Source organism: Heloderma suspectum, chromosome 5 (assembly GCF_057233095.1).
Source record: "Heloderma suspectum isolate Gila_16-S chromosome 5, 16-S_ref, whole genome shotgun sequence".
Lineage (NCBI taxonomy): Eukaryota > Metazoa > Chordata > Lepidosauria > Squamata > Helodermatidae > Heloderma > Heloderma suspectum.
The window spans coordinates 196,433,540-197,010,255 of record NC_139462.1 but is presented as its reverse complement, the minus strand read 5'-3'; the positions used below and the strand labels follow the sequence as shown (position 1 = coordinate 197,010,255).

Genomic DNA, 576,716 nt, shown 5'->3' with positions numbered 1-576,716 from the left:
CCCATCGACTAGCCGCAACCTGCGAGGTCTGTCAGAAAACTAATTCCCCCAGAGCCCCCCCTCCACCAAAAGGAGGGCGACCATGGGCGCACTATCCCTTCCAGAGGGTACAGATTGATTTTGCTGAAATGCCACCATGTAGGGGTTACAGGTATTTGCTTGTAATAGTGTGTCAAATGACGGGGTGGGTAGAAGCGTTCCCATGCAGGAACTGTCAAGCAAAAACTGTAGTTGCTAAATTGTTACAGGAGGTGGTGCCCAGGTTCTCCTTGCCTGAAGTTATAGAATCCGACCAGGGCTCACATTTCACTTCAGCTGTTACGCAAGCGTTGGCACGAGCTCTGGGGGTAGAGTGGCACTTACATTGCCCCTGGAGACCCCAGGTGAGTGGGCAAGTTGAAAGAACCAATCGGAGTCTCAAGGAGACTCTAACTAAGCTCCAGCAAGGGGTAAGACTCACTTGGGTTGGGGCTCTGCCAATAGCTTTGACAAAGCTTCGAAAAATGCCAAGAAAAGACATAAAGCTGTCCCCCTTTGAACTAATGTTTGGATTCCCGCCTCGGGTACACTGCGGAAGGAGGGAGGAGGTCAAATAGGAAATGGGAGATCAGATGTTAAGGGGCCAGTTGATTTCTCTGCAGTGTGTTCTTTCACAGCTACGAGCCTACTCTGTCCCATTCCAGAGATTGCCACTAGATGCTCCCATTCATCTCTTCCAACCGGGAGATGAAGTACTGCTGAAAAAGTGGAATAAAGAAGCTTTAAAGGAAGGGTGGGAAGGACCCTACCTAGTGGGACCAACCAGCCATTCATGTGTAAAACTTGTAGGTTCTAGCAAATGGACACACTGCAGCCGGTTGAAGCCATTTAGATGACCCCTGCCTCCTCCTGTCACCCGGAGAGAACAGGAGGACACTGGCAACGGTCCTCTGCTCCCTGGCACCCCCCAGGAAGCTGCCAGAGACACAGGCGAAGAAGCCATCCAGGAGCCACAATCGCCTCTTGTCTATAAATCCCAGCACCTAGGAAAGGCCAAGATCCGACTTAATCGGGCTTGATAGAATAGCTACTCTTGCTAAAATGAAGTGGCTGTGGATCCTAACATTGCTTACCTATGGAGTAATGGGATCAAAACAATCTTGTTGCCAAGAAGGGGGAAACACAGAACTTCTCTAGGGACAGAATACTACAAATCCATGAAGTCTATCACTTGCTTAGGAAAGAAGGTTTTTGAGATACAATTAACCAAACCCTACACCTATTATACTGGTACTCGGAAAAGCCAATTACCACTAGGGGCCAAAGTTTGCCTCACAAAGGGAGGGCAGTGGGGATTAGATCGATGGAGCCCGCTGCGGGTCCATCAGACCATTAAGCAAGTTGTACAGCAAGCCAGGCTAACCCCTGCAGCCCCACGTCTGCCCCCCTTAATAAAGATCCCAGAGATAGAGAAGCGCCCCTGGAAAGCCAGATTAGGGGTGCCAATAACAGAAGAAACTGATAATGTGTGGCTAGAATGGGTAAAGTACACCGCTAAGTCCTTAAATAAGTCTGACTGTTTTATTTGTGCTGCAGGAAGATCGGTAGCAAGGGTACCGCCTTTTCCTCTGGGATGGGACACTCCCTCCCTCCTCACCTGTGTGATCTGTTTGCTCCAGCACCCTAACGCATGGGGAGAGGAGGAGTGCCAGACTCTCAATAAGTTGTACCCTCCCCTCAAATTAGAAAATCGTGTTATACCCCCTGTAGCTTTTGTGCAACCAAGAAACCATACTGGATGTATATACCGAAATCTTATAGGGGGAGGGGAGCCTGTAGGAAACCTGACAAACAAATGGAGATGTGGTAATTCCACTAGCTTTAAAAATGATTCCCTCCCAATCCCACGGGCTGATCTCTGGTGGTATTGCGGGGGTCTAGAGTTGTATGAAGTATTGCCCTTTAATTGGTCAGGAGTTGTGGACTGGTCCAGTTGGCAGTCCCCTTTTCAATTGCATTTCATCCAACAAGGGAGACTAGCCAACCCCGACAGAAACGGTCGGTAACCCCTTTTGATAATCGAATATACATTGACTCTATAGGGGTGCCAAGGGGAGTGCCGGATGAGTTCAAAGGGAGAAATCAAATCGCTGCAGGATTTGAGTCTACCCTGTTTTGGTGGGCGACCATTAACAAAAATGTAGATTGGATCAATTACATTTATTATAATCAACAAAGATTTATAAATTATACCCGTGATGCTGTAAAAGTATTGGCTGAGCAGCTAGATGCCACTAGCCAAATGGCCTGGGAAAATTGGCGTGTTCTTGATATGATGTTAGCAGAAAAAGGAGGGGTATGCGTTATGTTAGGTGGGCGGTGCTGCACCTTCATCCCTAACAACACTGCCCCAGACGGCACAGTAACAAAAGCATTACAAGGTCTCACCACCTTATCTGAGGAGTTAGCCGAGAATTCAGGGATTAACAACCCCCTGACTGCCTGGCTAGAAAAGTAGTTTGGAAAATGGAAGCACCTAGCAGCCTCAATCCTTATCTCGCTTGTAGTGGTAGTAGGAGTTCTGGTATTATTTGGTTGCTGCATTATCCCCTGTGTTAGAGGCTTATTCCAGCGATTGATAGAAACCGCTCTGTCAAAACAGATGCTCTTGCTTTATTGTACCAATAAAGAGGCTCCGTTTTAAATGCTTTAAGTCGTGAGTAAAGACTTAAAGGAGGGAATTGTTAGAAAAAGAGACTCCATAACCGTTGGCGCCTCAGTTACGTAGGAGCCCGAGTGGCGGGAAAAATGTGGGCGGAGCAAAAAGGAGAACCATAATGACGTGCTCATGACTAATGGCTTGGTAAGCTGATACTGACTGTTTATTGGCTATTAACTTGGTAAGCTGATGTACTGACTGTTTCATTGGTTACTGGCAAGAACAATAGAAGTGATATGGTATAAAAGGCTTTTGCACACGTGTCTCGGGGTCCAGACTGCTCTGCACCCGTTTTGCAAAACGTTTCAATAAAATAGTGTTGGATCCACTGCTGCCTGCCTGGCATCCTTTTCTTCTAAACCGAAAGCAAGAACTTTTTATCTAACACCGTTAAGGGCTTTGAATGTTAACACCAGCACTTTGAATCGGGCCCGGAAATGGACTGGCAGCCAATGCAGCTGGAAAAGTACTGGCGTAATATGAGCTTGCAGGCCAGTCCCTGTTAATAATCTTGCTGCCCTATTTTGAACCAGCTGAAGTTTCCGGACCATTTTCAAAGGCAGCCCCACGTATAACGCATTGCAGTAATCCAGACGAGAAGTTATCAGAGCATGGATCACTGTAGCTAGGCTATCTCTGTCGAGATAAGGGCGTAGTTGGTATACCAGCCTAAGCTGATAAAAAGTGCTCCGTGCCACTGAGTTCACCTGTGCTTCAAGTGACAGTTCTGGATCCAAGAGCACCCCCAAACTATGAACCTGATCCTTTAGGGGGAGTGCAACCCCCTCCAGAACAGGTTGAATATCACCTAGCCGGGCAGACAAACCACCCACTAACAGTACCTCCATCTTGTCTGGATTGAGTTTCAATTTATTGGCCCTCATCCAGTCCATTACCGTGCCCAGGCACTGATTCAGAACAGCCACTGCTTCACCTGGTTTTGATGAGAAAAAGAGGTAGAGCTGGGTGTCATGCGCATAATGATGGCACCTCAGCCCACACCTCCGGATAACCTCCCCCAGCGGTTTCATGTAGATGTTAAACAGCATAGGGGATAAAATAGTGCCCTGTGGAACCCAATGGCACAATTGCCATGGCACAGAGCAATAATCCCCCAGCACCACCTTCTGGAATCGGCCATCCAAGTAGAAGCAGATCCACTGTAGAGCAGTGCCTCCAACTCCCAACCCAGACAACCTATCCAGAAGGATACCATGGTCGATGGTATCGAAAGCCGCTGAGAGGTCCAGGAGAATCAACAGGGTCGCACTCCCCCTGTCCCTCTCCCGGCAGAGGTCATCCCACAGGGGGACCAAGGCAGTTTCCGTTCCAAAACCAGGCCTGAAACCCGATTGAAATGGATCTAGATAATCCATTTCATTCAAGAGTGCCTGGAGCTGTCCTACAACCACCCGCTCAAGCACCTTGCCCAGGAAGGGGATGTTGGCCACTGGCCTATAATTGTTAACATCCTCTGGGTCCAGGTTAGGTTTTTTCAGGAGTGGTCTAATTACCGCCTCTTTTAAAGCGGCAGGCACCACTCCCTCTCTCAAGGAAGAATTTACAACCTCCTGGACCATGGATCTCCATGGATCCCTGTATTTTCTAAGCCACATATCCTTGCCACATTTCCCACGCACTCGCAGCACCACCTCACAACTCAAACATTCAAATTCAATACAAAACTCACATACTCCATTCATCCAATCAATCATCTACAGCCAACCCGACACAATCACAAATAATGCACGTCAATAGCAGCAATAAAAAAGTGAACTCGGTTGACTTGATTGGAGACGTCTAGTTTAGTCCACACAGTATGACTTGAAAAATAGCATTGTCACCACCAGAGGAAGCTCTTGCTCAAACACAGTGGCTTACTTCAGTAAAGTATTGCAGATAAGTGAGCACTCCTAAAATGAATGGAAAATCTGTCTCTATCTCCTCATGTATAACCCAGGTAGGGAAAAATGGATTTGCTCATCAGACTTACTCTTGTCCACATTTGAGGCCAAACAAATCAGAGAAAAGGGAAAGGCTGAGATGATGTGAGATGGGTTTTGGGACATCATCAGGGAAGAAAAGGTCTTCATAAATATCTAGTTTTTGCCTTGGATTCCAGCACTGCTATGTAACATAACCGGGAGGCACACCAGACACACAATGACACATTCTCCAATGACCTTGGAGAGTGATTGGCCAACTCTTCTGCCCTTGGTCAGTGAAGAGGTAACCCCTCCCCCCGCCACAGCCAAAGTATGCTAGTTGATGAACGCAAGGGAAAAACACCCAGTTTTCTACATTTTCTTAGAGAGCCACTTTGAGAAGTGTGATACTCCAATAAATCAAGGATGTACTTCAGAGCAATTTTTAGCTTTATTTTAGGTATAGCATGGTGAAACTTCCATGCTGTTCTTAATTTGATTATATTAACTCATTTTTATAATGTCACCTTTTCTGATTCCTTGTGCCTTCAAAAGCCGCCTGCTGCACAGAATTGTCAAAAGATGCTGCTTTCCCCAGTAAGGAGATGTGTGGTGCTTCTAGATGAGGCTTTTATGAAGCCACTGTCCTGCCTCATTCACAGAATTTTACAGGGAGTAAAGATAGCATAGTCTTTCACTCGTAACCCTCCTGTATTTTTCCACTGCTCCTTCTATCTTTTTTCTTACTGCAGAAAACGCATTTAGGAGAAAAAGACAGAATAGCTGTGCAATGTTTTCTGAGTGTAGCACTAGGACCCATCTGTCTTGGAAGCACCTGTGATGATAGGGGAAGTTATTATTCTATCTTCCAGTTGGCATTTGTGCCTTTTAGGCATCTAATTCAAAGATCTTCTATCTGGAAAAAGAACCCTTAACAATACTAAAATTTACATGGAAGCATCTGGCCTTGAAACCAGTGGAATTTACAAAGTAAAGATTAGTGTTAGGGTTGATTACTGATGGACAATGACAAAGAACAGTGCTGTCACTCCTAGTTACCATGTTTACATCCAGATCCCCAATATGCAGGGCTGGATCCAGGAGTGAAGGCCAGCAAGGGCTGTCTGGTTGGCTTCCTCCAACATCACTTCCTCTTCCCCTGTGAGCTTACTGGTGGCAGATGGTAGCGAGCAGCAGCGCAGCAATCTGCAGTAGGTGGCTGTGAACTGCCTACTATTGTAATTATCCACAATGCCCTGACATAGCATCTTTCTGGAGAACTGTGGGCTATTTTAAATCCCAGAATGTAGGTTGGAGGATAGGTCTAGAGCAGGTGTCAGAACCACAGGGTCCTGCTCATAGATCTCATAGAATCATAGGGTTGGAAGGGGCGAGTCCAACCCGCTGTTCAGTGCAGGAAGCATGATTCCCAGGCGGTCTCCCATCTAAGTACTAACCAGGGCTGACCCTGCTTAGCTTCTGAGATCGGACAAGATCGGGCACATCCAGCCCTTTGCGGAGGTACTTGAATCCCAATAGCTGCTCAAGGATGCTGGCACTGGTTCTGTAAGCACATGTGTTTGGAAGTAAATTTCACAGAGTTCAATGGGACAATTTCCAAGTCAATAGGGCTGTAACCTTAAGTATGCTTCCAGTATATAAATAGGCTCATCCTCTTAAGATAAAGTTATTGTCTCATAATTCACACAGCTATTAATGTTGTAATCTGCTATAGTAAATATTTGATAATTACAACAGCGTTGCGTTAGTTTATAGTTTCATAAACAAAAAATAGGCTTGTCTTTAATGATACACTGAATTAACGTATGGAAAGAAGTCATAAAATAATTACCTTTGAAATTATTTTCTATTACACATAATAGCTGCAAAGGCTGAAAAATGCAAATGTCTTCATTCAGCATATTCTGACCTTTTTCAGTTAAGTCAAGCACTTTTGTTAACTTTCTTTAGAACTTGCAGATATGCTATGCCTTTGGGATGCAGAGAACGGCTCGCCATCTGGACCAATTTATCTGTTTCCAGGGTGATGATGCCAAATGAATGTGGCACACTGTTCTTAACTGGATAGGAATGTTTTATTTGATAAGGTGGATACCCACTGACATACTATTGAATGAAGAAAAGCTACCCAATCAAAACTTATGCTGGCCTGGCCACCTGGGTAAACATATTACTTGGCTTAATGAGGCCACCTTGTGGTAATGTGCAGGCATGGGCAAAAAAATATGTATTGTTCCTTTAATTATTACAACATCAGGCTCTAACCGTCTTAATTTCAGGAAGCAAGAGCTAGTAGTTATTGAGCAGAACAGTGTTTTCTCCATTAGATGGAAAGAAAATGTTTGTGTTGTGTGGTTGGTAAGCAGAGTACAAAACACTCATAATTTGAGAACAGAGCATATTGCAGTGTGCAGGCAAAGTAGGAATAAAATCACCCAGGTAGTCTCAGTAATTTATCAATTTCCAACAGAGGAATGCAAAAAGTGCTTTTAGTGTCATGTGAGAAAATGCTCAAATTCTAAGTATGCAGTTTTACTGTTGGAAAACTAGTATATATGTGTGATTATCTGCATAATTCTCTTCGCGTATCAACAAGAGACAAGAATTGTGAATTGTGCACTTGTCTCACTCCACGGCCTTTGGGCCCAATTGTATGTGCATATATTTCTTCCTACTCATGTGCGTCTGTATTTATATGCACAGACAGGCAGATATACACACAGGTGCTTGCCTACCGAGCGTAACACGTTATGTGCTGAAGTGGGCTTTTGTTCACAAAAGCGTACGCCACAGTGAATCTGCTTGTCTTTTTAGGTGCCGCGAGCCTCTCCCGTCTGTGTGTGTGTGTGTGTGTGTTTTCTGTAACGCATTCACACGACGTTGGAATTATTAACGAATAATGGACCCGGTGGAATAACGGGCCCGCAGTGGAATTATTAACGAATAATGGACTCGGGAATAAAGGAGTGTGCGACTTTATATAAACGCCAGGCGAGGAGAAGAGAACGAGACGTCGGACGCGAACGGGGGCCGGGCTGCGCCCCACGAGCCCCTCCTCGCTCCTCTCATTCCGCTCACCGCCGCCCCACGCACCGGCGCCCTCCCCGCTGCGCCCTCAGGGCCCGCGCCCGCCCCTAATCCGACTGACGGTTGTTTCCGTTACACTGAGAGCCCGCGCGCCCCCACCTCAGAAGAACATCCCAGAGTAAGGCCCGCCCCTTCTCCTGCCAGGCCCGCCCCTTCTGCCTCGCGATTGGCTGGCGGAGCCGGTGCTCTGCAGTCCCGGCTGCCGCTGAGGCGATCTCTGTGGAGCAGCCGCCGCTGAGCTGCTGGAGAGCTCGGGCTGAGGAGGGCGGGAGCGGCCGAGGCGCCGCCGCAGAGGGGGCCACGGTTCCCTCTCCCGCCGCGGCCCCAGCTGCGTGGCCCCCCGTTTGGGTGCCAGGTGTGTGTAGGGGGGGTCCCCTCTGTCTTCTCCTGAGGCTGCGGCGGCGCCCGCGTCGTCCCCCTCCCTTGGAACAAAGGCGCCGCCAGACCCCCGCGGGCACCTGCCTTGCCCTCCACGGAGAGATGGCGTCGTTCAACCTCGGGGGACTCAACGCCTCCTCTCGGAGGAAAAGCGTCTATTCCCGCAACGCGGCCGTCGAGAGGCGGAACCTCATCACCGTCTGCAGGTGAGTTTGGCTCCGGGCTGGCTGCCCCGGCCCTCGCCACGTAGACACGCGGGACCTTCCTGCTCAAGATAGTTGCTTGGTACTACTCTGCAATATGTGCCGTGCGAACCCCATTCACGTATTTACTCGGGAGTAAGCCCCACTGTGCTCCGTGGGGCTTCCTCCGTCCCCACAGCCTTAATCCGGAGTAACTGCCTCCCAGCCCTTTAATTCCGTTCTCGCAATTGCTAACACAGAGGGGATACCCAAGTTAATCAGTCCTAAGAATGACTTGGGGGTGAGGGCACCTTTCCACCATGCTGCCTCTGAATACAACACTGGTGGGTGTGTTAAGGGATGCTAAGGGGTAACGAACCTTTCTTAAGTAGACTTCTCTGTGTGCCCAGAATAGAGAGTTTCTCAGCTTTCCCTTCCTCGCCATTGTACATTTCTTATGCTGTCTCCCTTTGACATCTGTGCAGAAGAACTCTTTCTCTTTCTCCACCTTTCAGAACTGTGAATTGCTAGCCCCAATTGCATGTACTCCTGTCAAATGTGACAAAGTGGGATCCTGTGACAAATTTCTTACACTGGAGTAAAATCTGTGTAGGGAATTTGTCATGCTCACATCAGTTAACATGAGGTGGTCCAATTCTGTCCCCTTCAGGTGCTTTTAGCTGCTTATGAATGCTAAGTGGGATCAAGCTTTGACTTGCCATTTCCCCTGTTGTTGACAATACAGAATAAGTGTTTTCTACCTTGCAACACAGAGTTGTATTGCAAACTGGCCTCAGCTCATCAACAGCCTGGGTTGAGTGCCATGGTAGAGCCCTGAAGCTTATGTTGGGGGGCGAGGGAGAAATGTGCCAGTTTTCTTTCAGATAGAGCCTAGTTGGCTTCAATAGGACAAAATATACAGGCTGAAATGTAGAATATAGTTGAGGTAAGACAAAACTTGCCCCTCTCTATAGATGCTTTGTCTCTCCCATATCAATGAATGGCTGCCATTTGTTTCTATGGTGAAAATTAAAGCACTGCAATTAGGGACAAAGTTGCAGTGTGGGAGAACTTCTCTAGCCACAGACCAGTGCACCATGGGGCTGCAATGGTCCAGATTTGCAGGGTAGAGGGAAATGTGTTCAACACTTCCATTCCCACAGGCAGTCTTTGTGATAGTGACCTCCCCCTCATTTTCCCAGAGCAGCTTCTTGTTGGAAGAAGGAGAAGACATTAATTATTTCCTTTTTGCTCTGGGGCTGTGTATGGTTGCCTGGGGTGGGGGATGGGAGCAGGGGCGTTGCTAGGTTCTTAAAAGAACTGGGGAATAGGCCCGTAACACAAATTTGCATCTATCTTTATAATATATCCAAGTCTAAGTGCACCTCTAATATGTGTGGTGTGTGCGAGTGGTGTGCTTGCGTGTGTGTATAGATTACATACATAAAAAGTGTGCACTGACCCCCCACCCCACTTCAACTCAGACCCCAATTCAGCATTTTGGAAAACATCCCGCTTCTGCTCAGGCCAATTTGTAGTCGGACCATTTCAGCTCAGCACCAAACCTGAGTCAAGGTTTGGAAAAATGTGTCTTTATGCTTCCTGTTGACTACCATGGGAAATTTTTAAAAACCCTGTAACTTTTTTTCTCTTTGTCAGAACTGGATGATAATTTCAGGCATAGCAGCCCCCTAGAAGGGGATTACACCTGCCCAATGTCTGAAAAATAGATACAGGGTTTATATTTTGATTTTCTTTTAAAGGGACCTGCCAATAGAATTTTTATTACTTGGAAGAATTGGATACACATTTCAGGATTCATTGCCCCATCAGAGGAGATCATGTCTCCAAATTTCAGAATGATAGCCACAAGGATTTTTGTGCAAGGGTAGCCTTGACATTTTGAGGTCTCCAAAAGGGGACATACTAATCTCCTTATTTTCCTTGTGTACCATTGTTCTGAAAATTACAGACAGCCTAGAGGTGTCCCTAAGTAAGAAACCAGCAAAGTTTCAGAAGGATAAGTGCACCAGTTCATGTGGAACGGGAGTTCTCCAGTTTGGGGGAGGGAGTGATTTGCTTTCCCTTCACCCCTTCCCCAATAGTTTTTTGGGTAAATTTGTATGAAAATGCATAGATCATTAGAGGTGTCTCCCAGGCAATAAACCTGCAAAGTTTCTGAAGGGTAAATATGCATGCAAATTTAAAATGACTAGAATTTATTTACATTTCACCAATATTAGCAGCAGGGGAACATGGGTGGGAAGGTGCTGTTGCACTCATGTTCTACTTGTGGGTTTCCCATGGGCATCTGATTGGCTGCTGTGTGAACAGAATGCTGGACTAGATGGACCTTGGTCTGATGCAGCATGGCCCTTCCTGTGTTCTTAAATAGAGAGTGCCTCTCAGCATATGCAGAATCCTTTTCTTTCACCACTAAGCACTTACATTCTCCCCCTACCAATTCTATTCCCCTCCATGCAACCATCTCTCCTCATCCTACCATCCTCCAGCAACTCTTCACAAAAACAGATGTCTTGTTTTGTGCAACTCCTCTCTACCTCCTCCTTGTTATGCATTGTATCTTCCTCCCCATAACTTCATTTGTGCCAAGACTTCACCAGGATTCTGCCAATGAGTCTGTTTTCAAAACTAGGGCTAAGTTATGGAGAAACTCTGAGCATGTACTAGTGCCTTTCCCTCACCACTGAAGCTAGAGTTCATGCAAAATGGGGGGGGGAAACACAAATGACAAAACATGCATAGGACTGAGCTGAAAGGGTAGTCAATTCATTAGATGGAATTGGGTAGGCACTGTATTAAGCCTGCAGTACCATGCTCACAACTCAGGACTTATTTCTGAGTAAACATGCAGAACATCAAAGTGCGAACATCCCTGCAGAAGTACCTTGTGCTGGATTCCTATGCACACTTTCCTGAGAGTATGCCTCATTAAACATTATGGGGCTTCTGAGTAGGCATATGTAGGATTGTATAAATGAGCAGTATTTATGTCCCCTCCACGTAAACAAACCAGAAACTCCTATTTTTATTACAGCTTTCTGTTCTTTGGAACATAGGAAGCTGCCTTATACTGAGGCAGACCCTGGGTCCATCTAGCATAGTATTGTTGACACAGACTGGCAGCAGCAGCTCTCCAGAGTTTCAGGCAGGATTCTTTCCTAGCCATGCCTGGAGATGCTGGGGATTGAACCCGGGACCTTCTGCATGCCAAGCATGTGCTCTACCACTGAGTTACAGAATTTCCTATTGTTGGATAATGGCAACTGACAAACAACAGCCCCAGGTTTGTTTTTCTGCAACCATGTGAACCCACTCTTCTCAAAGACTCGAGTGAGAAGGAGAAAACCCAACCCTCTTGTCTGTTTGTATAAAGTCAAATACAGTTCAGAACTTCACTTGCCCACTGAAGAGAATTCTCTTTAAGAATTCCTGAAGATATGCTCTCGGTAGAATAAAAAAGAGAAAGAAAGAACAGGATAGGGGAGGGAAGAAGAAAAGAAGAATGGCGACTGGAAATGTGGGGTGGGGGGGAATATTCCCTAAGCCAAGTGGCTTCTTTCAGAGAGGTAGTACGTCAGAGGAATTTAGGAGGCTGTAGAGGGTTTGTAAGGATTACCCGTACTTAAATGAACTTTATGAGGTGAGGTGGCTGAGGGCTGTTTTTAGCTTTTTTTAAACTGTAGGACCTGTTTAAAAGCTTTAGCAGTTCCTCGATCATGATGCCACATAGTTCTAACCCTCCTTTTGAAATAATTTGAGTCCTACAGCTATTTAGGAGAAATTAAAAGTGGAGAGCGCAGGACAGGAAGGCCTGGCGTGCTATGGTCCATAGGGTCACGAAGAGTCAGACACGACTGAACAACAACAACAACAACAAAAGTGGAGGGGGAGAAAGAAGTTTGTGGAGGCTGATTGAATCCTTTGCTGTACTGAAGCTACTAAACTTCTGCAGAAGCCAAAGGTTCCACTTCAGGGCAGTAAAATCAGGTGCTGTGTAAAATACCAGTATTTCACATGAAGCTCTTTCTTCCCTTCCTTCTCCCTCTTCAAAATTTCATTGTAAGCAAGCTCTCAACAGTGGGCATGTAAGAGCAGAAAAGTAGAGGGAGAGAAGTTTTTTGCACCTCAAAAAAACCTACACCAGAGATTAGGGATAGTGACCTCCTAATGGTTACCTTAAATACCTTCTGATTAGGATTTCTAATCCCCGGTGTATCTTGGCAGTTTTTACTTTTTGTTTTAGTCTTTGAGAAGAGGAAACTTTATGCATGGCTAGCACAAAAGCCCTGGACCTAACTGTCTGAAATTTGGCAGGTTCAGTCAGCTCCTTCAGGGCTGCCAAGTCCCCAGATTCCATGCACTTATGTGGAAGAACAAAAAAATTATAGCTCTTTGCTTTGACAGATTTTCTTGAAAATAGCAAATTTTACCTGTGACCAGCACAAAAGCTACTGGACCTAACTGCCCAAAAATGGGCTGGTTTGATCAGCTCCATGGGGGCTACTCAGTCTCCAAATGTCATATATTTATCTTATAAAAGAAAAAAGTTATGGCCATTTCTGTTTTCCAATGCAAGTCAATGAGAAATGTAAAAATAAAATGGCAGTTAGGACAGCTCCAAAGACCCGGGGCACAGCTCGAAAGTCCAAGGCCCGTGCCCAGGTGGTCCTCTTTCGAACGACGCCCCTGGATGGGAGAGAGGCCAGGTGAGGAAAATCAGGTTTGTTGCTGTCCAGTGCCTTGTCCATAGCGATGGCCTCAGTGCTGGTCTGGATGGTGGGGAGTTGTTGTGGTAAATGCAAGTGGATAATGGAGCTGGAGAAAAGACTGGAATCCTCAATCCCTTTCCTGCCTATCAAAAATGATGGCCCTGTTGCTAATTGATAATAAATAGGATAGTATTTCAACTATAGGCAGAGAGTGGCGTAGCCTCATCAATGAGTAACCACTCCCAGTGTTGTATACCCATGCACGTTCAGGAAAATGGGCAGTTTTAAATCGTGGCATGTTATAATTTATGAATTAACCTGTGTGTATGTGGCCTGTTATCCATAATACTGATATGGATAGTGTAAGCATGTTGCTGTGTATAAAACTAAGAATGTGGTCAGTTTTTCTAAGCTGACTGGAGGTGTACAATATCATTTTACGATTATCATGTACTTTTGTTTTCTAAAAATGTTTTGAGGTTCGTAACTGCTTTAAAAATTTTTATCAGGGAAGGGGATGTGACTGTATAGTTCTGTATAGACAGTGAATAGTTGCAAATACTTTCATTGAGGAGTGTTTTGAGTTATAGAACTAGTTGCAGCAAAAGCCGTAATTGTCAATGCTGCCCAAATAGGAATTTTTAATGCAAATAGGTCCAGAGGTAATGATAGATACAGATATTGTGAATATATTTTTAGGTTTAGTCCTCTATATTGGGCAAGGATAACAAAAGTTTCTTATCTTAGGGTAGAAGAGTGGCAAGAGAGAAAGGTGGGAGACAGCAGGGAAAACGAGGATTAGGAGAAGCGTCAAAATAGAGAAATGTTTCCTGATGGTATTCCTAGGTTCACTTAACACTATGCAGAGATTATCTGAATAAGGAAAAAGGTATGAATACTGACACTTCTCTACTGTGATGTGACTCTTTGCTTTACTACAAGTATATGAACTGAGAGATTGCTGAAATATACTTGTTTTGCTTCGGATAGTTATGTAGTACTATCCTTATGACTTAGCTCTGCACTTAACCAGATTTTTGCCATTGAATTGTGCAAATACTGCATAAATAGCATCCTTACTACTAGTCCCTCAAGCTAACTGATACAGTCATAACATTATCACTTCATATTGTGGCTCCCATTTTTGTTTCCAGTAAGTTTTCATCAAATGCCACCTGACTTCTAGGTAATGGGTAGGTTAGGTTGCTTGTCTGAACACAGCCAATATCTTTAATGTGATATATTAATTTTCTAGTTTATTAGTACACTCTACAATATCACAATCAGTCTTGATTTAAATGTGGTGGTAGATCCCTGGTGTGCTAATGCTGAATGTTCAGAACACCAGTGATCCAGTTAATATGTGATAGCAAATGCAAGAAAACCTGCACAGGTAAAGCATATGTGTGTCTGTTTTTAAACAGATCAGGTTGTATCCATTATTAGTCTAACTTAAGTCCCATTCATTTCATTAGGTCTATTCTATGTAGGACTAACATTAGATACAACTGATGCAGTATTACATTTAAACCAGAGCTAAGACTCTAAACACAAATGGTACTCTTAGTGTCCTGAGTTGGTTCTATTCTAGTTGAAATTGCCTTTAATCCAGCTCTGTGCTTTAAGAACCTGACATGAGATTCTTCTGCGTTATAATATACTGATCAGAAGACCCCAAATTCTTCTTATGATAAAACTACCTTTAGAGTGTTTTTTGTGTTCATTAAAGCTCGTTGTCATATGACAATGTCCAGTTTGATTCCACCCACTCCCTTCCCTGGTCTTTTACTACCAACTGCCTTGTGGGCATAGGGAGTGCCCACAAGGCAGCAAGGATAGGGAGTGAGGCAGGTGAAGATAACACTAGGTCGCTCCTGCACCTAGACTGTTCCGGCCTCCCTCCCCCACAAGTTCATCTACCACCAGTTGCCATCAAGGGCTCTTGATGACTTGTGTTTTGATACTTTCATTGTGATTTCATTAATACATTTTAATTGATGTTACTTGTAAGCTGCCTTGAAAGGATTTGTATCCTGAAAGGCTGAATATAAATAACTGCAATACATAAATAGAATATCAGAATGTGAGTGGGTACAAGAATGCTCTGGGTATCATGAACTATCGTACTGTGGGTAATTGAACTCTACAGACGTACTGTATGCATCCCAGAATTCAAGCAATAGGTCTCTGCTGCCCTGTTCTCCTCCCACCATCTTGTAAATTTATGACACTTTGTATCCTATTATTTGGGTAAGAATTCATCATGGAAGAGAGGCTAATGCAGGTTTCTTTCTCTCCTCCCCATTGCTGTAAGAGGGGGGATGCAGTGCATCCCCCAATATATGATTTTTTTAAAAAAAGAACAAAGCCCCTTACAGCATGGTTCCAATTTCCAAGTTCTGTTAATCTGGCACAGATTCTGTTCTTCTAGCAAAGCCTTGTAATTAGGCACTTGCCTGCTCATTTGTAGCAAGTCGAAATGGTCTCCAGGCAATCAAGTACAGCCTCATCTCTATTGCTGTATGTGATTGATCTCTTTTGTGCTGGAAGCATGTACAACCACAACTTTCTATTATGTTTTTGCAATTGGAGAAATACAGTGCTGTGGCTGCTGCATCTGCAGTCCAGTTCTGACAGAGGTTAAGTGCTGAGCCTTGCAGCAACAATAAGAACATCACTGATTCTACAGTTAATAAGTAAATGCAGCAGTTGTGAGCCAATTCTGTGTCCATTGGGTTTGAGTATTTGATTTGATCAAAGCTACTGTTTGTCCTCAGAAAGAAGCCTTGAGTATATATCCATATGTGTGGTGGTGTTCCTTGTTTTGATTTTAATTAATTTTATTTCAAAATGTTTAACAAAAGGATGTTTTGGCAGATCATGTAGTGGATAGGTTTGTGCGGTGTTTTTGAAATCTTCATTTTAAGCTATTGTATACTTAAGTGTGTTGCTTTTCCTGTATATTAGCTATCCTGACCTACTTATGTATTTATTTATTTAAAGTATATTTATCCCGCTTCTCAGCAAAAAAGGTTGCCAGAATGGCTTACAAGACCATCCCTGCCTGCAGGCTTACAGTCTAAAAAGACATGACACAAGGAAGAAGGAATGGGGAGGGAAGAAGGAAAAATATTTTGAAAATAAATAGATAAAAATCTATGTAAGGAGATAATAGAATGTGAAGTACAGTGACAGTGAGGTACTGGTGTTTCTCTGGTTGCAGTTGTCTTGTATATAGGTCCATTAAGGTTATACCTTGCATGCAATGAGAGGGAGAGCAAGGACAAGCATGCTAGCTCTTCCACCTCTGTTGCATCCCTGTGCTTGTCCCCACTGTCTTCCATGTGTTGGATGGTGAACTTCCACAGCAGGGAGCCTACTGTAGTCATGTAGGCTACATGCTCAATTTAGTATCCTAACTATGCAGGATTCTAAATGATGTAGGGAGCTTAAATGAGTAGAGAATGCTCCCTACTGTGGAAGTTATTCCCCTCCCCCAATTCATGGAAGATTGTGAGTGATCATAATCCATGGAGGGAGGAGAATATCAAAATAGAGTTTGTCTCCAGTCCAAAGTATGTTTGAAAATCTTATGTACAATCTGAAAAATCCAGATCAATAGATCCTATACATGATCTATTCTGAAGTAAGTCTCATTGTTTTCAATAGAGTGAGTATAGAATAGAACCTTAAATGTGGAATATGCTGTTCCTAAAGCAGACTTGTAGATAAATACAAGTGCAATTGAGTTGGCAGTCTTTCCAAGTTTCTTTTTGTTCTTCGTAACAGCAACAGCTATTTTCATTATGATGGAATGAAATAAGTTGTGAATAAGGTAAGAGAGAAGAACTGGAAGCTAAATATAAGGGATCTTAAGTAGGTATATACCTATTGGAAATTATTTGGTAATCTGAGTCATCTAAATCAGGGATGGGCAGACTTCAGCCCCCCCCCCCCCCCCCCCGCTTTTTAAAACTAGAACCTTGAGATCCACCAACCAGAGCCTGGTGCAAAATACTTACGCTTGGAATTGAAGAATTCAGAGCCCAGGAATTAATTTTGAGTACCAAAGCTGAACAGAGCGCTGTTCTTACACACACACACACACACACACACACACCTTCTCCTGGTTACCCCAAGCTGTCTTAGTTCAGCCATAGAATTTAGTGCAGGGGGATTAATTTTGTTACTGTCCTTACTGAGCTGATTTGCAAATCACACAGATCTACTGGTAGATCCAGATCTACCTTCTGCCTATCCCTCACCTAAATGTTTATTTAAGTATTTCCAGTCAATATGATCAAAAGCTTTTTCTGCACCATGGGATAACATCCTGGTGATATTTGTTGACTGAGTGGCTCACTTTTGAACATTTCTTTTTCAAAACATTTGATAAATTAGTTTAGCATTTGCCTAATAATTGGATAATATTATTCATAGTGATATAAACTTCTTTACATAAAGGTATGCATTTGAGAAAAGCCACCGATCAATTGTATGGCTGGTTGTGGAATAACAAACATTTGCACCCTATAGTGTGATACAACTGTACAAAATAAGAATAAGGTTTCCTCAACTCAGATACTGTTGAACTCTAATCAGTTTGTTTTTAGAAATTATTGGGGGCTCTAAACTTCACTGGAGAAATGTGTGTTAGCTTTGAGGCATGTATTTCCCTAAAATATTATGCAATCCAGCACACATTATATCTAAAAATAAATTGTGCTCATGCTTTTTACATCTAGATTTTCTATCAAAACATTGATTGATCGTTCCTGTTTTGAAACTATTGATGATTCTTCTCCTGAATTCAACAATTTTGCAGCAATTCTGGAACAAATTCTAAGCCATCGACTAAAAGGTATATAGGTTGCTCTTGTATGTTTTGTAGCAAAAGACAGTCTTCCTTGTCTAAAGATATATCTTCATTACAAATGTAAATGAGCTTTAGGCTGGTGTAATTGTTATGACTTTGTCATAAAGGACTTTGAGGATTCTAGAAATTTCAAACTGAAATTAATGAATCTTTCTGAACTGAACTAAAGCTCACAGGGTGTCCTTAAGGAAGCCATGACAGCTAAAATATGTAATTCAGATGTACCCAGGGAATCACCTCTCATAGAGTGGCAGAACTGGCAGTAAAGTTTAATTCTTCTTTCTGTTATTCAGAAGGCAGGGCCACCAACTTGCATATCCCATTCCAGAGAGGAGTTCCCTCACACACATGGAGAGGGAACCCAAGATATGTTCAAACTTCACAGTGTACTAGGAATTCTGGGTAGAAGGCCCAGGATAACTAGGATCATGAGGAGGAGGAACTGGCCCTGGTAGAGGGATGAGGGATTGCAGTAGAAAGATACCTCCTGTTTGGAGGCAGGCAGGTGTCTTCTCCCTCCCACCAGTACTAAGTTCTTTTGACTGGACTCTTTTCTGGTCCTCTTGACCAAAGTTATTCTTGTCCAAAACCCAGAACCATAGCAATGCTCCTAACCAGGCCTCGGGTTCCCAACTCTAGAGGGATACAAAGTTATTTCTGAGCATCATTTGCCATGAGACAGCAGTGTATGCATTTAGATGCCAGATTAAGACTTTCCTCTTTTAGCAGACATTTGATCTTTACCCTGTTGCTTTATTAATTTTATGTCTGGCATCTCAGTGTTTTAAATATATTTTTAATGTTAACGTTTAATGTGTTACTTTGATACTTCTATTATTGTATTGTTGTATTATTTATTTTTGTTTGGTATGTTCTTGTTGCTATTTGGTTTTATGATTGTAAACTATCTTGAGGGCATTTGCCAGTTGGGTGGTGTGCAAATCTAATAAATAAGTAAACTACCAAACTTAAATGTGCATTGTCTAGACAAATGTTGTAACATGCTACCATAATGGCATTGCACTGCCCTTAAAGAAATATAGACATGTGGTTTACAGGCATTTTATAATTTATGCAAATAATTTTAATCGTTTCCTCTCTTCCTGATATCTGGATTCAGGTCAAATCACTTGGTTTGGCTATGAAAGCCCTCGTAGTTTCTGGGATTTTATTAAGGTGGCTTGTCGCAAGGTTTCACACAACTGCATCTGTAGCATTGAGAATATGGAAAATGTTGGTTCTTCAAGAGCTAAGGTAAGAATGTTTAAACTTCACAATTCACAGTGTGTACAGTTGATCTCTCAGTACCTCATTTCCTGTTCTTAAGCACTTTATTGATAAATACGTGTGAAGCTTTATAATAGTTCATCTTGAGGTAAGTTACATAATGTGAATTAGCCAAGACCCCTTTAATATGAATAAAGAACTTGAACTTGAAGCATAAGTACCTGTGTTTGATTTCATTTGCAGTGATGAACAATTCTAAAGCAAGGTGTGTATATGTCTGTCAGAAAGCTATAAATCATGTTACTGCTCTGATAACAGCCTGTAGACATGACACTGCTATCAAAATGTTTTCTTAGACAGTATTTACTCAAGTTCCAGAAAATAAGAAACAATATAACATGAAAACATTAATTTGAATCAGCTTCTAGTAATGTAGATGTGTATAAAATGTTTAGTTATATGGAACTCTGCATCAAGAAGGATATGTAACTTGAAAACTTACATATGGTGTGCCAATAAAACAAATCTAGCATAAAATGTTTTATTTTGTATTTCTGAAACTAATTAAAGAAAAAATATATTGCTCACAAACCTTTGGAGAAACAAATGAGATGTAGGTGAAAACAAGCTGTTCTTGCATATCAGCAACGTATTTCTCACTCGCCAGGAATGTTGTAGACAAGCAGATTAAAACTTGTAGATAAAAGCAGGTAAGTTGCAGCTTTCTCAAGCTTGGGAGGATTGGAGGAAAATATTTTCTTTGAAGGAACTGCTCTTCTGCAGAGGGAACCTCTAAAATGAAGACTTGCTTGCATTAAGACATTGCATGTGGCTTTTCACATTACTGTTCCTAGCAATTTCTCACCAGTGGAAAAAAGCCAGAACAGGAAGGGCCAGACAACTTTAAATTTCAAGAGAGCTAAAAGGCAGCTTCAGCTCTGAGACCAGAGCTTTATCCAGGTTGTCTGGCCCATCCATGCACTCCTAAAAAGCTATGAGAGAGACTAGGGGCATGATCCACCAAATTTAAAAGACCCCATAGTACTTTGCTTCACCCCAGTTACACAGATGTGTGTGACCGGGGTATGGGGAATGTGTTGGTTTGTATAACAAATGGAGAAAGAGAGAGACGTGTGTAGGTATAGGTGTGAGGCCTGATCTACAGTGCAGGGAGTTTTTGTGAAGGAGTTTTAAAATTTTTTAAAAAATGATATATCCCATTTCTACAGGCTATTCTACCAACTCATTTTGCTGCAAGTAAAAAACTTGCACAACAGCCCAGACTTCTCAGTGAGATGCTAGTTTCTGCTTACAAGGAGTTTCTTGATGTAGGGGAGATTCAAAAATGTGACTCTTCACCTGGATTCAGAATGATACAGTGCATTCTACTGCCTCATTCTACTACCTATGTAGATTCAGCCTGGGATGTTTGTGTATATGTACAAAGACGAAAAAGTATTTAGGGCTGTTTGACTGGGGAGAAGAAAGTTTGTTTTTGTCTTCCCTCTTCCTTTTATCCTTCTGTACTACAGCAAATTGCCTGGTTACCAGGCTATCAAGGCCACAGTCACCTGCGACTACGTGGATTACCTACCAGCTCTGGCCGGTAGCTTTTAAGGCAGGCTCTAAGGTGTTGAGCTGTTTATTCCTCGGGCTACTTTCTTTACGTTCCTCAAGACTCAAGGAATCCACTAATAGGTCCCTGATCTAAAACGGTTTTTATTGCCACATCTGGCTTTTACACATACACGAATACCTTTTCCAAGGTTCCTACTTCTGCCTTTTCTGTTTGTTTTTGAAATTCTGTAGAGGTTGAGACAAGAACAGCACAAAGGACAAGCTTAGCACAAGCAATACTCATCCTTAAACATCCAAGCCTGAGCATTCTAAAACCCAATTCCCACAAAATGAACCTGTGGAAGGATCATTAATCTGTAAGGGGAAAACTGGAGGCTCAAATTTCAGGGTCCCTGGTATTGGATACCTAGGCACACTTACTTTAAACAACCTCAGCTTGGCCCTCATTGTGTAGTTGAGGTTCCTTTGAGGACTCGAATTAGAATGTCCACACTCAAATTCCTTAAATTCTACAAATAAGGACTAAAATAATGACATAAGCTAAATGCATTTATTAAAGAAAGATAACAAAAGTTTAACACCCACTCAAACCCCACTCAGCAAAGCAAAGCCATACTTACAAATCTAGCAGCTATATGTCTATAATTCACACCATACTTTACCAGTTAAGGAAGGATCTCCTCTCATTGGCAAAGGGAACCTGCTCACAGTGGGATGCAGATTATGTGTGTGAATGGACTGAGGACTATGTGCAGAAGAATGAATGAGAGCAACAGAGTGATTAGCTGCTATCTGGCTTGGCTGACAGGTTAGAAGCCAGACCATCACTCTTCGGTGCTTTTAACTGTAAGTTGCCACATTTAACAAGGATTACGAACTAATCACGTAAACAACAGCAGTGAGGAAACTCTTTATGTGAGAATTGCCCTCACTCCTGAGTCTCTGCTTTAAAAAAATCCTCAAAGCCCACCAGGCTCTTGTCATAGTCTGATTTGTATACTCCGGAGTTCATTTTGGGGAGAGGGAGAGATTTGACTGCAGGTGACTTGGCACAGAGTATGACGTATCAGGAATAAGACACCACAATCTGCTTTCTGTCAGCTTGATTGGTTTTTGGAGACCTAAATGTGTTCAACTGTTTGTTCTAATAGCTAATACATGGATTTTTTTTTTTCAGGGAAGAGCTTGGATTAGAGTAGCACTTATGGAAAAACATTTGTCTGAATATATTTCCACAGCTTTGAGAGACTTCAAAACAACCAGGTGTTGATATCCTTTGTTTAACAAAAAATGAAATTGGATTTCAAGTTTCTTCAGTCTAATTCTCTTTGCTACTACAATTACTTAAGAGTCCCAACACTTCTTCAAATGTTGGAATTTAGTTATCAAATGATAACTTTTTGGTGGTAGTGAATTGTAAATTGAAGACATTTGTGTACCTTTATATAGTGTTTAAAATCTGTTGTGTTCCTTAATGTGACTTTCTTCATTAATGAATCTTTCCCATGTATTTGATTTTAACACTTGTGTGACTGTTTGAATACCTTAAAAATGGTAATGTGTAACTCTTGATAGAAGATTTAAAAGAAAGAGAGAAGCACAGATTCCTAATGTGCATGTGCGTGTAACTCTCTCAAGCCAGTGAGGTTGTCTGAAATATCAGTAAAAAGTTTTTAGCAAACCTGAACCAATTCTTCCTCCATATCCACTCTTCATTATTTTCCTGTGGTGTTTCATCTGCCCAGCCACTTTCAATTAAATAAATGTTTCACTGACTAAGTTATCAGGGATCCAATTTACCCCTATTAAAATGAATGGGAAGTGAAACTACCAAATGCCTAAGCTAATTTGGATCTGTTCTGTCCGCAGCAACCTTTTAAATTGGGTAGGGAAAATAATTTAGCATTTTCCTGTATCATAAATATATATGTGCGTGTGTGGTTACACTACTACAAGATCACTACAGTAGATCTTTTTTCTGCTTTTGTTATGTTTTTCATGTACGTTATTCTGTGTGTGCATGTGTATATGTGTCCAGTCACTGCCAGGGTTTGCTGGACCCAGGGCTACAATGAGTACACATACTGCAAACTTAAAAGACTGACTTCTTATTTGTAATTTTCTTCTGGGAAACCCCCCCCCCCACTACTCATTAGGCTATTGGAGTACATTGGACTCTTATCCATCATTTACTATGAACCCTATATTTCACCTAGGTATTTTTTGGTTTCTATTTTGTCTTCTCTTTCATTTCTCCACCAGGGCTTCCTGATAGCCCAGTGAGGAACTAAAGTTAACATTGTGTGCTAATAGTTTTTGTGTTAAGACTATGTTTTTGGAATGTGTTACCCATAAAATCTGTTTTTATGTTAACCTGATTTCAAAATGACTCCAATTATTAATTTTCTTTCCAGCTAGGAAATAGTGGGCCCATTGGATTCCAATAGCAGATTGATAGTGTAAAAAACAAAAATAAAAAGTGTGTGCAAGGGTTGAGTTTAGTTTTTTTTTTTTTACTAGAAAAAACAGAGCTGGAACTCAAGTAGTTCTCTAGATTGCAGACATGTACCTGTACCTGAATACTTCAAATACAAACACATTTACAATATCCTTGAAATATACGGACAGAGTTGGACATTCCAGTTGTAAAACTGAATAAATAGTTGCATTAAACTGGTAAATTTGGGGTTGCTAGTTCCCAATGTTATCACATTAGTTTAGTAATTTGAACAGTTGGCATGTCAGTTACGTGGCTGAGAATATTTTAATTCGAAATATAATCTTTTTCTAGAAGATTCTATGAAGATGGAGCAATTGTACTGGGAGAAGAGGCAAATATGCTAGCTGGTATGCTGCTAGGACTCAATGCTATTGATTTCAGGTATTCATTCTTATTAATGTGGATTCAAATAATTTCCATGGTAAAAGGTCATTAGGAAATTAGAGAAAATTGTTTACTGTAGGATTTAGCTATTGGGAATTAGGTGGTGAGGTGGAGAATCTTACTTTCATTAACGCAAAAGAAACAGTTTGGCTAACCATGCACTGTCTCTCAGGTTCGGGAAGTAGGGTTTGATTAATGACATCAGAGGAGGGAAGGGGTTTAGTTTTCCCAACTACTGGTGCCTTCATTTCTTCGATTTGTTACAGGCTATAAAATTTATGTTTTTAAAATGGTAATTGATACTTAAATTAATGGTCTGGATATAATGCTAAGCTATGATTCAGTATTAAGTAAACGAATCTTTATGAGCCTTAGGCTTGCATGCTTTTCTTCCCTCCTCTGGCATGTCCTTGAGAATGAGACTGGAAGCATCCACTTAGTTTTAACTAACCACAGCTCCCTGTTATGTCTATACTCAGGCGTTATGTCTAAACTCATAACTCCGTGTTATGTCTAAACTTGATAAACTCAAGTTAATCAACTTAACTTGATTAAGTTTAAACTGTGTTTAGTGAATCATGGTTTTATTCTCACTTCTTTGAACTAACCAAGTTTCCACAACTTTGGATATATCAGAGAACTCTTGTTGGTTTAAAACTGGAAGCAAAAGCTTTTGATCTATTTGTGGGTGCACCAAAGTAGGAAAGGGGAGGCAGGAATGTGCAAGCCTGATGCTCATTCATGTAGTGCTAATCATAGTTTATTGTTGCATCCCAAACATGTCTTGCCCAAGACACTTTGCTGCCTGAGGCGGAAAGACCCTTTCCCCCCACTTGCCCCAGTCAAAGTGCACAGTACCCAAAGCTGGCCCACTTATTTTGGCACGTGAAGCATCAAATCCCACAAGTGACTCTTCCCCTGCTGTGGCAGCCTAAATGCAATAATAATGAATCAAATAACTAACAATTTGCAGACTGCTAGACTGGGAAAGTGCAGAATTGCTCTGTGCCAGAAAGTGCTGTTCCTTTAAAGCAAAGGTAAGACTTCAAGGAGGAAGGTGAGACACCCCCAATTTGGCAGGAAAGAAAGTCCAGATGCAGTCCAGAAATGAGATTTAGAGGGAAGGGAGGGGAGGAAAAAAAACCCAGAGGCACAGAAAAATGGAGTTGAGAGAAATTGAGATTTCGAGAAAAATAAAGCTAACACTTCTTTGTTGTCGTCATCATCATATCCCAGATACACAGATAAATGGAGAAAAGGGGAGGGGGGCAATAGCGAGAAAAAAGCTCAGGTGCATAGAGAAACAGAGTTGGAGAAAAGGGAGGGGGATAGCAGGAAAGAAGTCTTGATGAATAGAGAAAATAGAGAAATGGAGAGTTGGAGAGCAGGGGAAGGGACAGCAGGAAGAATGCCCCTGTGTTGGAGAGGGGCCAGCAGAAAAGAAGTTCAGAAACAGAGAGAAATGATATTTAGAGAGAAAGGTGGGGGTGGGGTAAGTAGGGATTTAAGAAAACCCAGATACAAAAAAAAGTGACAAGGCAGAGAAGGAGGTGGAGTTGGGTGAGTGCTGAAGAGAGACATACCATAGAGGGCTGGGTCAGGGAGGCTGTGGGCTGGACTGAAAGGCTCCAGGTGTTCACCTGCCTTAGAATCTAAGGCATCTATTCTTAAATGATCTAAGGCGGACAAATGCAGCTGCTTTATACCATGCTGTGGCTCGGAATGTGGCCAGCTCTTCACCCAGAGCTCTGCTAGCATCCAGTTCTGCAACATGTGCTCTTTCTACCCCTCTATATAAAGAGGTGGAAAGCATGGGCTGGCTGGCCGGCCCCTCCCCTGATGTACTTCTGACTCCTCCCTCTCCCACATGCCATGCAATGGCAGGTGAAAGATAGTTGGCAGCAGCAATAAGCAGACAGGCAGGGCAGCAGGCAGGAGTGGTGAATTCGTGGTGGTGCTCATCTACTTTCTGTTGTTGGAGGCAAAGGATTCACCTTGCCTCATGGGAGGGCCGACCCTGACCCCCGAAGACCCGTATTCTCTGTCTCAGGAACTTCAATCTGTGATTAAAAGGTACTCATTTTTAATGGTGACTGTGGCTGCTTAGATATTATAATGGAGTGATAAATAGCTTTCCTCTCATTTCTCTTTAATTTTACCTTTAGACTCTAAAGTTTAGAGAAAGGCAAAATCAAGTTCTTGTACTCTCTTCCTTCAGATAATTGTGGTAAACTCTGTCGTGATGCATGCAATGTCAATATGAGTAAAAGCAGGTTGCAAAAAAAAAAAGTGTGATGCTGTGCTTGCCAGTTAGACCATTAGTGAATTGAATGTAATAATCTACACTTGAGTCTGACTTACTTTACTGAAAATTGTTCTGATTTCTTTTATGCACTGGCAATTTTGTTAAAGAAAATTATATGCTAAGATATAAGTGTCACTGCCATCTAATTTTCTTAATTTAACATGGTTACTAATTTCTTACATTGTGTCAGCTTCTGCCTCAAGGGAGAGGGTTTGGATGGCAATTATCCAGCTGTGATAGATTACACACCTTACCTGAAGTTCACCCAGAGGTACCTCTTTTTACCTGAAAATTTCAACTTAGCATTAAACTTTAGCTTGTATCAAGCTAGCTTTACAATTATTTATCACTTCGTACACTGTTTCTAGTATGTTGTGATGCTTTCTTTTGGGCCCCATCTACATTAGCCATTTGACCTGGTGCCACTTCGAAGGGAAGATCTTTGTGAGAAGTGACACAGTTGCCGCCTCGCAGCACAGTCATGGTTTTCACAGAGAAATCTGGGTTTTCTAAGAGTCCATGTGCTGCAAAGTTTTCACTTGCTTCGGGTTCACTGTGGCGGGTTGAGCTGTCTGTCCCTTCTTCGGATTGAAATCGCGGTGTCGTTAGTGATGGTCACTATGTGATGCCTTTTCGCACCTCCCTGTTTCTCCTCCTTCATTGCTCCGCAGTTACAGAGGCATGAAGAAGCGGGCTGGTAGAAGCCACGCTGATTGGTGGAAGGGAAAATGGCCTGGGGTGGGAGCGGGGGGAGAGCAGGGGGCAAACATGTCTACTGGGAAGTAACTCATGGCCTTCAGTTCCACATTGCTGCCCCTCTCACTTTAAGTATTGAGCTTGAGAGTGGAGATGTTCAGCTACAAAGGAACACAGTTGAGAAACGCTGGATGCCTGTGGATTCGCAGCTGCGCAGTTGAGAAACAGTGGATGCCAAGGCAGATGATTTTCATAAACGTGTACTCAGAAGCACTTCATTGAGCCTGTATTGGTGTGTGTGGGGGAGCCTGTTGATTGGGCAGTTAATAGATTACGTTCTACTCACTCTCCTCCTCCTCCCCAGCTCCACGCTCTCTGCTCTCAGCGCAGGCTCAACCTCTGGAGGCAGCGGCTGCCTGCTTGCCTGCCTGTCTCAGAAATGTGTATGTAGGGTTTGTTATGGATGTTTACTCGCAAGCAAGTCCTACGTGCTAGTTGTACACCCTCCTCCCCAGCTCTGCACTCTCTGTGATCCTGGGCTTGGGAAACCTGCTTTAACCCTCCCATCTACCGCCCCAGTTGTTAATTCGCAGCGCTAATACTGCACAGCTCCCACTGAGCAAACAATGAAATCAGTGCCATGTAGATGCGGCCTTGGTGATCAGATGAATGTCATTTTACTTGTCTTCTCACACTTACTCTGGTTCATGAACCTCTGAGCTAAAAGGGAATCAAGTTTGAAATTCTGCCCTACACTGAATCTTACAGCTTTAAAGCTCAGTCCTATTAATGTCTGCACATTTGGGGACAAAGTTGGCCTTCATAAAAAGACAGACTCCACTTCAACGGTGACAGAACCCAACTGTTACCACTTATCAAAAAGCTGCAGAACAGCTTTTAAACAAACATCTAGAGGAAAGCTGACAAGAGCTGGAGATTTGATGTAAAAATAACACTTGGGAATGGATGCATGCAATGTGTAGGTGTTTGAGGCTTCTGGCATTTGCATATAAAGCAAAGATAGTTTAACTGGAATACTTGGTGCTAAAAAAAAGAAGACATACAGTGGAAATATGAAAAACTGAAAGCAGAAATACACTGCATTGATTATGAATTTGTTGAGCATGAGGAAAATTTAAAACCAACCAGCATCTTCATAGTGGGAAAATCTGTTCTGACTAATGTGATGGTCTTTGTCCTATGGGAGGTATCATTGTCTGGGTTGAACTGGGGCTTTGTGGAGGTAGAACCATAGGCTTGCCCATAGGCAGCTGTGCTCTGGTAAATCTAGTGTCCATGTTTCATCTTGGATGTGTTCTTTTTGCTCAACTTGCTTCGGACCACGCACGCCCCGCTTTTCTTCACTCTTGCAGCAAGAGCTAGACATTAACCTTGTTCACATGTAATGGCAGCAAATTGTGGGTTAATTATCCCACAGTTTGCTGAGGCACATGCTAGGCATATTGTGATGCCATTTTGAATGTTCAACCCCCCATCTGACCAATCAAGAGTTGCTATATGATGTCTGAACCCAGACACTATAAGCTAATCGTGGGTTAAACAACCCACAGTTAACCTACAATTATTATTTAATCCACAGTGAGGCTGCAATGTCTGGCTGCCAGTTTACATATCCAGTTGCCTCTCAGGGGTTGTTGTGTCTGGGGCAAACTGGGTGAACATGGCTTATGCGAGGGTTAAACTACCGTCCTCTACCCATGCTTGCAGGGTTAACATGACATGACAACATCCAAGTGGGAGTTGGATATGCAAAATGGTACTCATGGGCAGCTAATGATGGTTTACATAATCCATGTGCTGTGCTGCGTCATCGAAACCAGGTCAAAGTCTCATGTTCAGCCCCTGACATCTCCAGTTAAAGGATGTCAAAAGAGATCTGTCTGAGACCTTCAAGAGTCACTCTCAGTCAGTGTGGAGTAGACAGTACTGTGCTCGGTTGAACAATGGTCTGACACAATAGAAGGCAGGTTCATATGTTTGTATGCTTCATCCTGTCTAATGGTAGGGCCAACCCTGCTATTGTGTTCTCTCTGGGCTTGAACTGCAGAGCCCTAACAGAAGCCTGCTAAGACTTTCCAGTGGGGTAGTCATGTTACTGTGTTGCAGTAAAAACACCCCCCCCCCCAGTATTATACCTGCTATTTTTAATTTTATTTTTAATGTTTGATTTTTAAAAATCACTGTCTCCATTGCCTTGCGTGTGGTGTGGAGAAAAAGGCTGCAGTCTCAAAAGTCGCTGGTGAGCGGCAATGCAACCCAATCAAGACATTTTGGCAACAGGTGTTTGTTTCTTACTAAACTCTTTTGATCTAAAATAGATGTGAAACACTTCAGGCAATTGTGTTTAAATGAATACATTTTGGCATTGCATATATTTTTAAATGGGCTCAGGGGGTCTCCTTTTTTTAATGGTTGCTCAGGTGAATTGGACCTTCCCTTTACCCACACAGCAGCTATGTGATGCTCAGTGATGTCAACAGAACATAGTGAGATCTACACACTGAAAATTGCAATATCTCAATGCAGAACGTCAGTTGCAATTCTGTCTGTAGCTAACAATGGAAGAGCAATAATTGGTAACACTATGATCCTCCTATCTGGAAGCAGCCTTTGTTTCATCCCTATAAGGTAGACTTAGAGATAAAGGGTAAGCACATGGCTGTCAGGAAGTTCTTATTCAATGTTTGCCTCCTGTGTCTGAAGGCAGAGCCTTAATACTTTTAAGGGAGGAACAGGTACATCTAGTCATTATTTGACTACAACTTCTCTTTAAAATGCTGTGCTTTGACACAAAATTATGCAGTAATTAATACTGAGCTTCCAGTGTTTTGCAAATGGAAGAACTTCGTTAGCCCCCCTTCACTAAGTTCTCTGCAGTTTCATGATGATGTGTGTCCATCCCTACTTTTGGACTGTCTTCAAAGAACACTTGCGTTTCTAATGCAATGCATGGATTTTTCAGCTGATTTTTTTCCAATAAGCTATTCTCAGCTTTTAAACTTGGTCCCTTAGTTCTGACAGCATCAGTAGTGATGAAGAAGAGCTAAGAACACTGGGCAGTAGTGGCAGTGAAAGCAGTACTCCGGAGAATATTGGTCCTCCTTTCAGTATGGATGAAAACAGCTGGTACAACAAATGCAAAAGGGTTGAACAGAAATACCGTCTCACACTGGAGCAGAAGGTAAAACCTTTATTGAGGTAAAAGCAACTGAAAATGTGTGGTTTGTTACAATTGTAAATACCAATAGAAAATTTAAAAAACTTAATTCTAGAGAAATTTCTTCTTCCCATTGTAAATAGTTGTTTCATTTTTATATGAATTTGCAGAAGTTTTAAAAATAATCATCTGTAGGTAGGTAGGAGATGTGACTGCTGGGAACAGAAAAGAGGCCCACTAGAAGTATTTGAGATTTGCTTTCATCTTACATGGAAATATTTTGGATAAACAAAGTTTGCAGTAACTTACAAGGAATTCTCTTTTTAAATTGCTATGTTCTGTGAAGTATTAAAAATAGTCACAGCTAGCCTGTTGATAGTCAAACTGCCTGCCTGCCTAAAGCATAGAGGAGAGGCAACACTGAGTATGCACATCTGTCACTTCAGTTGTAAGCTGGGCTTGCAATGTGGCTGGAATAGGATGTGTGAGCTTTCTATCTGTCTTCATTCTATATGACTATAAAACCTATGAAGATACTTAACTCTCCAGTGTATGGATGGTACTGGAATGTAAAGGCAGAGCAAAGATTCTAATAAAGGCAACAATGGACAGAAGAGGGTGATCATGACATGCTTTAGTTCTCTATTCCATAGGAAGGTTCATAAGCTGTACTGATGTGTAATCCACTGTGACAGTGCATTATGTTGCAGTAATAATGTGCTGGTTTAATTAACTGCCTAATAGATATTTTCCCTTAGTCAGAGAGCAACTTAATGTGTTATGTGAATCCGTCATCTGGGCTCACAAAGAATGGCAGCATATATAAAAGATGCCCCAATTTTATCTTTTTCTTTGGTTTTCCATCTTAAAGTTTTTCTGGTGTGCTTTGGTATTAGAAGAATTATTTTCTAGTGACCTTTTGAATACAATCAAATTCAGTTTTGTCTTATACCTTTTTCTTATGTTCAGTTTCCTAACTTGTTTATGGAATCTTCCTGTTGCTCTTCCTTGGAATTAAGCTATTACTTTGGTATGTACAAATACACCTATGATATTGATACACCAGTACAATCTTCCCTCAGTGAGTTCCAAATGCAAGCAGGCTCACCAAAATACTTTAAAAAATAATAACTAGAAAATAAAATTTGATGCTTGACTTGAACATTTTGTAGTACAACAAAGATGTGTGTATCTTTCTAGGGTTATCTAGAAGAACTAGTACGTCTTAGAGAGACCCAGCTGGCTGAATCCATCTCTCAGAAGAAGTTGTTGCGTCAGAAGATAGAAGCTATGGATTTGGCCCAGAAAATGGAAAAGGAACAATTTGAGTACATCATTGTGGAACTGCAGGATCAGTTGTAAGTTGGATGCATCACAGAAACTTTGCTAGAGGAGTAATGTTCTTGAAAAAGAGGTTTTTTGTCTTCATACAAACAAGTACAGTTTAAATGTTGAAGAAATTATTTTAGTTCAGTTAATAAAACTGAAATTGTTCTGACCCATACCATTGTAGGTTTTTAAATGGACCTCTGGGCAGTATCCTATACTGCCACTGTGCCTGTACTATTTCTGCTTCACTAGCAAAATGGACTGCTACTGCAACAGGAACTAGTGGTTCCTAAAATAACCATGGGAATGAGTGGCGCTGCTCACTTCTAGAATGGGGTGGGTTAGCAGAGCTCACTTCTGTAAGCTGTACTGTCCCCGTTTTAGAAACAAGCATTGCTTTCATGTCCATTATTTTCAGGAACCGCTAGTTCCTGTTGTGCTAGTGCTGTGTTCTGCTAGCATGGGGCAGGGTAAGATACTGCCTTATATTAAGGTTTATTTGTTTCAATGAGTTATTCTTACTGGGCATAGTGATTTGTGGGGAAAGGGTATATTTACTTCCAAAAATATTTGTAATATTCCTCTTTTCAGATAGTGCAGCCACTATGTTGTGTTTTGACCATTAAGATTTTCCACTCCTTTAAGGACTACACATATAAACAGAAGCATCTTGGTCTATATAAAGAACATTAACTTCAAATTATGCTACTGTGGTTCTTATCTACCTTTTTCTTTTTGGTGTGACATGAATTACATTATTTTCAGAACTCTGTTTGGAACTGATATTTTGCTACATAAAATCCAGTACTTTGCACCAAAATTATGCCTCCGTATTAAAAAAAAAAAAAGTTAATACTACATTATATAAACCCTATGCAGATTTCCTACTATAGGAAATTTGAACAGTGAAACAAATGGACTTTTTGTGATTTTTAAAAATTAAAGTAAAACTTTGTGTTTCAACATGAACACCTGTATTACACAGGTATTACTATAATTTAATCAGAGAAATCAGTAAAATTTATGCACTTCTGTGTTTTTAAATAAAATTCTTGGTTCAACTACATCAAGTAAAATACATACAAATAGAATGTTTTAGAATTTAGCATTTTGTTTTTATGTGAAGAGCCGTTGAGTAGCCAGAGGAGAAGTCTGAGGAAGTGACAGAAAATGATTAGAGACAATAAGGGAAGGGCAGATTGTAATGCAGGGACTAGAAGTCTCCAGGACACAGGAAGTAGAGGTGCAGAAGGAGGCTGCAGTTGTGGCTCTTCCAAACAGGCCGTCTGATAGGAATTGAAATGGGGCAAAGCATCTGGTTTTTTTGTATACTTACCCATCATTGGATAAAGTGCTCTCTCTCAATTTCAGCAGCTTCTTGTGTACCCTTTACATGTATATGTACAGTTCATTCTTACTCTCTTGAGGTTATTGCCTGCATTTTTTTCAAATATATCTCTGTAACTGTTATGGCTAGAAACTTGCTTTAAAAAAAAGTTAATTTGGACTTCTCATCTAAGACTACTGCTTTGTTGCTTAGTTGCTGTTTCACCATCTGAAAAGGTAGACTAAGACTAATCGGTTGGATCCAAAGGGCACCTCACAGAAGGGCACCTTTTGGATCCAAACCTTTCCTCCCAATTTTCCCAGCATCTAATTTCTATATCAACCTACATTCCTCTTCCCAAAGTCAAATCTTCCTTCGCAGCAAATCAACATACAAAATGGCAGCATAGCCATCTTAAGTGCCTGAAATATTTGCCCTAACCAAAAGTATCTCATCTTCATGGCCTTTATGGAACTACGCAGGTCAGCTGTGGAAGCTTCCAGAGCTCTCTAACAAGCATGAGTTACTCCCACTTTCTTCAGCTAATGGTTTTACCTGCCACTTCTCATACTGAGGGAAGGAGGATTGAGGCTGTCTTTGCCATTGCTTTTTAAGAGAATTCTGGAGGTGGTTTCCTTTCAGTCTTTGCCAGTTGTTGGACTGAATACAGAGTGTCTTTCAGAAGCTTCACTCAGTAGTAAGCAATTGGAATAGGAATTGAGTCTCCCCCTCAGCATAAGAATTCCATGTTCTCCAGTGAGAGCATGCAAGCAGGCAGGCACAATTTCACACATTTCTATATTATGAGTTATGTTTGAAGCATGGATAAAAGTTTCATGTTTTATTCTAGTCATATATAAGACATTGTGCAGTTCTTGAACAACATTGTGTATTTCTTATAAGTGCCTCTGAAGAACATATGAACATTGGGCTGATTAGGTACTTCATTTTGACAAACTAACAACTAATAATAGAACTATTCTACCTCATGTTCCTATTTGAGCATATCACATTAGATATTTGACAGTAAAAATGTATCAACTTAAATTGATGTCGATTAAATGTGGTAAATATAGTTGCAGTTACATAGTATTTACATATGTGATAATTTCTACATAAGAATAAAACAGACCACGTAACAAACACTGCAATGGTCAAATTATACCAGTTAGAAATCTGTGGCCTTTAGACTCATGATGATTTGCATACTACTGCCATGATGATAAAGGTACAGTCATGTGAAAAAGAAAGTACACCCTCTTTGAATTCTATAGTTTTACATATGAGGACATAATAAAAATCATCTGGTCCTTAGCAGGTCTTAAAATTAGGTAAATACAACCTCAGATGAACAACAACACATGACATATTACACAGTGTCATTATTTATTTGACAGAAATAAAGCCAAAATGGAGAAGCCATGTGTGAAAAACTAAGTACACCCTTACTGCTTCAATAGATATGAAGAGACTCAGTAGCAGCCAGGTGCTGCTAATCAAATGCCCTTGATTAATTGATCATCAGCTAGTGTGACCACCTCTATAAAAGCCAAAGTCTCAGGAGTTTGCTGGTCTCTAGCATTCAGGTGTGTGTTAACACAATGCCAAAGAGTAAAGACATCAGCAATGATCTTAGAGAAGCAATTGTTGCTGCCCATCAATCTGGGAAGAGTTATAAGGCCATTTCCAAACAATTTAAAGTCCATCATTCTACAGTGGGGAAGATTATTCACAAGTGGAAAACATTCAAGACAGTTGCCAATCTTCCCAGGAGTGGACATCCCAGCAAATTCACCCCAAGGGTAGACCGTGCAATGCTCAGAGAAATTGCAAAACATCCAAGAGTTACATCTCAGACTAGATAACAGGCCTCAGCATGTTAAATGTTAAAGTTCATGACAGTACAATTAGAAAAAGACTGAACAAGTATGGCTTGTTTGGAAGGGTTGCCAGGAGAAGGCCTCTTCTCTCTAAAAAGAACATGGCAACACAGCTTAGGTTTGCAAAGTTGCATCTGAACAAATTACAAATGACAAGACAATGTCTTTTGGACAGATGAGACCAAAGTGGAGATGTTTGGCCATAATGCACAGTGCCACATTTGGCGAAAACCAAACACAGCATATCAGTGCAAACATATACCACCTGTCAAGCACGGTGGTGGAGGGGTGATGATTTGGGCTTGTTTTGCAGCCACAGGACCTGGGCACCTTGCAGTCATTGAGTTGACCATGACCTCCTCTGTATACCAAAGTATTCTAGCGTCAAATGTGAGGCCATCTGTCTGACAGCTAAAGCTTGGCCGAAATTGGGTCATGCAACAGGACAATGATCCCAAGCACACCAGCAAATCTACAACAGAATGGCTGAAAAAGAAAAGAATCAAGGTGTTGCAATGGCCCAGTCAAAGTCCAGACCTCAACCCGATTGAAATGCTGTGGCGGGACCTTAAGAGAGCTGTGCATAAACAAATGCTCGCAAACCTCAATGAACTGAAGCAATGTTGTAAAGAAGAGTGGACCAAAATTCCTCCACAACGATGTGAGAGACCGATAAAGTCATACAGAAAACGATTACTTCAATTTATTGCTGCTAAAGGTGGTTCTACAAGCTATTGAATCATAAGGTGTACTTAGTTTTTCACACAAGGCTTCTCCATTTTGGCTTTATTTCTGTAAAATAAATAATGACACAGTGTAATATGTCATGTGTTGTTGTTCATCTGAGGTTGTATTTACCTCATTTTAAGACCTGCTAAGGGCCAGATGATTTTTGTTATGTCCTGATACGTAAAAATATAGAACTCAAAGAGGGTGTACTTTCTTTTTCACATGACTGTACATTGGGAAATACGTTGCCCTTAATTTGAAATATATTTAAAGATGGAGAGAACAATCCTATGCCCCCAGACAGTGTCTGGGTCGGGGGCATAGGATAGTTTGGTTTCCTGGCTCCAAGATCAGAGATGGGGCTCTGACCTCAGAGCCAGGAAACTGCTCTCCCCACCCCCTCCCCCATGTAGCCGGTACGAAGAGAACCATGTCAGCTATCTCTCTGTGCTCGGAAAATGGAGCACAGAGATGGGGAAAAGGGGGTGTTTCCAGGGATGGGAAGGGGAGGAGACTGTGAGTTCTGAGGCTTCTGACAATCCACATAGGATTGCTCCCTAAAGCTCAGTGGCTATTCCACTGCTAGTCTGTGGTTCCTGTGCTTAGTCATCTCTCTTGCTTCTCTAAGGGATTGTGAAGAAGAGTTTCAGGACCAGGTTCTGTATCCTAGAAGGGCACTAATTGTGTAACATACCTGGTGGAAGCAGGATGATATTTGTACTTGCACATGTACACTGAATGGAGAATGTGCTGAAGTGTTTTGAGTGTGTGTGTGCGTACGTGCGTGTGCCTGTGTGTTAAAGGCATGGCTTCAGGCATATTTGAGCCCTGGCTCTTCTCTTAATTTAACTTTGGGTGCTACATTGCAGAATATGGAGAGTGGCAGGCTCAATTGTACCCTGAGACCAATGGTAGGATATTCTGCGCCATTCCCGAAGTATTAAAAAGATTTTATAGATCGTTCTATAAACTGAGAAAAAATGTCTTGTTAGGTTGTGCTATGACATGCCACAGGAAGCAGGGTTTTTTTTTAGTAATTCTCCTGTAATCTTGTCTCAGTGTATTGTGAAAACAGAGTTATAAGAGTAGACATGGTTCTTACAGGCAGCTTATCCTCATGTTTTGTCTTGTCATTTCTCACCTGTTGGTGCAATGATGACTTGAACTGTAGGGGTATACTTGAAAAGCTGAGCATCAATGTCAGTGACATTATGTATATGAGGAATTGTGAAAGAATCCCCTTCCTAAAACAAGAGAAGGTTTAAATCTCAACCAAAGCAGCTTATAAAGTTGGTGTGGATTAATCAAAGTATTACATAATTAATGGCAAAGCTTTAAAAAGAGGACCAAGGCAAACACTTTACAGTGGAATCCTATACATGTCTACTCAGAAGTTTCATTGAGCAATGGGGTTTATTCCCAAGGAAGTGAATACAGGATTGCAGCCTTAACCATAGAAACCATGTATGTTTACCTCATACACAGTGGGTTGGAGTTCTGTGACTGAAGTTCTGCTCATGGAACAGGGTGCTATTGGCTCCTGCTCCCCCTTCCCCTGGTTGATGGTATCTAAAGTTGCTGAGAGGTCCAAGAGAATTATTTTTTGCCTGTTTAGTTTCTTCAATATGCCAGACCAATAAGAAATGAAGAATTGCTGCTTATAGCAGGAGATAGCCAATAATGTCAAATTAGCATGGCTTGTTGCTCAGTAAAAGAGGATATGCTTTGTACACAGAAGCCGTCAAGTTCAAATCCCAGCAGCTCAGGGTAGGGCTAGGAAAAACCTCTGCCTGAAACCCTGGAGAGGCATTTCTAGTACTGTGCTAGATGGACCAGTGGTCTGGCTCAGTATAAGGCATCTTCCTGTGTTCCTATCAATTTTGGTTTTAGGTCTGGATTTGGAATGGAAACTGCCTTGATCACCCCATGAGAAGGAGACAAGGGGACTGTTGAACCTTGTGGATCTAAATAATTTTCAAACAGTAAAAATACAGAAATAATTTTCAAACAGCCCAAAATGTTCCACGTTTTGTATAAAGCACCATATAACTAAATGTTGGTTCATTCTTTCATATGAAAATAGTATCTAATTGTTGTTGCAGTTATTCTTGGCTGTATATCTTGTCTAGAGGATTCATCAATATTCAGCAAGACAAATTTTTGATGCTGGATTTCTAGATGAAATCCTGGCTCCTAAGTATTCACAGCATTACTTATACTACAAGTGATTTCATCAGTGGAGTAAGTGGAATAAAATCAAGACTGTGTGTCGATGGGTTTTTTCTAGAATTCTTTTCACAGGTAATATAAGCATAATAGAACGGCCTCTTTTTCAACTCAAATTTCAAATGATTGGTGCAGCTCTCGATGGACCTGGTATTGTAAGTGATGCTAAATCTTTTATTAGCATTTTTGATACTGCATTAGTCAGATCACTGTGACTCATTTTTAACCTAATATGAATCATGTTCTTGTTAGCTGCATATCTGTTATAGCCATTCTGAAGAAAATGCTGCCATATTTGTTTGTATTTAATACATTCTCTGTAAGAAGAGAACCGGCAATAAAATTCTGAGGGGCAGAAGTTATTTTAACTTTTTTAAAAGCAGGAGGAAAGGTAACGTAGTTATTTTGTTGTTCAGTCATTAAGTCATGTCTGACTCTTCGTGATCCCATGGACCACAGCCTCCGCTCTCCTCCGCTCTCTCCAGGAGTGTGCTCAAGTTCATATTCATTGCATCGGTGATGCTATCTAGCCATCTCATCCTCTGCTGTCCCCTTCTCCTTTTGCCTTCAATCTTTCCCAGCATCAGGGTCTTTTCCAGGGAGTTTTCTCTTCGCATTAGGTGGCCAAAATATTTGAGCTTCAGCTTCAGTATCTGTCCTTCCAATGAGCACTCAGGGTTGATTTCCTTTAGGATTGACTGATTTGACCTCTTCGCAGTCCAGGGGACTCGTAAGAGTCTTCTCCAGCACCACAGTTCAAAAGCATTGATTCTTCGGCGCTCAGCCTTTCTTATAGTCCAGCTCTCACAGCGATACGTTGTTACTGGGAAAACCATAGCTTTGATTATACGAACCTTTGTCAGCAAAGTGATGTCTCTGCTTCTTACTATGCTGTCTAGGTTTACCATAGCTTTCCTCCCAAGGAGCAAGCGTCTTTTAATTTCATGGCTACAGTCACCGTCTGCGGTATATGCCAGGAAGTGATGGGGCCAGATGCCATGATCTTAGTTTTTTTAATGTTGGGTTTCAAACCAGCTTTTGCACTCTCCACTTTCACCCTCAACAAGAGGCTCTTTAGATCCTCTTCGCTTTCTGCCATTAGGGTCGTATCGTCTGCGTATCTGAGGTTGTTGATAATTCTCCCGGCAATCTTAATTCCGACCTGTGATTCATCCAACCCAGCGTTTCTCATTATGTACTCTGCATATAAGTTAAATAAGCAGGGCGACAATATGCAGCCTTGTCGTACTCCTTTCCCAATTTTGAACCAATCTGTTGTTCCATGTCTGGTTCTTAGTGTTGCTTCTTGACCTTCGTACAGGTTTCTCAGGAGACAGGTAAGGTGGTCTGGTACTCCCATCTCTTTAAGAATTTGCCACAGTTTGTTGTGATCCACACAATCGAAGGCTTTAGCGTAGTCAATGAAGCAGAAATAGACGTTTTTCTGGAATACTCTTGCTTTCTCCGTGATCCAGCAAATGTTGGCAATTTGATCTCTAGTTCCTCTGCCTCTTCGAAACTCAGCTTGTACTTCCGGTAGTTCTTGGTTCGCATACTGCTGAAGCCTAGCTTGTAGGATTTTGAGCATCACCTTGCTGGCATGTGAAATGAGCGCAATTGTGCGGTAGTTTGAGCACTCTTTGGCATTGCCCTTCTTTTGAATTGGAATGTAAACTGACCTTTTCCAGTCTTGTGGCCACTGCTGAGTGTTCCAAATTTGTTGGCATGTTGAGTGCAGCACTTTAACAGCATCATCTTGTAGGATTTTAAATAGCTCGGCTGGAATACTGTCATCTCCGCTACCTTTGTTGTTAGTAATGCTTCCTAAGCCCCACTTGACTTCACTCTCGAGGATGTCCGGCTCAAGTTCAGTGACCGCACTATCATGGCTATCAGGGACATTCAGATCTTTCCTGTATAGTTCTTCTGTGTATTCTTTCCACCTCTTCTCAATCTCATCTACTTCTGTTAGGTCCCTGCCTTCTTTGTCCTTTATCATGCCCATCTTTGCACAAAACGTTCCCTTGAGATCTCCGATTTTCTTGAAGAGATCTCTAGTCTTTCCCATTCTATTGTTTTCCTCGATTTCTTTGCGTTGTTCATTTAAGAAGGCCTTCTTGTCTCTCCTTGCTATTCTCTGGAACTCTGCATTCAGTTGGATATATCTTCCCCTTTCTCCCTTGCTTTTCGCTTCCTTTCTTTCCTCAGCTACTTGTAAAGCCTCATCAGACAGCCACTTTGCTTTCTTGCATGTCTTTTTCTTTGGGATGGATTTAGTTGCTGCCTCCTGAACAATGTTACAGACCTCCATCCATAGTTCCTCAGGCACTCTGTCTATCAGGTCTAATCCCTGAAATCTATTCCTCACCTCCACTGTATATTCATAAGGGATATGATTTAGGTCATACCTGAATGGTTTAGTGGTTTTCCCTACGTTCTTCAATTTAAGCTGAAATTTTGCATGAAAAATCATGATCTGAGCCACAGTCAGCTCCAGGTCTTGTTTTTACTGACTGTATAGAGCTTCTCCATCTTTGGCTGCAAAGGACATATTCAATCTGATTTCGAAATTGACCATCTGGTGATGTCCATGTGTAGAGTCGCCTCTTGTGCTGTTGGAAAAGAGTGTTTGCTATGATCAGCGTGTTCTCTTGGCAAAACTCTATTAGCCTTTGTCCTGCTTCATTTTGTACACCAAGGCCATGCTTGCCTGTTATCCCGGTTATTTCTTGACTTCCTACTTTGGCATTCCAATCCCCTATGATGAAAAGGACATCTTTTTTTGGTGTTAGTTCTAGAAGTTGTTGTAGGTCTTCATACAACCGATCAACCTCAGCTTCTTTGGCCTCAGTGGTTGGGGCATAGACTTGAATTACTATGATGTTGAATGGTTTGCCTTGGATTCATACTGAGATCATTCTATCGTTTTTGAGATTGTACCCCAGTACTGCTTTTCCCACCCTTTTATTGACTATGAGTGCTACTCCATTTCTTCTAAGGGATTCTTGCCCACAGTAATAGATATTACTGTGGTCACCTGAATTAAATTCAGGTCACCTGAATTAAATTCGTCCATGCTTGTCCATTTTAGTTCGCTGATTCCCAAGATGTCGATGTTCAATCTTGCCATCTCATATTTGACCACCTCCAGCTTACCTTGATTCATTGATCTTACATTCCAGGTTCCTAAACAATATTGTTCTTTACAGCATCGGACTTTCTTTTCACCACCAGACACATCCACAGCTGAGTGTCCTTTCGGCTTTGGCCCAGCCGCTTCACTCTTTCTGGCACTACTTGGAAATCCCCTCTGCTCTTCCCCAGTAGTATATTGGACACCTTCCGACCTGAGGGGCTCATCTTCCAGCGTCAAATCTTTTAGCCTTGTGATATGTTCCATGAGGTTTTCTTGGCAAGAATACTGGAGCGGGTTGCCATTTCCTTCTCCAGTGGACCACATTTTGTCAGAACTCTCCGCCATGATCTGTCCGTCTTGGGTGGCCCTGCACGGCATAGTTTATGGCTTCACTGAGTTACGCAAGCCCCTTCGCCACAACAAGGCAGTGATCCATGAAGGGGAACTTAGTTATTTAACAACAGCTAATTCGTTGGAACACATCAGTTGCATATGAGAAGTTGTTATCTCTGTTGAAAATAAATATATAGCATTAATGAATAGGTATCTTTAAATTTCCAGTGGAAAATGTTAGGAAAACGTATGTGTTGCTCATATTAGAAAAAGGCCAATCAGTTATCCTAGCAGTTTGTCAATTGATGCCCTTCTGGTTTGCCTTAAATAAATAACCTAAGGTTTGAAAGCTTGCCTTTATTTGAAGGGTGGCTGTGAACAGGTGTTCATATCTGCTAATGCCATTGTTGAACTCCCTTGGATACTCATAACTGTATTTAAAGTGCCTGAAAATTTCACTGATAGAGCAGGACATTCTGTAATTGAAACAGATGCTTAGCAACGGTTGCATATACTGTCAGCAGTTAGAAAAATACATAATTTGTACTTCTGCTGTTTCATTGTGATTGAAAACTGAATGATAAATGGAGTGTGAAGAATAGAACACAGTACATGGAAACTGTTATCTATATAAATCTTGATTATGATATGTTAGTTTAAAATCCAGTATTTTACTGTAAATGTCTGTTCTGATTTCCTTTGCTCCCTGCCCCCAACTTCGTTCTCCACAGCCAGTCACTAAATGCAGTGACATTTGAATCAATTCAGGCTTCCAATCTGGGTATGTTGGTATGATAAAGAGATTTAAAACTTCCTTGGTCGCCCTGTGGGATAACTTCTGCCGGGAGAGGGACAGGGGGAGTGCAACCCTTTTGATTCTCCTGGACCTCTCAGTGGCTTTCGATACCATCGACCATGGTATCCTTCTGGATAGGTTGTCTGGGTTGGGAGTTGGAGGCACTGCACTACAGTGGTTCCGCTCCTACTTGGATGGCCAATTCCAGAAGGTGGTGCTGGGGGATTATTGCTCTGCACCATGGCAATTATGCCACGGGGTTCCACAGGGCTCTATTTTATCCCCCATGCTGTTTGATGTCTACATGGATGGCCAATTCCAGAAGGTGGTGCTGGGGGAGGTTATCTGGAGGGTGTGGATGACACTCAGTTCTACCTCTCTTTCTCATCAAACCCAGGTGAGGCAGTGGCTGTTCTGAATCAGTGCCTGGGCATGGTAATGGACTGGATGAGGGCCAATAAACTGAAACTCAATCCAGACAAGACAGAGGTAGTGTTAGTGAGTGGTTGATCTGCCCAGCTAGGTAATATTCAACCTGTTCTGGAGGGGGTTGCACTCCCCCTAAAATATCAGGTTCTTAGTTTGGGGTTCTCTTGGACCCAGAATAGTCATTTGAGGCACAGATGAACTCAGTGGCACAGAGCACTTTTTATCAGCCTAGGCTGGTATACCAATGCCCTTATCTGGACAGAGATAGCCTAGCTACAGTGATCCATGCTCTGATAACTTCTCGTCTGGATTACTGCAATGCGTTATACGTGGGGCTGCCTTTGAAAATGGTCTGGAAACTTCAACTGGTCCAAAACAGGGCAGCAAGATAGTTAACAGGAACTGGCCAACGAGCTCATATTACGTTGGTACTTTTCCAGCTGCACTGGCTGCCAGTCCATTTCCAGGCCCGATTCAGAGTGCTGGTATTAACATTCAAAGCCCTTAACGGCTTGGGGCCAGGATATCTGAAGGATTGCCTCCTCCCATATGTGCCTGCCCGGACCTTAAGATCATCCTCAGCAGTCCTTCTCTGTGAGCCCCTGCCGAAGGAAGTGAGGCGGGTGGCTACTAGGAGGAGGGCTTTTTCTGCTGTAGCACCCCAGCTGTGGAATAAGCTCCCTAGTGAGGTTCGCCTGGCACCTACATAGTATTCCTTCCGGCACCAGGTGAAGGCCTTTTTATTTTCCCAGGCATTTTGGCATTTTAGTTTTCTAGACTTTTAGCTTTGCTGTTTTAAATCTGTATTTTAAACCTCTGCATTGCTGCTAGGTTTTATTCTGGTCATATTGTTATATTGTGGTTTTAATGCTTTTATATTTTATATTGTTTTACTGTGTGCCTTTTGGTTTTAATTTTTGTGGACCGCCCAGAGAGCTTCGGCTATTGGACAATATAGACATGAAATGAATGAATGAATGAATGAATGAATGAATGAATGAATGAATGAATAAATAAACTTTATGATGACATTTAAAATTAAGGGAATGATTCTATGATTCCTAGACAGTGTCGTAGGGGTTATAGGATTGTGCAGGAAAACCTGTCTGTCATCTTAGAGCTCCAACCTTGAAGAGGTTTTCCCATCATCGGAGCCCCCCTCTTGACTCTGTCCAGCCACTATTGGAAAATGGCTCCCTCTTTCAAGGTCAGAACTCTAACCTCAGGAAGGGGGGAAAACGGGTATGTCAGGTGCATGCCGGTGGATCTGATGCGCTCTTTACTATGCCCCTATCCCAGGGAAACATTTAGATCAGCAGGGACTTTTTTTTTTTCTCTCCGTCCATGGATGGAGAAAAAGTACAGAAGCTCCTCCTTCTCCTGACTTCTACCCTGTCAGCTGAGCACATAGAAAGGAGCAGAGCTTCCAATATTAGAGGCTCAGAACAGAGAGCGTAGGATTGCTCTCTGAATGTGTTTACATGACTTATTATTTGATAAGTCTACTTTGGTTTTTAAAAAAATCTAATGCTAATATATGAAATCCTCAAATGTGTCCTATATACAAGAGGTAATGTAAATGACATAGTATTTTAAGTGGTTAATATTTAAAAACTATTAGTAAATGTTATGAACAAGAAGCAGAAGGGTACAGGATTTTTACCTTTTGCCCTACCCACAGTCAGTTTACAGCATTCCTAATGTACAGAAAACCCCCTGCTGCTGTCATCTGTTGTTTTTTAGTCAATTAAAGAAAGGATTGAAGGCTACCCCATTCCAGGGGAATATGCAAATAAGGTTTCTAAACATCATAATGATGTAGAGGGATTGCCTCACCCTACCTATGTGACTAGAAATATAACTTCAGCAGGAAATTAGTATACTTACTAGGTAGGGATCTGCATCCACCACAAGATTTGATTCAGCCCCTGATTTGGAAAACGGCAGTTTTGTGCTACATGCCTTTAGATATATTTGTTCATTTTTAAAGGGAACTGCTGATAACTTTTTCATTTCTTGACAAAATTGGATGAAATTTGCAGGGATAGTTGCCCTTTCGGAGGGGATCAGACCTGCCAGGTTTCAAAGGAATATGTACAGGGAGCTTTATGCCAGAGCAGGCTTTATAGTTTGGAGATAGTCTAAAGTCTTATAGTCTAAAACAGAGGATGTGTTTATTCCCTTATTACTTTTATGAGCAATTGTTATGAAGAATGACATACAGCATAGAAGTGGCCCTAGTTTAAAAAACCTACAAAATTTCAGGATAGGTGCAGTGTATTTTGTAGAAGAGGTGTGTTGAAATTGGCACAGGGGGGTTATTTAAATGATAGGTGTAAGGATTAGGGAGTCCAGATGAATGAAAAACAGTTTAAGCCTGCTTTGGTTTTCTGCTTAATTGGCGCCAATGTCACAGAAAGTGCAATAGGACAGAGGTTGATAATGGATGTGGAGCATATAGTAGCAGAGGCAGAAGGAGTTGTTCATCTAGTATTTTACAAGCAAGCACCCAGTGTTATCCCTTTCCAAGACCTAGCAACTCCACCAAACATCTTTTAACATTCCTGCCCTGGAGCTAGCAAAGAGCACTGAAAACTGGATCACTCCTGCCATATATTACTTTAACAGTAATATTAAAGCATTGGGAGTGGAGATCCCTGGTAAAACCATTCAGTGTGATTAGAAAATAGAGGTGCCAGTCACAAAACTACACCCCTCCCTCTCCCTCCCCCCTCTCCCAACACTGCGGTTTTCATTATATGGAGAGCTTGGGGAGAAATGTATAGATTTTTGGAAACACACTATGTCTCTGTGTCCCTCTGGATCCCGAATCTTCAGGAGTGTTCAATTCAAAGTTGTTCCACTTTGGAGGAGCGCTTCTTTGATTACAACATCCCCGAATCAGGCCAGTTTGGATCTGGATTCAGGATTCATCCCAATCCAGTGCACATCCCTAATATGTACAGCAGAAGAACAGCTGATAATTGGAGGGGTGGCCTTTGAAATTGTAGAAAAAATGGAGCTTGGCTAGTCAAGTTACCAAAATATTATAAAAATCCAGTCAATTTCAATTGGTCTCTTTATCTGAGTCATGGTATTGACCTCCTGGTAGGCTGTAGCTACCCTAGAAATTGTTAGTAGTGTCATTTCATAGGTGGTTTAATAGTAAGGGATATTAAGTGATATGTTTTTCATGCATGCATTTGCTACTACCATATGTCTGTTTGGGGCCTTAGTAGATACTTTCAATGTATATACATATGTTAGTTTTACTAATAGATTTATAATGCCTACTATTTAATGCCATGTGAAAAGAATTATTCTGAGAATCAGTATTTCTGCTTTTGATGGCAGATCCAGGTTGCGGGTACCATTTTCCATCTTCCAACCTCCATCTGTGTATTACTTTAACAAACAAAAACAAAATAGAATTGGTGGCACTGGCACTTTTTATTTTTGGTATGAAAATGTCTAAGGCAGCAATCAATACTCACATACCTGGCAGTAAGCCCCATTGAACTCAGTAGGATTCCTTTGATTACACAATATAATAGGATTGTGCTGTAAGGCTGGGCTTGTCAATTTCAGGCAGCGTAGGTATAACTTTAACCACACAAGTTAATATGAATTTTGTTTTAAAATACTTTGAAATGTGGATTTGGTATGTAACAAAGTTGGAAAGTCAGACCAAGTTATGTCAAAACAGCCTTGTTGAATGAGTTTGAAAAGTAGTGCCCTGTTCTGTCCTAACATAGGTTAAAAAAAAAATTCTTTGCAAGTAATGGTTTGAGAGCCTACCATAATACATAGATATGATTTTATCCATTTATATGTTACATATATACCTAATTGGAATGGGCATTTTCCCAAGCTCTTTTATTTTCTGTTTTTTGGGAAGATAGTTCCAGAATGACAATTGTGGGAAACATCATGACCAGCGGAAAACTAGCTTGCATGTCAGTAACTAGAATTCTACTATTGTTATCTCCTCCATAAATCCACATTCAGACTCAGCTTTCCTCAGTGTGTTGGGTTTTTTTTGTTCATTTGTTTGCTATATTGGAAGTTCTGACACTATACTAACATGTAGGTAGATGGCAGATAACACACCACATGCATCATTGCATGGGCTCACATACATGACATTTGAAATTTCAACAGATATGAGTCGTGAAGGTGGTGCTGACAACACATTCCATAGAGAGGGGATATGTGAAGGAGATTACGCAATAGGAGAATTCATAGTACTGGTAAGTAATCAAGCTGTGGCTGTTCTGCTAAGTTATAAATGCTCCCAATCTTTTCCCATATGAAAGACTTTTCCTATTGAGAAGCACCCGGTTTTGATCTTACAAACACAACACTTTATCTGTAATTCTCCTGAGGAGATAGTGACCTAAGTTCAAAATGATAAAAACTGGCTTTTCTTCTTGAGTTACTTTCCCTGTGTTTCTGCTCTTATAGAGCTTTCTTGCTGTTCTGAACTGACTGTAAGTGATAGGTGTAACTAAGAGGTTGGAAGCATATGTAATACACATGCATACCTACATACCCCTCCCAAATTACTTAATTTTTGAGTTTGTGGGAGTAAAATTGCACAGTACAATATAATCAACCTGTTTTGGGGGAAAAGTTACACATGCATTAGAAGATCAAACTGTGTTAGGTTTGCCAGAAGTAACTGCATGGAAAGCTTCATTATAAGTTTTAGCTTTGCTGCAGAAAATGATATGAAGCAGCATTTTAAATTCTGAGCTTGGTTTGTGTTTTCCAGGATGAAATAAAAATGAGCAGTAATAGGTACTTCACTTAAAATGCAGCAGTTAAAAGCTGTTTTGTAGTTTTCATTTCTCTATTGGGAGCCAATGTGCTTGGGAAAATGATCCCATGGAGGCTGTTGAACACTTGAACTGGTGTCTGGAGGTGGTTTTGGAATGGATGAGGGCAAAAAAGCTGAGACTTAATCCAGACAAGACAGAGGTACTGTGGGTAGGGAAACTGACCAGTCTGCACAGAGGAACGTATCTGGTCTGAGATAGGGTTGCACTACCCCTGAAGAACCAAGTGCGCAGTTTGGGTATGCACCTGGACTCTGCATTAACTGGGGAAACTCAGATGGCAGGGGTAGCCAAGAGTACTTTTTACCATCGTAGGCTGGATCACCAAGTGGAACCCTATCTGGATAGGTAGGATCATGCCTCGATCATTCATGTGCTGGTGACATCCAGGCTTGACTACTATGATGTGGTCTGTGTGGGGCTGCCTTTGAAGACAGAACACAGCTGCCTGGATATTGGTGGGGACTGGGGGATCTGCTCATATGACACTGATACTGCACCTGCTGCATTGGTTGTCAGGGCATTACTGAGCCCAACTTAAAAGTGCTGGTTTAAATTTTTAATGCCTTAAATGGGTTGAGCCCAAGTTATTTGAAGAATCGCCTTTTTCCATACCAGCCTGCCCACACTTTGAGGTCATCAACAAAGGCCCTTCTCACTTGCCCATTGGGCTGGTGAGTACAAGGGCCTTTTCAGTGGTGGCCCCGCACCTCTGGAATCAGCTTCCATCAGGGGTTCATCAGGCCCCTTCTTTGCAGGTCTTCAGGAAGGCTCTGAAGACTTAGCTGCTTTCTCTGGCTTTCCCATAATCTGTGGGCTGCAGCTTTTAGTGCTGTAATGCATTTTTATAGTATTATGTAGTACATTTATTGACTATATATTTTTCTATGGTTTTTATCTTGTATGCCACCTTGAGAGGATTTTATCCTTAAAGGCAGCCTAAAAATAATGTTAAATAAATAAAATAAAGAAATCTGAAGAATTGAGCTCTCCTACAGACTGCCAGTATAGGCAGATCAAATTGTTTAAGTGCTTAGTATCTTGATTTCCTCCTTTGTAAAACTGGAATATTTTTCCAGTTCTATGGAGTTGTGAATTGGCCACTTAGAACTTACACTTCTAGCTAGCTGAGAATCAAACATGGTAAAAGCCAGCAATTTTAATAGTACTTCATTTCTTTTTATTTCTACATTATTTGCAATTCACAGATAATCTGATCTTCTGTAGTGTATTGAAAGAGTTCCGCAGTGCAGTTTCATGAGGTTTTTAGTTTTGTTCTTCATTACTAAAATTCTAAGAAGATTTACCTGGGGGAAAGTGCTTTAAGAATACTATGCTAGCAGGTAAATCTTCCAAGTGCAAGCCTATTTTCTTCCTGTGATTTAAGACATTACTTCTAATGGCATGAAATTAACTGTGTGTTCACAGAACTGTACTAAAGAATAATGATTTAAGATCAAGACAAGAATTAACTACCCATCTCACCAATCAGTGGCCTTCCCCAGGAGCTCTGGATGTTAATGCTGTTGCCTTGGATACGCTACTTTATCGAAAGCAAAATAAGCAATGGGATGAGTAAGTTGAAACATTTATGCAGTGCACCTAAAGATCCCAAAAATCTCATTTTCCGCCCTGCATTTTGTCAACAAGAATATTATGTGTTTAAGGGGCTTGCGGGGGGGGGGGGGGGGCTGATAGATTAAGCAGTATAGAAGGTTGTTTACTAGCAACCTTAAAACATATCTACTATGATAATTATACATAGCACTTTATGTTGGTGCACAAACTACTTCACAATTTTTTTGTATGTACAAAGTATTTTACATACATTTTCAGTAACTGTTACAGTAACCATGTAAGATAGGGCTGAATTATCTAGTTTACTCAACAGTGAATTGTTGAGTAGAACCTAAGTCTGCATAATGAATTTAAGCTCAGGCTATATTAAAAATATTGTAAGGTAAAACTGAATGGAAATCAGGTACCCAATAAAGTAAATACAAATGTCTTGGCATGAGTTATGAGCGTAGTGTTTTTACACGACATAATACATTGTATCTGGAAAATCCCTACCTATCATACTTGTATCAAAGCTTCTTTAACATACATGGTTGTTGAGTATATGCTTGAGGACCAGTGTCTTGGGGTGGGGGCCTATACATTAGGACAGCCCCCCATCCCCAAATGTGGAGGATCCCCCACCCTCATCACAGGGTAATCCCTCCCTTGACTTCTACTGCCACCATTAAACTACATCCTGTTTATTTAACGTAGACCTTTTCCCAAGGTAGCTGGTCATTAGGAGTGAGGCAAAACAGATCAGAGGTCTGTAAACAAAGTAAACAAGGATATACAGTATTTTGTTAAAAAGAAAACAAGAAAGCTTATTTTAAGAATGTTGCTACTACTTTTAAACAGGGTTTCTATACTGTTACTTTTGCTACCAATCTGGGCTGTGTTTCCGTGACAACGGAAAGAGAAGCTAATGGAGGAGTACTGGATTTTTAAAAAAGGGATCAGCTTTGCTGTGCTTTGGTCCATGCAGGGCTCCACGAGCAGGTTCTCTGCACCAGTAGAAATCGCTTCACAGAACATACTTCCTGGTGGGGGTGGGAGTGAACGTCATCTGACTGGCAGGGACTGCTCAACCAATAAGAGAGTCTCCCCCCTTTCTCCTTTTCCCCTGAAACTCCAGATGCACCTGCATTTCAGGAGCAAGCCTCATTGAGCACAATGGGAGTTACTTCTGAGGAGACACTAATTGGTTTGTGCAGGAACTGGAAACACACAGGAAACACCCCTTGACTGGGGTCACAGTGAAAGGCACACCCCTGGGCAAGGCTAGCATACCCAAAGTCAGTGCGGGGGTTGGGGCACACAGCAACTATACTGAGGACAACCTGACTTAAGGAAAAGAATTGGACTTCAAGCAGTCTCAAGAAATCCGTTTTTTCTGTGATAAGCTCTGGGGTGGCTACTGGATGGCCACGACATCATGGATCCCTAATGACCTTCACACATAGCCAGTTCAGAGTTAATCACTCATGGAAACAGGCCCCTGTTGTTAGAAGCTCCAGGTCCTATCTCTAACTAAACTTAAGCCAATTTCCCTCTCAAGCTCCACCCCAGTTAACTCACAGGCCTAACATGATGGCTTGAATGGCAGTCTTCTTTCTGGACAGGTTTGACTTCCACCTGGAACCTCCAGTGCTGTTCACCAGGCTTCTCCTGAAGTTTTCAGGCTGGTCCAGCAGCTGCTCAGTCTTCAGACTACTGCCACCAACTGTCACTCAGGCCTCAGCTCTTTCCTCTGAAGGCTGCTCCGGGAGTCTTCCTCTCCCCTCTTGTAGGCCTTCTTTGTGTCTGCCTCACAGGCTCTCAGCTTGGCTTCCCGGGCTTGTGGCTGCTCTTCCTCCTGGCTGATCTCTACTTCAGGCTTCCCAGTCTCTCAGGAAGGCCATCTCCTCAGGCAAATCTCCAGTCAGATTCTTCTTATATTTGTTCTAGTCAGAACTATCCAGCCAATCAGTTTTGGGGTGATCAACATTCCATTACTCCATCTGTGTATAAACTTTGAACCAGTGGGCATCTTTAGAATGCTAAATTATTCCCTAATCAGATGTTACCAATTTCAATCCCATCCTCCCATATAAATAGAGTGGACCTGGCTTCATTTTCACTTCCTAGTGATAACAGTAACTGCCAATTTGCCACACACCATATTTACAAGGTAACTCCCCTCAGGCAAAGATAAGCCTCAAGTAAAATGCATACATTTTTCTTCTGTTGTTTACCTCTCCAGACATTCTGTGGTTAAAATAAAACATAAATTAAACATTTATCTCAGTTTCTTCAGTGCATGATCCCACTGCGTAATCTCTGCACTGTGGTTCAGCATTAACGTCTTCATCAGCCTTTAAACTTTGAATTAAAGTTGCATTATTTTGTTTTAAGCTTGAATTGCCTAACTGCATGTTACCTCAAATTTGGTGACATCCCGTTTTGATAAGTATTTCACAATTGGATCTAATGTTGACACTTGATTACCTGAGCAGTAATTTATTTTTGGAACGAGAGGCTTCAGTATGCAGAAGTCTTCATTTGGCAATTAAGATACTTGAAATATCGTTGGAACAAGGCTTATTTCATGTAGTGTCTTTGTGCTCCATTGCACTACAGTAAGGTCATTTCAATGAATATAGCTTTCTATAGGAAACAGCATTGCTTCTGAATTTTAAATACAAATCTACATTAGGCTGCTACTGGCTCCTAAGTGTGAGAATTTTCACTGCTGAGGCTGTGTGTTGTCAAGTTGAATGTTTGATCGGTAATTTCAGAGTATTAGTAAGAACCACAGTGGTTAATAGACAAATATTTGTCCTTTCTTGGGCTCTTAGTATTTGCCTCTATCGAATCTATTTAATTTCATATGCACGAGCTGTTTGGTAGGAAATGCAGACTTGCTCACTCAGAAACTGCAGTTCCAGCCCTGGCTGCCTACCTGTTCTGCCAAATGATGGTTGGTTGATGTGTGTGTGTGTGTGTGCATGCACACATGTTCCCTTTTTAGTGTTGTTTATTCCATTAAAAACACCACATTTTAAAATAAACGTCAATAGTCTCAAGAATCTGTTATTTTATACAAACTGGTGTACGTAGGATTTGGGGTGGCAGGGGGTAAGGGTTCTCGCCGTTTTTCCAGCAAGTCTTTCAGGTGTTCCTCTTTTTTAGCCACCTCTCCCAGTTCTATGCTAAGTTTTTGTTTAATTTTTTCACAGTATCAAACGATCAAGGCTCTAGAATTACATTTAAATGGGTAGCTTATGTAAACATAGTACCACAGTCTGATTTCGAGCTGTACAGATATTGTAACATGTGGAGCCAAGATTACTGACAGGTGGTTTGCAGTTTAGGTCTATTTTCTTTCTTGTTTATAACTGGCTTTTCTATTAAAAATAAGTGTCTTACAACAAAATACAAAGTCAAAATTTTATAAGGCACACATACGCAACAGCAACCGATGAGATGACTGGGGGCTTTCCCTTCCCAGCATTACTTTGGTTTGTACACTTGTTGAAAAGAGATAAAATGGACAGAAGGCAAATGTTCCGACAGCCAAGGATGGACCAGACGACAAGGCAGAGAATACGAGTGCCAGTAAACTCCACTTAGCATGGCTAAACAATCAACAGCAGCCCACTTGGGGTGCCAAGATTAAAGGGGGAGGGAATCAAGTATTCTACAAATGGTCTGCTGGTTAGTGCAGCTGTGGAATGGGGTGTGCATGTGTGTGTGTGTGTGTGTGTGTTAACGAATGGGGTTGAAGTGAGGTGGAAGAATATGTGAAGGAAGCTCTGTTGAGGTTAACAAGACAGAAGGTTGGGCATGATGGCAAAGGAATGAAGTTTAGGGAGACGGATGGTATATACTTTCCCAACACAGCACATATAAAATGTATAGAATACTTTTCCATGTTTACCTCTAATAACCCTTGGAATTATGAATGGGGGAAAATACTTGGGATGTAAATGAAGATGTTGGTCCATTTGGTTAACGCTGTGATCGGACTGTGTGTACACAGCACCATTTTTTTCAATCTTTGAATTATACAAATTGGTTCAACTTGCATGTATTTCGTTATCTTTAAAAATTCTAGAGCTTTTTTTGCATAATTGTTGAATTGATTGTCATAGGGAAGTGCCCTGAAGCACTTCCTTCTATGATTGTAATTTTATTCAGCCAGTCCTCTAGCTTCTGACCAGAATTTAGACTTATTCAAGCTGCTGCTCCATTCCTGTGACCATACTTTCAAGCATATCTTCAAGCTAGAGGCCCAGTTCACACATAACAGCAACTCATGGGTTGATTAAACCATGGGTTGTCAGGGGCAAGTGGAAGCTAGTTGCTGCCTTCCATACGCTCATCACTTCTGCTTTCAATTAACCCAATTTCCTGACGTCCAAATCCATGGTTTGTTGTGGGGTTAATTCTGGGTTGTTTAACCCCTCAACACCCCAGCGGTTCTGGATTCAGATGTCACGGTAACATCCCAAGAACAGGGAATTCCTAGGTTGTTAGTTGAAAGTGGAAGTGAAAGCATGCAGAAGGCAGTGAGCTTGCTTGTTCCTACCAGTTATAGGCAATTTCTGGATTTGACAAGCCAGGAATTGCCATTATGTGTGAACCAGGTCAGAAACTTTCTTAAAAAAAAGAAAGCCGAGGGTATCTGGTGGCCAACTTTTGTGTCTGCCTCCTAAGTGCTCCTGCAGAATCACAGCCTATTTACAGCCCCGGGAAGGCTTGTAGATATCATTGGATAATCCAAAATAGTGTCTTGTTTAGTTTTGTATGCTTTCAGCAACATTGCTTAAGTCTGCAAGAAACAATAAAATATTAACTTAACAAAACATCAGTGACACACTCTCACTGAATGTTCATTTATTATTTGTTTAAATGTATACTTTGCCCTTCAATCAAATTATCAGGGCGGCTTACAATAAATATCAAAACTACCATAAAATAACAAATATATAAACTAAGCTAAAAAAACCAAATCTTTAAAAGCAGCATTAAAATTTACATACAAGGCAGAATCAAACAGATCATAAAAAATTAAGTCTGGGAAGATAAAAAGGTATTTTCCTGGTATTGGGAAAACATCAAATTAAGTGCCAAGTGAGCCTTTCTGGGGAGAGGGTCCCGAAGGTGGGGTGCCACAATGGAAAAGTCCTTTCTTTGATAATTGCCTGTTGTACCCCACACTGTAGGAAAACCTGGAGATGGGCTTCTCACCTCTACAGATGTGGAGACAGGTGAATGTAAAAACCTAATAGAGTGGGACATAAGTGCTTAACTCCTTGCTTGTGTCCCAAGCATATTTTTCTCTTGGTTTGCATTCTTGACTAGAATTGGGAAGTTTCTCATGTACATCTCCTATTAAAATAGGAGAGCCAGTGTGATGTAGTGGTGAGAGTGTTGGACTGGGAGTCGGGAGATCCGGGTTCTAGTCCCCACTCAGCCATGGAAGCTCACTGGGTGACTTTGGGCCAGTCATAGACTCTCAGCCCAATCTACCTCACAGGTTTGTTGTTGTGAGGATAAAATGGAGGAGGAGAAGGAGTATGTATGCCGCCTTGGGTTCCGTAAGGAGGAAAAAAGGCAGGATATAAATGTAATAAATAAATAAATAATATAATGAAATGTGTATATTCATAACTGAATACAGGAGTACACCTGTTCTTTCTTTGTATAATTTTATTTAATGAAAAACACTTTTTAAACTTTGTGGATTGGGTCCAGACGTAATCATACTTAAAGCAGACGTATTGAAATCAATGGGACATGAGTTAGTCATGTCTCAAGTCCCGTTTTTCAATGAGTCTACTGTACGTGTGACAAAGTCTGGATCCAACCTTTTATTTACACCATATATTATTGTGCAGAATATTTGTGTGGAATAACTGAAGTAAGAAGATGCTCTGTAAATTAGCCATTAATATTTTCTCTACAAGAATAATAACTAACAAATGGTATATCATACAGCAGTTGAAAGGTAATTAGTGAAACTGGTTGCCATTGATTTTTGCAGAAAGAGTTTCCACAGCCTGGACCAGCTCTCTGCAGATGTTAGCCTTTCTCAGACATCTCTGGATCCAAGTCATTCACAAGATGGAGATGGAAAGCAGGATGGGCTAAATTTACTTAGTGAAGGTAAAATAACCTGCCTAAAAGTTCTTTCATGTTTAATAATTTAGAACAGGGGTCCCCAGACACTTTGAACCTGTGGGCATATTTGGGTATTTGAAAAACTGCTGTGGGCACTACCACAAAATGGCTCCCATGGAGGATGTGGCTAGTCACATAATGGCTGCTGTGGGGGCTTGGCTAGTCAAAAGAGGTGTGTGTGGGAGAGAAATAATGGGCTGGAGGCTGGGAGGGAGGGGGAAATAGCCAGGCAAAAAGGGGCAGAGGGGAGAGAAAAAGCAAGGCTGGAGGGGGAACAAGCAGTGAGGTATAGAGGTGTGGGAGGAGAGAAATAGTGAGGCTAGAGGCTGGGAGTGGAAACAGCAAAGTAAAGGGTTGAGTGAGAGAGAGAAAGAGCAAGGCTAAGGACTAGGAAGTGATAGAAAGAAGGCTAGAGTGGAGCTGGGAAGCAACTCTTCTCTTCCTGCGTGCTGAACAGATCAGTGGCAGGCTCAGGAACAGGAAGGAGAACTTGATACCCTAATGTTCTACTTAAATGTTCTAATTAAAAATAAAATTTTGAAGAGGACAGGGAGAGCTTCATGGGTGCTGTTGGAGGTCCCTGCGGGTGCCATGGCATTGGTGATCCTTGCTTTAGAATGACTAGCTTGCAACCTGCAGTAATTCTAAAAAACAGTCAAGGTGAATGTTGAGGGGTCCAAGTACTGTCAGGCATCAAGGATACAGAGTTGCAGAACAGTGTTTATGCAGTGTAATCTGCCTATGCACAAGAGCGTCTTCCAGTCTTAACTGAGGATGACTTCCTGATATGTTTGTGATTATTATTGATATAGAGTTAAATTTATTAAAACAACATGAAGATGGAAATGGGAGAAATCAGACCTAAACCACCACTTAATTTTTATTTTACGTATTTATACTCCACTCTTCAAAAACCTTCCCAGGGCAGTGAGATGTCTTAATAGATAATACAACCCCTAGATTCTTATTCAGTGGCATAAAGGCTAATTCTTATGTTCCATACAGTATTCCCATGCAATTGGAAATACTGTATAGTAGCCCTTTATGTTGGTGAGCTGCTTGCCACATGTGTGATGGCCTTGGTCTTGGGAGTGAATTGGGGCCCATCTCCAGCATCCTCCCCCACCTTATTGGCCATAATGTGAGAACAGAAGCCTAACAGACAAATCTGTTGAGCCCACACAATGCCAAAGCCACATGTTGTTAGAAAATGAAATTGCTCCACCTTATGGTCACATGTGAAAACGTAGGGCACCTGCATTATCCCTATGTAATTTCTAATTATACATGATCAAAAGAATTAACATGACAAAATATGAATAATAACCACATATAATTAAATTCAAATTAGATATTTTAATCAGACAATGTTGATTAAAATGTGCATGTCCCAAAAAATATCAAACATTCCATTTCTGGAAACCAAATTAAAAGCATGTGCATTCTTGATCTTCTCCAAATCTAATCAAATATGTTAGTGTTGTGAGACACAGTATTTCTGAATGCTCCTAATCCAATCAGTGATTAAAAACAACTTCGCATCTTCCACTTGCTAGCGATTTCAATCCTAGCAGTGATTATTTGATAATAACTGCATAGATCAATTTTTACTGCTTCAAACCACTTTTATCCCAATCTGATCACTGTATCTGCTGTTACAAAGACATTTTTCTCCAAAGCTTTTTGGATGTTGACCCAAGAAAAATTGCTTTAGGAAAATTAGAGGCTCTTCTGTAGCCTTCCCCAACCTGGTACTCTCCAAATCTGTTGGACTGTGTGGATGGCTGGGGAATGCTGGTTGTAGCAAAGCACATCTGGAGGGCACCAGATTGGGGAATGCTGCTCTACTGGATCAGATCACAGGCCTATCTAGTCCAGCATCCTGTCGCTAATAGTGGCCAACCAGCTGCCTATGGGAAGCCTGAATGCAGGACATGGCAGGTTTCCTGATGTTTCCTAGTGACTGATATTCAGAGCCGTGATGACTCTGATACTGGAGGTAGCATAGAGCTGTCATGACTAGTAGCCTTGCCCTCCATTAATTTGCCTAATCACCTTTTAAAGCCATCTGAGTTGGTGGCCATGAGCACATACTGCGGTAGCTAATTCCATAATGTAACTATGTGCTGTATGAATAAGTACTTCATTTTTATGTCCTGAATCTCCCATCTTTCACCTTAATTGGATGATTCCAGCTTCTAGTAATATGAGAAGTTTCTCTATCCACTTTCTCCACACCATGCATAATTTTATATACTTCTATTATCCTCCCCCCCCCCCCCGACACACACCATTTTTCAAAGCTAAAAAGCCCCAAACATTGTAACTTTTCCTCATTGGGGAGTTGCTCCAGCCGCAATCATTCTGGTTGCCCTTTTCTATCTCTACAATATCCTTTTAGAAGTATGACAACCAGAACTATGCACACAGGTCACACCATAGCTTGTATGGTTAACTGTATTTTCTAAATTTTTTCCTTCCTCTGCAGATGACTTAGGCCTGATATGTTTTGTTTTTTTCCTGTTTGGGTTAAATGTGTTCATCTCTGTTAGGGGTAGGTAGACTGAAATTAGACTGTGATGTACCTGGGGTCCCTTAGAGTTCTCTGTACTCTGACACCTCCAGGGGTCACAAGGAAAGCCAATTTTACCTGGGCATCTAAGTGCCCCACCTTTGTTACTGCATGTTAACCTGCAGTCAACTAAGCCAATGGGTGGATTAGCTGCTACCGCTTCCTGAGTATAGAGCAGTAGAACTCTCTGATAGTTTAGTTAAGAGGCCCAAGGCAGGACTGTGGAGTGAGATACTGGTATTCAGAATCCCCTTGGACTGAACCACAGCGGCTATGTTTTAAATGAACAAATTGATTTATTGACAAAACATGCTGAACACACTATTGCACTAAATTAAATAAACAAACATTGTTCTAGCCACTAAACTGCCCTAGCCCCTAACATAAGCAGGTAACTTCTCTTGAGTGCTAGAGGAATGAAACTTGGAATTAGCAGTCTTTCTACCTTCCTAGTAAATGGATGCCATGGACGTCTCATAGCTTTCCCAGCTAACTTCCATGTGAAGAACCTTTGTACAGGACCTTGGTCAAGCACTAATAGAGCTTTGGTTGGGAAACTGACATAGTGGCCCACTCTGCATCAGCATATTTGTTAGGGTGACCTAAAGGTCAACCCTGATTGCCCATTCAGGGAGGAAGGAACAATAGGGCTTTGTTGATTGGGTTGAAATGTCCTAGAAACAGAGCCTAGAACAAGTTTGCAGTTGAAGGGATGAGCTATGTCAGGGGTGCCCAACCTTTTTGGGTCAGTGGGCATATTTGGAATTTTGAGTGTTGTGGGTGCTCTCACAAACTGGCTGCCGTGGGTTCTCTCTCCCCCCCCCCCTTCATAAAAGCTGCCATGGTGGGCATGTCTGGTCACAAAACACTCATTTCCCATAAGGCAAATGGGTGAGACTACAAGAAAAGTAACCTGTCCAGGAACCTAAGTCCAAGCAGAGGTTGGTCTGAGCTCCAAAACACAAAGCCACTCTTTTGAACCCAAACAAAGATGGCACTGGGTGATAGCACTTCACTTTGGAGTATGGGAGCCTCCCATGTAACACTTTACTGAAAAACCTTAAATAAAATAAAGATTGGAAGGGGAAGGGAGTCTGGCGGGCACAGAGAATTGTCCGTAGGCACACTGGTGTCCACAGGTGCCATACTGGAAATTCTAAGGCTATGTTGATAATGGTAAGGTAAAGTCGTCACTGCATCTGCTTGGGTGAAGAGAAGGGAGAACCCTCCCCCCAATTCCTCACCCCCTCAGCACTTCAACTAAGCAAGCAAGGGGAGGCCCAATAAGCATGTGCACCTGTCACAGGGGCTTAAGAGAAGGAGTGTAAAGTTTAGGTTGTAATAAAAGATTCTCTTCCCCTTTCCTGAGATAACAGCTGTTTGGTTGAAGGGTGTACAGTTGGGAAAAGGAAGGAAAGCTAGCTGATTCTGCCCTGTTTGATTTAAAAGAGTGAAAATCTGAACTGAATCTTTCTTAAATAGGGAAAGAAGATACTCCTTCATTACTTGGCCTTTGTGGCTCTCTGACTTCAGTAGCAAGTTACAAATCTCTCACAAGTTTGAAATCAAGTGAATATCTTGCAAGTCCTACAACAGAGATGACAAGCCCGGGACTAACTCCTTCTTGAGCAGATCTATACAGAGAAGACCTGTGTTTGTATTCAGTTGGCATTCCTTAATTTATTGGCTGTCAAGATTCATAGAAGGTCAACCCAATTTTTAGAAATTGCTATTGTCCTTTTTTGCAAATCTAAAAACCAGCTATTTGCTATCGTCTTGAAAATAGGACTTTCATAGGTACATGCTCCTTGATTAACAGTATCCGTGATTTTCAGACTACTGTTAAATGTACAATTAAGGCTTCAAACCATAAGAAAAAAATGTGTGGTTATCTTAACCACCAGGAATCTGTCTTTTCTGCAAGAGTTGCTGACTCCAAATCAGTACTTTGCTGCACTTCTTTAGATGTGCTAACATTTTCAAAGATAATTTTTAACCTGGTAGGTAAATAAAATACCATTAGAATTTATTGTAAATAGCAAAATGCCTGAATTGTGTTCTATTATAATGGATTTTTTAAAAATAAACTATTTCAAACAATGGTAACTATTAGTCGTACATCTGCATTTTCATTATACTACAGAGTTCAGTTTCAAGTAGGTGAGGTTATTAAATTATGGTCAACTTTCATCAGGGTTACCCCATGTATTTGGCATTTTGACACACTGAACCCACTTGCAGTGTACAAAAAGAAGAAATGTGGAGGTGGCTTCCAAATTGTTGTGTTCATGATACAGCTTAATGTAAAGATAGGAGATCCTGTTACTATCAATAGTGGCTCCGCTTAAGAACAGCATCTCCAAGTAGCAAACGTCACAATAGACTTTCATAAACATTTTGGTTCAGATTTATTTGTTCTTATTTGAAACATTTTAAAATCTGATGCCTCCAGTGAAGCTACCAGTAAGCTTTATTTTAAAACATCTACACAATGTGTATGTAGTTTTTATGGTTTTTGAAGTTTTGTGTTTTGCAGGGCAAGCCTTTCAAGTGTAATGATTTGTTTCCCAATATTACTGGGAATGGTTACCTGTAGTACTCACAGGCAATTTTGTGTAAAGGCATTGATACACATACAGCCTCAGTTGATGTCTAAGAGGAAATGCTCTAGTGTGCCAAAGAAGTTCCATACACTGTTTTCTAGTGTGCAGCAACAAGTGGGAATCTATAAGTCCAACTAATTTTTTGACTGTCTGATTATTAATTTATATTTGCTAAACAGAGATGTGCCTCTTGTAAGACCTGCTATAAAAATGTGATTGGAAAGAAGCAGCAGATGATTACATGAAATCCTGTGTGTTGGCAAGTTTACTGTGTTACTTTTGTGCCGAGTTAAATTTTGAAACAAGATAGCACTCCTGCTCTGCCAGAAGTTATGTACTGGCTACCTGATAAAAGTAAGTTAATGCATGTTATCTCTTGTAAAATAGATATCTTTAAAACACAAGGGAAGAAATGATTATGTGCAGCTAAGTTTCCAGAGATGTGTGAGCAATGTTAGCAGGCTTGTATATGAAAACTTTCTGGGGCTAGTATATTGTTGATCTGGAACCATTACTTTGCCACGCCAGTTAATGACCAACTGGTTGGAGCAGTCTCTTACAGACCGTAACTAAACTCTCTAATGTGTGTGTGAAACCAGTTGAGTCAATATTTATGCATGAAAGGATTACTGTCTTGGTTCTGAAATCTTGCCAAGTTTTCAGAAATACATTTTTTAAAATGTGCATTTGTTGCCCTGCTGTATCAAATGTTGCATGTGCATTAAACATTTTGTACCATTATTACTGTAGTTGTACTTTTCCTTGATAACAGAAACATTGCTCAGTTCTACTGAATGTAAATAGGCAAACAGTCAAATGCACTACATTCACACTATTTTCAGGGGGTTGCAAAAATGCGTGCAGCTTTGTATTAGACTTTCACTAGATGTGTGGTGTCTGATTTCATACCAGTTAATACATTAACATTTAAGAGCACTTGCTCTTTTAAAGAGAAGATACTTTATTGCAGCTTATCAATAGTCCTAATGATAGCATAAAGATTTAATTTTCACAGCATATTTTTAATCACTTGCATCATCCATGTATATGGCTGTACATAGTGCTTCAGAGTAACACAAATAAAAAGAGGCCTATGCCTTTAGAAGCTTATAATATAAACTTCAACAGTTGAGGAGTCAATGGAGACAGAAAAAAGGTAACAAGGAATGAATGTGCACAAATGCATATATAACCCCTTAGTCCCTATCCCCATTTGAATCAAAGCTAAGCTACAGCCTTAATGGAAATGGGTAGAGTTCAAGGAGGAGTTGGAAGGAGGACATAAGCGTTTTGGGAAGGAAAAATAAGGTGTTGATGGGTGTAACATACGGACAACAAATTCTTAAGAGATATTGCAGATATGCCTGCATTCGGCTAGAATTGTGCATGCAGATTACATTTTATGTTTTTACTGACTGGCAGAAAGGGAGAGGTTAGAAAACAAGCCTTCCACTTTTCTTCGCTTCAGCTTCCACTGAAAGACCTTTAACTGAAAGTAGCCATGGGTGGGTCCAAATCCAGGTTTGCATCAAAAATTATTTATTAATTAAATTTCTTAATTGCCCATCTGGCCGGTCACCTGGCCACTCTGCGTGATGTACAACAGTACAAACAGTCAAAAATAGCCATTAAAACATATTTCTAAAAATACCCTAACCCACCCCAAATGCCTGCCTGAACAACCACGTTTTCAATGCGTGGCGGAAGCTCATTAAAGAGGGGGCAAGGCAGAGCTCCCTAGGGAGGCAGTTCCACAGAGCGGGGGCCACCACAGAAAAGGTCCTCTCCCTCGTCCTCACCAGCCTAGCTGTCCTGGCTGATGGGACAGAGAGAAGGCCATCTGAAGCTGAATTTGTTGAGGTCAACATCAGGTTAACATCAACATTCAACATCCCCCAACCTCCTCTCTTGTCTCCCACCAAAAGTACCTCAGTCTTGTCAGGGTTCAGCTTCAGCTTATTTCTCCCCATCCAGCCACTCACTGTCTCCAGACATTTGGACAGGGATTCTACGGCCAACCTTGAATATTTGAACGAGAGGTAGAGCTTGGTGTCATCTGCATATTGATGACACCACACCCCAAACCTCCTGATGATAGCCCCCAGTGGCTTCACATAGATGTTAAATATTGGGGAGAGGATAGAACCCTGTGGCACCCCACACGTGAGCGGCCACGGGTTTGAAACCTCTCCCAGTGCTACCCTCTGGTACCTGCTGGAGAGGAAGGACCAGAACCACTGTAATATGACGTCTCCAATGCCCAACCCCTCCAGGCAGTCCAGGAGGATACTGTGGTCAACTGTATCAAAAGCCGCTGAGAGGTCAAGGAGAACAAGGAAGGAGCATTCACCCCTATCCAAAGCCCTCATGTCATCCACCAAGGCCATTTCTGTCCTATGCCCAGGCCTGAAGCCTGATCGAAATGGATCTGGATAATGGGCTTCTTCCAAGTGTGCCTTCAACTGCATCGCCACCACCCACTCAACGATCTTGCCCCAAAATGGCAGATTCGAGACTGGGTGAAAGTTGTTCAAGACTTGGGGATCCAAGGAGGGCTTCTTTAAGAGTGGTCTTATCCCTCCTTCCTCAAGTGAGCCGTTCACCACTGCCCTGATCCCCTCACCCATCTTCTCTCTGCAGCTCATAATGAGCCAAGATGGGCAAGGATCAAGTAAGCAGGTGGTCGGCTTTACAGATGAAAGCACCTTGTCCACTTCATCAGAAGGAAGAAGCTGGAACCAATCCCACAAAACCAGTTTGCCACAGGCTGCCTCTCACTCGCTAACTGTATCCACGGTGCACAGAACAACACTCCTGATCCAATCAATTTTATCCACAAAGTGCCTTGTCAAGGCCTCACAGGAGGCTTTAGAATGCTCCAGAGGTTCTGGAGCAAGTGGACCGACCACACTACGGACCACTTGGAACAGCCTCCTGGACAGCACTCTGCAGACGCGATAGAGGTAGCATAATATTCCTTTTTTGCTGCCTTCATCGCCATGTGATAGGCTGAAGATACAGCTCTAGCCTGTGTCTGATAGTCTTTGGAGCGAGGCTTCGGTCACCGGCACTCTACCCATCTCACCTCCTGTTTCAGAGCTTGTAACCATGGATTTGTATTGGCCCCAAGAGAGTAGCCAAGTCATTTGTGGTGTTAGAGCGGCCTAGAGATCCATAATGCTTGCTTAAGTTCATTATTGGTGCAATTCCCTTACTTGTAAGCCTCTGAGCATGTGAAGATGATTCAAACGGCTGATAACATCCTTCTCAGAACATTCCTTGCTAATGAGGAGAATGTCTTATCACTGATATGCCTGAGAAGCAGAGTTTGTTTACCTTAAAGCTACAGGTGGCTGTGCTTGAGAACCAAGTGCTGTTAGTTTATGCTGGGAATGGACACTAGGGGGCGCTTTCTGCTGTTCTGCTGCCTTGTTGCTAACCTGTAGAGTATAAGACCCATTGTACCCAATGGCTACGAAGGTGATGCCAACAAGAGAGATTTGGATTCTGGGACCACGGCTATACTTCCTGGAAGATGGACTGTTGGCTAGGGACGGGTTGCACCTCACAAAGGATGGGAAGAATGTGTTTGGCCACAGCATGAAGAACTTCGTCAGGAGGGCTTTAAACTGAATCCTACGGGGAAGGGAGATGTAAAATTGGGGGTAACAATGGACATAGGCTCATGCACCGCAATGGAGAGAACAGCTCTAATAGCACTCAATAATACTCTTCAGGCACATGTAGAAGAAAGCCAGACTATGAACCGAATGTTCTTCGATGTCTATATACTAATGCCCAGAGTATGGGAAACAAACAGAACGAACTTGAACTCTTAATACAGGAGGGAAATTATAACTTGATAGGTATAACTGAGACTTGGTGGGATGACTCTCATGACTGGAATACAGCAATTGAAGGATATAACTTGTTCAAAAAGAACAGGAGGAACAGAAAGGGAGGTGGGGTTGCACTGTATGTGAAAAATACATATCTCTGCACAGAAATACAGGAGGATGAGCTTGGTAGCCCCATCGAGAGCATCAGGTTCAAAATAAATGGAGCAAAGAATAAAAGGAACCTGGTGATCGGAGTCTACTACCAGCCACCCAACCAAGGAAAAGACAAGGATGAGACTTTTGAAAAGCAAATAGCCAAGGAAGCATGATGTAGTAGCAAGGGGGGACTTCAATTTCTCCGATATTTGTTGGGAGACAAATTCTGCAAAACATGGCCCCTCCAGGAAATTCCTGACTTCTGTGGCGGATAACTTCCTCCTACAGAAAGTAGAGGAAGGAACTAGAGGTTCGGCTATCCTTGACTTGATCCTAACCAACAGAGATGACTTAGTGGATAAAGTAGCAGTTACAGGAACTCTGGGGGAAAGCGACCATGTTATACTTGAGTTCTTGGTTCTAAGGGAAGCAAAAGCCGAGTGTAGTCAAACGCATACCCTGGATTTTAGGAAAGCCGATTTTAATAAACTCAGAACTATGATAAGTAAGTCCCATGGCAAGCAACGCTAACGAGAAAAGGAGTCCAAGATGGGTGGGAGCTTTTAAAAAAGGAAATTTTCAAAGCACAATTACTAACAATTCCAACCAGAAGAAAAGGTGGAAGAAGCCAACGTGGCTTCATAAAAAGCTTAGAGATGACCTGAAAACAAAAAAGGACACATATAGGAAGTGGAAAGACGGCCAAGTAACAAAGGAAGAGTACAGGCAGGTAGCACAGAATTGCAGGGATGGCGTCAGGAAGGCTAAACCTGAGAACAAGCTGAGGTTAGCGAGGGAGGCTAAAAGCAACAAAAAGGCTTTCTTCAGCTACATGCATAGTAAAAGGCAGAGGAAAGAAATGGTGGTTCAGCTATTAAATAAGGATGGCAAAACAATAACAGATGACAAAGAAAAGGCAGAGGAGCTCAATTCCTACTTTGGCTCAGTCTTCTCGCAAAAGAGGGTCTATGACCCCCCTGGCAAAGGTGAAGTACAGGCTGAAGGGGCAGGATTGCAGCTCGAGATTGATAGGCATATGGTCAAGGAACACCTAATTACTTTGAATGAGTTCAAATCTCCAGGGCCAGAGGAACTGCACCCTAGAGTAATAAAGGAACTGGCAGAAGAGCTCTCAGAACCACTGTCTATTCTCTTTGAGAAATCATGGAGGACGGGGGAAGTGCCAGATGACTGGAGGAGGGCTAATGTTGTCCCTATCTTCAAAAAGGGTAACCTGGGAACTACAGACCAGTCAGTCTGACATCAATCCATGGGAAAATTCTGGAGCAGATGATAAAGCAATCCATCTGGAAGCACCTTGAAAACAATGCAGTGATTACTCGAAGCCAACATGGATTTGTCAAAAACAAGTCCTGCCAGACAAATCTGATCTCAATTTTTAATCAAGTACCCTCCCTTGTGGACTGTGGGAATGCTGTAGACATAATATACCTTGACTTCAGCAAAGCTTTCGACAAAGTGCCCCATGATCTCCTGATGAGCAAACTAGCTCAAAGTGGGCTAGATGAAACAACGATCTGGTGGATCCACAGTTGGCTACAGAATCGGACTCAAACAGTGCTTATCAGTGGGATCTTCTCAAACTGGGGAGAGGTAACGAGTGGGGTACCGCAGGGCTCAGTCCTGGGCCCAGTGCTCTTCAACATTTTTATTAATGACTTGGAGGAGGAGGTGCAGGGAATGCTGATCACATTTGCAGATGACACACAATTGGGCAGGATAGTGAATACTTTGGAAGACAGAAACAAAATTCAAAGTGATCTTGATAGACTGGAGCGCTGGGCAGAAAACAACAGAATGACATTTAATAGGGATAAATGCCAAGTTCTGCACCTAGGAAAAAGAAATCAAATGTACAGTTACAAGATGGTGGGTACATGGCTCAACAACACTACAAGCGAGAAGGATCTTGGAACTGTGGTAGATCACAAGCTGAATATGAGCCAATAATGTGATGTGGCTGCAAAAAAGGCCAATGCTCTTTTGGACTGCATTAATAGAAGCATAGCTTCCAAATCCTAGGAACTACTACTTCCCCTCTACTCAGCACTGGTTAGGCCTCATCTGGAGTACTGTGTCCAGTTCTGGGCACTACATTTTAAGAAGGATGCAGACAAATTGGAGAGGGTTCAGAGGAGGGCAACAAAGATGATCAGGGGACTGGAAACAAAGCCCTATGAAGACAGACTGAAAGAACTGGGCATGTTTAGCCTTGAGAAGAGAAGACTGAGGGGAGATAGGATAGAGCTCTTCAAGGACTTGAAAGGTTGTCACAGAGAGGAAGATCTCTTCTCGATCATCCCAGAGTGCAGGACACAGAATACTGGGCTCAAGTTACAGGAAGCCAGATTCTGGCTGAACATCAGGAAAAACTTCCTGACTGTTAGAGCAATAAGACAATGGAACCAATTCCCTAGGGACATAGTGGGCTCTCCCACACTGGAGGCATTCAAGATGAGGCTGGACAGCCATCTGTCAGGGATGCTCTGACTTGGATTCCTGCACTGAGCAGGGGGTTGGACTTGATGGCCTTGTAGGCCCCTCCCAACCCTGCTATTCTATGATTCTATGAACACCAATAAGTTAGGGGACTGCACACGCACATCAGAGACCACCTCAAGCACCTTGGCCAGGGAGTCAGTCGTGCAGTGGGGCGGGCAGTACACGAGCAGAATCCCCAGACTGCCCTTTGGGCCCAACTTCCAGTACATGCACTCAACAAACTTGGTCTCCTGGAAAGGAGGTCTTGTGAAAACCAAGGATGCCCAGTAGATAACAGCCACTCCCCCCCCCCGATCCCCAGCCCTCGTATGTATGTATGAAAATCCACCTGGACATAAATCCTCAGGAGTGGAGCGGTGACCTCAGCCAGCCGGGTCTCTGTAATTTTCAATCGGGTTTCAGGCCTGGGCATGGGACAGAAACAGCCTTGGTCGCTTTGGTGGATGATATGAGGAGGGCTTTGGATAGGGGTGAATGCTCCTTCCTTGTTCTCCTTGACCTCTCAGCGGCTTTTGATACCATTGCCCACGGTATCCTCCTGGACCGTCTGGAGAGGATGGGCATTGGTGACATTGTTCTACGGTGGTTCCGGTCCTTTTAGAGGTATCAGAGGTGTTGGACCCGTGGCCACTCATTTGTGGGGTGCCACAGGGTTCTATCCTCTCCCCAATGCTATTTAACATCTATGTGAAGCTGCTGGAGGCTATCATCAGGAAGTTTGGGGTGTGGTGTCATCAATATGTGGATGACACCAAGCTCTACCTCATTCAAATCTTCACCAGGGTTGACCGTGGAATCCCTGTCTAAATGTCTGGAGAAGATGAGTGGCTGGATGGGGAGGAATAAGCTGAAGCTGAACCCTGACAAGACTGAGGTACTTTGGGTGGGAGACAAGAGGATGTTGGGGGATGTTGACCTGGTGTTGAATGGGGTATGGCTACCCTTGAAAGACCAGGTCCACAGCCTGGGGGTCACTTTAGACTCCCAGCTGCCCATGGAGGCTCAGGTGTCAGCTGTGAGGACAGCGCGGCACCAACTCCATCTGATACGGCAGCTGCGCCCCTACCTTCCCGACCATCTGCTCCCATCGGTAGCACATGCCCTGGTCTCCTCTCGTCTAGACTACTGTGATGCGCTCTATGTGGGGTTACCCTTGAAAACGGTTTGGAAGCTGTAGCTGGTGCAGAACGCGGCGGCTCGCCTGATTAAAGGTAGCTGCCGGAGTGATCATATCACTCCGGTGCTGAAGGAGTTGCACTGGCTACCAGTTGTTTTCCGGGCCAAATTCAAGGTGTTGGTTTTGACCTTTAAAACCCTATGTGGTTCCGGCCCAGCCTATCTCAAGGAGTGCCTCCAGCAACACCAGACAGGCCACTCAACAAGGTCAGCCTTGGATGGCCTTCTCTCTGTCCCATCAGCCAGGACAGCTAGGCTGATGAGGACGAGGGAGAGGGCCTTTTCTGTGGTGGCCCCCACTTTGTGGAACTCTCTCCCTAGGGAACTCCGCCATGCCCCCTCTTTAAAGAGCTTCCGCCATGCACTGAAAACTTGGTTATTCAGGCAGGCATTTGGGGTGGGTTAGGGTATTTTTAAATAATGTTTTAATATACAATTTTACTGTTTGAAAATTGCACCATTGTACGTTGCCCAAAGTGGCCAGGGGACCAGTCAGATGGGCAATTAAGAAATTTAATTAATAAAAATAAATGAATAATACATGCCAGTTCTGCAACCTCACCCCGGATCATGTCATGGATGACTGATGTTTTCTGGGTAACAGACTTGGCATTGCAGGGCAGCAAACGAAGGCCAGAAGGTGGAGTCACGCCTCCCCCAGCCATCCTTTGGCTCTGAACAGGCCCAGAACAGGGGACAGATATTACACATCTCTCCCTTGTTCCCCTTACCTGGCACAGCTTGCCCCTAGCACCCCGCCAGTGCCTGCCGCCCAGCCTATGTTCTGGCCCCCGACACTCCCCCCACTGCCTCCGTCAGGTGGACACATGCCCCCTCGCTTCTGCCTATCAGGCAGGCTACCCACCCCTAAAAACACAACAAAACCCCCAATAACTCCCCCCCCAAGTTAAACAAAAATCAACAAAAATACATCCCCTTCACTAGGCCTTGAGAGAGAGATAAATAGGGGGGAGCGAAAGAAAAGGGAAAAACAACCCCCTTCCATGTTCCTCGCCCCACCACTCCTTAGCTGTAATTTGTCTTCTTCCACAGGGTGCTGGTATAGGCAAGTTCGTCCGGGCTGGCTTGTGGCCTTCCCAGGGGGGCGTCTCCTGACGCAGAGTTCCCACTTTCTCCGGCTATGGCTAGCCTCTCACCCTAGCCAATTGCCCCCACCCCTCAGCTCTCACCTGAGGGATGGTTGGAACTCGGCCTCCCCAGCTATCCCACGTTCTCACCCTGGGATAGTTCACTCCCCCAAAACACGCATGCGCGCATATGCACACACAGTTGCTCGAGAAGGGGGTGGTGCCCTTGCCACTCCCTGAAGGAGCGACCCAAAGGGGCGCACCCCGTTTGGTGGCCACCCCGCTTATATATTCCTTCCAAAAAGGGGCAGGTCGAGGTGGTCAGCAACAGCTGGCTCAGTACCTGGCAGCCTGGTCCTGCAGGGAATGGTGGTCTGCCAGAAAGAAGTCCACAGAACAGAGCGGTGGTGGTGGTGGTGGCAGCAGCAAGCAGAAGGCACTCCCTCTTCCCTGGATGGTGGCTTCATCTACAGGTACTGGTTCTCCAGTATCATCTTCCATAATTCTGATGTTTGCTATGATTATGGACTAAATGGAACGTTGGACTTACAATGAAGTGGTCATCTGGTCAGCGAGCTATGGAGCAGGAAGGAAAGGGTTAACTCTCACTTCCACAGAAGGCGGGGCCAATCAGATCAAAGTTGTGTCCCACAGGAAGGGGAAGAACCCCCTCTGTCACAGGATTTGCTGCAGCTACTAGAAAAGCTTGAAAATTGTGACACTTCAAAATAACTGCTACATTGTAACATAGAGGAAATTGAGCAGAATTCCTAACTAATGGGGGGGGGGAGAGGTTCCTGCACAAATGTGAAAGTAGCCCCCCTTCCCCCTGGTTACAAGAAAAGCTCCCCTCATTTTATATGCATGACACAGGGAGGGACTCCCTGCTCCACACTTTGCTGACCATGGTAAATCCAACTTTCCATTCTAGGTCAGCAAGGGAGTGGAGCAGAAGGGAAAGAGATATACAGGAGCTGTATCCCAAGTAGGGTGCGTCACAATAAGAACTGTTGCAGGACTTGATGTCCGAAAGATGCCTCACCAGAAGCTTACTTGTCAATTTTATATTGGCATATGAATGTGGAAAGCAAAGCCCAGGTAGCTGCCTTACCTGGAATGTCTTCCAGTGGTGTATTGGTTTGGAGCGCAGCTATGGATGCGCTCCATAGAATACCTACTGGAGGATTCTGACATTGTGAAGAGCATACTAATACTGTGCATTCCCTTACGCATCTGCTGATGCTGGAATGCGTGGGCTCCTGGCTTGTAGGAAACGAAGTGCCTCCATTCATCATGACTCCACGGTGCACTTCAGGTAACTCCTCAGTTCACATCTAGCTTGTACAAGATCTCTTCCTTCAGATGAGGTTTCGGGCAGAAGTCAGGCAGGATGATTTCCTGACTGCGATGAAACGTGACCTGAGATTCATGCCAAAGGTGAACTCCGTGTGTCAAAACTACCCATCCTGTATGAAAGTACAAAGGTCCATGTACATAGACAATGCACCCAAGTCCCCTACCCATCTGGCTGAAGTTAATACTAGGAAGGTTACCTTCCAGGTGAGAATGTGCAGAAGGATCTTGTGAAGTGCTTCAAAAGGGGTGCCCGTCAATGCTTTGAGGATCTTTCTCAGATCCCAGGAGGGGAATCAATGAACCATTGGTGGAGAAATGAGGGTTGCCCTCCACAGCATGTGTTTTACCTGCAGGTGAGAGATTATCAGCCTCTAGGTGAAGCACCATAGGGGAAACCGAGACTCACCAGGTCTGAGAACCAGGGCCTCACGGGCTAGTTTGGAGCAATCATTAACACCTCTTCCCAGAAGCCTGATCTTGTTTAGCATTCTTGCGATCAAGGGAAACAGTGGGAAAGCAAGGAGACCCACTGGCCAAACTGAATGGAGGGTGTCCACTGCAACAGCATCATGATCCTGAGAGCAGGACAGAAATTGTTTTGCCTTTGCATTTTCCCTTACAGAGAATGGGTCTATGATTGGGAGATTCCAGCATTGGGTTAGGAGCCAGAATGCTTAAGGATGTATGGCCCACTTACTCTGGTCCATTTTCTCTGCTTAGTCAATCGTGTTGAGTGTCCCCTGTATTTATTCTGCTGTGATCAAGCCCAAATTAGTTTTTGCCCAAAGGAGTAGTATAGCCTCCTTCTGCAAGATGCCGGATCTTGTCCTGCCGATGTCACATGGGCTTTTGCGGTCTATGTGCATATTAGCACATGTTTCTGACTCACTAATATTGAAAAAGTAGTACAAGCTGTATGGCCCTCAGTTCCAGCAGACTGAAGGGATGTGCTTTCTCCTCCCGTGACTAAGAGCCCTGTGCAAACTCTGTGAGGCAGTGTGCTCCCCAACTGGCATCTGTTGTCACTTGGATCTGAGGTGGTTCCTACATAATTCCCTTGCTGACAGCGAACTGTTGTAACACTTCATGCAGTGGTAATGTTAGCCACCTAACATAGCAACGTTTTGCAGACAAAACTGCTTACATTCCAAGTTTACAAGTGGCAGAATCAGAGATGGCTGTATTTACTCCTGTTCATAGTATATCTGCAGTCCCATATATGGGTTCTGTGCTAGGTTTGCTGCCACATCCTGTTTGTGTCTCTGACCCTGAGTAACTAATGCCTCTCAGCGGGTACAGTTCCTGCTGTGATAAATAAGGCAGTCTTAAAATATATATTTTTGTTTTGGATGAAACTGGTTACTTAGACCCATTCCAGTCTGGTTTCCAACCTAGTTTTGGAGCATAAACTACCTTGGTCACCCACCTGTGTCAGAAGATTGACCAGGCAGTACAATCTTGTACAATTTTCCTGGACACCTCATTGATTTTCAGTATCATCAATTATAGTATCCTGTTGAATTGTCTTGTTCTGGTTGGACTTGGACCACATCCGCAAACCTTGGTGCTTCTCCAAGCCTGCTGCTGCCTCCCTTGTTTGTGTGGGTAAAGATAGGCACTTGGAAGGATTTCACTATTGCTATATATGATGCTGAAACATTTTTCCCACACATCACTTTAAAGCGACACCTACCAATTTCATTCTGTTCGTTGCTCTTATCAACCTTGGAATTGCTTGTTCTGACAAACTGTGTGCAACAGTGTCTTTCCCTCCTCCCTTTTTGTTGCTTTTGTGATGTAGCAGAGCACACCGTAGGAAGAGTAAACTTAGTACCCAGAGGCAATGAGTTACTTTGTAGAAAGTATAGCAGTGCAAGTTGTGGTGTGTTAACAAACAACCCATGAAGAGAACCCATGTTCTGCTGTTGGGTTGTGAACTGTGGTTTGTTCGTGGTTAACAAACCATGGTTTATTGCGGCTGGGATCAGACAACACAATAACCCATGTTTCATCAACCAATGTTTCAACAACCACCCACACTCAACCCTTGAGTGTGGGTTACTGTGTTGTCTGAACCCAGCCAACGACTACTCCCAAAGTAATGGCAGAACTACTGCTAGCCAAAAGTTAACTCATTCATACTGATGCATGCTAAAGAGCTACCACATAGTTTCCCTTCAGTAAAAGGAAACAGTAAGTCCATTATAGTCATGTAAGTGTAAACAGTCTTTAAATTCAAACTCTGAATGAACTGGATTAAAAAAGCCACCTTATGCGCCATTGTTTAGTAGAAAGGCAGAGCATAAATCAAATGAATAAATAACAAAGACACTGGTGTTGCAACTACTGACATGTTTGATCCACCCAGATAAACATTCACACAATTCTGTTAAATTTAACAGAATAGCTTCTATTGCTGGAACATACTTGCACAGGTGCTGCAGTTAATCTAATAAAATCTTGAAACTATGGCTGTGCATGTACAGTGTTTTATCAAGTAGGTTTAAGAACTCAGTATTCCTTTGCTAGGAAGCACCACATCCTCAGTTTATAGGCTAAGCGGGAACCAATCTGCCCAACACCTGTACACCAGCATAGGAACATTAATGTGTAAAACAGCTTTCTTCTTGAGAGACTTTCTCTCCATTTAATAGATAAGATGGTAGTTTCTAGGCAGTAGCATCCTGAAAATTCAGGATACATAGCAAAATAGATATAAAATACTCACATCAGGAAATTATCACGTTTTTTAAAAAACAACTGCACTTTTTGCATAGCTACTGGAGGGATTTGTTTATTTATTTAAAACATTTGTATCTTGCCCTATATCATTAAGATCTCAGGGTGGCATACAGATAAAATCAATTTAAACAGTGTAAAACAATAAATAATTTAAATAGCTAAAAACATATTAAATCATTAAGCTAGCTAATACCAATTTAAAATATAAAACAAGAAAACAGTTAAAATAGTGTGCATACTCAGGGAATCCACTTAGCCCTCAAAGGCTTTGGTAAAAAGCCACGTTTTTACTTGGCGCCGAAACAAAACCAACTTCTGTGCTAATTAGGTCTCCAAGGGGAAGGCGTTCCACAACCAGGGTGCCACAGCAGAAAAAGCCCTCTCCCACATCCCACCATTGTGTATGTCTTGCACTGGTGGGACACAGAGGAGGGCTCCTCCAACAGATCTCAATCCTCAGGCAGGCATAAATAGGGGGAGGCGCTCCCTCAAATATCAAGGTCCCAAGCCACTTAGGACTTTAAATGTCATCACTAGCACCATGAATTCTGACTGGAAATGTATTGGGAGCCAGTATAATTCCTTTAAGACTGGTGTTATGTGATCTTTATGTGATGTTCCAGTCAACAATCTAGCTGCTGCATTTTGCACTAGCTGCAACTTCCGAGTTGTCTTCAAGGGCAGCCCTACGTAAAGTGCACTGCAGTAGTCTAATTGGGAAGTTACCAGCGTGTGCACTACCGTGGCTAGGTTATCCCTGTCCAGGAAAGGCCGTAGGTGGTGGATCAGCAGAAACTGGCCCCATGTACTCTGGGTCACGGAGTCCACCTGGGGCTCCAGTGATAAGGATGGATCTAGGAGTACTCCCAAGCTACGCACCTGGTCCTTCAGGGTGAGTGCAACCCCATCCAGGACAGGTCACTTACCCAGTTCCCGGACTTGGGAACCACCAATCCACAGAGTTTCCACCTTGTCAGGATTCAGCTTCAGTTTATTGGCCCTCATCCAGCCCATTACAGCCTCCAGGTACTGTTCCAGCACCTTCACCGGCCCAGCTGACTCTGACAAGAAGTAGAGCTAAGCATCCTCAACGTACTGGTGACACCTCATCCCCAAACACCTAATGACCTCACCAACAGCTTCATATAGGTGTTGAACAGATGGGGGATAGAATAGAACCCTGTGGCACCCCACAGTTTAATAGCCATGGGGTAGAACAGGAATCTCCCAATACCACTCTCTGGAATTGGTCCTGCAGGTAGGAGCAGAACCACTGTAGCACAATGCCCCCAACTCCCATCCCGCAGAGCCAATCCAGTAAGATACTGTGATCAATGGTATCAAAAAAAAGATCCAGGAAAATCAACAGGATAGCACTTCCCGTCTTTCACCAAGAGCAGGTCGTCAGTCAGAGCAACGAAGGCCGTTTCAGTGCTGTACCCTGGCCTGAAACCAGACTGAAATGAGTCCAGATAATCAGTTTCCTCCAAGAACATCTGAAGCTGCCCAGCCATCACATGCTCAAGCACCTTGTCCAAAAAGGGGATATTAGCGATGGAGTGATAGTTCTCACACACCTCTGGGTCCAGGGAAGGTGCATAAAACCTTTTTCAAGGCAGCAGGAACCACCCCCTGACAGAGTGAAGCATTTACCACTCCTTGAATCCAGCCAATCCACCCCTGCTGGATCATATTAGCCAAGATAGGCAAGGGTCAAGCTTACATGTGGTGGGACGGACTGATTCAAGCGTCTTGTCCACAACATCAGGATCCAACAACTGAAACTGCTCCCAGGAAACACAACCAGATGGAGCACTGGACACCTCCACAGACTCTGCAATAACTGTGGTGTCAACTTCTGAGCGAATATGAGCGACTTTCTCCTCGAAGTGCCTAGCAAATTTATAACAGCAAATGACCAAGGGTTCCAATCCCAATTTTTCTGAGCCCGAGCCAGATCCCAACAGGCTCTTCACCACTCGGAAAAATTCTGCTGGGCGACATTTTGAGGATGAAATAATAGAGGTGTAGTAAAAATTTTTTTGCCATCCTCACTGCCACATAATAGGCACAGTGAAGAGTCTTTCCTAATCTTCAATCATACTCGCTCCAAGACCCGCGCCACCTGCACTCTAGCTGTTGGCTGGCCTGTTTCATTTCCCATAGATCCTCTGTAAACTAGAGGTGTACGAAACCCCACTTACCTGTGTCCGTGGGGGGGTCCACCGGGAGGGGAGGCGATCTGTTCCTCCCCCCGGAACTCTCGACAGGGGGGGAGGCGATCTGTTCCTCCCCACGCCTGGAATCCTCCGCAGTGAGTCCACGGAGCCGCTGGCCAGGGCTGCCCGTTGCAGCCTGACTTCTGGTCGCGGCCGGGCTGCGGCCGCAAATGGCGTCCTGCATAGGGGACGCCATTTGCGTCCTTCCCTTTGGCCGTGATAGGCTACGTAAATCTTTACATAGCCTATCACGGCCAAAGGGAGGCATGGAAATGGTGTAGCGGATGCCATTTGCGTGCCTCCCTTTGGCCGTGATAGGCTACATAGGTATTTACGTAGCCTATCCCGGCAAAAGGGAGGCACGCAAATGGCGTAGTGGCCGCAGCAGCTGGAAGATAACCTGGAGCCGCCGCAGCCGCTGCCACCATCAGGAAGGTCCATCCTGGGGGAGATTTCGGGGGGTGGACTCCATTCCACCATGGACTCCAGGGGGCCAGATTCTAAAGAATCCAGCCTCATTGGAGTCCGTGGCAGATTTCTTTGCCATCCCTACTGTAAACCAAGGTGAATTACGGGCTCCACAGCACCGGAGTGGGCGCTTGGAGCAACTGTAGCAACGGCGTTTCCCACCTCACCATTCCATAGTGAGACCAAGGCTTCGAGCGAATTGCCAGCCCTACCAGCTGTCAGGGTGGACACTAAGCCCATAGAATCCCACAGTAGTTCTGATTCTGAGGAAGAGCAGCCGCTCCTGGGAGAGGAGCGCGCTCATCCTTCCCAGGGCCAACAGCTGGCAGGGATTCCTCCCACTGGCATTCCTAGCATAGATAGCAGTCCCGGGAGTGAGAGAGCACAGGAAGCAGACTTGATGGATGCCGACGCAGGGAACGGTGCCAAATGGAGGGTGCGGAAAGGAGGCGTAGTGCCCGGTTGGTGCACAAACAACGGTTGCACCCAGAGAATCCAAGGGAAAAGGGGAGGGACTCTCTCTAGCCCATACGTTCAGGGACTGCCAGTGATTCTCCTTCAAACGGGGACCAACTGTTCCAACTTAGGGCATAGATACTCTGCTGCTCATATCTAGTTGCTCACAGTAGAGTTGTTAAGTTGTAAAAGAAGAATAAAGCTTTGAAAAGAATCCCTTTGTCTGTGTCTGGACTTGGCTACTGGATTAGACTGAGAGAAGCCTCCAAGGAGCCCTTGACACCAGCTGGAAAATCCCCCGGAGTGTTCAGGAATCCATCAGATTTCATAAGTCTCCCGGGTTGGACCACCTAATCAGTCCCCCACCCCTGCAGGGAGGATCTGCTACTGCCAATCCAAACTTCACAAAGAAATGATCTGACCATGACAATGGGGTTGTTAACACTCCCCCCCACCAGATCACCCCTCATCCACACAACAGCAAAAATCAGGTCCAGGGTATGTCCTGCCAGATGTGTTAGGCCAGTGATATACTGAGACAGCCCCATGGTTGCCATGAAGTCCTGAGCAGGCCCTGTCAGGACAGCCTCGGCGTGGATGTTGAAGTCCCACAGAACCACAGTCCTAGGATTCTGCAGCACCCCGCTCCCTCGAGACCACCTCAGCCAAGGAGACTGCTGGGCAGCGGGGTGGGTGGTACACTAGCAGCATACTTGTTCTGTCTCTTTGGCCCAACACCATGTACAGACCCTTAAAACTGGTGGTAGGATGGGTGGGTTTTCTTGTGAAGTAGATGGAATCCTTATGGATGGCAACTCCCCCCCCCCCCAATCTAGATTGGTGCTGCACTGACTACCCAGGTGGACAAAGCTGAGACAGATCCACCCTGCTCAACTCATCCACCCAGGACTCAGTAATGCACACCAGGTCAGCACCTTCATCTACAATCAAGTCATGGATAGTAACTGTTTTGTTATGGACTGACCTGGCATTCAAATGCAGCACCAACAGATCAAGGAGTGGGCTGATAGGGCAACCTAGATTTTGAGGTATGGGGGAAGGATTGAAAGACTGGACAGATTTCAAATATCTGACCCACCTTTCCCTTATCTGGCATGTTCAGCACCCAACACCGTACCTCCCTCTGCCTGAGATTACTCCAATATAGGCACCCTGTTCCTCCCCCTCCCCTGAGCACATATACAACTTTAAAATAATACAAAACTAATAACAAAGGCCACTAGAGCCAGACAAACAAACCAGGCCAGGAAAAGGCTGTAACAGCAACCTAAAATTAAAAAGGCCTACTCCACCTCCCCACTCAAGCACTCCACATTTATACACTCACATAAGGCTGTCATCCAGGCTATGGCTAGCCGCTCACCCTAGCCAATTGCCCCACCCCTCAGCTTTCACCTAAAGGATGGTCGGAACTCAGCCTCCCCAGCTGCCCCACGCTCTCACCCTGGGATAGTTCACTCACCCAAGACATTCACACATACATACACACACACACACACACACACACACACACAGTCGCTTAGGGAGGGGTTGGTGCTCTCGTCACTCCCCCTTCGGCGGTGGCCCCACCACCTCAGCCAGCCAGCTTACATATCTCCTTACAAGAAGGGGACAGGTGGAGGTTGTCAGCAACAGCTGGCACAGATTTACTCCTGTGCCTTATTTATACACACAATCTTCCTCATAATCTTGACCTCATAAGGTAAAGCAGCTTATCTTGAATCAATTGCAAGTTTTCCACCAAGACTAAAATGCCATTTGTGGTAACTAAGTCCTATGTAAGCACTCTAAAGTATATGTTTTTAAAGGCATCTGGACTGTTCCTTTTCCTTTGTGGAAATGCATCTTTTTTCAGATAGGCATTTCCTCCACAGTAGAAGTTGATATGCTAAATGCAACGAGTTGTATCCTGTACCAGATATAGCATTGTTTTCTATATTAAATGGCTGCAGAATGATGCACTGAACTTTCCTGGAGTAATCCTACAGTAATTCCTGTTTGCTGGGTGAATTTAAGCTTTCAGGAAATTAGGCTGTGCACTATTCTCCTTCTGCAGAATTGGGTGGGATCCTAGTAGTGAGCAGAGCTGGCTGGAAGCATGGGTGATATGAAAGGGGCTTATGGATTATACCTTAAAATGTAATATTTTGTATGGGCCTTGGTATATCCGTCTGTGCATTCTGGCCACTGGTTCCATTTTAAGTTTATATAAACAGCATTAATGGTTCTTCATATTTTTGTCTTTATTCAATCTACGAAAGAAAGATTTTCCATATTCATATGTGCTGATCATTATGGCACAGGCAGGAGCAATTTTTGTCAGCCTTGGAATAATACCTACGGAAAGGAGAAATTACAGGTATTCAAGAACTTAGCAGTACAAGAAAATTGGCTGTTGAGAAAAACTGCATGATCAGTAGGATGTTGTATGTAAAATAGCTGCTTAGGTTTTTGCATAACTAACGTAATACTTAAAATGGGTTTGCTATGGTGCTTAATCTGATAACTGTACACTGCAAATGGACTACATTGTAAGCCTGCAGGCAGGGACTGTCTTGTTTAATTGATTATGTTAGCCACTCTTGGAGCCTTTTTGACTGAGGAGCAGCATAAAAATACTTCAGGTAAATAAATAAGTAAAGGTGTGACTACTGGAGCCTCAATAGTGTATATATATAAGTTAGGATCCTAAATTACAGAATCCAACCAAGCATTTGACTACTTGTAGCTTAATCTTAAAAGATTTCACTTGGAAATAAATCCCATTTTGTTTGGAACGTATTCCCAAATGGGTTACAGCTCTAATTAATAAAAATCACTTGTACTTTTTAAGATTCTTCCTGCTTTGATCAATAGTTCCTGCAGTGGAATCCTATGCATGCTTACACTGAAGTCCCACTGTGTTCAGTAGGGCTTACTCCCAGAAATGTGTACATAACACTGCATCCTAAGTGTTTAAATTTTCCACTTACTTTTAAAAAATATCAAATTGGATAATAATTTATTCTCAAGGTCTATAGCGACTACCCAATATGCTCCATTTTGGTTGGCTATAGCACACCATGTGGCTAGATCCTGTACAAATTCATAATATAGTAGTGCTGTAGTTGCATTTATGACTGGTAGTTGGGCTTCTCTTGATGCTCAGGCTCGCAGTCTGAATGCTACTTCACCTATCACTGTGCATGAACCTTTATATCAACTCTACCTAGCAATATCACTTTGCTTTCAATCCAATTTGAACATTTGTGAGTTTACCTTAAGATGCAACTTCTGGGTTGGATCCAGAATCTACCTTTTGCACAAGGAATGGCTCTGCTTGTGGAAGGTCCCCCACAACCAATTGTGGGGATCCCCCTCTACCCCACAGCTCCCTCCATTCAGCAGGGTCTCCTGAATCTGTGTAGCATTTTCAGGGGCCTGAAGGTACTGTCGGAAAGAGGGGGCAGGGGAGTCCACTTCTGCCAGTGCAGTTGCTCAGGCTTAAATCTGAATCCAACCCACTGTATTACTAAGGCTACAATGTATATAAAACCCAGGAGGCCTCAGCGCTTTGTGCCCAGAGGCAATATTTAAAGTGTTGGTTTTGATGCCTAAACGTATAAGCAGCGAAGGCTCTACATAGCACTGTCACTGCCTCTTACAACCCACCATCACCTCAATTAGCTAGGAGCAATTTATTGGTAGCAGCCTCTGTGCAAGAAGTACAAAGGGCAACAGCATACACAATGAGGATGACTATGACAGTTCCCTAGTGCCAGAAATCCATACCTTCTCAGGTTTGTCAATCTGTGAGCCATCATATAGAAGGAAAATATTCTGGATAGATCTATAGTGGCTTTGCAGCAGGTTAAAAGGGATCAAAACTATTCAGGAAGTAAAAGCTAAGAAATTAGCAAGATAATATGGGAGAATCTGAATGGTCTTATCAGCAATGGAGTTGAGCTAGCGTACATGTAGTTCACAGGCTCTGGAGAGATTCAGCATACAAAAGCACAACCTAATCCTGGGGTCTCCAATGAAGTGCCTGCAGGCACACAAATTGTCCCTTTGCTGCCTGCCCCTCCCAACTTTTTGAAAAAAACTTGGGCAATGGCTGGACACAGAAGCACAAGCTTCCAGCCACCCTGCCATCATCCTCCCATGAATGTCTCTGGGTCCCATGAGAATGAAAACAGAGGGCAGAGCTGCTGGAAATTCTGCTTTCCTTTCCAGCCACACACTCAAACTGCCTTTAAAAAAAGAAAAAAAAGGAAGGATCACGCTACTACTTGGTAAGCTTAGGGAACTGAGGAGGGCAGCAGGGAGTGTCTGTGGGGTGGTATCTCTTTTGGGAGGGGTTGCCTGTATTTGTGTATGTGTTTTGCTTGGTGGGGGGTTATTGCATGGGCTTTTGGAGGGTGCATACTGCCATGGCTGGTGTCAAGAACAGGCATAGTTGGGCACCTGCCGAAGGCCCACACTCCAGCAGGGGCCCACTGACAATAGCCCTCCGGACTTGATCCTCCCTTTTACCATTGTAACCTGTTTGTTCACCTGCTGCTCACTTTTGCCCAGATAATTGTGGTGCTGAGGAGGAGCAATAGATACCACTGCCTACGTGCTCACTGACTCTGCCTGTGAAGCAAGCAAGTGGTATTAATGATAAGAGGAGGAGGAGCAATAGCAGCTGGTTCTTCTTTGTTGTCTCCGTGCATCACACATATGGGCTCTGCGTCTGTAAAGAGCCTCTATTCAGGAAACTTCTACAGCTGAGGAACGCTGTTTTTGGTGGGAACCCTCCCCCACCATCCCACTGTGCATGTCTGAGTGGGTTCCCACCGATCTCCTCAGTTCCTTTTCAACCGCCGTTACGGTTGCCTTTCAAGGAACTTTGTCCGTGTTTGTCTGGACTAGAGCTGAGGACTTTTCTTCTCACTTTACCTCTTCATCTTTTCCTTCTCTCGCTGTTTATACACACACACACACACACACACACACACACTTTAAAGGTAGATTAGATTAGTTAAATTTTGCGTGTTTTCAGAGTATGGCATTGAAGGCCCCCTTCAGGAAGTGCATCCACTGTGGCAGCAAATCGCCGCCATCGGATGGGCATTCTTTATGCCTTATTTGTCTTGGAAAAGCTGACGTAGTGGAGACTTGCCACCATTGTCAATCATTCTCCAAGCAAGCCATAAAAATTGTTCTGATAGGCTAAAGGCAATTTTGTTGCAAAAGGCACTTCAAGCGGTGGACACCCAGAAGCCAGAATCTCAGGGAACCACTGGAGCAAAGCGGATGCCAATCTCAGGCCTGGCTTCTCCTTCCCGACCCTCATCTGAGGGGGAGAGAGGAGACCCACCTACTCCTGGCTGTTCGCTGGCAGTTTTGGTGGCTAAGAACATTTCCAAAAAGCCAAGTGCACTAAGCCAGCTACAGAAGCTGTGCCTAGACTCCACCAAGAACATCGGAGTCGGGGATCCCTCCCTCCTGCACACCTCTATTGAACTCACTGATTCTGACATTGCCTTCGGTACCGATGGCCATTGTACCATTAGGCCCTCCATCTATGGTCTTGGAAGGAGAAAGACCTTTCTCTGGTTCGACATCGACCTCATAGTAGTCCTCAGGACCAATGCTCCATTTCTCCTGAGGCTTGATACCGTGACAACGGTTTGCAAGACTCACGACATGAAAGACCACATCCTTCCACTGCTCATGGGGATCCTGCTTCGCGATACCAATTGCCCCTTGGTGGTTTTGAGGATTACCACAGTAAACCATGTTTGCCTCAGCAAAAAACCCACATGGTTTTTTTCCTGTGGGAAAAAATGGATTCCCTGTGTACTTACTTGCCAGAGAATCAGAGGGAACTGGCTAGAGTGTTCCAAGTGGAGGCACTTAGACTCTCACATCAACAAATCAAACTGCACAGCACCAAGAAGATTGCAGTGAGAAGTCAATGGTGGGTTCCCTTACGCTTGGAAGAAAGGCGTGGCTCCGATCCGCGGGATTAACACCCGAGGCCTGCTCTAGAATTGAGGACTTACATTTTGATGGGGAAGGCCTGTTTAATTCTAAGACAGACGACCAGATGGACCCTGTACAGAAGGCCAGAACAACTGCAAAAAAAAATGGGAATCGATCAACCTCAGCTAACAGTCATACAGACCTCGTCACTGGTTTAGACAACAGCCTTCATATTTTCAGAAGCAAACCACAGACCGTACCTCTTGGTACCAGCCGCAACAGCACCAGCAAAGGAAGCAATATTTGGTTCCTAGATTTTGTACCTCCCATAATAAGGTGGATAACGCCTCCAAACAGCATCTTTGACTCTGTCCCATTTTCTGTTAGTCATCGCCATCCAGACCTACAGTTTCACGACTGACTGTCCTTCTTCCTTCTGACTTGGAGTGTGATAACCTTGGACCAGTGTGTGCTGGCTATTATTCGCCATGGATACAAGATTGAATTTGACTATCTCCCCCAGTGGGAACCGTTCAAGTAACTCCCCTGTCAACAGTGTTACATCTAGAAACGGAATCCCTTCTTTGAAAGGGAGCCATCCAGCGCATTTCTCCCGAGTTATAGAATAAGAGCTTTTTTCCCCGTTACTTCACAGTTCCAAAAAGGGACAGTGGAATTCATCCTATTTTGGACCTGCAGAAGCTGAATGAGTTTATCACATCCAAGAAATTCAGGATGACTACACTTTCCACGATTCTCCCCCTCCTTCGGAAAGGCATTTGATTTGTAATGGTGGATCTCAAAGATGCTTACTTCCACATAGCAATCAAAGAGTCATTCCGGAGATTCCTTTGATTTTCCATAGGAGTGGAGATGTTTCGGTTCTACCATGTGCTACCATTTGGCCTCGCAACAGCACCGAGAGTGTTTACCAAATGCGTGGCAGTTGTCTGGCATATCTCTGACTCAAGGGCATCGAAGTTTACCTGTATTTAGAGAATGGATTCCTAGCTGGCAATTCCAAAGATGCTATGCACCATTCAATTGTTTTTGTTCGCAACCTCCTCGATGCTCTCAGACTTTGCCTCAATGAGGAGAAATCAAGCTTGTTCCCTACTCAAACTATAAAGTTCATAGGAGCACTCCTAGATGCCACTATGGATCATGTTTATCTCCCTCGGGACCGTGTACTTCAACTGGCAAGTACTATGTACCGAAAGAGACTTGTTTCAGTGTACAGCATCTAACATCTGTTAGGACATATGGCGGCGACGGTGTCAGTACTGGTGTGGGCTCAATTGAGAATGTGGCCCATACAGAACTGGTTTATCCAAGTTTTCCACAACGACACCGATGCTCACCGAACCAGACTCAGGATTCCGGACCACATTGCCCAATCCCTTCGCTGGTGGATGGATTCCAACAACCTCAATCAGGGCATCCCCTTTCTGTAACGTCCTCCATCTCACTTTCTTACCACCAATGTCGCTCTAACTGGGTGGGGAGCTCATTGTGGACCTTTGCAAATACAAGCTTGATGGTCGCTAGGAGAACATCGGGAGCACATAAATCTTCTGGAGCTTCTCGCAGTGTGGAAAGCTCTTCAAGCCTTTGCAACTTACCTCAAAGGCAGACACATTCAGACCTTAACGGACAATACTTCTGTTCTTTGGCACCTAAACAAGCAGGGCGGCACTCACTCATCCACGTTAGTGGACCTTACCCTAAGAATTTACGATTGGGTGGTCTGCAGGCACATAGACCTCACAGCAAATCACATCGAGGGGATGAAAAACATCTTGGCAGACTCCCTCTGTCACACCTTCTGGACATCTCATGAGTGAGAACTGTCGCCAGTCATCCTTCATGGGTTAGCTCAAAGATGGGGCTGCCCATCAGTGGACTTATTCGTGACACAGTCGAATGCAGTATGCAGAATGTTTTGTTTGAGAGTGGGAGTAGGCCGTTTGTTGTTAGGGGACGCATTTCTCCTTCACTGGAGTGGAGCGTTCTTCTATCTCATTCCTCCGGTTCCACTGCTACCGAGAATGATAGCAAAGATCAGGGAGGAGGAGACCAGTTGTCTCTTAATCGCTCTGCGGTGGCTGAGACAGCCTTGGTTCACAATCCTGTCACACAAGGCGAAAGGCGACTTCATCCATCTTCCGCTCATACTGAGCCTGATCTCCCGGGACTGGGGGAGAATCAGACATCCAGGCAAGGAACTGAGGAGATTGGCAGGAACCCACTTGGACATGTGGAGTGGGATGGTGGGGGAGAGTTCCCGCCAAAACCAGCATTCCTAAGCTATAGAAGTTTCCCGAATAGAGGCTCTGCGCAGGGGCAGAACCCATATGTGTGAAAGCACAGATGACCACTCGAAGAACCACAGTTACAAGCAAGCAACCTTCCCTGACAATAGTGATGAGAAGGTAGACCCACTGAGAGGGGCCTCCACAGAGGGCGCCTTGCCCAAGGGCCCTCAAAAACCTGGAGTAAGCACTGCAAATTGCCTGGGAAGGGTGTTGACTGGGATTTGGGGGGGGGGGGTCTATATCTATTTTACCTGTTTTTGTGTGGGGGTGGGGGAGGGAGGGTTGCCTGGGAGGTTGGTTTTTGGGGGGGTATGTACGTTGCCTGGGTTTTTTGTTGTTTGGGGAGGTTGCCTGACTTTGTTTTGTTTTGCTGTTTGAGGAGGTTGTCTGGGGATTGTGTTTATTTGAGGTGTGTTGCCCAGATTTGGGATGTATGTGACTGTTTTGCCTAGGTTTTTTGTGTTGATGGATTGCCTAAAGGTTTTTGGGTGTTATGTTTTCTGTATTTTACCTGGGTTGGGGGTGCAGAGGGAGTGTTCCTTTGAGCATCACCATTTTTTTCTGGGAAATGTGTATTTTGTTGAGCTATGTTGAGTCAAGTATGTGGTCAGGCATTTGGAACTCAGACCCAACCTCTGTCATGTACAAAGTTCCTTGTGCAAGTGGTTTGGCCCCATGACTGTAATTTTGTACTGGCATCCATGATAGTTTCTCAAATTCTGAAATGTGCCCACAGGCCTAAAAAGGTTGGAGATCCCTGTCCTAATCCTTTTTCATTTCATTTCATTTCATTTCATTTCTATACCACCCAATAGCCGAAGCTGTCTGGGCGGCTCACAGTACACAAATAAAATAATTAAAATATACAAAATTTAAACAATTTAAACAGCTAAAAACAATTACAACATAATATTGGACATGTTCAGACAGCAGATATACGTAGATACCCCATCATATGCCATTAAATGACTGGAAGTAGAGGACAGTCTTAACTAGAGATATCAGAGAAACCTGCTGCGGATACAAACGAGGCTGGATTCTTTGGAATCCAGCCTCAGGAATCCGCAGTGGATCAGGACCACTTACCTCTGCTCCAGGAGGACTGGAGGCGGAACAGCACTCGGCTGCTTCTTGCCAGCCAGAGCTGTTTGTCTCCTCCCTGTCCCTGCCAATTGCCATGTCTTTTCTTTAAAAAACCAAACAAAAGGCAATCGGCAGGATGTTCCCATGGACGTATATGCGAAGTAGAGCCATGAATCTTGCGTATAAGCCTATGGACACATAGACGCAAGATTCGTGACTCTATTTGCGTCTAAGTCTATGGGCACATCCTCCCGATTGCCTTTTTTTTTCAATTAAAGAAAAGACATGGCAATCGGCAGGGACAGGGAGCAGGTGAACGGCTGTGGCTGGCAGGAGGGAAGGTAAGTGGCCCTCAAGCCGGCCCCCCCCCCCTAGAATCCTCATGGAGCAGAGCTGCTCCGAAGGATTCTAGGGGGGAGGAATGGATCGCTTCCCCCCCACGGATTCCCCACCGGAAAAGACGGTGGGGAATCCATACACCCCTAGTCTTAACCTGGCACCAAGAAGATGACAGTGTTGGTGACAGGCAGGCCTCAATGGGGACTCATTCCACAGTTGGGGGGAACCCAATGAGAAGGCCCTCTCCCTTGTTGTCACCCTCCGAGCCTCCCTTGGAGGAGGCACTCGGAGGAAGGCCCCAGATGTCCATCACAGTGTCCAGGTACATTCATGATGGGAGAGGCATGAACCCACCTGGACTTTTCCCCAAGTGCCTCCTTTCCCTCCACTATTCTCTTGATTTTTACCATGTGGAGTTTCCAGATTCCTCCCTAAATGAAAGCCACTGTATTGCTTCATTTTTCCATGAAGAATGTTCATGATATTGCTACAGTCTCATATAGGGACTGTGAAAGCACAAAGCCATTTTAACCATGCCAAGAGTATTTGACCCCAATTATTCGTCACAATTACCTACCAACCTGCCCCCCAGATGCTTTGACTTCCATCAGCCCCAGCCAGCATGGACAATGGTTACGAGATGGGAGTTGTAGACCAAAACATCTGGAGGGCAACAGGTTGGGGAAGATTGCTCTCTTTCCATCTTACATAGGGCTCCTAGTAGTCTTCCATCGAAGGAGCTGATCAGTGCTCCCAACTACTTACTGGACCCTCCTTCCCGATTAAATAATTGGAAAAGTTTGTTTTTCTGCTTTCCACAACTAGCAAAATAGTTTGCGGCAAAAGTCTGTCATAAAATAAAGCAAAAGCAACAAAAAGGGGATTATAATAAATTGGCCTTTATTTAAAAACTTCTTTAGGCCATGTGGTAAAAACTTTGATACTGCTTTGTACTATTAGATATTATTTCCCTAGACAAATCTTACAGTCAGAACAAAAGAATTTACCAATAAATAATCCAGAAAATCCGTTTTCAGCAACAATTCTCTTCATTAATTTCAGTACTGATAAACTCCTCTGCTGTGATGCTAAATAAAAGAAAAGTACTAAATAAGGGTAGAAAAATCTATGTACAATTAAAGGTCAATTATACTTCTACCTAGCCACCCCTCTGTGATGTTATGTTTTTCTATAAGGCACACATTCCAGGTGGGAGTACTTTCAAATGGTGCTTTCAAAACCATTTTTCAGCATTTTTATCTTGCCTTACTATTTATTTATTAAAAAATATTTCTTGGCTGCCTTCCCAGGCAGGAGCCTTCCCAACGTGGCATACAACAGTAAAACACAAAATAAAAACCGACATGGTATTAAAAATGGTAAAAACACAATAAAAACAGCAACAGCAACAAACATTCTAAAAAACATTCTATAAACATACAGTGGTTTTCAATAACTAAGACAATCCAATTAAACTAAAATAAGCCCTCTTGAACTGACACAATCATAAAACAGTATTTAGACATGCATTTGAATCTATTACATCAATAAAAACATCTTACAGCATTGCCTTAGTCATTAGTGATGGGCTGTAGTTAAACTAGGGTAGAAGCTACAATATGGGTCCTGTTCTGAATACTCTACAGTTACACCCTATAGACCAAAGACCTACACAAGGCCCGTTGATGTGACCTCAGAACATGTATGCTTCTGAGCTACACTACACCGATACCTTTCAGGAGTTTATAGGTAATAACTATCCCTTTGAAACTGGACCCCGTAACTATTGTGCAATTGTTGGCCCCAGGAGCATAGCCAAGTCATTTATAGTGTGTGTGTGTGTGTGGGGGGGAGAGATCCATAATGCTTGCTTGAGTGCATTATTGTTGCAATTCCCTTGCTAGTAAGCCTCGGAGCATGTGAAGATGATTCAGAGGGCCGATAGCGCAGCCTAGCAAATTCCATACTAATGAGTGAGTTATCAAGCACTCCGCCTGGGAAGTGAAGTTTGTCTACAGGTGGCTGTGCTGAGAACCAAGTGCTGTTAGTTTATGCTGGGGATTAACGCTAGGGGGTGCTTGCTGCTGCCTTATTCCTAACATGTATTGTATAAAACCCATTTGGCTCAAGGCTCATGGTTCAGAGAAGCTGTCTGATCCAAACATTGGGTACGCCTGTGTGCTGTAAGTTACCCAATAAAGTCTCCTTGTAAGTAAACCTTTGAATCTGATTTATCACTACCTTGGCACCTCTAACCTAAGAGTTCAACGCCCACGGCCAAGGCAATACAGCAATTGCTTCAGTATTGGCTGAATATTATTTCACTTTCCTGCTTAAGTAAAGAGACAGGCAGGCAGCCATATTCTGCAGCTTCCAAATACTCTCTAAAGGCAGCCCACATAGAGCATGTTGCAGTAGTCTATCCATGATGTTACAAAGGTGTGGATGGTAGTGACTAGATCTCCAGGAAGGGCTTTCTTAAATATTGTATTAGAGGGTGCGTGTGGAACAAAAATACTTAGCGAATTACAAAGAACTTACAGTGTGTGACATCCAGTTCCCAAAGTTCAGTCTGCTTGTGTGTTTTTACTACATCAAAGGGTAAAGTTAACAGAGCAGCAATCTAGGGAGAAATATTTAAATTTTAAACATTACAATGTCTACATCCAAATACTTGCCAGTGCAACTTTCAGTGTAGAAATAAAGCAGGATTCTGACTGCTCACTGGCATCAATAGGATTACATTACTGATGGTAGTCTTGCATATCCTGACTGTGGTCTTCTATATCCTATTTGCCACAATCTAGCTTGTTATCAATATTTCAGGTCCAGTGGTACTGAAGTGCATGTAACTGCATTAAATTATGGAAGTAAAGTATAAAATACTAATGTGAAACAACTTTTTGTATTCTAAACTGAGAGCCTGAGTTTATCCTGGTTAAATTCAGTGGCTAGATAAGAATGCAAGTAGTATTGTAAATTGCACTGTTTATTTTAAAGAAAGAGTTACAATCCATATGTGCATACATATGAGCAAACACACATTGGTTGTTTGCTTGCTAACCCACATTACTTCTGACAGCTGATCCGGTGCTCTGCGGCTTGCCGTCACTTCTTTCCGCTTTAATCCTCCTGCCAGCTCCTGGCATATATCCCATGGGCCTTTGTGGCACAACCTCAGCAACCTGCTCCACTAATGAAGGCAAATGCCTCTCTAGAGGAGTACAATTTCTTTTGTAGAATTTTTTTTTCACTTGTGGGGAGATTGGCACAAATTTGCTAAAGTGTAGTAAATGCTGTGCTTATCCAGTTACTCCTCTCTAGCGAAACCCCCCTAAAAGTTAAATTAGTGCAAATCTCCCCAAAGGTGAAAAAATAATTACATTAAATATGTGCAAATTTCCCGAAGATGGAAAAGAAAATAACGTTAAATTATGTTAAATTTGCGCAAATCTCCTCAAAGGTGTCGTTGTCTAGGGAGGTGACGAAGTGGAGGAGTAAACTGACCAGTGCCATTTCAAGACATAATAGGAAGGGGATATTGTTACTGAGACTGTAAGCAGTGACTGGGTTTTTTTGTCGTTCCTTCCAGGCGGCTCTGTAGCCCTTTTCTACAAGTCACACACAAGACATTGTGCTGGGTTCACACGTCACAACAAGCCACCCTGAAAACAAGCAACCTGGAACAACCCAGCAAGAAGCCATGGGTTCTCAGGGTGGCTTGACACACAAACCACGCTGAAGAAACCACACCGGTTTTGGATGTCAGAACAAACCAACCTGAAGCAAACAAGACTGACATCTTACTGTGGGTTGTCGTGTCATGTGAACCAGATTGCTCTCTCTCTCTTCCCATTTTTTCTCCCCCCTCCCCAGTATTGCCCCATGGACACTGCAAACACACACACAAAATCCCCCATATTCTCTCGTTAGGTCACTAGGCCTCCCCAATCCCTCCCATCACTCTCCACACCCCAGGCCAGCTGTCCCCTCCCACCATCAGGTCACTCTCAGACTTCCAACCCTCCCCCCCTTACCAGAAAGTGCCAGCAGGTCTCTTCTTTCCTTTTTTTCCTTGGGTGGCCAGGAGCACTCCAAAGCAAAGCACTGGCTTCCACCTCTGTGGAGTAAAGATGACCAGTGTTTGGAGCTCAGCACTTTACTCTGAAGTGCTCCCAGCCACCGGAGAAAAAAAATCACAAGAGCTTTGTGGGAGCAGGAAGTGTCTGTGGGTGCCGTGGTGCCAGTGCATGCTGCTGACTGCCTGGACTAAGGTGTTAAGAACACCAATGCCTTGCGTCTTGGCTTTACGTGATTTTTTTCCTTTCATTTTGTGTTTATCTGCCGATCTCTTCCAGGTGCTGTGGACAAAGTTCACCACTGGGAACAGTTTTCCTATTTTGTTGGCTAAGGAAGCAAGGATCTGCTCGCTCCACTGAAATGATCAGGTGCAGACCCTGTATGAAAAACAACTGGGTGTGTATATATGAGACTATGAACTAGGATGGTAGTATCCAATCCAAATAAAATTAGGCATGCCTAAATCTCATTTAAAATTGGTGGAATGTACATATATAGCTCTTAGGTATCATTAATTTCAATCAGGATTTAAGCAAACCTAATGTTCTCAAACTTCATCTGCTCAGTCTCCTGTACTTTCACTTAAGTAAATATTTGTACAATGTGATGTTTATTAAATGAACTGTTATCAACAGAAATTGGACTTACAGAACCAGCTGCTGCTCCAGATGAGAAGGTGATAAGAAATGTTGGCTCATATATACCTGATTTCTTGCATAACCTTGTCTTGAAATATTCATAGTTCCACCAGTATAGTGCTATGGGGACAAATTTTATAGCAACCATCAAAAGTCAGAAAATGCAATAAAGAGCCATTTTTAAAATATGAAATGCAGCACAAACTGCAAAGATCATTATTCCATGTTTGTCCAGGATTCGCTGTTAGCAAGTAGTACTATATATACTTCCACAAAGCGAACTAACCACTTGTCATGTTGCCGTCTTCACTGATATGCTATTATGGATTTTTTAAAAAAAATCTAACTATGCCAGTCAATTGACTGGTCAAATACTACTTGACTACGGGCAAATATTCCATGAAGCCAAAATGCCACTATGTAGGTGGCAGGTTCTTTTTCATGGTCTCTGTGCATCACACATATGGGCTCTGCGCCTGCACAGAGCTTTAGTTCAGGAAACTTCCACAGCTGAGAATTTTGGCAGAAACCCTCTCCTATCGTCCTGCTGCGCATGTCCTGCCTATGCCCTCAGTTCTTCTTCAACAGCCATTGTGGCTGTCTCAGCAGGAATGTTCTGGCCTTCGGACTATGTTACAGTAAAAAATTGCTGAGACTTTTATTCTATCTTTTCCTTGCTGTTTCTATCTTTTTCTGACATTTTATCTTATTTTATTTTTGGTGATCTTCAAGGTCACATCCCCTAACTGAGGGGGTTTGGCCTTAAGGGCACTATTCATACAACGTATCTGCTGCAGGTGCAAATGACCACCCCCAGATGGGCATGCCTTGTGTTTGTTCCGCCTTGGGGAAGGGCACATAGTGGAAGCTTGCCCACATCGTCAGGGCTTTGTTCCATGCCACCGTCACCAGCTCTGGAGGCAGAGGTAATCTTCCTGCTACAGAAGGGAACGATCACATCCATTCCACCTCACTGGATCCTTGTACTCTTGGTACTTTACTGTACTGAACAAGGACTGAGGATGGAGGGCTTTGGCCAATTTTGGATCTTTGAGATGTAAATTCCTTCATAATTACCAAAGAATTCTGGATGATCTCCCTGTCGGTGATTCTACCGCTCCTGCAGAGAAGGGACCAGTTCGAGTCCATAGGACCTCAAAGACACATATTTCCATATTGCCATAGAAGAAAAGTCAATAATACCTGCGCTTTGCCATTGGACATCGGGCATATCAGTTCAAGGTGCTACCATTCAGGTTGTCGACAGCCCCGTGTTTTCACCAAGTACATGGTGGTAGTATGCACCAGCTGCAGGGAGTGCACCTGTATCCATACATTGTGGGTCCGTCGCAGTCAGCTCTTCTCTACCCTCTCAATTTGACTCAGTCTTCTCATTGATCTCAGCCTCTGCTGTGAATCAGAAGTCTTGCTTCACTCTGACTCAATCCATCGAGTTCATCAGGGCTGTACTCGATGCAATGACTAGTTGTGCTTCCTTACCCCAAGACCAGGCAACAACTTCAATTGGGTTGGCCCACCAGACTGGCTGCCTCCAGATTGTCAGAGCCCTCACTGCATAGCGACTGCTCGGACTAATGGCCGCAACTACTACAGTTGTTCCCTTTGCCCACTTATGGATGTGATGTCTGCATATCTGGCTCATCTGTACCTTCAACCCTACTGCAGACATATGGAAAACCTGTCTTCAACTACCACAGGAGGAAGCAGGGTCCACGCAGTGGTGGACGGTTATTGATGCATCTCTTAATCGGTGTACCATTTTGTCAACCACTGCCAACTAAGATGCTAACTACAGATGCATCCCTTGTGGGGTGGGGAGCTCATTGCAGAGCTTTAAGGATTCAGAGCTCTTGGCCAGGGAGTGAGAAGTGAGAACACATCAACATACTTGAGCTGCTAGCCGTGGAGAAAACCCTAAAGGCCTTTGATACTAATTTCTGAAACCATCATATTCAGGTGGTTTTGGACAATACCACCATAGTTTTTTAGCTCAAAATCCAAGGCAGAATGAGATTGGTACCATTGATCAATCTGACAATCAAAATCCTCAAGTGGTGCATTCATCACAACTTCTCTCTGATGGCAGTTCACATTGCAGGGATAGACAACAAGCTGGCAGACCACTTAAGCAGGGCTTTCCAGCCTCCCCACGAATGGCAACTCTATTGGAAAATACTTGACAAGATCTTCCTGATGGGGCACCACATCAACAGACCTGTTTGCAACAGCAGAAAAGTCAGTATGCCACTAGTTTTACAGCAGGGCAGGGATCAGCTCAGGATCTCATGGGGATACTTGTCTGTTGGAATGGAGGAAAGAACACTTCTTTGTTTTCCCCCCATTTCCTCTGGTAACAAGGCTGTTGATGAAAATTATGACAGACAACACAAACTGTATCCTGGTGCCCCAGACAAGGGTGGTTTGCCCCATTTCTGTATCAGTCACGAGGACAATATTACTGTCTACCTCTGAGACTGGACCTTTTGCACCGTGACCAGGGTTGGGTTTGATACCCAAACCTCAACACTTTGTGGTTGATGGCTTGGAGGTTGAGGCCCCAGTGAGTAACTCATGTGTTCCAGCTCAGATACAGGCAGTCCTGGATGTTGCAAGGAAGCCAGCTATGAGGCTCTCTTATGCTCATAAATGGGGAAAGTTTTCTGCCTTCATTACTTCAAATGTCACTGACCCCATTAATTGCCCAGTTTATCAGGTTTTACAATTCCTTCTATCGTTATCGACCAAATGTCCAAACTTATCTTCACTTAAAAGTCTATTTGGCAGCAATCTCCACATCTCATACTTTAATAGATGGGTTTTTGACTTTTTCCCACCCTGTGGTTTGTCAGTTTTTGCTAGGAATGTGAAACTCCAAACCTCCAATTCAGCAACTGGTGCTGCACTGAAGTCTTTCAGTAGTCTTGCAAGCTCTGACGTCGAAACCTTTCGAGCCACTAGCAACTGTTGTCTTGCACTTATTGTCTTGGAAAGTGGCTTTCCTCGTGGCGATCATGTCAGCTAGATGGGCTAGTGAGCTTTCTTCTCTCCATATCAACAAGCCTTATCTAATCTTTCATCATGACAAGGCAGTGCTTCGACTGGACATCCAGTTCCTACCAAAGGTGGTGTTTGATTTCCAGGACATCATTTTGCAAGCTTTCTTTCTGACCCTGTTGGTCTTGGGAGCCCAGGCTCCACAATGCTGGATGTTTGCTGGGCACTGACCTTCTATAAGGCCCATATGAAAGATTCCAACAGTCACCACGACTCTATGGTGGAAAGAAAAGTGGTTTGCCTGTATCATCACAATGACGTTCCTCTCAGGTGGTGCAGACAATACGCCTGGCTTACAAACAGGCTAATTTTAACTTGTCGGGGCCAGTCAAAGCACATTTAGCTAGGGCACTGGCAACTTTGAACGGGGTATCATTTGAACGGGGAATTTCCATCCCAGACCTCCATCATGAAGCAACATGGTTAAGACCGACGACCTTTATCCAACGCTACCAACTGGACATTTGATCCCAAGCAGATTGCTCTTTTGGAAGGACCATGTTGTCATCAGTTCTTCGTTAGGACCTCCAGTGAGCTTGCTAATCGCCCCTATGTGTGATGCACAGAGACCATGAAGGAGGAGGACAGGTTTCTTACTTGTAACTGTGGTTCTTTGAGTGGTCACACAACCCACCCACCATCCCTGCTTTGGTGTCGAAGTTCGGTTGAGTGTCAATACTGAGGTGTACTAGTTACCCTTGGTTCCGAGGCCACAATGAGGTCTCAGTAGAACTGAGGGAATAGATGGGAACCCACCTGGGCATGTGCCTAGGATGGTGGGGGAGGGTTCCCACCAAAATTCTCAGCTATGGAAGTTTCCCAATCGAGGCTCCACGCAGGCACAGAGCCCATATGTATGAATGCACAGATGATCACTTAAAGCACCACAATTCTAGGTAAGCAACCTGTTCTTATTTACTTCACTTTGTGTTATTTGTTAACAAGGGCAAGAGTAAAGACTGATTCTCCACTAACCCTGAAGTAGTCAGGAACAAGCCTAGCAGCATAGCAAATCTTTTCCTATTGGCCACCCATTATAACTGGGTGTCTCTGAACAGGAACATAAGCAGTCATCACTGGCCAAGGTGACTACGTCTACCATTAGTTGAACACTTAAGCTCCACAGATTTAAATGGGACCCAGGACAGTTTATAACTCTATCTTGTTTGCTGCAGGAACCCTTTCATTGTGGTCTGGTTGAGTACTCTATTACTTCACTTTGTTTTGTTTTTAAATGCCGTGAATGTTGACTGACTCTAATGTTTCAGACAACAAACCAAAGAGAAGATCTGTGCAGTGAATTTCCAAACTTTTATGGAAACCATACCTAACATTCCTAACCTTAAAAAATTGTGATATTATAACTTTTAAGTTTCATTTTTTCACAACAGTTAAACATTTGGTTTTACAATTAATTTAAGTATCAAACCCATTGATGATTAAAGGATCTTTATTATTCTAATAAAGGTACTGCTTTAAAAAATAATCAACTATTATTTGACAATATTTGACTGGTCAATTGACAGAATCATTTTGGGGAAATCAAATACCCAACCTTAATGTTCTCTTCATATAACCCCAGTCCTACTGCACTGTAATTATGTACTGTAATAGAAGAAGGCTACCCCTTTCCTCCTTAAAAATCCCTTGCTTGCCAGGGGCTCTTTCCTCCATCAAAGGTAGGTGAAGAAGATGCACAGATGCACTTTTTGCATGAAAACACAGAAATACACCAAGGGGAGGGGGATCTTGTCAAATTCATACCTCCCCTTCCCTAATTGCAGAACTGCTGTCTTTAATACCACTATTTTCATAGGTAGACATTGAAGGTGTTTTTTAATTAAGTTTTTTTTTTAAGATCATGTGTGGGTGTAGGTAAGTGGGCTAATAAAAAAAAATCATGGTAGTCTGCCGAATTGTGGATTTATCTGCAGGCTGTTTAAATAATTTAAAAAGGAAATATTCACAAAATGGCAGGGCATAGGGTAGAATAATCTTGGTGTTTGTCCCCTAGGGAAAAAAATATGACTGAGTACATTCCTTTTAGAATTGGCAGCACAGTATAGCCTCTAAAAACAACATTTTTAAAGCTTTTGAAAGCTTCACACAATGACCTGGTTGGCATGGTTGCCGGCGACCATCATGGCTTAAACAAGCCATGGTGAATTGCAGTATGTGCTAGCTGCCATTGTGAATATTTAAGCCACAGGAGGTGGTCACCATGGCTTATTGTGACGTATGAACCTGGGCAGGGTGGCTTGTTGCCGTGGGTAACAAACCACCCAGAACTCATAGGATGCAATAGGGTTCTGGAAAGACTTGTTAACCACAGCAACAATCCACTGTGTGTGCTGGCAATTGTGCAAGTCAGCCCAATATTTCAGTCATGGTAGAAAGGATAGAACTGGAATTCCCATCATTAATTAAGTATTGGTCTGTGATACCCACACATTTCACACTTATATTCTTTTACAAAATGCCTTATTTTGACATTACCTTATCTGGCCTTCCCAATTGGTAAAATCTTCATCAGAAGTGAATCTGCTGTAGCCAATATACATAACAGGTATTTCTACTGGTTCAAAATAAGTCATACCTGAGAATGGCACATCTCTAAGAACAGTGGGACCCCATCCTTTCCAGAGTGAAAGCCAACCATTTTTGGCCACGTTACTACTAATGTAAGCACTCAATTGTTTGTAAGTCAACCGCTGAGACTGCATTCTTGTTTTAATCATTTCAATCGGACTTATTATAGTGGCTGAACACACTACGAGAGGGAAAAGGCACAATGCTCAAACAGGTCTGTTAATAGAACATTTCCCCAAGCAGCATCTGTGAGACAAACTTTGTTTTCTGTATTTTGTCCACACCTGCCATTTTTTCAAAGCAGTTAATCACTCTACCACATAAGAATAACTTCATACAGCAAAAACAATGAGGAGTCTTCTGGCCCCTTAAAGCTTAACCAATTTATTATGATGAACTTTTATGGACACAGTCCACCTCATCATATGTTTAAACCTATGCATCATCTTAAACCTCCTTAAAATTGTGCATCAGATTCACAGTAAATGAAAGCTTAAGAATACCCATATCTTCTCCCCTGCCAAAGAAACTTCCTGCAGACTCCACTGCAACACTCCAGAGGGTTCCCCAGAGTGTTCAACGATGATTGAAAGACAGAAATCATGGGGACCCCTTTCCTGGAAAGTTACGTACAGTGGTCAGTGTTATGATGATGATGGTGTAATAACAGAAAATATCCAATATATGACATTCTTAACAGGGCCTTATCAGGGCAAGTAACAGGAAGCATTTGTGTGTGGAAGTATTATCATAGCACAGCAGCCAGTCTGGTTCCCAATGAAAAAGCCTCCTTGAAGCCATTTAAAGATCTGATGTAGTCTGTATTAAGGGTGTGAACTGAGGCCTGCAGTACAATGTTTGTGCATCTGTTTTTTTCGCTTGTTCTTTTTTTTATATATCCCTCACGCCAAATAAAATTATGTTTTGAGTTCAGTTCTGAGAGTCCTAGTTCAGAGAATTTGTCCTGCTCTATACAGGCTTCTAAATGTCATGGAATGTGACTATGCAGCAAACCATGTGCATAAGGAAAATGCACAGGTATTTTGTAGCAGTATGTGTTATATGCACAAATTACAATCGCATGCCACTGCGTTGTTCTAAATTTTCCATCATTAAAGCCCTGCTGGTTTCTTTTCAGCTCTTAAAATGAGGTCCTAACCTCCATTTTATATATGAGTATTTGAGTCTGCCTCAAACAGCTCTGCTGCTGTCATTTGCAGCTTGAGCTTTACTGATGGCAGCCATGGCCATTTAACTTCTTGCCAACTATACTCACTTCAGGGGCAATGTTCTTGGACATGAAATAAGAGCAACTGCATAAGCTAACCATGAGTAGCATTAACTTTGGTACAGACATAAGATTAATCATGGTTAGCTCCAAAAAGGGAAAGTAGGGGGAGTTCAAGGAAAGAGAGAAGGATGTGGGAAGGAGCATATAAGCTCAAGGGGCTCTCCTGTTTTCTAAACCATGGTTAACAGACCAGAAAGTGTAACTCCTGCATCACACCAAGATCTTGTATGCTTAAATCTGAGTAGAAACTCCTTAAACCTAAGGGGTACGAACAGCCAGTTATAGTCATTCTACTTCTATATAAGAAGAGCAAGTGATACATTGAACTATCATAATGTTTGGTTTCTTATAGTTCCTTGCTTGCTACTACAAATGTAACCTATCCCAAACTTTCTTTTAAGCCATATGAAATAAAGTTTAACAGTAAACTGGAAATTAAAGACTGCTTGACTCACATCTGGCTATGCCACCTGCAATAAGTGGAACGTAGTCATTATCTTCTCCTAGTTTAGAAACGAAGGCATCATGTAGCTGATCATAGCAGGTAAAATAAATTACTGTTGTTGGAACTGAAACTGCTCTAAAATAAAGGTATAAATATACTTTTCAATCAACTGTATTCCCTCTAGTTAAAAGATATTAACTAGGATTCCCTCTAGTTTACAATTAACTATATTCCTATTAATTAAAATATAGTGCCAGAGCTGTTCCAGATGGCCCATAGCTTAATGGCAGAGCACATATTTTGTATGTAGAAGATCACAGGTTCAATCCCTGGCATCTCCAGTTAAAAAGATCAGGCAGAAGCTGATGGGAACGATTTCTGCCAAAGAACCTGGAAATGCATTGCCTGTCAAAGTAGACAATACTGGGTTGGATGGGCCAATAGTGTGACTCAGTATAAGACAGCTTTCTATAGCTTTGCGGAGGGAAAAATTCACAGCTGATAGTCCTTTACAGCAGGGAATTCAAATGAGTTTTTTAAAGGTAGTACTTCCTGCTGCACTGATACTGTATTTTCCCAGCACACACAAATGGAGTATTTTGTTCCAGGGAGAATACAATTCGTCCTCAGAAAATGCCATGATCGCATTATTGAAAATCATTGCTTGCATATGTACCATGAGCACTTTGGGGATAGTGCCTATGACAAGCACCAAACCAAACTCCACCCCACCTCCTCCAGCCCATTCCATTTTCTATTTTAAAATGTTTAAAAATCTTTTAGATGCTGATTGCTACCATACTGAACCACTTGAGCACAAGTAGTTATGTACCCTTTAAAATTAACAATTCTGAACACCAACAACTTCTCCCTCTTCCTGCAGTTCAACGCCCCACATTAGTATAAGATGATCAGCAGGTTATGGCCAGTTCTGGAGAGGAAGTGTGCAAGAGAATGGTTTTCAGGAGAACACTACTGGATGACACAGGATCCTGCTGCAACAAAGCAGTTATTTTCCCCACCCCACCCCAGACAAGTAACATTTACATTATTGAAACAAAGGATGTGTGTACAGCATTGAAAGTGATGGTGGTGGGTCTTTCCCTCTCCCAGTATGGAAAACCATTCCAGCATGACTTGTCAAGAACAAGTCCTGCCAGACAAATCTGATCTCATTTTTTGATCAAGTAACCTTCCTTGTAGACCGTGGGAATGCTGTGGACATAATATACCTCGACTTCAGCAAAGCTTTCGACGAAGTGCCCCATGATATCCTGATGAGCAAACTAGCTCAAAGTGGGCTAGATGAAACAATGATCCAGTGGATCCACAGTTGGCTACAGAATCGGACTCAAACAGTGCTTATCAATGGGACCTTCTCAAACTGGGGAGAGGTAACGAGTGGGGTACCGCAGGGCTCAGTCCTGGGCCCAGTGCTCTTCAATATTTTTATTAATGACTTGGAGGAGGTGGTCCAGGGAATGCTGATCACATTTGCAGATGACACCAAATTGGGCAGGATAGCTAATACTTTGGAAGACAGAAACAAAATTCAAAGTGATTTGGATAGACTGGAGCGCTGGGCAGAAAACAACAGAATGACATTTAATAGGGATAAATGCCAAGTTCTCCACCTAGGAAAAAGAAACCAAATACACAGTTACAAGATGGGGGATACATGGCTCAACAACACTACAAGCGAGAAAGATCTTGGAATTGTTGTCGATCACAAGCTGAATATGAGCGAACAATGTGATGTGGCTGCAAAAAAGGCCAATGCTCTTTTGGACTGCATTAATAGAAGCACAGCTTCCAAATCCTGGGAAGTACTAGTTCCCCTCTACTCCCCACTGGTTAGGCCTCATCTGGAGTACTGTGTCCAGTTCTGGGCACCACACTTTAAGAAGGATGCAGACAAACTGGAGAGGGTTCAGAGGAGGGCAACAAAGATTATGAGGCGACTGGAAACAAAGACCTATGAAGAGAGACTGAAAGAACTGGGCATGTTTAGCCTTGAGAAGAGAAGACTGAGGGGAGATATGATAGCGCTCTTCAAGTACTTGAAAGGTTGTCACAGAGAGGAAGGCCAGGATCTCTTCTTGATCATCCCAGAGTGCAGGACATGGAACACTGGGCTCAAGTTACAGGAAGCCAGATTCCGGCTGAACATCAGGAAAAACTTCCTGACTGTTAGAGCAATATGACAATGGAACCAATTCCCTAGGGAGGTGGTGGGCTCTCCCACACTGGAGGCATTCAAGATGAGGCTGGACAGCCATCTGTCAGGGATGCTCTGACTTGGATTCCTGCATTGAGCAGGGGGTTGGACTCGATGGCCTTGTAGGCCCCTTCCAACCCTACTATTCTATGATTCTATGACTGGCTGGGGCATTCTGGGAGTTGTAGGCTTTTTTCCTGTCTAAACATGCATAGGATCGCACCTTTAAACAATTGTTTTATTGAGGAATCCTATGTGACATGGGAGGGAGAATCCATTGGCAGAAGAACTACTACTTCATAAATCTTGCCAGACTCATTCTGGCTAGGGCAGATGGTCGGGGGGGGGGGGGGAGCTTTTCCCCCTCTCCTTTTGCTGTTCTGTTCTTTTTTCTTTTTGCTGGTTTGAATGGCATAGAAATTAACTATTTCACCTCTAAGGCTGACATAGTTTCCCCTCATTCTAGGGGTGTGTCTAGGGAATTCAGGAAATTAAGACTGGTTCCTTAAGAGATTAAAAAGGTGCCCCCAATTAACCAAGGAGCAAATTTTTAATGTTATTTTTAACAAAAGTACTTACAAAAATTGAGAACAACAGGCTCCATCTCACACACAATGCAATGCCTCCAAGATGGTGCTTTCAATGCATTTGGCATCATACAAAACAATTTTTTCTTTAGAATAGTTGATTATTAATATACACATTTCTGCAGAACTAATCAATTAATTGATGGTATGGCGATCCACCAACAAAGGCTGGGTTCAGACGATATGATAACCCACGATTGGTTAAATAAGCCACCATGGCTTATTTAACCCATCATTAGTTATCGTGTCGTCTGTTGGGAATTTTTAAATCCACGATGGTTTATTTAGCCAATATAAGCCACTCTGATAACCCATGGTCTGTAGTAAGGGTTATTTAACCCACTGTTGGTTATCGTGTAGTCTGCCACTCACCATGGCTTATTTCGATCACCTATGGAGTTGCCTGGCAAGAGCAGCCAAAACCATTGTGGCTGTTCTGCTCCAACCTGCACAACTCTTTTTCCAAGATCTGACAAGCAGCTGAGGGACAACTGCAGCCAAACAAGCACAGCCTTCCCTGATACTGCGCTACAGCTACAAATGACAGCTTTCCCCTGAGTACAATGACAGCCTTGCTCTATCACGCTACCCCATTATAGCAAAGTTACGCAATGACAGGCTTCCTTGATTACTACTTTGAAACTGTGCAACTTGGGAAATAGGGGAAACTAGGGAAAGAACTGCTCACTTCTCCGTGAAGAAGCACAGTTCTGCAAAAATTCACTACAGCATCTGGAGGCTCCCCATAAAGGCACCTCACCTTCCCTGATCACCTTTCCATGAAGAAGCAAAATGGCTATAGGGGAGGGGGGAATGCGCAATTTCGCTCTAGCGCTAAAGCGCTATAGCAAATAGAAGCAGCTCTGCCAACAATATCTGGGATTTGTGTGTGAAATGTGCAACTCCATTGTATCGCTAAAGCTATAGTACTTTAGCAATTTTGAGACAATAAGGGGTTCATGCCAGCAATGGATACAGGGGGCCTTTTGCACAATTTCACTTTAGAGCTAAAGCAAACAGAAGCGGCTCTGCCAGCAATGTCTGGGTGTCTGTGTGTGAAATGTGCAACTCCACTTTATTGTCGTTGATTTTGGACAATAAAGGCATCTACGCCAACAATGGCTACGGGGGGAAATGTACAATTGAGGGTTTTGTCCCGATCCTGCAAGTCCCCAAGGGTTTATTTGTGCTACCCCTTTTTTGTCGCACCTGGGATTTTCCCTCCTCTGGGGTAATTGTACAGGCTTCTGATGTTGCACTGGGTGCCTATTGACTAAGGGGCGCTGTGTGCAAAGTTTGGTCCTGAGCCTGCAAACCTCCAAGGTTTTATAGCTGCCACCCCCTTTTGGTGCACCCAGGATTTCCTCTCCTTAGTGAGCAATCACGCAGGGTTTTGATTGTGCGTCAGGTGCTTCCCAAATAGGGGAGGCTGTGTATGAAGTTTGGCCCTGATTGTCCAAACTTCCAGTGCTTTAGAGCCGCCCCCCCTGCCCCCGTTGGGGTGAAGGTGGAAGTGCTGAATTAAGCCCCTATATATCACCACCACACTCCTTCCCTTTCATTGGGATATTGTGGAAGGTTAAAACTGCTGCAACGTTGACAATGGGTGAAGCAGCCCCACCGCTCAGGTAGGACTTCTCTGAGACAGGGGGATGACTCAGATTACGCACATTACCTGGTTGTCTGGCAGGGCATCATGCACTATTTCAAAAATAAGCTACCGTAAGTAGTTTATTAAGCCACCATGGCTTAAAGTGACATCCAAACGTGGCCTAAGTTTTCTTTAATCAGGTTACTGATTTAACCTTACTCATTACAGTTGTTCCATTATTCACTTCTGTTTTTGTTCTTCAATATGTATACATGCCAGCTGTTGACAGAGGTGGATGGCGACAAGTGAATAATATTTATTTTCTAAGGTTTCCATTTGTTGCTACCAGTGTTCCTGTCTATACAATAATAGCAGTGTTCTTTATTGGAAGGAAGAGCAGTATAACTTACAGTGATGGAGGTAATCCACTCCACAGTGCTTTTGCACCCTCTCTTTGAACAATTTTCATAAAAGCATCCTAAAATAGCCAAATATGGAGATAGGAAGGGTTATAGATTTCTGTAAATGTTGTTCAGAGGTCTGTTGGCAATAAATTGCTTTTTTTTAAACTGCAGATAATTTTTAAAATATCTGACACACTAGTGCTCTAGTCTTTCAAACAATATATGCAGTTTTGGTTGCCATAAAACTCCTCACATTTCAAGGTGACATATACTCAGATATCTATAGAACATGCATTTTTTCTAACATCATGACCTACAAAACGTTTGACAGATAGCAAATTTGACAGGAGAAAACACAAGTTTTTCCCCATAAGGCATTGGGGAGGGAATTTTCTCTCACACACAATACACAGTTAACCTAAGGACTTAACTGGATGTTACAACTTACTAATTAATTATATTTTATTTTCTTAATATCTATCAATAATCATATATTGATATGGGTAACTTCATATTCTTAGTTATCCCTTTATGCTAGTCCTATTATCTTTTAAAATACATGTCTGTTTTTATTTCAAGTGGCTCTTTGACTTGCAAGTATTTTTCAGAGAAGGTCATCTCAAAGTTACGTGGACTCAAGTTCTTACCAAAAAATGAGAATGAGTATTGTTTTCACCTTGAACACAAAATACTTTGAATCTACAGGATGATATTTTTTAAAATTAAATTGGGTAAGACTCTGTGGAAAGTTAATACTGGTGGGACTGAATATGTATTTCTCCTTACCATCATGCCAGTAAAACGGCCAGATGTTTTATTCCAAGTTTTGCCGGTTCCATTTTCATAGAGATAAACGTGATCTGTCAGGCCATCAGAATCCAAAAAAGACTGTCCTGATAAAAGGGTGAACAATAAACCCGCTGTCCTGAGTGCAACAGAGGGGATGGATGAAGCACAGCATCAGGCATATTTTCCGGGGGTGGGATATAATGAAGGAATCTGTGTCCTATCCATCCCCTACATAGCTGGAATGCTGATGTTCTGATTGCCCTGTGGAACATACCTGTGTAAGTGTCACAGGCCCCTATGACAGAAATAGTGATGAACCCATTTAATTCCCTATCTCAATTTGCCACTTTATATAATTGATTTAAGCTGTACCTTCATTCCTAAATAAAACATATTTTTTACCTTGTAACATCATCTGCAAATACAACAGTAGTCAGAGCAAACAGTTAATACTAGTACTGGAGTAAAGTACCACATGCTCAGCCTCACATATATACTCAAGCCCTTCACGCATCTGTGACCAATTCACCATATTTTCTCTTCCACCAACACTGATACATATTATGAAAATACATACAGAATAGGCACTTTTCCCCATACCCTACATCTATAACTATACAGATTTACCTTTGAGGGATGGATTGCTCTGGGCTTGCAGTCGGACTTTGACAACATCTAGGGGTGTCACTAAGGCAAACAAACAACCATGTGGAAAACATTTTAAATGCTATATTTCTGTATTCATAAATTAATTTGTGGTTAATGATTTTAAATTAGAAATAAATGAGCATACTTATGAGGGCAAAGACTTGTTCTCTGCTGCCCTAGAGGGCAAAACTAGTTATAATTGGTTTCAGTTAGAAGAAAAACTTAGGGAGCAATCCTATAGCCCCTAGAAAGCATCTGGGGGCCATAGGATAGTTTGGATTCCTGGATCCGAGGTTGGAGACAGCGCTCCGACCTCGGACCCAGGAGTCTGAGCTCCCCTCCCTCTTGCAGCTGGTGCAAAGGGCACTGTGCCGGCTGCCTCTCCAAGGTCGGAGAAGCAACCTCGGAAGGAAGTAGTCCCATGTGCAGGGACTGATGAGGCTGGCTTATAAGCAATCCTCCAGCCTCCCCAGCTTCCTTCCCTCCCCCTCCCTGACCCCTCATATAAATGGGCGAAAAAGCCCATCTAGCTGAAATGCAGAGTGGGAGGAGCGTGGAGGTGAACATAGCCTCTGCCGCTCCTCCCACTCTGCATTGGATGGCCATAAGCCTCTGAGTTTGGTGGCTTATGGCCATCCCCATAAGATTATGCCCTTACTGACATTAAGAGCAGGGGTGCCTCATTGAAGTCAGCCATTGGGGATGCTGTAGCTCTGGATTTCCTGCATGAAGCAGGGGTTTGAACTAGATGGCCTACAAGGACCCTTTCCAACACTAGGATTCTAAATAGCATACCAGTTGTGCTATAAAAAGGCTCCAGTCTTATTGTGAAAGCCATTAATAGCAGTTTGTTAGAAATCACAAGACAATGAAACATGCCATGAAAGTACTGTATATTCTGATCTATTTCTTTCTAACCTCATATCGTGATAACATGCAGTTCTCTGTCACCTGGCTTAAAAGGGATTTATCATTATTTGCAATATACAAAATGAGAAGCCACAAAAGAAAAGAAGTAAAATATAAAGTTTTGAGAACATCTCTACAAATTAGGAATTACCATTCATCACAGCTATCAATATCATAAAAATTATGCTAATTGAATGTACATATTTGTGTCTGCCCTGTATTCTTTTCCAGGATGGACTTTGGAGCTAAACAAGAAGGCCCAAAGCATGACATTGCACTGGCTAAGCCAGACGGACCTACCATCACCACCTCCTCCCCACACCATGCTCCTTTTTGTTGATGCATTAGCAGCGGCAGCGTGGGTGATGCTGGGATTTCCAAGGCCATTTTACCTCCCAATGCCACACTCTGAGGCACTGAGGGGCAAGATGGCCCCAGAACTCCCGGGATCGTCCATACTGCTGTTGACTTCACAGCCCATCTCCACCTTGCCAACAATGCATCGCTTTGAGGAAGGACCTACTCCTAAGAGCAATACATGGGTATTTGGGAAAAACCATATAGGAGTGCTACTGGTTGCTTTCCTGCAAAAGTAGTAGTGGCACTCCAGGGGTGATGGTGGTGATGGACAGCCCTGCACACAGCAAATGGGGTGTGTGTGTGCAAGTGCAATCAGCCATGCCTCCTGAACTACTCCCTGAACCACATGGCAGGACCAGCTCTACGAACAAGTGGTCTATCCATGGTGAAAAAAACAGCAGGTCTAATCTTTAACCACTCTCGAGTTCACTGATATTCTGCCCCCGTCCTCCTGAAAGGAATGTTACTGAGGGCGCACTCCTATACGTGTATAGACAGAAAGAAAGTCCTACAATTCTCAGCATGCCCCAGACAGAATGGCTGGCTTGTGGGACGCTGCGAGTTGTGGGACTTTTTTCTGTCTAAATGTGCATAGGATTGCGCCCTGTATTAGCTTCTGTCTATATTAACCTTTTTTCATGAATTCACACATCTTAGTATCCATTTATGTTGATCAGACTGCAGTCTTAAGTGAATATATTAGGGCATAAGCCCCATCGAACACTGTAAACATGCATAGAATAGGGATGACACTGTCTTACATTTAGATAATGCAAGCTATTAATATTGTGTAGTAAGTAAATTGAAATACCTGTCCTTACCCAAAACTGATGTAATAAGAGCACCACAACAGGAACAGAATGCTTGCTGAGAAGTTGTGATTCTGTACAATCTGTTTTCATTCTCTTCAGAAACCATAACTTACTCCTTGAGAAACATAACCTGTTTAAAAACCAACGACACCCATACATATTCCAAGATTTTTGTTTTTAAAAAGCACCACCAAACCTCAGAAGGCAATGTGAAGCATTATTTAGCAGTAAACTGTTGAACAGTTAAGGAAAAACTGTGCATTTACATAAAATGCTGAAAACTGAGTTCTGTGTAATTCTGTCAACACACTGGATTTTTTTTTGTTAATAAACCATTTCTAATTACATTTCCCCCCCAATTTGGAATTATAAAAATTGTTTTATTCTTATGCTTGCTGTATAACTTCAAAAGCATCAGTGTTAAAGCTCTGGGAGTATTACAGTTGGCGTTGTTGCAACCCCAAACCTATAATTTGTCATGAATTTTTTGGACATAGGTGCCATGGTTCAGGAGGTGGTGGCCATTCTGGAAAAGAGCTTCATAGACATATGGCAACACATCTATCAATTTTTTTCATTCCAAACTATCTCTTCTATATTATCCAAGTGGAAATTGCCATCAGTAATGACTTTCCTATGGAAGTCTATTACAGGACTACCAAAGACAAAAGTGAGACCTGCCCACAGAAAACAATGGAGAAATCTAAGATTTTAAGGTAGCTGCGACGACACCAGTGGACAGAACAGAACAGAGTTCCTATTTCTACAGCCCTGCAATGTAGTTCACACCAATTTCTGCAGGTCAGGCTCTGAGTGGTTTATAACAACTCTGCATGTCGCCTCATGGTATTAAATCCCTATTGCAGGTTGGGGTGAATCTGAGAGTACAGTAACTTAACATTGTTATCCATTGCTTTTATGTCCACATTACAGGCTGGGCTTGCAGGGGTGAGCAATTTGTGACACTCCAGATGTTTTGGCCTACAACTCTCATGATTCCTCACCATTGGTTATGCTGGCTAGGGCTGACGGGAGTTGTAGGTCAAAACATCTGGAGGGCCACAAGTTGCCCACCCCCAAGAATAGTACACAATGACCCTTCAGTGTAGTTCACTGCAGTACCCCTATTGCAGATCAGAGGGCTGTACTGAGAGAGAGAGAGAGGGGGGCTTACAGCAGTCCTGCAATCTACGTAGTCCACAGTTAATACTGCAGGTCAGAAGTGAGGCTGATTTGGAAACCCCGTATCTTTCAAGTTGCACCGAAGGTGAATCTACTTAAATTGTCCACACAGATTTCATCCCAGGCTAAATCTAGCACTCCGTTGCATCTAAAGCCTCAGACTCCATTGACTTGCATGCTAACTGGTTGTATTTTTAAGGGAGCGATCCTATGGCCGTTAGCCAGTGGCTACACGGCCATAGGATATGTCGGTTTGCGGGAACCAACCTCAGAGCCTGCGCTCTGAGGTCGGTTCCTGGAGAACCGACCTCCCCCCCGCCCCCCGCGCTGCCTCGCAGGCAGCTCGGAATGGCCCCGTGCTCAGAAGAGGAGCATGGAATGGCAAAAAAAGGGTGTTCCTGGGGGCGTGCTGGGATGGGGAACTCAGAAATGCTGGTACGACACGTCCAACGTGTTGTCTGGCTGCCACTTTCCCTGCTCCTCTTTCCTGCGGCTAGCAGCAAATGCAGGGCAGCTGAAGCACAGAGGGGACGATCCACTCCATGCTTCTCCTGCCCTGCATTGGATAGGTGGTCGCCTCCGACTTCGGAGGCGGCCGCCTATCCCCATAGGATTGCACCCTGAATGTTCAAAACTGGGGGTGGGGGGAATTGCACATGAATTCAATCCAAGTTAGAACAAGGACTTCTGTCTTTGACGCTACCTTTAATTTTTCCGCCAGTCTCAGGTAAAACACCCATGCCAGGGATACACACTGCAACATTTTGCTGTAGACCCTGCTTGTTTGTTGTAAAAGACAGCTATAAAGGGAGTTCCTTGGAAGTCAACAGATGGAGAACAAGAACTTAAAGGAAGAAAATGAGAAAAACGTGGAGGAAGGCATAGCAGGAATGAAGGGAAAGTAATGTCTCACCTGACATTTTCCCCTTTGTTCCTTGGTATGGATAGTATTTCTTATTCAGAAGTATGCATCAGCTCAAATTATAGTGCATACTTGAACCATCAGTAGCTGATGCCTCCAACACACACTAAAATTCAATTGTAAAAACTCAATTAACAGCACAAGCCTATATACGTTAAGTCCCACTGTGTTCAATGAGACACTAACTCCCAGGAAAGCGGAATCCAGTCGACATAAGCAGGACTGCAGTCTAAATTTCAGGCACTCTAACCTGCAAAAGGCAGGTTAATATGAGACTGAACAAGCCATCTGGGAAACCCTGGAAGGCGAGACGGGGCCCCCGGATTTGGCCCCCAGGCCTGAGGCTCCGCACTCGGGCCACCTTATGTCCTCTGAGGATCCACATCTTCCCCTCCTCCATCCAAAATAAACCACACACCTCACTACGACTCAGATCCCCCCCCCCCAGAATATCACAGAGCACTTCCCACAAAAACTTATTTTCACCCCTAACCTTGGCAGCAAAGGGGAGTTTCTGCTCTCTGTCCAAAACGCCCCTGCTACATCTGCAGTCGGCCATTTACCTGAGCAGAGTGACCGGGAGAGAGAAAAAGGGGGTGACCCCGAACCCTCAGGCACGGTGCCCTCAAGGGACGGAGGAAGAGGAACCACCGCCACTCCTCTGACTAACCCCCGGCAGTTCGCGGGGCCGCGGAGAGGCCCCTCCCCGCTGGGTGGTGCCGGTGCCTCCGCCTCCCCTTCGCGGCCGCGCCGCTCAGCCCAACCAGGGAGGTGAGGCCAGCCTCGGCCGCTCCTGGTAGGCCCAGCTGGGCAGAGGCGGGAAACTGCTGCCAACAGCTCGCTCGATGGCCGACTCGCGGAGACACTGAGCAGCGCCCGTGCCCGCCGGCGCCATGGGCTGCGCTGCCTGGAGGTGAGGCGGCGGCGGCGGAGAACGGGTGGGGGAGGGGGGTCACTCGCGCGGCGGGAACGCGCGTTTCAAACGCCAACCGTCCCTCCGCGGCGGCGGGGGGAGGAAAGGGGGCGCAAGGGAAGCGGGCGCTGGACACCAGGCGCTGCCCCCGGGGGGGCCACGACGACGACGCCAGGGGTAAACGAGGGTGAATGCGGGGTTGGGGGTCCAAAGCGCCCCGGGTGAAGGCAGCGCGCTGGGGTGGAGCGGGAGGAAGCTGACTCTGAACCCGTAGCTCCGCCCAGCTCCTTTAAAGCGTTTTTTAAAACCTAATTTTCAGTGCCTTTTAACTTCTGCGAACTCTTCCTTTGCAGGTCGTAACCGTCACAGGGGGGTGAGTGGAGAAAATGTGACTTCCCAGGAAAATGAAACCGAGTGGTTTGAGAAGCAGCAGCAAAGGACAGTTCCCCTGTAAGTCCTCGCGCTTCCGTTCATCTGGCAATAGGAAAGTTGGTTTGGAACTTCAGCTCGGTTCACAGAGTCATTTATCATCATCATCATCATCATCATTATTGCAGCTCTTTGCCAGTGGCCCAGGTTCCAGTTTGCTCTTGCTTCCTTTCCTTTGAAAATCTTTGAAAATTAAGATAGGCAAGGATTTTCTCAGCCATATCAGGGAGCCTGCCGAGGTTGCTAGTGAATGAATGACTGGATAGCTTTTTTGTAAGTTAGAGCACATGTTTGACTTCACTTATGTTTTGCTTATTTCGTAGGTGTATGTAAAAATTCTGTTCTGGAAACAGTTTGCTGTGGGCTTTGTAAGAATTGTGCCCAAAAGGACTAGGTGGTTTTCACTGAAACCCCATTGCATGTGACTTCTTTTGGTTGTTCAAAAAGTAAACAACCAGATAATGTTTGTAAAGTTGCTCAAATGTAGCTGTGATACAGCTTGTTCTGTGTGAAGATAGCACTTTTGACAGCTGTAGAGCCTAGGATATGAAAACTGGTCCTGAAACACATTTTTTAAAATAAAAACCACAGCCTGATGAGCACTGATTCAAGATTCTTGAACATCTGGAATTAACAAGAGGTTTCCTGTCACAAATGGGGACTACTGTAAATATTAGACTGATGGCTACTTCTGAGTAATAAAACTGATTGCATCTGTGTTTGTAGGATTGTTGCCTCTTGTACGATTGTTGCCCTCACATCTGCCTTCCTCATCTAGTGCTCTCCAGATGTGTTGGAGTACAGTTCACAATGTCCCTGTTGAGTGGGGATGATGGGAGTTGTAGTCGAACACATCTGGAGGGCACCAGGTTGAGGAAGACTGCCCTATATCTTAGCATGTCCTACATTAGCGGTGCACAACCTCTTCAGCTCTGTTAGTTTAGGCATTATGTTCTATGTGTGATGAGGAAGGCAGGGGAGATCTGCTCTTGATGCTGGACTAGATGGACCCTTGGTCTGTTCCGGCATGGCTCTTCTTATGATCTCACCACATGTAGCTCTGTAAATGGGGTGTATAGTTTTAACAAGCCAAAATATATGCTTTTCAGAAATCTGGTTTTGCTTCCATCAACAGGATTTGTCCATAAACAGATAAAGGCCCCATTTGGTGATCAAATTTTCTCTCCCACATTTTTGTTGTTATTGTTGAGATTATAGGTGATATGCAAGGAAGAACAGAAAGAAGCAGGCCTCCCCTGAAAACTGTGAAGAAAGAATCCACGAAGTCAGATAAATTAAAATACAAACCACTTACTGGGAAGGTGTTTTACCTTGATATTCCATCTAACATACTCTCTGAGAAAATAGCAAAAGATCTTAAGGAATTGGGAGGGGTAAGTCATCTTGTATGTTTCTGTTATTTAAAAAATGGAGAATAATACAAATTCTGCAAAAGTAAATCATCCTGTTAACAAAATACTTTTTGGAAGGAGCCTCCAAAATCAGGCTATATGCATAAAAGCTTCCCAAGTAGCTGGGGAAGGTGGTGGCAAAAACCCACAGCTAATTATTGAGCCAACTTTTAAACACAAGAAGACAAAGGACAAAGGAGAAGGCAAGATAGTGGAGGTGGAGCCCAGTAATTTGTGGGTAGGAAAACTGGGAAGGTGTAACACCCATGTTCTCCGATGTCTATACACTAATGCAGAGTGAGGGATACTAACAAGATAAATTTGAAATCCTAATACGGGATGGTAAGTGTGATCTGATATCACTGTGGCTCATGATTAGAATAGAGCAGTTAAAGAGTTTACCTTGTCCAAAAGGAATAGACCCAATGGAAAGGAAGTGAGAATAACATTATACATTAAAGAATGAACACACCTGTACAGAAATTCATATTTCCAAGAATGGAAGGCCTGATAAAAGCATTTGGGTAAATCTTTGCTGAAGGTTACCCAGTGAGCTTGATAACTGAACAGGGCTATGAATCCCTACAGCTTTTAAAATTATATTATTTTAACCTCTATTTGTGGCCAACGTGATAGATTGGGTACAGTTTCCTCCTTTGCATAATATCACAGATAATACAGAGAGAACTTGCAATGACTCATTTCTCCTTTGTCTCTGATTCCCTATATTATGTAAAGCAGCCCTGAGTCCCGCACATCTAACCTAACGTTATGTCCAGTGCACCATACTGACCACAAAGATAGGTTTAAGTAACTGTTGTTGTTTTATTGTTATTATGTTTCTTTTACACCTTTTTTCAGAAAAAGGCTTAAGGTACATTAAAATGTTTTCTCTAGGTGCTCATAGCGCTTCATGTATATTATCTCAGTAATCTTTACATCAAGCCTTACAGTCGGGTAGTAGTAGTATCACTATGTTACCAATGAGCAGCCAGTGATTTTTCTAAGACTACCGATACAACTGAAATATTTTCTGCAGCCATTGGTATATTTTATGTTGGACCTAAAGGTGCCCTTCTGTGAATGCAGGGACTTTTGATCCAGCAGAAGCTGCGATGAACAGAAGTGGAGACGTGGTCTCTACTGACGCTCCCATCCCACACTGTTCTGGAGGGCCCCCTGACTCTCCAGAATAGTTTGGGAGGCTCCAGAGGGAAAGTGGAATTGGTGAAAATAATCTCTTCTCTCCTCCCCGCCCCTCCGCACTCCATATGTGGAAGCCTCCACTGGATCACAGGCTGTTCTGTGTACAGAAGAACGCCTTTGGATCCAACCCACTGTGTTTGTATTATTGTGATTTTATTAATATCTTTTATTTTATTCCATTCAGAATAATCTATAGATGCAATTACTGTTTTTAAAGAAACACTTAGGGCACAATCCTATGGCCGCTAGTCAGCAGCTAGATGGCCATAGGATAGGTCGGTTCCCTGATAACCGCCCTTCGCCCTCTCCCGCGCTGCCTCGTAGGCAACACAGAACGGCCCTGTGCTCAGAAGAGGAGTCAAGAGCAGCAAAAACGGAGCATTCCTGGGGGCATGCTGGGGCAGGGAACTCGGAAATGCTGGTACGACGCATCCAACATGTTGTCCGGCCGCCGCTTCCCCTGCTCCGACTTCCTGCGGCTGGACAGCCGAAATTGGCTGTCTAGCCACAAATGCAAGGTGGCTGAAGCCCAGAGGGGGCAATGCCCTCTGTGCTTCTGCTGCCCTGCATTGGATAGGTGGTTGCCTCTGAGTTCAGAGGCGGCCGCCTATCCCGGTAGGTTTGGTCCTTTAATCTCTAAAAATATTGTGACTGTCTGTATGATCAAGCAGCTGCCTAGCAGTTGCTCTGAAATTCTACCATGTGGAAGCTAGTCAATAAAGGCCAGCCTCTTGTATAGCTGCTCACTACATGGAATCTGAGATTTTTACTATGCCATCCAAACCTTTTCCTTTCTCCTTGGCCTACTCTGCCCCGCCCCACCATTTACAAGCATGCAGTGAAGACAGGAAATTTTGTGAAGCAAACAGCAACACTTAAGCAGTTCTTCATGTAGCACAACTTCTATTTAAATGGATTTCAAGTAGCTATCTCTGCTTGATCATATTAATTAGCAAACTGGTCCCTTCAGGTGAGATGAACCTACTGTAATCAGGCTCCACCCTCTTGCATGTGTCATTTCATATGCAACTAGAGCCATGTGGACTGCACTCTTGGGGGAGCAGCTGCTTGACCAGTGTGAAGTTGGGCATTGCCATGCATTCTTACAGTTATTGTGTGTTAAAGTGGTGTGATTATCTCCAGTTCTGAAATAATACTTTTTCCTTTTACATTTAGAGAGTTGAAGGATTTCTGAGCAAAGATATTAGCTATCTGATCTCTAATAAAAAGGAAGCAAAATTTGCTCAGACTCTTGGACAAGCATCTCCAGTTCCAAGCCCAGAATCTATATATAATGGAGGAAACAGTTCACCTCATCCAAGCAGCAGAAGAGATAAGCATGATGGAAGTTCATTTAAGATGGTGGACATAGTAAGTTCCATTCCTGCCTCCTCCCCCATCACTCACTCCAGCCCTGCAGATAATTTTTTTAACAGTGTTACAAGTCAAGTAAAGCTGACTCTTCACAATTTCATATCTATTCTTTCAAAGCTAGCCAAAACTTCAGATGTTGTAGTTAATGCTGCCTCAAGCAAAGAGTGACTTTGATGAAAATACCCTAGGTGAGGATACGGTCCCATCATCCTGTCCTTATCTATGTTAACTCAGGGTATAGTCCTTGAGTAACACAGTTGTGGGGTCTATTGCTTTATTTTTTCAGTGTGGTTAAAAAAGAATGTTTGAGAAAACTTATCCAAAATACTTGCATTGGTAGTAAAAAAAAATTTGTACAATTTTTGCAAACAATTTATTGCTCAAAATAACTTACATAAATACATATATTAAATTAGCAGTAGTGTATCTAGCTTTGAGCTGAAGGGATTCATAAACCATTCCCCTCATTTTACAAAGAAATTTAATATTTATATTATAAGAATGTTAAATATTAAAAGCATCACCTAGGTTTTGATGTGTGGACCAAAAGTCCACAGATCCAAAGCACATGTGAGCCAGCTGTTTGTTTCTTCCGTGGAATCTTGTGTGTGAGCTGGCATTAAGAATATTTGGTGATATTTATTCTCACAGCTCTGGATTTTGCTTTTCCTACAGATGCAATTTCCTGAGTATGTTTCAGACATGTTATAAAACTGACAGCCCAATGCTAATCATGTTTAGTCAGAAGTAAGTCCCAGTGACTTGTTCCAAATAAGTAATCATGGATTTCCTGGACTAGATGACCTCTGAGTTACCTTCCAGTTCTGTAATTCTAAGCCTAGATTACATTGCAAAGCTTTTTTCTTATAAAATTATCCCTTAAAACATTTCATTATTAAGGGTAGTAGTGACTTACACATATGTTCTGTTTTTCTTAAACATAGGTGCGCATGAGTAGAGGAAAATCCTTGGTTGAAAAAGCAATAAAAGAACAGGTATGTATCACTTAATAGCAGAACTCTCTTTGTTTACTTTAGGCTACTCAGCTGTCTTAGTGAAATACATGCTTGTGTTGCTTGCCACCAGATTCATGTGTTAATCTGGGGTGTGGTTTTCTTGTTACTTAAGAAAGTCATGCTAAACCACCAAACCATTTCTCTAACATGGTACACGAGTGTAATGAGTGAGAATCTGATTTAGCCCTAGTTTTCCCTATGCAGTTTGTTCTCATTGATGGGGTGTCAGGTGGGGTGAGAGTACATACAGCACTGTATTCGCACATGTATACCAAAACATTTTAACTGATGGAAGTATTAAATATTTGTTTTTCAGGAATTAATCCCTTCTGGTAGTATACTATCGAATGCCTTGAGTTGGGGAGTGAAAATACTGCACGTCGATGGCAAGTATTTTTAAACTAAAACTGATTTTCATTGGATCACTAGAGAACTTTTTCAGTTCTTTTAGTTTGTTAGATTACGTCCAATAATTTTAATTACCTTTTCTCCTGAAATAGATATTAAGAATTATATTGACCAAAAGAAAAACCATCTCTCTCTGATAAAGAAATCAAGTGCAGAAATCAAAGATGTGGTAAGTAGACTTCCTTATTTCAGAGAAAAATACCAGAAAGTGAATGAAGGTGAAATTGTTAAAAATGACTTCTTGAATGTTTAACTCTTATCATGTGTGATATCATAAGACCTTGAGAAAAATACTTCATGTGCTAGTGTGTTCCTGCATCATTTAGAGAAATTATTGGCCTCAGCTAAATAGTGTAATGGCTTGATCATTTGCACATAATAGCAAAAAGACTTAGGCTGCATTTACACGTAGTTTTAAGGCAGGAATCCTGGCTTAATAAACTCGGATGTGAATGAGCAGCATGCTAGTGCATGCAGCCCATTCATGCCTCCTTTGCTTGTATGTCTAAGCCAAACATTCTGGTTTAATAAACCACAATGTGCACACAGCCCATTTGCTCCTTCCTTCACAAGAACAGGTAAACAAACCAAGAAGGGGTAATCTTGTATAATGTCTGAACCCAGTATTTTAATTAAGTGCGCCCAAACAAGCCAAGATTTTTAAACTAACTGAAAGCCCTGGTTTAAAGCTGGCTTACCATCCCAGGTTTCAACATCATGGAAATCTGTCCTTTCCTTGTTTGTTTACCTGTTCTTGGGAAGTGAGAAGGAAATGTGTGAATATTTCTGTGTGCACATTGTGGTTTATAAAGCCTTAGCTTCAACACACTTACTAGGAAATAAGCCCCATAGGATAGAGTGGGATTTACTTCCCTAAATAAAGACATAGAATTGTACTGTTAGGGGTTCATCTGCTGATTCCAGTATGACCTTAGCTCATGGGAGCAGGAGGAGATGGCACATTATCCTGAAAGAAAGAAACACATTGGGCTTTATGGTGGTGCAAAAGGAGAAAAACCTAGTTGCCCCTTTGAAGAAAGGAGTATGGAGATGTCTGTTACCTAAAGGAGCATCTTTTCCTCCCATGCTAATCTCTTTGTCCGTGGTAAACAAATGGAAATTTAATTCCCTAAGGGTGCAATCTTTAGACAGAAAAAGTCCTACAATTCCCAGCATGCCCCAGCCAGCATGGCTAGTTAGATTAATGCTGGGAGTGGTAGGACTTTTTTCGGTCTAACATGCATAGGATTACACCTGGCGGGCACAATCACATTGGGATAGGTGGTCACCTCCGAACTCAGAGGCGACCACCTATCCATTGCAGGGCAGGAGGAGCATGGATAGGATTGTCCCCTCTGCGCTTCAGCTGCCCTGCATTCGCTGCTAGACAGCCAATTTCGGCTGTCTAGCCATGGGAAGGAGGAGCGAGGGGGGTGGACTCCAGCCGGCGCATAGGAAGTGTCGGAACGGCACTTCCACCCTCCCCCGCATGTCCCCAGGAATGCCCCGTTTTCGCTGCTCTGTGCTCCTCTTTCAAGCGTGGGGCCATTCCGCACTGCCTGCGAGGCAGCGTGGGAGGGGGTGGAGGTCAGTTCTCAGGGAACCGACCTATCCTATGGCCGTCTAGCCACTGACTAGCAGCCATAGGATCATGCCCTAAATCTTTTGACTTGTATTACTTAACAAAACTAAAAACATATACCATGTTAGTTTAACATGTTATATGAATGTTTCAGATCTTTTTTTCTAATACCCAAGGCATTTGAACTATAATATTTGATTAGGAAAAAAATCAATAAAGTACATTTAGGGCATAAACCTATACATGTTTAGATAGAAAAATGTCCTACAACTCACAGCATCCCCCTGCCAGCGTGGCTGGCTGGGGGAATGCTGGGAGTTGTAGGATTTTTTCTGTCTAAACATGGATAGCATTGCACTCTTTATGTGGTTTAAATGTTTTATATTCAGAAGAATTCAAGGCCTTATTTTGAAATTATTTTTATTGGGATATTAATAAATATTTTGAGATGTCAGTTCAATAGCATGCATTCATCTTACATTGTTTAGATTTTTTTTAAAAAAACCTAATAATCTGGAAAAGACCCTGATGCTGGGAAAGACTGAGGGCAAAAGGAGAAGGGGACGACAGAGGATGAGATGGCTAGATAGCATCACTGATGCAATGAATATGGACTTGAGGATGCTCCGGGAGAGAGTGCAGGACAGGAAGGCCTCGCGTGCCATGGTCCATGGGGTCACGAAGAGTCGGACACGACTGAACGACTGAAGAACAAGAAATTTAGCACACCAAAGCAGCTGAACATTGCATAAATAGATATTCTGCTGCTGTGTCTATTACACTTTTAGAATGTTCAGTAACTAGAGTACTCTTGATGATATACAGGTAAATTTAAAAAACAAAACAAAACAGTAAACGATTAAAAACAACCTTAATCCATGTTCTGAATGTGCCCATTTTAAATATGGTAACAATACATAACGTAAACAAATAAAATGTAGTTACCTGAAACTACAATTTGACAGCCTTGCAAATAAGATGGGAACTGTACTACCCATTTTTAGTGGATCACACCTCACAGCTGCTGTTCAATCAGCAAATCTGTTATCCTGCACCTATATTCAACTGTTAAAAATCTGAAACAATTTTAATGTTCAGTGAGTAAAATATTCACAACAATGTTTCTCTTAAATAGGAGAAAGAGTCAACTGATCAGAAAACAAAAAGTAAGTATTCAAGACATGACTCATAGTGTTTTCTGTTTTGCTAAATACAAAAGAAAAATACTGGTGGATTATTTTAGGCAAAATAAAAAAAAATACCAAAAAAACAGATGTCCCATAATGTATATGGGGAAGCTGCTTATTGCTTATTTTTGTAACGGGCATGTTTGTATAATTTAGTTATTATGAAAAAAAAATTAAAGACCTAAATTCTTTTGAACAGGTAGACTGAAAAATCCTTTTCTGAAGGTAGAGGATAGAAAGTGGTAAGTGCTATTTTCAGATGAATTAATGCCACACTTGTCCTTTGGTTCTTGTCCTTTGCTGATAACATTTGATGCAGTGATGGTATAATCAGTCTGCAGGAAAACCATATAGAGCTATCTTCTCTGGGTTGGATCCAGACTAACTTAAGTCCTATTGATTCTGATGGGTCTACTCTAAGTTTCAATCCTACCCTATGTTAGAAGCACTGAATATATATTTGAGTTTGATTAACACTGAAATCTCTATACTAGAAAGAAGATAGAACCGAGAACAGGGAGGGGAAATGAAACTGCATAGTAGGGGTGTGCACTGGATTTGGCCCAAACTGAATCAGGCTCCTTTGAAACATTTCTGGTGCTTCCTGAGTCAAAGCAAGCTTCCTTCTGCAACAACTAGAACTGAACCTAGACCCTCACGAGGTTTTGTTGCAAATTCGGTCTTCTTTGGAGATGCAAGCATTCTGCTTCCTCTCCAAATAGGGTATTTTGGTTTCATTTCTCTAAAAGCTGATGATGGGGATGGGGGGTTGAGTGACTGACAGGTCTACCTTCTAATTGTAGGGCACATTTTACCAGGGGCTTTGAGGGAGCGACTACTTGTGAGTTTCATAAAAAAGTCTGTGCCTCCCAGCTTCCTCTTTGATAGTTGCTTTCAACATGTAGCTTAGGTGTGCTGTAAGCAGATTGTTGTTTTTCTAGTGGCTTCTTCCTGATTCTGGTACCTCCTTTGTCCTTTCTCCTTCCCAAATTCTCTGCAGTTCTTCTGCACTGCACTCTTGGTTTCTGTCATGATCTTACCTGCTTGTTGCTGCTATTTCTTTCTAATCTTTCCCTAGCTGTGTGTGTCTCTCTTAAGACTTAAAAGTTAGATTATTCCCCCCACCCCTTTCTACTAGTAGGGGGGGAAAGAAACCATTTTTTAATTCAAGTCCTGTTTGTTCCTTGTCCTTCAGTTTCTTTTTCTTTAGTGTATACGTGTGTTACAGTGCAATCCTATGTGTGCCTGCTCAGAAGTAAGCCCCATTATGTCCATTGGGGTTATTCCCAGGAATGTGTGCATAGTATTGCAGCCGTTGTTGTTAGTAATAATTTTAGTTAGTATTATATCATTATTTTATCATTACGTGTAGTTTTTCCATCTATTTTTAGTTAGAATTGGAAAAACTATTGAATTTCTCCTTCCTATTTTTTCTAATTTTTATTTCTTGCATGCATGCTATTTGTATTTGTCAGTTGGTTTGTGACTGACTGTGTCCAGTGTCCACCGCCTTTGTCTTGTGTAGAATACATCTTATTAGCTATTTGAATCCTTCCTTACCACTTCCTACATTTGATTTTTTTAAAAAAATTCTCAAGTTTATCTTTTTTTCCCTCATGTGTATGTTTCATGTCTTTTCGTATTTTACAAGTACATTGTCAGTGTTCTGTCTTGTGTGTGGTGTGGGTGGGTTGTGTTGTGTCCTGTGTGTCTATGTGCATCTTTAATACACACACATTGCTGTGTGATCTCATAACTTGTATTCTACTGTGCACCCAAGCATTGTTTCTAATAAGGTTACTTTACTTAACTCGTCCAAGTAACAATTATGAAACCAACCCATGGTGCATGATGGCAGCAGCAATATTACTACAGTGAGAGAGGAGGTAGAGGGACTGGTTTTTGGAACTGTTCTTGTCATCGGTTCATCCCTGCCCAAGATGAAATGTCCTTCCTTTGCAGCAGGCAACAATAGCTGCTTGGACTTGAAGCATACTTCCCAAAAGCTTTATCCCAGCTCTGATAGTTCCAGGAGTGGGAACCAGTCCATCCAAATTTAAAAGCAGTCTCTTTCTGTAGAGGAGACAGCAAGCAACAGCAGGACTTCCCCCCTCCCCCCCGCACTTGGTGGAAGAGGCAGGAGATGAGATTTTATTAGATGTTGACATTCCTGTGGAGCTCTCAGATACAGTGGAGACACTCACCAAGGTGGGAGAAGCTGATACTTTATTTGCCTACACCTCTGTAAACATTAGCTGCTGTGCAGAAGGCAGCATCATCCGTAGTTCTTCTGCAGTGGACACTGTCAAGGAGAAGGTAGAGGCGCAATTTCCACTGCCAGCACATGCCCCCACTAATCCCATGTTGTTGGAGGAGACCCAGAGTTTATGCAGTGGAACTTCTGGGTCGCCTTCCAAGAAACATAGTGCCATGTGGGATCATGTTGAGATTGCTGCAGATCCCAGCTATGCCACATGCCTGTATCACAGAAGGGATGTGAGCAGGGGGAAGCTGCTCCCTGAGCTCTGGGGTCTATTGTGTGACAGACAGGTAGCAACTCACCCAGCTGCCAGGATTATGCTCAAATAGGGATGTGTGAGAATTCCATTTTGGGGTGAAATTTTGATGGATTTTGCCCCATTTTCTGCCACTTGCATCGACTAAATCTGTAGCAAGATGATAGAATATGCAGATTCCATTTTTTTAATGGTGTCAATTTGCACGAATTTGATCTTTTGGGATCTTGACATGTTCACAAAAGGGGAGGTAATTTTTTTTTATTGGCGATCTTGTGCAAGTGTGCATGATTGCAAGTCCGCCTGTCTGCTATGTAACCCCGCAGAGACATATTCCCCTCTTGTAAATATCCTTGTCAATTCTATCCTCTCCACACACTACTTCCTTTAGCCCAGCATAGCCATATTCCCTACTTATCAAAGCATTTGTCCATTTCATCCTCCACTTCAGGGCTTCCTGAACTTGACAACAAATTGACAAGTTTCCTGCGTGAGATTGCTAATTAAAAATATATTACAAAAATTATGACTCCATTTGCACAAATTTCAAGATCCCCCTACACCCCCCAAAGGATCTAATTTGCACAAATTACCATTTGCAGAAATTGGGGGGCTCAGACAAAAAATATGCAAAATATTTCTGGAACCAGGGAGAAAAGATCCACTGAAGTCTATCGCCACTTACCAGAATAGAAACACTGCAGAATCCCCTTGGGCTTAAACAGAATGGAATTCCCAGCATGACATATCCCTACTCTCAAATCATTGTTGTGCATTCCATGGTAGAATCAGTGGAGGACTACAGCTGCAAGGATGTTTTCCATGGAAGGCAACATTGTAACTCCCCACTGCAACGACTGGATGCTGAGTTGGTGGAGCAGTCGGTCGTCCTGGAAGCCAGCCTTCTCCTGGGCTCCCCCATCTTGACCACTTCTGAGTGAGCAAGCATTGTCCTCATTCTCCTGCTTGCTGCTCTTCCACCTTCCCCCTCAGTCTTGTTCATTTTTAAAATTTTACTTTACTCTGAAATCTGCATTTTTCCAGCATAGTAATTCAACTTGTACTGGATTTGTTTTCCGTTTGCTTCTCATTCACTGCTGTAACTAAATGCTGGACCTTGGGATACCCTTTGCTTTTCATGTATGGTGGCTCTGTGCCCACCTGGCAAGGGTGTTGTTTATACTCAGAAGCCTGATTGCTTTCTCTCTCGCTCTCACTCTCTGTCTCTGCCAGTGCCCACTTAGTGCCAGGGCAAAGTAGCAGGGCCTGGTGAGAGACACCCTGGAAGTGTTGATTCATCGGCTTAAGGTTTACTTGCATTTGGCACTACCACCTGCCTCCGTGCTCTGCCAGCCTCCATCCCCAGCTGCCTCTGCTTGCCTGCCTCTTGCTGCCCACCTAGCTACTCTCTTGATGCAGCCGCTATCCAGAACTCCTAACTCACCTTCCACTAGCAAGGGTGTTGTGGCTTACTTAAAGATACCTGCCTGCCCACTGCTTCTCCAGAATCCAAACAACCTCTCCCCGTACCCGCCCCCCCCCCCCGCATCATATTCATCTGAGACTTAGCAGGCTTGATTCCCTCAGAAAGGGCAACTATCTGCAAATTTCCTCTAACTCTGCCAAGAAATAAAAAAAATCATCAGTAGTCCCCTTAAAAGAATCATATTATAAAGGGGTTTAGCACAAAATCCTTATACCTATTTTTGTACAATTTGCCAGTTATAATCCCCTACTATGCCTGCAATTTAGTCCAATTCTGACAAAGAGAGAAAAAGTTACAGCCACAGTTTGATTTTCCATGATACTCCGTGGAAGGCACGAAGCTTCAGATTTCCACATCTCAGCTTGGGTTTGGTACCAGAGTCAAAATGAATGGCCTCTGAATTGGGTGAAGCCAAATCGGGCTATTTTCCAAAGTCCTGAATTGGAGTCTGAGTCTAATTTGGGGTTGGTGCTCATTTCTCGTACGTGTTTCCATGTATAATGGTATTCTTGGAAGGTAGTATTGGGCATACAATTAATTAGTGGAATTTCTTCCTGCTTCCTCCGCTCTGATTCACCGTCCCGTTTCATTTCTGCCTTCCCACGCTATTGGCAGTGTACAGGGTTAATTCATCCCAGCTGAATGAGTAGCAGCTGTATTTGTAAGCAATTGATCTCGCTCCCCCATGCCCCAATAATGTCCTCTCAAAAACAGATTCATTTTTCTTCCTTTCCCTTTAACTGAAATATCAGTCTGCCCCTCAGAGTTAGGATTGATCATTGCAGTTTTTGTAAGTACTGCAAAGGGGAGAGGGGGAAGAACCAGAGATGGCACAATCCTATGTATGTTAACTCAGAAGTAAACCTCATTATGTTTATTGAGATTTACTCCCAAGTAAGTGTTCATAGTTTTGTAGCTAGAGACAACATTGTAAGGTGATCAGCAAGCCAAGTACGCAGGCTGCAAACTGTCAGGGTGGACACTGAGCCCATAGAATCCCAGAGTAGTTCTGATGCTGAGGAAGAGCAGTCGCTCCTGGGAGAGGAGCGCGCTCCTCTTTCCCAGGACCAACAGCTGGCGGAGATTCCTCCCACCCACATTCCTAGTTTAGAAAGCAGTCCAGGGAGTGACCCAGCACAGATAGCAGACTGGGTGGATGCGCAGCGCAGACGCAGAGAGCGGCGCCAAATGGAGGGCGCGGAAAGGAGGCGTAGCGCCCGGTTCACGCTCAAAGAACGGTTGCGCCCAGAGGATCCAAGGGAAAAGGGGAGGGATTCTCCCTAGTCCTTATATTTAGGGGTCTGCCAGTAATTGCCTTTCAAACGGGGACCAACTGTTCCAACTTAGGGCATAGGGATGCTGCTGCTCAGATCTAGTTGCTACCTGTAGAGTTGTTAAGTTGTAAAAGAAGAATAAAGCTTTGAAAAGAATCCCTCTGTCTGTGTTTGGACTTGGTTACTGGATTAGACTGAGAGAGCCCTCCAAGGAGCCCTTGACAGCTTGGTCCCTGTTTTTAGCTGTCAAGGGCTCCTTGGAGGGCTCTCTCAGTCTAATCCAGTAGCCAAGTCCAAACACAGACAAAGGGATTCTTTTCAAAGCTTTATTCTTCTTTTACAACTTAACAACTCTACAAGGTAGCAGCTACATCTGAGCAGCAGCATCCCTATGCCCTAAGTTGGAACAGTTGGTCCCTGTTTGAAAGGCAATTACTGGCAGACCCCTGAATATAAGGACTAGGGAGAATCCCTCCCCTTTTCCCTTGGATCCTCTGGGCGCAACCGTTCTTTGAGCACGAACCGGGCGCTATGCCTCCTTTCCGTGCCCTCCATTTGGCGCCGCTCTCTGCGTCTGCGCTGCGCATCCACCCAGTCTGCTATCTGTGCTGGGTCACTCCCTGGACTGCTTTCTAAACTAGGAATGTGGGTGGGAGGAATCTCCGCCAGCTGTTGGTCCTGGGAAAGAGGAGCGCGCTCCTGTCCCAGGAGCGACTGCTCTTCCTCAGCATCAGAACTACTCTGGGATTCTATAGGCTCAGTGTCCACCCTGACACAAACTGTCATTCTGTGGCCCTACATGCCCCCTGCCCTCTCTTGCAGCCAGGCAGTTTTAATTGCATGCAAATTACTCATAAGTAAGCATGCATAGTGTTGGGTTGCAGGACAGCAATACTATGCATACTTATTTTGAGTAAGTTACATTGAATGAAGTGTGGATGGCTGTTAAGTAGTACACATATGTAGACAAAACCAGGCTGCAAGGCAGCAACCATCATTCTTTATGTTACTGCACATTGAATTTCCCAGGGACACTTTTCTTTGCTTCTGTGGATGGCTATGGGAAGTGAGCATGGCAGATGTGGGGAAAGGAGAGCTGGCAATGATATGGAGGACCTCTCTCAAAATTGTGGGCCAAATTCTCCAGACAGAACTCTTCCTTAATTAACAGTGTCATCTTATGCATGTCTATTCAGAAGCAAGCTCCATTGAGTTCAATGGGACTTACTCCCAGGTCAAAGGATTGCAGCCTAAGCTAACCTCAAACTCTGAAGCAGGGGGTAGCTGGCTTGATGCTAGTTTATGCAACAGTTTCTGATTTGTTGCTTTTCCTTCACAATACAAGTGGCAGTGTTAAACATGCTTTTTAAAAAGCAGGTTTAACATAACATGCAGTTTGGTCCTCAGGCGCGCCCTGCAGTGTTACACATTATTCACAGCCCATTGATCTATCCACACCTTCCAGTCTGGCAAAGCAAGTTTGGGATCAAGGGTCATATTCTGATCACAATGTAATGATGGTATTCTTCTATTCCTCCTCCTCCTCCTCCTCCTCCTCTAGTCAATATAGTATGTTTAAATACCTAGCCACTAACTAGCCTGCAGCCAAAATATTGACTGTCTTGCTGCTGAGTTTAATAAATGGCTTTATTGCAGTGTAAGGGATTATTTTGGAATTTTATGATTTGTTCATGGACAGACTGCTTGGCAGTTAGCGCTTGTAATAAGTATATTTTGTGACTGGCTTTGCCTGCACACGCCGTCATTTTATGACTGGCTCTGCCTGCCCCTCCACCATTTTCTGATTGGTCGGTCTCTGTGATTTTCAATGCTCTCAAGTGGGCCCTGTGGGTAGAAAGTCTTTGAGAAAGTCTCATAATACTAGAACCTGAGGTCATCCCATGAAAGTGATTGGTGGGAGATTCAGGACAAATAAAAGGAAGTATATCTTCACACAACACATAGTTAAACTATGAAATTCGCTACCACAAGATGTAGTGATGGCCACCAATTTGGACGTCTTTAAAAGGGGGTTAGACAAATTCCTGGAAGAGAAGGCTATCAATGGGTGCAAGTCCTGATGGCTATGTGCTACCTCCAGTACCAGCGGCAGTGAGTCTGTGTACACCAGTTGCTGAGGGACGTGGGCAGGAGGCCGCTGTTGCACTCATGTCCTGCTTGTGGGTTTCCACTGGGCAGCTGGTTGACCACTGTGTGAACAGAATGTTGGACTAGATGGACCCTTGGTCTGATCCAGCATGGCCCTTCTTATGTTCTTAACCCCTGCTCTAAAGGGGAATATAGTTTGTATAGAAAAAGAATAAAAGGGGTGTCATGGTATTCACTGCAGATAACATATTATATTGCAATTAAGAGCTATATAAGTAGGTTACTTATTCCATAGGTGTATGCTCAGTGGTACTGAGATGGCTATTGTCTTTTCTCACATAGTCACTACAGACCATTTTACTTGCAACTATCCAGCTTTCCTGTTATCAACTATTCTAATCCACGACCTTGCAGTCCATTTGATGTAGAAAAGAAGAATGCTAATGGCCAGAAGCAAGTTCAGAATAAACAAAGGTAATTGAAGGTGTGTGTGGGGGCAGGGGGAGCAATGGGACATGGCAAAATTCGGTAAGGGGGTACACAGGATGGAAGCAAGCCTGGATTTTTATAACTAAATTAAAGCCAGTATAAGGCTCATTTTATATTTTCTTAATCTACACACACACACACACACACACACACACACACTTCTCCTTGCCAGTGAGCTGTCTGTGAGCTTCCATCACCATTAACTGAGTTACTTAGATTTAATAATGTGTTAAGTTCTCAGGGTACATGTCAGAAGTTAGAATCCAGACAAAATTAGTAGTATCTATGAGGATGCCTTTGGATTACAACATGGAGCAAAAAAGTGAAGACACTTATGCATGAGTCACTTGTGCCTTTTTTCCCCCCTTTATATGTTGTAATATTCAGAATTACTTTGAGGAAACTAAAAATTCAGTCTTGTTTTGGAAACAAGAGAAACCTTATTCAGGGGATGGGGGAGACATGTGCATAGAGAGGAGGCTAGGTTGAATGAGGAAGCAAGAGGTTGGCAGACTTTGTGACAGTGAGCCCATAGAGAACATAGTGGTCGAAGGAATGGTGCAGAGTATGCAGTGGGATGAAAAGTGAAAACCTGTGAGAAGAATTGGTAGAGGTGGTTGAACAAGTTGGAGTTGAAGGAGAGGAGGGAAATTCAGAAAGGAGATGTGTGCTGTTAGCAAGGGGAGTGGGCAGGAATGGAAATTTCAGAGGTTGTGATTCTGTGAACCAGGAATACCATATGTGTGATGAATAGGAGAGGAGCTGAATTTCATGCACTGTTTTAATTTCACCATATGAAAAATACTGCACCAACTTTCTTCTGCCCTTCATACAACCTTTCTCCTTGCATATGCCTCACAGAATTATTTGTTTTTGAGATATTTGTCTTCCATACTTACTTGATTTTTAATATTTAGGGGGGAGGAATTCAATGCAGAAAAACTGTTTATACTCTAGCTTCATATATGCGATAGTCATTATTCATATTATGAACTCTGGAACATTGCATTCAGCTCCTGTACACATTTTGCTTGTTCCCAATACGTGAAGCCCATGTTGATTGCCTTGTTATAGTTCCGAGAGAAAGCAGCTATTATAGACATTGAGGAAAAGGGAAATTCTTAGGCTTTGTGGGATCATCTAATTATAGGTATGGAGAAAGTGACTCAAACTCATAATTTGAGATCTCCACAAAAAATACAGCTCCTATGCTTTATGCTCTTAACAACTTGTGGTTATATTCTGTGGAACATAACATGCCTGGCTAGTGGTGCCCTGGTGTTTTCATGCTTTTATTATCTTTTGTGTAATTTTAATCATACTCTTGTACACCACCCTGGTATCTGCAAGGTTGAAGGACAATTTTAAAATGTTTTAATGATAAAATTAGTACCACATTCCATGAGATGTTCTTTCACAATAATATGCACTATTCAGTCCTACAGCAGTGGGATAAATCCAACAGGAAAGTGTTAATTATAACTTAAATGCAAGAGAGTGCAGTTTCTGCAGTGCTGGACATTTGGGGCTGATCCATGCATTCATTGTTGTGGTTGTAAAGTTTTCATCAGTTTACCACTTTTATTTTATATGGGAGTGTAAAGTTGCTGTCCTGTCGAAATCCAAAGTTTCCACATTCTAAAATGTGTTCTTTTAACCTGCTAACTATGGAGATATTTAGGTATGGGTTATTGCACACAAATGGCCCCCCACATAAAAATGGGATGGAAAGATTAATTCTGAATGTAAGTTAACTGTGGGTTGTTTAACCCACAATTATCCTATAGTGTCTGGGTTCAGATGTCCTGCAGCAACCCCCAGTTGACTCAGTCATGGGTTGACTATTCAAAATGGCTGTGGAATGCACCTGGCACACACCACAACAAATCATGGGTTATTTAACTCAAGATTTGCCACTGTTACATGTCAACCAGGTTATTATCTTATTGGCCCAACAGTAGGCTTCCCAGATGATGAATTTCCTTAAGATAGCTGTATTGTCTAGTTCAGCTTGCCTCATTGATGATCAGGATTATGTGTGGAGTGCCCACCTTAGCACTTGACATTCATTTCACTGGCGTTGAAACGCTGTGTGATCCTGAGTAAGCGTGGCAAGCTGTACTAGAGAGTTCAGCTTCAGAGAGAAAAGCTTGCACATAGGATACCTTTAGATGCAGGGAAAATTTGCCCCATAGTCACTGAGATACCTGCCTGATAGATAAAAACGTCTAATGAGACTTTAACTGTCTAATGACACCAGCAAGTCCTGCATTTCTCACATACAGGCTGAAGCCTATGCTGGCAACAGACAGGTGGTGCTAGAAATTGATTTTGCATGTTTTGGATCTTTTTTTCTGTTTAGAAATTGGAATTTCGTTACTATTTTTTTAGACTAGGAATACTGCTAGTCATTGCAACTCAAAATGGTAGGGCATTGTGTCTTAATGCATCACTGCTGTTAGAAAGTTATACTTTTAGCTGCAATAATGAACAGAATAGAACAATGATTTTAGAAACTATCCTATGAATGTTTAGACAGAAAGATGTCATAACTCTGAGCATGTCCCAGCCAATGTGGCTGGGGCATGCTGGGAGTTGTAGGACTTTTTCTATCTAAACATGCATTGGGCTGCACCCTTAATCACTTGAATAATTGCTTGTATTGCTATGTGCTTAGTAGTGAAATCTTTCGGCAATCTAAAAATGTTCAGTATTCTTTTTTGTGTGTACTACAGTTGTCCTGTATACCTACATACCATCAATCTTTATTATTTGGTGATTTGGGCAACACATCAAACATGGTTTGCTGGCTAGTTCTTGTAATTTTGAGCAGGCAGAAATTTCTATGGCTTTAGATTTGCAGTGCTACCCCAAACATGATATATGCCTATTAGGCAGGGATAGGATTCCTTCTTCACTTTTGTATTAACAATTATTGGACAGAGAATTCAAATAAGCATTTTATTGATCAAACTTCATACTTTCCCCATATTGTAAGATTTGTACCAGAAAATGTAAATGTACATAATTCTTATTAAACTGATACCTGTTTTGAAAATGCATATAACATTGTAGTATCATAATGGGATTGGACTTCACAACTAGCCACTAGAATGAAATGATTGGCTACCAAATCTGGGCAGAAATTGTGGATCCCTGTGCTGGGCCCTTGATGAATTTATAAGTAAGATAGATGTCTTATCTCTTGTGAATAGAAATCCAGCAAATACCGACAAAGAAAAGGGCCCGGTTCAGGTTCCCGTGAAACATAAGAAGAGAAAAGGCTATTGTGAATGTTGTCTGAAGAAGTATGATGATCTTCAAGCTGTAAGTATATTTTACCCAAATATCTGGCTTATTTTTGTGTGGTGGTTATACTTAAATTCTAATGTGCCCCTCAAACCTCTGGAAGACATCTTTCTTTTATATCACCCTTTTCTTTAAAAGCATGACTGGGGAAGGTAATGGCAAACCACCCCGCTATAGTCTGCCATGAAAACGCCAGCGCAAGCGGAGTCCCTCCAGGGGTCAGTAATGACCCAGTGCTTGCACAGGAGGAACCTTTCCTACCTTTTCTTTAAAAGAGTAATCCTTCAAAACTTGTATTTGATCCATTAATAGAAATAATTTAAACAGATACTGTAAAGTTCGTTGTAATGAGGTCAGTTATCCCATTTTTGGTGAAACTTTAAATTCATTCAGATTCTACAATGAGATGTAGCTGGTGCTTGGGAAGTGATAATAAGCTATCTAGCATTGAGAATCCTGTTGTTAAAGTAGTGTTAAGAAATGTGTACTTTTCAAAGATTAATTTAGTAAATGTAGCAATAATATTAACTAATAAGTATAGGAGCTACATTAGGGACATGCATGTATATCTATATTACACTTTCAAAAAAAAGTTTTGAACCCAGGGACTGGTGCCAACTTTTTTCCCCCTCAGACATGTTATGTTAGGAAAAATAAAAGACTATAGCCAGCACAGGAAAAAACAACAACATGGTACAACAGTGAAACTGAGCAGCTTATATAGGGTCACAACTGACATACCAGTCTAAGCTGGTAAGAGTATTTCTGGCCATAGTTGCCACCTAAACTTCCCCAGTTAGCATCAAGTCCAGGAGCACACCCAAACTGCACACTTAGTCCTTCAGGGGAATGCAACGCCATCTAGGACCAGATGTAATCCTCTATCCAGATTAGTTGGTTTCCCTACCTGCAGTACTTTTGTCTTGTCTGGAATAAGTCACAGCTTGTTTGCCCTCATCCATCCCAAAACCACCTCCAGAGACTGGTTCAGGAGTTCAACAGCCTCCCTTAGATCATTAGATGGAAACAAAAGGTAGAGTTGTCATCCACATATTGGTTACACTTCAACCCAAATGTCCAAATGTATTCCCCCAGCAGTTTCATGTAGATGTTGAAACCAAATCTATAAGCAGCTTGGGCTTCCAATGCCCTGTAGGAGGAATGGAAGGATGGGTAACAGAATTGCATGTGTTACAATGTTTCACCAAAATCTCTATTCTTATGGGTCATGCTAGTTTCTGTACAGTAAAAGATCTGCAGGCTGGAATTGGTTGTTTCCATAGTCAGGTTGGCACCATCTATCAGTACAGATATGTACACTTACAGTAAATACAGATATGTACAAATTGTGTATAAAATGTATGTGTAACATTAAAGGGTAGAATCTGTTTCTCACAACTTGAAACCAATCTTGGTAAGGTCACCAGGTGTCATATAAGGATCAGATATAAACTGTATTTTTTGTAGTACTAAAAGTTTTCTTGTCCAAGAAAAATATTACGTGCATTTTAATTGTATATGAATCATTTCTGTATGAATGTTATCAATATACTGTTTTCTCTTTCTAACTTAAGCATGTTGAAAGTGAACAACATCAGAATTTTGCACAGAGTTCTCAATATCAAGTTGTGGATGAAATCATTTCCAAGTTTCCTTGTGACTTTTTAGAGTTAAGAGAGAATACACCAAAAATTAAAAGGTAAAATAGCATTATAACTTCCTGAAGATAAATAATGATGATTGCTCTTAGAGAACTTGATTAAAGATGTAGGTTCTTTTGCATACCCTGATTTTTTAATGATTGTTCAACTTTGTAGGTTCCTTCACTGTAGAAATTCACAAATGTATCTTTCTGAGCCTTCTTAGAAAAGTAGTAGTGGACTTGACCTGTTCGACAGATCCAAATTTGATGAGATCAATTAATGAGACTTTCATATTCACTTCAGCTAGCTAGTTTGCTGTCTTTAGGTGCTTGGCTTCTGCCTGCCATGGGAAGGCAAGCATCATAATCCACCTAAGCACCTGGTTTCTTTGGGCTCCCATGTCCAAAAGAAATGGATGTGTGGAATACATCCTTCATTTTGGCTTCAGGCTGTGATGCACAGTGAAACCTCCCACTACTATTGTCTTTAGCTCAAGGAACCCAGGAGGAAGTGGAAGTACAGATGCCATGCCTGACTGCACTTGTGGCTATTTGTTTTCTTTCTGGTTTAAAGGCTCAGTAAGCAAAACGGAGGCAGAGCTATACTTAACAGCCTAACAGTACTTAGTCCTGGCTTTCTTTTGAGTCAAGAATGCAGCCAACTAAGTACTGCCTCGGTTAAGCACAGGATGGCATGTGGCTGATTATGTGTGCAGCTCAGCTTCTCCCTGTGTGTGTGTATGTGCACATGCATGCATCAAATAACTTGCCACTGATGTTCACTAAGCATAATGGCTACTTGCCTCAAGCAACAAGTTAGTGGCAAATTGCAACTCTGAAGTAATCTGTTTATGGCTGGCCCATATTACTTTGATTTATTATCTCTTACTTTTATGTCATCTTTGAAAATTCCTTTTATTGTTTTTACTTGTATAATTTCCTTAATTTTAGGCGAAAATGTAGTGTTGGACAGTTTGCTCCTCTCATTGGAACAAAAACAGAAGAACTGAAAGAAAGGCTGAAAAGGCAAGATATTCCACTGAGGTGGTATTCCAGGAAAAGTATTACAATGCAGACACTGAAAGAAGGTCCTCAGAACATAGAAGTTCATCCAAAATCTGCACACAAAAATTCTACCTCTGAACCTTCATGTTCTGCTTATTCCTATCATACCATCTGTTCTTCAGAAGCATCAAGAAAAGTGAGTGGCAATACCGAAAGTGGTAAAATGCCAAAAGCTTCAAATTTAACAGAGATTTCTTTATCAACAAATTTGGTACAACTACCTCCCCAGAAAGAAAGTAAAGTGTATATGAAAAACTTGCCTGAAATTTATGACCATTATGAGCCTCTATCAAGACAGAATTTACAAGGGTTGTCAACAAATTTAAATTCACTGCATAATCTGATTCAAGGCTCTGAATTTAGTGAAAGGAGCAACGCATCGAAGCCAAAACGAAAATTGAACAGTGCAGTTCTTTTGCCAGCAAAATGTTTGAAAAAGGTAGACACTCATTCAGCAGTTGACCTTAGCATGGGGAGCAATTTTCCAAGAGAACTTTCAGTCCTTCTAGAGACAGAAAAGCCACCACATAGTCCTCCTGAAAACAAAGAGCCGAGTGAGTTGACAGACATTAGTATACAAAGCTCACCTTCTATAAAACTCAGCAGAAAAGTCATACATTCCATAGAAAGGAATAAAAAAGGAAATCAGAAACAAAATATAGAGTTATGCTTACAGCAAACTGATGAGGCTCCTGTTCCAGAAGAAACAAACAATGTACAAAACCCATCAACACAAGCACTATGGCAGTTATTTCAGACCAGTGATGCACATTCTGATTTTGGGGGGTTTTCAAGTATACAAGAGAACAAAGATTCAAGTTTAATGAAAGACACTTGGGAGGACCAGCATACAGCTGGTCTGTTGTCTTTGTTTTCTACTTCTGCCTCCTCATCACCATTTATTGGATTTTAATGCTGCTTTATTTAAAACAATGAGTTTTGAATAAACGTGCCAACTGAAAGATTATATTTGTGAAAATTTTTGTTTTTATAATAAACTATATAGTGATGATTCTTGTATTAAACCCTTATGTTCATGCTATTCCAAGTGTGTGTATGTATATAAAAAGGCTTGGGGTGAGTGGGTGGGATATGTAATATATGTTTGCCTATCTAAAGGAATTCTACATCTCAATGAAGTGGTACATTGTCTTTATTAATTAAAATTGGAATTTTTTCTCATACTGTGGTAACTCACAGTACAATCCCATGCATGTTTACTCGTACACAAATCCTACTGAGATTAATGGGGTTTATTTCCAGGTAAGTGGGTATAGGATTCCAGCCTCATCCTATTTTTGGCATATTGAGGGAACTAGGGTGAAAATGTAGTATTGCGATACATAGGGGAGGGTTGCAAAGGTGCATAAGGTTGCTATAATGATACAGTATTTAATATTTAAGGACACAGAGGAGAAAGCTTTAAGTTTTCCTTTCCTTTCAGTGAGATCTTCTGCTTCTGGAGTCATTGTGGCTAGATTATTGGCTGTATGCTGTTCATTACTGCATTGACTTCGTAGATGAAAGGGCCCTGGTAGTATCCTGAGGATATCTGGCTTCTCTTAAGATTCTGCTCTCACTTACACAGATAAAATACTGCAAACACCCTGCCATGCTTCAATGCACCTGGTTCTACAGCAGTCTCCACATTAATGGAGTATTCTTTTGTAGTTGCCATACAGCAGAGATGTGTTACCTCCAGCCCACGGACCTGATTCGGCTCATGGAGCCTCCTTGGGTTCCTGCAGGGGGCAAGGCCGGAGGAATCCCCACTGTTATCTCCAGTCTACCAACTGGGGAAGGGAGCAGTGCATGTGGGAATCGCAACAATTATGTCTGAACTCAGACCTGCCCTGCAAGGCAGCCTAGAAATGCAAATAAAAAAATAAAATAAAAATAACAGGGGTGTGGGGATTTGGCCAACACTGGGATGAACAGCCACTCTTCCCTGAGTGGTTTTGTGCAGACCGCATTACCCCCATGGGGATACCTCACAAAGCCAGGAACTCAGCCAGTGCTGCAGGGAGAGCAGCCTCCCAGCACTGGCCAAGTCCTTTCGCATAGCATGTGCTGTCCCCATGGGGACGATGCATATTGAGCGAAGCAAGGGACTCGGCAGAGCTGGCCGGAGCAGAGTCCTTTACTCTGTGCCTCTCTCAGCAAGGAGGAAGGCAAAATGGGTGGGGTAATGATGTCACTGCCTACAGAGGGCCTGGTAGGCAATTCAACCCTCCAACCAATTCTAGTTCTGCACCCCTGCCATACAGGGAAGAGCAATTTAGGCTGCAGTCCTAAAACTGATTAAAGGCCTGTATTGGTTTTGGGATCCTGAGTTACTTGGGCCCCGATCAAACCAGATTCGTGGGTGCCAAAGTGAGACAAAGTCACAAATGGATCAGTTTAACAATTTATTGAGTATATGCAGATGATAAAGAATATGCAAAGAAAGCTCACGTCCCTTCAGCTGACGAAGCAGACCTTCGCCTCAGCTGATTGTACCCTGGGGTCCCCACGCTGTACGAGACGTTTCCCCTAGGACCCGCAAGCGTTTTCCAGGTTGGTAGTGTGCTTATTCCCCCTTGAAGTGAGACCAAAGAGCAAAACCAGACTGCTGGATTTTATAGGTGTCTCTCCTTAGCTACACAGCCTGTCATGAGAAACACACTCCCTTCCCAGGAGAAGAGGGGCTTCTCTTTTGCTTCTCACGGGAGAGAAGAACAACATCTCAAAGGATGAGATCACTTCATATAGGCCAAACAGCTGGGGCTGTACTTGCTTGGTACCAATTATGTCGTGTGAGAAGCCCACTAAAAGTTGCCCGTTATATTATGCTATGCAGGTCCCTGTACATTACAAAACAGCATATAGGACACCCTCAGTTCACACCTGACTCCTCGCCACTTCTTCCAGTATTAAACTCACTGACCCCTGTGATTTCCCCAAATGCGGGAAACTCGACTGCATAATTTGTGGTCCATAGCTGAGGGGCCATAGGAAACAGCATAAGCACTTTTCCAGTGGTGGAGAGAAGGGCTGATGGGAAGGCACTTACAACCCAGAGGACAGCACCCCCAGTATCCAGGTATCCACAGGATCCAAAGCCCCCTTGTTCCCTCACCGCACCCAAAGCAAGGGCCCTGAACTTCACCAGCGCTGGAGATGGTGTATTGAATTCCCTTACACTAGAGTCGATGGGAGGAAAGAAGAAAAATGATGCATGAGAAATGAATGAATAAGCCACCCCTCTCATCTCCTGCCCTGGCTGCAGTGAGCCAGCAGGATTTTGGATGTGGCAGTCACTCCACCATACTATATCCAGCCCCAACCCCTCACAGCATTGCTCTTGTCATAAAAAAAATTTCAGAGCAAAGGATGAATGATAATGGGAATGCCGGGCAGTCTTACAAGACACAGCAATGGCCCATGTGTTTAAAGCAGGGATGGCGAACATGTGGCCCTCCAGATGTTGCCGGACTGCAACTCCCATCCCTCACCATGGGCTATGCTGGCTAGTGCTGATGAGAGTTACAGTCCACCAACATCGAGAGGCCTACGTCCTATCTTTAAAAGTAGCCGATGATGGGGAAAGCTGAACAGCAGAGGGTACTAATAGGACATTCCATTCCTAGGCTCTGAAAGTTTCTTGGAAATGGATGCTCAGAACACCCATTCTGAGAACTGACATTACACACATGTGCTCTAATATTGTTGAAGCATTATACATTTAACTAGGCCAATGGTTTTAGTACTGCAAGGCACATCCCTCAGAAAATGATGGGGGGAAGAGAGCCTCAGATAACTAAATTTAAACAAATCAGTGCAGTATTCTGTTGGAGGAGAGGTACATTTTAAAGGAATTATTTTTAAATTCTTAAAAATTGGAGAAAGGGTAGAAAGCTGGTAAAGATGGAGAAAATGGGAGGTGTGGAGGGAAAGAAGCCGAGTTGTAGAATGGATAGAAGCGAGTGTGAGGAGGCAAATACATGTAATTTAGATGCTGTGTTAAAAGAGGCCTGGATGTTATCTTTCTCAGAAGCAGACACGTTTATTTATCTCCCACGCTTACTCCAAGGAGCTCAAGGCAGCGTACGTAGCTGGCTCCACACAAGTTTATTCTCACAACAGCCCTGTGAGGTAGATTGGTCTGGAAGAGTGAACCGCCCAAAGTCAGACCATGGGTTTTATGGCTGAGTATTTGAGCCTGGGTTTTCTTGGTCCTAAAAAGGTAAAGGTGTCCCCAACCAGTCGTGTCTGACTCTAGGGTGTGGTACTCATCTCCATTTTTAAGCCGAAGAGTCAGCGCTATCCGAAGACGCTTCCGTGGTCGGCATGACTGAACACCGAGGTGCACAGAACGCTGTTACCTTTCCCACCGAGGCGGTACCTATTTATCTACTTGCAATTTCTTGCTTTCGAACTGCTAGGATGGCAGAACCTGGGACTAAAGACGGGAGCTCACTCCGTCACGCAGCACTTGGGTCTTGAACTGCTGTCCTGCCGACCTTCCAGTCTGCAGTTCAGCATCTTAACCACTAAGCCACCGCGGCCCCTTTCTTGGTCCTAGCCCAACACTAATCACCACACTGGTTCTCATAACACACTCTAGACATCAAGCAAGGGGCAGAAGAATGTTGGTTAATGGAGCTCCAATCTACCCCTAGTAAAGCCAGAAGGAATTTGCTGTGGCCCACAAGGTATGCAAGTGTGAAAACTTAAAACAGCCATATGTACATGGAGCTGTCTTCTCCATCATGATTATCTTTCCACCAAGAGAAGAGGATCTCCAGGAACAGCCAGGAATGTTTACTTGTAGAATGTGACGTCAGGTAAATATCTAAGGTGCGGCATGTTTTAATGCTTGCTTAGTGATTGTCCCCAAATATTTTATTAATTTATAAAGAAGATTGGCTTTCACTTTCTCAACATGTATCTAAGCCTCTAGGATTCTTGAAAACTGATATTAAAAGGCTATTCTCAGCTCTTCATAATAATGCTGCTGTATAATTCAAGGTATGGGGTGGTATAAAATGAATACAGAGCTTTCTAGTGAGACATTGGCTATATTGGCAGGATAATGTGGTTTTCCTATAGCTTTCCTACAGCTGGAAGCCCTCTAGCTACTACAGTGTAACCTTATTCATACCTTTTGACATATAGGTGGGCAAGAAGCAAGCAAAAGACAAGTGGAACAGTGTAAAAGCACATGGGGAGCATGCTATATACCAGAATTGTCAGTAATGTATGTATCCTGTTTAAGACTTGGGAGAGTTCTCATTCAGATCCTTGATTTTCAGAATACGTGGAGTAGAGATAATACCTTACTCATTGAAAAAGCAATTTATACCTAAGTTTAATCTAAGGTAGACAAACAAATTACTGTAAGATAGTAGACATCTGTCACTATGTGGACACTGAATTGTTTCCTTTAGGTCAAATGCATATTTTGGCTTAACTCTAGTGAGGTGAGAGACTTCAGAGCCAGAGATAGCCACTAAATTTTGATTTTTTCCATTCACAAATTAACATATATAAAACACTGTGGTTCTGAATTCTAACCCTTGGGTCTAAACACAAAAAGGTCCCATTTATCTGCTAGAGATGGCAACCATGGAGATGACCGTGATGCACTATGTCTTGATGCATACACAGTATCTGACACGTCCATGTGTTTTAACTAGGATTTTGTTTTTAACCTGTGTTTAATGTGTATGTGTGTGTGTATACACATACAGGGCTGGCCCTAGGATAAATAGTGACCCTGGGCAGGGTGTGCCTTTGGTGCCCCCTGCCCAATCAGCTTTGCAGGGCCACCCAGAAGGTTTATGGGGCCTGGTGCAGGTGTGATGATGGGGACCCTGCTGCTGCCCCTTCAAGGACCCATGCATATGTTTACAATGCTGGTGGCCACATGCAAGAATTCTTGCATGCACGGACTACATCTGAGAATTCTTGCCTGCAGCTCCTCCTTGCCCTGGGATCAAGCAGAATGATAGATGTGCTTCAATTTTTCTTACATGGGGATAATGGAATAAAGATCCAGTTGTGCTTCTCCTGAGTACCTCCTCCAAATTCCAAACTCCTTCTAGCAGAGATTCTTTCTGGGGCTCAGTCTCAGAGGTCTTCTGGCAACCCCCTCAGCCCAGCTTGGTGCCCCCTTCAGCTTGGTGCCCCGGGCGACCGCCCAGCTCACCCACCCCTAAGGCCTGTCCTCTCTCTCTCTCTCTGATGTTGTTGTTCAGTCGTTAAGTTGTGTCTGACCCTTCGTGACCCCATGGACCATAGCACGCCAGGTCTTCCTGTCCTCCGCTCTCTCCCGGAGTGTGCTCAAGTTCATATTCATTGCATCAGTGATGCTATCTAGCCATCTCATCATCTTTCATCCCCTTCTCCTTTTGCCTTCAATCTTTCCCAGCATCAGGGTCTTTTCCAGTGACTTTTCTCTTCGCATTAGGTGGCCAAAATATTTGAGCTTCAGCTTCAGTATCCAGAAGTGAAAATATTTGTTCTTTGAAATTAAAAAAAGAATTGAAACTCTTCTACATGATGGTCTATTACGTATGGATAAGCTTTTGATGCATCTAATGAAAATTCTGAATCTAGCAGTTCTGGGGGATTTGTTCCACTGGAAATGTTCTGATGATACAGAAAACCAGATCAGTCACTAGTCTGGCCTTTGGCATGAGCAGGCAAGGAAGTCTCTTGGATGAGGGAGGAACTAATTGATCGAGTTACAGGTCACTGGGATTATTTTCTTGCCAGCCATGGCCTTTAGGGGTAGCAGCCCTACACTTCCTAGAGCATCACAACTGGCCAAGCAATTCTGAACATTATATATAAAAAGATCTAGCTTTTTACACAGGGGTTGTAAAACAGCAACAATAATATAATTTTGGAATCTTGGGGCTCCAAAGAACCCCATGGGTGTGCACAGATACTAGGGCTCTCTGAATTTCAATTTCCCACTGCTGCTCCTTGGCTCCACAACAAGCATCTGTCATTCCAAACCCTGTTTGCAAACCTTGTGGTACTTTGGATCCCATCTTTGAACTTTAGTTCAAAGGCTCCTGACAACCTTGAATGTTGCTACCAAAAGCTTTTCTTTAAATATATGGACCCTGATCTATTTCATCTGGGACTTCTGTGTAAAGTTTAGGATGTACTACAGACATTAGAACACCTTGTCTTTTCAACTGCTTCTGATTACGCAAGTGGTTGTGGAACTAGATTTGTTTACTTCCAGCAGAACAGAGACTACCTGATACAGTATATTTGATACCGTTCTGTGTGATTGAAAGACTACTCGGCTGAAAGAATCCTTGTATGGCAGAAGGTAGCTAGAGGACTTCTAAGAGCTAGACTGTCGCAGAGGTAACTCTAGCATGTCATAAAGATATGTTTGGGTTACATTCATATACCACTAATGTTGTCAACCTTTGACTTCAAGAAGGCTCCTACAAGTTCAGTAGCTGTATAGCCAGGGGACTGAACCTCTTTCAGCCCTAGGGCCAAATTCAATTTCAGAGAAGCTGCTGGGGGCCACATTCCAATGGTGAATGGGGGCAAAGGGGATGGGACCAAAAATACCAGCATATTTTAGCTTATTTATTTATTTCATTTCTATACCGCCCAATAGCCGAAGCTCTCTGGGCGGTTCACAAAGTTTTGGGAGAGGCTGGTTGGGCTGATGGGAGTCAAAAGCATCTGGATGGCACCAAGTTGGGGAAGGCTGACTTAGGAAGAAGTGGCACTTGAAATGCACGTGCGCTATATGGGCTGCTGCCCTCTGAAAGCCACTTTACAGAGCATCCCACATATAGCAGCTTACCAGTGTTTGCTGTAATAGTAAACACATATAATGTGGAAAAAAGGAGGGCGGCAGGAGACACACATAGAATCACAGAATAGTAGGATTGGAAGGGGCCTACAAGACCATCGAGTCCATGTGCCTCCAAACATCATCCATGATCACTCACCAAGGAGTTTCAGCCTGCCACGACTTCCCATTATGTGTCAGTGGGGCAGTAAATCTGCTGCAGGGTTCAGTCAGAACTCTAAAGGAGCTATCCAAGCACACCTTGGATAGCTCCTTTAGAGTTCCGTCTGGTTCTGATTGAAACCCAGAGTGGATTCTGCCCCCGCCTCCCCGAACATAGCTGGCCACCAGCTTCCACTGGTGTCAGGAATTGTTTACGCCCCTAAACTTCAGGGCATCCTTCTTCCAACCTGATGGCTTCTGGACTACAACTCCCATCAACTCCAGCTGACATGGTTATTGTCCAACCCATTTGGAGAGCACTAGGTCAGGGAAGGCTGGTTTCGACTTTCCCTTCTATACACTTCATGTTACCCAGGGCTGTAACCCACACTGTACCTGGGCTCCTGTGAAACCAAGGAAGTGTCTTCGGGCAGCACCGCAAAGACTATCCAATATATCAAAGGGCTGGATGTGCCTGACCGCATCTGGTCTCGGAAGCTAAGCAGGGTCAGCCCTGGTTAGTACATGGATGGGAGACTGCCTGGGAAGCAGGCTCACTGCACTGAGCAGGGGGTTGGAGTCGATGGTCTTGCAAGCCCCTCCCAACTCTATGCTTCTATGTGGTAAGTCTAGTTAGTTCGTCAGTCAGCTGCTTATAGCACCCCTCTGTCCATAAATAATGGGACCTTTGATTAAAATGACCATTGTTACTTATATTAATATTATACTAAATAATAATAATAATAATGATGAAAAATTTGCCCTGAGCCCTTGTGCATGGCCTGGATTGCAAAACCCCCTCGACAGCCAAAAGAGAACAGGAGTCGAGCTTTAATCCGCACCCCCCTCCCCGCCCCCCAGCCTTCTCCGAAGAACTTCGATAACTACATTTCCCAGCTTCCTCCAGCGACGGGTGGCCTCGGCTTCCCTCCTTCTCCAAAGCGAGGCGGGGGGGGGGGCGCCTCTCTCGCCCGCCTCTCCGGCTACCTCGGCTCGAAGACTGCTGCACGGAGCTGAGGCGAGCTGGGCGGAGCTTGAAGCCTCTGAGCTACGGCAAAGCCCCCATGCAGTAAAAGCGCTGGAAGCGAGCGGAAGCCGGCCGAGCACAATGCAGCACTGAGGCGGCGGCGAGGGTGATGCGCGTCGCCCGCTCGCAGGAGAAGCCGGGCGTGGGAGCGCCTTTCCCCTCCGGCCCCGCCATGCGAGCCGCCGTGTGAGCCTCGCGTCTCGCGGGCGGGCGGGCGGGCTGGCGGGAGGACGCCCCTCGCCTCGCGTCCCGACCAGAGCCAGCCATGCATCCAGTGACTCCGCTGCTCTCCTTGACGCTCTGCGCCTTCGGGATGCTCTCCGGGGCTCGCTCCCGCCGGGCAGGTGAGTCCTTCGCGCCTGTGCATCCTACGGAGCGGCTGGACCTTGAAAACAGCCGCCGCCGCCGGCGCCAAACGCGGGGGGCGGCTGGGGAGAGACTTCGCCTGGCAGCAGCATCCTCCGTGGCGTGGGTGACCCTCGCTCGGAGCAGTTTGCGGCGTCCCCGAAAACGCTTCCACGGAGACTAACCGGGAGCTCGGCTGCCTTTCGTGCGTTTGCGCGTGTGCGTGTTAGCAAGGAGCAGATGCCAAACAATAATAACAGATAATGATTAATAATAATAAAGAATGATTAATAATAAAATGGATACTGCTACGAATAAAAATAAACTCCAAGGTATAAAAGGGCCCCCCGTTAAGATGGAGATCGCGGCTGCCGATCCCGTCTCCCTATCCCTGCAGTGTAAAAGCATCTCGTCTCTTTGCCCGCCCGCCCACTCGGACCCCCCCCCGCCCCAGTCATCTCTGTAAATAAAGCAATCCCAGCCCGGAGTTGCTTGATTGTTACTGTGTCCCTGCTGTCTTTCTCTTTCTCTCCCACCTCCTCCTTTTTTTTTTTTCTTCCTCCCGAGGAGACGCCTTGCTGACGGAGATGGAGAGAAGGGATGGGGACCGTTTTATGGAGAGGCAAAACATCGTCCCTTTCCGCCTGATCTATAGCACGGACGAGGGCAACGAAACTCAGCACGACGGGCTCAACACCCGCATCCGGAGGAGCTTCGATGGCAAGCAGGTGAGCGCCGGCAGCTTTGGCTACTGCTGGTAGCCAGAGAGAGAGAGAGAACCCAGCCTGCGCTTTGGGGGTTTCTGTTGCCCCGGAAACGAGCGCTTGGGGGGAGAGGCAGCGGTGGCGGCAGTGGCGGCTCCTTCCAAAACCCTCGTCCGGGTCTGATGCGGCATGCATAGAAATTACAGCACAAGGGCAGGCAATTTTGCAACCGAGAGACACAGTGGAGATAGCCAGGATCAAGCTATCGCCCTGGAAGGGCTGGTCACTGTGAAATCATATATCCTGAAATATTTTTTTCCCTTTAAATAATCAAGTGACCCTCGTCCTGTGACCTCTGTAGAAAATGTAAAGCATCAGCGTAGAAAAATAACTTTGTTTTCAGCAAGATGGGCTCAGTTTTGGCAGCAGTATGGCCCTAAAAGTAATTGTACCAGACCACAGGGCACTTGCTGAAAAGCTTCCCGGAGTGGATCTGATCAATGATTGCCCTTAGAGAGATGCCTTTCCTAACTTCCTGACAGAATGTGCTCTGAACAGAGAAATCTGCATATCTTCCACAGAGATCCACATATCTTTAGCATTACAGGGGCATTTAAGATGTAATTCTGAATATGGGTTATATTTCCCCTCATCTGGAATTAATTTGGGAGTTTAGCTTAAAACAAACAAACTGTTTTTAATCGAAAGGAAATTTGTACTTAGAATCCCATTTGTAACTAATTTAATTTTTTTAGCCTGCAGTTCTATAAACACTTACCTGGGAGTAAGTCCCCTTGAGCTCAGTGGAACTTATTTTTGAGTAGACATATATAGGATTGTGCTATTTGAAGGTTGCAATTGTAAACACATTTGCAAGGGGGTAAGTCCCACTGAACACAGAGGGACTTACTTCCAAATAAACCTACATAGGATTCCACTGTACATTAAGCAAACATAGACTCACCTGACAAATCATACTATTTTTTTTCAGCGTCTTCCAAATTAGCCTAGGATGTAAGGGACAAGATTCATACCTATTCATTTATTTCATTCTGTTCTTTGGGATCTTTTATTAATTGTTTGCTGCTTTTCAATATATTTTAAGTTGTTGTTGTTGTTCAGTCGTTAAGTCGTGTCCGACTCTTCGTGACCCCATGGACCATAGCATGCCAGGCCTTCCTGTCCTCCACTCTCTCCCGGAGCATGCTCAAGTTAATATTCATTGCATCGGTGATGCTATCTAGCCATCTCATCCTCTGCCGTCCCCTTCTCCTTTTGCCTTCAATCTTTCCCAGCATCAGGGTCTTTTCCAGGGAGTTTTCTCTTCGCATTAGGTGGCCAAAATATTTGAGCTTCAGCTTCAGTATCTGTCCTTCCAATGAGCACTCAGGGTTGATTTCCTTTAGGATGGACTGATTTGACCTCCTTGCAGTCCAGGGGACTCGTAAGAGTCTTCTCCAGCACCACAGTTCGAAAGCATCAATTCTTCGGCGCTCAGCCTTCCTTATAGTCCAGCTCTCACAGCCATACATTACTACTGGGAAAACCATAGCTTTGATTATATGAACCTTTGTCGGCAAGGTGATGTCTCTGCTTCTTACTATGCTGTCTAGGTTTGCCATAGTTTTCCTCCCAAGGAGCAAGCGTCTTTTAATTTCATGGCTACAGTCACCATCTGCGGTGATCTTGGAGCCCAAGAAAATAATATCTGTCACTGCTTCCATTTCTTCCTCTTCTATATGCCAGGAAGTGATGGGGGCAGATGCCATGATCTGAGTTTTTGTAATGTTGATTTTCAAACCAGCTTTTGCACTCTCCACTTTCACCCTCAACAAGAGACTCTTTAGATCCTCTTCTCTTTCTGCCATTAGAGTGGTATCGTCTGCGTATCTGAGGTTGTTGATAATTCTCCCAGCAATGTTAATTCCGACCTGTGATTCATCCAACCCGGCATTTCTCATGATGTACCCTGCATATAAGTTAAATAAGCAGGGCGACAATATACAGCCTTGTTGTATTCCTTTCCCAATTTTGAACCAATCAGTTGTTCCATGTCCGATTCTTACTGTTGCTTCTTGACCATCATACAGGTTTCTCAGGAGACAGGTAAGGTGGTCTGGTACTCCCATCTCTTTCAGAATTTGCCGCAGTTTGTTGTGATCCACACAATCAAAGGCTTTAGCGTAGTCAATGAAGCAGAAATAGACGTTTTTCTGGAATTCCCTTGCTTTCTCCATGATGCAGCGAATGTTGGCGATTTGATCTCTAGTTCCTCTGCCTCTTCGAAACCCCGCTTGTACTTCCGGTAGTTCTCGGTTCACATGCTGCGGAAGCCTAGCTTGTAGGATTTTGAGCATCACTTTGCTGGCATGGGAAATGAGCGCAATTGTGCGGTAGTTTGAACACTCTTTGTCATTGTCCTCTTTGGAACTGGAATGTAAACTGACCTTTTCCAGTCTTGTGGCCACTGTTGAGTGTTCCAAATGTGTTGGCATATTGAGTGCAGCACTTCAACAGCATCATCTTTTCGGATTTTAAATAGCTCAGCTGGAATACTGTCATCTCCGCTAGCTTTGTTGTTAGTAATGCTTCCTAAGGCCCACTTGACTTCACTCTCGAGGATGTCCGGCTCAAGTTCAGTGACCGCACTCTCTTGGCTATCAGGGACATTAAGATCTTTCCTTTATAGTTCTTCTGTGTATTCTTTCCACCTCTTCTTCATCTCATCTGCTTCTGTTAGGTCCCTGCCTTCTTTGTCCTTTATCATGCCCATCTTTGCACAAAACGTTCCCTTGAGATCTCCGATTTTCTTGAAGAGATCTCTGGTCTTTCCCATTCTATTGTTTTCCTCGATTTCTTTGCATTGTTCATTTAAGAAGGCCTTCTTGTCTCTCCTTGCTATTCTCTGGAACTCTGCATTCAGTTGGATATATCTTCCCCTTTCTCCCTTGCTTTTTGCTTCCCTTCTTTCCTCAGCTACTTGTAAAGCCTCCTCAGACAGCCACTTTGCTTTCTTGCATTTCTTTTTCTTTGGGATGCATTTCGTTGCTGCCTCCTGAACAATGTTACGGACCTCCGTCCATAGTTCCTCAGGCACTCTGTCTATCAGGTCTAATCCCTTAAATCTATTTGTCACCTCCACTGTATATACATAAGGGATATGATTTAGGTCATACCTGAATGGTTTAGTGGTTTTCCCTGCGTTCTTCAATTTAAGCCGAAATTTTGCAACAAGAAGCTCATGATCTGAGCCACAGTCAGCTCCAGGTCTTGCTTTTACTGACTGTATAGAGCTTCTCCATCTTTGGCTGCAAAGGACATAATCAATCTGATTTTGATATTGACCATCTGGTGATGTCCATGTGTAGAGTCGCCTCTTGTGCTGTTGGAAAAGAGTGTTTGCTATGATCAGCGTGTTCTCTTGGCAAAACTCTATTAGCCTTTGTCCTGCTTCATTTTGTACACCAAGGCCATGCTTGCCTGTTCTCCCGGTGATTTCTTGACTTCCTACTTTAGCATTCCAATCCCCTATGATGAAGAGGACATCTTTTTTTGGTGTTAGTTCTAGAAGGTGTTGTAGGTCTTCATAGAACCGATCAACCTCAGTGGTTGGGGCATAGACTTGAATTACTGTGATGTTGAATGGTTTGCCTTGGATTCGTACTGAGATTGTTCTATCATTTTTAAAATTGGACCCCAATACTGCTTTTCCCACCCTTTTGTTGACTATGAGTGCTACTCCATTTCTTCTAAGGGATTCTTGCTCACAGTAGTAGATATAATGGTCATCTGAATTAAATTCACCCATGCCTGTCCATTTTAGTTTGCTGATTCCCAAGATGTCGATGTTCAATCTTGCCATCTCACGTTTGACCACTTCCAGCTTACCTTGATTCATTGATCTTACATTCCAGGTTCCTAAACAATATTGTTCTTTACAGCATCGGACTTTCTTTTCACCACCAAACTCATCCACAGCTGAGTGTCCTTTCGGCTTTGGCCCAGCCACTTCAGTCTTTCTGGCGCTACCTGGAAATACCCTCTGCTCTTCCCCAGTAGTATATTGGACACCTTCCGACCTGAGGGTCTCATCTTACGGCATCATATCTTTTAGCCTTGTGATACGTTCCATGGGGTTTTCTTGGCAAGAATACTGGAGTGCGTTGCCATTTCCTTCTCCAGTGGACCACATTTTGTCAGATCTCTCCGCCATGACCTGTCCATCTTGGGTGGCCCTGCACGGCATAGCTTATGGCTTCACTGAGTTGTGCAAGCCCCTTCGCCACAACAAGGCAGTGATCCATGAAGGGGATATTTTAAGTAGTCATTATAAAAAGCCAATGACTTTTACCGTTGGGGGGGGGGGAGTTGAGAAAGAGCCCTAGTAAGTACTGTTGAATCCTCTTAGCAATAGAAAAATATTCACATCAGTACATCAGTCTAGTTTGTTTCTGTGATCTATATGATCAAATGTTGAAATTATATTTGAACGATGTGGGTTTCATATAATTACACTACTGGTAATTTTGTGAGCTGAAGTGTCAGTCTTCAGTAGCCATTATGTGGATACCACTACTGTACTCACAGAGGGTGCTTCCGATGGAAGTTTTCTCACAGGGGTAAGAAAGCTGCCTCTCCGGATGTTGTTGGACTCCAACTCCTGTCAGCTCCAGCCGGTGTGGCCAGTAGTCAGGGATGATGGATAGATAGCCCAACAAACAACAGGAGGGGCTCAGGTTCCCCACTCCTGACATAGCAGCTTTCATTCCCAAAGAAGGAAGTTCTTTAGTTGAAATGGGCTTGGCTCTTCAGCTGTGGGAGCTGCGTGGGAGAACATTTTCATAAGGAAAATACAGTGTACGAGTAGTACTTCTATTGGCATGGACATAATTACTTTTGGATCATGACCTAAATAAATGGATGAAATGGAAATACTTTTTTTAGGTCAACATCGCTGTGAAATATGCCACCTGTTTTGAAGTAGTGATACTTGGTTCATAATAACCTAATGACCATATAGTGCAATTCCGTATGCACGTTCTTTACAAAATATGGCCCTTAGGGTGTAATCCTATGCATGTTTAGACAGAAAGAAGTCCTACAACTCTCAGCATTCCCCAGTGCTGGCTGGGGAATGCTGGGAGTTGTAGGACTTTTTTCTGTCTAAATATGCATAGGATTGTGCCCTTATTGAATTTTTTTTCTTGCTCTCACAATGGCTCATTTCAGTGTTCGTAGGATAAGGACTTAACCGGCAGCTGTGATATTTCATTCAAGTTGACGACTGCAAACCACGACCAATAGTCTTAATAAAACTGCGCTTTAAAAAAACATAATATTTGCTTACTGTATTCAGTTTGAGTGGATTCTTACAGTTTCTGACTTAATTTTACAAGGCTCAGGGAAGCGGCGGTTAGTTTGTGTTGGATGGTTAAGGGATACACGGTTTCTCTGCTGGACAGTCAATTAACTGCACATAATTTGCACATTAGTGATGATAATGTACTTCTGCCCTGTGGGTGCTCTTGCTTGTGGTTTAGCAGGGTGTCGGCGGCTGTCACTAATGTGAAGGTTGTGCCATTATCAAAAGTGAACGAACAAGTTTTAGTTTTCAAGGTCACCTGAAGACCTGAAAACAGCCTTCCTCAACCTGGTGCCTTCAAGATGTGCTGAACTACAGCTTCCATAATCCCCTGCTGGCTGAGGATGATGGGGCCTTTAGTCCTGCACATCTGGAGGGCACCAGGTTGGGGAAGACAGCCCTAAGCTGTGTGAAACGCTGATAAATTGTTGTCACAGAAGCAGCCCACTTGTTTTAAAGGGAATCTGATAAAACATTTTAAATATTGCTCTTTATCTCTTGCAGGCTGCCGTCTCTTAGAAATCCTTAGCATCTAAACTGTGCCTGTCTTTTGAAATAGCTGAGATATATCGTTTACCACGTCATGTGCTCTTGGAAGCATTTTATTGAGCTTTACAAAGTCATGCATCTCTGTAGTATTCTCACATTTTGAATGATGTGACAGGCAAAATATGTATTGTCTTAACATAAACATCTATTTGGTACAAAGTTTTCAGAACTCTTATGGACAATAACTCTGTTGCTCTAACTGTTCTGAAAAAACCCCCCACAGCTATGTGCAACTAATAGTACAAGCCTATAGTGTCTTCTCAGAAGTAAGCTCCATTGAATTCAGTGGGGCTTATTCTCAGGTAACTGGGTATAAAATTGAAGTCCAAACTGCTGACTGTATAACGAAACCTGCTCCTTCTACTGAAAACATTCTTACAGTGCATTCCTATACAAGTCTACTTGTATAGGAATGCAGAAGTAAATTCCATTGAGATGAGTGTATTTACTTCTAGCTAAATACTTAAAGAATTGGAGCAGTAATTACATAGCACAATGCATGCCTTTTTCATTTTTTTAAAATAAAAGGAGGTGGTAATAGTAAACATGTAAAGGGCCAAAGTGTGTTTTTTGTCTTATGGACCATTGACCATATTGTGCTTTAGGGTGTGTTCACAATAGCATCTTGCAGCAGACTTATCATTCAAACAGTGAAGAGATATAACCATCCTATTAGGGTGGATTGATTTAAGTAATCAAAGGGAAAAAACCCTATTAATTCAAATCAATTTTCCCATTTTGGAATTCGTATAATTCTGGAACAAGCATGCATACTGTTTTTTCACAATGAAAATATAATGGCTTAAGGCGCAATCCTGTGGCCACTAGTCAGCGGCTAGATGGCCATAGGATAGGTCGGTTCCCGGAAACTGACCTTGGAGCCTGTGCTCTGAGGTCGGTTCCCAGAGAACCGACACCCCTCCCCACGCTGCCTCGTAGGCAGTGCAGAAAGGCCCAATGCTCCGTGGAAGCAGCGAAAACGGGGTGTTCCCGGGGGCGGACTGGGGCCGGGAAGTCGGAAATCTGGTGTGACACATCCTACATGTCGTCTGGCCACCACTTCCTGCGCTCTGAGGTCCTGCAGCTAGACAGCCAAAATCGGCTGTCTAGCTGCAAAATCTGGGCAGAGGGAGTGAGGAGGAGATCTGTTCCTCACCACTCCTCCCGCCCTGCATTGGATAGGTGGTTGCCCCCTGGCTCGGAGGCAACCATCGACCCAGATAGGATAGCCCCCTTACAGTAATTAAATAGTGTTTATACAACCTAGGAACCTCATCCCAAATCATGGGTCATGCAGCGCACATCTCATTTTACACTGCAGAGTTCTGTGTACTTAGAGACTAGAGAGATTTCTGTTTGGCCTCTTTTGTACATGTGCAAGGATACTGAGCAAGTTTCCTTACTTGAAGATGAACAAGTGTCCAGAACTTTTAAAAAACAAGAGCTTGTATTTACTCAGGATGTATGAGAACTTCACTTTATTTCACAAATTGTCCAGACTTATTCCATTTGCAATCCTGAATGTGAACAAGACTGCATTTTTTGGAAAAAAGTCTGCACATTCCCGAACTTGTGACCATATTAGAAAAATGCGTAGTTTCTGAAAGGCACATTAAAAAAACAAAAAACCATTTTCAAAAAATGCACTTTTTGTGCACTTTTCCGGTTTGAAATGCAATTTTTGTGCACTTTTCTGGCTTGAAATGCAATTTTTGTGCACATTTCTGGTTTGAAATGCACACTTTTCCCAGTCAACCCTCCTCCCCAATGGGCTGCAGACAAAAATGGGAACGAGCCAAACTGAGCTTTGGAGTGAAGTGTGAAGAATTTTGCCAAGCTTGAACATCCCTGGTTCTCCAATCCCTAGCAGTTACTGAGCAAAACAGTGGTTTTTTTTTTATTTTTTACATTAGATGGAAAGTAAATGCCCATTCTGTTTGGAAGGCACAGTCATAAATTTTCATTATTTGACAACTAGACATACTGGTTGCGTTTGAACATTACGTTAAGTTGATGTTTTAGCACTATGTGAATGAACCACAGCGAGGCTCATGCTTGTGTGCTTTCTCCTTCCCACGATTGCATGGCCAAGAGTTTGGAGGTTTTTGCTTTGACTTAACCACAGCTTGCCATAGTGTCCAGACCTGGAACTTAGTTAACACTAACTGTGATTAGTTTAAAAAGCCAGCTTCATAAACCACAGTATGAAGGTGACTTTGTTTTAAACTAACAGTAGTTAATGTCATCCACAGGTCTGGATGACACGGCAAGCCATGGTTAAACTGAAGTGGAAGCGAAAGTTTCTGAAATCCTCCTTGGCTGTGTGGGAGGAGGATCTGGAATTAGGAGTGAGCGGTGAAGTGGCCAAGTTTGCAGATGACACCAAATTATTTAGGGTGGTTAAAACAGAAAGGGATTGTGAAGAGCTCCAAAAGGATCTCTCCAAACTGGGAGAATGGGCATCTAAATGGCAGATGCGGTTCAGTGGAAGCAAGTGTAAAGTGATGCATGTTGGGGCAAAAAATCCCAACTCCAAGTATAGCTGGATGGGATCTGAGCTAGCGGTGACCGACCAGGAAAGAAATCTTGGGATTGTGGTGGACAGCTCAATGTTAGGCGTAATTAGAAAAGAAACTGAGAATAAAACTGCCAATATCATACTGCCCCTATACAAATCTGTGATGAGACCACACTTGGAATACTGCATACAGTTCTGGTCACCGCACGTAAAAAAAGATATTGTAGAGCTGGAAAAAGTGCAGAAAAGGGCAACTAAAATGATCAAGGGGCTGGAGTATCTCCCCTATGAGAGAAAGTTATAACAGCTGGGATTGTTTAGCTTGGAAAAAAGGAGGGTAAGGGGAGACATGCTAGAGGTTGACAAAATTATGCGTGGGGTGGAGAATGTGGATAGGGAGACATTTTTCTCCCTCTCTCAAAATACTAGAACCCGGGGTCATCCTATGAAGCTGATTGGTGGGGGATTCAGGACAGATAAAAGGAAGTACTTCTTCACACAGTACATAGTTATACTATGGAATTCACTACCACAGGATATAGTGATGGCCACCAGTTTGGATGGCTTTAAAAGGGTGTTGGACACATTCCTGGAGGAAAAGGCTATCAATGGCTACTAGTCTTGATGGCTGTGTGCTACCTCCAGTACCAGAGGCAGTGATCCTATGTACACCAGTTGCTGGGGAACATGGGTGGGAGGGTGCTGTTGTGCTCATGCTCTGCTTGTGGGTTCCTGGTCAACAGCTGGTTGACCAATGTGTGAACAGAATGCTGGACTAGATGGACCCTTGGTCTGATCCATCATGGCTCTTCTTATGTTCTTAAGTTCTTATGAGAGGAGAGGAGGGAGCACAAGCCTGAAGCTTGCTGTGTATCAGACAAGTTGTGCTAAACTATGGGTTAGCACAGCATTCCCCAGTGTTGTTGGCCAACCCATCTGGAGGGCACAACTCCCAACAACTCTAGCCAACATGGTTATTGTTCAACCAAGGGGTCCACAGTGTGGTGCCTTCACATCCCATGGGACCTGCGGGGATGTCCAACATCACCTGAAAAACTCTGTTAGGGTTCCAGGTTCTTCCGGTTCCTGAACCTGCTGCTAATCAGCTGTTCAGCAGGCAGGAAGAGAAGGAAAGAGTTGATGGGAATGCTGGGAATTGTAGGACTTTTTTCTGTCTGAAAAAGCATTTCACCCTAAGTTAACTTAACTTTAGGATCGAAGCCAACGTTTTTTGATAGATGGTCATGATTCAATTTCATGAGATTATAAGAGCAGGCTTTAATTCGTTCACATTAAATTCAGATTTCATTTGAAACCATGTTCATTTAAAAACAAAGACACTGTAATTGAAGCTTAATGACAAAGTTTTTAATTTGGTTTTATGTGCTGGAATGGTTTTATCAGTTGCTGCTGTTTTTCTCTAGATTTTTGGGGGAGGTCTGTTTTTCTTTTTTCTTTTCAGGTTTGTATTATGCATTTAATGTATCGTACACTACCCAGAGAACTTTGGTTATTGGGTGGTTTAAATATACAATAAATAAATAAGCAAACTAACAACATGTTTGACTTACATTTCCTGGATGTCGATGAAGGCAAAATTGAACCGTGCAGTGCTGCAGTCCAGTTCTGTGCCCTGATCACATTTGAACCAATGTGTGTGATAGCTCAGTAGACCTCCATTTCATAGTGTTTTGTAGCAGTGGTACCACTAGGAAGTTGGCCTGGGCAGCATTTTTGCTGCAGTGAAAGCAGATGGAAGGGCAGGGGTCTTCCTTTTCCAAAGGCCTGGCACCATTTCAGTTTTTGCTTGGAAGCATGAAAATGCTGGCCTAGGTCCTGAATTTACCAGTGACTGGGACTGGCATGTGTCCGCCACTGTAGTGCACCATTGTATTATCTTGTGGTCTTTTCCTTTTGTTCTGCTTAAAAGAGTTCTTCCTGCTAGCCCTCTTCCCACACCATGCCACAAATCTAAAATATAACTAGGGAAATTAACTTGGAGTTGACGGGTATACCTGCCTGACTTGTGTATATGATAACTCCATTGAGTCAATACAGTATAGATAGGTAATTGGGCTTCAGCCTGATTTAAATAAATTTTAACTCATTAATCATATGTGTTTTCGTTTATTAATCTATTAATACATTTGCGTATGAATAAAAGCAAGGGGTTGGATCCAGACTTTGTCATGCTTAGAGCAGAGTCATTGAAATCAATGTGACTATTTATTTATTTATTACATTTCTATACCGCCCAATAGCTGAAGCTCTGGGCGGTTCACAACAATTAAACAATATATGAACATAATGGACAGATTTATCAGACTACTTACAAAGAAGTTACTCATCCTCCCATTAAGTTGTGATTTATTTAAGTTCCACTAATTTCAGTGGGACTACTCTGAGCATGACTAAGTTGGGATCCAGCCCAATATTTCTAAAGCGAGATGCATATTTTCTTTGTTTTTGGATGATGCTCAGAATCTTAGAAATGGCAGTCTGCCTGTGTATGAGAGAGTGCCTTTTTTAAGATGCTGCTTGTCCCCGCCCCCATGAGTATGATAATATTTAAACTCTGCAGCTCAAATAAGTATCATTTCCCATGTTTACTAGCTATTGCAGATGAGGGATTAGAATCATTAGGTTAAACTTCTAATGTGAAGGACCTTGAATCAGCCTTTTCAACCATAAAATGAAATTTAATTTGGGGTGGGGGGAAACCTTGTATGCAAGATTATATTGACAATCAAGTAAGTTAGAAACTTAAATACAATAAAATGGGAAACCCTGGCATTCTAATAAGGCTCCCATGCTCAATTCACATAGTGGAGCTGTTTACACAACACACTAACCCACACTCAGTGGTTGAGTGTGGGTTGTTTTGAACTGTGGGTTGCTTGTTGAACCATGGAGTGAGCATGTTGTCTGAACACAGCATGTTTTCTGCAGGGTGGATTATTGTGTTGTCTGCAGCCAGGATGGCTTGTTAACCATGCCGTGTGGCTTGTTAACCACCCTGAACAACCCAACAACAAACCATGGGTTCTCAAGGTGGCTTGTTCGAGAAAATAAGCCATGCTGCTTGGTTAACAAGCCACCCTGTCTGTGTTCAGACAACACACTAACCCACAGTTCAACAAACAACCCATGGTTCAAAACAACCCACACTCAACCACTGAGTGTGGGTTAGCGTGTTGTGTGAACAGCCCCCAGTATTAGTTCTTTAGCTAAGGGTTGTTATCTGGTTTTATGTCACCATACAAAAGAGAGATCAATTATTGTTTGGAATGTTATTATAAAGAATAGAGATATGTGTAGAGTGTCTACATCTAGATGATGCATTCAGTATTCTTATTAGAAAAGATTTAGAGAGCAATCCTATGGTCCCTAGGAGAGGGTCCCAGTGACCATAGGATATTGTGGAGTTCCCCCTCAGAGGCCATAGCCACTGCTACAACCCTCACACCCTTTGCAGCTTCCATGGAAAGCAGCATGGTGATTTCCTTGCCCACAGTCGCCTGCTCTGCTGGGCAAATACCAGCAGAGCATAGGATTTTTGAAGCGCTCCGATGTTGGAATGCTCCCTGAATGTCCATAGGATTCCTCTGCCCACGTTTTATACACTTGCTGTTGGGATGAATTTCCAAGTTTTATCTGCGGATCTTTTCTATGATTAATACCCCATTCCTAATAACACGCATAAGTACTGCCTTGGTCCATCGTGATGCAGGGAATTCTGTAAGGCAAATGTTGTCCTCTTATGAAAGCTAGCTTCTGGTTAGTTGTTCAAGTTTGTTTGGTCCACTATTGCTTTCTAGGAGTGAATTCCAGCAAGGAATAACATTTATTCCAGGAAGGTGTATGAGTTATCAGCAATTTAAGTTGAAATGCAAAGTCTGTGAATTTTTTTATATAGGAATGTATATACTGCCTTTCACAACCAGCTTTTTCTCAGTGTTAAACAGAAGAGAAATGACAGTTTAAAAGTCCACCTCATTCTTTCAATGAAGGGCCCACTTAAAAGAACAGGGAAGGAGCCAGGAGTACCTCCTTCAGCAGGGAGTCTCATAGATCAGCCTTGCCCAACCTGGTACTCTCCAGATGTGTTTATTTATTTTATGTATTTATTTGCAACATTTCTATCCCGCCCTATATCATTAAGATCTCAGGGCAGCATACAGATAAAATCAATTTAAACAGTATAAAACAATAAATAATTTAAACACCTAAGAACATATTAAACCATTAAACAAGTTAATACCAATTAAAATCTAAAACAAAACAGTTAAAACAGAATGCTACTTTAGGGAATGCATTTAGCCCTCAAAGGCTTTGGTAAAAAGCCATGTTTTTACTTGGTGCTGAAATGAAACCAATGTCTGCGCCAGTCGGGCCTCCGGGGGGTGGGCATTCCACAACTGGGGTGCCACAACAGAGAAGGCCCTCTCCCACATCCCACCATAGTGTATGTCTCACACTGGTGGGATGCAGAGGAGGGCCCCTTCAACAGATCTCAGTCCTTGGGCAGGCATATATAGGGAGAGGCACTCCCTCAAATATTGAGGTCCCAAGCCGCTTAGTGCTTTAAATGTCATCACCAAAACCTTGAATTTTGACTGGAAGCGTATTAGCAGCTGGTGCAATTGCTTTAAAACCGGTGTTATATGGCCATGCTGGCTGGAAATTATGGGAGTTGGAGTGCAGCACATGTCGGGGGGCACTGGGTTGGGGAAGGCTTCCATAGATGTAAACATGATGTTCTGATTTGACACATTTTTCATGTATCTCTGTTGCCATTATATTAGGGGCAGGCAGAAGGTAGATTAGGATCGACAGGTCAGTTTCTGTGTGATTTGCAGTAGACAGGCAAAGGGCCTCTGTCTCCTGATTGCTTAACAAGAGTCGCAACCCAAAAATGTTTTCTTCCTAAATTAGGCTGCTCTAATGAAGAAAGCTTGGGGGAAATCCAAGAGTAGATTTATGTGTGGCATGACTGAGCGCACCATTTTGGCATTGAGAACGAATTCCTGGGATGAGTATCAGAAGCACCTTGGTCCTTAATTACACCCGCTGCCCCCGCCCCAAAGCTGCTATCGTGGTCATGGCTTCAGCACAAAGCAGTTTCCTTAACCTTGAAGTCTGCCCACAATGCTGGCTGTAGGTTTTGGAGGCCCTTAGACAAGACGCCTGCAATGGGCCCCGTCCCGCAGTGAGTCTGCCTTCTCATTGCCATTGTCACCAGCTGCTAGCGCTCCTCCTCCTCTTTCTCGTCAATGCTACCGCTTGCTTGACAGGCAGGGAGCCAGCAAGCAAGGAGGCAGCGGCATCTACTGCTCCCCTCTGGACCAGCAATGTTTTATGGGCCTGGGGAAGAGGCAGGTGAGCAAGCAGGCTGAACTGGTGAAAAGGAGAAGCAATTCAGTGGGGCCCTGCTGGGGTGTGGGCCCCTGGCAGGAACCTTTACATACCTACCCTTGATGGTGGCCCTGTCTTCCCACCTCTGCATCATATGGCCGGCATTTTCCTATTTCTTAGTGTTTGTGCTGCCTGATGCAAAGTGGCTAATTAATATCGCTGCTTTTTCTCACAGTTTTATCAGGTTGTTCTGTAAGCACTTCACTTCAGATAGCATCTTTTAAACTGATTCCGCCATCCCACTCCACCTTTGCTTTCCAGAGTCTGGAGTAAGCTAGAGTCACTTCTGGCTGCAGATATGCAAGTGCTTGCTGGAAAGGAGACATAGTGAAAGAGGGTCTGGTTTCTCAGACCTCTTTTGTCCCTGTCAGCGTTCTGGAAAGTAACTGCTGACTCTGAGAGAAACACAGGTGAAGCTTGCAATAAGTCTTGTCAGGAAACGGAGGGCGAAACAAAAGCTCAGTCTGGACTAGGACTACAACAGTCAAGAAGAACACACACATTCAGTCTGCTATCAGGCTGTTCCTCGTTTCTTCAAATAAGACAATTTAACTCTTAAAAAACACTGCCATCACAAACCAGTTCCCTCAGTGAAAAATGTACAGTCTATGAGCTGGATAATGTCTGTCTTGATACTACCTTTGTCCCTGTGAAATTGTGCTAGAATTCTGAAAATCTCAGCTTTTGTAATAAGTGATGGGTGATCTCGAGATTCATGTGTTGGACTAGATCTAGGTTCAGACCCCAGATGTACCAGGTGATCTTAGATGAGCCTATAAAGACACTGAAATAGCAGTCTTCTGTTCTTCATAAAATCTCAGCACATCAACAACTGTTGAAGGATAGTTATACATTTGATGATCACCAGGAGTTGTGTATCCAGAGTTAAAAAGAGTTGAACAGAAAGGTAGCGGATGAGGGAACCAGTATAATGGAATACTCTCAGGAGTGTTTCTGCAGAGCAGGAGAGGGGGCTGTGAACAAAAGATTGGGAAACTCATTGGCTCTGTTTGACAGATGGGGGCAAAGCTAACCGGATCACCATGTCCAGGAAGAAAGATTGTATTGCATGTCAGATGTTCTCTAGACACACAGCTTATCATGATGTGGCAGTACTATTCCTGAACTCAACCATTTCAGGCTGGAGGTTGCAGGGCATGGTTTAGGTAGGCATGTCCGTCGCTGGGAAATTTGGCCCTTTTTGGGCTTGCCAGATTTCATCGCTGCCCTGCAACTCAGCTTGCATTTGGGAGCCAAGTTGCGGGTTTCTTCCCGAAATCTGGGAACTTCTTCAGTTTTTTTTTAAAAATGTGCATAAAATGCCATTTGCGCAAATTGTGCAAATATGGCTGTAATTTGTGCAAATTATGGCCCCAATTTGCACAAATTGCTTTTTATGCAATTTCTAAAAAAAACAACAACTAGCAGTCTGCGAACTGGCCTGACTCGATGCAGCTCAAGTTGGGCCAGCTCATGGGAAAGCGAGCTGAAGTCTGGGGGCTGAACTGATAAAAACACGGTGAGCTTCACCCCCCAGACAGATTCCTCTGATATCCCTAGGTCTAAGTGCATTGAACAATTGAATTGCACCCTTTTGGATGGAGGGGGAAGCCATACACATAGAAAATTAATATGCCACAGAGAAGCCCGGGCAAGAATCCTTCTCCCTGACATCTGGCTTTCTGTGTACAAAGTTGTTTTTATATTCTGGGGCAGGAATGGGGAGATCCAATCCTGGGCTTTTCACCTGCAACCTGAATGATATATTGTAGAGTTATACCACATATGGCACTCTCTGTCTAGGGCAGGGGTAGCAGGCAAGCTGGTGCCCTCCAGATGGTTTAGACTACAACTTCCATCAGCCCCAGCCAGCATGGCCAATGCTTAGGGATTATGGGTGCTGTAGTCCAAAACTTCTGAGGGCACCAGGTTGCCTGACTAGCCCTGGCCTAGGGGGAGCTCTTGTAACATGCATTGCTGCTTAAGGAAACCCAGGAATGCACCAGTGAATGAAGAATGCACAGTTCAAGATCCACTCTATATTAAAGGCGTGGTCAAAAATTGATCCAAGTCACAGAACCCAGCAAGAGTTCCTGACTTGATTAAGCGTAAGCAAATGCTGTATGGCCCACAGTGCTCTTCAGATATGATATGATATGTTCCCTGCCTCTGGGGAATTGCAACAACATTATTACAGGACACGCCAAATTGAATTCATGTTGTTTACTAAAGCGTGCTTGATGAGCATGCTTCACTATGTATCTCATTCATGGTCTTGTTGGTTATAGTAGAGAGGTTATGGTTGTAATGGTTAGATTATCAGACTTGTGATGGGTCTATCCCTAGGGGCTGGCTTTCCCAAGCTTGGATCCCCAGACTGAAAGAACTGGGCATGTTTAGCCTTGAGAAGAGAAGACTGAGGGGAGATATGATAGCACTCTTCAAGTACTTGAAAGGTTGTCACAGAGAAGAAGGCCAGGATCTCTTTTTGATCATCCCAGAGTGCAGGACATGGAATAATGGGCTCAAGTGACAAGAAGCCAGATTCCGGCTGAACATCAGGAAAAACTTCCTGACTGTTAGAGCAATACGACAATGGAACCAATTCCCTAGGGAGGTGGTGGGCTCTCCCACACTGGAGGCATTCAAGATGAGGCTGGACAGCCATCTGTCAGGGATACTCTGACTTGGATTCCTGCATTGAGCAGGGGGTGGACTCGATGGCCTTGTAGGCCCCTTCCAACCCTACTATTCTATGATGCCATGATGCCATTGGACTACACCTCCCATCATCTCTGGCCATGGACCATGCTGTCTGGGAATGATGGGAGTTGTAGTCAAACAACATGTGGGGCCCATACTCATGTGCAGTATGGGATTTGAGGGTTAAGCTGCATGTGATGTGGGAGTTCCTTGACACAGCCCTAGTCTGACACTTTAACCTCGTATAAGGCAAAGCAGCTGCTACCTTGCATCAGATACCTATAGAGAAACCTTGACTCCCCAAGATGCCCTCAGCCAATTCACAGCTCTCTCTGTCTCCAAATTCAGAACAAAACTTGACAGGCTCTTTCTCACACACAAGAGAGATGTCTAACCCCACCCATGCAGGTGAATTTCACATTCAAGAAACCATCCACAGCCATTAAACTTAAAGGGCAGTAAAGGTTCTTTCATGTCAAATCCTTGCCTTTCTTCTGAAGTCACTTAGGCAAAGCCTTGGTGATAGACCCATTCACAGAAATCAAACAGCAAACTCCTAGCGCTCTCTCTCTCTCTCTCTCTCTCTCAAATCTATAGGGGCTAAAGTAGTTGTTGTAAGCAGACATTAATGTTTCATACAGTTTTTCATAGGATTGCTTAACAAACAGATTTTTGTAGGTCTGTTATTTTATTTATATATTTATCGAACTGCCGCTTTTTGGCTTGGGATGAATTTATCCTGCCGCTCTTGATCCTTTCTGCCCCTCCTCTCCTCCGGATTGCCATACTGAACGCAGAGGAGCTTTTTAGTGTTAGTAAAAATATGCATCTCATTGTGAATTGGGATTTAGACGTGCAGCGTCAGCGGTGGGCTCATCAACAGTATGCTTGTCTTTGTGAAGGGGGAAAAACCCAATTCCAACAGCTTCTTGTGCACTTCAGCAAGGTAACAAAAGACAGCACAGTTCCAGGTAGAATTGCCCTTTGTTTTCCGTTTCTTCTGGAGAGCCAAGCATCGCACCTTGTGTCATGGCCCCAGTGGAGGAATCCTCCTCAGAGGACGAGCTGGAGCTCCCAGAAACTGAGGGCACCCAGACCAGGAAGAGCCTGGACCCTTGGGGAAGATGGCTGCAGTTCCGTCCCTGTCAGGGGGAGGGGACTCTGCCTCTGAGGCAGAGGCTGAGCAAGCCCCTGGCCTCTAGGAGTGTTGTTGCCTCAAGCGACAGGCCAGTAGGGTTTCCGTGAGAAGGAGTACTCACTTGCAAGGAAGGACTCCTCAGGAGACAGTGACTCCTCAGGAGTAGGCTCTGACTAGAGAGCTCTAACGTACTGCAGCTGAGCCCTGAGTGGGTCAGCAGGCTTTGGTGTTAAAAGCCTTCAGTGCCTGCATAGCTAGTGTTGGAAACAACACCATTCTTTCAGCTTCTCTGCTTTCTACCTTGCCGCCTGGACCTCGCCCTGTGATTGATGCACCATGCTACTGACCCTTCAGCTTCTTCTTGACTCTGCTTCTGGACTGTGTAATGTATCTGACTGCCTACCTGTGTATTGACCTCTCCCTGCTATCTGGACCACTCCTGCCTTAGCCTGACCCCACGTCTCTTGACTGCTTGCCTGTGCTTTGACCTTCGCCTGCTATCTTGACCACTCTTGCTTAGCCTGGACTGAAACCCCTGTGCTTGAACATCTGTAGGCTTCATTACTTCTTGGTTAGCCGTTAGTCTGCTGTAGTCAGCCCAGGATGCACTGTTGTGTCGTTTCTACTCATTTCACTAGGGCAGCCTTCCCCAACCTGGTGCCCTGCGGATGCGTTGGACTGCAACTCCCAGTGTTCCCAGCCAGTATGGAAAGGTTGTTGTTGTTGTTGTTCGGTTGTGTCCTACTCTTCGTGACCCCATGGACCATAGCATGCCAGGCCTTCCTGTCCTCTGCTCTCTCCCGGAGTGTGCTCAAGTTCATATTCATTGTATCGGTGATGCTATCTAGCCATCTCATCCTCTGCTGTCCCCTTCTCCTTTTGCCTTCAATCTTTCCCAGCATCAGGGTCTTTTCCAGTGAGTTTTCTCTTCGCATTAGGTGGCCAAAATATTTGAGCTTCAGCTTCAGTATCTGTCCTTCCAATGAGCACTCAGGGTTGATTTCCAACCTCCTTGCAGTCCAGGGGACTCGTAAAAGTCTTATCCAGTACCACAATTTGAAAGCATCAATTCTTCGGCGCTCAGCCTTCCTTATAGTCCAGCTCTCACAGCCATACGTTACTACAGGGAAAACCATAGCTTTGATTAGATGGACCTTTGTCGGCAAGGTGATGTCTCTGCTTCTTACTATGCTGTCTAGGTGTGCCATAGCTTTCCTCCCAAGGAGCAAGCGTCTTTTAATTTCATGGCTACAGTCACCATCTGCGGTGATCTTGGAGCCTAAGAAAATAAAATCTGTCACTGCTTCCATTTCTTCCCCTTCTATATGCTAGGAAGTGATGGGGCCAGATGCCATGATCTTAGTTTTTTTAATGTTGGGTTTCAGACCAGCTTTTGCACTCTCCACTTTCACCCTCAACAAGAGGCTCTTCAGATCCTCTTCACTTTCTGCCATTAGGATGGTATCGTCTGCGTATCTGAGGTTGTTGATAATTCTCCTAGCAATCTTAATTCCGACCTGTGATTCATCCAACCCGGCGTTTCTCATAATGTACTCTGCATATAAGTTAAATAAGCAGGTTGACAATATGCAGCCTTGTCGTACTCCTTTCCCAATTTTGAACCAATTGGTTGTTCCATGTCCGGTTCTTACTGTTGCTTCTTGACCCTCATACATGTTTCTCAGGAGACAGGTAAGGTGGTCTGGTACTTCCATCTCTTTCAGAATTTGCCACAGTTTGTTGTGATCCACACAATCAAAGGCTTTAGCATAGTCAATGAAGCAGAAATAGATGTTTTTCTCAACTTCTCTTGCTTTCTCCATGATCCAGCGAATGTTGGCGATTTGATCTCTAGTTCCTCTGCCTCTTCGAAACCCAGCTTGTGCTTCCGGTAGTTCTCGGTTCACATACTGCTGAAGCCTAGCTTGTAGGATTTTGAGCATCACCTTGCTGGCATGTGAAATGAGCGCAATTGTATGGTAGTTTGAGCACTCTTTGGCATTGCCCTTCTTTCGAATTGGAATGTAAACTGACCTTTTCCAGTCTTGTGGCCACTATTGAGTGTTCCAAATGTGTTGGCATATTGAGTGCAGCACTTCAACAGCATCATCTTTTAGGATTTTAAATAGCTCAGCTGGAATACTGTCATCTCCGCTAGCTTTGTTGTTACTAATGCTTCCTAAGGCCCACTTGACTTCACCCTCTACGATGTCCGGCTCAAGTTCAGTAGGCGCACTATCATGGCTATCAGGGACATTCAGATCTTTCCTGTATAGTTCTTCTGTGTATTCTTTCCACCTCTCCTTAATCTCATCTGCTTCTGTTAGGTCCCTGCCTTCTTTGTCCTTTATCATGCCCGTCTTTGCACAAAACGTTCCCTTGAGATCTCCGATTTTCTTGAAGAGATCTCTAGTCTTTCCCAGTCTATTGTTTTCCTCGATTTCTTTGCATTGTTCATTTAAGAAGGCCTTCTTGTCTCTCCTTGCTATTCTCTGGAACTCTGCATTCAGTTGGATATATCTCCCCCTTTCTCCCTTGCTTTTCGCTTCCCTTCTTTCCTCAGCGACTTGTAAAGCCTCCTCAGACAGCCACTTTGCTTTCTTGCATTTCTTTTTCTTTGGGATGGATTGAGTTGCTGCCTCCTGAACAATGTTACGGATCTCCGTCCATAGTTCCTCAGGCACTCTGTCTATCAGTTCTAATCCCTGAAATCTATTCCTCACCTCCACTGTATATTCATCAGGGATATGATTTAGGTCATACCTGAATGGTTTAGTGGTTTTCCCTACGTTCTTCAATTTAAGCCGAAATTTTGCATGAAAAATCATGATCTGAGCCACAGTCAGCTCCAGGTCTTGTTTTTACTGACTGTATAGAGCTTCTCCATCTTTGGCTGCAAAGGACATAATCAATCTGATTTTGATATTGACCATCTGGTGATGTCCATGTGTAGAGTCGCCTCTTGTGCTGTTGGAAAAGAGTGTTTGCTGTGATCAGCGTGTTCTCTTGGCAAAACTCTATTAGCCTTTGTCCTGCTTCATTTTGTACACCAAGGCCATGCTTGCCTGTTATCCCAGTGATTTCTTGACTTCCTGCTTTAGCATTCCAATTCCCTATGATGAGGACATCTTTTTTTGGTGTTAGTTCTAGAAGGTGTTGTAGGTCCTCATAGAACCGATCAACCTCAGCTTCTTCAGCTTCGGTGGTTGGGGCATAGACTTGAATTACTGTGATGTTGAATGGTTTGCCTTGGATTCGTACTGAAATCATTCTATCGTTTTTGAGATTGTACCCCAGTACTGCTTTTCCCACCCTTTTGTTGACTATGAGTGCTACTCCATTTTTCTAAGGGATTCTTGCTCACAGTAGTAGATATGATGGTCACCTGAATTAAATTCGCCCATGCTTGTCCATTTTAGTTTGCTGATTCCCAAGATGCCGATGTTCAATCTTGCCATCTCATGTTTGACCACCTCCAGCTTACCTTGATTCATTGATCTTACATTCCAGGTTCCTAAACAATATTGTTCTTTACAGCATCGGACTTTCTTTTCACCACCAGACACATCCACAGCTGAGTGTCCTTTTGGCTTTGGCCCAGCCGCTTCACTCTTTCTGGCACTACTTGGAAATTCCCTCTGCTCTTCCCCAGTAGTATATTGGACACCTTCCGACCTGAGGGGCTCATCTTCCGGCGTCATCTCTTTTAGCCTTGTGATACGTTCCATGGGGTTTTCTTGGCAAGAATACTGGAGTAGGTTGCCATTTTGTCAGAACTCTCCACCATGACCACATTTTGTCAGAACTCTCTGCCATGACCTGCCCGTCTTGGGTGGCCCTGCATGGCATAGCTTATGGCTTCACGGAGTTACACGAGCTCCTTCGCCACAACAAGGCAGTGATCCATGAAGGGGTGGAAAGGTTGTGCTAGAGCTTAATGTTGCACTCATAATCTCTTCTCCGTTTACTACAAAATAGTGTCTTCATTAAGCAGACATGGCAGCTTTGGCACACTTTGTATGGCTAAAATTCTTTTTAATGATAATTTGGGAGTTGCATGGTAGGTCTCCTGATTTTTTAACGTCTTTATTTTTTCTGCACTATTAATATAACATGCAGATGTAAACTGTACTGCAGTGCCTGGAGAAAGAACTGCTACCCTTTGCCAGTCCATTCTAGGTTTCCCTCCAAACCTAGAATCTCCAACGCAGTGCCTGTGAGTGTCAGGGGGCTCACGGACACTTCTATTGGCACCAACCAGACTCCTTGTCCCTCCTGTTTTTAATACTATTTCTTGAGATTTTTATTTTTTTTTTAACGTGGGAAGCTGCTATGCTGCAAAATGAAGTGCTGTCCACAAGCACCATCTTTATTTGGGTTCAGAAGAGTGGTTTCTTGTTTTGGAGCTCAGATCCCGCCTTTGCCTTCTACTTCGATATCAGGCCAAGTTACATTTCTTTTAGTCTCACCAGTTTGTCTTCTGGGAAATGAGTATTCTGTGACCAGCCATGCCCACCATGGCAGCCTTTTTGTGAATGGGCAAGGTGACCCCATAGTGGCCATTTTGAGAGAGCACCCACAACAGTCTCTCAAAATTCCAAATGTGCCCACCAACCCAAAAAAGGTTGGGGGTGGGGGCTGGAAACAAACCAATCCACTTGGACAAATCTGGCTGTCAGGAGCATAAATTAAACTTGTGTACTTTTGCCCTTGTAACGCTCCATGAGAAGAGCCCTTCTGGATTGGATCATGGGTGCATCTTGTCTAGCAGTTATTCGGTAAGGGTGAATCAGTTTTTACAGGAAAAGGACGTTGCTTCTGGCACACTGTCTCTTTGACCACCTTTGCATATATTGAATTTTCCTAGTGCCAGACATGATCTATGTTCAGAACAAATAAAATGGAAAGGATACACCCATACCCACTGCAAAATCAGCAGTGTATAGCGCAGTGCTAATATATAATTTATAACGTGTCGCAAAGGCAATGACCCCTAATTCTCCAGAATCTTAACGTACAGAAGGGATGAGGGGATAACCATCAGTGAGTTACAATACGGTGGGGCAGTGGGGAGACACATGAGGCACACACCAGATGACCATTATTTAGATGTTCATTCAGCTTGTGAACCTGTCACATAGGGGGGTTTGTATAAATTGTTGTGGAGTTAGTGAGCTCTATCAGGGTCACAGCAGCTGTACCTCCTTTAGATTGTTTCCCCCAATTGACGGGATAGATTAAGGTGATGGGAACTACTGAGCATGGCTACCATGGAAGAATGGAAGTGCTCAATTTCTAAAACAAACAATGCCACACCTCAGGTCTGTCTAGGAGTTGCATCTTGAAAGCCACTAACCTAATCCCAGGCGTCTCAGACTTGTTTGCGTTTACTCAGTTCTGGAGAAATGGTACTTTGCCCCACTCTGTCCTTCATTTTCACTTCACGGGTTTTAGGGCTGCATCGTAATACTGAAACAGGTTCTGGGGCTGAGCTCTGCTTCTCCCTGCATTAAAAGCCTGCAGATACTTGTGTTTCGAAAGACTTAGTTCTTACTGAGATAACAAACGTGTGTGTGGGCTCTGCTACTCCAGGCTGCAGGTAGGGTCTCGCACACGGGTCTACCATTTTGGGCTGGCCAAGACAACAAAGTGTAATTGGAAGCACTGATGTGGGGCAGAAAGTTTTCCAAAATGGGAAGTTTCCCAGAGATTTTTCCAAGGAACTTTTTTTCCATTTCATAAATTCATCAGTAACAATGGAAGGATGCCAATTACAAATACAATATTACAAAAGTTTTGGCAGTTCCAAAGTTATAGCTGAGTGGTTGTCATGCACAGTTCTTTGGGTTGCTAAAATGTATTAGGGCTCAATCCTATGCGTGTTCAGGCAGAGAAAAGTCCTACAACTCCCAGCACAGCTGGCTGGGGCATGCTGGGAGTTGTAGGACTTTTCTCTGTCTAAACATGTATAGGATTGCACCATTATTGTGTCAACAGTTTTCAGAACATTTGTTTTTTCTTAAATGTAAACAATATTAGGGAAGCACATGCTATTTCTTAAAATTTTTATTAATATTCCAATAAAAAGCTACATAATATAACATTTATATCACTTTAAGGGAGCAACGCTGTGGTCCCTGGGAGAGCATCCCAGGGACCATAGGATATTTTGGAGTTCCCCCTCCCAAGTCCATAGACTCTGCTACAACTTTAGAAGGGGAAATCCAAATGGGGCTTGTTTTCCCCCGTCCCTTACAGTGCTGCAGAAAGAACTGCGGTGGCTTCTTCACCTGAGGTCAGAGCTACAATTTCAGGTGAGGATACAAATGAGGAAGTGGGAGGGGAGACACTGAGGATACACAACATCCTGACGCCTCCCCGCTCCTGTCCCTACAGCTCCACTAGATGCCCTCGAAAGTAAGTCCAGTGAAAAGAACAGAAAGGAGGATGGACAGGCGAGGATTGCATTCATTGCTCCTTCTGCTCTGCTGGGCATCTGCTGGCAGGGTTTGGATTGTTGGAGCGCTCCTTTGGAAATCCTAGGCTTGCTCTGCCCATGTGGTTTAATCTTTCTCCTCAACTATTTCAGGTCAAATACTTCTGATGTATTGGGACAAACAGTTAACATGGGCTACTTTTTAAAGCTTTGTTTACTAAATACAAATGCAATAAATATTCTGTAGGGCAACAACAATTCTGATGCAAGCTGAGAATTTTCCAATGCATTTTTCTCTGTTAAAACCACCAAAATTACCAGTGTTTGCATAGAAAAATTTCCAGATTATTTCCCAATTTAAAATTTTCTGGGGGAAGCCACATCATTCTGAAAAATCCCCCAACCTCCTCTTCCCTCCGCCAGCCTTTTTAACATTTTCATATTTTTCTCCCATTGATTAAGATTGGGATCCCCTGTGTTGTGCTCGTGGGCACCAATGTGCCCATGGACATCTGCCTTGGCTTCTGCCAGGCTCCATGCCCCTCTTGATTTTTTTGCTGTTTTAAATGTTTTTTAAATTAAAAAAATGTGTTAACAGGGGAAGCAGGTACACTGCAAAGCTAAGAGCTGCTTCCACTGCCATCTCTATTTCATTTTGAAAACAAAAATGGGAAATGGCTGCATCCATTTGGAAGTGTGCCCAGCTGCCCAGAAAAAAGAAAAAGGTAAGCTAAGGGATGGTAAGGACTGCCCTGGGGGGCTAGATAGGTTGATGGGGAGTGATGGGAGGTGTTTTGCCTGTGGGATGTGAGTGAACTTGGCGTTTGGCGGGGGGGGGTTGTGTTGGTGTGTGTGTGTGTGTTAACTTGACGGGGCTGTGTGTGCAGTGTCTGTGTGTTTACCTGGAGTTTCTTCTGTGTTGTATGTGTGTGTTTTGCCAGTGGTTTTGTGTGTGTGTGTGTGTGTGTGTGTGTGTGTAGGCTGGGTGTTGTGGATGGGTGTCTTGCCTGTCCATGTGAGCTCAGCCCCCACTTCTGCTTTGTATGTAGATTTTTAGGCAAGTTGCTTTTTGTTTAGGCTCACCAATTTGCTTTCTGAAAAATGACTGTTTTGTGACTGACCACACCCACCATGGCAGCGCTTCTGTGACTGGGCAAGCCCCCCACTGTGGCAGCCATTTTGTGAGAGTTCCCATAAGAACATTAAGAAGAGCCATGCTGGATCAGACTAAGGCTTGTTCTAGTCCAGCATTCAGTCCACACAGTGACCAATCAGCTGCCCATGGGAAACCCACAAGCAGGGCATGAGCACAACAGCACCCTCCCACCCATGTTCCCCAGCAACTGGAGTGCATAGGCATACTGCCTCTGATACTGGCATTGCATAGAGCCATCAGGACTAGTAACCATTGATAGCCTTCTCCTCCAGGTATTTCTCCAATCCCCTTTTAAAGCCATCCAAATTGGTGGTCATCACTACATCTAGTGGTAGAGAATTCCATAGATTAACTATGCGCTGTGTGAAGACACACTCTCACAATTCCAAATGTGCCCACTGACCCTGGATTAAAGTGTGTTTGTGTGCATTTTTCAGAAGTACACATTTTTTCACGTGTGCATTTGTATGCATGTATGCATTTTTTAACACATTCTTTAGAAATTCCATGAATTGGATCACAAGCTTGGAAATGTATGGAGTTGGATCGCGGATTCCATTCAGGTTCATATTTGGTTCTGGGAGGCAGGAACTGGGTAAATTCTGATAAACAACAAATGTAAACAAATTCCTTATCCATCCCTAATCCCAACATTCCCAGAAATATGCTTGGTTTGGATCATACGAAGAATCCTGCTGATTCAGACCAAAGGCCTATAGAGTCTAGCACTGTGTTCTCCCAGTGGCCAACCAGATGCCTCTGGGAAGTCTACAAGCAGGACATGAGCACAATAGCACCTTCCTGCTTGTGTTCCCCAGCAGCTGGTATCTAGAGGTGTAGTGCCTCTGATCCTAGAGGAGCCTGCCTCATGGTCCCTAGCAATGCCCAGGGAGCAGTGACCTGAGCGAGGGCCTTCTTGGTGGTGGCGTTCTCGCGATGGAAGTCCCTGCCTTTGGAGGTGCATCAGGTGTCCTGTGTAACTCAGTTTTGTCTGTTGCTTAAAACAAACATACCTCTTCACCCAGGCCTTTTGATAAGACCTTTGAGCCTTCTCTTTGCTGAACAGCCTTTGGTACATTTTACCTGGCTAATGGTTGGATGGATTTGATGAAGTTTTAGTAGTATTGTTTTACTGTTGCTTGTGTTTTGTATTGTGGCTTTATTTGTAAACAGCTTTATGATTTGCTATGGAGAGCGGTATGTACATTAAATAAATAAATAAATAAAATATAGTGTTCAGGATTGGTAGCCACCAAGAGCCTTCTCTTCATGAATTTGTCCAATCCCCTTTTAAAGTTGTCCTAGTTGGCAGATCTCTCCACATCTTGTGGTAGTGAATTCTGTAACTATGTGGTGTGTGAAGAAGTACGTCCTTTTGGTTGTCCTGGATCTCCCACTGTTCAGCTTCATGGGATGACCCTATTGGGTTCTACTACTATGAGAGAGGGAGAAAAATGTCTCCCTATTCATTTTCTCCATTCCATGCATAATTTTATACACCTTTATCACGCCTGCCCTTTCTTGCCTTATTTCTAAGCTAAAAAGCCCCAAGGTTGTAATCTTTTCTCATAGGAGAGTTGTTTCAGTTCCCTGATCATTTTGCTTGTACTTTTCTTTACCATTTCCAGCTGTACAGTATCTTTTTTGAGGAGTGGGTAGGGAAGAAGGCCCTTTCCTGTAGCTGCATCAAAGCTTTGGAGCTCCCTCCTTAGGGAGCCGTGTCTTCCCTGCTCTTTAATGGCTTTCTGGAAGTTGATAAAAACCTTCTGTTTTTAGAAAGGCACTTTGTTCATAGATGGCTATCTTATCGTTTTGGTTGTAACTGTTGCTGCTTTTTAAGATAACCTTTGCTGCTCCTGTTGGTGTGTTGTTGTTGTTGTTTTTCTACTGTTGTTTTAGTGTCTTCATATTTTGGAAGTGATGTTTTTAAATGGTTAATTTATGGTTTTTCTTTTGTTAGGTGCCTTGAGCTTTTTTTGAGGAAAGGCAGATATACATGTTCTAAATCAGGAATAGTGATCTTCTGGCCCGCGGGCCTGATATGGACCATGGTGGTTCCCTATTTGGCCCAACAACTGTTTCCTGAGGCCCCACCACCTCTCCCGGCAGGGGAAAGCTCTTCTCTCTGATCAACAGCTGATCGGAGAGAAGAGCGTTTCCCTGCACTGAGAATGGATCCCTTTCTCAGTGCTCATCAGGGAACGTCTCTTATCTTTGTAGACGTCTTTGAATATCTGAGGGTATGGCTTTAGAATTGCCTCCATTTTCTCTTACTCTTTGAGTCCCAGCACACAATATCCAGCTCTAGCTTTGAGAAGGTGATGGAACTGGTATTGATCCCATACCTGCTCATAGTTGCGTTGGTGCATCTCCCCAGAGCTTGACTGCACTTACAGAAGTTCTTGCCCACTTCTATATTTTAGCAGTGTAATATTTTATAAATCTGTTAGCCTGCAGTTACCCATCCCAAACCCTCAGGGCTAAATAAAACAAATAAAAATAAATGCAAGTCTTTGTACCCAGCACAAGCTGACATTTTGATCACTCCCTCTTTTAACCTTCTAAAGTGTCTTTGACCTTACCGAGAGTCATGTTTTCTGTGAGAATAAAGCTTTAATGCTTTGTTAGTTGTATTCACTAGAATTAATATCTCTCTTCTTGCCCTAGGTTGGTTTCTCTTGAGGACAATAGCAGCATTTTTATTTTTTATTTTATTTTGGCTGTTGATAGAAGCATGGTCAGAGGTTAAAGAGGATTCAAGACTAGGTTCTAGCATTGCCTATGGTAGTTGCATTGCTTCTCTCTCATTTATTTTTGCGTTATTGCTGATTCAACATAGATTTCTGTTTGCCTTGTTTACTGCAGCTGTGTATTGCATTGCTAGATTGATAGAATAATTTTCCTAGTCAATACACTCTCTCCATGTGTGTGTGTGTGTGTGTGTGTGTGTCTCTCTCTCTCTCTCTCTCTCACGCATGCCCTCCTGAAAGGAAAGCTCTCATTCTGTCTAAATTCTTGATTTAGAGCATTTTTATTTAGGCTGAAATCCTATGGGTGTTTTACTAGGGAGTAAGTCCTGTTGAACTTGTTGGGACTTATTTGCGAATAAAACGTGTATGATTGAAGTGTATGGGTATTTTTTTTTTGCTGTAATGACTCCACAGTTTTCTGTATAGATATATATTTGCATTAATCTCACATAACCTTTACTATTAAGGCACACATTTCAATTATCTGGTTACATTCCCCCCCAATCCCCCCCCCAACGACTGCAGTTCATCTTCTGATCCAAACTGTGTAACACTCCCAACTGTGCTAAAAATCTTAAGTGCCCTGAACTCAAGCTGGTCCCCATGCCTCTCTGATGCCCTGACATATTGATTCAGCCTATCCAGAGCCCTTGCTACCTTTAGGGTTTTTTTTGGGGGGGGATGGGGTGTCTGCAGACCTATAGGGTGGGAGATGCATCTGTGTTTTCTGTAACTGCTTGATATTCATCAGATTTTTTTAAAAAAATCGTTCTCCCATTGGTATTGAATTTAGCCTCTCTAGCAAAACCATAAAGAGATTGGTTCAGAACTCAGAGCCATGCTGGATGCTGAGCTCTTGGTGCTTCAAGGTCGAAGCACAAGCTGGATGTGGATTAGTGGTTTGGGCAACTCCATTAGCGGGTCAGGTATAAGAATCTCAGTTCAAATGACTAAAGATCAAACTATATGAGACTGGAATTCCTCACAACATTTTTGTTCTTAAGAAGGACCCACAGGGAAGGGGATCGATGTTAAGCAGTGCAGGGGGTTGCCTGAATTGTTGCCCCATCAGAAGCCATTTCTTGTTAAAGGTGGGGATGGCACCCTTCCAGAGTTCTCCCATCCCTGGACACCCCACCCCCAAGAAAGCACATCAATTGGAGTTGGTAGGCTGGCTTCAGTACACCCCCTGTCCTATCTCTGATCTCTCTGTAGTGCGCTGGCAATCTTCAGCAATTCTTTGTTCTGAGCAATCACACTATGTGGTGATGCGCATGCTCAGAATGACCCCCACTCCTTTCCAGGCAGACTCGGTGAGCAGGCAAGATGTCCAGGGCAACCGCTCTGCCTCACTCCCATATATAGTGACCATTGGTTCCATACATGGTCATAATGGGCAGGTTTTTACTCTGGGAAATTGTCACAGTCAACAGCATGCCATTGTTGCTTCAAAACAAAATGAAGCGCCTGTGCAGACCCAACCCAGCCGTCCTGTTGACGCAGCCTGTGTGGATGACAGACTGATCCCTTGGCCTTCTTCCTCAGTCAACTCGGCAGAGCAGAAGCAACAACAGAGAGGAAGTAAGAAAGTGTGTGTGTTTGTATGTATGAGTGAATAAATGTTTTCCATTTCCCTTCTCATCACTCATTGGAGCAGACCAGCGTGGGTTCGAAAAGACTGTTTTAATTCTGCTGTTTGGGTCAGAGAACATTTCCCGCACAGCCCTCTGCTGTGCCCTTATGAACTTAAACTTAAGAACATAAGAAGAGCCAAGCTGGATCAGACCAAGGGTCCATCTAGTCCAGCATCCTGTTCACACAGTGGCCAACTAGCTGCCCAGGGGAAACCCACAAGCAGGACATGAGTGCAGCAGCAGCCTCCTTCCCATGTTCCCCAGCAACTGGTTCACATAGGCATATTGCCACTGATATGGCAGGTAGTATATAGCCATCAGCACTAGTAGCCGTTGATAGCCTTCTCCAGAAATAGCCTTCTCCTCCAGGATGCCTCAGTTAGCCTTTCTGGGCAATGGGTTCCTGCTGTGGAGCAGAGAAACCTGGGCTGAAATGAGTGCTTTTGTGTTGTTCTGTGGGTCAAGGATGCCCCCTCCCAAACCTTTGCTTTTCACTCATTATCTTTAAGTTAATTTGCCTCAGTTTTCCCTTCCTGTGCAATGGGTTCCTTTTGTGGAGAAGAACCCTTGGCTCTGCCTGCTGTGTGTCCCCCCCCCCCCCCGGCCCTGCCTGTCATTAGCTCCCCTGCCCTCTGCCCCACCAGTCCCAACGGGCACCAGCTACGACTAGCATCCATGCTGATGATCCCCTGACTTAAATCCTTTCCCTGGCTGCTGTTAGCTTTGGAGGGGAAAACCTATAGGCACAATTTTGGTGTCAGGGGCTGTGGTGTAGGGACAAAGGGTTAAGCTCCTACACCATGGCCCTGATTCAAATTTTCAAGAAAGGGGGAGGGGAAATGAGTTCCAATTGTAGAGCTCCGACATAATGTCCTGTCAATACTGGCCCGAGGTCAAATGGTTGTCGAGATTGGAAAGCTAACGGGTCCAAATTACAGTTATCAAGAAGCTGGGGCATAAAGAATTATAATCGTTGCATCAGCAAAAGTACTAACTATGTACTGTGCTCTTTTGTAAGGATTGTGGGCATATACCTGGTTCACTCCACAGCTAGCTAGGGCTTCTGTAGGCAAGCTCAGAGGCTGCAGTGTAACCCCTCACCCCCGGTAGCTTCAATGAGAAGTGACCCAGCCAGGCTGTCTCTTGGTTAAGGCCTGCTGAACGACTTGAACACTTTTCTGTTTTCCACCTTTGTCCTTGCTTTACTGCTGGAGGAGCAGCAGAGGTTCCTGGAGGCCCTGAGGGACCTCCTTTGTCTTTAGGTATGGCACGAGGAGCACTGACATTCCAATCGATATTCACCCCTGTTTTTATTCTACGGCCTGCTTGCAGTAGTTAGTCCTGATCTTGTATGGCAGCCTTCCCCAGGTGTGCTGGACTGCAGCTTCTGTCATTCCATCATTGGCCATGCTGACTGAGAATGATGGGAGTTACAGTCTAACAGACCTGATAGGCACCAGGCTCTTATATGGACTGATCAAATGCAGCTGGCCAAAGAGGGACTGTGCTTCGTTCTCTCTCATTTTATGCTTCTAGGACACTTTTGTTTTGCTTTTAGGGAAGCTACCCCTCTTCCTCTTTAAATTTGCTTTATTTCTTGAATATATCAATAATGAGCTTGAGGTTTATTATTCCAAGGTATCTTTATGTTAAAAGACCTTATATTTGTTTTTACATTCACATTACAGACAGACAGATCTAAACATAAACTGATTTAAGCCTCACATAGAAAATGCCCTCAGTTCAATGTTAATCCTTTTGTGTTGTCAAAAAGCACTTGAAAGGGATGTCAGGCTGTGGCGTCCACCATAATTCCCTCAGCGGCTGTGGCAGTGATGTGTTCGAGAACTACTTCTAGATTAGCTCAGCATGACTTTGCCGAATCTCTGTCTTTTCTCTCTTTTTTTCAAAGTTAGTTTGTTTTTCTAGAAGTTTTCTCTGTTGCATTCGTGGGCACTGTTTCAAACAATAGTATCTTGACAGGATGTAGATTGGTTGGTCTGGGTTATCTTTTTCTTTTTTTACTTCCAAAATAAATAATATCTACACTAAAATGGGTGTGAATTGATTGTATCCAGTGTTAGTCCTACTTAGAGCAGACCTATTGAAATGAATGGGACTGAAGTTAGACTAACATTTGATACAGCCATATGAAGCTCAATGTGAAGTGAGCATAATAGAATTTTATTGTAATTTGTTTGCGGTTAACTTTGCCACTGTTCTTCATAAGGCTCGTCATATGTGGGACGAATAGCACCATTTGGCTGCTGTCATCGTGCAATGATGTGTAGCGTCTGACGGTTATTGTCTTTTCTTCATGTCACTACATGGGCTGAAGAGATAAATTGTCTGTGATGGTCTGTGGGAAACTCTCTGAGTTGAGTAGTAAGCTGCTGCACATACACAGCAGCCAGCGATGTGGTGACAGCTGCTACATGGAACACAATGGTAGTTGTACAACATGGTAGTTGTAGCTTGGGCACAGACCTTTAGTGATGGCCAAACTTACAGTTTAAGTGTAGTATCCTGTTGTGCCTAGGTACTTGCAAGACCCACTGCATGCGCAATGGGGCTTTGGGGCTTCTAAAAATAATCCAGAATAAGCAGAAATTCTCATTTCCAGAATGGGGCAGTTCAGTGGAATTTGCAGAAAGTGTCCCGCTGATGTGTCTGATCTGGAAACTAGCATTTCTGCTTGTTTCCAGCATTAGTTTTAGAAGCGCCAAAGCCCTATTGCACAAGTGATGGGTCCAGCGAGCAGAGCGACCCCTTTGAATACTGCCCTAATAGTTATATTGTAATAAATCCTATAGCTGTGAAGAGTGACCATTTTAAAATAAGCAGGTGCAAGCCGTAGTTTGCCAGTTCTGATGGAATTAGTTCCTAGCACCCAAGAATTATGCTCGGGTGCAAACTTAGAAAGAATTGTATTTGTCTTGGGCGCCAGGAAGTAAATAATGGAGTGAGCGTGCATGCGAAGATGTTAGGGGTGGAAGAGAGTGTGGATGAGCACAAGGCTTGTTCCCAATCCTCCAAAGCATGATTTGGAGGATTGGAGATGTTCCTACGAACTGACTGAGTGAACTAGTGGTCTGGGACTTTTGAAAATGCGCATTAAGAAGAGCCCATCTGGATCAGAGCCAAAGCCTATGTCGTCCAGCATCCTGTTTCCCATAGTGGCCAACCAGATGCTTCTGGGAAGTCCACAAGCAGGACACGAGGGCTATAGTCTTCTGCCACTATTATTCCCCAGCAACTGGTACTTAGAGGTGTGCCTTTGAATATGATGTGTCTGTTAGTCTCTCCTCTGTGAATTAGTATAATCCCCTTTTAAAGCTGTCTAAGCCAGCAGTTTAGATCACCATGTAACATTCATTAGGCATTATGCAAAGAAGTGCTTTCTCTTGCCTGTCCTGAACCTACTTCCAATCAGTGTCCTGGGTGACCCCCAGCTCTAGTGCGGTGAAGGAGGGAGAAACATTTTCTTTTCCCTTTCTCCATGCAATGTGTCATTTATAAATATCCTGGCTTCCCTTTGTCCAAGGAAGGGGAACATGTGGTCCTCCAGGCGTTGGTGGACTACAACTTCCATCAGCCCCAGCCAGCATAGTGAGGGATGGTGGAGAGCCACACATTCCCCATCCCTGCCATAGTCCAGCCTTCCCCCACTGGATTGGACTATATCTCCCATGGCTGGGGTGATGGGAGTTGCAGTCCAATACATCTGAAGGGCACCAGGTTGGGGAAGGCTGCCCTAGTCATTTTTTCTAAACTAAAAAGATGTGGTGGCCAGAATGACACATTGTGGGTGGTATCAAATGGTGGCTTTCCACTAGTGGAAATGGTTTGAGCGTGTGCAAGACGAGAGTTCCAAATTTTGCCAATTATCTCAGCTGCAGCACCCCTCAGCGCCATCTCCCATGCTGTTCTAGAGGGTACCCCAGTTCTCCAGAAGAAGTCTTTTGGGGGTACAGGGGGCTGCAATGGGTAGGCTGGCAGATCGGCAAAATTTGGGTGCCCCACCTCATGCAAGCAGAAGCGGTTTTCATTAGCACAAAGCCACCATTGGACACCATAACCTGATGTTCCATGGGCAGCCACATGAGAGATTTATACAAAAGCATGACAATACTGGATTTTAAAAAATCAATCCCTTTCCTATTGACCCCAATCATGTAATTTGCCTTTTTCACTGTTGCTGTACACCGAGTTGATATTTTCATTGGACTATTGACCATGACTCCCAAGACCCATTTGATGGAGAGGCACAACCAGTTCAGCTCTCCACTTGTCCTCTCTTGTTTCCTGTGCTTTTTAACATCTATATGAAATCACTGGAGGGAGTCATCTGGAGGTCTGAGCTGAAGTTGAGAGCCTTAAGAATGTCTCACCCTTAACGGCGGCCTAAAAACGATTTGAAATAATTAAAAATAAAGAAATTTCTTCAGTGTGCAGATGACACCCAGCTCCACCTCTCTTTGTTTGTCCCAAGGATGCTGTGGAACTCTTGAATCAGTGCGTCTGGAGGTTGCTTTGGCACGGACGAGAGTGAACAAGCTGTGGCTTAATCCATATAAGGCAGAGATGCTGTGGGTAAAGAAACTGATTACTGCGGATGGAGGTTTACAACTGATAGTGCCGGTCCCAGGATTTTGAGAGCCCTTTGGCAAGTCACCTTCAATGGGCCCCTGTCTCAGTGAGCCTACCATTGTCACCAGCTCCTCCTCATAATTACTATCATTTGCTTGCTTGACAGGCAGAGAGCCGGTGAGTAAGTAGACGGCGGCATCTACTGTGCCTCCTTCTCACCACCACCGTTCTCTGGGCCAGAGTGAGAGGTAGGTGAATAAGCAGGTTGCAATGATGAAGAACGGGAACAACTCCAGGGGAGTCTTGTCAGTGGGCCCCCACTGGGGTGGGAGCCCTTGGTAGGTGCTCAACCATGCTGTTGATGCCGGCCTTGACGACTGCACAGTTTGGGAGTTCCTCTGGCAGTTCAGGTGACAGCAATGGCCAGGAATGCATTTTACCAGCTTGGGCTGGTACGCCAGCTGTGAACTTGTCAGGGGGGGAGAGAGCTTGCCCATCCGTCCTCTAGTGTCATCCAAGCTGGACTACTGTAATGTAGTCCAGCCTATAATTTCAACTGGTGGAAAATGCAGCTGCCTGAGTACAGATGGAGGCTAGGTGGTCAGATCATGTGATGCCTGTATTGTACCAGTTGCAGTGGTTGCCAATGTATTTCTGGGCCCGATTCAGACTGCAGGTATTGACCTTTAAAGCTGTAAATGTCTTGGAACCTAGTTATCAAAAGCAACACCTTTCCAGCAGATTAGTCTGCCCGCACTTTTGAGATCTGCATCTGAAGCCCTACTTATATGCCTGCCTATAAGAGCAACAAGATCGGCAGGCACAAGGGAGAGGACTTCTTGGCATTGGCCCCATGTTTAAAGAACGCGGTGCCAATTAGGCTACGTCAGGGCCCATCACTGCAAGCTTTTAAAAGAGCCCTGAAGACTCATTTGTTTCCCGTTGCTTGCTCCTAAAAGGATTTTACTAGGTTGCTGGATAAATGATGTGGTTGTAGCTGTAATTATTTCTGGGATTTTAGTGTTTTTACTGGGCTAGATGCTTCTTTGCTAGTGTTATTGCTGTTTTTTATTAATTATTAATTTTAGTGTTGTGGTTTTATGGTTTTTGAAATGTATTGCATATTTATTTGTTGGAAGCCACCTTGGCAGGGGTTTAAGCCTAGAAGGTGGCTTACAAATTTTAAAAATAAAATAAATGGTGTATGTACTGACACTATTATAAGAGGCCAGGACTGTATTATGGGGAGCAGAATTAAGGCAGCATTGGGGGAAAAGAGGTATATTTTAACTAGGGATGTCAGAAGAATCCATTGGGAGGTTGAAGCTTGCTGAGCTTTAGTTAGCTCGGCTCCCCGGACTTTGGTTCGCTTTCCTGCAAGCTGGCCTGACTCAATCTGCATCAAGTTGGGCTGGCTTGCAGATTTCCAGTTTTTCGAATTATTATTTGTGTAAAGCAACTTGTGCAAATTATGGCTGCAATTTGGGAAAATTGCAAAAATTATGACCTCAATTTGCTTGTTACACAAAAAGAAAATGAAAAAATTGAAGAAGTTCCCAGAATTTAGGAATAAACTCCCAGCATGGCTCGCAAATGTAAGCTGAGTCAGGGGCACGTGGGAATCCATCGGGTCCAAAAACGGCCAGATTTCCTGGCGACAGACACTCCTAGTTTTAACTGACCATGGGTAGCTTTCAACCCAGTGCTGGACTTTAGAGGCTGGACATAGAGGAAGAAGTGGAGGATAAGGATGTTGCTGGCCTTTTCCCTCTGGTCTTATTCCACTTTGGAGAGGTAGAGTAGACTGTTTCCCCATCCACTCCAGGGTCATCACTGTGATGTCCACGCCACATTAAAAACAACAGCAACAACACACTTTTCCTGTAGTATCGAATTGCAAAAGTATGTTGTAAATTTTTAATTCTCCTCCAATGTAATATGGGGCTTTCAGTAAGGAATTATCTTAATTATCATACCATCTGGCAGATGCCCAGTACAGGTTTACTAACTTAGTACTGGGGCTAGAAGTTGTGTTCTGGTATAGAGTTGGCTGACAGCCTGGCAGAACAGACAATAAGGACAACAGTGTATCCTGGAGACTGTGGTACCTTTGATCTGATTAGAGCTAATATTAAAATGCTTTTTTAAAAAAGGAACAATTTACAGTGTCTAGTCTTTACAGTGCCATGAAGCTGAGTAATGGGAAACAAATGGACCCCATAACAGACTGGAAAATTCCCTTGCCCAGGTTGCATGGCTGGTAAACGTGTGATAATGATGCCTAGGAATTTAAAATATTTTCCAATTGTGATCCAGATGTTACTGGTGACATCAATATGGTATAATGGAACTGCAGTTTTTTTTTAAAATTAGGCATGTTTACAAAACAACGGCAAGAGTTCCCTATAACCCTAACTTGCAACATGGCAGTCACTTTTAATTTACTATTTACTATTTGTCTGCCTTTATACTTCTCTGTGCCTCTTTCCCCTCCTCCTCCTCCTTTTATTCTCCTGCCTTTTGTAGAATGGTAGTAGTGTTTCTGGTATGAACTACCACAGATCAGGACATCCAAGTGTTGGGTTATGACATAGGAAGCTGTCTTACACCAAGTCTGACCATTGGTTCATCTAGTAAGGGGGGTGACATGATAAAGATCCCCCTAGCGAGTAAGGGGAGACAGGATAGACATGACAGAGGTGCACAAAATTATGCATGGTGTGAAGAATGTGGATAGGGAGACATTTTTCTCTGACTCTCATAATACTAGAACCCACTGGGGTCATCCCATGAATCTGTTTGGTGGGAGATTCAGGACTGATAAAAGGAAGTACTTCATACAGTGCATAATTAAAGTATGGAATTCACTACCACAAGACATCGTGATGGTCACCAGTTTGGAGGGCTGTAAAAGGGGGTAGACAAGTTCCTGGAGAAGAAGGCTATCAATGGCTATTAGCCTGATACTGGAGGTAGCATATAGCTATCAGGCTATATGCTACCTCCAGTATCAGAGGCGGTAAGCATATGTACACCAGTTTGCTGGGGAACAGGGGCAGGAGGGTGCTGTTGTGGTCATGCCCTGCTTGTGAGTTTCCCATCAACAGCTGGTTGGCCAATGTATGAACAGAATGCTGGACTAGATGGGATCCAGCATGGCTCTTTTTATGTTCTTATACACTCCTGTTCTTAGTTCGGTATTGTGGTGGCCCTCCAGGGTTTCACACAGAGGTCTCTTCCAGCCTTATCTGGAGATGCTGGGGATTGAACCTGAGATCTTTTGCATGCAAAGTAGGTGCTCTACCACTGAGCTACGGCCCTTCCTCTATGATGGCGGGTGGAAAATTTTCCAGAGAAAACAATGAATGGATGCCAATTTCAAATACAATATTAAAGCTGCAGTTATTATTTTTCAGGTGATTATCCCTAGAAATGCATCTGTCGTTGAAGTACATACATGTCTCTGTGTGAAATGGAACTAATAAGTAGTGACAGCAAAACTGAAGGTGCTTCAACAACCTCAGTGGAAAAGAATTGAACTGTGTTGAAATAGATGAGTGGTTGTCAGCTTCTACTTGTTGGCTTCTCCTTGGGTCCTTGGGTTCCACATTTCTTTATTTAAATATTTGTTTTCAAACCATTTTTTTTGGTGATTAAGAACAAACATTTTCCTTAAGAAATCAGATTACCATCAAAATGAATAAAATATTTTTATTTACTACATTTTAAATAGAGAGTTATTTTAAAGGTAGGGCACGAACAAGTCTGCCATATGTATGTTGGTGAAGTGACCTGGGAGTTGTAACACGCCTATTTTTTAAATTGGAATACAGATTAATGGGCTTGGTATGTGGTATTTTCTCAGTCCATTTCTACTGATTGAAGGTTTTTAATTCTCTCTTTGTAGTCCTTATTATATAACTCTCTTTCTGTGCTAGATAACCCCCACCCCTTTCTTCCCTCTCCATGGAATAACCCTGTTGGGTGAGCTCTGTTTACTTTAAACATAAATAACCGCAGCCAATTTGTTGGGGCCAGCTCCAGCTGAACCTGTGTAACCTTGGGATTTGTTGATGGTTCAAGTATCTTCTCTCTAGAGACTGCCTTAAGTCTGCTTCATCAAATTGCCTCAGCGCTTTGACACTCTTTACTTTAGTCCAAGTCCTAGTAATGAGTGTGGCCTATGTTGCTCTTCACTCCCAGCGTGCATTAGCTGTACTCTTGTCAGAACTCAGTTGGGCAGCAGTCCCTTGTCATTATTTTTTTTTTCCATACTAGGAAAAAAAGGAAAAACCAGCAAAACCAACACAAAATGCCAGGGATGTATTTTTATGTTAATGAAAAGCTGGACAGTATTTTTCAAAGGAACTACATAAAGGATGGAATATGTTGGTTACAGCAAACTATTCAGCTGAACCTGTTTAATAGGTCTGCTACTTCTTTTCTTGGGCTCTGTAACTAATACTAGGGCTTTATCTGCAAACTATAACACTTTGGGTGGCACAACACTGTTTGTCTAGCTTTGAAATAGCAAAATTAGTGCTAGTGAATGTCACTGAATTTTAGTGTACAATGAGGTGTTCCAGTAAACATGTACGTATCTGTGGCATCTAAACAGGGGAATGTTTGTCCTGGGTTATATAGAAATTTGAATTGTCATGTCTCAGACTATGGCAAGGTATAGAAATAGCTTGCTGATTAGCATTGCTTATTGCCATGCCTTGAAACCTTTATTCACTTGACATAAAAAGATAAACGTTTCCTCTGTTAGATGTGGGAGGGTGCAAAGCAGGTAAGTCTTTCTCCTATCAGACTCAGAACTGTTTATATTATACACATCTGTGGCACACACTGAACCATACGGAACATTAAATTGTTGTGGATTTCAGATTCCTTAGATTATTTAGTTAAATCAAGATTCCATCCCTCAGAAGTTCAAAGTTTACAGCCTTAATGGCCTGGTATCTGCTGTGGATCCTGTCAATTTCCCAAGGCCTAGGTTAATGGGGAGCAGTCTCTTTTTCCAACCAGCTGCAATATTTGTCAACTTTATATGTGTAAAACAGAACTCCCAAGTATTTGTATGTGTAACATAGTAGCTAAAAGATTGAGGTACAAACCAGAAAGTCCTTGGTTTGAGTCCCACTCATCCTGGAAGATAGTCTCATCCACGGTGACATCTGTGTGTTTCTCTTCTGCAGGCCTTCCATAACATTTTCTCCTTGCTCCTGTTATCCAAGTGCTTGGGGTGGTCTCACTTTTCACAGCATAAGACCCCGGTCCAGCTCTTTCTTCATGCCCATAGAATAAGCACTTGTTCCCAGGGAGCCAATGCCAAAACAGACACTGGTGTACTTGGCAAACTTCAGTGGGTTGTACTGCTTCTTTACCAAAATGTGGATGTTTTTCTTGAAGGCTTCCACTAACAATCCTTTTAGCAAGGAAGTCATATTTGGTCAAATTACCCTCCAGTTTACTGCCATCTAAGGGTCAGCCAGGAAGCCTTTCCAGAAGTATTTAACTGTGCAGTTGTTTTTGGAACTGGGCCGTGTGTGTTTTCCTTCTCATTTCCCGCTCTTCTGTTTTATTCCTCCCTAAAGATTTTCCTGGCTACATGTCTGTAGGGTTGTGACAGACTCCATTTTGAATGGAGAACCATAACACTTGATTAAGACATTTCGCATTTTGAATGGAGAACCATAACACTTGATTAAGACATTTTGCTGCCTGAGGTTGAGCAGCAAATACCCCCCTCCCCCACCCAAGTCAAGGTTCATAGTATCCAAGGCCAGTCAAGTCGTTTTGGCACTTGAATTGGATAATCCTACAAGGACCTTGCCCCTTGCTTCACAGTAACAATAGAACAGTAATAGTGTAAATAGCTAACAATTTGCTGCCCTTTCAGAAAGTCCAACACCAACTGGCCTGAGGCATTGCTAGCTTCTAAAAAGACTGGGGCCTTGAGCCTGTTTCAGTTTTATCCCATCCTTCTTCCCTGGAGTTTAAGGTGTCATACGTGGCTCCTCGCACTTATCCTTCCTCACAACAACCCTGTGAAGGAGGTTAGACAGAATTGATGACTGAGCCCAGTAGGCTTTGTGGATGAACAAGGATATGAACATGAAGCCAGACCTCCCTGGTCTAAGTCCAGCACTCCAACCACTATGCTACACTGCTATTTTAATAGGGGGACTTAATAATCCAAAATGCTATCACTTGATATTTAGAAGACACGAACGAGTTCACATATAGAAAAGCTCTAACTTTATTATTATTATTTTAACCTGTTGGAATGCCATAGCACAGCCTATTCTAGTTCCTCCCTGCACACCCAAAACCCTTGCCTGCATATGCAGGTCTTTCTGGCCACAGCAAGAGAAAGAGATTCAAAGGGAAATTATTATTTACTACATCTATATGTCATTTATATCAAGGTGGTGTGCATCAGCCTTCCCCAACCTGGTGCCTTCCAGAGGTGTGGGACTACAACTCCCAGCTGTGCTGGCTGGGATATTATGGGAGTTGTAGTCCCACACCTCTGGAAGACACCAGGTTGGGAAGGCTGGTGAATACAGTGCGCTCTCGCGCTCTCTCTCTCTCTTTTATTGCCACAATTGCTCTTTAAGGTACGTTAGGCTGAGAGATAGTGACTGGCCCAGGGTCACCCCATGAACATCATGGCTAATCCTGTTTCTCAGACTAGGGATGGATGGAACAGTCTCTTTCCAATCTTTGTCAGTTTCATGTGTGTTTAATTATAAGTCCATCCCATTTTCTGCTACTTTTTTTAGTACGAAAATTCACATTTCAAGTGTATGCACTTTCACCCGTATAATATGCGTTTTGAGCCAAAAACGGCATTGCGAAATCCAGAGACATGTGCAGCCCAAAAGTCAACTGCATTCTGATCTAATTATTCTGGGACTGCAAATTAGACAGCTTGGCTTCAAAATGTGGACTGAATGAAATTCTCCACCAGCCTTACTCAGACCGCAATCCTAGTCCAGTACTCTAAACCAGAGGTGAGGTGTAGAACCGCAGGCTTAGAGATCCCAGTCTGGGTCCCAGGGTTTCCCCGATGGTCATGCTCCCCGCCGTTCATTTGGTGGTTTCCTGGCTTTTATGCAGTGTTTTCACCATTCTGAAAAGTTGAAATGTCACTCCTAAAGCTTACTTACAGGCAGTAAGAGCTTTAAGCTAAAATCCGCTGGTATTTTTGGCCCAACCCCTTTTGCCTCCCCTACCAGAATTTGGCCTCTGATTGCTTCTCTGAAATGGAATTTGACTCTTAGGCTGAAAGAGGTTCTGCACCCCTGCTCTGACCACTACTCCACACTGGCAAATGCCCATATTAAACAGGCAGTCTTGAAAGAAAATAGGGAAGTGGGGGGAGAGAGGGGGAAAACACCTTCCTGTGGATGGATCCCCCCATGAGGCTGCATTTTGGCACAGATGCTGACTAATTCCTCATCTGACCATGAGGGCATTCATTCCCTCTGTGGTCAGAATGGAGAAAGAAGGGCTTCTCAGTCTCTGTTCCTTCCTCCCACCCCTTCCTACACACTTAAGGGACTGGCTGGCTGGGGTTTGAAAGGCTGATGCTGTTGAGGGAGAATGGTGCAAAAAGGGATAGGTAGGCACATTCAGGTGTACTGCTGCTCCAAGGGGCTCTCTGCTAGGGATGTATGGATTGTGTAAAATCCGTTCCATCTGTGTTTTGCAGATTGTAAGGTGCCTTTCATTCCATTGTCCACTGATCCATGGAATTGGATTTTTTGTTTCTGAATTTGCGCAAATGCGCATTTGAGCAATTTTGTGCATGCAAATCCCCCAAATGCACATTTTCACGCTTTAGCCTATGTAGGAAATGTGCTTTTTTGGCTGTTTTTTATTTTGCGTATTTTTCTGTGATGAAATTTGTACAAAATTCAGTAGTTAGGAAACTGTCTGCAAGTCCACGGAATCCTCCCAACAGGGGAAAAACCGGTCCGCTGTGGAATCCGTGGGTTGGATTCATGAAAATCTGAACTCATTTGGTTCCGTTGCAGCTTTCCTTGACATCCCTATTCCCTGCCCAATAAGTTTTAAGTGGCTGTGGCCCAGAGGAGTAGAAGGGCCCCCCCATTAAGGGGGCAAAGTAGCCAATTGCAGCTGGACTCTTGAGTCCCAAGGATGTGACACGGCTGCTGGAAAGCAGCTACTGCTCTTGATCTGTTGTGTACCAATGACTAGGCCTTAGTGCAGGGGTGGGCAATATTGAGGGTTCTGGGTCCAGTTCCCCACTGGGGGCCACATCCCTGCCACAGTGCTACTGAAAGTTGGCAGCATGGTAGTGGCAAAAAAGCAGCGGTTTGCCACTGAATTTCAGCATGTTGGCATTGGTGGCCAAGAAGTACCAATTTAGCTTTAAAGCAAGGCATGCTGGGAGTGTGCAGCTTTTTTAAAGGCTAAATTGGCCCTTTTGGGCCAATAAATGGTTTCATGGTGGGAGGAGGGATGAGTCAGCATTTGTGCTGAACTGGCTCTTTTTGACTGCTACCACCATGCCGGCAAACCACAACTTTTTTCCCCACTGTGGCAAGTTTGGAGGCGATGGGGGAGCAGGAGGGGCCACTCAAACAGCGGGCCCCCTGCATGCAGTCTGTGAGCAGCTTGTTGTCCACCCCTGCCTTTGTGGGAGGGGGAAGGAGCAAAATATTCAGACTTCAGCCCCCCCCCCCCGGATCTACCTCAGTGTCTATTTTAGGGAACTCCTCAACTGTGAGGATGCTAACTATGACAATGAAAAAATACATAAAAGAGGATATTGTCAGCTCTGGCCTCTTCCTATTTTTTCTGTAAAGTTTTAGTCCCATGAAAAAATGGTTACATCATTCAGCTTAATAATGTGCTCCTGTACATTTGTGCTGATGCTAAGAACATTTTCTTTGTGATATATTTAGAATAATATGCTGGGAATAGTTGAATACTAACGGACCCATTTCAATTATTTTAACATTGCAGTCCACTCATATTGCCCGAGCCAGCTTCCAGGTGGATGCTTTTGGATCTTCTTTCATCCTGGATGTAGAATTAAACCAGTAAGTATATGAATATATTAATTGATGTTTGACTTGGACGCTTTTTTTTTCTTTTCTTTTTTTAGCATTGTATGCAGTAGGTTGGATCCAGGATCTGCCTTCCGCTCATGGAAGGTGCCTCTGCCTGATTTTGGGGGATCCTTCTTCCCTGTACCACCCAGTCAAAAGGGTTCCCCAATCTGGTGTGTAGCACTTTCATGGGGCTGGAGGGGCTACCCTGGGGAGGAGGGGCAGAGTCTGTTTCCAGCAGTCCAGTTGCACATGCCTAAATCTGGATCCAACCAAATGTGTTCTGATATTTTCCAGTACTGCATCTTGATTCCAGTCTTAATGCAACCTGGCATCATCCCAAGCTTGGTGAATTGCCTGGTGAATTAACTCCAGCCGACCAGCCAGGGGAGCATTTTCGAGCCAGAAATTACTAACACAGCTAGGTTAGTAGGGCAGGGAGGCTAGTAAATTGTGAGCATGTTCTACCATATTTGTGTTTAAAAGTTCATGTATAAATCCTGTAGGGTATTTGAATATATGTTTAAAGAAAACGACTGTCTAAAGTGCATCCCTTCTTTAAATGTATATGTCAGAAAAGCATTTGTTACCTGGCCTCAATCTTGCTAATAACTACACAGGAATGGTTGTTCTCATTTTGCCTCATATGTTGTATCCAGAAGCATGCAGTGAGATCGCCATGCCTGCAGTATTGCCTTTCCCAAACTTCATTCCCTCTTACACTTCATCTTAAGTAGCTTTATAAAAAAACAAAACACCTTTCCTCACCCCCAGCTTAAATAGTTTCTTTTAGCCATTGGTGTAGCTTTGCTAGGTTGCAACCCAAAGAGCCCTTCTGTCTCTTTAGACTGGTTTGTATGTAGCACTAAACCATGGCTTATGAAGCTGGCTTGTTTAACTAGACTTTGTTTTGCACCACAATCTCTGGTTTGTATGTAATGCTAAGCCAGGATTCTTTGAAAGTGAAACTAAACACTAGTTAAGTCCTTCTCCTGGCTGAGTGGGAGAAGGAGAGGGGTGGAGGGAGCTGGCAAGCTTTGCTTGGGCTCATTCGAGCTTGTTTATATAGTGCTAAACCATGGTTTAGCATTATCTGCAAAGCAGCCCTTTAGTTACCTCACAGTTAAAAATGGTCCATGGCTTCTCCTGCTACACTTTTCCCCTAGTCCCTTGGCCCACATGGAGCAAGCAATGTGGGTAGAAGGAAGCCACAGTATTGGGGTGGGGGTGGGGGAAGAGCCCTCATCCTCCTTCATAGTTTCAGTTGTGATAGAGACACAAGGTTCTGCGGGCAACAATCACCATCACCCTGGTCTTGGCATAGGGTTGCTATTTGAGAATTAATTTTAGAGCTCTGTTATGTGCTTCCAAACATATGCATAAAGAAGTTATCTAGGTGCACCTGCTAGTTGATATTCTGGAGTGTGCTGTGTCTTGCCAGATGTAATGTGGGAGGAAAGAAAAAGGGAGGAGGAGAGGGGGTAGCCAGTTTTCTTTGTGAACACATAAAATCTTGTACTGAGTCACAGCCTTGGTCCGTCTAGCCTGGTGTTTTCTACTCTAGGAGTAGCCAACCTGGTGTCCTCCAGATGCTTTGGACTACAAATTTCATCAGCCTTAGCTAGCATGGGCCATTAATAAGGAATTATGGGAGTTACCTACCCCTGGTCTACTCTGACTGACAGTTGCTTTGCAGGGTCTCAGGTGGAGGTCTTTCCCATCCTTCCTGGTCCTTTCAGCCTTGGATTGAAATATGTGCTCTACCACTAAGTTATTGCCCTTTCCTGGGCTGTTTGCAACAGTAAGTGAAAGAAGGCAATTTCTTGCCTTTATATCTGGCCGGTCCATTTCAGATGTAAAACTCCAGAGGGGTATTGATGTTTAGTGGTCCCCTATCTCTATACCTTGAGGTTTCATTACAGTGAAAAGAATGAGTTGTCTACTAACCAACTGAAAAATCTTTTGGTCATATTAGGGTGAAGACAGACGTAATAATATATAAGGGTGCTCACAGCACTGCGAATGTGCTGCTGGTTTGCTTTTTATATTAACATCTTTCTCTAGCTGTCCAGCTAATCGAACACAGAAATGACATTCATCGCCCTCCTTACTTGGTTACTGCTGCTGCAGCCACCACCTCGTCCTCTAGCTGCTCTTCCTCCTCCCATCTCAGGTATACAAGAACATAAGAATCATGCTGGATTAGACCAGAATTCTAGTCCAACACTGTGTTCACACAGTGACCAACTAGATGCCTATTGGAAGCTAGTGAAGCAGGACATGAGTGGAATGGCCCCCTCTGCTCATGTTCAATAGCAACTAGTTTTTGGAGGCAAACTGCCTCTGGTACTGGAGGCAATATAGAGCCATCATGACTAGCAGCCATTGATAGCCTTCTGAATTCAGCAAAGGGCTGGATGCGCCTGATCTCGTCTGATCTCGGAAGCTAAGCAGGGTTGGCTCTGGTTAGTACTTGGATGGGAGACAGCCTGGGAATCAGTCTTCCTGCACTGAGCAGGGGGTTGGACTCGATGGTCTTGAAGGCCCCTTCCAACCCTATGATTCTATGAATTCTATGAATCCTCCATGAATATGTCCAATCCCCTTTTAAAGCCATCCAAGTTGGTGGTGAATTCCATTGCTGAACTATGACCCCATTGGGTTCTAGCATTATGAGACGGGGAGAAAAATGTCTCCCTATCCACTTTTTCCACACGTGCATAATTGTATATACTTCTGTCATGTCTCCCCTTCTTTGCCTTTTGTCTAAGGTAAAAAGCCCCAAATGGTCTAATCTTTCCTAACAGGGGAGTTGCTCTAGCAGGTACTCACCTACTTGCTGCTTTGAGGAGGAGGAGGAAGTTCACTGAGCAGGTGAGCAAGCAGAGAGTGCAGAGAATGATGTACTGGCATGCTAGTCCTTGGTTTGCTAGAGACAGTTATTAATATAAAAAGAGAATGCAATCTGAGAATTACGCCTGCCTTCAGCCTAAAAAGAAAGAAAAACTCCTATAAATGGTGTATACTTGCATCATCAATCTCTTATAACAGTAAAAGCAAATCCTAGTTTTGTTAAGAGAGCCTAAAAGCAAATGGTTAATAAATCTTGCTTGGTATTATTTAGAATTATTTAATAAATTTTTATCCTCCCTTTTTGCGTGTTTATCCTCCCAAGGAGCCTTACAAAGCAATCTGTAAAGCAACAATATAATAAGATTACAAGCTATGAAAACAATAAAATAGCAAGCAACAACATTAAATAATATTAAAATAACAGAGGCAGATAAAACCACTATTATAACACAGTGTCATAAAATTCTTCATGGATCAGGAAATCGTAGATGTCCATTGCATATAGTGAATTTCAGTCAGTGAGAAATCGGACTATAGCAGACATCTAAAAAAATCTGAAACCTGATATTTCATTCCCCATAATTGAATTTCAGAACAATCACTGCTATATTGCGCTTGCTCTGCTGTACATAGCTAAAGTATTTGGGGAAGAACATACTACTCATATTTTGCATGGTGTGTATGGTGAAAATAATAATTAAAAAAACAACTATGTGGTCAGTGAAACGTCTTATTTTTGCATTCTGTTGGTGAAGAATGAAATCCCAGTCTTTACTTGGTGTAAACCAATGTTAACTATTGGTTAAAGAAGTGCAAATGGTGTTTTACATGATTGGGAAATTGTGGCCTCTCCTTTGAACGATGTGCATTTTCTGAGTTTAATGTAAAGCATGTGCAAAGCTGAGTAAATGCCAGATATCTTGCCATAAATGCATTTTTACACATGTGGAGCAGGTGAGATGGCCCTTTGCTAGATGTCTGTGGATTAGAGTGCGATTTGGGGCTGGCTCTGGATGTGCCGCTCCTGTTGCTAGGGAGAGGTGCTTCCAGTTTGCATGTGGGTGGGGGGCTTTAATTAGGTTAAAACTTCACTGGATATCCGATGCATCTGGAATCCAGAATAACTTGGCCTGGTTGGAAGTATGAAGTGAGTTGATCCAAAGGAACGGAGGTGGCCACATTGTGATGCCAAAGTCAGAAAATCCAAATGGTGCCTCCTGTTACGGTAAAAAACATAATAAGCCGAAATACCTGGAACAGATATTCGGACAGCCAAGTGCTCACTTTTTAAAAATGTTTTGCTTTTAATTAACAGGCAAGCTGATAAACTCTGCCTTAGGTTTTCTTGGCTAAAGCCTGTAATGTTTATGTTGAAGTGTCATGTCAGCTGTAACTGAAAAGTATATTTTTATGTTTGCCCTGAAACACTTAACACTTAATGGGAAAGCAGCAGCATTACCACAAAGAGTAGTCCATTGTTATACAGTTCCATCGTAGTGAATATTCAAAAGCCAGTGGGCAAGTGTATGGAACCTCGGGCATTTGTTCTAACACAAATTTCATTGAGCCTTTGAATCCCACACTCAACCACAGTTCCCTGTCAAAGCAGCTTGTAGTTATTTTCCGACAGCGTTGTGAAGACAGATAAGTTTAGAAAAGAATTTTACTCATGCAAGTCTATGTATGTGTGATACCTAATACTGTGTGAGCAGAAGGCAAGCTTGCACAACGGGTGTTCATCCACCCCATCTCCTCCCCATAGACTCCTGTACCCACAAAAAGCCTCCCCAGAGAGTCAGGGATCTACCAAATATTGTGGGCCATATCTTACCAGGCTGCTGTTGAAAGAGGGAGGGGGTTGCCTGAAATTGGGAGAGTGGTGCAAGACATCCTTGTGACATCCAAATGCAATGTCATGGGCATATGCCAGAGGTGGACAAGTTGTGGCCCTCCAGATCTTGTTGGACTGCAACTTCCATTATCCATCACCATTGGCAGTGCTGGCTAGGGTTGGAGGAAGTTGCAGTCCAACAATATTTGGAGGACAACAAATTTCCCACTCCTGGTCTCTACTGAGGCAGAAAATCCAGATGGCTTACGGCAATCACATTTCTGTCCCATAGGGGCCAAAGTGCTGTGGCTGCTTTGGACCACAGTGTCCTTTCTTTCTAAGGCATAAGGCACCTCACATTTCCTTCCTTCATATCCTTTGCAAATCAAAGCAAAAGTTAAGAGAGAAAGCTGTAGGATGAGTTTATAGGACAGTATTCTATACTGCCTGTAAACTAGCGGGACCCACAGCTAGCATGATTGGGGGCTAGCTGTTCTTAAAGTGACTGGAAATGAGTGGAAATGCTCTTCTCTGGTATGAGGCAGGTCAGTGGAGCTCTGCTGACCTGGACCAATCCAGAAATGTGTATTTCTGCTTGTTTCTGAGTTTGCTTTAGGCAGCGCTAATGCCCTGTTGCAGTAGTGGTGGGTCCCGCTGACACGGAATGAGCAGAAGTACAGTGGCAGTATTGGATACTGCCCATAGATTACAATATGACTGCAGGTTTTGTCCCACACTTGATAGCCCAAATCTGTGAAACTGCATTAATCAGACAATTGACAAATCCAGTCAAGGTAATAGTTACTGAACAGTCCCTTTATAAGCCTGCCTGTGTAGATGTGTTCTGTTCTCCGTAAAAAAGCCCCGAATGTGTAGCAACTACAGCTATAGTATACAACCATAAAATATGGCTGTATCATTAATGTAAGCTCAGCTGGGTGGATCCAGACTTCGACATGCTTAGAGCAAACTCATTGAAATCCATGAGTCAAGTAAATCATGACTAATTTAAGTCCTTATTTTAATGGACCTATTCTGAGTATGACTAAATCTGAATCCAGACCAATCCGTCTGCAGTTGAGGCGTCATGGACTGTTGCCTCATCACCCTGGGCAAAAACCCTCCATGTGGGAGCCAAGATGGTAACCAGCAGCAATTCAATTAAGAACTTTATACAATTTTCGTAAATAGCTTGCATAAGAACAACCAAGAACTCTTTGGACAGTTGATCTAGGAAGATTTTTGCCTCTTGTGGATAACAGAAATTTTTAATTCTTCTAGTATTACTGGACTTCAAAGATTCTCTAACATTTATTCTTCCAGGAACATAAACTTGGAAGCTTTTCAGCTGCTGTGCTTCTTGGTACATCCTTCTCAGCTTTTTATTAGGGAACCACAGAAAATTGCTATTGGTATTCTGCTGTGCATAATACCAAATTAATCTGGCAGAATTTGTAGGTCTGTATTTCTCAACTATTTCTTTCCCCCTCAAATATTTCTTTTCTTCTGACAGCTATGTTTGCTTTATTCCAAATATTAATTTTGTCTTAAGGGGATATTTCTTTTGAATTTACTACTTATATAGGCATAGTTGTGAACATATATTATATTTTTTGCTAAGCTGATTTTGAGACACTTATAGCTGTATTTTTACACTCTTTCTCTCTTTTAAAATCTGCTCTGCAGCAATCTGATCACTAGAAGTAATCCTACTTGCTGTACTAATAATAAATCTAAGGTTTAACAGAAGATTAACAGAATAGCCTGTTTGGGTGAAGAAAGCTTTGAACAGTGAACATGGCTGTACAGTATTCAAGTTTATGCTTGTATAGTTTGCTGGGTAGATGTAAGGAACTTTTCAATTTCATTTTTGCCAATGCCAAATGCAGTTTAAACAGTATTATTTAAAATTGCCTCAGAAGCTAGGTACTGTACCATAATTAAGTTAAAAAGAACAAACTCTGCCCATAGGTTTGCAATTTAAAGAATGACATTAAAGTTTAAATGACATTTAAATGTAGCAGAAAGAATTGTTGCTAGATTAAGCAGATTAGTTTCCTTGGATACTGCATGTGAGAAGAATATTAGGATTTTTGGTTTTTGAGTGTGGTGACTTCTCTGTGGGTGAAAAGCAATTTTATTTTTTACTTTTAAAAAAAATCACACCCATCTTTCAAATTATTAATTCCATTAGTACAAATGGAAAATTGCAGCACATCTATGCAGCAACACCATAACATCTGGATGTAGTTTTTTGGTTTTTCTTGCCAGTATTTATGTAATGTAATAATAAAATACCCTGCAACTCAATACCAACTGTTTATTTTTTTAAAAAATCCTACTGCTTTTTTGATGACGTTATTACTTTGCTCCTTTTACAACACAACTTCACTAGAACCAAATACATATGTTTACCATCTTTATTTGAACAGATCTGGGCTTGAATCAGAGGCATAACAAACATTGCATCTTTTTGTCAAAAGGTGGATCTCCAATGGGTTTTGAACTTCTTCCCTGGACCAGAGTTGATATTCCAACAAATGCTGGGTGATGGAATTCATTGGCATATTACTACTCTTATACTTCTGATTGATGAGATGTAGTGTTTTGTTATCTGAATAAGGGAGCAATCCTGTGGCTGCTAGACAGCGGCTAGACGGCCATAGGATATGCTGTTTTCTGGGAACTGACCTCGGAGCCTGTGCTCCAAGGTTGTTTCCTGGAAAACTGACCTCCCCCCACCTCTGTGCTGCCTTGGAGGCAGCATGGAGGAGCCCCGTCCTCCGCGCTCAGAAGAGGACTGCGGAGTGGCTGAAAAGGGGTGTGGCTGGGGGCGTTCCAGGACGGGGAGAGCGGAACTGCATGTACGACACATCCTGTGTGTTGTACACGCAGCCTCCTCTCCCGCTTGGCCCCCCATGGCTAGACAGCCATGCTTCTCCTGCCTTGCTTTGGATAGGTGGTCGCCTCCAAGTTCGGAGGCGGCTGCCTATCTAGATAGGATTGTGCCCTAAGGACGGTTAAAGTGACAAGGATCATACACGATCACCGTAAACTTAAATAACCAGATGGTTCACACTTGTGAGAGTTCCTCCAAGCCAGGCAGTGATGTCTGTCACTGGGGAATCCGGTTCTTTCTCAACTTGATGGAGTTCCATGGTGCGTGCAGGTCAATCTGTGTTTGCGAACTGAGCCACAGGCTTTTACCCAAACTCAGGAAGCTTTTTTGGTGCATTTTTTCTCTCACAGGTTCCACAATTTGTGCAATTTTCTGAGCAATGTGTGCAAATTTGCACAAATTGCTCAGAAATATGTGCAGATTATGGAACCTCTGGGAAAAAATGTGCAAAATGTCTGAGCTGGCCCGCCTTACTGCAGATCGAGTTGGGTGCTGCGGTGGGAACTGAAACAAAGTCTGGGGTTGGGGTGGGGAACCTAGGAAAACTAATTGAACTCCATCCCCCAAACAGATTTCTCCAGCATCTCTAAAGTCAAGCTGATGGTTTCACATTTCCCTTTGATGGCTGCCAGGTAGAATCTATTATCCCAGGCCCCTGACTATGAGACCAAAAAACACAGTAGTATCCTTCATCAGGGAGTTCTTAGGATACTACATGCCTCCTATGTCAGTATTTGGACTCTGGATTGCCTGATCATTAGCATAAGCTCTGTCAACAGACTTCTGTTCAACAGAGGTTTTTTTTGATAGTAGGAGAATTACATCATTAGATAACCATCTTAGCATGGTTTCATTTGATCATAACCATTTGTGCTGGTGGAACGCTGTGAGTGAAGTCAGATTTATTACTTTCTGAGTGTAGCCATCTGCTCTCTTCATCCTATGTATCTGCTGATTTTGGGTTGTTTGGACTTAGCTCTAATCCTAGAATAGTACACTAAGGCTGCAAACCCTATGCACACCCAGCAGTAAGTTCCAGCAAGCTCAGTAGGCCTTTCTCCTGAGTCGACATCTGTAGGATTGTGCTATAGGTGATGTATGCTTTCCTCCAGTAGAGTGGACCCTAACATTGGAGTTGCATCTGCCTGTTCTAAAACAGATATACTCATCAAATAAACATGAGAACTATTTTACATTTTTGCCTGTTAGAGGAAGGTTTGTAGTAGTGACTAACAAAATATTTTAATAATGAATGTTGATGTTGGTTCTATGAATGGTACAGACCCTGGAATGTGATTTTCATGTTAAAACTTGAATTACCATGTATTTGCTTGCTTTAGGGGTGCAGAACCTCAGGCCCAGGGTCCCAATCCGGCCCTTTTGGGGTTCCCTAGATGGCCATGTCCCCTTTCCCTGACCACCAATTTTTGGTGGCTTCCTGCTTTTGTTCAGTTTTTTTCCCCATTCTAGAAGGTTGAAATGGCACTCCTAAGGCTTAGGTACTGTCAATAAGAATTTAAACTAAAATATGCTGGCATTATTTGTATTTTTGGCCTCACCCACTTTTTGTCTTTGGGATCCACCACTGGAATGTGGGTCCCAAAAGCTGACAAGGAATTTGGACCTCAGGTTGAAAAAAGGTTCAACACCCCTGGCATACAGCTTGTTCCCCTTGGTTTTCTACTTCTGTAGCTGTTGAGGTAGTTCCTTTTATACTGTAATGCTGTAAGGGCCACCATATACCTTTTAGCATACATAGAAGGTATTTTAAATGTAGACCTAGAATTGAGGTGTAAATGCGATGACCATGTGTTTGCAAACATATATTTCCTGCATGTTAACTTGTCAGGGAGATGGGAGTGGATAAAGTTCCCTGTTAAGTGAACACTTTGTGGTGATCCCAGGTTTGCTGCTTCATAATGCGTGGAGTGGCCTTTAGACACAGAAATCATTAATGAAGTTGAACCAACGTTCATGAAAATTAGGTCTAGAGCCAGTTGATTTTGAAAAAGCACCTCTATGTGACTAAAAAGCTGTAAATACTTCTGTTACAAGTCCAGAGTTGCACAGAATTTCATAGAAACATTTAAATGATGGCACAGAACCATGAGGTTTTTTTTTTTTTACACAAAGCAAACAGTAGAATTATTCACAGGAACTGTGATTGCTTTCCTGCTTTTTTATTTAAGGCATAATTTATAGTGGAGGTTGAGTTTTATTAATATTCTGGAAAGACAGATTTAATTGTTTGATAAAATGTGCCAATGTTTACATGGCTAGGAGGGAAATGAGTAACACGGGTTTTTTGTGTGCTTGTGAACAGGCTGCACAGTGACGAAATAAAATTAATGGTGGAGTAAACATAAAAAGATATGATCCAGAGTCACAAGGTCGAAGAAATTCTGTTCACTTTTCTGTATTATTTTGCTTGTTTAATTTATATCCCACTTTCCCTCCAAGGAGCCCAGGGCAACATACGTGATTCTACTCCTCCATTTTATCCTCACTACAACCCTGTTAGGTAGGTTAGGCTGAGAGTCGGTGACTGGCCCAAAGTCACCCAGTGTGCTTTGTGGTCAAGTGGGGACTGGAACCCAGGTCTTCCCAGTCCCAGTAACACTACACCACACTGACTTTCTCAGCGGAAGGCTTCCACCCTGATCTAGTTATCTTTTCCAGGCTCCAGCGCTCACAGCAGGTTCCCCAGGTGGACCGCAAGTCTGTGCCTCTTTCCTTTGCACATACGAATGACATCTCTTCATCTCTTCTTCCACTTTGCACGCAAGAGATTTTTATGCATTCATATCTGAAGACAGATCTCTGGATCGAGGTACTGGACTCTGCAATAATCAAAGGGGCCAACAAAATATTAAGACTGAAAGAGTGTGGTGGAAATAATATGAGCATATTATTTTTTAAAGCAGGGACATTCTTCAATGTGTTCAGCTCTACTAATTTTATCTTAGCGAAGGTAAGGCAAAACAGGTGACACAAATGATTGAAAAGATGGTAAGAATTAACAGATGGGGAACTGGAACTGTTTAAAGATAAGATGGAAAAAATAAAAAATAACTCGTATGGAAATAATTTGATGCAATAAATAAGATTGGAAATCGGTGACTCCCACTGACTCTCTTTTCATTTATTCAAGAACAAAGAAGGATTCACATAAACTGTTAGAAACTGCTCAATATGTGACTACTTAGAGCATCCACAGTTACTGAGCAGAAAAGAAATGGGTACAGTATATGTGCTTCATATTTTGAAGCTCAAAGGCTTACTTTTGTTCAGGATATTTAAGAATTGCTCCAGCTTCACAGCTGATGCTTAAGGCACAATCCTATGCATGTTTAGACAGAAAAAAATCCTAGAACTCCCAGCATTCTCCAGTCAGCCATGCTGATGTTAATTGGCATTCTGATAAGATAAAGTTTAGAATGTTGTTACAAAAGTGAGATCTTACCTTGGATAAGGATCACTGGCTTCGTATCTTATCTAGCTATAATTTTTGAGAGAAAATGAAGGGTTGGAGTCCTTAAATGTACAGTTAGGGCAAATTCACACATTGTTTTCACATGGTATCTGCCACTGCTAGCTTAAATTACATGTGAAACTGTCAGCTTTGATCCTATTAAAGCATTCCCCATAATGCAATTCCAATTGTTTGGGGGGTGGGGAGGAAGAGAAGGGATGTGCATCTTGCCCTCACCCTCTCTGTCACCCTGTCTTGGCCAAAGGCTGAATGTCTGCAGTAGGGAGCTTGCTATACACATGTAGGATCACTGCACAGTTTAGAAACTAATTTTGAAACTGGGTTCTGTATTGCCCCAGAAGCCTTCATGAGTACAGCAGACTTCCTGCTGCAGCTATTCGGCATTCCAAATTGTGAAGGGTGACAGGGCTGGGCCAGTAAGCACAGTCCTACTCTATCCTCCCCTCACACAACTGGAATTGTGGGAGAGGGAGCACATGAAAAAGGCTTTTGCTTTACCTCATTTATTTTATTTTATTAAATTTATTAATCGCCCATCTGGCTGGTCACCCAGCCACTCTGGGCGATGTATAAAGCATATAATAAAACAGTTTAAAACAATAAAATTATACAGTAAAAACATTCTCTAAAATACCCTAACCCACCCCAAATGCCTGCCTGAACAACCATGTTTTTAATGCATGGTGGAAGCTCATTAAAGAGGGGGCATGGTGGAGTTCCCTAGGGAGGGAGTTCCACAGAGTGGGAGCCACCACAGAAAAGGCCCTCTCCCTCATTCCCACCAGTCTAGCTGTCCTGGCCAGTGGGACAGAGAGAAGGCCATCCGAGGCTGATCTTGTTAAGCGGCCTGTCTGGTGTTGCTGGAGGCACTCCTTGAGATAGGCTGGGCCGGAACCACATAGGGTTTTAAAGGTCAAAACCAACACCTTGAATTTGGCCCGGAAAACAACTGGTAACCAGTGCAACTCTTTCGGCACCAGAGTGATGTGATCTCACCGCTGGCTGCCTTTATTCAAGCGAGCTGCTGTGTTCTGTACCAGCTGCAGCTTCCGAACCATCTTCAAGGATAACCCCACGTAAGCACATTACAGTAGTCTAGTCGAGAGGAGACCAGGGCATGTACTACCAATGGGATCAGATGGGAAGGAAGGGGCGCAGCCACCATATCAGATGGAGTTGATGCAGCGCTATCCGGCTCACAGCTGACACCTGAGCTTCCATGGACAGCTAGGAGTCCAAAATGACCCCCAGGCTGCGGACCTGGTCTTTCAAGGGTAGCCGTACCCCATTCAACACCAGGTCAGCATCCCCCAGCCTCCTCTTGTCTCCCACCAAAAGTACCTCGGTCTTGTCAGGGTTCAGCTTCAGCTTATTCCTCCCCGTCCAGCCACTCACCGTCTCCAGACATTTGGACAGGGATTCTACGGCCAACCTTGGTGAATATTTGAATGAGAGGTAGAGCTGCATGTCATCCACATGTTGATGACACTTCACCCCAAACGTCCTGATGATAGCCCCCAGCGGCTTCACATAGATGTTAAATAGCATCGGGGAGAGGATGGAATCCTGTGGCACCCCACACGTGAGCAGCCATGGGTCCGAAACCACCTCTCCCAGTGCTACCCTCTGGTACCTGCCAGACAGGAAGAACCGGAACCACTGCAATACAGTGTCTCCAATGCCCAACCCCTCTAGGTGGTCCAGGAGGATACCATGGCCAAGGGTATCAAAAGCCGCTGAGAGGTCAAGGAGAACAAGGAAGGAGCATTCTGAAAAACTGGAGAAAAACTAGGAATTGATAAGCCTAAACATAAAGGGAATGTATGCACTCTCCATCCGTAATAAAATGTGAATGGGAAACATTTATTTATTTTTATTTACTGAAATATGTATGAGTCGCCTTTCAGCCCAAATAGGTCTCCGAAGGCGACTTACAACATCTTGTTCATTCTGGGATTCTTTTTCAGGAATTTTAAAAAATGCTAATGGCAAGCTTAATATATGGCTGGTTTTCAGGGAAGAGGAAAAAAGTTCATTGTCTTTAACTTTTTAAAGTGAACGTGGCTCTATATACAGCACTAGCATCCTGTTCTCCTTGTACCAAGCAGCTCATTTCAGTCGACAGTTGGCACTAACAGTATCATGTCACCATTATTATTGTTCCACAAACAATAGGACCCCTTAGGTTTCTCACCATTCCTTGACAAATGCTTATTCATAATAGTCGCAGATTTGCTTCTGTGGTCTTGTATTTTTAATTGCAGTTATTTTATTTTACCAGTTTTTCATATATCCTGGATTTGGTTTATATAATGCATGCAGCTCTATGGAGTCAGCAAAAATTGCCCAAGAATATTTCTGTATGTATCTGCAGCCACTTCCAGAAATCATATCAAGGAACCTTTATCGCTGAGCTGCTCCAGCGTTTTGTTTTTAATTAAATGTGTAATCTTTGCCAGTGAGAATTCCCATATTGCCTTAATGGCATTCAAATTGTAGTGTGCAGGAACTTAAACACTTATTAAAATTCGTGAAAGTGTTTTTCTCTCGCTTTTTCTCCTTGATCAGTACAAGAAATGTCTCCAGACTAAATAGCTCATGCCTATTTTGAGTGGAAGACACACTCTGCCTCTCAGTTCCCACACATGAAAGCACAACTTCTTCTTAATGAGATAGTATTACACATCATTTGTGCCAGCCAGGATACCTGCGTGCCCTTCAGTGCACATGTGGGATGCCCTCTGCCGCTGAAACTAATGGGGCAGCATTTTTCACTGTGATTGCTCCTTGTTCTGCATATCAGAGCCACATCTATACTACAGACTTAAACTGCACTGCGGTTTAGCACACTATAGTATAAGCTATACTACAGACTTGGACTGATTTTAAGAGTTCGTTCCATTTCCCAGGAATGCCATTTAGAGAGTAGGGCGGTCGTTCCCCGCCTTCCATGAGGGCATGGATGATTGTTCCTCAGAAGGCCCTATATCTCTGATTATTATGTGGTAGAATGGGATTTGTATATTCCCAGATCCGGTTGTAATGGAAGTTCCAGCTCAGGGTCCAGTTAGTACACTTCAGTGAGAAGAGCTTTCCTATTCCTGCCTTTTCCATACTGAGCCTCCCAACTGCCTTCTTTTCTCCACTGCCAACACTAGGACGTTTTAAGGGAAACTGTTGGTTAAGCTCCCTAAACCCCCAAGTATGTCTCCTGGGTCAACAGTTATGCTTTATTTGTCTTTTCTCCACAAATGTATTCTGGGTGGAGTTCAGGATTCTGGGAATCCATCTATTGTTTTACAATAGGGATTTATCTTTTTCCTCCACTTAATAAAATAGTACACTTTTACTTAGTACATCTAAGTATTAAAACTTAGAAAAAAAGGAGAGTAAGGGGAGACATGATAGAGGTGTACAAAATTATGCATGGTGTGGAGAATGTGGATAGGGAGACATTTTTCTCCCTCTCTCACAATACTAGAACCCAGGGTCATCCCATGAAGCTGATTGGTGGAAAATTCAGGACAGATAGAAGGAAGCACTTCTTCACACAGCGCATAGTCAAACTATGGAATTAACTGCCATAAGATGTAGTGATAGCTACCAGTTTGGATGGCTTTAAAAGGGGGTTGGACAAATTCCTGGAGAAGGATATCAATGGCTACTAGTCATCATGGGTATGTGCTACCTGCAGTATCGGAGGCAGTGAGCCTATGTTCACCAGTTGCTGGGGAACATGGATGGGAGGATGCTGTTGTGCTCATGTCCTGCTTGTGGGTTCCTGGTTGACAGCTGGTTAGCCACTGTGTGAACAGAATGCTGGACTAGATGGACCCTTGGTCTGCTCCAGCGTGGCTGTTCTTGTGTTCTTATCCCTTAGACCAGGGATGGAGAACTTCTGGCCTGTGGAGGTTCCCCATCCAGCCCATGGAGTCTTGGGCTCTCTCCCCAAGCCCCTGTCCCCTGTTGGCTAGCAGGGAGAGGAGTCTCCACCGTTAACACTCATCAGTGATTGGAGATAACAGTGGTAATTCTGTTTAGCATGTTGCCTGTTCTGCATCCTCCCCAGTGGGGGAAGGTGTGGGGTAGAGGAGCTCTCCAGCTGGCCCCTTGGTCAGGGCAGCTTCGCTGCATCCTTGACTGAAGTGGCAGCTGCAAGATCTGCAGCTGGTGCTTTGGCTGGGGATCAAATGCGGTCAAGTGACATGGCTCTGCCCCCTGACATCAGGGGTATGGCTGCATCCCTCTGACATCACCCAGCCTACCGAGGGGCCAGGGGTGTGTGTGTGTGTGTCCTCTGCCCCCCACTCCTTTCTAGTTCCCCACCCATGCCTAAGACATACAGAATAATTCTGCAGTCATTTGGATCCCAGCTTGTGAGTATTAGGAGATGGGGAGTTGAGTATTTTTAGCTGTAATTGGCTAAAACTGAGGCATACTTAGGGAGCAGTTGAGGCAGAATTAGTGTTTTCTGCTGCCTAATTTTTTTAGGAGCCTGCTTGAATATTTGTAAAGTGATTACAGAGACACCGTGAGTCTCCACTGTGCTCTTTCACCCAGAGGAAAGTAAACCTTGGCCTATAGCTTTGCCCCTGGACTTCTCGTCATTCAGGGAGAAGGGAGCTCTTAACAGTATTTAATATGTGTAACGGCTGAATCAGAAGCATGTTCTGCAGCACTGTTCCCAGAATCTCTCATCACCTGTCTTTTGAGCTACTGATAAATATTGTAAGACAACCTTCTCCAACCTACAAATCCCACCATCCCCAGCTAGCATAGCTGATGACTGGTATGATGGGAGTTGTAATCCACCACATCTGGAGGGCACCAGGTTGGGCAAGGCTATTGTAAGGAAACTTCCCCTGATATATTTCTCCAGCATGTTAAAATTGTAACTTAAATAGCGGTTTGTGGGCTATGTTATACAAGTAGCAATTCAGGACACATTTGGCCTTTTACATGATTTGATTCGAAAGATTTGAGTTCATCTTCATTCTGTTGGTTCTCTGCCCTTATTAATGCAAAAGTGTAACAGCTCATATTAAATCTTTCTTTCAAGATGCTTAAAATGCAGTATGTGCTGTCCTTTTAAATGATCTAGCTTTGTTTCATTCCTTAAGTCTAGCCGTAAAATTTATCTTCGATATATCAGACAACTCTCTTGGCAGATGTGGTGAAATCTTAGTGTGTTATATCTCCCTTTGCTGATGGCTGCAGAGAAATAGTAGAATAATTCCTTTAGCCTTATATATTTGAAGCAAGAGGTTGGCAGGGTGGTGGTGATATTCTCTTCCACTGAAAATAGTGAACAAACCTGAATTATGCTAAATGAGCCTGGATAAAGGTTCTGTAAAGCTGGTGATGTAATAGTGCTGTTGTACTCGAAAAATAAATGCCCAAGCAAAGTTGAAAACAAATTTATCTAGTGACCCCATTCAGTTTGCTCTGTTCTGTTCCAAAAGAGAAATCAGTACTGACATTTGATGCAGTTCTCAGGAAGACAGTCTTTCTGTGTTTGCCGTAAAGATTTCTAACTCAAAGTAACTTGAGCAACCAAACCTGAAAAATCTAGTTCTTTTCCATTTTAAGATCAGGTTTACTATTCACCGTTTGCTTGCAAATTCACCAGATTTGCTATTCGCTACCTTTTAGACCATAGGTAGGCAATGCTTCTGGGCCTGTGGATGCATTTGACATTTTGAAAGAGTGTCCTGGGCACCACCACAAATTGCTGTGGGGGGTAAAATGCTGGGAGCACTCCCTCTGGATTTTCACTTTTCTTGTCTGTGGCCCCATCTTGATTTTCACTTTTCTGGTCCCTTCTAGATTCTCATTTTTCTTGTGTCCTTCTCTGGATTCTTACTTGGATGGAGCGTGGGAAGCCCACCCACCACCCAAAGGTGGGCCATCTCAAGTTGTTTTGTTTGTCAGGGGACCCTTTTGCCCACCTCTGTTAAAGTCAATGGAATGATATTGTTCCATTGACTTTAATAGGGGTAGGGAAAAACATGCCTAGTGAGGGGGCAGTAGTAGTGGAGGGCAGCACAAGGGGCCTTGAGGGCACACAGGCACTGTGTTACCAACCCCTGTTTTAGACTCATGGACTGCATGGTAACTATTAGCATTTAGACCAGGGCTGTGGAACATATGGCCATCCAGATGTTGGAATGCAAGACTCATCAGCTCTAGCCAGCATAGCCAGGAGTGAAGGATGATGGGGACTGCAGTCCAACAACATCTGCTTCTCGTTTCCCATAGAGGCAAATGTGGGAGAGACAAGCTTATTCTAGAATACTCAGAGAACAGAATGTATGTGTAGTTAGAAGAAGCATTTCTTAGGAAGACAAATGAGTATAAAGATTCAAGGATTTAGAAATAAAAACAGAAAAGAAGACACTGACTGGCTAGTAGAGGCTTGACAGCTCAGTGTTCACTTGGAAGCAAGTCCCGCTGAGTTCAGTTCCATAACAGTAAATTTGCTCAGGAGTAGCATGACCGGAGGAAAGATTATCTCACTCCCATGTGGTCTCAATCCAATAAAGAACTTTTGCTTCATTCTGAATTCACAAGTCATTCTGAAGGAACTTAAGAGAAAATACTTTTTTTCTCATTGAGTTGGGAGATGAAAGGGAAAAACATAATAGACTATTAATCATACCATTAGTCTCTGTCTGGGAAGATATTTACCCACTGGAAGAAGACAAAGGAATGTGTAACACTTCTGATTCTTGAAGGTAGAGTAATTTTTTAGTTTTTTGACAGGTTGACAGATCAGACTGACTCTAGCAGGCAAACTCTTTTTCCTCTCTACTTTTGAAATGGTTCCTCTGTAATTGTAAATGTTTATAAATAGTAAAAGCTGCAGACCTTTGGCATTACACTTGCCAACTTTTTGAAGTACTAAGACAAGGTTGAGATGCATAAGCAAAGGGGACTGCAAAGCAGGAGATCTTTTTCTTCTTAAAATGTAAGATGTTCTCTAAAATTAGATACTGGGAAGGATCCACCGATGTCATTGTGTTAATGAAAATGACACTTCTCTAATGTAAGGCACCCCATGCCAACAGTTAGCTTGTGCAACTAATTTTCCAGGGAATCCCACTGTGCAAGCTAATGCTGTTGTCCTTGTGCTAGAGAACCCTTATGGTAGCACAGTGTAATTTGCATTAGTACAATAACATTGCTGGATACTGCCCATTGAATGGGCAGTGCAGCACCATGCCAAAAAGTAGGACAGGCAAAGCCAAAGGTGCAAATTCAATGTGCAAAAAAAAAATCTGATGGCAGAGCCAATATTTTACATGATTCAAAAGAGTTATAGTCCCATTGTGTTACTGAGGAAGAACGGTGGGATAGAAGTAGTGGTGGAAAAAGGGGGAATTAAATTCATCTCAACATAAAAAACAACTGCTGCTTGTGATGGAAAGAAGGCCTGTTCTTTGTTGCATCACTTTAGAAGTACATAATCTCAAAAATCACGTTCCGTTTTCTAATACTCTGTATTCATATTTGAAGCAGGATCAACTAGAGCTGCCCAGAAAAGTCAACATCTGGTTGCATGTGACCATAACTGGAAAATATTACTGTATAGGCAGGTATATGGGAGACTATGGTCTCCTACTGTTTCTCCTTTTACGTAGGCCAGGGACGGGGAGTCGGTAGAACCTATCGAGTTTGTTTTTGGCGAGGTAACAATTTCCATAGTTACATTTGTTCTATCCCATTTCCACATGGATCTATGAATAGTTAAAAAAAATCAGAAAAAAATCATGCATGTTTACCAACATATTTCTTAAAATATACACTTTTTGAATGCAATTTTCAAATCATGTATTTTAATGCACACTTTAAAAAATATATACATTTTCCCCACCCTTCCTCCCATAGGCTAAAACAATTTGTGAGCACTTTCCCCTAATATTCATATTTTCTGCACTTGTACACTTTTTTGTGCATATTTTTAAATTGCTGACCTTGAGCTCAGTGTTCAGGAAATGTGGATTTTGGAGCATTCCGGTTTGTGATTTGGTTTGGAAAGTGCAAGTTGGGCATGTCTGCATCAAAATGTGACACAAACAAAATTTTCATCCATCCCTAGCAGAAGGAAACTTGGATCTAGTAGGTGTCTGGGTGATCTGTGAGAAATCGGCAAGGGTTTCTGACTCTAAATTGTTTAACAGTTGCAACAACAAAAAAGTGTTTTTCCCTTTCTAAATGATTGTGCTCTAATGAAGAAAGCTTGAGAAGAATCCCAGTTGTGGATTTACACGTGCAATGACTGAGCACTCTATTTTGGCACTGAGAACAAATTCCTGAACTCAGGGTTCAGGAATTCCACTGAAGAGTTCCAGAGTTCCACTGAAGAGTTCCAGAGTGCTCAGAGGCACTCTGGTTCTTAATTAGAAGCCTCCCCCTGAGCCAGTCTTGTGCACATGGCTCTAGTTGGTGGATTTGGGGGTTCTAGTAAAACAACAAAGTAGATCTCAGAATCCTGAAGTCTGTTCACAGGCAATGACATAGGCTTATAAATCTATCTGGCAGTTTGTTGACAGAAATATATTTAATGGGCATAGGTCAGTCAATAACAGAAGAAAGGGCAAAGGCGTTTTTTACTTTGTGAAAAATATCTGCAGATAGACGTGAACTAATGTTCTTTGAAGATGAATCTGAAAATGAGATTCCATCTGAAGAGTCATGTGATCAGTCCTGTAATTAAATATAACAGTATCTAGGGGATCTTAAGTTTTATGGCTGTGTGCTTCATATTTCAGTTTAACCCTTGGAGTAGAGATTTCAGGTAAAGACAAGTGGTATAGAAATTGTTAAAAGAAAACAAAAAAGATTTGTAGTACTGAAGTGAGTGGATTAGAGATTTAAGATAAGCACAGCATCAGGAGCATTAACTGTCTGCTTTTAAGAACTAACCTATTTTTAAACCACTTTTTGCAGTTTTATTTGTATTATCTATAAAGGCTGAAATGCTAGACATTTGGTCACTTGTGCATTCTTACACTTTGCTTCTTGATGAAATTTTGTTAAGGAACTAGCTAGTAGTATATGAGAATGTCTGTGTATTAAGAACATGGGAAGAGCCATGCTGTATCAGACCAAGGGTCCATCTAGTCCAGCATTCTGTTCACACAGTGGCCAAACAGCTGCTCATGGGAAGCCCACAAGCAGGACATGAGAGCAACAGCACCCTCCCACCCATGTTCCCCAGCAACTGGTGTACATAGGCTCACTGCCTCTGGTACTGGAGGTAGCACATGGCCATCAGGACTAGTAGCCATTGATAACCTTTTCCTCCAGGAATTTGTCCAACCCCCTTTTAAAGCCATCCAAATTGGTGGCCATCACTACATCCTTTGGTAGGAAATTCCATAGTTTAAATGTGCACTGTGTGAAGAAGTACTTCCTTTATCTGTCCTGAATCTCCCACCAATCAGCTTCATAGGATGACTCTGGGTTCTAGTATTCCAGTGTTATATCATAGAAAACATAGACTGCTCTGTTGGTCCATAGGGGAAGAGGAAAAAATAACAAAAACTACAGTAGAGGAATACCTTTATTTGGACAAACTACACAATAATGTCCTACTCTAGATTTTGCCCCGACCCATATTAATCACGTGAAGGGGCTCTCCATGATTAAAGGGGGCAGCCAGGGCCAAGCTATTAACCCTGCCTGCCCCCAGGTAGCAGAGCTCTCTGGTCTGGCATGGAGTGTGGACATTTGAGAAGGGGAAGTGTACACACGTGGTCTTCTATGTGAACTGAGTTCCTAGGGATATCAGAGATATGCACAACGGATTCAAATTAGTTCGGATTTCTATGAATCTGACCTGTGGATTTTGCCGAAGACTGGCTTTTTCCGAGTCACATGGTTTGTGCAGACGTGCGGACCAGTTTTTTTAACTTTTGGCCCCTGCCTTCTTTGTCCTTTATCATGCCCGTCTTTGCACAAAATGTTCCCTTGAGATCTCCGATTTTCTTGAAAAGATCTCTAGTCTTTCTCATTCTATTGTTTTCCTCGATTTCTTTGCATTGTTCATTTAAGAAGGCATTCGTTTCTCTCCTTGCTATTCTCTGGAAATCTGTATTCAGTTGGGTATATCTTCCCCTTTCTCCCTTGCTTTTCGCTTCCGTTCTTTCCTCAGCTACTTGTAAAGCCTCATCAGACAGCCACTTGGCTTTCTTGCATTTCTTTTTCTTTGGGATGGATTGAGTTGCTGTCTCCTGAACAATGTTACGGATCTCCGTCCATAGTTCCTTAGGCACTCTGTCTATCAGGTCTAATCCCTTAAATCTATTCCTCACCTCCACTGTATATTCATGAGGGATATGATTTAGGTCATACCTGAATGGTTTAGTGGTTTTCCCTACGTTCTTCAATTTAAGCTGAAATTTTGCAACAAGAAGCTCATGATCTGAGCCACAGTCAGCTCCAGGTCTTGTTTTTACTGACTGTATAGAGCTTCTCCATCTTTGGCTGCAAAGGACATAATCAATCTGATTTCGATATTGACCATCTGGTGATGTCCATGTGTAGAGTCGCCTCTTGTGCTATTGGAAAAGAGTGTTTGCTATGATCAGTGTATTCTCTTGGCAAAACTCTATTAGCCTTTGTCCTGCTTCATTTTGTACACTAAGGCCATGCTTGCCTGTTATCCCGGTGATTTCTTCACTTCCTGCTTTAGCATTCCAATCCCCTATGATGAAAAGGACATCTTTTTTTGGTGTTAGTTCTAGAAGGTGTTGTAGGTCTTCATAGAACCGATCAACCTCAGCTTCTTCAGCCTCGGTGGTTGGGGCATAGACTTGAATTACTGTGATGTTGAATGGTTTGCCTTGGATTCGTACTGAGATCATTCTGTCATTTTTGAAATTGTACCCCAGTACTGCTTTTCCCACGCTTTTGTTGACTATGAGTGCTACTCCATTTCTTCTAAGGGATTCTTGCCCACAGTAGTAGATATAATGGTCACCTGAATTAAATTCGCCCATGCTTGTCCATTTTAGTTTGCTGATTCCCAAGATGTCAATGTTCAGTCTTGCCATCTCATGTTTGACCACTTCCAGCTTACCTTGATTCATTGATCTTACATTCCAGGTTCCTAAACAATATTGTTCTTTACAGCATCGGACTTTCTTTTCACCACCAGACACATCCACAGCTGAGTGTCCTTTCGGCTTTAGCCCAGCCACATCACTCTTTCTGGCACTACTTGGAAATTCCCTCTGCTCTTCCCCAGTAGTATATTGGACACCTTCCGACCTGAGGGGCTCATCTTCCAGCATCATATCTTTTAGCCTTGTGATATGTTCCATGGGGTTTTCTTGGCAGGAATACTGGAGTGGGTTGCCATTTCCTTCTCCAGTGGACCACATTTTGTCAGAACTCTCTGCCATGACCTGTCCATCTTGGGTGGCCCTGCATGGCATAGCTTATGGCTTTACTGAGTTACGCAAGCCCCTTTGCCACAACAAGGCAGTGATCCATGAAGGGGGAGGGTGGCTTATGCGAGGGTTAAACATCCCTCACATAACCCATGGGCTCTTTTAGAGTTATGCAATGGTTCTTTTAGCCCTCACATAAGCCACCCTCACTGGGTTCTCATGACATGATAAGCCATGGCTCCTGCCCACCACAGCGTGAATATTAGAAATGGCGATTGTGCAAACTGGCCCACTACAAATCACATGCAAGTCACTCTGACAATGTGGTTGACAATTGTCAGTATGACACTTTTCCTATGAAGCAGCTTCAAATGCTGGATCATAGTTTGTCAAAATGTTTGTCAAATATGCAATTCTAAGAAGATTTAGCAAAAATTTAAGCATCAGCATATCTAAGGATCAGGATTGGCATTTTACTTGCATCAGAACAGAATAACTTGGCTTGGAAGTATCTGAAGCTTCAGTTGCAGATTTCAGAGTTGTGAAGGCTGGTCTCATGTGTGCTCTAAGGCAAATATTTATATTCTATATCTGTTTCCTTAGACTGAAGTTACTAGGCATAAGGACTGTTCTTGAAACACCGTTCTGTAGTTTTCTGCTTTTCTAGCAGAGGGAGCAATCCTGTCCCCCTAGACAGAGTCTGGGGGGCCATAGGATAGTTCAAATTCCTGGATCTGAGGTCGGAGATGGAGCTCCTTGTCCTCCTTGCCCCTGCCCTTCTCCACTGCAGTCTACATTGTGAGAACTGCACTGGCTGCCTCTCCAAGGTTGCAAAAGTGACCTTGGAGAGGAGGAAAAGGGGGCGGTTCTGGGAGATGGGACTGGGGAGGCCAGCTTATTCAGAATCCTCTGTCCTCCCCAGCCTTCTTCCCTTCTGCTCCGCAGAGCCCCAGCTAGATGGGCGAAAAAACCAATTTAGCAAAAATACAGAGCGGGAAGAGGTGAAGATGGCCTCCGTGTGCCTCCTGCTCTGCACAGAAGATATTTTAGTCAGAGATATCAACCAATGAAAGAATTCTAGCCGATTGATCGCATGCTTTTTGACAGATTGCCTTTATCCATTAAATCTTAAATACATTGCTGAAGCCTCAGTATAGGTCTGTTTTAGAGATACATCATGTACGATTTAATACATGCTAGTCTCCACCTGTTGTCAGAAGGAACAGTTATCTTCTTTTAAAAAAAAATCTATTAGAGTAACACAAAGAACCTCAAAAATAAAGTGCTGAATATCTCTTAGAGCTTTTGAGAACATTTCTCATTTCCTCGTGAAGCAAACTGCATGCAGTGCAAACGTTTAACCACATCTCTTAAACTTTGATGAGGCTGCTAAGGGCCAGGTTATATGATTTCAGAGGCCGGATTTGGCTTGCTGGCCATCAGTTGACCAGCACTGTGTTACACTGTACTGGCTTGGACAAAGAACATCCAGACTGCCTGTTAAAAGAAAACATAATCTCCTGGGCTATACACAATCCTAGTAAAACGAAGAGGCCATCTCTTTGCCTGCACAGCAGAACAGCAAGGCTGCAGTGGCATTAAGACCATTTGCTGCTGCTAATTAGGGTGGCCACTTATGCATTGCCATAAAAGAGGAAATGCATCGCCAAAAAAAGCACAAATGAGGCCACCAGTTAGCATAACATTTGCATATTCAGATTTATAAGTATACATGCAAATTTAGAAATAATAACTACTATTTAAATAGAAATACCACACATCACACCACAGTGGAGAAGACTGAATAGGTTGGGCTCAGTGCAGAGCCCACGGGTGCCACGATGCCTCCAGGACATTGACTGTGCCCATGAAGATCTCTACTCCCTGCCTCCTTCAAAAACATTTTTTAAAATAAAAATGTTGGGGAATGTTAGGGCAGCCTTTTCTCTCTCCCTTTTTAGCCTCTAGCCTTGTTCTTTCTCTCCCCTCCCCCCTTTGCTTTCTTGTTTTCCCCTCCCTCCCAGCCTCACTATTTCTCTCCTCCCACCACTTTAGCTCATTGTTTCTCCTGCTCCTACCTTTGCTCTTTCTCCCCTTCCTTTGTCTTCCTGTTTCCCCCTCCGTCCCAGCCTCTAGCCTTGCTCTTTCTCTCACCTCACTTTTGACTAGCCAGACCCCTCCCCCCATGGCAGCCATTATGTGACTAGCCACATCCTCTGTGGGAGCCATTTTGTGGTGGTGTCTACAGCAGTTTCTCAAATTCCAAAATGGGCCCATGGGTCCGAAAAGGTTGGGAACCCCTGGAGCAGGTGACCTGTGTGCCTACTCAGTCTGCAGCCCAGGTGCTAACTGTTGCTAGACAACTTCAGGGCTCCTGCCTTCTTTCTCTCTTCTTATGGCTCTTTGATATTATTATTATTATTATTAATTTCATTTCTATACCGCCCAATAGCCGAAGCTCTCTGGGCGGTTCACAAAAATTAAAACCAAACAACACACAATAAAACAATTTAAAATATATAGAACATTAAAACCACAATATAACAGTACAACCACAATAAAATCTAGCAGCAGTGCAGGAGTTTAAAATACAGATTTAAAACAGCAAAGATAAAAATTTAGGAAGCTAAAATGCTAAAATGCCTGGGAAATTTTAGACCAGAATTGGACTGGATACCTTCAAATAGAGGACTGTCCACTGTCCAGCTCTCCACAATACTGGGCTCTGTAATGTAGGATACCTGGCCAATCGATATATAGTGTTCTTGTCAAATGATGACTTACAGTTTTGGGTTTCCCTTGAATATTTGTGCTTATTGAGAAATATTCAGCTACTAAGGGTTTTCACTAGACTGGAAAAAGCTGCCCACCAAAAGGAGAAGCTAGGGTAAGATTTTGAAGGAACGTTTTGCATCCTATTAAAGTCAGTAACAAAAGCACATTTGATACAAATAATTCTGGATAGTTTCTTTAGACAGCCTTTGCCTTCCCCAACCTGGTTCCCCAGGTTGCCCCATGCTGGCTGGCTGGGGATGATGGGAATTGTAGTTCAGCACCTCTGGAGGGCAACATTGAATAAGGCTGCTATAATAAATCAGCACAGATATTGTTCCTGTCAAGTGCAGTTACAGTATCATGCCGACTTAGGTTTAACTGGCTGTTTGAAGAGTGTACTCTCAACTGTTTTGCACTATGCTCTGCTTCTTTCTTTCCTGGAGTGAATTAAGATGGAACAATAGCACAGAAATGAATTAATTCCACCCATCACAAAAGGTTTTGCTTATAAAGAAATAAATAAAAGAAAATTCCATAAGGCATTCTTGGAAAAATGAGAGAGAGGACAAGAATAATAAAAACATAGTTGTGCATAATAACACAGGCTGCAATCCTATACCCACTTACCTGGGAGTACATGGCATTGAATTCAATGGGACATCTGAGTAAAGTTGTATAGGATTGTAGTATTAATGGTTTTTGTTTTGTTTTGCATATTCCACTGGCTAATTATCTTACAGGGGAAAAAAAGCTGAAAAATGTTGTTTGGTGCATAAAACTGCATAGCGTCATAGGTAGAAATTATTTCTAAGGGCTGGGCTGGGGGTGGGGGGTGGGGACAAAGGGGAAAAATGTAGCTATTGTCTTTCAGTCTGTATAAATATTTAATATTGCTGTCTGGATGGTGGTATAAAAGCCTTTGGCTCAAGAAGATATGATTGATTATGATCTTGCTAAGTTTGCACACTTTGGCTTCTTCCTCCTTTCATTCTGCCCCACCCAACAGTTAGAAGCACTACATTGGCTGTACTTAAGTGTTTAAGAAATACAGGCTAGCAGTGAGTGGGGAAGTAGTAATTTCCAGAGGGGTAGCTGTATTAGTAGTCTGTGGCTGCAAAACCGACAAAGAGTCTAGTAGTACCTTAAAAACTATTTTTGTGAACTGCCCAGAAAGCTTTGGCTATTGGGCAGTATAGAAATGAAATGAAAGAATGAATGAATGAATGAATAAATAAATAAATGGCTACCACATTTATTTTGGCAGAAGCCATGGGCTCTGGCACAAAAAGCCATAATAACTTTGTTAGGATTGCATTGATGGAAGGACTCTGCTCATGAAAGCTGCCTCTGTCTGACTTTTGGGGATCCCTCTCTCCCCACACCACAGCCCATCCCATTCAGCAGGGTCCCCTGTTCCTCTGTATAGCATTTTCCAGGGGCTGGAAGGGCTGCTGTGGGGCAGTGGTGCAGGTAGGGGCGGAATCCTATGCATGTTTAGCCAGAAAAAAGTCCTACAACTCCCATTATTCCCCAGAATGCTGGGAGTTGTAGGACTTTTTTTCTGGCTAAACATACATAGGATTACACTCTAGGTAATTTTAGACCCTGGACTTAATGATCTTATGGAGGGCACCTTTAGACAGCCATGTGTATTAGGCAACTAAAATTTATCTTCTTCCCACATCCACCCACTGTGTGTGTGATCTGTGTGATACAACTGCTTCTACATTCTGTAGAATGTAGATACAATCTGTGTGATACAATCTGTGTAGAATGTAGATACAATCTGTGTGATACACAGATACAATCTGTGTGATACAACTGCTTCTACATTCTCACAGGGCGGCCCTACCATTAGGCAGAGTGAGGCAGTCGCCTCAGGCGGCAGATGTTGGGAGGCAGCATCAAGGTGTTGGAAGAGAGACCTGTGTGCTATGCAGCCTGTTCTGTGCCCCCTACCTTAGCCTGCTGCTTTTAGAAGCAATGCAGGATGTCATCCTACCATCAGTTCTGAAGACTGATTTATCTGCCAGACCGTTTAGCTTTTGTAGGTGGAACACGAAGGGTGCCATTTTGTTCTTTGCCTTGGGCAGCAAAATGTCTTGAGCATGCCCTGATTCCTGATACGTTAGAACCACAACAAAACAGTCTGCAACCCTGATTTAAAAAGCCAACACAACCGCTGAACATGTGCAGTTTTGCATTTTAAATTTACTTCAATCCTAACACCATCTTGACTGCAGGAATAAAATGGATTTTGTTTCTTCTGCCCTTGTCGCCTGCTGCTCCTTGTGATCATTCCCCCCCACCCCCAGGCTGTGGGGCTTGGGACAAGTTCCAGCCCCAGCTGCACCACTGTGTGGGGAGGAGGGGTAAGGAGGACCGCTTCCACCAGCCCAGTTGTACATGCTTAAATCTAGAGCCTACCCTTAATCTAAGGTTCAGGAAAGTCTTTGGAGAAGACTGCTTAGAGATATTTTTGAATATGTTCAGCGGTATATAAATTGGTTAAATAAATAATAATAAATAAGTAGTCAAGAAGTAAGAGGCCCCCACGTTCTGCCATTTTGTGAGGAAATGAGAAAGTCTGCACAACTGGATGGTGTAGCTGAGTTAGAACATTAATTAATGACAGGACAGGAAAGACAGGCTTCGTGGGGATCAAGAGCCTCTTGCCAGGCAAGAGGGAGGAAGGAGCACAAAATACTGGCACTGCCTGCTGTGATGAGAGTTGTAGAAGCAGGCAGGGCAGACAGCACACAACTGCGCTCAAGACTTGCAGTGGTGTCATGGTAGATTTTGATGTGCATGTGCTCAAAATGACCATCGCCATAGCCTCACTCCTAAGGAGAGTCTACAAATGCAGGCTGCTGTGTAGATCCATGTCAACAACCCAGTTGTAGCAGCTTTCATCTCTACTTGGAGCAGGACTGTTATGAAGCTGGATCTTAATTGCCCATTCACGACTAAGCCAGCCCAAAATAATTTGCATTACAAAAGGGATAGCTCAGAACTATGTATCAGTTGCTGAGAAAATTAATTCTCCCCCTGCCCGCCCGTTACTGTGAGGATTGCAGTTAAGCTAAGAGAGAACAGGGAATTCTGAGGGGGGTGGCAGATGTTGGCAGGTTCCCTGCTAATGAAAAAGTGCTGGCACTGGGTCCCTGTGAGCCCTGGTCCCCCTACATTGAGGAAGAACTCTGGTCCTTCCCCAGTGTAAGGTCTGTTAAACAGCATACCTGCCTAGGAGATCATTTAAATGTGTGCGTTCACAAATTCAGGAAGTGGAGGCACAGTTTGTTGACATATGATAGTCAAATGTAATATTTATTTATTTACAATATCTGTATTCCGCTCCACATCGAAAGATCTCAGAGTGGTGAACAGCAGACAGGAAAAATAAAAATAAAAACACCACATTAAAATAATTAATATTTTTTAAAAAAGAAACAGAATAATGTAACTCATATATCTTTGCTTTAGATAGCAGAGGATGAGAATGGTATGGACAGGAACCAGTCATGAATGTTACTGGAGAATTATGGGAAATTGAAACTGGGGAAGAAGGAAATGGACTGGAGTAGGCTGAGGTTGCCAGCCATGCAACTGTCTTTCCTCCCTAGAGACATTGTTGCTGTTCAGAAACTCTCAGGGCTGTAGCCCTGTCTGTTGCATGAAGCAAAGCTTCTGTAAAGGCCTGTTTTGGAAGCAGAGCTGCTTGAGAATTGCTCGAGTAAAGGAAAAGCTTTTTTTCAGATGCTGGCATCTTTCCTGGCTGAGCTGCCTCAGCTGAAACCATGCCTGCAGAGGAACTGCGTGCCTGCATGCAGTTGCCAGCACTGAAATGGTGCCAGCTGCAACAATTCTTCTGGAGTAGGTTCCTCCTCCTCAGCACTTTGCTGAAATCACTCTCCCTGGACTAAGCGACTGATCATCTACAGGGCATCAGATTTTCCTAAGCTGTTTTGCTGACATCAGTGGGACAGAAGTACCGACTGAAAGCTGATGGGGAGTGTGAGAGTCAGTGTGGAAATCCAGGTTCTAGACCCCATTCATCCATGGATCTCACTGGGTGACTTTGGGCCAGTCACTGACTCTCAGCCTAACCTACCTCATAAGGTGGTTGCAAAGATAAAATGGAGAGGAGGAGATCCATGTAAGCTGCCTTGGGTTCCTTGCAAGAGGAAAAAAAGGTGGGATATAAATATAATAATTCATAAATAAATAACATTTAAGTAGGGCAGGTTGATGTTACAGTCATCACTTGGAGAAAGGAAGCAAACCAGGGCCTTTGCTTATGTGTAACTGACAATTCATCCAGATAATGAATTCAATGTACATTGAAACATGCATATTGTCAAATATTAAGGCTGAACGTCGACATTTTTTAAAAAAATAAATGATGACCAAAACCTGGTCTGGATGGTTAACAATTTGTAGCTTCTTTTGTATACAGAATTTAGTCAGAGCTAAATTAAAGTTTAGCTTTTTAATCGTTATTAAAGTTGACGGTATAATTGTCTGCACAGGTAATGACGAGAAAACATCTTTTAGCTTTCACCATCCAAAATAGACTTTTTGTAACTCCTTCATCTTGATACTGCTGCTTCCACTTTTAAAATATATCCTCGCTTGCTCATAGTTTGCTATGTATTATTTAACTCTGCAAATGCATTATTTAAGTGTTATTAATCATTTCACAGTATGATGGAGAAGGCATTGACTATCATTTGAAGATCAATCAAAAGAGCTGTATTTGTACATTCTTCTAATAAAATTATGTAGAGTATTCCATACCATTTTAATATAAGATTCTGCAAATGGTGCCACTCCATACTCTGTACCATTGCTCAGTGGTAGAGCACATGTTTTGCATGCAAAGTTTTTTGGGTTCAGTCCATGGTATCTCTAGGTAGGGCTGGGAAAACTCCTGACTGAAACCACAGAGAGCCACTGCCAGTTAGTGTAGGTAAAATTGATCTCCATGGACCAATGGTCTGACGCTGCATAAGGCAGCTTCCTCTGTATAAGGCAGTTCCGACATGGTATTACTGATCATCTCTGATTTTGTTCCTGTAGCAGGAGCTTCACTAGATAGACATCGTATGCACACGGGTGGCAAAACTGTGGTGCTGGCTCCTTGGGGGTAGATGTCTGTCTAGAATGTGGTTTGAATATTCATCTTTAACCTAGTAATCTTTCCTACTTCTGATGCCGCTCTTAGGAGCAGGCCTCTCCAGCCTTCTTTTTTTCCAGATTGGCCTATAAGGGAAACCAATGCCTTTATAAATAGAAGGGTGCACTTAGTCTTGCTAAAGCTTCTCCTTAGGCTCTTTCTCACCCGTTCTGCTGTTTTGGCCCTAATTGTGACATCAAAATAGATGGCTTCAATCCATAACCCTTCCATGTTTTGTCATTTCCGTCTTTTTTCTTACCTCAAAAAATCTGTTCAGGAGGGAAAGGTGGAATCTGACAAGGCTAAAACCCTAAACACACGTACTAGGGAGAAAGTCCCACTGATATCTGTGGGAATTACAGGCTTAGGAATGCATCTAAATGGCATTCCCATTTGTAGCATTCCCACCACCATTCACAAACACATCTTCAGGTCCTTGGAAATTTCAGTAGGTTCTTTGCAAAGCACATGCATCTTCAGCACTTCACCCTTCTGGAATCTCCCTCAACACTGCTAAATTATTGATGTTTCTAAAAAAAGCTGTTCTGATGCACTATGTGCTATTTATAAGGGGGGAAAACAAACAGATTCAGCAACTCTGTGCTGTTATTCAGCTGTCAGGCACAACCGATGCGAATGCCAGTTTTAGAACAAAGAAAGACCAAAGCGTGGAATATTGTTTATGAGAATTCAGTGGTGCACTGAGAATTGCAAGGAAGATTTCCAAGCAGTAGCGAATTAAATCAGAAATGTTTTTTTAGTGGTGTTCATGTTAGTGCTTTAAAGTTTAGAGCGTAATCCTGTGCATCTCTATTCAATAGGACTTACTCCCAGGAAAATGTGTATATACTGCAGTCTTTAAAATACAATAAAATAACATACAATAAAAACTATAGGCAGAGGACATCTTCCTTCCAGGACAAATTACTTATTTAAGAGATCAATCCTATAGTGCCCGGGCAAGCGTCCCAGGGACCATAGAATGGCTTGGAAAACCACTTCTGAGGTCAGAGACATCACTCTGACCTCAGAGGGGGAGTTGGAGATCCAACCCCTGTCTCCTCCCAGCCAGCACGGAGAGAAAATGGGAAAATCAGCCTTGGAGAGGCGGGAAACAGAGTTCTGGTGGGCGGGGAGGGGAGGGGAGGAGAGGAGATGGGAGAGGCTAGGGTACAATTTATGCTGAGCCTCCTCCATCTTCCTTCCCTCCCCCTCCAAAGTACCCTCACTAGAAGGGCTGAAAAGCCTGTCTAGTGAAAGTATAGGAGATGAGAGGACGGGGAGGCAAAGATCACCTCCACCACTCCTCCCATCCTGTCAGCTTCAGCCCAGCAGGGCATAGGAATCTGGGAACCCCCAGGTTTGGGGGCTTCCAAGTAGTGAGGGCACAGTCCATAGGATTGTGCCCTTAGTGAATTTGGCTAGTGATGTGATTAAAATGTACTTTTGTGAGTAAAGTATGCAAGATCTGACCCTTGCATGAGGAAGCATGCACCCATACAAAAGTTATATCAAAACAAAACTTTTTCACCAAAAGATAGCTGCATCTTACATCACAGTCACACATTTTAGCGCCCCTTAGAGCTGCTTGCTCCCCTTCGGTTCCTCCTGCTAATGCAACCAGCTAAACAAACCAGAAATGATTTGTTTAGTGTGTCATCCAGACTGGGAATCCTGCCTTTTCACTCCCTTTACAAGCCAGGATTGTAAACCAGGCTTCGTTCTTGGTTTAAGAATCCTGGCTTGTAAAGGGACCAATGAGCCAGGATTCCTAGTTCAGATGACATGCTAAACATACCATTCGTGGTTTTTTTTAGCTGGTCACACTAGTAGGAAGAGCCAAGTGAGAGCAAACGGACTGTGTGCACCTACATACAGCTTGTTCACAATAAACCAGGGTTCTCTAGAACCCTGGCTTATTCCGGTTGAATACAGCCATTGATTAGCCCTGCCAGGAAATGAGAATTTCATCCAGGATCCGATATGTTAAGTGATACCTAAAAGGTGTGGATGGGCCAGAGAGGGATGGAGTAAAAGCCAAAGCCAGTTATATTTTTACTCTGTCCCAGGGATAGGCAAGCCAGTCCTCTTCAGATGGGTTGGACTACAACTCCCACAACCCCTATTGGCCACACTGGCTGTGGCTGATGGGAGTTGTAGTCCCAACATCTGGAGAGCCCCAGGTGGCGTACCCCTGCTCTAGCCAAACATCTTCCACCACTCATCTGCTTTTCCTCTCTTATAACTTGAAGAAAAAAGGAAGAGACCCTGGATGCATATGTGTTAGAACACATGCAATTCTACAGGAAGAGTAATCCAACAGGTAGTGGAAGTTCTGTCTTTCAAGAAAGCTTGCTTATTTCCACAGTTCCTTTATCCTCTTAAGGAAGTGAAGGAGTCTAGTGGTAGACTCTTCAAGATTAAAGGCTAGGGGAAGAATATTGTCTTAAAGCAGCAGGTGTCCTAGTTCCAGCCCCCTTCACTTCCTTGAAGGGACAAGGAACCGGACTGGAAATAAACAAGCTCCACTGAACCATGGAATAAGCACCTCCCTTTGAATTATTATTCAAGTGGAATAATATTCCTGTTGATTTAGACTTGAAGAGAAAATCAGGAGGAAGGAACTGGAGAATGGAATGCGCAGATGGAGGAAGAGTCACACAGGAAGTAGAATAGAACAGTGTTCTTGTTAAGATTAAACTTTACCTTGGCTTTTTAAATTACACTTTTATTTTATTTTGCATGCCACCTGGAGTACAAATCATCAGAAATGCAAGATATAAACATCAAAATAAATAAACATTAGGTTTGGGGAGAAGGATCCAGGATACCAGACTAATAGGCTGGCCCTGATATTGTCACTACTATCTACTTGAGGGGTCCTAAACCATTTGGACCTGGAGGCACATGTAGGAATTTGAGAAACTGCTGTGGGCACAAAATGCCTAATCAATGGATCACCACTTTGGCATCTGCCTGTTGTGCCTATGGGTCTTAGGCTGCGTCCTATTCAGCAAAAACTTTTATTTCGTGTTGTCGGACAGTGCAACGTCTCTTTAATAAGGGATTGTCTAATTCATCTAGTTGTTGTTGGTGCAATACAGCTAATGATTAAACATATGTTTTGGCAGTGCCCAGTACTTGCTTCTTTTTTGGAGAAGGTTATTATGTAGATAAATTTTGTACTGGAACAATCTTTTAATATTCACCGATTTACACGCTCTTTTAAATTGTTTACCTGCTTCATGGACATTTATAAATGGTCAACATAAATGGATTCTCCCTGTGCAGGGCAAAACGTTGATATTACAAATGCTCACCTCCTATAATGCAGTGGATTGAGGGCCTTATAACACTTTCAATATTTGAACTGGTGGTGTATAGATGCCACTTTTAAAATGGATTATTTGGATATTTTGTCTGCTTTTGTTGAAGCCTGTGTATATTTGTTAGAAAGTTGTATGCAACTTTTGCTTTTACTGAAGTGTATGTGTAATCTGTTCTTTTTTCCTTTTTTCTCCCTAGAATGTTGTAATATTTGAAACTGAGGACTTTAGAGGCTGTTGTTCTATTTTCAGTTTTTTTATTTTGTTATGGTGTTGGTTTGTTTGTTTTGTTTCTTTGAAACTCACAATAAAAATCGATTATAAAAAGAAACTTGTATCCATTTCATATACATTCATTGATATGGATATATACAAATCCATGTACTTTTTTTTTTTTTTTTTTTAAATGGGGAATATAATGAGGTAGGACAGTTTCACAAGAAAAGTCTTGTTTGGAAGCACCCTAAGTTGATTTGGCTGTAGTTCTGGTAGAGCACATTCTTGGCATATGGAAGGTTCCAGGTTCAATCCCAGGGCTGGTAAAGTCTTGACAACACTGAGTTAGATGGACCACTTGTTTGGCAACATATAAGGCTGTTTCCTATTATAAAACAGCTGTAACACAGCATTCAAACATGGAAAGGACCTTTTCAGTTGTGGTGCTCTTTTCTTCCTTCCCTTCCCTTCCTCTTTTTATTTGTAAAGATTTTAAGAAAACAAGACATAAAACATTTAAAAAACAAGAATAACATAGCATAAAGGAGGATAGTAACAAAAATAAAGTAATTAAAACCTATACATCAAGTAAGCAGGAAACAAAACCTACAACCAAGGCAATAAAATCAGTGCCATACATGGAAATAAAGCAAGTGATGGACCAGTGATAAACAGGGCATGGAATGGCAAACATTTTTGATAATGCAAGTAAACGACAAAGCCAACCATGTGATCCTATACATGTTTATTCAAAAGTAAATCTCACTGTGTTCAGTGGGGCTCTCTCCCAAGTAATTGTGCATAGGGTTGCAAGATAAGTTAGAGGATGAAATTGCAGGGTTTTAATAGATGTATATACGTTCTTTTATATATGTATATACAATCTATGGCATGAATATACCCCAGGTAAGATGTGTGGTGCCCTCACGTGCTCTGGATCATTTCTTCTAATTGCGAAGTCAGGCCTTGAGTGTTGCCAGGATTGTAGCCAAAATGGGGGCACTGAGAAACAGGGTGGGGGGGATCAACATGCTTGGAGTTTTCAGAAGTACAAAAGATATTTTAAGAAAAACATGAACAAGCGACACCCAGCTACAGGAGCATTAGAGCCCCCAAACCAGCTGCATAGTAACCACAGAATGTAGAGCGATGGCTGAAAAAGAAAAAAGAAAACAGAACACGGGGGTAGCAGAGGGAGGAGTGGAAAATGGCTGGTTAGGAATTTGAACAGGAGCATTCCTTTTAGAAGGGGGGATGTCCTGCAACATTTTGTTGCAGATCCTACTTTAGCCTTCCTGAACGGCAACCGTCCACCCCAAGGCAGGGCCATTTCTAAAGGAGGCTGGGAGATTTGCTTTGAAAGAGCAAACTGCAGCCCTCCTTTTTGTCAAATAGTGATGGGACAATTAAAGAATGTGGGTATATTAATTTGATGAACATTGTGCAGGAAGTGAGCTTCTCTTTAAAGAGAAATTCTCTTTCTCTTTCCCATCAGCACGTCTGGAATCAGAGTGCTACTAACCCGTGACTGTTCCTGGAATCTACTGTGAAATTGCACAAGCTTTTTCTGTGGCATGCCAACCTGGTGCTCCCCAGATGTGTTTGTATTACAACTCTCTTCATCTCTGGCCAGCATGATCAATAGCAGTGATGGCAGGGGATGATGGGAATTGTAGCTCAACATATCTTGAGGGTGCCGTGTTGGGGAAGGCCAGTATAGATGGTGGGCCATCAGAAACACTGTACAGAAAGAATAACTTACTCTCTTAACCCGAGGTTGCATCCTGTCTGGATCTTAAGTTTAAATTTTATTTGTAGTTTTGTAATACATAATGCGTTGGGTCTTAGTGTGGATACTGGTCCCTAATTTAGTGTGAGTATTGTATGATTATTGATGGCTGTATACTCAAGATACCATGGTCATGTTCTGGAGTCTGTGGTTGGATAATTAGGATTGGCTCAGTTTCTTCTCCCCCAAGTCTGTGATTAAGCAATTAAGAGTTCTGTTGCTGGTCTGCTGAAGTAGATTAGTTGTGGCTTTTGCGTGTGTAACTGTGTCACAAGTGTCACTTGAATGGGTGTTGCACAGACATTCATAGTTTTACTGTATTGTCAACCACTGTGTATATAATATAATATAATATAATACATTCCTGATGTTGCTGAAAATTCTCTATCGGAGAAATGTAGCCTCCTTCACAGAATCAGGGTTCCAGGGTTCTGTTGGAAGGATGACTATTTAATTCGTGGTATAAAGATGCTTCTTATCTCTTCACCTTTTTTTTTTCTATGTTAAATAATATTCAAAACATAGAATGCAAAGCCTGGCTAAGATTAAAAGAAGAAGAAATGAAATGGTATAATTATAAATAAAACCAATACTCTTCTGTTCTCTCTCTCTCTCTCTCTCTCTATATATATATATATATATATATTCTAAATATGTGTGTATATTGCACACACATTGCAATACTTCTTTCCCTCCATGTGGTTTTAAACAAGAATTCAAATATGAAGATGGTCTGGATAATATTAACATATATAAAAACTTCACTGGTAAAATCCAACTGCACATGTGTTTTCTATAAAATACTATTTAGAACTGAAATGCATAGTACTCTGCTTCATGTTCCAAAACTTTTATCTCAGTTACTGAGCTTATGTTTCAAACATATCATAGCACAGATAGGGGTTTTGTTTTGCTTTGTTCTTGTTCACAGGTATTTTGTCACTACCTTTTCCCATGTTATATGGAGCTGTAAGGTTCCGTAAGCTTCTGTCTTTCAGTTTCAGACCCAAGATTTGAGTTGGTCAGGGTAGAGATGCATGGATTGTATTAAATCCTTTCCATCTGTGTTTCATGGATTGTCAGGTGTCTTTTGTTCTGTCATCCACTCGTTGATGGAATAAGATATTTCAAAGGGAAGTACGAGAATTGCGTTCCACTTGTGCATTAATACTCATTAGTGCAAGTGTGAATTTGCACAAATCCCCCCTAAAAGTAAAAAACTAGTCTGAAAGTCCATGTGACTTGGAAAAAGTCGGTCCACTGTGGAATCTGCAGGGTGGATTAATAAAAATCCAAACTTGTTTGAAGCCATTGAGGATTTCTACAACATCCCTGGGCCAGGGCCATAGCCACAAAAAGGGCCTAATTGCAGGACCCTTCCCTGAATTTTCAGTTTTCACTTAGAATGCTCCAGCCCCGCTCAGTCCTGCCCTCCAGTGTTCTGGCCAATGAATGCAAAGACAATGGAATTATTGATGAGCAGTAAGCACTTATTTTAAAATTATATAGTCTTAAAATGTGCTATTATTTAATCCAAGTAAATGACTTCAAACAAATCCAGTTGCCTGTATTTAGGTTCTGGCTGTTGTGCATTGATTCTATCCACTAAGTGTTTGGTTTAGCCTTAGGTTAAAGCAAATCACCTCAACATTTCTGGCTACAGGCCTGGAGTTGGTTTAGAGCTGTTTCCCCTTAATACGCATTGTCTCTTTTTCCTTTCTGAGTTTGGAGACAGCAGGAATTCAGGGTGTCTTCACCATCAAGCAATGCTATTCAGATTGCGAAGGGGCAGAAGAGAATCGTGTGACCTGCCACCATTTAAAGGCAAATGGTTTTACTGCAAAAGGACAAGGGAAGCGCTCAGTATCTGTGCTTTGCTTGGGTGTTTGTCCCATGCAGATTATAAAGCTAATTATTTTTGTGTAACAAAAGACTACCACAAAAATGGCTTTTATATACAGTACTATGCCATTTTCTCTTATTAGAACTCACATTGCTATAATGGGTTCCTGCCTATGGTATTTGTTTTCAAGAGGCTCCAGTTATCTTATACCAAATAACTTGCATTTTTGTTATAGATTCCATGATCTCTGCAAGACATTTGTAATATTTATTTGAATTTGGGATTTTATCCCTTCACATCTTAAAGCATTAGCCTGTATCTTGTTAAAACAAACATGGTGTTTATGAATGTAGGAAGTTGTCTTATACGGCGTCAGCGTTGTCCCATTTAGCCCAGTATTGTGTACCCCAGCCTTCCTCAAACTGGTGCCTCCTAGATGTGTTGGACTGCAACTTCCATCCATCATGGCCAGTGGCATCTGTAGAACACCAGATTGGGAAAGGCTGGTTTACATTGACTGGCAGCAGCTTTTCAGAGTTCCATACAGGAATCTTTTCCCAGTCTACTGGGAGATGCCAGGGGTAGAAAATGGGAACTTTTTGCACATAAAGGATGAGCTCTACCAGTGAGTTACAGTCCTTCTCCATGGGGGTGGCCACTTATGCATAGGGATGTCTGTCACTGGGAAATCCAGCCCTTTTTGAGCTAGCTGGATTTCCTCAGTGCCCCAGACTCAGCTTGCATTTGCGAGCCGAGATGCAAGTTTCTTCCTGAAATCAGGGAACTTTTTCAGGTTTTAAAAAATTTGCATAAAAAGCAATTTGTGCAAATTGCAATAGCAATAGCAATTTGTTTATTTATTCATTACATTTTTATGCCACCCAATAGCTGAAGCCCTCTGGGTGGTTCACAAAAAATTATGGCTGCAATTTGTGTAATTTGAGCCAATTGTTGCCAAAATTTGTGCAAATTGCTTTTTATGCAAATTTTAAAAATGGAAATCCATGAAATGGCCCGAGTCGATACAGATTGAGTTGGACCAGTTCACAGGAAAGTGAGTCAAAGTCTGGGGGGGGCAAACTAATTAAAGCTCAGTGAGTTTAATCCCCCCGACAGATTCCTCTGACAACCTACTTATGCATCACCAAAAAAGGGGAAATGCATCACCAGAAATAGAGGACGAATAAGGCCACCAATTTGGATAACATTTGCGTTTGCGAATTTCTGTGTATATGTGAAAATTTAGAAATTGTAACCATCATTTAAATAGAAATTCAGTACATCTCACCACAGTGGAGAAGACAGGCCTGTATGCCTTCTCTGTCTGCTGTCCAGGTGCTAACTGTTGATGGGCAACTGCCTCTGCAAGATTTCCAAAATAGAGGAGTGTCCTCCATAAAGTAGGAGACCCAGCCACTTTGCATTTCCCACAATTCTAGGTTCAAAGTAGTCTCCTGAGCTAAGTATGTTGTGGTGTTCCTTGCCTATCAGGGCTATAAAACTTTGGTGATGTGGTCTAGAGAACTCTTTATTTGTCTCTTAACATTGTTTGTAACCCTTGTCAGTGGGAGCGTTAAGATGATCCTTGTCAGGTTTGGGGGAATTCTGCAGTCTCTGCCTTGTATCAAGAAACAAGATGGCAACTGCACTAAAACAAGGCATTTAAACTGTGGGGAGAGCAATCCTGTGGTCCCAGGACCATAGGAGTCTTTGGAGTCCCCTTCCAAGGCCGTAGGCACTGCCGCAACCTCAGCTGGGGGACTCCGGGGTCTGATGCTTTCCTCTTCCCGTCACAGCCACAATGGAAAGAACTGCGGCGCCTGCATTACAAGGTTGCAAAAGTGGCCTCGGAGAGGTCTAAATGGGGGTGTTGTGGTGGGCAGGGAGGGGAGGAGAGAGTTGAGGTTGGGATCCGAGAAATCCCATGGCTTCCCTAGCCTTGCCAGCATGCCTCTGCTAGATGGGCTGAGAGCTCCATCTAGACAAGAGAGAAAAACAGGATGGAGAGGCAGAAGTCACCTCCTTCGCTCTTGCCAGCAGCAGCCTGACAGGGCACTGGAAACATAGTTTCTGGAATGAAGTTGGATCGCAACCCATAGTTTCTGGAATGGAAGACTGGTTTGCTTGTTTTTTTGTGGGCAAAACTGGTTTTTTTGTGTGGACAAGACTGGTTGTCTTTGAGCCACCTCTTGCCTCCAAATATGCATCTCTTGCACAAACAGAGCAAGACACAGCCCGTCCTGGAGAAAAACAGGATAATGCGCTCCAAGATGTGCTGAACTGCTTGAGCAGTATCATTCCCCAGTTTGTTTAACCCAGCTGAGCCTTCCCCTCCCCCACCACCCTTTTAAAGTTAAGCTTGCAGAGCTGTGCCACAAGAGTTGTGAACTAAAGCTCCTTCCTGCTGGAGGCAAAAGAATGGAAATCGTCACGAAATATCTCATATGGGTGCAATTATGTTGTTAGTTTGCCTGACTCTCATGAAAAGGCTACTGAAGGGGAAGCTTTTTGTTTGCGCGAGTACTTTCACCCTGCCTACCCTACCTCATCAGACCTTGCAACACTAGTCACATATGAAAATGTCATTGGTCAAATGTAAGCTTTATGGGGCCATATGCATTGGTCCCTACTAGAATATCCTATTAGAACAAGAATTCCTCAGCAGGTATCATGGAAGGATAGCCTTGTATAGCATGGAGCTGGTTACTGGTAGAAATAGTTGCTTCAGAATAAGTTGCTGTCTCTCTGAGATGACTGAATGATTTTCTTTCCCCCTACGATCTCCTGGGATTAGTAAAATGTCTGCATTAGCTTTTCTCAACTGTATGTAGCTGAAAATTCTCTAAACTGAATTTTTCCTCAGGACAAGCTGAAAGATAACTCCAAAACATGCTGGTTTGTCTGGGACATCACCTCACTTTTTAGCTCTTAAAATCTGAAGTCGGTTGAAACAAATAGTTCCTTGACCTCCCCCACCCCTATCCCTGGCCCATGGAATATTCAAGTCTCCTGATCAGAAATGTTATTTTACTACTACTTTAAGTAACATGAAAATCCATTTTGCCCATTGCACTTTTTTACACCAGCTTGCTAAAATTGGTCATTTTTGTTGGGAGAGATAATTACTGTTATTAAGAATAGCCCTATACAGGCCTTCAGCCTGCTCACTTGAGGTGTAAAATATGATGGGACTGGGGGTCCAAACATAAACTCCCCCCCACTTCTGGCTCCTCTTTAGACCTTTGCATGGTAATAAATTTGATACGGTTGCTTTGATGGTCAAAGCATTTGGAGACATTGATGTAAAACACAACAACAGCAGCACTCTTCACTACAGCTGTGTTTGTTGTCATGAGAAATACATTGCAGTTAGAATGTAGCTCTGCTGGAGTTAACTGTCCAGTGTTCTTAGGGTGCGTGCATGTGTATTAATGTTTGAGGAACTATATCCTAATGGGTTTTGCGCTTTGCAAATACCAGTGATTACTGAACTGTTAGCTGAGAGGAATGTCAGAAGATTTGCCCTGGAGGCCGTGCTTATGTGTCTGCCTAAGATTTATTAGATTGGAAGGGCCTTTTCAGTGGTGGCTCCAGTCTTGTGGAAAGCCTTACCACAAAACTTAGGGTGCAATCCTATGCCTGTTTAGACACAAAAAAGTCCAATAACTCCCAGAAGAAATGCATGTAAATACTGGGAGTTGTAGGACTTTTTTCTGTTTAAACATGCATAGAATTGCACCCTCAAAGACTTAGATGCTCCAGTCTGCTTTTAAATGAATGGATGCCTATTTTTATGTTATAATTTTTACTCTTGCTGATATTTTAAATGCGTAATGCTGAGGTTTAAGTTAGTTGTATTTTATATTTTATTGCTTTGAAATTTTACCTTGTCAAGTGACTTGAGGAGGCTTTGCCTCAAAAGGTGGTCTACATATTTTTTTAATGATAATAAATAATGTGGAACATATTATACCTCACATTTTCTGTCGTTGCAGTGACCTGCTGTCTTCAGAATACCTTGAGAGGCATATAGAACATGGTGGGAAGATGGTGGAAGTTAAAGTAAGAGCTTGCACTTTGATATTTCTTTTTGTTATATAGTCTTGCTGCTGTTCAGGATCATGCATTGACAACTGAGTTCTTTAAAACAACTGTGCTAAAACAATGTTGTGTGTGTTCTCGAATTCTGCTGGAAGTGTCCTTGGAATTCTGTTGGAGGTGTCCTCCTCACAATATAGCTGATACATGGATGTTGCTGTCTGCTAATCTATGATACGTAGCCTCCAGGTAGCAGCTACAGTGACTAGAGCTGTGCGCAAATGGGCTCTTGAAATTTTCCATCTCACTTGTGGGCAGAGAAATTTAGGAGAAGATTTCACTGAATTTCTCCAGAGGGAGGAGAAATTCTCAAAGGTTTCTCCCAGGTAGGGCCCCCCTTTGGCAGGGCTTGTAGCACAGCTTGTTTTTTCCTAAGGGGTTTGGGGAGTTTTGTGCTGCAACAACATCAGCTGTCTTAGCAGGCTGGCCCCCAATTTGAATCCACTGCAGTGCAGGTGGGGGCAGTGTGATGTTTAGCTCCAGGGATGGGGTGGAGTTAGCACTCTTCCAAAATCTGCCCTCCAATTTCCTGAAAGTTTTCTCCCTGTGTGAAAGAGGCTTCTATTGTTCTGCCTCATTCAGGATGTTGTATAATTTATTTTTGTAGTGTTTCTGAGCTTACCCAGTCACAGCTAGCCTCCCAGACTGCCTGCACGTCCTGATCTCGAAAAGCCCTGTGGGAGGAATTACTTCATGGTGCCTTAAACTAGACTTTAATTGAAGTGTAGGAAGCTGAGGAGACTACAGGTGGCCAGAGAGATGACTGTACAATGAAAAACAGGACACTTATGCTCTCTCCTCAGCTCCCTCCTAAGTAAGGTAAGCCCAAGAAATCCAAACCCAACCCAGGAGAAGTTCTCCAAAATTTCTTCTACATTGAATTGATTTTTGGAAGTAATTTATCTTATGTCAAATTGAATGAGAATGGTTGAAAAAAAATGTGGGAGACATGTTTGGCACAGCACTAACAGTGTCTTACGTATCCTTCAGCATGTCCTTGTCTCCACAGTGGCAGCATGGAGGACCTTTACAAGTGGGGCTGATCCCACTATACACAGAAATGGTTCTCCCTAATGAGCAGCTGCCATGGCCTATGGGAGCCAGATGATGAGAAGCAATCCCATTCTAGCCACCAGTATCATACGTGCAGCATGAGATGCACATGTATGTCCTAACTGCTAGGATGGCAGGTTTAGTTATTTTTGCTTCTTTTTAGTAAAAAATCAGATCTGAGGAAGCCTGTCGTGCCCTTGTTGGAATCCTCCAAGGCGGAGGAAGAGTTAGAGGCCCAAACAGGGGATGATGCCCAGTTCCTGCCAGGGCCCGCACGGCAACAGGGGCCTGAGTCCATGGAAGAGCCTGCTGAGGTCTCAGCTGCTCAGGACGGGGGGGACTGTGCCTCAGAGGAGGAGCCTGAACACCACCCCGCCCCCCCGGCAAGTCCCAGGGAGTTCCAGTGCCAGAGGAGGCAGCCCCAGTTCAGGGAGCCGTGACAAAGTGCCAGGCTGCAGCAGGGGCCTGCTCAGGAGGAAAGGGGATCCTCCTGAGTGGGGCTCTGACCAGAGAGCTTAACACACTGCAGCTGAGCCCTTAGTGGGGCAGCCGGCTGTGCTGTTAAAAGCCTTCAGTGTAGGCCTACCCAGAGTTGGAAACAACACCATTCCAGCAGCTCCAGTGCCTTGTACCTTGCCTGCTGGACCTTCCCCTGTGATTGACGCTTCATGATACTGACCCTCGGACTTCTTGGCTCAGCTTCTGGGCTGTGTAATGTATCTGACTGCCCCACTGTGTTTTGACCACTGCCTCTTCTTTTGATCACTACTGCCTTAGCCTAACCCCACATTTCTGCCTGCCTGCCTGCCTGCCTGCCTTTGTTTGACCATTTGCCTGCTTAATTGACCACTCCACTATTTATGTTCTCGTACTGACTAGCAAAGAGCCCGGACTCAGTTTAGAGCGGAACATTACCTATGCAATGTGGTGGCAAAGATCTAGGGCAACCTTCCTCAACCTAGCGCTCTCCAGATGTGTTGGACCACAACTCCCCTGATCCCCAGTCATGCTGGCTGGGGATGGTGGGAGTTGTAGTCCAACACATCTTGAAGGGGCACGTTGGAGGAAGGCTGATCTTGGGCTTCACCTGCACATTATTGCTATAATCATATCCACGTTGTCAGGAGTTGCTCAGCTGCTAGCCTAGAGCATTTAGGGTTCCGAGGGTCACTGTACCAAAAAATAACGGTGCACTCCTGTTATCAGGGTTTCCATTCACAGAGCGTTTAGGGTCAGGCATGAAGATCCAAATGGTGGTTCAGAATTGCAGCTTGTGGTTGCATAGTAATGGTAAGGGCTGACCTCTGTTTCCGCACTTGAGGTTCTGGCTTCTGCTGGATGTGCTGTGTGCCAATCTTTGGCTGTTGCCCTCCATAATAGCACAGTGGCACGCTGCACAATGGTCCTTGCCGGTGGCCAAGAGGGATTGGGGTTTTAGACACTATATAAAGATGTATGTTTTAAATACAGATACCTCCATTTATATTAAGAACATGGTCATGATGAGAGTGCCATATGTATACAATTTGAAAAAATCTGTTTGTTTCCAAGTATAACTTGAAGCAGAAACAAAGGATAGCAAATGACATTAATAAAGAACAGGAATGGACATCAGGTTCTGTCTGTCAGGCAGTATACACAGAGGGGAAAATCTAAACACTTTGCATTGCTAGCAAGTCGCTTTTTACCAAATTAGGTTTGGATTCTGCTAATCGGTTCTAATAAGAATACCTCTTTAGCATAATCTAAAATCCATGCAATCACTGTGAGCCATTTGAATGGCAGACATGGTATAGGACTGCTTCAACTTTTAAGAGGGATTGTTGAGTAAGTTGGGGCTCTAAGACAGTGGGGGAGTGATTCAGTGATGCAGGGGTATCCACTCGGTCATGGTGGGGTGCTCTTTCAGTGCTTACAACACCTGATCCCTCCTGTATGTATTAGGGCAGGGGTGGGGAACTTCAGGCCCGAGGGACAAATCTGGTTGTCCTGGGGTTCCAATCTGGCCCTCTGGGGTTCCCCAGAGGGCCATGCCCCTCCCCCCAATAGTTTGGTGGTTTCCTGGCTCATGTGCAGTTTTATCCCCATTCTAAAATATTGAAATGCCTCTCTTAAGTCTTAGTTACTGACAGTAAGAGCTTTATGTTAAAATATGCTGGTATCATTGGTATTTGTGGGCATGTCCCTTTTGCCCTTGGTCCCCACCCACTATTGGAATGCGGCCCCTGAGAGCTTCTCTAAAATGGAATTTGGCCCTTGAGCTGAAGGAGGTTCAACATCCCTGTGTTAGGTGATGTGATCCCTGTGTTAGGTGTCTTTTCTGAGGAGAAGATCATGTCCAGTTCTGGGCAGTTTCTGGTTGGAAGGGGGAACCGAGACAGAAGTGGGGTATGCTTCCACACATCCCATGCATGAAATTTAAAGTGGCAATCATTCCATTTGTGGCCACTGTGAGTCGTGCAGGAGTGGGCGGTTAGCCAGCCATTAAGGTGGAGCCCTGCTAGCTGTTTTGGTCCTTCTAGCATCACCAGCCCTGCCTGAGGCAAGCCTGCCACCTGCCAGTCCCAGCCACAGTACCAAGGCATACTTGGGGGTGAGTAGTGGCATTAGAGGACCTATACTCATCCTCAGCAGACAGCCAACTAGCAAGAGAAGAGCAGCAACAGCCAAGCTGGAGGGAGGATTAGCATCTTATGTGACACACACACACTACACATTCTGTTTTTCCTTATTCTCTGCCATGGGTTCACTTATGGGTTGGGTTCAGGCATAAAACTAAACCATGGTTAGTTTAACATAACTCTGGCTTATTTATAAGTCTGAATCTGCCCCAGCCAACTAACTGTGGTTTGAGTTGGGCCAAGAAACCATGGCTTGAAGTTGTCTTGTGGACCTTAGCTTGGGTTAAATTGTTGTTTGTTGTTATGTCCAAATTTGATATCCTGGCTTAATCCTAGTTTGTTACATCACCCCTGCTGCCTGCTTGTCTGCAGAGACTCGAGGGAGGAGCAGCTAGAAAACAAACCCCCTCATGCAATTGGGCTTGCTTAAAAGCAACAAATAGGCAATACAGCAATACAGTAAGACTGAGATGTTACATAAGGCAATACAAGACCAGGACATCATGGGGCATCTTTGCTGGTCCCAGGAACTCCATCCTCCTCATCTGGATTTGGGCCTGAAAGACCCAGGAAAAGTGTGGGTGCATGGAGGGTAAGTTGTAAGCAAGCACAATTCATAATATTGCATAATATCATCACTGATCATGGGGCACATCTGTTAAGGCCTTGGCTCCAATTTCCTGGTTTTGTGGAGCTTAAGCCAACATAAGATAGCTTTAACTTTGGCCTCAAACTGGCATCTTTTTTATATCATTAAATAAATATTTAGTTGCTGCATTAAAACTGGCAATGGAAGGAATTCCAGTTCAGTGCCATCTACCCCCCAAGATCTTGAGAGAAAAGCTGGAACTAGTTGTCATTCCATTTACTGTTGTGTGGATTAATTAGCCCTCTTTGTGCTTTCTTGTTATTTCACTAACTGCTAACTTGAGCCAGGTTGGTACTTGAGAACCTGAGCATAGCTGCACTCTCCCAGAACCAGAAGATGAATTAAAAGTAACTCACGAAATCAGTGTGTCTCCCCCCGCTCCCCATTCCATCCATTTCCTCCTCTAGGGAGAGGAAATATGCAAGGGTTTTTGTCTTGTGTTAACTTACTTTCTCCTAGGGTTGCCCAATTAGAATTTTAAAGATAAAGAACAGTATACAATAAGTGTTTGTTCCGTGAAGTTGTTGTATTCTGTTGGCGACTATGGTTTGTTCATTAGATTAAGCACCTCTTTAATGCAGCCCCTTTCTCCATTACAAAGCTCCCCATGCTGGGATGTTTTGCAGTGGGGCTGTTGGACAAACATTCAGTGCAGCTGCAGTGTAATTAATGCTGCAGTGTGCGTAATTCTGCATTGATAAGGAATTCTGCATTCTAAGTGTTAGGCAGCTGTACACCTTCTCCAATTCTCTTTCATTCATTGCTGGTACATGGGAGCCCTGTTGCACCTTGCATTAGAAGCTGGCTTCAGGTAGAACTAAATGAAAACAAATAGGAAAGACTTGTTGAGACTAACCAGAAATAAATTATGAGAAGAGAGCACACAATACTATGTTCATTCTCAGATCTTGATTCACTGAGAGAATGCACTTATGTGATGAATGTTGAAGACAAAGCGTGGTACAGAACATGCTTGGCATGAAGAATATCCCAGGTTCAATCCCTGGTATCAGGTGTTTTTTTTTAAGGATCAGGTAACAGGTAATGGGAACACTTCCAGCGTAGACAGTACTGGGGTAGATTTGCTAGTGAGAGATGTTTCCGCATTGGTATCAGATATGAAAAATATAGTATGCAAGTATACTATATACTGTTCTTGATATATACAAGTAATTTGTAGATAGACATATGATGATTGGACTGATGTGTAGGTTTCATTGCATGTATATCTGCTGGGAAGCTGTGATTGCATCTTGCTATAACTGGGTCTGGCTCTTTGCTAGGCAAATACAGAGATGAATACAGTAGAAAAGCCAATTTAGCAGACAAATGCTCAAGCACAGTTTTACCAGGCAAGTAGGGTTTTTTCAGAGAGAGGTCTGAGGAATAGCCAAGGTCAAAATCCAGAAGATCTGTTAAGTAGAAATACAGTCCAAAAGCAGACTCAGACAGAAGTCAGTAGCACAGAGATCCAAACGCAAGCTGAGGTCAGGGAAACAAGTGACCAGAACTGAAAATAAGATATTGTTTCCAGTAATGATATTGCAGGCTTATATTCCCAGAGCATCTTGAGCTCCACCCAGGGCTCAGCTTCAGTTCATTACAGGCCTTGCTCCTGAGGAGTCCCTTCTTGATTCCTTCTTTCTAATCAAGCACTTCTCCATAAAGGAGCCATTGCCTCCTTTATGCACCATCCCTCTTGAGGTGCTGGTGCTCTTGGGGGCCACTCAGCCTCTGCCTCAGAGGCAGAACTCCCCTCTTCCTGTGGGGAAGGACCTATGGTCATCTCCCCTAAGGTCTCCTGCCATGGGTGGCTTCTTGGTGTCATCCATCTCTGGGAGCTCTAGCTCCTTGGAGGAGGAGGAGGAGGAGGAGGAGGAGGAGAATTCCTCTAGTGGGGACATGATAGATTGGAGCATGCAGTGTGAATATACAGCAAAATCCATGTGTCGGGCACATGTGGTGATTTATTTATAGGTTGCACATTACTTCCTATAGGGAGGTATATTTTTTAATGTAGAAGGGCACCAGGTTGCCTACCCCTGGCGCAGGTAATATTGACTTAAATGGACCAGTGGTTGGACTTGGTGTAAGGCAGCTTCCTGTCTTCTTTTTTCTCAAAGCCATTGATGCCAACCTTTCCCCAGGCTAAATGGACAAATAGTCTGACCGGGCATAAAGCAGTTCCCTCTGTTCATGAGAGGTCCATTTTTTCTAGGCTGTTGAGTAGTGCCAGGTGGTGAGATACTCAGGGGTCATCAAATTCGTTCCAGGCAGGTACAGCTTATTGGGTTGCTATGGCTACCTTAAAATGGTGGAAAGGTGGAAAACTTTTTTGTTTTTGTCAATCCATGAAAGAGAGCAAAGGCACTTCATGAGACTGAAGGGAGAAAAAGATACACAGAGGCACTGTGTGTGTGTGTGTGTGCGCGCGTGTGAGAGAGAGGGAGAGAGAGAGAGATCAGGACAAACAGCAATGTTTGTTTTTGTTTGGAGAATCTGGATTCTATTCTTGGGTCAAGGGGGCCCAGACTTCCTGCATCACCATGACAGTGGAGTGGGAATGAACAGTGTGTTTATTGTCTTGCTGTATCTTTTGGCTCCCTTTTAGATGGATGCTTCTTCCATACCACAGCATAGACAGTGTGATAAAACAAAGGATTATTCCATGTATTTCAATAACTTAAAAAAAATTACTGGAAGGGCAACAAAAATAAGTTACGTAGCAGGCCACGTTGTTATGCAGCTTTTTAAAACTATCCAATTGTTTCAGCTACTGCTTATACAATTTGTAGACTAAATTGCATATACAAGTTCCTATTTCGGTTCTTCCTTTTGCAAATCTGTAATCAAGAATGGCTGTTAGTTCTGCCCACTGATTCTCCCCTGGAATGTCTAACCTTTTCTCCAGTCGGACTCCGAGACTGGCTGGAGAAAATAGCTTTGCTGGGGAGGGGGCATGTTTGAAGGCAAAATCAGCAGGTGCTCAAGTAATTAATCATCCCTGTTGGTGGGGGATTTCACCATCTGTCCTGCACAAATGCCCCCCCCCACCACATCATTAAATGGGTGTGTTTGGGAATACCCATTTGCCAAGGTAACCTGTAGTGCTGTGGCTGCAGTCCAGTGCTGCCAACCCAGGCTTCCCCACCCTGGCGCATCCCCAGAGCTGTCAGACTACATCTCCCATCATCCCAGCAAGTATGGCTGGGGATGATGGAAATTGTAGTCAACACTTTGGGGGTGGGCACCAGGGTGGGAAAGGCTGTTCTCACCTAATTCACAGCGTTGTACAAATTGGCATCTGCAAGTGAGCAGTGCGCTGCTTGGGGATGCTGCAGAAGAGATGGCATCCATATTTCTTCGGAAAGGGCATTTCATTTTGGTTTTATAGTTAGCTTGGCATTTTTTTTCCTGAAGCATGTGATTGTATGAAAGGGAGTTAGATGAATGAACATACCTTTCTGGTTGGTGCAGCTGCAGTAATGGAAAAATTGAGTTTTTCAGGATTTATTATAGTACTAACCATTTGTGTGCAAGGATACAAAAAGGCTGCATCTCCAGGCTGTTGGATTTCCTTGCTGACGAGCAAAGCTGCTCTCGTGCTAAGGTGGCAGCACTCAATGGAGTTGAAACCAGTGGCATTGTTCTGCTTGAAGTGGCAAGAGGCCCTTGAGGAGCAAAAATAGTAGTCAGTGAGCTGTTCACATATTGTTATCCCACCCTCAGTTCGGGATTTCTTCCAGGCTCCCAACATACATTCACTCAACTTGTATAAATTCTACACTGTTGCAGCGGATTGCTGTGTCTTTTTATCTCTCTTTGGTTATTGTTATGTCACAGGGATTGTCATTGAGATGAAAGAGTTGAAGGTCTGACTAATCTACGCCAATCTCCTCTTCGATTAAGTACGCAAATCTGTTCCCTGATGTTGCTTGCTTAAAATCAAACACCACCCCCTCAACGTTAGAGCAATAGATGTTCTGCTCATCCAGATATAGTATATATTTACTATACCAAACAATTCAAACATAGCAGCCCTGGACAATAGTTTTGGGTCATGATAGTTTTTTCCACATTGGTACCAGATATGACAAAATTCTTGTGCAAAATTCTTCTTGGTATATGCAAAACTTGTGTAGATGGACAAATCCGATGATTACACTGATGTGTAGGTTTCATTGTGTGCTATATGTTGGGAAGCTGTGAGTGGAGCATACAGTGTGAAATATACAACAAAGTCCACACATGGGGCACTGCAGGGGGTTGCACATTTCTTCCTCTATGGAGGTGCATTTTTAATGTAGGTTCTATCTTTCACATTTCCAGGTAGGGCTGGAAAAAAGACTCTGGTCTGAAACCCTGGAGAGTTGCTACCAGTCAGTGTAGATCAGGGGTGGGCAGACATGAGGCTTGTGGGATCTACTTTGGATTTTTCTCAGAATATCAAGGTCTATCAACTGGAGCCTGGTGCAAAAGACATAGAATTAAAGAATTCAGAGCCCATGAATTTTGTTTTGAGTACCAGAACTCAAAACAGAGAGAACAGAGAGCCCACAATCCTCCCCCACAAAAAATGGCTCTACCCCTGGAGTCATTCTGTCGTTGGTATTGTTAAACAACTAGAAGTCTGAAGTCCTTACCAATCTACTGCGAATCACCCAGAGGTCTAGCAGTAGATCCTGTTATACATTCTGCCCACCCTAGATAATACTGAGTTAAATGGACCAATGGTCTGACATTGTGTAAGCCCCTTTTTCTCAAAGCCCAGCTCTGTGCCAGACTTCCCAATCTTGGTACTCTCCAGATGTAGTGGACTCCAATCCCCCATGGCCATGCTTTCTGGGAATGATGGGGTTTGTAGTGATCTGGAGGGCACTAAGTTGGGGAAGGGTGATCTTTGCACTATAGTAGACAAGGGCAAACTGAGAACTCTTTGAATTTTTATTCTAGCTATTCTGCTTCCCAATCACTTTGAATTTGAGAATGTATTTCTTGAGTCTGTCTTGCAGCAGCAGCTCCTGTAGGAGCTCTTTGTAAATGGACTAAAGTAGCAGTTCCGACATTGTAATATATATTTGTAAATATATGTATTTTTAAAAGTGCTAGTGCAATTTTGTTAAGGGTGTGAAAACAGCAGGCTCTGTCTGTGCGACACTTTCACAACTGCACTTGACTCTTGTGCTTGACATGGGGAGGATCAGGAAACCTTAATTACTTGGCCTTCCCTGTGCTAATTACTTCTCTTCTGTCAAATCATGGTAACATCAAGGCTTTTTAATTAAAGCACACTTTTAATGTGTGCAAGGTAGAAAAGGTGGTAGAAAAAGTGGGTGAGTGGGCGAGATTTATTAAGATGTAATTTTAATTTGATGCCGTCCAATTTTCTCTTTCATTATGCAAATCCCATTGGAACGGCTCGCCTGCCCGCCCCCACCCTGCTCTTCAAATGGTGTCAGCTATTCCTGTGCAGCAAGAGGGGTGGGCAAGAAAGGGTCTGACACTAGCTGGTGTAGCTCTGCCCTTTTGGGAGCCAAAGACATTATGACCATGAAGGAGCAAGTATGGCAACATTCAGGAGAGTCTGTTGTGGGACAGACTCCGTGTTTACATGTAATGCCAAACCATGATTTGGAGGATTGCGAATGTTATATCTGATCTGAAGCATGGTAGCTCATGCTGACATCTTGCAGTCATTCCCACTCTAAAGTGGTGGTTCCCTTCTTCCCATCGCCACCCTTTTTGTGAATGAAGTATTTGCGCCAGCAGAATTATTTTAAGGTAACCGGGGCTTGTGCATCAGCTGTTTCACATGAATAGTCCATTGTGGCTTGCAGCGTCTTGATGCTGCAGTTGTCAAAATTAAGTGGGAAGTCACGCAGCCGGGAATATTTCCTTGATATAGGTCAGCAATATTCGCTACAAAATTGCCACTGGCCAATTTTCCATCTAGGGGACGTGTTCGCAGAGCGGCATAATAACATCTCGTTAATGCTGAAGCAAAATATTTCTTCTTTAGAGGCAATGGAGGAACTGATTCCAGAGTTTGTGCACACACGCCTAAGCATGTACACGTGGCATAATATCCCTGACATAGGCAGGTGCTGCCCTGTTGTCCCCTATCAATTGCTTATCTCAGGGGTGCAGAACCTCAGGCCTGGGGGCCAAATCCAGCCCTCCTGGGGCCCTAGTGGGGCCCTCTGGGGTTCCCCAGAAGACCATGCCACTTCCCCTGGCCCCACATCCTTTCCTCTAATCACTCATCATTTGGTGCTTTCCTGGCTTTAATGCAATTTTTCCCCATTCTAAAAGTCGCAATGCCTCTCCTAAGGCTTTGTTCCTGGCAGAGCTTTAAGTTAAAATATGCGTGTATTTTTGGCCCCGTTCCTTTTGCCTTCGGCCCCACTCACCACTGGAATGCAGCCCCAAAGTGCTTCTCTGAAATGGAGGCTGAAAGAGGTTCTGCACCCTGGTGTAACCCCTTGACAGGCTGTGGAACTCCCTCCCTAGGCCTGCCCCCCCCCGCTGCCCCTTTTTTCAGCAGATGGAGACCTTCCTGCTTAGACAGGACGACAAGAGGAGTGGGCAAGAGAGGGTCTGACACTAGCTGGTGCAGCTGTGCCCTTTTGGGGGGCAAAACCTGTCTGCTGCTGTTTTGTATCATTTTTTTAGTTGTTGACTCCTGCTGTTTTTATTTACTATATATGATGCGAATTTCTCTATTTGTGTGTAGAAGTCGCTTCAGCATTGCTTTTGCAGTACAGAAGGGGTACATTGTTGTTATTATTGTTATTATTATTAAAGCGGAGGACTGCAAACAATGGCAGGATGTGGGCATCTCCAAGGCTATCTAGTGAATACCATGCATACAGGACATTCTCTGTGGTTTACAACTGTAACTGAAAATAGCTTGTCTTACTCACCTATTTTCTAGAACCACTGACCCAGTTTAAAATTCCGTGACTTAAACGTTTCTGTAACCTAGCTGCAATATCCATTTTCAGAGAGTTCAAGTAATAATAACAAAAGGAATGTCTTGCTGTTCCAAGCTACTGCTTTTGAATGTTTTCTCCCTCTTTTCATTTAGAATATTTATTATTTATTGCATTTATATCCCTCCTTTTTTCCTCTTGCAAGGAACCTAAAGCAGCTTACATTCTCCTCCTCCTCCTCCTCCTCTCCATTTAATCCTCACAACAACAACCCCATGAGGTAGGTTGGGCTGAGAGTCTGTGACTGGCTCAAAGTCACCCAGTGAGTTTCCATGGCTGAGTGGGGACTAGAACCTGGATCTCCCGGCTCCCAGTCCAACACATTTACCACTACACCACTCTGGCTCAAGAATATGTTGCTTTTGTTATTGGTAGGTGTTGTTGAAGGGCCAGAACTGCGGAATCTCAGGTCTCGGTTGCAGATTTGGGTTAGCTCTGCTGTAGGCGTCACACTAGGCCCTCAAGTAGTACGTTGGTGGACTCAAAGCAAAGAGGATGCATTCTGATAACCTGTTTCAGGGGGTGGCATGGGGAGGTGCCATCAGAATTGCAGTTGTTGATGTTGTGTGAAAAGACCACTTCCAAAATACTAGACGGCCCACTTCAGGGGAGGTAGCAGTTGAAATCCTTGGTCAGAACTGCACATTACATGTGGATGTGTACAACAGGTTGGTCACTCCTTCTAGGGTGGGTGGGCAGCACTGCCCCATGGTCCATTTTTGTAGTGGGTAGGGGCACTGCTGCTGTCGCTGCCAGAGTTGTGGTGACTGCAGCAGCAGCAAAAGAAAGTTTTGATTTTCCTTTAAACCAAGGAGTGCAGGGAGAGCACACCTTTTTGGGAAGTCGAATAGCACTTGCCTTGTTTTAAAAGGAGATCACAACTATTTAGGCAGTGGCAGGGAAGGGTGCAATTCCTGGTTGGTTCCAAGTGGGGGGAATTGGCTGCTGGACCTGTGCAAGTTGCCCACGCCTGTTCTAGGGAGCATTAGCAACTTTGGGAGGGAGTGATTTGGACTGGAGAAGCACAGATGTGCATGGGCTTAACCCTCCCCCTTCCTTCACTTTTCTCCTATAACTTGTAAAAAGAATTGTAAAAAGAATTGGAGCTCTACAGAAGGAGTGGGAGGATGGAAGTGGCTTGGGGGAAGGATTACTCACCCCTCACCGCCTCTTTGTTCCTAACAGCCCTGGCCCCATGCTGCTTTCCTTAGACAAAGGAAACTCTTCTGGTTGTGTGGTTTTGTTATGCATTTTTGCAGGTAAGACTTGCCCTTTACTTAGCTGACCCACCTCCTATACAAATGGCTTATGCCACTGTGGTAGAGGGAGAAGGAGAGAGTGTAAATTTGTTCAAGAACTGTGCCTAGGATTCTGGGGTACGTATTCCTAATGGTTAGAATTCCTCTAGGAGAAACAGGGAAGTGGGGAATGTTCCCTGGCTCCCTTGCCTTTTCAATGTCTCTTAGGTCAGCCTTCCTCAACCTGGTGCCCTCCAGTTGTGTTGGACTGCAACTCCCATCCTTCCCAGCCAGATGTGCCAGACCGCAATTCCCTTCCTTCCCAGCCAGATGTGTCGGACTGGAATTCCCTTCCTGGGAAGGATGGGAGTTGCAGTCCGACACATCTGGAGGGCACCAGGTTGAGGAAGGCTGCCTTAAGTGCTATTCAAAACCAGTTTCTTTGCTTTTCAAGGCAAGCAATCCAGGATCAGCTTTTGGAGCAGATGCTGTCGCATCTTCCTGGCCAGATGTCAGTGAGAAGCAAAGTAGGTGAGCCATCTTTCCATGCCCTGCAGCTGCAAGCATGAAGCATCTTATTGGTAGCATACAGCACACAGCCTCCCTTGACTTCTAAGCCTCTTTCTAGGGCCAGGTCATTGATGTGCTTCTTGTGAGATTCTTCTGAGTTACGCCTGCTGTCCGTAACATTGGTTTTAAAGGTGATGTTTAGAGCAGAAGCCTTAAGCATTCATACTTCTAAAAAAACACTTTAGTGGAAGTTTTATGACTCCTGAATGAACACAAATGCCAACATCTACACACACCCCTTACCCATTCACCACCCATTTTTCTTCTGACCTGGAACCATTACCAGGATAAGAAGGGATGCATAACAGGGCAACTGTAGTCATATACATACATATATACATATGACTACACAGCTTGGGTCCTCAATATTTGAGGGAGTGCCTTTCCCTATATATGCCTGTCTGAGGATTGAGATCTGTTGGAGTGGTCCTCCTCTGTGTCCCATGAGTGTGAGACATACACTATGGCGGGACGTGGGAGAGGGCCTTCTCTGCTGTGGCACCGTGGTTGTGGAATGCTGTCCCCTTGGAGGCCCGATCGGCACAGATGTTGGTTTCATTTTGGCACCAAGTTAAAACATGGCTTTTCACCAAAGCCTTTGAGGATTAATTGAATTCCCTAAAGTCACACACTGTTTTAACTGTTTTATTGTTATAGATGTTTTAATTGGTATTAGCTTGTTTAATGGCTTAATAAGCTTTTAGCTGTTTAAATTATTTATTGTTTTATACTGTTTATACTGTTGATTTTATCTGTATGCCGCCCTGAGATCATAATGATATAGGGCAAGATACAAATGCATTAGATAAATATATGCTTATTTCTACTGACCACTGAGGTATAGCATAAGTCTCCACTCATCTACCCTTGCTCCTCAAATATGCCCCAACAATCAAGAGAAAAGTGACAGACAGACAGACAGATGAAGGAAGATAAAAAATGGGCTAGGATCCAAATTTAGGCACATACAGCTGGATTGGTGGCCTTCCTCACCCCCTCTCCCCATGGCACCTGCTCCAGACCCCTGAAAATGCTACACAGAGGGTTAGGGGATCCTGCTGAATGGGGTGAGCTGTGTTGCAGAGAGGAGGGATCCCCAAATCAGGCAAAGACACCTTCCATGAGCAGGGCCCCTCGTCCATGGAAGGCAGATCTTGGATCCAACTCATAGGGCCAAGATCATGACTAACTTAAGCCCCACTGATTTCAGTGGGTGCACTCCAAGTATGTTTAAGTCTAGATCTAGCCCAGTGTTTTCCTAGCCCTTCACTCAAATGTCCAAGCAACAGACCTGCTTTGTCAGCCTCAAGTAATACCAAATCTCCATGGATTTTCTCAGGATTGCCCCTCCTAGTGTAAGCCACCTATTCAGGTGCTGCTTGGCCTAACACAGCCTTTCCCAAGTTGATACCCTCAAGATGTGTTGGGCTATAACTCCCAGGATGCCCCAGCCAGCATGGCCAATGGGCAGGGATTTGGGGAGTAGTAGTCCAATGTGTCTGGAGGGCACCTGTGAGAAAGGGCTGAGCCTGGGCCATCTGTTTGTCAAGGCCTTTGGAGGAATCTCTCCCAGCATCTAGGCACTGTAGGGAGTATCCTTCCCCCATGCCTTGATCTAGCATTTCTAACTCTGACTCAGAATCAGAGCTATCCCTGACAGCACCAGATGGGGAAGGCTGTCCTGAAGATTGTGTTTTATACTGAGGAATGTTTTCCTGGTGAGTTGAGTTTTCATGCCACACTAAAGGTGCAATCCTATGCATGTGCAGACAGAAAAAAGTTCTGCAGCTCCCACCATTCCCTAGCTGAAGAATCCTGGGAGTTGTAGGACTTTTTCTGTTGAAACATGCATTGGTTTGTTCCCTGAACTGTCACCAAGCACCATTTTCTATTTGTCCCCTCTTCCCTTACAGCCACACCAGTGCAAGGGATATATATAAAACCTGGAAATGGTGCATTATCTTGCTGCTGATGACTTAAACTTCTGTATGCTCTGGTAATTGGTAATTAGGTTTAATGACATGCTGAGAATAGCGATTTCTCAACCCAGTGACCCTGCAGTGGCTGCCTGCTGGGAAGAAAAGGTTAATCATCAGTTGGCATTTCACAAATAACATATAATGCATTAGCTTGACCAAGTAAGGGCAACACTATGACTAGCAAATAATGTCACGGCTTCCCTCCTCTTCCCTTGGGCAAGCTGAAGGACATCTAGATGGGAACCGAGAAGGGTGGCATTTTATTGCTACCTGGAAGTGTTTTTAGTTCAATGGCTGGAAGGCTCAAATTGCAGAGCAAGCTTTTCTGCATTGCTTATTTACTGGAAATTTAAGAAATGCTGAAAAGGTAGAAGTTCGTTTCAAACACAGTATAAAATCCATTTTGTTAATTTTTGCAGTGCTCTTTTGCTGACTGTACATTGAGGTAACAATGGCTTGGTCATGTTTCCCAATGACTGTAGTAGATGGAGATTAGTCTGTTGTAGAGTTTCAGTGTGGATGAGTTTCTCCTTAACTGGCTGTGACCATTTATTTATTTATTTACACCATTTATATACCGCTACACATCTAGACAGATTCTGGAACAGTGAACACTAAAAGATACAAAGATAAGATACAAGAATAGCACTCCATGTTAAAAATTATCATCATTTTAAAAAACAGAATTCCAATAAAAACTGTGGCTACTTAGTCAGGGAAGGCTTCCTGAAATAGAGATGTTTTCAGGAGGTGCCAGAAACAACATAGTGTTGGGGCTTGCCTGACCTCCAAGGGCAGGAAGTTCCATAGAAAGGGGGCCACCACACCAAAGGCTCTTCTTTGGGTGGACCCCAGCTGGGCCATAGGTCCATGCAGAACCACCAGGAATATGCTCTCTGAAGACCTCAGTGACCAGGCAGGTTGATAAGGGAGAAAGTGTATCACACCAAAGTGAATTTGTTTCTGTTACAGCAATGCTTGCTGTACTTCTGGCATGCTAGTTTCAGCTGTCCCAGAATAGAGCTTGAAGGGGCTACAAAACCCCTAGAAAATCAGCTTCACCACAGACTGTTGCAGAGCGATGAGTGAACATTTGAACTACAAGCAATAATGGCTTTAGAACAGGGGTCCTCAACCCCTGGGCCATGGACCTGTACTGGTCTGTGGCCTGTTAGGAACCAGGCCGTACAGCAGGAGGTCAGTGTAGGGGTGTGCGAAACCCCCTTACCTTGGGTCTGCGGGGGTCCATGGGGGGAAGGCGATCCATCCCTCCCCCCCGGAATCCTCGCTGGCCCTGGCTGGCTCCGCTCCGTGGCGAGTCTGCAGAGCTGCCGGCCGGCTCCTGCCACTGGCGGACTTCCGGCCGCTGGAATGCAAATGGCGTCCGCATAGCGGACGCCATTTGCGTCCCTGTTCTTCAAGTAATAGGCTGTGTAAATCTTTATGTAGCCTATTACTGCAAAGTAATAAATGTAATGCGCTTGAATCATCCCGAAACCATCCCCCCTGGTCCATGGAAAAATTGTCTTCCACGAAACCGGTCCCTGGTGCCAAAAAGGTTGGGGACCGCTGCTTTAGAAGATGGCCTCAAGTTATTTAAAAGCTGTCATTTGTATACAACCAAAGAGTGCTTAAGCAGTATTGTGGTGATTTTAGTCTGTCGGTGAGTGCCAGAATATGCCGAGTAACTCTGACCTTGAATAGAGAGAGAAGTTATAAAATCTGTGGGACATATCTGGCCCATCAAGGCTATTTCTCCTGTATATGTGCAGCCCTATGTGATTTCTCTGTAGCAGTTTGCCTACAGGGAATTTATTATGAGGGCAATGAGGCAAGAAAACTTGTCTGGAGGAATGTCTTAGTGGGCTTGATTTTGCCCTTATGTTGATCTGTATCAACATAAGGGCAAAATGGGTGACTTCCAGTGGTCCAGGTGCACATCTCCCCTCCAATCCATAGGGGGTGGGTGCCCCCTGTCCACACCGCCTTGCTGCCAAAATTCAGTAGCGTAGCAGCAAGAAAAGGTTTAAGTACGACCCTTTTTTGCTGGCATGCTGCCGTGCCACCTAATTTCGCCGGCAAACTACAGCCTGTTCTATGAAAAACAAGCGGAAATTGGCTCCTTTTGCTGCTGTGCTTCCAAATTTCAGTTGGGTTGGGGGGTGCTAAAAGAAGGGGGGGCTGTGGCCTGTGGACCATGTGTTGCCCATCTCTGATCTATATAATAAAAACACATATTGAACGAGTGGAGAGTCCAACCTGTTATTATGTTTTGGCTCCTGAACAATGTGCAGTAATAGATATGATGTAAGCAGGGATCCACAAATGTTGGCTTGGCTTACTAGCCATCCATGATTTGTAGTCACTTCCAATTCCCCTCCCCTTCCTTGAGTCTTCAGGCATGCACCATCGGACTTGAGAGAGAGGCAGGGTTGCCATACCTGTTTAAGGTATGGAGAAAGTAAGAGACATGGGCCCTGTTCAGACATCATGTTAAGCCATGATGGATAGGAGTTTTGAGCTAACCATGTTGGCTGACTGTGATGTCTGAACAGGTGTCTGTCCCAACCATGGTGGTTTATTAACCACAGATTAACCACGTTCACTAACCACTTGCTGCAAGATGGTTAGTGGGCTCTTCATGGCTTAGTGTGTTGTCTGAACAGCCTCCGTGGTTAATTGACAGCTGCCATAGAGGTCCATGGCAAGAGTGGCCAAAGAAGAAGTAGCCACCGAGCACCGAAATGGCCGGCAGCACCAAGCACCAAAATGGCCAACAGTGCAAAGGCTGCTGGGATGCATGGCTGCCCATCCGGAGGACTGTGGATTCCTGCGGGAGGGAAGGTGATTGGAGAATGGTTAGTCTAACCACGTTGCAGAACATGGTTACCTGCACGTGTGGCAGTAGCACGCACTCGCAGTGGTTAGCAGTAACCACCATGCGCCATGGTTACCCTAACCACCCTTCCCCAATATGTGTCTGAACAGTGCCAATAGGGGCTTCTCCTGCTGCTCAGAAAAGGACTCTTGCTTTTTCTTACTTGTGTGGAAATGGTGGTGAAAATGAGACCCCTGGGGCATTTTAGAGGTTGGTGCCAGGTGTCCTGCTCTACAGAAGACTGTGATGCTCTCTCCACCAGCGAGAGGATTTGTAAGTGCCTGGAGCTACGTTAGCTGGAGAGTGGAATTTGAGTGGAGGACTGCTTTAAACTTGGCTGTGGCCAGTTGGAAATTGCACAGAAGCCTTTGCACTGCATGGGAGTTGCTCCATGTGTCTGGGGTTATATTTAAACAGGCCTTGAGCTGCATGCTGGCTGATATGTATGCAGGGTTGGCACACCAGTGCAGCTGCCCCCTGTGCCATGCATTGCTGGCATGCACACACCACAACTGTACAGGCTGGTGTACGTGCAAAGAGCCTTTTAAACACTCCGCTGGCTGCGTGGAGAGGCTGCATGGCTGAGCGTTTTTTGTTCTGTTGTTTTTTGCCAGATGCCGTGCCAGGTTTAAATTGGCCTCTAGTCATTTGCCAGAACTCGTGTTTTGTTCTGGATAAGTTCTTTAAAAAAAACCTAGAATAAAAAGTAGGTTACTCCCGTTCAGTTGGAGTGGAAGTAGGGGATGAGCTAAATATCGGAGTTGTGCTCTGAGCTTGTGCCCCTTTCTTGATATTAGCAAGAAGGCACATGGACTGTTGGAGTACAGTATCCCGGCTGCATGCACATGGTGAGGGGCCATGTGCTCTGGCTTTCTCGAAAGGTGGCTTCCAGATCTTCAGCGGTGTAGTGGAGCCAGGGCTCACAGGGATGGAACACTGACATTGTTTTGATTAGCAGGGACACTGACATCATCTGCCAGCCCCCCCTCAGCAATCCCCAGGAGTTCCCTGGCCCACTGAGAGCCAGTGTGGTGTGGTGCTTAGAGTGTTGGGCTGGGACTTGGGGGATGCAGGCTCTAGTCCCCACTCAGCCATGAAGCTCATTGGGTGACTTTGGGCCAGTCACTGACTCTCAGCCTACCTACCTCACAGGGTTGTTGTGAGGAAAAAATGGAAAGGAGGAGGGCCTTGGGTTCCTTGCAAGAGGAAAAAAGGTGGGATATAAATGTAAATAATAACAACAGCAACAACAGCAGCAACAACAACTAAACTTCCCTTTGTACTGCATATTAGAGAACTAATTCAGGGGTTTTCAACTGCATGTAATATGCTGTAGTAGGCCTCCAGTCATAATGAAATGACTTGCTGTGGTGATGTTATGATACTAATACATATAGTAATATGTGCTATACAGTGATATTCCCCTAACATTAGCTGGTATTACTCTTCTGTGCTTCAGATTAGTTATATTTATTGCTGATAACTGTATACTACTTGATCATGTATACACTCCCAACAGTAGCCAGTTTTGCCAGTATTCTACTTATGGTATGACATGGTTGTACATTTGTCCATAATTTGGTGAGCATAGACGTTCGCACATGAATTTTGACAGTCTGAGGTTCACATTCACCAAATTTTGGATGTTCACACTGTAATATATATAAGGTTGGAGTGAATGGCAAGAGAATGTTGGTGTTCAAAGCTCTCAGGTTACTTAATTTGGGCTCACCTGCAGCATTATATAATGTAATGTAATGAAACTTGGTTCACGTATTGCATCAGCAAATGTAGTAAAGCCTATCTGGGTATGAATATATTGTTCCACCATTTACTTCAGCCATCTGATTTGGTAATCTAATCCCTGGGTTGCTTGCAAAACCATGTATGTGATATGAACTCACAGTCTCTGTTTCTAATTGCAGGGCGGAGAACATTGTTATTACCAAGGTCACATCCGAGGGAATACAGAATCTTTTGTTGCTCTGTCAACATGCCATGGACTTCAGTAAGTTTCTCTAAGATGTATATACAGGTGGATGCAAATTTCTACAATGGCAAATTGTGATCTTTTAAATGAGCTTTCTTCTAAAATGTCACTGCTTTTATCCAGCCCACTATTTTTTAATAGAAGTTTGGCCAAATGGAAAATACTTGTAGTTTTCGGAGCAGCTTACAAATAGCATGATTGCTGAAAGAGCAACAGTTCTGTGCCCAGTACATGGCGAATTAGCTATATTAGAGTAAATAGTTAACATTAAATCAGGGGTATTGAAACTTTTTTTGGCCCAGGGGCCAAATTTCAATTTGGGAAGGGTCTCAAGGTGGGGGGCTTGTTCCAGCAGTGGGTGGTGCTAAGGGCAAAGTGGGCAGGATCAGATGTAGTTCATATCAGTCCGGACATTTTTCCCAATCGTACAAAACACAGCTCAGTTCAGGTAAGTCTGTTCAGGAATAGGCCCCAATTCAACAGCTCTCATGCCTGCAAACAGTACACCTCAGTTCTGTGCAACGGCTTGCAAGATGCACATACCTCAGTTTGATGCAGCAGCTCTCAGTGCCTACAAAACACACCTCAGTTCTTTGTGGGGTATTTAAAGGTAAATTGCTTTTACATACCCTCTTCTCTCCGATCACTGATGGGAGAGAACAACAAAAGAAGCTTGTGGACTAGATGGAGAATCCGTGGGTACTGAACCCAGCCCATTAGCTGGAGGTTCTCCATCCCAGCATTAAATAGATCCCTACAGCAAGTTGGGTATTTAAAAAGGGATTCAATGAATGCCTGAAGGAGAAGTCTACCAATGGCTCCTAGACCTGAAGGCTATATGGAACTTCTTTGTTTATTTATTTACAATATTTGTATACCGCTCCATATCCAAAACAGATTTTGGAGCAGTGAACACAAAAGATAAAACAGTAAAAGAATAAGAAGATTAAAACACCACCATTAAAATCATGCTTACAAAAGAACAAAAACAGAATTCCAGTAGAGAAAGGAATGCCTCCTGGAACAGTGCTGTTTTCAGGAGGCTTGGGAAACAACACAGTGTTGGTGTCTGCCTGACCTCCAGGGGCAGGGAGTTCCAAAGAAAGGGGGCCACCACACTGAAGGCTTTTCTCCTGGTGGACTCCAGTCAGGCCATATATCCAACTGGAGGCACCAGGAGCAAGCCCTCTGATGACTTCAGTGACCAGGCAGGTTGGTAAGGGAGAAGGCACTCTGTCAGGTATCCTGGTCCCAAGTTGTTTAGGGCTTTGTACACTAGTACTAAAACCTTAAACCTGGCCTTGTAGCAGATAGGCAGCCAGTGCAGTTCCCTCAGCAAAGGAGTTGCATGCTGAAAAGGGGCAGCTCCTGACAACAGCAGAGCTGCTGTGTTCCTCACTAGCTCCAGTTTCTGGAGCAGCCTTAAGGGCAGCCCCACATAGAGTGCATTGCAGTAATACAGTCTTGAGGTTACTAGCGCCTGGGCCACCGTGGTCAAGCTATCCCTGTCCAGGAGAGGCCGTAGCTGGTGAACTAGCCGAAGTTGGTAAAAGGCACTCCGAGCTGCCATGGCTACTTGGGCCTCCAGTGACAGTGATGGATTTAGAATACCCCTGGGCTACGAACCTGATCTTTCAGAGGGAGTGCAACCATCCGGAACAGGCAATGAGCCTATCTCCCGGACCTGGGAACCACTCACCCACAGGGCTTGCAGCTTGCCAGGATTCCGTTTCAGTTTATTGGCCCTCATCCAGCCCATTATTGAGTTCAGGCACTGGCCCAGGACTTTCACAGCATGCTGATGGCACTTGGCTCGAAGCTTCCAGGTTCAGAGGCAGTAGGACTTCCAATAATGGGAGAGGGATGTTTCCTCATGTCCTGCTTGTGGGCTTCCCAGGGTCATCTGGTTGACCATTGCGGGAATCAAGATGCTGGACTAGATGGACCTATGGCAACATTTCCCAACCTGGTGCCCTCCAGATGTGCTGGACTGAAACTCCCATCATTCCCAGCCAGCATGACCAACCTTAAAAAAATAAAATTTTCATATACCAGTTATTCCAGTGAGATGAGAAGGGAAGGGAAGGGAGGGGCCGTAGATCAGTGGCAGAGCCCCTGCTTTGCACACAGAAGGTCCCAGGTTCAATCCCCAGTTTGTCCAGGTAGGGCTAGGAAACAGTCAGGTCTGAAACCCTGGAGAGCCACTGCCAGCCAGTGTCAGCCATCCTGGGCTAGATGGTCCAATGGTCTGACTCAGTATAAGGGAGCTTCCTGTGTTCCTAAAATATTGTACTCACCTTCTCCTGTGAACGTGCTCACATTGTCTAAGGAGCGATTGCGAATGTGGAATTTCTCCCTTTGCTCTGGTAGCCTAATTCTGTGGATTGGTTCAGATGATGCAGTCTAAACCAGGAATGGGCAACTTTGGGAGGTCCAGGGCCAGTTTTGTCCCCTGGGCCCCCTCACAGGCCACCCCCGCCCCTGTGGCAACAAGATGATGATGATGATGATGATAACAATGCAATTTAAAAATGGTATCTAGAGTGGCTATGGAGCACCCTAAAACTGTAAAAAAGACTTCAAAATGGCTGCTTGGACGCCATTTTATTTATTTATTTACTTATTTATTGCATTTATACCCCGCCTTTTTTCCTCTTGCAAGGAACCCAAGGCAGCTTACATTATCCTCCTCCTCTCCATTTTATCCTCACAACAACAACCCTGTGAGGTGGGTTGGGCTGAGAGTGTGTGACTGGCCCAAAGTCACCCAGTGAGCTTCCATGGCCGAGTGGGGACTAGAACCCGGATCTCCCGACTCCCAGTCCAACACTCTAGCCACTACACCACACTGGCTCATCCAGTGTGGTGTTCACCACATTTTGTTAACACAAATCTTTTGACACTTTTGGGGTGGGGCAGGGACCACAATGAGGTCCAGCAGGAGTCACATGTTGCCCACCCTAGTCCAAACCATGGTTTGGAGGATTGGAAATCAGCCTTGGACTTGTGGATTCTGCTCTCTCACCTTCTCTGATTCCCTCCTTCCACTTCCTGGTTTGCACAAAACATTTTATTTATTCATTTCATTTCATTTCTGTACCACCCAACAGCCGAAGTCCTCTGGGCGGCTCACAAAAAAACATTGTTTGCCTCCAGAGTAGAACTGGAAACTCATTTTAAATCATGGCTTCTAAATCTGCTGTAGAGGCAAGCTATGGTTTGCTCAAACTGAAAAGTGGGGCAGGGAACTGGTGAGCCCATCTCCCTTTTCTGATTCTCCAAACCAGAATTAGGAGGGTTGTCTGAACTGACCCAATGTATTGGCTTTAACTACCAGGTATGCAGTAGTTTTTGCTGTGGTGGTCCTGGCAATAGGGACCCTTGTGCCTTATCACTTTTGCCTCTTCTGAAGTGTAGCAGACCATAGAAGTGGACTGTTGCAGAACTACATAGTGGCTAAAGAGACCGTTAAGCAAACCTGGACATTCTCTGGTTCAAGTCTCACCTCAGTCATGAACTCATGAAGTGAGCTTAGGAAAGCCACTAGGTCAGAGCGTCGTCCCATTACTTGCTGCCCCCTATAATATGTAGATTACTGGCCTACCTTGCAGGTTTGTTGTAAAGTTTATGGAGACAATGTATATAAAACATTTGGAACGTTCTAAATGAAAAGTATTATTATTTACCTGTTCATTTATATTTTATATACACATAAGATAGAACATCAGAGCTGAGGGCTCACCCTGGTAATGCATTGCTTCTAAAGTCAAGCAGCAAGTGAGGGTGCTATAAATAGATGCACTTTCTTCAAGATTCTTTGTCATCATCCAATTTCCCTGAAAGGGTTGTGCTTATCTTATGGGATCTGCATTGATTGATGGTTTGGTAATTTCAGTATCACTTTTCTAAATACATTTTAAAATTATGTACGTATATATTTGCCAAATTGGGATGTGTGTGTGTGTGTGTGTGTGTGTATATATATATATATATATATATGTGTGTGTGTGTGTGTGTGTGTGTGTATGTGTATATATATATATATATATATATGAATTTCCTCCACCCTTTCTCATACTGTGCATATGAAAATGTGTGTCTTTTTTTCTTTGCTTTTACCATAATCCAGATTTGAGAGTATGGCAGGTTACGTGCTGAACTGAGGTTCTGCACAGAACACCAGCCTAAAAATAGGATCATTTTAATGCATTCTGTATGGCTTCCCTTAACAGTAAGGTATTGGCTCTCAGACCATTATTTGTGATGCTTGTTTGCTAATTGGATGAAGATAGGGATTGCTGATGGCCCTTTACTGATCTTAGCTTGATGGTAGGTGATTTACAAAGAAACTTTCCAAGTTAGTGTATAACTTTGATTTTGACTTTCAGTTTTTTCTTCAAACTTATCAGACTTGGTGCCTTGTGAAGCAGTTCAGCCCCCCTTTCTTGTCTCTTCCACCTGCTGAAATGTTCATATATGTATATACTAAAATTAAAAACCAATGGAGGCCTACCTGTTTTCCCCCACACTTGATGTTTTAAGAATGGCTTGTAACAAAATGGAAGACTGTAACAAACGTTGGCCCTTTAATGAGTTCCATTGAGTGGGCAACTGTTCTGGAGAGCCTGCCGGCCCCATTCTCTGCACCAGCAACCTGCGCTTTGGTTTGCTCTGAGGCATCTGCCCTCTGGCTTGGTCTGTAGAGCTGCATTGATCAGAAAATGGCTGGCTCTGAAGAGGTCCTTCCTCAGACCCAGGCATTGTGGGAGGAGTGTCCCAGGAGATCACTTATACTGTGGTATGGGTGATCTTCTGGGACTCCCCTCCCACAATGCCTGGCTCTGAGGAAGCACCCCCTCAGAGCCAGGCATTTGGGCCTGGCCACGGCTGGCTCTCTGAAGAGCCATGCTGGTCAGAGCAGCCAATGTGGCTCTTCGGAGAGGTGAGGTGACGGCAATGGGGTGAGGAATGGGATGTGGCAGCGATGGGGGTGGGAGGAACACATGATTGGGGGTGGGATGGTGTGGTGATGGGAAGAGGTGGGACGTGACAGGGGTGGTTACATGGTGATGGGGGGCGTTGATGGTAGAGCTTGCACTGGCGATGGACTGCAAGATGGTTTATGGTGCATGTGGGGAAGGTGGCATGTCAGGGAATGTAGTGCCACTCTGCTACCTCCATAGCCCCTCATGAGCAGTTGGGCTCTGGCTGTTGAGCTGTGGCTAAGTGGTGGGGCACATACTTTGCATGCAGAAGGTCTCAGGTTCAATCCCCAGCATCTTCAGTTAGGGCTGGCAAACCCCCTGCATGAAACCTGGAAAAGGAGCTGCTGTCAGTCAGCGTAGACAATACTGGGTTAGATGGACCAATGGACTGACTCAGTATAGGGCAGCTCCTTATGTTCCTGTGTTCCAGTTCTCCTCAGTCCCATTATTCTACTTGCCCTCAATATATGGAGGGGAGGGCATTAACTGTCACCCAGGCTTCTCCTTCCCCATTTTGGGATTGGGTGTCTTCCTCCAGTTTGGTCTTCAGGCATTTCTTTCTCAGCTCACAGCTATGCCTGCCTTAAGTAGGCCGGCACAGCCTGAGCATGGTCCCTGTTATGTTGGGAAATATCATAAGACCTCTGGAGTTTTCAGGCTGTAACATGGCTGTGATGTGTACACATGCCAATGCCTTCAGAGACTGAAGGCATTGGCATGTGTAGACAGGACCTCCAGCATATGGAGGAGAAGTGTGTTGAGAAGGATGCATCCAAAGGGCACTGTTTATCCGCCCATCACATAATCATAGAGTTGGAGGGGGCCTTGAGACCATCTTATTCAACCCCCTACGCGATGTTGTCAGTCCAGTGCTAGAGCATCCCCCAACAGATGGCTGTCCAGCCTCTGCTTGAAGATCTTAGCGAGGGAAAACTGACCCCTATCTTAGGCAAGGATGCACAGATTTTGTTAAACCTGTTCCGTCTGTGTTCCGTGGGTTGTCGTTCCGTCGTCTGCTCATTAATGGAATCGATATTTTTTTTAGGGATGTTCGAGACTTTTGTTCCTGCTTGCAAATGCACACTTGCACAAATCCTCCCGTAAAGTAAAAAAACCTGCGAGTCCCTCAGAATCTGCACAAATCAGAAAAAGTTAGTCTGCTGAAGAATCCACAGGCTGGATTCATAGAAATCCAAACTCATTGGAATCTGTTGTGGATTTCTCCAGCATCCCTAGTCCTAGGTAACTAGTTCCATTGTGAAACAGTTCTTACCATCAAGATATTTCTCCTACTGTTCAGACAAGTTTTACCATCCTGTAACTTAAGCCCAGTAACCACCGTGAGTACCACACATACAGCTGCAAATAATAATAATAATAATAATGATGATGATGATGATGATGATGATGATAATGTGGAATTACCATCTGCACAGGGCTTATATTATCTTGTACATGTTGCAGCTGAAAAAAAATACTATTCTTGTTTTTAATGTGGTGTATTATACTAGCTATATATCTTAAAAATGTAAAGTTTTAGGACAAGATTTCTCAAATGCATCCAATAGGGACTTCTGATGTGACCAACCAAGCATTAGTTTTCCCTGTTGACTTTTGTGACTGCATTGTGGCCTCACTTGTAGTCACAGCTAAAGCCCCGTTTGTGAACCATTGATTATTACAGACATATCACATCCCATGGGGAAATCTCGTATGCTGTTGGTTCACAAAAGGTATATTCCCGCAGATGGGAAAATTGTAAACACTCAGAAAGGAAAGGGCTTCTTAGCTATAGGGCTTCTCAGCTATGGTAAATTATAATGCTAGTAAAATGACAGTACAAGAGTTCAAAGAAGACGCAAGGAGGAATACTTACTGGGTTACAATTTTTGCTGCCCACTGGTGGCAGGTAGGAGGCATTGCTACTGTTGCATGTAATGAACTGAAACTCACGTTGATGGTTGCAAATAATTTGGATGGGAACTTTTGTGAGGCAAAGAATACTGTTTCCAGTGTATCCTATATTAATAACATGCTCTTCAAAAGGAAGGAGCTCCAGTAAACACACGGAGCTCATCTGCTCACAAACAGAGATGGAGAAACTCCCCCGGTCTATCCTCAGACCGACGAGGAAGTGAACCAATTTCCCCCTTCCAAATCAGAAACAAATAGGTTAGTTTCCTGGGCTAATCCAAGGGGTTTGGGAAAATAGAACACTCCCCCTCCTCACTGGCTCCCCACCCCCAAAGAATGTTCCTTACTCTTCCCTTTACTTACCTGCAAAGAGAAACTGCGATGGTAGAAGCAGTGTACCTTGAATGTGCACCTTGGAAAGTGCACGTCCAACTGGCTACTTTCAGCCTGTCTTTCAGCCCTGATGCTTTCTGCAGCATTTTAGGATGGTTTATCAGGGGAGACAGAAGGAAGGAAAACACACACCCTTCCTCCTCCCTGTTTTCTACTGCTGCTGCAGCCACCATACGTGCCATAGTCAGTATACTACACATGCTACATCCATACTTTCAGGAGAGTAAAGCAAAGGTTCGCGAGAGTGCTTTGGGAGTTGGGGGTGGACTTTTAGGGACTGGAAGTGCTGGTGGCAGCAGGGGGAAGGGAGCCAGCAACTCTCCTCTGGTCCAGGTATTGATATGAGATGGAGAAGGATGTGTGGGGCAGAATTAAATACTTGCTTCTCCTTTGAGGCACCATTTTAAGAATCCCAGACATTCTCCTCTGAGCTAGGCTTGGGCAAAATTATCTGGATCATTATTTACAAGGTTGCTTATCTCAGAACGAAGAGGAACTGAACCTGCTGATTTTCACCCTTTCTCCTTACATTGCAGTTGAGTAGCTTCACTCCTGGTGTAAACAGAACAGAAGTTAAAGTTTGTTAAGGCCAAATTATTCTGGGATAAAATAACTGTGTAAACAAGAGTCACTTATATTGGTATGTAGTCTCTTGACTCCAGCCCAGTTGAGAGAGAGAGAGATTCGAAAGGAAGTAGATGATGACTAAATTGCAGAAATTGTCAATTGGAATGTAGCATGTTTCCTGACATTGTTTTGGGTTACCTTCTTTAAAATGCCAGGTGACATTCACAATAGTCTGCTTCAGGCATTCAGTATGAATATAGGGTTCAGAACCTTGGGTAGCTCCTTTAGAGTTCTGACTGAAACCCAGAGCGAATTCACCGTCCCACTGACATTGGAGCCACCAGCCTCCTCTGCACCAAGGTATGTGTTGGCCATGTCCCCTGACCAAAGCATGATCAACATCAGTCTGAACACATGTATGGATCACTCCACGAAGACAGGAACCCTGATTGACCAGGGCTCATGTCAGAACCCTACACATGAAGGGCCCTATTCAGACTGATAGAGATCATGTGTTGCCTATTCAGACTGATAGAGATCATGTGTTGCCTAGGAACACACATGTCAGTCTCAGGTGGCACGGCTAGCCAACTCATGCATGAAAACCCCTCCACACATTTATACTGAATGGCTGAAGAAGGCTACAATCTCATCATCTACATTTAGGGCATAGTCCTGTGCATGTTTAGACAGAAAAAAGTCCTGCAACCCCCAGCTGGCTGGGGCATTCTGAGAGCTGTAGGACTTTTTTTCTGTCTAAACGTGCATAGGATTGCGCCCTTAGCCATATTTTAGTATACGGATCTGATATTTGCTCTGTTTCTAACAGTGGCATGTTCTATGATGGGAATCACACATACCTTATTGAGCCGGAAGAAAACTACAATTCACAGGTAAGTACAGTTTCAATAACTGTTTATGCAATGCAGATATTATTACAGGAAGCATATTCCACAAAGGCTGTTCTTTAGTAAACAACTTGGTAATCCTTATGTAGGGTCCAGCTGAGTTTTTGACTTGTGAGAATACTTCATCAGAAATAGCAATGAGATTAGAAAAGTAATCTTCATTCATTCCCCTACATATAAAAACTAATTCCCGGTATTTATATGCTGCAGGATTTAAACATTTCCATTAATTCGTTGCTCAATTCCTTAACAGGACATTTAATATATGCTTTGGAGCTAGAGTAAAGTTCTGAGGGAGATTATTTTGTATTGATTTACTAAATTTAGATGTTCCTTATTTCAGGAGGAATTCCATTTACACTCTGTCTACAAATCCAGATTATTTGAATTTTCTTTGGATGATCTTCCATCTGGTATGTTTTATATGTGTGTATAGCTTGGCCTTCATAGTTGGCCTTCGTAGTTGCATTTATTTAGTAGTTAATCACTTGTGGGTTTTGATGTTGTTTATAACTTAGAAGCAGAAGAACATAATCTGCTAGCCTGAATATAGGACTGGGAAACGGAAAACAAACAACTTCTGTACCATTCTAACAGAAAAGCTACTCTCTCACTCCACCTTCCCTGCATCGAAGGATATGTATAGCATTTTGATATTGTGAATAGTTACTTAGAGCACAACACTCTGCAGTCTTTCAACTCCAAGCATTCTGCATAGCTGGCTGGGGAATGCTGTGAGTTGAAGGACTGTTTTCTGTCTAAACATGCATAGTATTGCACCCTTAATTACTGGTTTTAGGAACCTCCAAAGATCAAAACGGGCTAAGGATTAGAACCGATGCATTTCCCTAAATATGTTACTGCTTGCATCTCTTTTGATTGAGTTTAATAAACAAGAGCTATCCGCAAAAATTCAGCTTATAAGCAGATGTTGTGGACTCCAGTAGGGTGTTTTCAGGGCTTATCCTTAATTCTGTCAGGTTTTTCCTTTTTGTGAATGGGTAGATTTCCTTTTCCATTGAATAAACTGATTCTGAATAAGCAAGGCGTCCCCCTTCTTTTTTTCATCACTCCAGTCTTGTCACTTGAAAATAATAGAGCAGGTGCAAAGTAGAAGCACTATTGTGCTGTTGTTTTTGTGTGTGTCATGCAACGAAGAGAGTTAGACAAAAGTAGGTGCTGCTGCCAATGAGCCTGTAGCTAGGATGGCTGCAGCCAAAGTTACCATAAATTTGAAGGGTGATTAGAAAGAACATTTCCAAAGTTTTTTTAAAAAAATTATTTGTTGTTCTTTATTTATTCCATTTTTATCCCACCTTTTGTCCAAGGAACAGACAGTGGCACATATTGTTTATCCCCTTTTCTCCTCACAACAATCCTGGGAGGGAATGTAGGCTGAAAGAGAGAGAGAGGGAGGGACTGGCTGAAGGACACCTAGTGGTTGGAATGGATGAATGGGGACTTGAGCTCAAGTCTCTCTGGTCCTGGTCTGGCATTCTAACCAATACAGTGTAATGTTTTTGGGTCGGGCACATTTGGATTCTTGGGAGAATGTCATAGGTCCTCCAGAAAATGGCTGCCATGGTGGGCATGGCTGGTCACAGAACATTCATTTCCCAGAAGTCAGACTGCTGAAGTTAAAAGAAAAGTAATTTGCCCAAGAACCTAATTGCAAAGCAGAGATGAGGTCTGAGCTCCAAAACATAAAACCACTCATTTGAATCCAAGTAAAGATGACACTGGAGGGCAGTGCTTTGCTTTGCAAGTGTGCCAGTGTGCCAGTTAATTTTTTTAAAAAATCTTAAAGTATAAAATAAAAATCAGGAGGGCAGAGACCCTGGAGGACACCAAGAGAATTGTCCATGGGCACCCAGCATTACACCATGGTGGTTCTTTTTAGAAGTCAGTAGGCATTCTTACCTCATTTTGCATTTGTGGTCACCTTCCATATAGCCCTTAGGGAGCAATCCTGTCAAGATCGATGGTTGCCTCTGACCCCAGGGGTGATCGCCTATCCAGTGCAGGCTGGGAGGAGTGGTGAGGAGCGGATCTCCTCCTCACTCCCCCAGCCCTGCTTTCGCAGCTAGACAGCTGATTTCAGCTGTCTAGCTGCAGGACCTCGGAGTGTGGGAAGCAGCAGCCAGACAACACATAGGATGTGTCATACTGGATTTCTGACTTCCCCGCCCCACCCTCGGAAATGCCCCGTTTTTGCTGCTCTGGCTCTGCGCTGCTCTTACAAGCATGGAGAATGGGGCTGATCCTACAAGGCAGCGCGGGAGGGGGTGGGGGTCGGTTCTCCGGGAACCGACCTCGGAGTGTGGGCTCCTATCCTATGGCTGTCTAGCCACTGACTAGCAGCCATAGGATTGCACCCCCAAAGTTCCTATGTAACTACTTAAAATAAATAAATATTTTATATATCACACACACACACACACACACACACACACACAGTGCTTTACAAAAGTAGTGTGATTTGAATTCTGATTTTTCTAAAATGAAAATGTTTGCTCCATTGTACCATTGACAAAGCTGTGAGTAATTCATACTGTGGTACATTTAGACTGATGGGAAAAATACCAGTTTCATTGCCTATGAACACGTTCACAGGGGGATTGTCACGTTTTAAATCATTTAAAACAATTCCCAAAACTGAATTCTGATGGTTTTTTTTTTTTAGAAAGGTTAAAATATGGTAAAACCAATGTTGTGTGTGGGATGAAGAATCCAGAAATTTGTGTGTGTGTGTGTATGAAAGCCATAGCTTGTTACATGAAAGCTGTGACCCCCCCCCCCACCCTCTGAAAGGTTTTAATATTTCAGAGTCAGCAAAATCACTTTTCAGTTATTCATATATCCCTCCTAGGGCAGTTTCAGAAATAGATGGGAGATTATATGCTTCTGGATTTTCACAGCAAAAGCTGCTTGTGTTCTTTCTGATAAGGAAACTTTGCCTGTGGTGAAATACTGAAATATTTATTAAACAGGTGCTTTATGCTGTTTTTGATTCTGACTTTCATTGATGCCACTGACGGTGCAATCCTATGCATGTTTAGACAGAACAAAGTCCTACAACTCCCAGCATGCCCCAGCTAGCCATGAATAGGATTGCGCCTGAAGACTACTGATCTGAACCTATCTTATTGAAATACTGATTTAATTGTCCTTTGATCATCTCTGGCCAAGGCTGCAGTCTTCCACAGACTTGCTTGGGAATATGTGCTGTTGACGTCAGTGGGACTAAGAGTTTATTACACTGAAAATGGATCTGTTTAGGAAAATGGATGTGAAGAGCTGGTTATAGCTCACATTAACTTACACTCCACAACAGCAAAAAGTTAACTTGGGCATCATCATGTTATGTTCAGATTAGTTCTCCCTTTCTCCCTATGCATGCAACTGCCTGCATGGTGGGAAGGCTATATCAGTGGCCACCATGGTGTGCTTGGAACAGCAGGCCTGTGGCCAGTTTCCTTCGGGAAATAGAAACTAGATCATTTCTTCGAGACCTTCTTTTGTTACCATCTGGCAGGGGTACAGAACCTCGGGCCAGCTCCAGCCCACCAGCTCCACACTGTGGATAGCTCCTTTAGAGTTCTGACTGGTTCTGACTGAAATACGGAGCAGATCACCACCCCCCTGACATCAGAGCCACCAGCCTCCACTGTCAAGAGGTCATCTAGTCCATCTACTGCTATGATAGGTGGCCATCCAGCCTCTGCTTAAAAATCTCTAGTGAAGTCCACCATCTTCTGCAGCATTCTGTTCCACTCTCAGATTGTACTGTGAATAAGTTCTTCCTAATGTTTAGTCCCTAGCTGGTGACCTCCAGATGTGTAGGAATTCAACTTGCATCACTCCCAGGCAGCATGGACAATGGTCATGGATGATGGGAGTTAGCATCTGGAGAGCACCAGGTTGGGGAAGACTGCTCTGGAGCAACGGAGAACAGTGTCATGGACCAGCACCCTGAACCATCATCTTCCTCAGAAGAGGCTCCGAGAGTCAGTAGGAGAAGACTTAAACACAGAAGGCATTGTAAGACTTCCGTCTCCTCAGGACCGAGTTCTCCAGAGGAACCCTAGGGGCAACTAGGAGCATCCAAAGGAGGCTCCATAATTGTCCTCAGACTCTGAGGACTTGACCCATGAAGACATTAGCATGCCACAACCGCTCCTACATCGCTGCAGCCTGAGGCTGCTAAAACAGACCAGGCCTATTTACGGGTTAAGGCCTCAATCAAGGTAGAGGTGGAGTTAACTATTCTAAAGGCCAGTAACTTCCTATTTAAGCTTCAGTGTTGTTCTGACCTTTGCTGGATCAACATATAGACAGTCCTGCCTGGTTTACAGTCCCAGCATCACTTGGAGCTTTCCATGGTGCTGATTGCTTTCCGCCTTGCTTCTAACCTGCTCCAACCCTGCTCCAGGTCTCATCCATAGCAGAATCTTGCATCCCAACCACGTATCGTCAGAAACCATGGCCTGAAATGGTACATACAAATTTATTTTATCAGCTATGTGGCAGCCTTTCAAAGATTTGAAGTTGGCTATAATATCACCTCTTAATTGTATCTCCAGGCTAAACATAGCCAACCCCTTCAGTTTTAGGGCAGGAAAGCCATACAGTATTGGTAACAGGGTCAGCAGAGTGTATTTTTAACCCCAGAAGTCCAAAACTGTCACCACCACCACCACCACCACCACCACCACCACTACTACTACTATTGTTTTACCTAAAGATTTACCTTGACAGTTTATGATACTTTTCTAATATCTTGAGTTAAGACACATTTATGATTGTGGAGCATTTTACCACCCCAGTATACATTAGAAAATAGGTTGAGGTAGTAAAATGCCCCCAAACACATTTGTGTGTATTTTTTTAATTTTTTTTTACTAATGTTCAATGAGGATTAAAGCGTATTTTTATTGAATACTGAAGGTCACTCTTGATTACATTTTTGATTGGATTCTTATAGGTTGGTTACCTGAATGTCTTCATCCTGAGATGCTTTGTATATGCAATACAGGAACCTTGCTATAGTCAACAAGTTGACATAATCCTGTCCTGTATTTATTTGTATATATGATTTATATATATAGCTCACCTTCCCACACAATGGTGCCCAAGGCCAAGGGCACCATTTGTGTGGGAAACCATTTTGAAGGGTGCAAACATGTAAAGTTCACTTTAATTGAGTCATCCTTAAAATACCTTTTTGTTCAGCCTTCCTATATGCTGCTGAAAGTACCTTTATTCTGCTGTTGAAAGTACCTGCTTTTATTAACCTGTGTTAAATTGATTTGAATGTGTGTTCTGTTTAGAATTCTGGCACATGAATGCCACATCACAGAAATTCATTGTGAAACGAAGACACAAAAGAAGAAAAAGGCAGGTATGTCCCCATATACTGACATTTACGCTTAAACACTCACAGACACATACACAAAGTGTTAGAGTAGTGTTTGGCGGAACCGTAAAACTCTACTTACTTTCAAAGCCCTTGGAGTATCCCTTTCCTGATATTCTTTCAGGGAGAGAGGGATTTTTCAGGCAGAGCATTCTAAAGAATGTGCCTTCCAGTGTAATTTTCACTGAAAACAGGATTTTTTCCCCCCAGAAACAAACATAGTTTTGTCTGGCCTTTCAAACCTCTGAAGAATCTAGTAATTTACTGTATATATAAAAAAGAGACACCCGATAGGCCTCTTTGGGCATTTGTCACCTCATGAGATTAAGATTGTGTGAGGGGCAGCCTCATGTTGGGCAGAAGATCTGAAGAGGGGAACCTTTTCTATGTGTGTAGGCTCCCTCCATGATGTAGAACCCTGCTGTCATCATGGATTTCCTGCAGTGGTGGGGGGCTTGACTAGATGACCATTGAGGCCCTTCCAGCTTTATGATTCTATGACCTATATGGGGACGGAGCCAGTGGAGATGCAGGGGTGCAGCCAGCATGCGTGGCCCTGCTCTTCCCCTCAAGAGATGTTAATTGTTCAAGGGGATAATTCTTCCATAGGGCTATACTTATCTAGAATTCTGAAGGAAAAAATGCTTCTTAGGAACTTAACATTTAGCTCCCTCCATGGCCTAGTTATAGGCCTATCCTTTGGTATGGGGAGAAGCTGGGTGTACACTTTAGATGATAGCTTATTTGCCTTTCATGAACCTTTCATTCACTACAGAAATATCCTAGGGATTGGACAGTTTGGTGGATTTAGCGATGCTTAGAGGACTGGGAAGAACAGTTTATAGCCTAGTCTTGGGAAGCCTTTCTCTCAGTCTCCCTCAGCTTGAGTAATTGGTCTAAAACTGACACTCAAAACAGTTCCACTAAAACAGGAGTGGGAAACCTTTGGCCCACAGAGGTTTCCAATGTGGCTCATGGAGGGTTGGGTACCCTCTGCGGGCCTTCCCCCGCCAAGCAGCTGCCTGTCCTAATGAGAGGATGAGCAGCATGCAGGAGATTCTTATTGTTATCTCTGATCATAGTTTGGAGATAACTTGGGGATTCCCTCTGCCAGACTCAGCAGCTGCTTGCAGGAGCTGGTCGTGCAAGCAGCTCCTGAGTCCTTTTGCTTCATGTGCTGCTTGTTCCCTAATGGGGATATGAGTGGTGCACGAAGCAGGTGAGGGACTTGGCATCCACTTACCAGACTGGCTCCTGCAAGCAGCTGTTGAATCCCTTTTTCCATGCACAGAGAGGCACAGAGCTCCATTCCTCCCTCTGCATGGAGGGAAAAAGTGAGCAGGGACAAATGACATCAGAGAAGGACCTCCACCCCCTTGACATCATCAGGCCCAGTGGCCTGGTTAGTGGGTGGTGCAATCCAGTCCTTGGACCAAATGAGGTTGCCCACCCTTGCCCTAAAAGCTGCTAATTCTGTGTTTGCATTTACATGGGCCTGGCCCCTTTAACATTTTGTGCCAGGCCCTTTAGCTTCTCTTTTCAGAAAGCTACTTGGGGGAGGGGCTTGTTGGAGGAGGAACAATCCAGACTTGTAACCCATGGTTTGTTCTTGGGTTACAAGTCCAGGTTGTTTCTCCCCCAGCATCATACAATTCTGGATTCAGATGTCATAATAAACAACCCAGGGACAGCATTCTGGGGATGCTTCGTTCTGCCTGGTTGCAGCAGGAGCAATCAGGTGGTGAGAACTAGCTTGCTGACTCGCTCACTTCTACTTCATTCTCAACAACCCGCAGTTTAACAAACCAGGGGTTGTTGTGATGTGCAAACCGGGTGTATATACAGTATAAATTTCTCCATGTGAGTGTAAAAGACCTGCATCTTGCTTAAGCAGCTACGGCCTTCTCTGGGGTCCCTGTGCCTTGTATTTGGGGCTGAGCTTTCTGACATTATGACCATACAGAACAATTCTTCTGGGAAGCCTGTAGGAAAACAGAGACACAGTGCATAGGTGTGCTGTTATATGAATCTCTTAAAGTAGGAAGAAGTACACTATAAAAACAACCGTAGATAAGCTGTTTGGCTTCTCAAAAATCTAGCAGACAGAGGTATTCTCTAAAGAAGCTAGTTGCCTTTCAATTGTTTGTTTGGGTTTGTAAATTATCAACTACATTTTGAAAGCCAGTTATTATCCACACTTCTCTGGAATAAATGATCTGTTTTCTGTGGAAAGATCACACTTTGTTGGGTGTCAGATAGCAATCAATATCTTAATGAAAACTTGGCCCATTATGTTTCTTCCAGATTTATGTTAGAATTAGACTGTTAACCTGTTTATATCAGAAAAACACTGGGAGGCATGACATACATTCCGTTGCTAATTAGGTGTCTAGAACTCCTTTTAAGTGCTTTTAAAATGAGGCCACAGTGAAGGGAATACATAAATTTGGATCTGATTTGTTGAGAATCAGATGTTTTGCCATTTGCCTTTTTAAACATGTAGTGTATCTCACTCTTTCTGCAGGTCCACCAGAATCCACATAAAGCTGAAGAGGAAACGAAATACGTTGAGCTAATGATAGTTAATGATCATCTAATGGTGAGCTTTTACATACTGGGCCTTTTTGAACTGATCAATAATGCATGCACAGCTTTGTGCCTACAATAGATTAACAATAAAGTACCTATTGCAAAATGATTCTGACCGTACAACGGATGTCATCAAAGCAAGTTTGAGTGCTCTGGAGTAATGCCTGGGTTCGTTCAATAGAATACCTAAGAACAGAAGAAAGCCCAGTAATTACAGAAGACCAGTGTTTGCTTTTACAGAATATGATCTATAACATTTCTTCGTACTTTCCTGAATAGTGTATTTAACTATGCAAATTCATCCACCAAGTTTGTGATCAGTGATAATTGTCATTATGCTGAGGTTATGGTGGCGGGCTCTCCCTTGCTAGAAGTCTTCAAGCAGAGGTCAGACAGCTGTCAGTCATGGATGCTTCAGCTCTGGATTTCCTGCATCAAGCAGGGGTTTTGACTAGAAAGCTCTTGCTGACTGGGCATGATGGGAATTGCAGTCCAACACATCTGGAGGGGACCAGGTCAGGGAAGACTGCCATAGATTAATACACACACACACTGGCGCTATTCACAGAACACACTAACCCACACTCAGTGGTTGAGTGTGGGTTGTTGAACCACGGGTTGTTCATTGAATCATTGGTTAGTGTGTTGTCTGAACCCAAGACATTGGTGGCTTGTTAACCATGCAGTGTGGCTTGTTAACCACCCTGAGCAACCTAACAACAAACCATAAGTTTTAAAGGTGGCTTGTTCAAGAAAAATAAGCCACACTGCATGGTTAACAAGCCACCCTGTGTAAAATGTCCTGGGTTCAGACAACACGCTCACTCACAGTTCAACAAACAACCCACAGTGCCTGTAGATGTGTTATACTGCATCTCCCATCATTCTCAGCAAGCATGAGTCAAACATGCTGCTTGACGCAGGAAATCCAGAGCTGGAGATCTAGCCAAGGTGGCTTGCTTGAGAAAAATAAGCCACGCTGCATGGTTAACAAGCCACCCTCTGGAAAATGTCCTAGGTTCAAACAACACGCTAACCCCAGTCAATAAACAACCCCAGTTCAACAACAAACAATCTTTTTAAATTGCCCAGAGAGCTTCAGCTATGGGGTGGTATAGAAATGTAATAAATAATAATAACCCACACATAGCCACTGGGTGGTTGGATTCGCATGTCACTTTAAGCCACAGTGATTTATAAGCTATTCGCAGTAGTTTATAAGCTACCATATCCCCAACATGATCGGACAAATAAGCTACTGTGCCTAGTGTATTTTCTCTGCCCTTGCCCTTCCTTCCTCTACAGTCCTCCCACTTGGCCAGGATGGTATCCCAGCTGCCTTTGCACTGGATATCACTCCCCGCCCTCATGCTGCAGTTCCTTTCTCCAAGCCGCCCAAAGGAGCAAAAACCCAGTTTACAACCAAAAAGGGGGTGGCATCTATAAATCCATGGAAGTTTGCAGATCAGGACAAAACTTCACCCACAGCTTTCCCTAGTAGGGAGGCACCCGATGCACCATCAAAACCGTGCGCGATTACACACACAGGAGTGAACACCCTGGGTGCACCAAAAAGGGGATGGCATCTATCAACCCTTGGATGTTCACAGGATCAGGACAAAACCTCACCCACAGCTTCCCCTAGTAGGGAGGCACTTGATGCACCATCAAAATCCTGCATCCCTCCCTGCCATTCCTTTCATTTACCCCACTAGCAGTAGTGCACTTTTGACAGCTCCTTTTTTTTGCTTTGCAGTATGTCGGGGTGTCATGGTCACGCTATTTCACTGTTGTGCACTTGGGAGATAGGATGATTGGAGCTATAGAGAGCAGCTGTCTTTTTAATTCCCACTGTGTTGGTGTTTCAGGGACAGTTTAGAGCTTATGTCAGTGGCAATCTGTACCTGGCTGCTAGGCAGATCTCAGTAACAGTGATCTACTGGCTGGAGCACAGTGGCCACAGTGGTTTTGACCACTCTTGTAGAGCCCACCGACTCTGTAGGGGACCTTTAAACCACTCTTTAAGCCACTGTGGAGCACAAGACGACACCATAAGCCATGATGGTTTAAATAAACATCACTGCAGGCCATGGCTTATCAGAGTGGCTTATTTTGGCATAATAAGCCACCCTGCCAGGGGAAAACTGCTTGTAGACGATATCATAAGCCATGGTAATTTATAAACTTACTGTGAGTAGCTTATAAACCACCATGGCTTATCATGATGTGCAAACCCAGTCACTGTGGGTTAGCGTGTTGTGCGAACCCACTGTCAGTTGCACTGGACAACGAAGAGGGTAGCCTATAAAGGCAAGGGCAGTTTCAAAGAGAGTATTAATGAAGATGGTTGTTTGTGAGCATGGCTTTCCTAAGTGTGTGTGTGTGTATGTGTGGGAATATAATGTAAAGGAACAGAATGTCCATGTACCAGTCTTGAAACTAACTGTAGAAACTGTCCATGTTAATTCAGGAGACAGAGTAGAATGTGGTGTTAGGGCTAGTCCACAGAAGGATCACAAAATGCAAGGGAGGAGGTCTGTCCATTTCAGGCAGGATTTATCCAAGTTAATATAAAGGATTAGAGGCTATAATCCTATACACTTCTTCTGTTTGGTTATTCTTGCTTCATTCATTGAAATTCAGTGGGGATTAAAGGGGGTTGCCACTTGTGTGATCCCATAAACCAGGGGTGCAGAACCTCAGGCCAAATCCAGCCTTCCTGGGAGCCAAATCTGCCCCTCCAGCATTCCCCAGATGGCTACAACCCATCTCATGGCTCCACCAATCTTTGGGTGGTTTTCTGGCCTCTCTGCTATTTTTTCCCCTATTCTAAAAGGTTGAAATGCTACTCCTAAGGCTTAGGTATTTGCAGCAAGAGCTTTAAGTGAAAATATGCTGGTATTTTGACTCCTTCCCTTTTGCCTTTAGCCCCACCCACCACTGGATTGTGGCTCCAAAGAGCTTGTCCAAAACAGAATGTGGCCTTCAGGCTGAAAGAGGCTCAACACCCCTGCCATAAACCCCATAGGGATCTTCCCAGTCATCAGCCTCACTTATTGCTCTGGTATAACTCTGCTCCTTCTGTGGGGTTTGAATTATATATTTTATTTGCACACACACACACGTATTTGCATCCACATTATTACATATGATGTCTCTTCGTGGAATAAGCAGTTATTGATTATTTTCTTCACCTCCCCAAGAAACAGGAAAGAAGGCCATCACATTTCATTGAGCACACTTTGAGATGAAATGCTTCTTCTTGCCTTTATGCAACTCTCCAAACTGGAGGTTGCCAAGGATATATTCTTCTCAGCGGCTGCAAATTTTAGTTTTGCTGCCAAAATCTTTAGTAGCCATTGTTTATGCCATCTTCCAGTGTCCAAAAAGCTGCCAGAAAGAAAAGAACCATTTTTAACAGAGCCATTAGAAAAAGAACAAGCATGTGCAGATTCAGGATGTGGAACAACATGTGGCATAGTTGGAAAACATCCCTCACCATAAGAAGTTATTTCAATAATTTCTTCATTGCCTTTCTGCTAACAGTGCTCAAGGCAGTGTAGAATATAAAATGACTAACAGTGCAATCCTGACATGTCTACTGCAAAATAAGTCCCACTGAATTCACTGGGACTTACTAGTCATATTCAGCCATTGTATTTACCAGTAAGCTGAACACATAAGGGGGGACTCGGTCCACACTGAGCAGTTCTGGCCCTGACATACATGCAAGAAGCCCCTCACTTGAAGTTCCACAGGGAGGGAGCCTTTGTGTTTATAGCCATGTGAGATTTGAAACCTTCCGATCGTAGATGGTCCCTAAATCCCTTCATATATGTTGCTGAGCAGCAATGCAGTGGGAATTTTGGAATTGTAGGCACGTATCCTAACAGTCCCAATAGCCATGACCCCAAGGAGAGTCCAGGAATGCAGGCAATTGTATTGATCCATCTTTCTCTCTGTATTAAATGTCTTTTTTTTTTAGCTCTTTTGTAAAGCCAATTGGCTCTAATTACTCATTCAAGACCAGGCCACCCCAAAAGATTTTGCTTTACAGCGGCGATAGCTCAGAACAATGTATTGTTGTTGGGAAAATCCATTTCCCATCAGCTACTGTGAAGATTGCAGCTAAGTTCAGAGGGACAGGAAATCCTGACATGGTGGCAGATGATATCATCATCCCCACTAATCAAAAAGTCCAGTTGCTTTGATCCTGGCAGCCCTGGCACTGCAACACCACTGATGCTGAGACACTTCAAAGAAAGCCCCACACCCTCTGCAGTAGGACCTTTGGCAATATATTCTTGTCCCTCTGAAGTGTTAAGTGGAAAACATGCAAACCTATAAATTCTTTTGTCACATTTCCTGACATGTAGATAAGGCATTGTCATTTTGAGTCCTGGAATTTTTACAAGCACAGGTTAAGCGATTCTGTTTCTATCACAGTCCTATTTGTGTATTTCTGTGGAGGGAGACAATCCTTTCAGATATGCCAGTACCTCAAACTTGACTTGATAGGCCCAAACTAGCACTTTGAATTGAACCCTGATAGACAGCTTGGAGTGTTGATAAGGGGAGCATAGGGCAGTATCCAACTGTGTCAGTCCGTTAGCGCAAATGGTGTTGCGCTAGCAGAAACTAGGTCCTGAACTACACGCAAGAGAAGAATCTGACTAAAATTACATTTGCATAAGTGAGGTTGTGCAAGCACTTCTGCATTATGTTTGTGCAACACGTGCATTCCGCTTGGGTCACGCAGCTACTTGCACCTGTTGGGAAACGGGTTGCGCTACTGCGTTGCACATCTTTGTGCAAGAGTAGACCTCCTCTAGCGCTGTTTAAGTTTGTGGAATGTCACCATTGGATATTGCCCGTGATCTTTTAAAATATGACTAGATTAGTAAAGGGTCTGTTTGCTGTAAGACTATCTAAATAAAATAAGGAATGAATAGGATGCATTCATTGTAAATAGGAATGCAGCTTAGATAGCAACATAAATGTGGATACATGCAGCAACATGCTTGATACCAACCATTTCAGGATATATTACTACTTCAACTACCTATTTCGTATTGGCATTTGAACAAAGTTACATTATGGACATTTCCACTGTCATGTCTTCCTGCAAGCACATAAGATGTCACTGTGGTGAAGTCACATTTTGAGACGTTGAAGTGGCATTGCTGTTGGTACATTCCCATCCTAAGGACATACAAGCTGATCCAGTAAGATATAAGATCAGGTTGCTAATCTTGTTAACACATTAGAACTATACTGTCTCCTTGCCTGTCAGCTTTGCAGAATGTTTCTTCCATCAGTTGATACTTTAACTTTCATGCTGCCATACTGAATTAAGAGAAACAATACTAATGTGTGAATAGATTGCCAGTAATCAATTTTTCTGAAGTCACAGGCAAAGCAAACCTTTGATAAAGTCATTCCTGAATGGAAATTGTGTTTCAAAAATATGTTCAGCATTTGTCTGTCTTTTTCTTCTCAGTTGAAAAAGCACCGTTTATCAGTTGGCCACACAAACAGCTTTGCAAAATCGGTAGTGAACATGGCAGATTTAGTAAGTATAATTCACAAGCTGCTGTCCTAGATGTATTGTCAGTCTTATCACAGGGATGGTAATTTCAGGTCAGAGAGCAAGATAGCAGTAGTGTATTTATTCATCAGTGTCAGTTTAGCCCAACACTTGGATGGATGACTGAAAAGTAGAAGTCCCAGTTATCTCTGTAGAACCATTCCTGTATTTAAGATTGCATTTGAATTTAAACATGTTGTTGAATCAAAGCTTCTAGGAGTTTGAAGCAAATCTCCTTTTAGAAAAATGACATTTAAAATATATTGAGATATTTTACTCCTCAATCAAAAGTGCTTTAATCTGTTATAAAAAAGATGACAGTGATCCTTCATTAATGTAATGTGCTTTATGCAAAATATTTTCTTAGCTACATCTTTTTTCCCTAAAAAAGCAAAAATTTACACTGTTACTTGGTGATTGTTTATTTTGTTACTGTGCTAGATTTATAAAGAACAACTCAACACCAGGATAGTCTTGGTTGCCATGGAAACGTGGGGTACTGATAACAAGTTCACCATATCTGAAAACCCACTGGTGACTCTGCGTGAGTTTATGAAATATAGGAGGGATTTTATCAAAGAGAAAAGTGATGCAGTTCACCTTTTTTCGTACGTAATTTCATATTGTTTTGTTACAATTTGGGGTGGTGTAGTTTGACTCACGAGTACCTTTGCTAGTACTGGCTGACATGTATGGGGTTGGACTCGATGGTCTTATAGGCCCATTCCAACCCTACTATTCTATGATTCTACATTCTTACATTGATCTACTCCAGACATAATGCTAAATTGTGGTTTAGCATTATGTTCACATCCTTTAGGTTCATGCATTCACTCCCCTACTCCTCCATCACTGCTGAAAGTAGGAGATAAAAAGCTTTTGCTTCTATTTTCATTTAGCTATGGATTACTGTTATGCCTAAATCAGGAGCTGTGGTTAATCTTAAATGTGGTTTAGGCAAACAAACCAGGATCATAGACCACAGTTTGAAGTTGTCTAGTTTCCCTAAGCTATAGTTAAGACTAACTGCCATTTGTCTGGATATAACAAGTATCTGTGGTTCGATCTTTCTCTCACTACTGTGCTGGAGAAGTGGGGGGAGTTCACAAGCCCAAGGCTTGTTCTCGTAATGCTAACGTATAGTTTTGTGTTATATCCGAATGCAGCTGTTGTGTACTTGTAATCAGCTTAACCAAGATGTACTGGAATGGGCATACTGAATGGAATACACCTTTATTTTCCTTATGAGAAATCAGCAAGAAAATAGTGAAAGTGATTTGAACACACGTTTACTGTATTTCAAGGTATTTCTTTTCAGGGCAGTGATTGTGTGTTCAAACTACTTCCACCATAGTTAAAATGTTACCTCAGTCTTCAGTCGAAGTTGTCTTTGCCACAGAACTGACATCTGGGAAGTCAGTAAGGCTTATCCTAACCAGACCCAGTACCATATACTTGGGCCTGGATGATGTTTGTTCTACTCTAATATTCTTGTGCTTTATTTTCCAAGGGGGTAAAAGAGGCATAATAATCGAGCGTATCTTGTCTGTCTTAGTTGACTTGCACCTTAAGGTAGGATCACTCTCATCCTGTCCTCAAGGCGGTTTTGCTAGGGTTTGGGTGCCCCAGTTCAAATAATCTGATTCCTACAAGCAGTGTTGAATCTGCACATATCATCTTATTGATCTGTGCTAGTCCACATAGCAAGCAGCGTACGTGGCCCAGACCACACCAAAACCTATTGCCTCAAACACATGGTAGCCTCCTTTTTAGGCGATTCCTTCCCACATTTTTGGCCTTATCACTGAAGTGCTGAATTAGCAGAGAGGGAAGTTCCCAGACAGATGTACTTTTTGTCTCCTGTGAAGTGACTGTATAACTCCTTCCATAATGGGCACCCTGTTTTTTTGTTTAAAACATGTTATCGTTCTCGAGGCACTGTTTGTTTTTCTCATTGTTGTTTCTTTGGCCTTTTTTTTAAAGGGGGAGTCAGTTTCAGAGCAGTCGCAGTGGAGCAGCCTACATTGGTGGCATTTGTTCACTACTGAAAGGTGGTGGTGTGAATGAAGTAGGTCTACATGGCTCTAGAAATGTAACATGACAGATGCATTCCACTGTATAATTATCTCTCAAAACCATCCCTAGGTCTGCGCTCATGAAACAATGCTGTGTGATCTTCCATGTTAAGAAATCCCCAGGATTAGTCTCCAATGTGTACCAGAATTTCCCAGGGTATGGGGGAAAAGATGTGTTGGTCCTTCCTCTAGGTTCTCACCAAGGTGTTTTGGGGCCTGTAAATTGGGAAAGCCTCAAGCACTGATCTAGAACCTGAGGAACCTCTTGTAAAGGAGAAGTTAGGCTGAGCACCCATTCTCATTGAGCCTGGGAGTTCCATAGCTTGCCGTAGGGAAGATTGCCAGGAATAATCGCTTGACCACTCCATCTTGTTTGCAGAGTTGTGGTTCCTTCCTTGAAACCCCACTCCCCTAACTGCAGAAAGCCCTGGGCTTCCCATGATAAGATAAGGCTCGGTCGTGCTGTTACCTGCCCCTGACACAATGGGACAATACAGTGTCACTGAAGCTTCCTCCTGTCACTCCCCAAGGTCCTAAAACTCTCCAGCAATTTCCTTAGACGCGACGTTGTCATGTGGTTGGCCCAGGTGTGCAGGATTAAAAACAACAACATATAGCTGGCTTGGGGGTGGGGGAGAGCTGGACCAGGACTGTGGTGTAGGGGGCTTTTACCCTTTGCCTCCACCAAGTCCTGATTGGAATTATGGGCCCTGCAGTGCTATTGCCATGGGTATCAGAGGGAGGTTTCCTCTCATTGCAAATAGCAGGTGTGGGGCTCCCCACTTCATGTTGGGAACGTAGTAGGGGGAAAGGATTAAAGTCTCCCTTTCCCCCATGCCAAGGTTTCAGTTCGGCTTGGGGGGGGGGGGGCACGGTGGCTCCTTATTTTTTTTTTTTCAAAATCTTGCACATGAAAACTAACCAAGTGACAAATGCAGAGATGAGAAGGCTTGGAAGAAAACTGGGGAAAACCCATAAAATTCAGGAAAAAGGGTTTCCAAATTTTCCATATTGTTCCGATTTTACCCCCATTTCTTCTGGATTTTTTCCTGGTCTTTACAGCTCTGGACAAATGTCATGTCTAGTTTGGCCCATAACGAACTGAGCCTCTCCTTGTATTTTCTGTTTTGCCACTCATTTAATAGCAGATGTATTATACCTGTTATTTAGCTTGTGCGTAACTTTCTGCTAGCTTGGTATTCCTGCACAATTTAAAGTGTACCTTGGGGAATGAATGGCTCCAGGACAGTTATTTGCTTTTGCTTCAGGACAATCATTTTAAAATTTATACAGTGCATGTACTAGAATGTTGATGTTTCTTCTCAAAGCAATTGCTGTCCTATTTTGTTTTTCAGTTCGGAAAGCCGGATTTAATGTCCGTTACATTGGCGCAGTCCTTAGCTCACAATCTTGGTATTTTCTCAGACAAAAGAAAACTGCAGAGTGGTAAGGAGTTTGGTTTCTTTTTAAAAAATGTTTTCAGGATTTTTCAGGAGGGCAAATGTATTTCTCTGTTCCTTTAAAAATGTTTCAAATGTTTAAACACATTATTTAAAATATTTTTATACCACATTTTAAGGCAGTCTCCTCAAGACATGTTTAATAGGTAAAATTGTACAATAATAAAAATATAAAATACAGTGAACTAGCAGCAGCATAAAACATTTGAAATAACAGCAACAGTAAAAACAAATTTATGAAATAAAAATGGGCATTTGTTCATTTAAAAGCAGACTGGAATAGTCAGGGAGGGACCATTGTGCATATCCTATAGTAGGATATTCCATAAGGATGGGGCCACCAGGGAAAAGGCACTATCTCTTGTGCACGCCAACCTAATAGATATTACCTGTGGGCATGCAAACAAGGCCTCTGTAGTCAGCGGTAGTGCAGTGATCAATTTTGATCAGTGCAGGCACTGGTCATGACTGTCCCCATAGCCATGCCCCCAAAATGAGATGCATCTATGTTGATCCATCTGTCTCTGTGTGCATTAAATATGTCTTTTTCAAAGCTAATGGTTCTTAATTATACTCTTAAGACCAAGCATCCCTAAAATACTTTGCATTACAACGGGGATAGCTCACAACAATATATAGAGTGGCCCAAAAGTAGGTATACAGTTGTTTAGAATGTTGAGGGGAGGGGGAGAGAATGTGTGAATAGAAGATGTGTGGGTGGAGTCAGAATGACATGTGGGAAGAGTGAGTGACAGGGAGTGACAGTTAGATCAGTTAAGTGTAGAGAGTGAGGGGAGCGAGGCCCTTAAGTAGGTATACAGTTGTTTAGTTGTTTAGTTATTTTTTTTACTGATATTGTGAATGATGGCAGCGAACTTGAGTCAAGAACAAAGAAAGTGGATCCTAAAGCAGTACTGGAAGACTGAAAATTCTCTCCCCCTCCCATCAACATTCTAAACAACTGTATACCTACTTTTGGGCCACCCTATATAGTTGCTGGGAAAATCAGTTTTCCCACTGGCTACTGTGAGGTTTGCAGCGAAGATCAGTGGAATCAGGAAAGCCTGAGGAGAGTGGCAGATGATGTCATCATCCTGCTAATCAAGAAGTCCTGGTACTTTGACCCTGTGAGCAGTGACTCCACTACCACACTGGTGGCCAGTGCTAGGGAGCAGGCAATCCTTCAGATAACCTAGTCCCAAGCTTTAAAGGTGATCATCTACATGATCTCATGACCTCTTCTGTGCCATAGTTTCCCCTCTTCTCTTCTTCAGTTATTGTGATGATATATTCATGTTCTCTCCACCCACCCACCCCACAAATAGCTTTTGGAATTGATAAAAATAAAGATGATGTATGCCAGTACTCATTGTTTACATCAGTATTATAAAACAGCAAAAAGTTTTGTTGCATCTTTGTTTTAACTGCAACATAGAGTAACATGGCCACCCCTCTGGAAATTAATATGAAAGTACTAATTTATTTATAGGTCTTAGCATTGTGCATTCTTTCTTCCATTTTGGTAGTTTCTTTTCAAGCATTCTATTAATCATTTCTTATGTCTGTTTTTTCTCTTAATCAATATGTTTTATACATGATTGTTTTTCTATATTTATAATGATAATTTAATAAATCAAACAAAATGTGGTTTATTTCATTTATTTTAGGTGAGTGCAAGTGTGAGGATACGTGGTCTGGATGCATAATGGGAGACACGGGGTAAGATCGTTCTTTTGAGAAGCTTCAGTGCAGTGGAAATGTAATGATCACATGGCTATGGAATTAAACCCCACCCTATACTAAATACATGGCATCAGAAAGAGCCACGCACATGAAGTTGCTAACAGAAAATGTAATGCACATTGTGAAATTGACATTCAATGTGCCACTAAATGTTGTGCAATCTTATTGGCTTCAGTGCTACTGTACCTGTGTAAGTGATCACTGAATCACAGTGGTCTAGATCCAGATTAGATGCGTGCAACTGAGCTAGCAGTCGCAGACTTTCCCATCACTTATTCACCACAATAACACCTCCTCCAGCCCCCCCCCCCGCCCAAATCCTACACAGAGGGTCAGCGGACCCTACTGAATGGGGTAGCCTGGGTGTGGAGGGAAAGGGGGTATTACTGAAAATTGGGCAAAGGCACCTTCTCTGATCAGAGCTTCACTCTCTCAGTGGAGCTCCACCAATTTTCAGGAATGCCCCCTTACTACATCACAGCCTATTCCAAGCAGCAGGGATGCTTGACCTTCCATGTAGCACTTTGAGGGAGATGGAGGGGCTACCGTGGGGAGGAAGGGGAAGGGAAGTATGCTTCTGCCAGCCCAGTTGCATGTGCCTAAATCTGGATCCAACCCAATGATAGAATTATCCAAATGACCATAAGACTGCAAAAGAAAGACACAGGACCTGTATTGAAGTGGTTCTGTTCTTGTAGATGGCTTTAAAGGGTCTTAGACAAATCCAAGGAGGAACAGCCTGTCGACAGGTAACAGCTGAATGGAACCTTTTGGGTTCAGAGCCACTATGCCTCTGAATACCAGTAGCCTTGGGGGAGGACCAACAGAGAAGCTCTAATGGCCCCAGGGTCAGACTGCCTATGTTTGGGAGATGGCACCATGGACTCCAAGGACGTGATGGAGTGGAGGAGGAAATTACCCTCAGTAGTGACCCCAGATGACCCCAATCCCCAAGAAGCCCCAGTGCCTAGGAGCCCATCTGGCCAGCACCTCGCTGGCTTAAGGGAGTCTGAGGATGCTAGCCAGGACACCATGGCAGAGTCATGGTCCTTCCAACACTGTTGGAGCCAGTCTTCCTAACACCATCGGCAAGGCTCCTTTACGCACAAGTGGCATCTCCCAGTGGAGACAGAGCTACCTAGGCAGAGTGAGCTGCAGCTCTATTTAACCCTCCTGTAGGGTTCCCTGTTGCTGAAACTACACTTCAGCCTGTGCATGTTCGCATCTACAGCCTGAGTGCTTCTTTGAGCTGTCCAGGGTCCTGCCTTGAAGCAGAACTCTTGGGGCTGTCCAGGGCCCTGCCTCGAACCAGAACACTTGGGGCTGTCCAAGGTCCTGCCTCGAACCAGAACTCTCTGGTGCTGTCCAAGGTCCTGCCTCGAACCAGAACTCTCTGGTGCTGTCTAAGGTCCTGCCTCGAACCAGAACTCTTGGGGCTCTCCAGGGTCCTGCCTCGAACCAGAACTCTTGGGGCTGTCCAGGGTCCTGCCTTGAACCAGAACTCTCTGGTGCTGTCCAGGGTTCTGCCTTGAACCAGAACTCTTGGGGCTGTCCAGTGTCCTGTCTTGAATCAGAACTCCTGCCTTAAACCCCCTGCTTAGGCTTGAACCACCATCTGGCTGTGACAGCCACCTGGAATAGAGCAAGAAATGGTTGTGTTCATGCCCTACATGTGGCCTTCTCTAGTGTAGGAAGCTGTACTACATGGACCAGGGTTCTGCAACCTTTTTGGGTTGGTGGGCACATTTGGAATTTTGAGTGGGTGTTGGGGGTGCTTTCACAAAATGGCTGTCATGGGGGTTTGCTCATTCAAAAATGGGCTACCAAGGTAGGCGTGGCTACTAGCCCAACTACAAAATACTAGCCTAGAAAGCAAGCTAGTGAGACTAAAAGTAACTTATCCAAGTACCTGAGTACAAGGCAGAGGTGGAGTCTGAGTTTCAGAACTGAAAACTCCTCTTTTGAACCTCCCCCCCGCAAATGGTGCTGGAGGGCAGCACTTTGTTTTTCAGCATGCCAGCCTCCCAGTTTTAAAAAAGAAATAATTAAAAAAACCTAATGAATGAAATAAGAATTAGGAGGCACAAGGAGCCTGGCAGGCACCGAAGGAGGTGCACATGGGCACCACATTGGACACACCAGAGATGGATTGTGGGTCTTCCCCAACAGGTTCTCCTTGCATTCTTATGTGATGGCATTGCACTAATGCAGTGGTAGGATGACATTTTTGAAGAAGAGCTTTTCCCTGTTCAAAGCTAACAATCTTACCAACATAGTTTGTCCAATAACATAAAATATGAACTAGTTCATATCCTACTGACTGAGGATCTAGAAATAGATCATAGAAATAACTATATATCAATATAGTTGGTTTCACGTCGCGTGTTGCTTAACAGCATGTAAAAGGTTAAACTGTACTTGGCCTATTTTTCCTCTGAGCTTGGAGAAGTGAAAATGAAAGCATCAATTACATGCTTAACATTAAAATATGTAGTGTTCCTCCAGGCTAATGATCTCCGTGAAGCATATGCATAATGTAAGCTAAATTCAGACCTCACACAATTTTTTTGCTCCACTAATGAGCCCAGATCTTTCGCATATGTACTATAATTGTTTATCTTCTCGATGGCATTTGAAACTGAAATATAATCAACATCTGTACACTGTTAAAAGTGAGCAGATCCATGCGAAGGGCCTCAGCTGTATCCTGTTCCATTTTGACAGTTCCTCCCGTGCTCCAGATAATGTGCAAACATGAATAACAGAAGCTAGAGAAAGGGGAAACTTAATTAAATTATCTAGAATGTTGCCCCAGAAAATGCAGAATCATTTTGATAAGACTCTTCCTGTTCTTTTAATTAGTCATAAAATAGCTTAATAAAACAACTGGCAAAAAGTCTCCCATGGAAGCACATTTTCAGTCCTGCAGAAGCACCTTCAAGAACTTTTATGAAGCCAAACGAGGGTCATGAAATAACCTGCTTCCTTCTTCATCACAGCTATTACCTTCCAACCAAGTTCTCCAAATGCGATGTTGAGGAGTATCATGAATTTTTAAATAATGGAGGTGGTGCCTGCCTTTTCAATAAGCCTTCCAAGGTAATAGTAGTTTGGGGCAGAGAATGATAACATTTTCTATTATTCTGTTCAGGTTCTTAGCTCAGTATCATGAACACGGTATTGAATGGCTTGCCAGTAAACAAATATAAGTTGTTACAGTAATGCTTGTTATAGGTTACCTTATTCCAAGAGTAGGCAATCTTTTTGGGCTGTTGGCACATTTGGCAATTTGAGAAACTGTCATGGGCATCACCACAAAATGGCTGCCATGGGAAGCATGGCTAATCACAAGACACTTAACTGGCCCCAAAGACTGAATAAAAGGCAGAGGTGGGGTCTGAGCCTCAACACTCCTCCACCTTGTCCCCACTGCTCTCTTTAGCATCCCTTCCAGCTTACCACACAGAAGTGACAGGAGGCCTCCCCCCCCCCTATTTTTCTTGGTGGCTGGGAATCCTGCAGAGGAAAGCATTGACTTGCAGTCACCCACTGTCTTCATTTCCTTAAAATGTCTCTCAGCCCCACATGTGGTCCAAAGGCATTAATGGAAAATGAAGATGGCAGGGGTTTTGAAGGGATCCCAGCTGCAGGTAAGAACATCAGTTTAAAAAAAAATGGGAGGGGTGGGGCACCTTGGTGGGTGCTAAGAAAAACATCCAGGGGCACACTGTTGCCCACGGGCTCCAGTGAAGATGCCAGGCGGATCTCCCTGGGAAGGACATTCCAAAGACAGGGGGCCGCTACAGAGAAGTCTCTTTCCCTGCACCCTTGTGGGCAGGAGCATCCAGAGAAGAGTCTCCAAGATGAACTTAGCAATTGGGCAGGAACATATGGGAGAAGGCACTGATACACTGATACGTATGCTTCAGTATCAATGAGAGCTTATATATGTCTTTGAATGTGTTCCATCTTTCTCCCAACTCCCCCATCCCCTATTTTATTTGTATTGTGTAAAAGAGAAAATCTAACAAAAATATTAATGGTTCTGGATATATGTGGGATCAGCTTTTGGACTCTATGATAAACTCTCTGTGTGCATTTGGGGGCAGAATTGCGTATGCAGTTGGGATGTGTGTGTGTGTGCGCGCATGCACCTTTGAATCTTGGCTATGGAAAACATCTCATTGAGATATTGTATGACATATCTTTTTTTGTGGGAGAATTATAAAACCAAGTGTGCATCAGCTTGTTTCTGTAACTTATTAAGTGTGGTGAAACCTAAGGATTAACCTCCACAGTACAAGTTGTTTGATTTAGTGTTTCACTTAACTGGGCACAGGATGCGTGTGTGGCTTTTCTTCAAATTCCCAGTGACAGATGGAGATGATAAATCCCCTTTATTCCCGAAAGTTAACATACAGCTGCATCTATTTTTAAGTAAAAATCTCCTTCCCCATAGTCTTGCTTAATCATTTGTGATCAAGGGAGCTGTATATATTTCACTTCAATTTTGCTTGTCATCACATATGGATTAGGCTTTCCCTTGTTCATCCAGTTCTGAAATTTTATCTGCCATGTTTTATCTCTTGTATCACCTTTTTTATATTCCCTGCATTCACATGTAGCACTAAACCATAGTTCAGTGCAATCTGCATAAACCAGAACAAACTGGAGCGATCTTTGGGTTTGCAGGTCCCCCTTCCCCCATTTCTGCATGGCTGGGAAAGAAGTTTAGAAGCATTTGCTTTCACTTTTTGTTAATCGCAGTTTGTCATGTTGATCAGGCCAACAAAGTATGCTTAACATTAACTGGTCACTTTAAAACAGGCCCATTTCAAACCTGGCCTGTTTTAAGTCAGGGGTGGGCAACACGCAGACGGTGGCCATATGCAGCCCTTGCTGCCCCCTGCTGAGACTCCCACTGTGCTGCTGTAATTTGCAGCAGCAAAGATATCACCAGTTTGTTGCTAAAAATTGGCAGGAGAGCACTAAAGCAACCTCAAAGGGCCAAATTTCACTTGTTTTGAATCAAGATGTGTCTGTTTTAGGCTTGTGTAGATGTCTGCTATGGCCACAGAAGCCTAAAACAGTCAAATATCACTTCAAAACAAGCGAGATTTGGCCCCTTTAGGCTGCCTTAGAGATTTGCCATAAATTTTCAGTAGCAAACAGGCTTGTTTTGTTAATGGTGCCCCATGGAGTGTTGGGCACCCTGCAGCCTGCAGCCTGCAGGAAGGTCCATGGGAGCAGAATTGTTCCTGGACCATCTGCAGTTGCCCATTCCTCTTTTTAAGTTAACCATAGTTAATCTTAATCTCAGTTCCAGGTCCAGACAGCATGGCTAACTGTGGTTACATAAAAGAAGAAATAAAAGCTTCCCAATTACTCCTGCAGTCTTGTGGGAGTAGGAGATGGGAAGAGCGTATGAGCTTGAGGTTCATTCGGGCTCATTCTAGCTTTTGCTCATCATGCCAAACCATGATTGATCATGACATGAGAACTAGCGCATTGTATTTTAGTGACTGGTTATAACATTTGCTGTGAGCTGCCTTGTGCGTTTGTAGCACAAAGGCAAGCTAAACAAAGTTTTAGTAGTAGTAGTAGTAGTAGTAACAGGAGCATCCAGATATTGAAAGGAAGAAAATGTTCATTTAAAATGAAAGGTATGACAAAGATGCACCGTAAATGACTCTCTTAGGGTGCAATCTTATGCATGTTTAGACAGAAAAAACATGGCTGGGAAATGCTGGAGTTGTAGGACTTTTTTCTGTCTAAACCTGCATAGGATTGCATCAGGAGTAGATATACAAGCTCATTTATCAATTGGACAAGTAGTGCCTATATACTTGCTTAACATTGGAAAGAAGTTTGTTTCATTTTGTTTTCTTTATTTATATATAAATCACACCGGCCTTCTTCAGGCATTTGCTTACAAATGCCTCCTGAATGCCAATGCATGCACCAGCCATGCTCTCACCCTGTGGCCGACGTGCAATCAACTTCAGTCTGAAAAGGGCCCTGCATAGTTGTGGATGCATAGGAACAGGAAAGCTCATTATTATCTGGGAACAGGGCTAGCTGGGACGTTCTTCAGAATCTCTTCAAGCTTTGGGTATGAATGGCTACTGAATACATTAATGAGGGCTATGCAGAGTAGGATCAGTTAACTGAATAACTTGGAGTGGGGTGAGGGGAGAAATCAAATTTAAAAGCATATATTGGATAATGTATAAAGTATTCCCAGACTTGTAATATTTATTTATTTATTGCATTACAGCTCCTTGATCCTCCAGAATGTGGCAATGGTTTTGTCGAAGCTGGGGAAGAGTGTGATTGTGGTACTCAGGCAGTAAGTCCTACAATGAGTAATTTACTAGGGACAGCTCTTCTATGCAGGGAAGAGCATGTCCCTCCCAAATTAGATAACCTAATATTTATTTATTTATTTATTTTCTATACTGCCCATTAGCTGAAGCCCTCTGGGCAGTTTACGAGACAAAGCTCAAACCCACAAAATACCATAATATAGTAAAACATAATATAAAACCATAAGTTTAAAACAGAAGGAAACCAAAAACATAAAAACAAATGAAGTATCTCAAGGTGGGCAAACTCACGTTATCTACTTTCTGTCTCTCCAGCCACTTTTTGAAAGAAGTTAGCTGCACGTGCCATGCGTGCTTGCACAGAGATAGGTGGGGGTACTTTGTGGATGCTTTCAGTGCCCAAAACAGTAGCATGTGCAACAACAACAATAGCTTCCCCGTTACATGGAATACTCAGCTTTATATGTCTCTTCTGCGGAGGAGGGCACTGTGGAAGAGGGCGATTAGGAGACATCCACACCCACTGCTTCAGGATCTGGCTTCTGTCTGCAGTTGGGAGTGGTGGCAAAATGTCAGGGGCGGTGTACAAAAAATAGCATGTGTGGTTCCTTTTCCTATCCTAAACTGGTGATACAAAACACTTCTGTGCCATGGTAGCATCCTCCATGTTAAACAGCTTCCTGCCTTTCACCAATTCAGCATAACACACAATTGTCATGGAGGTTTTCCATGCCATGAATTATAGCAGATGAATGAACAGTATAGGATGAGATACTATATTTATTATTTGATCATTATTTATTATAATACTTTCATGCTGCTTAATATATTAAAATCCCTAAGCAGTTCACAATAAAATATGATTTAACAATACACAAGCAAGATAAAAATACATAATTAAAATCATGAAAACGTTAAAATGAATTCAACACCATAAAGAATAAAACAGGGTAGCAGCAGAGTGCCTCACAGGTCAGTGAAAGCCTGTGTCTACAGGTGTGTTTTCAGGAGGGTTTTATAACTAGCCACCATTTCTGCCTCTCAAACTTCACTTAGGAGAGCATTCCAAAGAGTGGGTGCCAACACTGAGAAGGCCCACTTATGTGCTGCTACCTGGCAACATTCCTTTGGCCGCAGAATAGCCAATAAGGCCTCAGAATATCTCAGGGGTTGATTGGGTATCTATGGGGGAAGACAGTCAGTTATATCTGCAGCCTAAGGCTCCGATCCAGAGCCATGCAAGTGAGGAACCCAAAGAGCAGCTGGACATTTTTTTTCTTGCTTTCAACAGCTCCTGGTACCACATCTCAAGCAACTGTTTAGCAAAAGTATATGGAAGCTGTGCTGTGCACACACAATCCGTTGTGTGGGTATAAGTGGCTCCCCAGATAGTGATTGCTCTATATACAAAGCATTGCACGCAATTCTGCCAACTGTGAGCACAATCTGTCCTTCCGAGAGTTCAGCTGCATTTGTGGGTGTATTGGCATAGGGTCCAGTGGTGCTCTCCGGTGCACATGTATTTCAAGAGAAAACAATTGGAACAGTGATTTTTACATCTCTGGGTTATTTTCTTTTAACTCAGCTGTTCCTCCAGTGAGCTCAGGGCACTGTACATGGTTCTCCCTTCTCCCATCTTCCCTAAACAACAACTCTGCATGGTAGTTTCCGGCTGCTGGAGGGTGACTGGCCCAAGTCATCGAACAAGCCTCATGGCTGAGTAGGGAATTGAACTGGGCCTCCCAAGTCTTAGAGCCTTTCTACATTAGGCTTTTATTGTGTGCTCGTGATTGCTCACTCATGGTAGGTTGTGGGTCCTTTACATGATGTTATCATCCTCCAAGGCCTCTTCCATGCTTTGCAACCATGATCGCATTCCTGCCCCCAAATAAAGTCTAGTATTTTTTCTGAATGGTGTTATAGCACCCTCATGTAATTGCACAATGCTGCTATACCACAGCACCTCCTAGTGGTTGTGTAACAGAACATATAGAAAGGCACAGAAAGAAAAACCTCAGAAAAAAACACATGTAAAGGAAATGATTTCAATCCCACAAAGAATCCGGAAGCAGAAGCCTCAGTAAAGGTGTGGGTTAAAAGGCTCATGTAGAAAAGCCCATAGTCTGACACTCTCACCACTTCACCACATTGACTCTCACTCAATAGTGTACCAATGTGCTCCTTGTTCCAGCATTCTCCACCAGGTCATCAAATTACTCCCGTTCTTCTTCTGAACTTTGCATGGCATACAGAATAGAGTGGTAGCTGAAGATACAGATTGTTTTAAGACATGTGCTTGTCAAACTGCTGTTTTACAGTTCCTTCTACTCCTCAGGAATGTCTTGTTGAAGGTGTAGATTGCTGTAATTCCTGCAGTCTAACTGCTAACTCCCAATGCAGTAATGGACTTTGCTGCAGAAAATGTCAGGTATGTATTTCAGTAGCTTTTAAAAAACAGGCCTGTTGTGTGTGATTATGAGCTAGTTGGCACAAGATGCTAAACTATAGTTTAGACCTATGAGAATGAGCCTAGGTGAGCCTTGGGCTCACATGGTCCCCCCTCCCTTCCTTCCTATGGGGTGGCTGTGAGGAAGTATTTGGAAACTTTCACTTCTGTTTTTGATTAACCATGGCTTATTGTGTGAACCTGACAAACTATGGTTAATCTTAACTAGGGTTAGTGGAATCAAGCCAACTTCAAACAGTCATTTACGAAGCTGGCATTTTTTCATTTACCATAGTTAAGATTAAATTAAATACAGTTTAGGGTTCAGATGACACACTAAACTGTGGTTAATCTAAAATGGAAGTGGAAGTTTATAATCTCCTCATGGCCACACCAGAGGAGAGGGTGGAAGCATGGGAGCTTGAGGCTCATTACATGTCATTCTTGTCATGCTAAACATAGCATAGTTTCAGCGGAGGATGGTGGCTCTGATTTCAATAGTGAATTCATTCTGGGTTTCAGTCAGAACCAGCTGGAACTCTAAAGGAGCTATCCAAGGTGTTATACCCTAGCCCCAAAATAGGTTCAGCACCTTGGATAGCTCCTTTAGAGTTCTGGCTGGTTCTGACTGAAACCCAGAATAGATTTATAGCCCCACCAAAATTGGAGCCACCAGCCTCCACTGCTTAGTTTAGGATCACGTGCAAGGTGGCTCCATGTGTTCTCAGAATCTTCCTGATTCTCAGATTTGGCTTCTTTTCTAGAAGTACACCTTCCAAAGTTTAAGAAAAACTATTCAAAAGTGTCCTTTCAGGAAAGACTAGCACATCTGATATCTTCTTATGGCTGTCAGGAGCACCCTTGCTGCCTTCTGAAATCCTCAAGTAGCCAGAATCAACACGCAGACAATAGGGCTCTTTTCCAAGGCTTTATTTCCATTCAACCTAATGACTCTTACAGATGCTAATTGCCTGAGCCTAAGAGGGAAACTTAAGAGTGCTGCCTACCAGGGGGTTCTAGCCTTAGGGAATCAGATGGTCTCCATTAGGAGGGAAAGGGCGGGAAGCCTCTGAACTTAAGGGCTAGGAGGAGAGAGTTCACCCCTTTCCCATGGGGCATCGGGGCACAGCTGTTGTCATTGCGCCAAGCGGGCTGAATGCCTCCTCTCGGCGCCCGCCCTCTCCTGCTTGTCCCTGCGCTGGTGCCTGGCAGCCAGAAGCTCCAGTTGTACCTGCCTCTCCCTGCCAGGGACACTGTCACTCTCAGGAATGTGAGCAGGGAGGGGCTCTCCCTCCAGCTGTGCCTCTGAACAGCGTGCAGGTTCCTCTCTCACGGTTTCCATCTCTTCCTCAGAATCAGAACTGCTTTGGGGCTCTATGGGCTCCAATCCAACCCTGACAACTACCCTGTTTATACATTGAACAAATATCAAAAGGGAAGAACAGCAGCAGCAAGAGGAGAGCTGGGACCAGCATTATAGTCGAATCAGATTAGCACTCCACATTCAGAACCAGCTGTTAAAACTAGCCAAATTCAATCTGTTTATCCCCCAAACTCTAGCACACTACTCAAAACTGGTGAGGCAGGTGGGAGTAACTCCCCTGTACATTCCAGGTAGCAGACAATAAAGACACTGCCTCACTAATATACAGGCCTACCTATCTGATCAAAAGTCCTGTTGAGAAAGGATTGTTTTCACCTGGTGCTGAATCTGACATTGTTGGTGCCATTCTAACTCCCTGGAGAAGAGCATGCTACAGCCAGCCTTGTTACAAGTTACAGAAATCTGGACACTGCTAGGTGATGGTACTCCCAAAAGGGGCTCCCCTGCAGATCTCAGTTCAAGGGCAGGATGATACAGGGAGAGGTTTAGGCATATGCCTTACTCTTCCACTGACATCAGTGGGTTCTCACAGTTCTTACCTTTGGCTGGATGGTGCCCAGTAATGTTTTGGCAGGAGTAGCTCTTGGAGATTTTTTTTCCCCCTATCTGAAGGATTAATTTCATGTTTTGTTAGTGAATCAAACTGTTTGCCTCCATGAGAGAGATCTGTAGCATTATCACATTGCTGTGTGCACGCCATATGATCTGTCCCAAGGCTACTCTTAATTTTTCTGTTTATTCACAATCACTTGAATATAGGAACAGAAAATCCTGTTAACGTATTAAAAGCAAAACACATTTAAAATACGTAACTTGTTAAGAAAAACTGAGGCTTGTAGAAATGAGATCTCAAAAGTCTTCAGCTAGCAAAAACTGGCTAAGACCAACTGGTGTTATCAACTGTAATCCAGAAAATCCCTAACACTCGCAGGAGTGGTCGGGTACGTGCGCCTGGCACTTGATCTCTTCTGCTCCGTCCGTTGGATTGGCAAACTGAGGAAGTTTAAAGCATGACTAGTTGGGTGGGGATAAGCAGCTGGAGCAAAAATCACAGTCTTTAGTATAAATGCCCAAATGCTACCATACACACTTCACCTGGGCCCAAAAACTTTGCATTATTTTACACTGCCTGAGGATTTGGGAACCCAAGGCCTGTTTCTTATCATATGTGAATAACCTAACATGGCTACTTCAACAGAGTGTGATAACCTAACGTGGTTACTTCAACATAAGTTTCATTGCAATGAACAGGACATATTTGCATGTAAACATATTATTTAGGAACATGGTGTAAGCAGAAAAGTTGCATGCCAGCAAATAGATGTATGGTCAAGTGGTTGCTTTACAATCTTTCACAGCCATAATATTATGTTATGGAAGGTAGACCGAGGGGCCTTCTCTCAACACTTTGGTATAGCCTGGCAGTTTACACAGTTATATCTTCATGTGAACTGTTGTAATATTGGGGGTGGGGGTGAAATTGACCTCCGTAGTAGATACATATGAATTGGATGTACAGATCCCCAAAGTTATGAATGCGGAGCACAACATTAGTAGCAACTAACTGTTTGAGTGACATTTTCTTTTGGTGTACAGTGTTTTGGGTATATATAAAGAAATTCAGTTTGGATACTAAAAGAAGGGTTTTTTTTAATTGGTTGGTGCTGTTTATATCTTTCACTGGGCAGTATCCAATGTTGTCATTCTGCAAGCTCAAATAACAAGTAGTGGAGTTCTGCCAAATGTTTCAGCAGAGCACATGGCCCACTCAAAAAATGGTTGTGCATCCGTTTATGATTGTCCCCTTGTGCATAATTTGGAACCTGCTTTCTGCTATCACAACATCATTTCTGCTAGCAGTAGGATGCTGTTGGATACTGCCCACTGCTGTGTTTTTAATTGTGTTTTTAATCTATTTGTTTTTATGTTATGTTTTTATTAAGATTCTGACTTTAATCTGGATTTTATTGTTAACCACCTTGAGTGCCATTTTTTTTTGGCAGAAAGGCAAGATACAAATAAAATGAACAAATACCCTGAGTTCTGTAATCACACTGCTGCTTTAAAGTTGTGTGATTTATAAATCTGGGCAATAAATCTTCATTACTGTAGCTGGATATTTGGAAAGCTACCTCCTGAATTCTGTGAGGCATATTTGAAACCCCCCAATTAAATTGCATGCAAAGAACAGAAAAATATAGTTTGTGTTGTTTTGTCTGAAACTATTGAAAGTTATGCTCATATATATATGAATTGTTCTTTCCCAGTTTGAAGCCAAAGGTGTTGTGTGCAGAGAAGCTGTAAATGATTGTGATATTCCAGAAAGTTGCACAGGAGACTCCAATCAGGTAACATTTCAAAAGAGGGAGAGATACAAACTCTGAGTATCTAGTAATACAGAGTTTCATAAAACAACAATGGGAGAAGGAAGACAAGGACTGAATCTACACATAGCAGTTATACTGTTATCATAACTATTGGTACACATGACACCAGTGAGCACCAATAGTTATGATAATGGTATAACTACTATGTGTAGATTCAGCCAAGGTCCAAATGAAAGCAAAGTTTGAAAATTAATTTTATAATACTGCTTGAAAAGTTCTCTCACTGTCTAGTTTATCATATGGTTCCTTCTTCTTTAGTGCTCTCCAAATCTGCACAAAATGGATGGGTATTCCTGTGACAATGAACATGTAAGTACACTGTTGTATCTGAGTTGTGCTTAATATATAGATTTTTTCCAAAACCCAAGGAGATCAGAACTAATCTGTTCATAGTCTTCTATTAAAGGACTCAGCTGAGGCATAGAAATCTGCAATTCTAAGCTTCTCTGTTTGGTATAACAGAGGCGCCCAACAGCGGGTTGTCTCATCCAAGGACCCAGGAAGTCAGGAATCGTGTGACCTAAGTTTCAATGTGTTACTTACTTACTTTATTTAATTGACTGATTCTATTTATATCTTGCCCTTCATACAAAAATCCCTGGGTGGGTAACAATATTAAAATAATACAATACTGACTGTACCCACAGCATACTTATCCATGTAGCTCTGGGTGAGCTGAAGACATTCCGCTCACACAGCCTGGAGCCCATACGTAGCAGAACAACAAACATGCCCAAGAAAGGAGTAAGAGACCACATCAGATGATGCAGGGAGGGATGAGAGCATAGTGGGCCAATTTGGTGAGTCTACCTGACCTCCTTAGTTTTGTGCCAAAACATGGCATCACCCTGGGAAGACTGTGATCACCAGATGGCAGTGCATGCCGGAGAAACAGACTACAGTTCTCAGCAAACACTGTAGGCTTACAGACTCAGCCACTAGTCACCCTTCCCTAGATATTATGTTAGCATGTGCACATCACGCTGTTGGATACCTCCTCACACCAAATGGAGAATGTAACATTGAACACTTACCATGAAGGTTCCTTCTGGTTTGGTCTGATGGAGGCATCCAAACCACACCCTAGCCTATCAAGTGGCTGATATACAGTAGATACAGTCTGTGGTCCCCACTGGTGCTTTACCTGGCCTCCTTCAGCTCTGCTAGGCCCAGTCTGGGGTGGGGGGCAGGGAGAGGGATGAGACTTTACTCCTTTATTTTTTATTGAACTTAATAGATTCCTCAGGCTTTTCTGTCTCAATCTTGGCCATGGGATGGAACCGGGAAGGAGTTTTGCAGTATAGGATCTACTATTGAAACTTGGGTCAATGATCCCTGCCTTTCCTATGCAGTAGGAGGAAACAATCCACTATTGGTTGCCTCCATCACACCAAACCAGAAGGAGTCTTCACAGTAAGTGTCCAATGTTCCAGTTTAGTGCAGAATCTTGTGAGTGCTGTAGACTCTTGCCGCTGCTGCCGCCGCTGCCGCTGCCTCCTCCTCCTCCTCCCTCTCTCTCTCTCTCTCTCTCTCTCTCTCTATCTCTTCACTTTGTTTCGGGAGGGTGGAAATGTTGGAATTCTCCACTCATTGTGTGAATCAAATGTGGCCATGGAGCATTCCTCAAAGTGCCAGGTTCTTGCCCCTGAATGGCAGGTTACCTCATCCTATCTTGTGAAAACATGAAACTGCCTTATACCTAGTCAGTCCATTGGTCCCTCTAACTCAGTATTGTCTGTTCTGATTGGCAGCAGCTCTCCAGGGACTCTTTTCCAGCTGTCCCTGGAGATTCCAGAGGTTGAATCTGGGTTCTTTCACATGCAAAGCATGTGATCTTCCCACTGAACTGCTGCCTTTACACACCCATTGTGGCATGTACCTATTATACACCTTTTTACACCTTTTTACAGCCTTTATACACCTTGGACATCACATACTTACAGTCTTTACTTGGTAATTAATCCCTCTCCGGTCAATGGATTGCATTCTTCGTTTCCCTTACCATGCCAGCCCATGTACTACAGTAAGAATTTCACTATCCAAAGTACAGTAAAAATGAATCCCTCCTCTTCTGTATTATAGTCAGAATGAATTATGCCAATTTTATAAATGCATGCATTGCCCATAATTTCTAGGTCTTATTCTAATATAATTTATGCTTTAGTTTTGTAGATTAAGTTGAGAGTGGGTGGAGGGGACAAAGCAGAGTTTCTGCATTTTATGGCCTTTTTATTTAGAACTGGAAAGCATTTGGAATTAACAGTCTATAAACATTACATGGAATTAAATATTAAGGGCGCAATCCTATGGAAGCTGGCGGTAAGTGCCACTGAACTCAGTGAAGATGCGTAGGCTTGTGCTGCCTGTGATGTATTAAGCTCCTTTTACACTTTTATATCAGAAATGTAGAAATATGCTAAGCAGTCATTATAATGAAGCCTCATAGTGTTTTATGTCCTTTTTAATTTCTCTTTAGGGCATTTGTTTTGCAGGACGATGTAAAACAAGAGACAGGCAGTGTAAATATATTTGGGGAGAAAGTGAGTAAGCTCTCTGAACTCTTGTGCTGTGCGTGTTTTATTGGTATCCTTCTTAAAGCCACTCACTTGGCATCGTGGCAGATCATATTTATTCATTTATTTTACATATTTTTTACTGCCCTTCTCCTCCCCACCCCACCTGGCAGTCCTTTACGTGTCCTGATCCTAAGCTATAAAGCTATAAAGCATTTTGAACTGGGCTTGAAAACAGACTAAGGGCGCAATCCTATGCATGTTTAGCTTTGCTGGCTGGAGAATGCTGGGAGTTGTAGGCCTTTTCTCTGTCTAAATGTGCGTAGCATTGCGCCCTAAATGGATAACGTCTAACTACACCATATGCAGTAGAATGTGCCACGATGAACCTTCATCGCACTATGGTGTCTTCTAATGGCAAATTCCGGGGGTGAGTGTCAACAGGATTGTAACCAAAATTAGAGGCATTGAGAAACAAGAGGGAGGTATAAGCACATTTGGGGGAACTCTCAGGCTTGCAGAAGTACAACAATCGTTTTTAAAACCCCAAGGTAATAAAAAAGCATCCCAGCTGAGGACTGAGCTTGCTCAGTAGCTACAGAATGTAGAGTCACAGAAAAGAAGAATGGAACATGGAGAAGCAGAAAAGATTGGAGGAGCCTGCTTGGAGGCAATGGCTAGCTAGAACCCTGAACACGAGCACCCTTATTTAGGAGGGAAAATATACTGCAACATTTTGTTACAGGTTCCACTTCTTTTAAAAAAGTATGTCTGTGTGTGTGTGTGTGTGTGTGTGTGTGGGTGGGTGGGGGAACATTATTCCTCTTCTAAAGCTGGTTGTCAGTATAATTTTCTTCTGCAGTTCTGGTTAATGCAAGAAGGGCTCTCTCTTCTTGCATGATGCTGATATTAACTTACAAATCCCTAAACGGCTTGGGGCCAGGTTACCTGAAGTTTTGTTTTGTTTCCTGTCATATATACCTGCCTAGACCCTACGTTCATCTTCAGAGGCCCTCTTTTCGGTGTCCAACCAAATGAGGTGATGGGGGGGGGGGGCTACCAAGGAGAGAGCCTTTTCAGTGCTGGCACCCTAGTTGTAGAATGCCCTCCTCAAGAGGCTTACCTGGCACCAATGTTGTCGTCTTTTCAGCACTAGGTGAAAACGTTTTTGTTTTCCCAGGCTTTTTATTCCTTCAGATTTAAAAATGGTGCTAGTGTATTTTTAAGTATTTGTACCGCTTCTGTCATTTACCCTGGTTTTATTTTGGTTTTATTCTCTTATAAACTTAAAGTGGTTTTAAGTTTTGTTTTGTGAACTCCCCAAAGAGCTTTGGCTATTGAGTGGTATACGGACGTAATAAATAAATAAATAAATAAATAAATGCCACCTCATGTGTGTTTTTTTAGATCTCCAGGAGCCATAAAAATCCATGTAAAGCTGGTGGGGGTGGGTTGGATTGGAATTCCTTGTAGAGACAGACAGCATAATTAGTCAGATCCATCATCTGTATCAGACAGTAAGATGGAGATTATCTATAGCATTTAACTGTCAGTGAATGCCAGCTTGTAATCATGACTGCCCACTTGTCATGAAGGCAAAGTGACCTAAAAGTTCTGTATTACCATTGCATATCGCAATTTCCCATTCCCATTGTGTCTCATACATCTCTAGGCTGTGAGCCTTCAGACAAGGTCTTGCTCTTTTAAAATTCTCTGTGAAGTTCTTAAATTTTATTTTTTAAGTGTTATATAATAAAAGTAGTTGGAGAATATAATTTGTGGTTTTAATCTCACTCTTTAAGGGTGCAATCCTATCGAGATAGGTGGCCGTCTCCAAACTCAGAGGTGACCGCCTATCCAAAGCAGGGCAGGAGAAGCACAGAGGGGATTGTTCCCTCCGTGCCCCTCCTGCCCTGCATTTTTGGCTAGACAACCAATTGCGGCTGTCTAGCCATGGGAGCACGGAGCGGGGAAGGAGGCTGCTGTACAACACATAGGATGTCGTACAGTAGTTCTGCCCTCCCCACCCCGAAACGCCCCTTTTTGGCCGCTCCACACTCCTCTTGCGAGTGCAGATGATGGGGCTGTACCACGCTGCTTCCAAGGCAGCGTGGGAGTGGGAGGAGGTCGGTTTTCTGGGAACTGACCTCAGAGTGCAGGCTCCGAGCTCGGTTCCCAGAAAACAACATATCCTATGGCCATCTAGCCACTGTCTAGCGGCCATAGGATTGCCCCCTCCATTTATATTTGCTTGTCTTCTAAATCAAATACACACATCATTATCTAAAGAAATTTGCTTCTGTTTTGGGTTTTTTTTTTTCTTAGAAGTGACCACTGCTGATAAATACTGCTATGAGAGGCTAAATATAGAAGGAACAGAGAAAGGTAACTGTGGGAGAGAGAAAGATACTTGGATACAGTGCAAGAATGAGTAAGTTAAACCATTCTGTTTAGATAGCACCATTATTTCTATTTTTTCAGGTCTGTGATTCTTAAATATTGTAGGCCATGTACATTCCTTTGCTGATAACCAAATCTATCATGCATGCTCAGTTCCCAAATCTGCATGTAGAGCCATGCAGCACTTTATCTCATCCCTACCACAAGATCCAGCTACGTCTTAGTTCTACCCCCCACCATAGTGTTCCCCTTGCATGGAGTTGGATGACCAGTGTTTTTGTTGTGAGCTGACTTTTGACGCTGAGTTGATAGTAGAAGACCATATAGTGGAACCTGACCTTGTCAGGGCGCATGCTGATGTTCATGATACTGATGTACATGATTTTAATGGTGACCCCACTGTAGAGGTTTACCCACTGCAGGTTGGCCAGCTGTGCAACCTTCTCCTCCAGACTGGGCTCAGGGGAAACCAGTTTGTGGCAGATGTCAGATTTGCACAGTGATTTGGCTGGGGATGGGCAGACAAGTGATGGTCAAGATTGCTAGGATTCCCTAAATGTCGTCTCGCCAATCATCTTTAGCCCGATTCCTGTTTGGGTTTGCTATCGCTGCTCTCTTTGGGCAAACGGGAAAGTTGTGCAAATTGAGCAGCAATCAGATGTGAAATTTGTGCAGTTTCCCCAAACTTGTGCAGATTTCCCCAAATTCGTGCATCTTTCCTCCATAGATTAAAGCAACGCTTTCAGTCTTTAGGGGGAATTTGCACAAATTAAACGTGAGCACATATCTGGCAATTTGGTAACATTTTTGGTGGACGCTTGCTCGTGCTCACCTTTGGGGGTTTGAACAGGGCACACTCATATGTTTTGCAAACAAAAACAAACTTCTCATACATCCCTGACTTTTGCTGGCCTTGTGTTAATCATGAAGCAACCAACCCCTTCATGGAGCACTGCTGAGCACAGCACTGGACTTGATATCAGGCATATTGCCAGCTCCTCCCTGTTCTTGCTGGGAAGGGTGCATATTCAAATCAGGGGGTGCTAAAAATGTGACACCACCCTCAATGGTGGGTTGAGGTGAGATGGGGTCACAGTGCACCTCATCTACCTCACCATCCTCCTTGCCAGTCCCTGCTCCCCTTTCCTAAGAAAGATATTCCTTACACTGAGGAATTGCGAGGGGGTGGAAGGCAGGAGAGTGGGCCAGGAAAGACCTCTCTTCTGCAGCAAATGATACTGTCTGTACATCACTTGCTACTGGATTATGAGGCATGCCTACAAGCACCGTGATCCCCTTCAGAAAGTGACCTGTGGGAGGGGGCAAGTGGAGTTCAGTCCAGACCAGAGACAACAGGGAGAAGCAGAGCTCAACCTGAGGCAGGAAAATTTGCATCCAAGCCCTGTTCCCAGGTCTGTCAGGACACACCCTAAGCAGGCATCTGATTGTCCTGGCATCACACAAGGAGATCGGGCTTGCTTGGTGCATCATGGTAAAGTAGCAGCCAGGTGATGACCTCATTCACAAGCTTAGGTACCCACATCTGTCATTACGACAAGGTGACTCTACGACATGGTGAAAAGGCCACTGTCTGAAGCTACCCTGAGTTGAACGCTGAACTCAGATTCACTTCTGCTCTCCTGTAGAGGATTAGCACACGAGAGGGCTGCAGGTGGGGAATGTAAATTAAGTGGAAAGAAGGGATACTGCCATTGTAGGATTTTCCTCAAGTATCTTCTTTTTCCAGAAGCGTTTGAGTATTTTTGAGGGTAGCAAGCATTATATCTTTTTGGGAACTGTTGCTCTGTGTAGACTGGAGATAATGTAACTATTCCTTTCTTTCAATCAACATAACTTGTTTCTCTTGGACTGTTTAAAAACAAACAAAAAAGAACCCTCATGATTTGTTTAAACTGTCCTTCCAGGGATGTTCTTTGTGGATATCTTCTGTGCTCCAATATCATCTCTAACATCCCAAGACTTGGAGAGCTGGATGGTGAAATCACATCAACTTCTCTCCAATATTTGGACAAGTCCTACATTTGCAGGTAAGGAATCAAAACCTGAACAAGAAGGACACAATCTAGAACAAGGTTGTGTCTCATAGTGCCATTCTGCTAACACAAAGCTTCTATTGCTTGTGGACACCCTGTTTCCAGCCTTGCACAAGTGTCAAATCCAATACCTCTATTCCACTTGTGTGAGGCATTGCACAAGCTATTGCGCTAGGCGTTGCACAAGGCATTGCATAACTCATTATGACCTCCTTAGGTTAAGTGTTGCTTGCACCATTTTTTCTGCTAGCAGTCATGCATTGTGCTGAACTGGTGGACTGTAGGACACCGAACTCTGTGCTGAATTGTAGCCAGAGATGTTTTGTATTGGTTTTGTTTGTAACAAAGGATAAAATACACTGCAGAATCCTAGGTAGCTGAACACTTTGGTCAGATGATTTTGTGGTTTGCATGTTTTCTGTGAGAAAATGCTGCTTTTTTTAGCCATGAGATTTATTTATTTAACATTCTTATATGCTCCCCTTCTTCCAAAAGAAGTACAGAGTGGCTTATGCTATTAATTATATGAGTACCAGTAAAACAACAATAAAATCCAACTATCACAATAAAACAATTTAAAATGCAACAACAATAATAACAATCTAACCTAAAAACACCAAAACCAACAAGTCAGGAGCCAGATGGTTTTGTAAATAAAAATATCTTGAACATACCTTTAAAAAAGGTCTTCCAAATACATTTAAAATATTTACAGTGGGGGCTAATCACACCTCTCCATGTGCAAATATATTACTTATTATTCTGTGTTTCGATAGTGGGCTTGTTAAAAGTGACTTAAATTTCAAAAATGTATTTTGACCATAGCATTTCTTGTTGCTCCTGTTGGCAGTGGTGCTCAGGTCAAGCTAGAGGAAGATGCAGACCTCGGCTATGTGGAAGATGGGACACCTTGTGGCCATGAAAAGATATGTTGGGAGCACAGATGCCTTTCTGTGGATTCTTTTAACTTCAGTTCCTGCCCAGGAAGTACAGAAGGCAACATTTGTTCAGGACATGGAGTATGTTTATTCTTTAGTATCCTGGGTGTGCTGGAGTGGTGGTGGTATGTGGGGAGAGGCAAAGATACATTTATTCTTTTTTTTTTAATATTTAAAGGAATAAATGGTATTATTGTTAAAAAATGTGTAAAACATTTTTTACATGTTTTAATGAGCTTCCTCTTTAATGAGCTTCCGTCATGCATTAAAAACGTGGCTGTTCAGGCAGGCATTTGGGGAGGGTTAGGGTATTTTAGAAAATGTTTTTATTGTAGAATTTTATTGTTTTAAATTGTTTTTATTGTATGTTGTACATCGCCCAGAGTGGCTGGGTGACCAGCCAGATGGGCGATTAATAAATTTAATAATAAATAAACAAACAAATAAATAAATAAATAAAACTGGCAGGAGAGAACTTAATCATGTGCTTTAGTTCATGAGGGGCCCAGCTCAGGGCAGAGCAGGTGCTTTGCATGCAGAAGGCTCAACGTTAAGAACACAGGAAGAGCCCTGCTGGATCAGACCAAGGGTCCATCTAGTCCAGCATTCTGTTCACAGAGTGGCCAACCAGCTGCCCAGGGGAAACCCACAAGCAGGACATGCAACCCCACCTCCTGCCCATGTTCCCATGTTCCCATGTTCCCTCCTGCCCATGTACAGTGCATGTACTGTACATGTACAGTACATGTACATGTACACCACTATGTACTGGTGTACATAGGCAGATGCCTCTGATATGGGAGGCGGTATGTAGCCACCAGCACCAGCAGCCATCAATAGCCTTCTGCTCCAGGAATTTGTTCAATCTCCTTTAAAAGCCATCCAGATTAGTGGCCATCGCTACATCTTGTGGAAGTGAGTTCCATAGTTGAACTATGTGCTGTGTGAAGAAGTCCTTCCTTTTATCTGTCCTGAATCTCCCACCAATCAGCTTCATGGGATGACCCCACTGGGTTCTAGTATTATGGGAGAGCGAGAAAACTATCTCCCTATCCACTTCTTCCACAGCATGCATACTTTTGTGCACCTCTGTCATGTGTCTCCTTACTCGCCTCTTTTCTAAGCTAAACAATCCCAGATATTGTGACCTTTCCTCATAGGGAGTTGCTTCAGCCCCTTGATCACTTCGGTTGCTCTTTTCTGCACCTTTTTTTTCAACTCTGCAAGGTTGTATCTGGTATTAGTCTAACTTAAATCCCATTCATTTCAATGGGTCTACTCTCAGGAAGCCTAACATTGGATGCAGCCCTCAATCCCCAACAACTTAAGAGCACATGAGGGGAAAGGCATCTGCCCTGGAAACCTGCTGCCAATTAGAATAGATAATACCAGGCAAATAGATAATACCAGACAAATAGTCTCACCTGGTGTCAGGTAGCTTTATTTTTATTTTTATTATTAAATTTATTAATCGCCCATCTGGCTGGTCACCCAGCCACCCTGGGCGATGTACAACATACAATAAAAACAGTTTAAAACAATAACATTCTACAATAAAAACATTTTCTAAAATACCCTAACCCACCCCAAATGCCTGCCTGAACAACAGCGTTTTTAATGCACGACGGAAGCTCATTAAAGAGGGGGCATGACGGAGTTCCCTAGGGAGGGAGTTCCACAGAGTGGGGGCCAGCACAGAAAAGGCCCTCTCCCTCGTCCCCACCAGTCTAGCTGTCCTGGCTGATGGGACAGAGAGAAGGCCATCCGAGGCTGATCTTGTTAAGTGGCCTGTCTGGTGCTGCTGGAGGCGCTCCTTAAGATAGGCTGGGCCGGAACCATATAGTTCCTTGGGAACCATACTTCCCAAGGACATGACCATCCTACTTAAAAACACTGGAACTTCAACATCTGACTTTATCTAGAGCATCTTGCATGGTCCTGTGCGCAGTGGCGCTCATGGATATGTGGCTGTTCCATTCCCTTGAAAGAAGGGGGCTGTTCCACCTGAGCCTGCAAGGGATTGAAACAAACTCAAACCAGAGTCTTCAGTTAGGGCTGTAAGTTTTCAAGGTTACGTGAACATATTTCCTCCCAACCACACTCATTGTGCTGGCACAACTCTGGAGTTTTGTCTGCATGGATGTTGCGCAAGGATTTCTGTGTAGACGATGCTCCATTCCCCCTGCTGGCCAGGAATGCTTAGTTTCAGAACCCACTATGTGGCCCTGAAAGTCAACCTGTTCTCTTCACTACTTTAAGGTGATGGTTTTGAAAATGGTGATTCTGAAAATGGTAGAAGAGCTTCCCAATGAAGGTGTGGGCAGTTGCATGGGTATATGTGGTTGGGAGCCTGAACTCCTTCCTTACCCCAACAGATTGTTTCTTTATAGCAAGAGTGGGGAAACTGTTCTGTTGAGGGCCTCTTTCTCTCGTGGGTAATTTGTCGGAAGCTGCATGTGGGGGATTAGCAATGCCGGCAGCAGGCAAGGCAGGAGCCAAAAAGTGGGTGGCTCATCGCTTTCGACTCTTTCTGCCATGCCCTTTTCTTGCTTTCCCTCTTCCTTCCTGCCCAGTGGGCTTCCAGAGAAGGGCAGATCACTCTTGCTAGAGGTCTGAACTGATAGCATGGAGAGGGCTTTTGAAACAGGGCTGACGGGTAACAGGAGATTGGCCAGAGGGCTGCAGGTTGCCCACCACTGCTTTATAGGGATGAGTAAATCAGCTTGACAGTCCTTGTGTCTAACATCCCTTGTTGTAGTGCAAAAGGGAAAATAAGTCATCCCACCCCCCAGTTCTTTTTTCCTCTGGGACATTTAAACATGCTGTATGCCCACATAACATTGCCTCATGAGGTTTCATAAGCTTTCATGTTCAGTTAACATTCGTTCCTACTTTAAAAAAGGCAAAACAATTTATTTGTTTGTTTAAAAAGGAAGGACGCTTAAGTGATCGCACTATATATGGAACACTGGAGAACAATATCCTATTCTTATATGAGCGAACCATCATGTTCTGATTTGTGTAGAATATGTGCTGGTTATCATTGGAATTTTTTTTAATGGATTATATGTTATGCAGGTTTGCAGTAATGAAATACAGTGTGTCTGTGAGGAGTTATGGACAGGTGCAGACTGTGGCACGGAACTCAAGGAACCAAGAATTGATGGAGATTTCCCCAACTCAGGTGAGTTGTGTGTATTCCAATAATATATTTTAATGAAATGTTCATAGCCTTACATGTGATTGGAGTCCAAAGCAAGTGCATTGATTCTTCACATAGCATCCAGATCAGGATCATGGGAAGAATAAAGGATTAAAAATCCTTTCTCCCTTCATGCTGTAGTCCTGATCCAGATAGTGACACATGCACACAGTGCTGGTATTTACTAAACAAAACACAATCACAGTCTAGTTTGGTCTTCATTGTCTTGAATTCTGTGTGGTTCTTTGCTACCACATGTGTCTCAGAGATATCATTTCAGAGTTTTACATCTCTAAAAATTAAGCAGTACAGATTTAGAAAACAGAAGTTTTGTAATTGTATGTGTTCCCCACCCCAATGAGAGTACACTCAGATTCTTATTTTTCTTTTATCTTTTTCTAGGTGTCGCTAGCACAAATATTATCATAGGTGCCATTGCTGGTACCATTTTAGTATTGGCTCTAATTTTGGGCATAACTGCATGGGGTTACAAGTAAGTAATTTATATATTCATTTCATAAACTTAAAGTATGGGCTACTTCTAACTGCTGGCAGCATGAGTTACTGAACAATGTTGGTGAAAGAGCATATTGCACTTGGTTTCACTGATCAAAAGGCATGAAGAGGGAGCAGTAAATGTAGTCATTCACTTTTTTTTACCCCATTTATTTATTTATTTATTTGATTACACCCTATCTTTCTATCAAGGAAATGGTGCTCAAGGCAGCTTTTGAGATACTTCTGGTTCTTCTCTCTGCAAATAGTTATCTGGTTAGACTTGCTGCACTCAAATGTTTTACTCTTATGTCAACTTGTCATAAAAATGATATTCTTCAATGGTGACAGTCCACTTCAGCCTTCCCCATCCTGGTGCCCTCCAGATGTGTCATGCTATCTGGGTATTATGGGAGTTTCAGTCCAAAACACCTGGAGGGTACCAGGTTGGGGGACACTGGTCTAGTCAATTGTTTTGAGTATAACTTGGTAATCTACTGGAGGGGTGTTTTGGTTTTGTTTTTTTTTAAGTAATTGTTGCACACCTGTATTTACGTTTGTCTATACCCAAGTAGACAACGTGAAGCCCTTCAGATGTTTGGGACTCCAATTTCCATAAAGCCCAGCCAGCATGGCCAATGGTGAAGGATTATGGGAGTTGTTGTCCAAAACATCTGGAGAGCACCCAGTTGCCTGCCTTTAAAGAGATCCACTGGAAAAAAAGTTATTGCAGAATTAAAGAAAAAAGGCGATTGAATTCATGCAGTGATCCAAAAATACTGAAAGGATGTCTCCTTAAAATCAGAGATACTTCCAGTAATTGTGAATAGGATCCAAAGTTTTAAACACTGCACATAAAGTAAGCTATACAATCATGAATGATGTGAACAAAGTGAATAAAGAAAGCTTTTTTTCTTCTCTCGTAGCACTTAAAACTTGGTTTCGCTTAGTGCATTTCATTTCCAGAAGATTCAGGAGAGCAAAAAAAGAAAGAAAAAGCATTTGTTCACACAATCCATAATTAGTGTACACAGAATTTGCTGCCATTGTATGTGTTAGTGACCACTGGTGTGATGGGTTTAAAGATGGGACTGGGCAAATTTATGAAAGATGGGTCTGTCAACAGCTCTCATCCATGATAGCTAAATGAAACCTCCAAGCAGGACAGGCGTTGGCAACCCATCAGGGATTGTGGCTGGCCCTGTGCCCCTTGTTTTGAAAAACAGTTATATGCCAGACGCTCTGACGCTCAGTGTCGGGCTGTTGGGTCTGGCCGCCATTTCAATGCCCCACAATGCCCCAGAGGAACACTATGACAGAGGCATTGTGAAAAATGTAAGTGGTGGTTAGACCCAGATGCTTGGAGCATGGCTGTTGTCCGACACTGCCTACTGCTTCTTGCGGGTCCCACCAATGGGACCCACGAACTGGGGAGGGGCCAACCAGAGGGCATTTTGCCCAAGGCCCCCTCAGACCTAGAGCCAATCCAGCAGAAGCCGTGTGCCTCCAAATAGCAGTTGCTGGGGAGCAAAAAGCAAGGTAGGCCGTTGCCTTCATGGCCTGCTTGTCAGTTTCCTTGGAGCATCTGGCTGGCTGCTATGGGAAATAGGATGCTGGATTACACTGGCAAACAGTCTTGGCAAACAGGGTTTTTCTTATGTTCTTGAGTTCTTAAAAGCCAATCCGGCCATTGTAACTCTGCTTATGATGTAATGTAGCTCTTGAAAAGTACCAGATGAGATTCATTCTCTCTCTACTTGAATGTAGAGCAGGGGTGGGGCAACATGTGGTCCCATGGCTGCATGCGGCACCCCCATGGCCTCAAGTGTGGTCCCCACATGGTAGCAGAATTGGAGGGGGGGGGTTCTGCTGAAATTCAAACTGCTACAGAGACTCAATAGTGCCCAATTTAGCTTGTTTTCAAGTGAAACATGCCCCTTTTGATTCTCCATAGTGCTTTGCCTTGTCCTCCACAAATTTGTCCAATCCCCCTTTAAAGCCATTCAAATTGGTGGCCATCAGTACATCTTGTGGAAACAAATTCCATATTTTAGCTATGCACTGTGTGAAGAAGTATTTCCTTTTATCTGTCCTTCATCTCCCATCACTCAGCTTCCTGGGATTACCCCAGATTCTAGCATTAGAAAAGTGTCTCCGTAGCCTCTTTCTCCACACCATGCATAGAATCCAAGCCTTTGTTTTATTACACTGAATGGAGTCAAAGCAAATACAAAGTGGTAACTCGCTCTTTATCTCTCTTCCCTCCTCTTGTAAGAAACTATCGAAGACAGAGGTATGTGAAAAAGCAGTGTGGTCACGTTGTCTCAGAATGCATGAAACAGTGATCCCTGTTTATTATTTACCTGGGGATATAAATATTTATAGGTGATAGTATGAATCCGAGTTTACCTGTTGAGCTCAGTCAGATGTTCTTTGTATAACATGGAGCTGTGGCCCTTAAAGCCTGGACTCCTATATTATTTTTCTTTTTTTATCTTTTGGGAAAAACTTCTAAAGTCATATTTCCTGTTGTAGCTTGATTAGCCATCACCATGTTGAACTGAACTTTCTCCTCAGATCCAACTGAGTTGTGTTTGTTATATAAGATGGCTTGCCCAAGCATTTTCAAATCACTGGGACTCTAATAACTTCCATGATGAACTTATCTGTGTGTTTGCCTTTTTTATTCAAATTCTGGATTTTGTTTACATTCAGTGGGAGGCATTCAAATACCTTATGTATGATCCTGGTCCCAGGTGCTGCTGAACACAATTTTGTTTCCATAAGATTTTTTTTAAGCCCTTGTAGAGTGAGGACCAGAAGCATTGGGTAGTATCCCGTTGTGCCTGTGTGCTCATGGAAGTAACAGCTCGCACAATGGGGCTTTCATACTTCTAAAAATTAACCAAAACGAGCAGAAATGCTGGTCTCCAGAACATGACAGGTCAGTGGAGCTTGCAGAAGAGAGCTCTGCTGACCTGTCCCAATATGGAAATATTATTATTATTAAATTTTTATTATTAAATTTATTAATCGCCCATCTGGCTGGTCACCCAGCCACTCTGGGCGATGTACAACGTACAATAAAATAGTTTAAAACAATAAAATTCTACAATAAAAACGTTTTCTAAAATACCCTAACCCACCCCAAATGCCTGCCTGAACAACCATGTTTTTAATGCACGACGGAAGCTCATTAAAGAGGGGGCATGGCGGAGTTCCCTAGGGAGGGAGTTCCACAGAGTGGGGCCACCACAGAAAAGGCCCTCTCCCTCATCCCCACCAGTCTAGCTGTCCTGGCCAGTGGGACAGAGAGAAGGCCATCCGAGGCTGATCTTGTTAAGTGGCCTGTCTGGTGCTGCTGGAGGCGGTCCTTAAGATAGGCTGGGCTGGAACCATATAGGGTTTTAAAGGTCAAAACCAACACCTTGAATTTGGCCTGGAAAACAACTGGTAACCAGTGCAACTCCTTCAGCACTGGAGTGATGTGATCTCACCGGCGGCTGCCTTTAATCAGGCGAGCCGCCGCATTCTGTACCAGCTGCAGCTTCCGAACCATCTTCAAGGGTAACCCCACTTAGAGCGCATTACAGTAGTCTAAATGAGAGGAGACCAGGGCATGTACTACCGATGGGAGCAGATGGTCGGGAAGGAAGGGGCGCAGCCGCCGTATCAGATGGAGTTGATACAGCGCTGTCCGGCTCACAGCTGACACCTGAGCCTCCATGGACAGCTGGGAGTCTAAAATGACCCCCAGGCTGCGGACCTGGTCTTTCAAGGGTAGCCGTACCCCATTCAACACCGGGTCAACATCTCGCAGCCTCCTCTTGTCTCCCACCAAAAGTACCTCAGTCTTGTCAGGGTTCAGCTTCAGCTTATTCCTCCCCATCCAGCCACCCGCCGTCTCCAGACATTTTGGACAGGGATTCTACGGCCAACCTTGGTGAAGATTTGAATGAGAGGTAGAGCTGCGTGTCATCTGCATATTGATGACACCGCACCCCAAACCTCCTGATGATAGCCCCCAGTGGCTTCACATAGATATTAAATAGCATCGGGGAGAGGATGGAACCCTGTGGCACCCCACAAGTGAGTGGCCACGGGTCCGAAACCTCCTCTCCCAGTGCTACCCTCTGGTACCTGCCAGAGAGGAAGGACTGGAACCACCACAATACGGTGTCTCCAATGCCCAACCCCTCCAGGTAGTCCAGGAGGATACCGTGGTCAACGGTATCAAAAGCCACTGAGAGGTCGAGGAGAACAAGGAAGGAGCATTCACCCCTATCCAGAGCCCTCCTCATATCATCTACCAAGGCGACCAAGGCCGTTTATGTCCCATGCCCAAGCCTGAAGCCCGACTGAAATGGGTCTAGATAATCGGTTTCTTCCAAGTGTGCCTTCAACTGCATCGCCACCACCCGCTCAATCACCTTGCCCAAAAATGGCAGATTTGAGACTGGGCGAAAGTTGTTCAGAACTTGAGGATCCAAGGAGGGCTTCTTTAAGAGCGGTCTTATTGCCTCCTTGAGGGCTGATGGCATCACTCCCTCCTCAAGGGAGGCGTTCACCACCGCCTCCCTTGAGGAGTGTTTCCACTTGTTTGGGGGGTTGTTTTTAGAAGCACCAAAAACCTGTTGCGCAAGCAGTTGCTCCCACGAACAGAACGGAACCAGCAGACATGGAGCGGCTCCATTGGATAGCACCCAATGTCCTCAGTCTGAATTGTCGTTATGACAATGCCATGGGATGACTTCTGAAGCCAAATCAGAGTGAGGGCAATATATAATAAATAAATAAATGACACCAAGCAGCTAGTAGTGTGATCACTGCTGCCACTAGGACTATAGAACAGGTGATGGCAGAAAGGTAAGTGGGCGGATAGAAAGGTGGCTTTGTGAAAACTCTGCCCCACTCCCAGCCTCCACTTTCAAGCTAACAGAGTTCTAAAAAGAGTGTTCAGTTTGGCATTAGATTTGACATTAAAACTATTTTCCTTCAAGAAATTCCCTCAAAAGCAAATTGCTTTTACCACACATGAAATAAAAGACAGTGACGCATCTTTCTGAGATGACACCGTATAATGGCATATTCCCATTGTTTACACTCTTGATGCTTGTAAGCCTCTGAACTTGGAGGCTTATGAGCATCCAGTGCAGAGTGGGATGAGGGGCGGAGGTGATTGTTGCCTTTGCCTCTGCCACTCCTCTCACTCTGCATTTTCACTAGCTGGGCTTTTTTGCCCCTCTAGCTGGGGTGCCTTGGAGGGGGAGGGAAGGAAGCTGGAGAGGCCTCAGGATAGCTTGTATCCCAGCCTCTCCAGTCTGCTCCGCTCTCTGCCCACCAGAATGCCCTCTTTACCCCTTCTCTGAAGTTCCTTTGATGACCTTGGAGAGGCAGCCTGCGTGGTTCTTTCTGTGCTGGCGAGTGGTGGTGGTGGAGCGCAGATTCCCTCCCCCAAAGTTGGAGCACTGTCTCTGACCTCGGATCTGGGAATCTAAAGTGTCCTATGGTCCCCCCAGATGCTGTCTAGGGGTCATTGGATTGCTTCCCCCATGTACTTTGATGGCAGAGTAAAGTAAATCTAATTAAAGAAATTTCCTACAATTAAACTTGATCGTAAAATAATAATAATGATGATGATGATGATGATGAATTGTTTTCCCAATCCAATGTGACAGTACTGCTAATGAAAATTACGTTGCTCTAGAGTAAATGATCTTAAGTGCAACACCAATACGCTTGCTAGAGTGATAGGCTTCCTGGGTAAACCCGTTGAGTCAGCAAGTGCTATTGGCGTAATTTACATTAGCGGTAGTATTGCCTTGGATACTGCTCAATCTTATTGCCAAAAACCTGGATTATTTATATATATATATATATATATATATTTAATGGCTTTGAAACACGCACAAAAGTTGTTCTGGTTTCTATAGCTAAGAGCATAGAAAGAGCTTTCCTTTATGCATTTCTCACAAAAATGTAAGAAAGAAAAGAGAGCCAGGTGTCTCTTGGTTGGCTGTTTTGCTGTTTTGCAGGGAAGCGGGTGGGCAAAGCCCTTTATGATTACTAAGCAGGTGCAGGGAAATGCCTTCAACATTTGCAGGTTGCAGTAGCACATGATGGGGACCCCTCCAGTTCCTCTCTATTAATTCCAAAGGCCGCCTTTACTGTTTCCTCCATCTGATCAGGAGATGATGGAAAGAAAAGATTGTGTGAGTTTGCCGTGGTGGTGGTGGTGGTGGTGGAGGAGGAGGAGGAGAGATGTGTGAATAGGGTGGAAATAGGGAAAGGTGTGGACTCAAAAGGATTCAGTAGCTAATTAAGTTCTATCCCCAGTACTAAGTGCCTCTAAATTCAGTTTCTTGAAGTTGTTTCCTTTAGGCATCATAAGCTAAATTTGTTTTGTATGATAGATGTATATCTTAATTAGACATTTAGGAGTGCAATCCTATGCATGTTTAGACAGAAAAAAGTCCTACAACCCCCAGCATGCCTCAGCCAGGAATTGTAGGCCTTTTTTCTGTCTAAACATGCATAGGATTGCACTTTAAATATCACAGAGATTGCATTTCTGTATTACAGAATGTAAGACTGCAATCCTTCGCATGTTTAGACAGAAAATATGTCCTAGAACACACAGCATTTCCCAGCCAGCATGCATAGGATTCTGCCCTAAACCTATTTTCTTCTGTGGTATTTACATAATTATGTGAGAAAATATCTTAGTCTCCTCTCTTACTCTTTTTCCCGTGCTTTATATATATGTAAATAAAATGTATGTATATATATCTATATATATATATTCAGTATATGCATGTGGGTTTTTTTGTTTCTGACTTGAAAATGTTCATTATGCTTTAGAGAAATTCCTCAGGGAGATTATGTAAAAAAGCCTGGGGAGGCCAACTCCTTTTATAGCGACATGCCTCCGGGAGTCAGCACAAACTCTGCATCTAGTACTAAGAAGAGGTCTGCTTTTCTGTCACATTTTCAGATTTCTACCTGTTCCATCACACATTATTCCATTAGTCAGAACCTTTCATTGTTTTGCAGCAGGTTTGATTACTTCCTTCCTTCCTTTTGTGGATTGTCTTAAAAAGTGACTTCCCTCAGTCTTTGATTACTGATCCTCTATTGTGGTTTGGAAGTCCCTTCCACCTTTAGGATTCTAAAATTCTCTCTCAGCCTGCTAGAAAGGGTATACTTTTTGAGGACTGAGAGTCAGATGGGAACAGCTCTCATGATTGTCTAGGATTTGCAGCTCAATCCTGTCCATGTTTTCTCGGGACTAAGCCCCACTGAGAGATTGCAGCCCCAGTTGTGATACTCACTTCTGTTTGTTTGGACGTTCTTCAATTCACTGCTTATAAAGTGTGCTGCATAATGCGACAAAACTTCATAATCCAACAAAATCTTTGCTTGGAGGTATTTAAACAGAGGGTGGGCAGCCATCTGTCAGGGATGCAATGGTTGTAGTCGCATCCTGCATTGTAAATCTTGCACTGAGCAGGACGTTGGATGAGATGACTTTCAAGTTCCTTTCCCACTCTGTGCTTCCACAACAAAAAAATTGTAAGAAAAACACCCACCCCCAATTGCCATAATTTTTAAATTAAATTATATATCTTACATTAAATTTATATTATGATCGAGTAATCAAAGAAGGAGGATGTTGTACTTTCATTAACAATTATGAAGTTAATGGATTAATAGAAATAGAACATAAGTGCTGTATTTTATCATTAGTTTGCTCTGCTTTCTTTGGTTCTGAATAACTTGCCTTATCTGGCCTTTCCAGCTTGCATTTCTCTCTCTTTCTTGAACAATGAAGTCCTGAATTATGTACACAGCGACCCCTGTGGGTGGATATATGTAGTATATGTCCACATAGGTGCTGCATAAAGTGGGAAGCTACTCTTTGTGACTTCCCATGCACTTTGGCCAAGGTTGAACTTCATGGAAAGCTATTTCAGCAAATGGCTTTCCATGGGATTGTGCTCTTACAGGATTCTCTTATAACTAGCTGCCCATTTGGGGGTGGTTGTGGTTGCGTTATGGATCAGGCCATAGAAATGTTGTCACTTTCTTCATCCTGCTAAATTTAATACCCAGTCCCTTACCTCCTGCAGCAATATACAAAGCCCTGAGTGAGCAAAGATTTCTTATCCTTGCCTATGAAAGGAATGCTCTGGGAAAACACATGGAGTTCTGTTATAGATCTGGAGCTTTGTGCATGATTGGAGGCACTGGGCTGTGCATCACTCCATTTGGTGAAAGAAGGCATATACACCATTTTAAAATTATGAGCTCATCTCAGTCCATTTAATAGTTCATGAGCAGTTAACAAGGTCACTTTGGTCTGTAACTTTCTCTTCTTTTTAAGCCATGAGATTTTGATTATCAAATTTATTTTTAACCAGCATTTTAAAATGCTTTACAAGAACTACCATGTAATAATGGACAGACCTCAGTTACCCAATTTACGAGCCTCATTTTTTTTTTTTTTTTTGGTAAGATCATTCCCTGATCTGGTGGTTTTTCAAAAGAGAAACTGAAAAGAGAAAAAAAAATGATGAGAATTTTGTCCATGCAAATGTTAGTAGTAGTTAAATGGTGCCTATATAATGCTGATGCAGGTGTCTGATTAATACTGGGGGTTTCTCTACCTTGGTGAGTTCCTGACAGATGTCTATTTGAGAAATAGTTTTGAGTCAGTACTGAGTTTCTTGATGATTAAGGTTTATGTTTGTGGAAGAATTAAAATGACGAATCATCTTCAAATGATGCAGGTTCATCTGCTCCTGAACTTCTCAAATAGCTTAATCTAAGAGAATCCTGGGAAAATTAGTTTCCCAAGGTTCTGTTTTATATAGGTTTTATATCTGCACAGTGGAGCAATTTTTCATTCCTCCCATGAAGCCATTGTTTGACTTTTAAAATGGGTATTGCTTAAATTTCATGTGCTGTATTTGTCTCCTCCCCATGTTTGCATTGATTCCTCATTTCAGTCACTTGTTTGTTCTTTACTGTATAATGTTATAAAATTTTTAAGGTCTGTCTACACTAGAACACTGAGTATCTCACGCTCTTGTCAATTAGCTGTAACATACTTCTGTTTAAATATGGCCCATGGCTTGTGGAACAGGTGCTTAGCTTCAGACAGGTAGATTGCCTTCACAAAAAGCTTCAGTTAACCAGAGCTGGTATAATGATGAGAAAAACAAGGTCTGTTGGATGCAGTCCTTTATACCTTATATGGTCTTGTGCAGAGGAAAACAAAGAAAAAAAACTAGGGCAACCTTCCCCAGCCTGGAGCCTCCAGATGTGCTGGACTACAAATCCCATCTTTCCCAGCCAGGATGGTCAATGCCCTGCTGTCTGGAGATAATAGGAGTTGCAGCTTGACATATCTGGAGGGTGCTGGGTTGGAGATGGCTGTTCTAAGGTGTAAAGGATGGTTATTAACAATCCATCAGGTGGTAATACAGATGGAACTGGTGGGGGGGAGAGAGAGAGAGAGAACTCTTGATTTCCATAAGCAATTCAGAAGATGAGATTCATAGGCAGGTTTGAGTTCCAGTGCTTCTTCTATTAAAAAGTCAGCACTGGTAACTTCTGGCTTAGTTTTCCTCTGGGGAAACAAATGCAGGAAGGGAGAACTCAACCTGGCAGAAGAAGAAGAAACCCTTTTCTACCTGGCAAAATCCTGTCCTTCTACCCAATTTCCCTCTAGGGAAACCCAAGTGGGAAAAGAGAAGGCTTGGGTTGCACCTCTGCCAGGTCTATAAGAAACTTGTTTCCGTCTTTTGTTCCTGGATGACTTTCTGCCAGCTGTCTGCACTGCTTTCCAGAGCTAGTTGTAAAGGGACCAGTGACTGATCCATATATTTGCATCTCAGAGTGGAGTGGTGAAACCTCTCAGCTGCCATTTGCCTACATGATCCTGCCCAGTTGTTTGACTCTCCTCTTTGTGTATCCTCTTGACAAGTAGTGAGATAGACCACAAAGACTAACATAACTATAAAGGCCTAGAGTAGAATCTCTGTGTTGTAAGAAACACAATTTTCCAGTCAGCGGGGTGTGAATGAATGTGCCCTAAGTGGACACAGCCTTCTTCATCCTGGTGTCCTCCAGATGTGTTGGACCACAATTCCCATCATCCCTAGCCAGCATGAAAAAAAAGCTACACGGTCTGCTAATTTGTGCAGACCTTTCAGGTGCTGTAGACAGACCTTTATGTTATCCCAGCCTAAAATATCAGTCAGTGAATGATCGCATTATTGGAAGCTTAAGTTGCCAGAACCAACAATCTCATGCCAGTTTTGCTATTTACTCTAGGTCAAACGGATTATCTCATTCATGGAGTGAAAGAATCCAAGATGCAAAGAACCTTTCGGACATCTGCCAAAATGGGAGACCAAGGAGTAACTCATGGCAAGGTTAGGATGACAGTTGTGTCACCATTGCATAGTTGATGGTGTTGTGATACCACACAGAAACAAGTCTCTTTGGTACACTTTGGGAATTTTACATTCTGTGGTCTTTGGCATTGGAGCAGACTGGAATTTTAAAGATATAGCTTAAATTTTGACTTGCTTGCAAATAACTAAACACACAGGGAAATTGTACTCCATTCTAAGACATCTCGCTGTGAATACAGCCGTAGTGGTCCACTTGACTAGGAATTAAAGGGTTTGTCCTGATTATCCTAATTCTCCTGTATGAAACATATAGCAAGCTTGGCATAGATTGGAGCAATATAGAATTGGCCTCTTTCCTGATCTCTTTCCTTGCCACTAACACTATAGTGAAGAACTTTGAGCTGAAATCCTGCTGCCTCATTCAGTGGGGTTGTTTCTGTGATTATGTGTGTGTTCATGTGTATGTTTGAGGGGATTTTTTGTCTGTGTGTTTGATGGTGGAGGACAAATTTGTGCTCATCAGCTCACCTCGATGGCTTCCAGCTAGCGGCCACCACTCCCTTACCCCAGAATGCCCTGGACATAATGTTCCAGGGCATTCTGAGGAAATGAAAGGCAGGCTCCAATGTAGGCCACCATTCCTTTTCTCCCAGAATGGTCCATAATAACACATATCCAGGGCATTCTGGGAGGGAAATGGTGGCCACCACAAAAAAATGGCAGCCTTGTGGGAGCTGGGTAGATTATCCTCCCAGAACAGCACTACATTTTACTGTGCCCCCCCTCCCCCTGCCAATCATCTTAGGCCTAGCCCAAGGTATACTCACAGCTCAATAAATAGGCAGTCTTCAATAATACAAAGTATAGGTGATATGTAAATGGTTTTCAGAGATGTAAAAGGTAGGTGGGAAACATAGCCCCATTCACAGTCTCCCCATCTAGTGTCAAAGATACGTTTCCATGCTCAATTTTCTATGGCCTTTCCATTCTGCATACATATATTACAATTTTGGTACACTTGTCCTGACTTCCCCCTTATTTTTTGGCATCCCATTGGATTTCTTCCCACCTTCTTCTGGGCTTCTGATGCCACTTGATGGTTTTCATTATCTCATCCTTAAATATCACTCAGTATGTACCCAGCTTCAGGATATGTGAAAAGAGGAAAAGCCATGCACACCATGTGGCAAATGTGATTGTTGGTACATGATATTTTGTGGAATGGTCAAAGTCTAGGTGGAGTACAAGGATAGACAAGGCCAGTCATCACACAGCAATTGCTGTGGCCGAGTTCACAGTTAAATTGTGTGTCTGTATCCACATGATGGTCTTGCCCAGACATAACACTGACTCTCTCAACCATGGTTTGCTAATTGAGACCCTGGGCTCCATCTCTCCTCTCCTTCAAACAGTGAATTCTCCTTCCCATGTTTTCCTTTTCTGTGGTTTAAGGTGAACTATGTGCAGATGCTTACATGTACACTAATGCTTCCTTTCAACCAGGGTTTGCAAAACCATTTCAGTTTTGTAAACCTGCCCAAACACTGGCTAGCATCAGTGCAGATGTAATGCTTGCCAAAGGGTGGATAAAGGATGACAAGAGGAGGGAGGGACTGTTCCCAAGCCATAAAGCCAGGGTTATGTCTGCACTGGACTGTTGTTGTATACCCTTGAGCTACAGCGCCCATCATGAACTTTGAAAATACATCTTGTACTGTTGCTACAGAAACTCCTAGGTCTGTTAAGTCAGCTTCCGCTGGTTAGGATTACTTTAGTATGTTGCTATGTCATGACAAATCAAAATGCAGACAAGCATAAATCTTTTACTATAACTCCATTATGAAAGAGCAATTTTCTTTTTTTAAAGGAAAGCTGAAAAGGTCACCAAAAAGGATGTGTCTGTGTGATGTTTTATGTCGACCCAGACCATTTGTCTATCTAGCTCAGTATTATTGACACTGACTGGCTCTTGAAGCTTCCTGACTGGGGTTTTTTCCAACCCTACCTGGAGAATGTCAGGGATTGAACCTGGGACCAGTGGAGGCTGGTGGCTCTGATTTTGGTGGGGCTAGAAATCCATTCTGTGTTTTAGTGAGAACCAGCCAGAACTCTAAATGAGCTATCCAAGGTGCTGAACTGCATCTCCCCCCAAATAGTTTCAGCATGTCAGATAGCTCCTGTAGAGTTCTGGCTGGTTCTGACTAAAACTCAGAATGGATTTACAGACCCACCAAAATCGGAGCCACTGGCCTCCACTGCCTGGGACGATTTCCATGCAAACCGTGTGCTCTGCCCCTGAAACATCGCTGCAGATCGATTGTAGAATATATGCCTTGCCGCAGGAAGTCTGAAGTTCGGTCCCTGGCATCTCCAGGTAGGGCAGTAGGTAGCGCGACGGGAGAGTTGGGGAGTGAAAAGAAAGGGAGAGAAAAAAGTAAGCGGGTTGGATTCCAGTTTAGTCATACTTAGAGTAGTCCCCTTGCACTCCATGGGACATAAGTTAAACATGACTGACTTGTCTCATTGACTTCACTGGGTTTCCTCTAAGCCTGATTAAGGCTGGATCCAACCCAATGTATGTACCACCTGGAGTGCTGCTTTCCTTGGTTCCAAAGGAATTGTTTTTCACTTTCTTATCCTTTGGTCTTTTTCAGGTAATATAGGAGGCAACAGAAAAAAAGTGAAAGGCAAAAGGTTTAGGCCACGGTCTAACTCAACTGAGTAAGTTTGACCTTCTAGCTGAAAAAGAAAACAGAAAAGCTGTCCACTAATTCTGTTTCAGTTCCTTCCCACTAAGTACTTGAACTGGACTCTTCAGATGTTACTTCTATCCTGACTGAAAGTACTGAATGGTAAATGGTGTGGTAACAGATTTGTTTTTTCTTTCCCCTATATTTTTTAAATTCAGCCATTTTACCCCTATAGACTTCTTTATAGCAATAATGAGCAATGCTAATAATCTGTTCACTCTGACCAGAGTTTTTATTTTTGTTACTCAGCTTAGGGGATGAATTGTCACTTAGAAAATAGGGTGGGGTGGGGGTAAATTTTCCCTGTTTACTTTTCCCATAGTTTAGTTTTCAGTCATGTCCCCCGCCCCCCACAGTTGCTCTTTGCCCCTGAAGATGCCAGCCGTTACAGTGTCTCTTTGGGGGACAAATTGTAGTTTTGGGGAGGGGGGTTGTTGGGAAAACTGCACAGGGAGAAGTGGTTAATCAACCACTTGATCTGTTCCATGGTCCCAATCCAGATTTCTGCCCCCCGCCCACATGGTGTGTCTAGTTGGCCCTAAGAAGCGCTGCTAGGTTGTTAAACTTGTATGCAGCCCTCTGGCAGGAGGGACAGTAAAACAGGCTTGTCCATCACATTCAATTGTCACTACTATAACTTGGACCAGCGTTGTTGGACTCCATCCCAAGTGGAAAATCCTATTTGCCCTGACTCAGAAGCTCCAGTGTGCACATGGCTACTACAGTGTATGCACAGTATCTCTGATGCACACATTGTGTTCCGCAAGAGCTTAATTTGCTTCATTATTGGTAGTATGGTTTTTGCATGAGCACTCCTTAACATTGGCCCGGTTCAGATGTGAATGAAGAGGGACCATGCTGTTTCCTGCTGCCTGATCACTCCTGCTGCAAGCAGGAGCAGCTGAACAACCCAGGGATCCTCTGTCCCTGGGTTGTTTAGGGTGACATCTGAACTGGAAATTCTGGGTTGTTGGGGGAATCCATGGGCTCCAACTCTGGGTTGTCTTTCCGCCAACAACCCAGAATTCCCGGCTCGGATATCACATTAAACAACCTAGGGATGAAGTGTCTCTGGGATTAGGGATGTACAAATCTACATGTAGATTGTCAGATCCTTTCATTCCATCATCCACTCATTGGCAGATTTGATTTTTCCCACTTTCCTGAATTTGTGAAAATTCACATTTGCAAAAATGCGCAAATCCCTCCAAAATATGCATTTTCATGCTATAGCCTATGGGACAAATGTGCATTTTCTGCCAGTGTTTGTTATTTTACATAATTTTCTATGACTACATTTGAATAAAATTTCAGACAGTAAAAAAACCAGTCTGTAAGTCTCTGGAATCTGTGCGACTCGGGAAAAGCCAGTCCTCTGCAGAATCTATGGGTTGGATTCATAGAAATCGAAACTCATTCGATTCTGTTGCAGATTTCTTCACATCCCTACCTGGGATGCTTTACCTCAGTGGAAATGATTGGGCAGTGGGAGACAGCATGCTTTACCCCAGTGGAAATGATTGGGCAGGGGGAGGCAGCCTGCTTTACCCCAGTGGAAATGATTGGGCAGGGGGAGGCAGCCTGCTTTACCCCAGTGGAAATGATCGGGCAGGGGGAGGCAGCCTGCTTTACCCCAGTGGAAATGATTGGGCAGGGGGAGGCAGCCTGCTTTACCCCAGTGGAAATGATTGGGCAGGGGGAGGCAGCCTGCTTTACCCCAGTGGAAATGATTGGGCAGGGGGAGGCAGCCTGCTTTACCCCAGTGGAAATGATTGGGCAGGGGGAGGCAGCCTGCTTTACCCCAGTGGAAATGATTGGGCAGGGGGAGGCAGCCTGCTTTACCCCAGTGGAAATGATTGGGCAGGGGGAGGCAGCATGCTTTACCCCAGTGGAAATGATTCTCCATACCCCTCCAGCCATTTTTTATCAGCCCTCTTTTTTATGTTGACAGGATGAATGTTGGACCTCCACATTCCTTTTAAAAGGTTATTATCAAAACTAAAAAAATTTACAAAAAGACGTCTTTGTTCAACATGACACAGACATAACAGAGTCTGTTGTATCTGACCCATTTTCTTACTTAAACTGAGAACTCATAAACGCACACTTTTTAACAAAAGAGACAATAGATAACTAAGGAAGGGAATTTTCGCTCTAAAATAATGGGGCGGGTCTTTTGGACAAATCTGGTAGGCTGTCTTTTCTTTTGAAAAGGGAAATGTCTGCTTTGTTCTGTTATATACAAATATGAGCCCACCATGTGAGGTTTACTGTCCAGACTTTGCACAAAAGTGAAGTCTTGAGGAACATACTGTATGTCATGGCAGGCTTAGAGGAAGCTGGATACAAACTTTTTTTGTCTCTCTTATACAAGAACCGAACAGCTGCAGGAAACCCCTGACTCCACCCACATAAAACTAAGTCCAGTGCCACCTAGTGACTAAACCATATAATGGCCTAGTTTGGTCATCACAACCCTGGATTGTTGTGAACAAAACAGGAGCAAGTGAGTGTGCTGGTTCCTGCAACCTGATCCCTCCTGCTAGGGATAAACAACCCAGGGATATTCCGTCCCTGGGTTGTTAAGCATGACATGCGACCCAGGATTTTTGGATTGTTGGGGGAGAGACAACCCAGAGCCATAATCCATAATTTAACCATGAGTTAGAACTCTGGGTTGTCTCTCTCCCAACAACCCAGAAAACCCGGGTCACCCGTCACGCTTACTCAAAGGACGGAGCGCCTCTGGGTTGTTTCGCTCCTCCCACTTGCAGCAGGAGCAATCAGGCAGCAGGAACAAGCAGGCTCATTCACTCCCACTTCATTCACAACAACCTAGGGTTTAAAAAAACCCTGAGTTGTTGTGACGTCAGTACACTCCTATACAGCTCTACTCAGCAGTTAGCCCTATTGAGTTCAATAGGACTTCCATGTAAATGGGTATAGGATTGCAGCTTGCATGGGCCAAATTAGTTCCTCAATTGTTTCCAGTGGCAATTGTTTCCAGTGGCAGTAACAGAGACAACATGGGGGCAAATGCCACTTCCTGTCAGAGTCCAGCCCCAGGGCTGTGTTTCCCTGGGTTTCTCCTACGTTGGTGCATCAGCAGAAGTTTCCCTTTCAGACTAGCCAGTCAGCCTTGCCCTGTTGTGTTGAATCCCCACAGCTCTGTACCTGTGTGTGCTGCACCATTCCCAACACTAGCTGACTGCAATCTGTTCACCTGCCTCCAGAGATGGCTCCTGCTTGACTAAACAAAAGGTGCTTTACTAGCAATTAAAGTGGATGTTTCAAGCTGTGCTGCAACAGCGAAATAAAAATTAAAAAGATTAGACAGGAATCCTGTTGCAGAATTCATTTATCATGTTTAAAAAGATACTCATCTGCCTGTTAACTTTTACAGTTGATCTTCATAATCCAATTGTTATTCAGGAGGACCTATTCAGGACACATGAGGGATCATGTGATCTATTCCAGAACAAACATCTTTTCTGATCAACATTATTTTAATAAATATACACCAAAGTCCTATATCTCACCTCAAACGTCTGTTATCTGGATCCTTCCTAATCCTTGATATGCTTTGTCTCCCATTAGATTCACATTTTAAATACATTTTTTAGAATAACATTCCCCCCGCCCAAAAAAGTTCCACAAGATGTTAGAAGTTCAGGAAAACCTTTCTGTAAAAGGTGTGCGCTTTCCTATGTGTTAATTTGCCTGGAAGTTTCATATCACATACAATAATAGATTCTACTAAAGAACCATGTATTGCTATGTAAGATTTATGCTATGTAAGATTTGATGAAAAATCATTTGCATTGTTTGTACAATGCAATTCATATGTGCATAAATTGAGCATTTGCATATACAGATACATGTTATTTGTATCAAACTAGCCATATGCAGACATGTATAATTTTTGTGGTTGCCACAACCTGGCAAACAGTGTAATCTGGGGGCAACTGACACACCTCTTCAATATGAGCCAAAGGAAAAGTTGTTCTCAATGAACTGGAAGGAGTGTATCAAGTCGTCTATATTTCTATGAAGTACAGTGCAGCCCTTCTGGTATCCCATAAAATGTTAACCACATGGTTATGACTGTTTCCCAGTGCTACTGATTTAGTGAAGCAACCTAGTTTTCATGGCATTTTGTTTTATCGCAATAGTTGAGTTCGGCTGTTGTGATAAACCACAGTTTATCGTGATGGGAATGGGCCTAGTTTTCCTCCAGGCTTTCACGCTCCCCCCTTCTCCTCTGGCAGAGGAAGCTTTCACTTCTGATTTCAATTAACTGTTTATTCAAACCAAACTTGAAGTTGGCTTGTATCAAACAAACCACTGTCAAGCTTAACCACAGTTTGTCAGATTGGGACAATATTTGTTGTTGTTCAGTCGTTCAGTCGTGTCCGACTCTTCGTGACCCCATGGACCATAGCACGCCAGGCCTTCCTGTCCTGCGCTCTCTCCCGGAGCATGCTCAAGTCCATATTCATTCGAAACTGGAAATGAAAGCTTCTGAACGCCTCCTCTCTGCCATGCCAGAGAGGGAAGTAAGTAATGTGAAGGGGGAGGCTAGACTTGTTCCCGACACGATAAAACCGTGTTAAAAGATTTTTTTTTTTTATCTTTGCTGTTTTAAATCTGTATTTTAAACTCCTGCACTGCTGCTAGGTTTTATTGTGGTTGTATTGTTATATTGTGGTTTTAATGTTCTGTATATTTTAAATTGTTTTATTGTGTGTTGCTTGGATTTAATTTTTGTGAACCGCCCAGAGAGCTTCGGCTATTGGGCGGTATAGAAATGAAATAAACAAACAAACAAACAAACAAACAAACCATGGTTTATAATGGAGTGCTAATCCAGTCAGTGAAAACACCCCCCTGATGCTTTTGGAGGATTTGATTAAATGACTCCTGATAATGCTTAGATTTATTGCCACGTCAGTCTGAAACATCAGACTTATAAAGCTGTCAATTCGCTTAGATGTGTTAGTGGAACAGACTGTCATTTCTGTAGGTGAAAGACCATTTCCATGGGATTAATTTTCCTTTGCCAGTTTTAAAGTGACCCAGTAAAATGTATTAATTCTATAGACTTATGAAGATAAGACATTAACTAGTGTTTTCTGCCTATGTAAATAGGTAGTTAAGTAGAATAACAATTTTATCTATGAAAATCAAGACTTTGACAGTTTGCATAAGAGCATGTGTTAAAGCATGTCACAGTGAATTACTTTCCTAGGTAGCTTTACTAGTTTTCTTTGATAATTTGTACTAACTTTGCCTCTAGGTGTGCATCTTCCTCATTGTTATAAATGATATAACCTTTGGCTTAGATTTTTTTCCTATTATATATTGTGTTTTTGCAGCAGGGTATCCCATGCTTCTGAGCCTGGGCTTTCCCACATCAACCAAATCCCGCCCCAAGGCATAAGCCAAGGGGGTTCTCACCACCCCCAGACAGGGAAACTGGAGCACAGGTCAGTTCCAACTGCCCTTCCATTTTGGGCAGCCATTTTTATCCCATTAAAAGTGCCTTCCCAGAAGTTTCACGGTGGCAAAATTGCCTTTGATTGCTTGGAGATTCTTCTGCTGATGGCAGTGCTAGCTACGCCCTCTCTCTTGCTGGCCTGATGTGTAATTTTTTCCCCACTCTTATCAACCTGGACCTTTTGCATTGTTGCATGTTGCACTGCAAGCCAAATCAAGCCATTGGTTAAGTTTTAGGCGTAGGCTTAAGAACTTGTTTTCTGTCAAGCAAAGTTTTACCATTTGATCTGATGGGTTACAATATATCAATGATGACTGATGCACAGTTACCCCGGAGATCACTCTCTTTCCTGATTTAATTCAGCAACCTGCCATGGTGTTAAACTACAACTGCAGGTTGATCAGGAGGAATAGAAGTTTACATGTATGTATTTCGTACTAAGAAGCCTCAAAACTCTGTTGTATAACAGTTGCATGCTTTGTTGCCATTATAATGTTCTCTTTCTCATTATAAAATCCAGATCAGGAGTGCTTCATGGTTACCAAACAAGCCTTTCCAATAAAAAGTGTAGGTTAAAGGTTTGGCATTTGTTCTTGCACGAGCCCATTAAAATTGCAAGATATGAATTAGCGCATAACATCCTGCCATGAGCCTCTTGCTTTGCTAGCAATTTGCCTTGTGGCTATGCTTTTAACTTTTACTTTTTAATCAGGAACTGAGATGGAAAACATAAAGCACTCCTAGCTTTTACCTGTTGTTAAATAAGTAGATTTAATTAGAAGCAATTATGGCTGACAGAGAATTAAAGCTGCCTGTGCTTATGTGATTGGGGGCTGGGTGGGGGTGGAATTTATTTAGCCTAGGTTGAAATCTGCAAATAGCATTTGATTGTTGTATTTAATACATTAACCAAGTTGATGTTGATTTATATGGAGCGGAAGGAAAAATGGGCCTGAGTTTCATCCCAAACACTGACACCTAGTAGGATAGTAGAAAGGCAAGGGGACTATTGATTTGTGAGACACTCATAAGCAGAGATTAAAGGTTTGGGGTAGGGAGGACAGGGAGAGTTATAAAACAACTTTCACTTGTATTTGGAAGCCTCATTCAGATTCCATTGACATCAGCAGGCAGCACCTTATCCTTTTCTCCATAATTGTGAAGGCCTGAAAATGGCTTTTGATATAATTCTTATTTATTTTATTTATTACATTTTTATACTTCCTAGTAGCCAAGCCTCTCTGGGCAGTTCACAATTAAAACCATAAAATACAACTTGAAAAAACGTAATATAGAACTTTTAAAAGTTTAAAAATACCAAGTAAAACCTGCAGCAGTTACAGCCCAGGGACAGCCTGTGTGAAATATATTTTTATTTATATAAAAATATAAACATGTAATAATTAATAAATAAATATCATAAAAGCTGAGATTCTCCAGAGTCTTAGTGAGCCCAAGAGATTACATAGTGCGATTCAATATGCTGTAATTTGCAGGAGACCAGCGCCCCTGGCTGTGTGTCAGCCCGGCAGCCCCAGATAAATTTGAATTGACTTTTTAAAGGGTCAACATTTGTTTGAACAAGCAATATTAATATAGTAGTAGCAGCAGCAGCAGCAATAGTAATACATTTTACCTTAAACTGGGTGTGGGCAGCTTCAGATGGTCTGGGGGGCAATTTCCACCACCCACCAGAACCCACCAGAGGCCACATCCCCCCCCCCGCACCACTGGAATCACAGTTGCTGAATCGCCACCACATGGCGAGCTTGTCTGTGCGTGCAGCAGTTCACCACACAGAATCAGCTGGTTTTTTCCTTCTCCGTTTTCACCTGACAGGAAGAAAGTCAAATGTGTGGTCGGCAAAGCAGCTTCTTCTTTTTTGTGTGTGGAATATATTTGTATTTATTTTATCTTTATAAATGAAATAAACAGTACCAAAATTACCAACAACATGATCAATACTACAATTTCCCAACAATATTCTGATGAGGACACCACAATAACAAAAACAGAAGGAAAAAGGAAAAAAAGGAAAAGGAAAAGGGAGGAGGAAAGGAAGTGAAGAAAAAAGAAGATTCTTTCCTCTTCCCTCCCCCTCTCCCTCTCCCTCACCTTTAAAGAATTAAGTTTAAACTCCAATACGCCCCGGCCTCCGATGCCATTCTGTTTTAAAAACTATATCTATAACCTTAACAATCTTACAGTTTAATAAACAACCTTACAGTTCAATATATCATCAATCTTATATCAAAGAAACAGGTCAACAATTCAGTCCCAGAAGCCTATATTATTATTATTATTATTAATAATAATATTAATAATAATAATAATAAAATATATGGCATTATATAATAATAAAACTTAATATAAACCTTCAACAGTCAGTAATATATTTTATACTAGATATATTATCTATTTTGAAATAGAAAATATAAAGAAAAGCAAGAAAAAACGAAAGATGAAAGAGAATAAACGGGCAAAGCAGCTTCTTGTATTGCAGCCATAAGATGCACGCTGGCCAAAGAGCCCACATTCGATGCAAGTCAGTAAGATTTCCTGCCTCTTAGCATGGAGTTGGTTTATTTGGGATTATAGAAGTGGGAAAAGCCCGAAGACCATAATTTTTAGCCTCCTACTCTAAATGAGGGACCACCTCTCAACTAGTCTCCCTCAGATCAACCAATAAATATCCAGAAAGGCCAGTTTACCATTATGTATAACTACTCATGTGCCTGTGGCACAAGGCCGTTAACATCCCCTTATCTCATCCATCTCATGAGTGAGGTTAAAGATGTAGAACCAAGATAAAATGAGTAGCCTGAAGCCAATCAGGAGTTACTTATAACCCTGCCAGGTTAAACTAGTCCCCACTTTGGGAAGGACAGCTCCTGGGATCACCTGGATGTTGCATATCTCCCTGTTGCGGGGCGTCGCACTGGTTCCCGTTTTTGACATGACACAGAAAATGCAAGTAGAGGCACTAAGCATGTCTTTCTCTCTGCTTGCCCTATGCACCAAGTCATGGTTGTAGAACTTCAGGCTGGGGGACAAATCTGACCCTCTGGAAGTCCCAATCAGGCCCTCAAGGTTTCTCCAGAAGGCTTCATTCTCTTTTGAAGAGAATCTGATGGTTTCCTGGCTATTGTACAGATTTTTATCCATTCTAAAAGGTTGAAATGCCCCTCCTAAGGCTTAGTAACTGGCAGTGAGAGCTTTAAGCTAAAATATGCTGTTATTTTAGGCCCTGCCTTTGCCCGTTAATGGAATGCAAGGCCTTCTCTGAAATGGAATTTGGCCCTTGGGCTGAAAGACATTCTCCACCTCTGCACTAAGACATGTTCTAAGTCTGTTTACATACAAATTGAACTCTGCTTTGAAGATGTAAGCGATTTAAGGGTAGTTCTCCTTGTGTCCAAAGGCTAGGGCCCTGGACACATGGGTGTATTTAAGGAGAATAAATTGAAAACGTAAGCCTAAATTAATTTCTAAGGGAATTCATTGTGAACCCCGGGGCTCAGATTTACTTCGCCCTGCATCCATGCTGATTTGTTTAGCACAATCCCTGGCATTTGAGGGATGAAAGCAACCTTACTGAGCTGTGTGCTGTGTGTTCTCAGATATTTCTCTATTCTTCTTCTGCTTTCTCTGTTTCTTCCATTGCTTTTTGCAGGTATTTAAACCCATGGTTCAAAAGAGAATATAATGTAGCTAAGTGGGTAGAAGATGTGAATAAAAACACTGAAGGACCCTACTTTAGGTATTTTGTAAATTAATTCTCTATCATCTTTAAGAGCTGTTCCAGCATATTCCAGATGTGATGGGGCTCCTATCTTGTATCTTCCAATACAAGTGGTTTATTGTAGGTGCCGAGGGCCCCTTGTTCATTTGCTGCCTTCTGGTGTCTTTTTGGGCTTCATTGTGCAATTATAATTCTTTTCAGAATGTTTTAATGAAGACATTTGAAAAGGATGTTCATAGTGCATGCATTTCCTATCATCATCTCTAGCTTTTAGTAGCTTTCTCTTCATTTAATGCCAAGTAGCATTTTATGGCCATGATCTATGTCTACCACTAATCAAGTAACATTAACCTAAGCAGCTAGAATGTAGTGTATCTCAGCTTTATAACACACCTAGGCTGCAATCCTATGCACACTTACCTGCAAGTAAGCACCATTGAACACAGTGAGGCTTACTTCTCAGTAAACATGCATAAGATTGCGCTCTTAGGCTGCTATCATACACCCACTTCCCTGGGAGAAGTAAATTGATGGGGCTTACTTCTGAGTAGACTTGAATTAGATTTTGCTGTTAGTCTACCCAATACCTTTAGAGAAGAGAATAAAGAATTAAATTGCAGCAGTTAGCAGAATTTTACCTTGGTGATAAAATAGGAATGAACTCATTTCAGCTTTATAGTTCATTAAAAAGAAGAAAAAAGAAAGAAAGAAAGAAAGAAAGAAAGAAAGAAACAGAGAAGTATGCATCACATGTATACTATTGTATACAACCAGAGCATGTCCCCAGCATATCTATTAGAGTAGTGTTTCTCAGACTGCGGATTGGGATTCAGCAGTGGGTGTCAGCCAACCGTCAGGTGGGTTTCAGTGCTGGAGGCTGCCTCGTGCCTCTTTGCTTGTCTGCCCTATACCATAGCCACACGATGTGCACTGCATAGGCAGGTGTGGCAGTGGGAGTTGGTTATAGAGCAAGGCTTCTTCTTCTTCTTCTTATTTTAATATGGGGAATAAAGGCAGTGGATAAGAGAGGGAAGCTGTTATAGGAGGGAGTGCATGTAAAAGCAGCAGGAAGGAGGGATGAAAGAAACTGGCAGTTGAGGACTGGGTACAAGTTAAGTGTGAAATGAGAAGGGGAGAAGACAGGACATGGGTAAGAAGACTTTGAGAGGCATGTGGGGGAGGACAAAAATATACAATTCATATAAAATAGTTTTCTATACTTAGAGCAGGGGTCCCTAAACTGTTTGGGTTGGTGGGCACATTTGGAATTTTGAAAGAGTGTTGTGGGCCAGTCACAAAACACTCATTTCCCAGAAGGCAAAGTGGTGATATTAGTAGAGAAGTAACTAGCCCCTAAGAACCTAAGTACAAGCCAGAGGTGGGAGTCTGAGCTCCAAAATACAAAACCACTCTTTCAACCCCAAATATAGATTTTGAACCCAAATAAAGGGCAGCACTTTGCTTTGTAGCATGGCAATCTCCCAGTTAAAAAAATAATTTAAAATAATCTTAGGAAATAAAATGAAAATCAGGAGAGGCAGGGGGCGCCAAGAGAGTGTCTGTGGGAACATTGTTGCCCATGAGCACCATGTTGAAAACCATGTAGAGCCTCTAGATCAGCAAATTCTTCCCCAAATGGGGAGGCTGAGAAAGGATACCCCCAGAGCTACTGCCTGCGCTTAACTTCAAGAAAGCTGAATTATGGAACTCCCTACTACAAGGACATGGCTATGGCAAAGAAGTTAGCAATTTTCAAAGCAGGATTAGATATCAATATAAAATGATATCAGCAATTGCCAGCTGATTATGCCAAACTCTGCCTTCATCTGTAACCATTTTGTGACTGGTGGGCCTCAGTCATTTTCAGCTTCTCAAGGAGGCCCAGAGAGTAGAAAGTTTGAGAACCCCTCTGGTAGGTAACGCCTGTGCTAGAGACTTGCTGGAAAGGATTAATTTCTCTTTATAGTGAGAAAAGGAAGATGTATGTTATGAATATTCAATTAGGTTCCATTTTATATGTTTTGACCAGTAGCTGTAACCAAAAATAACCTATCAAAATAAGAACAGAAACCAATTTGTAAAACTATACAACAAGACTTAAGACAACCTAATCATGGCAGAAGCATGTTTAATATCATAACAGTGTATATATGTCCTTAAAACTAGTATTTCAGTACTTCAATTTGTTATCAGGTAGCAATCAAAACAATGTTCAAATCGAACTTGACTGTACGTAAGTCAGAAAAAGTTTGCCAGTGCTTTGCATCATTCAAGAAACTCCTTATTTTTATTGACCAATACATTGTTTCCAATTTTTGCTGTTGCTTTGACCAGTGTTTGCATTTTTTAAAATAAATAACTGGAGGAGAAACTTCTACATGTCTTCTAAAATTAGATAGATCCTGTAGAACAGTCTTTTCCAACCTGGTGTCCTCTAGATATGTTGGACTATAACTCCTAGCATTCCCAGCCAGCATGGCTAGGGATGCAGGGAGTTGTAGTCCAACACATCTGGAGAACATCAGGTTGGGGAAAGCCAATAAGAAGAATGTCTTCAGTTGTCTCCTCCCCACAAATGCAATAACGGCAACGGCAACGGCAACATTACCGTAGGGCATATCCAAAAGACATTGAAGGGCATTCGTTGAAACTCCCACAAAGGAAAGAAAGAGCTCACTGAAGCAAACTCAAAAGACATCCAGTAAGTAATGTTTTCAAACTGTGATGGAATTTTATCATTGCTTACGAGAATGCACTCTTAAACACGTCAATTGGAATAAATCTCTGTGCACAAAGTATCTCTACTGTCTAAGTACCACTTTGGCAGCCATTGACTATTCCATTAAATTCATTCAAAGACAAACTATGCAATGAGACAGCCATTTCTGGGGATCACATTAAAAGAACAACAAATAAACTGAATTTGTTCACACCTCTGGTGCCTGTCTTCTGATATAGGGAGTCATTTAAGCCAGTGGTTAAGCAATTGCAAAAAGATGGTCATTTCTACTGGAAATATTCCTATTTGTTCTCATCAAAGTTGAGGGAGGGTCTGCAAGAAGCTCTAAAATAGATTAAGGGAGCAATCTTATGGCCGCTAGACAGCGGCTAGATGGCCAGAGGATATGCCGTTTTCTGGGAACTGACCTCAGAGCCTGTGATCCGAGGTCAGTTCCCGGAGAACTGACCTCCCCCCACTTCCGCGCTGCCTCCCGGCCTCCGCGCTCGCAAGAGGAGCACATAGTGGCCAGAAAGGGGTGTGGCTGGGGGTGTTCCAGGGCGGGGAGAGCTGTCTAGCCAAAAAAGCAGGGCAGGAAAAGCATGGAGGGAAATTTCCTCTCCTTCTCCTGCCCTGCTTTGGATAGGCGGTCGCCTCCGAGTTTGGAGGCGGCCACCTATCTAGATAGGATTGCACCCTAAACTCCTTTTAAATACTTTTTAAACACTTTTTAAAAAACTTAAACTTTCTTTTTAAAGAATTCTATTTTCTTTTTCCATACAAGCTCCATATCTTAGTGGCATATCATATCTATGAAAAGATCTTGGTTTCCAGAACACTTAATATAGGTGCAACTGGCCTGCTGTCCTGAGCCCATTAGAATTTATTATTCAAGAAATCAACTCTTCCATCTTGCATCAAGCTTGGATTTTTACAGCTGCCCATGCTGAAGAGCACCGACCCAACATAACACTGCGATCACCAGCAGTTGAAACTGGAGGGCCTCCAGACTGTGCCAGATAGCTAGTTCTCTGTGTGTCTCAACCTCACTCAGTCCGGTCTTCAAACTGACCACCTCTTCCACTAAAACGGATGCTAGGGTGGATGGTCCTCCACCAGTCAACTCCTCCCTAATGCAATTGCTTAGCAAGTGCTTGCTCTTGGTCAAACTTTCAAAGGGGAATGGCCTAACCTCAAATGTAGTCAAGCAGATCTGAGGTCAAGGCCTTAGATATGGCTTTTTGTAAATGTGATGTGACCAAGATGCTTAAAGGCAGGGTCAGCATCAAGGGTAGGCATAGTTGGGCACCTGCCATGGCCCACACTCCAGTAAGGGCCCACTGGAAGGAGCCCCCTGGAGTTGCTGCTCCTCTTCGCCATTGCAACCTGCTTGTTTGCCTGCCTCTCGCTATTGCCCAGGCAGTGGTGGTAGTGAGAAGGAGCAGCGGCAGATGCCACTGGTAGCAATGATGAGACAGAGGATGAAGCAAAGCAATAGCAGCTGGTGACAGTGGCCGTGAGAAGGTAGACTCCATGAGCGAGGGGACCCATTGGGGGTGTCTTGCCAAGGACCTTCCAAAAGCTGTACCCAGCACTGCATAAAAGACAATCCCATATTAAAATATTAGACTACTTCCTACGTAATACCTTCGTCATGTGAGGAACAGTTAAATCCCCCGGATTTGCCTCTCTCTCTTTTATGTCATCTGATTGCTTTCTGACAATGCAGTACAGAATAGAGCACATCATTAGAGCACCAGGGAAGAAAGGAAACTCCATTTGTTTGCATACTTGTTGCCTTGACGTTTGTCATCTTTTTTTCTCTCCTCCTCTCTTAACACATCCTGATTTCATGACCAGCAAAATGTCCATAAGCATTTTTGGATTTTCAGCTGTTTTCTGAAGTTGAAGGTGGACTTTCTGTGCTTGAAATAAAAGTAGGAAAATTAGGGGGCAATCCTGTGGGGATAGGTGGCCGCCTCCGAAGTCAGAGGCGACCGCCTATCCAATGCAGGGCAGGAGAAGCACGGAGGGGATTGTTCCCTCCGTGCTTCTCCTGCCCTGCATTTGTGGCTAGACAACCGATTTCAGCTGTGTAGCCACGGGAAGGCGGAGCGGGGGAGGAGGCTGCTGGATGTGTCATACCAGCATTTCCGCCTTCCCCACCCCAGAACGCCCCCTGGAACACCCTGTTTTGGCTGTTCTGTGCTCCTCTTCTGAGCACAGAGCTTGAGTTTGTTCTGTGTTGTCTGCAGTGTAGAAGTGGGAGGAGGTTGGTTCTCCAGGAACCGACCTCAGAGCACGGGATCTGAGGTCGGTTCCCGGAAAACCAGATATCCTATGGCCATCTAGCCACTGACTAGTGGCCATAGGATTGCTCCCTTAGTGAGTTGTTGAATAACTGGTTGCAGTGTAGATGGTGATGGGGAAGGACCTACTCTAGGGATGATTAGCAGAAAGCTGACTCTGGGAGAAACTGATGTTGCAAGGAGGGATGATAAGATAGAGTGGAATTAAGTCCACCTTAAGTGGAATTGGAGCAATGGATTAGCTGCCAGATGACAAATCTCCTGTAAAATGGTGGGATGGATACTGAGCTACAAACATGGCTTGCAAAGCTGGAATCGCCCCACCTTCCAGGGCAGTAGGAACACAGTTTGGGAGGATGTGTATTTAGATGTTTCAGGTCTATTAAACCCTTTGGGTTTAATTTGGGGAAGTTGTACATTGATTTTTAAAATCTTTTCACCCTGGATTTACTTGATGCAAAATATTCAGTGCAGGGGCTACTGTGTACATACTGTGGCATTTTGTAAACATAAGAGAAGCAAGTTGCTTTGGATGTAACTCCTGTCACTCCAGTTTGAAAGCACTGTAGTATACATGTAACTCCTGTCACTCCAGTTTGAAAGCACTGTAGTATGCATGTAGGAATGGGAGGCTCTCGAGTGTTCCAGTCAAACATCAAACCCCCTGGAATGGGGTGAGTGCTTCCAAAACACTCAAAAGGGCCTGATTTCCTCCACCACCTCCTGTCTTGGTCCCCTTGGGGACTAGGAAGAGAGCTAGTGTTGGCTCCTTCAAAGAAGGGAGGTGCCCAAAGGGCTTTCCTCCTTCCCCCTATGCTTCTATTCTGCCAGGCTCAAGGAGATCAAATGGCAACCTGCCTGATCCCTGGCAGAAAAGCAGCTGCCCAGTTTAGAAAGAAGTGCCAAGGAAAGATGATAGACCTGTTGGGCCTCTTCCGCTTTCTAAGGAACGGCTGCCTGTGACCCCATCTTGGGCCCCAGGGTAAGCTTTCCCCCCCACACGGAGCAGGGCTTGGTGGCAGGTATGGGGTCTGTGAGAAGAATTGAGGTGGATGGTCCATTCAAGGTGGGCTGTCCTGCACACCAAGGTTGCCCACAACGTCTAAACTAATCTCATGGTTACAGGGGTGTCGTATGAGACACTGAGCAAGGGTGCTGATATAGAATTCAAGCAGGGGTGCTCAGCTATGAGCAGAAACATGGTGGGTAGCTCAGGCCACCTCGAGTGGACCACCCACCATGGTTCTACTCACAGGTGATCACCCCGCTTGAATTCTATATCAGCACCCCTGCACAGTATCTTACATGACACCCCTGTAACTATGCAATTAGTTTAGACATTGTAGTTTTCCAAACCATCTACCAGTTTTCCTTTAAAATAAATAAGAGAGTGTGTGTGTGTACACAATATACATTTGTAGAGGAACTGCAGATAGTCTGACATGTTGATTTAGTACTGAACAAGTTTACTAGTTCAATCCTATGCGTGTTTACTCAGAAGCAAGTTGCACTTTGCTCAATGAGGCTTACTTCCAGGTTAATGTACATAAACATGCACACTTGGAAGTAAATCACGGACATAGAACTTAATTTCGGAGAAAACTCACCATCTCGAATCCTCCACGAAAAGCGAATAATGTTTGGAGTTTGTTAAAAGGTGTTTTGTAGACAAGCATTTGAAGGAAGACATTGTCCCTGTAGCAGAGGTGAGACGTTTAAAGGGAGAACTGTGTTTAAATGTTATATTTCAAAGTGGATTTTGACAAACTTTATGAGTTGAATAGAATCAGTAATAAAGGATTTAAAGAAATTTACTATATGCGGGGAGTTTTTCCCCCCCATAGGGGAAATATGACATTCCATCTACAGTCTGAAGAGGCACCGTTCAGAATTCTACCACCCCGATATATTATCTGGTCTGCTTCTGTGAAGTTGTCCAAGAATAATCTCCTTTTGGACATACACAGTTCATTCTGCAAGTGGCACACAGAGAAAAAAATTCAAATTGTGGCTTAGTTTTAAAATTGTGCTGCTGAATATACTCTAGAGCTCTGTGGCTGCTCCCTGTGCTTCTCTGGGTAATGTTGACATCTTCTACCCACTGTTGTTATTGTTATTATTCTGCCCAATAGCAAAAGTTCTCTGGGATGGTTTACGAATGGCTAGGAGGCATTGCATGATTACATCATACACTGGTGACCAACATTTCTCATGGGCAGGCACTAGTATGGAACAGAGTTCACCATGGCCATGGAGGCAGAAAATGGAGGTATCGCCCAGAGTGGTATGGAGGCAGCTAGGCTGTTCAGTGTAAAGTATGGAAACAGGATCTGAGAAGCATGGGGAAGGGGGTGAACAAGGAAGTCAAGCAAGCAGCTGGCACAGCCATCTGAATTAGGGCTAAAAATTTAAAAGATCCCTTACCTTTAGCAAGCCAGAGGGCTAGACATTGTGTATGAGGTAGGGCTGTTGTGAGCAGAGGGGTGTGGTGGAGTGATTGTAGTATTTCATCAGGAAAGCAGAATGTCTGCGACCAGCTGTGTTTCTGGCGTTTATGTTTCCCCCACAGAATTTTATTTTGAAATAAAGTTAAAACATACAGGCTACAAAAAAGAATACATGTAACAATAACACACAAAAGTCACTAATAAAATAAAGACACTTGCAATTATAATCCCAAGTATATCATGGATGTGCTTGCGGGACAACCAGAGTAAGGCTTTTGTGTTTTCTTGCAAACGATCCAGTTTGTACCATACTGGATTCCAGTTTGCATCAGACTTAGGGGAGACCTATTGAAATCAATGGGACTTAAGTTAGTATTGACTAACTTAGTCCCATTGGTTTCAATAGGGCTCTCCTAAGTATAACTGAATCTGGATCCGACCTGGGATTTCCTAGCTCTCTGATTCTAAGACAATTTTAGAATAGTCTTCCCCAACCTTGCGTCCTCCAGAAGTGCTGAACTACAACTCTCATCATCTGTAGTCAGCTTGACCTGTGGCCAGGCTGGCTGGGACGGGCAAAGTTTGAATCCAAGTCTGGTTTAGAATCTGATGCTGAGACCGTTTAGTTGTTCCTGTCCTTTTGGGTAAAATTCCTCTCAATAAAGCACAGAAGCTCTGTTGACCTGAAAAAGAAGAATGCTTTCCATATGATGCAGACGTTGACTTGCTACTGCTTACCTGACTCACCTTGCACAGAAATGCTGATGGTTTTGACTAATCAGTCCATTTTTGTCTACCCTTCCCCACCCCATCAGACTCTTACTTTGGCTGGAACTGCACTGGATGACGCTTGCATGCCTAACAATTGAGCACTTTGTCTTTGCCTTTGTTTCTTCATAATTGTTTCAACCTCTAAACTGCATGCCTTTGTATAAATGTTGTAATAAATGGATCTGCTGTGTTATTTTTAAGCAACGTGGGCTCCAATCCAGTACACCAGGGGTGGGCAGAAAGTAGATCTCCAGAGTCCAACTCAAGGCATTGTTGACCATTAGTTGTGCTGGCAGGGGCTTCTGGGAGTTGAAGTCCCAAACATTTGGAGATCTTCCTTTGTCCACCCCTGTTGTCCTCACCTGGGATTAAACTCTGTTGAATGCAGTGGGGATTATTTCCGAGTAGACATGCATAAAGATTGCGGTTAAGGTCTGAGCCACTGGTAACTTACTTTGATGCAATGGATGGCTCCAACTTCAGTGGGGTGGTGAATCCTTTCCAGGTTTCAGCCAGAACCAGTCAGAACTGTAAAGGAGCTTTCCCAGATGCAGAGCCCCACTGACATCAGAGCCACCAGCCTCCACTGTTTTGATGGAGGTGCACAGTATCAGCAGGATTTGCATCAGTATAAGTGGTCATGGGAGAGGCCCTTCTTTATGAAAAAGCTTTATAAAGCACTTTCTCTCTGGTATCACTTTTTCAACCGGTACAAAAATACATAGATAAAATGGTGCTTTTATGTATACTGGAGTTATTTTTAGTTTAATAATAATAATAATAATACTTTTAATGCATGTCATGTGCATTACCTCAGTAATCCTTAGAACAAACCTAAAAGGTAGACCAGTATCATTATCCCCATATTTCAGATGCCAGTCTGAGGCTGACGGAGAAAATGCTTGCCTTAGGGTCCAATCCTATGCATGCTGGGAGTTGTAGGACTTTTTTTTGTCTAAACATGCATAGGATTGCGCCCTAAAGCTATCCAGGCTGAGGTGAGATTTGGACAAGGGACTCATTCACAGCTCAGCCTCTCAGCCACTATGCTCCATGAACTCTGGTTTGTTGTAAATCATTATTTCCTTTCTATAAATGGATTACTGCTTAGTCCCTCTGTCATTTGATGAATAACATGGTGAAAAGAATTTAATCTCGTTCATATTGCTTAATTGCTGGCAAAGGGCACAGTCCCCTGGGAACATCTTCCACAAAGCCTCCATTAAAATGAACAAGAATGGCTCAAGAATGGTGTAGGAGACAGTCCTAGTGAACCATTCCCCAAAATTATGGCTTTGAAAGCCTTTGGCTTCCCTTGCAGCTATATTCAGCTGAGCGTTTGAGTGAAATTCTCAAGGAAGCTTCACAAGTAGTTGCAATTTCTGGTAAAAGGCAGGTATCCCAAGATATTATGTTTATTCTGTCTGTTTCAACACCTCAGGACACTTTCTCCTGCAAAGTCCCCATCATCATCTACTGGCTCCATTGCCTCCAGCAGGAAATACCCATATCCAATGCCTCCACTTCCTGATGAGGAGAAAAAGGCCAACAGAGCAGGTGCCAGGGTAAGCATCCTTTCTTCCTTCAGTCTTCCTTGGGTCTTCTGCATCTTTGGATTCAGGTAAGGGTGACTTCCCTTAGGTCACACAGTGGGTGGGATCCAGATTTAGGCATGTGCAACTCAGCCGACAGAAGTAGGGTATTGTGCCCCCTCCTCCCCACAGCAGCCCCCTGGAATTCCTACACAAAGAGTCCCCCACCCCCTGCTGAATGAGGTAGGATCCCCCAAAAGAGGCACCTTCCATGAAAGAAGCTCTGCTCAAAGGTGCCTCTGCCCTATATTTGGGTAACCCCCTTTCCCCCAGCCTACCCCATTCAGCAGTCCCCCACAACCTTCTGCATAGCAGTTTTGGGGGCTGGAGGGGCTGCCATAGGGAGGGGTGTGTGAGGAGGTATGTTTCCGCTGGATGTTGACCAATGAGTCCATGGTTGGGGTGGAACTTGAATTTGGATTTCTGTCCACTGTACCACACTGGTTGTTAGTTTTTAATACAGAAAAACTCCTATCACATAGGTATCACATGTTGTACTGGAGTTACAACAGCTCCAGTAATAGGTTATCTTAACTTTTTCCTCTTACAGCTATGGGAGACTTCCATTTAGTTCCACTGTCTACCTGAGCTGACCCCAGAACTGTTTACTTCAGATTTTATATAAACTCAGCATCACTGAGTCACTGAACATTCATCTGCTGAACGGACAATTTGATGGGACAGAAATGCTGATCGGCATGGAGTGAACAAGTTCTCCTGATGAAGGAAAAGTCAATTTTCTGCAGCTGACTGGGATTTTGTTAATCACAAGTAAAGAACAACCACACAGTTAAAAGAAATATTAACCTGGGATATATGGGACTGAATATGATATTATTCTGCATGATTACAGATAATATGTAAACATTCCGATAATGCTAATTGGAGTCCCAGATGTGGGTTTTTGTCTGGTCTGACATAGTCCCAAATAACTAAAAAAAAAAAAGAGTTCAGAATTTGGTACGTAAACATTTATGCTGTGTGCATGAACCCCTCTGTTTGCCACTTTCCATGTGTAAGGGATTAGTAATTATACTGTAGTAGAATTAGCATGCAGGAATAAGATTTTTTTTTTTCACAAGTGGGATCTGAAGAAGCAAACATTTTTGACATAAGCATCCATCAACAAAAAAGTGACTTTTAAAAAACTTTTTGTGATGATATTCTCAGCAGAAACTCATATATGTATAACAAATTGTAAAATATCAACACTGCAAGTATACGATGTGGTGGTGGTGGTGGTGGTGGTGGTATTTGCCTGAAGAATGCTCATGACTGAACATTACACATCAAAGAAGCTTAAGGGCCAACTAAAAGTGACACGGGAGATCCATGAATAGGGACAGGGCGTAGCTCAGGGGCAAAGCATCTAGGTTGCATGCAAAAGGTCCCAGGTTCTATCCCTCGTCTCTCCATGTACGGCTGGGAAAGATTCCCATCTGAAACCCTGGGAAGCTCCTGCCCATCGGTGTAGACAATATTGAATTAGATGGACCAATGCTCTGACTGGGTATAAGACACCTTCCTATGATGTCTGGCAAGGTTGTTTTTTTCAAAGTTCAATAGCAGCTGCAGGAGGGAGCTGTGATACAGATTGTGACCACAGTACTAAGGGAGAGTTTTCCAACCCTTTCTCCCCATATTGCTTTCCCATCAAAAATCCCACCCATTCCTCAGCTGCTATGCAGGAGTTAATGCAAGACCTTGCCTCATGTACTAAGGAAAGGGGCTAACATGAATTTATCATAGAATTTATCATAGAATCATAGGGTTCGAAGGGGCCCACAAGACCATAGAGTCCAACCCTGTGCTCAATGCAAGAAGCTTGATTCCCAGGCAGTCTCCCATCCAAGTACTAACCAGGGCTGACCCTGCTTAGCTTATGAAGGATCTAGAATGTTTTCTTGGATCCATGGAGAACAGGAATTCACAGTAAGAAATTTTCTTCTCTCTCCCACTCTTCCCCCCACCCCAGCTGTAATCAATTTTTGTGCAACTACTTTGAGCCGCAACAATTAATGTGATGATGGTTAAAATGGCACATTTGCTGTACATGCTAAACACCTATTTTCTGATGCTCAGCTGTCTAGAACTCCCAAATTATCCAACATCACTTTTTATCCTACATGCTGATATAATACTGTGTGCATAGCAACCTTTGGCCACCTAGGAGACATTATTTGAATGGTTTGGTTACATTATCAGAGGTCACCCATCTGTGTGATCTAAAACATAAAAAGAAAGCTCTTCAGTTGGGCTCTCCATTCCTACTTGGATTGGGCAAGCACTGTGCAGTATGTAGTATCAATGCTCTAAATTTATTGACTGCACATTGTTGAATGTGCACAAGCTAATACTCTTCTCTAAGGTATGCACAGAACCCTTTGCCTGAGCTCATTATGAAAGGCTTTGTAGAGTTTTTAAAATAATATAATGTCGCTTGGGTAAATTCTTTATATAGGAGTAATTACCCCGGCTGTTTAGCGACTATTTAGCAACAAAATTGCAGGAGACATGAGGCTTATCTGTAAAAAGGAAGGGGGAGGCATTTTTTCAAAGAGGTTTAGAAAAAAATGCTTTTGAGACTAAGGCCTCAATGCTATGCATGTTTAGACAGGAAAAAATCGCACAACTCCCAGCATTCCCCCAGCCAGCATGGCTGGCTGGGGGAATGCTGGGAGTTGTGGGACTTTTTCCTGTGTAAACATGCATAGCATTGAACCCTAAATTTCTAAAATTAGTAATATGTTCCAACCAAGCTTGTAAGGTCCTCTTCCTGCTCATTTCATAAAATGTGAGATAAAAATATTGTCACCTCATTGTAACTCTGTGGTTTTATATATCGTGCTTTGCAATAGCAGGATTGACAATGGAGGCAATGCTGGACCCGGAGCGATGTTTTATTTTGCTCTTCAATCCCAGGAGTTCTACCACAGTCTTTCCTAGGGAAGAGGTTTGTGGAAAATATTTCCCTGCAGGGCCTGGTGTAAAAAAGGGACAGCAACCCCTTAAAAAGGATTCAAGGGGTCTGCCTCAGCTATTGAAAAAAATCTCACAGTTAAAAGCATTCTAAGGCAAAAGCATCATCTATTTTTTTTAGAGTATTTGAATGGGAACATCATCTGTATTTCTGAATTTTCTACCTCTTTCCCAGAATTCCTTTGGTAGATGTGTTGCCACTCGTGGCCTTCCTTCATGTTACTGGACTTATTTTAAGAAATTCCACTTATTTGAGAATATCAGTTCTATGAGAAGATAAGTTTAAGGTACTTCTAAGGATGTCTCTAATTGTAAAATATGTAAGACTTTGAAAGTATTATATTTATAAGACTTTGCCGGTTATATTTATACAATACTGGCCTTGCAGTCATAAATATCCCTATAAGAGGTGTAACATTTGGTAAGTATTTTAAATTGTAATAAATAGGAAAGAAAGAAGAGAGCAAATTCCCACATGATAAAATGTCTAAAAGACTATATGGTATATGAAAAAGTCTAATTTTGCAAATATGTAATGTAAATCAGAGATTTGGAGGATGAATGCGGAGTCAATGTCTCATGCCATTAGGCCTGAGGAAACTTGGTTGAAATTGTAGCTTGCTTTCTTTAGGTTTCAGTGGATTTTGATCAACTTCTGGAACATTCTGCCCCAAGTGAAGGGAAGGCTGAAGTAAAATGGCCAACTCCATATTAACTGTAGAAAATACCCTCCCCACACCATAGCTTGTTAGTGGCAATATTTAGATATTTATCACGTGCCTTTCAGGATCTTTTGTTTTGGTACAACTCCATGTGTCATTTGAAACAGACTGGTGATATTTTCTTTGTCTTCCTCCATTCATTTATTGTTTTCAGATTCTTAAGAAGAGTGAAGAGTATTTTTTTTTTTTTTTTTGGGGCAGACAGAGCTGAATGTAATGTGGGACAAGTTGAGGTAATGTTGAAGCATCATTGGGAAAATATCCTTTTCTGTTGTTAATGACATACACTGTCATCTACCATTGTTTGATCATTACTAATATTTGTAAATATTCAGTCATTTAGTCATCTTAATGTAAAGTTAAATATAATTTTAATAAATTTTGGCTTTTACTTATGTGGTCTAGTGCAGGATTTCTCAGTTCACAAAATCGGTGTTGCCTCGGTGTGTGAAAGAGTCATGAATACTGATCAGTAGGAAGTGGTGCATGAATTTGGGGCCAAGGAAGTTGACAAATGTTTTTTTTTTTTTTTCTGAGTCCTGAAAGGTTGTGAAGGAAAGATGCTAGGACACGTATTGCTTCTAGTTACTTCCTACTTTTGATGAATGTGGACAGGCCCTGGACATGGTTTGTTTTAAGCTTTATGTCCATGAAAGGGACAGCGTAACTGCTTCAAGAGATGCCCCTGTTAAACTGTGTTTGAGCACAGGTAAGGCATCTCTTGTGCCCAATGTAGCACTAGCAGAAAAAGTATGAGAGGTGGTGGTGTGCTGCTAGCGGTTACACAAGTGCAAGCAAAACTTCTAGCGCGAGCAGCACAAGTAGCATTTAGAGGAAAGAAGTCGCAATGTGCTGTAGAAACATTTGTGCGATGGGTTGCGCAAATGGAATTGGGGTCTTGGATTTGACATTGGCACAAAGATAAAAAGGGGGTTCCTACAAGTGGCAGAAGCTTTGCACTAACAGAATGGCAACAGTGTATATAATGCACTGTTCATTCTCTCTCACGATAAAGTTCTGAGTCCCGTTCAGTCTAAGGTCCTTTGACCTTTCTGTCTTCCAATTAAAGGTGCCCCAGTCAGATGTGATGGAAATGAATATTGACCCTTCGGCCTTGTTCGTATGAACTGTTGCATAAGCGAAGATGTAGGGAAGGAGGGAGGAGGGAATAAGGATGCTGTGTTTGTGAGCTTCCATGGGACTTTGGCCTGGCAATTTGCCATGAACAGTAGCTGGGGCACAGTAGTAGGATGCAAAGCCTTTACATGGCATAGCAATGGACAGATGGAGGGGGTGTGACTGAAAAGGTCTTTCATATCTGTCAGTCTCCACAAACAGGAGCTGGTACATAACAATAGCATAGAAAGGCTTTATACAGCAAGGAAATAGCCAGCTAGAGGGCAATGGATGGGTCATCTGATAATAGGAGTGAATATGGCAGGCATCAGTGAATATGGAACAGCCTGTTCCATAGGCTGCTGCTGTAATTATTTTGGCATAAGTCATCACAACCATTACAGCTGCATTAATGTGCAGGGGTGGGCAACTTGTGGCTTCGCAGATGTTTTGGCTCACTACTCCCATCAGCTCCCCCGGCTATGCTGGCTAGGGCTGATGGAAGTTGTAGGCCAAAACATCTGGAGGGTCACAAGTTGATATGAGGATATCCAAGTGAATTGAAATCGATCTCAGGCCAATCCAACTTGCTTTGGTTGTTTTTTAAATAGCGTTTATTCTGTAAGCCGGCACCAAGATAGCACCATGGAAGTTAATGAGGAATACAGTTCATTCCAGAGTTGTGCTGAAACTCTAATCCACACCTGCTGGTTTAGGGATTATTTCAGGAGTGCAAAATAGCTAGAGACACTAGATCTGCAGAATAGAACCAAATAGATATTAAGGGTTGGGCCAAAAAGCATTCTTGGCTTAAATGACTGAGTCTGGCACGAGGAAGTATCCGCTTTGTGTTTTTTTATGAAGAAGCGTCAGAAGATGGCAAGTGAGATTTTAAAATGTCCTAGCTTTAACTTGCTGCCTTTTCTTTCCATTGCATTTGCTATGCATGAAATCCATATCCATAGCTACATGAAATGCTGCTAATCATTCATTTTTATACAAACATCCTCATTTTCTGGTTAGGGTAGGGCTGGGCAACTTCTGGTCCTCCAGATGTTTTGGCCTACAACTCCCATCACCCCTAGCCAACATAGCCAAGGGTGAGGGCTGATGGGAGTTGTAGGCCAAAACATCTGGAGGGCCACAAGTGGCTCATCCCAGGGTTAGGGAGGGAAATGGTTCAGGTCTTTTGGATTTGATTTCTACTGTCCTTTTAAATATCATGTCCTTTCCCAGAGCCTAATTTTATTTTCCATTTTGCATTTGGATGGATGTGTTGCAATGAGCCTTGGGCTCTGGCTGCACAAAATAAAATGGATAAGGAACTGTGACAAAATGCATCTCACCCTCGTCCAACTGATTCTAAATGAACTCATCTCATATTGCAAGGAAGTATAAAAGCAGTTTGTAGCACCTAACTTGAAAATAAGCCAGATGTGCAAATGGAAACTGTCACCTGAGTAAATTTTAAGTAGGATTGACTAGGATCTGTAGTGGCATTTTTGGCAATTATCCACATTCCTCTGTTCAGTAATTGCATTTTTTGGCAGGGGGGTGCTATTTCATTCCTATGGACTTTGGCTATCCCACAATTGGCCTTGAGAGAAATGTCTTAAGGCAATTTTATATGTGAACAGGATAACATAACAATACCCATGTCTCACCTAGTTTGGATAGTCTTCCCATGATGAGAGTTCTATGAAGCTGCCATGGTGAATTGTCTCTAGGCACTCCTGCATCTTCTGATGTGTGAGAGTTGTTCCATATGGTTGTATGCATGTTCATAATATAGGGAAGTCACGTCAGCATTGGCATCCCTTACCTCTATACATGCATATAAAACGTGAAAGGGTTTTTTGCATGTCTGTTCCACAAGCAGAATTCTCAAGAAATAATTGGGGGTATGAGCAACCCCGCTAGCTTGTCCCATTTTAGAACCTTTACAACAATCCTATACATGTTTACTCATTGTACACAGTGGGGCTTACTCCCAGGTAATGGTGCATAGGATTTGTAGTCTGAGACTACAAATGTAAACACACTAATAGTTGGTGGCATTTCTGTGGTTTACTAGAGCTAAAGGATAAAACCCAAGAATCTTGACCATCTTCGGGGAAATAATAATTACTTTTCAGCTCAGCCACAACAGAATGACATTAAATAAATGACTAGTAGTTACTGAGACTCTTTCAGAGCATAGTAATAGCATTTCCATCGTCTTAACGTTGTTTGAAAGCAGAATGTTTTATTATTGTTTTATCTTTTACACACACACACACACTTTCTTAGTTTCAAAGTGATTTCTACACATTTACTATTGAGGATATAGAAAGTTGCTATTAATGATTTTTTTGTGGAAATAAGTAGGGATAGTCAACACACCTTCATGGGGTGATTTTTAAAACTATCTTTTAATAACTATTTTGTACCTTGCAGCACTTGAACAGAAATCTAGTAATTTATTTGTAGCTTTTAACACCCAATTGGCTGAACATGTTCATCCTTGACCATATAACAGAGATGGCTAAATCTTCAGTTCCAATGAAATTTAGTTCTGGTAAAAAATAAATAAAAAAATTGTTAAACAAATTAGAAATTAATCCCACTTCAACTGCTGTAGCATTGAAATAAAAAGCTGTGGAAAATTAGGGCTGCAGTCCTATATACACTTATCTGGAGTAAGTCTAATGGAACGCAATGGGGTTTACTTCTGAGTAGGCAGGTATAGGATTGCACTGTAAAGGAAATAAATCTGGTGAAAAGCAAATAAGGGCATAGTCCTATGCATGTTTAGACAGAAAAAAAGCCCTACAACTCCCAGCATTCCCCAGCCAGCAAAAAAGTCCTACAAAAGCATGGCTGGCTGGGGAATGCTGGGAGTTGTAGGACTTTTTTCTGTCTAAACATGCATGTTAGTGCCTTAAGGCCACCAGTTGAAATAAGTTGATAAGGCACAGGGAAACGGCAGGCCCCACTACATCAGTTTGACAATCAGGCAGGTAGAACATGGCACAGTGGGAATCCAGTGGATTGACTTCACGTACTTCTGGACCGAGGGCTCCTAGAGCTACCAATCAAAAGCCACTGTGCGTCCATTCTTTCTTTCCCTCCTTAATTGATTCTTTTCTGGTAAGAAAAGATGGAATAGTGTTTTTCTCCACCCCCAACATTGTGCAGATCCCTTGTAAAATTTTGTATTTGAGGCAGGGCAATTGCAGGAAGCACTCTTGAGTTACGTGTAAATGAAAGGTCAAATTAAAAAATCCCTCCCGTTTTACAATTTAGAAAAATGGGCAGATTATTTTTGTAATCCTGAGAGGCCTTATGACCTTCCGCAGTCAATTTTTTTCAAAGTATATTTTTACAACCAATTTAGAAACCACTTATAAATATGCTTCACTGCCATTTGAATATAGTGGTGCTAGCTGATAACTATAAAATATCATGGAGTCGTAATTCTGTAAGCACTAAGGTATCACATATATCATATAATGGTATATTAACACCTACTGATTGCCCGTGCTGAGAACCTGCGTAGTATTTGCTAGGGCATACAGCCTGGTGCTTTTTAAATTGTAAATTTTCAAGAGAAAATATGCCACTGTATTATTTAGATACCGGTCACAATCCCAGCATTATTTCAGTGTGCTTTTAATTTCGTAGTTTAAATAGAATTTAACCCTTGCTTAATTTTAGGTGATCTTATTTCAGCTTGCTGTGATGTTTTTCAAAGTAGCAATTATCACATTTTAAATCTACCACTGAAACTATTTCCAATATACTTCAGCAATGTATTTGGTGTAAGATGTATCTCAATGGCTGGATATTTTGCACTGGTGTTTGTGTTGCTGATCTATTTAAGGTAATTAAGGTAATTAAAGCTACCCCATCTGTTAAGAACGAACAACTGTATTCGAATGAACAACCGTATTCACCACTGGATATTATTTCTACAATAGTAACCAATCATGCTGCGTCTTGTAATTTACTTTATGGAACTCCCAATTCTTACCCAATACAATGCTTTAAACATTTGTTTTGACGTATGCCAATGCAGAACCCTGGCCATTATATATCATTGTACACCTGAATATGGCTTTATCATCAACATCAATAAAGCCAGCTTTCCTGTAAATGAATAAAAATGTTCCTTTTTATAGAATTGTAACTTGGAGATCTGAATTCTTGCACTTTTATCATCATAGTATGCATTACTATGAGAATATTTAATACAAAATGACTGATTTCCATGGTTACTAATGTACTGTACCGTCAGTAAAAATGACTTTCAAATAAATACAATTGTGGTGTGAATTTTGGCGCTTGCAAAGTTATACAGTGCGGGAAAATCCAAGCTTTCTAACAGAGTGGTATGTTCAGGGTCCACCCTCCATTTGCAACTATTTGTTAGAATAATAATCCCAGATAGTTAATTTCATAGCAGATAGTATACCTTCTGAAATACAAATTCAACATTTCTGACAATTTCATATGCTATCAGAGTGAAAAACTAATTACTGGCACCATGGTAGTTGTCTCTGGCTGCTGGATTATACTAGAGCAGGTGTTGGCAACCTGGTGCCCTCCATATATTTTGAAGTATGATTCCCATCACCACTGACCACGCTGGTGGGGGTTTATGGGAGTTGTCGTTCAACATATCTGGAGGGCACCAGATTCCAGCCCCTGTGCTGGATCAGGGGTCCCCAACCTTTTTGGATCAGTGGGCACATTTGGAATTTTAAGACAGGCACTGTCACAAAATGGCTGCCATGGGGGGCACAGAATACTCATTTCCCAGAAGCCTGAAAAAAAAGTAACTTTCTCAAGAACCTAAGTACAAGTCAGAGGTAGGGTCTGATCTCCAAAACAAAGCCACTCTTTTGAAGCCTAATAAAGATGGCGCTGGAAGGGAGCACTTTGTTTTGGGGCAAGCCAGCCTCCCAAATTAAAAAAAAAAGTTATTTAAAAAATCTTAAATAAAATAAGAACCAGGAGGGGCAAGGAGCGTGGCAGGCACCAAGAGAGGTGTACATGGGCACTACTTTGGAGACTGCAGTTCTAGAGCATATCAGACCTTTTTTTTAAAAAAAAAAAAGAGGGACCAAAAAGTTCTCACGCTCTTTGTCAGCAGGGTGTTGCTAGAGCAAACAGGAGCTAAAGCAAATTGTTTAAAGGAGAAAAGTCATCTTCTTTAAGGAAAGCAGACTTCAAGCTGGTTTCCCCCTATCGCTCACGGTTGGCAAGGTTTGGCACAAAGATGGCCGCTTGGTTGCTGGTATGCTTCTCTCCACACTCTTTCACCAACTGCATCCTCCCTTCAGTTGGTAGCCTGTGGATCTTGGGACACATCAGTTATTAAGCATAAGACAGGCAGAAGGATTCAGCCACTAATAGGCAGAATTTAGAAAAATGGTTGTGTGGCCAAGACAGACGGAAGAGGAGGCTTCAGAAGTCTTACCCCCTGAAGGTTTGAAAATGAAGTGTGAATGTTCCCTTATAGCAGATTCAATTCCCCAAGGTATGCCTTTAATCATATTATCAAATAGATACTGTATCAGCTATTGCAGCACACTGTCAATATAGAAAGCAATAAAGTCCTGTTAATGTGTTTCTTCCAACACCCAAAATAATCACATAGGGTTAACCTATGTCAACCTAAGCACGAAAGTTGTACTTTGCTACTTCCTGAACTGCTTAGACTACCCCGGAGGTTTGGAAACGCTCTCTAAAGAACATTAGCTGTATGTTTTTGCAATGTTGGGATGATGGAATGGTTCGTTATTGTCAAACTTGTTAGCCATAATTTATTATGCAATTACCAATAGTACAGATAATACATACAAACAGGATTTTAAAAAAACAAACAGTTTAAATGCTGGCAGTTTAACATTTTACGTTGAGTGTTGCAAAATTGCATTACTTTGTAGATTTATGGATAATTCAAGGCTAATGTAATTCTAGAACAGGGGCAGGAACCCCACAGTTCTCATGCAGCCTGCCGCCCTCCAGGCGGCTTGCCAGGCCCCATAGCTCCTCCAAATAATTAGAACTAAACTATATCCACACTGTTAAACTAAGCTGTGCACAGTCTTGTTCTCGCCCTTCTTCCATGTCATATATCAGTCATGGCATCCGTGTGAGAAGCATAGACCATACCAATATGATCAACAGCTTCCCGGAGAGGAAGCCAGCATTCTGATCGAGAGAAAAAAGTCCAGCTATGTTTGGTTTATGGTTAAGTTTGCACGTAACCAAGGAAACATGGAGGAACTGTGAAGGTGTCTCAAAGGTCAAAGCATGTGGGACTCTTTTACAAAGCAGAAAGTTTCAATTATTCTCTCGCTGGCCAGAATGTTCCCTGAAATCTGATAATTCTATTTAAATGCAAACAGAAACTGGCTCAGACCAATTCACATGGCTAAAAAGCAGTGCACATTTTTTTCCAAGCTTGTGGCGCAGAAGCAAGTAGAATGCTGGCAGGTAAGAAATAGCTTTTGCCATCAAGTAGAGCACGAACTGGCAGTTAGATTGCACGCTTCCAACTAAGTTCACCAGTAATTAGCATGCCCAGTTTGTTACTACTTCCCTGGCCATATTGAGATTATCAAGCAACAGTAAAATAAAGTAAATCATTGTTACCTACTATGCCACAAAATTGAGAACCTATAAAGCGTTCCCTTTCAAATCTTGACAGGTTGCCAGATTTCAATCCAGAAATCACACCTACATATTTTAAAGAAGTCTGAAGCTGTTGAACATAGTTGGCCAATCTGTCCTTTACTCAGCTTTCTCCGTTTCGAGCTAGAAGCAACTAAAGATAAGGTACAGAGTTTGGAGGAAGGGACCTGTCTCTTTTAACCTATCTCTAGCACCTACTATAAAATATGGGCACTTAAAGATATGAGAAGTTCATTAAGATAAATAATTGCTCATTTTAATTAAATAAAAGGTGATTATACTGCAGTTCCTTTTATAAATGTGAACGACGATGCTCCATGCACATGCATCTAAACGTTTTAGCAAAATAGGGAACGTTTAGTAAATAGTTTTATTAAAACTAAGTGGATTGCATCCTGACTTAGTCATGCATTGAAATCAATTATACTTTAGTCATGTCTTAGTGTAATTTCAACGGGTCGACACTAAGCATAACTAAATCTGGATTCAACCAGTATGTACGACAGGAAGGGCACAACACAGAAGTTGGGCATCTGCATGGTATGAAGAAAAACTCCCCTCACAGACACATTTAAGATATTCATTTAAGATTTCTCCCAACTCTCAGTGAAATTATGGCCTTGTTTCTAATTTGTGCATCTGTTTTAGTACAAATACATGGAAAAGTTTTATGTTCGTTACCCAATGCTATCTTATGTCAAAAAGCCTAAATTCAAAATATGCAGTATGGCACAGTTGAATAAATTACTAATTGCATGTTTTCTGCTAGTTAAAATATTAAGGGGGAAATTCAGGGAAAAATATTAAAAAGATAAACAGAACGGTTGGGGGAAGTATGTCCTTGTTTACTACATAGGAGAGGGAAGTCTTTCAGTTTATTCTGGGGCCCAAAATATTGTTCCTACAGGCAAGCTCCACTGACATTTTATGCACTTATTTTACTACATGCCCAATTTCCTACCCTATGGGCCATCTAGATGGCATAGGTACAAAGCATGTCCCAATATTAACAGTTTCAGTACAGGAAGAGATGCTAAAGGGAAAACTAAACAACTTTTCTACTTTCATATCAAGCAAATTATAAATATGCAAGACGAATCAGCCCAAAAGAGCATTTATTGTGGTTTCCTCCTTTTGTTAGTTATCAAAACTATAAAAGCATATAAATCAATATTTATAAAATATGCAAATACCACTATTTAGTTACACAGCCATGATAATTTTTGGTGCAAAGCAAAACAAAGTGGAATGTGGATCATGCTCATCAGTCTCTTCCTGCAGCTTGAATCAGATGCTCATGATACACTGGATGAACTGCAAAGAGAAAAAGCACATGTGAAGCACGGTGCATCACCACAATCTCCTCTACCGCTGCAATGCTCTGCAGCAAGGTGCTTGTAAAGCTGGGGTGGAGAATGTGTGGCCCTCCAGCTGTTGCTGGCCTACAACCCCTATCCTCCTCAACCACTGACCATGCTGGCTGAGGCTGGCTAAGAGTTGCGAAGGATGCTGCTGTGAAGGATGCTGGTGTGATGCCTTTAAACAGTGTTTAAAGGATGCAAGTAAGATGCCTTTAAACAGTGGCTTTAAATGGTATTTAAAGGATACCGGTGTGATGCCTCTAAACAATGTCTAAAGGATGCTAGTGAGATGCCTTTAAGCAGTGACCTTAAACAGTTTTTAAAGGATGCTGGTGTGAAGCCTTTAAACAGCAGCTTCCAAACTATTCCTAGGAATGTTCGAGTTCTTCGGATCAATGATCAGTAGGGATGAACGGGCCTCCGTGAAAGCCATCTGATCATTACTGATTTTCTCCTACAGACCAGGCACATCCTGGGCATGTCAAGAGTTCACATGGAGCCAGGTCCCACAGGTCTGGCTGCTGTTGCATAAGAACTGAGAGTGCACTCCAGAATATGCCCCCAGAAGTTGCTGCTATGCAAACCCGGGACACTACAAAGACGTGTGGCTTCCTTAGGACAAAGCAGTATGAAAAGGCTTTCCCAAGACAGGGAACTTGAAAAGCCACTGCCTTACAGCATACATAGACATAGCAGCATACTAATTTTGGTCCCCTTTTGAAGTGTCCAACTTTATGTCAGTCTAATAGAACAGACTCGATGGCCTTGATCACATTCCTACATGGAGAGGGCGCTCAGTGGCAAAACACATACTTTGCATGCAAGAAGTCCTGGGGAAAGACTATCTGAAACCCTGGAGAGATGCTGCAAGTCCATATAGACCAGGGGTCAGCCACTCAGTGTCCTCCAGATGTTTTAGTTACAATTTCAGTAGTTCTCAACCACTGGCTATGCTGGCTGGGGCTGATGGTAGTTGTAGTCAAACCATCTGGAGGGCTGCTTCCACCTAGTATAGACAATCCTGAGCTAGACAAACCAAATGGTCTGTGTGACAAATCCCAGCTCCTCCCGCTTCTTTCTAGAAATGTCTCTGAACAAAGGACATGGCATTCAGCATTTCTACACATCTGCATTTCTACACATTTCAGGCTGACCCTTCACTCTCATGACTCAGCCTTATGTTTATTTATTTGTTATATTTCTATACTGCTAAATATTTATTAGATTTATTATAAAATCCCTACGTGGCTTACATATACATATTAAAATCACATTTAAAATACAAAATTTTAAAAAATTCCAATTACAATAAGAATACAAAGAGCAGCATGGTTAATTACATTTCAAGCTGGGGAAAGCCTGGGTGAACAAGTGCATTTTCAGGAGGCCTTTGAAGGATGCCACACTTTCTGCCTCCTGGACTGCATGAGGGAGGGTTTTCCAATGGGTGGGTGCCAGTACCGAGAAGGCCTGCCATGGAGGTATTGTGCGGTGACATTTTGTTAATTTCAGAATGACCAGCGAGGCCTCCTCTGACTATCTTAAACATCAGCTGGGTATATATAAGGGAAGGCAGTCTGCTGGATATCCTGCTCCCAAGTTGTTTAGGGCTTTGTTTGGTAACATAACCTTGATCATGGCTGGGTAGGTTAAATAGGTGCATGGAAGACTCTCCAGGAGGATGCATGAGCAAGTCCTCCCAGGCTAACAATTGGTCAGTTTGAATTTCCCGCTCTGGAAGCTGCCCAGCCCCCATACAAATAGCTCTGGTTTTGATTCTTTTTTTGGTCTTCCCATGGCTGGCAAAGAGTCAAGACTGGACTCTTGCCATACTGTGGAGTCCCAGATGTCTCCTCACCTGAAACCTGCTTTGGTGAGCGACTGTTTAGATCCAGAGTTTTAGTGAGCTAGTTTGATGTTCCATTTTATTTTAAAAGCAATGGACCAATTTCTGAACTTCTCTCTGCTTGGTCCTTTAATAAATATACTCCACTGGAAACAAATTGGCTTAGTTCTTTGCCTAGCCTGAAAGCTGGCTTCACTGCTTGACAGACATGCTAACCTGGGAGTTTAAAGGAAGTTTAAAGGAAGCTCTGGAAAAGGGGCCTATCCTTCTCTTTAATGTATCAGCCTGCATTCTCACATACCCAGGGCATGAGAGTTCTTATGAATGCAAGTGGTACCTCTGGAATATAGACAAACGGTGTCTAGCAGCCTGTCCAACCTTGCGGGGTTGGAGGTGCAAACATACTGGTTTATCACTGTCTGATTCGACATAAGTCAGTGCTTCCATTGTTTCTATAGACTAGTCTAAGAGCATAATCTGTATACTCACCTACGTGGTCAGTCTCAATGAACTCAACGGGACTTCCTATGCACCATGTGGCCTCCTCCCCTCCTGCTCCAAAGCCCCCAGCCAGACAGCCAAAATCGGCTATCTAGCCACAAATGCAGGGCAGGCGGAGCACGGAGGGGATCCCCTCTGTGCTCCGCCCACCCTGCATTAGATAGTCGGCCGCCTCCAAGTTCAGAGGCAACCAACTATCCCAACAGGACTGTGCCCCAAATGGGTGTAACTGGTCAACATCAGCTCAAGGTAAATCTAGAGAAAAAGATCTCTAGATCTTTGCACCAAGAGAGAAAAAGACCGAACTATGTCCACTTACATCATCATACTGGAAGTTCACCATGCCCTGCTGTGCTGCATCCCTTCTTCGAAAACTATCTGGGGAAAAAAAAAAAAGTACAGGAAGAATCTGAGATTAAGAGAGGAGCCAGGATTTACAAAAGCACTATAAAATCACCAGTATTTGCAAATTCAGGTATGATAAGATCGCAAACACCATTGCAACCGCACAAGTTGGTCTCTAAAAACTGTCAACTACTGTTATTAAACATACTACGGGGATTTTTCTTTAAAAAGTGTTGCAAATTTGTTAGCGATGCTTTTGGGGGGGGGAGAGGAAAGCTTAACGTTTTTCACCTTGTTGGTTCATCCAACGCACCTTTGTTTCTTTCCTTCCTCAGAGATGTATACAGCAACTCTGGGTCCTTGGCTGATATTAGGATATTTTGAAAACCAGTGCCCTCACCCACCAACTGTGCCCAGGCAGAACATGGGGGGGTCTTCCGAGGGAGAAACTATTCACATGCTATCATCAGGAAGCAATTTCCAGTTTTATTATATGGAAAGAACAAAAGATAGAGATAAAATGGAGGGAGGTAGCTACAAAAGCAATCGATCAAACAAACTGGAAGACAGGGAAGAAAGTTTGAAAATGTCTTGTTTGGGCATGGAGATATGAATATGTGGTATTAATGTTAACCTCAATCACCGAGTTTAACCCAATTTTTTAAATATTTTGCTATGCATCTGTAGGAAACCCCATTTGGTTAAGGGAATGTTCCAGGTCTTAAGGCAGCTCCAGGGTAGACAATAAGAGTGCCCCCAAGAAATCCAATTCACATAGCCATTTTGGGAGCTTTTTTCAGTGAACCCAGACATATTGGGACAACCTTTAGAATGTTGAAAAACATTGTTTTTCTGTAAATGTAAACTGGGCAACAAGATGGACCATTTGTGAGAGTTCTTACATAAGTGCAAATCTACTGGAAAAAGTCAAGTGTGTATATTTCAACTTCCACATGATGGAGTTGAGTTCCACATGATGGAGCAAGAAATAAAAATGAAAAAGCCAAAAGCAAACTATTCACACGGTAAGCATACATGGGATATGCCTGCTCATTCTGTCCAGTACACAGGATGGATCGCCTATAACAGCCTTCCCCAACCTGGTGCCCTCCAGATGTTTTGGACTGCAACCCCCATAATTCCCACTCAGCATGGCTGTGCTGGCTGGGGATTATGATAGTTATAGTTCAACACATCTGGAGGGCACCAGGTTGGGGAAGGCTGGCCTATAAGGAGCAGCAGCAGCTGGGTAGCAGGTTTTGTCTTGAATGTACAGCTAACTATAAGGTAAAAAAGCACTGATAAGATTAGGCTCAAGACATTAAACTGTTAAGTGACAGATGAATTCAATGCTGGTAAGAAAACTGTACTTAAGGCCTGCTCATCAAAACTTCCTCACCAAACTAGAAGGAGGTTTTGAGCGGGCTCTGCCCCAGGCCCGGCACTCTGCAAATCTTTACCAATTACTTTGATGAATGGGTAGAAGTTATCCTTATTAAGTTTGCAGATGACACTAAACTGGAAAAGACTGCTGAGATCACAGAAGACAGGAATAAAATTCAAAATGGACTTGAAAGAATGGAAAACTGGGCTGAAACTATTAAAATGAGGTGGAGAAAAATGCAAAGTTCTGCATTTAGGCAAAAAATATCAAACACACAGGAATAGGATAGGGGAATCCTGGCTTGGCGGTAGTACATGTGACAAGGATCTCAGGATTGTAGCCAAACACAAGCAGAAGATGAGCCACCAGTGTGATGCAGCTGCAAAAAAGGCTAGTGCGGTTTTAGGCTGCATTAATAGTAACACAGTTTCCAACTCATGGGAGGCAATTGTTCCACTTTATCCTGCACCAGTGCAGCCTCATCGGGTATACTCTGGGTGCCATACAGTAGTAGATAGACAAACTGGAAGAAGTTCAGAGAAGGGCAATGAAGACGGCCAGTGGTATGGAAAATAAGTCCTATGAAGAAAGGTTGAAGGAACTGGCCATGTTTTGCCTAGGGAAGGAAAGTCTTAGGGCTGTGGGGTGGGAAGACACAGGATAGCACTTGTCACATACCCGAAGGGCTATCACATAGAAAAGGACGAAGACTTGTTCTTGCTCTCTGCTGCTCCAGAGCGCAGGGTTAGCTCTAATGGGCTTAAAATGCATGAGGGTAGAGTTCGGTTGAACATTAGGAGAAACCTCTTGACAGCAAGAGCAGCTTGACCATGGGGCCAATTATCAAGGGGGTGGGCGGCTCTCTGACAGCCATTTGTTGGGGATGCTCTAGCCCCAGATGTCCTGCATCAGGCAAAGGGGGAATGTGGCCTACAAGTTCCCCTCCAAGTCTGATGTTTCTGGGAATCCCTCCGCCCCCCAAGCTTTAAATGAGCCCGATTTGATAGAAGCAATTTAAAATATCAGCCAATTCCAAGAGTAATGCCACAAACCCGGACATACCAGTGAGGGCTCGGAGTTTCACGCAGCATGCAATGTAGTCATCAAATGAGATCTTTCCACGTGTGCTGAATCGTTTCACAATGCCATTGATTGCCTGGGGGCTCAACCTAAATCCTAGATGAAAGAAGGGCAGAAACTCAGAGCAAAAGAGGTTGAAAGAGTATCCTATACACCAGCCTTCCACAATGTGGCAGCTCCTCAGATGTGTTGGGACTACAGCTCCCATCAACACCAGCTAGCCTGACCATGTGCTATATACTGACAGCAAACTCATTCTCTGAGTGTAGATCCTCACGTAGCCAGGAGAGCACACCGTGCACAAGCGGGAGATATTTAGCTGGCTAGGAAGAACCCCAACGTTTGCAAAAGTTCAAAAAAGTATTATTAAAAAATCTTAAGGGGTGGAGAGGAACTCCTCAAAACAGCCCAATGAGGGCTGAGCATGCTCAGTGGCCACAAGAACGCTCACAATGCAATTGGAATAGAGCATCCTGGAGCAAGGCACAGCTGAAGCCCTGAACAAGAGCACTCCCATGCAGCAACATTTTGTTGCAGGTCCCACTTTCAGGATCTAATACTATCATGTGTTTGAGAGGGTTTTTTGGCTACGCTTTGCACTGATGGTTGACAAGGGGATGCACTCTGCCAATAATGACTGGTACGTGTCCTCCATTTCTATGAAAAGGATCAGCAGATGGTTTCTGTGGATTTTCCTGGCGATTTCCAGCTAGAGGTGAAGTTTTGCAGCTCACCCATGGCTGTCAAGGCTTTCTGCAGCTCCTGAGAATCAACTGCACCACTGCGGTCACTGTCCACCTGCATGAAGTGTTGCCTCCAGCCATTCAGCACTGCCCAGAGCTCTTTAAATTCATTGAAGCCCAGTGTACCAGACATGTCTCTCTGAATTGTGGTTAAGGGCCAAGTCAGTTCAGTAGCAAGACCAATACAAGATTAACTTTCTTCAAGGCCATGCCATCACTTCAAGAGCCAGTGTAGTGTAGTGGTGAGAGTGACGGACTGGGAGCCGGGAGATCCGGGTTCTAGTCCCCACTTGGCCATGGAAGCTCACTGGGTGACTTTGGGCCAGTCACAGACTCTCAGCCCAACCTACCTCACAGGGTTGTTGTTGTGAGGATACAACGGTGAGGAGGAGGATAATGTAAGCCGCCTTGAGTTCCTTGCGAGAGGGAGAAAGGCGGGGTATAAATGCAATAAATAAATAAATAAATAAATAAATCACGCTCAGGAGGGTTACAGCACCGATATCTGGGACAGGCTGATGCTCCAGGACTTGCCTTTTCAGTCAAAGAATTCTGCCGAGTTCAGCTGCAATCCTATGCACACTTACCTGGAAGCCTATTGAACTCAACAGGACTTCCTTCCAAGTAGGCATGTACAGGATTGCACTGTGATGTTAACATAAGCGTGGGGTGGTAGGCAAAGGTAAACTGCAAATTCACTCTAGTAGAAAGACAGGCAAATGCTTGTACTGGATTAGAAGTCTAAATGTATGGCAAGCAAGTGTGCAATTAGCAATTTAAATTATGAACTATGGATCTAACTATTTCAACACAGCATATTACTTGCTTGTAGCAGCATGGAAAACTTACAAGTGGAAAATGTCCACGTCTTCTCCAGATATCCCTCTTCTAAGGGCCGCTTTATACATGGAGGTTTCATTTCCAGAAAGTGCGAAGTGGCTCAAACCACAAGCTTAACAACCAACTCTGAACTGATAGTTTTAAAACATCCCCGCCCCCAAAACCTGATGCCTTCCAGATGTTTTGGACTAGAACTTCCATCAGCCCCAGCTAGAACAGGCAGTGGTCGGGGTGAAAGGAGTTAATAGTCCAAAACATCTGGAGGGCAACGGGTTGGGGAAGTCCATTTTAAAGGGTTAGAAATTATTTCAGCCAACAGAATTTCCTCCATTATCTCAAAGCAAGAAACAAAACACGGAACACAAAACATTACAAGTCAGCCAGATGCACAAAGGATACATCTAGCATGGAGATCATGAGCCTGCACGTCTCTAAGTTGAAAGCTGTTGATAGGGGAAACAGGAAAACACATTAGTCAATACAGACAGTGATACTAATGATTAGTCAAAGTGCATTATTTATACGAGTACTTTCATCCCCCTTTCCCAACCTGCCCAGCAATGTCTGGAAAAGACTGGTTTTGAAGGCAGAGGAGGCAAAGCACAAACAGATTCCTGAACAGTCATCCAGAAGTATACCCAGGGCCTGCTCTACCCAATGGCAGAGTGAGACAGTGGCCGCTGGTGGCAGATGCTGGGTTGTGGGGAGGGGGCACAGTGGCGGTTCCCTCTGGTGAGAGGATAGAGCTGTGTGTTCCTGCTCTGCACCCCCTAAGCTAGCAATGCTTGCTTTCTTATCAAACCTATTTTACTGTTTTAACAACATAACATGCATCATTTATCACTTAGCATACAGAATTGAACTATTTGGCATATTTATTAAATTTACAGAGCAGTTTTATTTAGTTTCCTAGGCCAGCTTTTAGGGAAACCCTTTCCAAGGCCGCTTACACAAAAGAAGCCAATGCATGTTTACTCAGAAGTAAGACCCCACTCTGCTTAGTGGAACTTGCTCTCAGGTAAGCATGCACAGCATTGAAGGTATGCACAGCCTCAAAAAATATGAATGCCTTGCAGTGCAATCCCAGACATATCTATTCCGAAGTAAGGCACCGTTTGGGACAATTTCTTGTTTCTAGATCCATGTGTATATTATACCTGCCAACTGAGGATTCATCTGATGACCTTATGCTATAATAAAACTATGAGTCCTGAAGATGCCACAAAACTCTTATTTTGCTTAAACTTGCAAAACTTACGTTTATAGCTGCCTGAAATTCCTGACTGGGTCAGACACCTTTGAAGTTCATCAGCATCTATTTGCCCATCCTTTGGAAAACAGAAAAGACATCACTCCAGTTTTACTTCCTTTATACTCCAAATATTTTCTTCTTTGCTAACAGTAAACCATTATGAAGTTTCTCAAGACAACAGGCATCTCAGGAGAGGACTCACCAGGCTGGGTCACAGACAACAGAGCCAATTAGACATAATGCCAATACTATGTTTGACAGAACATGCTTCCACGCTCCCTCCCCCCATGGCCTTTAGTAACTTTTGATCCTTGTTTGAAAGTGAAACTGTGGTATAGTTCTATAAAGTATACTCTCCTAGATGCAAACCCAGCAATCAGAAATAATAGTTTTCCAATTCAGAAGGAACAGCCAGCTATGGTTTGCAGCAAAGATCAGGAGTTATGAACTGCCACCTGTGAAGGGAGGATGGAATGCTCCTAAGGCTGGTGCCTCCTTATTCTCAAAAGGAGAAACCATAGTTTGGCCTTATATCTGAATGGACACAATATCAAAGGCCTGGTTCAACTCTCCACTCTATCTTTTTGCACTAACCAATATTCTCAGTTCAAATTGGTCTACTATTAATCGCCTACATACAAAAAGAGATACTGACATTAACGCTGCTTGTGAGAATCATTTTATAAATATGATCTCCCCATGCTCAAGTGTCAGCCTCAGCAGATTAAATTTACCTCAAATGAGATGTTAGAATATTAGTGTCATCCTCTAAAACGCAGTCAAACTAGATCCAGTAAAAAGAGGGTGTGTGTGTGTGCGTGTATCCATTTCCCAGGATAGGAAATTCTGACATGTTTCAAACATGTTGGAACAGACTTGTTAAAAGAAATTTTGGGGAAAAAAAACTCTTAAAGGGAAGGACAACATTAAAAGGTGCCTGTCTCCAGTTTGAACCCTAATTCCCTTGCACATTATCACTCTTAGGGCCAATATGGATATAAGGGGAAACCATAGTTCCTTCCCACTCCATGAATGTGTCTGTATGACTCTCAGGCTTACGGATTGCTCCCATTCCTTCCTCTTGCATGGTTGTGAAGAGAAGATCAGAAGGGTTTCACTTTTTCACCATAGTTCCCTATTATGTCTGAACGCTGGGAGCTCTAGTTTGTTTAAACCCGGAGTGGGGAACGTGTGGCCCTCCAGATGTTGTTGGACCACTACTCTCATGATACTTCACCATGAGCCATGCTGGCTGGGGATGATGGGAGTTGCAGTCAACAACATCTGGAAGGCCACAGGTTCCCCACCCCTAGTTTAAACCATGGCTAATGAGAACATGCCAGGATCAAACCATGGTTTCAGATCCTGGCTTGCTCTGAAATGAAAGTTCCCTGAGTAAAATTATCACAGAAAATATAGCTTAAAAGCAGAAGTGAAATCTTCCAGTCTTTTCATCACAACCACATGGGCACGTGGAAATCCAAGGACTACCATGTAACAGGAAACTATGGTTTCTGTTACATCTGAATCATCCTTGAAAATCAATTTTAAACACACTGCCAAGTCAGAAAAATGTAAGCTGTATATCAGAAGTGGAGCTGGACTTGTAGGATGCCACAACCATAGGGAGTGAAGTGATAAACTGTTAGTAAACCCCCATTCATAACTGCAAGAGCATTTTTATAGACCCAGGTGCAGTCTGAGCTTTGCAGCAGAACAGGTCTTCGGCACATGCTGATTCCCTGGGCATCTTCTGCAGAGCAGATGAGAGGCAACAGCTGGAACAGTACAGTTTCTTCAATTTGCAAGACTGCAGGGATCTCCAGTTAGCAATAGGTTATGTTATTTCTAGAAGTGCTAGACACCAAAACAGGGAAGTGTAGAAAACTACAGTGAAGATATAGGAATAACTTAACTAAGCATAGTTAAGGAGCTGTCTTACTTTTTGGCTCGTGGTGAAGTAGAGGGACTGCAGGACTAGAGATGGAAAATTTCTAGAAATTTTGAGGCCATGGAAAAAAATTTTTTTGCGGGGGGGAGAGGACAAACTTTGGGGAAAATGGAAAAAGAAGCAATACTTATTTAGCGCTTTTTACAGATCTAAAGTCACTTTGTTGCTTCAAGACAGCCTTTCCAAGCTGGTGCCATCCATATATTTTGGACTTCAATTGCCATCAGCCTCAGGCAGCATGGCCAATAGTCAGGAATGCTGGGCACTGTAGTCCAAAACATCTGGAGGGCACCAGCTTGGGGAGAGCTGCTTTAAGAACATTAAGCAGCCTTTCTATTCCTAAAGTTATTTTATGTATAACTGTGCTCATAAAATTATCGTTATATTTCAAAACTTTTAAAAGTGAACTCAGTAAATTTGTAATTATTATCTGAATAGATTAGAACTACATTAAACGACTGCTACAGCATCAGAAACACAGGACTCTATAGAACAAAGCCCAAACTGTCAAGAATGCACATTTACTGTCAAGAATGCACAATGGTGACTCTACTCACATGTTGGGAAACTGAGCATAAATTATCAGTAAAATATACTTTAGATCAATAGTTTTAATAAATCAGTCAAAGAATTAAAGAAATAACTATGTTGGGAATCTTACAGAGAGGACTAAAAAACATCTTCCCCCATGGCTTCATTATTTCCAGACATTTTACATCCCTAGTCTTTTTATAAAAGTGTTTTTATTACATAGTTTTTAGAAATCATTTTGTGGGGAGTAACAGCTAGGTAACAATATATAAATACTTCATCTTACATTCTAAAAGAAAATATTTAATAATTTTCAATTTTTCAGAGAGAAAAAAAACAATCCTCAGAAAAAAATGGGGAAAATGTTTTTCCCCTCTCGTTTTCCAGTTTTTTTCTGGGCCTTCACATCTCTATGCAGGACAGATCTTGATAAAGGTGTATCTCATGGCAGTGGCAAAGATACAGGTGCTGTATATATTGCTGCAGAGATACGGTACATCCAGAATAAAGAAGGATGGATGACGGCACATCATAAATTAGATCTGCAATAAAATGAACATCTTCGGACACAATCCTATCCAGATAGTCAGCAGCCTCTGAACTTGGAGGCTGCCGAATATCCAATGCAGAGCGGGAGGAGAGTGGTGGCTTTGTGCTCCAGCTGCCCTGCGTTTCTACTAGACAGGCGATTTCGCCCATCTAGCAGAGGCGAGGGGGAGGAAAGAAGGCTGGGGTGGCCTAGGATTTGTCTTATGGCCACCGCCCTGGTCTCCTTCCCTCCCCTGGGAGCACCCTCTTTTCCCCGTCTCCGCACTCTGTTTTCCGAGCACGGAGAGGTAGCAGGCGTGGTTTTCCTTGCGGCAGGTACAAGGGGGAGGGGGCGGGGAGTGTGATTTCCTGCCTCCGAGGTCGGAGCCCTGGTACCAACCTCACAGCCAGGAAACCGAACAATCCTATGTCCCCCAGACGCTGTCTGATGGGCATAGGATTGCTCTCTAATATTGTCATGTCATCTTGAAAATAGAAGACATACCTGCCCAGCTACTGCAGCAAAATAACCATACAAGGGATCTTGAGCCTGACCAGGAAATGCTGGTCCTCCTGGAGCACTTCCATACTAGAAGTAAAATGAAATATAATTAATACTTACAGCGCAGTCCTATGCATGCTTACTCAGAACCACATTGCACTGTGCTCATTGGGGACTGCAGCCTTCAGGCATGCAACGCTTATTTGTCATCCTTCCAGCAAAGCTCATTTTAAGGATTGTTCCATAACAAGCTAACAATCAACTCCTGACTAGTAGTGGGTCTAGGTCTGACCGAAGAACTAACCAGAGCAGCCCTGCCCAAGCCCTCCAGATGCATTGAACAACAACTTCCATAATTTTTCAGCCAGCTGTGGAGAGCAACAGGTTGGGGAAGGCTGAACTACAGGACATTTGAAATCAAACAAAAGGGCAATATAAATCATGGCCCTGGTCTGAACGTGATGACAACTCATGGATTGTTTAACCCATGGATTGTCAGGGCCATGAGAGAGTGACTGAGCACTGAGAGCTGTTTCTGCTTTATATCTGGTTTACAAAACAACTCAGGAACTGGGCTCTGTTCCACAACATGTGAACCCAGAACTCTGTGTTGCTGAAGGGGGAAACAACCCAGAGTTTTAACTCACGGTTCTTTGTTGAGTTAAACTCTGGATTGTTTCCCCCTCAACAACCCAGAGTTCTGGGTTAGCCTGTCATGGACCGCAACCCAGGAAGCAGTGAGTGGGTGAGAGGCTGCAGACTCCAGCATGGCCCCAACCAACTATGGGTTCGCACATAACCATCAACCATGGTTGTTACATGCGAACCAGGTCATGGAGTCAAGCCACGTTTCCCACTGATACTTTGTATAGTTCCTAGCCACTGATGCATATGAACTGGTTAATCTAACCAGTACAATATGTTACATTTCCAACTACATACTGTAAATACCTATCTCTTAGGGTATACTTTGTATAACGATCTATAGGGGGTTGGTTCACAACTGACTAACAGCAGTGCTAAAGCCAGCCACAGAGCTACTCCACCGGAGGAGAAGAGGTCATCTGGTGAGATGGCACTTCCACCCTGGAGGGCCCCCCAGTACACCCATGGAAAGCTCTGTGGGCACTGATGTAGTGCTGGTGGTGTTCCCACTGGCAGTAGGGCATGAAACGTGTCACTGAATGGGTTTGTAGGGGGTAGCCTTGGATCTGCAGATCCAGAGCCACCTAATTTCCCCAGTACACTCACAGACTGGGGTAGTTATTTTCCTTTCCACTGGTGTCAGTGGGAAGAGAAATAGAAATATTGAAATTTGCCTTAAAATATGTTTTAACTCTTTTAACCTGGTGTTTCATTGTTTTATCTTTGTTGTTCACCGCTCCAAAATCTTCTGATGTGGAGCAGTATATAAATAGTGTAAATAAATAAATAAAATAAATCACCATGGGGGGCGGAACACCTCCCCGCAACCTCCTACCCTGGACACCACAAACTGGCTGGTCTTAGGAAGGGGAGGTGCCTCTGCCACAGAATCTATCACCACCATTTTAGGATTGCTGTGTCAGTTAGCTACTGTTTGTTCCCACTGAAATCAATGGGATTTAAAAACTCAAGATTTGCAGGGCATGGTCTGAGGGCACGTGATGCAGCCACCTTGCTGAAGCTTAGGTAGTCTGGGTCTGGCCAGTACCTGGATGGGAGACCACCTTGGGAATCCCATGCAACTGCCTTGAACTCCATGACAGAAGTAAGAAGAGATATAAATATACCAATTAAAATTAACTTGCCCCATAATGGGATAAAAGTTCAACTAACTTAGTCTGGATCCAACCCAAGGTCTTTCTTACAACCTGTTTTCTTCTGTGAAAGGAATACAGGAAGTTGCACGCTGAAGAATGTTGCCCTTTCTGCTTTCAAGTGCCGTTGCTTGTTTCACTTTCCCTAATTTTCCTGCCCTGCCCTGATCCCACCCAGGAACACCAAGAAACTAACAATGCAAAATATTTGCTCATTAAAGCTGATGTGCATTTTCACATGGGCAACTGCGGGCCCAGAACTTTCTAGCAGCAAAGGCTGGAAGTTGCTGGGTGGAGATGTTTATTTTTAATATGATACGGAAATGTCCTTGTTTGTTTAGAGAAAGTAAATACTCATTGAGAACTGAACAAATTGCATGGCTCAGTCAGTAAATAGGCATATACAAAATTGCTGAAGCAGGCACAGTGGATGATTCTCTTAATATACAGCTTGGCATCTCCGTGTGCCAAAGTCTGGATCCCAATGCATGTGATAACTTGCAGTCTTTGATCCTAGGTATCAAGCCGCTAACAACAAGAAAAACATACGACACAGTCATATTTATAAGAGCTCAAAAAGATTCCTCCCATGGTGGGGGGATCAGAAGAACAGTTCAGTTAAATGTGCTTGACAGAGGGTTACTGATCTGTTTTAAGAGATTACAAGTGAAGACTTAACAAGCATGTATTCTTGATTCATTTTAACCAGATTATTCTTTTAAAATGGAGAAATATTTATAGCCTTTTTAAAAACTGATTTTTATGAAGAGAGATCATTGATTCTATTTACCCCCTAATGCAGGCTTATCTAATCAAGGGCCCTCTAGATGTCTTGGACTACAACTCCCATAATCCCCGGCCAGAAGGACTAATGCAATCCAACACATCTGAAGGGCACCAGATTGGGGAAGGCCTCTGTAATGCCAGTGGATTGTCTTACAAAAGGATGATCACATTACAAGATGGAGTTCAATTGTCATCTGGGGAAAAACAAGGAAGGGGTGTGGGAGAACAAGCCATTTTTATACTCAAAACACAGTAAAACACACACACACACACACACACTTACTTCAAGCAGTTCTTCTAGCTCTGAAGTCCCAGGTGATATGCAAATAGAAACTTTTCCCACTCCTTGCTTTTTAGAACCACTCCTCAAGTCACAGAATCCATTTCTCCTGCCTCCAAAGAGCCAGTGTGATGTAGTTAGAACAGGGATACACAAGCCAGCACCCTCCAGTCATTTTGTACTACAATCCTCAACCATTGCTCATGCTGGCTGGAATTGATGGGAGTTGTAGTCCAAAACACCTGGAGAGCACCATGTCATCTATTCTCAAGTTAAGAGTGGGAGACACGGCCCTGGGCAATACCGGCTCAAATACCTACTTAGCCATAAAACTCACCAATGACTTTGGGCACACTGCTACCTCTTGGCCTGAACTACCTCACAGTGCTGATAAGAGGATAAAAGGGGTGGGGTGAGAGAACCCTGTATGCCACCCTGCATTCTTTGAAGGAAGCTTGTGATAAAGGTGTAGTTAATAGTTTAGTGGTACAGTGCAACATGGAAGAATCCCACACCGTAACACCTTGGGGCATCTGCTTTGCATACACCAGTGTAGCTTTCAACCCTAGCAGATGGGGCAGAACCTGGCACAGGCTGAGCTGTTGGAACACGTTTGATGGGGGAATCAGAGATGCATTCAGTCTCCCTAAGTAGAGCCCCATAAGACGCATTCACAAGTCACAGATGAAAATAGGTCAAATCCATACAATCACCTTGTGGCTCTTCGAACTGCTGCACATACCATCTCACTACCTGTTGCACGCAGGTCACGTGCAAGTTCCACCGCACACAGCCTTTCACTCTTAGCGCGCCCTACGCACATCCTGAAAACCGCTTCGTCCCTCGTACAGGGGTGCCTGCATACAACCAGATCCCCACAGACAGGCAACCAACATGCAGCACTGTTTCAAGCACTTGCAGCAGCCACGAGATGCCCATCCCCAGAGGTTGCGGGAATCGGACCTTGGGATGCCTCGCTCCACGCATCAAAACGGAAGAATCCAGTCCTTTACTACACTGCGTAAGGACGCCGCATTGAGCAGTCTGGACAAGGTCCTGCGGAAGAAATGGCAGGGCCAGGAGATTCCATCGCGCTCAGCGGGAGTTACTTCGGAGCAAAGACGAACAGGACTGCAGGGCTGATTTAATTTAATCACACCGAGGCAGACCAGCGCCCCATCCAGCTCAGCGCTGACGGGCAACGGCTCTCCAGGGCTTCGGACACGTATCTTGCACAGCCGCCGCTGGAGATGCGGGGGGGCTGAACCCGAGACCGGCTGCGCGGAACGCCCGCGGGCTCCCCACCGAGCTGCGGCCCTTCCTCGAACCCGGGCGGGCCAGAGCCTCTCCTCCAGCGGCGCGCAACGCGACTGCCAAGATACGCCCGCGCGCGCCGAGCCAGCGCGCGAGGAGTTCCGCTCCTCGACCTCCGGCTCTCTCTCCCCGGTCGCTAATCGCCCGTGTCCCCCTTGGCCACGCACGGACGGGCGTCCTGCAAAGCCGTGACTCGGCACAGCGCCTCCGGAGAGAGCGAAACCCGCCCAGAGGCGCCTTGAGCCTCCGCTCCGGGCCGCCCTGCGCCCCGTTCCACCCGCCTCGGGCTCGCTCACCCCGCCCTGGTAGTAGCCGCCTCCAGCGCCAGGATGCCCGGGGTACGCCATGATCCGCTCTCCGCAGCGCTGCAACAGGCCCAGCCCGACCTGCCCGGCTCCAGCCCAACCCGGAAGGAGCCCGGGTCGACCCACTTCCACGAGGGGACGGAGCGGGGACAGCGCGACCCAAGAGGGGCCTCTTATTGTTGGCCTGCAATTTCCGGACGGGTCTTCGATGTCCTTCGGTCTGTGCCTGCTGTTAGGTTCTAGAAAACGAAAAGGGATGGCAGATTGCGCGCTACTCAGCTCCCCTCCCTCCTGAGAATAATGGAGCAAGCCGGGCTTCCTCCTCTTCCTCCTCCTCTTTTAAAAATGGAAGCTGTCTCTGTGACGGCGAAATGTGGGACTTCGTCATTTTGAGAGCGCTCAAGGCACTGGCGATTTTGCGAATTCCTGGAGAAGGAATTGAAAAAACGCACGTGGTTGAAAACGGTTGCTTTACATATGCAGCAAGGTTGCTGCCAAGCCCAGAGAAGCCGAAAGAAGAAAGATACTTTATAGCGCAGTATAATGCGGGTACATAAAGCGGTAAGACCCACGGAGTCCCACGCGGCTTCCTCACAAGTAAGTGGGCAGAGGGTTGCAGCTTTGCAAAGCAGTTTTATGCATGATTACTGGGGAAGATGTCCCACTGTGTTAAGCACGTGTGTTTAGGATTGGAGCCCTACTTTCCTAAATGTCCCCTGTACTTTGATTTTGGGGGATTTTTTCATACCCTAGCCCCCCACTCCCACAAACTGTTCCAAAGGGAGGTCTAGTCTGAAACTACCAAACTGTAATTCACTGGTCAATTTGGCACCTTGAAGTTTGGTCTCAACAGTTCTTAGGAAAAGGGTTCCTTTTCCTAACAGATCTTAACAGGTCTTAGGAAAAGGAAACCAGCCCAACATGTGATTGTTTCTCCTTATTTATTTACATCATTGGGCTTTTGCTTATTTATCACCAGCAGCTCGTACCTAGGAGAAGGTCGCACTTGCTCACTTCATTTTTTTTTTTGGTCTTCCCTTTGTTTGATTGAAAGTATATATACTTAGATGACTACTTCATGTATCGGATCGTCAGTTCTGGCTGTCTATGAATGCTTATGCCACAATAAATTTGTTTGATTTTAAGGTGCCATGTGACTCTTTGTTGTTTTTCTGCAACAAACTCTGCCTTTCTAGAATTGACTTTGATTTGATTTTTGTAGAATTCTGCAGAACCCTATAAGGTTTGATCAAATATGTTCACCAAATAGCTACGCCATCCTACAAAGCTTGGACTGTTTGTTCAGAACTGTGGTCTGAAATATAAGGAACTAGAGAGAGCTGAAATTGCTTCCTGGTTCCCAGTTCTTTATTCAGCACAAACTGCCTGAACAAGGGAACAATGCTATGACCTACATAGGATTTTTCAGTTTCTGGGCTCCGAGGTCAGAACCCAGAAACTGCACTCCCCTCCTCCTTGTAGCCAGCGCGGTTCTCTCCGTGCCACCTATGTCTCCATATTCTGAAATGAAGTGTGGAGACAAGGAAAAGGGTGTGGACCCAGGGGAGGGGAGGAGACTGCGGAAGCAACGTTACGCAACTTCCTATGTGCCATGCGGCCTCCCCCCCTCCTGCTCCAAAGCTCCCCAGCTAGACAGGCGAAATCAGCTATCTAGCCAGAAATGCAGGATGGCTGGAGGATGGAGGCGAGGATCGCCTCCATGCTCTGGCTGCCCTGCATTGGATAGTTGTCAGCCTCCGAGTTGAGAGGCTGACACCTGTCTCCATAGGATTGCGCCCCAAGGAACTGAAATTCACATGCTTCTGGGAAACCGAATGTAGCTGTGTAAGAATTGCGGAATAGGAGAATAGCTATCTTCATGGTGGAAGCAATTTGTTTGGCTTTGCAGATTACATCAAAAATATTGAAGTTGTATATTAAAATATAGCTTCCACCAGTTGCGTCTAGAAATGTACCTTGTTTCTCTGTAGGAGACTTGCATCCTGGTGTATAAACATTTATTCAGAAGTAAGTTCACTTACTTCCGTGGAGCTTATTCCATAGAACAGAGGTGGGCAGAAGATAGATCTCCAAATGTTTGGACTTCAGCTCTCATAATCCCCTGCCAGTATGGCCAATGGTCAGGAATTCTAGGAGTTGTCCAAAACATCTAAAGATCTACCTTCTGTCCACCCTTGTCTTAGAAAGTATGCATAGGATTGCTCCCAGGAAGCCTGTTTCTGTGCATGATTATATGGAAGCAAGTCCCACTGAGTTCAATAGGATTTATCCCCAAATAAGAGTTGCTCTCTGTAAATGGAAATAAACCTCAGTGAAGTCAATGGGACACAAGAGTGAAGATGGTTAGGGTCAAAGTGCAAGAGGCTATATGTGGGCCCAAGATCTATGAGCTGTCCACCCTTGGTATAAAGGATTTGTGTAATCCAGGATATTAATCTGCATTTGTTCCTGTCTTTATTTCTATAGCAATACTCACCAACAAACCTGCCTATACTAAAACAGGTGTTGCCAGGTAACATAGATAAGGATTGCTCAAGCCTTAAGGAGTTTGATCCAGTTGGCTAAAATAAAACAATAAACCATTCCTTTTCTCCCACAGGGCTATGCCTAGATAATCCACTCCCTTCAAAGTATTTAGACTGTCAGATTTAATGAAAACAAATCATGCATCTACTTTACAAAAGTATTAGACTGGTTTTTATCAATGATGGGGTGTGTCACAGACAGAGACTTGCAGCACCTGTCCTGTGCCTATTTACTTAGAAGTAAATTCCACTATATTCTATGGGGCTTACTCCTAGGCAAGTGTGTATGGATCGCAGCCTTACTTGCTTTATTGCAACATTCATTGTACTATTACAAATAGATGTTGCATACGTATATAGAGTTTCTGAAAGACTTGATGCTGCTACATTTTTCTGTACCAGGAAAAGAAGCTTAAATAACTTAGTTAACTAAGTACAACTTCTCTGTAATGGGCTTATGTTACCTATTCATGCTTCTTCCATTCCAACATCTCAAGAGTGACAGCAGTAACAAAATCCATTCATTTTGAAATGCATTTTGATTACTTTTGACTTCATTTTAATCTGGGTCTCAATTTCTCCTTTATTCACATATGTTGGCAATGGCCACAACTGGAAGAGATTAACAGGAGGGTGGGTTGGAGTTTTAAGGTGCTATAGGGCCAAGAAAATAGCTTGGAGATACTTGGATTTTGCTTCATGCTTGAGGTCTAAGAGTTAGATGCTAACATATATTTGAAATCGGAATCCTTTTTTTCTCATCAGCCACATGGCTTGGTTCACATTTGAGCCATCTGAAATTATATTAAGCTACTACTTAAACTGCAAGCAAAGTTCTTTTCTCCACAGCCCCTGAAAATCCTAACCACCCCAGTCTAAGGATTAGTAACAGATCTGAAGTGGGAAGTCCAGCCACGTGTGATTTGTCTCATTTCAGACCTACTTTCCTAGCAGCTTCTTCAAATTTCTTCTCCCCTAATTTGAGACAGCAACTCCAAGTGTCTTAAGGAGCGATGTGACTCTAACCGCTCAACACTCTAGCCCAGAGGGGGTGACATGTGGCCCTCCAGATGTTGTTGGAGTCCAACATCTGGAGCCAGTATGGCCAGTTGTCAAGGATGATGGGAATTCAAGTCTTTTTCAGACATCGAGTAATTAGGATATGTCGAACTTAGAGATGTACAATTTCTGGAAATTTTGAGGCCATGGGAAAAATCTGTTTTTTCAGAAACAAATGGAAATTTTGGGAAAAATTGAAAAATAAACAATACTTTTTTTTTAGCATTCTGTTCTTTACAGATCTAAAGACACGTTGTTGCTTTAATACAGCCTTCCCCAACCTGGTGCTCTCCAGATATTTTGGACTTCACCTCCTATCAGCCTCAGGCAACATGGCCAGTGGTCAAGAATGCTGGGCACTGTAGTCCAAAATATCCAGAGGGCACCAGGTTGGGGAGGGCTGATTTAGGAACATAACACAGGATTTCTGTTCCTAAAGTTACTGTATGTATAATTTCATTGGTTCATAATAATTATCATTATATTTTAAAACTTTAAAAAGTAAACTCAGTAAATTTGTAAATATTGTCCGAATAGATTAGAACTACATTAAGAGTGCAATCCTATTGGGATAGTTGGCTGCCTCCGAACTCAGAGGTGTCCAACTATTCTATGCCGGGCGGGCAGAGCACAGAGGGGATCCTCTCCAACACGGTCTGCCTGCCTGCCTTTTGTGGCTAGATGGCCAATTTTGGCTGTCTAGCCGGGGCACTTCAGAGTGGGGGGGGAGGTTGCGTGGCATGGTGCATAGGCAACTTCATAATGAAGCTTCCACGCTCCCCTCCCCATCCCTGGGAATGCCCCCATTTCGCCCTTTCTGAGACTGATGAAAACCGCACAGTGCGGTTTCTAGGAATTGAGCTCGGAGCACTGGTCCCAGCTTGGTTCCCAGAAACTGAAAAATCCTATGGCCCTCTAGACACTGTCTAGTGGGCCATAGGATTGCTCTCCCCATGACTGCTACAGCATCAGAAACACAGGACTGTATAGAACAAAACCCATACTGTCAAGAACACACATTTACTGTCAAGAATGCACAATGGTGACTCTACTCACATGCTGGGAAACCGAGCATAAGTGTCTCTCAATCAAATACACTTTAGATCAGTAATTTTAATAAGGAAAAAAGAAATAACTATGCTGGGAATCTTACAGAGAGGATTAAAAAAAATTTCCCCCATGGCTTCATTATTTCCAGACATTTTACATCCCTAGTCTTTTTTATAAAAGTGTTCTTATTACATAGTCTAGAAATTATTTGGGGCGAGTAAAGGCTGGGTAACAATATATAAATACTTTGTCTTACATTCTAAAAGAAAATATTTCATAATCCAAAGCTGTTCAATTTTTCAGGAAAGAAGGTCCTTGGAAAAAGCAGAAAAAAACTTTTTTTCTGAATTTTTCAGATTTTTTATCTGGGCCTTCATGTCTCTAGTCTAACTACATGTATACTGACTTTCAACGCTAAGGTTCATTTCAGGCTTGTATGCATTCACATATGTATCGATATATTCAAGCAACTTGGTAGGTAATGAGACAGAAAGTTTTCAAGGCATGCATCCCAAACTGATGGGGGCTTACTCAAAAGTAAGTCCTGCTAAATACAGTTGGATAAACTGCCAAGGAAATGCACATATGATCACAGTCTTAGGCTGCAATCCTATGCATGTTTGGATAGAAAAAAGTCCTACAACTCCTAGCATGCTCAACTTACTGTTCTAAAATAATTTTATGGTCTAAAACAGCCTTCCCAAATGTCATGCCCTCCAGATGCTTTGGACTTCAACTCCCATCAGGCCCAGCCAGCATGGTCAATGGTTAGGAATGCTGGGAGTTATACCCCAAAACATCTGGAGGACACCATGTTGGAGAAATCTGCTTTAAAAGTTGGGTCTACCTGGTGTTACATGGGACTTTTCTCCTTGAGCATGTGTTTTCTTTCATTATCCAGAGGGGCAGCCCTGCTATTCTCTTGCAGCAAAAGCAACAACATTCTTGTGGCACCTTCAAGATTAACAGATTTATTCTGGAATAAGCTTTCATGGACACTGTCCGCTTCGTGCATCTGATGAAGTGGAGACCGTCCATGGAAGTGTATGCCAGAATGATTTTGTTCGTCTTTAAGGTGCCACAAGACTCCTTGTTGTTCTTTTTTTCATTGTTCATCTTTGACTGCAAAGGTATATATTTCTAAGGGCACAATCCTATGGCCACTAGTCAGTGGCTAGACAGCCATAGGATAGGTCAGGTCCTGGGAACCGACCTCCACCCTCTCCTGCGCTGCCTCATAGGCAGCGCAGAATGGCCACGCACTCAGAAGAGGAGTGCGGGGCAGCGAAAACGGAGCGTTCTTGGGGGCATGCCAGGGTGGGGAGGGCAGAAGTGCTGTTCCAACACTTCCTATGCATCATCCAGTGTCCACCCACCCCGCTCCGGCTTCCCGCAGCTAGACAGCTGAAATCGGCTGTCTAGCCACAAATGCAGGCCAGCTGAAGTGCAAAGGGGACTATCCCCTCCATGCTTCTCCTGCCCTACATTGGATAGGCTGTCACCTCCGAGTTTGGAAGCGGCCGCCTATCCCAATAGGACTGCGTCCTAAATTGTTCATAGTTATTTCCTTGCTCTCTGCAATGTGAAGACACCAGCCAACTCTTTTTCACTGAAAACCTATCTACCTCTTCCTTGTCTTTTAAAAGCTTAGCTTTAACTTCTTCATCTTCATTGGTAAAGGAAAAAAGAATAAGAGTCTGACTTTGCTACTGCCCCTCTCTAGTTAAAAAAGGAAATATTTGTTATTAAAACCGGTTTTCTTTATTGTGATTAAAATATACGTAGTACAAATGTTGATGCTTAAAGTACATAGAGATTAATGCTTCAAAAACAAAAGGCATATATTTTCATTAAATATGGTACAGAAATACATTAATTAATAGGCAATATTGTATCCCAAGATGCTTGTACGAAACCACTTCCCAATTATTGATTTAGCTCATTCACAGGCTCTTCTCCATCAATAGTTGTCTCACAGTAATATACACACAGGGGAATATTATAATTAAGAATTTTTACAGGGTCCTAAATCCATCTTAGTAAAAATGAATGTAGACGTCCAATTTGCATCCATGGCTGTTGGCTATATCAGTTCAAAGAAGTCCGTGTGCCATCCTTTTATAGGAAAAAATATTCCGTTGTCTAAGACTACAATCAAATTCTCCACAAAAGCATGGCCAGCTTCAAATGTAAGGAAATCTCTTCATGGAAATAGGTTTTGTAGGAAATTGCATGTAATCTGTGTGCAGGTTGTCCTGTGTGTCATTGCAGATATGTACATTTCAGAGTATATCCACACAGTGCACGTGACCTGGGGAGCCATCACCAGTTTTGTCATCTTTGAAGCACCTCTACAGGTAGGAGGAGACTATGAATCTGAAAATGCTCAAAACAGGACTAGAAGCCACTCTTCAATATGATTATTGTTGTGGCTTATGCCGTAAACCAGGGGTGCTGACCCTCTTTCGACTCGAGGCCCAAATTTAATTCTGGAGAAGCTCTCGGAGGCTGCATTCCAGTGGCGAGTGGGGCTGAAGTCAAAGGGGGCAGGGCCAAGATGCCAGCATATTTTGACTTAAAGCTCTTCCTGCCAGTAGCCAAGCCTTAGGAGAGGCATTTCAGCCTTTTAGAATGGGGGAAAGCACACGCAGACAATCCAGGAAATGACCCAAGCATCAGTGGTTGGGGGAACGGGGGTGGCACCGGGGGGAAGGGGGAAACCCCAGAGGGCTGCATTTGCCCCATGGGCCTGAGATTCTGCATCCCTGCCATATACCTACAGGGAACATGCCTTATAATCTGTGGTTCCACTGCAAAATGGGTTTCTCCAGTGGAAGTCAAAAATAAACTATAATTGTTTCCTCCAATCCCAAGACCAGAAAAGGAGGACTCCTTAGGGAGAGAACGGGAACAAGATGAATATTGGTGAATTCCTGTCAAGATTTCCTGGTCTTTATGTTACAGAGTAACATTCTCTTTTTGTTTAGCCAGTCTTCAGTGTGTTTTAGTTGTTTACACTCTGCCCATTTTACCTATTTATAGATATAAAATTTTGTACGTTTTCTAAGAGATTATACAGCTGATGAACTGCTGTTGTTTGACTGGTTTGGGTATTTGGGTTTCCTCTCCCAGCCCTGTCGAATCTGAGTTAGCAGTCTATCTATGCATGGAAATATTAGAAAAAACTTAACGACCAACACAATGCAAGGGATAATGAGGGAGAACATATAAGCTGCAGGAAGGAACCATGGGTATGAGGCACTGTTCAGGAACCTCTTTCCGCCATAGCCCAATGTATGGGCAGTGCAGAAAACCAATGTAAGGTAGCCCAGGTAAGACTGTGGGAAGAAAAAAAGAGAGAGAAGAAATATGATTAAACATATAAGAAGAGCCATGCTGGATCAGACCAAGGGTCCATCTAGTCCAACATTCTGTTCACACAGTGGCCAACCAGCTGTCGACCAGGAAGCCACAAGCAGGGCATGAGTGCCATTGTGCATTGTCTGGGAAGCCGTTGTGAGGTACATAAGGCAAATCAAAGAGCATTCCAGCCATTTATCAAAAGTTAACCTATCAAAAGTTGACCACTTATCAAAAGTTGACAACACGTGGCCCTTATACAAACATGTTGAATTCAGGAAGGAAGAATACAAATGTATTCCTTGTGGAGGTTGTTCAGGAAGACTGGGGCAACCACAGAGAAGGCCCTTGTCCTTGCAGCAGGTGCTCTATTTTCCCAAAGTGAGGGAACTGGGAGAAGCGTCTTTGAAGACTGGCTCCACGGACAAATCTCTCTGTTTTGCTTTCTGTAACATTCATATTTTTTTCAAGGATAAGTTTGTTTTGTCCCATTTCCACATCAGTTTGCCAGTGTTTTTCTTAAATTCTGCATGAATGTTTGAATGCATTTTTTCAAGCACTTCCCCCTGCTACATGACTTTTTGATAGAACTGCACCACAAAATTTGGAGTAGTGTGGAAATCAAAGGTTAATATTGTTCCAGTTTCAGTATTTATTGGGGAAGTCCAAAATGGCTTGGGATCATATTAGAATGCAAACTGATTAGGTGGGTTGGTCAAAGATTGTGATAACCCCTTTCCTCCCCATCCCTGGCCATAAATATTTAAGGTCTAGTGAAATAAATGCAGAAGGAAAAGCCTCTGCCCCTCAAAGGATTATGGGCACAATCCTAGACATGTTTAGACAGAAAAAAAGTCCTACAACTCCCAGGGAATGCACAGGACTTTTTTCTGTCCAAACATGCACAGGATTTCTCCCTAAACACTCCATGCTGGAACATCCAATGCCTCATCAGCCAAAGGCGCCCCCCAGGCAATAAGAAGATGAGCTGATTTGGAACAGACGTTGTTATCTTTGACACTTCAGTGGGAAATCAGTTTCTTCTGTGAGGGGAGAAAGGAGTTTATATTGGAGTAGATGGTATTCCACTCTGAAAGATGCCAAAACTCTAACTAGACAGGAAACAAAATTCTTCCCTTCCCTCTATGCATAGGATTGCGCCTCAGGGCTATAATATTTGAGAGTTGGGGGCCGCGGTGGCTTAGTGGTTAAGATGCTGAATTGCAGACTGGAAGGTCAGCAGGACAGCAGTTCGAGACCCGAGTGCTGCGTGACGGAGTGAGCTCCCGTCTTCAGTCCCAGCTCCTGCCAACCTAGCAGTTCGAAAGCAAGAAATTGCAAGTAGATAAATAGGTACCGCCTCGGCGGGAAAGGTAACAGCGTTCCGTGCACCTCAGTGTTCAGTCATGCCGGCCACATGACCACGCTGTCTTTGGACAGCGCTGGCTCTTCGGCTTGGAAATGGAGATGAGCACCACACCCTAGAGTTGGACACCACTGGTTGGGGACACCTTTACCTTTTTTTACCTATTGCATTTGGCAGGCCTTTTGGGTAGGTCTGCAGAGCAACACACTGCAAGCTGGGAAGACGAAAAGAGTTTCCCAGCTAACGAGCTCTTACCTGTACAAACCGAAACTCTCTCCAGTTGACACTGTTGCTGACAGAGGGCAAGGAGGTTATTCCCAGGAGGACAAACAAAAAAAATCCCAAGATACCAAAAGCAAGATAAGCGTCACTATGCCAGCCTGTTCCAATCAGAAATGGATCCGTTCTGTTGTTCAATGCCTTAAGGTGAGAAAAAAGGAAAAATATTTTTAATACACGGTAGATTAAAAATATATCATTTTCTATGGGGTTTATTCCAGATTTACATTGGATCAACAGTGCTGGCAGAAGTGGACTACTCCAACCCCTGCTTGCCACAACAGGCTCTCCAGCCCCCTGAAAATGCTACAGAGTCAGGAGCCCTGGTGAATGGGGTGAGCAGTGGTGTCGCTGGGAATAGAGCATTGGGCGGAGAGACCTTCTGTGAATGGAGACCTTCTTCTCATGGAAGGCCCCTTTCTTTTGTGGAAGGCAGATCCTGGATTCAACCCCTCATGAACTTGACAAGTTTTGTAAATGCACATCACATTTGCTCTACAATGATTTGCCCAGGATGAAGTGCAACAAGCAAAGGGTAGTATCCAATGTTAGTCCATCGTAAAGCATACCCACTGAAATGAATGAGAGTTGAGTTAGTCACGACTACTTTAACCCACATTCATTTCAGTGGATCTATTATCCCATGCAGTCTGATGCCCATCTGTGTTTCTGATGACTTCAGAGGCCTCCTTCCAGATTATGTCCCTCCAAAGTTGTATACTCTGTAGTACACTCATTTCATCAAAAGGGTGGTATACTCATTTCATCACTCACCTTGAAGTTGGTGATGAAATGGGAGAAGAATAGGAGCTTACCTGGTCAAGGACAAAAGAGTTCCACCTCCATCTTACATAGTACCGAACAGGGATGATGAGTGTGTACAAAACATGTAGGAAAGCATAAGCCAAGGCTACCAAGCCAAGCTGTTTCCTACACAGCATCCACTGGTCCAGCCAGTTTGGGAAGCGACTGTATTTTGTCCCTCTGTATAACTGGAGAAGAGCGGCAAAGATCCCAGGCAAGTAAACCAAACCAAGAAGGACGAGCGCCACAATCGGGCACACCCGGTTTGGGATGCTAATGAGAATAAAAAAGGAAACGTCTCTGCCTTTCTCAACATAATTGTAGACCACGTCACGGATCACGGAGTAGAAAAAGATGAATGCACTGAGAACAAGAGATAGATAGATAGGGTATTTCCACAGTGGGAAAAGCTGCAAAGGGTAATTCTCGATTTCTTTTGCTGCTAGGAGCGATCCCTTATCCACTGGAGTAAGACCAAGGCTTCGAACGATATCCATAACCTTTTCTTTTGACTTGCTGTCATCTCCACAGATAAACACCTGCATCAGTAAAATGAAATGACGTGAACTAAAGGAATATATTGCTTCTTTATTGCAAAAGTTGGTTTTGCGTACCTCTGACGTCAGTAAGAAACAGTGCTTGAATTGCCACAGTGGGCCCAGCCTCTTACCTCTTGCAATGGCGAGCTTTGCTCATGGTTTTAGAAGGATACAGGGTGGCCAGAAGTTTGGCTATGATTGGCGGAAGTCAGTGCTAGGACTTATGGATTTCACTGAGGGCCCCTCTACCTATGTGCCATAATTCAAGCCCTGGAAAAGGGCTGGATGTTTCTCAGTTGATAAAAGCTTTCCCTTTCTTATCAGCTCTTCGGGGCACAAGATAAAACTAACTTCCGGGTGTTTACGCTTTGGATTGTTAAACCTGCAGCCCCAAGTAGGTTGAGTTTAGGGACAGTTTCATCATGTTTATCAGTTTTATCAATCTGGCCAGAAAGCATCTGGGTTATGAACAAATATTTCAGGGCTCAATGACTGAAAGTGCTTGGGAGGGTGCGACTGACACCAACTTTGCCAATGCTTTGGCACCCAGTCACCACCTCTCATTTCCCAGGCATTTTGGCTGGTTGATTTTGCCTGTTCTATGGTATTTGCTGCCTCCTCTGCTTTCATCATGATTCTGTGGTTTTACTGTTTTTAGTATGTATTATTCTAGTCATGCTTGTACACCACCCTGGTGCCAGCAAGGATGAAGGGCGGCTTAAAAATGTTTTCATGAGTAATACATCAAATGTGGGAAATGGAATGAGACTTTCACCTCGGCCTCCTTGCTTCTCTTTAAATAAAGGCAAAGGTGTCCCCAACCAGTGGTGTCCGACTCTAGGGTGCGGTGCTCATCCCTGTTTCTAAGCCGAAGAGCCAGCGCTGTCCGAAGACGCTTCCGTGGTCATGTGGCCGGCATGACCGAACACCAAGGTGCACGGAACGCTGTTACCTTTCCCGCCGAGGCGGTGCCTATTTATCTACTTGCAGTTTCTTGCTTTCACACTGCTAGGTTGGCAGGAGCTGGGACTGAAGACGGGAGCTCACTCCATCACGCGGGTCTCGAACTGCTGTCCTTCCGACCTTCCGGTCTGCAGTTCAGCGTCTTAACAACTAAGTCACCGCGGCCCCTCTCTTTAAATAGGGGCATCCTTTGTCCCAGAGATGTCCTCACCTGTCTGCTTGCATCCAAGCTGCCTGACTGCAGGGCCCACGCTGACACTGTGTTAAATGCTTTCACCACCTTGCTGCCCGGCATCATCTGGGCGAGATATTCAGCATTCGATTCCGGATACTGGTTTATTTTGAGGTTGTTGCTCACGTCCACCAACACTTTCCCATTGAGAACGTCCCTTAGGCTTTCAAGAAAGCTGTAGTGGGCTCTCTGGATGGCTATGATGACAATGTCAGATGTTTCTGCAGCTTCTGCGTGAGTTAGCACCGTGGCTCCTCGGGGGATCAGTCCGGAGGTCTGGGCACTTCGGCTTCCAAATACAACAGAATAGCCACACTGCATCAACTTGTGTCCTAGAGATCTTCCAAAATCACCCGTTCCAAAAATGCACACAGTCTCCTTCTTGTTAGGTAAATCTGAAGTTAGGGGAACCATCGTGTTGTTCTTCTCCATTATGGACCAGTATGAAATTACCTGGTAAAATACAAGATCGTACATATGAAACATTATAAGAATTTGCTAGAAATACAATATCTTGGTCTAATTCTCAAGTAACTTTTTCTAATTCTTAGCATACATTAGTATTTTACAGAGACCACCATCCCTGCTTGAAAGTGTGTTGCTCACTGATCTACAGATCAGTATCATGTGTTGCATTAGATCACCTGCATTCATCTAAAAGCCTTGTTCCCTGCTGGGATTTGCAATAATGCAAACCAGTGGAGGCTGGGGGCTCCGATGTCAGTGGGGTGGTGAATCTGCTCCAGGTTTCAGTCAGAACTCTAAAGGAGCTCCTTTAGAGTTCTGACTGAAACCCAGAGCAAATGCACAACCCCACTGACATCAGAGCCACCAGCCTCCACTGTTGCAAGCACAGGACACACTGAATAGTTTCCTTTTGATTCTGTTGTGAATGTGATCTGTAAGACTTGTTATATATGCATCTTTGTCCACCCCCCATCTCACCAGTGAAGAGCATCATGCAGCAGATCTGACAGCAAATCTCTTTTTCCAAGGTGCAGAGAATGGATGGGCCCCACAAACTGTTTATGAGGATTTTTTGTTTTAGATGAAGCACTGCTAACCGAGTTCATTTATCTTTTCCTAAGTGTATACTCTGCCTTAGTGAAGAACTTAGCCTGTGGCTCAAACAAAAATGGGGAGCAAGAAATACATGTTACATGGTGTTAACCAAAAACTGAGCCAAAGTAATATTTAAAGGCAGGTATGTCCAGACAGAGAACTTGTGTGAGCATGGATGGCTTGGTGCGCTTCCCATGTTCATCTTGCTGGGAATGGGGGGAGATTATATGAACCTGGACAAGTTGCACTGAAGATTTCCTGTTCCCTCCACAGCCAAGCATCACTAGGTAGGTTCGCTATTGTGATGCAGGTGGCAGGAACGTAGAGCTGGAGGCTTAAAGCCAGCAGGAGCTAAGGGGCTGTGTCTGTATGTGGGCAGTTATAAGGAGTGGAGCATGTGTTGGTGCAGTTAGCTAATTATGGACTTGGTGGCCTTATGGGAGGGGGACACTTCGGATGGTAATGTGTGTTACTTCACTTACTTCAAAATGTGCTAAGCCAGCCCTGTTGCATTTGGGAGCCTTCCTGTTCATTCTGCTGAGTGGGGCCCTGGCTTTTGCCCCAAAGTCCTGCCCTGATGCACCATAGGGGGCATATATGCACCAGAGCCCAAAATGAGTTCAGGGGAAGGACTGTGGCTCAGTGGTGGAGCCCCTGCTTTGCATAGAGAAGGTTCCAATTTTAATCCCTGGCATCTCTTGGTAGGGCTGGAGAAATTCCTGCCTGAAACCCTGGAAGGCCACTGCCAGTCAGTGTCGACAATACTGGTCTAAGATGGACCAATGGTCTGAGTCAGTATAAGGCAGCTTCCTATATAGAAGCTCCTGGTTGGATATCTACGGAGGCCATGCTTTCATTTTGCTGGGCCCTGCCTGCTTGCTTTTAACATCATCATCATCAAGGACCAAGTTCATTGAGAACGTATTCATATAAAACCTTGAGGCCTCTCTCATAAAAATAACAACCCTCTTTTGAAAAATATGCACCAAGACGTTGCAAAGGAAAGTGTCAAGGTCGGCCTTGTGTGCTTCTCAGTTTTCACTGTTATAGTTGTTTGTTAGAAACGCTAGTGCAGAAATTGCTAAGGTAAGTTAATATTTCATACAACACTCCTTTTTATATATTTGATTCCTTTCTGTACAGCAGATCATTCTGTAAAGTTAACTTCCAAGAAATGAAACTAGACCTCTCAGAGGATACTGTTAGTAAGTGGGTTAGGTAATTTCACTTCAGTTTTTCAGTTCACTCTCTCTGGTATGCAAGATTGAATAGCAGACTTCTGTCATGTTAGAAAAACTTACTGATGATCTCAGTGCCTTGGGAAATTCAAGTGGAAGAAATGCTACAGTTCCTTTCTGCAGATATTCTTGGGATTTGGCACGAAGCCCGAGACACTTGCGTTACATGACACGTTCTGAATGTAAAGTCAGTTTCCCCCCCTTATAAACCTTGTTGCAAAGCTATCTGTAGATATTTGTTTTGGAAAGGATAATATCCATGTAGAACTCCATTTCTGTGAATCATGAATCATGTTTACATGGGCTTGCAATTTTTATTGGAGCTTAGGGAATTTTTTATTTCCTAGAATCAGGGCTCATTATAAATACACCTCTACTTCAGTTCACTAAGCTGCTTTTCTCTTAGAAGGGAATATATATTTGCAAAAATATAAAGCAAATGTTTACCCAAGAAGATAGTTCTTGGTGTCTTCTAAAGTGGAAGAAATAAAGGAATACAAAGTTTGAAGACGTCTATAGGGAAATGACAGAAATAACCAGCTAGTTTACAGGTCCAATCCATAACAGGACTTAATGCAAATGTTTCTACTTATAAGCTTGCAATTTCACACAAAGATACAAGTATAATACCAGTAGAACCCATGCAAGAATAGCTTATACCCCATGCATCACTGAAACATTTGAAATTATCAGTTTTAAAAACAAAAGTATTAATGAGATTTTCCCCTTATGCCCTCTGGCATATAATGATGGCAATAATAGCCAACTGACTCTGAAGGTGGTTCTTTTATTTATTATTGATTTATTTCAGGAGTTTATATACTACACCTTCAACGCTGAAGTTTCCATGGCAGTTTTTAAACATAAAATATAAATACAATCTAATAAAACAACTAACACCAATAATAAATCAGAAAATTCCACCAGCATTTAAACTATTAAAAGATTTTTTTTAAGGTTTTGACTGGTAACAAAAGGATAATGATGTATGCTCAAGCTCAGGTCCCATAGTTAAAGTATGGAATTTGCTACCACAAGATGTAGTGATGGCCACCAATTTGGATGGCTTTCAAAGGGGATGAGACAAATTCATGGAAGATAAGGCAATCCATGGCCACCAGACCTGATGGCTATATGCTACCTCCGGTATCAGAGTCAATATTCCTCTGTACAGCAGTTGCTGGGGAACACGAGCGGAATGGTGCTATTGCACTCATGTCCTGCTTGTGAGCTTCCCAGAGGCAGCTGTTTGGACACTGTGTGAATGGAATGCTGGACTAACTTTGTGTTAGCTGGAGGAGAGTAAAAGAAGGAATAAGCATAAGAGCATATGGTTATCGAAAGTATACAATTGAAAAGGAGGAAATATAGGAGATAAAAGCTTAGTGTGTGTTTTTTAATAGAAGTGAGGCAAAAATCAAGCCAGGTTTTGTTATGTTTATGAGTTCCATTACATACATATATTGTACCCACGAATAAAGTTAGTTATCAGAAAGTCAGTTATTTGGATTTTAGGGATGCCTTACAGAGTTAAGATTTGTTGTTCTGCCCTCTGTTTTCTTAGAGAGCCATTTTAAGAAATGACCCTTGGAACAGTGTTGTTGTGTGTTTTGTAAAACTGTGACTGAGGATACTGTCCATTATGTTACCCAAGTCTCCTTTAAATATTTGTCTGAGTTTAAGCTCAGGAAGAATTTTGTCACAGCCAGTGAATTTGTATGTTTTCTGTTGTTTGATAGTGAAAAATTTGTTACCTTGTGTGTTTCCTTATTTGCACTGGTGGCCAGGAAATTGAGACCTAAATTTGTTGCATAACTCTGGTTGTTATTTCTGTTTTGTTATGGCTCACAGCTGAACAACAGCAAAATGTTTATTGCTGATCATCATAGAGCAGTCTTCCCAACCTGGTGCCCTCTGGATGTGTGGACTACAACTCCCAGCATCCAACACTTCCAGAGAGTATCAGGTTGGAGAAGGCTACCATAGGCCATTGCAATTATAGCTAAACAATAAAATTACGTATTAAGAGTATCATGCATAAAGGACCATGAGAAGGAGGCACAGAGACATGAAATAGCTCAAGCAATAAAGACTTCGTAAGTGTTTGCTAAATTATAGTAGCAAGGAGGAGAATAAGCAATATCATGACTCTGCCTTTCCTCCCAAGAACTGCTGCATACATGACCCTTCTCTCCATTTTATAATCGCAATTGTGAGATAGGTTAGGCTGAGGGTCAGTGACTGGCGCAAAGTCACCAATGAACTTCATGGGAGAGTGGGGACTAAAACGCAGTTCTCCCTGGTCCTAGACCAACACTCTAACCACACTACACCACATTCTCACTCCTACACCACACTGCCACACTAGTTACAATCCCAAGCCATGTGGCAGTGAGATGCTTTTCATGGTGTGGGTCTATTTGTGTGTCCTTGCACATAACTCCCAGTTATACCCCCTGCCCAAAGAAACTTCAAAAGTAATTGGATGTTGTTGATCTTTAGATTGATGGCCTATGAATGGATCTTACATTCATAGTAATCCCTGGTCTTGAGGACAAAAGACAGTTTCCTTACAACAGCTTCATCTACACTGGCTGAAAGAAAGCGAACCAACCACATCACCTCCTGAGCTGAGAACACTTTGGTGAAGTATGTAGCTCAGTCTTCCCCAACTTGGCACTCTCCGGATTTGTTGGATTACAACTCCCATCATTCCCAGTCAGCATGACCGTGCACTCCTAGTAAACCGCCTGGAACCATAATTTTAGGTATGTCAACAGACTACCTCTAGATGGCAGCATGGGTTTACTTTGTGACTTGATGGCTTGTCTTTATGTATCAGCCTGGCTGCATAAAGCTTGCTGAGAAAGGGGAATACTAAAGCAATATATTTGGTTTTCTTATGGGGAGTAAACACTCTCTAATTGCGATAAATAAGTAAAACAACATTTATTGTGCACTGTAGTTTTTCCTAACTATAGCTCTATCACCTTCGTCCCCCACTGAAATTGGAATACAAAAGACTTGAATATAGTGGCTAGGAGAGTAAGTGTTTATTTTGCAAGTGCATGTAGTCATGACTCTTGGATTTTGGGAGGTCAGTCCTATCTAGAATACACACTCTACCAGGAATATCTCTTGCTCAAGTGCCATTTAAAATGGGGGGGGTCCCTTGATCCCCCAGAGATCCCAAAAAATAATGTAACATCAGATTTGTATCTCACCCTTTCTCTGAGGAAATGGTGATGTTGATTCTACAATAGTGGCTTGAAGGGTAGGGCTGCCTACTGTAGTTTGCAGTGTTCTGTGTTCTTTAGTCTTGATTGATTTAACCTGCATAAATTGCACATGACTTAAAATAACTTGAAGGGAAAAAACCTACACCTTTCTATGGCTTAGATCCAACAATGTTCTTGTGTAAGCGGGAGGCATTTTTGCTAGTGCAAGGTGCCCCTGATTTCTGCTGATTCCCCCCTCCTGCCACATCATGCACATCCCATCCCAGGAGGTCCCCAACTATTAAAAGCAACTTTTTGGACGGCACAGGAAGCTGCGGCAGGGATGAAGAGACAGGAAAGTCTTGTAGCACAAACGGCGCTTTGCTCATCTTAGGAATGAAAGCTTTGTTTTTAGATCATGTAGGTATAAGGCAGAAAGAGGCAGCTGCTTTAGGCAGCAGATACTGAGGGGCGGCAAGATGCTAGAGGACAGAGTTGTGTATGCCATGCAGCCTTCCCTGGGACCTCCTAAGCTAGCCTACTGGGCTCATTAGGCAGAGTGAGATGGCTGCTGATGCTGCTTTGGAGTGTGATGAAAGGGTAACAAATAATTATTTGATTTACTATTGTTGTATTTTAACTCCCAAAGAGAGTTGCTTGTGGGATTTGGGGCCTCAGGTGCCAAAATAACTTGGCCAGCCTTGGGTAAAATGTACCCTGACTTGCATAGGGATGGGAGGGGGAATGGGCACCATTTCATGTTCTTCCTCAAGCAGCAAAATGTCTTGGGCTGGCCCTTCTAGCTTGTTGCCCTCAGGTGTGATGGAAGATGTTGTCCTGTCACCAGTGTTGGGATAAGATTCAACCAGCAGTCTACTTAGTTCCTGCACATGGAACAAGTGGGGTGCCATCTTGTCCTTCGGCTCAGGCATCAAAATGTCTTGGGCCAGTTTGGAACCTGAAGCTAATGTTTTTCAGGGCTTCTAGATTGCAAATTGACTGACAGCACAACCCTATGCAATCTACTCAGAAGTAAGTCCCACTGTGTTTAGTAGGCCTTATTCCTAAGAAGGTCTGCATTGGATTTTAGTGTAAGGGATCTATAGCCCTAAGGATCTTAGTTCTAGTCATTTGGGAGCCAACAATCAGTAGATACACTTCTAATCCTCTGTGAGGCAATAAGAAACTACCTGCCTCTGTCTGGGCAGGTCTTCCACTTTCCTCTCCACTCAGTCAGTCACACTTGGTGAAGTCAGACAAGGCAGTCTTTCATTAGTGGCATGCCATGAATGTTTCAGTCTGTTTGCACTCTGCAGTAGGGACACTTCAGCAGATGTGAGTAGCTGCAGATTGCAGCCTGTAGTTGATATGCCTCAAAGCAAGCAACGCCTTGTTTCAAAATGTCATGATTAAGCTGAGGCCTAAATAACCATGCTAAATGGAAGAGGAACCTATGAAAATATGTCCATTCAGTGGAGATTGGTGGCTCCTATGTCAGTGGCATAGTGAATCCACTCTGGATTTCAGTCAGAACTCTAAAGGAGCTATCCAAGGTGCTTATCTCTATCCCCAAAATGTGCTCAAGACCTTGGATAGCTCCTTTAGAGTTCTGACTGGTTCTTTCTGAAACCCAGACTTCACTGGCCCTCTGACATAGGAGCCACCAGCCTCCACTGTGTCCATTGTCTAAGTAACGTCTTGAGAAAGAAGGCAAGAAAGGCCTTTGATTGAACTTACCAACTTGCCTGTCTTGGTTTGTTTGTAGAGCCAAAAAAGGGGTGAGTGTCCAGAGGATGGGGAAGAGTGTTGCTGCACCAATCAGCAAACAACACATGTGGCAACCAAGAAAGGTCCAAAACCATTCTAATAGAATGTTGAAGAAGATGTATCCCAATGTGTTTCAATACAGTTATGATATTGGCCACCAGTGTAACGGGCTTTAAAAGGAGATTCGAGAAATTCATAAAACATAAGCCTGTCTGTGAATCATTAACTTGTCTCATGGATTTCTAAACTGAACACTGTCTATGAACCACTTTGAGCACCGCGAGTATTTGTGGAAAAGATGATATATAAAAACAATTCACTATCCTTTAAAAATGGATTCGACAGATTCATGGAGGATAAGGCTATCAATGGCTACTAGTCATGATAACTAAATAGACAGTCCATGTTCAGAGTAGGGATTGACTGGGGAGAAATTGGTTCAGTTCACATTTTAATGTGAACTTAATGTAATTTTAATGTGAACTTACCTAATTTTGCACTTTTGAACCAATATGCAAACCGAAACTCAGTTATCCTTCAAAATGTGCACTTCTCCATTGCAAAATTTGGAGTTCTCCAATCAAAAATTGCATACAGTTGTATGTGTATTGGGGAATGTGCAAACCAAATGCATATTTTATTAAAACTAATGTTCAAAAATGTACTGTGTTAGGAAAATAACTTACAAAAATGTGTACGTTACGCAAAATTATGTACAAAAATGCATGTATTCAGAGAAATGCACACACAAATGTATACACATTTCTGTTGTTGTTTATTCGGTCAGTCGCTTTCGACTCTTCGTGACCTCATGGACCAGCCCACACCAGAGCTTCCTGTCGGCCGTCGCCACCCCCAGCTCCCCCAAGGTCGAGTCCGTCACCTCCAGAATATCATCCATCCACCTTGCCCTTGGTCGGCCCCTCTTCCTTTTGCCTTCCACTTTCCCTAGCCTCAGCATCTTCTCCAGGGTATCCTGTCTTCTCATGATGTGGCCAAAGTACTTCAGTTTTGCCTTTAATATCATTCCCTCAAGTGAGCAGTCTGGCTTGATTTCCTGGAGTATGGACTGGTTTGATCTTCTGGCAGTCCAAGGCACTCTCAGAATTTTCCTCCAGCACCACAGTTCAAAAGCATCTCTCTTCCTTCGCTCAGCCTTCCTTATGGTCCAGCTCTCGCAGCCATAGGTTACTACGGGGAATACCATTGCTTGAACTATGCGGACCTTTGTTGTCAGTGTGATGTCTCTGCTCTTCACTATTTTATTAAGATTTGTCATTGCTGTCCTCCCAAGAAGTAAACGTCTTCTGATTTCCTGGCTGCAGTCAGTGTCTGCAGTAATCTTTGTGCCTAGAAAGACAAAGTCTGTCACTGCCTCCATGTTTTCTCCCTCTATTTGCCAGTTATCAATCAAGCTGGTTGCCATAACCTTGGTTTTTTTGAGGTTTAACTGCAACCCAGCTTTTGCACTTTCTTCTTTCACCTTCGTCATGAGGTTCCTCAGCTCCTCCTCGCTTTCAGCCATCAAAGTGGTATCATCTGCATATCTGAGACTGTTAATGTTTCTTCCAGTGATTTTAACTCCAGCCTTGGCTTCATCAAGCCCAGCACGTTGCCTGATGTGTTCTGTGTACAGGTTGAATAGGTAGGGTGAGAGTATACAACCCTGCTGTACTCCTTTCCCAATCTTAAACCAGTCCGTTGTTCCATGGCCTGTTCTTACTGTTGCTGCTTGGTCGTTATACAGATTCCCCAGGAGGCAGACAAGATGACTTGGTATCCCCATACCACCAAGAACTTGCCACAATTTGTGATGATCCACACAGTCAAAGGCTTTAGAATAGTCAATAAAACAGAAAGAGATGTTTTTCTGAAACTCCCTGGCTTTCTCCATTATCCAGTGGATATTGGCAATTTGGTCTCTAGTTCCTCTGCCTTTTCTAAACCCAGCTTGTACATCTGGCAATTCTCGTTCCATGAATTGCTGGAGTTTACCTTGCAAGATCTTGAGCATTACCTTACTGGCATGTGAAATAAGTGCCACTGTTCAATAGTTTGAACATTCTTTGGTGCTTCTCTTTTTTGGTATGGGGATATAAGTTGATTTTTCCAATCTGTTGGCCATTCTTGTGTTTTCCAAATTTGCTGGCATATGGCATGCATCACCTTGACTGCATCATCTTGCAAGATTTTAAACAGTTCAGCTGGGATACCATCATCTCCTGCTGCCTTGTTATTAGCAATGCTTCTTAAGGCCCATTCAACCTCACTCTTCAGGATGTCTGGCTCTAGCTCACTGACCACACCGTCAAATCTATCCCCGATATTATTATCCTTCCTATACAGATCTTCCATATATTCTTGCCACCTTCTCTTGATCTCTTCTGCTTCTGTTAGGTCCTTGCCATCTTTGTTTTTGATCATACCCATTTTTGCCCAGAATTTACCTCTGATGTTTCTAATTTTCTGGAAGAGGTCTCTTGTCCTTCCTATTCTATTATCTTCTTCTGTTTCCGCACGTTGCTTGTTTAAAAATAATTCCTGATCTCTTCTGGCTAACCTCTGGAATTTTGCATTTAATTGGGCATATCTCCCCCTATCGCTGTTGCCTTTTGCTCTCCTTCTTTCTTGGGCTGCTTCCAGTGTCTCAGCAGACAGCCATTTGTCTTGCCTTCTTGGTTTTCTTTTTCTTTGGGACATTTTTTGTTGCCGCCTCCTGAACAATGTTGTGAACTTCTGTCCATAGTTCTTCCGGGACCCGATCTACTAAATCTAGTCCCTTAAATCTATTCTTCACCTCCACTGCATATTCATGAGGAATATTAGTGAGCTCATATCTAAGTGATCTGTGGGTCTTCCCTATTCTCTTTAGTCTGATTCTAAATTGTGCAATAAGAACTTCGTGATCTGAACTACAATCAGCTCCAGGTCTTGTTTTTACCGACTGCATAGATGTCCGCCACCTTTGGCTACAGAGGATGTAGTCAATCTGATTTCGGTGTCGACTGTCTGGTGAAGTCCATGTCTAAAGTCGTCTCTTAGGTTGTTGGAAGAGAGTGTTTGTTATGCACAGTGAGTTGTCTTGGCAAAATTCTATCAGCCTATGTCCTGCTTCATTTTGTTCTCCCAGACCATGCTTGCCTGTAATTCCAGGTGTCGTTTGAGTACCCACCTTAGCATTCCAGTCTCCTGTAATGAAAATAACATCTTTTTTTGGCGTACTATCCAGTAGGTGCTGCAGATCCTCATAGAACTGATCTACTTCTGCTTCTTCAGCATCTGTAGTTGGGGTGTATATTTGGATCACTGTGATGTTAAATGGCTTACCCTGAATTCGAATTGAGATCATTCTGTCATTTTTTGGATTGTATCCAAGCACTGCTTTAGCCACTTTATTATTAATTATGAAGGCTACTCCATTTCTTCTGTGGTCCTCTTGTCCACAGTAGTAGATCTGGTGGTCATTTGCTGTGAAGTGGCCCATTCCAGTCCATTTCAGTTCACTGACACCCAAAATGTCTATATTTAATCTTGACATCTCCCCAATAACCACATCCAATTTGCCCTGGCTCATACATCTTACATTCCAGGTTCCTATGGTGTGTTGATCTTTAGAACATCAGATTCGTCGTTTACCACCAGCACCATCGGCTGCTAGCCGTCCTTTCGACTTTGAGCTAGCTGCGTCATCACATCTGGGGCTAGTTGAACTTATCCTCTGTTCCTCCCCAGTAGCATTTTGACCATCTTCCAACCTGGGAGTCCCATCTTCCGATGGTATACTGACATATCTCTGGTTGTACTGATCCATTTAGTTTTCACGGGAAGAATACTGGGGTGGGTTGCCGTTTCCTTCCCCAGGGATCGTATTTAGTCTGACCTCTCTGCCATGACCGTCTTGGGTGTCCCTTCACGGTTTAGCTCATGACGTCATTGAGGTGCTCAAGCTCCAGCACCACGACAAAGTAACAATCTCCTTTGCTGAAGATACACATTTTAATGCAAGCTTAATTTTTTTAAAATATCAATGTGTGGGATGAACCCAATTTAAGACTAGAAAAATTCTCAAAGTTCGGGAAGAACCAAATTTAACATTAGAAAAATGAGAAACTGAAACCAGTCAAAATGGACAGTCATTTCCTATTTCAGAGGCAGTATGCTACTGAATACCAGTTGTTGGGGTGGCAATAGTGAGGAAAGCTATTGACTCTATGCCCAGCTTCTGAGTTTCTTGGATGCCTCTGGTTGGCTGCTGTGGGAAACAAGATGGTGAACTAGATCGATGTTTGGGCTGATCCAGCAGGGCTGCTCTTATGGTTTTAGGGAAACACTCTCTGGCTTGCCACTCTTTGTGTATTTTCTATGTTTGCAACATAACATTTCCCTTGAAGAATAAGATATCGAAATGCAACTTTGAATCCATCTTCAGGAAACAATTCTCCATTTCAATGGTTTGATCAACAGCTTTAAGCCTGAAGCCCTATTTTCAAGAGAAGGAACAATGATGTAAAATACATTGCAATGTGATGGTTACTTTCAAGGCAGAATGAAAGTTGGACTGCATGCTCACAAATACTGTAAGCTGATATCTCATGTGAAGATTGGGACTTCCTAGTATTTCCAATACTTGGGGCTTACATGTTTATATTTATATATTTTAGAAATGCCTCTCTTCAGCGTTGCTGCTGCCATCATTTGTTAAGGTAGGTTTTATCACATCCTGAAAAATGTTAGCTTTTAGGTCTTATGAAAAATAGTTATGCAATCAAAATGGACCTTTTTGATAGCTTTCAGTTTACCAAGAGCGTCTTAACTATAGGGAAAAAATGACAGTCTGTGCACAACCTTATTTTATCTTAAACAATCAAAACGATACAGTAAAAGTGTGTGGCCGTATGAAAAAAGCAATGGTCCTCCTCTAGTCTTGTTTATGTATCAATTTTCTTTCTACTTTTCCAAACTGCACTTTTTTGCCCTATTTGTGAAAATAAAGTAAGCTACACTTTTTGCAATCTTGTTTGGACTGGGAAAGAAAATCACCACAAATGTATCCTTTCCTTGTTCTTACCTCATGTATACCCTTGTTTTGTTTTTGTTTTTTTCTGGTTCTGCTGCAGCTGGGAGATATGTACCTAGCTAAATAAAAATAAAAATTAGTGTGTCTGTGCCTTGTATTACAATAGTGTCCTTTTATGGAGCCAGCATGGAGAAGTGCAAATAATATGAAGAATCAAAGGGCCAGCATTGTAATGCAGCAAATTATCAGTGTAATTTATTTTTTAAGGAAATGAGGTTCTTTTTCTTGTGCAGATACTTTCAGCTAAAAAAGATCCTGTGCTGAGAGTTTTGACAGAGCAGATAAAACGAGTTGTTAGAGGTGATAAATCCTCCCGCAGAGAATGTGCAGCTATTCCTCTCCTCACATCTCTGCCTTTTATCAAGAGAACACTAAAGCTGCCTGGAGGTTCTTCAGACATATGAAGCAGAGGCCTAAAAAGATGTGCTTAATGTTGTCTAAATCATAACAAACTACTGAGAGAGCTGCAAATCTCACCACCTCAACCTGTTCCCATAAATACATAAGACCGGGCTTAAATGTTGAGTCGTTTCCTTTGCATTTTCAGGGTTGTTGAACTGTTCAGAGTTTAAAAGTATCACATGGTAATCCAGTCCAGTCAAATGCACAGTGAATTAGAAATGAGTCCATAAAATGATGGAAGTTTCAAAGGTGCTGCTGGGCTTTAAGTATAAAGGACTAAGCCGGGGTGGTTGGTTGGGGGGAGATATGCACACAGCTGCAACGATGTGTGTTGCTGACTTAAGGGATACAAAATAAGTTGTGTATCTCTTATTACAGTAGACATCCACCTTTTCAGGCCTGAGACCCACCTTTAGCCCAAACATACCTTTGGGGATCCTAATAATAATAATATCATCAACAACAACATATTTGCATGGTGGTAGTGCTGCTGTTACAACCCTACTTTAGATCAGACTCTGACTAGTAATGGGTTCTGCCTTACCAGCTCAGGAGCAATGTTTTATTAGACTCACATCTATTAGTCTAACAGTATTTGTGTTACACTGATCAGGCAAAACAGGAAGGCTGCGAATTCTCAGCTACATAAAGAACAGCCATGGTGTTTTTTTCCCCTTACCTGTTCATCTAGGGCAAGCAGCTGTTTCTTCCAGGTGAACCACCTAAGGGAAAAACCACCCCACCCTTATGGTAGGGTTGGAACAGCATGCACAGTCACCATTTTGTTGTACTCAGTACAGCACTGTAGGGACTGTACACACAATGCCCCCTCTCCTCTCTTCTCCTCTCCAATCCCACTAAGTTGAAGACCCAGCTGACTATTTCGACATGGCCAGTGCCAGTATTTGAGGCCCAGATTCTAAGGTGCTTCCCAAGAGATGTCCTGCTACTAAACTGGACAGACATTGTGCAACATCTGATTGGCATGACTGCCAATTGCCTCACAGGGCTACACATCTATATACAGTCCTGGATGCTACACATCTATATAATAATAAAAGGTGCATCTTCTCTTGTCACATTTGACTTCATATCACCTTTCTAGTACTAATATTCATTGCGCTTCCCAAACATATGTGCTCTCTCCTCATGATGTTGCAGTCTTGCAATACTGGTTTTCTTATGTTGTTGCCTTAACAGTTTTTTTTTGCTGAGATTACTGTTTGTTTGTTTGTTCTTTTGCCATCCCAGTTTCAGTATATCAACTCTGAGTGTGAGTCAATAGGGCAATTTTCTATTTGCAAATACTGTAACTGATGACACTTCCAGAGGGTTAGCCATGTTAGTCTATCAGAGAGCAAAAACAAAAACCTTAGAAATTCTGGCCTGGTTGTGCTTTATATGCTAACCAATAAACCACGGGTTAGCACATAAAGCTACATGGTTTATACTGAATTCTGGGATTTGTGATGTGTGAATGCAGCCATGGTTTGTTTGTTAACTATGAATGACGAAGAAAGAGAACCCATGGTTTGCTGTTGGTTTGTGAAATCTGGGTTATTTAACCCAGTTGTTACATGTGAACCCAGAACCGTGGGTTGTTTCATCAGGCTACAGAGGTGGTGGGCAAGAGTGGTAAGAAACAAAACCAGCCACTCTACATGCCACCAGGGTATTTGGGATACAGGGAAGGAGTGGGTGAAGGAGGAGGGAAACGAGGAGCCCAGGGATTGAGAAAACAAATGCAGTTTGTTTGATCATCTGCCAGACAAACCTTGGGTAGGGCAACAAACCATCAATTAACCATGGGTTAAATAAACCATGACTTAGCGTTATGCATGAACCAGGTCTACAGGTGCTTCCTGACAGAGGCCTGGTATTCTCTGCCTTTGACTGGCAGTGGCTCTACAGGGTCTCAGGCTGAGGTCTATCATATGACCTGCTTCATCAGGGGTGTTGAACCTCTTCAACCCGAGAGCTGAATTCAATTTTGGAAAAGCTCTTGGGGGGCACATTCCAGTGGTGGGTGGGGCCAAAGGCAAAAGGGGCGGGGTGAAAATATCAGCATACTTTAGCTTAAAGCACTTATTGCCAAGAACTAAGCCTAAGGAGAGGCATTTCAACTTCGTAGAATGGATGGAAAACTGCACAAAAGCTGGGACACCACCACACAATTGGTGTTTGTGGGGCAGGGGATGGGGCAGGGGAAGGAGGTGTGGCCTTCTGGGGACCCCTGTAGGGCCATAGTTGCCTCTGGCCCTGAGCTTCTGCATAGATGGTATGGTTTGCAGTCAGCTCAGTTGCTGCTGACAGCCGAGGATTAAGATGGCCACAGGCCCTAGCAGGATGTAATGTCAGTGGTGCCAAGCATCGAAAGCAGTGCCTCTGGTTCCCATTCAACAAAGAGAAGTGTTTTCCCCGATGTTGCAACTGAGTCTTATTGCCAGCTAGTGCTGGTAAAGTGCCTGCAAAAGCACAGTGTGCAAGTTCTTGGCAGTGATCAGCGTCAAGTATTGCATAAGAATGTCTAAAATGAACAGAACCCAAACAGGAAGCAAAAGAGGGAGGGGGGAAATGACAGTGATGTAGCTTCGTCAAACATAGGCCTGGAATACAGGCAACCTCTGAACTGTGACCACATGTTTTCTCTTTCTCCATTCCACCTTCAGTTCTCCTGCCCTTGTTTATTTTTAACTATAATACAGCATTATGTTTGCTCTGGTGATAATCATAACTAGATTTAAACCCATGTTAGGAATGTTTAACACAAACCATGGGTTGTATCTAAGAATGTCAGAGAAATCCAGCCTGCGAATTCTGCAGTGGAGTGGCTTTTTCCAAGCTGCGCAGCTTCTGTAGACTTGCGGATCATTTTTTTAAACTTTTGGGTGGGATTTGCACAAATTTGCACTTGCATTCATGCGCAGGAGTGCTAATGCAGACTTGCATGGATTTGCACATTAGTGGAAGTTGGACAAAAATTCTTGTACTTCCCTAAAAAAACAGCAATACAATTCCATCAATAAGCTGACTATGGAACAAAAGACACCTGACAATCTGCAAAACACAGACAGAGGGGCAATCTACATTACAACTTTAAACTGGTTTCAAACCTGTTTGTAGTGATTACGGCTACCAAATACAGGAATTCTGGGAATTGTAGCTCTAGGAAGGGGGGCCGCTTGAGCAGGGGACAGGGATCTCTACCAAAGAATTCTCAGTAACCTCATGAAACTGCAGGATCCCTTTAGATAAACTGGTTTGAAACCAGTTTAAAGTTGTAATGTAGATTGGCTCGGAATGAATTTAACAGAATCTGTACATCTCTATTTGCAACAGTAGTGATAATAATGCTGCATCATAGTTAATGCCTATTAACAGTAGTGTAGCGTAGCCAGGGCTTGCAGGGATGCATGCTGGGACTTTTTAATTAGCAGGGATGCTGATGTCATCTGCCACCAAACCCATCCTCAGAAATCCCTTCCTTCTGAGCTTTGCTGCAATCCACACAGTAGCTGGGGAGAAACATTTTTCCCCAGGAACAACATTTTTTCCCTGTTTTAATGCAAAGTCTTTTGGGGTGTCTGTTTGCATAGACCGAATGGTCATCCCCCTGCCCCAGGTCAAGGTGCAGAGCACTCAAGGCCAGGCAGGTTATTTCGACCCCGAAGCAAAAACCTCACAGGCACCTCTCCCTGTCTCTGGCAGTAAAAATACAACAATAATAAATTAGCTAACCATTTGCTGCCCTGTCATAACCTGCAAAATCAGCTGCGTAAGGCAGCCCCCTCCCTTGCCTAGTTATAGGGATAGTATAACAGGAAGACGACGCTTCATGATGAAATTTTTTAAAAGGGACACCCATCCAGAGGTTTTTCTTGCACAGAAATATCTAGCAACCATTCACCAATATAGCAGGAAGCAAAGGGACTGTAAGCCACACGTCTATTGAAATGGGAAGAAGACCTGATCACTAACTGGGATGCCATGGGGGTGGTGGTGGATGTGTAGCGATGCTTTTGTCCCCATATAAGCTGTGTTATCATGAGCAGCTGCCTTGCTGACTCTCGCATACAGTGCCGGTTCCAGGTTTTTGAGGACCCTTGGGAAAGACCCCTCAAGGGACCCCCTCCCCCAGTCCGTCTACCTTCTCGCTGCCATTGACACAAGCTATGATTGCTCCTCCCCCGCTTTCTCATCATTCCTATGACTTGCCTGCTTCACAAGCAGAGCGTCAGTGAGCAAGGAGGTAGTGGCATCTACTGGTCCTCCTCCCCACCACCGCCATTGCCTGGGCCAGACCAAGAGAGGCAGGTGAACAAGCAGGCTCTGGTGAAGAGGAGGAGCAACTTCAGCGGCCTCTCGTCAGTGGGCTTTTGCCAGCATGGTGGGCCCTGGGCAGGTGCCCAACCATACCTACCCTTCATGACAGCCCTGCTCTCGCAGAAGTATATGGCAGCCATTAGCTATTATTTCAGAAAGTTCCACCTAACATAGAGATGGGCCCTTTGCTAGTTTGATTCTTAGAATAAGGCTGATATTGAAACAAAATGACCAAATGTTAGTGCAGGTCTCTTAACAAAAAGTATTTGTAAAGCTCAGTTGCAAACCAGAAATTGTCATTCTAATTCCTCAGCATGTCAAAATGCACATCAAACTTTAGTGTCTCCCTTTAGATTTTTAGATTTTTAAAAGATTTGTTTGTTGAGTAGTTTCTTGTTTCTTGCTTCTCTGTTCCTCATTGGCTGTTTGTGCACAAAAAGTGAACCCTGTTATTTCCCTGCTTTGTCATTTCTGGAAAGGCCTGCCTGGCTTCTCCATCCGTCTCAAGTGCATGTGCAGCTCTCAAGGCCTTTGAGTGCAGCATAATGTAACCTCTTGTATTCCCAGATCAAAAACATTCTTCTGCCATAATCTGACAAATCAGAGGGGCAGAAACAATGAGAGATTAATCAAGAACTTGGCTCTGTACTTGGAGGTTAACAAACAATGGATGATAAACAATGGGGCCGTCTCTCTACATAGAACAGTCAGCACCTGGGTGACAGGTATTTCTAGAAGAAGTAGGGCAAGTCCAGAATGGTTGACTTCTAAGTGAACAGCTGGAAATAGACCATGGTAGGTAGGTTAGTTGGGTGAGGGTTGTTTTCTTGGGCTAATGACACATACTTAGACACTAATAAAATGAACTCATTGACACTCAAAGTGTATAACTAGGGCTGGATCTACACTTACTGCCTTTTTTCGCTTCCAATGAGGTTTCACTGCCCGCCTTTCACACTACGCAGTACCCGCCTCAAATTGGAACTGGAATTTCCCACTTCCGTGCTCCCACTTTCAGTACCCTAATATCCCGGTATTTCCCCTTAATGTGCTCTGATTTTCTGCATTTGCTACCATATCCGGTCATAGTCCCCTCCCCTGCCTGTCCATATACGGCAGTGTTTGTATTTCCCTCCTGTCCAATCACAGCTCTCAACGGCCCCATGTCTTCTTCTGGCTACTGATTGCATAGCTTCCTCAGTAGCCCCCATTTCCTCAGCAACAAACAAAGGGCTGGATGTGCACGTGCTTGTGTGATCTCGGAAGCTAAGCGGGGTCAGCCCCGGTCAGTAGTTGGATGGGTGACTGCCTGGGAATCGGGCTTCCTGCACTGAGCAGGGGGTTGTTCTATCCCTTCAAATGAGACTAAGTTTTACACCCTCTTATCCCCCACTCTCGATGTTGTTGTTTTTAAATTAAGGCGTTATCCTCGCAGAATCAGGGCTTCTCTGCAATGTTTTTTTTTTCTAATTCAGGCATGATCTTCAAAGCTGTGAAGCTTCACAACTTCAAATCTTGGAAGATCATGCCTGAATTAGGAAAAAAAACATCGCGGAGAAGCCCTGATTCTGCGAGGATAACGCCTTAATTAAACAAAAAAGATCTGGAGGGGGGATAGGAGGGGGTAAAACTTAGTCTCATTTGAAGGGATACAACAACCCGCTACTCAATGCAGGAAGCCTGATTCCCAGGCGGTCGCCCATCCAACTACTGACCGGGGCTGACCCCACTTAGCATCCGAGATCAGACAAGCACATGGAGGAAAAAAGCACAGCGCTTGAGTGTGAACTGAGCTTGCACACTCGATGAAGCACTGCAACGGGGAAAATGGGTGAGTGAGAATAATCACGTTTTAATGCAAGAACATTTAACCCAACGGGACACTGAATTCATTGCGATGGTGGGCGCAATGTGGATCGGCCCTAGGTCAATCAATAAAATGTGTGTGTGTGTTTATATAAGCAGCTTTGGGAGGGCTTTTCCCTGGAAAGTGGCATATAAATATTAGAATAAATGAACAAATGAATAAATATAAATAGTTAAAACTAGGGATGGGTGAATCTGTCAAGCCTAAGATTCAGGTTCTCATTTTTTGACCACTCTGTCCATCCTGGTTCCACATCAGATTGTGAGCCTTTCTCTCCCCAGCCATGTTCCCCCAAAACATGTTTTTGTTTGCATTTTTTTAAATGGGCATATTTTAAAGATGTACACATTTTTGTATGCAGTGTGTTAAGTTTGCATTTTTGGAATGTACACATTTTTCTATACACATCGTTTAAAATGTGTGCATGTCTTCAAATGCAGTTTTGATTTTATTTTGTTTTTGTTTTTTGGTGAAATGCATTGCATGCTTGGAAATGTATGGATTTCTAACCACAAATTGCATTCGGGTTTGTGTTTGGTTCTGGGATTTGCAAATTGGGTAATCTCACATTAAAATGTGAACCCAAGAAATTTCTCGCATATCCCTAGTTAAAACAGACCTCGGTGTTGCATCTTCCAGCATATTTTCAGACTAAGATTTCACAAATGGTCTAGGTATGTGGATTATCTGCACACTAATAAGCTTTGGGCTTGCATACCCACCACCGTTGCATGTAACATAAATGGAATGTAGTCCCTGGTTCTCATTACATGTGATAGGTGCTAACCCACCATGTGGATAACATGCATCTTGGCTGTGTGTGAATCTCTTCTACATTAGGTATTGCCACAGACTGGATTAACACATAAAGCTAGCTCATTATATGGGTTGTTGAATTCTGGGTTGTCATGTTGTGTGAACCCAGCCAAGTTAACAAAACATGGTTTGTAAACTATGAAGAACCCAGAAAGAGATTCAGATTGTTTATTTCAGTTGTAGACCAGCCCAACCCAGAAAGAGAACCTGTGGTTTATGAATACTGGGCTGTTGAAATCATGGGTTGTCATTATGTATGAATCCAGAAGCATGGGTTGTTCATGGGTTGTTTTGCCAGGCTACAGAGGTGGCAGGCAAGAGCAGTAAAAAACAAAACAAACCCACCGGTCTACATGCCAGTACTACAGAGCTGCAAAGACATTTAGGATATGAAGAAGTAGCAGGTGAAGGAGAAGGGAAACAAAAAACCCAGAGGTTGTGAAAACAAACCGATATTTGTTTGATCATCTGCCGGACAAACCCTGGGTTGGGTCAACCATGGATTAAATAACCAAGTGTGAACCAGGTGTGAACCAGTTCACAGAGTATTTATTGCTATAGGATGCAAAGGAGGATGGAGCTGCTGTATTTCTAATAGTTATATAGAGGAGGGAATGTTGATGGGTGATCATGTTCTGCAGGGATGAGAAATGCTGCAGCATTTGCTAAAATTCCATCTTCAAAGGCCTGTGCTCTTTTGCACCTGGTCACACTAATCTTAACTTTTGGTAAAGTATGACTCATCCCAGAATGTTTGGGTGCTCGAAAGGGGAAATGCTCCTATAAATAGGAGCCTGTGGTAACTCCTATCCACACTTGCAAATTTAATTATGGATCTGCCTGGAAATCGCATCAAAAAGTATCCAGTTCAACCTCCTACATTACAGCAGACATTGGCATACTGAAGCCCTTGCCCTTTAACCAGTTATTTCCTTTAAAACTATACCTGGGTAAAAGATGCCACTTGTTCCTAGAAAACTAGATCAGTCGTGCAAATAAATGACTAGCCCGGCCCCTAGGTCGGGCTCTCCAGATGGTGCTCAAAAGACAGCTACTGTATAACCCAAGACTTGAACACATATGTATGCTAAGTGAAGGAAGGAGTTAGGGCCTAGGCTGTGTGTGTGTATGTGTGCATGCGCATGCACGCAAAGGGGAAGCACCCCAGAACTAGAACCCCATCTCGGAGGCCTCAAAAGCGGGTCTGTGCTGAATCTTTTTTTTCTTTTTCTTTTTGGTAGAATCTCCTTCGTTGTTGTTGAACCATGATGATCATATCAGTTTCATATGAAACTGCCTTCTGCTGAATCTGGTCCTTTTAGCCTGGGCCAGCCCAATCATTAGACAGGACGTGGCAGTGTTATGAAGGGCAGCAGTTTGTGAGCAATTCATTTTATTATTGATGTATTTCTTTTACTGCCAGAGTGGGAGAGAACTGCTTGTTGGATTTTCTGCCTCAAGTGCCAAAATAACTGGGCTGGCCTTGGGTACTACAAAGCACGTTGAGATGATAGCAGTGGGGAGCTATTCACTGCTCTTCCTCAGGCAGCAAAATGCCTTGGGACAGCCCTGCAAACAGATGGAATTTAGCCCAATTCCGTCTGTTCCATCTATTCTAACTGATAGGAGCTTTCCAGGTCTCATTGGGGCTTTGCATTCCCAGAAGACCTTCTTCATAGAAAGCACGTACTCTGCCACGGAGCTTTGGGCAGTGGTGCAGTGGAGCCAGGGCTCACAGGGATGCAGCGTGGGCACTTTTTTATTAGCAGGGATGCTGACATCATCTGCCACCCCCTTCAGGATTCCCTGCTCCCTCTGAGCTGAGCTGCAATCCGCACAGTAACTGGGGGAAATTGATCCCAGCAACAGTAGATGGCTCCTTGTTGTACTGCAAAGTATTTGGGGGAGGTTTGGTCTTTTTTTCTTTCTTTTCCCTGAAACAAGTATTTTATTTAAGAAATACAAGGTAACAGTGATATAGCAACAAAAACATCAACACACACAGCCTGTTTTACATTATTCATCACAGCATCTACATATATATATTATAGGATCGTTGTCCCTGAACATACACGTGTTGTATACATTTTAAGGTCTGTTGATCAGTTTTCAATTAATAGGCTTGCTAGTCATTACATCCTTTCAAAAATAGGACTGCACACTCGGTGGATGCTGGCCGGTAGACCCTGCATGAATGTATGTCACGAAGGGGAACCATGTTTCTAACGAGTCCTGCTTGATTATCCCAGTGATGAAGCAGTTACATTGTGTTAGGTTTTCTGCAACAGCCACATCCCAGATTTTCAGAAACCATCCATTGACAGTGTATCCTTAAGACCCAATTGCTTTACAAAAGACCTGCTCCTGGTAGAGATGAAAACTACTAGAACTTGTTTGTTGATATGGATCAACACAGCTGCCTACAATTCTGGACTCTCCTGGGGGGTGTGGCTATGGGGACTGTCTTGACGAGTGCTTGCACTTCAAATTTGACCACTACACCACTGGCTGTGGGACTCCCAGCAATCCAAAATCACCATACATACGTGCCCTCTGCATAACCTCATGAGAGTGTAACTCCGCAGGTGTGTTCACGCACCGGGCTTAAAACAGCTCTTGTTCCACTGGGCAGCCTCCTCCAACCTGCCCCACCCAGATGTTTTGGACGCTTCAGTCCCATCATTCTTCATCATTGGCCATGCTGGCTAAGGCTGATGGGAGCTGCAGTCCAAAACGTCTTGTAGGCACCAGGTTGGGGAAGGCTGCAATGAGGATTGTAATATTAATGTAGATCCTGCATTGGTCAGAATGGTCAATCATATTGCAAATGCCTCTCCTTTGCTTTCTCTTCCACATAAACAATTACCAGAAATTTACATATATAACCCGGAAGAGACTCAATTTAAGCCCTGTATATAAAAACTCCCTGTCCAACTTTACAGAAATGATTGATTTGAGTGTTCTGACCAGATGAATGCACTCTATATTTTTCAAAGAATCAGGATCTTAAAAATCCACTTAAGTGTGACAAAGTAGTTTTGCAAGAATGTCCCTGGTATGCTACTGTTCAGATTTATTAAGTGTTTTTATAGTGCATGGTATTGTGCTGGCTGTTCCTTGTCATTGCATGCAAATATTCTAGTATGCTTTTAGAATGCTTGCTTCTTTATTTTTTTTGTTTCAAACCCTTCCAAATCACTCCTATCAACCAGGAACTTTGAAAGGTCATCTCTCTCTTTTCTCTTCTTAAAAATAAAGTCACAGCTTCGACTTTGTTTTTTACACCATTATTTTTTTTACACTATTAATTAAAAAAACACCAGGTACACAATCTGAAAAATGTATGTGTGTGTGTCTGTGTGTGTGTGTGTGTGTAGGATTGCAGGGACAAAGGATATGATTTTTTTTTCAAATATCAGAGCTGAGATGGAATACTTTCAGTAGTGGTATGTGCCATCTGGATTGATGATGCAATACAACTGAACCCAAACACTTAGATGCTTGCATAATGCATATTCAATGATAGAAGCATTTATATGTACATTAATAAAGAACTGCTTTTTTGATATAAGTTAGAAAATGAGGTTTTACATCTCTCTCTCTCCCCCCACACACTTTAATCTCTTTAAACCAGTTGATGTGGCTGGAGACGCAGGGCAGGAGGCAGTATTTGATCACTGCTGCCAAGGCAACTGGAGGTAGGGGCTCTCACATCTTTCTCAGAAGGCATCAAGAGGAGAAATTAGGATGGGGAAACTACAGTCCGCACTGTGCAGGATGACGGTGTAACAATGCCTTTTGCAAGGATTTCTAGAGGGGAAGCTGTGTCTGTCTATCACAGCAAAAAAACAACACAGAATCTTGTGGCACCTTAAAGCCTAACCAATTTATTTAGGCATAAGCTTCTGTTGACTATAGCCCAGTGGTGGTCAGCAGTTGTATGCCTTCACCATGCTGACCATGCCTGTAATGATGGGTCAAACTATTTGCAACAGCTTTTTCTGGCACATTCAGGGCGTGTGTGACGAAACCTCCTCCAAAAACTATCCTTTTGGGTGTGTGAGTGTGTGTGTGTGTGTAGTTGTATGACTTGGGGGGGGGGGTTGCTGTCTTTTAAAGAACTTAAAGAAAGTTAAGCCACCACTCCGAGATCATGGGGGCAGCCCTCACCCCTGTCCCGGTATTGCCCCGGGAATGATGGCATCTAAAAGAAAACTCTCAGCTACTTCAACAAATGTAAATAACCCCACAAATGTCACACATCTTCTGCTCCCCACAAAGTCCCTGATATGCCCCCCCCACTGTGGCAATGAACAGTTTGGTAAAGTGTGGGAGAAGATTTTGCCCACCCGTTCTGACTTTGTCTTGCCTCAAGTGCTGCCTCTCAATGCCCACCAGTGAAGATAAGAACATAAGAGTCCTTCTGGATCCGACCAAATGTCTGTCTAGCCCAGCGGTGCAGAACCCTTTTAGGTGGGGACTGGATTGCTCCCCCACCAGGCCCACCACAGGCTGGATGGTGTCAGTGGGCATGAGCACATCCACTGATGGCCCACTGTGTTTTTTCTTCTATCTGTGCTGGGAGAGATGTCTCCACTCCACAGGGAAAGGGACTTGGCCATCGCTGGGAGAAACAGAGTCTCTTCCCAGTGCCAGCCAAGTCCCTGGCTTTGTGTGACACCCACTGCTGCATGAACTCCTTGGCCTGCCCTGGGAAGAGCAGCCGTGCTGTCTGGCATGGTGCCCTGCAAAGCTATTCGGCCCAAGCCAGGAAGAGCAGCTGCTCTTCCCAGGGCAGGTCATATCCCCACTGCCTGCATCCCCACCGTTATCTCCGATTCCAGATCAGAGATAACAGTGGAGAAGCCCCCTGGAGGAACCCTGAGAGACTCCAAGGGCTGGATTGGGGAGCCCCACAGACTAGATACGTTGCTGGGGAGCCACAAGCATTCAGCAGCATACTGCGTCTGAACCTGGAGGTGGCATGTGGCTGTTATGACTATGGTAGCTATTAATAGCCTTACCCTCCATGAATGTGATTAAATCCCTTTTAAAAGGATATTCAGTTTAGTCATAATGGCATGTGTATGGTGTCTACACACACACACACACACACACAAACCCCTATATCTATATCACATTTCCCACAATATTCAGGGTGCTCAAAATATTTCATAGAAAGTAAACAATTTAAACTGACAGCTTAGATCCAGATCCAGGTACTTGAACTTAGGTCCCATTGAAATCAGTGGGGCAAGTTAGTTCCACTGATTTCAGTGGGAACAAAGTGCAGCTGATTGAGTCTGGATCCAACCCAGGAATACAACAATAGCAATGATACATCGTAAGAATTATAATGCACACTACAACATAACATTGACCTTTACTCAGGTTACATTTGTTGATTTAGGCTGCAGTCCAGTCCCATACACAATTATTTGGGATTACGGCCAGTTCAACCTGAGTAAACCTGAGTTCAACCTCAGTAAACATACATAAAATTGGGCTGACCTGATCAATGCTGGCTCCAGGTTTCTGTGGGTCTTTGGGCAAGACGTCCTGCATGGGCCCCCTCCCTCAGTGAGTCCACATTCTCGCCTGCATTTTCACCAACTGCTATTGTTTCTCATCATTGCTACCACTTGCTTGCTTGACAGACCGAGAGCCAGTGAACAAGGAGGCAGTGGCATCTCCTGCTCCTCCTTCTCACTACCAGTGTTGCTTGTGCCAGAGCAAGAGGCAGGTGAACAAGCAGGTTGCAATGGTGAAGATAAGGAGAAACTCCTCAGGGCTCTTGCCAGTTGGCCCCTGCTGAGGTGTGGACCCTCGACACGTGCCCAGCCACACCTACCCTTGATGCCAGCCATGCCTAAAGGCAAATGAAATCATGGGAGAAGGTTGAAATGGCACTCCCCCTGCACTGAAAGAACAAATGAGGTAGTTTCAGGGCTCGGTGCACTAGCCATGCCCCCTCCTATCCACACGTTTGGCTGGTGTGTGAAGGAGCTCTATGTGCAAAGGAGGAAACTGATAAGCATTGGGAAGAGTCATCTGAACACATGGGATGGATGTCATTTGAACTCTCCTATACTATTGAGTATACCTATTTATCACCAATAAATAATTTTAGGGAATTATTAGGGAAAACTGCAGTCTTGAAAGGCAGCTAAGAAATTCCAATAACAACAACAACAACAACAACAACAACAACAGATAATAAATAGATATTTTCACCTATGTGCCACATCACATGCAATGTTTACATTCTCATTATGTGGAACAATCTTGCACTAAACAGATGAGAAATACACCCTGAATGCATTTCAAACCAGGCATCCAGTTTTGGAAAATGTGACTCTGTGGTAGCTGAATCTGTTCATTTTTTTCGTTGTGTGGCAATGCAAAGCAAACTGAATTCCCTTGGTGCCAAAACAGATATTGTATGAAGATCGGCATGGTATTGCTCCAGCAGCTCTTTTGAAACAGGAAAAGCCACTTCTGAAGGGGCTATTCACATCAGAAAAGTGGCATGGGGAACGGGGTGCTACTAACAATTTTCCCACTGCCATTTTGCCAGCGCGCAGCTGCTTCTCTCATTCTGGAACTGGCTTTTCCTGTTTCAGAAGAAGTATCCGAGTATGCATATGATGAATTGGACTCTAGCCAATAAACGTTCATTCTGCCACAAGACTCTTTGTTGTTTATGCATCTAGGTGTAACTTCTAGTTGCTCCTTCATATCACTTTCTATCAGCTATTTGCATTTCGCAGCACTACCACAAAGATGGACCCCTCTCTCCCCAGCACCTCGTTGTGGATTTCTAGCAGAGGAAGGACAGCAGAAATAAGTTCATACAAGCCGTTGCGTACAGCACAGGTGAATGTGAAAATGTTCTTGTTTCTAAAAGTTCACATTCAAGCCTGAAGTCCTAATTGACAAATCCCACACACAGGAACAGGCCTTGAGGAAACATGTTAGACTTTCCATTTTAAAAGGAAACTTACCTTTCACGGCCAGCCTTTGGTGAGTGTATGTTTTGCCCTCCCTGTTGGTTATTGAGTACAGCTACAGCTGCAGCAGCATCTGGCTGGAGGAACCACAGATACTCCCTTTTGCTTGCAACACAGTGGGGAAGTACTTGGCTACTCCTGGACATTTATCCGCTGGAGTGGAGACACAGGAAAGGGAGGGGGAGACGAGGAACATCTAAGATTTTGCAAGCCTATACGCTTACATGGAGAGACAATTTCCCAACAAGTGTTTCAGGGAAAATCCCTGTCCTGCTATTTTATTGGGTGAGCCAAGGCTGCTTCTTCCGCATACTGGCTGGTGTCAGTGTTCTCTCGCCTTGCTTGCTGACTCCTTGTTCTAGCTGGAGGTTTTTGGCTGTGGGGAAGTTGTGATCACAAGATCAATCCCTGCTTGTGTTTCAGATTTCATGTGATTGTTCTTTGGGTTTTATCATTTATTTAATGCTGTGTTATATCCTTCACCTTCTCCAAGAAACTGTGTAGGGTACACGATTCTCCCCTTTCCCATTTTATCCTTACAACAACCCTATGAGGTAGTTTAGCCTGAGAAAGGTAGAGAGCATGGCCCAATGTTATCCAATAAGCTTTGTGGGTGACTAGGGATTTGAACCCAGGTCTCCCTGATCCTAAAGATTACACCAGATATTCATCCATAGGCATAAAGCCTTTACTTTAAAAAAAGGATGGGGGACAGCTTGTGGTCATGTATGGTTATGATGGGATGTAAAAAATTAGTCTTCAGTTTATTGCAGTTTGGATATTTAATATATCCAAGGACAAACTTCAAGTCTTGTTGAAAATCTTGTACCACACCGACCCACCCTCTCTCCTCTCTCCAATGGTGCCTCAGAGGAGAGGGTGGCCACATACTTTGTCATATGGTAGTTTTGTGCCATCCCACTTATATAACAAAGATATGGGCAAAGAGAGGTATGATTTGCTAGTTGTGATGGATGTGGTTTGAGGACAGATTGGTTGCATTCTTCCTGAGCCAGGTAGACGTCAAAGGCAGGTATGGTTGGGCACCTGCCAAAGGCCCATAGCTGTCCTTCCTATAGAGTTTATTGGGACAGTGCTATTGGGTCCCAGAAGGTCTCGTCCATCAACCTCTCTTCCCCCCTCAGCTTCTCACGGTCAGCAACCTTGGCTTTAAGGCAACAAACTTGTTCCTTGAGAGGCTGGAGCATATTACACCAAGCACGCACCCACAACTTCTGTCCTGTTGGGGGATAGTCATGCATGTCACAATACAGTGGCTAGCTCCCACAGCCCTGCTGGCTTTCTACCTTCCTAACTTTTTAAATGGTTAATATTAGGGAAGTACAAAAGTCACTTACCTTTTCGAAGGGTGACATTCGCGATGGGGGGGAGGCGCTCCGTCCCTCTCCTTGAAATTCTGGCCGGGGGGGGAAGCGCTCCGTCCCTCCCCCCTGAAATTCTGGATGGGGGGGAGGCGCTCCGTCCCTCCCCCCCTGAATCCTGGCTGGCCGGCTCTGCAAATGGCGGCGGCCGTAGCCGCTGCTGTTTGCGTCCCTGCAGTTAGCCATGATAGGCTACATAAATGTTTATGTAGCCTATCACGGCTGATTTAAAAGAAAAAAAACGCGCGTATGCAAATGGCGGCGCCCATGGGTGCCACCATTTGCATTCCTTATTTTGGCATGTCTTAGTCTATGTAAACATTTACATAGACTAAGACGGCGAAAATAAGGGGAACGCAAATAGCGTAGCGTCTACGCTATTTGTGGTCCCCTTATTTTCGCTGTCTTAGTCTATGTAAATGTTTATGTAGACTAAGACATGCCAAAATAAAGAACGCAAATGACGGCGCCCATGGGTGCTGCCATTTGCGTATGCGTGTTTTTTTCCCTTTTAAATCAGCTGTGATAGGCTACATAAACATTTACATAGCCTATCACGGTGTTTTTAAAAAATCTAGCTGTGATAGGCTACATAAATCTTTACGTAGCCTATCACTTTTTTTTTTTTAACTGGAAATGGTGGCGGCGGCAGCTGGTCGGAAGACCAGCCGCCGCCACCACCGCCCCGCTGCCGCCGCCGCCACAAAGATTCGCCGAAGGTAAGTCCCGTCCCGGGGGTGGGGGCAGGGGAGGTGGCAGACCGTTTTGCCACCGATTTCGGGGGGCCGAATGCGCTGGCATTCGGCCTCCCCGAGATTCATGGTGAAATTCTCTGACATCCCTAGTTAATATCAAGTTTGTTTACCCAGAAAACTAAATTATTTACTAGATGGCAGAGAATTTATTTATAGTTACTTACTAGGAGAAGGAGAAGGCAGGGAAGTGTTGACTGCATGGCCTCCTCACCCTGTTGCTAAACTCGCAAAGGTGTTTATCTCACTTGTGTGCTGAAGCTTTGCCACTTGGGCTGAAATGCTTCGTCACTGGGGTGAGCTGGGCTCCCTTGCAAGCCTACCTTCTTGCATAGCCCTAGCTAATTTGCCCCAGCTGCTGCTCCAGCAATCAGAATAGAGGGCCTAGTTTTCCTTTACTTGTCTTTTTTCCTAAGCTAAACAGTCCCAGAAGTTGTACCTTCTCCTCATAAGAGAGTGGCTCCAGACCTGTGATCATTCTGGTTGCCCATTTTAACGCTCATTCCTCCACCTTGGAGTGATCCTTTTGGTTCCACATATTTGTTGATACTCTGAAAGAACTTTAAAAGTTTTGTGAGTGAGGAATTTCATATGCAGAAAGTTGATTCTTTTCCAGCAAGACTTGTCCTGTTTGATAATATTATCTTTAATAACACTTTGCATCAATTTACGTGGAAGAGGCATTAAGCTAACCTCCCTGTAATTTCTGGGATCCCCCCTTGATCCCTCTTTAAGAACAGTATGGAATAAAGCTTGCAGCTCTAAAAAAATCCTTGCATAATTTGAACAAATTTGATCTTTTAAAATTCTTTTGAAAATGTAATTTAGCCTTTCAGAGATTTATTGCTTGAGTATTTGGGTTTAAAATTAGATTTTAATTAAAATTAAAATTAAAAAATTAAAAAATTAAAAAATGAAGAGTAAATAAAGCTACACAATTAAAAAATGGAGTGCGTGTAGGTGCTGCATATGTTTAAAAAGAAACTTTAGTGCATATGTACATTTTCACAATTGGCCTTCGTTGCAATTTATTTTGATCTCTGCTTCTGTGCAAGATTAACTTGTAGCCTATTGTTCTGAAGGAATCTTCTGTTTTTGTTGTCCCTCAGGATACTGGATGGCAGCTAGCCTTGTTGGATTTTAAGCCCTGTGGAGAAAAATGACCAAGGGTTCATACACAGGCTTCTATATTTTCACTCACCACACTTAGTATGGCTACTGTGATGCTGCCCTCTGACTAACAATGACAACCGATCAAGCTTCCTCCAACCTTTGGAGACCTCCCTTTGCCCTCATGGGCATGCCACTCCCTAGGGCCTACAAAGAATGTATTCCAACCCTGGGCACATTTGGCAATTTGAAGGACTGTCCTGGCACCACCACAAAATACTTGCCATGGGAGGCGTGGCTTACCAGATCGAAGTGAAAGGAGTCAGTTTTCTTTTTTGCCCTTTTTTGGTGGCTAGATGCGCTGCAGAGGAAAGCATTGGCTTGCAGCCACCCACCACCATCTTCATTTCTTAAGAATGTCTCTGAGCCCCACATGTGGTCCAAATGGATTCATAGGAAATGAAGATGACAGTGACTGGAGGCCCTCATATTGCTTTCCAGTGATTCCAGCTGCTGGTAAGGAAATGTGTTAATTTTTTAAAAAAGTCGGGGGGGGGGTGATCCTTGGTGGGCACCATGCGGCATACCCTTGAATGGTACTGTTAGAAACTTAGGGTTCTAGTTGCTCTCACACTGCTAAATGTTGGATTTGTAGCCTTTCCCAGCCTGGCTCTCTCCAGATGTGTTGGACTACAATTCCCATCATCCCCAGACAACATGGCCATTGGCTAGATTAGAACAACTTGTATTTGTATGTAGTAGAAAAGCATGCATTTCTCCAATTCCTGTTATCTTGTGCTGGCTGGGGGTGGGGTTCTGTCCCTCCAATTCGACAAAACTGGCCTGATATTTCAAATACAAGTGATAAATCATGTTTGCATAATTACTATGATTTGTATAACTCTGATTAAGCTACACTTTTAGGATTTGTCCATTTGAATTACGTCAGTTTGTTTTTCACTGGCAGTAAAGTAAGATTTTTGCCACAGTTGGTGGTTGGTGGACTGATAAGAGAACAAGATGGCAACTGGGTTTTATGGGGTGGAGGCATTTGACACTGTTCCACTGTTAGGGACACTGTTGTCCCTAATCCCCCAAAATGCTTTCACTTTCCTGTCTGGATCCTTCCAGCAGGAAGAATGGTGATGGCAGTGTTTCCCTGTACAGGAATATCAGGGAAAAGAGCCATCAGCTTAGAAGAAGACAAACAAATACAGAAGGGGACTTTAGTTCACAAAAACATAAGCCACAATGTATGTGTTAGTCTCCTAGTAACTACAAGGTTCTTTGATGTCTGTTTCTGTCTCTCATCTTACTGTTCTAAAATAGCTTTATGCGCTAAAACAGCCTTCCCAAATGTGGTGCCCTCCAGATGTTTTGGACTTCAGCTCTCATCAGGCCCAACTGGCATGGTCCATGGTTAGGAATGCTGGGAGTGATACACCAAAACATCTGGGGAAAACCATGTCAGAGAAGGCTGCATTAAAAATCAGGCCTACCTGTTGTTAGTTGGGAATTTTCTACTGCAGCCTATGAGTATGTGTTTTCTTTCATTATTCAGGCAGGCAGCCATGTTATTCTGTTGCAGCAAAAACAACAACAATTCTTGTGTCATCTTAAAGACTAACAGATGGAGGGAGCAATCCTGTGGCCTCTAGTCAGCAGCTAGACGGCCACAGGATATCTTGTTTTCCGGGAAACAACCTCAGAGCCCAAGCAGGCAGCACGGAGAAGCCCCGTCCTCCGTGCTCACAAGAGGAGCGTGGAGCGGCCAAAAAGGGGCATGCCAGGGTGCGTTCCAGGGTGGGGAGGGAGGAAAGTTCGATACGACACATCCTATATGTCATCCGGCAGCCTTCTCCCCAGCTCCGACCTCTGTGGCTAGACAGCTGAAAGTGGCTGTCTAGCCAAAAATGAAAGGCAGGAGAAGTGCGGAGGGAATAATCCCCTCCATGCTTCTCCTGCCCTGCATTGGATAGGCGGTCACCTCCGAGTTCATAGGCGGCCACCTATCTGCATAAGCTTTCATGGGCAGTGCCCGCTACATGCATCTGATGAAGTGGAGACTGTCCATGAAAGCTTATGCCAGAATAAATTTGTTTGTCTTTAAGGTGCCACAAGGCTCTTTGTTGTGCTTTCTTTCATTGTTCATCTTTGACTGCAAAGGTATATACTCCTAAATTGTTCATAGTTATTTCCTTGCTCTCTGCAATGTGAGGACACCGGCCAACTCTTTTTCATTGCAACCCTATCTACCTCTTCCTTGCCTTTTAAAGCTTAGCTTTAACTTCTTCATCTTCATTGGTAAAGGAAAAAAGAATAAGAGATCTGGCTGTGCTACTGCCCCTCTGTGGTTAAAAAAAAAAGAGACATTCATTTTTAAAACAGGTTTTCTTTATTGTGATTAAAATATACATGGTATAAATGTTGATGTATAATATAGAGATTTATGCTTAAAAAAAGGCATATATTTTCATTAAATATGGTAAAGGAATACATTAATGCTCAGCAATAAGCAATATTGTATCCCAAGATGCTTGAACGAAACCACTTGCCTGTTACTGATTAAGCTTGTAAATGTGGTTTAATCATAACCTCATTCAGAGGCTCTTCTCCATCAATAGTCATCCCACAGTTATATACACATGGGGGAATACCTTAATTAAGAAGCTTTACTGGGTCCTGAGTCCATCTTTAGAATGAATGCAGAAGTGGAATTTGCGTCCATGGCTTTTGGTTGCATAAGTTCACAATAGCAAAGTCTGTGTGCCACACTTTCATACAAAAAGGAATCCCTTGATTAAGACTACAGTCAAATTCTCCACAAAAGCATGGCCAGCTTCAAAAGTAAGAAAAGTTATTCACTGAAAGAACTTTATGTAGTACATCTACACAGTGCACGTGACCTGGGGAGCCATCGCCAGTTTTGTCATCTCTGAAGTACCTCTACAGCTAGGAGGAGACTATGAATCTGAAAATGCTCAAAACAGGACTAGAAGCCACTCTTCAAAATTATTATTGTTGTGGCTTATGCCGTATGGTAAACCAGGGGCGCTGACCCTCTTTCAACTCAAGGGCCAAATTTAATTCTGGAGAAGCTCTCGGAGGCCGCATTCCAGTGGTGAGTGAGGCTGGAGTCAAAGGGGGCAGGGCCAAGATGCCAGCATATTTTGGCTTAAAGCTCTTCCTGCCAGTAACCAAGCCTTAGGAGAGGCATTTCAGCCTTTTAGAATGGGGGAAAGCACACGCAGACAATCCAGGAAATGACCCAAGCATCAGTGGTTGGGGGAACGGGGGCGGCACCGGGGGGAAGGGGGAAACCCCAGAGGGCTGCATTTGCCCCATGGGCCTGAGATTCTGCATCCCTGCCATATACCTACAGGGAACATGCCTTATAATCTGTGGTTCCACTGCAAAATGGGTTTCTCCAGTGGAAGTCAAAAATAAACTATAATTGTTTCCTCCAATCCCAAGACCAGAAAAGGAGGGCTCCTTAGGGAGAGAACGGGAACAAGATGAATATTGAATTTCTGTCAAGATTTCCTGGTCTTTATGCTACAGAGTAACATTCTCTTTTTGTTTAGCCAGTCTTCAGTGTGTTTTAGTTGTTTACACTCTGCCCATTTTACCTATTTATAGATATAAAATTTTGTACGTTTGCTAAGAGATTATACAGCTGATGAACTGCTGTTGTTTGACTGGTTTGGGTATTTGGGTTTCCTCTCCCAGCCCTGTCGAATCTGAGTTAGCGGTCTATCTATGCATGGAAATATTAGAAAAAACTTATCGACCAACACAATGCAAGGGATAATGAGGGAGAACATATAAGCTGCAGGAAGGAACCATGGGTATGAGGCACTGTTCAGGAACCTCTTTCCGCCATAGCCCAATGTATGGGCAGTGCAGAAAACCAATGTAAGGTAGCCCAGGTAAGACTGTGGGAAGAAAAAAAGAGAGAGAAGAAATATGATTAAACATATAAGAAGAGCCATCTTGGATCAGACCAAGGGTCCATCTAGTCCAACATTCTGTTCACACAGTGGCCGACCAGCTGTCGACCAGGAAGCCACAAGCAGGGCATGAGTGCCATTGTGTAACAGCATTACAGGACTTCCCTATGCATTGTCTGGGAAGCCGTTGTGAGGCACATAAGGCAAATCAAAGAGCATTCTATCCACTTATCAAAAGTTGACCAACACTGAGTTCCCCTTCTACTACGAGCTGAGTTCCCTGGGGATTTCTTGGACCAAATGGATTAAAGAGGCCCATTGTGTGATATGGCACATATCTTCGCATGGCTGCGGTTGCAATGCATTAAGCCAGCCTTCTCTAATCTGTTACCTGCCAGGAGTGTTGGACTCCAACTCCCACCTACCCCAGCCAGCACAACCAGTGGCCACACTGGCAGAGGATGATGGATTTGTAGTCCAACACATCTTGTGGTCCATCCCCTCAAGAGATTGGGTAAGACAGCATTACACTTAGGGATGGCGGAGAATTCCGCCACGGATTTCAGTGAGGCCAAATGCGCTGGCATTCGGCCCCCCGAAACCCGTGGTGGAACGGCCTCCCACCCCATGGAATCCCCCCTGGGATGAAGCTTACCTGGGGCAGATGTTTTGGCGGCAGTGGAGGCAGCGGTGGCAGCGGCAGCTCCAGCGGTGACGGCGGCAGCTGGTCTCTTGGCCAGCTGCAGTGGCCACAAATGGCGGCTGCCATAGTGGCCACCATTTGCATCCTGCCAGGCTGCTGTGATAGGCTACGTACGTATTTACATAGCCTATCACAGCAAAGAGCAGGGGTGCAAATGGTGGCCACTACGCCTTTTGCGTCCCTGCTCTTTCCATGATAGGCTATGTAAATACTTACGTAGCCTACCACGGCAGCCTGGCAGGACACAAACGGTGGCCACTACGGCAGCTGCCATTTGCGGCCACAGCAGCCGGCCGAGAGACCAGCTGCTGCCGCTGCTGCCAGAGTCACCGCCGGAACCACCACCGCTGGAACATCCGCCCCAGGTAAGCTTTGTCCCAGGGGGGATTCCATGGGGTGGAGGGGGGTGGGAGGCCATTCCGCCATGGGTTTTGGGAGGGCCAAGTGCCAGTGCATTCGGCCTCACTGAAATCCATGGCAGAATTCTCCGCCATCCCTAAGTGTAATGCTGCCTTACCCAATCTCTTGAGGGGATGGACCACAAGATGTGTTGGACCACAAATCCATAAATCTACGTAAATACTTATGTAGCCTATCACGGCAGCCTGGCAGGACGCAAATGGCCGCTGCAGCAGCCGGCCGTGGCTGGAACTCCGGCTGTGGACGGCCCTGGCCGGCGGCTCCACAGAGCCGCCACAGAGCAGAACCGGCCCAGAGAGGATTCCGGGTGGAGGGACGGAGCGCCTCCCCCCACCGCGAATCAAAGCTGTGAAAAGGTAAGTAAGTGACTTTCGTACATCCCTAATTACACTAAAGGCTTAATGCGCTGTACACTTACCAGGATTCTGCTACCAGGACTCAGCAACATATGCACGAGTTTACAGCCTGAATTGTACAAGCCAGATAGTGAAATAATTAGGCCTTTGAGGCTCAGTTCCCTTCTTTGCATTAGATGGGAAGACGTGAATGAAATGATTCAAATGAACAAGAGTGGGAGTTGGCAACATTTGTTTATTTATTTCAAATATGTATACCTGACTTTTCTCACTGTTTACATTAGCTTTCAACCATTAAAAAGAAAACAAAACAATAATGATCACAAACTCCCCTAGAATATAATTGAAAACCTCTTAATTACAGTAGCACAGAATGCATTCCCCAACAAGAATGTTTAATGTTTTCAACCATTAAAAAAGAAAACAAAGCAAATTTATTTATTTATTTCTATACCGCCCAGTAGCCAAAGCTCTCAATAATAATAATAAACTCCCCTAGAAAAATGCAACAAAATATCATCCATCGAGCCCACCCACCATCCAACTAATGAAAGGCCTTTACAACCTGTGGCCCTTATACAAGTATGTTAAGTTCAGGAAGGAGGAATACAAATGTACTCCTTGTGGAGGTTGTTCAGGAAGACTGGGGCAACCACAGAGAAGGCCCTTGTCCTTGCAGCAGGTGCTCTATTTTCCCAAAGTGAAGGAACTGGGAGAAGCGTCTTTGAAGACTGGCTCCATGGACAAATCTCTCTGTTTTGCTTTCTGTAATGTTCACATTTTTTCAAGCATAAGTTTGTTTTGTCCCATTTCCACATCAGTTTGCCAATGTTTTCCTTAAATTCTGCGTGAACATTCGAATGCATTTTGCAAGCACTTCCCCCTACTACGTGCCTTTTTGATAGAACTGCACCACAAAATTTGGAGTAGTGTGGAAATCAAAGGTTAATATTGTTCCAGTTTCCATATTAATTGGGGAAGTCCCAATTTGGGATCATATTACAATGCAAACTGAGTAGGTGGGTTGGCCAAAGATTGTGATAACCCCTTTCCTCCCCATCCCTGGCCATAAATTTTCAAGGTCTAGTGAAATAAATGCAGAAGGAAAAGCCTCTGCCCCTCAAAGGATTATGGGCATAATCCTAGACATGTTTAGACAGAAAAAAAGTCCTACAACTCCCAGGGAATGCACAGGACTTTTTTCTGTCTAAACATGCACAGGATTTCTCCCTAAACACTCCATGCTGGAACATCCAATGCCTCATCAGCCAAAGGCGCCCCCCAGGCAATAAGAAGATGAGCTGATTTGGAACAGACGTTGTTATCTTTGACACTTCAGTGGGAAATCAGTTTCTTCTGTGAGGGGAGAAAGGAGTTTATATTGGAGTAGATGGTATTCCACTCTGAAAGATGCCAAAACTCTAACTAGACAGGAAACAAAATTCTTCCCTTCCCTCTATGCATAGGATTGTGCCTTAAGGCTATAATAGTTGAGAGTAGATCCTATTGCATTTGGTAGGCCTTACTTCTGGGCAAGTGTGCAGAGCAACACACTGCAATTTGGGAAGACAAAAGAGAGTTTCCCAGCTAACGAGCTCTTTGGCTTCTCCACTTGGTGCTTTTATCCTGCTATTGACATTGGTTACTCATGGAAGTTTGTAGGCCCTTCTGATCATGTCATTAACCTCCAGAGCATGTCCTGCACTAAATGACCTTTTTTCCATTTTTAAATAGATTGGAGATAATGAGCTATCAAATTGCTGCACTTGTGTTCTGCTTGAGTTCCCTCCATGAAAAAGGAAAAGCCACAGGAAGAGGAGCTAGACCAATGAAACACATGGAGGACTCAGATAAGGGGGAGAAGGAGGGGGAAAGGGAAAGGGGGAAAGGAAGCACGTGTAAAGGGAGTCCGTTATGATCCTGCATTTAAAATGGCAGCAAAAAGCCCCATTTTAAATGCGGGATGTTATGCTGGTGTAGAGATGCTCCTTACCTGTACAAACCAAAACTCTCTCCAGTTGACGCTGTTGCTGACAGAGGGCAAGGAGGTTATTCCCAGGAGGACAAACAAAAAGAATCCCAAGATACCGAAAGCAAGGTAAGTGTCACTACGCCAGACGTTCTCATAATTAAGTGGATCCGTTTTGTTGTTCAGTGCCTTAAGGTGAGAAAAAAGGAAAAATATTTTTAGTAGGCAGTAGATTAAAAATATATCATTTTATATGGGGTTTAATCCAGATTTACACTGGATCAACTGTGCTGGCAGAAGTGGACTTCCCCACCCCCTCTTTCCAATGGCAGTGTCTCCAGTCCCCTGGAAATGCTACATTGTCAGGGGGCCTTGCTTAATGGGGTGAGCTGTGGTGTCACTGGGAATAGAGCATTGGGCGGAGAGACCTTCTGGAGACCTTCTTCTCATGGAAGGTCCCTTTGTCTTGTGGAAGGCAGATCCAGGATTCAACCTCTGGCGAACTTGAAAAATTTGGTGAACACACATCACAATTGCTTTACAGTGGTTGAAAAGTAGCACTGATCAGAACACAGGATAAATCTATTAAATTATTGGTGGTGAAAGACTGGGGGCAACACAGGGTTCTCTCCCTTCTATGCTTGCTGTCATTTGTTTCAATCCACTAAGGACAATGGACTGCACAGAGAAGGTTATTTGTGGTTGGGGACAGGATCCCCATGGAATATCCCTGAGTTGACAAAATGTCCCCTTCACCACAGACCTTGCTAACATGGCCCTTTCGAAAGGTCTGAAGCCTAACACAGGGTGGCCACTTATGCATCAACAGAGAAAGAGGACACCAATTTGCAAAATATTAGCACTTGCTAATTTGCATAGCATTGACACTTACATCTATGTGTAGATGCAAATTTAGAAATTATAATATTTAAATAGGTTGTTGTTATTATTGATTGATTGATCGATTGATTTCTATACTGTCCAATAGCCGAGGCTCTCTGGACAGTTCACAATAATCACACACACAAAACCAACCTACAACATTATAAAACCATTACATAATACAACAGCATAATAAAATATAGCCTATAATTGTATAACACAAAAAATTTAAAACAATTTAAATAGCTAAAAACAATTTCAGTAAACAGTTCCAATAACAGATCTGTTCAAGACAGCCAACATGTGCCCCATCATATGCCATTAAATGCCTGGGTGTAGAGGGCAATCTTAACCTGGTGCCAAAAATATATGGCAGTATCAAAATGACAGGGGGGGGGGCTCAGTGGGGAGCTCATTCCATAGTCAGGGGGCCACCACTGAGAATGCTCTCTCCCTTCTTGCCACCTTCCAAGCATCCCTCAGACAAAGCACTTGGAGGAAGGCCCCTAATGTTGATCATAGTGTTGGGAGAGGCATTCCATCAGGTATTGTGTTCCTGAGCCATGTAAGGCTTTATAGGTTAAACCAGCACCTTGAAGGCTTGGAAAATACAGACAGCCAATGAACGCAAGCCAGAATTGGTGTTATGTGTTCAGACTTTCTGGTACAAGTTATTAATCTGGCTGCTGCATTTTGCACAAGCTGCAGCTCCTGAACAGCCTTCAAGGACAGCCCCACATAGAGTGCATTGCAGTAATCTAACTTGGAAACTACCAAAGCATAGATTACAGAAACTGGGTTTTCCCTGTCCAGATAGGGGTGCAGCTGGGCCATCTGTTTCTATGCCACTGAGGCCACCTGAGCGACAAATGATAGAGATGGCTCCAGGAGAACCCTCCAGCCATGAACTTGCTCCTTCAGGGAGAGTACAGCCCCATCCAGAACAGGTTTAGCACCCTCTATCCAGTCAGAAGAACTACCCACTAACAGCATCTCAGTCTTGTCTGGACTGAGCTTCAGTTTCTTAGCCCTCATCAGTCCATTGTCACAGCCAGGCACCGATTTAGCATATCCACAGCCTCAACTGGTGAGGATTAAAAAGAGAAATAGAGCTGTGTGTCATCAGCATGCTGATGACAACACACTCCAAAACTCTGGATGACCCCACTCAGCAGCTGCATGTAGATGTTAAAAAGAATGGGGGACAAAACCGGCCCCTGAGGAACCCCATGCTGGAGAATCCATGGCGCCGAGCAATACTTTCCAAGCATCTCCCTCTGGAGCCATCCATCGAAGAAGGATCCTCCCAAAGTCACTGGAGCTTCCACCTTTCCTCATGTGCCTTGTTGCCCCCCACCCCCAGTTCAGACAGTCACCCCAGAAGGATACCATGGTCAATGGTATCCAAAGCCACTGAGGGATCGAAGACAATCAACAGGGTCACACTCCTGCATCTCTCTCCCAACATAGGTCAACCATAGGTCAACAACCAAGGATGTTTCCATGCCAAAACCTGTCCTGAACCCTGACTGAAATGGATCCAGATAATCAGTCCCATCTGAGAGTGCCTGGAGGTGGTTGGCCAATATATTGCACTATAGTGAGGAAGACTGTGACCAGCTGACCCATGTGTCTGCTCAGTCTGCTGTCCAGGTGCTGTTGATAGCCAACTTCAAGGCCCCTACTGCTCTCCCTTCTTATGGTTCTTTATCTTTAAACTGGACTTGGACTGGGCAGCCTTCTGGTATCCCTTCGAATAGAAGGCTGTCCCCGGTAAAAAAGGACACCTGGCCACCTGAGCCCAGACGTGATAGACAAAGTGATAGGCATGAGGAGTGGATGAGAGAGGATCAGTCCACTGTCACGATGCAATATTATTAGTGATGGGGCAGATCTGAACTGGGTCAGAATGCATCTGCTAGATTTGTGGGAGTCTGCTTCCCCACCCCCCGGCCACAAAATGAGATGAGGCCCAAAATGTTGGGAAAGGCTCCCAGCACACTCCTAATGATGTCAACAGAAATGTGCCAGGGAGAGTAGAGTTTAGGAGCTTGTCTCAGACCTCCCACATGGATTGGGCCCTCTCCACCCACCACTATCCCTCTTCCTCCTTGGATGTCTCTGTGGGAGGGTACGGACAGCAGGGAGGGTATGATCTGCATGGGATGAAGCACAACAAGCAAGGGGTAGTATCCAACATAAAGTAGACCCAGTGAAATGAATGAGAGTTGAGTTAATCACGACTAACTCTCATTCGTTTCAGTGGATCTATAACCCCATGGAGTCTGATGCCCATCTGTGTTTCTGATGACTTCAGAGGCCTCCTTTCAGCCTATGTCCCTCCAAAGCTGTATACTCTGTAGTATACTCATTTCATCAAATAAGTGGTATACTCATCAAATGAGTGGTATACTCATTTCATCACCCACCTTGAAGCTGGTGATAACATGTGTATGTCCCGGCCGTGGGCTGACAAGATTTAGAGGTGTAGAGATAGCGATACGCCAGTCACAGGTTTGCTTACAAGGAGACTTTATTGAGTACTTACAGTGCAGAGGTGTACTTAATGGTTGGATCAGACAGCTTTTCTGAACCCAGAGCCATGGGGTAAGATGGGTTTTATACCATACATGTTAGCAGTGAGGCAGCATGACAGAAGCAAACGCTAATTAGCATTCATCTGCAACTTTCCCAGCATAGACTAACAGTGCTTGTTCAGAAGGAAAACAATCAGAACTTTCCCAGCACAGACACTTGTAGCTTTAAGACAGAGTTTCACTTCCTAGGCACATCCGAGACTCTGATAAGATACCAGAGCTCATTAGCATGGAATGTGCTGAGGCGGCGATATCGACCTTTGACTCATCTTACCAGCCAAGAGGCCCACTTTGCGAGAGAATTGCACTAATAATGAACCAAAACAGACAGCATTGTGGATCTCTAGGCCCCTCTAAAACTACTGGTGACTTGGTTACAGGCCTGGGACCATTACAACATGGGAGAAGAATAAGAGCTTACCTGGTCAAGGACAAAAGAGTTCCACCTCCATCTTACATAGTACCGAACAGGGATGATGAGTGTGTACAAAACATGTAGGAAAGCATAAGCCAAGGCTACCAAGCCAAGCTGTTTCCTACACAGCATCCACTGGTCCAGCCAGTTTGGGAAGCGACTGTATTTTGTCCCTCTGTATAACTGGAGAAGAGCGGCAAAGATCCCAGGCAAGTAAACCAAACCAAGAAGGACGAGTGCCACAATCGGGCAGACCCGGTTTGGGATGCTAATGAGAATAAAAAAGGAAACGTCTCTGCCTTTCTCAATATACCTGTAGACCACATCACGGATCATGGAGTAGAAGAAGATGAATGCACTGAGAACAAGGGAGAGACAGATAGGGTATTTCCACAATGGGAAAAGCTGCAAAGGGTAATTCTTGATTTCTTTTGCTGCTAGGAGCGATCCCTTATCCAATGGAATAAGACCAAGGCTTTGAACGATATCCATAACCTTTTCTTTTGACTTGCTGTCATCTCCACAGATAAACACCTGCATCAGTAAAATGAAATGAAGTGAACTAAAGGAATATGTTGTTGTTGTTCAGTCGTTCAGTCGTGTCCGACTCTTCGTGACCCCATGGATCATAGCATGCCAGGCCTTCCTGTCCTGCGCTCTCTCCCGGAGCGTGCTCAAGTTCATATTCATTGCATCGGTGATGCTATCTAGCCATCTCATCCTCTGCCGTCCCCTTCTCCTTTTGCCTTCAGTCTTTCCCAGCATCAGGGTCTTTTCCAGAGAGTTTTCTCTTCGCATTAGGTGACCAAAATATTTGAGCTTCAGCTTCAGTATCTGTCCTTCCAATGAGCACTCAGGGTTGATTTCCTTGAGGATGGACTGATTTGACCTCCTTGCAGTCCAGGGAACTCGTAAGAGTCTTCTCCAGCACCACAGTTCGAAAGCATCAATTCTTCGCCGCTCAGCCTTCCTTATAGTCCAGCTCTCACAGCCATACATTACTACTGGGAAAACCATAGCTTTGATTAGATGGACCTTTGTCGGCAAGGTGATGTCTCTGCTTCTTACTATGCTGTCTAGGTTGGCCATAGCTTTCCTCCCAAGGAGCAAGTGTCTTTTAATTTCATGGCTACAGTCACCGTTTGCGGTGATCTTGGAGCCCAAGAAAGTAAAATCTGTCACTGCTTCCATTTCTTCCCCTTCTATATGCCAGGAAGTGATAGGGCCAGATGCCATGATCTTCGTTTTTTTAATGTTGAGTTTCAAACCAGCTTTTGCACTCTCCTCTTTCACCCTCAACAAGAGGCTCTTTAGATCCTCTTCACTTTCTGCCATTAGGGTGGTATCGTCTGCATATCGGAGGTTGTTGATAATTCTCCCAGCAATCTTAATTCCGACCTCTGATTCATCCAACCTGGCATTTCTCATGATGTACTCTGCATATAAGTTAAATAAGCAGGGTGACAATATGCAGCCTTGTCGCACTCCTTTCCCAATTTTGAACCACTTGGTTGTTCCATGTCTGGTTCTTACTGTTGCTTCTTGACCCTCGTACAAGTTTCTCAGGAGACAGGTAAGGTTGTCTGGTACTCCCATCACTTTAAGAATTTGCCACAGTTTGTTGTGATCCACACAATCAAAGGCTTTAGCGTAGTCAATGAAGCAGAAATAGATGTTTTTTGGAATTCTCTTGCTTTCTCCATGATCCAGCGAATGTTGGCGATTTGATCTCTAGTTCCTCTGCCTCTTCGAAACCCAGCTTGTACTTCCGGTAGTTCTCGGTTCGCATACTGCTGAAGCCTAGCTTGTAGGATTTTGAGCATCACCTTGCTGGCATGTGAAATGAGCGCAATTGTGCGGTAGTTTGAGCACTCTTTGGCGTTGCCCTTCTTTGGAATTGGAACGTAAACTGACCTTTTCCAGTCTTGCGGCCATTGTTGAGTGTTCCAAATTTGTTGGCATATTGAATGCAGCACTTTAACAGCATCATCTTTTAGGATTTTAAATAGCTCAGCTGGAATACTGTCATCTCCGCTAGCTTTGTTGTTACTAATGCTTCCTAAGGCCCACTTGACTTCACTCTCGAGGATGTCCGGCTCAAGTTCAGTGACCGCACTATCATGGCTATCAGGGACATTAAGATCTTTCCTGTATAGTTCTTCTGTGTATTCTTTCCACCTCTTCTTCATCTCATCTGCTTCTGTTAGGTCCCTGCCTTCTTTGTCCTTTATCATGCCCGTCTTTGCACAAAACGTTCCCTTGAGATCTCCAATTTTCTTGAAAAGATCTCTAGTCTTTCCCATTCTGTTGTTTTCCTCGATTTCTTTGCATTGTTCATTTAAGAAGGCCTCCTTGTCTCTCCTTGCTATTCTCTGGAACTCTGCATTCAGTTGGATATATCTTCCCCTTTCTCCCTTGCTTTTCGCTTCCCTTCTTTCGTCAGCTACTTGTAAAGCCTCCTCAGACAGCCACTTGGCTTTTTTGCATTTCTTTTTCTTTGGGATGGATTTCGTTGCTGCCTCCTGAACAATGTTACGGACCTCCGTCCATAGTTCCTCAGGCACTCTGTCTATCAGGTCTAATCCCTGAAATCTATTCCTCACCTCCACTGTATATTCATCAGGGATATGATTGAGGTCATACCTGAATGGTTTAGTGGTTTTCCCTACGTTCTTCAATTTAAGCTGAAATTTTGCAAGAAGCAGCTCTTGATGTGAGCCACAGTCAGCTCCAGGTCTTGTTTTTACTGACTGTATGGAGCTTCTCCATCTTTGGCTGCAAAGGACATAATCAATCTGATTTTGATATTGACCATCTGGTGATGTCCATGTGTAGAGTCATCTCTTGTGCTGTTGGAAAAGAGTGTTTGCTATGATCAGCGTGTTCTCTTGGCAAAACTCTATTAGCTTTTGTCCTGCTTCATTTTGTACACCAAGGCCGTACCTGCCTGTTATCCCGGTGATTTCTTGACTTCCTACTTTAGCATTCCAATCCCCTATGATGAAGAGGACATCTTTTTTTGGTGTTAGGTCTAGAAGGTGTTGTAGGTCTTCATAGAACCGATTAACCTCAGCTTCTTCGGCCTCAGTGGTTGGGGCATAGACTTGAATTACTGTGATATTGAATGGTTTGCCTTGGATTCGTTCTGAGATCATTCTATCATTTTTAAGATTGTACCCCAGTACTGCTTTTCCCATCCTTTTGTTGACTATGAGTGCTACTCCATTTCTTCTAAGGGATTCTTGCCCACAGTAGTAGATATGATGGTCACCTGAATTAAATTCGCCCATGCCTGTCCATTTTAGTTCGCTGATTCCCAAGATGTCGATGTTCAATCTTGCCATCTCATGTTTGACCACCTCCAGCTTACCTTGATTCATTGATCTGACATTCCAGGTTCCTAAACAATATTGTTCTTTACAGCATCGGATTTTCTTTTCACCACCAGACACATCCACAGCTGAGTGTCCTTTCGGCTTTGGCCCAGCCGCTTCACTCTTTCTGGCGCTACTTGGAAATACCCTCTGCTCTTCCCCAGTAGTATATTGGACACCTTCCGACCTGAGGGGCTCATCTTCCAGCGTCATCTCTTTTAGCCTTGTGATACGTTCCATGGGGTTTTCTTGGCAAGAATACTGGAGTGGGTTGCCATTTCCTTCTCCATGATGCCAGCCATGCCTAAAGGCAAATGAAATGGCACTCCTCCTACACTGAAAGAACAGATGAGGGAGTTTCAGGGCTGGGTGCTCTAGCCATGCCCCCTGCTATCCACATGTTTGGCTGGTGTGTGAAGGAACTCTATGTGCAATGGAGGAAAGTGATAAGCTACCTGCATTGGGACGAGTCATCTGAATACATGGGATGGATGTCATTTGAATTCTCCTATACTATTGAGTATACCTATTTATCACCAATAAATAATTTTAGGGAATTATTAGGGAAAACTGCAGTCTTGAAAGGCAGCTAAGAAATTCCAATAACAACAACAACAACAGATAATAAATAGATATTTTCACCTATGTGCCACATCACATGCAATGTTTACATTCTCATTAAATGGAACAATCTTGCACTAAACAGATGAGAAATACACCCTGAATGCATTTCAAACCAGGTATCCAGTTTTGGAAAATGTGACTCTGTGGTAGCTGAATCTGTTCATTTTTTTCGTTGTGTGGCAATGCAAAGCAAACTGAATTCCCTTGGTGCCAAAACAGATATTGTATGAAGATCGGCATGGTATTGCTCCAGCAGCTCTTTTGAAACAGGAAAAGCCACTTCTGAAGGGGCTATTCACATCAGAAAAGTGGCATGGGGAACGGGGTGCTACTAACAATTTTCCCACTGCCATTTTGCCAGCGCGCAACTGCTTCTCTCATTCTGGAACTGGCTTTTCCTGTTTCAGAAGAAGTATCCGAGTATGCATATGATGAATTGGACTCTAGCCAATAAACGTTCATTCTGCCACAAGACTCTTTGTTGTTTATGCATCTAGGTGTAACTTCTAGTTGCTCCTTCATATCACTTTCTATCAGCTATTTGCATTTCACAGCACTACCACAAAGATGGACCCCTCTCTCCCCAGCACCTCATTGTGGATTTCTATCAGAGGAAGGACAGCAGAAATAAGTTCATACAAGCCATTGCGTACAGCACAGGTGAATGTGAAAATGTTCTTGTTTCTAAAAGTTCACATTCAAGCCTGAAGTCCTAATTGACAAATCCCACACACAGGAACAGGCCTTGAGGAAACATGTTAGACTTTCCATTTTAAAAGGAAACTTACCTTTCATGGCCAGCCTTTGGTGAGTGTATGTTTTGCCCTCCCTGTTGGTTATTGAGTACAGCTACAGCTGCAGCAGCATCTGGCTGGAGGAACCACAGAAACTCCCTTTTGCTTGCAACACAGTCGGGAAGTACTTGGCTACTCCTGGACATTTATCCGCTGGAGTGGAGACACAGGAAAGGGAGGGGGAGACGAGGAAGATCTAAGATTTTGCACGCTTGTATGCTTGGGAGTGGAGAGACAATTTCCCAACATTTCCAAAGAATGTGATTACTCTTTCGAATTTATCATTTATTTAATGCTGTGTCCTTTCCCTCCTCCAAGAAGCTCAGGGTGGAATACGTGATTCTCCCTTTCCCCATTTTATCCTTACAACAACCCTATGAGGTAGTTTTGCCTGAGAGAGGGAGGGGGAGAGAGAGAGGCCCAAGGTTATCCAATAAGCTTTTGAGTGAACAGGGATTTGAGCCATAGGCATAAAGCCTTTCCTTTTTCCAAAAAAAATTGGGCGAATGGCTTGTGGTCATATATAGTTATGATGCAATATGAAAAATTAGGTACTCTTCAGTTTACTGCAGTTTATATCTTTAATATAGCCAAGAACAAACTTTAAATATTGCTGAGAATCTTGTACCACACCAACCCACTCTCTTGTCAGGGTGGAAACTGAGCCCATATAGCCCCAGAGCAGTTCTGATTCTGAGGAAGTGCAACAACCCGTGGGAGAGGAGCTTGCTCATCCTTCACAGGCACAGCGGCAGGGAGAGATACCTCCTGCCTGCATTCCTGAGAGAGATAGTGACCCTGGCAGTGAGAGAGCGGGGGAGGGACCTTACTGGACGTTCGGCGCAGATGCAGGGAGCGGCGCCAGATGGAGGGCGCCGAGAGGAGGTGCTCTGCCCGCTTGGCGCTAAAATAACGGTCGCATCCCGAGGACCCAAGGGTAAGAGGGAGGACCTCTCCATAGCCCATAAGTTCAGAGGTTTCCTGCTCTTCTCCTTCAAACGGGGACCAACTGCCTTACCTGGAGCTTAGGCTACTCTGCTAACTACCCCAGTGCAGTTCCTTGCTTAGTCCCTGGTGATTAGCATCTGAAAGAGTCATTAAGTTGTAAAAGGAATAAAGCCTTGGAAAGAATCCTCTTTGTCTGTGTCTTGAGCTGGCTATTGGAGGGGACTGTAAGAGGCAGCTAGGGTGCTCCTGACACCTCTCTCCATTCTGAAATGGTGCCTCAGAGGAGAGGGTAGACACATACTTTGTCATACGTAGGGATGTCGGAGAATTTCTCCACGAATCTCTGGGAGGCCGAATGCCAACACATTCGGCCCCCCGAAATTGGTGGAGAAACGGTCCGCCCCCCCGCCCCCCCCGGGATGGGATTTACCTTCGGCGAATGTCCCTGGCGGCAGCGGCTCCCAGTGGCTCCCGGTGGCTCCCGGCGGCGGTTTGGTGGCGGCGGCGGCCAGTCTTCTGACCGGCTGCCGCCACCACCATTTCCAAGTAAAACAACAACAACAACAACAAACGTGATAGGCTACATAAAGATTTACATAGCCTATCATGGCTGACTGCAGGCCAGGGACGCAAACGGCGGTGTCTGTGGCCGCCGCCATTTGCGTCCCAGCAGGAGAAGAACTTTCGTGGCTGGAGAGGCAGGGCACTCCGCCCAGGCCAGAATTTCGGTGGGGAGGGATGGGGTGCCTCCCCCCCAGCCAGAATTTAGGCGAGGAGGGATGGGGCGCCTCCCCCCCACCCAGAATTTCAGGGGAAGGGACAGAGCGCCTCCCCCCCACCACGAAGCAAGCTTCGGGATCAGGTAAGTGACTTTCGTCCATCCCTAGTCATACGGTAGTTTTGCGCCATCCCACTTATATAAGAAAGATATGGGCAAAAGAGAAATATGATTTGCTAGTTGTGATGGATGTGGTTTGAGGACAGATTGGTTGCATTACTCCTGAGCAGGGTGGATGTGAAGGGTAGGCATGGTTGGACACCTGGCCAAGGCCCACACCCTGGCAGGAGGCCACTGACAACAGGCCCCTGGAGTTGATCCTCTTCCTCATTATTGCAACCTGCTTCTTCCCTTGACTCTCGCTCTGGCCCAGACAATGGTGGTCGTGATAAGAAGGAGCAGTAGATGTCACTGCCTGCTTGCTCACTGGCTCTCTGCCTGACAAGCAATGACAGCAAGAAAGTCAACTCACTGAGGAAGGGGGCCCATGGAGGGTGTCTTGCCCAAGAGCCTGCTAAAACCTGGAGCCAGCACTGTTTTCTGGACAGAGAATGTGTGTTCAAAACATTTCCATCACACTTAGAATAGGTGTCTGGCTATGCCCTTTGGAGAAGGGCTGTAGTTCCGTGGTGGAGCTCCTACTTTATATGTCAAAGGTCTCGGGTTCATTCCCTGGTAACTCTAGGTAGGGTTGAGAAAGACTTCTATGTGAAATCCTGGAAAGGTGCTGCCAGTCAGCGTAGGCAGAACTGAGATAAATACAGCCATGACTTCCGGTCGGAGCCAATGTCGCCCTGGTGGCGTTCTGCAGAGTCTCTGTGGGATGCTATCTCAAACAGCTTTTAAAAGGTTGAAAAACCTTTTTACCTTTCCTGGAATGAAAGGGGGAAGCAAGAGCAGCATTCTGGATTAAGCCTTGGAAAAAACAGCTCTTTTTGCAACACAGCAGAGGGGCTGGACTGCAAGGCAAGTCTGCCAGAGCTTAATCAGCACTCAAAGTTGTTTTGAAAACTCCTATCTAATTAGGAGGAACCAGGGCTGATGTGCCCCAATGTAGTTTTTAGTGTTTATGGACTAGGGAATACCAGCAATATTCGAGGACCTACAAGATTTATTTAAAAAGGATGGCAACACCAAGGAGGAGAAAAGTGTAGGGTTGGCGGAGAAGTTCTCCCCGAAACTTCGGGGAGCCGAGTGCCAACGTGTTTGGCCCCCCAAACAAGTTTCGGGGAGAAACTCTCTGCACCCCCCTGCACCCCCCCCAGGGCGGGACTTACCTTTGGCAAATGTCCCTCCCAGCGGCGGGTCCGGCCGGCGGTTCGGCGGGTCTTCGTCCGGGACGGGAGCGGCAGCCGGTCTTTTGACCGGCTGCCGCCGCCACCATTCCAATCAAAGAAAAAAAAAAACGCCCCCGTGATAGGCTACGTGACGATTAACGTAGCCTATCATGGCTAGATTTGCAAAGTCAGCCGTGATAGGCTATGTAAATCGTCATGTAGCCTATCACGGGTGACTTAAAAAAAAAAAAAAAGCGCGTACAGATAATGGCGGCCCCCATAGGGAGCCGCCATTCCCGTTCCTTATTTGGTCGCTGTAGTCTACGTAAATCTTTACGTAGACTACAGCGACCAAATAAGGAACATGAATGGCAGCTCCCTATGGGGGACGCCATTTGCTTACGCGCTTTTTTTTTAAAAGTCACCCGTGATAGGCTACGTGATGATTTACGTAGCCTATCACGGCTGACTTTGCAGATCTAGCCGTGATAGGCTACGTTAATCGTCACGTAGCCTATCACGGGGGCGTTTTTTTTTTAACTTTTTAGTTTGCGGCTGGGCGAGGTGAGGTGCCTCCTCCCAGGCCTGAATTTTGGCCAGGCGAGGCGGGAAGCCTCCCCCCTGGCCTGAATTTCGGCCGGGCGAGGCGGGAAGCCTCCCCCCCCCGGCCTGAACTTCGCGGGGGGAGCAGCGAAGCGCCTCCCCCCCACCGCGAAAAGCTTCGAGGACAGGTAAGTGACTTTCGTCCATCCCTAGAAAAGTGTCATCGACCCCTCCCACACCTCCCTTGGCAAAGGCTTCGAGAAGTGATAAAAATATAGAGGAGTTACTTGCTCTGATAAAAGCTTTGTCTTTGCAATCTGCTGAACAGGCTAAGAGACTGGATTCAATCCAAAATTCCTTCACCATACTGCAAGGGGCTGTGGATTTAATTAATAACTCTTGGCAAAAAATGGAGGTGAAGGTTAATGAGTTGCAAGATCGAGTGGCAGTACAGGAGACCATCTCGCAAGCTTTTCATAATAATTTTTCTGCAAAAATCTCGCAGTTGGAGGCTTTCACACGCAGAGTAAATGTGCATATTATTGATATCAAAGATTTATCTGCCGATATAAATTTGTTTACTTTTGTAGATAAGCTTCTGCATGAGATACTTCCTTTGTCATCTGATTATGTACTTGATATTGAGCATACATTCCATGTGCCAAATGCTAAAGGGACTGACTATACGATTATAGTTCAATTTGCAAGAGTCTCCACAAAAAATCATATCCTGCGTTTGGCAAGACGGGGGAAATCTTTTTTGGGGATCAAAACAAGATAGAGTTATGTTATTTCCGGATTACACCAAAGCAGTTGTTGATAAAAGAAGGCTATTTACCGAGGCGAGAAATGTGGCAAAACAAATGAATCTACAATATCATTTAAAATATCCTGCTACGTTTTGCATTTTCTCTGAAGGTCAGATGAAGAAGTTTCTAAATCACAAAATGGCGGAGGCATGGCTAATCGGAAAAACACGTGAGACTTCTGCTCCAGCTCCATGAACTGGAATTTACAAACATGTTTTGACAATTGGCTATGTTTAGTCTGTAAGGCCAGAGATTGCTGATTATGAATATCTGTTCTTTTTCTTTCATCCCTTTCCTTTCCCCCCCCCCCTTCTTCTCTTAAAATGGATATGATAGACTGTATTTAAATCTTCCGTGTAAGGATGTACAGAAATGTGCATGCTCATTTATATATTTAGAAATGATACTATCTAAAATATAGATAGTATAAATATAGATAGTATAAAATATAGGTAGTATAGATAGTATATAAACCAAATTAGTGATTGGTTTATTTTTTGTTATTTTTTAATTCTTTATAATCTCTTTTCTTTTTAATTATTATTATCAATATTATGATACTAGGATTTGTAAATATTTTTTGCTGGTTGTTTTTAAGCTTTATCATTATATAGTAGCTAAAAGGCATGATATGGCCAATGGAAATGAATTCTAAGCTTGCTTCTTTGTTATAAGCCTGAAGACACAATATTGAAATTGATTATTTATGCTGTATTGACCTGTAAGATTGGTATAATCTTTAAGTAGAGTGATATTTGAAATTTATGTTTAATGTAGTTTAAATTTAAGTTTGTATGTAAACTTCTGTTTATATTTTGCTTTGTTTTCCTCTCTTTTTGTGTTTCTTCTTTTTTGTTTCCTTCCCCTTTGTTCTTCTCTCTCCTTTTTATATTATCTCCTTTCTTCCTCTCTTCCCCCCTCCCCTTATTTCATTATTGAGGGGTTCTCTTAAGCATACTGTAATGTTGGAAACTGTAGAAGATGATTATGTTGTTGGTGTTCTTTGGTTCATTTATAAAGATAAAAGTAGAATAAAAAGTATTAGGAAAAAAAAATAGAGCCATGGCAGCTTTCTATATGCTACCCCATATTCTGTCTGGATGTACACATGCTCATTTGTTACGGAGAGCGGAAGAAGCTTCCACCTAGGAATGCTGGAGAAATTTGAGATGGACTACAATGAGTTTGGATTTCTAAGAATCCAACCTGCAGAATCTACTGCAGACCAGTCTCCTCAGGCTGCGCAGAGTCCATGGACTTTTGGATCTTGTTTTTACTTTCCTGAAATTTATACAAATTTATTCGTAAGAAAATACGCATATTTCTCCTGAGACATATGCCATCCTGGAAAATATATGCAGGGAAAAGCTGAATGGAATGGAGGACAATACGCTAAATGTTATGTACTAATATAAATTACGTAAATTGTTGTGAACCCTCTTACATAATTTTTCCGCATGACAGGAAAACATTTGAATCCATCTGTGAACAGACACTGGACTAATGACACCACACAATCCCCAAAACACACACGGGACAGATTTCACAAAATCCAGACATCCCTACTTCCACCAAAGTCCCTTTCCTAAATTACAATGATCACTGTGTAAGAGCAAGAGGGGAGAGTGATAGCCTTTGTTGAGGTGTACACCAGAAGCTGAGGGTGTGCATTCACGTGCAGGAGAGAGGATGAAGTGCATATCCCTCAAAGGAAAATGGGTTTTAAAAATACTTTTATGGATGGTGCCATAGGCACCAGCTTTGGTGCCTCCTCTTAAAAAAAAAAATAGGGCTACATGAGGAGTTATCTGCTCAAGCAGATAAATACTCTGCCCTAATTTTTCTAGTTCACTGAAGGCTGTTTACTTAGTATAGCATTTTAGTTGATTAATCACCTGCCTTTTAACTGATAATTAGTGACAATTAAATGCATTTGCATATTACCAAAACATTAATATAGATGACTTTGAGATATTAGAAAGAAATGTAAGGCTATTTAGAATTTTTACTAAAATCTACTAAACAGTATTAGAGGAAAAAATCCATATTTGATTGTTTCCTTTTTATTCACCGCTGCAGTAACACATCAGATGCAAAATAACCTAAAAAAAATAAATAAACATGTTTTCCTTGTAGCCCCATGAATTCAAATTTGCCTTTGCTAATTAAAATGTACACATTTATTTATTTATTTATTAAATTTATTAATCGCCCATCTGGCTGGTCACCCAGCCACTCTGGGTGATGTACAACAATAAAAGCAGTTCAAAACAATAAAATTCAACATTAAAAACATCACATTTCTAAAATTACCCTAACCTACCCCAAATGCCTGCCTGAACAACCACGTTTTTAATGCGTGGTGGAAGCTAATGAAAGAGGGGGCATGGAGGAGTTCCCTAGGGAGGGAGTTCCACAGAGTGGGGGTCACCACAGAGAAGGCCCTCTCCCTTGTCCTCACCAGCCTAGCTGTCCTGGCTGATGGGACAAAGAGAAGGCCATCCGAGGCTGATCTTGTTGAGCAGCCTATCTAGTGTTGCTGGAGGTGCTCCTTGAGATAGGCTGGGCTGGAATCGTTTAGGGTTTTAAAGGTCAAAACCAACACCTTGAATTTGGCCTGGAAAAAACTGGTAACCAGTGCAGCTCCTTCAGCACTGGAGTGATGTGTTCTTGCTGGTGGCTGCCTTTAATCAGGCGAGCCGCCACGTTCTGTACCAGCTGCAGCTTCCAAACCATCTTCAAGGGTAACCCCACGTAGAGCACATTACAGTAGTCTAAACGAGAGGAGACCAGGGCACGTATTACCGATGGGAGCAGATGATTGGGAAGGCGGTGCAGCCGCTGTATCAGATGGAGTTGGTACAGTGCTGTCCAGCTCACAGCTGACGCCTGAGCCTCCATGGACAGCTGGGAGTCTAAGATGACCCCCAAGCTGCAGATCTGGTCTTTCAAGGGTAGCCGTACCCCATTCAACACCAGGTCAACATCCCCCAACCTCCTCTTGTCTCCCACCAAAAGTACCTCGGTCTTGTCAGGGTTCAGCTTCAGCTTACGCCTCCCCTCTGATGAATCAACTAAAGCTTTTGTTGATCATTAGAATATAAGAAGAGCCATACTACATCAGACCAATGGTCCATCTAGTCCAGCATTCTGTTCACACAGTGGGTAACCAACTGTAAATGGAAAACCTACAAGCTGGACAGGAGTGCAACAGCAACCTCTCACCCACGTTTTCCAGCAACTGGTGTACACGGGCTCCCTGCCTCTGATTCTGGAGGTAGCAGATAGCCACCAGGACTAGTAGCCATTGATGGCCTTCTCCTCCAGGAATTTGTCTAACCCGCTTTTAAAGCCATCCAAATTGGTGGCCATCATTATGTCCAGTGATAGCGAATTCCATAGCTTAACTATGCTCTGTGTGAAGAAGTACTTACTTTTATCTGCCCTGAATCTCACCAATCAGCTTCACGGGATGATTCTAGCTCTAGTATTAGAAATGTCTTCCTATTCACATTCTCCACACCATGGAGAATAGTGTCTCCCTATTCACATTCTCCACACCGTTTCCACGGTGGCCTGGCAGCTGCCTATGCAAAGCCCACAAGTAGGACACGAGCACATTCGCACCCTCTGCTCATATACCCTAGCAACTGGTATTCTGGGGCATACTGCCTCTGTTAGTTGAGGTAATATATAGCCATCTATAGAGTAGCAGCCTTATCCTCCAGAATATGTCGAATCCCCTTTTCAAGCCATCCAAATTGGTGGCCATCAGTACAAGTTGTGGTAGCTAATTCCATAGTTTAACTATGCATTGTGTGAAGAAGTATTTCCTTTTATTGCTTCTGAATGTCCCACCAATCAGCCTCATGGGTAGTATCCAAAGTTAGTCCTATGTAGAGAAAACCCACTGAAATGAATGAGACTTAAGTTAGCAAGACTTCCCTTTTCTGAAGGAAGCCTTCATTTCTCTAATAGCTTCCTTGACACTGCTCACGAACCATGCTGGTGACCTTTTGAATTTAGTCCTATGTTTCCTAACCTGCAGTATACATTCTAGCTGAATGTCTAGTCTGGGGACAATAGCATATCTCTAGTACTAAATTACTGTTGGAGCCCAGTATTGTCACCAATAGCACTTTTGTGGTGAAGTCTGCCCCTTTTAGGTTTTCTAGTCTGCTTGACACTGCCTTTTTTGATGTTCAGAACAACACCTCCTATAGTACACCATTCCCTGTCCCTCCTACAGAGTTTACATTCATAGAATCATAGAATCATAGAATAGTAGGGTTGGAAGGGGCCTACAAGGCCATCGAGTCCAACCCCCTGCTCAATGCAGGAATCCAAGTCAGAGCATCCCTGACAAATGGCTGTCCAGCCTCGTCTTGAAGGCCTCCAGTGTGGGAGAGCCCACCACCTCCCCAGGTAATTGGTTCCATTGCCGTATTGCTCTGACACTCGGGAAGTTTTTCCTGATGTTCAGCCGGAATCTGGCTTCCTGTAACTTGAGCCCATTATTCCGTGTCCTGCACTCTGGGATGATCAAGAAGAGATCCTGGCCTTCTTCTCTGTGACAACCTTTCAAGTACTTGAAGAGTGCTATCATATCTCCCCTCAGTCTTCTCTTCTCAAGGCTAAACATGCCCAGTTCTTTCAGTCTCTCTTCATAGGGCTTTGTTTCCAGTCCCCTGATCATCTTTGTTGCCCTCCTTTGAACCCTCTCCAGCTTGTCTGCATCCTTCTTAAAGTGTGGTGCCCAGAACTGGACACAGTACTCCAGATGAGGCCTAACCAGTGCTGAGTAGAGGGGAACTAGTACTTCCCGGGATTTGGAAGCGATGCTTCTATGAATGCAGCCCAAAATAGCATTTGCCTTTTTTGCAGCCACATCACATTGTTGGCTCATATTCAGCTTGTGATCGACGACAATTCCAAGATCCTTCTCGCTCGTAGTGTGGTTGAGCCACGTATCCCCCATCTTGTAACTGTGCATTTGGTTTCTTTTTCCTAGGTGCAGAACTTGGCATTTGTCCCTATTAAATGCCATTCTGTTGTTTTCTGCCCAGCACTCCAGTCTATCCAGATCACTTTGAATTTTGTTTCTGTCTTCCAAAGTATTAGCTATCCCTCCCAATTTTGTGTCATCTGCAAATTTGATCAGCATTCCCTGCACCTCCTCCTCCAAGTCATTAATAAAAATATTGAAGAGCACTGGGCCCAGGACTGAGCCCTGCGGTACCCCACTCGTTACCTCTCCCCAGCTTGAGAAGGTCCCATTGATAAGCACTCTTTGAGTCCGATTCTGTAGCCAACTGTGGATCCACATGATCGTTGTTTCATCTAGCCCACTTTGAGCTAGTTTGCTCATCAGGATATCATGGGGCACTTTGTCGAAAGCTTTGCTGAAGTCGAGGTATATGATGTCTACAGCATTCCCACGGTCTACAAGGGAGGTGACTTGATCAAAAAATGAGATCAGATTTGTCTGGCAGGACTTGTTTTTGACAAATCCATGTTGGCTTCGAGTAATCACGGCATTGTTTTCAAGGTGCTTCCAGATGGATTGCTTTATGATCTGCTCCAGAATTTTCCAAGGGATTGATGTCAGACTGACTGGTCTGTAGTTCCCAGGTTCCTCCTTTTTACCCTTTTTGAAGATAGGGACAACGTTAGCCCTCCTCCAGTCATCTGGCACTTCCCCCGTCCTCCATGATTTCTCAAAGAGAATAGACAGCGGTTCTGAGAGTTCTTCTGCCAGTTCCTTTATGACTCTAGGATGCAGTTCATCTGGCCCTGGAGATTTGAACTCATTCAAAGTAATGAGGTGTTCCTTGACCATATGCCTGTCGATCTCAAGCTGCAATCCTGCCCCTTCAGCCTGTACTTCGCCTTTGCCAGGGGGGTCATAGACCCTCTTTTGGGAGAAGACTGAGCCAAAGTAGGAATTGAGCACCTCTGCCTTTTCTTTGTCCTCTGTTATCATTTTGCCATCCTTATTTAATAGCTGAACAACCATTTCTTTCCTCTGCCTTTTACTATGCACGTAGCTGAAGAAAGCCTTTTTGTTGTTTTTAGCATCCCTCGCTAACCTCACCTCGTTCTCCGCTTTAGCCTTCCTGACGCCATCCCTGCAATTCTGTGCTACCTGCCTGTACTCTTCCTTTGTTACTTGGCCTTCTTTCCACTTCCTATATGTGTCCTTTTTTGTTTTCAGGTCATCCCTAAGCTTTTTGTGAAGCCACATTGGCTTCTTCTGTTGTCTTCCACCTTTTCTTCTTGTTGGAATTGTTTGTGATTGTGCCTTGAGAATTTCCTTTTTTAAAAGTTCCCACCCATCTTGGACTCCTTTTCTCGCTAGCATTGCTTGCCATGGGACCTTACTGATCATTGTTCTGAGTTTATTAAAATCAGCTTTCCTAAAATCCAGGGTACGCGTTTGAGTACACTCGGCTTTTGCTTCCCTTAGAACCAAGAACTCAAGTACAACATGGTCGCTTTCCCCCAGAGTTCCTGTAACTGCTACTTTATCCACTAAGTCATCTCTGTTGGTTAGGATCAAGTCAAGGATAGCCGATCCTCTAGTTCCTTCCTCTACTTTCTGTAGGAGGAAGTTATCCGCCACACAAGTCAGGAATTTCCTGGAGGGGCCATGTTTTGCAGAATTTGTCTCCCAACAAATATCGGGGAAATTGAAGTCCCCCATTACTACTACATCATGCTTCCTTAAAACATTGGCTATTTGCTTTTCAAAAGTTTCATCCTTGTCTTCTCCTTGATTGGGTGGCCGGTAGTAGACTCCGACCACCAGGTTCCTTGTATTCTTTGCTCCATTTATTTCAACCCAGCTCTCGATGGGGCTACCAAGCTCCTCCTCCTGTATTTCTGTGCAGAGATATGTATTTTTCACATACAGTGCAACCCCGCCTCCCTTTCTGTTCCTCCTGTTCTTTTTGAACAAGTTATATCCTTCAACTGCTGTATTCCAGTCATGAGAGTCATCCCACCAAGTCTCAGTTATACCTATCAAGTCATAATTTCCCTCCTGTATTAAGAGTTCAAGTTCGTTCTGTTTGTTTCCCATACTCTGGGCATTAGTATATAGACATCGAAGACCATGTGCTTCATAGTCTGGCTTTCTTCCTACATGTGTCTGAAGACTATTATTGGGCGCTATCAGAGCTGTTCTCTCCATTGCAGTGCATGCGCCTACGTCCATTCTTACCCCCAACATTACATCTCCCTTCCCCGTAGGATTCAGTTTAAAGCCCTCCTGATGAAGTTCTTCATGCTGTGGCCAAACACATTCTTCCCAGCCTTTGTGAGGTGCAACCCATCCCTAGCCAACAGCCCATCTTCCAGGAAGTATAGCCCGTGGTCCCAGAATCCAAATCTCTCTCGTCGACACCACCTTCGTAGCCAGTCATTCACCCGGAGTATTTTTCGTTCCCTTTCTATCCCTCTTCTAACTACTGGAAGGATGGATGAGAAAACTATCTGGGCCCCAAAGTTCTTGAGTTTCCTTCCCAAAGCTTCAAAGTCTGACGTGATCTCTTCGTAGCTCCGCTTGGCGGTATCATTTGTTCCCACATGGATGAGAAGAAAGGGATACCTGTCAGTGGGCTTTATGAGTGCAGGCAACCTTTCAGTCACGTCTCTAATCTGTCCTCCCGGGAGACAACATACCTGGCGAGTCCACGGGTCTTCGCGACATACTTGGGTCTCAATCCCACGCAGCAAGGAGTCTCCCACTACTACCACTCTTCTCTTCTTCTTCTTGTAGGCCTGGGTTTCATCGCCTCTGTTTGACTGACCTTTAGCCTCTTGCTCACTCTCATGCAGGTTCCCCTGTGATTCTTCCTCTGCAGGCTGTCCTCCAGTCTCATCTGCAAGTACCTGGAATCGGTTCCACAGCTCCACCGCTTCCACTGGTGCAGAGTGGCGTCTAGTTCTTCTTCTCCTAACTGTCACCGTTTTCCAAGGAGTATCCTCTACTCCATTTTTCTTCACCTCAGCATTTCCCACTGCCTCATCTTGCTGTTGCTCTTCAAGCTTCTGGTCTGCCCTTTGCTGCTGTAGTTCCCCCATTCTGTCCAAGAACTCTTCGTGTTCTCTTATTCCCCGGAGGGTTGACAGTCGCCGCTCCAGTCCACTTACTTTTTCCTCCAGCAGCGTGATCAACTTGCACTTGTTGCAGGTGTAGGCCATGTTGTTCTCAGGCAAGAAAACAAACATGGCACACACCTTGCAGGTCACCACCACTGGAGAGTCTTGTCCTTCCATAGCCTCTTTTCCCTTTTTGTGTCTAGCTTTGTGATTGTTCTAGACTAGCCTGTGCCTGCTCCTCTACTCAGTAGAGGTTAAAAGCAGAGTCCCACTGGTGTGGAAGTGTGTGTTACAAGACAAATAAATGAAAAAAAGTTAGTAAAAAAAAAATAAAAAAAAATAAAAAAAATGTTAGGGGCCTCCCCCTTGACCTACCCTGCCGAACTCCCCTGGCCAACTCCTGTTTGCTCCCCCTGTTCGCTCGCTCTCTGGGAGCTTGCCTGCTTCTGTAGTCCCTGGACCAGCTGGAGCAGCTTGCTCTGCTCTGCTCTGCTCAGCTGGGTGGCGGGAAACAGACTGAAGCTTCCCGCCCAGTCAGCTGCTGGGAGTACTCAGGCCACACCCCTCCAATTCAGTTGGAGCTCTATTCAGAGATGACCATATCCCATTGGTTCTCTCCATCCCACCAGGTTTCCCTTATGCCCACTATATCTGAGTTCTCATTTAAAACCAGGCACTTCAGCTCTCCCATCTTGGCTTGGAGGCTTCTAGCATTAGCATGGTATCCCTCCCCAGGTGTCTCTGATGTGCCCATCTTCTGCTATGGCCCTTAGGCTTCTTTGATTGGCTATCATGTTCCACCATATTTCCTCCTCGTCTACATTTGGACAATCGGAAACATTTTCATCCTCATTCCCTAGGGATGATTCAACCTGAATCAGATGCTTCCCAGCTCCTGTCGGCTTTCCCCGAGGGTTTGGTTTAAAAGCTACTCTGCCATCTTTTTATGTTAAGTACTACCAGTCTGGTTACATTCTGGTTCAAACAAAACCCATACCTCTTGTACAGGCCTGGCTTGTCCCAAAATGTTACCTGTGCTGAACAAATCTGAACCCCCTCCTCCCTACACCACTGTCTCATCCATGCACTGAGACTTCTCAGCTTCCCCTGACTTGCTGGTTCTGTGAGTGGAACAGATAGTGTTTCAGATTGCAACCTCCTAACTAGCAACCTAAATTTGGCTTCCAGGACCTCACAACTACATTTCCCCATGTCATTGATACCAACATGGACCATGACCACTGACTCCACCCAGCTCTATCTACAAAATGATCTAGACAGCACGTGATATCTGCAACTTTTGCACCGGGCAGGCAATTTATCATGTGGTCGACCTGCCTGTCCCAAACCCAGTTGTCTATATGTCTAATGATTGAATTCCCCATTGCCACACAGGCCCCACCCCCAGAACCACATCCTTGGTGCGAGAGGATATTGTCTTCCCAGGAATGTTTCCCTTTTAAGAAATCTTTTTCCTTTTCCTCAGAATGACACCCTCCTTCCCCAAGACTCCCATTCTCTGTGACAACTGAGAAGCTGTTACCAAGGGATTAGGACACTGGGTCCCCGAACGTCTCATCCTTCAACCTCTCTTCTTCTCTCAGCTTCTCCAGGTCAGCAACCTTGGCTTCAAGGGAACAAACTTGTTCCCTGAAAGCTGGGAGTATATTACACCAAGCTAGGAGTATATTACACACCCATGACTTCTGTCACAATACACTGGATAGCCCTCACACCCCTGCTGGCTTTCTACCTTCCTAACTGCGTGTTTGTGTGTGTGTGTGTGTGTGTGTGTTATTATCAGGTTTGTTTACCTGGAAAACTAAGTTATTAACTAGGAAAAGGCAGGGAGTGTATTTATTATATAAATTATAAATTATTATATAATTATTTATTTAATTTTATTTAATTATTATAATTATTTATATTATAATATAAATTATATTATATAAATATATAAATAAATATTTATATTTATAAATATAAATATATTTATTTATAGTTACTTACTAGGAGTAGGAGAAGGCAGGGAAGAGTCGACTGTCCTGGCCTCCTCACCCTGTTGCTAAACTCACAAAAGCACTTAACTCGCTTGTGTGATGACACTTTGTCACTGGTGCTGAGATGCTTCATCACTGGGACTCCTTGTGCTTGGTGAGCTGGGCTCCCTCACAAGCCTGCCTCCTTGTATACCCAGCTGTTGCTACAGCAATCAGATTAGAAGGCCTAGTTTCCCTTACTTGGCTTTTTTTTAAGCTAAACAGTCCCAGAAGTTGTAACTTGTCCTCATAAGGGAGTGGCTCCAGTCCCTTGATCATTCTGATTGCCCATTTTAATGCTCATTCCTCTAGCTTGGAATGATCCTTTTGGGTCCATATACTTGTTGATACTCTGAGAGAACTTTAAAAGTTTCGTGAGTGAGGACTTTCATATGCAGAATGTGGATTCTTTTTCAGCAAGACTTGTCTTTTGCACCAATTTACGTGGAACAGACATTAAGCTAACTGCCCTGTAATTTCCAGGATCTCCCCTTGATCCTTTTTAAAGAACTGTACTGAATGCAGCTCCCCCAAAAAACCATGCATAATTTGAACAATCTTTTTCAATTGTTTTGAAAATGTAATTTAGTCATGCAGAGATTTATTGCTTAAACATTTAGGTTATTGTAAATCTTCATCATAATTGAAAGTAAATTAAAAATGAGGATTAAATAAAGCTACACTCAGCAACAAAAAATAGAGTGCATGTAGGCACTGAATATGTTAAAAAAAAAACCCTTAGTGCATACACATGTTTTCACAATTTATGGCATTTGTTGCCATTTTTTTGATCCCCGCTTCTGTGTAACTCTAACCCGTAGCCTATTTTTCTTGGTTAGATGGAAAGCAAATATTTTAACTAAATCCTCAGAACTGACCTCTTTGAATTTCATCCTGGGCTGAGTTTACATACTACAATGAAGTACATAAAGTCACCTGAGAATATTTGCAAATCCACAAATACAAAGACTGGAAGAACTCTTCTGTTATTGTTGTCCCTCAAGATACTGAATGGCATCCAGTCTTGTTGGATTTTAAGTCCTGTGAAGGAAAATGATCATGGGTTCACATACAGGCTTCTCTATTTTTGCTCACCACACTTACTCTGGCTAGTGTGAGGTTGCCATCTGACTAGCATGACAACTGACCCACCTTCCGCCCACCTTTTGAGAATTCCCTGTGCCCTCACTACTCAAAATGTACCTTAAAACTGCCCAGGTCCTGCAGCACTTTGCTGGTGAGGATGACCTAGGATGACAATTACCTAGGAGGATGACAATTACCTAGGGAGGTGGTGGGCTCTCCCACACTGGAGGTATTCAAGATGAGGCTGGACAGCCATCTGTCAAGGATGCTCTGACCTGGATTCCTGCATCCTGGGGGTTGGACTCAATGGTCTTATAGGTCCCTTCCAACCCTGCTATTCTATGAGGCACTGCCATGGGGGGTGGGGCAGGTTTGACAGCTGGTAGGAAGGCTTTGGTGGTGGTGGAGGTGGCAGGGGCTAGTGGGTGGGCGGCTCGTGCAGCATAGGGGCAGCGGCAGGCCCATTGGCAGCTCAGTGCTGAGAGCCCACTGGAACCTGCTGCCGGCCGTGTTAAAGCACACTGCTTTTCTGCACAATGTAACCTCGGATGTATCCAAGGATGGGTCTGTGGGCATTGCTAACCCTTTCTCTGCTCCAGTAACAATGTTTTCCTCCCTCCTCCCTGCAGCACACTGCTGCTTTCTCAAATGGTGCCCATTTAAGCACCATTTGAGCACCATTCAGAAGTTTGTCTGAAAACTGTCTGTCCTTAATTATCTTTTAGCGCCAGTGACTCTTCTCAGAGGGTTGTGTTTTTTTTTTAATCTTGCCAGTCTAAGAAAAACAATTAGTTATAGAAAATTAGCCCATGACTGTTCTTGGCCTCCCTCATCATAGATTTATGTTTAAGTAGCTAGTATTTGTCCAGTTTCTGTTTTCTCCATTTGGGCACAATTCCATTTTTAATAGGTAGTTTCTGTTCTGTGCTGGTTCTTTTAAGGGCCAAGCCCAGAAGGCCTTGGCATGTGACAGGCCACGTGAAAGAACTGGCAGGAGCAGTGTCACTTTTGGACCAGGACCTTATGTGGGTGATTGGGCTTGCATGGTCACCTCAGAAGCTTAAGTACTCCCAGGCCTAAAGGGATCAGCAAATTCAGACAATCCTAGACATGTTGTTCATATTTCAACAATCTACATTTCTCTACCTAGGAGCTTTCTGGTGAGTTGTGAGAAAGAAATTGTTGAGTTATTAGAAAAGGCCTAGCATATGCAGCTGCTAAAATGGCTACTTATAAATTGCCCCCCGCAAACACTCCAAACCAAAATAACATACTTTTTTCTCTCTGGCTTTTTACTGAACAAGTTTTATGGTATTTGCTGCTGTTAGATATTTGAAATTTTATTTTATTTTAACTGGTTTATTTTTAAGCCAATTTTATAATTTGATATTGAATTCTACTGTCTTATATTGTAAGCCCCCTTGTAAGCCTGATGAAGAGTTCTGGAGAACTTGAGAGCTTGCACATTTTTGTAGAGTTTTGGTTGGCCCTAATAAAAGTATTGACCAACTATGGAACCTCATTCTGAATTTTTCCAAACTGCAGGCCACAAAGGACTCATTGGAAAGTGCTATCCTGTTCCCACCAACTCAAGCTTGTCTCCGCCATCCCCAGAAAATGACAGCAATACTGTTGATTTAACTTTTGAAGAGCTCGCTCATCCTCCACTGAAGCCACTGCCATCTTAAGTCCTATGAGAAGACCACAGTGGGCATGAAGTTGCCCCTTGTGAATGATCGGGTGTGCTATCTAGGGCAGGGGTGCAGAACCTCTTTCATCCTGACGCCAAATTCCATTTCAGAGAAGCTCTTGGGGCTGCATTTCAGTGGTGGGCGGGTCCCGGGGCAAAAGTGGTTCTGCACTCCTGGTCTGGGGAAAGGGCTATTGTGTACTGACTCTTCTGGAGCCAAGTCCAGAAGGCCTCAGCATTAAACCGACTATGTGAGAGAACTGGGTGGAGCAGTTTCAGTTTTGCAATAGAAGCCTGAGTGAGTGGTTGGGCTTGGCTGATTCTAGGAAGCTTAAGCAATCCCAGGTTCAGAGGATCTACCAACTGGAGACAGTCGTAGATCTGTTCTTGTTTTTTCACCCATCTAAGCTTTTCTACACTAGACCTTTCCAATGCTTTGTAAGAGCTAAATAACTGAATGATCAGAAGAAACTTAGCGTGTGTTGCTTTCCCTATGAAATTGTTTCCTCCTGTATGTAGTTGGCGTTCATAACTTGTCATGTACTGGTTATTTGTACTGGCATAACAGGTTTCTTGTGTTTGATTTGGTACATGCCTATACTACAGATGTCTGAGTTGTTTTAAAAGGGCATCTAATTCAGCATGTTATTAGCAGCTGTTGTTTTTTTCACATTTCTTCTTACTAGAGATCTTGTGTAATTTATGTTGTAATATACAGGGTCATTGTGACCGCATATAAACATATAATTTGGCATTCTCAACCTGTTTGGAAAATTGAGTAGTCCCTTTAATTGCAAATCTTTTTGTATCTTCAAGAATTTATTCTTCTAAGTTGAACTCCCAAGTTCTAGATAAAACTCATTTTGTAATATAGTCCAAGAGCATAACAAATATAAAAAACATCTGTTAACCTTGCTACTTAGAGCAATTTCCTCTGGTATTTGGATCTTCTGAAAAGTTGAAGCATCTTTTAGAGAAAGAAGACAGAAAAGAAAGACCGCATTGTGGAACATCCATCACCAGCTGGCATGACAGCCCTATCTGTACCAAGTATTAATGTTTGTGGTGGAATAAAAAGATTGAAGGTCTATATCGAGCCTGACCTGGAAACCCCATGGTTATTGGTATGGACAACAATGGGAGAAAAATAATTATTTTTGTTCAATGTTTTAAGATACTCAAGCCTACACTTCTGAGAGTGGGTTGAGTTTGTTCCGGTATATTTTTTTTTAATTTTGCAACATGACAAAGTTTACGCATTTCTTTATTTTGAACAATTATATCCTGCCTTTGTATTAAAATAATCAACTCAGTGAATAAAATAATAAAAGAACAGCACTTAAAAGACAATAGGTTTTGTATCATGGGTGTGCCTCATTTCATAGATTGCTGATCCTAGGGTTTTCTGGACATTGTGGTGAAGTCTAATGTGGTGATGTGGACAACATTACTGGGTGCTACATCGGGATGCATTGGTAAGACATCCACTCTGTGATGTTGGTGGGTTAATATCGCATGGTGGTTTTACTACATCAAAAGCGATTCTGCAATATGCGTGGGTCTGTGTTTGCATGTGCATGCAGGCTTGATTGATACACATAATAAATGTGTCCAGAAAATAAATAAAACTGCTTAAGCTTTATTAAGATGTAGAGAATAAACATCCACTAAATTTGTATTAAAAGAGATTAGGACCAATAAAAGTTACCTAGCCTCCTTGAATGTCTTAGAGCTTATATTTACAGAATCAAAATTCTAAGTTGTCTTACATTGTAACCATGAGATGTTTCAGCTGTGTCCCCTTGTTGACCAACATGGGCTATTCACATATTATGATGAAACTTTTATGACCTCCATATGACAGAGATAGCACTGCTGTTGTACATGAGCAGATAAGCATCTGATTTAACCCTCAAACATGTCAGAAAATTAGAAGATGAAATAGCCCCCAGATTATTTATTTATTTATCTGTTATTTGCAACATTTATGTCCCACCTTTCCTCCAAAGAGCCCAAGGCAGCATACATGTTTCTTGTCCTCTCCATTTTATCCTCACAACAACCCTGTGAGGTAGGTTGGGTTGGGAATCAGTGACTGGCCCAAAGTCACCCAGTGAGCTTCGTGGTTGAGTGGGGACTAGAACCAAGGTCTTCTGAGTCCCAGTCCAACACTTTAATGGTCTAACCACACACCGGCTCTCTCTGGATAACTGATTGTGTGAACAAGCCCTTGTGCTCTGGGCCCAATACAACTAGCACCTAGACCGAACTTTCTAGAATGGGTTTTATCCTTGCTTTCAGCTAAGCGTAGCTCAATGAAGTCCTTATGTCTGGACTTGTGCCTCTTCATACAGATATATTTGGGATTGTATGAACTCTATGAAGGGAGCTAGTATAGCCCAAGAGGCTGAACTGTGAACTGGAAAGTCACTCATTCAAATTTTACCTCTGTCATCAACTCGCTAGAGCTGCAGTGCTAAAGCACTCTTACCTTGAGTAAGTCAGTAAGACTTACAAAGGATTGTACTGCACGTGGCTTAAGGTAAACCACTATTCTCTCAGTCACAACCATCGCATTTAATATAATACTGGCAAACCTCATCTTGCTGTAAGGATTAGAAAGACAATGGGTTGGATCCAGAGTTAGTCTGGCTTTGAGTATACTTGAGTATACTGACTTGGATTCCTGCATTGCTCTGACTTGGATTCCTGCATTGAGCAGGGGGTTGGACTCGATGGCCTTGTAGGCCCCTTCCAACCCTACTATTCTATGATTCTATACCCATTTAAATCAGCAGGACAAGTGACTCATGACTAATTCAAGTGCCACTGATTGCAGTGGGCCTACTTGAAGCATAACGAAGTCTGGATCCAATCCAGTCTCTGGAAAACCTTTTGAATGCTTGCAGCCTACTTTGTAAATACTTAATCAATTGTGGGTGGGTAAAATAGTTACTGGAGTCATGTACAAAGCCAGCAGTTGTGGGGGTGTTCCGACTTCCTGCCCCTAAATTTCCCAAATAGAACTTGCTGAGTAGGTACCAGAGAGAGATTTTAATGTATCTTATAATTGACAATGAATTATTTTTCATTGAAAAGTTTATTGGAGGTTCAGCGCTCAGGCATTTTAGAGGGAGAAATGGTCAGGAATATGGCTGACAAAACCATATTCTAATCTCATTGTTTTGAACCTGTGGTACATATTTACTTAAACACCACATTTCATTACAAGCTTAGATGTTATATTATGACATAAATACTGTAAAATAGGCTAGAGAGTTAAGATGTGCTGTTTATGTCCAGCACAACGTGTCTCTGTCTGGTTTATTCCTGGCCTCTCTGGACTCATATTTTTATTTTATTTCCCGTAATGGATTCTTTTCTAGGAACATCTGGTACTGAGCTAAAGGCTCTCCAGGAGATTGATTAAAATAATAAAAAAACCTCTGGAAAACATCACAAACAGAAACCAGCTTGCCTGAGAGAACTTAGGAAAGAAAAAAAACCCACCCAAATTAATTGGTGATAATAAATGTGCTTTTAAAATATAAATATCAAAGCATAAAGAGCATAAAGAGCAGTTAAAGCTAGAGCTCTGCACAAATTGCCCCTCAAAATTCTCCACTCTATTTGTGGGCAGATAAATTGTGTGTGTGTGTGTGTGGGGGGGGGGACCATTTCAATGAATTTCTCCAGGGGAAGGAGAAATTCTCCAACAGTTTCTTGGGGGTGAGGCCCTCTATTAGCATTGACAGTGGTAGCACCGCTTCTTCCTCTTTTCTAAAGGGTTCCTTTTGTCTTTTTGGCAGGCTGGTCGCTACTTTGCCTCCCCCACAGTGCCCCAGAACTAGCACACACACACAAACACAGAGAATATTTTGGGAAAAAATTATGAAGTGGCTTTCTTTTTCTAGCGAGGTGAGTAAAAGAAAAATCTTGGGAATTTTGCTCAGAAAATGTGTTCTGAGAAATTTTGCTCCAGCTAGAGCTTTTAGTCCAATTCATTCCTATTGTTCCTGTTTTACTAAAGCTTATTTTGTTCTGTGGCACTGCTTTTGGGGGTGTTTTGTTTTGAGAGACACCTTGGCTTTTGTGGGTAGCACTGATGGTGGGGGAGAAATCCGTTAGAAAAAAGAATCGATGAACTGCACATAATGTGTCGTTGTTGCTCCAGTCTAGGCTATGTTGAGGATACATTTTGAGTTCACATCTGTTTTTATGACAAAGGGTTATATTGTGCTGACTTAAGGTTTTTCTATATGAGGCATTTATTGTGCGCTTGTCATTCCCTACTCATGGTTGTTTATGGGTTCTTTAGATGATGTCGTGACCCCCCAGTTTTGCTTCAGTGTCCTAACCAGCACTTTTGATGAGTTTTTTTAGAGCAGGGAAAATGCAGCATTTAATTTTGAAAGTGAAAGAAAGTGCGATTTCCTCTTGTGTATTTGTTCTATTCCGCGATACCACAGTGTGACTTAGAGGTTGTATGGTGGCAGGAAAGGAAACATCCATCATGTATTGCTCAGATCTCAGTTCTGTGACAAAACTAGAAGTAGATACAACGGATTAACAGCAGATTAACAGCCTTGTGTAGAAAAGCTCCACAAATCATATCCAATGTTAGTTCAATGTAGAGTAAACTAGTTATTCATGACTAACTTAAGTTCCATTCATTTCAATGGGTCTACTCTGTGAAGGACTAACATGGTTTATTCTGGTAAAACGAGACAAGTGATGTCAATGCTGCATAGGGGTTTGTTAAACCGCTAATAATTCACACGTCAAGCAGAGAGGTGCTTGCGGCGGGGTTGTTGAAGCAAACATTACTGGAAAGATTCAGCTATGTTTCTCAAGCTTATTACTCATAACATTAGGCATTAAGTCTTCTGGTTGAGTCAGGGAGTAGTTCCTGTTCCTGTTATTACCCAACATTAACCTCTGATAACATTTCCTAAAAGATACACAGTTATACAGAACTGACCTCATTGCTGATGCAATTTGAAAGTATTTATTTTCTCTTTAGAACATAAGAACCTTGCTGAACCTTTAAAGCCTTAAATGGTTTGAGGCCAAATTACTTGATGGACCACCTTTGTTTGTATCAGCACTGCCTGATTTCCCACAGATTTACCACCCCCCTTTTCACTTGCGCACTTTTTGAGGACAAGTACAAAAGACAGAGCCTTTTCCTCAGTGGCCTCACATCTCTAGATTTTCCCAGAATTTTGGAGCTTGAGTGACGATGGGAAACCCTTAACACAACGTGTTAAACCAAATCTTTTTGTTGTATAGATTGCTATACAATATATACAATATATATAATGTATATGAGAGGTTGACAATATCATTCTGCCAAGTGGTAAGGAGAACTTTAGGGCACATCACAAATATATGTGTGGGTGTAGACCTTTTCTCCAAAGTCCTCCACAGCTAGGAAAACATATGGAGGATGAAGCAGGACCATGCTTTCTGCCAGCCTCTGCCATTGCACACCATGCCAGATTATGTAGACATCCTTGCTCAACACTCGATGTCAGGGGGGTGAGGTCAGGCGGTGTGTGTCATTGGGGTAAGGTTAGGAAGCACAGCCCCACTCTGCCCATCACACAGAGGATCTGTCTGAAGAGTGCTTATGTGTCATATATGGTTTACAATTCATCATAAAACATTCAAAAGAAATCCAGATGGTACAAAACAGACAGCAATACAACACAGTAAGAAGCATGAACCCTATTTATTTATTTATTTATTTATTTATTTCATTTCTATACCACCTTTCCACGAAAAAATGCTGCTCAAGGTGGCTAACAGTAAATGACCAAGATAAAAACAAATACATTAAAATCACAATTAAAAATTAAAAACAGAATTAAAGAAATAAACAGCACCCAACCAATTAAAACCTCCCCTCAGCAATCAGCCAGCTTACATGCCAAAAGCCTGACTGAATAACTATGTCTTTGGCTGCCAGCAGAAGGACAAGAGAGAGAGAGAGAGAGAGAGAATCTAGCCTCCCTCCGCAGGGAGTTCCAGGGCCTGGGAGCAGCCACTGAGAAGGCTCCCTCTCTCATCCCCTGCAAATGTGCCTCTGATGGTAGAGGAACCAAGAGAAGGGTTGGAAGATTTTGAAGGCTGGGTGGCTTGTATGGAGAATGAGGTCTTTCAGGTAGCCTGGTCCCAAGTACAACCCAGTTTTTAAAGATTATATCAGGTCATTGCAATTTTTTTTTTAAAATAATGATTATACTTTAAAAAATGTAGTTGACAGTAACATTATTTAGGAACATGCTGTTGGCAGAAGACCTTTTGATTCAGTTGTGTGTTGATTATCTGATTCCAGAAGATATACACAAATTTCACTTTTTATTTATTTGATTTATACTCTGCCTTTCTACCAAAAAAATGGCACTCAAGGCAGCTTACAAAGTAATTTAAAATAGATTTACGGCTGAGGTAAGAGAAATGAATATTGTGCTGTAGGCAAACTGAATTATTGTCCTGTTTGTGTGTGAGCTGTAAACTCCTGTTTTGGTTGGTCACATGACTGTGCACGTGGCAGAAACATTTGTCATGATCCTAGCCTTAAACAATCTAGAAAATATTCTGCAATGAAACTGTTACACTTGCCAAATAAAAGCCTGTAGTGTTTTATGCCCTTTGGCACTGCAGAAGAAAGGGATAATATATGCACCGTTAAGTCCTACATCACTAGCAAAGAAGTATGGTTCTCTCAGTAAGACCTGCACCTACTTAATTCAGTAGATTAACCGCTGCATCACAGCGCCTTACCAGAACCGGGGATTTAATGACTATTGTTTTTCATTTTGATTGGATTACAGCAGCTTTAGTGAAATCAGTTAACATGCACACTTTATTTTGCACAGACACTTATTTCTTTCCAGCCGTATTGTTCAACCCGTTCCTCCACTGATCATCCTGTTTGAAGCAGAGATCAACAGGACAAATGCAATCAGTTCTAAACCTGTGCCTTTCTCCTCCTACATCATTCTTTGCAGCCTCCAGCCCTCTTCTGCTTGTGCAGGTATTGTGCTCAGCACAATAGCAGTTGCTTCCGGGACAGCCAATTATGCTGCTTAACGCCACTGTTAGCTCAGAGATCTACTGTACTCCATTGTTTGCAGTGGAAGGTCATGAACTAACTATGCCATCCCTGTTGCACAAAGCTTGCCAAACAGCTGGGCTTGATTTGTGCCTCTAAGGCATGTGTCTGGGATCAGGTTAAGGGCAGGGGTGAGTTCTGGAATGTGTCCATGGGATAGCTGGTGCTTCCAGCCTGGGAGGCAGATTGAACCCCACTAGAGCTGGCAGGGAGGGCACAGCAATAAACTAGGAGCCAGGAGTGTTTGAGCTCCCCCCTGATCTCTTGATAATGAGATACAGCTATAGAATTATCTATAATAATAAAAGATGAGGTGTGTGTCTCTATCTTTCAGCACCATAGTGCCAAGACCATGAAACCTAGACACCTGAAACATGGCATGCATACTAAGGGGACTGTAGGGATATGCACCTCAAGTTATCTTGTTTTTAAAACGCATTAGTTAATTTTAATTCCTTTAAATATGTCCATGTTGTTGGAATCTGCAGTAACATCTTCTGCCACTAGTGGCAGACTTCCCCAACCAACACATAACTTTGCAGTTCATACAGAATGAAGCGAGGGGAGATTAGTAGGCTGATGGACAGTGATCTGCCTGCCCCCTCCTGCCTGCTGTGGGAATGGAGTAGACAGCCTCTGCCCCCAGGGAGCTATGGGGTGTGCCATGGCAAAGGCCGTGTCTACAGGTGCCAATTGGCATGGCTTCACTCAGACACAGTGGGCATAAAGGTGTCCAGCTCTGACAGCTGTGCAAGTTTGCTCGAAGACTTTGCTGTTTCAAATGAAGGGCAGTTCTAACCTGTGCAAAACCAGGTCTGCTAGTATTATAATACAGAGGCTATCTCTACAGCTGGCAAGTGCTGGGAGAGAGTTCCAACTCATGCTTCTGGAGGCAGTTGCTGCTAGATCGCAGCCGGGCCCAGTGATACCACCCAGCATCCTCAGGCACCTATTGGTGCCCACTGCCAATGGTGACGCTTGCCAGAGCCTTCACTTGATATTTGCTGCTTGTTGTGAGGTGCTTTGGGCACAGTCCACTGTGAGAAAGTGCCATATAAATTAAATGAAACTAAATAAAACTCAACTGATGGCCATGCTTGCAACTCCCCTCTTCTCAAAACCCAGTATCTTGGAAACTCAATTATTCCACTGAATTGTGTGTGTGTGTGTTTGCGGGGTGAGGGTGGCATTTTATAGTGGCTGCCATTTTGTTGTTGTTTTGCTCACAATAACATGGAACTTCCAGGGCATTGCATTTTGGAAAATCTAAGATGGTGGCTGCAACTGTGGCTGCCAGGGACCTGTCAGACAGAATCCTGCTAAGGGACCCCTCAGCCTTGGAGCTCAACCTTATCAAGGGGTGGGATGGCAGCACTGAATGAAGGGCCCTCTGCTTCTTCACATGACAGGCATTTACAGTCAGGGCCAGAAATATTGGAACAAGGATTACTGTTTTGGCAGTTGGCCTCTGCACACCACCACATTGAAGTTGAAAGGAAACATACCCAGATGGGAGTGAAGTCAGGACTTTCAGCTGTAATTCAAAGGGTTTGACAAAAGTGGGGCACCAACCATTCAGGAAATACAGCCAGTGGCATACACACACACCCATCGTTGGTGGCTCGTAAGTAATGGAACAAACCAACTTCATTTCAAACTTAAGGATTGCTTTTAAAACCTGGATGAAAATCCTTTGCAGTCAATGACTGCCTGAAGTCTGGAACCCATGGACATGACCAAATGCTGAGTTTCCTCCCTCGAGATGCTTTGCCAGACCTTTACTGCAGTTGCCTTCAGCTTCTGCTTGTTTGTGGGTCTTTCTGCCTTCAGTCTTGTCTTCAGTAAGTGAAAAGCATGCTCTATGGGGTGGAGATCAGGTGACTCACTTGGCCATTGAAGAACATCCCACTTCTTTGCCTGGAGAAACTCTTGGGTAGCTTTTGCTGTATGTTTTGAGTCATTATCCATCTGCAATATGAAGTGGTATCCTATCAGTTTGGTGGCATTTGGCTGAATCTGAGCAGAAAGTATAGCCCTATACACTTCAGAATTCATCCTGCTGCTTTTCTCAGCAGTCAGGTCATCAATAAACACCAGTGACCCAGATACATGCCCATGCCATAACACTGCTTCCACCATGTTTGACAGATGATGTGGTATGCTTTGGATCATGAGCTGTTCCTTTCCTTCTCCATACTTTTCTCTTCTCATCATTCTGGTACAAGTTAATCTTGGTTTCATCAGTCCAAAGAATCTTCTTCCAGAACTGGGCAGGCTTTTTCAGGTGTTTGCTGGCAAAGGCTCATCTGGCCTGTCTGTTCTTGAGCGTTACCAGTGGTTTGCACCTTGTTGTGAAGCCTCTGTATTTACATTCATAAAGCCGTCTCTTGACTGTAGATGTTGACAATGACATGCCTACCTCTGCAAGAGTGTTCTTGACCTGGCTAGATGTTGTGAAAGGGTTCCTCTTCACCATGAGCAGAATTCTGCGGTCATCCACTTTAGTTGTCTTCCATGGTCTTCCAGGCCTTTTGCTGTTGCTGAGCTTGCCAAATAATTCCTTCTTTTTCAGGATGCTCCAAACTGTTGCATTGGCAACTCCCACTGTTTTTGCTATCTCTCTGATGGGTTTATTTTGTTTCCTCAGCCTAATGATGGCCTCCTTCACTCGCATGGACACCTCTTTGGACCTCATGTTGGGAGTTCCAGTGAACAGCTACCAAATGCAAATGTAACACTCAGAACTACCTCCAGGCCTTTTACCTGCTTGATTGGTCATGGGGTACCCAGGAAACAGGCCACATCTGGCCATGCAGCTGCTTGTCAGCTATTCGTTCCATTACATATGAGCCACCAACGATGGGGGTGCATGTATGCCACTGGCTGTACTTCCTGAATGGTTGGTGCCCCACTTTTGTCAAACCTTTTGAATTACAGCTGAAAGTCCTGACTTCGCTCCCATCTGGGTGTGTTTCCTTTCAACTTCAATGTGGTGGTGTACAGAGGCCAACTGCCAAAACAGTTATCCTTGTTCCAATATTTCTGGCCCTGACAGTACATTTGCCTTTGTGGGACAGCTTGGGCAGGAGGGACCTCAGTTACCCACACAGAGAAACGTCATCTTTACCTCACAGTTGATCAACTGCAGGCATAAACTGTTATCCCTATACACTTTTTAGGTTCACACTACATGAGATTATTTAGATCCACATCTGCTGACATTTCTATTTTTAATTAAAAGCAACTGGAGGAGTGGGCAGTGACTCTGATTTATTTGATCAAGGCAGTACTACTGGAGGGATGGCTAATCCCTCCCCACCTTTCCTGATCTAGTTAATCTTAGGGATGTCAGAGAATTCCGCCACGAATCTCGGGGAGGCTGAATGCCAGTGCATTCGGCCCCCTGAAATCAGTGGCGGGACGGTCTGCCACCCCCCCCGCCCCCCAGGATGGGACGTACCTTGGGCGGATCTTCCTGGTGGCGGCGGCTCTGGCGGCGGTTCGGCGGCAGCGGCGGCTGCAGCGGCCGGTCTTCTGACCGGCTGCCACCGCTACCATTTCCAGTTAAAAAAAACCAAAAACAAAAAACCGTGATAGGCTACGTAAAGATTTACGTAGCCTATCACGGCTAGATTTTTAAAAAACACCGTGATAGGCTATGTAAATGTTTACATAGCCTATCACGGCTGATTTAAAAGAAAAGAAAAAACCGCGTGTACGCAAATGGCAGCACCCATGGGCGCCGCCATTTGCGTTCCTTATTTTGGCACGTCTTAGTCTACATAAACATTTATGATGCTACGCTATTTGCATTCCCCTTATTTTCGCTGTCTTAGTCTACGTAAATGTTTACGTAGACTAAGACATGCCAAAATAAGGAACGCAAATGGCGGCACCCATGGGCGCCGCCATTTGCATACACGCGTTTTTTTTCTTTTAAATCAGCCGTGATAGGCTACGTAAACATTTACGTAGCCTATCATGGCTGACTGCAGGGACGCAAACAGCGGCGGCTACGGCTGTCGCCATTTGTGTCCCTGCTAGCCAGCGGCTGGATGTCCGGCTGCTGGCAGAGCCGGCTGGCGGCTCCGCAGAATCCCTGCGGAGCAGAGCCGGCCGGCCAGAATTTTGGGGGGGGAGGGACGGAGCGCCTCCCCCCCACTGCGAATCACCCCGTTGAAAAGGTAAGTGACTTTCGTACCTCCCTAGTTAATCTCCCCAAATGATTTCTCTTGCTGAGGAAAACATATAGGTATCTTTGGGGTGGGGTTCATTCAAGGTTGACCCTCCTATGAAGTGGGGCGAATCTCCCTGCTCAGGTGGCAGAGTGGTGAATTGTATTACTCCTCCCTCCCTGCCCCTGGACAGCCGTGTCAGCCAAGGAAGTGGCTGAAGAAGCTTTTCAGAAAGCCAGCCAAGTCGAAATGCCTGGCTCTGAGGGGGTTCTTCCTCAGAGCCAGGCATTGTGGGAGGAGGGCTGTCTCTGGAGATCACCTGTACAGAGATCTCCTCAGATACCCCTCCCATATCTGGCTCTGAGGAAGGACCCTGTCAGGCATTTTGGCCTGGCCAGCTCTCTGACTAGCTACGCTGGCTGCTTCCTCCAGGCACGCAGTGGTAAAGGTAAGGGGGTGGGTGGGTGAAGTCGTGAAGGGAAGGGAAAGGAGTGGCAGTGCAATGCAGTGAAGGAAGAGGTAGGGGAGATGCGACCTGGTAAAGGGAAGAGGGTGGGGGCATAGTACATTGGCGGCAGTAAGGGGTGAAGGGGGTGCAACCTAGTAATGGGAAGGGGAAGGAGGGGGCGCGGTGTGGTGGCACTGCAAGGGGAAGAGGGTGGGGGTGCAACATAGTAATGGGAAGGGAGGCATGATGTGAGAAGGGGGGGAACGATGCGTTAAAGGGAAGGAGAAGCGGATAGGTGTGCGATGCGGCAGCACATGTACTCTGTCGCCTCAGGCAGTGGGAGAGCTTGCGCTCGGTCCATTGGTCCATTTAATCCCATGCTGTCTACTCTGACAGGCAGCGGTTCTCAAGGGTCTCAGGCAGAGGGTTTTCCCATCACCTGGTACCCAATCCTTTTAAATGGCTACGCTGTGAGTAGAAGCTGGGGATTTTTGCATGCCAAGCATGTGCTCTACCACTGACTGAGTCTTGTCCTTTTCCCTTCAATCAGGAGAATGATGGGTAGGTACAGTTAGCCTCCTCTATTTAACTAAACATAGAAATATCTCATGTAGTTTGGCCCTTCGGATCAGGACTTGTAGGGTGTGTGCATCACAGCTTCAGGGAGAGAAGAGACAGGTTTTCTGTGTAGCTATTGTTTTGTTCACCTGCAACTTGAAATAATATTCGAGATACTAAGGTTTCCCATGGAGCTCACGTGTCACAGTGGCAGATATTCTGCCAGACAGCTTTTGTGTTTGATTTTGTTTTAACTTGTCCTCATTATGTGTGTGAAAGATTAAGCCACCATGGTGTAGTTGCTCAGAGAAAGAATTAGGAAATTGTAAAAAGGACATTTGCAGGCAGAAATGCCTGCAAAGCATTAAGGAAGGCTAGGTTTGATTTTTTTTTTGCCATTAATTCATATGTTTGGTTAATTGGTGCAACAGATGAACCAAATCATCAATCCTGAGCAATATCTTCTAGAAAAAGTTGAACTTCTGAGTGACAAACTCCACAGTCTTAGAATGAGGTATCTTGCAATGAGGGGTTCGTATTCCTTCTTTCCTATAAATTGGCTTACATTCTGTTGACTCATCAAGCATTCTTTACCTTTGCTACTGGGTTGTACCTTTGTGAATAATCTTGTATGGGCTGTTCTTTTTCTACAGATATCTGAACTGGGCATCATGCAGACAAAGAATGCAGATGAAACCTGATTAAGAAATATCATGATGTACGCTACTTGGGCAAGTACAGTAAATATCAGCTGAACATTTTTCATAAATCAATCACCAAGCAAGGCAAGGCCCAAAGGGTGAAGACACCAATGGATTTATGGAACTGCCCAACCCGCCTTATCTCAGAAACATACTGGAGCTTCTCGAAAGGAGTTCAGTTTGTGCAGAAGCATGATTGCTTGTTTTGCCCTTGTGCATGAGCATCTGTGCCAAGAATGCAAGTCTAGGTTAGAGCATGTCCACACAGGAACTGCCTGCATTCCCACTTTGTGATAGAAGAGGTCCTAGGAAATGAATGCAATGATGTGTTATAGGGTTTCATAGGAATACAGGAAGCTGCCTTATACTAGCCCATCTTGCCTAGTATTGTCTACTCTGATGGGCACTGGCTCTCCAGGGTCTCAGCAGGCACAGGTCTTTCACATCACCTACTACCTGATCTTTTTAATTGGAGATTGCCGGGAACTGAATATGGCATCTTCTTCATGCAAGGCATGTGTTACCTCACTGAGCTGCAGTCCCTGCCCAACTTGTCCATAGCTGAGTGGGAGAACACACACTGCCCTTTGTTTGCTCTGGGGACTTGAACCAGGGATCTTGGCAGCTGGACCGAAGCTTCTTAGGGCCCATCTACATGAGCCATTTGCCCCAGTGCCACTTCAAAGGGAAGATCTTTGTGACAGATGATGCAGTCCCCGCTTCTCAGTCCAATTGTGGTTTTCATGGAGAAATTTGGATTTTCTCAGAGGCCATTTGCTGCAAAGTTTTCACTTGCTTCAGGTACACTGTGGGGTGTGTGTGTGTGTGTTGAGCTGTCCGTCCCTTCCTCGGATTGAAATCGCAGCATCATTAGTGATGCCCCAGCTCCGCAGTTACAGAGGCATGAAGAAGCAGGGTGGTGGAAGCCATGCTGATTGGTGGAAGGGAAAGTAGCCTGGGGCAGGGGGAGAGCAGAGGGGCAAACATGTCTCCTGGGAAGTAACTCATTGCCTTCAGTTCCATGTTGCTGCCCCTCTCGCTTTAAGTATCGAGCTTGAGAGTGGAGACATTCAGCTACAAAGGAACACAGCTGAGAAACGCTGCATGCCTGTGGATTCAAAGCTGTGCAGTTGAGAAAGGGTGGGTGCCAGGGCAGATGATTTTCATAAACATGTACTCAGAAGCACTTCATTGAGCCTGTGTTTGTGTGTGGGGATGGGGACCTGTTGATTGGGCAGTTAATAGACTACGTGCTACTCACTCTCTCCTCCTTCCCAGCTCCGCGGGCTCAGTGTCCAGAGATAGTGGTTGCCTGTCCGCCTCAGAAATGTGTATGTGGGGTTTGTTATGAATGTCTACTCTCAAGCAAGTCCTACGTACTAGTCGCACACCCTCCTCCCTAGCTCTTCACCCACGGTGATTCCTAGCTTGGGAAGCCCGCTTTAACCCTCCCATCTATGGGCCCAGTTGTTCATTTGCAGTGCTAATACTGTGCAGCTCCTACCGAGCAAACAATGAAATCAGTGCCATGTAGATGCCGCCTTACCCTCTGTGCCACCAGGGCAGCTCTGATGCAGTGGGAGCTCTTGTCCTGTTCTTTGCTGCTCTGCAGCACCACCTAGATAGTAACCAGAAAGGTGTACTGCAATGGAGCTCTCAACTGTGAATGCAATTCCATCATTAATAAGACATGCAGAGGGAGAAAATATAAACTCTGTGAATCTTAAACCAATACAGTTGCATGTTATCAAGCCATTTCAAGTTGCGGTGCCTGGCAGTATAACTTCCCAGAGAAAGAAGTAATGAACTATTCCCAGAAAAGAAGTAAGGAACTAGAGGTTGGGGTGAGGAATGACAGTTCAAGATAAGGAGCCTACAACACTCTTGCATGCTGCCCTTATCAAGGATGGAAAGAGTCTTCCTACCCAGTCATATCTTGACTTTTCCTTAGAATGAGCCAGGCACTGTAGCTCATTACAGATCCATATATATATATATATATATAGAGAGAGAGAGAGAGAGAAAGAGAGAGAGAGAGAGAGAGAGAGCTTCATCTCCATCATGAGACCTGTATATAAATGGAGCTTCATTTCCAACATCAGACCAGGGATGGTGGGCTACCAGTAATAACCCATTTTTAAATGGGTGAGTCAGATTGCCAGGGTTGCCCATGGAGTGAGTGTGTGTGTGTGTTTGGGAGGAGGGAGCATAACGGCATTTATTTATTTATTTATGCATTCATTCTCCTTCTGTACCACTCGGTATGCTAAAATATCAAAGTGGTTTACATCCAAAATACATATAGTACAATATACAAACCAATGTAAAGGTGTAATATGTGTATAGCTAGGTGCTACACTGAGCCCCCTGGCTGCTGCATTCTGCCCTTGTTGCAGCATCAGTATGGCTTGGTGGGTAGATGGGTGAAGACTTGAACTTGCTTTTGGAAGACCTCAAGGAAGGTCAGTATCTTTCAGGACCTCTGCTTATGCAGTGTTTTATGTCTAAGTACAAAATCCACATCAGGCAATGAAATGTGTACATGTGTATTAATCACAGCTTTTCCTTCTGAAATACAGGCAAGCAAGAGGACCAGTTCTTTCTCAGCTGCTGCTCATGTGCATGTTATGGGGGGGGGGAATCTGTGACTTATATATTTGCACCCTCCATAAGCCCTCCATAAGCAGGCATTTGCCTGGAGTATGTGTAGGACTAAGGTGGGTGTGTGACATATGAGAGAAAACATGTACTGCCTCCAAGGGTCCCTGAACCCCCCGGCTAGGTCATAGATCTTCACATATTGAGCATGAAGATCTGTCTTTTTTTTCTTCTTCCCACAAAAAATTCTTTAAGGAGGAAAAGATGGAATAGCTGCACAATGTATTTTGATGGGTTGCAGTATGAGCTGCCCACCTGGAACAACCTATTTCTCATTTTAGGAAAGCAATGAGTCAATGGGCATTTCTACAGAATCATAAAATCCTGCATTTAAAGCGGGGCTTTCTGTTTCCATTTTAAATGCAGGATCACAGCTGACTCCCTTTATACGCCGCTGCCTTTGCCCCCTCCTTTCATTGATCTTGCGCCTCTTCTTGCTGCTTTAACTCTTTTGATGGAGGAAACTGAAGGGGATAGCTCATTATCTGTGATCTATTTAAAAATGGAACAAAGGGCATTTACCAGCGGAGGGTCGTGGCAAGGTCACGGTGTCATGTAAAGAGTCTACAAACTTCTGTGAAGGGGCCATCTCAATTGCAGGATAGAAGCCCAATGTGAAGGAGCCCAATGACCACCAGGTAAACCATCAGAATCCAGACCTAGGCCTCTCACCCATCTTTTATGGGCCACAACAAATTCAAAGCAAAGGGATCATGAGCCCTGGTAGGCAACCGAGCTCTATACCCCACTGGTCTGTTGGTCAGAGATTGCAGTCCCAGCACCTCTGGAGGACACCAGGCTGGGGGAGGCAGCGAAGCAGTGGTTACACCGGAACAAGCAGCAGCAGATCACAAATCTGGCTTTTCTTCTCTCCCCTTTTTGGCAGCTCCGGGATTATTCTGGTCCTTGAGAACGTGCTCACTTTGAACTCCTTTAGTCGGACATACAGTATCAATTGAGAGCTTTTTGTTACATCACCTCTAGGTGGCATTATGGTACTATAAAGCAATCAAGAGTTAGTGCATATAAGACCCCATTAAATTTTTACCAAGGGTATAATGTGTTCACAGGCCTACCACCCAGGCCTTTTGTGGGCAATCACAGAATATCAATTCCTGGTGTGTATGGAGTGGTTGTTGTGTTAACACTGATGTACATATTTTTAAAGTATGAGAAAATTATTGAACATTAATAATTGAGCCTCAAGTAACCATGCTTTCAAATATTAATAAGTGTTTTCATTCATTTTTAAATACCAAAAAAGCATAGTACATATCTTTCTATCAGTGTCTTTTTAAAAAAAGAATAGAATATTTATAGTAGTCATATTTGAGTTATAAGAATGGAAAATGAAGGTGTCAAAATAGATGAATCTGCTTCTGTTATTTGCTTTGGTAAGTGCTGGTAACCTTTTCATATTTGAAACTTTATGTATGGGTTTGAAAGGAAAGGAAAGATGTAGCCACCTTCCACATCTGCCCTGCTAGTTATGTGTGCCCAAAGACATGAGGGGCCTGAACACCGGTGTTTGGTGTCTAGTGAGATCACAAATCTTTCATTGTGGCAATTCCATGTGTTCCTCTCTCCTCATTTTTTCCAATCATATCCCAAAGACAGAAAACGAATGCTCTGTTCAAACAGAAATGGTAAGAACGCAACAAAGTTTTAGTATCTCTATCTAGAAACTATTCGTTGATTGGTATCCAGTTACGTTCGGCTCTGTGTGAGGATACATTTATTTATTTTCACTTTTTAAAGCATTTTTACCTGGCTCATCAGCCAAAAAAGGCTCTTAGAGTTGTCTTGGGTGCCATTTTTAGTAGAAAGGTGGGGCATAAATCAAATGAACAAACAATCAAATGAACAAACAAACAAACAAACAAACAAAGCAGTTTACAAAGATCAGTAATAAGACAGCTCCTGCACTCAGGCTTAAAGTCTAAAAGATACAACATAAAGGAAAAAGGATTGGGAGGGAGGAGGAAGAAAGCAGCCTCTGGCACTAATTCTTAGTCAGAAAGTTCAGCAAGTAGTTTTTGTGGCAGATCATGGAGCTGGATCTAAGCACAATGGAAGGGCTGCTGCCATTAGGCACAGTGAGGCAACCACCTCAGGCGGCAGATGGTAAAAGTGAAAAGCAGTGGCATGATGTTGGAGGAAGAGCCTGCCCTGTACTTCTTCAGCTAGCCTGCTGCCATGAAGTGTGCTGGAGGACACTGTCCCATCTCCTGTGTTAGATTCAAAAAGATTCAACTACCAGTCTAGTCGGCTTCTGTACATGGAATGGAGAGAGGCACCATCTTGTCCTTTGCCTCAGGCAGCAAAATGTCTTGGGCCAGGGCTGGCTGCTGCTTTCTCTTCCTCTAATGGCCTTAGCAATGGCTGTGGAAAGCTGGAGGAAGGAGCCTTAGGTCCTTGTACTAAGAATAAGGCAACGAAAGACATAAGTACCATAATGGAGCGCACACCTAACTGCACCTCCCCTATGCAGCAATTCCTCTCCCAGGGCCAATAGTCTAAATTAGAGCTGTGCGCAGATGATGACCTCTTGAAATTCTCCGCCTTACTTGTGAGCAGAAAAGTTTGGGAGACAATTTCACTGAACTTCTCCAGGGAGAGGAAAAATTCTCAACCATTTTTCCCAGGTAGGGCTCCCCATTGGCAGGGATTGTAGCACAGCTTCTTTCTTTTTTGTAAGGGTTTTGGGGGTTTTCGTGCTGCAACAGCATCAGCTGTTTTGGCAGGCTGGCCCCCAGTTTAAATCCACCACAATGCAGGTGGGGGCAGTGAGGTGGAGTTAGCACTCTGCCAAAATCTGTCCTACAATTCCCTGAAAGTTTTTTCTCCCCCCATGAAAGAGGCTTCCATTGTTCTGCCTCATTCAGGATGTTTTATAATGTATTTTTGTGCTTACCTAATCACAGCAATCCTCCCAGGCTGCCTGCACATCCAGATCTGAAAAAGCTCTATGGGAGGCATTGCCACATGGTGTCTAGTGTAGGATGCTGAGGAGGCTACAGGCAGCCAGAGAGATGATTGTACCATGAAAAACAGGACACTTATGCTCGCTCTTCAGCCACCTCCTAAGTAAGGTAAGTCCAAGAAACCCAACCCCCAACCCATGAGAATTTCTCCAAAATTACTTCACCATCAAATTTATTTTCGGAAATCAAATTGAATGAGAACGTTCGAAAAAAAGTGGTAGAAATTTTCGGCACAGCACTAGTTTAAATATGTGCTCTGTGAAGAAATACTTTTTGCCTGTCTTGAATTTCCCACCCATCAGCTGCATGGGATGACCCCACTGGGTTCTAGTATTATGAGAGGGGGAGAAAAATGTCTCCCTACCCACTTTCTCCACTCCAAGCATAATTTTGTACATCTCTATCATATCTTCCCGCACTCGCCTTTCCCCAGTTGTTGCAACCTTCCCTTATAGGGGAGTTCCTCCTGCAACTAGAAATTAAGGAGAGATACTTTGTACAGTCTTGGCAAGCCAGTTATCTCCAAAGGAGGCTTCCATGTTATATGCTTGGAATGTGAGAAAGATGCGGGGTCTGTGCCTGCCTCCTCAGAAGCCATGAAGATGAACAGCTTGGCAAATCAAGCTGGTAACAAGAAGCAGGAGAAATTAGGCATGGAAGGACAGCCCCACTTCACAAGTATAACCCAACGCATGCGTTACAGTAGCCATTGCTGGCCTGAGACATTTTGCTGCCCGGAGGGGAACCCAAATGCCCACCACCACCGCTAGGGTCACCTTTAAAATGTCTTACAGCACCATTCAGACACCAAATTCCTGCTTTCATCTATCCTGCCCCCCTTCAATGGTGCTGGGTGAAGCAGGTTGTGTCACCTTATTGCATGGCAAGGCCGGGCCCTAATGGTAGCGGATGCTCCAAGTCCCAGCTCCAGGTTTTTGAGGGCCCTTGGACAAGACACTCTCAATGCCCCCCTCCCTCAGTGAGCCTACCTTCTCGCCACCATTGTCATCAGCTGCTCTTGCTCCTCCTCCTCCTCCATCTCATCATTACTACCACTTGCTTGCGTGATAGGCAGAGAACTAGTGAGCAAGCAGGCAGAGGCATTGCCACTCCTCCTTCTCACCATTGCTGTTGTCTGGACCAGAGTTAGAGGCAGGTGAACAAGCAAGTTGCAACGGTGACGAGGAGAAGTAACTCCAGGAGGCTCTTGTCAGTGGGGCTGTCACAAATCCCTTGGCCCCCTCTATCCTTCAGCACTCACACACAAATAGAGAGGCTTCAGTCTCACGCTTTTAATTCATTATTCACAGATTCATTACAGATGCAATTCCTCGAAGACTCTCTGGCTCCAAAGGAATGCCTCCAGGGGATTCAAATGGGATCACTGAAAGTTGCCAGCAGTTTGAAAGGGAGGCTTTCTGGCTAGGCTGACTTAGGGAGGGAGGTCTTGCCCTCGCGTGATGCTTCCCTGCGTCACCTCTCATGCGTCGCTTAACCGGGTCGACCATCTGAGCTACGCCCCTGATGTTTCCCTCTTAGCTCTGTGCCACCGCCTTACGTCTCTTAGGTCACAGTCCTCAATCCCCTCCTCCTCCTGCTTGCTGCTTCTCACAGAGGGGGGCAAGGAGAAAGCTTCATGCCCAGCCATCTGGGAGTTGGTAACCTGAGAAGCACGCTTACGCACATCTGAACTGGCTTGTGACAATGCCTCCCCCAGTTCTGGCTCCTCCTCTTCTGAATCTGAGCTGCTAACTATCTCCCTGCACTCCGAATCAATCTTAACAGGGACACTGCTAGGGTGTGGGCCCTTGACAGGTGCCCAACCATGCCTACCCTTGACACCATTGATTAAGATCAAACCAGAACACATTTCCCAAGTCATACAACTGGGGAAAGTTTGTTTAAATAACAAACCTGGGGAAAGAAAACTGGAAGGACACTCCTTTTGAACTCTCAAGAATCAGGCTATTCCAAAAATAAGGCTATCAGGAACCAGGGTGACTTTCACAACCTCTTGCCTATGAGAGCAATGTGTGCTGTGCTTTGTTGGCCGTCTGCTTCTCCAGAACTCAAGATAAACAGCTGTTGGCTTAAAAGGCAAAACAGGATAGCAGAATGCCAAATCACAGAGCAGAATTTTTGGCCATCACCATTTGGTAGCAGCTGCTCTTTCTTTTCTGCATCATTATGGACTTGGTTTACATTTGCAGTTCCACAACGAGATAGCATCCCCTGAACTAATTTGTACAACAAGATAGCATCCCCTGAACTAATTTCAACTTGTGATGTGTTTACACGTTTGAGGGGCTGGAGTGAGGTTGGGAGAATGAACACCCGCTAGTAAGTTCAGCAGTCCTTGACCTTGACTTGCTTCTTGTTCCTTCCAAATAAACAACAATGTTCACATTTTTCTCTCTTTCCTTCTCTGGGTAAACCTCAGTACACATTCTAAGTTGATCACACCATTCATTGCTGTACATCTCATCAAGAAGGAGAAGCTGAGGACTGTGTGGGAGGAAACAATTCCACTTCAAACCTGTGCTGAGTGCTGGCATCTTCAGAATGAATCCAAACACGAGCAATGGGACCTACTGACACTCGCAAACTAATGATCTAACGTTTAAGTTTCACTGAACTTTTCCCCAGGCTGGATTTGAAACGAGAACTGAGGAGGAGGAGGGAAAAAAGAGATGTTACTAGTAAGATGGTGATTCAGGAAAACTCACTTATAGTGTGAACCTATGTGTTTTTAAACATAAGTAAGTCCCACTAAGCTCAATGGAACTTACTCCCTAGTAAGTGAATTTAGGATGGTAACCTTAAGGGTGCAATCCCAGTCACACCTACTAGGGAGTAAGTGGTGCATCTTGGGTAATTTTAGACCGCAGACTTAATGGTCTTATGGGGTCAGGGAGGTGACTTTAGAAGGCTATTTTGTATTACTTCAGCTGTGAAGCACACAATTAACGTTTCTCTTTTCCCTCTCCTCTTCTTCTACATTCTTTATATGTTAGAGCAAGAATAAAACAAACAACAACAAAAACTGTTTGCCAACCCTGATTTTAACACCCTCCCCGAGCATGTGTAGTTTTGCATTTTAAACTCACTTAAATCATAGCACTGTGGTGACTATGGGAATAAAATGGGGTTTGCTTCTGCTGCCCTGGTGCTAAACACATTTACTCAGGGATAAACACGATTTTGTTGTAGAAAAGGATAATATGTTTTAAAAATAAAATAATAATAAAATAAGCATCTGGGCTCCTTCACAGCAGGCTTTTATCCTGCTATTGAGTTGCTCATGAAAGTTTGCGGTCGCTTTGGATTATGTCATGAACTTCCAGGGCATCTCCTGCACTAACTAACCTTTATTCCATTTTTAAATAGGTTGGAGATAATGAGCTATCAAATGACCCCGCTTGAGTTCCCTCCATGAAAAAGGAAAAGCAGCAAGAAGAGGAGCGAGACCAATGAAACATACAGAAGACTCAGATAAGGGGAAGGGGAGAAGGAAGTGTGTGTAAAGGGAGTCTGTTGTGATCCTGCATTTAAAATGGAAGCAGAAAGCCCCATTTTAAATGTGGGATTTTAGGCTGGTGTAGAGATGCTCTCTGTGCATGCCCAGCCGGCGACACCCTGACTATAAAATGGGAAGAAGAAAGGAAGTAGGCTCAGGTGAGGAGAGTCACCCTGGTGGCCCTTTGGATTCTTTTGTTGGCCCAAGTGTTGATGGCAGGCTTGTTTTTGATGGCCTCCATCACCTGCTGCTTCCTGGGTGGTTGTCCCCCCAACTTCCTGGGCTTGGGCCCCTGATTTTGGCCCAGAGATCCAGCCTTACCTTCTCCACTGAGCCCAGTGGAGATTTATTCTGGAGTAAATGGGATGTACTACTTTGTAAACATGATTAAGATTATACTTAGCTTTTGCCAAATGCAAAAAGGATGGATCCAGACTTAGTCATACTTTGAGAAGACCCAGTGAAATCAATGGGACTTAAGTTAGCCATGAGCCCCTTAAGTCCTAGTGATTTCAGTGGGTCTGCTGTAAGTATAACTAAGTCGTATTGAAGCCAAAGCTTTCAGATACCACTAACTATATGAGACAATGCAGCAATGGCTGCTCCCTGTTGAAAATCCAAATGTCAGCAGTTATTCAGCTCTGCCTGCAGCACTAATCAGAATGCACAGGTGTAAGGTAGAGACTAGCAAAAGATTTTCATCAATAGAACATTTCATTCCAATGTACATTCTTCTCAGGATGGAAAGTTTGCAAGACTAATCAAAACACTTTTAGTACATGTACCGTGATTAATCACGAGGTAACATTTTGTTTCAAGGATATCCCACTGGGTTATTTGTCAAACATGTAAATGCATTCCAGATAGAATGTTCTGCTTTGGTTCAATGTATGCCCTCATTCATTATTGGTGTTCATGTACAAGATAAGCATATGAATTATGAGAGGAGCATGGAAGTAGATGATATTCCTTTCTGAAAATGTTTTGACAAAAGAACCCTCAAAGCAAAACCTCCCCCTCCCCCCTCCCCAATTAAAATCCTACTGTGGTTTGAAGAAAAAAATAATAATCCCAAAATGGAGACTTGATGGGTATTTCTTCAGAACACTTGCAAAGTCAGTCACTAAACAATGCAATAGATTTTTTAAATTGTTGTTTGCTACCTACTAAAATATGCTAACCGAAGTTTACTGAAGGGGCCTTGGGAGATATCTTAATTATGATGATCATGCTAGTTATACACTGCTTTTTATCTTCATTATTAGCTAATTAATTCTTCCAGCATCCTGTGAGGGAGGAAGCATAAACTTATTAGCTCTATTTTTTAGATGTTGGAAAATAGAAACCGAAAGGTATGAGAACTTGCTGTAGGCAAACAAGGGAGATTTATATGTCAGAAGAATGAGAAATTAGTACGCTAAGGCTGTTTTCTACCCATCATCCATCTGTACACCCAACAACCTAATTTTATAACCTCTTTCACTGTGTCATCAATGTGGTTGGATCGTTATAGAATGGTACTTCCTACCAGCCCCTTCATGGATCACTGCCTTGTTGTGGCGAAGGGGCTTGCGTAACTCACTGAAGCCATAAGCTATGCTGTGCAGGGCCACCCAAGATGGACAGGTCATGGTGGAGAGTTCTGGAGAAGGAAATGGCAACCTACTCCAGTATTCTTGCCAAGAAAACCCCATGGAACGTATCACAAGGCTAAAAGAGATGACGCCGGAAGATGAGCCCCTCAGCCTCAGGTTGGAAGGTGTCCAATATACTACTGGGGAAGAGCAGAGGGAATTTCCAAGTAGCGTCTGAAAGAGTGAAGCGGCTGGGCCAAAGCCGAAAGGACACTCAGCTGTGGATGTGTCTGGTGGTGAAAAGAAAGTCCGATGCTGTAAAGAACAATATTGTTTAGGAACCTGGAATGCAAGATCAATGAATCAAGGTAAGCTGGAGGTGGTCAAACATGAGATGGCAAGATTGAACATCGACATCTTGGGAATCAGCGAACTAAAATGGACAGGCATGGGTGAATTTAATTCAGGTGACCATTATATCTACTACTGTGGGCAAGAATCCCTTAGAAGAAATGGAGTAGCACTCGTAGTTAACAAAAGGGTGGGAAAAGCAGTACTGGGGTACAATCTTAAAAATGATAGAATGATCTCAGTACGAATCCAAGGCAAATCATTCAACATCACAGTAATTAAAGGCTATGCCCCAACCACTGAGGCCGAAGAAGCTGAGGTTGATCAGTTCTATGAAGACCTACAACACCTTCTAGAAGTAACACCAAAAAAAGATGTCCTCTTCATCATAGGGGATTGGAATGCTAAAGTAGGAAGTCAAGAAATCACCGGGATAACAGGCAAGCATGGCCTTGGTGTACAAAATGAAGCAGGACAAAAGCTAATAGAGTTTTGCCAAGAGAACACGCTGATCATAGCAAACGCTCTTTTCCAATAGCACAAGAGGCGACTCTACACATGGACATCACCAGATGGTCAATATTGAAATCAGATTGGTTATCTGTGTTGCAGCCAAAGATGGTGAAGCTCTATACAGTCAGTAAAAACAAGACCTGGAGCTGACTGGCTCAGAACATGAGCTTCTTATTGCAAAATTTCGGCTTAAATTAGGGATGTACAAAACTCCCCTTACCTGGCTCCACCGGGTTCCACTGGGGGGGGAGGCGCTCCGTCCCTCCCCCCAGAATCCTTGCCGAGGGGGGAGGCGCTCTGCACCTCCCCCCCGGAATCCTGGCTGGCCGGCTCCGCTCTGCGGGGATTCCGCAGAGCCGCCGGCTGGCTCCGCCAGCAGCCGGACATCCAGCCACTGGCTAGCAGGGAGGCAAATGGTGGTGGCCATAGCCGCCGCTGTTTGCATCCCTGTAATCAGCAGTGATAGGCTACGTAAAGACTTCCGTAGCCTATCACGTCTGGCTTAAAAAAAACAAAAACTTGTATGCAAGTGGCGGCAGCTATGGCCGCCGCCATTTGCATTCCTTATTTTTGGCCATCTTAGTCTACGTAAATATTTACGTAGACTAAGACATCGAAAATAAGGAACGCAAATGGCCTATCATGGGTGACTTAAAAAAAAAAAAAAGCGCGTATGGCTAATGGCGGCCCCCATAGGGAGCCGCCATTCGCGTTCCTTATTTGGTCGCTGTAGTCTACGTAAAGATTACGTAGACTACGGCGAAAATAAGGGCAACGCTGTTTGCGTTGCCCTTATTTTCGCCATAGTCTACGTAAAGATTTACGTAGACTACAGCGACTAAATAAGGAACGCGAATGGCGGCTCCCTATGGGGGCCGCCATTTGCGTACGCGCTTTTTTTTTTTTAAAGTCACCCGTGATAGGCTACGTGACGATTAACGTAGCCTATCATGGCTGACTTTGATGATCTAGCCGTGATAGGCTACGTAAATCGTCACGTAGCCTATCACGGGGGCATTTTTTTAAAACTTTTTATTTTGCGGCCGGGCGAGGCGAGGCGCCTTCTCCCCGGCCTGAATTTTGGCCGGGTGAGGCGGGAAGCCTCCCCCCCGGCCTGAATTTCGGCTGGGCGAGGAGGGAAGCCTCCCCCCCCGGCCTGAGCTTCAGGGGGAGCAGCAAAGCGCCTCCCCCGCACCGCGAAGCAAGCTGCGAGACCAGGTAAGTGGCTTTTGTGCACCCCTAGCTGAGAGGGACATTCGCACGGGGTAAGTCCCATCCTGGGGGGGCGTGGGGGCGTGTCGGAGAATTTCCCCACCAATTTCAGGGGGCTGAATGCATTGGCATTCGGCCTCCCGGAGATTCGTGGAGAAATTCTCCGACATCCCTAGATGGGGGTACCAGACCACCTTACCTGTCCCCTGAGAAACCTGTACGAGGGTCAAGAAGCAACAGTAAGAACCAGACATGGAACAACCGATTGGTTCAAAATTGGGAAAGGAGTACAACAAGGCTGTATATTGTCTCCCTGCTTATTTAATTTATATGCAAAGTAAATCATGAGATATGCCGGGTTGGATGAATCAGAGGTCGGAATTAAGACTGCCAGGAGAATTATCAACAACCTCAGATACGCAGATGATACCACCCTAATGGCAGAAAGCGAAGAGGATCTAAAGAGCCTCTTGTTAAGGGTGAAAGTGGAGAGTGCAAAAGCTGGTTTGAAACTCAACATTAAAAAAACTAAAATCATGGCATCTGCCCCCATCACTTCCTGGTGTATAGAAGGGGAAGAAATGGACGCAGTGACAGATTTTATTTTCTTGGGCTCCAAGATCATCGCAGATGGTGACTGTAGCCATGAAATTAAAAGACGCTTGCTCTTTGGGAGGAAAGCTATGGCAAACCTAGACAGCATAGTAAGACGCAGAGACATCACCTTGCCAACAAAGGTTCGTATAATCAAAGCTATGGTTTTCCCAGTAGTAACATATGGCTGTGAGAGCTGGACTATAAGGAAGGCTGAGCACCGAAGAATCGATGCTTTTGAACTGTGATGCTGGAGAAGACTCTTACGAGTGCCCTGGACTGCAAGGAGGTCAAATCAGTCCATCCTAAAGGAAATCAACCCTGAGTGCTCATTGGAAGGACAGATCCTGAAGCTGAAGCTCAAATATTTTGGCCAGCTAATGTGAAGAGAAAAGTCACTGGAAAAATCCTGATGCTGGGAAAGACTGAAGGCAAAAGGAGAAGGGGACGGCAGAGGATGAGATGGCTAGATAGCATCGATGCAATGAATATGAACTTGAGCATACTCCGGGAGAGAGCGCAGGACAGGAAGGCCTGGCGTGCTATGGTCCATGGGGTCATGAAGAGTCGGACACGACTGAACAACTGAACAACAACAACAACTTCCTACCAGAATATATATAATGAGGCAAAAGGAATCGCCCATTGGGGCAACCCCCAAACTGAACTATGTGGACTTGATTCACCTCCAGCAGAGTAGCATCTGTCAGCATTGTTGAATGTACAAAGTCATCTTTATTGTGCTGGTGCTGTAGAGAGGACTTACCACTGTAGAGAGGACTTACCACTGTTGAGGGTAAGGAGGTAGTACAGCATTGGGTGTCTTCATGTTCCTCACTCCTGGTGGCTCTTCAGTTGTTACAGACAGAAGAAAGATAATGCCCATATTGCCTACAGGTATGTTGTACTGGTCTAGAATTTGTACCAATGGGATGGAGGGAATCTACCCCCTCTTTGCCATTCACAGGAAGCCATTTTAACAGAAACTATCCAAACTTGTGCTTGTGGCTATAAGCCATGCAGAGGTTAGGGGTGGTGTGCAAATGTTTTGGGCTTGGGCTAAAGTAATACAAGAATATATGGCCTAGATTCCAACCAGATGATGCTAAAAATTGTGAGTCAAACCAGAGCAGTATCAGTAACAATGATGTGCAAGTAATACAATTGGGCATGTGTTCGTGGAGATGGAAATATGTACTACTGTTCTGGGAAATATGTACTGATGTGCTACTGTTTTGCTCTTTGTACAGAAACTCCCATGAAGCATTAATTACCTCTTCATTACTGCCCTATTCAGGGTGCCCAACTGATTATTATGTGAACTTTCTTCTTGAGGACTGAGACAGGTTAGTCACAGCAAAAACAGTGAATTTTTTAGCAATTGTTATTAAAGTCAGGGCCGCAAAGGCATCCTGAGTTTTAAATCGCATAAGGTTAATTTTAATTGTATTTGATGTTTTATTTGTTTAGTAAACCTTGGTTACAGCAACGTTAGAGATTTTTATGGGTACTGGATAGCATTACTGTTTGTTTTATGTTTGATTATGTATACCTGCATGAATATTGTTATAAATTGCAATGGCCATTGGCTTGGTGCAAAGAAAAATTTGATTGATTAAGCAAAGCAAGTAATAAATAGGCATGGGCAGGCCCGGCCCAAGGCATGTTGCTGCCTCAAGCTGGTGCTGATGCCTCCACCCTGCTTCTTCTGGTCGGCGGTGGTGAACGGACAGGCGGCAGCTTCACTCCTCCTCCCTGGGTCGTATGCAAATGGGGCACTGAGCATGCTCTCTGGTGCTGGTGTGCCTGTGCTCAGTGTCCTGTTTGGATACTACCACCCCCACCTACCTGTTGACTGTCCAACCAGGCAGCCAGCCAATCCCATCTTCTACGCCAACTGTGGGGCTCCTGCAAGAGTTGGCCAAATTATCATGAGAGGTCCTCTTGTGATATTTTGGCTGACTCTCGCAGGAGCCCCACAGCTGGGGCAGAAGGTGGGAGTGGCTGGCTGGCTGGCGAGCAAATAGGAGGGAGGAGGAGGAGAGGGAGGAAGCGGCAGTGGTGGCAGGGAGCCCTTTGGGTGGGGGGAGCAGTGCAATTCACTGCTCTTCCTGCTCTACCTCCTGATGCTGGCACATGACCCTGCGTCATGGTAGGGCCAGCCCTGGGCATGGGTCAGCTTCCAGGAGGATTCCTCTAGCAATACAGTAAGGCTCATATGCTTCATAAGGCAATACAGGACCAGGACATCTTTGCTGGCCCACCTTGGTGGCCCACGCTGACTCCATACTCCCCATCTGGATTTGGGCTTGAAAGACCCAAGAAAAGTATGGGTGCATGGAAGGTATGTTCTAAGAAAGCACAATTTGTTACATCGCACAACATCATTACTGATCATAAAGCTTGTCTGTTAAGGTACCAGTCTTAAGGTTCCAGTTTCCTGGCTTTGTGGAGCTTGAACCAACATGAGCTAGCATTATCTCTGGTCTTAAACTGACAGGCTTTTTTTAATCATTGAATTAAGAACAGCACAGGCCATCTTTAAAACATGCAACATAGCTGAATCAGGTTTCTTTTTATGTATTTCTTGTCCATGTAAACAAAACATGCTTCAACTTACATCCCTGTCTAAATCAGGTAGAGCTTAAGCCAAATCCAACTTGCCCACCATTACTAGCTGGACTCCAGGATAGTGCTTGTACCATAGTTTCTATCAGTACTGTTCTGCTGCTGGTGATTGCCCCACTGTTCTTGAAAAACACTTGTACTGCAGTTCCAAGAGTTGAGAAGCAGATGTTGCTGCCCAAAGGTCCACACTACAGCATGTTAGGGGATCTTTCAGTCACTATGGCTGTCCCAACTACTATGAGAGTCATCCATCTCTCCCCCTGTTACCAGGATAATATGCTGTTTTAGCTCTAGCAGTCTAAGCTACTGTTTTTTCTGCCAAAGCTATAGCAGCATGGTAGGAGTTGGCTTATAAAAGCAATAAGCTTTTGAAACTCAACGGTGGATTCAAAGTTTCAAAACTTGAAAATAATCTGTATGTGACTGACATCAATTGGCTGAGGTGATGCAATGTCCCAAAAATGTTACCAAGCATTCCAACAGCTTAAGGAATAAGCCGCGACAGAATGTTTTTAATAAACATGTAGAAAAGGGTGATCTGGTAGACATTGCTTACTCGGACTTTCAAAAGTTGGACTCCCAGATTTACATACATGGACATTAAAATCATCCTCTGAGACCCTCCTCAAGGTTCTCCTGCCAAATGAGGTGAGGAGGTTGTAACAAGAGAGAGGGCTTTTCAGTGGTGGCACCCCATTTGTGGGATCCCCTCCACAGAAAGCTTTCCTGGCTCTACCTTATGGTCTTTTTGATGAAATGCCTGGGAGAATAAATTTTATTTATTCTCCTAGGCATTTCAAGAACTGGGTTTTTAAAAGTGCTTTTAATACCTTATTCTGGTGCCAGTTTTAATTTGATTTTATGTGCTAGAATGGCTTTATTCTTTGCTGCTGGTTTTATCTTGGTTTTATCCTGCATTATTTTTATTCTTTGTTTTGATGTTTGCATTTTATGTTTTTAACATATTGTACACCATCCAGAGAACTTCAGTTACTAGGTGACTTAAAAGTACAGTAAATAAATAAATAAATAAATGACTTTTGACAAAATCTCTCACAAAAGACTCTTGACAAAATCTCTCACCAAAGACTCCTGAACAAACCTAGCAGTCATGGGATAAGAATAGAGGGCCTCGTATGGATCAGTAACTGGTTATAGAACAGAAAGCATATCATAGGAATAAATGTACAGTTATCACAATAGGGGGATGTGCAAACAGTTGGGTTCCCCAGCGACAGGTGCTTTTTAATTTCTTCAGAAATGATCTGAAGTTAGGTGTGAGCAGTGAAGCGGCCATGTTTGCTGACAACACCAATTTATTTAGGATGATTAAAACAGAAAGAGACAGCAAATAACTCCAAAGGATCTCTCCAAATTGGGGGTTGGGCATTAAAATGGCACATGTTGTTCCATGTAAGCAAGTGTAGGGTGATACATATTGGTTAAAAAATCCTATCTTCACATATAGTCTGTAGGGCAGGCACACACAGCTCTGTTCTCCAACACCATTCCGCCTTTGATCCCCAGCACCTGATGCTTAAGCTGGCTGTTTCACATTGCCTAATGGTAGGGACAGCCCTGTGCCGTACAACTTCATTGAACATGAGGAGGAGCGGCAGTTAAATAGGAAAATGGCTAGTGAGAAGCAGGAACCTGAAGATTATTAAGTTCACATTAAATAATTTTTGGAGTATTGCTTTTCTAAAGGTCAGACAGAGTGAAAGACAGGATGTAGATCTGAGGGCAGGCCAGTGTCAAGGGTCGGCATGGTTGGGCACCTGCCAAGGGCCCACACCCCAACACAGGCACACTGATAGGAGCCCCCTGGACTTGCTCCTCCTCTTCACCATTGCAACCTGCTTGTTCACCTGCTTCTCACTCTGGCCTAGACAATGATGGTGGTGAGAAGGAGGAGCAGTAGATGCCACTGCCTCCTTGCTCTCTGGCTCTCTGCCTGTCAAACAAGCGAGTGGTATGTAGTAACCTGGAGGCCTGATCTACTCAGGGCCCAGTCAAAATAGATACTTCGGATTGCTAAGATGAAACTAGACCACTTGTGAAAGAAATGACAGTTTATTGATAGAAAACGGATACAGAATAAAGTACAAAGAAAGCTCACACATCTCTTCAGCTGATAAAGCTGGCAACTTCATCACACCTGGGTGAATGCCGGCCCCCCCAGTGAAAAGCATATGAGACATTCCTAGGACCATAGTTTTCTAGGCTGGTTGTGCACATTTTTCCCCATGGAGAGAGACCAAACTGGTTAGGTCTTTTATACCCTTTCCCGATATTTTAGAACATGCACAAAGCATTGCAGGAAGGTAATGAATTACCTTTCTCTATGACCAAGAGACTCCGATAAGGGCAGTGGCGACAGGGTGGGGTGGGGACCATCTCCATCTCCTCAGTGAGAAAGAAAAGTAAAGCACACAGATGAAATTAGGCAACTGCATAACTGTTGACATAAGGATTACACCCTTATTAGCATCAGACAGCTAGTGATTGTTAACATGTGGATTGGTGCCTGCTTGATACCGATCTCCCTGTATGAGAAGCTTACAGAAGCTGACCACTATATTTGGGACCTACTCTAAGAAACAATAAAACTGCTCTTTTTCAATACTTGACAGGCCTTTATACATTTCATAAAGAGCATATAGGACACTGTGTCAGTTCAACACCTGACCTGCCTCCTTGCCATTTGTCAAACTCATTACATGGTAGCTGTGATGAGATAGAGGATGCAGCTGTTGACCGTGGTGGTGAGAAGGCAGGGTCACTGAGGCAGGGTGTCTTGCCCAGGGGCCTTGAAAAACCTGGAGCCAGGACTGGCTGAGGGAAAGGATAAATGAGTGCTACTGTAAAAAAATAAAAATAAAATAAAAATCACAGGGCCAAGAAACAGTGGGGTTGGATAAGGGCTGGATTTCACCTGTTGCTTTGAACTAACCAGCCAAGCCTTGTCCAAACATTTCCAGGAAATCTATAATTTTGAATACAGGTTCTGATTTTTACCGTGGCAATCAAATTGTGCACGTTTTCCTCATGCTGCTTTGATTGTTGATTGGGTCGTCAAGATTATGACATAAGGGAAGCGCCAGGGGCAGCCTAATTGCATGCATTTTGTGTAAATATAAAAAGAAATGCTCTGACTCTGGTTTATATCTAGCTGAGGCCAGGTTTATTGTGTACTCCCTTATTTTCAAATGGCTCTTTTTGTATAATCAAGGAAAAGTGGAGATGAAAATGAAAGTATTTACATTTCATGAAATCTTCAATATAATCCCAAGCGCAGGAGCAGCTCCACACTGAAGTTTCAGTAAATAGGGGACACTTAAATATTTCATCCAGCCGTGAAAACGCCATATGAATAATGTAAAAAACAACTAGCAGCACAAAGACATACGTAGGGCTTGATCACATGTTGTCTGCCTTGTCATCATGCTTTTCTCACAGAAAGTCTTCACTTTCGTTTCTCCCCACTTTTGACTTTTCATTGTCCAGACGCATTTAAGGTTGTTGGACCTGGGGAGGGGGTAAGAGGAGGGGGTGGTTTCACTGATCAGAAATCCTACCAATTGTATCTGAAAAAGCTCTGGACATGTGGCATATTCTATTCAGTGGTGTGGCTAGGAATGGACCTTGGGGCCAAAGTCAAGGGCCCTGCAGCCCAGGGGGCCATCAAATGACTGTTGGGAATATTGCAACCTCATCTACAAGTTACCAGTAGGGGGCAGTGTTGCAGTTAGTTAATTCATGGGAATCTTTATCACAGCTAGCCTTAGGATCTCTATAGCCTACAGTGTGTTTTCCTGTGATTTCTTCCTCTTGCTCCTCCCCTCTCCCCCCCGACCTCCACCATTGTTGGGAACACATGTGTTTTCTCTCTTGCACCTGCCTATGCAATGAAACACAAAATAGATTGAACAAACCCTGTCTGAAACTCTGTGCTTGTACATACAAGAATATTTGTGAGTAAACTGGTTTTTCTTTCTTTCACTGAAGAAGATCATGGTCTCTTTTTATTACTCTAAGACAGCCTTGTATGTGGGACTGGTAAATGCTCATTCTGTTTTGTTTTGTTTTTTCTCTGCTAATTGCCATTCTAACAGGAGGCATCATTACTAAATAATCCCATCAAGGACCACCCAGAGAGTGGCAGGGCACCAAGGTGTCAGAAGCAAACTCCATTTTATTCCTGCAGTCATGATGGTGCTATGGTTTAAGTGAGCTCAAAATGTCCAATGGCACATGCTCAGAATGACCTCGTTCACACATAACAACAACCCAGAGTGTGGTTTGAGTATGGATTGAGCATGGGTTGTTGTTGAATTCTGCATTATTGTTGAATCATGGGTTGTTATTACGTGTGAACCCTGCACTATGGCTTAACTATGAGCCTTTCTACATGAAGCATTTATTGCGTGTTCATGATTCCTTGCTCGCAATAGTTTGTGGGTGCTTTACATGATGTTGTCATCCTCCAGGGCCTCTGTCATGTTTGCAACTGCTATAAGCATTGTTGTTGTTTTTTCTAATGAGGAAAGTCTGGCATTTCTGTGAATGGTGGCATAAAACCCTGGTATATTTGTGGAATTCTGCTATACTACAGCACAACCTAGTGGCTGTGTAATGGAACATATAGAAAGGCTGAGAAAGAAAAACTGTGTGTGGGGGGGGAAACACGTGCAAAGTTGCTGACCTTAATCCCACAAAGAATCCGGGAGCAGAAGCCTCGGTACAGTGGTGGGCTAAAACCCTCATGTAGAAAAGCCCTGTGGGTTGCTAACCACAAACAACCCGGAGTTCACAAACAAAAAAGCCCATAGGTTTGCTTCCTGGGTTGTATTTTTTCTTCTTATCACAGAAAATCCATTAAAGAGGGAAAGATGGAATAGTTGCGCAATGCTTCTAGGAAACCTGTGTCTGGAAGCAGAAAAAAGATGGAAGAACTGGTGGGCAAACACAGGAGGATTACAAATAGAAGATGATGGTGTCTGCACCCCTTGTCAAACTGCATGAATGAGGCAGGGTAACTGTACAATCAAAGCCTCACCTAGAAGCGCCTCAAAAATCAGTTGAGGGAAAGATGGTGTAGCTGCATGATGAATCTTGATTGGTAGTGCTAGGAACCATCCATCTGGAAAGACCCCACGTATTGCTGAAGTATATGGGGAAGAAGAGAGAGATTCTATCCTTTGCATGACTCCTCCTTTGCATGACTCTATCCTTTGCATAACTCATGCATTGGATGCAAAAGGCCCCACGTTCAATAGGTTGCATCTCCAGTCAAAAGAACCAGGTGATGCGAAAGACCTCTGGTTAAAAGGGCCTGGTAGCAGTTGAAGCCTGAGACCCCGGAAAACTGCTGCCTGCTAGGGAGGAACCGTAGCACAGTTGTAGGTTGCATGTGTTTAATGGCAGATAGTCCCAGGTTCAATGCCTGGTATATTCTCCTAAAAGGATTAGGTAGCAGGTGATGTGAAAGGCTTCGACCTGAGATGCTGGGAAGCCACTACCAGACAGACTAGATAATACTGGGCTGGATCATGGGTAGGCAATGTGGTGCCCATGAGCACGAATGCACCCCCGTATATCTTTCTTGATAAAGTATATCAACTTTAGATTAGGGGTAGGCAACATGATGCCCATGGCACCAATGCAGCCCTAGGCTCTTTTCTTGGTGCCCACCAAGGTGCCCTACCCCTCCCGTTATTCTTTTTGAATTAACACATTTTCTTACCGGTGGCTGGGATTGCTGTGAAATAGGTTTCTGTTGCAAACTTCTGTAGGTGATTACATGGGGGATACCAGATGTATGAAAGCATCCCATGTTTTTATCAGGGAGTGCTCCAGATAGCCATTTTTTTCACATCAGGCCAGACAGGAAATATAAACAGCTAGCCATTCATCTGAGGGTTGTGTGAATCAATTCAGGGACATTAGGTGGCGGCACCGGCGGCACCCTTAATCACTACTTGTGGTTTTGATAGATTGACTGCTACTTCACATGGGCACACCATAGCTGGGCCTGAGAAGAAACAGACCAGACAGAAAATAAGTCACCGTCCACATGCACAAGCAGGCTGTGTTGTGGACTGCTTTCTAGGGCAACGCCTTCAAAAATGATGTGCGGAAGCTGTGGTGATCTAGGTTTAGTGCGTCAATGAGACAGGAATCATGTTTTTCCGGGGGGGGGGGGAGGGAAGGGAAAGGAAACATTCTAGCAACTGGACTGAAGTGAAGGAGTAAATTATCAATGGCTGGTTAGAAGAAGGCAATTTAACTAAAGCACCCTTCATCCCAATGTACTGTTAATTCTTAATTGGCTAGTAAGTAACCATGCTGTTAAGCAACCTGGCAATTATGCCGAGTTGTACAACACTTACAAAAATTAGATGATACTAGTGTAATTACAATAAAAACTTACTCTAGTAGAAAAAGAGTTTGTGTCTTCTGGCAGATGATCTACAGCCAGTGAACTCAATTAGCAATTACCATAAGAAATACACTGTTTTTGACCAGGGCTTTTACTGGGTGCTTCAAAGTGAAACATTGCCTTTATGCTGGGAACTGGGAATAGCAGAAGAAAGTAATGCAGGGCTTTTAAATGTTCACAGACCTAACTTCTAATCTTCCTTAACATACTGACACACAGTTAATTGTTATTTTATTGTAAAAGATATACGGTGCCATCTAATGTCTTACATAATGTTGGGCATTTTCATCTTGGGCAATGGAATCCTATGCTTGTGATAATTTCTGGAGGAACTAATTAGCGTGTGTCATTTTTTTTAAACCACTCATGATCATAAGGAACAAAATGAGTTAGCAATATATTGTGCCACTCCTGTGATCTTTGCATCTGTAGGAGTTTTGCCACAGGGGAACTAGAAAGCAGTTTGATTTATTATTGCAGACTGAACTAGCTGCTCTTTTTTTTTGAGTCCGTGTTGGTTTATGCCATGGCCTCTGATTATGTTAGCTGGGCATGTTGGGCATTGCAGTCCAACATTTCTGAAGGGCATCTGTTTAGAGAAGGCTGTTTTATGCCAACTGAGTTTGTCCTTAACTAAGATGGTCAGTGGAAATTACCTCTCTCTTCCCCCCAGTTGATGGGGATTGTGTGTTATTGCTGCCTCCTGTTAAAAAGGCAGTTTGCAGAGAAACAACAACAGGAAGAACAGAATGAGTGTTTACTAGTCCCACATGCACACTAGACTGTAGGCTATAGAGATCCTAGGGCTAGCTATGCCTATGCATTAACTAGCTAGCTGCATCACTGCCCCCTTCCTGTAACTTACAGATGAGGCTGCAACATCCCCAGCCCCAGTCATATGTCTTATATGAACTATTAAATTTCCCAGTGATCTTTTTGATGGACTAATCACATGACCGCAATAGAGTGTTTATATTTTTTGATCAGATGACTGAAATTGTTACTGTTGAATGAGGACTACCGAGAGCACTAAATTCTGTCCAGCCATTTTGGGTATTTTCATATTACCTGCGATGTGATTCTTCTTTTTTTTCCTGTTACACCAATCCTGTACCAGTTGCACTGTCTATCAGTGCATTACTGAACCCAGTTCAAAGTACTGGCTTTGAATTTGTAAAGCCCTAAACAGATCAGGGCCAGAGTAACCTGAAGGACTGCCTTTACTGGTATGAATCTGCCCACACTGTCCTTAAGACATGGGTGGGCAAATTGTGGTCCTCCAGATGTTTTGGCCTACAACTCCCATCAACCATAGCCAGCATAGACAGTGGTGAAGGATGATGGGAATTGTAGGCCAAAATATCTGTAGGGCCTGAAGTTGCCAACCCTGCCTAAAGATCAGCGTCAGAGGCTATATTATATTAATTAGATTAGATTATTAGAATTGTGTTCATATTTGTTATATGTTTCTAAGCTTCCTAGAAAAGTTCTGTAAGATGCCTTTAAATAAATAAATATGAAGAACTATGATCTCTCCCTACAATGGCATTGTCATTTTGTGTGTCTTACAGACCTCTATACCCCAAAACACACACACAAAAACGAAAAGTAGCCAATTGAGCCAAGATGTTCTTTACCTAAAACTGGAAAGGAATTGCACCTAACACGTGCAACAGATTTATGCACAGTTCTTTGGCAGCTGCCTGTAAAAATCCAGGTGCCTTTGTAAGCTCAGTTTGGCTATGTTCCTTTCAGGTTCTCCCTGTTCAGGTTCTCTGGCCACTGCATTATATAACAAAATATACACATCAAATTGGGACACTCCCCCTCTTCCCCCTAGTTAAACAATAGAACTAGATCACAGCTTCATACAGTCATTTTAGGCATTTCATCCTGCTCCTGATATCTGCTTAATCAAATCAGCATCTATTGTTTATTTTAATTTGCAACGCAGAGTCTAAAGCAAAATAAATCAAACAAAAAGACCAGCCTAGGATTAGTGCCTACAAAGACAAATGGGGCCAGATAAGTCCCTGGCAAAAGAAGGCAAGTCATTCTGGCCCAAGAGACTGATTACCTGAGAAGCATTTTCAACATCTTATTTTGTTTTGTAAATGCAGACCTTTGAAAAAGACCCTGAGCAACCTGGAATATTCTGTACACATCAGAAATGTCATTAGCAACCCCCTCTGGGAATATAAGAAACCATGATGACTTTTGCAGCCTGTGCTAATATTTATCTTCTAGGATATGAATGCAAACAGTTCTAGCTTTACTTGCAAGTCTTCTAGCCTTACCACAATTGCCATTTTTGCAGCAGCATCCTGGGGCCGATCTACATTGTGCCTCCCATCGCAATGAATTCGGTGTCCCGTTGGGTTAAATGCTCTTGCATTAAAACGTGATTATTCACACTCACCTATTTTCCCCATTGCAGTGCTTCATCGAATGCGCAAGCTTGGTTCACACATGAGCGCTGTTCTGTTTTCCTGCGCGCGCTTGTCTGATCTCGGATGCTAAGCGGGGTCAGCCCCGGTCAGTGGTTGGATGGGCGATCGCCTGGGAATCAAGCTTCCTGCATTGAGCAGGGGGTTATTCTATCCCTTCAAATGAGATTAAGTTTGATCTTCGAAGGTTCCTGCACTGAGCTTCACAACTTCAAAGCTTCGAAGATCATGCCTGAATTAGAAAAAAAAAATCACGGAGAAGCCCTGATTCTGTGAGGATAATGCCTGAATTTTTTTAAAAAAACATCCAGAGCGGGGGAGAGGAGGGGGTAAAACTTAATCTCATTTGAAGGGAAACAACAACCCCCTGCTCAGTGCAGGAAGCCTGATTCCCAAGCGGTCTCCCATCCAAGCACTGAAGGGGACCGACCCCGCTTAGCTTCTGAGATCAGACAAGCGTGCGCACATCCAGCCCTTTGCTTGTTGCTAAGGAGACAGGGGCTGCTGAGGAAGCCATGAGACTGGTAGCTGGAAGAAGACATGGGGCCGTCGAGAGCTGTGATTGGGCAGGAGGGAAATACAAACACCGCCACATATGGACAGGCGGGGGAGGGGACTACAACCGGATATGGTAGCGAAGGCGGAAAATCAGAGCACATTAAGGGGAAATACTGGGATATTAGGGTATTGAAAGCGGGAGCACGGAAGTGGGAAATTCCGGTTCCAATTCGAGGCGGCTACTGCATAGTGTGAAAGACGGGCAGTGAAACCTCATTGGAGCGAAAAAAGGCAGTAAGTGTAGATCCAGCCCTGGTTTCTCTGCAACCTCAGGTGACAAATTAATCCTCCCTTGCCAGGTGCGTCAGCTGGTGAGCTGGGATATCCTTGCTGTTTCACACAGAGTTGACAGTCTACTGCAGCAGTGGGTCGCAGGTCCTTGGGTATGCCCAGCAGGTCCAAATCCCAAGACTTGGGTACAGGGCTGGCTCCAGGGTGAGGGAGCCCTGGGGAATACCATTTGGCATTCCCTCTTACATTGTAGCTGTGGCCTTCCTTGCAGGAAGCAGCATCAGGCAACTGAGAAGCCACCATTTAAAATTTCCCACAATGCCAACCTAGGATCACTCCAGCGAACTGTGGGAAACTTTAAATGGAAGCTTCCCAGACCCAGCCACCTGCTGCAGAGGCCCAGGGAAAGTGCTGGTGGCCACAGTTGGGGCACTGGGCTGTACCAGCTGTTCTTGTGTAGGCAGGCCTGGCCCTAACATTAAGTGGAGTGAGGCAGTTGCTCCAGGTAGCAGTTGCTGGGAGGCAGCAGCAAGGTGTTGGGAAGTGCAAGACAGGCTGCCCTGTGCCACCTAAGCAAGCCTGCTCCCTTCAGGTGTTGTGGAGAAGACTGCCTCATCACTAGGGATGTATGAAAGTGACTTACCTGTTCGTGGATTATGTTTATGGTGGGGGGGAGGCATTCCGTCCCTCCCCCCGGAATCCTCGATGGGGGGGAGGTGCTCCGCTTCTCCCCCCCCCCGGAATCCTCGAATGGCCGGCTGTGCTCCGCGGCAGATCCGCGGAGCAGCCGGCCAGGCCCAGCCAGGCCAGAGCCATCCGCAGCTGGATTTCTGGCCGCGGAGGGCTCTGGGTAAAACAAAAAACAAAAACCCGTGTACTCAAATGGCGGCAGCTATGGCTGCTGCCATTTGCGTTCCTTCTTTTTGGCTGTCTTAATCTATGTAAATATTTACGTAGAATATGATGGCGAAAATAAAGAGGAACGCAAATAGCGTAGCGGGCACTATTTGCGTCCCTTTTTGATTCACCGTTTTAGCCTACGTAAATCTTTACGTAGGCTAAAACGGCAAATCAAAAGGGGACACAAATAGCGCCCGCTACGCTATTTGCGTTCCCCTTGATTTTCACCGTCATAGTCTACGTAAATATTTACGTAGACTAAGACGGCCAAAAAGAAGGAACGCAAATGGCGGCGGCCATAGCCGCCGCCATTTGCATATGCGGTTTTTTTTTTTTAAACCCACCCAGCCATGATAGGCTACGTAAAGATTTACGTAGCCTATCACGTCTTTTTTTTTTTTTTTTACCAAGACTGGAAATGGCGGCGGCAGCAGCTGGTTGGAAGACCAGCCGCCGCCGAAGCCACCACCGGAGCCGCCGCCGCCTGGAAGATCTGCCTCAGGTAAGTCTCGTCCCAGGGGGGAACTGCGGGGGGGCGGGGGTGGTGGCAGGCCATTCCGACACAGATTTCGGGGGGCCGAATGCACTGGCATTCAGCCTCACCGAGATCCGTGGTGGAATTCTCTGCCATCCCTACTCATCGTCATCACCAGTGCTGTAAACATACGACCATAAGAAGAGCCATGCTGGATCAGACCAAGGGTCCATATAGTCCAACATTCTGTTTGCCCAGTGGCCAACCAGATGCCCATGGAAAACCTACAAGCAGGACTCGAGTGCAACAGTACCCTCCCACCCATGTTCCCCAGCAACTGGTGTACAAAAGGATATTTCCTCTGATACTGGAGGCAGCACATAGCCATTAGGACTAGTAGCCACTGATAGCCACCAATTTGGATGACTTTAAAAGGGTTCCAGATAAATTCATGGAAGGCCATCGCTACATCTTGTGATAGCGAATTCCATAGTTTAACTAAGTGCTGTGTGAAGAAGTGCTTCCTTTAATCTGACCCGAAGCTCCCACCAAACAGCTTCATGGGATAACCCCACTGGGTTCTAGTATTATGAGAGAGGGAGAAAAATCCACCTTCTCCACATTATGGATAATTTTGTACACCTCTATTATGTCTCTACTTACCATTTTTCCAAGCTACACAATCCAGCTGTTGTACTCTTCCCTCGTACGGGAGTTGCTCCAGCCCCTGGATAATTCTAGTTGCCCTTTTCTGTAAAAAGATTCAACTGCCATCCAGTCACTTTTTGTATTTGAAATAGGAAGGGGTGCCATCTTGTTCTTCACCTCAGTTAGTAAGATGTCTTGGTTTGGCCCTGTGTGTAGGGTACGGACAATGGACGTCAGCAGCTTTCAGGCAATGAAGATGCATTTCATAACAGTTTGGAGGTAGGTGACATGTTGTCTCTGCTACTGATCAGTGTCTTGGTGCAAGAGGTGGTACTTCATCAGACCATCATCCTTCTGCAATCCATGAACAAGGGAAATTGTAGCTTCCTATGGCTTGTCATACCAGGCCTCCATTAATTACCAGGACTAGAGCAAAACTCTATAGAGTAAAACCAAGATTGTTGAAATCCCGGGCATCTCGCAGTGATGACAAACAAAAGCTCAGGGGAAGCAGTTACAATGAAATCATCAAGAAAGTGGATGACAAGAAGAGGGTGGGGACAGTTGAATGACTGGACTTTGTTACCATTTATTTATTTGTTTGTTTGTTTGTTTATTTCTATACCACCCAATAGCCGAACCTGTCTGGGCGGTTCACAAAAATTAAAACCAAAGAGCACACAATAAAACAATATAAAATATATAAAACATTAACACCACAGTATAACAATATAACCAGAATAAAACCAGAATAAAACCTAGCAGCAATGCAGGGATTTAAAATACAGATTTAAAACAGCAAAGCTAAAAGTCTATAAAGCTGAACTGCTAAAATGCCTGAGAAAATAAAAAGGTCTTCACCTGGTGCCGGAAAGAATACAATGTAGGTGCCAGTCGAACCTCACTAGGGAGCTCTTTCCACAGCAGAAAAAGCCCTCCTCCTTCTTCAAGCAAGCTGCAGAGATGTCGAGGGCAACTGGAGTATCACTTGGCACTTAACTCTGACACCTGACTAGCTCAGCAAAGTGGCAATGACAGCGTTAGTGGCCCCAGGGTAGAAGACATTTAGGAAGTTGCTTTGTTTTGTTTCTTTGTTTCCCTTACAAAACTGTCTGTGTATTAAGATCTTGGTCTTGAGGTCCTTCTCTAGGAGCCTCCACCTTCAGAGGTGAGGTGGATGACAATGGGGAGAAGGGGGCTTTGAGCCTCATTTATGGAATGTCCTCCTCAGAAAGGTTCACCCAGTGACAATTTCTGCCAGGGATGAAGGGAGGTGTAGTTCAACCTTGACAATTCCAGGTGAAAGAAGGTGCTGTAGTAGCACGAACAAGTTGCAAGCATCTCTCAGTTTTCAAAGAAGCATGAGGGAAGATGAGGCACAGGTCAGCCTCTCCCATCCAAGAAGGAGCTACCCTAGTGCTAGAGCTGCTGTAACTCCATGGTAGAGCACCTACTTTGCATGCAAGTTCAATGTCCAGCATCTCCAAGTAGGGCTCAGAAAGACTCGCATGTGAAACATGGAGAGAGCTGCTGCTAGTCAGTACTGGCCTAGATGGACCAGTACTGGCCTAGATGGACCAGTACTGGCCTAGATGGACCAGTGGTTTGACTCTGTTTAAGGCAGCTTCCTAAGGATCCTGACACCCTCCTCTCTCAGAAAAAGCGCTTCCTTGCCATATTTTTAATCTGGTGTTAATTTTTTTTTATCCTTTTACTGTTTTATCTCTTGTGTTCAATGCTCCAAAATCTGTTCTAGATATGGAGCGGTATACAAATATTGTAAATACATACATACATATTTTCTCTCAAGACAACTTTCCAGAGAGAGCCTTTCATGAAAGACCTTTCATTGAAAGAAAAAGCATCAGAATCCATTGTCCCAAAAGGGGACTTTTATTGAAACACACTGGAAAGTTTACACCTTTTTTTGGAGTAAGTTTCAATTGGTTGTAACTTCAGGCTTGCTTCTGGGCTTCTTCATACTGAGCTTTTATCCTGCAATTGAGATTGCTCCTTCATGGAAGTTTGCGGGCTCTTCACATGACACCGTGAACCTCCAAGGCGTCTCCTGCACTAAATGCCATTTGTTCTGTTTTTAAATAGATCGCAGATAATGAGCTATCAAATTACCCCATTGTGTTCTGCTTCAATTTCCTCCGTGAAAAGAGTAAAAGTGGCAAGAAGAGGAGTGAGATCAATGAAAGATAACAGAAGACTCAGATATGGGGAGAAGGAGGGGGAAGGGTGTGAGGGAAAAGGAAACACGTGTAAAGGGTGTCCGTTGTGGCCCTGCATGTAAAATGGAAACAGAAAGTCCGGTTTTAAATGCAGGATTTTAGGCTGGTGTAGAGATGTCCTAGATCTCTTTTGGCTTTCCTCCTCCTCCCTCCTTTTTAACTTCACATGGGAACGACTGTATACTTATGACAGGACAAAGCCAGGCTGTGGTCACGTTACTGATGAAACAATAAAGGATATATGGATCGCTAGCAACAGCAACCACTAGCAAGAAGATGTCATCACTAGCAAAGGATGCTGGGCTTTGTATGGCATTCAGAGAGGACTGCTCCTTTTCCTCATTCCTGTCCCAGCTCACTCACTTCCAGGAAGAGCTTTCTCAGCGGCTTCTTGCAGGCTTTGGAATTCCCTTCTGAGGGAGGCTAGGTTGGGCCTGTCTCTGTTGTGTGTTCACTAGCAGGCAATGACAACAAAGATGATGACGATTAACATTTCTATACTGCTCCATAGCTGAAGTTCTCTGGGTGGTTTACAAAGACTAAAAACCATTAAAAGTACATAATACGAAGTATAAAACCATTTACAAACAGACAGCACACACAGAGACATTGCGAGCGGAGATGGGTCAAAGAAGACGCAGACAACAAGCTTGGATTGAAAATTGGGCCACATTTATTGAAATATTTGCAAAGGGGTAACTAGGACGGGCATCTAACTGTGTCAGCGTCTAGCTGACACTTCTAGGGCGAAAACACACCCAGCCTGAGGGGTGGCAGTGATCTCGCCATCCCTCCGGACTGCCCCTTCTGGGGGAGGTAGACCTTCCGGTGTCACCCCCAACCCGGTGCCGCAAAACACCTGGGTGAGTGAGTAGGGTTGGTCTCCCAGGCAACCCTTATCCCCCCGCCGAGCCGCACAACCCGTTCGGGGGGCCTCAGACGTCACCTGTCACCATAAGGTGCCTCTGCGTGCACACCATCCCTACTCCCTTTCCTGTTTTGCCCGTCCTAGCCGCCAAGTGGAATGTGACCGATGATATAGACTGTATTCCCTTACAGGACACACACAACCTGCATAACAGTGTGACGTAGGCAAAAAAGACTCACAGTCCTAGGCCAATCTGGCTGTGAACCAAAAAATTCCTACATGCCTCCCAAAGGGGCAACCGGCAAAACCCACACTGCTAAGGGGAGGGTGGGAGGGAGCTGTGTCACGCCAAAGAGCTGAGATAGGGAGGGGGGTCGAGTTTAAGACAACTTGGCCCTCTCCTCCCTGACTGGTGGTGCAACTGGGGTGCACCAATCAGAGGGCCATACGTCTTATCACCCCACCCGCCCGCAATGGCCCCCCCCTTTCAGCCAGACAAGCTGGCGCCGGGTAGGGCATTTGCGAGCGGAGATGGGTCAAAGAAGACGCAGACAACAAGCTTGGATTGAAAATTGGGCCACATTTATTGAAATATTTGCAAAGGGGTAACTAGGATGGGCATCTAACTGTGTCAGCATCTAGCTGACACTTCTAGGGTGAAAACACACCCAGCCTGAGGGGTGGTGGTGATCTCGCCATCCCTCCGGACTGCCCCTTCTGGGGGAGGTAGACCTTCCGGTGTCACCCCCAACCCTGTGCCGCAAAACACCTGGGTGAGTGAGTAGGATTGGTCTCCCAGGCAACCCTTATCCCCCCGCTGAGCTGCACAACCCATTCGGGGGGCCTCAGACGTCACCTGTCACCATAAGGTGCCTCTGCGTGCACACCATCCCTACTCCCTTTCCTGTTTTGCCCGTCCTAGCCGCCACAGGAGTCACAAGCCTATTGCTTGTGAAACTCCCCCCACCTGCGCAGAAGAACTTCCCAAAGGCCCCTTTGCAGATCGGCCAAAAATAAGTCGTTGCCTATGACTGACAGGTGGACTCCGTCCTGCCTGTAAAGCTCCCTCCTAGTCCAATGGATTCCTTGGTGGTTGATATAACCGTCACCATGCTCTGACAACCCACGTGCCAATTCTCTGTTCACCTTGCGCCGGGCCCGTTCCATGGCCGCATTGCTCTGCGCCCTCCACATGATTCTCGGGAGCATTGAGGACCATAATATGGTCACCCCTGGCCAACGATGTCAGATCGTCCGCAGATCAGCCAATGCCTGCTCAATCAAGACCTTTCCAGGCTTGTAGCCCAGGTCATTCCCTCCTAGGTGCAGCACCAGGACCTGTGGAGGGAAACTGACCAAACCTCGTTGAAAGAGTGTGGGAAGAAGACTGTCCCAACGCATACCCCTTCGGCCGAGCCATTGTATTGCCACCTGTTGGGGAAACTGCAGCCGGGATCCGAAGGCCGACGTAGAAGCTCTGCAGGCAGCCCAAAAAAACCATACTGTGCCCACAAATGAGCACCTGTACTGGCGTCGGTCGAATCCCATCTAAATAAAACATTGGGGAAGGCGAAGAGAATCATCATGAAGCATCAGGCAACTTGCGAATGTAAGAGCGGAAGGCCCTGGAGCGCCATCTCCCTACCGCCTTCACTTGCTTGGAAGAAAAGCCTATGGCAGCTGCCATAGAGGCCGCCCCAATACGGAATGAGTGAGTCCCAAAACGATAATGCCCCAGACCCAGTGTGGTCAAGGCTAACTTGGTGACTGCCCAAAACTGGAACTTTGTCAGTGGTGAACCGTCAGCATGGCAAAATAGGGGACCCTCCTTTGCCCTGCGATGCTCAAAGAAAGCCTGCAAGGCCCTGACAGGGCATAACTCCTCAGCCTGGGCCTGGTTAAGGGTCACCAATGTTCCCTTGCCTGACTGATCAGTTTTTGAACGTCGAATATGGAGGTGAATCAGGCTAGAATGGATCAGGATATCGGAATACCTCAAGGCCCTCCCGGTGGTGTCGGATTTGGATGCCCAGACCAGTTCTGAAATCCTAAGGGCCCCAAAAAAGGCTGTTAAGGCTGCAGCGTGAAAGAGGGAGGCTTCGTATGGAGAAGAGCAAATGGAGGGCCACAATGCCTGAAGCCCTATAAGAATAACTGGCGACAAAGGATGTCTGGAGTCTGGCGGGGCGGGAGACATCCGTGCCCAGCCTTGCATAGCCTTCCTGATTCGGAAATCTGAGGTGGAGTCCTCCACCCCTCGCACTTTGGCCCAGAAGGCCAAAGAGGCAAGCTTCCCCGAAATGGTCCTAGCAGATAGTCCCTTATTATGCAGATGTACACAGAATTGTAACAAGTGGTCCAAAGGTAAGGGCCACACATCCTGCAACTGCAGTCCACACCTGAAGGCGCTAAACTCCCTACCTGCTTTCTCGTAGGCAGCTCTAGTGCTGGGGGCTATAGAATTCAGGATAGCGTGTTCGACTTGAGAGCGCCAATCTCCCACAATTCGTCTGGCATGGGGTCTGGCAGCGGACGTGCCCACGGAGCCAACGCACGGAACCGGTCGATCTGGTTTCGTGACAAAGCATCGGCTACAGGATTCCTCAGACCCGGCACGTGGCAGGCACGGAACCATATGTTGTGGCGTAGGCATTGGAGGGTAAATGCTCTAACTAACTCCATAACCCTTTGGTTTCTGGAGGATAAAGTATTAATGACGTGCACTACCGCCAAATTGTCACACCAAAAGAGAGCGACAGAGTTGGCCATCAATTCTGCCCAAATATGTACAGCCACGTAAATGGGGAAGAATTCCAGGAAGGTGAGGTCATGACAGATACTGCTGGTAGCCCAGCTCTCTGGCCACTGGCCCCGGCACCACCGGTTTCGCCAAATTAGCCCAAAGCCAAAGGTGCCAGCCGCATCCGAATGGATCTGCATGTCGGCTTGTAGAAGTAACTCATGCCTCCAAAAGGAGATGCCGTTAAAGTCTCTCAAAAATTTAAGCCATACTCGCAGGTCCATGCGCATAGCGGAGGTGACTCTGGTGCGATGATGCGGTAGTCGAAGACCCCGCATTGCCCAGCTGAGCCGTCGCAGGAATGTGCGGCCGGGGGCCACTACCCTACAAGCGAAGTTCAAATGGCCAACGATCGCTTGGAGGGCTCTAAGGGAGACTTTACGAAGGTGCAAGATGGATTGGATCTTATTCCTAAGTACCAGCAATTTATCAAGAGGGAGACGAGAACACTGTGCGAGGGTATCGAGCTCGATCCCTAAGAACGTCAAAGTAACAGCTGGGCCCTCTGTCTTCTCGTGTGCCAAAGGGACACCTAAATCTGAGGACAGGGATATGTAGGGATGGCGGAGAATTTCTCCCCGAAACTTCGGGGGGCCGAGCGCCAACGTGTTCGGCCCCCCGAACAAGTTTCGGGGAGAAATCCCCCGCCCCCCGCCCCCCCCGGGACGGGACTTACCTCCCCTGAATGTCCCTCCCGGCGGCGGGTCCGGCCGGCGGTTCGTCCGGTGTTCGAGCGGAGCGGGAGCGGCAGCCGGTCTTTCGACCGGCTGCCGCCCCCGCCATTGCAATGAAAGAAAAAAAAAAACACGTCCCCTGATAGGCTACGTGACGATTCACGTAGCCTATCACGGCAAGATTTGCAAAGTCAGCCGTGATAGGCTATGTGAATCGTCACGTAGCCTATCACGGGTGACTTAAAAAAAAAAAAAAAAAAGTGTGTACGGATAATGGCGGCCCCCATAGGGAGCCGCCATTCCCCTTCCTTATTTGGTCGCTGTAGTCTACGTAAATGTTTACTTATTTTCGCCGTAGTCTACGTAAACATTGACGTAGACTACAGCAACTAAATAAGGAACGCGAATGGCGGCTCCCTATGGGGGCCGCCATTCGCGTACGCGCTTTTTTTTTTTAAAGTCACCCGTGATAGGCTACGTGACGATTCACGTAGCCTATCACGGCTGACTTTCCAGATCTAGCCGTGATAGGCTACGTGAATCGTCACGTAGCCTATCAGGGGACGTGTTTTTTTTTTTTTTTTACTTTCGAGTTCGCGGCCGGGCGAGGCGGGAAGCCTCCTCCCTGGCCTGAATTTCGGCCGGGCGAGGTGGGAAGCCTCCCCCCCCCGGCCTGAACTTTGCGGGGGGAGCAGCGAAGCGCTCCCCCCCACCGCGAAAAAGCTTCGGCGAAAGGTAAGGGACTTTCGTCCACCCCTAGGGATATGAATGCCTTAATCAGGTCAGAGCATTGACTGCCGTCCCTGGGTCCAGCAAACAAGAAGTCATCCAAATAATGAACCACATCGCCGCAGCCCATCTTATTCCGTATGGCCCATTCCAGAAAGGTACTAAATGTTTCAAACATGGCGCAAGAAATGGAGCATCCCATAGGGAGGGCGCGGTCGATGTAAAATTTGTCCTGGAAGGAAAATCCCAGCAAATCAAAGTCCAGAGGATTGATAGGCAAAATGCGAAAAGCGGATTTGATATCACATTTGCCCATCAATGCCCCGTGGCCCAGGGCTCTTATCATGGCTACCGCAGTGTCGAAGGAAGTGTAACGCACGGAGCATAGGGAATCTGGGATTTCATCGTTAACAGACTGACCTCTGGGGAAAGAGAGGTCATGAATTAACCTGAACTCACCAGGCGATTTCTTGGGGATAATTCCCAAAGGGGAAATCCGCAAGTTGGGTAGCGGGGGCGAGGGAAAGGGGCCGATGACCCGACCTGACTGAACTTCTTTGTTAATTTTGTCTTGCACTAAGCTCCGCATGCTAAGAACAGACCGGTGGTTACTGGTCAAATACGGCTTTCGCAGACCCATAAAGGGGATCCTGAAACCCAGTGTAAAGCTGCGTTCCAAGTAGATCGCTGCCCGACGATTTGGGTAACGCCTTAGAAGTTGAAGGAGCGGAAGAATCTTAACTGGGCTGGGGCCCTTTTGAGGGGGAGGGTGCCCACCGCCATGTTTTCTGCCACCACGGCCATCCCTTGGGGAACCTCTCCAACCTCTGGCTCTCGGGCAGGAGGAGCAGGAGTGTTGACCGCCACAAATAGAGCACTCGTGCCAGAAGCGGCATGGGTTTTGGGAACAGGAACCTTTGGAGCTGAACTCCCAGCACAGCCAGCGGTGTTGAACCCCTGGACCTGCAATAGGCCTAACGGCTATTGTGGGCGACAGCTTGGCCAGGATGTGGCTGCTGTCGGACCTGTTGCCAAAGCCTGGCCTAGAAGGGGTCATGAATTGGAGCCAAAGGTCCTGGTCCTTCAGATCCCAGCGTATGGAGGGATCAATGGCGGCCCTCCTACGAAAGGCTTCATCGTAGGCCAGTCATGCACTCCCTTCATATTCGGTGTAAGCCCTGTATATTATGTCAAGGTATTTGGTGAGAACCCAAGCCCTCTCAGGGAATCTCTGTTGGAGGATGCCAGCGTAAATTAAAAAACCTGGCAACCAGTTCGCCCATGTGCGAGGCACTTTGCGGGCTTTGCTCTGCTCAGGATCTCGGTAGCGCCAACGTGTTCGGCCCCCCGAACAAGTTTCGGGGAGAAATTCTCCGCACCCCCCTGCCCCCCACACCCCCCCCGGGACGGGACTTACCTTTGCCGAATGTCCCTCCCGGCGGCGGGTCCGGCCGGCGGTTCGGCAGGTGTTCGTCTGGGGTGGGAGCGGCAGCCAGTCTTTCGACAGGCTGCCGCCGCCGCCATTCCAATCAAAGAAAAAAAAAATGCCCCCGTGATAGGCTACGTGATGATTAACGTAGCCTATCATGGCTAGATTTGCAAAGTCAGCCGTGATAGGCTACGTAAATCGTCACGTAGCCTATCACGGGTGACTTTAAAAAAAAAAAGCGCGTACGGATAATGGCGGCCCCCATAGGGAGCCGCCATTCCCGTTCCTTATTTGGTCGCTGTAGTCTACGTAAATCTTTACGTAGACTACGGCGAAAATAAGGGCAACGCTATTTGCGTTGAAGGAAACGCGCTTGAACCTGGGCACCCTAGCTCAGGAGGTGCCAAAGAGGCAGCCACGGCTGCTTCAATAGTTTAAGTAATCAAATTTATTTATTTATTTATTTATTTTATTATTTTTTTGGGCGGGGGAGATGTCAACAGGAGAATAGTAAGGCACTGGGGGGAAACACCTAGTCCCTGGCCCTGCCGCCAGACTCCCCTCCCCACCAGGCAGACTAAACTGTCGAGCTGGGGGGGGGAGGCAGGCACGCAGCTGCCCGGACAGCCGGAGCTGGCAAATGCGGGAGCCGCGCTCAACGTGTGCCGCCGCCGCACCTTGCCGCCACCAGCCCCAGAGGCCCAGCGAGGTAAGCAAAAGGCCGCGGCCAGCGGAGGCCGGCGGAAGGCGAGCCCAGCAGACCAATACGCCGGCCGGCAGACAGGCCAGGAGCCGGCCAGCCAGCCGGCCAGCCGGCCAACAAAAAAGGGGCGGGCGATTGAGAGACCGTGCGGGCAGGCGGGTGGGTGGGCAGGCAAAGGAACGATGGGGCGGGCGATCGAGCAGGCGGGCAGGCAGGCAGGCAAAGGAACGGGGGGGCGGGCGGGCGACCGAGGTGATGGGGGGGTGAACAAAGGCCAAGGGGGCAGGCGGGCGGGCGCGCTCCGCCCCACCTGGACCCCTGGGAAGGAGTAAGGTGCCTCACCCAGGCACGCGAAGAAGAGGGATTACGTGCTCGAGCACAGCCGCCGTGCCACCGGCCAAACCGGGGCTGCGGTGGGCGCTTGAGGAAAGGAGCCGGCAGGGAGGGAGGGAAGGGGGGGTGGAAACGATATCACCAGTAACATTGGCTCTCCTGACGGCCAGCAGGCGCCGTCCCAGAGGGAGCGGCGCCGGAGCGCACGAGACCTGCCGCGAGTGTCGGCAACTCGATAGCCGTGCGTGAAGAGAAGCTTTGGCGCGCAGAAGCACGCTGAGTCCAGGTGGCTGGAAAGACGACGACGAAGCCGGTCTCCAGCAGGCGAGAATCCCTCGTCAAATCCAGGCGAGTCTTTAGTTCTCAATAGCTGCGTCGCGCCAAAGAGCTGAGATAGGGAGGGGGGTCGAGTTTAAGACAACTCGGCCCGCTCCTTCCTGGCTGGTGGTGCGACTGGGGTGCACCAATCAGAGGCCCATATGTCTTATCACCCCACCCGCCCGCAATGGCCCCCCCTTTCAGCCAGACAAGCTGGCACCGGGTAGGGCATAAGTACAACTAAAAACAATTTTAAACAATTGCCTATAAGACAAATCCAGGGATGCAGGTCTGTTGCTGAAGGGTTTTTTTAACTGGTTGTGTGGTGTTTATTTCTTTTATTGTTGTGCTTTTCAATTGTGTTTTAAATATGTTTGTTGTTATGTCTGAGTTAAGATGTTGTTTTTAATCAGTATTTTATTGTCAGCTGCCTTCAGCGCCATTCTTGGTAGTGTATAAATTATTTTTTATAAGTATAAATACATTTTTACTGTATTTTAATGCATTTTTACTATTGTTTCAATCAAGTTTTATTTATGATTGTAAGCTGCCTTGAGTGCCATTTTTCTTGGTAGAAAAGTGAGGTACAAATCAATCAATCAATTAACTGGCAGTGGGCCCCCTACTGGGACATGGACCTTGGCAGGTGCCTGATGATTTCAACCCCGATGCTCTACCTTGCTCTGAATCCAGCTCGCAAGGTCCCCTTGCTTTCACTGTGGCCATTTTGAAAACTGTAGATGACCCTAGTTTTGGAGAATGACCCCAGTTGATCAGAGAACCCATGAGCCAATCTGGCTTGTTAATGCTGTTTTGCCTGGAGCTTATCACATGCCTATTTTAACTGCTGTTGAGGGTTTGTCCATCCATCCATCCATCCATCCATCCATCCATCCATCCATCCTTCCTTCCTTCCATTTGCGGGGAGGAGAGGATTGGGTGTCTGTGTAATGGAAATATGAGCTGGTCTACTGCTGTGTGTGAGCGCATGTGTGTTTGGAAAGGCAGGGCAGATATGGATGAGATCATGTGAGTGGGTGGGAAGGAATGGAATTCTTGGCCAGGCTTTCTCTCTAATGCTGTGTAATTCTTCCTTTTGGACCAAAAGTATATTAGCATCTATGCTATTCATCAATTCTAAATGCCAGGAAAGCAAATGAATGCAAAGGGAAGAGAATCACAAATATATAAGAGCTCTGTATTATGGGGAATAATCAACTGCTTGAAATAAGATTAAAATATAAGCTTTCTAGTTTATTGTTTAGCCCTTTCTGATGGTGTGGTACTTTCATTATGTGAAGTTTAGCCAGACATTTATAAAATCATCTAAATGCACCTTTTCACCTTCTGTTCTCAAATTTGGCAGTGAAAAATTATTCTGATTGCAGTTTTTTTAAGTGCTATTACTTTGTCAAATGGAAATATAATTAGAACAGATATTTAGAATGCAGTGTAATTGTATTGAAACCATTTGATAATGCAATCACGTCCTACATGTTTTGTTAATTTAGTAACGGCGAACAATACCAAAGTTGGTAAATGATCTGCTAATTTTTTTAAAAAGCAGGGAAGGAAAACTGTTATTTATTCCAGTTTTTCACCATTCAGAAGGACAGGCTGTCCTCGGGACTTAATTTCTGAAAACAAAGGTGCCCGAAATCATGCCTGCCTGGAAAATTGTAGCCTCTAATGTAGAAGACATTTTTTTCCTCTAATTCCAGTTAACAAGGGACTGAGAGAAGTTTCTGTGGGTTTAGGAAAGGGATTCTGCACATGGCCAGAGACATTGTTGTTAATATTATTATTAATTTGCACATTCCAAGGCTGAGCCCTGGCATTTAGAACAAGTTTCAAGATGGAACCCTGCTCAACTTCAGCCAGCCGTGAACAAATTGTGGCCTCCAGATGTTTTGGCCTACAACTCCCATCATCCCTCACCATTGACTATGTTGTAAGCCACAAGTTGCCCACCCATGACTTAAGCCATGACCACATTGTAGCCTCTTTCCCTTCATATATACACTGGGCCAGTTTGCATGATCGAACAGCCCACTGTGGCTGTTATTTAAGCCACAGTGGGTTGTGGCATGTGTGGGCAGCCATTTTGAATACTCAAGTCACTTGTCGTGTCATCTGAACCTGGTGAGGGTGAGTCATGTGAGGGTTAGACAACCCTCGCATAACCCTAAAACAGGCCATAGGTTTTGCAAGGGTTGTTTAACACTTGTGCAACTTACCCCCGCTGGGTTCAGATGACACAACAAGCTGTGGCCACAGCTTGAATATTCAAAAGCTGCCCAGCACAAACTGCAACCCACCATGGCATAAGCCATGGTGATCTTCCAAATCAGGGCATTGTTTCTGCTTAAACATCTGCCAGTAATGGACAACATCCTTTGTATTTGTGTGTCTGTTGTGATAGCATTGCAACAGTGCCAAAAGAAAGATGTAATTATTTCTTCAAATGTAGATTCCTCTCCCACCCTCATTGTTAACTTTGAAATGTACAGGAAACAAAGAGTGCTTCCAGACAGAGGGACCCTAGCATTAACAATTAGAAGGCATTGTGCAGCTATTCCATCTTTTCTTCTTTCATGTATTTTCCAGAGTAAGAACAAAGACGGAAGAAGCAGTGGAAGGGTTACATCTGGACCTTGCATAGCATTCCATAAATGATACAAGGTGATGGTGCCATAAAAGTAGGGATGTACGAACCCCTTACCTTCTTCCAGTCCAGGGCATCCATGGTGGGGTGGAGGCGATCTGTCCCTCCCCCCAGAATCCTCCCCGGCCAGCTCCGCTCTGCAGCAAGGCCGCAGAGCCACCTGCCATGGCCGGCCGCAGCCGGACTTCCGGCCGCTGCTGGGCTGCTGCAGCCGCAAATAGCGGCCGTCATAGCGGCTGCCATTTGCGTCCTTGCATTAGGTCGTGATAGGCTGTGTAAGTATTACGGCAAAGAACGGGGGCGCAAATGGCGTAGTGGCATAGTGGCCACCATTTGCGTAGTGGCTGCCATAATGGCATAGTGGCCGCCATTTGCGCCCCTGCTCTTTGTCGTGATAGGCTATGTAAGTATTTATGTAGCCTATTGCGGCAGCTACGACAGCCGCCATTTGCAGCCGCAGCAGCCTGGCAGCGGCCAGAAGACGAGCCAGAGCCACCACCGCTGCTCCATTCACCACCAGGTAGGTCCGTTCCGGGGGGGATTTCGGGGAGTGACGGGGGGGACGCCATTCCACGATGGACTCTTTAGAATCTGGCCTCACTAGAGTCGGTGGCAGAATTCTCCAACATCCCTACATAAAAATTGCATCTGGAAACACCCCAAAAGGAAGAATGCCAAATAATAATACAAGATCACTAATTAAGAGGGAAAGGAAACTCCCCAAGAAATTACAGTTCTATGGTGCAATCCTATGGTCCCTCAGAAAGTTTCTCAGGGGCTTTAACAGGATTGTTCAGATCTGCCCCTCCAAGGGTGGAGAGAAAGGTCCAGTCTCAGATGAGGAGTTCCAACCTTGGACCACCCCATCTTTGTGGTAATGGGACCTCCCTGATGTTGGAGCTCCAACACTGGAGAAAGTAAAAAAGGGGGTGGATTGCAGGAGGCTTTGAATTACCACCAGCATGATGACAATGCTGCTTTAGCAGATGAAAAAGCTTTTGAATTCAAAGAAGCTGTAGCCCATCCAACTTTCACATGTTGAATTTGCACTTGGCAAGCAGAATTTTTTATGATGTACCCACACTTTTAATTAATAGCCAATAAATTTCCCTAGAGATTTAAACAAGGCTGCTGTTTTTTTTTCTCCTCAAGTGAGGATCATAAACTTGAATTAGCATTTCAAATATGAAGCATGAGATTCATCTAAGGACAACTTTAAGCCAAGATGACTCAGTTTCGAAGGTACAGCTATCTTGCAGAAGCTAAGCAGATCTAGATCTCATCAGTGCCTGTGGACATGCACCGTGAGTTCCACAGTGTAAGAATGGTAGGATATAGATAGGGATGTATGAGAATTTCAGTTTTGCTCACAAAAAATTCAGGCATGCCCTATTCATAACTCCGAATGTGATCACGAGCACATGTCCACCCAAAATGTTCACAAATAGCCAAAGATGTGCTTGTGTTTGATTTGCGCAACATTCCCTAGTTGATTTGCCCAAATTTCCCAATTTGCTCAAATTTCCCCTGTAGATTGGATCAGCCCTGCTTTAGTCTATGGAGGAAATTTGTGCAAATTTCACAGTTGAGCGCTGTTTGATTTGCGCAATTTCCTCATTCGCACAGATTGAGAAGTGATCGCAAATGTGGATTGGGCACAAACCAAGTGGCAACCCAATGTCTGGGGAATCTTGGTGATGTCACATCTCTTGTTTGCCCATCCCTAGGTGATGATGAAAAATAAATAATCATTCAAGATGTCTGTGGGACAGGAATGAATGGGTCCGGATTAAGAACTTCTCACTCATCTGTTCAGCTGAATGATGAATGTAGTCTTTAGGATACAGTAGTCCAACATAATGTCTTGCATGTAGGGATGTCAGAGAAATCTGTTTAGGGGGTGGAGTTTGACAGGTTTTCCTAGGCTCATCCTCCCCCCCCCCCGTCAGACTCTGTTTTGATTCCCGTTGCAGTGCCTTACTTATTCAGCAGCAAGTCAGGCCACTTTGAGGATTTTCTGGGAAGTTTGCACATCTGGGGGAGGGGGAAGATTCTGCAATGTGTGCCAATTTCTGAGCAATTTCTGCAAATTATGCACAACAGTCAAATTTGCGTAATTTGCACAAAATTGGCCATAATTTGTGCAAACTGGTCAGAAATTTGTGCAAATTGCCGCACCTTTAAAAAAATACACAAAATGGTTCCTGGAGTTTGGAGAAGAGCCAGCAGCTTGGCTCGCAGACACAAAGCAAGTTGTACACGTCATGACACTCCATCCAGACAACAAAGAACTGGATTTCTTAGTGACAGACATCCCTATTTGCATGGGTGGGATGTAGAATATGAGTCCATTTTGAAAAATAAATAGAAAAGTATGTAGACATTTCTCTGTGTGGGGAGGTGGGGGGGCAGGGGGAGTTTGCATGGTGCCAGGATGGAAGAGCTTGGTGGTGCAAAAATGAGCACCTCTAGCTTGCCAGGTTTGCCCATCCTTAATAACAACTTTGTATCTGTCTCGGGAATCACTTATTACTTTAAACCTGTTGACTTGTAGCTTAGAGCTGGGTTAAATGTTCTGTTCACCATATTACATGTTCCAGCCCATGTTCCAAGCCAGCATATTGTCTCTTAGAACTAAGCACATGGTAGGATCAATGGATCATCAGGTAGGTTAGGGATGGGGAACCATGGAGGTCCACAGTCTAGCCTGCAGAGGCTCCTCCTCGGGCTCTGGGCTCTCCCTTGGAGGTCCCCTATTTAGCCCACGGAGGCTCCCTCAAGGCTCCCCTTTGGGCTCCCTCTGCAAGCCCCGTTTCCTCTGCTCCTCAAGCCCGCCCCCCTGGAGGCTACTGGTGGCTTGGGAAGGAGACAAGAAGAGGAATCCCCATTGTTATCTCTGGTAAGAGATAAAGCAGGGATTCTCTTGTCTACCCAGTTGGGAGTGGGAGCAGCACATTAAGTCCTTTCCAGGCAAAGGCATTGGGTGGCCATGCCCTCCGATGCATTCAGCTCGTGGAGGGTTCTACGGTTCCCCACCTGAAAGTACCTCCGCACCCCTGATATAGAGAGCTCCCACCTCACACACAGAACCTCTGTGGTGTTTGTAAAATCTAGGCATCTCTGATCACCTGAACAGCTTCCATTAAGCAGGATTATGTTTGAGGAGCTATGAACCCTCTATGTGTGGCCTTTAATTTGTGATGCCTCTTGTACACATGCATTTAATTACTTGTTATTGCATTCATGATGAACAGGCACAAGCGAGCTGGGCCCTTTGGTAAAGGACGCGGTGTTATTGTGCATTGCCCAAGAGCAATTAAAGCTAAAATAGGCCACTCCAAATCCTTTTTCTAGAGCTTATGCAGTCTTTACCAGCTCTCTCCCAGATGTTCGCTCCATAGCTGATAAGACTTAGAAAAATAAAGTGCAATGCACATATTATTTGTGCAATTCCTTTAGCTTATAATCCAGTTGTCCTTTTTGCTTACAGAGGTTATGGGGGGAGAATCTGTAACTAGATCAACAATTTTTCTGTTGGTATTATAGACTTTTTACTGCTGCGATATGTTTTAAAATGGCTTTCATGCACTTTGCGAAAGTAGCCTTTTATGTGGTGGGAATCTCAGGGCACTTAACCTCTTCGTTTATCATCCAATTCAGCAAAATATAGCAACTTTGCAAATGTAAGTATTTTCATGGTTTCAAAACTGTGTAGTGCAGTAGTGTTGCTGAGGAAGGTGGCAGGTAGAGCAGAGCAGCAGAGATGTATTCGTCTGCCTCCCTGTTGGGAAGGGTGTGGTGTCGCTAATTCACACTCATTAGTTTATGCCACCAGCACCATGTGGCATAATATAATCGAAGGACATTTTATCTCAGGCTTTCTAGGTTAATCTTGTAGGCAGAGGCGGCTGGTGGCTCCAATGTCAGTGGGGCTATAAATCCACTATGGGTTTCAGTCAGAACTCTAAAGGAGCTATCCAAGGTGTCTGCAGTTCATAGCAGGAGAGCTGAACAAGTATGTTTACTGCCTTCTCCCATATGAGCCTGTGCAGGTATTAGGTTCTTTGGAGGAGACCTTTTTCTTGGTTCTGCCTCCATCAGAGGCATTTTGGTGGGGATGCAAGAGAGGGCCTTCTCAGTGGCCGCCCCCCAGGCTCTGGAACTCACTGCCAAGGGAGGCTCAGTTGGCCCTCTGTTGTCCTTCTGCCAGCAGGCAAATACGTTTTTACCAGTTGTTTTCCGGGCCAAATTCAAGGTGTTGGTTTTGACCTTTAAAACCCTATATGGTTCCGGCCCAGCCTATCTTAAAGAGCGCCTCCAGCAACACCAGACAGTCCACTTAATCAGATCAGCGTCGGATGGCCTTCTCTCTGTCCCATCAGTCAGGACAGCTAGACTGGTGGGGACGAGGGAGAGGGCCTTTTCTGTGGTGGCCCCCACTCTGTGGATGTCCCTCCCTAGGGAACTCCACCATGCCCCCTCTTTAATGAGCTTCCGCCGTGCATTAAAAACATGGTTGTTCAGGCAGGCATTTGGGGTGGGTTAGGGTATTTTTTTTAGAAATATGATGTTTTTACTGTAGAGTTTTATTGTTTTAAACTGCTTTATTATACACTCAGTACATTGCCCAGAGTGGCTGGGTGACCAGCCAGATGGGCGATTAAGAAATTTAATAAATAAATAAATAAATAAATAACTCAGGCCTTTAGCTGGTCTGCTGCTGAAGGGTTTTTTAATTGGCTGGTGCGGCTTCTCTCACTGATGGTTGTGTTTTAATTGTGTTTGTAATTTGGTTTTATGCTATATTTTAATGAAGATGTTGTTTTGTTTTTCTTATTTTTGCTAGCGACCTTGAGTGTTCTTTGGTAGAAAGGCAGAATATTAAACAAACAAACAAAAATACAAACAAACAAATAAATAAATATCTTTCCCTTTATTTCACATCTTCTTGCTTATGTAGCCAAACCAGCACCACCCATGCACAAGGGGGAGGCATCAGCAGACTTGGAAGAACCCAGAAGTACAAAAATCTTTTAGAAAAAAAAAACCCTAAGAGAGGGAGGAGCCCCCAAACAGCCCACTGGCAGTTTAGTGTGGTCAGTTGCACTTGTGATCTGTTGATATATTTTTTGTTACTCTTCAATTTCTCTCTACGTGGTCTGGATCCTTCCCCAAATGAGAATGGGTTAATATTTTCCATTTCCAGCCCAACCTGAACCAAGTAGAAAGGTGGCACAAGCCATTCCCATCAGGGTCAATAGCACTGCTGTGCTTAATTGTGTGCTTAAGTTAAGCCTCTTTTGCTTTTCAATGGGACCTATGGGATGCCCAACTTTGTCTGGATCAGAGCCATTATTGCTAGTTAAAGAGTTAGTATAATATTAAGAGCCTTTTTCTTTTTTTGCTAAGTGCTTGACACATGTGGGTGTGAAGCAATTTCAGCTATAGCACATGAAAAGCTGTTGTAATCCCCCAGGTTCCACATAATTTATGATATGGCAATGATTTCCTGCAATCATAACACCCAGTTTTGAAATTGCTCTTGCACATGGCTGTTGCAGCTTTCCTTTCCTAACCATTCTGCAGCTGATGTCTGCTATCCCCATAATGAGACTTGAGATTGTTAATTTATCGGTTATATATCTTGGATGCATTTTGAAAAAAAGATCTTTTTAAAAAGAGTTTAGAGTTCATGACAACCTTTCTGGCTTTATCTTTATTATTTTTTTTGCATGTAGTAGGCTTTGGCAAGAAGTCACTTTCCACAGATTGGAAGCGAGGAACAAACTCCTTCCATTCCACAACTTTGACACTATTTCCACCAGAGATAACTAGAGGACAATTGCTTTATCCTGTGTTGCCTTTGGTTTCTGGGAGCATTTATTTTGTTTGCATTTCTCCCTTCTTGCATGCATTTGTATGTCTTATCTCTCTTTCTAGTATTCAGTTTCTCTTGAGTGCATTTTGTGTCAGCACAGCCACTCAACAGCTTTTTCTTTCCTTAGTGCTTTTTCAAGAGTGGTTGTCTTACGGCTATGGTGTCTCCAATTTGCTATTTGTTCTTTCCTTTCCTGTGTAAATATCCAACTTTCCCCCAGTATATGCTTTTGTGTGTGGTTGCAGTAGCTGCTATCCTGCACTCTGATGACTGTGCCTGTTCCACTGAAACAAATGAAACTTCCATCCCTTCCCATGAGCCATTGTGTGGAAGTTCAACCACATGGATACTTTCTTTCATTAGCATAAAGTGGGGGTGCAGAATCTCTTTCAGCCCAAGGGCCAAATTCAATTTCAGAGAAGCTCTCAGGGGCCACATTCCAGTGGTGGGTGTGGCCACAGTTAACAGGGGTGGGGCCAAAAATACCAGCCTATTTTAGCTTAAAGGTCTTATTGCCAGAAATTACACCTTAGGAGAGGGATTTTAACCTTTTAGAATGGCGAAAAGGTGGAAAACCATCAAACGATTGGTGGTCAGGAGAAAGGGTGTGTGGCCATGTGGGGAGCCCTGGAAGGCCAGATTGGGATTCCAGGAGGGCCAGATTTGGCCCATGGGTCTGCAATTCCTCACCACTGACGTAAAGACACATTTTTTTTCTCTTGAGCCAGTGTTGGGAGCTGCCCACCAGTGGAGGCTGGTGGCTTGAATTTCAGTGGGCCAAGAATCCATTCTGGGTTTCAGCCAGAATCAGCTAGAGCTCTAAAGGAGCTATTCAAGGTGATGACTGTATTTTGGGGATAGGGTTCAGCACCTGGGATAGCTTCTTTAGAGTTCTGGCTGGTTCTGACTGAAACCCAGAATGGATTCACATCCCCATCAAAATCAGAGTCACCAGCTTCCACTGCTGTCCACATTCCAAGGATTGGCTCAACAACTACCTTTAAGCTCCCCACTTCCCCTGCATGGCTTAATATATACCTGTTTAGAAGAAGGGAGTAGTATAGGGGCTTCTTCACATGGAGCTTTTATCCTGCTATGGGTAAGCTCGGAGGATGGCAACAACGGAGAGGGCCTTCTCGGTGGTGCCCCCCAATTGTGGAATACTTTCCCCAGTGAGGTCCAACTGGCACCAATATTGTCATTTTTTCGGCACCAGGTCAACACTTTCCTCTACTCCCAGGCATTTGACAGCATAAGGCTTTTTAAATGGGTGCTGGGATTTTTATTGTTGTTTGTTTAAAATGACTCTTCCTGTTCTCAGCAGGGAAGCAGCAAACAATAATTTCCAATTCACTTCCAGTTCCTACTCTTCATGTAGATCAGCCTTGTGAGAACAGACTGATCTATTATTGTCACTGTTATTCCTAACATTTTCTAAGTGCTTGTCATGCCCCTGTGGGAGGAATCCTTCTCTGAGGCGGAGCTAGCTCCCAGAGACAAACAATTCCAAGGATCCATGTCAGGAGATCTGGGGGAGCCTGATCCCTCAGAGGAGATCACTGCTAGTTCAACCCTGCAAGAGGAGGGGAGGTCCACCTCTGAGGCAGAGGCTGGGCAACCACCTAGCTGCCCAGAATGTCACCACCTCAAGAGGCAGGCCAAGAGGGTTCCTCTGAGAAGGAATGCTCAGTTACGAAGGAGGACTCCTTGGGAGCAAGGCCCTCCTCCTGGTTAGGGCTTTTGTCAGAGGGCCCGTAACGCACTGCAGCTGAGCCCTGGGTGGGGCTCAGAAAGGTCTGGCTATGTAAGCCTTCAGGTTTTCACCTAGCTAGTGCTGGAACAAATTGTTCATAAGCTTGTGTGTCCTGGACCTTTCCTTGTGATTGACTTTCTGTGCTACTGAGCCTTGGACTCCCGTTTGACTCTGCTTCTAGACTGAGAATGGTAACTTCTTAACTGTGATTTGACCTTTGCTTGTATCTGGACCACCCCTGCTTTTACCTGATCCATACTGGGCTGGAAATTTGTGTATGACCATTTTCCTACTTTGTTGCCTTGTGTTTTGGATTGCCCCATAATTCGCTCTAACACTGAGTCAGATTCAGCCAAAGCAGGACAGTGCTATATAGAGGTTGAAATACAAGACTGCCCTTGCCCTCAAGCTTATGATCCAATAGACATTATGCAAAAGAAAAAGGGAATGGGTAAGGAAAAGGAAAGCAAGAAAACTCAGGTACCTATTGTTAAAGTTACATAAAGTTACATATGAACATGAGCCTCCATGCTTACAGTACAGATAAAATTTTATTCTGTACACTGAGCCTCTCCCATTAATTCAGCTACTGACTCTTACTTGAACTACCAAGCAGCCTGATGCTGGGAAATGTCTGCAGAATGCCTGTCTTGTAGGATTACAGTGGCAATGTCTTCCGTGATGACTGAAAGCAAGATCTGGCAGAGGGTGGATGGTATCTAAAGAGATCCAAAGCTCAGAATTAATTGAGGAGCCATCCCTCTGTATCTAAAAGCCATCAGCTTATAGCTGTTTCATCAGATTGGTGCAGTCAGATAAAAGACAGCGGAGGCAGGGAGAAAAAAATAACAACTCACACATCAGGAGCTTCATCTTCTGTTGCTTGCTACCTATTTCTTTTTTCCAGGCAGACAGATGTTTGCAGAGCCAGGATAAGGCAGTGCCAGCAAAGTCAAGTTGTTACGATTTTGGACAACAGCATTTTGTGATTACTGATGTTGAAAGCTTTCTGTCAGAGAAAAAAATTGCTCCACACTTCTTTCTTCCATCAGCTACAGCATCAGGAAAGCACTAGCACTCCACAGGATGAGTGTAGGCGTTTTAAAAAGATGTTGTCTGCAGCAAACATACATTACGATTATTTTTTGCTTTGACAGGTCACCCTGCTTTCATGCAAGCCATTCTTTTCATCATTTCAGAGCAATACAAAGATTTGCACTGAACACATTGCACATACGTCTGTGGCACTCCTGGCAAGCCATTGTACCCCCTCTAACATATTGATCAGCACTAAAGGAAAAAGACCTGCCAGGTAATTAGAAAATGCAAACATTCCAGCTTCAGAGGCAGTCATAAGAATATAAGATGCTGGATCAGACCAAAGGCCCATCTAATCCAGCATTCTGTTCCCACAATGGCCACCTGTCATGCTCCCAGCCCTTGGACCTTCCAGTGTGCAGCAGAGGATTCCGATGAGGATAAGGCATGAAGGACTTGCTTTGGAGTAGGACAGCAATGCTATATTCAGGGCTGCCCCAGCCAGAGGACACAGCCTTGTTATAGTTCTCTGGCTCAGATGATGAGTCCCTGTCAGAACCTCCATCTGCCCAGTCTCACAGTAGTCCCAGGCTAGAAAATCAGGGGAGGCTCCGTTAACAATCCAGTCAGTTCCACCAAGAGGGGGGAGGCCTGACCATGCTACAGCCTACACAAGACTTCAGTTGTCTTTAGCTCCCTGCTGAGACAACATCCTCCTATTGTAGTAAGAGAATCCAAGGCAGCAGGACCCACCTGGAGCTATTCAAGGTCCTATTTTCATCTTGCCTTTGTCTGGCCACCATTGGATGTTACCAGCTTCCCCTGTGAGCCTCAAAGGACCACAGAATAGGATACAACCAGCTGCCTATGGCAAGGCCACAAGCAGTTCATGGGCGTAATACACCTTCCTGCTCATGTTCCCCAGCAACTGGCATTCAGAGGCATAATGCCTCTGATACTGAAAGTAATATATAGCCATAATGACTAGTCACCATTGATTAGGGATGTCAGAGAATTCTGCCACGGATCTTGGTGAGTCCGAATGCCAGTGCATTCAGCCCCCCAAAATCCGTGGCGGAACGAAGCCCCCCGCCCCCCACCGCACGAAAGGTGTGCGAAATGGAGCACTTACCTGCTGCCGTTCACGCTACTTTGCGAATGGCAGCCGCGTCTGTGGCCACCATTCGCTTCCTCATTATAGCCATGATAGGCTACGTAAATACTTATGTAGCCTATCACGGCTAACGCAGGGACACCATTTGCATCCCTGTGGGGTCTGTGATAGGCTACATAAGTATTTACGTAGCCTATCACAGCAAAAACAAAACAGCGAACGCAAATGGCAGCGGCTATGGCAGCCGCCATTTATGTTCCCTTTTTTTGGGCCGTTTTAGCCTATGTAAATATTTACGTAGGCTATTTCAGCAAAAGAAAAAAGGGAACGCAAATGGCGCAGTTGCTGCCATTTGCGTTCCCCCCCTTTTTTTGCCGTAATAGCCTATGTAAATATTTATGTAGGCTAAAACGGCAAAAAAAAAGGGAACATAAATGGCGGCCGCCATAGCTGCCACCATTTGCGTTCGCTGTTTTTTTTTTGCCGTTATAGGCTACGTAAATATTTACGTAGCCTATCACGGCAAAATACAGGGATGCAAATGGCAGTGGCTACGGCAGCCTCCATTTGCGTCCCTGCAGGCTGCCCAGCAGCCGGATATCCAGCTGCAGGTGGCCCCAGCCAGCGGCTCTGTGGAATCTCCGTGGAGTGGAGCCAGCCGGAGAGAATTTTGGGGGGAAGGACGGAGCGCCTCCCCCCCACCGCGAATGTCACCCTTCGAAAAGGTAAGTGACTTTCATACATCCCTACCATTGATAGCTGATTAGACAAATTCATGAAGGATAAAGCTATTAAAGGCATCCAAGTTAGCGGCCCTGGCTACATCTTGTGTTAGCAAATTCCATAGTTTAACTTCTATGTAGTGAAGACATACTCCCTTTTATTTGTCCTCAGTCTTCCACTATTCAGCTTCATCAGATGACCCCAGGGTTCTAGTTTTATGAGAGTAGAAGAAATACTTCTCCTTATCCACTTTCTACATACCAGGCATGTTTGTATATTTGTGAATGTGTATATTTAAATACCAGTTGCTCAGGGGTAATGGTGGGGTGGGTCTCTTGTCTTTATGATCTGCTTGTGGACTTCATGGAAAACACTGGTTAAACATTGTGAGAAATAGGGTTCTGGATAAAGTCAGGTACCTATGACCATGTCAGGCCAATGAGTATGTAAGTCTTGTGCGGGTAGTGTCATTATGCAGCTTAGTTGCTATGTAATACTGTAACTGCATGGAGTCAGGTGTTTTCTATTGCTGTTTTGTTCTCAGTGGAGAATGGCAATACAATTCTTGTTTAGTTTCCTGACTCATGTGTCCAGTATGCCCTTCATGGAAGATCTGTAGATGTGGATAGTGGTGGGTGCTGGTGGATCTGATTTCAGTGGAGCTGTGATTCCATTCTGGGTTTCAGTCAGAACCAGCCAGAGCTCTATCCAAGGTGCTGAACCCATCTCCCTATATATGCCTGCCCAAGAACTGAGTTCTGTTGTAGGGGCCCTCCTCTACATCCCACCAGTACGACAAATACACTATGGTGGGATATGGGAAAGGACCTTCTCTGCTGTGGCACCCCGGTTGTGGAATGCCTTCCCCTTGGAGGCCTGACTGGCATAGACATTGGTCTCGTTTCGGTGCCAAGTAAAAACATAGCTTTTTACCAAAGCCTTTGAGGGCTAAATGCATTCCCTAGCACATTGTTTTAACTGTTTTATTGTTTTAGATTTTAACTGGTATTAGCTTATTTAATGGTTTAGTATATTTTTAGGTGTTTATTTATTGTTTCATAAATTGATTTTATCTGTATGCTGCCCTGACATCTTAATGATATAGGGCGGGATAGAATTTTTTTAAATATATAAATTAAATAAAAAATTTGGGGATAGGGTTCAGCACCTTGGATATCTCCTTTAGAATTCTGGCTGGTTCTGACTGAAAGTCAGAATGGATTCACAATCCCACCGAAATTGGAGCCACCAGCCTCCACTGGTGGATTGTGTTTTGACTGTAGGTATAAAGAGGTTTGGTGCTTTCTTTGTTTTAGATCCACATCTTGTTCATTGTCTTTAAAACAATGTGGGTAAAGCAGATCCATGTTTATTGAATTATGCAGAGAAAAAAGTCAACAGTACTTATATAAAGATTTTAATCATTGCATATGGAACAAGATAATGAATGAGCCTGGCTTATCTTATAAAACAATGTCAGTTGTGTTTCCCCAGAGAAGGCTCACAGGGCAGCAGAAATATAATAAACTGACATTGCTGATAAAGGCAGCAATATTGCTCTACTGGTATGTGTTAGAGGTATTGTTTTCAAGGAAGATAATTTGAAATGCAATTGAATTTAATTAATCTAGCCAAATACTGGAGCAGTACAAGAGCACCTTCCCCCACACAGAAGAATGGATACAAAAAGCTTGGGATGTGGTCAATATTGACCACACATTATCAGGCTTCAAGAAGGAAGCAGAAAGAGTTCTGTTGTACATAGCTGAGCTCAATATATAGACTATAAGAACAGAATATATGTTTTCCAAGTATATTCATTTTTTTGCCATGTAAATTAATCATGTTAAGTTGCACATCCTCCAATGTGATTATGCCATTATCAGCCAACACTATTCTTCTGCTGTTTTTATGAAACAAGCAGGTCCTTATGTAAGAGAATAGATACAAATCTGAGTTAAAAATGACAATATTCAGACACCAGTGCCAGAACATTTCAGTGTGCTGACATCAAAGTCATCATATTTTTTTTTAAAAAAATGCTGAACTATAATATCTGCAGACACTAAGCAGCAAATTTGTTTCTGTTCAGTTTGGACATAATCAGAACTTGGGTTTCTTTCCCACTACTGGTGTCCAAGTGTTATTATATTATATTTATTTATATCCCACCTTTTTCCCAATACTGGGACTCAATTAATATAGTATAGCTAGAAAGATAGTATTATCACACATGACTGCTGTTATGAATGAATCATTCCATTAATATCTTGTATATATTTGGGCTCTGCATAGAACTGTCACAACACACTGTTATTCCTGGCATTTCATGCTCCAGTTTATATGTATATATACATAAACCAACTAGGGATAACACGGGCTCCTAGTTCATTTCCAGGCTTAATTTAGAGTGGTCGTTTATCCTTTCAAGCCATGTTGTGAACTGCCCAGAGAGCTTCGGCTATTGAGTAGTACAGAAATGTAATAAACAAATAAATAAATGTCTTGGGACCAAGCCTGCCTGAAAGACCACCTCCTCCCTCTTATATCTACCTGAACATTAAGATTGTCTCCAGAGTCTCTGCTCTGGGTGCCTGCACCAAGTGAAATGAGGTGGGTGGCTACTACGGAGAGGTCCTTCTCAGTGGTGGCACCACAGCTGTAGAACAGCCTCCTAAGAGAGGCTCAGCTGGTGTCTTCTTTATGGTCTTTTCAGCATCAGGGGAAGACCTATTTATTCACGCAGGCCTTTTTTAAAGGTTCCCAATGCTGAGTCATGTTTTATTGTTTCATCTGGGCTTCAAATTGGTTTTATTTTTTCTCTACTAACAACAAATTTTTATGGTGCATCTTGTTATTACTGTATTGTTACTATATTTTATTTGGTGTATTTTGTATTTAATATTGCATCCATTCTCTGTATAGGGAATCTCCTGGAACACCTCTCCCACAACAATGCCTGGCTCTGAGGAAGGACCCTTCTGCCCTCTAGCTGGCTCTGAGAGGATTCTCAGCATGAGCCAGAGGGGGGATGGATGAGATCAGCCCCTCCTCCTCTGTTTTGCTCTGAGGATCCCTTCGGAGCAAAACAAAGGGCGGGCTGCTGCTCTGGAGAGCCCAGGTGGCCAAGCTCTCACTGTGGCATTTGCCTCGGTGGGAGAGTGGGACTGGTGGGGTTCTCTGGAGCACCTGCTGGAGTCACTGAGTAGGCAGCTCCTCTGGAAAGCTGCGCTGGCTCCACTCTCCCACTGTGGAAAATGCCATGGTGGGAGCGCAGCCAGTGAGGCTCTCCAGAGCACCTGCTAGAGGTGGCGGAGGCAGGGGCAGTGCACATTTTGCTGTTCCTTCTGCCACCTGAGGCAGGGGATCCACCCTCATGGGAGGGCCAGCCCTGTTGTTTAGATTAAACTGAGGGTGTGAACCCTTGACAGGATGATACTTTGGCTTCCCTTGCCTTTTATATATTTCAAAATGGAAAGTGAACAAAAAATTTAAAGTATAAATTTATGGTTTACAAGATCCTCAGAGGAGGCCCTCTTTTGGTTCCAGCACCATTACAGGCACGTTTGGTGGGAGACATGAGGAATGGCCTTCTCAGTGGCCGCTCCCAAGCTCTGGAACTCCCTGCCAAGAGAGGCTAGGTTGGTCCTCTCACAGTTGTTCCACTGGCAGGCAAATATGTTTTTATTCAGGCAGGCCTTTGGCACGTAAGCTGGTCTGTTGCCGAAGGGCTTTTTTATTGGTTGGATGCTGTCTGTTTTATTCTTGTGTGTTTAATAGCATTTTAATGTACATATTTTTATATTATGTTTTAATTAAGGTTTTGTTTTTAATCTGTCTTTTATTATTGTTAGCTGCTTTGAGCACCATCGTTTGGGGAAAGGTGGGATAATAAATAAATAAATACTCAACACAGCAGTTAGATTATTTAGGCTGCAATGCCATCTGTACTTCCTTAAGGAAGTACGCATTTCTGAGGATACATAGGCCTGTGTAGTCAGCCTTGGGCTCCACTAACAATAGATCCACTATACACAGGCCTGCCCCCAAATTAACCAATGTCCCAGCATCCTTAAACTGACATAATACCAATTTGGAAAGCCATGTTTTCAAAGGGATCTTCTAGTCTAGATCGCTTAGAATATTTAACAACTTCATTTCCTCAGCTTTGATAGTGTTGCTTTTGTGTATCTATATGTGTGTGTCCAAGCTCTTTCTTGTTTGTACTCCACTGTGTGAATGTGTATCTCTGAAAAGCAGGACATAAAGCTGTTGAATGAATAAATACATTAGATATGCCCAATTGATTCCTGTGATGCCAGTATGTTGCATGGCTCCTTCCATCATCATGCCAGGGTGAAAGAGGCAGTGAAGTACTTCCTGTTCATATGCAACTTTTAAATGTGTGTTTGTGCGACTACTAGCAAAATGGCAGCATCTGTATTTTGACTTATTTTACAGTGCTCAACATGTTATTTATTTATTATGGCATCTTCAACACTGTAGTGTTCCAAGGGTGGCCTACATTAAAATAAACATGTTATCTCAGACATAGCAAGTCACTATCTCCTGCTGTTTCTCTTCAGAGCATTCTTGATTGAAGAATGAGCGAGACCTTTCCCATTAGCTGGAAAGCAAAATGAACAACTCCTTTTATCTCCGTTACCATGGTAGTCTTTCCTCAGACCTCTTCCAGCACAATGTTTTACATCTTCCTCATTGCCAGGATAATTCAGTTTGATTTGATCTGAGCAAATGTCAGTAATATGATCATCTTCTAGAACAGCCTTCCCCAATCCGCTCCCCCTCCCAGATATATTGGACTGCAACTCTTACCATCCCCACCTGACACTGGAATTGTAGTCCAACACATCTGGAGGGCCTCAGGTTGGAGACAGCTGTTCTAGAAGGAAGGAGAGATATGGAGAAAAGGAAAGGTGCAAGTTAGATGCCCCAAATTACAAGAAATCTTTCAAGGCTAACAAAGCCCAGATTGCAATGCCTTCATTTACAAAACAAATGCTAGCCACGTGCTCAGGACTCTGCACCCTCCATCTTCTTTCCTGTTCCTACCTCTCTTCTGAGGTTGTTTCTAGAGGAAGTGTAGATGTGAAGTATTATAGGGCTGTATTCCTTCTCTCCCAGTCAGGGCTGGCATCAAGGGTAGGCATGGTTGGGCACCTGCCAAGGGCCCACACTCCAGCAGGGGCCCACTGAGAAGAGTGCTCTGGAGTAGTTCTTCCTCTTCACCCTTGCAACCTGCTTGTTCACTGGTTGCTCTGGCCCAGACAGCAGTGGTGGTGGTGAGAAGGAGCAGCAGTAGATGCCACTGCCTTTAAGTAAAGTGCTATTGCCTGTCAACCAAATGGTAGCAGTGATGCAAAAGAGGATGAAGAGCAATAGCAGCTGGTGACAGGTTTGTTGATGACACCAACTTATTTAGGGTGGTTAAAACAAAAAGGGACTGCAAAGAGCTCCAAAAGGATCTCTCCAAACTGGGAGAACGGGCATCAAAATGGCAAATGCAGTTCAGTGGAAGCAAGTGTAAAGTCATGCATGTTGGGGCAAAACATCCCAACTTCACTCATACACTGATGGGATTTGAGCTCATGGGGACTGACAAAAAAAAGAGAGATCTTGGGCTGGGGGTGAGTGAAAATGTCACCCTAGTGGGTGGCTGCTGTGAAAAAGGCAAATTCCATGTTAGGCATAATTAGGAAAGGAATCCATAATAAAACTGCCAATATCATGCTGCCCTTATACAAAACTATGGTGTGGCCACATGTGGAATACTTAGGGATGTACGAATCCCTTATCTGGCTCCGTTCAGGAGCATCCGCCGTAGGGGGGAATTCTTCCCCCGGAATCCCCCTCAACCGCAGTCGGATTCTGGCTGCTGCCAGGCTGCTGCGGCTGCAAATGGCAGCCACAATTTGCATCCCTGCAAAGCTGTGATACGCGACATGAGTATTTACGTAGCCTATCACGGCAAAAGGCAGGGACGCAAATGGGCCGCCATTTGTCCCCCTGCTCTTTGCAGTAATAGGCTACGTAAGTATTTACATAGCCTATAATGGCAAAAGGCAGCCACGCAAATGCTGCTACGATGGCTGCAGCAGCGGCTGGAAGAGGAGCTGGAGCTGCTGCCGCCACATCCACCGCTGCCACCACATCCACCGCTGCCACATCTGCTGCCAGGTAGGCTCCGTCCCAGGGGGATTCCACGGGGTGGCGGGGGGGATTGCCCCGTTCCACCATGGACTCCGGGGGTCCGGATCTAAAGAATCCGGCCTCACTGTAGTCCATGGCGGAATTCTCCAACATCCCTAAGAATACTATGTACAGTTCTGTACGGTTGGAAAAAGTGCAGAAAAGAGTAATGGAGGGAGCAATCCTATAGCTATAGTAATCCGAGAGCCAGTGCGGGATAGTGGCGAGAGTGTTGGACTGGGAGCCGGGAGACCTGGGTTCTAGTCCCCACTCGGCCATGGAAGCTCACCGGGTGACTTTGGGCCAGTCACAGACTCTCAGCCCAACCCACCTCACAGGGTTGTTGTTGTGAGGACAAAATGGAGAGGAGGAGGATTATGTATGCCGCCTTGGGCTCCTTAAGGAGGAAAAAAGGCGGGATATAAATGTAATAAATAAAAATAAATAAAAATATAGCCATAGACAGAGTCTGTAGGGCCATAGGATAGTTCAGAGTTCTGGATCCAAGGACAGAGTAGTAGTGAAAGGGGGGTACCTGCATCAAACTCTAAACCACGCCCATTTTTCAAAAGTGACAGGTGCCCCACCCCCTTAGGGAGACCGGAAATCCTGCCCTAGCTGGAAGTCCCACCTATGCGATCAGCTGGTCAGGTCATATGACCTTCAGGGTCACCTGACGGGGTCATGTGACCCCTCTACGAACTCGTCATGCCACTGTGGACCAATAGGAAGAGGTTTTAGAGCCCTAACAGGTATGGGTGCGGAAATGGCCTGCAGGGTCTTTTCCAAACTCTCCCTGGATTGGCCCGGCAGGGCCCACATGGCCCTGTAAGGTCATGCCCCACCCCACTGACCAGTAGGCTCAGTTTTACCCCAGAAAAACCTTTCCTACCAACCAATCAAAAGCAGGGGCAGTCAGTTTTGATCAGTGTAGCCATTTAGCTTGTCCAGAGATGTTTCCTGCATAGAGAACATGGAGATGCCAGACACCTTTGAATATTGAATCCCGGAAAGGCCGCAAGCCAAGTGCCTACATACTTTTAAAAAGAACTAGAAAGGGAGAGCCTGCTATAGCTCCTGCGAATGTAAGAAGAAAAAATGCAGCTGTGGCAGCGAACATACCTGTAGACATTTTTACAGAATTCTTGGAAAATTTGAGGAGGCTGTAAGCAGCCTGTTAAAACAATGAAGGCCATCTGCAATAAGCAGTTCAATAACTTTAAGGAAGAAAGGAACTTTATATCTATATAGATGCACTGCCACAAAAATTATAATTGCAGTGTTCACGGAGCTACGGGGGCAAGGGGCAAGGCTTATGGAGACAGAAAAAGAGGTTTCCCAGTCAAAAAACATTTCATATTGTCTAGCAGCACACCACCCTTTCTTTCTTTCTTTCTTTCTTTCTTTCTTTCTTTCTTTCTGCAGAACTCTTGGTTTTATGTTTAAAACTTACTGCAAGCTTACCTGCAATCTGCCCCATCACCCTAGACACATTTAAAATGCTGCTAGGGTTTCCCAAAAACTATGCTCACCCCTGTAAAGTGATGTTTTGAGATGAAGACAACGCAGACCAAGCAAGGGATAACACAGAACTGTCAGGATCCAACTACTACCCCTCACACTTTTGTTAGTTTTGTGTCAGTCTTGCTCAGCATCTTTCTTTCTTTCTGCAGAGCAGTTGTTTTTATGTTTAAACCCTACTACAAGTTTACCCACAATCTGGTCCTTCACCCTAGACACATTTAAAATGCTGCTAGGGTTTCCCAAAAATTATGCTCACCCCTGTAAAGTGACTTTTGAGATGAAGAAGACACAGATCAAGCAAAGGAGTCCACAGAATATCAGGATCCAACCACAATGTTCCCCTTTGTTGTTAGAAAGTTTTATGTTCTTTCTGCAGAGCACTTGTTTTTATATTTAAAACCTACTATAAGCTTACTTACAATCCGCTCCTTCACCTTGACACGTTTAAAATGCTGCTAGGGTTTCCCAAAAACTATGCTCACCCCTGTAAAGTGATGTTTTGAGATGAAGAAGACACAGATCAAGCAAGGGACTTCACAGAAATGTCAGGATCCAACTACTACCCCTCACACTTTTGTTAGAGAGTTTTGTGTCAGTCTTGCTCAGCAGCACCCCTTCCTGCCTGCCTGCCCGCCCGCCCACCTGCCTGCCTGCCTGCCTGGCTGCAGAGCAGTTTTTATGTTTAAACCCTACTACAAGCTTACCTGTAATCCGCTCCTTCACCCTAGACACATTTAAAATGCTGCTTTTGTTGTTGTTCAGTCATTCAGTCATGTCCGACTCTTCGTGACCCCATGGACCATAGCACGCCAGGCCTTCCTGTCCTGCGCTCTCTCCCGGAGCGTGCTCAAGTTCATATTCATTGCATCGGTGATGCTATCTAGCCATCTCATCCTCTGCCGTCCCCTTCTCCTTTTGCCTTCAGTCTTTCCCAGCATCAGGGTCTTTTCCAGAGAGTTTTCTCTTCGCATTAGGTGGCCAAAGTATTTGAGCTTCAGCTTCAGTATCTGCCCTTCCAATGAGCACTCAGGGTTGATTTCCTTTAGGATGGACTGATTTGACCTCCTTGCAGTCCAGGGGACTCGTAAGAGTCTTCTCCAGCACCACAGTTCGAAAGCATCGATTCTTCGGCGCTCAGCCTTCCTTATAGTCCAGCTCTCACAGCCATACATTACTACTGGGAAAACCATAGCTAAAAAAAAAATGCTGCTAGGGTTTCCCAAAAACTATACTCACCCCTGTATAGTGACTGCATATCATTAATTCCCATTTGAGATGTAGAAGCCTCCCCCGCAGATCACCAGGGTTATATTACTCAAAGTGTAGCAGCCTTTTATTTTCCCACTGAGAAAAGAAGTAAGCATTTTATAAAAAGCAGAAAAACAAAGGTTGCAACATTTCAGTTTTGAAGCAAAAGGATCCTTTTACAACAACTCTGTAAGGAAGACAAAATTAAGCATTTTGTAAAATCCATAAAAATAAAAGTCACAGGGGTTTCAACAGCCCCTCAGGGTAGACATGCTTTAAACACAGCTAAGGTTTTGTAAAATAAAAATAATAATAAAAAAATTGGTGGGGGGGGCAGACTCAAGAGGTGCTGTTTAGCAAGAGTTGGGGTAGGGAGACTATACTTTAAAATGGAAATAAATTCTCATTTTAAATGTGCTTTGCTTGTTTTGCTTGTAAACTAGCTGTTAGCAGCATGGTAAATTTAGTAATCCATGCATCCGATCCTGGAGATTGTGGAGATTTACACATTTAAAATGCTGCTAGGGTTTCCCAAAAACTATGCTCACCCCTGTATAGTGACTTTGTATAATTAATTCCCATTTTGAGATGTAGAAGCCACCCCTGCAGATCACCAAGGTTATATTATTCAAAGTGCAGCAGCCTTTTATTTTCCCCACTGAGAAAAGAAGTAAGCATTTTGTAAAAAAAAGTATGGAACAAAGATTGCAAGGGTTAGCAACGTTTCAGGTCTGCAGCAAAAGACGTTCTTTACAGCAAACATGTAAGGTAGACATACACTTCATTTATTTTGTAAAACACAAAGAACATAGAATCGAGAGTATGCATAATGCTAGTTTGAGTCTCCTGAAAGCCATGGGCTCGGAAATGGCCGAGGAAGAGGAAGGTGTGGTGGTAATTAAGCTCTTGCATAATTTCCCTGCAAGTGGATAACACAAAACATCCTCTGGGGTGGAGAAACCCTGGCTGTATCCAGTCGCGGCCCCAGAGCTCATGCAACAGGATTTGGAGGTATAAAAGAAAAGTGCAAAGCCAGGTACTTCCTTTTTCTTCTGGACAGGAGGTCACATTTTCTCCTAAAAGTTAAGTATACTTCTCTTTCTTTCCTTTTACAAATAAAATAAATAAATAAAAAGTCTTAAAGAAAGACCTGGGCATGACCATGCTTTAGCATCAAGCCATCAGGCCAAATAGCATGGGTAAGGCATTGGCTGTGTGTGCGTGTGTGCGTGTGTGTGTGTGGGGGGCATATGGTATAGTTTCAAACCTCTAGTATACTGTTTTTTAAAAAAGCTGTTCTGTTTTTTCCACAGAAAATTTTTCCCGAAATGTGTTCCTGACATTCTTGCAGTTCTGCTAGAAGGCAAGTAGCTTTTTTCTATTTTGAGGAGATGTTGTATTTTGCTAAAAGGGTGAGAGAAATTCTTAGTTTTAAGGGTTTTTAGCTGGAGGATTTGAGGAGGGTGGTAGTTGGCCTTTGTAGAAACCTAAGTATTTGCGGTTTGTTTTGCCTTGATTGTTTGTTTGTTTGTTTGCAAAAGTTTGTTTTGCCTTGATTCAGCCTCCAATCATGCAGCCTTTTGACAGGGCTATAGATTTTAATCCCCCTCATCTCAGAAATTAGGGCTCTAAAACCTCTTTTTTTTTTACCTGTTAGGGCTCTAAAACCTCTTCCTATTGGTCCACGGTGGCACAACAAGTTTGTAGAGGGGTCACATGACCCCTGTCAGGTGACCCTGAAGGTCATATGACCTGACCAGCTGATCGCATAGGTGGCACTTCTGGCTAGGGTGGGCCTTCCGGTCTCCCTAAGGGGGCAGGGCACCTGTCACTTTTGAAAAAGGGGTGTGTTTTAGAGTTTGATGCGGATATCCCCCTTTCACTACTCAGAGCCACCACTCTAACTTCGGAGCCAGGAATCTGAGCTCCCTCCCCCTCCCAGCTGGTGGAAGGTGACCTCGGAGAGGAGGGAAAGCGGGCATGTCAGTAGGTGGGGAGGTGAGGGGACTGGGGAGGCTGGCATACCCCTTATCCCCAGGCCTCCTAGCCTCCTTCCCTCCCGCTCTGCAAAGCTTCAGCTCGACAGGTGAAAAAGCCCATCTAGCCAAAATAGAGAGCGGAAGGAGTGCAGAGGGGAAGCGTGCCTTCGCTGCTCCTCCCACTCTGCATTGGATGGCCATAAGCCTCCAGGTTTTGGAGACGTACAGCCACCCTGATAGGATTGCACCCTCAAACTATTAAGGGGCTGCAGAAGCTGCCCTGTGAGGCAATGTTAGAATGTCTGGGACTGTTTAGCTTAGAGAAAAAGCGAGTGAGGGGAGACATGAGAGTGGTATACAAAATTATGCATGGTGTAGAGAATGTGGATAGGGAGTCATTTTTCTCCCTCTATAATAATACTAGAACCCAATGGGATCACCCCATGAAGCTGATTGGTGGGAGATTCAGGACAGCTAAAAGGAAGTCCTTCTTCACACAGCACATAGTTCCACGCTGGAATTCGCTACCACAAGATGTAGTGATGGCCACCAATTTGGATGTCTTTAAAAGGAGGTTAGACAAATTCATGAAGAATAAGGCTTTCAGTGGCCACTAGTCCTAATGGATCTACGCTACCTCCAGTATCAGAGGCAGTAAGCCTATGTACACCAGTTGCTGGGGAACGTGGGTAAGAGGGTGCTGTTGAACTCCTGTCCCACTTGTGGGTTTCCCACACATAACTGATTGGCCACTGCGCAAACAGAAAGCTGGACTAGATGGACCTTTGGCCTGATCCAGCATGGCTCTTCTTATGTTCTTACACACAAGGTAACTTTAACAGCAGGCTTCTTTATTACTGCCAAATATAAGAAACGTTATTTCCTGAAGAATATGTTACACACTGCCTCAGCTCAAAAGCCTGCTCTAAGACAGAGGTCCTGCTATGAAGGAAAGAGAAACAAACAGTGCAATTCTGGATGTTACAAAAATTGTGTTCTTTTCCCTGGTAGACTTTCCAAATCATTTACCAAGAACGAGAGGAGGCAGAGATCTGGTCCAACACGATTTTATTCTGCAGAATAAGGCAACCCTTGGGGCTAACGCTCCATCAAAGGTTACAATCAAGTGATGTGATTCAAAAGTTTATATAGGCAAGACCTTTGGGGCTGTCTTACGCTTGCGCTGTACTAATCTCTTTGTCTAGCTGAGAGGGAAACAGAAGACAGGCAGCACCTTTGACATATCTAGGCATGCGCAGAGAGGTAGCCTTGTACTCTAGTAAACACATTCTTGGCATTCTTGAGTCTCTGATAAGGCGCTGTGTCTTTGTTTAGCATGGCAGTCTCACACTGAGGTAAAACAGACATAGCCTAGCTTATAAAATCATGGGATAACAGACATACTACAACTGAAATTTCTATAACAGTCCCCCCTCAAAAGGCTTTTCTTAAATCTCATACCTCTCTTTGGTCCAGCAGTGGACTACACACTTAAAGGCACAAACCAGCATCAATAGTATCATAACAAACAAGACTGCATTGATTACAAGTTGTTTTAACCATGCAAAATCAGGGAGCCAGGAAGTCAACTATAACCAAGGATCACTTGCTCCTGAATAATTCTGTCCAATCATATCTTGTAGTTTGGCAATTTCATTTTCTATGGTTTTGTTTAAATCATGGAACTTTACTCTACACCCTTGCTTCACTAGGGTGCAGAAGCCACCTTGGCGTGCTAAGAGATAATCTAAAACAAACTGATACTGGGCCACTAGCTGGCTGAGATCTTCAATTTCAGATTGCATGGCCCTTACCATTATGGCTGTGGCACTGATGGTCTCTTCTAAATGGCAAGTGAGGCCTAGGATACTTTTTCTGCAATAATTTCTGGGTATAAACCCAGGGTAAGCAATCCTGTAACTAGTTCACCCCCTACCTTGTTTGGTTCTGAATCTGACAGTTGTTTTCCAATTATTACAGTGTCATCACAGTTTTTACTCATTTGTTTTATAAGTTGCCCTATTTTTCTAGTGGTTTGCTACTTTAACGGTGGCCTTCAGGTGGGTCAGCTTCCAGTGTGACCCTCTCTGGTGCAGGTGATGCTTTTATGTGGGTGTGATGGATCCACTTCTTTCTTCTAGCGACTTTTATAGCCGTGTGAGTGGTGAGTAGAACCTGGAATGGACCCTTTCATTTTTCAGTAAGTGGTTCATCTTCCCAGGACTGGATCAGCACCTAATTACCAGGACTGAAATTATGCACTGGAGCATCTAAAGGCAAGGATTCGTATGGTGCCACGAACCTGTGAAGACAAGACAAAACAGACTGCAAGGCAGTAACATATTCATGGATCTTTAAAGCCCTTACTTTAAAGTTTATATTTAAGCTATCAGCCATAGGTAACATCTGAGGTGGGCGCCCATATAACATTTTAAACGGTGTCAATTTAATACTTCCCCTGGGGGTGCACTGTATTCGAGTTAAGGCGATTGGCAAGGCCTGTGGCCATTTTAATTTAGGGGCTACACTGTGTCTCACGAGTACATCTTCTATTGCAATTTTTCTTAGATGTGTAGCTTGGTGCAAGTCTCTCACTATAAAGCTCAGAAGAGGCCTGGATATGAACACTTTGCCTCTTGGGACTATCTACCATCCATCTTTAGTTTGCTTTGCCTTGTATTCAAGAGCTCTCTCATGCTCAGCTGGAGAGTAGATTGGAACCAAATCTGTACTCAAATATGGGATTAGGTCTCTTTCATAATGCACCTCCTCACTTTTCATTTGTGCGGCTTCTTTTGCAGCCTTATCTGCCAAAGCATTGCCTCTTATTTTTTCGGGATTGGCACTCTTTCCATGCGCTTTTTCGAGAGTAACTACTGCACATCTTGTGTATCTACAAACACCTTAAGGTTTGGCTTTGGTAACAAGGAATCAGTGAGGTCAGGCCTGATCAGAGTCACCTGACTTAAAATTTTAAACAGTCATGACAATTTAGATCTGGTTTAGGGAGCAAGGTGGCAGGATGAGGCCTGGGCTTGAAAGCAGGGAGATCTCATAGCGTGACTGGCGTGACCGATAAAAGCACAGTTGCTGCCACAGCCCTTAAGCAAGCAGGCCATCTCTTTGCGGTTGGATCCAGAGTCTTCGAGTAGTATCCTACAGGTCTCCAGGAAGGACCTATCCTTTGGGTCAAAACCCCTGATGCCACTCCTTTATTTTCATGTACATAGAGCCGGTACGGTTTGTCGGGATCTGGTAAGGCCAGAGCAGGTGGCGACACCAAGGCTTGCTTCAGCTTAAGAAAAGCCTTTTCTATTTTATTTGTCCATTTTCAGTGGATGATATATTTTTTTTTTTTTGTCAAAGCTTCATACAGGGGTTTCGCTTTCCCTCCATAATCAGGTATCCACATTGTAAAAAAAAACCCGGTGAGCCCAAGGAAGGCTCGCAACTCTCGAGGGTCTGTAGGCCTCTGTGTCTTCTGTATGACGTCCAACCGAGCAGTGCTCAGGTCTCTGGTTCCCTTTCGAATCAGGTAGCCCAAGAAGGTGACATGGGTCTGGCAAATCTGAGCCTTTTCTCTTGACACTTTATAGCTTTTCAAGTTTAATTCTTGCAAGAGGGAGATAGTAGCTTTAGCACATGAGTCCTCTGTCTTGGTGGCCAGAAGAAGGTCATTTGAATATTGAAGCAAGGACACCCACAGCTGGTCCTCTTTCCCTTTTATGGCCACCATCGCCCCCCTCTTCTTCCCCTTTCGCTTTGGGCAGTCTTTTCGCCAATGTCCCTTCTCTTTATAGTAAGCGCATTCATTTCTTCCTAAATGCAGCTTTCTCTGATTCCCAAAATCTTTCTTTAAAACTTTATCTGCCCAATCAGGGACTTGCCCTGTGATTGCCATTGCAATCAAAGCTGCGTTCTGTCTGCCCTTCTTATCTGCTTCCTTCTTCTCTACTTTTTCACTATTCACAAACACCTTATAAGCAATCTCTATCAACTGGGGCAGAGACATTGCTGCTGCCCCATCAGTCTTCTGCAACTTTCTTTTTTTTTTCCTTGCCTTTTCTGCTTTACACCATTGAAATCTAACAGCGTGACTGAAAAACATTTTTTTTCATTGCAGGGCATGGTGGAGCAGATCTGGCAATCATACTGTTCTTCTGGCTACACAGCCAGGGCCCATTAAGATCAAGGGAAAGGCATTTTTATATATGCAAAAAGTTTTAAGCCACCATTTTTGCATCGGCAACTCCACACTTTATGAATTTTGACAGAGTGACAAGCTTGCCTCTGAGCATTTAGAGTGTCCAGACAGTTCAGATTTTGAGAAAGAGCTGGAACACGTGGGGCAGGAACTTTCTCAGGCTTTAGAAGCACAGCTGGGCTTAGAGATGCCACAGGAGAAGGGGAGGGGGAATTTTCCTCTCTCACTTTTCAATACAATTTATTGGCCCCCTTTTTTTTCTAAACGGAAACTAACTTTCGTAATTTCTCTTTGAACTTTTTGAAGGCTGCTTCCTTTGTAGTCTGTGAATCTTTCAAAGCCTTGGAAATACAGCTTTTTATCTGAATGTTGAAGTTACAAATCAAACTGTGCACTGAGCTGATCACAAACAAACACACAATTTACAACAACCGGAGTTTATGGCTATGACAAGCCTCACAGTACTGTTCATGGCAAATCTCTAACAGTCTAAAGTTCTAATCCATGTGCAGAGTGCCTCTCAAAAATCCAAACAATAATGGATCCAAACAAAAAGCTTTGGGCAATAAAAATGGGATGTTAGCAAAGGCTGTCTGTCTTTTCTTTAATTTAAGAGTGGAAGGTGTAACCTTACACCTCTTTTAGATTCTTCGACAGATAAGAGCAAGGTCTGCTCAGCTTTCCAGCTGTGATGCTTCAACTTGGGCAATTCTTTTGCAAATCTTACTGTTTCTATTAGGTCCTCACAGACATCTTCTGGTGGGGCCGGGCAACCGCCCCTTAGCTCTGCTCTCAATAGACTGGCAGAGATAAGCTTACACAGACCCAGACATTGCTCTGTCTTTGTTCCTTTAATTTTGCCACAGTCTTTAAGACTTCGAACAAATCTCTTTCTTCAGAGTTTACAACTTTTTTGTTGTTGTTGTAGCTGTTCCTGCTTCCTCTAACAAACCTGAATACACTGGAAGATGTTTCAACTTAGACCGAGCTAGACCGAGCTAGACCGAGCGAGACGTGGGGATGTAACAGATGGGTTCTCCGTGGGGGGGGGCTTCTCTCCCTCCTCCCCTCAGCAACCTCTCCTCCCAACCTAACAGGCCGAATAGGGCAGGGGAAACCCAGGGAGCCTTGGGCAGGATATCTTAATCTCCAAGCTCTTTCCGTGGGGCTTGAGTCAGGGAGAACAGGGGCTTTGGGCTTCATCTCGGAGCATACCATCATGACTTTACAATATTGACCTTTATGTTTTCTTATTCAGTCAGGATTTTTCAATATCCACATTTGCCAAGCATCAATATAAGGCAGCTGATCCCCATGGTTATCAACAATCACTTTATTATATACCTTGGACCCAACATTTTTTTCAGCTTCCCCCAGTTGGCCAGCCAACACTAAATGTCACCCATTCCCCATTACAAAACTTTATGAGCTCATCTTTTGTCATTAAACAACTTAAAATTCTTAAGCATGCATCCCAGTGGGTCTTGGCTATTTTCTCCTACGAAAGTTTTGATCCTATCCTGTCGGCCAATTTTTTTTATTTTTTCTTTCCCAACTGCTGCTTAAGCAAGGCTCAGTTAGACAAGAATGGGAGATTTGCACTCCCCAGACGGCCCAGACAGTGCGATCCAACTTACCTCGTAGCTCAGCCTCCAAACGACCCCAGAGTCGGACAGCGTTTCGTCCTGTCCTCCAAAGACCGCCACTCGCCTCGTCTCTTCAGGAGTCCTTTGCTAGCTGGGTTGCCAGGCAACAGCTGCCTCAAACCTCACGGTGAACCAAACAAGGTCCAGGGCGCCCTCCGCTTGGGTTGATCCAGCGTTTGCCTAGCTCCCAGGTCACACAGGGCTGTCCTGCCGCGGTCGCCAAATTTGTTACAAAAATTGTGTTCTTTTCCCTGGTAGACTTTCCAAATCATTTACCAAGAACGAGAGGAGGCAGAGATCTGGTCCAACACGATTTTATTCTGCAGAATAAGGCAACCCTTGGGGCTAACGCTCCATCAAAGGTTACAATCAAGTGATGTGATTCAAAAGTTTATATAGGCAAGACCTTTGGGGCTGTCTTACGCTTGCGCTGTACTAATCTCTTTGTCTAGCTGAGAGGGAAACAGAAGACAGGCAGCACCTTTGACATATCTAGGCATGCGCAGAGAGGTAGCCTTGTACTCTAGTAAACACATTCTTGGCATTCTTGAGTCTCTGATAAGGCGCTGTGTCTTTGTTTAGCATGGCAGTCTCACACTGAGGTAAAACAGACATAGCCTAGCTTATAAAATCATGGGATAACAGACATACTACAACTGAAATTTCTATAACATGGACATGGCACTTACTTCCAGGTAAGAGAGTATAAGATTGCAGCTTAACTCTTGCAGGCTCACTTCAATACAGGCCTTTGGCATATAAGCTGGTCTCTTGGGCTGGGTGCTGCTTTTATTATTTTATAGCTGTGTTTTTTAGGGCACAATCCTATGGGCTGCACCCTGGGTGCATGTAAGCCTCCGAACTTGGAGCCTTATGTGTATCCAGTGCAGAGTGGGAGGCACCTGGTGCTGGACTTGATGGTCTTATGGGCCCCTTCCAACCCTACTATTCTATGATTTAAGCTAGACAGGAAATTTCTCTTGTCTAGTGGAGGCTTCGGGGAGGGGGAGAGAAGGAAGCTGGGGAGGTGATGGGGGAAGGTGTAAGCCAGCTGCCCTGGTCTGTTCCCTGCCCCGCACCCAGGAGCGCACCCTTTCCCCCATCTCCGTGCTCCATTTACCAAGCGTGGAGAGGAAGCTGGTACAGTTCTCTCTGCGTCTGCGCTGGCTGGGAAATGGAGGGAGTGCGGTTTCCTGGCTCTGAGCTCAGAGCCCTGTCTTCAAGCTTGGATCCAGGAAACCGAACAATCCTATAATCCCCAGACACTGCCTAGGAGACATAGGATTAGTTCTTTAATTGTGTCTTTAGTGTATTTGTTTATGATTGTTTTAAGTTTTTATATTTTATGTTTATTTTAAATTTTGGTTCTTAGTATTGTTAGCCACCTTGAGCACCATTTCCTTGGTGTAATGAAATCAAAGCAATAATTTCTGAAGCCATTCTCTTCCTAAACACCTGATAGCACTTTTGCAATGTTCCTCCACCTCCTCCAGTCAATGGCTCAGTTTCTAAGAGAGCAGTCCTGAGGAGCAAGCATCTGAGCAGCCAAAGGATGCAGCAGATCATCTCCCCCTCCAGGGTCGGAGCTTTGTGGATGTCCTCCCCCAGCCCCTCCAAGTCTGCGGTGGCTCCCTCTCCCGCAGTTGGAACTTTGATCTCGGGAAGGGAGGAAACGGGTGTGCTGGGAGCAGGCCAATGGGCAGGGAGGGGAGAAGCTGTGGATCTGCTGGATCCAATGAATTCTCAGCCCCCGTACCTACTCCTGGCAGAGTGTGCGAGTTATATGGGCTTAGAGACCTGTCTAATGGAAAATGCTGCATTGGAGAATGGAGAGGCTAAAAAATCTTCCGTCACTCCTCTCACCTTGCCAGCAGGGCACAGGATGGATGGAGACCTCTGATCTTGGAGGCTTCCATCATTTGGGCACCTAGCTCATAAGACTGCTCTCTAAGATAGGTTAATTTGTTTATTTCATTTCTATACTGCCCAATAGCTGAAGATTGAAGAGGGGACTTACCTTTTTTCAGTGGAGGCTGGTAGCTAGGGATGCTGGAGAAATTTGAGACGGATTAAAATGAGCTCGGATTCCTAAGAATCCAACCTGAGGAATCTACTGCGAAGTGCCCCCCTCAGGCCGTGCGGAGTCTGTGGACTTTCGGATAAACAGTCCATACATCCCTAGCTCCAATGTCAGGTTAACTTAGGCTGCAATCCTATAACCAGTTTCCAGGGAGTAATCCCCCATTGAACTAAATGGGACTTATGTTGGAGTAGTTAGGCATAGGACTGTACCATTAAGGAAGTTATTCATCCCCACTCCTCCCATACAATCACTTGCAAAGGCTGAACAGCTTCACCAGAGGGTTGGGGGCAGGGAGGGCTCCTGAACAATGGGGAATGCGGCACAGATTGAAGAGGGGGCTTACCTTAACTCAGTGGAGGCCAGTGGCTGTGATGTCAGTGGGGCAGTGAATCCACTCTGGGTTTCAGTTAGAACTATCCAAGATTCTTTGCACCTTGGATAGCTCCTTTAGAGTTCTGACTGAAACCTGGAGAGGATTCACCGCCCCACTGACATCTCAGCCACTGGTCTCCATTGCCTTTACTTATCTTAGGATCCAAGTTTCTATCAGTATCTCTGCCAGCGTCTTCCAAATATGGTGAAATATGATGTGGAACAACAATTTGACTAACTGAACAACTCTTTAAAGCAACGTTTTAATTAACTCGAGTTGAGTGTTATATTTATAATTTTTATAACCTTTTCATGAATGTCTAGCTTACAGCATGAATAAAATAATGTTGGGTAACCCTGAGAGAGTTCTGAATTTGCTAATTAAAAACACACAACAACAGTGTAAAAAGCTGATGTTTTTTTTTTTTTTTAAGTAGCTGTAGCGCATTAATAGGTTTAACTGTAATTGTATGGAGACTCATCAAAAGGAAAGAAAATGCCAATGATTTGTAATTAATTGGATGAAGGTGACAATGTTTTCACTTATATCTGAGTATGTTCTGAACACCATATCTCTGTACAAATGAACTTTAATTGGTCATCAGAGTGCAGGCCCTGCAGTGGTAGTGTCTTATTAAGGGCCAGGGACAGTGTCAACATCCCACCTCCAGCCTGGACCAACATTCTCTCTCCTGTCCACCAGACCACCATCACTATGTTCAGCTCACTTGTGCAATGCTCGCTTTGCTTTCTCTCCCTGTTTCTGTAACTGTCTCTCTGCCTCCATGCCTGTTGCTGTGCATGCATCACTCCCTCTGTGTGGTGTGGCTTGCCTAGTTCCCTTGGAAGCCTCCCACAGAGGATAATTTGTATGGCTGTGACAGCTGGACTATAAGGAAGGCTGAGCGCCGAAGAATTGATGCTTTCGAACTGTGGTGCTGGAGAAGACTCTTACGAGTCCCCTGGACTGCAAGGAGAACAAATCAGTCCATCCCAAAGGAAATCAACCCTGAGTGCTCATTGGAAGGACAGGTACTGAAGCTGAAGCTCAAATATTTTGGCCACCTAATGCGAAGAGAAAACTCCCTGGAAAAGACCCTGATGTTGGGAAAGATTGAAGGCAAAAGGAGAAGGGGATGGCAGAGGATGAGATGGCTAGATAGCATCACCGATGCAATGAATATGGACTTGAGCACACTCCGGGAGAGAGCGCAGGACAGGAAGGCCTGGCATGCTGTGGTCCATGGGGTCACGAAGAGTTGGACATGACTGAACATGTAGTGGAAAGTTACAGAATCAACTTTTGAACACTACAACTACTGCCAGGAGCGGCTGCTGCCCATTGGGGTTGGTGGGGCAGAAGATAGAGCAAATGTTCAACATTCTATGGAGATTGCCAGAAGATGATAGGAGAAGATAATATGTGGCCCTTGGCAGCTGCACGTGTACCTGGTTGTGGGGGGATCTCTCTGCTGCAAGTGGGTGGGGGACAGGTGGCAGATCAACATAGAGCATACCCTAACATTCAAATGCAGTTTGGCAGGGACTGAATCCAGCTCCTTTTTAAAGAGCTACACATGCATAGGCTTAGCTGACAGATCAGCCAAGGGAATCCCATGTGCAGAACCTGTTTATGTGCAATTCACTACATAGCTAGGCAAGCCTGCATTCATGTGTTTGCTCCCTATTAGCTGGATGGGTGTCTGTCTCCTAGAAGAAACTAGAATTTTAAGCTGTTCTCTTTTGGCAATGCTCCAACCATCCCAGCGAAATTTCATGGATGATCCAGGAAAAAATAAACCAATAAATGCACTTCAGATCCATTCAGGATTCTGTATCAGACCTTTCAACCATGGCTGTATAAGAAAGCTAATAACTTAAAAAATAGTCTGTTGCTTGCCAGCAGTACATAATGTAAGCTATTGCACTGGTTTGTGTCCTTTGGACAAGTGCCAGATGCTATTCATCTCTGTGCACTTTAGCCAGTTTTTTCACACTTTTTTTTTTTTCTTGGCACACTTGGATTTTTAAAATGTTTTTGCAAGCTAACTTGGTAAAATATGTGAGCATCTTGAAAGCGAAATTTTGGTGATGAGCACTCTATGGGAATATCTTATTTAGAATAAATATACAATATAACTTTCCATCTCCATGTTTCAAACAGCACCAGCAAAGCATTTATGCAATGAGAGTTTGAGAGCAAGGCAGTGTACATGAAGAGGGCTGAAGTTTTATTTTGCTTTGAAATGTTGGCTGGTTCCCATGCAGGTTTCCCTGGGTACCTGGTGTTTGATCATCCTTTGCTTCTACTGTATGTTCTAGCTGGACTCTCTTCCTCTCCTTTCTCGGTGTAATGTAAATGGGCATATTCCACAGGGCTGGAAGGGGTTTCCTATCACAAATATGGCATATTCACACCAACAACTGGTTTAATAGTTAGTCCCTCTGCTTGAAGAATGCTAGAAACTGTAGATCCCTGAGGGGGCTATGGATTTATAATAGCATTCTCAGCACTCTTATCGAATTATGATTCCCAAGGTTCTTTGCAGGAAACCAGCACAGTTAAACTGATATAAAGTGGATATATAGAAAAGATTATTAGATATGTCTTTTGGCTACAAATCTAATAGTTGATATTCTACTTACTAAAACTTCCATTTACTATATTACTATTATTACTACTACTAGGCTGTTACAAAGCAAAAGTTACTGCCCAAAGAAGCTTACAATGTAAATGTTTGAGTGCGAAAGACTTGTCTCCTATACTGCCCTGTATTGAACGGTAGGGCTTTTCTAGATGAGAATTTTATTGTGTATTTGCGATTCATAACTCATGGTAGTTTGTGAGTGCTTTAGATGACGTTGTCATTCTCCAGGACTTCTCCCATGCTTTTCAAGTATTTTCATGGGGTGGGGTGTGTGTGTGTGTGTGTGTGTGAGAGAGAGAGAGAGAGAGACCAGGGAAATCTGGCATTTTGGGGATTGGTGAAATCAAAAGCTAGTGTACTTGTGCAATTCCGCTATACCACAGTGCCACCTAGGTGTTATGTGGTAAAACATACAGAAAGGGAGACAAGGAAAAACTCCCACCCCCACCCCCATTAATCCCACAAAGAATCCAAAAGCAGAAGCAGCAGTAAAGTGTCAGGTTAAAAGCCTTGTCTATAAAAGCCCATAGTCTAAAAAGTGTGTCAGTCACTTTAAGAGTAGGAAAGTCTCATATAGGAAGTGAGTACTGGAAGAGAAAGGAGCAGAGGGTTGCAGGCTAGGAGAGATGACTGTGTAGGTTGTTCAATAAAGTTATGTTAATGTTTGAAGGTATCTGAGCATGAGCAACAGTATACCTCCACCTATCGCTTCATAGTAGGAGAGCAATTGGTTTTCCATGGGACATTTTTGGTACAATATTGGGGCATGGTTTTCCTTGGCAATGTTCCCTCATGGTTTGGAATCCATGGAGGCAGGAAGGGAATATTCAAACTGGTGGCAACCTTGTCCAGAAAACTGGCAACAGCTCCCTCATTTATTATTGCACAGTTGGGGTGGGCAACCTTTTCTCAGCTAAGGGCTACATTCCTTTGCAGGTAATATGTTGGGGGCTGTGTGTCAGTAGTGGGTGGGGCTGAAGCCAGCAATGGGCGGGGCTGAAGCCAGCAATGGGCAGGGATGGCCCCCAAATGGCTGTGTCTTCTCTTTCTGATACCTCCTTTTCTCTCTTTCCCTCATGCCACCAGGGAAGGGACAATTGGCTCTTTCCGGAAGTCTGAACTGATGGTGCACAGAAGGCTTTTGAAATGATGCTGAGGGCCACAGATTGCCCACCCCTGCAGTACAGCCATCATTCATGACTCAACTGATTGTCCTCAGCAGAATCGAAAGATCTTTGGAGTTTGACTCAGGAACACTGTGTATTATTTCAGGATGTAGATTTCCTCAATTTAATCCAAAATTAGTCCACAGCTGTTAGAATCATGTTTAGCCTCTACTATCACTTGTAAGCTATGAACTACAGATTTGCTACTGGTAGCTGTACTTTAAATGACTTGTTAACCTCCTGATGGCGCTTCAGAGGACAAGCTATTATGTCAGCAGATAAAACATAGATCAAATGACAAGCCTGCTTTATTCTTTCCTTTGAAAGGAGAAAATCACAGCATGCTTACTTTAATAAAGGAACAAGTCTCTCCAGTGGCTTGAGGATAATATGGAAGGTCATCATATCAATACAGTTCATGGTGCCCACTGACCCGCTGGGGTGTAATTTAGCAAAAGGCGTGTTATCTAGGTTCTAGTGGAACATGTTATAGCACCCTGCACGATCCAGCATTATTCTGCTTCTCTAAAAAAAAATCAGAATGGCATTTTAAACATAATATCCAAGGCAGTTTCTATGTACTTTTCTGTAATAGGTTTGGAAAATTATTATTTTTCTTCTACAGCATGGTAGGCAAAAAGGTTTGGCGGCCCAATACTGGTACAGTGGGTGTAAAGCACTCTGAGGAACAGGCATTTGTTTCTCACTGACCCTACCATTAGGCAGAGGGACAGGGCCACCTCAGGCAGCTGACTTGGGATGTCATGAAAGGGCAGCAAATGGTTAGTTATGTAATGTATCATTGTTGTATGTTTTACTGCTGGGGATGGGGAGAGAACTTGTGGGAGTTCTGCTTCAGGTGCCAAATAACTTGACTGGACTTGTGGATTATGCATCTTGAGTTGTGTGTGTGTGTGTGTGTGTATTGATAGTGGTGGGTGTGTTGCCATTCACTGTTCTGCCACAGGAGCAAAATCGCATCTGTCCTATCCAGATGTTGCACCTAGAAAGGTGGGAGGTGACTTAGGAAATCATATGTATATATTTATTATTTGAAGCATTTTCTTCAGCTGAAAAAGGCTCCTAGAGCAGCTTAATAATACGAATACTATAGTTCCTGCACTCTAACAGTCATGATACACAAGGAACTGTGATTGGGAATCAGTGAAGAGGAAAAAAAGCAATGTCAGGCACTCATTCTTGCTTATAAAGTTTTTATAATGACCAACTGAGAAATGACTAATCTTTCTCCCCCCTGCTACTTCCACTAGACAATGAGATGGAACAAGTGAGGTCTGGGTGTGTGTAGCAGGAAGTTAGTCTGCTAGACTAACTAGAACTGGATCTGAAAAGGAGAAGACTTTGTTATCTGCAGGAAATCCTTTGGTGCTATGGGTTCTCCTGTACATCTGATGGGGAGCATGAATCTGTTTGAGTGTTAATTCTGTGAACCCTCATCTTATGCTCAGCTTGTATATATGTGCAAATGAAGCTTGTATCACAGAAATGCGATAACTCTCCAATGACCTCCTTCTAAGGAAATGGAATTATGGATAAGCACTGGAACCCCTGTTACAGCTCAAAAGTGGGGTGTATGTGTGTAACAATAAAAATCATAACACTGGAATCAACATTCCATTAACAGGAAATGGGACTTAAACACACAGAGTAAACCTATCACAGAGTTAGGCATGCTTAAGCCCACTGACATCAATGGGCATAAGCATGGCTAACTCTGTGCTAGAAGAAGGCCATAGACCAAGGTAGGCAAAGATTTTGGTCCATGGGCACATTTGGCAATTTGAGAAATGCCTGGGCAACACCACAAAATAGCTGCCATGGGAGGCATGGCAAATGATAAGTAGCCTGTCCAAAAAACTGAATACAAGAGGAGATGAGGTCTGAGCCCCAACACACTAAACAGCTCCTTTGAACCCACAGTTTTCAGCACCAACTGAAACCTATTTCACAGCAATCCCAGCTCCTGGTAAGAAAATGTGTTGAGTTTGGGGGTGGGAGGGTTAGGATTCCTTGGTGGGCGCCAAGAAAGGTGTCCAGAGGTACATTGGCTCCCATAGGCACCATGTTGCCTACCCCTGCCATAGATGATATCCCATTTCTAACATGTAAAACGTTTGGGGTTCAGTTAAACTTATTCCATCTGTTTTGATTACCTGCTGTGGATTATACGTCATCATTCCAAAATTATATCCCTCTCTCTATCCCTGTCTATATAATTACTGAATTGCTTAAAAAAAAAAAAAGAGAGAGAGAGAGAGAGAGAGAGAAATATATCTATGGACTTCTAGTAGTTAAAACTACCAAACACATTCAATGTGAGAACCAGATCATGACAATTAATTACATTTCACAGCTGAAAAATGATAGTAATTGTATAATTAATGTGTGCTCAAATAACCATATAGCTAGATAGCTCATGCCTTCAGCATAATCTAGATGGCACAGTTTGCTAGTTTCCAAGTCATATGGTGATTTGGAGGGAAGTGAACTTAGTACTTTAATTACATTCAATTTTATAAATTCATCCCATTCTAGGGCTGAATCTGGGCAAAGTGTCTAAAACAGAATATGGACAAATCTGGGATCATAATAGCCATCAGACTGTATGTTCTGGACAGAATGGCAAACAGCGATCGGTGGTGGAATTTGATCTCCCTCTGCCATGTGGTTTGAAGGTTTAAATATTAGTATAAGCTGTAAGTGACCTAACCCCATGAATATTAATTTTGCGGAACATCTGATGCAATCATGAGTCCCCCTTGTTGCACTCTCCCAGGATTGAGCATGAGTTTCCTAGTTATTTTTAATGTTACTTTTCTGTACACACAGGCACACATTAACCTACAATAATGTTGGATTAATTAAACAGATGCACCCCCTCCCAAGTTACTGCATAAAAGGCAGTAAATATGATGAAATACTCTTTCACACTTTTCCTTGGGTTGGATCAAGGATCTGGCTTCCTCAAGGTAAAGGCTCCGTTTGGGGGAGGTCACTCCACCTAGTTTGGGGGGGATTCGCTCTCTCCCCACAGCTCACCCCATTCAGCAGGTCTCCTGACTCCGTATGTGGCATTTTCATGCTGCTGGAGGGGCTGCTGTGGGAAGGAGGGGGTGGGGAAGTCCATTCCATCAGCATAGTTGATCCAGTGTAACACTGGATCCAACCCTTTGTTATGTTTGTTATGTTTGAATTTTTTTCTTTATTTTTTTTAAAGTCAGTTCAGCTAAAATCCATATTTTAAAAGCATCCATGCCCCAATTATTTGGCCAATGTCTGTTATCAAAAGCAGACCATCTAAAAAAATGGAATGTTCTATATTCAATCTCACTACCACTAAATAATTCTTTACTTTTTGCATTTCACTGGGAAGAGACAACTTGACAGTATTTTAGTGGTCTCTGCAGTCGTCACCCAATTCATAGCTGACCAAAGCTCAATCACTTAAAATTAAATATATGGAATATCACCAGTGAAGCCAGTGGAGCTAAACTAGACTAGAGCCAAATGTTTTGGTTTAATAGAGTGGGAGGATTGAATTGTCAGTTGGCTTTAGGCACAAATTATGGTGTGTTTTTTGCAAATACTTAGGAAAATTTACAGAAGACCAAAAGAGAATGAACGTCTTTCCACTTAAAAACAGACTGTTCAAAGTTCATTTACAACCCATGGAATGGGACCCAGTGAATGATGGTGGATAGGTAGTTTCAAAACCCTAATTTTGGGAGTAAATGATTTGATGTTTTAAAAATCTTAGTGCTTTCTAAGATGTATGACTCATACTTCATGATTCAGAGAGCTGTGCCATACACTTTATAGTTTACAATATTTACACTTTAGTTTACACTTTATGGTTTACAATGCGTATTTTTGCTGTTGTCTTTGTCTTCTTTTCTTTAGCACTAATTATCTCTTTATTTTGACCTGAAGGCCACCAAGATTGTACTCAGATATTGGGGCAACATTTATGGTGTTTGTGTAAAAATAATACTCAAACTGATTCCAAAGGAGCAGTCATGTTAGTTTGTTGCAGCAAAAACAACAGTCTTACGGCACCTTAAAACATTAACACATTTATTTTGGCATGAATGTTAGTGGACCAAAGCCCATGTAAGAACATAAATGGAGCCATGCTGGACTAGACCAAAGGCCTATATAGTCCAGCATTCAGTTCACACAGTAGCCAACCAGCTGCCTATGGGAAGCGTGTAAGTAGAACATGAGTGCAATTGCATCCTCCTGTTCATGTTCCCCAGCAATAGGAATTGACAGGCATACTGTGTTGAAAAGCAAGCACACTCTGTCCTGCATGGACTGCAACAAACTCTGAGTGCAGGGCAAACCAAGAAGCAAGGCAATGAAGACAACAAAAGTTCATGTACACAGGATTCAGTCCAATGGGGTTTAGGCTAGGCAGGAGTGGTCAAGATAGCAGGCAAAGTTCAAAGCACAGTTAGGCAGTCAGATACGTTACACAGTCCAGAAGCAGAGTCAAGAGGGAGTCTAAGGGGCAGTAGCACGGAGCATCAATCACAGGGCAAGGTCCAGGAGGAACAGGAGCTGGAAGAATGGTGTTGCTTCCAACACTGGCTAGGCAAACACTGAAGGCTTTTAACACCAAAGCCTACTGCCCCACCCAGAGCTTAGCTGCAGTCCATTAGAGCTCTCTAGTCAGATCCTACTCCTAGGATCTGACCAGACTTGCTTTCTCCTGAGGAGTCCTTCTGAGGAGGAGTCCTCCTGAGGCACTCCTCATGGAAGCCCTACTGGCCTGTTGCTTGAGGTAGCAACACTCCTAGAGGCCAGGGGGTTGGTCAGCCTCTGCCTCAGTGGCAGAGTCCCCTCCCCCTGACAGGGTGGGGCCTGCAGCCATCTCCCCTGAGGGCCCAGACTCCTCCTGTTCTGGTGAAAATGGCTGCTCTGGGATGCCCTTGGTTTCTGGGAGCTCTAGCTCTTCCTCTGAGCAGGATTCCTGCAGTGGGGGCATGACACTGATATTGGAGGTAGTATATAGTCAACCAGTAGCCATTGACAGACTTATCCTCCATGAATTTGTTTTATCCCCTTTTAAAGCCATCCAGTGGCCATCACTACATCTTATGGTAGCAAATTCCATAGTTTAACTATGCACTGAGTGAAGAAGAACTTTCTTTTATCTGTCCCCAATCTCCCACTATTCAGCTTCATGAAATTACCCTCCAGGGTCCTAGTATTATGAGAGGAAGAAATACTTATCCCTGTCCACTTTCTCCAGATTTTTACACATCTGTGTGAATACCAGTTGCTCAGAGGCAATGGCAAGGTGGGTCTATTGTCTTCATGATCTGCTAGTGGGCTTCATGGAAGAATCTAGTTGGCCACTGTAAGAAACAGGATGATAGATGAGGTTAGCATTTGGTCTGATCCAGCAGGGCTCTTCTTTCATTCTCATGTACTTCTGACTGGGGTTATTGTGTCCAGCCGATTGAGCATTTAAGTCTTGTGTCCAGGTAAATACCATCTATCAGATCACCCCTGTCCACAGGTTTCTTGACACTCAAAGAGTTCTAAAAGGTCAGTGAGACAAGACTGTTCTTCAGATACACATAAAATACACTTCATTGTGGTAGATACACACACATGCATATACAGACGTCCATACAAAGGCATATGCTTGCCACCTGAAAACACGAATCTCTGAGCACAGTTTTGGTCACCTTTATGTCAAAATAACAAGCTAGCCAGTGAGATACACATAGCCTGAACAGATAAACATAGAGCAGAATTTCAATTGCCTTTTGCAGAATGATTTCACTGAGTCTATGCATGTCAAGAATGAGAATATTTTTTTCTAGAAATTATGCAAATATATGGGATTTCATTTTACATCATCTTTATTTGAGTTGATATTTTGTCCATTGTTTGGGTTTCCCAGGCTTTTACATAACACCATCTTGGGGCTGGGGGTGTTATCTCGTTAATGCTGATTTTAAAAATGCACATTTCTCATCAAACTATTTCCAAGCTCTCATTAAGCAGCTTCAACCTCCCCCTGGAGCATCTTCTCCCATATAATGCAAATGGAGTTATAACAAATTTATAATGATGAATTATTTTTAAAAGAATTAACTACAATGAACCTTTAAAACACTTATCTGAAAACATCCCACTGACAAAAGAAGAATACCATATGGGATTATGTAATGATTCCTATCTATTTCTAACATGGCATTTTCATGTCAAAGGTACTAGGAGGTGCTAGGGCTGATATGTAAAAATTATGCACAAACCCCTAAATGCTCTAATATGCGTAGATGACTGTGCCCTATTCACAGGTGACCTATGTGAATAAGGGAGAGCAGGGTCATGTTGCTCCCACCCCTACCCCACAACCCCCACCCCCGTGCAAATATCATGCACAACCACTTGGCTTTACTCGTCTCATATCTAAATGTTTGCCAAAGATCTAGAGCAACAGCTAACCATGATATACCTATGAGAACCTATCTTAACTGTTTCTGAAACAACTCCACCAGTTCCTTGTCCATTTCTGAGCACAATTCACAGTGCTGGTGCTTACCTTTAAAACCCAAAACACCTTGGACCCCGTGTGCCTCTAGTGTTCAGTGCTCAGTTAAAATTGTTTTGATGCACATCAGATGATTTCCATCACAACAGTCCTCAAAATATTCACACACACAAAATCAACTGACATTGACAGCAATATTTCTTGGGTCACTGATCTATGTATATGTTTAATAATTCTAGCTTTAATACTTCCTGTGAAGTACTGTTAATAGTACTTCATGTGAATTTATCTGGGTCAGAAGTTAGACTGACCGATCTGCAATTTTCTGATTTTTTTTTTAACCTGGTGTTATGTTGGCTACATTCTAATCATTCTAAGGAAGATGATTGTGACAGGTTGCATAGAGTTATTTAAGAACTCTTGGCAGAATCTCATCCAGCTCTGGTGACCTGTCAATGTTTATTATTTGGTTCTAAAACGTTTGCCAAATCTCTTTCACAGATCTTCTGTGATGTGCTGCAGTACAGATGCCTTCCCTAAAAACAAAGATTTCCATTGTCTGCATCAAAGCTTGATGTAAAGAATTAATTTAACTTGTCTGCAATTTCTTTATTTCTTCACTAATCCTTTCACATGTTTGTTATCTAACAGTCCCCCTGCCTCCTAATTTTCTGAATGTTTGGATGCATTTAATATTTAGCAATTTACTTCTCAAATCCTTTCTTTGATTCCTTTGATTCTGTACATAACAGAAGTTAATCTACCTCTTTATGTCTTGTCAGTGGGTCCTAAATTTGGATATAGAAACTAGAGCAGGGGTGGGTGGGGGGCTTTTCAGCCCAAGGGCCAAATTCCATGCTAGTAAAGGTGTCAGGGGCCACATTCCATCTGTGGTAAGGGGAAGCTAAAGGCAGCATGGATGGGACCAAAATGTTTTTTTTTCCTTCTGTTTTAAGCCTACACAGAAGTAACCAGGATGAGGTCACTGCATGTTACTCACAAGTAAGCAGGACTGAATCACTCAGCAGCATTTTTAAATACCATCACAAATACCAAGTGTCTGCAGACCTACTCAGGCATAAGCATGAGCCACATGTCTACTCACCAGTAAGCAGGACAAGCCTCAGCAGTAAGCAGGACTGAATCATTTAGCAGCTTCGGCTCCAGACTCAGCAGCTGATTGGAGTGCCCAGCTAAAAACCACCCCAAACCCTGCAGAAACACTGGGGAAGATGGGGCATGGGGAGGACAGGTCAAAGGTAAGAGGGGGCATGTCTACTGGCAAAGGCTTTGTGGCTCGATTAGAGAGCCCCATGGACCAAATTAAGCCTGTGGGCTGGAGGTTCCTGCCATTGAACTACAGGAATGTTCAGCATATACAATATTATTTACTGTTTGAATTACAAGAACTCCATTTCAAACTTCAAGACGACGAGAAACAATCTGGGTTTTGGGGTGGGGGGAGAAGTGTGTTTTTACACAGATCCTTTTAAGTGTATGCTGTTAAAAACAACCATTCTTATCTGATTTGGTGTCATCTCCAGTTTCAGAGGGCGGTTGCCATCTTTTAAATCATCATTTCTTTGTATGGTGACAACAACTTTTCTTCCCCCATGAATGCCAATCAAGTGAAGTTCATTTCAGATTCTATTAGGAAATCAATACTGTTAGAGAACTGAGTCTGCAGAGGTCATTGTTTCAGTTTCTTCTTCTTCTTCTTCTTCTTCTTCTTCTTCTTCTTCTTCTTCTTCTTCTCTGCACACATCACTGTCAAGATCCTTCTGGCCAATACTTTTAGGAGTTCTGTATTAAGACAGAGAACTATTATACATACTTACATACGTACTAGAGGCTGACTTGTCATATCAAAGTATTATTTGCGGTGGGGTAAAAAGCCAGATTATGGTGCACATACAGGGCCAAACCTGTTTCGGTTCATGTGTATCATAGGAATAATTCCATTGATCTGGGTTTCTGGATTTATGTCACTTTATTATACTTAGTGACACAGGAAGCTGCCTCAGGACAGTCTGTTTGAACATCCAGTCAGGTATTGTCTGCCTCTGACTAGTGCCAGTGACTCTCCAGGGTTTAGGGTGAGGTCTTTTACATGACCTGCTACGTCAGGGGCATTGAACTTCTTTCAGCCCGTGGGCTGAATTCCATTTGGGAGAAGCTCTTGGGGGCCGCATTCCAGTGGTAGGAAGGCAAAAGGGCTGGGGCCAAAAATTACCAGCATATTTTAGCTTAAAGTGCTAATTGCCAGCAACTAAACCTAAGGAGAAGCATTTCAACCTTTTAGAATGGGGGTGGGGTGGACTGTACAAAAGCTAGGAAACCACCAAATGATCGGTGATTGGGGGGAAAGGGGTTGGAGCTAGGGGGAAGAGGGTGGGGCCATCTGGGGAACCACAGAGGGCCGGATTAGGACTGCAGGTGGGCCAGCTTTGGCCCCCAGGCTTGAGGTTCTGAACCCCTGTGCTACATGATCCTTTTAACTGGAGATGTCAGGATTTGAACCTGGAACTTTCTGCAGGCAATGCATGTGCTGTGCCGCTGAACTATGGTCCCTTCCCAAATATTTGTACCATCAGCAATGCACAAAGGGTAATGGAGAACAAAAATAATTAAATCTGTCATTGAACACATTTACTTCTTTATCAAATTTATAGTCTACCCTTCCTCCAAAAAGCTGAACGTGGTGCACATGGGGTTATCAGGTAACTCTGAGAGGAAGCAGCTGGCCCAAGGTCATGCAGTGAGCTTCAAGGCTGAGTATGGATTCAAACCCAGTATTCTATCCACTACACCTGACTGCTCTCTAAGTAAATATGGAATAAGTAAAATGTTGTATTACATATGAACATCATTTGTTAAGGTGTGTGACATGTGTAAAGTATTTATTTTTCAAAGTTTTCAGTGCACAGTTAAGAGTCCATAAGAGTGCTCTTTTTCATAGCATCCCTAATTGGAGCTGTTGTATGTGTTGGATTCAGCTGCAATGCTTAATTGAATATTTCTGAAGTTTTCTTCACATAGATTACAAAAATGACAGCAATTTGCATGATAAAGTATACAGTGTAATTAAACTGGACTAGTGGAATGAATGACTACAGTATTAATCTAGATATAAAGAATTCTTGTTGCAGAGTCCACAACAGACTCAAGCTAGCAAGATTTATTTATATCAATAGCTAAACTTAGGATTTATCAATGCAGGGGCTTTGTTTTACTCATGCACATGCTACTAAAAACATAGCCTGAACCATTCGCACACTCTGTGAATTCCCACCCACTTGTGCGGTTACTTTTATCTTTCCCCAGAGATGCCCCAAGACATTTTGTAGCCTGAGATGGAAAATCCAAATGGCACCCCCTCCATCAGCAAAATATAAGGACATCATGGACACCTTGCCGCTCCTTAATTGTGTTTCCTTATTTTGGTAGTGCTACATAATGTTGTCCCCTTCATGGATCACTGCCTTGTTGTGGCGAAGGGGCTTGCGTAACTCAGTGAAGCCATAAGCTATGCCGTGCAGGGCCACTCAAGACGGACAGGTCATGGCAGAGAGTTCTGACAAAATGTGGTCCACTGGAGAAGGAAATGGCAACCCACTCCAGTATTCTTGCCAAGAAAACCCCATGGAACATATCACAAGGCTAAAAGAGATGACGCCGGAAGATGAGCCCCTCAGGTCGGAAGGTGTCCAATATACTACTGGGGAAGAGCAGAGGGTATTTCCAAGTAGCGCCAGAAAGAGTGAAGCGGCTGGGCCAAAGCCGAAAGGACACTCAGCTGTGGATGTGTCTGGTGGTGAAAAGAAAATCCGATGCTGTAAAGGACAATATTGTTTAGGAACCTGGAATGTCAGATCAATGAATCAAGGTAAGCTGGAGGTGGTCAGACATGAGATGGCAAGATTGAACATCAACATCTTGGGAATCAGTGAACTCAAATGGACAGGCATGGGCGAATTTAATTCAGGTGACCATCATATCTACTACTGTGGGCAAGAATCCCTTAGAAGAAATGGAGTAGCACTCATAGTCAACAAAAGGGTGGTAAAAGCAGTACTGGGGTACAATCTTAAAAATGATAGAATGATCTCGGTACGAATCCAAGGCAAACCATTCAACATCACAGTAATACAAGTATATGCCCCAATCACTGATGCCGAAGAAGCTGAGGTTGATTGGTTCTATGAAGACCTACAACACCTTCTAGAACTAACACCAAAAAAAGATGTCCTCTTCATCATAGGGGATTGGAATGCTAAAGTAGGAAGTCAAGAAATCACTGGGATGACAGGCAGGCATGGCCTTGGTGTACAAAATGAAGCAGGACAAAAGCTAATAGAGTTTTGCCAAGAGAACACGCTGATCATAGCAAACACTCTTTTCCAACAGCACAAGAGACGACTCTACACATGGACATCACCAGATGGTCAATATCAAAATCAGATTGATTATGTCCTTTGCAGCCAAAGATGGAGAAGCTCTATACAGTCAGTCAAAACAAGACCTGGAGCTGACTGTGGCTCACATCAAGAGCTGCTTCTTGCAAAATTTCGGCTTAAATTGAAGAACGTAGGGAAAACCACTAAACCATTCAGGTATGACCTAAATCATATCCCTTATGAATATACAGTGGAGGTGAGGAATAGATTTCAGGGATTAGACCTGATAGACAGAGTGCCTGAAGAACTATGGACGGAGGTCCGTAACATTGTTCAGGAGGCAGCAACTAAATCCATCCCAAAGAAAAAGAAATGCAAGAAAGCCAAGTGGCTGTCTGATGAGGCTTTACAAGTAGCTGAGGAAAGAAGGGAAGCGAAAAGCAAGGGAGAAAGGGGAAGATATATCCAACTGAATGCAGAGTTCCAGAGAATAGCAAGGAGAGACAAGAAGGCCTTCTTAAATGAACAATGCAAAGAAATCGAGGAAAACAACAGAATGGGAAAGACTAGAGATCTCTTCAAGAAAATTGGAGATCTCAAGGGAACGTTTTGTGCAAAGACGGGCATGATAAAGGACAAAGAAGGCAGGGACCTAACAGAAGCAGATGAGATGAAGAAGAGGTGGAAAGAATACACAGAAGAACTATACATGAAAGATCTTAATGTCCCTGATAGCCATGATAGTGCGGTCACTGAACTTGAGCCGGACATCCTCGAGAGTGAAGTCAAGTGGGCCTTAGGAAGCATTACTAACAACAAAGCTAGTGGAGATGACAGTATTCCAGCCGAGCTATTTAAAATCCTAAAAGATGATGCTGTTAAAGTGCTGCATTCAATGTGCCAACAAATTTGGAACACTCAACAATGGCCGCAAGACTGGAAAAGGTCAGTTTACATTCCAATTCCAAAGAAGGGCAACGCCAAAGAGTGTTCAAACTACCGCACAATTGCGCTCATTTCACATGCCAGCAAGGTGATGCTCAAAATCCTACAAGCTAGGCTTCAGAACTACCAGAAGTACAAGCTAGGTTTCGAAGAGGCAGAGGAACTAGAGATCAAATCGCCAACATTCGCTGGATCATGGAGAAAGCAAGAGAATTCCAGAAAAACGTCTATTTCTGCTTCATTGACTATGTTAAAGCCTTTGATTGTGTGGATCACAACAAACTGTGGCAAATTCTTAAAGTGATGGGAGTACCAGACCACCTTACCTGTCTCCTGAGAAACCTGTACGAGGGTCAAGAAGCAACAGTAAGAACCAGACATGGAACAACCGAGTGGTTCAAAATTGGGAAAGGAGTACGACAAGGCTGCATATTGTCACCCTGCTTATTTAACTTATATGCAGAGTACATCATGAGAAATGCCGGGTTGGATGAATCACAGGTCGGAATTAAGATTGCTGGGAGAATTATCAACAACCTCTGATATGCAGACGATACCACCCTAATGGCAGAAAGCGAAGAGGATCTAAAGAGCCTCTTGTTGAGGGTGAAAGAGGAGAGTGCAAAAGCTGGTTTGAAACTCAACATTAAAAAAACGAAGATCATGGCATCTGGCCCTATCACTTCCTGGCATATAGAAGGGGAAGAAATGGAAGCAGTGACAGATTTTACTTTCTTGGGCTCCAAGATCACCGCAGACGGTGACTGTAGCCATGAAATTAAAAGACGCTTGCTCCTTGGGAGGAAAGCTATGGCCAACCTAGACAGCATAGTAAGAAGCAGAGACATCACCTTGCCGATAAAGGTCCGTCTAATCAAAGCTATGGTTTTCCCAGTAGTAATGTATGGCTGTGAGAGCTGGACTATAAGGAAGGCTGAGCGCCGAAGAATTGATGCTTTTGAACTGTGGTGCTGGAGAAGACTCTTACGAGTGCCCTGGACTGCAAGGAGGTCAAATCAGTCCATCCTAAAGGAAATCAACCCTGAGTGCTCATTGGAAGGACAGATACTGAAGCTGAAGCTGAAATATTTTGGCCACCTAATGCGAAGAGAAAACTCTCTGGAAAAGACCCTGATGATGGGAAAGACTGAAGGCAAAAGGAGAAGGGGACGGCAGAGGATGAGATGGCTAGATAGCATCACCGATGCAATGAATATGAACTTGAGCACGCTCCGGGACAGACTGCAGGACAGGAAGGCCTGGCGTGCTATGGTCCATGGGGTCACGAAGAGTCGGACACGACTGAACGACTGAACAACAACAACAACATAATGTTGTACATTCCACTCTCCTTTTCTGATCCAGGAGAAGTTCTAGTCTTAGCACCAACCAGGTTTGAGTTCCTTCTGGAGGAGAGTGCTATGCAGACTTAGAGCTGGATCCAGATTTACACTGGATTAACTGTTCTGATAGATGTGGACTTTCCCAACGCCTTCCTTCCCGCAATAGTTCCTCCAACCACCTGAAAATTCTAAACAATAAGTCAGGAGACCCTGTTGGGTGGGGGAGCTGTCATGGAGGGAGAGGATCCCCTAAAATCAGATGGAGAGACCTTCCAAGAGCAAAAAGGACTTGTGGAAGGCAGATCCTGGATCCACTTGGAATAGACCCATTGAAACCTATGGGACTTCAGTTAGTTGTGGCTAACTTAGGTCCCATTGATTTCAATAGGTCTAAATATGATTAAATCAGGGTCCAACCATATGGTATGTTTGTGCTCTTTGGTTTACTTATAAATGTACAAGTAGAGGACAGGTGGAAGCAAGCAGTCTAGGCACTCCTATCATGTACTAGATCTACTAACATCAGATGTCCAGGGAGAGGCACCCCACACCACAAGATCCTTCCAGTCTTTTGTTGACTCTATGCTCTTTCTCATCTTCTGTCTCTGTTCCAAAATGGCTATTGTTCTTCCTTGGAATAAACACATACTAGATCAGCCACTGTCAGGGGTGTTTCTGAGTGCAGGGACTGGGATAGCAGTTCAGATTCTGAAGGAGAACCATCAGACATGAAGGAGGTGTTCCCCAGGCTAGTCCAGATATGAGTAGGCCTGCTTCTGAGGTTACAAATATACAGATGGCTGAACTTGAGGTTCCCTCATCACCCCCGCCCCCCATGAGAGGCAGCGAACAGGAGATTGACGTAATAGATGCCAGGCACAGGTGCAAAGCAAAGAGAGAGAAGGCCGGGGCAGAACTTAGATGGTCTACTCGATTGGCCTTCAAGAGAAGCTGCACTTAGAGGCCTCACAAGAAGAGAGGGCCCTCCCCCCCTTAAGTTAGGCTAGCGAGACTGCCTCCCTCTCTAAATGGCGGGCAACTCTCGTAAATTCCATTTGGATCTCCTGAGGGCATTCCTGGTTGATGGAGAGTTTCTCTGAGAATTTGCGTCTGTATGACCCTGTGAAGTACTGGATTAAAAGCTGTAGACTGAAGCCTCTTGTCTGTGCATGTTTGGGCACTGAAGTGAAGTGGGGGCTAAGGGAATTGTGACAGCCACATCCTGAGCTGTGGGGTGGGCTGGCTGTGCCCCTTCCAAGTTCTGATGGCTTTCCCTTTCAAAACATTGGGGAGAGCTCTCAACTATTTCCTGACCATTAGTTCTACTGAGGAAGCATCAGCCAAACACTCTGGCAAGTTAATATGAAATCTGCCTGACAAAGGAATGGATGGTTTGCTGCGGTAACAATATTATTCCTTGAAAAATCATGTCAGTTGTTATATATGGCAAAGAGAAGCTACATTCTCTTATTTGCAGCTGCTTTGTGAGTTCCAAGGGCCACTCCCTATGTTTCTTCATGGAGACCACCAGGGGAGGGGGGAGTCGCCTTTCTTCCACATGTTGGCTCTCTCCACAGAGGACTGTAATGCATGGAGGACTATAGTGCCATCCCAAGCTTTGGACACAGACAAAAGTCTAAAAGGGGATACCTATGCAAGTATAGGTGTAGAAATGCAAATGCCTTCCCACATGATTGGGAAGCCAGATCACATGAAGCACCAATACATGTATATCTGTATGCATATAGATGCTCCTTTTCAGATCTTTGGCCCTGTGTATGGAGTTTGAGGGCAGGACATGTGGGGCACTGTGATGTGGGTGGCTAGATTAGTACTGTGATCCTGAATCTCTCTCTTCTACATGTGCACTGTATGAGTGCAGAAGATCTGAAAGCAATTTGTGTGTCTGCCTAATTGAATGGAGAATCTCCATGCCACCAGCTGCTAGAAGCATGCAAATAATGGGATTTCTTTACACAACTAGACCAATGCCTGCGTTAAAATGCTTGAAAACATTATGGTGCCTGTCTAGCATACCATCATGCAGAAATGGTTTGTAGGGACCTCCATATAGAAGATGTAATACAGTCTCCCCGAAACTGGTGCCCTCCAGATGTGTTGAACCACATCACCCCCAGCCAGCATGGCCAATTGTCAGGGCTGATTGGAGCTGTAGCCCAAAACATCTGGAGGGTACCAGGTTGGAGAAGGCTTGTGTAGTGGATAGAGTGCTAGATCAAGACTGGGCAGACACAGGTTAAATCCCCACTCAGCCATGAACCTTACAGGATGACCAGTCACTCTCTCAACCTCAGAGGGCAGTTGTGACAATAAACGGGGAAAGCGTGTTTGCTGCCCTGAGCAATTTGGAGGAGGGTTTGAGCAGGGTTCAAAGATGGAGGTTCCACATAGGGCTGAGCTGAAATATTCACCTGTTCTTTTTCAGTGATTTTGTGTATGTGTGTTGTGAAAATAAAGGCATTTTCAGGAGTGAGGGTGAAATATACCACTTTTGGGGTGGGGCAGGGTGCTTACCAGTATGAGAAGTAGAGGTATCCATGTTTTCCCTCCTCCCCCCAATATCCCTGGGAACAATGCTACATCATGAGGTAGCATTGCTCGCATATAGGCATTCTATGGGAGAATGGTGACATGCTGCTGATTGCTTGAAACTAGGGAGGAACAAATATGTCGGTCTCGGTCTTGCTGAAATTGTCAGTTTCTTGGGGTCAAGATCGTTCCATCCCAGTACAAGATTGTGATTTTGGGGGTTGCATGCACCCACTGACTAAGGCACGCTTGTGCATATTTTGGAAAGGTAAGCATTTTTCTTTGCACATTTAAAAAATGTGTACATGTTGTTGAAGACATTTCTTAAAAATGTGTGGAACTCATTGCAAGCTCAGGAGTCTACCAATTTCTGACTGCAAAATGTGTGCAGGTCTGGGAGCTGCAAATTGGATAAATCCATTAAAAAGCCTTGTTGGAGCAAATGTTTCACACATCCATACTTGAAGCACTGGGGCTGCAAAACTTTTTTTTTGGGGTGTGTGTGTAGTGGATCTGGTACCAGAAGAACTGGTGAGGAGTCTCAGCTGAGCTCCCACAGTTGTGTCCTGTACAGTGTCCTGAATGCATAGAGATCTGTATAGCCTAATAGTCAGTAGATTTTAGCAGGCTTTGGCTAGGTAGGCCCCTTGATGACAGCTTCCATTATAGTGGGCTTCTCACATAGTTTTAATTGGTACCAAGTAAGTGCAGCTCCATATGTCAACAACTGTACTTATGCCTGATTACCTCACCCATTTGAGATAGGGAGTAGTGTCTTATCTCACCCATAAGCTGGGAGGTTCTCACTCCTAAGTTGGAATGTTGGGGCCTCTCTCTCTCTCTCACTCTCTCTGGAAAGGCAAGTAATTTCCCAGGCTCGGATCTTTTGAAAACTTCGAGAATATGGGAGAGAGCTATATAAGCTAGAGAACAATGCGGACCAATCTGGTCTTGCTCCAAGGAAGAATAGCGCTGCCAGCCTGAAGAACTTTTGTCAGTCCTGGAGAGTGTCTTGTATAATTTGGGGACTCAAATATACAACCAGCTTTGTCAACTGGAGGGATGTGAGCTTTCTTTGTATATTCTTTCTGCCTCCATATATCATCTTTGTGTACTTAATAAACTGTTGAGCTGATCCATTTGTGGTTTGTCTCACTTCAGCAGCCACAAATTTGGTTTGATTGGGATCTAAGTTAATCAGGATCCAATAAATCACGTCAGGGGGATAAAAGAAAGACAATGAAGTTGAAAAGCCATGGGTGCCTCATCTTATACTGGCAAGCCTCCCGCTCACTCAAACATTATTAGAATTCAGAGTGCCAGTCCCCAAAGTTGCTGAATATTCTTCCCCACTCTTGCAGGGGTCAAAAATGGCCGAGCTGTGTGTGTGGGAAATATGCAGCTTCACATTGTGCAAACAAGTGTTTGCCCTCTTATTCCTAAGCATCCTCTTGGGTTCACACTTCATATTCTTCATTTTCTCTAACAGGGGCATATGACTCTATTGAATTGGGGGATCCAACTATTTTGGAGTGGGGAATGCCAGTATTTAGAAGAAAAGAGCCAGTAAGAATCTTTGGATGAAGCTCTCTAAATAACAGACTGTTTTTGCTGCTAATTGATTTCCTCATTAATTGCTTGGAGGTTTGTGAAACCTGCTTTAATTTTTCTGCTTGTCGCAGTCCAAGCGCTACAAGTATTAGTCTGTGAGACTATGATACCCTTCAATCAGTGTTTACAGTGCTATATATTCACAATGCATCTGACATATTTTCGCACTGGAATCCTTTTGCTCTGTTGTTCATTATCTGAAACAGGAATAGAATGACTGATGCGTTCACTGCAGTAGTACAAAAATACAGATTCCCACCCACTGACCCTATTACATTTCTTTCAGATTAATGCAGAGACCCCCCTCAGCAATGTATTAAAAAAAATCACTTTTGCTGCAATCCTATGCACATTTATTTAGGGGTAAGTGTTGATGAACACAATGGGACTTACTTCTGAGTAGACATGTATAGCATTGCAGTGCTCTTTTACCCTGTGTGCGGCTAAATAGCTTTTCACAACTATGGGGAAACTGCTCTTTCACTGGGCAATTCCATCTATGGGATTTCTTGTTTTTCTTTGCAAGTGATTATATTTCAGGGCCTAAGGAACTCCCTGCATCTATAACTCAGAGTTCCACATGCTAACCCTTTTCCATTGCCACTAATTGTCGTAGTATACTTTGAAACCTCCTAGTAGGAAAGAACAGTGCCAGCTGCTCTCCAAGGTCTGGAACTTGACCTTGGAGGAGAGGGCGTTTCAGCAGGCAGGGAGGGAAGGAGACTGTGGAGGCCAGGATATGAGTTATCTTGATGCCTCGCCAGCCTTCTTCCCTCTGTCTCTGAAGCGCCACAGCTAGATGAGCAAAAAAGTCCATCTAGCAAAAAATGCATGGTGGGAGGGCAGGGAGGTGAAGATCTCCTCCGCTGCTCCTCCTGCCCTGCATTGCATGATCATAAGCCTCTGAGTTCAGGGGCTTACGATCGTCAAGAATGCAACCCATAGGATTGCACTCTAAATGACTTCTTTTACCTCAGCCTAAATTCACTAAATCCCCACCCCAGCCAAATACACTCACAACCAGTCCAGCTCTTGGGTATTGTCTTCCTCAGACACCAAAACTCTTCCTGCTGTACTACTGGCTGCTTGGACAGTTTATTTGATTTTTAATGCTTGCTTGCATAATTTTCTTCTGTTAAGATCTTATGGCAGCTTCCTGGCATAACACAGCCACCTCCTGATCTTCACCAGCAGTGCACAGTTACCATACTTTAAAGGAATAGCTTAATATCCAACCCTCGTCTATCTACCTTCTCCTCAGCCTCTCTCTAGTTCTTCTACTACCCACCACACCCACCACAATCCCTCTCTGACTGACCACCAATGCTAGCTAATGCTAACTATCAATTCCTTTACTATCAACGGTCATTTCTCACCTGGCTAGAACCTCCAGCCAATCAGAGTCTGATGTTTCCCAGAGCAATCAAAATTGAATTGACTTGAGCCAGGCCCCATCTATAAATAAGAGAAGAGATTGTTTCTCTCCCCTTTCAAAACTGCCACCAAGAACTTACTACTAAAACAGGTCTTCAACACTGTAACAACGCTGGGCCTGAGGCCTACACAGCTACGTTATAGCCTCACAGAGGACACACCAACTATTTAATCATTATAGAACAGCAGTTATTTACGTGACATTTCTTCACAGAAATGTTGTTGCCTTTCCTTCCAGCCTTTTCTGTTTTAGGTGTTGTTATCCCTAGGCATGCACTGCACATAGGCCATTTCTCCTTCTTCTCCTTTTGGCTTGTATAGAACATGCCTTTGTTTATATACTCTTGAATCTTAAATTGCAGTGCTAGCACAGACCTTGTACTATAAATCAAAACCTGATGTATATTGAATCAGACAAAATTACTGCTAAAAATCAGTTTTATTGTACAAGTGTCAGTATGTATTGGAATGGAATGGGGTGGGGTGGGGAGGGGAGGGGAAAGATCTCTTGGATGGAATTCTGCTTGTTCTTACTGATTGTGAAATGACAGTGGAAGCTACCTTGGCATGCGAAAGAAGACAGGATGTATTTTTTTAAAAAATCTAGGGTTCAATGTTTCCATGCAAAATTAAAACCTAATGTGAGGACAATTTTTAATTGCCACAAATCACTAACAGAATTGAACAACTACTATCCTTTCTGGGATGTGTATGACCAAAGGAGTAGAGGTCACTAATGCCAATCCCATAACTCATTCATGAACTTGGCATCGCATCACATGTAAAATTCAATCATAGAGGATTAATCTATCCATTGTGGCTAACAGCTCTAAATGGACTTATCCCTCATGAATTATGCTAGTCTCCTTTTAAAGGCATTACAATAATTACAACACTGCAATAATCACTTTCTAAGTTTTTCCATCACAAAATATAAGATGCTTTCTCTCTCTACAGATTACAGAAAAGACATTACAGATAAGAGCTGGACACCAAAAGATGGGATGATATCAAATTTGTCTAGGGGGGTCACAGGGTCATGGCTTCAACACATACCATGTGAGTAAGCATCTGTTTTTCCTCTTTCCCACAATCCTATCTGCCCTGATAGAGAATATGAATGTAGTCACAATGACCATTAAAGAGTAAATAATCTTCTGAGTATCTGTTGCATAATTTTAACCATGTATGCTTGTTGCTGTTTTCAGGCTAGGTTCAGTTCTCCTGCTTCAGCTTTCTCATTTGGCAATTTAAATTTTTATTGGCGGTTAGTGGTACAACACATGCTTTGTGATCATGAGGTCCCAAATTCAATCCCCAACATCTCCAGTTAAAAAGATCAGGTAGCAGGTAATGTGATTTGGCTCCTGCCTCGGACCCTGGAGAACCACTACCGGTAGGAGTAGACAGTACTGGGTTATACAAGGTCAGACCTGGACAAATAGCCTGACCTTTTATAAGGCAGCTTCCTATGCTCTCTAATGACATTAAATATATCTGCATAAAAGTTATTTATTTAAATTTATATCCCACCTTTCCACAAAAAGGTGCACACAGCACAATAATAATAATAATAATAATAATAATAATAATAATAATAATATACAGATTAAAACAAAATCTTGGTTAAGGCATAACATTAAAACCAATCAATTAAAAATACAATAAAATACATCACCAGCATCCAACCAGTTAAGCTCCCTTCAGCAGCAGGCCATCTTACATGCCAAAGAAAAAGAAATCCCTTGCCTGAGTGTTTAGCTCAGATTGGTCTATGTTGGGGAGGGAGATCCAGAGACTCTTCAGCTCTGATTCTGTACACTGCAAGATTTCACCTCAAACAGGCAGATGGAATATGGAATAAAGTATCTTCCGTCAGTCTGAATGGGTGGGAACAGAATTTGTGTTTTCTACAATCTATTAGGCCAGGGATGTTGAACCTCAAGCCTGGAGGCCAAATTTGATCCACCGGTGGTTCCAGTATGGTCCTGAAGGGTTCCCTGGAAGATCACACCCCCTTTCCCTCATCACCAGGTTGTTCTGCTCTCCCCCGCCCCCCAGCGACCACCTGTTTGGTGGTCTTCCAGCTTTTGTGTTATTTCTTCCCCATTCTAAAAGGTTGAAATGCCTGTCCTAATGCTTAGTTACTAACAGTAAGTCCTTGAAGTTAAGATAGGCTGATTTTTTTTGTATTTTGACCTACCCCCCACCCCCCAATGGAATACAGGCCCTTAGAGCTTCTCTAAAATTGAGTTCAGCCCTCAGGCTGAAAGAGATTCTACTGCCCTGTGCTAGCCAAGTTCTGGTGGAATGTATAGGCAATTTCTATACAGAATACACTGTTTCTATAGAACAAGATTATATACCTGCTTGTAACTATTTATACTAGTAGCTTAATCCTTCTGTTGATTCAGGCAGGTGTGCAAGTTTGAATTTTCATCCAGTTCATTACTATATAGTCATTCTTGAGTTGGTTCCACTGATTTTGTGCCCTTACTGCCTTCCTTACACCCTTCCCATAATTTTGGCCACAATTTAAAAAACAATTCAGATGTTGTCTGTCAGCTATGACTATGAAGCCAAACAATCCTGAGGTGATATGTCAAAACCATCGTACACAGCCAGAAAGGTTGAGATTTGGCAGGGGATTATTCAGCTCTTATGAGCAGAACATCTAATGAGTCTGTGTAAACAGCCTGTGTTTAGATGGATGAGTGAGTGACTGAAAATCCTTCTCAAAATGGGAGTAATTTCAGTAGTCCCTCTGCTATTAATGCTTATATCTTATGAACTGAGGTTAGACTGAACTACTAGCTGCAACACTGTCTTTGTTGTTGTGATTTAAGGCTGTTATAAATTTTAGGGATGATCTCCCTGCCTCAGAGTGATATTGTGAAGATTAATGAAATGATGATGGAATGATGGGGGGGGGGATGTATATCCTTTAATACTGTGTGATGTTTAAGACATTAAAATTAAGATCACATGGTGGGTTCTAGAAGAAACAAAGAATCATGGTGAGAAATTGTAGCTGTCGAGAATGAATCAGTCATGAATAGTACAGTGTTGATTGCTCTCTCTCTGTATGTATGTATGTTGTTCAGTCGTGTCCGACTCTTCGTGACCCCATGGACCATAACACGCCAGGCCTTCCTGTCCTGCGCTCTCTCCCGGAGCATGCTCAAGTTCATATTCATTGCATCGATGCTATCTAGCCATCTCATCCTCTGCCGTCCCCTTCTCCTTTTGCCTTCAGTCTTTCCCAGCATCAGGGTCTTTTCCAGAGAGTTTTCTCTTCGCATTAGGTGGCCAAAATATTTGAGCTTCAGCTTCAGTATCTGTCCTTCCAATGAGCACTCAGGGTTGATTTCCTGTAGGATGGACTGATTTGACCTCCTTGCAGTCCAGGGCACTCGTAAGAGTCTTCTCCAGCACCACAGTTCGAAAGCATCAATTCTTCGGCGCTCAGCCTTCCTTATAGTCCAGCTCTCACAGCCATAAATTACTACTGGGATATATAAATATATACATGAATGTATGCATGTGTATATTTAAATTTAACTCTGTTCATACTGGCACATGCACATTGTCACTAAAATACACACAAATAAAATATATTGCAAAATTAAAGTTTTGTACCAAGAAATAGATAATATACAGTTACCCAATGCCTGAAAAATACAAAGTTCATTATCCTGAGAGTCTGATAATCTTCCTTTTTGCTCCATGTAGACCAAGTGGTCTTCTTGATTAGTTTGCTTTCCTGCATAGACCCGTGGATGGATCCAGATTTATGCTGGATCAAGTGGGCTTCCCCACCCTCTCCTTCCCATGGCAGCCTCTCCTTCCTATGACAGCCCCTCCATCCCTTGAAAATGCGACACAGAGTCAGTAGATCCTGCTGAATGGAATGAGCTGTGGTGTAAGGGGGATCCCCCAAAATTGGGTGCAGGGACTTTGTGTGAGTGGAGTCCTTCTCAAGGAAAGCAGATCCTGGATCCAGCCCCACACAGTTTCAATTACATGCAAAAATGGAGTGTGTTTCTAATTGGAGAAGTAATTTTCATTCACAGTTTTGTTATCACTTTCTCATCAAGGAAAATAAAGGATAGCCACAATCAACATGCCCTGTGGGAAAGAATGAAATCCTCAACAGGTCACAAAAATAAGTAACCCCCCACCCATGGTGACAATCTTTCTACCACCCCAAAAGTAAATTTTGCAAGGTTTTCTTTTACCTTGTGCTGGAGACTGCACCTTGTGGCCATTGTCGATCATTTGGTTGCATTTCCTGAGGTCGTATATGTGCAGGCAATGGCTTTGCTAATTACCTTTTGGTTTCTACATTTTAGTCACTAATGAGTTGAGGCAGTGGCACTGGCACTAGCCTCAAAGCCTGGGCACAGGTTCAAGGTTTAGATTATATCGAGCATCATTTGACACATCAAACCATTGCATCAGCAGCTGTAAAGTGTAAACATCAACATGAGATAGTGATTAATTGCTGTGATACAAGTTCTACACTTAGAGCGGATAGGAAGGAGGACAAGCAAGGTCAACCAGGCCATTGGATTTAGTCTGTAAAGAGCTGTGCATGGTGATACCTTGGGAAACTTGGACCCTTTAAGATGATATGCTCCTGCCACCTTCCTTCTCTGTGGTGGCTTCTCTTCCTTCTCTAAGTGAAACTTCTCTTAGTTTCACGGAACCAGAATTCATCTATTGCTTGAGAAGCTGGTGTAGTTCTCAGGGAGGGACCACAGCTCCATGGAAGAGCACATGCTTTGTGTAGAAGGTACCCACTTTAATCCCTGGCATCCCTAGTTTAAGAAAAGGAGATCTGGTAGCAGGTGATGATGGGGAAGACCCTCTTGGTGGGCTTCCCAGTGGCTGCTCCCAGGCTTTGGAACTGCCTGCCGAGGGAGGCTAGGCTGGCTCCCTCTGTGCTGACCTTCCGCTGGCAGGCAAATATGTTCTTATTCAAGCAGGACTTTGGCAGGTAAACAGGTCTGTTGGGTTGGGCGCTGTTTTGATTATTTCATTGTTCCGGGTTTTCAAAATTGTGTTTTTATTGTATTCCTTTAATGATTGTTTTAACTAAGTTTTTATTTTAAATTTTTGTTCTTACAATCCTTGAGTGCCATTTACTTGGTAGAAAAGTGGGGTATCAATCCGTCAAACATAAAGTCCTGCTGCCAGTCAGAGTAGACAATACTGGGGGAGATAGACAAATATTCTGACTTGGTATAAGTCACCTTGAATCTAGTTTTCAGCTTTGTCCATGGATGTATCTCTAGATGAGCTTGTGGAATGAGCTTTCCAGTGAGGCTCTCCCCCAACACCTAAATTGTGCTGCTTTCGGAGCCAGGTGAAGACCTTTTTATTGTCCCAGGCATTTTAGTTTTTCAGTTTCTGTTTTAGAATCATAGAAGAGTAGGGTTGGACGGGGCCTAGAAGACCATTGTGTCCAACCCCCTGCTCAGTGCAGGAATCCAAGTCAGAGCATCCCCGACAGATGGCTGTCCAGCCTCATCTTGAATGCCTCCAGTGGGGGAGAGCCCACTACCTCCCTAGGGAATTGGTTCCATTGTCGTATTGCGCTAACAGTCAGGAAGTTCTTCCTGATGTTCAGCCGGAATCTGGCTTCCTGTAACGTGAGCGCATTATTCCGTGTCCTGCACTCTGGGATGATGGAGAAGACATCCTGGCCTTCCTCTCTGTGGCAACCTTTCAAGTACTTGGAGAGCACTATCATATCTCCTGTCAGTCTTCTCAAGGCTAAACATGCCCAGTTCTTTCAGTCTCTCTTCATAAGGCTTCATTTCCAGTCCCCTGATCATCTTTGTGACCCTCCTCTGAACCCTCTCCAGCTTGTCTGCATCCTTCTTAAAGTGCGGTACCCAGAACTGGACACAGTACTCCAGATGAGGCCTAACCAGTGCTGAGTAGGGGGGAACTAGTACTTCCCGGGATTTGGAAGCTATGTTTCTATTAATGCAGCCCAAAATAGCATCTGCCTTTTTGACAGCCACATCACATTGTTGGCTCCTATTCAGCTTGTGATCTACCACAATTCCAAGATCCTTCTCGCTTGTAGTGTGTTTGAGCCACATATCGCCATCTTGTAACTGTGCATTTGGTTTCTTTTTCCTAGGTGCAGAACTTGGCATTTATCCCTTTTAAATTTCATTCTGTTGTTTTCTGCCCAGCACTCCAGTCTAACAATTTAAACTGGTACTGTATTTTAAATCTTTGTAGTACTGCTAGGTTTTTTTTGGTTATTGTTTTTTGTTTTTTTATACTGAAGTTTTAAACTTGTCATTGTTACATTGTATTTTATTGTCTCATGTTTTATGGTTTTAATTGCTGTGAATTGCCCAGAGAGCTTTGGCTATTGGGCGGTATAGAAATGTAATAAATAAATAGGGGCACAATGATATGCTGGCTGGGATATGCTGGGAGCTGAGGGACTTTTTCTGTCTGAAGATGCAGATGATTGTGCCTTAAATAAATAAATAGATTGACTTCCAGGGCAAGGCATTCCAAACCCTAGGAATGCCCTATTGTACGTTCCTGCAAGCCAAGCCTCAGGCACACCTAGGACATGCCACAGGGCCTCTCCAGGTGCCATTAGAGACCAGCTAGTCTCATATGGTTGGAGGTGATGCTTGAGGTACTTTTATCCCAAGCCATTTAGGGCTTTTGAAGTTCATAACTAGCACCTTGATTAAGCCCAGGAGAAATAAATTATAAGCCAGTGTAGGGGTGTCACAGGGTTTAAGCAAGTAAACTGCTGGTTAGTAAGTTTACATTCCAGAGTTGCAGGACACAGATGCTGTTTTCAGGTTCTAATCTCTCACCAGGCAGGGCAGGCCCAAGACATTTTGTGGTGCAAAGTGGACAAGATGGGACTTCTCCCACTTCCCGTTCAGAAGGTTACTGGATTGGTTTCTGAATCTTACTTCAATACTGCAATCTCCACTGTGCATGTGGGCAGCAAGCTAGTTTAGCAGGCACAGAGCAGGCCATGCTTTGAGGGGAACAGCTGAGGGGCTCATGAGGAATGACCAGGCAGGCCTGCCACTGTTTCCCTTACACACACCCCAGCAATCCTGCCTGAGGTGGCTGCCTCACTCTGTGTAATGGTAGGGCCGGTCCTGTCACCAGGGATCTTTGTGGGTGGGGAGTAGAATGTAAGCCACTTCTTTGAAAGCTCAGGTAATAGCAACTTGACCTCACTTAGCAGCTATGAACAAAGGGGAATTAAGTTTAAAATCCAAACTCATTTTCCTGGATCCATCAGGATCCTCCTTGGAACTGGCCTGGATCACAGTTCCATGCCAAGTTATGTTGAAGTTTGGTGTATGAGATGAATGGGCTGATTCTGCTGCCTCAAAGGTCTTTTCTGTAATGCTTCTCAGTATAATCCAAGCTCAGTGGAACAGAAGAAGCACCTCTGAGGTTCTCAGTTCCACTCACTACTAGACTGTAGTTGTAGCTTCTGGCTGAAGACATAGGTGGGCTTCCTACCTGCCATTTAGGCAGTGGTGGTTCTTGCTAGTCCCTTTGCATATGCCAAGTCCCTCCCACTTCCAGGTATGTGGCAATGGCCTCTTACTTCCTGGCGGGTGCTTTGTCTCTTGTGATGTCATTCCAACATTTTCTATGACCTCCACAACCAATATCAGTCAGGGCTCTGCCCATATTCCAAAATGGCAGCAGTTTTCCATAGTTATTTCACCCTACAGAGCTCCAGCCTCAGTTAATCATCAGAGCAGGATAAATAAATTAAACCAGAAGTGCAAAGAAAACAAAACACCACTGCCACTAGGCCTATTCAAACAAGCAGAATTACAAAGTGCTAGCCATTTTTGCATCTCTTTAGAAAGCTTTGCAAAACAGTTGCTTTGCAGATCAAAAGATGTGAGCCTGTCTTTTGATCCTGATAGTGATAAATTATAGGATTGACTGATATATCAAGATGACTGATGCCATCCACTCAGATGAACAGGTTTTTCAAGCCTGATTTATAATGAATACACTAGGCAACTTAAGAGCTATTCAGACATCATATGGATGTGTGAAGGGAGAAGAGTGGAATTGCATATGCCTGAATTCCATGTGCTCATTACAAGGACTGAAAGAGCCCCTGAAGAGAGGAACACAGGAAGCTGTCTAAGCAGACCCTTTCCCCACATAGCCCAGCAGTGTTTATTCTGACTGGTGGCGCTCACCAGGGCAGAAAAGGCTGTTTTCCATCACCTGCTACCTGAACCTGGAGATGCCAGGGACTGAACTTGGGACCTTCTGCATGCAAACAAAGCATGTACTGTACCACTGAGCTACAGTCCTTTCCCATACATATAGTTGTATATGTATCACAGAGGGTTCGCTCCATGGAGTTGAGACTGCCTGCTTTTTCAGACTTCCTGATCATGTGTCCTGCTTCAACAAAGTCCAGCTCTTTGTTGTGCAAACACAAAGCTCAGTGCAATAGAGAAATCAAAGCAAGCAAAAAGTCAGGCACAATTTACTGGACAAACATGGATTTTCCAGAGAGAAGTCAGAGACATAGCTAAGGTCAAACACACGGGATATCAGTCAAGTATAATTAGAGTTCCAAAAGGCAGCATCAGGCAGAAGTCCAAAGGTCAATAACACAGAGATCCAAACATGAATCAAGGTCAGAGTACAACATACAGGAGCAACAGCACTGTTTCCAGCAAAGGCAAATGCAGGCTTATGTTACCAGAGTCTCCTGAGCCCCACCCAAGGCTCAGCTGCAGTACATTACAAGCCTTGCTCCCAAGGAGTTCCCTCCTCTTGAGGAGTCCTTCTTTGGAGTTGGCGCTTCTTCTTACAAGAGCTCCACTGATTTGGCTCTTAAGGTGATGATGCTGTCTGGGACTGGATGGTCATTCAGGCTCTGACTCTGAAGCAGAACTCCCCTCTTCCTGTGGAGATGGACTCATGGTCCTCTCCCCTGAGGGTCCAGGCTCCCCCAGGTCTCCTGATATGGGTGGCTCCATGGTGTCATCCATCTCCGAGAGCTCTGGCTCCTCAGAGGAGGAAGATTCCTCCAGCTGGGGCATGACATCACATGGAGAGAATGTCCTCCACACACACAGAGGTATACACAGGAGCTTTTACAAACTCTGAAATAAATTCATGGAGGTCAGTGTGGTAAAGTGCATGAAATCAGACTGTGATGAATGAAGAGTTAGTAGTTGTAAGAGAGGCTATCAGCCTCACAGAGGCAGTGTGGGAAGAAGAACTGGTTGTTACTGTTAAGATGGCTGATTGTAGTTAAGAGGCTTTAGGCCTCAATTGCGTTTTATACTCAAATACTTTCGGTTAATTCCTAATATACTGTGTCTACTCTTAGGGGAATCTCTATTATGACTAGGGAGATACAAGAATTTTGTTTCAGTTTGCAAATCGCTCAAAAATGCCCTGTTTGCGCCCCTGAACATGAATGGGAGTACATGTTCTCTGAAAATGTTAGCAAATGCCCAAACATGTGGACTTTTTAAAATTTGGACTTTTTAAAATGTGGACTTTAAAAATGCATACTTTTAAAAAAGCGAACTTTAAAATATTTGCATTTTCATACTTTAGTCAAGGGGGGCAGGGAGTTCACACTGTTGAAAAATGTGCACTTTCCCTATTTGAACGAACAAAAAAAACCACAGGTCACAAACGGGAATGGTAGTGAGCCAAACTGAGCTTTAAAGTGAACTTCAGAGAATTTCAGTGAGCTCCAGCATCCCTGGTTCACCCATCCTTAATTATAACAGGCTCTATGTTAAGGTCTGAATAGGGTTTGTGTTACTCTAACGTTTTGTGTTAGTAATCATGTACCAGCTTGGATTCTGTTCCGTGTTGCCTTTTGAGTTCATGGCTTGTGCTTCTTAAAAGCGAAGGAAAGGCCAAGCATTTTCATCAGTAATATTAGCGGGATTAAGCCAAGAATTAGGCAAGGCATTGCTAGCTTCACTCCATTGTATTTCCCCTACTTGTAGTAGTTTTATGGTTAGACTCCCAAAGATGCTTTTGCATATACTCATTTTTAACTATTTAAATACAATAATAAAAAAACACCCAATACTGGTTAAAAACACCTGGTTAAAAAACACAATGACACTATTCTTTCTGTTTGGTCCAGTAGGACTCCAAATTTCTCTTTGAAGTACTGCTGCCTAGCTAGCTCCCCCTTTTCATATATCTCTTTTTTGAACTTTAAGGGCACAATCCTATGGCTCCTAGACAGCATCTGGGGAACCATAGGATGCTGCAGATCTCCTCCTCTGTTTCCACACACAGACACAGAGCTTTGAGCAGGGAGGAGGAGATCTGATGGTGGATCTTCCTTCCCCCACCCACTCTTCCCTTCATGCCGCTGCAGAAAGCTTCTCTTACACAACTGCGACCTCATAAAAGAAGTCAGAGAGGGAGAAAAGGGGGTGTGCTGGTAGGTGGGAAGGGGAGAAGAGAGGCCAGGATCTGCAGTATTCTACGGCCTCTCCAGTCCCCTCCACGCCCACCAAAAGGTAAATCAGCTATATGAGCTCAGAGGCCTGTCTAGCAGCTTTTTGCATTTTAAATGGAGGAACAGAGGTGAAATTGCCTCCGTCCTCCTCTCACCCTGCCTGGCTGTTGCCAGCAGGACATAGGATAGGCGGAGGGCTCTGAATTTGGAGCCATCTATTGGGAATGCTACCCAAAGGATTGTACTCTGAGTCTATCCTGGGTTTATTGATGCTTAAACAAGCTGGAAACAGTGAGAAAAACCTTCTGTTTCAAGTCATTTTACATGTATTTCTGTGAATGGCTAGGGACAACCAGGCTTTGAAAGGTGGCCAATCTAAATTGCACCACTGGAAGCCGCCTCCATATGGGTGAGTTGCTTGTAGGAACATAGCAAGCTGCCCTATCCCAAGTCATATCACTGGTCTTTCTAGCTCAGTATCATCTATTCCATAAGGGTTGATCCTCAGATGCATGGTCCCAATCCAGCCTGCTTGGGGTCCCAGTCCTGCCTTCCAGAGTTCCCCAGATGGCCACGCCCCCTTCCCCTGGCTGTGCCCCTTCCCCAAGTCTGACTATCGTTTGGTGGTTTCCAGCTTTTACATGGTTCTAAAAGGTTGAAATGCCTCTCATAAAGTCTGGTTACTGGCAGTAAGACCTTTAGGATGCAATCCTATGCATGTTTACACAGAAAAAAGTCATACAATTCCTAGCAGGCTGGAAATCGTAGGATTTTTTTCTTGCCTAAACATGCAGAAAGGTTGCACCCTTCAGCTAAAATATGCTGGTATTTTTGTATTTTTCATAATTTGGCCCTGCCCCTTTGCCTTCGGACCCGCCCACCACTGGAATGCATCCCCCAGAGCTCCTAACATATGAAGCTGCCATATCCTGAGTCAGACTGTTGGCAGATTCTTTTGAATGAGTGGAGGAGGGAAGCTCCAAGCAGTGTGATTTCAAGTGGCCTCCACTCAGAGGCTGTTTGTGTAGAGCCACCCTGAGGACTTGCCCTTTGCCACATGGTTATTTTTACATGCAAGCCCACGCTGTCAAGAACATAACATGCAAAAGTTTATGCGCTCTCTTGCTTATGTATGGCTGACCTTTTTATGAGCTGAGACACAACCCCCCCCCCCCAAACAACCTGGCCTCAAATCACACAGTGAATCATCCCACTTATGATTTCCTGCCACTTTCATTTTGGTCACTTTAGCTTATTCCTACAGAATGTCCCTGCCTCTTGTATAACAATGGCAACCTAACATTATGTTAGATTACTGCAAACCTAATTTATGTCCTGTCACTCCTTATCCATCTTCAAAGGTTTAATGTCTCATTCTCATCACATTCAATGCAGAAAACCTATATCTGTCTGTAATGTAATTATGGTTGTGTTATCACTCCCTACAGTAAATGTCACTAGGAATCTTCTTCTGCTCTGTGTACAATTTCATTTCTTCCTTGATTGGCATTCTGCAGTGGTGTATGTGTCAGGAATCTCTCCTTTCATTTTTGTATGCCTGAGTGGATCTCCACACACACACACCCAGCCCTCTCTCCCTTAGTAAGAAAATTAACATCCAGTGAAGTTGTTAATGCCACTGTAATTAGGCTGTAAGGTCTGATGACTACAAACTTGGGATGGAACTAAACAGAAATTATTTTCTTGCACTGGATGTAGTATAAGGGATATATTTCCTGCATCAATACATCGTTTGTTGTTGTTGTTCAGTCGTTCAGTCGTGTCCGACTCTTCGTGACCCCATGGACCATAGCACGCCAGGCCTTCCTGTCCTGCGCTTTCTCCCGGAGCGTGCTCAAGTTAATACAATACATCATAGCTGCCCTCAAATATATTGGCCCTGATGCTGGAAACAGCAAATGAGACTGAAGATGATGTGCTCACTCAATCGTGCACTCACAGGTCCAGTTCTAGTCACATGCAACTAGCTGCACATAACAATTAAGGCAGCAGAGGAGATGCTCATTGGACTGTGTGTTCATTTCAGAACAAATGCAAATGGGCCCCATTCTGTTCAACTTTCATTCGTTCTAAAACAAATGTGCAGAGGAATGAATGAATACATTTTTTGATACTCATTCATACCTTTTGGGCATGGTGTAAGCTTATAGATAAATTCCTGGAGGAGAAGGATATCAGTGGCTACTAGCCCAGATGGCAATATGCTACCTCCAGTATCAGAGGCAGTATGCCTATGTACACCACTTGCTTGGAAACATGGGCGGGAGCGCTGCTGCACTCATGTCCGGCTTGTGGGTCTCCTGTCGACAGCTGGTTGGCCACTGTGTGAACAGTGAGAATGGTGTAATAAAACCATGGTTGCGTCTGAGGAGGTCCAAGGGTGAAGCAACCTCTAGGTTCTTCTGTATACTGACTCCCTAGAGTTAGGTTGCGGAAGAACAAAACGGAAGCCAAATAGAAGCCATTGCTGCTGCCAAGCCCAGTCATGTCTGTTCCACAAGAGTCCCCACTGGAGCTGCTGGATTGCGGCTCCAGGTTTTTAACGAAGAAGCTTTTTATCACAATATTATTAAAAGTACAAGGAAAAGCCCATGCACAGTACAACGTAGAACTGATGTAATATTCAGCAATAATGCTTGACATTTGTATAAGGCTTTCAAGTGTTCAAAGCACTTCACATGCACTCTTTGGTAGTAATCCTTCAAACAACCCTGTAAAGGAAGCCAGTATTATTATCTCTTTTATTGGAGATGGAGGGGGGTGGGAGGCAGGAGGACTGAGGTGGAAGTAGAATGGTTTCCCTAAGGAAGTGAGTTCATGGCAGTTATGAGATTTGAACCAGGGACTTCCTGATTCATAGCTCAGTCTCTTAGGGCACATGATACTTGGCGCAACAACACTACAAGTGAGAAGGATCTTGGAATTGTTGTAGATCACAAGCTGAATATGAGCCAACAATGTGATGTGGCTGCAAAAAAGGCAAATGCTATTTTGGGCTGCATTAATAGAAGCATAGTTTCCAAATCCTGGAAGGTACTACTTCCCTTCTACTTAGCACTGGTTAGGCCTCATCCGGAGTAGTGTGTCCAGTTCTGGGCACAGCACTTTAAGAAGGATGCAGACAAGCTGGAGAGGATTCAGAGAAGGGCAACAAAGATGATCAGCGGACTGGAAACGAAGTCCTATGAAGAGAGACTGAAAGAACTGGGCATGTTTAGCCTTGAGAAGAGAAGACTGAGGGGAGATATGATAGCGCTCTTCAAGTACTTGAAAGGTTGCCACAGGTTGCCAGGATCTCTTCTCCATCATCCCAGAATGCAGGACACGGAATAATGGGCTCAAGTTACAGGAAGCCAGATTCTGGCTGAACATCAGGAAAAACTTCCTGACTGTTAGAGCAATAAGACAATGGAACCAATTCCCTAGGGAGGTAGTGGGCTCTCCCCCACTGGAGGCATTCAAGATAAGGCTGGACAGCCATCCATCAGGGATACCTTGACTTGGATTCCTGCATTGACCAGGGGGTTGGACTCGATTGTGTTATGGGCCCCCTCCAACCCTACTATTCTATGATTCTATGCTATCTGGGGAATGCTGGAAGTTGTAGGAATTTTTCAGTCTAAACATGCATAGGATTGTGCCCTTAGCCAGTATGCCAGCCTCCCCCAAACCAGTGTCCTCTAGATCTGTTGGAGTGCAGCTCTCTGACCATATTGGTGGGGAATGATGGGAGTTATAGTCCAAACACATCTGGAGGGCACCAAGTCGGGGAAGAATACAGTATGTTATACCAGCTCTCTACTTTGACACATTCAGTGTAGTGCTGTGCCGAAAATTTCTCCCACCTTTTTTTCAACCATTCTCTTTCAATTTGATAGAAAAGAAATTGCTTTCAAAAAGAAATTCAAAGTAGGAGAAATTCTGGAGAAATTCTCATGGGTTGGGTTTGGGGTACTTGTGCTTACTTTATTTATGAGGCGGCTGAGGAGTGTGCATGATTGTCCTGTATTTCATTGTACAATCATCTCTCTGGCAACCTGCAACCTCCGTGGCTGCCTGCACTTCAGTTAAAGCCATCGTGAAGAAGACGACATGAGGCAATTCCTCCCATGGGGCTTTTTCAGTTCTGGAAGCTTAGGAGGCTGCAGAGCAATGGAAAGACGTGTAATAGAGAGAGAAAGCCCACACAGCTCTTTCAGCCTCCTCAGAGTGATTAGGTAAGCTCAAAAATACCACCAAAAGGAATTCAAAATTCTGCCTCAGAAAAGTGGAAGCCTCAACACAGTTGATGCCGTTGCACCTACAGAAGCAGTGCTAAAAACCCTGAGGAAAAAAGAACCTGTGCTACAACCCCTGCCAATAGTCAGCCCTATCCATGAGAAACTGTTGGAGAATTTCTCCTTCCCTAGGAGAAATTTGGTGAAATTGTCCCCCCAACTTCTCTGCCCACAAATAGGCTGGAGGCCATTTGCATACAGCTCTAATTCAGAAATAATCAAAAGTACAGCAACATTTCCATTGAATAATATTTCTAATATGAATCAGAAAAGAGTATTACAAGAGTGTTGATTTTTATTCATTTACAGGCATTTTATGATACGTTTTATTTTTTTTTAAATGCTCCAAGCAGCTAACAAATGAGATAAAATAAAAATATAAACAATGTAAAGCATAATTCATCACACTGATCAAAATGTACAAAAAGCCTTCAAAAGCACAACCACCACCACCAAAATACAGAAAAGACTTTTCCCCAGTATTAACCTACTACTATGCTCATCATCTGAGGATCTTGTCCAAGTGCCTCCTATGAGTGAGGCTCAGAGAATGGCAACAAGGGAGAGGGCCTTCTTGGTGGTGGTCCCCTGATTACAGAATGTTCTCCCCAGTGAGGTCCGCCTGATGCCAACATTGTCATTTTTTCAGTGCCAGGTTAAGACATTCTGCCCAGGCATTTGACAGCATATGATAAGAATTTTAATGAGTCTTGGGATTTCTTGTTTAAAATTGTTATATTTTTGTATGTAACTCATTTTATATTATGATATTATATTGCATTTTTAGGGTTTAAATCTTTGTAAACCATCCAGAGAGCCTTGATTATTGGTACAGAAATGTAATAAACAAAATGAATTACTTCTGTTTCCTAGATGAGTCAAGAATTCATTTTGTGTCAAACAAATCAAGGATTCAATTTATTGTATTGGTAGTACACATTGTGGTGATTTAAGAGAATGGATCTTGATTGTATTCGATAGAAACAAATGAGACAAAATTGTTAACATTATAGGTAGAGATGCTGACCGGTGACAATTACATTTTCTCATTGCCTTCAGATGGGTAGTAAATTTAGGCATGAAATCCACATAATATTCAAATTAATTTTAACCCTACCTCCACACTGCAGCAGCCTGATAACAACTGGAAAGTTGTTGGGATGTGAAGGGAGGCAGCTCATTATGAAGCCATTAGTGTTAACAAGACTGGTGATGTCTGTACAATGCATCAGAACTGCCTCAGCAGAATCAGTAATCACTTCTTAATATGCATGCCAAAATTGCTAGTGCAATTGTGGGGGAAGAAACACCAAAAAAAGGGAAAAGAAAAAAAAGGTGAGATTAGTCATTTCCTAATTACATCATATGAATCAGACAGAAGTAAGATTGCATAACCCACAGCTGTGTTTGTGTTGAAATTACCCTTCTCCAACAAAACGAAAAGTTAGTGGCAAGACAAAATGAATTATGCAAATTGAATAAATTATGTAAATTACGACCTTTTGCATATAATTAATTATTTTGCACCGTGGCCAGTTGATGTACTGTAGCTCCCATCCCTGCTCCTAGACCGCTGGAAGACCTGCTTCGAACTATAGTCACAAATGCAAACATAAATGTGTAGTACCACCTGTTGATAAAACCCAGAATGCATAGGCAGTCTGAGTTGAGCTGCCCTGTTATTTGATGCCTCCCTTTAGCTTTGACCTGACTTCACCACCAATGATGAATGCTAATAAACTGGTAATCAAGACATATTGCCTCTATCATTGAGATGGTCAAGTTTCATCCATCTAAAGGGCAGGAGGAAAGTGTGGAATGTGACTTGGAACCCTGGAGGGCTGCAGACATTCCCACTCTGTCTGTGGAGTGTGGGATATAGCCTGAGAGTTACAGCAGGAGGGCAGTGAGGTTGTGAATTAATCTGAGTTTTGGAGTTAGCTGAGAAAGATTTCTGAGACCAATCTGGTTAGCAGAGCCAACTTTGGGGACTGGGGTGTCTTTAGGACTACCACTGCCTCCCTGTGTGCCTCCCTGATTACCACCTGCTCTACCTGTATATTTGTAAATATATTGCCAAAATAACCAACCCCCTTGCTAGTCTCTGGTAGGGATGTATGAAAATTTCATTTCAGTTCACAAATCACTGGAAAAACTCCATTCGCAAGCTCAAATGCAAACATGAAAGTGAGCTCATGTTCTCCAAAAATGTTTGCAAATTCTCTCAAATGTGTTTGCATTCGCAAAATGTGCACTTTTAAAAAATGTGCACTTTTAAAAATGCACACATTAAGAAATGCACAATGTTTAAAATGCACAATTTAAAGTGCATTTTTAAAAAGTGCCCATTTTTTGAATGCATGCTTCAAAAAAATCATTTTCACACTTTAGTCAATGGGGTGGGGGGAAGTGCACACTTTTCTTGTTCATATGAACTGAAAAAACAGGTTGCAAACGAGAATGGGGCTGAGCCAAACCAAGCTCTGAAGTGAAGTTTGGAGAATTTTGGCAAACGCGAGCATCCCTGGTTCTCCCACCCGTAGCCTTGGGTACTCTATCCTATCCAGGAAAGTGACCTCTTAAAAGCTGCCCTGTTGCTTCCTATCACTGGTGGAAGAGGAAAACATGAAACATTGTGATGTCACTACTGATCAAGGGCATATCACTCAAATTGAATAGGGTTTCATGAACCATCTTGATAATTAATCTTTATCATTGTGTCTCTGCAGCTTTTCTCATCTTTATGGATCACTGTAGCATCTCCCCACTCCTCCTGAATTGATAGAGAAGCAATAATACAGCAGACTTGGATCAGAGTGAATGCTGAGCTAAGTAGGGCCTCTGTTAGAGTGGCCATGTGTCCTACTTGAAAGTCCCTCTAACTGAAGGATTGTTGGAGGTCAGTCCTCTGTTGGAAGGTGCCCTCTATTTGAAGCAGTAGAGGCTGGTGGCTCCAATGTCACTGGGGCAGTGAATCCGCTCTGGGTTTCAGTCAGAACCAGTCAGGTGCAGAGCAGCTGGGATAGCTTTTTTTTTTAGAGTTCTGACTGGTTCTGTCTGAAACCCAGAGTGGATTCATCGCCTCAGTAACATCGGGGCCACCAGCCTCCACTGCTTCATATAGAGGGCACCTTCCAATAGAGGACTGACCTCCAACAATCCTTCAGTTAGAGGGACTTTCAAGTAGGACACATGGCCACTCTAACAGAGGCCCTACTTAGCTCAGCATTCACTCTGATCCGAGTCTGCTGTATTATTGCTTCTCTATCAATCTGTCCAGTCCAAGATACAGAAAGAGAGAAGGAAGAGCAGTGAGGGCCTTGAAGTTGCCTATCGGCGCCTGGTCAGCAGAGTGAGCAGGCACACAGGTGACCTGGCCACAGTCCCCACTATGATGACATCTATTATATTTCTATTCAAATTACAGCAATTACTTCTTAATGTATATATGAAAACTGTACTTTGTGCACATCTGTGTCCTCTTTTTTGGCAGTGCCTGAGGGCCAAAGCAGGCATTACTTTAAATCTGTATCTAGCAGCTTTGTCCCTCCCCCATTTTTACTCTAGAGTAGGTACTAGTGTGGGCGTAGGGTGCAACTGTATGGATTATTCTGAAGTCATATTTAAGAACAGAATATTTAAGAGTTAAGTGTACTGAACTCTTTTCCTTTTGGACAATCATATTCAGCGAAGTCATGTTGTGATATCCCTTCCAGCAGCATTCTTTTAGGCTCTGCTTCTTACCGTGGAAGTAGCCACTTTCTCTAAGATGGATAGAAGAGCCCTGGGAACCAATGAAAGATGAGGGGTGGAGCCTAGTAATGTAATGTTCACCTGGAAACAAACCATGGAGGAGTTAAGTTGTTATTTTTTTTTAAAGGAGTGCATATTCCTCTTTAAGCCAAATGAGCCAGCGTGGTGGTGTAGTGGCTAGAGCATTGGACTAGGAGCTGGGAGATCCGGGTTCTAGTCCCCACTCGGCCACTGGGTGACTTTGGGCCAGTCACACACTCTCAGCCCAACCTACCTCACAGGGTTGTTGTTGTGAGGATAAAATGGAGAGGAGGAGGATAATGTATGCCGCCTTGGGTTCCTTGCAAGAGGAAAAAAGGTGGGATACAAATGCAACAAATAAATAAATAAATGAGTAAATAAATGTTTAAATGCATTGACTGAACTGATTTTGTGAACCATGGGCAGTATCCAATGGGGTGCTGCATCCCTGCCAATTCTGTTGTGCCCCACTCATTCTCTCCTGTATGTGAGACCCACCACTTGCACAACGGGGATTTAGCACTTCCAGGAGCAACTGGCAGCAATGCTTGTTTCTGGAATGGGGCGGGTCAGTGGAGCTTGCATATAAGGGAGTCCCGCCGACGAACACTTCTGCTCATTTTGGGCCCTCCTGTAGGAAGCCTTAAATCTCCATTGTGCAAGCAGTGGGCCCTGCTTGCACAATGGAATCATTCATTCATTCATTTCATTTATATCCAGCTTTTTTTCCTCCTTAAGGAACCCAAGGCAGCATACGTAATCCTCCTCCTCCTCCTCCATTTTATCCTCACAACAACAGCCCTGTGAGGTGGGTTGGGCTGAGTGTCAGTGGAATCAGTGGAAGGGGCCGCTTGTGTAATGGCCCCATTGGATACTGGCCATGGTCAAAGAATGCTAAGGGAGGCACATTCTTGTGTCTCTCTGTGCTTGTTCATTTGGACTGAGACTGAAACCATCAGAGCCACTGAAGGATCTGTACATTAACTTGGCCTAATTAGTATTCCATACTTTTCTAGATTTAAGTAGTTGGTTTCCAAGCTTCATCTGGAGAACTGAGCAGAAAGCTTAAATTATCTCTCTTGCTAAATTATCCATCCAAAGTCATAAAAAGGAGTCTGTTTCCCCAATATGGAGTTATACTGTATCATTAATCATTCAGCATTAAGACAAATCATGCAGTGGGTAAAAGATAAAGTTCCTCATGCTGGGCCCTAATGGAAGAGGAGGAGGAGGAGTACTTAAAAGCAATTTTCCCTTATATTAAATTTACACACTTTGCCTAAGCAACAATAGATCATATTGACTAAAACAAATTTATGAATTTGCTAGTACATAAATTCAAACTAAAAATAAATATTGCTTCCCTTACCAGTTCTCATTATGTTGTACCCTGGCTTTTAAATATATATAGATTTTTGTTTCTTACGTGCATGGAATACTTAAAAAAAACATGTCAGCTATATCCCAAAAAATAATTGGCAGGAAGGTCTGGAATAAGATGGAGGTACCTACAATCCCCCTTCATGGATCACTGCCTTGTTGTGGCGAAGGGGCTTGCGTAACTCAGTGAAGCCATAAGCTATGCCGTGCAGGGCCACCCAAGACGGACAGGTCATGGCGGAGAGTTCCGACAAAATGTGGTCCACTGGAGAAGGAAATGGCAACCCACTCCAGTATTCTTGCCAAGAAAACCCCATGGAACGTATCACAAGGCTAAAAGATATGATGCCGTAAGATGAGCCCCTCAGGTCGGAAGGTGTCCAATATACTACTGGGGAAGAGCAGAGGGTATTTCCAGATAGCGCCAGAAAGAGTGAAGTGGCTGGGCCAAAGCCAAAAGGACACTCAGCTGTGGATGTGTTTGGTGGTGAAAAGGAAGTCCGATGCTGTAAAGAACAATATTGTTTAGGAACCTGGAATGTAAGATCAATGAATCAAGGTAAGCTGGAGGTGGTCAAACGTGAGATGGCAAGATTGAACATCGACATCTTGGGAATCAGCGAACTAAAATGGACAGGCATGGGTGAATTTAATTCAGGTGACCATTCTATCTACTACTGTGGGCAAGAATCCCTTAGAAGAAATGGAGTAGCACTCATAGTCAACAAAAGGGTGGGAAAAGCAGTATTGGGGTACAATCTTAAAAATGATAGAATGATCTCAGTACGAATCCAAGGCAAACCATTCAACATCACAGTAATTCAAGTCTATGCCCCAACCACTGAGGCCGAAGAAGCTGAGGTTGATCGGTTCTATGAAGACCTACAACACCTTCTAGAACTAACACCAAAAAAAGATGTCCTCTTCATCATAGGGGATTGGAATGCTAAAGTAGGAAGTCAAGAAATCACCGGGAGAACAGGCAAGCATGGCCTTGGTGTACAAAATGAAGCAGGACAAAGGCTAATAGAGTTTTGCCAAGAGAACACGCTGATCATAGCAAACACTCTTTTCCAACAGCACAAGAGGCGACTCTACACATGGACATCACCAGATGGTCAATATCAAAATCAGATTGATTATGTCCTTAGCAGCCAAAGATGGAGAAGCTCTATACAGTCAGTAAAAGCAAGATCTGGACCTGACTGTGGCTCAGATCATGATTTTTCATGCAAAATTTGGGCTTAAATTGAAGAACGCAGGGAAAACCACTAAACCATTCAGGTATGACCTAAATCATATCCCTTACCTGATCTGAGGGTCACTGATCTGTGATTTGTTGTAATGGAAGATGGTGCCGTACTCCATTCTGATATTAATGGAGGCAATTTGTGCAACAACATGTTTAGCTCTTTTAAAAGAGCAAGAAGGAATACTCATATCTAGTGCACTTCTACAATCAGTCAAATAATATTTAGGATTTATTTATTACGTTTTGTACTGCCCAATAGCCAGAGCTCTCTGGTAGTTCACAAAACTAAATTTAAAACCATAAAATAGGCAACATAGTAAAGGATAATGTAAAAACTTTAAGCTTAAAGGAGAATAAAACCAAAGAAAAAACCCAAAGTAGGGCTTTTCTACACAAGGCATTTATCATGTGCTCATCATTTCCTACTCATGGTTGTTTATGGGGTCTTTAGATGATGTTGTGACCCTCCAGCTTCACTTCTGTGTCTAACCAACACTTTCAGTGAGTTTTTTTAAAGCACAGAAAATACGGCATTTCATTGTGAAAGTGAAAGAAAGCGGGATTTCCTCTTATGTATTTGTATTATTCTGCTGCACCACAGTGTGACCTAGAGGTTACGAAGCAGAAAAGCAGGAAAGGAAACACTCCTCATGTAGTTTTCAGAACTCATTTCTGCAATGAAACCAAAAGGAGATACAGCAGATTATGAGCCAATTAAGAGCCTCGTAGAAAAGCTTTAAAAGTCAGCAGCAGTGCAAAGATCTAAAAACACACTAATGCAATGTTTAAAGCTGAAGGACTAAAAAGTTTAGGAAGATTTAGTGATCTTCACCTGGCACTGAAAAAACCACAAAGTCGGTGCCTGGTGTGCCTCTCGGGGGGTGTGTGTGATTCCACAGCCAGGGTACCACCACCGAAATGGCCCTCTAGTCTCCCGCCTCACCTCATTTGGTGGGATCACCCTGAGAAGAGCTTCTGAAAAGGATCTTAGGGTTCTGGCAGGTACATATGGAGCTTTGAAGGTTAATACCAGTACTTTGAACTGGGGCCAGAAATGGACTGGCAGCTAGTGCAGATAATAAAGTAATATGATCAAATTGGCCAGTCTCTATTAATAATATTGCTGCCCAATTTTGGACCAGCTGAAGTTTCCAGAGCCTCTTTAAAGGCAGCCCCACATATAACACATTGCAGTCATCCAAACAAGAAGATCCGACTTGCTGCTTGACACAAGATTTCACTATTGAAACGCTGGCAGCAAGGTGGGAGCAATCACATGGATTTCTGTGCTTTGACAAGGCTTTAAACTTGGGCTGTGCAGGGACCCCCCAATCTGACTCGGAAGCTGCTTCGTGGCTTCGGAGATGGGCCCGATTCAGCTCGGGCTGATTTGGGGGGGCGCCCAACACGACTTGGCCCCGAACCTGAAGTGGGATTTGGATGTCAAACCCCGCTTCGGGTTCCCCCGACGTCCACATGCAACCCCTCATCTCCTTACCATGCCGCCGCTGCCTCCTCCTCCTCCATCGCTGCCTTTTCCTCCTCTGTTGCTGCCACCTCCTCCGCCACCACCACCTCTACCTTCTCTGCTGCTGCCATCGCCACTGCCAGTGCCAGTTCCTGAGGCCTGGACACATGCAGACTCTTATTGCAGGGAGTCGCCATTTTTAAAATGGCAACCTCCTGGAAATTCCTGGAAGTTGCCATTTTAAAAATGGCGACTCCCTGCAATAAGAGTCTGTGCACATCCAGCCCTCAGGACCTGATGGTGGTGGCAGTGGGATGGCAGTGGCAGAGGGCGAGGAGAAGGTGGCAGTGGTGATGATGGCAGCAGCGGCGATGATGGCGGCGGCGGCGGCGGAGGTGGCGGCTTCGACTCGGGGTTCAGGCCTTGGGCCAAAGCAGTGCACAGCCCTACGGGCTTCTTTGAACCACTGTTGGCCCTTGTGACGTGTTTTTTTTTTTTAGCAACTTGGAGTAAGATATGAACTTCAACAAGAAAATGGATTATTTCAAACTTTTTTAAAAAATCCCTTTTGATCTTCAAGCCTCACATGTAATAAGAACCACAGCACTGGAACAGCTTCAAAAACTACATTGTACATCCCTCTGCATAATGCCAGGATTTTCTATACATTTTTTTAAAAAATGCTTAATTTATAAAATGAGTGTTGCCAGGTCTCAATGTATCTAGAAACCATAACCCCTTTTCCTTAGATTTTTGGGGTCCTGGCTGCCCTTTCTGAGAAGCCTGGGAAATGAACTCACATTTTTAATTAATCTGCAAGAATAGTAAATGTTCCACATCATGACAATACAGCTAGTGATAATGGCAGATTAGGAGATATGCGCCCTGATGCTGAAAATAGGTTCCAAGACTGAGTATGACACAAATTAAGCCCTGTCTAAGCCATGTCTGCTAACTTGATGTTTCAGTTGCACTGTCAGGAAAATTACTTTAAAACTTCTCCTGACACTTTATTGCATTGACCAACTTTTTATGTTTGGGAATGTTCTGCTTTATATATAATCTAGGGCTCCTATCTTATCAATTGCATCCTAGTTCCTTCTGATGGCCACAACACTTCCCATTAATCACATGATGAATATGTAGGTTAAACCATAGCTTAAGTTTCTCCAGTCTCTCTCCTTACTCATCTTGGTGTGGATGTAACAATGAAACATGTTCCTGTCTATAGACCTTTCATTATGGTGGATCCTACTTACACTTCACTTCAGTCTGTTAACTGCTGAACAGCTGACCTTGTGGAAATTGGGAAACATACTTGCTGGGTAAAGAGAGCATAGCTGGTGCAGAAATAGAGCATAGAAAATGCAGTGCATAGTGCTTGCTTTGTGGCTGTAAGAGGTGTTGAATCCATATGATTTACTCACAGGTGGTCATCATGGCTATCAAAAGTGGTACAGACAATGGGAATTAAGTAGGGTGGCCAGGTGTCCTATTTTACAGAGGACAGCCCTCTCTTTGAAGGGGAGTCAGAAGACAGTCCTCTCTTTGAAGGGCTGTCCAGTCCAAGTCCAATTTAAAGAGAGAGAACCATAAGAAGGAAGAACAGGGGGCTTGAAGTTGCCCATCAACAGCACCTGGACAGCAGACTGAGCACGCACACAGGTCAGCTGGTCACAGCCTTTCCCACTATGGTGAGATGTGCTGCATTTCTATTTACATTATAATAATTATTTTAAATTTTCCTTTATACATATAAATGAGCATATATAATTTTTTTGATCTGTGTCCCCTTGTTTCCTCTCCTTTGGTGATGTATTTCCCCTTTTTGGACCATGCATAGGGGGTCCAAATTAAGGCACAACCTGAACAGGACAGGAGCAGCAGGATCTATGGGCCTAGCAATAGCACAGAATCTAGGGGTGTACGAAACCCCGCTTAATTCCGCAGGTGGGGGGAGGTGATCTGTTCCTCCCTCCAGAAGCCTCGACGGGGGGGGAGGCGATCCATTCCTCCCCTCCGAATCCTGCCCGGCCGCCTCTGCTCCGCAGCCAGACTGCGGAGCCGCCAGCCAGGCCAACCCGCTGCCTGGCTGCTGCAGACGCAAATGGTGTCCTGCGTAGGGGATGCCATTTGTGTCCCTACACAAGCCCGTGATAGGCTACGTATATATTTACGTAGCCCGTCACGGCTGAAGCGGGAACGTAAATGGCGTAGGGGACGCCATTTGCGTCCCTGCTTTAGCCGTGATAGGCTACGTAAATATATACATAGCGTATCACGGGCCGGCGTAGGGACGCAAATGGCGGCTGCTACAACGGCCGCCATTTGTGGCTGCAGCAGCCCGGCAGTGGCCGGAGCCACCGCCGGAACTGGAGCTGGAGCCGTAGCCAGGTAGGCTCCATTTTGCGGGGCTTTTGCGGGGTGGTGGGGCAGGGGGTTCCGTTCCGCCACGGATTCCGGGCTCCTGAATTCACTGGAATTCGGCCCCCATGGGATCCGTGGCAAAATTCTCTAACATCCCTAACAGAATCTGGTCTGCCCTGTGCTATGCTGCTGCTGGTGTCATCCTGGCCCATTAGATTAGAGCAGGAGTGCAGAACCAGCTCTCCTGGCATCCCAGCCCAGCCCTCCAGCATTCCCCAGAAGGTGAGGGCCTGTTCCTTATGCCCCATGCTCTTTCCCCCAACTACCAATCATTAAGTGGCTTCCCAGCTTTTGCACAGTTTTTTTCCCCATTCTAAATGTTTGAAATGTCTCTTCTAAGGCTTAGTTAGTGGCAGTGAGAGCTTTAAGTTAAAACGTGGTGGTATTTTGGCTCTGTCCCCCTTTGCATTTGGCCCTGCCCACCACTGGGATGCGGCCCCTGAGAGCTTCCCTGAAATGGAATTTGGTCCCAAGTTGAAAAAGGTCCAACGACCCTGGATTAGAGGCAAAACCAGGGCAAAGGAGGGCTACTCCCAGAGTGACCCCTCTCATTCTTTGGATGTGACTTTTGGTTTGCTTGCAAAAAGATTGGCCCATGCAGATTTCAACTAAGGAAGCTGCCTGAAGAGAGAGCAAAGGCATTGTCCCCCAGGACCTTTCCACAAGCTAATGGTGTCATTAGTGTGCTTTTGCCTTGAGTTTAATGAGTAGTTCTGAAATACGAATACGATGGAGGTCCAAACACAAGGGCAGTGTTTTGTTGTTTCCTCCACGCATTTGTCTCCAGAACAATGCTTATGATTAACTGCCCAAAAGAGCAGAGAGAAGAAAATATTCTTCCCAATGCTTGGGAAAGTGACTGCAACATTCTTCAAGTAGAAAACTTCAGAGAGAAATTATAGCTTTTCAAAAAGTTTGATAGATGCCTTAGACCTCTTAGCTGAATTATCAGTGATTACATGGTGAAGAAAAGGGATTTTCTGTTACTTTGCTTGTCTCTTATGTACACATTTCAGCATTGGAGAGTTTTATCTTGCCACTAAAGTTGAACGTTCTTGCGTGGAGATAAATACTGAGATCCACTCAATAAGAAATATATTGAAACGTTTCCTATTTTTCACATAGTGGGTAATCTAAGTCGGGGGAAGGGTGTGGCTTTTTTCTCCCCCACAAAAATAGGTGTCTCAAAACATCTGGGAATAGTGTATAATTCCCGCTCTGTTGATCTGCATCTTGTTTGATTTGCCTGCATAACTAAAAGCATGAAATAACTATGTAGCCAAGGACCTGTGCTGTGTATATTCATGATAGTTGAACAGAGTTGTTCTTTCCTGCTTTGCTCTAATGAAATATTTGTGTTTTATTAATTACAATTATATATATATATATATATATATATATATATATACACACACACACACACACACACACACACACATATATTACACACACACACACACATACATATATTTGCATCTGAGGCCAGTGAATACAGAATGTTTACAGCAATGTTTCAAGCCTCAAGCGCCTCTTGGGACTGGTGCTCTGCCAAAAGCTGAGAAAAGCTGTACATACAGAAATGTTTGATATTGCTCTATCGAGAAATGGAATTCTACTCATGGAAATGTTTTTGATTTTCAGGGAAAGCATATTAATATTTTGTCACAAAAAAGAACCACAAGCTTGCCTTTACAGTACAGGAACAATCCAGCCCAAATTAAGCACTGCTAAGTCCTGTTCATATGCTACTTTCTGGTAAGTCACTGCTCTGAATTTGGCCCTAGTTTTGTCACATAGAGATGCCTTTTGTTATGTGAGCTGCTAGAATTGCTTTTCAATTGCCTTCCCTGGGTCTCTAGCACAGCAGCCATATGCATCTAAACCAGGGCATCTAAACCTCCTGAGGTCTCAGTCGGGCCGTCTGGGTTCTCCGGCTGGCCGTGCCCCCTTCCCCCAGCCCCAGCCCCTTTCCCAGACCACTACTATTTTGGTGGTTTCCCAGCTTGTGTGCTGGTTTTTCCCCATTCTAAAATATTGAAATGCCTCTCCTAAAGCCTCCTTATTCGCAATAAGAGCTTTAAGCTAGAATATGCTGGTTGTTATGATAATTTTGGCTCCACCCCTTTTCCCTTTGGCCCTGCCCACCACTGGAATGCAGCCTCTGAGAACTTACCTGAAATGGAATTTGGCCCTCGAGCTGGAAGAGGTTCAACACCCCTGATATAAACACTGGCACATCATCAATAAGGCCCCATGTAACGCACTGCCTGCTCTTTTACGTGCTACAGATGGTGACATTTACTTTGAACTGTTGGTTGTCATAGGACCAAGGAACCACTGAAGTCAGCAAACACCTGAACAACTGTGGTGGACTCAAAAGTCTAGGGAAAATTCCTTCAGTCTCCAGCAAGGTAGGAACAGAAAACTGGAGGGAGGGCAGGGAGGGGGAAGGGAAAAGAAAAGTCTAATGAGACTGAGTCTCACTAGACTCAAAAGGAGGCAAAAGTGAGGGTGACAAAGCCGAAGTATAGTGAGTGAAACTTTCCTTATCACGATCAGTGATGGGACGATTATGTAATTTTGGAACTGGGCTCAGAGGTGGACGCTAGATCTTTCCTTCCTTTCATGCACAGCTGAGTCTTCCTGGGGAGGAGGCTTTTTAAAAATGTTCCCTCTTTTTGGTTCCCTCCTGTAGGGGAGGGGGTCTGGATCAGGCCCCTCTCAAGAGAATGGATCCCAAACCATTTCCACTCCATGACAACCTGCACATTTAAGGCGCCATATTTGCTAACACCAGGAGAACCACCAGGGTAGTTTTCTGTCCACAAGGCTCTCCATGGGCACAGTGGGGGCCCCCACTGCAGTAGACACCCCCCCTCCACACAGTCAGTGGAGGCCAGTGGGGGAGAGCTTTTGCCAGATCCTAACACCCTCCAGCTATATTCCTTAAAAGGTTTGATTGCTTCTGAACCATGGTAATCAATGGTTGCTTGCTTCTGTTGTTGTTCAGTCGTTCAGTCATGTCCGACTCTTCGTGACCCCATGGACCATATCACGCCAGGCCTTCCTGTCCTGCGCTCTCTCCCGGAGCGTGCTCAAGTTCATATTCATTGCATCGGTGATGCTATCTAGCCATCTCATCCTCTGCCGTCCCCTTCTCCTTTTGCCTTCAGTCTTTCCCAGCATCAGGGTCTTTTCCAGAGAGTTTTCTCTTCGCATTAGGTGGCCAAAATATTTCAGCTTCAGCTTCAGTATCTGTCCTTCCAATGAGCACTCAGGGTTGATTTCCTTTAGGATGGACTGATTGGACCTCCTTGCAGTCCAGGGCACTCGTAAGAGTCTTCTCCAGCACCACAGTTTGAAAGCATCAATTCTTCGGCGCTCAGCCTTCCTTATAGTCCAGCTCTCACAGCCATACGTTACTACTGGGAAAACCATAGCTTTGATTAGACGGACCTTTGTCGGCAAGGTGATGTCTCTGCTTCTTACTATGCTGTCTAGGTTGGCCATAGCTTTCCTCCCAAGGAGCAAGCGTCTTTTAATTTCATGGCTACAGTCACCGTCTGCGGTGATCTTGGAGCCCAAGAAAGTAAAATCTGTCACTGCTTCCATTTCTTCCCCTTCTATATGCCAGGAAGTGATAGGGCCAGATGCCATGATCTTCGTTTTCTTAATGTTGAGTTTCAAACCAGCTTTTGCACTCTCCTCTTTCACCCTCAACAAGAGGCTCTTGAGATCCTCTTCGCTTTCTGCCATTAGGGTGGTATCGTCTGCATATCGGAGGTTGTTGATAATTCTCCCAGCAATCTTAATTCCGACCTGTGATTCATCCAACCTGGCGTTTCTCATGATGTATTCTGCATATAAGTTAAATAAGCAGGGTGACAATATGCAGCCTTGTCGTACTCCTTTCCCAATTTTGAACCACTCGGTTGTTCCATGTCTGGTTCTTACTGTTGCTTCTTGACCCTCGAACAGGTTTCTCAGGAGACAGGTAAGGTGGTCTGGTACTCCCATCACTTTAAGAATTTGCCACAGTTTGTTGTGATCCACACAATCAAAGGCTTTAGCGTAGTCAATGAAGCAGAAATAGACATTTTTCTGGAATTCTCTTGCTTTCTCCATGATGCAGCGAATGTTGGTGATTTGATCTCTCGTTCCTCTGCCTCTTCGAAACCCAGCTTGTACTTCCGGTAGTTCTCGGTTTGCATACTGCTGAAGCCTAGCTTGTAGGATTTTGAGCATCACCTTGCTGGCATGTGAAATGAGTGCAATTGTGCGGTAGTTTGAACACTCTTTGGCGTTGCCCTTCTTTGGAATTGGAATGTAAACTGACCTTTTCCAGTCTTGTGGCCACTGTTGAGTGTTCCAAATTTGTTGGCATATTGAGTGCAGCACTTTAACAGCATCATCTTTTAGGATTTTAAATAGCTCAGCTGGAAGACTGTCATCTCCACTAGCTTTGTTGTTAGCCTAAGGCCCACTTGACTTCACTCTCTAGGATGTCCGGCTCAAGTTCAGTGACTGCACTATCATGGCTATCAGGGACATTCAGATCTTTCCTGTATAGTTCTTCTGTGTATTCTTTCCACCTCTTCTTAATCTCATCTGCATCTGTTAGGTCCCTGCCTTCTTTGTCCTTTATCATGCCCGTCTTTGCACAAAACGTTCCCTTGAGATCTCCAATTTTCTTGAAGAGATCTCTAGTCTTTCCCATTCTGTTGTTTTCCTCCATTTCTTTGCATTGTTCATTTTAGAAGGCCTTCTTGTCTCTCCTTGCTATTCTCTGGAACTCTGCATTCAGTTGGATGTATCTTCCCCTTTCTCCCTTGCTTTTCGCTTCCCTTCTTTCCTCAGCTACTTGTAAAGCCTCCTCAGACAGCCACTTGGCTTTCTTGCATTTCTTTTTCTTTGGGATGGATTGAGTTGCTGCCTGCTGAACAATGTTACGGACCTCCGTCCATAGTTCCTCAGGCACTCTGTCTATCAGGTCTAATCCCTGAAATCTATTCCTCACCTCCACTGTATATTCATAAGGGATATGATTTAGGTCATACCTGAATGGTTTAGTGGTTTTCGCTACGTTCTTCAATTTAAGCCGGAATTTTGCAACAAGAAGCTCATGATCTGAGCCACAGTCAGCTCCAGGTCTTGTTTTGACTGACTGTATAGAGCTTCTCCATCTTTGGCTGCAAAGGACATAATCAATCTGATTTCGATATTGACCATCTGGTGATGTCCATGTGTAGAGTCGTCTCTTGTGCTGTTGGAAAAGAGTGTTTGCTATGATCAGCGTGTTCTCTTGGCAAAACTCTATTAGCTTTTGTCCTGCTTCATTTTGTACACCCAGGCCATGCCTGCCTGTTATCCCGGTGATTTCTTGACTTCCTACTTTAGCATTCCAATCCCCTATGATGAAGAGGACATCTTTTTTTGGTGTTAGTTCTAGAAGGTGTTGTAGGTCTTCATAGAACCGATCAACCTCAGCTTCTTCGGCACCAGTGGTTGGGGCATAGACTTGAATTACTGTGATGTTGAATGGTTTGCCTTAGATTCATACTGAGATCATTCTATCGTTTTTGAGATTGTACCCCAGTACTGCTTTTCCCACCCTTTTATTGACTATGAGTGCTACTCCATTTCTTCTAAGGGATTCTTGCCCACAGTAGTAGATATGATGGTCACCTGAATTAAATTCACCCATGCCTGTCCATTTTAGTTCACTGATTCCCAAGATGTCGATGTTCAATCTCATGTTTGACCACCTCCAGCTTACCTTGATTCATTGATCTGACATTCCAGGTTCCTAAACAATATTGTTCTTTACAGCATCGGATTTTCTTTTCACCACCAGACACTTCCACAGCTGAGTGTCCTTTTGGCTTTGGCCCAGCCACTTCACTCTTTCTGGCGCTACCTGGAAATACCCTCTGCTCTTCCCCAGTAGTATATTGGACACCTTCCGTCCTGAGGGGCTCATCTTCTGGCATCATCTCTTTTAGCCTTGTGATACGTTCCATGGGGTTTTCTTGGCAAGAATACTGGAGTGGGTTGCCATTTCCTTCTCCAGTGGACCACATTTTGTCGGAACTCTCCGCCATGACCTGTCCGTCTTGGGTGGCCCTGCACGGCATAGCTTATGGCTTCACTGAGTTACGCAAGCCCCTTCGCCACAACAAGGCAGTGATCCATGAAGGGTCACTGCCATTCTTGCTTCTAATGAACCAAAATGATAACGTTCAGGCTGAAGACCTATGCATACTTACTAGAGGCTGGACTAGAGAGAGTGAGAGAGAGAGAGAAAGTCCCATTGAAATCAGTGGGGCCTCTGTGTAAACATGGATAGGATTGTGTTGTATGTCTCTTTAGGGAAATTTTTTCAAAATGAGAAATACTATCATTATATTTAGCTATTTCTACTGAGGTTCATGGGAAGAGCCCAGTCCATAAAACAATCATTGCATTGATTTTGTCAGGTGTCATCTCTTTGAGTTTCACAGAAATCGTTCCACTTATTTGAAATGGAATTCCCTTAATATAATATGATAGCTGCCTTCAGACACAACATTCCCACTACAGCAAACCATGTTGGATCAAAAATGCATCTGTTGTTCCACTCCCTCCCTACACACCAGGACTGCAACAACCTAGGACCTAACTGTGGTTTGTACATCCTGATTTCTAGGGAGCAATACAACCACTTGCCAGTTCAGACAATATGTCAAACTGTGATTTACCAGAGCAGGAAGTTGTCTATCAAGCTGGGTGTGTGATAGGAAGATGGAAAGAAAGCAGGAGGAAGTGCAAAGGTGCATTACGAATCAAAGGATCCAGTATCTGTTGGACCAGGAATGTGACAATCTATCATAATAAAGGAAGATGTCTGTCTGTCTTTCAGTGCCATAGTTCCAAGACTGTGAAACGTAGACATCTGAAACTTGGCATACATACTGAGGGAACCCTAGGGATGTACACTTCTTGGGGCATATTTTGTTTCTACTGGTGTACTGCCCACCCTGCTACCCATCAGACTCCCTGCCAGAGCTGACAGAGATGGTCTCCGACTTGGTGTTGAGGACCCCTAGGATGATGGATCTGGGGGATCTCAACTTCTATGTCAAGGCTGCTTGGAATCAGGCTGCGGAATGAGCTCCCTTGAGAGATTTGCCTGGTGCCTACATTGTGCTCTTTCAAAAAGATGAAGACCTTTTTATTTTCCAGGAATCTTAGCATTTTAGCATTCTAGTCTTTTAGCTCTGCTGTTTTAAATTTGTTGTTGTTGTTCAGTCATTCAGTCGTGTCCGTTTTAAATCTCTGCATTGCTGCTTGGTTTTATTCTGGTTGTACTTTTATACTGTCGTTTTAAGCTTTTATAGTTTATATTGTTTTTATGCTGTACTTGTGGTTTTAATTTTTGTGAACTGCCCGGAGAGCTTCGGCTATTGGGCAGTATAGAAATGTAATAAATAAATAAAAATAAATTTTAATGTAGCTGTGTGTTTTCCAGTATGTAGTACCACTATCAGTCATCAGGTGGGAAACCTCCCTAACCAGCACATAGCTTTGCAGTGGATATGGTATGAAGCCAGGGCCCAGTCTCCACAAGAACAGGAGGAGAAAGACGGAGTGGCTTACCCGCATTTTTCAAGGAACCGGCTTTTGTCAATGCAGGGCTCCATGGGCACATGAATTGCACCATTCTAAGTCGCTTTACAGAACATACTTCTGGGTGGGGTTGGCGTGAACGTCATCTGACTGGCAGGGGCTGCTCAACCAATAAGAGAGCCCCCCCCTCTTTCTCCTATGATAAAATCTTCTTCCTGTCTTGATAATCCCAATAACTCAGAGTGAGCATTTCAGGAACAAGCCTCATTGAGTACAGTGAGAGATACTTCTGAGCAGATACACACATGCTTGTGCTGGGAAAGTGGGGGAGAGAACACAGGGATGGGAAACCAGTCCCATCGATGCTGCACAGGATCTCTGTAATGAAGGTGTGGTTACTTCCTAAGGCAATAAACCAAATAACAGAATCGGAGCCTCGAGATCGCGCTTTGAAGCATTTAGGGAATTTCTGCTTTAAACTGTGCCATTTCAATTGCAGGGTATCTCTGTACATTCTGATGTGGGCATTCAGGGGACAAGCTTGCTCGAGCACAATAGGAGTTACTTCTGAGTAGATACTAATGGGTTTGTTCAGGGACGGGAAACACACAGGAAACACCCCTTGACTGGGGTCACGGTGAAAGGCACACCCCTGGGCAAGGCTAGCACACCCGAGGACAGTGCGTGGGTTGGGGCACACAGCAACTACACCGGGGAGAACCCGACTTGAGGAAAAGAATTGGACTTTAAGCAGTCTCAGGAAATTTGTTTTTTCCCTGATTAACTCTGGGGTGGCTGCTGGAGGGCCACAAAGTCATCCATCCCTAATGACCTCAACATACAGTCAGCTCGGAGTAAATTGCTGGTGGGGACACCCCCCAGGAGAGAGTAGGCTGAGGGACAGTTATATGCCTGCCTCCTTCCACCTGCTGTGGGGCAGCCCTCTGAGGAGAATGGCGTGGGCAGACCCCTTCCACACTGGGCCACAGGCATGCCAGCTGTGTAAATTTTCATGGAAACTTCTCTGTATCAAACTAAGGGATGTTCCAACCCATAGGAAGCCGGGTCCATTCACTAGTATAACTATAAATGCACACATACTTTGGATCTGATATTTTCCTTTTTCTTAGCAGCTAAAAAGCTATTCTGCCCCAGTGGATGTCAGCTCTAATAATTTCTTAAGGTGGCATTGTATATCTTAGGTCTAAGGAGTGATTAAAGAATTATGAACCATATTGATTTTTATTTCCTCATAGCTTAGAAATAAAGCCTATTAAAATTAAATCAACTACTTTTTATGATAGCTGTTAAATGTTGTTGACAAGGAGAAAAATGTACCTGAAATAGCTGTGTCTTAATAAAATAAGGCTAGTGATAAAGAATGAGAATAAATGTTTGAAATAAACATTGTTTTGCTGAAACTTGAAACTGGTTGATATACCACCACTTCTTATTTTTAGTCTGTGCTGTCCTTTACTTTGCCAGCTTGGATGATATATTTATGTATTTAAAATTATTTTTAGGCTGTCTTTAAGGGTAAAACCCTCTCAAGGCAGTCTACAGAAGAAAAACCATACAAAAATATTCATATAGGCAATAAATATACAATAAAATACTAAAAAACAAACAAATCACACCAATAAAACCTGTAGCCCACAGATTATGGGAAGCCAGCAAAACTAGGTGGGCCTTTAGAGCCTTCCTGAAGACCTGCAAAGGGGGCCTGATGAACCCCTGATGGAAGTTGATTCCAGAAGTGTGGGGCCACCACTGAAAAGGCCCTCTCCCTTATACTCACCGCCCAATAGCCGAAGCTCTCTTGAAATTGATGGGCCTGAAGAATAGTTACCTTTGGCTGGATTGTTCCCATACTGTCACCAGAGGCAGCCATTCCAGCAGACTGCCGCAGGGGAAGATGAAATGGGAAGCAAGTCCATTCCATCAGTTCTGCTGAAGACCACTTACATTTTTCCTCTTCCCACCCCATTTCTTTCTTCTTCTGTATCGTGTCTTTTTAAATTGTAAGCCGGCAGGCAGGGGCTGTCTTCTTTTTATTGATTGTACGTAAGCTGTTCCAACAGCCTTTTTGGTTGAGGAGCAGACAGAAATGCTTTAAATAAAATAAAATAAATACATAGCCATAATTGTTGTGTGTGCTTCCAGATGAGGCTTTCATTGTGCTACTGTGCTGCCTCCTTCATTAAATTTTATGGCGGGGGGGAGGGATTCAGACATCATTGTCATCCATTTGTAACCCTCCTGAGTTTTCCCATTGCTTCTTCTGTCTTTTTTCTTACCACAAAAAAACCTTTAAGGAGGAAAGATGAAGACAGCGGCAGAGTGCCTTTTGAATGGTAGCGGTAGGAGCCATCCATCTGGAAGCAACCATCTTCAATCTAGGTCAATATGTCTTTTTCATATATGGTTTTACTCATTATTGGATGGATGTTTGAAGAAAACAATTCCCTACAATGAACGGCTTCAGCCTTGTGGGGATGGAATAAACAAAACTTTAATACATGTTTTCTTTGCAATTCTTTGTGTGTCACTCAAGATGAGTGAAATTGATTATTACTTCCTATTTTATTGGAGCACCCAGGAAGGACCTTTGGTTGGTATTTGTTTTTTATTTGTTGACTGATTCCACCAAAATAGTAATGGAAACTATTACCTTCTGACTCAGAAGCCGCTTCGTGGCTTAGGAGGTGGGCCCGATTCGGCTTGGGCAGATTCGGGGGGGGGGGACAACCCTACTCGGCCCCGAACCCGAAGCAGGATTTAGATGTCAAAGCCCGCTTTGGGTCCCCCCCCCGCCCCCGTGCAAAACCCCTTACCTTGCTGCCGTCTTCTCACCTCCTTCTCTGCTGCCGTCCTCAACGCCTCCAACTCCTGAGGCCTGGACGCATGCACTGACTCTTATTGCAGCGAGTCACCATTTTTAAAATGGCAACTTCTAGGAAGGTGGAGGCAGTGAGGACGGCAGCAGCAGCGATGGCGGTGAGGATGGCAACAGCAGAGAGGACAGTGATGGCAGTGGTGGGGATGGCGGCAGTGGCAAGGATGGCAATGGTGGTGGTGACGATGGCAGTGGCAGCAAGGATGGCGACGGAGGTGGTAGCGGAGGTGGCGGCAGCAGTGGCAGCTCAGGACCTGGCATGGCTGGGCTGGGGGTGCCGAAGCTCCGAAGCACACTGAGTGCTTCAGGGAGCCCCCGAGCCGCTCCGGGTTGCTTCATGCCCCCTCTGC

General features: G+C 43.7%; 8 protein-coding genes and 2 long non-coding RNA genes across 25 annotated transcripts; 5 read left to right on the top strand and 5 right to left on the bottom strand.

Annotated features, from left to right (window-relative positions):
• The first annotated feature begins 7,894 nt into the window (after positions 1 to 7,894).
• Positions 7,895 to 60,434, top strand: RUNDC3B (RUN domain containing 3B). 4 transcript variants are annotated; one of them, XM_084858959.1, is made up of 11 exons: positions 7,910 to 8,315; positions 17,770 to 17,885; positions 19,021 to 19,154; positions 21,883 to 21,968; positions 23,497 to 23,586; positions 26,085 to 26,165; positions 29,624 to 29,792; positions 30,969 to 31,126; positions 48,220 to 48,366; positions 54,380 to 54,501; positions 58,571 to 60,432. In XM_084858959.1, exons 1-11 carry the CDS (start codon positions 8,212 to 8,214, stop codon positions 58,714 to 58,716), a joined length of 1,353 nt encoding a protein of 450 aa, XP_084715085.1. In that variant the 5' UTR covers positions 7,910 to 8,211; the 3' UTR covers positions 58,717 to 60,432. The 4 variants fall into 4 exon arrangements, with proteins under 4 accessions (XP_084715088.1, XP_084715085.1, XP_084715087.1 ...); XM_084858960.1 differs by having other exon boundaries at positions 7,939 to 8,315; positions 23,500 to 23,586; XM_084858962.1 differs by lacking the exon at positions 48,220 to 48,366 and having other exon boundaries at positions 7,895 to 8,315; positions 23,500 to 23,586; positions 58,571 to 60,431.
• A 17,445-nt stretch (positions 60,435 to 77,879) lies between these two features.
• On the bottom strand, positions 77,880 to 108,646 carry SLC25A40 (solute carrier family 25 member 40). 3 transcript variants are annotated; one of them, XM_084858956.1, is made up of 12 exons: positions 108,528 to 108,646; positions 107,956 to 108,070; positions 105,870 to 105,990; positions 103,759 to 103,818; positions 103,129 to 103,235; positions 102,349 to 102,416; positions 97,553 to 97,677; positions 95,814 to 95,987; positions 90,153 to 90,262; positions 87,966 to 88,047; positions 86,432 to 86,512; positions 77,880 to 78,072 (listed from the first exon to the last, which is right to left on the bottom strand). In XM_084858956.1, the coding sequence occupies exons 3-12, from the start codon at positions 105,964 to 105,966 to the stop codon at positions 77,954 to 77,956; spliced, it is 1,023 nt and encodes a 340-aa protein (XP_084715082.1). In that variant the 5' UTR covers positions 105,967 to 105,990; positions 107,956 to 108,070; positions 108,528 to 108,646; the 3' UTR covers positions 77,880 to 77,953. The 3 variants fall into 3 exon arrangements, with proteins under 3 accessions (XP_084715082.1, XP_084715083.1, XP_084715084.1); XM_084858957.1 differs by lacking the exon at positions 107,956 to 108,070 and having other exon boundaries at positions 108,458 to 108,646; XM_084858958.1 differs by lacking the exons at positions 77,880 to 78,072; positions 107,956 to 108,070 and having other exon boundaries at positions 86,304 to 86,512; positions 103,129 to 103,230.
• A 29-nt stretch (positions 108,647 to 108,675) lies between these two features.
• DBF4 (DBF4-CDC7 kinase regulatory subunit) lies at positions 108,676 to 133,250 on the top strand. Of its 2 annotated transcripts, none has more exons than XM_084858954.1 (13): positions 108,676 to 108,877; positions 109,231 to 109,327; positions 110,525 to 110,700; positions 113,101 to 113,295; positions 114,243 to 114,293; positions 114,631 to 114,700; positions 114,815 to 114,891; positions 117,440 to 117,470; positions 117,691 to 117,733; positions 125,219 to 125,350; positions 128,581 to 128,692; positions 130,249 to 130,373; positions 131,268 to 133,250. In XM_084858954.1, the coding sequence occupies exons 2-13, from the start codon at positions 109,282 to 109,284 to the stop codon at positions 132,292 to 132,294; spliced, it is 2,085 nt and encodes a 694-aa protein (XP_084715080.1). In that variant the 5' UTR covers positions 108,676 to 108,877; positions 109,231 to 109,281; the 3' UTR covers positions 132,295 to 133,250. The 2 variants fall into 2 exon arrangements, with proteins under 2 accessions (XP_084715080.1, XP_084715081.1); XM_084858955.1 differs by lacking the exon at positions 108,676 to 108,877 and adding an exon at positions 108,905 to 109,054.
• A 7,087-nt stretch (positions 133,251 to 140,337) lies between these two features.
• ADAM22 (ADAM metallopeptidase domain 22) lies at positions 140,338 to 331,401 on the top strand. Of its 4 annotated transcripts, none has more exons than XM_084858951.1 (30): positions 140,338 to 140,727; positions 141,299 to 141,456; positions 184,687 to 184,763; positions 226,365 to 226,431; positions 246,373 to 246,455; positions 255,126 to 255,189; positions 255,548 to 255,617; positions 260,535 to 260,605; positions 263,145 to 263,219; positions 268,710 to 268,781; positions 269,238 to 269,404; positions 270,780 to 270,864; positions 272,227 to 272,317; positions 273,999 to 274,050; positions 277,074 to 277,173; positions 280,352 to 280,423; positions 282,736 to 282,828; positions 286,498 to 286,578; positions 286,876 to 286,926; positions 289,094 to 289,157; positions 291,456 to 291,561; positions 293,456 to 293,578; positions 294,435 to 294,603; positions 297,601 to 297,706; positions 298,127 to 298,217; positions 308,558 to 308,658; positions 311,295 to 311,361; positions 320,561 to 320,647; positions 330,317 to 330,440; positions 331,018 to 331,401. In XM_084858951.1, exons 1-30 carry the CDS (start codon positions 140,649 to 140,651, stop codon positions 331,036 to 331,038), a joined length of 2,667 nt encoding a protein of 888 aa, XP_084715077.1. In that variant the 5' UTR covers positions 140,338 to 140,648; the 3' UTR covers positions 331,039 to 331,401. The 4 variants fall into 4 exon arrangements, with proteins under 4 accessions (XP_084715077.1, XP_084715075.1, XP_084715078.1 ...); XM_084858949.1 differs by having other exon boundaries at positions 140,396 to 140,727; positions 141,296 to 141,456; XM_084858952.1 differs by lacking the exon at positions 320,561 to 320,647 and having other exon boundaries at positions 140,396 to 140,727; positions 141,296 to 141,456.
• An 8,070-nt stretch (positions 331,402 to 339,471) lies between these two features.
• Positions 339,472 to 359,406, bottom strand: SRI (sorcin). Of its 3 annotated transcripts, XM_084858944.1 has the most exons (9): positions 359,305 to 359,406; positions 358,658 to 358,750; positions 354,833 to 354,916; positions 351,324 to 351,393; positions 350,465 to 350,508; positions 349,217 to 349,364; positions 348,465 to 348,578; positions 345,993 to 346,051; positions 341,070 to 343,279 (listed from the first exon to the last, which is right to left on the bottom strand). In XM_084858944.1, exons 1-9 carry the CDS (start codon positions 359,353 to 359,355, stop codon positions 343,253 to 343,255), a joined length of 690 nt encoding a protein of 229 aa, XP_084715070.1. In that variant the 5' UTR covers positions 359,356 to 359,406; the 3' UTR covers positions 341,070 to 343,252. The 3 variants fall into 3 exon arrangements, with proteins under 3 accessions (XP_084715071.1, XP_084715070.1, XP_084715072.1); XM_084858945.1 differs by lacking the exon at positions 358,658 to 358,750 and having other exon boundaries at positions 339,472 to 343,279; XM_084858946.1 differs by lacking the exons at positions 354,833 to 354,916; positions 358,658 to 358,750 and having other exon boundaries at positions 341,071 to 343,279.
• Positions 359,407 to 359,647: 241 nt separating this feature from the next.
• LOC146345029 (uncharacterized) lies at positions 359,648 to 376,750 on the top strand. Of its 4 annotated transcripts, XR_014792404.1 has the most exons (5): positions 359,648 to 359,910; positions 366,218 to 366,325; positions 369,195 to 369,308; positions 371,122 to 371,249; positions 376,314 to 376,750. XR_014792404.1 is itself a non-coding variant. In XM_084858948.1 (4 exons), the coding sequence occupies exons 1-4, from the start codon at positions 359,857 to 359,859 to the stop codon at positions 371,155 to 371,157; spliced, it is 312 nt and encodes a 103-aa protein (XP_084715074.1). In that variant the 5' UTR covers positions 359,648 to 359,856; the 3' UTR covers positions 371,158 to 372,039. The 4 variants fall into 4 exon arrangements, 2 of the variants coding, with proteins under 2 accessions (XP_084715074.1, XP_084715073.1); XR_014792405.1 differs by lacking the exon at positions 376,314 to 376,750 and having other exon boundaries at positions 366,255 to 366,325; positions 370,224 to 372,039; XM_084858948.1 differs by lacking the exon at positions 376,314 to 376,750 and having other exon boundaries at positions 371,122 to 372,039.
• STEAP4 (STEAP4 metalloreductase) lies at positions 364,042 to 398,413 on the bottom strand. Of its 2 annotated transcripts, XR_014792402.1 has the most exons (6): positions 398,286 to 398,413; positions 371,491 to 371,964; positions 369,789 to 370,316; positions 368,950 to 369,114; positions 365,056 to 367,306; positions 364,042 to 364,912 (listed from the first exon to the last, which is right to left on the bottom strand). XR_014792402.1 is itself a non-coding variant. In XM_084858943.1 (5 exons), the coding sequence occupies exons 1-5, from the start codon at positions 396,844 to 396,846 to the stop codon at positions 367,040 to 367,042; spliced, it is 1,488 nt and encodes a 495-aa protein (XP_084715069.1). In that variant the 5' UTR covers positions 396,847 to 397,150; the 3' UTR covers positions 365,709 to 367,039. The 2 variants fall into 2 exon arrangements, 1 of the variants encoding a protein (XP_084715069.1); XM_084858943.1 differs by lacking the exons at positions 364,042 to 364,912; positions 398,286 to 398,413 and adding an exon at positions 396,793 to 397,150 and having other exon boundaries at positions 365,709 to 367,306.
• A 5,503-nt stretch (positions 398,414 to 403,916) lies between these two features.
• LOC146345026 (uncharacterized) lies at positions 403,917 to 417,782 on the bottom strand. The gene is made up of 3 exons (XR_014792406.1): positions 417,614 to 417,782; positions 408,958 to 409,122; positions 403,917 to 405,470 (listed from the first exon to the last, which is right to left on the bottom strand). It is a non-coding gene; the product is annotated as an uncharacterized LOC146345026 (long non-coding RNA).
• Positions 412,804 to 417,287, bottom strand: LOC146345027 (metalloreductase STEAP4-like). The gene is made up of 2 exons (XM_084856066.1): positions 417,162 to 417,287; positions 412,804 to 413,361 (listed from the first exon to the last, which is right to left on the bottom strand). The coding sequence occupies exons 1-2, from the start codon at positions 417,285 to 417,287 to the stop codon at positions 412,804 to 412,806; spliced, it is 684 nt and encodes a 227-aa protein (XP_084712192.1).
• A 98,474-nt stretch (positions 417,783 to 516,256) lies between the features above and the next one.
• On the top strand, positions 516,257 to 574,895 carry LOC146345025 (uncharacterized). The gene is made up of 5 exons (XR_014792401.1): positions 516,257 to 516,394; positions 541,735 to 541,836; positions 567,507 to 567,620; positions 568,190 to 568,276; positions 572,764 to 574,895. It is a non-coding gene; the product is annotated as an uncharacterized LOC146345025 (long non-coding RNA).
• The last annotated feature ends 1,821 nt before the right edge of the window (positions 574,896 to 576,716 follow it).

What these genes read in the sequence shown, in the direction of transcription:
- DBF4 (XM_084858954.1), top strand. Translation starts at nt 109,282, where the DNA reads ATGAAACCGAGTGGTTTGAGAAGCAGCAGCAAAGGACAGTTCCCCT. An exon ending in ATCTTAAGGAATTGGGAGGG is followed by an intron (nt 110,701 to 113,100) that starts GTAAGTCATCTT and finishes TTTTACATTTAG; the next exon opens with AGAGTTGAAGGATTTCTGAG. An exon ending in AATACACCAAAAATTAAAAG is followed by an intron (nt 130,374 to 131,267) that starts GTAAAATAGCAT and finishes CCTTAATTTTAG; the next exon opens with GCGAAAATGTAGTGTTGGAC.
- LOC146345027 (XM_084856066.1), bottom strand. Translation starts at nt 417,287, where the DNA reads ATGAACGTTTATTGGCTAGAGTCCAATTCATCATATGCATACTCGGAT. An exon ending in AAAATGGCAGTGGGAAAATT is followed by an intron (nt 413,362 to 417,161) that starts GTTAGTAGCACC and finishes TTACTGATGCAG; the next exon opens with GTGTTTATCTGTGGAGATGA.
- ADAM22 (XM_084858949.1), top strand. Translation starts at nt 140,649, where the DNA reads ATGCATCCAGTGACTCCGCTGCTCTCCTTGACGCTCTGCGCCTTCGGG. An exon ending in GTGATTGTGGTACTCAGGCA is followed by an intron (nt 280,424 to 282,735) that starts GTAAGTCCTACA and finishes TCTACTCCTCAG; the next exon opens with GAATGTCTTGTTGAAGGTGT. An exon ending in ACTGAAGGACCCTACTTTAG is followed by an intron (nt 320,648 to 330,316) that starts GTATTTTGTAAA and finishes TCAACACCTCAG; the next exon opens with GACACTTTCTCCTGCAAAGT.
- STEAP4 (XM_084858943.1), bottom strand. Translation starts at nt 396,846, where the DNA reads ATGCAGGACGTCTTGCCCAAAGACCCACAGAAACCTGGAGCCAGCATT. An exon ending in CTGGAGCCAGCATTGATCAG is followed by an intron (nt 371,965 to 396,792) that starts GTCAGCCCAATT and finishes GTATTTTACCAG; the next exon opens with GTAATTTCATACTGGTCCAT. An exon ending in ACTCTTTTGTCCTTGACCAG is followed by an intron (nt 369,115 to 369,788) that starts GTAAGCTCCTAT and finishes TCTCACCTTAAG; the next exon opens with GCATTGAACAACAGAACGGA.
- RUNDC3B (XM_084858959.1), top strand. Translation starts at nt 8,212, where the DNA reads ATGGCGTCGTTCAACCTCGGGGGACTCAACGCCTCCTCTCGGAGGAAA. An exon ending in TCTAAGCCATCGACTAAAAG is followed by an intron (nt 17,886 to 19,020) that starts GTATATAGGTTG and finishes ATCTGGATTCAG; the next exon opens with GTCAAATCACTTGGTTTGGC. An exon ending in GTGGAACTGCAGGATCAGTT is followed by an intron (nt 31,127 to 48,219) that starts GTAAGTTGGATG and finishes GTGTGTTCACAG; the next exon opens with AACTGTACTAAAGAATAATG.
- LOC146345029 (XM_084858947.1), top strand. Translation starts at nt 359,857, where the DNA reads ATGCGGGTACATAAAGCGGTAAGACCCACGGAGTCCCACGCGGCTTCC. An exon ending in CCCACGCGGCTTCCTCACAA is followed by an intron (nt 359,911 to 366,217) that starts GTAAGTGGGCAG and finishes ATCTGTGTGCAG; the next exon opens with GTTGTCCTGTGTGTCATTGC. An exon ending in TCTTTGAAGCACCTCTACAG is followed by an intron (nt 366,326 to 369,194) that starts GTAGGAGGAGAC and finishes GGTTTATTCCAG; the next exon opens with ATTTACATTGGATCAACAGT.
- SLC25A40 (XM_084858957.1), bottom strand. Translation starts at nt 105,966, where the DNA reads ATGGTTTCTGAAGAGAATGAAAACAGATTGTACAGAATCACAACTTCT. An exon ending in TAGAGATGTGCCATTCTCAG is followed by an intron (nt 90,263 to 95,813) that starts GTATGACTTATT and finishes TTGTCCCCATAG; the next exon opens with CACTATACTGGTGGAACTAT. An exon ending in GGAACTGGATGTCACACACT is followed by an intron (nt 86,513 to 87,965) that starts GTAAGTTCTTTG and finishes TCTTTTATTTAG; the next exon opens with CATCACAGCAGAGGAGTTTA.
- SRI (XM_084858944.1), bottom strand. Translation starts at nt 359,355, where the DNA reads ATGGCGTACCCCGGGCATCCTGGCGCTGGAGGCGGCTACTACCAGGGC. An exon ending in AATTTCAGGCAGCTATAAAC is followed by an intron (nt 350,509 to 351,323) that starts GTAAGTTTTGCA and finishes CCCTATCAACAG; the next exon opens with CTTTCAACTTAGAGACGTGC. An exon ending in TGAACTTCCAGTATGATGAT is followed by an intron (nt 343,280 to 345,992) that starts GTAAGTGGACAT and finishes TTCTCTTTGCAG; the next exon opens with TTCATCCAGTGTATCATGAG.